Here is a 441,012-nt window from a genome sequence, read left to right as displayed (position 1 = left end):
ATGCCAGCCAGATTCTCCGCATGCGTTTCCAAACCCTGTGGTGTGGATCTTGCCCTCTGTATAATTGAGAGCAGAATTTCTTCCAGGCCTCAAAGCCAAAGAGTTACTGAGGCTCACTCTAGTCCTTCATAGTCAAACTTTCATCAAAATATATTTTTAAAACGCAATTCATCCACTCTCCTGGTGAATGTGTTGTCCTTTGCAAAAAAAACCCCACAAAACCAAGCACTTCTAAGGCAAATACAGCTGAAAGTTTATTTTTCTTCATTGTTGCCTGATAGATTTACGCACATTTGCAGCTGTGGGTGATTTCTAAAAGCTGCTCTGAAAGAGCTTCTCTTGCCTGTTTCCTTTCTAAACATTCTCTGATGATAGTGTTTTGAGACGCCTCATCACAAGCCTTTCTTACTGCTGATCAGAAGTTCTTTCTTGTGATTCTTCAGCTCTTTATCTTTCCCTTTTTTTTTTTCCATTCTCTGGTTTTATATTTCTGCAACAAACTCGCATTAATTCACTTTATGACATATAATTAAGTAGAAATTCTTTAACGTACTTGTCAACTTACCCCTGCTTATTGCATATTGCAGCAGTCAAGATAAATAGTACTTAAAATCTTCCCCCCTCTCTCCCCTTGTGATTTAAAGGCAAGACTTCCCAATAAATGATATGGAGAAAGAGGAGCCCGTCCTCATTTTTAATGGTGTGAAAAGCTAATGGTTACGGTCTCACTAAATTTAACGGAAAGCCTAACTGTTTTGCATATCCTACTTTGAGCTACACCAGTTCTCTGTAATGGCAGCGATCTTTCTTTCTTGTAGCATTTAATGAATTTCAGAAAGAATAAAGACAAATTGAAGTTTGGTTTACATAAACCATTATATATGCCATTTGTGGAAAGAATGCAAAGAGCATTTTAGTTAAGCTACAGATACTATCAATTGTTCAGTGTTGCGGAAACAGACAGGATGGAAACTATAATTTCTTAATGACTGCTTTATGTGACAGTGGATGAAACACTCTGTATGTTCATAGCTAATGAGCTATAAACTCTGCATTTATTTTTTTCAGTATTAATGTTCTTTTTTCATTAGAAGAGCAACCTAACCTAGATCAGCTCCCAACTTGTCAAGAATATACGCTTTAAACTATTTTTAAATAAAGATGTCTGCTAGTAACAGCCAGAAATCCCCAATAGCAGGCTGTTTTGAATAAGTGGTTCCTTGTATCTGCAAAGCAACCACAAAGTCGTCAGTGACAGTCATTGCAGAAACAGGGCTTTATAGATAGGAGTCACTTACATGGGGAAAGACACTCTCTTGCATATCTTAATCCAGTGGCATCTAATCATAGCGTGCTCTATAGATTGTGTTACGTTGTTCCCCCCCTTCCCCTAGTTTTCAGTAATACTGTGCATCTTACAGAAAAAAATATTTAAAAGCTTTTATATGTGTGTGTCCTCACTAAATACTTCTCTTTTTGTTTGAGCTTACTGTTGGATCACTGGTATAAAAAGTTGAAAACCCGTATTTACTGTCCAATTGTGCTAATTGTACACTTTAAGACCAGAGTAGTCCCTCTGTTGTTTGGTCAGAGTCTGCAGTAGAAGTGTTAGGCCTGAGATCGTGCACTCCATGACTGCCTAAATACGGATTAAGAATTTATGGTTAGCACTGAAATGTGGGCATTGTGACCCTAGTTTTTTCTTAACCCTGCAATTTGGTTTTAGTCTAAAAATGTAGGAGAAAGGTGTTTCCTGAGCGAAACTGGTGAAATATAACACTAGGTGGCACTTAAACACAGCTAACAAAGACTTAAATCTTGCAACACACAAAAAACAGTCAAACACATTCTGTTCTAACATGCAGTTAATTATATCCTCAAAATGATGTCTTGGATTGATATTACTAAACAAACATGTATAAAATGTAATTACAGACAAGTGAAATAAATACTGTAGGCTTATAATTGCAAGATATGTTTTTTGCTTGTAATATGCTACACACCTGTGCATAGTTTATATAGCTAGTATTTTATTTTGTCATTTTTACTAACATTTAGAATGGTGCGATTTAGCTTTATGTGCTTTTATTTACTGGTACCAATTTTTGCCATATGTCAGTTTTTAAAAAATGGTATGTTTTTATCTATTGGGATTTTAAAACAGGAGTATTTCAAAGGAAAAACAATAAAAAGAGAAGTGTTTTTTTTATGAAACCACTTCAAAACTTTTTTTTTTAAAAATGCATATATTTTAATTTTTTTTTCTACTTGCTTTGCTTTCGTCTTCTTTCTTTACTTGCCTTTTGGACAAACACCTCTATTGCTATAGTAGTTTAATACCCACTTGGAGGTCCAAAGTCTATCTGTTCATAAACGTTTCTTAAGTGATACCATTGGTAAAATATACCACGCCTACGGGACAGTCTAAGAGCCGTGAAATCCCATCAGAGCAGCTTGGGGCCATCACCTTGGGTTCTGTCAGTTTTTCCCATCATCTTCAGAAGTGGTCTGCAGCATTTCAATCAACTGCACAAGCCCTGTGTGAAGCTGCTTTAAGTTACAACAAGCTAAAAAGGCAAAGGCACTCAAGGAAATGTCCTCCCAGTGCAGGAGCAAGCTAATAAAGCAGCAAACTTAGAAAGTGAAAAAAATGGATTTCTAGTTCCTCTTTCCCCTCACATTCCAATATTCAGGGAGTTGCTCTCATCCCTACTGTTGGCACGTCTCATACCAGTCTCTGTTGAGGGTTACAAAGAGTTGTCTTCTCTGTGGTAGTAGGATTAGAGCTGAGATGAAGCTCATAAATGGTAGGACACTCCCGTATTTGCATATTGCTATTTGGCAGCTAAAGATGTGTATTTGGTGTGGGAAAGACTGGTACACATGTGGAAGTCACACTTTGTTGAAAGAAAATTGCCAGTGCACTACTGTACGCTTTGACAAACTAATGAGAACAATTTGTGTGTCCTTGTTGGAATTGCCCTCAGACATCAGGAGACCTGTTTCAGGTGAACCAGAACCCAAACAACACACTGGGATGGGCTGAGCACCCACCAGCCAGTGCAAAAACAGTTGTCCAAATTAGAGACAGTTGGGTCAAGTTCAGAAGAAGAGTTGGAAGACCTGTGGGAGAGGAGCTGTGAGTGTGAGGACACAGAGGTGATGGAACTCCAACTGGTTTGTACGTCTGTGAAAGTGCGGCATGAAACTGTGGATCAGGCCAGGCCAAAATCTTTCCGGCATCAAAGAGAAAAATAATGGTTGTGGTAGAAGGACATAAGGAAGAGAATATTTTCTTTATGCTTTGAGGTAAAAACCTGATAAACAGGACAAAGCTAAGAAAATCAGTAGTCAGCTGCAAATTATTTGGGTTTTATTTGTTTGTTTGTTTTCTTTTGAGAAAGATCCTTTTAGGTTCTGGAACAGTCTTTCCAGGTAGTAGTAGGCATAGCTGTGAAATATAAACTAGCCTAGACAATACTTGAAACAGTTTACTGGTACACCCATTCAGTGTCATCAAGGGGATGCATGCCCCAGCAGGTGCTTTCCATCAGTAGTTTCTATGGCATAGCTACTTCTTTTTGAAGATTTCAATAGTCTGGCCCTTGAGTAATAACATTAACTCCTCTCTTAAATAAAAAAAATAAAAATCTACAGGCCTCGATTGACTTTAACAGATGTACAGGTAGTAGAATGTTTTACAAGTAATTATAAAAACTATTTACAGTAATTAGCTTGACTCTAATTGCTTCTCAGCATGTTAGGATAGTAAATTACAGCTTTATTTTAAACAACTCCTGTTGTCTGTTTTCCCTAAACTGAACACAGGAAACTCAATAAAAACAAACACTTGGAGAACCACCATTCTCAGTTCCTGTTTGAAGTATGTCAAATGGGGATGCTAAGCTTTGATCTCACAAGCAGAACTTCACTTACCTGTGTAGACTATATCTTTTTTCCCTTGCGCACTGAGAACGTGCTCTTCCTGAGAGCAGCAAGAGGATGCATGTGAACAAGAGGGACAGAAATACACCTTTTGGCTCTTAAGTGAGAGAGTCACATCAGAGGGTTTATACATGAGAAAGCTGATTTTCCTAGACTCCCTCCCTAATCCATGCAGGGGGATAAGCTCTCCTGGACAGTGACGCTGAGCACGAGGCTGAGCATTTGGAGTTGCTCTGAAGGACCAGAGGTGTCTTTCTCTATGGGCTGTTTAGGGAGTTTTGAGAAACTGTCTTCCTCAGATTGGTGCCTATAATTACGTACCTGATCAGCGTCTGATCATCTGCCTCAAACCCAGCCACAGCTGGTGTCTGTCACACCCTCCTGGAGGTTCACTGGGCTTCCTGGAGACTGATGTTGCCTGCCACACAGACAGAGAGCCCAACAGCTTTGGCCTGATTTGGGGTTCCTCTTTGAAACCGTGGCAAGTTTACTGAGAAGCAAGTCAGTGCTTGCTAATGTTCATGTGAATCCAGTCACATGCAGGCTCTGTTGGTTATTTAAAGTCTTCCAACTGCTTTCCCACACTGCTTGGAATGGACTGGGCACTTTTAACTTTGTGTCCACTCTCGCTCTGGGATGATGGTAGGCACCATCTTCAGTTTTAGTCTGTTTGCACTGGGGATACAAGCCAGCCTATAACTTTTATCTAGATGCTATTGCCATCTGGTCTTACAGTAAAATTGTATATTTCTGTAATGATGATACATTTACAGAAGCAAGAAGTACTTTGAATTTTAATATATGCATTTATGTGACTGTCAAGATGCCTGATATTAATAGCTTGACTTTTACTGTAAGCAGAGGTAGAAGAAACAACACCACCTTCACAGTTCTGGCACAGTTTCCTTATGAGCTGAATTCTCAGCCCATAGTTTCTGTCTCCAGTTTTTGCCATACAAACCTGAGCAGGAGTGTTCTATTTTTTATTTCAGTTTAGATTTTGAATGCTTTTATTATGAGTTTCTTCAATCCCTGAGAGAAATTAGAGAGGCAACAATGCTTCTCTTATTGCATAACACCAACATTTATCGACAATAAAAATAACTGAACTTGCACAAGAAGCCAGTTTCTAATAAACCCTTTTACTAGGTTGTTGTTATGAAGGTTGAGCTTTTCATTTTTTACAAAAAAAACCCACTCTTTTTAAAGAAAGGTCAGTCAATCTTTATAGAAAGATTTAATAAATGACTTTTTCCCCCTTACCCAATTTAGTCTTTTGTTGAATTGTTTCAGTTCCTATTAAAGCTTCACAAAAATGTACCTTCTATTATATTTCTTCTAATAGGTTTCTCAGCCTTATAACTATAATAAATTTGTCAGTCTAGCTTCACTGAACACTGGACTTGAAAATCCTACCACAACAGATTATAAATATAACCATTTCTAAACCCTTTCAAGAAGTTTTACCCTTTCTTTCAACACATTTTATGTACTCAGCAATTCAGTGAAAATAACCTTTTGGAGTCATTCTTTAAACTCTTTTTCTTGGTGATAGCACAGTCAAGTCATTTGATCAGTCACTCAGAAACCTGAGTTCTGTTCCCGTCTCTGCCGGGGTGGATTCATAGTCTGAACCAACTTGCTTAAAGCCAATGTTTTCTTCAGTGTTCATTCAGAGGAAATGACCAACTTGACCCATATAGGGCCTGATTTTCAAAGTAGCTGACTGCTCGGAACTGCAATTTAAATCATTTTAAGTGGTGCCCTTAGCACAGCTAAAAAAAACCCCAACAAAACTCTAGTGGCATCTTATTAAGTAACCAGAAATGAAGACCATCAAAAGTACCTTTTATAGCAGATTTTAAAAGATATGCAAATTTTTTTTTTTGACTAATCTCTTTCCTTGATTTTGCTTCTATGAAATTTTGTTGTAGGTTTTGGATTGTTTTTTTAGGAGATAAGTTACTTTTTTTTTTTTTTTTTTTTTTTTTAGAAACACAAAATACTGTTTTGATAAACAATTCTCTTCAGGACATGTTTTAAAGCTTGAATGAATGAATGTAAACAGAATGTTAACAAAACCTTTAGAACATTAATAACCATACTAAAAGCAGAGAAGCAAGCAGCATGGTCACATAAATCTAAGAAAAGCAAACAGAATCTAAATATCTCAAGCCCTGTGTCATAAAATGAATCAACTTTGCTTTATAACGCTATGTAAAGAATAAATAGCAATGCATCATGTTTTCTTTTCTGGATGAATGGGAAGCAGAGAGAGGCAAGGGTTATCTAAGTAATATAAAAGCATAATTAATACATACTTCCAAGAGACACAAATAATCTGCGCTAATCCCAAACTACAGCACGTACTCTATCCTGCAATTTAAACCCCCTTCCCAGGTTTATCCATAAGGAGCAAATGGAGGAAAAGATGGACTTACTCACCCCTCTTTCCTTTCGAGGAAATTGTTCAGCTGAGCTCCTTACAAGTGGATTATGGGTCATTCTGCTTATTTTACCAGCTGTGATAGTTATGGTGTGCTTCCAGTCACCTGAGTTCAAGAAAAATGAAGCATAGAAAAAGCTTTTAGGATGATCAAAATAGAGGACCAAGCTTGTTTTGTGAAAAGATTAAAGTTTTTGTCTTATTTATCAAAACAAAAGCAGAATGAGTCTCTAATTGATTTCTACTGATACATGAGTAGTGCTAACATCAGAGGAAAAAAAGCTTTTTAAGCAAAAAGATAGACCTAGCAGAAGGACAAATGGATGTAATGAATAAACCTTCTCTTGAACAGGGAAGTTTGAGGAAAGTGCTTGAGCATCAGACAAGTGAACTTCTAGGACAGCCTCCCAGAAAGAGTAGAGAGGGAAGGAGAGCAAGAAAATGGATTGATTTTAATACAGACCTTCATCAGTTTGTGACTGGGAGTCTGCAACGTGGCTTTCTGCACAACCCTCAGAGGGTCTTTGCGATGGCACGTCTTTTGTAGCAGCCACGTTCTGCTGAGCAGTGCTGGTGAAATGCCACAATCACATCACCAGCATCAATATTGTAATCAGCTGCTAGTCGTCTTTGAGAGAAAACTCGGAAATTAAAGCTCCAAGTCACCTGCTGCTCTATGCCTCTGGCTAGGAATAGTATTGCAGAGGGAAAATCAGCAATAAACCATGTAATGCAGAACTTCTGCGGTCTGCTTGGCTTTGCCTGCCATGCCAGCCTGCTTGCAGTTGACATCAATGCTATGTAGGTGTGTAGAGTATTGCTGTACCATTCAGGCATTGAAAGGAGAATGTTTTTAACAAAATATATCTGTGTTGGGAAGATCTTTCTGTCTGTATAGGCTTCCTAATGTAAACTTCTATTTGCTGTGATCTCACTATGAGCTTTATATTACAAAGTCCTACATGACATTATTTGTAGTTGGCTGTTTGTCTGAACCTATTTCATAGCCTAAGGCACAGAAAGGCAGGTGAATTTAAATTTTAGCTTTCAAGTTGGTTTTCAAATGCTGTCAGTTTAAAATATTAAAATAACAGCAAGTTCTAACAACATTCTCAGATTTTCTTGCCCAGTTGACTGTCTTTGAGTTTACTGAGCAGGGCTCTATTTGTGATCAGAGTTATGGACAGCACTATAGAGTCCAGGCTTTAAAATAGCAGGATGAAAATGTCAGTGCTGCCATTGATGTGAAAAGGGTCAGTGCTTGGTTTTCTGTCATTCGTGTTTCAGCTTAGCAATAATGTAGTAAAGGAGATTTTCTTTGGAAAGATGAAGCAGTAAGTTAATTAAGAAATATGAGAAAAGAAATACATTCCAAGGAATGAGGAAATTACTTTCCTTAGGGAGTATCATCTATTTTCTTCATGAAACCATGTCACAGAAGGATATCAGTTGATAGTTAGATCTTCTGAAAATGGACAGGACTGGCAAAAGCTGTAGCATCACAGCAGTTTATATCACTTTTTTAAAGAGCATGTTTTTCTAATTAAATGTGCCTTATGTGGTCATGCTCTGTGTGCGTGCGCGCGTGCGCACGTAGCTGTGCATGGACACGTCTTTCATATCTCTCTTTTCAGTAATTTTTGAAGTTGACCAATTGCAGCCAAATTCAATACCAAGGTTACTAGTGCCAAAGACATTGCTGTTCCAGAAGTTTTGTGAACATAGATGGGTGCTCAGAGAAAAAGAAAGGCTATAAGGACCCCTGTCAGAAGGTCGATGTCAGATTTTTTGCTACCAACTCAAATCCATGGGAAACCAGGCTCCTTGGTTCTATTATTCATAGAGCTGCTTATCTACTTACAATTTTTCTGTATTTAAAGCCACTGAAATGAAACCAGTTTATATAAGCAATCAAGCGATCTGTTGCTAAAATATGGACTGCTGTATAAATCAAGCTGTTAGTGAGATGCCCTAAATTTCCTCTCTGGAAATGGCTCTCTGTAATTGGCTAATCTCTCAAAATAATTTGTGATACCTTTTTAAACATTGTGCCAACTGTAATAATCAAACAGGACTGATTGAAATTATGCTTCCCCAGTTCTATTTTAAAAATGTAGTTCATAACTTTTATATACTTTGAATTGGCTTAGACTGTTATAGACTCTGAGAAGGGACCGTTGTCTGTGTACCAGAGGACGCATAGGCAAGTGAAGAAAATGGTTATTCGTCTCTGTTCACGTGTGAGAGACTGTGGGTGTTACTTGTAGGAAGCACCATTGGGATCCATGGCCTGAATCCTGCGCAGCATCTGAAGGTAGCAAGGTACATCACAACAAAGTGCTGAAGGTACCTGCTTCTTCATGTAATCTTTTTTTTTTTCTTTGTAGTAATGTGACTTGGTTAAATATGTAATTTCAAATGTAATCCTGGCATTAAAGGATCATTTTCAATGTAGCGGCAGCATTATTTATCAAGACCTCCTGGACAGTAGTGGAGTAATTTCTGGGGCATATCTTCCACTACAGATACAGTAACATTCATTTAAAATCAGAGACCAGATGAAGAAAAGAAACTATATACGAATTAATTCTGAAAGGGAACTGAGTATTTTTAATAAATAAAGAGCCAGCTAATTTAATTTGGGACAGTAAAGTTGGAATTATACAAGTCAGGAGCTACTCAGTCACTGAGTTTTTCTAGAGATGCGCTGTGAGAGAGAACCAAAATGAATCAGTAAAGACAAATTTTAAAGGACTTTAGCTCTTCTCCATTGCTTTTGGCTGTTCAGCTAACTGCTCTTTTCCATGTGCCTTCAGTGGTGTGGCAGGAGTGGAGAAGAGCACGCGTGCCGAGCCAGGTACCCACACCAACACCCACGACCCATGCTGACCAGAAGCTGCAGCTGGTGAGAGACTTTGTCATTCCACACCATCTCACCCTGGTGTCTGTGTGTGTGATAAAAGCAATGTATTGCTCTTGTTCTTCATCCTCTTTTGTGCTCAATGCTCCCAAACCAAGGGAAACCTTAAAGGCTAGCAGCCACCAGTATAACGTACAGCAGGATGTACTTGGGACCACAACTTGAGCAGCGCCTGGCCAGGCAATCCCTGCTCCTCCATGGGAGTCTGCAGAGCTGAGTGTGTGATCCCAGGCTGTGGGGCAGTGTCAGGAGCAGCTCTCACCATGAACTTGAACCAGCAGCTATTGTAGAATTTGCTCCTCTCAGCTGTGAGACCATTAATTGCTAGTGTTTAGAACAGAGCAGAAAGGAAGTATCTATCTAAGGATGTACTCTCCACCTTGCTGTGATCCGCCTGCCCTGTTCTTCTAAGCTGAGGTGCTTTTACTGCAGAACCGCAGTGCTCCTGTCTCAGCCTGATAAGTAACTAGCAAACTGTGGGTTTGCAAAGCCCACACAAGCTCTGAGAAAAAAAAGGAAGAATTCTTTTCCCCTCTAGTTTATTTAGAGTTTTTGTTTGTTCTCGTTGCATGAGGAAATACAACCCTTGGAAGGCTGGGAAGTTATGATAACATATGCCTTCCTTCTCATCATCTTTCTGGTGTATTCTGTGTTTAGATTTCATTCACTTGCTTATAGAAAAGCAATTGGATTAGTTTTAGAAAATGACTTAGCATGATATGGAGAGTGAGGAGAAAGAGAGGCAGTGAAAGATCTCATAGACACAAGATTGAGATTTACAATAAATGTGGCTTGGGAAAGTATTTGTTTACTTTGAGTAAAATTTTTAAAAGGCAGTTAGGTTACTAGCTACTTTCTAGGCCAAAATACGTGCCTGAAAACCAGATTAATCTCAGTGGAAACACTAAGTAAGAAATGGCATCATTGTTTTTAAACTGTCAAAATGTTCTGCATAGCCCCATTGGTAGTTATGAACGCATAAGGCACACTTCATAGAGGTGCTTTAGAAAGAGCCATCCGTTTGCAGTCAGGGTGCAGGATACAGATCTGTTTACCATGCCACCACCTATGTTCCAGACAGATCTTCCCAACATAACACAGGCAGTAAAATCTGTATTACTGAGAGTGTAGGAATATTCATACTGGAGGGGACAGTATGGGGGGGGACAATAGAGGATATCCGGGGAAAGTGATAAAGAGCAACAGACATTAACTCTTACCAGGCTCTGAGAGTCTCTAGACTAGGCACATCCTGAACCAGAGATCGTATCCACATCTTTGTGTTTACTCCTCAGTTTAAAGTCCTTTACATAAATGTCTGAGGATAAGGTAAAGAGTACCATACATAAATAAAGAGCAAACCCGTCTCTTTATTATGTGGTGACACACTGCTACTGATGATGCACATGGGTCCACAGCTAAGGTCCCAGGATACTGCTACAACAGAATAATTACTCTTCATCATAAATATCTTTGTCAGAAGATTGAAATAGATATGCCTAAAATTGCTCAGGAAAATATGCAGTAATGCTGAAAGCCAAGAGATTTAGTGATAAGGTGACAGTAAAATCTTGGCTCTGCTAAAGTCAAAATGAACTTTGCCAGTGGCTTCAGTAAAGCCCAGATTTTTGCCTTGAGAATCTGCCCAGACCAGCTGCTCTTCTGGATGTCCTGAGAGCGTCTCCTGCCTGAAGGGGCTCCAAGGAGAGATGTGCTGCTGTGAATTCAGAAAAGTGGATTTGAACGAGCGTGTGTGCACCATGAATGGCTATGCTACTCTTTTTGTGAACAACCTACTCTTTCCAGCTTTGCAATTAATTTTCACAAAGTCAAATACTGCAGCTGAGTGTTCACGGTTGTCAATGTTTGCATTCCACCTTGTGAGGGAGAACTGGCAAAAAACATTCAAGTGCAGAGGATTTTGTAAAAAAAAAAAAAAAAAAATGTTGGCTTGCTATTTAGATAGCACTGGAAGGTGACCGTTGTGAAAAATGAAAGACTAGAAGATAAACCACTTTTTTTCCCCAGACTTTCCATCTTCTGTACATACACATCAGGAAAAGAACCAGTCCCAGTTCTTCTCTGGCAATTTCTCCGGTCTTTTTAATGCAGGTGCTTCTGCTTGTAGTACTTTATGTCGTGGCCATTTTAGTGAAATAAACCTATTAAGAGCATGTCTGACCTGTAGAGGAAACACGGTTTAGTGTACTGGTGAAGCTGTATCTTCAGGCACTAGACAGAACTCCTGTGAAAGGAGGACTGAAGGAACCAACTCAAAGATGGGGATGAGAGCAGAGATGTCCATCGTCGTGGCTTCGCCACTGCACTGAGACCCACAAACCTGTGTAGAGCCCTGCTGACTTAGAAGACTATTAGCAAACTCTTGGTCTGATTCCCAAATCTGTCTATAACGATACAACAGCAAGAGCTAAGCTTCTGCTACAGGCATCAGTTGCCACGTGGGGAAATGCAGTACACAGATTATTGATAACCACGTCCTAGGAAGAACTGGAGCCTTCCAGAATATCAACAGCATGTGATAAAATCTAAATGAGGAACGCATAATGAAGCTGGGATTAGCTGCACAGAGAAACTTCTTACTGCTTGAGTACTGCCTGTTTGTGCTGTAATCTGTTGCAGTCCATACTACAACCTTATAATGAGGTTAGTTTATAAATTATTAATAGATAATATGAGCACCTAACAGATAAGAATAACATGAGTTACAAGCTCATCAGCAGATAATACTCTATTGCAGTAATAATCAACCTGCTGAACTCTGTAATCACCTATAACAATTGAGACCTATTTGTGAAAATATCTATTAATTCTTACTAACTATTATAAAAGGAAGTTTAATACAAAACATGGCAGTAATGGGCATAAAACATGAGATCACTTTTTCAATACTATTTTATCTTTCAGCACTTGCTCATGCTTGACGAGATCCTTCTGTAAATAGGAGATGTGTGAGCCAGAACTCAGGTGTGTGGAGAGGGAGAAAATTCATTTTTCTTCTAGCATTGCATTGTTAGGAAGGTTGGGTTTTGAGCTGGGCAGAGACAATAATGGTTTCGTGAAGAATTGTTTGTTACAGCAGTACGTAGAACAGCTGTGCAAGTAAGCTGGGTTACGTGAAATGACATCCCCTGGATGTCACCCCCCTGCAACAACTATTCCATATCAATCAAATCATATCCCCTAACTGTAGGTGGTGAGCTGGGTATGTACGTGGGGCAATGCCTTCCTGTGCCAAGCTGGTCACTAAGTACCTCATACCCACCTTGAATCTCAGGTTCAGGTGGACATCTGGGAAAGACTGTGGGGTTTCTGTGCTTAACACAAAAATCATAGTTGCAGGAAGGCTAAAATCCCACTCTCCTGAAGCTCATGACCTTCTAAATTGCCTCAAGTCTGGGACTCAAAATAGTGCTTTTGTGCTATGGTGTAAGCTATAATAGTTGCAATGGCATGGTGTGAAACCAATCGTCGTCCTGTTTTACACAAGCTGAAAATTAATTTTTAAAATGCAGCAAGAAGTTAAGAGTAAAAATAAAATATCTGGAATTCTTTTATTTAGAGGCCTGCAGCCATTCAGCTCAGGAAGACTATGGATATCCGCAGTGCTGTGGAGTTGCCACCATTGAGAAGCTACGATTTAGAGTCACCATTTTCCAAACCCAGTGTGGAGGAGCTGACTATATAGCTTTGCAGGTATATATATATCTATATTCTCATCTCCTATGAGAAGCTGAACTGCAAGGATGCTACCTGCTCTGCACTGTGGCTGGGACAGACACTTAGGTGTGTGGATGCCGCCTACCTTTAGCGGAATAACTGTAGGACTTCCTTCATATTGCTTTGCAAAAGTACCTTGTATCCTTCACCGGAAACTGAAGTCAACAAAGGAATGGATAGGAAGGATTTTAGTGAATAAATTGGCTTATCTTCTGATATTACAGCAGTAGATAAAATTAAAGAGAAAAAAACCCAAACCCACAAAACCAGAACAAACCCCTTCCCCCAAGCAATAGCATTTCCAGTCATTATGCTGGGAATAACAGGCAACAATAGGATTATGATGACTGCAAATGTACCATATTGAAATAAAATTAGTTTAAAAGGCAGGAACAATATCATCATCAGGTAGCTTTCTTGCAAGGTGGAAAATAGCTTTAATAACTTTATTGGAACTAGTCTAAAAAATAATAAAAGTTCTCCCCTCCCCCAGTACAACAGTGATTGTGTTAAAAGCAAGACCTCTGGGTCTAGAGGGCCCTTTTGGTGTTCCCAGCCTATGAAAAATACGGGCTATGGCATGCAGCTGAAAATCAGATATGCAGAGTGTTGAAATCTCATTCAGAGATGGGTGTATTTGAGAGTACAGAACCAAATGGGAATATTCATTATATGGAAAGTTAATGCATCACGCTGCCTAGGAAGGATGCTGAGAGGTGGCACAGGAAAATCAATAAAGATTGAAGTCTCTATAAGTGCAGGCAGAATGTGGAATAAGAGCTCCAAAGGCAAGGAATCCAATTGCCAAAGTTAATATTACCTTTTTGGGACATGCTTTTAGGACCTAGTAAGAAGGAAATAACATAATGGGAATTTGCTCTCTATTTTGGAAAGGGACCACTGTATAGTCGGAGGAAGAAAAGGGGGTGAGACATGATTCAGGCAGAAAATTTGGGCAGGGGTGGCTGCGTGCCCAGGAAGACATCAGCCCTGCTCAGGACTGCTCATTACTGAGGTTGTGACTAAGTGCCTGTTAGTAACAAATACCTGGTAAAAGCACCCAAAGTGGTGGGTTTCATGCCAGTTGAGAGAAAACGGACTTTCCTCAGCTGGTGTAAAGTCTGTGGGGATACTGCTCCCCCCAAACAATTTTTGGAACAAACTGGAAACCGCCAGGAGGGCATTGGACTGGGTGAATATTTTGCGCCATGAGTCTGTGACTTTGTGATCATTTGCAAAACTAGCTTTATCATGTTGTGAAACATGGTCTTTCCTCCCAGTTACGTGCAGTGGCAAAAGTACAAAACCAGGGATCATCTGAAAGAAATAAGGGCATAAAAAGCAGAGAACAGGGGGGAGGACTACTAATATCCCTTACTTTCGAACTTTGGTGTAATTTAAACAACTTTATGCCATTTATATTAAATCACCATGTCCTTTTTGCTTGTCATTGTAGAGCTTATTCTTTTTCTTTTTGTCATACCTTTTATGTGACAAACTCCAGCTTAATATATTTTTTTGGCAGTTACATACTTAATCTTCCCGATTCCTGTGGATACCAGCACAACAATGTGTTTCATAAACTATTAAAGGTGATGAATCAGAGACCAGTCATTGATCTTTGCTGGGGACTGGAAGATGCTGAGCCCTGGCTGATCAGGCGCCCGTGACTCAACCTGGGGAATTAGGAGGAAAATTTTGGCAGATAGAGAAAACCGTGTTGCGACAGGGGCTCTGCTTATCTGACTGGGTTAGGTTGAATCTGTTATTCTTCCTACACAGCCTAAAATGTTCTCCTGGTTCACCGAGTGAATGATATGAAGATATAATGACAGGAGACCTGGCTACGGCACTCTGCTATTGTGCAATTGTTACGATGCGAGAACGATACAGGACATTTTTTAACACACGTAAATTGTAAACACAAATAATAAGATACACAAATCTTGTAAAACTCCTTAAACTGATACCCTGCATGAAACCAATTAGGTATGTTTGTGATGCGCCTCATTCTTTCCAAATACATTACACAGTAGACTACTATGAGATATGTAAACCTATCGGATGAATAAAACCCTGCCTATTACAAATGTACTTGTGATGACAAAGAACAAAGATTGAGGAGAATTTAAGTTTTTTGTTACACGGTGGCATTATCAACAAATGCAGTCATCTGAGCTTCATAATACAAGAGCCTACTGCTACAGATTTCAGGAGCTACACCACTGCTAGGAGTTCAATAGCATTTCTAAAGTGCCCACAGGATCTATAACCTGATAGTGGACAAGCCACCTGCACCCTTTTTGTTTTAGAAAAAGAAAGGAAAATAGGAAAAAAGAAAAAAAGAAGAGCAAAGATTTACTTATGGCCAATTTCACAGGCTGCAATCAATTTACAGGTCACTAGGAGACACTCAGGCAAAAGCATAACATATGTCTAACAGGCTCAAAGTAAGAGGCCATCTAGAAAATTGAATTTAAGTAATAAGGAAGCTTATTTAAAGCACTAAAATTCAGAAGGCAGAGCCTTTCATAACCTAAGTTACTGAACTTCTTAGAGTTTTTGTGATTCCCCCCTCCCACTGATGGTGTTTTTCAGCTTGAAAGCTAGTATTAGCAAAACTAAGGACATTCTTTGCTAGTTGCAAAATGTGATAACCTTTCTGTACCTAGCTAAATACAGTGTTAAATAGCTTAACCCTTTTATTCTCTGTCACCTGTTTTTATACAGCTAGTTATATTCCAGCTACAATAGGCAACAGGGTGTTTTGGTCACAGTCACACCCATGGCATTTGAACGCGCCGGACATTCTGCAACCTGACGTTTTCTACAAATGCCAATTCACAATGTCATGAACGAAATTACGTTTAATTTAAATGTCATTAAGTGATATTTAAATTTAAACTATAGCTTAGTTTCAGAATGTTCATCTGATGATCGGACTCAGAGTTTGTCCAGCAGTTCTGACACTGAGCCAATACTGTTAAAGATAATGATTTGAGCCTGTTGTTAGGAAAAATTCCTGGAGGGCGAAGCTGTGTGGTGCTGATGGTCCCATCAGGCTGCATGTAATGAAGGCCTCAATGCATTCTTTTTCTATGGGTTTCTATTCTTCTTGATCATCTGCTGATGAAACCTGATAAGCACCTTGTTACAGAAAATTGCTCATTTATCCAGTACATGCAGGACACCCCCATTCCATCCCTCCTGTGCACCAAGTAGGAACCTCTTCAGAGAGAGAAAACAGCCAGGCTTTCTTTAGAGATCATCATTTTCCTCCCATGCATTGGCTGAGAGAACACTGAAGATCTCATTTTATCCTGCAATCAACGCTCGTCAGCTCTCCCCTCTTTTTCCTTCTCGGCAAGGAACTTGAAGCGGGTTGCAGTCTTCCCTCTCACAGAAAGAAGGGCATGCAGCATCTCGGAGCTCTGCTGCTGACCTGCAGAATTTGCTGTGCCATGTGCCAAATGGATACTGTTTGAAATAGCGTGCTCTCTCCCTTGAGCCTCATTCTACAAAATTCATGGCCAATGTCATTGTCACCAGTATTTCCTGCCTCACTAAGGGTCTGTGTGAAGGAAGCACCTCAGCCAGTAGATGGGAACACGCTGACCACCCCAAGTGACTGTGGGGCATGCTGATTTCTTACTCTAGCAGTCTTCTATGTCCCCCACACAGCCTACTGATTACCCAGTGTGAAGTTAGTGTAAATCAATAGAAAAATGGGCTGGTCAGATGTTACTGCTGTCTCCACCCAAGTAGCTGCTGGAGCTGTCACATGCTCCGTGGCAGCACATGGAGATGTGGCCAGCAGCTGGGCAATGGATGGGTGCAGGGATGGACTGTGGGTCTGTGTGGCTGAGAAGCCACAGTTTCATTATTAGGATGTGAAAATATTTTTCAAGAATCTGTACTAGGTTTCTTACAGTGTCTGGGGTTTATGTGGAGCTTCTGGCTGTTGCCTTAGTGTCTCATTCACCCAGGTCTGGTTTTGAGGGCTAGTGTGACACCAGCTAACAAGACTGCACGTTACCTCTGCACGCCTGTGGTACCTCTGACCAAAGCAGCAATGCATTTTATGGAGCAGTACCAAAAGTAGCCGTCAGCTGTCTCAAACTCATACCAGATTCACACGTAGGAAAAGCTTTAGTGCTCTGTTCACTCCTGGCTGCTGGCGTCATCCCCTGATGGACCCAGAGAAAGCTGGAATCCACAGACTCTAAATGGTGCAGAAAAACATCCACATTACAGAGGAGGCTGGGCGATCAGAGCCTGCTGGCCCTCATCTTTCAGATGGAGCATCATTTTAGATCATAAAAAAACAGCAAAACAGCTGCTGGAGGGTTGTGCCACATTCCCTTCTATCAAGCCTTGGGCTTCCAGCCAATAACACTATCCTTCCAAGACAAAACACACATACCTTCTGGCTTTCTTCTGAAGTTGACTCAGAAACTTTCTCTTTCAGCAGCTCCCTGGATACAGGAACAAAGAATTTATGATTAGATATTGTGCAAGAATATCCTGTGATATGGGACATATGACCGACAGGGTTTGAATTTGGGAGTGACAGAAATTATGAGCCATACAGAAAGCATGGCTCACGGACACAGAGACAGTGAAATATGAAATATTGGAAACCGCTCCCATAAGAGACATGGAACTGAAATGCAGAATCTTTTCAAAATTCAAAAACATAACATAAAACACCAGCAAAGGAGGCGTCAGCTCCTAAACAAGGATTTCAAGACATAAGGAAGATAACAACTTTAGAAAAGAAAAGCGAGCCCAGTGACTGTCAGATTAATTGAACACAGTGTCAGGAAAGATTGCTTTGTGAAGTGTTGCTTCTTAAAGCATTACAAAGTCAGAAAGACATCAAAAACATTGATTGGCAGCAAAGGGGAAACAGAAACCACAAGTGATCAATAAGGCAGCTGCCAGCAGGTGGGGGTGACACGTCGGTGCATGAAGCACTTCGTGGAGCTTGAAGTGGCTAAGTAATAGGACTGGGACCAAACTATTGATCAAAATTATTTTTATGTTGCAAAAGGTCTTGAAAGTACACCTTCTGGCATTTGAATCCATTTAATAAAAATGCTGCGATTATTTGTGCCTGCTTAGCATGACTGCGAGCAGCCTCTGGAAGCCTTAAAGGCTAAACTCATTAGCTATTGATTACAGAAGAAGGAGTTGGGATCTTCCAATACCACCAATTAATTCAGGCGTGTTGTTAGGAGCGGGAAGGGCTGGTAAATCATATCTTTGTTGCCAAAGTATTAATGAACTACTTGCTACATGTTTCCACTGGATACAGGTCTCAGCCAGGCTTCTCCCCCAGCACCAGCACAGGACCGGAGCACTTTCTCCAAGGCTTTGCCTTTTCTCCTGTCCTCCACTCCCACCTTTGTTGCTCACCAAGGTGGCTCGGGATGACCAGGGACTCAAACGCTACTCTGCCAGGACAGTGACAAGGTTTGCGGTGTAGGGGCTGCTGAGAGCGACGCAAGGTGAGGGTAAGTTTGAGACCAGCCACCCCATCTCCCGCAGCGAGCTCTGCCCCGCGTTTTGTATGAGCACGTGATGGCCTGGCGAGCAGCAGGGTGGGGGCTCTGCCTCAGAGCTGCTGCTTTCTAATGAAAATGCAGTTTTTCATTTAAGGGGCATTTAAGGAGCTGCCTTGAGTTGTCCTGATTTCTGTAGCTGCTACAGACAACTCTTTGTTGCCTCGCTGTCCCAGGCCCCTGCCTTCCTTGTGGCTCTTCAAGCTCCATTTCTTGCCATTTCTACCAAAGATGTCGGGAGGTTATACCCTTCCTTCAAGAGTGGTGTTTTACATACCAGAAGACCAGCCCCACAGCCTCTCCTCCACCCCTGCCTCTCCCAGGCCGCCCTCTCCAGCATTTCACTAGGCAACATCCCAGCTCATCCTGTCTTTGCTCAGAGGCTTTCCAGATCACCCACCATTCCTGCTGGATGGTGGGGCTGTCTTCAGTGGGGTTTCACTTTTTTCCTGTGCGGTTCTCCCTCCCTTCAAGATACAGTTTTAAACCTGCTGTGGGTAGGATGGGAGGGTTTCCTTACCTGGTCCCAGGTTAGACCCGCCAGCCCTGCATTCGTCTGTCTCTTGCAGCAAGTGGTGGTGACTCCTGTTCAGCTTGCCATCAGCTCCATCTTCCAGGCACTTCCCAAACAAGGGGTCATGGTTTTAAACTAAAAGAGGGTAGATTTAGACTAGATATAAGGAAGAAGTTTTTTACCATGAGGGTGGTAAAACACTGGCCCAGGTTGCCCAGAGAGGTGGTAGATGCCCCATCCCTGGAGACATTCAAGGTCAGGTTGGACGGGGCTCTGAACAACCTGATCTAGTCGAAGATGTCCCTGCTCACTGCAGGGGGGTTGGACTAGATGATCTTCAGAGGTCTCTTCCAACCCAAACCATTCTATGATTCTTTGCAGTGGTATCTAAGCGTGCTGTTGGTGGTATTTCTCATACTGTTGTTATGAAGGGCTACGTACCCACCTACCTTTGCGTGCAGGGGCTGCTGTCTTCTCCATGCGGATATGGCAGCCAAGCTGGGCAGAGGAGCCTTTCCCAGGTGCCCAGCCACAGCTGCCTGCCCCTGGCCTGGAAGCCGTGCAGGGGGCACTGCACTTTTCTTGCTGCTATAGCATCCCCCGGGCAGGCCGGGAAGCGGCTCCCTGCCCTCCCACATGGGCTCCCTGAGCAGCAGGGCAGGTGGGCCCAGCCTGTGGGCTCCTGTTGGGCTGCTACCAGAATGCAACGTGAGGCAGTGCCTGGAGCAAGGGCTGGAGGAAGCACGTTACCAAGTCAGGGGCGCTGCAGGAGCCAGCAGGCTGTGCTGCGGTGTCACACGAATCCCAGTCCCCATCTAGTGCCCAGACTCCCTCTTTCTCCCAGTCACCCAGCATGTGGACCTTACAGGTGAGAATGCAGCAGCACAAAAGGCGGCAGGCATCTAGTGTATTGATTTTAACCAGCAATTTTATGTCAACAAGCAATTTCAGTTATTGACGATGTTTGTCCTTGTGCAGGGCGGTCATGTAAGTATTGCCACTGGAGGCGGGGTGCTGCCGTGTTGCTGAAGGCTCCGGCAGCCGCCCTCCCACACTCCAGATGTGCCCCCACAGCTCGCAGCTGGTAGCAGAGCGGAACGAGGACGTGTCCACAAACCTGTCAGTTTTCCCACAAGAACAACAAAAGAAGTATCACACGCGCCCAGCGCAGAATCAGCGCGGGAGGTGGTCTGCGGAGCTGCCAAGGTTTTGTTGCAAAACACGGAGCATCGATGGGGTAACGCATGCCCGTTGGCAATGACAGCTCTTGGCTCAGATGCAGCGGGGAGGTATGACTACTAACGCTCTCCATGGGGAATATTTGCTGCTTTATCTCTAGGATTTGGAACACTTGTCCCTCCCTCCCAGTCTGCCTGAGATGGGGATGAGTTTTTCTACCTGCTTTTTTTGCCGCCGCGCCGGGGTTGGTTGAGCAGGGAGTAGATGCAGGTTAGCACAATGGATCAGGCGACAGTGGCTTGGTGGAAGCCCCTGTTCCTCCAGGCAGACATCTGCTGACAAACCGGGATCAGACCTAAGGAAGGGCACACCCAGTGATGCTCAGGCTGTGAGGCCCCATCCTGAATGGAGACGGTGCCCCTTCCGAAAGGGATCTGGATGGGTCACAACAGCCCGGGGAAGCCCAGCGGTGGGGAGGGATGGGGGGTACCGGCACCTCTCTAATGTTGGAGACAAATAAGAAAGGAACGGTGATCTCCTCTGTCGAGTGACTGAGAGACAGATCCCAGCTGAGCACTGCTTGGAAATTTGAGATCTAATTAAAGCAGGCCTTGGATCTCATCATTCTTCCCGCACGCCTGGGACAATGAAATACTGACTGGTGCATCTGTTCTGCATGCGTATTCGATGCAAATAAGGAAGAAGTCTGTAAATACATCAAAAACCATACTTTATTTTATGTATAGCAATACAATTTACATATTAAATAACACTATAATAGAATGATTTGATATAGTTTTAACATAACAAAAAGAAGATTCTTCAAGTTACAAAAAACCCCCAAACAAAAACCAAAACAAAACGAACAAAAAAACCTCCCTCAAAATACTCCCTCCCACCCTCTCCCCAAACCAAACACCACATTTTTTTTTTGTTTCTGAATGGATCAATGAGACAAACGTATCCAGTGACTGGCTAAGTCTAATTCCTATTGCACACACTGACAATGGAATCCAAAAAAAAATAATCCAACTTTCACAATCACTGCCCCAAAGAAATGACATGTGTGGAAATCCTTTTTTGGAGTGTGATGATGGTGTCTCACTACCTCGATACACAGAAGGTATGCATTCACATAGCCACCACAGAACTAGGAAGGAGGTGAAACTAGAAAAAAATTAGCTTTATATGAAAATATAAAATTCTATGATTATATACCATAGATACAAAGTTCCCAGAAGATGCTTATCCAAGCAACAAAATATTTACAGTTTCAATGACTTTGCTATTTTAAAAATGAAGGAAAAGAAAACAGGAGTACACATGAATGCTTCGGTCTTTAGAAACAATGGCCGCTTGCTAGTTTCAAATGTTCTAACAAAACAAAAAGAGTCACTACCCCAAATGTTGGAGAGTTGTGACATTGTATAAAATTGACTATCTCCTCTTTTGGAGACATGTTTATTCTTAAAACTCAAGACATTTTTCTTGAAATTAATTATCCTCTGTAGAAAATGCTTCCCTTTGCAAATAGTTAACAAAAACACTAAAAACAGTTAAACAGCTAAGACAAAGTAGAGGCCTAATCTCTTCATTACAGTTCCTTCTCTCTATTTTTGCATTCCTTCTCCTTTAATAAGTAAAGCCAATGTAGTTCACATTGTTAGAATGGCAACAAAGAAGAAGAGCAAAGGGGTAACAAGAGTTGAATTACGTCTGTAAAAAAAAAAAGAAAAAGAAAAAGAAGAAAGCAATGCAGTGGATTAACAAATATGCATTTTCCCTTCATATAAAAATTCACTGGCACCATTTGAACATAAACTTCAGAACACAAGATCTGATGTCAGAAGACATGGATTTGAGAAAGACTGCTAAATCTTTAAGACAACTACATTTTAATTTTTTTTTTTAAATTAAGTTGGTTTTGTTTTGCTGAGAATTAGTAGTATGTATCTTTGGTAGAATCGTTATCTATATTTTTTAGCTTTTAAATAAAATATATCAGCCTAAAAAAAAGATTAACAAGAAGGCGGTTGTGCTGTGTCATAAAGATTCTTCTCCTAATGCTCCAGTGTATCACTCTGGGTTCAAGCAATTCAAGCAGTCAGAAACTGGAAAAACAACTGAAATTTTGCAGATCCTGTAAATGATTCCACTAACTTAGAACAGACCCACGGTACAGAAACGGCCACACACAAGAAGTAGTTTAAGGGTTTCGTATTTTTCTTTTTCCTGTTCCTAAATTAACGTTGGGAAACAGACACTGTGAAATACTAAGGACAAATGCTGTTTAAAATGTATGTTTTTTTAGACCTTGGTCGTGCAGCAGGGTCGGAGCTGAGCCCGCACGCCCGAGCACTCCTACCGCTCTCCCAGAGCTGCCCGCCCAGGAGCGCCCGCGCAGGAGGGGCCGTAGGAGGGGCCGTTCAGCTGAGACCCTCGCCCGGCTCAGATGTTAAGCTGACACAGCAGCTTTCCAAGCATTCCCTCTTGGAAAGCTTGGCTGCTCTTGTGGGCTCAACGCACAGAAGTCTTTTATGTCTTTCACATGGTCTGCGGGCGCAGTACGCATGCGAGACATGGAGAAATAACATGTTCTAAATGTAGACAGACACACGCACATGTACTTCAGTCCTTCATTTCCTTATTTCTCAGGGCTGGTGCCGAGGACCACATGTTATAGCGATGCGATATACTCAAGTTCTTTTAATTTGCAGGCCTGCGCATTGTCTGGCAACTTCTGCTGCTGGGAAGACATCCCAACCAAACGCCGAGAAGCGGTTACAGCGGGGGGCAGGTTGAAAGCGCGGTTGCGATGCACAGAGCGGGACTTTGGCCAGAGAGACCCAGGAGAGCATCTCAGCAGAGCTCTACGAGCACGCGTCTCTGAACACATGCTCGCCCCTCCTGCCCGACTCGCTCAGCCCCAGGGAGAGGGTGCAAATCCGCGGGAGAGAGCAGAACCGCCGCTGCTCACAGTAGGATAGATTTGGCTCTTCCGCGCTCTTAACCCTGACCTTCACAAGGAATTCCGAGCTTCATCCACTTCAAGCCTCATGCATCACTACGATCTACATTGGCTATCTGACTGTCAGCACAGCACTTAACGCACAGCTTGAGCCCCCCCCCAAGAAAAAATCCATGGAGAACTCGTAGAACATCAGTGTAATTATTTCCCTGTGGATTAAATCCCAAGCAAGTATTTCAGGTGAGGGAAAATGCCAATGCAAATGCATGGATTTCCAAAGTATCTACCAAAGTTCAACCCCCACAGCCTTCTTTCATTGAATTTTAAAACTTGCGAGAAGGTAAGGGATTAAACCAAGGATATTCAGGCAGCGTGTCACGAACCACAGTTATCTTCCGTCACGCCACTGAAATGAAAAGTAATCAGCTGCAAGTACTGAACAAATCCAGCCCTCTTGATGCCTGCAGTAATCTTTGTGTCACTTAGCTCTTGTCAGGGTTTGAATACTTAACTTCTCCCTACACCTTCCCAGGAACCTAAATACTTCAAATGGAACTGATCCAACTCATCAGAGTCCCTCTGTGCTACCAGCCGGAATTGTCTGGGGCCAGAATCACTTGCACAGGGGCTCCCCAACCTCCAACGCGGATGGACACTGGCCAGGAGACCACTGGGCAAAACCTTCCAGCCCTCGCAGGCAGCAGGACTTGAAAACTTACTTAAACAATCTTGTTACTGGGGTGTAGCGACTGGAGAGCCAGTCTTAACTCCTGCCAGACGTTAACTGACGCCCTCCTCGGTGCTGGGTTGTCCCAGCGCAAAGGAGATGCAAACTGCAAAGCAATCTTTTGAAACATTTTGCACAATTTTTTTATTTGGACTAGCTGTTGCTGGACATGGGTTTTCCTTACTGAAACCACGGATATATTATACCGTTCAGCATTAGCTGTTATTTGGATCACTTGTGTGAAGGGGTGCAACCAACTGAGAAGTAAAAGGTGACTGTGTAAAAGGTTGCTGATGAACTCTTGAACGCTCTGGTGTTGAATTAATCAGGTGCATCCACACCAGGAAACCTTTCCCTTATTAAAAATCAAAGGCCAGCTGTTAGCACATACCAGTTTGCATAGCTCCTCTGCTCTCAGCGAGGCCACACAGGTTGTACCTCGTGAGGTTCTGAACCAAAACACCTACTCTCAATATAATTTTAAGCAGTTTGCTTTCAGCTTCCTTGTGTGTGAAAACGCGCAGAACCTTCGCTAAATGTCTGAATTTCAGCAAGACGAGACTGACAGAAATTAATAGGTTTACATTCAAATGAAAAAATATGCTGTAACTTTTTGACAAGTCCTGAAAAATTACAATGCATGTTTTCTGCAGTCGAAATTTAAAAGTAAAGAAATTAATGCCATATATAAGGGATAGTGCCTTTAACTGTATGCCAAACGTCAGGATGGTTGAAACGACGTATTTCCTTTTCAGGGCACGTTCAATAACCCCTCCCTACTCAGCCAAGCTGTGAAGGAACACGATTAGCTCTAATTCTCACGAGAATTAAGTATGTGCTTACTACTTTTGTTAAATAGGGATGGACCTTGCTGAATTGCGACCAAATACAAAGGAAAAGGGAGCCAGTGAGGATGTGTACTTAAATGCTCCAAACAACAATTCAATTATTTATATAATCTGGGGGAAACCGTTTTATTGGTGTGGGAGGGAAAACACAATAAGCTGGGTTTGTGCTAGAGAATTAGTCTGGCAAAAAAAAGAGGGAGAATGTAACTTTATAGGTAGTTTTTTTATTAGTTTGCTTCACCAGTAAATATGGATCAGTACTTTATGTTTTAGCACTAAAGTATGAAAATTACACACCTGTAAAAATGGCATCTAACAGTTATGAAATTAAGAAACGCCTGTCATCATGTAACATACCATTAGGTGTGAGGTCATATTCAAGAAATAGTAAGGAAATTAATGTGTTTAAAATATTGAATAGCTTAGTAATGTAAAATATTGCTACCTTCAATATATCTGAAAACAGGTCTGATTTTGGGCTGTAGTAGATTTCTCACTGCGTTGGCTCTGACGAGAATAAAACCAAAATATTTTCCCATCATAGGGCTGGTTAAAAACGAAAACTGACGTTCTTCTGAACACACGGGGAACAATTGTAAATTCAAAACCTATCACTGCGTCCCGCATACGAATTGCATCTAATTCATAATTATATTGTTATGTAATTTATATATTCCATGTGAAGCAAGTCTTAGGCCTGTAAGTGTACAAAACAGCAATTTGAAACCATACAGAACAAATTGTTTCAGCTCCACAAGGCTGTTACACCTTCGCTGCAGCTAATAATCACCTGCCACGTTTTGCCAAGAAAGGATGAACACTGCTCATCCACTCCACTGGAATGCAGAATACCGTTACCAGAACCGTGACATGATCGTTAAAATAATAAATATGGTATGAAGGGGTACAGTATCTGGTGTAGAAAGAATCCATCTGGCCTAGCATTCAAGATTTAAAGATTCGAGGGTCACTGTAGTTAGCAAAACTTCACTGCATTTAAACAAAACAGAAAAAAAGCGTATGTGTGTTGTCATGGAATGTCACATCAGGGCTTGTCTTGTATTAGAATATTATAGGCAGTAACACTGATCATATAGTGCAAACTAGATAAAATTGCGTTTCACTGTGTGAAATAAACAGAGGTGCAAATGCTCAGTAGGATACCATTAAGACATAAAATGGCAAAAAATAAATATCAAAACTTTTATCAGTGTAAAAAAGTAATTGGGTTATTGTATAACCTAGAGTCTGGCAAAAAAGGCCTCAAAAAAGTTCACTCAGTCTTCAGAAGTTCTACAAATTAAGTGCCTTTTCAGGTTTCCAATTAGACAAGAGACTCCATGCTTTCTGCGGGATCAGATTCGTCACTGGCCATCACAGCACCGTTTTTGTCCAGTGTCATGGGACCGTTTCCATTTTCCTTAGTGCTGACCAAGCTTAGCATTGCCTTATAAAGAAACTGGTACTGTTCCTGGAAAAGAAAAGAAAAGAAGAGTGACTTCAATCCCTTCAGTGTACATAAGCGAGCGGCACTTAAATTTGGCTTTTCTGGGGAAGCTCATGGATACTCATTACTAGAAGCATACATATAGCAAAGAAAATAACTTATAGAGCAATTACCTCTGTTGATCTAGTTTAACCTCATGAACCCCAAATTCCCGTTTGGGGTGGGTTATATTATTCCTGAGATATTATTCAACACTACAGGAGGGCGGCACAATACCTGGGGTTGTTCCCTCGTCTGGCAGAGCCTCGCACGCTGCGGCAGGGGAGCTGCTCTCGCTGCACACCCAGCGAAGAGCCCCCTCTGTGGGTGAAGCCTTATCTCCCCGCAGCTCTACCTGCCCTGCCGCACCCCTTCAGATCACCGCGCGCCAGGTTTAAACTTAACTTACAGGGCTGGCAGGGTGACAAGCTGAAAGGTCCTTCTCTGCCAGGGCTGCCTGTACAGGGGTCCCCTAACTGGATGAGAAATAAGCTGAACTGCAAAGCAGGGACTTACAGTGGGGCTTTGAGGTTTATAAAAAATGACAACTATACAAAAAAAAGCCCAAACGCAAATTCTGCTTGGTAGCAGATGCAGTAGGGCTTGATAACATACTCAATGTGCGTCTTAGTTCATGCCTTTGGTCTCAGATGAAAACCTTGTAAGCTATCCATTTATATTCCATTTAAAGACTTACGATGTCTGTAAATACTCCAGGCCGCATAAGATTTATCATCTTTGCCACCTGGAAAACATCGACAGCATTTTCATTCTCCAGCTGCTGGGACAGAGTGGTAAGGGCACATAGCGTTCCTGCTGACACAGCTCCGTACCTGAAAAACCACACCAAAATGGTAAGATATTCAGAAACATACAGAGAGACATGAAAATGTTGGTGCAGTCTTATTTGATTACTCTAGTTTATCTTTGTATCTATTAAATGCTTGTTTTACACTGGTTAATTTTTAGTCATTTGCATTTATAGAGGAAATTTGATGGTACACCAGTCAGGTCAGGGTATCTGCAGCGTTCAATACAAAGAACTGTATCAGCAGAAGAATGAGAGCCACTTAAAAACACCCGGCCTGGAGAGCATAACACTGGAATCAGTTCTCACATGCCGCATGTACTGGAAGCGTCCGTATTATAGCTGAGTGTATTTTAAATTCATTAGTGGGAGCTCAAGCAAAACATAAACGATTAGAAAGAAACGAGACTTTGCCTCTTCCTCCACACCTGACAATTATATAAAGCTAACACGGATATGAGGCGCTCACAAGTAAATGGGGCACATCTCAAAGCGTTCCTTAGGTCTGATTCATCGGGAAAAGGCAACATCCGTGAGTTGGGCACCCAAGAGACATTAGGGATTCTGAAGAGTTGAGCTGTGCTGTCATTTAGGAAGAACCTGAGCCACGGTTGTTCCTCAGGAGCACAAATCAATGTGTCCTTGAGATACTGGTCAGGTAGAAATCTTACTGCTGCTAAATCTGTGGGTACGCTTGAATCACGAGAGCCGTTGTGGGGCGTGGGATAGAGGATCCAAAGCAACAGGGGCTCGTAACCGCTTCTGAGGAGCCTCAACTATCCTCTGCTCTCCCAGTACTCAGGACACTGAAACTCTGACCAGGCTTTGCTATGGGTTTGCTCTGTGACTCTGAGAAAGTCTGTGTCTAAACGTCCCCACCTGCAAAAGGGGACATTGGCGCTGACTTGCTCTCTAAACCGTTTGGAGAGCCGTACATGAAAACTTAAATAATCGGCAAGTACTGCAAAGCCATCTGGTATCATAAGATTACCACTAGGATTTTTTACAACATTCCTGTGGAAATCAAGACATATGCTGACTTAATTTCATATGATTTTTGCAAACTCCATTTGCCTAGAAATGGGAACCAGAAATCAGATCACAATAGATCTGCTATATTTGATGAAAAGTCTGTAGAAGCAGCAGAGCTTCTGCAGAACCACATAGATGGCTGTGACTGATCATCTACGGCGACAGCGGACAAAGTGGCCGACGCTCGTGCCTGACGGGACACAACTAAATGCCTCCGAGGGTCTAATGGCCTCATTGTTACTTGGGCTGATCACCTCCAGCTCCTAACAATCTGAAGGCTTTTCTCTCAGAAATTTAGGCAGCAAATCTTTATCTAGTTGCCTACATATGGGCAGTTAGATTTAAAAATCTTTACAACTGTCTCGAGTTGGAATTTCTGAACTTTGAAATGTTGTTATCAAGTTCATCCCACCATGTACTTCCTAAATACCACATGCATTTAGTATCTGCAAATTCATATATTTGGAATTAATCCGCAGTTGTAATTATTAGTGGATTATGTGATATAGTTGTTGCATGTAGTAAAGGGAAATTTTCATTTTCAGCTACATTTGCCTAGGCTCCAATGAAAAGCAGAATCCACATTATGTATTAGGCATAAAAATAAAATCATTGAATATGACAAATAAACCAAAAAAGCAATTTACAGAAAGAATGACTCAGCACTGTTAGGAATGCGATTTTGATTTATTTTTTTTTTGGTCTAGCATGAAATGCCCAAATCAATAATGGTTCTAATTTTGTAAAACATAATCTTAAATACTGCAAGAGTAGCAAAAGCTCACTCCAGACTACCCAAAGCATGAATATTAAACCAAGCCTGGAATTAATCAGTGCTGGCAAAAGGCAGCAGAGCTTACGCTGTGCATTAGCAAGGCAGGAGACGGTGGGAGAAAAACTACTTGCTGCAGCCCAAGGCACCGTTTGCAGGAGTCTGTTGGGAAAAACCTGTTGCAGCAGCAACACACGGGTGTGAAGAGAAAGCCCCTTCCGCCACGGCAGATACCTTCATGCAGTCGCACATCAGTACAAAGGCCGATCTGACCACGGAAATACCAGAGTACGGTAATAACGGTTTTGGACAAAAGATGAAGATTTCCAAGTCTTTCCCCCTAATTCCGTTTTGTAGCAATGACAAAACGTCTAATGGACTTGAGCGCAGGGGGGTTGCAGGTATTGCAGTCGTTTATGCTGGCTTGGTGTTCACTCTAAGGGCAACTCAAGCAGTGTCAGAAATTGGGCTTCCTTGGGATTTTAATGGCAGAAGGACTGCGGGAAGCGCTCTGCCCGCCAGGAAACAGTCCCTCCAAAGAGGTCCTGATAGACCCAGGCTCCAGCGTCACTATAATGGTATTTTGCAGCTCCATGTGTGCAAAGTAATAACATGCAATGCAATATTTAGCACCCTGTATAATTGGGCATTCAAGCACACCTGGCAAGACAATGCTCACCACTGCACTACAAAAGAGACAAGTGCTGGGGCACGCTGGCCCTGTGTCAGCAGGTTCCCTCCCTCCTGCTTGGCACCATATGGGCCCCTTGGAGTGTTTTTGGGGAAACAGAGGGAAGAAAAATAAATCTGCTCTCAGAAAACCTGTGTCCTTTGTCACAAGATACTTCTGCCGCTCATCCTGAGACACAGCTGAGCCAAGCTTGTTCTGCCTTACACGGCACATTAAACCTGAGCTCTTAGACAGGAGTTCAGGGCTGTTTTGAAACTGGTTTCCATAAGCCCATATTGGGCTGCTTAGAGCCTTACCTAAACCAGGGCTCTGCTGGGTTGTGAAACAGGTTGTAGGACTTGTTTGGGACACTTCCAGGTGCAGAAGTGCTTACAACAAAACGCTTACAAAGCAAACACAGCCTCACTTTTTGAGTCCACCCAAGTTGTGACCAACATAAAAACTACACTAAGCAAAACACATTTGCCCTCAGATGCCAATTGAAAACTCATCCCTGGAAGTTTAAATAATCTGATCCCGTTCCCTAGACCACATCCACTCCGAGCAAGAACGGACATCAGTCCTAACAAGTGTTCTGTAGCCGAGTAACTTCTTGTACAACCTGCACACGAATGGAAGAAGAGAGATGACATACTCATCATGAACTATGGTGGGGCCATCCCTTGTTAAGGCCTCTTCCTTGATTACATTGATAAGTTCAAAGGTACTGCTTATGGGAGCATCTGGGTTTGGCCATTTAGGACACTGAAAGTGGCGGACCTCCAGAACGTAGTCATCCTGCAATGAAAAACCGGCCTGGGCATTAGCTACTTAATTTCACATTTATCCACTGCAGGTAGAAAGAGGGAAGAGCCTGACTACAAACCGAAGAGATACCTTCTTCCAAAGAGTTTGTACAGAAAGAAGACGACAGACACACAGCTCTAGCATCTCTGCAACAGCGAACACCCTAAAATAATGCAACTTTAACAAAATGTTGAATTGATACAAGATTTTGCATTTGAGTTCACGGCTTATATCCATATAAACCTTCTCTCAGAGCCCTTATAGCTCAAAAGTCAAACAAGAGAAGAGCAACCAAGGAAACCCAATTTGAAAGGGTTTGCAAACTAATGTTTTGCAGCAAAATCCACCTGCAACCCGATAGCAAACTAGAGGCAAGTTTACAGGTCAAAAGAAACATGCTTAAGTAAAACCCCTTAATTAAGACCCCCCAGACAATTAAACTATATATCTGAATTTTATAAGCAGAATAGGACAATAAACCTTGGTGTACTTTACAAAGAATAATTCAATCTACTTGTGTGATTTCAAAATGAGAAACCAATGTCTTCACTTTCAAATAAGACAAATAATTAATACTACGGTCTCACTAGCTAGAGGAACCTACCTGGAAGCAGAAGATATGAGAGGGAGAAGGAGCCAACGCAAATACCTTTCCCCTGTGAGCAACATGCATGCACATGCATTTACAAGCAAATCCTTTTCAAAATGCTTCTGAACTCCTCTTCTTCCATATTTAAATGACATCGGTAACATTTTGGTGAAAAGCCAAGACCCACATTTGTAGGTTTATTTTACCTGGGTAGCTTCAAGGATAAAGTCATGGATGATAATTTGCTCTTCGTTAGAGAGGCACAGTCTGTCTTTGCTGATAAGGGTCACAGTAAAGGCCTCGCAGTTCATGGATTCCTCGCGACTTGGCCAGTACACAAACTCATCTTCTGCCTGGAGGAATGAAACAACACACTACTGCAGCCTTTCAGATACCTTGTGTGTGACTGAAAAATGCAGTGGATCAAACAATTGGTTTGATAAATAGAGATGATCAGGACCTGACCTTTAAAAACCATTTCTGTCTAAACCAGATTTACTATTACAGTAGGCAGTAAGCCTGCCAGATCCTTCCTTTGTGCGTCCAAACAGGTAACGTCTGCTTTTTAATTGGTTTCATAGGGAAATGGTTATCTTAGCTCACTCATACTTAACCTTTCTATTGTATCCCAGGCTTTATTACATCCTGCCTACACAGTTTTGCATGGAAGTCAGATATCTGTTTAGAAAAAACTCATTGACCTTTAACAATTAATTGCTTATTATTTTTAATTTGTGTTTCTTGTGGTCTAATCCAAAAGTTAGGGTCTGTGGATCAGGTCTAGGTAGAAGACTGATGGATACTTACGTAGGGCTTGAATTTTTAGGACTGAGGGGAGGAGTGAGGAGGAAGGAAGAAAGCCAAGTACTTTCAGCCTTGTAAAAAACCCTGGCTTAACTCAATGCAGTTTCTCCAGCCAAAACTCCTCTACCGAAGGGACACTATAAAATCTCACGGCGTCTATGAATGGTAGAAGCGGCTCAGTGCTGAAGTAGCCTAACTGACAGGGTGTAGGCAACATACTGTCAAAGCGATTCTTTAAAAAATAACTGTGCATTCCTCATTCACTGCAGAGAAAGAACATTAAGCTCTGTAACCACATACATGCAAAGCTTGTTTCTCCCCCTGGCTTCAGAGGCCTACGGTCCCTGGAGCGTAAGCACAGAAGCTACCCTGGCAGCACGCACAGCACTGCACGCCTGCGTCTCTGAACAACCTGCCTTTTACTCACGAGAAAAAAAACAGAGCTATGAACCCACTTATCCTGCTGTGGCCACGAGCATGTCTCTAAACCCAGATTTAGTTTTGCGGGCCTGCAGCCTTCATGCACATGATGTGCAAGATACTGTTGAGATTTGGGCCTTAAGTGTTTATTCTGAAAATGGGGCTTAGGGTCCTAAGTCCTCTGAGTGCTTTGAAAGTTCTGCCCTCGGCGTGCAGAGATGCCAGCAAGCAGCGCAATATTGCTGAACACCAGGGAAGCGACCTGTCCTGCCGAGTGACAGGTCCCCATGCAGCAGCGGTGTGCATTATCATCTCATATTTGTCATTAGACGTTCAGCGCCTGGAGACGGTCTCAGCCCTGTGCCACCCCTCCCTGCCAGGCAACAGCCCACACCAAACGCTGAGCCAATGCACGGATGCTACTGCCCTGATGGCCAGCCTCCACCCCAGGAACGGTGAAGGTGAAAGCAGGGACCAGACGTCCTTGCAAAGGATGTGGCCGAGTCCAGCGCTCCTGCTTTACCTTTTAATCACTATTGTTCTGCAGAGCTATTTCATGTACTTGTGAAGACAAGATCAGCCTCTTCATTTCCACCTGACACACTTTCATTTCATTAGTGCTTTCTGATTCGATTGGATTTCTCTGAACGCTCTTCGCCTTGCAGTGCCTGCAATCCCTTTCATCGCGCCGCACACGGGAAGCATATCGACTGCTGCCTCTTTAGTAGCCCCTCATGACTGCTATTTTCCTGCTGTAATGAAGGTGGTTTCTCTTCCACTCTCAGCTACAATCGTCTATTCACCTCAGTGATGCGTGCATGAAAAAACGAACCGTTTAGTTCTTAATCCTTTTCAACGCGCCCTCTTGAGACATGCTAGTAAATCTGGTAGCAGCGATTAGCACTTCACCTGTGCCTCCTTTTTCTCTCTCTCTGTCTGTCTCATTACTTCCACTTAAATTAACATACATGTTTGCTTTTTACTTTCATCAAAAATAGCATTTGTAACCTTGCACAGACGTAGTCTTGCATGGCCTGAGCCTTAAGTCCCTGGGCAAATGAGCAACTATCCTGCTGTCCCTGCTTCGTGTTTTTGTTCCTCTCAAAGTCTTTTCCCGTGGCCCTGCCCACCCAGTAACCACCCAGTAATCCCAGTGTCCTGCACCCTGCCAGACAGCCAGCCCTCGGCACCTTCGCAGAGGTCGTCATCACCGGCGTGCTCCCTGTGAGCACTGTGGTCCATCCAGCTCAGGGTGTCGTTCCCAGGGGCGAGTGCAGAAGGGGAGAGTAAAGAAACATGCCCCACGTCTCAGAACTTGTCTTTTTGTAACAAGCTTATGGCAAAGTTTGAGAAGGTGGCTCAAAAATTGGCTTTGCTTTCAACCAGAAAATAGCGACAGCACTTAATGCGGCGACCCTACGCTGGTGCCCAGCTGGGATAAGTGACTGCGGAAACCGCGCAGGGAGGGACGCGTTTAACTCACCAGGCTCTGGTTGTCCGGCAGCATGACGATGATCTGTGCATTGTGATCCCAAATCATTCGCCAGAAATCTTTAGTCGTATGTGGCAGCGGATGTTGGGTTATGATGAACTCGTTACTCCTGTAGTAGCCCTTTTGCAGCAAAACAAAGCACACAGTTACTTACTGCCTTCAATACTTTTAAAACATTAATTTCATCTTTGGGGACACATAATGACCCTATTTCATTTTATTCCACAATATTTTCACACAGACTATAATTTTATAACTCCATTTCCATTCTGCAGTCCCTGTTGTTTTCATTTACTCTAAATACCAGTATTTATTTGACTGTATCTCATGGAAATACACATTCCATCTAAATGCATCTTGTATTTAATTTTTTTAGGCAACGATCTTTAATAAAACACATTTAATAGCTTTACATTATAGGGAAGGTGTTAAAATCTCATCTGTTAATACATAGCCATTACATACAGAATTAAAACAATTATAGGCATCTGGTATTTAGCACCTTAGAATTGATTTTACTTTGTAATTAGGTGTTGGCTTCCTCACCATGATATAAGAGGCATTAATGTAATCTGTTCCCTTCATTCCAGGCAGCGGTGCCAAGCCCACTCTAGCACGCTCAGCTATAAGATCAAAAAAAAACAGAGAGAAAAAAAAAAAAGAAAAAAAGATCAAAGTCTGGTCATGGCACAATGCAGAAAGTAAGAATTTCTCTCTGACGTTAACAAACCAAACAGTGCTCAGCTCCCATCTCCCGCAGGAGCAGGCCAGCACTTTAACTGCGTTAAAGCATTGCCTGCTAACACAGGATATAAAAGAGAATGTTGCACAATATTCCCACAAGGACAAAGTAATTTCAAGAATCAAATTTTACTATAGCAAAGATTTTCACAGCAGGCTGAATTACCAAATAACAGTATATGCAGTGATAACAGGGGATTTCAGGTAATTCTTGACTGTAGTGTTCCATTTGTCTCCAGCAGCACACAAACCCAGCTGATTTATTTTGTTTTCCCTACCACTCCGGAGCACTGCCATCACTCACTCCTCCCAGCTGGAGGGGGAGAGAACCTCCAGAGACAAACCCCTTCCCTACGGGTAACCACCCAGAAGCGTGTGTGTGTTCTTCAGCACATCTACACTCCTCCCTCTTTGAGGGCTGGGTTCAACAACATCCGCAAACCAACTGACGCCCCAAGTGCCAAACTGAAATCACTGCAGCTACGTGACACAAAGTGAAAAGTTGTATAGACTATTTCTGCCCCGTTCACATTTTTTTTAAGAAATATCCTGATGACTTCCCTTTTTATTAACAAACTTCACGATGGACTGTGTCTGTGCCATTATTACTTTGTGCGAGCTTGGCTATCAGTTGTCCCACGTGTCCTGTACTCTGGGTAATGAGATGGCAACGATGTTGTGCCCATGCTTGGTCTGGTGCAAATTCATGCTGCTGGGCAACTAGGCACAGATTCCATATTAATCACGGAATCACAGAATGGCAGGGGTTGGAAGGGACCTCTGGAGATCACCCAGTCCAACCCCCCCGCCAAAGCAGGTTCACCTAGAGCAGGTTGGACAGGAGCGTGTCCACAGGGGGTTGTGGGGAGTCTCCAGAGAAGGAGACTCCACAGCCTCTCTGGGCAGCCTGTTCCACTGCTCTGTCACCCGCAAAGTAAAGAAGATTTTCCTCATGTTGAGATGGAATTTCCTGTGTTCCGGTTTGTGCCCTTTGTCCTGTCACTGGGCACCACTGAAAAGAGTCCGGCCCCATCCTCTTGACACCCGCCCTTTAGATATTGGTAAGCACTGATGAGATGTGAAGCATTAATGACTGTCAAACTGTGTCCTTGGGCACTAAATACCTTCAAATCCAGGCAAGGCTCACACGCAGAAACTGAGTGTAGCAGCTGAATTACAAACAACTTGTGCCAATCACACTGGGAGATCTCACCTGAGCTGGGAGCAGTATCAAAGCAATTCTCTCAGTATTCCATAGATATATCCCCTACCTAATTATTCAAATTCTTAAGCGCTTCAAATTAACATTTCACTTGGACAGTATATCTGGCTGACACTGTAGCTATTTTCTTTTGTTCAATTTCATCAGGGTAATTCTGAAAGACAAGGCAGCTTGGTCTGAACAAAAGATTACATTTCTCCTTCCTACTGGCTATGCCTTTTCATGCAAAACACCGGGAGAATTCAGTACAAAAAGTTATGCTAGGCAGTAATCAAACCGAAGATGTGATCTTACACGGCACGACTGATGAGTTCCTGTTCTTCTCTTTGTTGCAGTCTTTCTGAGCACTGAAGCATTCCACGTATTTTGCATTACACTGTGTAACCAGCTGAAAGAGAATAAAGTAGTAAGTCAGTCCTCACAGCGCTCTAAATGAAGAGAGGAGGTTTCTTTGCCAACTCCCGCGAAGATGCATCAGTAGAAGAATAAACCGCATTGTTCAACTTGTTTAAAGTACTCAAGATGCCAATGGAAATCATCCTTTTCATACAACATGTTTAATGGATAAAAAGATCTCCGCAGCTCTCAGCTTCGAAACATCCTGAAAATGAAGTTCCATCAAAATGTATTTTCACAGAACACTACGTTTAGTTATCTTTGAGAATATATTTCAAAGACTTGCAGATATGTTCAGTTGGAAGCAGGTCTCAAGGAAGAAAAGCTAGCAAAATAAAATAGCAACAAAACTTTTATGTTTTCTTCCAAAATAAAAGCCAGATCATTCCTGCAGAATGTCTTTTTCTGTCAGGCCTTTGGGGAACCCTCCACTCTGAGATCTGAGGCCACGGGTTACATTCTCTGGTCTGCCAAGTCCATTCGGGGCTGCTTATGAGGCACATAGAAGAGGCAGGGAGGCAGGTTTGTACCTTAACATTCCCCCAGTGCATGGGGAAACTCTACCAGAGCAAAGAGGGTGAAGGTGGCTTTTTTGTCTCCTGCACTAGCCACTCATTACTCAGTGTCAATTTACTCTAAGATGGTTGAATGTAAACTACGGTACCAGGGCATGAGCACAAGTTATTTTCTGCCGGCTCTGTGATAGCAGCAGAGACAAGAGAAAGATTTAATAATTGCTGCTGGTCACGTCCCAGTTTCAAATGCACCCTAAACAAGATAGCACTCAACTCATCTATGTACTGGCATAAGCCCCATTAGAAGTTACGGGGTTTCTAAATACCTGTGCAATGTTGGCAGAGAAAGTAATTTCTGAAAATGCCACTTAGTTTTTGAAATTTTGACATGAGTCATCAGAAAACATCTTTATACATGTAATTTAGCATTGTCTGTAAAAGTGCAACACTTTTTTTAAAATAAGAAATCTTTTTCTCCTGCTGCATTTTGTGTGCATGTGCGCGCGCTTGTGCTTGTTTCTTTAATTTAGTAATTAAGCATCTGGAATGTCTTGACTGATGGAGAAGTATATTGAGATTTCTACAAGTGAATTCAGAGAAGAGCCTGTTCGTTTTTTGAATAGCTTAGCACCTGGTATAATTTAACAGTTTCAGTTCCTTAGGTAGTTATTAACTGAGTGAGTTTAGCTGTGAAAACAGATGTCACGTATAATTTTCTTATGATACATAGTCTCACAGAATATTTTTATATGCATTCGAATAAAATGCGATCAAAAAATCTGAGGTTTCAAATAGGAGATCTGGGCAAAAAATTTACTTTGGCCAGGATGAAAGCAGCTATGACATAGCAGGGAAAAGCAGCAAGCATAGTTATTAGCAATGAGAAAGGTATATTGTGTTTCCTGGCCTTAAAACATTTCTAATTCTTAATCTACAGTGCCGAAATAGCAGGTGGTGCTAAGAACCTCATTTCCTGCCTTTCTCCATATATATGCTTGAGAGCCACAGTGTGGAGGAAGGCTTCCAGCCAAGCTAACCACAGGCGCGGGAACATCCAAGGCCCCTTGGGAACAGGGAGACCAGCAGCACGCTCCAAATCAGTGTCCATGTCCCTCTTCTCACCTTGACTTCAAGAGTGTTGGTGCTGGTTTCCAGCAGTGCAGCTAAGAATGTTGAGGACCGAAGTTCTCAAGATGCTGTGCTAATCAAGTGTTCCGGTTTGGTTCCTTATCTATGACAACTGACAGTGAAGACAGGCCTTACGGAAGAGGGTAGGGAAATTAAGTCCCTCTGGATGTCAGCGATAAGCCTTACCTTGAACTGTTTTTCTAGTCGTGTCTTCCCTCCTATGCCAGGTATGAGGATGCTGTTGACATAACTATGCAGCTGGTTTGCAGATACTTCAGTCTCCTTCCCAAGGATGGCTTCCAACAAGGCATCATGAATAAAAATGTACTGCTCCTAGAAAAACAACAGCATGTCACGTAGGCACTTGGAATAAACTAACTGTAACTGGCTGGCTGTAACTGAGGGGTAGAGCACACTAAAGGAAAGGGTGTGCAAAACAAGCCACCCATGCAAATACTGCCAAATCCAGAATAAACATTTACAAGTGTAGCACGTACAACTCTGAATAAGTCAAAAGCAAAATCTGAAGTTTCTGGTCTAGAAAGACATTCCAGTGCAAAAAACGTCTGGTCATATATTCCATTTTTACAGGGACATAACTGAAAAATCCATTTCTTTTTGATTGCAACCAAAAAATGAACATAGCTTCATATTCAACCCCACTCCGATTTTTACCTCTGTCTGGACGAGGTAGTTGCGCTGTGTCCTGATATGTTTCAGGAAACCCAGGACATTAACTGTGCTTTTGTCTTTTATCTGTTGCAGCATACTGTCTATCACAATGTAGGTACCAGTTCTGCCAACACCAGCACTATAGAAGACATAAGAGAAACCACATAAGACAGACGGACCAAAGCAAATGTTCACAACAGCAGAACAGCAAATATTCCTGTTCGCAGACTTTCGTTTCCATGCTAGGCTCAACTGTGAAAGTTTCTAAACAAAATATTCTGGTTTTCTGGGAATTTTACCGGGTGTGTATTTCACGATCTGACACTTGGCTGTCCTGTCTCCCCTGCTGCTGTTACCGGTGTTGGCTAGAAGAAGCCACATAGAGATCTACCCTATGCCAAACTGCTGCTATCCTGGACCATCATGGTTGCTCCAGGCTGCGGGGCTGCCCTGGTTGGCTTCAGCCTTGAGGTAAGACTTAAGCTTCACAAGGAGCTGCAATCCTGCTCGGGAAATGCAGGTGGTACCAGCACTACAGCAAGGTATAAGAGGGGACTAATCCTGTGGAGGCAGGACTCCTCGAAGGGGAGGAGGGTGTTTCTGGGCCCAACACAGAGGGAGGAGAGGGGCGCTGTTCAGAGCTTCTCAATTTCGGCTCAGGAAGGAGCTCCAACCCCCATCATCCTCTCCTCTTCACCATGGTGCTGCACAGCCCCCTCACACCCAGGGATGACGACCACATCCATTTAAGGGAAATCCTCTCTTGACTGCAAGCGCTGGTGAACGTGAGCATGGTTCAGTGGCAACTGCGTGCCCAGGTGTCCGTGTATTCACATGGTTGCCAGCAGAGGTAATCCTGCTCTGCCCACTCACTGAATGGGCAGGCTACAAAGAAGCTTCGCGCAAGGAGCTGCACAACCACATCAGTGCAATGCTCAGCAGCTCAGTATCGTGGCACAGCGCCTTGCTAATGCAACTGGGAAGCTTCTGCATTGGAGGTGTCTGAAGATGTAGGCAAAGCAAGCTCATGTCTACCTGCGCTCCATGGGGCTGGCACACTCCTGTGTTAATAACCTAGGGCATTTCTCTTCGCTGGCATGTAAGAGCACACGCCGTGCGCTAGGTATGTTTGCCATGAAGTAGTTCATCACACCCATCGTACCTGCAGTGCACCACCACTGGTCCCATGTCTGGGGTTCTGGCTGCGGAGGATCTCCTAACGAAGGTTAGCACAGGCAGAGCGTACTCCGGCACACCCATGTCAGGCCACTGAGTGTAGTGATACTGAATAACCGTTCTCTCGTTCTGCCGCCCTTTGGGGTTTCCCTTCTGACCCTGCGTGCAAAGCGTGCGCAGAAAGAATAGAACGATTAGGGAAGAGAAGCATGGAAAGAGACTCAATCCTACTGGCTTGGTCAGATGAAAAAGTGCTGGATTCTAACGGAAATCTTCTGCAGCTCTGCCTCCTGCTAGGTGGAGACAGAGTTCAAGGAAAAATACACGTGGGAACAGGTAATAACAACAATAACTGTGACACCAAAGCAGCAGTGAACTTGAGAAAAACAGGCTAAACCTTTCACCAGGTAGTCCTGGTACTTATTTCCCATCCACCTGCTACTTCAAGTTGCCTATGCAAACGCCGAGTTTTGCTCCTGCGTGCCTCGCACCCGACACGAGCCAGAAGGCATCTGTATGAGAATAGCGAAGGCTTTACTCACCTTTTTCATCTTTGTGTTCCTGACTGTGAAGCGGCGCACAGTGTAGCAGGCATGAACATTTGTGCTCTTCAGCGTGACGATGATGTTGCCATACTCCTCGCTGTTCTCCGACGGCCAGTACTGATCGCATTTTCTCTGAACAAAGACAGAGTTGGGTGAGTTGGCTGAGGGTTTGAGCTGCTTCTTTACATCTGTGTTTAGAGCATTTTAAAAAAGTAAAATCGTGGCTGGCTACATACGCCTTAGTTATGTTAGTGATTTATTATACATCAATATGTATCATCCCAAACCATTTAAAACCAAATTCTGCCCACGTGATTTGGGGAGCTGGTAAGGAGCAACTGCTAACAAACTAGAAAATCTCTTACTCGTCCTTTTTCAACAAGGTTTGTGATCATGACAATGATTCCAGTATTTTGTTCCCAAATCATCCTCCAGAAATCTTCAAAAGTAGACTTTAAAGGTCCCTGGGTAGCAATGTAGGCTTTTGCTTTGTTGTAACCCTTCAAAGAAAACCATAACGCCAAGTGAGATGGAAGCAATATCATGGCAGACATATTAATATTTTAAAGGTAACAAAGAAAGGTGCCTTTCTCATTCAGAATAGCGAGGAATTCGTAGCAAAATTATCAGGTGAAGTTGGAAAACACCACCACTTCACAAGTGGCAACACTTCCTCCTTGTGGAAGGATTCAGAGTTAGAGAACAAAAAACAATTCAAACAACTTACATCAACATAATTAGCGTTAATGTAGTCACTGTGCTTAGAATCTTTTCCTGGTAAAGGCCTTAGCTTCACCCTGCTGTGATCATCTGCAGGATAAAAAACAGCAGAGAAGCATTAAGGAAAACACGGTGCAGAACTGCAGGTAAACATCCCATTTTCTAGGTATCAGAGTAGCCCTTATTAATACACGAAACAGATTGGCCTTGGATTGGAGCCAGGGGATAGGTGGGAGTATCTGTTCTTGGTCATCTGTTCATGGTAGCAGGTCTTCAGGCTTCACATCCCTTAAAGTACATGGTTCGTGCTGGCACAGCTTCTCTTTAGAGCCTCAGGAGCACGATCTCTAGGATCATCCCCATCACAGAGTGTAGCGGGATGCAAAGAGCCAGGGCACCCCCACAGGGCTGTGGAGCACCATGCGGAGACACCGGCTCAGCTCTCGCAGGCAGCAAAAGCTGCCTCCGCTTGTCTCAGTGTTCGAGCTCATTACCCTCCACTGGGTGCTGGGTCTGCGAGCTGAGTGATGTCCTCACTCCCTCACCACCCTCATCATCACGCCAAGAGGACAGACTTCAGTCCATGCGCTTTAGCTCCTCTTTTTGTTCCACCCAAATGCTTGATTTCTGGCTTAAATCAGAAAAAACATTGCAGTCCTCCTCCTGCTCCTAAGCAGCATTGGGCTGGGTAGTGCTCCCAACACATACAGAGATGAGACATGTTGGCTAACTTTAAGCATGAAGAATCTGGTTTCAGTTGCCTTCCTTGAGCACCAATGGAGAGAGAGGTTCCTCCAAGGGCAATGTGGAGGACTGGAGCGCCTGCTCCAATTCTCCTCCAACGGTACTTCTTTCTCTGTGTCTAGAGCGACCAGACATCTATGTCTACAATCAGAGCTGGGACAACCACAATGAATCCCCTTGCCCAAGGCCATACAGCAAGTCCTTTACAGGTCTGGGAATTAGTCCTCAGCCGGCACCTTGATTACTCTGAGAATCTGTAAGAGACAGACATTTCCCTTCTACGCCACCAAAAATATTCAAGATTTATTGCAATGCTTATGAACATTGTGAACTTTTTATCAGCAGCTCTCCATCTTTACTCCTAAACCACAGCGAGTGCTGCATCTGCCATTCGTTCTACATCAGAGAATGATATGGAAAAAGTTACCGCATTTCCGTCCCAGACCTGCAATAATTTGCATTCTAGAGCGGAGCCTAGATTTGCAGTTCTCAGAGGAATACAGGCAAAGCCTGCACTGTGCTACAAAGATCACTGTTTGTCCAAGTCATACACACAGCTGAAGCAGTTTGAAATACAGCAGATACATTCTGTAAGATTTAACACCTTTGGGATTATAAGGGAATCCCAGGGATCATCAATAAAACTCTTTGCTCCACCACGCACTTCCCTTAGGCCGGTTTTCAGACATTAGTGGGCAGAAGACCTCTGATCATCAATTTATCCCAGTTATTCCTCCACAAAATTTCATACCAAACTGATACTTCTAAAACTGCACTTGGAACATCAGCTGCAAAATATTTTAAAGCAAAAGGTGTTGTGGAATCCTGGCCCCAGAGAAGTTACAAGGTCCACTGCCTTTAGTAGGGAAATGATCTCCCAGCCACACTTTCACAGGTTTATTAATTACTGTGCCATACTGTAATTTGAACATTCCTTTTCCAGTCACACACAGACACACCGTGACAGGAGAGTGCCTTTCCGGGTTGATTCATTGTGCTTACTTACAGGCCAGGATGTTGATGTATCTGTTCTTGTGCTTGTTGTCGGGGTGGTTGGAATGCTCTGCAGTGATGTTCATGTCGGCCGTACAGCGCTGCACTTCCTAGGCATAAAAATTATTCAAATGGAAAATGTGTCAGTCCAAATAATTTAGCTTTATCTCCTTTTGCAACAGCTTCCAGAAACCATGGTTAAAATATCGGTATCTTAATTGCTGGATTGAACGCAAAGTCCTTCAGTATTGTCCTGTACGACACAGTCTGCTTAAACCGAGCCGTGTTAGCTGCTCCTTGGTGCGCGGTTATGCTCCTCTCCACGGACTTGGTGACACTTTGGGCACTCTGAGGGCCGACTGATCCCTCTGACCAGCACTCCATGCGTCTTCTGGACTGCATCTCCTGTGATGCCCCACTCTGTCCCCTCTTGGGAGGGGAAGACAGAGTCCCTCAAAGGCAAGAGCGGCCAGTGCAGTGTAAGAAACTATGCTCAAAAACCACTTCAACAGAAGCCTTTGACCGCTGGACAACTTATCCGCTTATAACCTCTCAAAACAGGGTTTCTGACATTTAAGTTTAGCACTGACCTTTTGTTAGTTCTCTGCAGAGAGGTGCCTTTTATAAAATATAAATAAAATAGATCTCTGAAGATAACAGCGAGCTCTTTAAATACCACTGCTTGGACACTGATTAACAGCCCGCGATATAGTGAAAAAGATAAAAGGTTGTATCCACGTATATATACATTTCCAAAGGAGAAAGAGGCCAGGCTTGCCAAGGTGTTCATGAAGCTAGAGATGCAGATTTCTGTCTAGTTGAGGCTGTAGGTTAGATACCTAATTCCCATTGATTTTTTTAATTCTTAACCTACCCCTTACTTACACCGTCCAACAAACAGAATACAGGGCTATTGAAATGGGGCAATGGAGGGTCTTTTCTCCGACCCTAGAGAAAAACAGCTGTTCCCCTTGGCCACACTGTCCTGGAGAGTCACACACTTCAGAGACATGAATCGCTACAACTCACGTGTTATACCACCTCCAAGATAGATGTATTTTTTTTTTCATATCTATTTAACCACAATCTTCCTGAAAAAGCTAAACCCCTTTTTATCACTAGCATAGAAGTTCTCAGTTTAAAAACACATTTTTGAAAAATATATCAATGTTTGGAGTTTACAAAGTTGTGGAAGAAACTATATTTATTCAAATCTTCTGCAAGTCCCAGAAATCGCAGCAAACAGAACTGATTTTCCCCAAGGATATGTGGGGAAGTGCCAAATTGCTTTGTACTTCAGGCTTTAAAAGCAACAGTATAGAACCTGCCTAAGAGGGAAAGTCATTAGGAGCTCACAGCTGCTACAAAGATCACGAGCTAAGTGACAGAGAAAAATTATCAAGAGAAATGCTATACAAACAGCAGATGTAACAGAGTTCAGCATTATGCAGACATTTCACAAAGGACTTGCATAGCAATTTTGCTATCTTCCCCAGCATTTACATTTTAAAAGTGCAAAGTATACTAAAACCTTGCACATTTTATAGCTTCTATATCGACATGACGCTCCCAAATAACAATTGCTTCTCCCCCCGTCTGCAGAGGGAGAAACACACTACGTTCAAGGAGATGAGCAAAGACAAAGAGGAATCAAGCAAAACTCTCAGCTGGCCCTAACAGAATTTTCATAGTTCCATTTCTATCACAGAAATAAAAAAATACGTTAAAGCGTGTGCTTCTCCTAATTCTGCCTGTCAGCTCCAGTAAGCAAGGGACTGGTGGTTACGCAACGGGCAGGATCAGTTCAGCCGAAATCATAACTGGAAAAGCAGCATCGCTTACATGTTAGGGTGATTTAATGTAATTTCGTTTTACCTTTCTTTTTGCATTTAAAAATCATATAACATCACTGCTGTACCATGGTAGGTCACTCCTAAAAAATAACCCCCTGCTTCTGAAAAGCCTCACATCAAACCCCACATCCCTGCATCACTACAAAAATCTTTTTAGAAGTTATTAGCATTGAAACACTTATGCCAAATGCTGTAGAATTTAATACAGATGAATCCAATAAGGTTCTGTGGAGAATACTCTAAAAAGTTATAGAATTTAATAGGGAATTACCTCCCTGCTAAGGAATTTTCTCTGACAGTTTAAATACTACATAGTAAATGTATCACTTTCTATTAAATTCTATAGGATTTTTCCATAAGGGAATTGTTGGTGAGGTTAATCATTTTAATTAACCTTTTTATGTTGATGCTGACTGTTTTCTCAACTGTACATGTTCCCAGCTGGCCAATATAAAGTTAATAGAAGAGGAAGATTAAGCTAAAACGGTGAAAAACACAGCAAGGGAAAAGAAGGTCTGACGCTGTGAGAGCTGATCATCTGCAAATGGCTTTTCTTAACACGTAACATTCTAAATGATTTTTAATACTCTGGAAAGCTGCTATAACGGTGGATTCCTATGTCTGCCTCCTGCAAAAGCAGAGCAAAAGGAGACCGTTCAAGAAAAGCTTCCCCCTTGCCAACACACCTCAACTATTTTTGTCTTTTTAAGAATCAATGTAGAACAATAAAAGGCCATTTTGAATTCAGCCCCCCCGCTTCCCCCCAGTCTAGAATACAACCGACGCTTTGGAACATTGAAGTTGTCCAACAAGAAGGAGCCTGAGGAGATCCTCCAGCTCTGCGTGGGCCACTGGCAACGCCTGGCTGTGCCGCAGGGGCAGAGCAGGCTGAGAGCAGCGGGCAGCTCTCCGCTCTCTCTTACCCTCCTCCGTTCATCTCTCCAAATTCTAGTAGCAAATTACTAAACCACAGGCTCACCCCACCAGACGGTAAGGCATAAGTTAACATTCCTTTGTTATTAAAGTCAAGGTGGTTGTCTTTCATCAACGCACAAAATGCTGCAAGAAGACAAGACTAGTTGCAGCCTGTTATCTGTGCCTCTCTTCAGGGTATTATTTACCCTTTGGCAGAAGAGGACAGCCCGGTGTTAATAAATATCATCCTGGAGAAAGTTCCAAAAAGTCAACATCCTAATTATGCCATTTTACCGCATTTATGTACATTACATATTCACTTTCCCAGCATTTTCTATTGCTTATGCAATGAACACCCTGGGATTACTAGCTACCAAGTCCTTCGTTTGCATTTAAAACATCATTATGATTATATTATTACAACAACTTAAGTTTGCAGGCAGGCCACCAGGTCAGGTCTGATCCCAGGCTGCTCATTGCAGCCTAAACAAACTCCTCTCCAATTAGCACAGCACTGCTACCGGCACCTTGGAGCAGGCCAGGTAGCGTCCGTATCACCGCATCCATAATTCATCCACAAACTTTTCAGCTCTAGAGTCTTTTCTTTGGCTTTCCTTAATCCCGCTTAGTCTCTTGCACTGATTTTAAGGGCAGCTGGCTAGCACACAGCTGCTCTTCATGTTTAACTTTGCAGAACGCATTACTGTCCAAAGATGAATGGATACAGGCTCTTATTCTGTCCTTTCAACTTATCATTGACAACCCAAGAAACCAAAGTACATGGTTTCAATTGACCGTTAGTTACTGTAAAAAGTGTTCTAGTCTATGCTATTATGGCTAATTTACCTTTTAATTATATTGTCCATGCTAATGCTAATTGCAATTTGATACACCCAGGTTTAACGACCCATTTTCATTGCCTTTCTGAAACAAGTTACAGATTAGTTTCTTCTAAACTTCAAAGAATTTCCATTTAAGTGTAAAATCAAACTGCTCCAGCGTCTTGCTGGCAATATTAGGTTCTGAGCAAGAATTTTTGCTACAGTGGCTGAGCAGGAACTCGGTCTCTTGATTTGGTCTTATGCAGTGCTGCTGTTGTTTCCCATTACTGCAGCCTGATGTCCTAGCAGGGGCTGAACTGTGAAAGCCTATGAATAGCAATGAGGAGGAATCATGAACAAAGAAAGGATCCTAACCTGAAGGACTAAATTAGAGAAGATCCACAGCTACATTTTGATATTATGGTGATATTTTTCAGCATGAAAGCAGCTAGTTCATCCACCCCTAAAATCATTTTTGATCTATCATTTTAATCCCAAATTAGAGAATTCTGTGGTAGTGCTCTTGCTGTTTGTTTTATCACAGCAAACATGAAGACAGCATACCAACAGAGACAGCAGATAGTATCTGAAGACATCCCACAGGAATAGTGTGGATTTTTGCAATAATTTAGCACTAGTATAAACTCTCAGATGGCACTCGAGAGAGGTGAGCTGGGGACAGCCTAGAAAGAAAGGAAAAATAAACAAACCAAAAGGACTCAATACAGGAATAACAGTGGAGGAATCGTGAATAGAGCGCTGGAAAATCATGTAAATGAATGCGAAAGGAGAGGATGGTGGAGGACCGTTTGCTTGCGGTGTCCTGCCCTTCATTAGGCAGGGAGGTGTCAGAGTCCCACCGAAACCTCGCGTTGCCCTATGGCTCCTCCGAGCGGGCCTTCCAGGCAGAAACTTTGGACATGGCCGTGGTACTATGGATAGTAACAGAAAACCCATATGTCTGAACTTTGTTGCTTCTCTTCAACTTTATCCCTTAATTCACAATGCCATTTTCTTAGGGTAGGTCAAGCAGTGAGATAAGAACAGAGAACTCCAGAAGACCCTCTTCTGCAGCAATCCCTCCTCCTCCAGCTTCACAGTGCTGCTTCCCCTCAGTTTCAGTACAGCAGTGCACAGGCTGAGAATACCTCAAAATTATGGCAGTTTTGGGCCGGGGTTATAAAACATTTCCCAGTGCAGTAATGTCTGCTAGCAGCACGCTTTTGAAATGGCATCTTTCTACTGCCAAGTTCCTTGGTGTAGATGCAGTTATAAGCATGTGTCTGGTGTAAGCTGTGTCTAATCTGTAAGGGATGCCAGTATAACTACACAGTGGTTTTAGTGTCTCAAGAAACGTGCAACGCGCAGCTTTATCTGTCTTGAACGCAGCCCTTCGCTGGAGAATAACATTCTGAGGTCAATGGTCAAAAAGAGCTAGTGACCCCTGCCCCGAACAGCAGCAACCACGAGAGTAACGTTAGCAAATCCCTGCCACATCACTGAAGATATAGATTTATGTTATTTTCTTACATTTCAGGACATTTAGAAGAAGGTGCCACTGGAGTATAAAGATATTTTCAATTTATGTGATGAGGGAGCTAGACAGCCTGCCTCCAAGTTCAGCGAGCCTGTTCAGACTCCAAATGGGCAATGAATCATTACACTCACACGGCCACAGGCAGGAGAGGTCTGCAGAGATTGCATTCACCCGCTCTAATCACTCCCGCAGCAGCACTGACCAACCCACTCCCGAATTAGGGAGGAGGGAAGTAAAATTGTCTGATCTCAAAAAATCCAAATACTACATTATACTATAAAAATTCACAGATTTGGGGATGGAAGGTGATTTCTTGGCTTAGTGTTCCTTTCTCAGAGCAAAAGGACACGACTACTCAAAAAACTTACTGTGTCATTCCAGTAACCGGCCAGGGGGAGGGAGTGAAAAGCTTTACCGTGGGAGGTGGCACTTCACGCTCTTTTTGAAACAAGAATTTGGAGGGCACCCTATGTGGTCAGGCTATCAGGGGAATAGAAGATGACAAATGCAACGTCAGTTTTTAAAATGAGATCCAGAAGGGATTTCAGGCACCAAAGCCCACTAAATCTGACTTCTCTGTGGGGCGAACTGCTAGACGCTGTAATAAACAGCAGAGCTAGTGAACGCCTCTAACACACTGTGGAGACGTCTCTGAAGAAGTCCATAAGGAGTCTGAAAGAGAATAGCATATCTGGATTTCCAACATGTTTGTGAAAAGGCCTCTCAGAAAACGTTACTTAAAAAACCGATCTGTCTTCGAGCAAAAGGAAAACTCGCCTTATATACCAACAGGTTAAAGGTGGGACTCGCAGCCCCCGAATTGTCAGTGTTCAGATTTCACCAGTGGGACCTTACGGGGACCTAATTCTATCCATAAATGGACTGCAGAGGAGACAAAGTCTGTATATGATACAAAATTATTCAGGATAATTAGAACAAAAGCTGTTTGTGAAGGGAAGCAGAACAATCTTGCAATACTGAGTGACTGAGTGATAAAATGGCAAATGAAATTCAACGTTGATAAATGCAAAGTGATGTATTTGGGAAAAGCAACCCTAACTATACATACATACTGACAGGTTCCCAATTTGCTATTGCCATTCAGTGACGAGACCTTGGGGTCACAGCTGATAGTTTTCTGGAGGTGTCAGCTGAGTGCTCAGTAGTTGTTAAAAACCAAATAGTATGTTAGGAAGGTGGAAAGTAATAGAAAAACCAAACAGAAAACATCACTTTGCTCCCGCAGAACGCTGCAGTAAACCCACTCATTAAATACCGTGCACAGTTTTGGTCTTGCCGTCTCAAAAAGGATATGGTAAAGGAAGAAAAAAAGGTACAGAGGGAATAAGTCATCATGAGTCTAAAATGGATTCCTCAAACAAACAAATTAAATAGTTTATAGACTTCAGATTTCAAAACAGATGATTAAGGTGGAATACGAGTGAGGCAGGCAGAATCACGCGAGGCATTTAAGTGAACAGGGATGTACTTTGTAATGCAAAAACTAGGAGGCACCAAGAGAAATTATTAGGCGTGTTAAAAGCAAAAGGAAGTCCACTCTTGTGGAACAAATTGTAGAATTCATTGCCATGGGATGCAGAAGTCTAAAAGGGTTGAAGAGGCAATTAGAAATTTGCGGAAGATCTATCAAAGTCTATTAAAGATAATGATGCCAAGAAAATCTCTGGCTAGACAAGGCGTAGATATAATCTCTGGCTCAGGACGCCTCTCAATCTCTGTTCAGTCTTGCCACTAAACCCTGCCCCAGTGCTGCCCTGTAAAAATGTGGAACCTCCCCCTCTGTGCCATAGCAGGAGGGTGCTGGAGCTGCCCCAGAGCAAGCCAAAGACCCCCCTTGGACTTTTTTCAGTATTTGGCTGAACAAATTCCAAGGTGGAATACAAAGAGTAATATCAGAGACCAGCACTAGTGATGCAGGATTGCAGACTTTATTTTAAAAAGCTATTTGTTGTTGTTCAGTGTTAAATTGGGCCTTATATTTCTAGTTTATATCAAAAATTGAAAATTCATAGGCCTCAAAGGAAATCTTAACAACTCTGTATATACAAGAAAGCCCAGCTATCACCAGACAATAAAGCTGGCTACTCGCACTATGATTACCCAAAGGGAATAAGGATTCATTTTGGATATACTTTCCAAGGAAAGATTTGTGAGTTCAAAGTCCTTTTTCCCTCTGCACATAAAACGCTTCCTAAGCACATTCACAAAATATTTACCTGTAATTACAGCTCATTTTAAGAGAAGGGAGTATTTACACGATTCACTTTCAAAGGAATCTTCTTCATGTAAAAACCAACTCAATACAACCCACGGCACGCTGCCCGAAACACAGGAAGAGACTTACACCAAAAACTAGCAACAAACAAATAGGGAATGTTTACTTTCTACATTGGGCAGAGTATGCGTGTGCGTAGCTTAGTCTTTCCTTCCACAGGTTTCACCATCAAAACCTCCTCCCACAGAAACTTCTGAAGAAATTTTTTGATCCTTTTCTCATTTTAAAAAATCCCATTCACTGGCTATCTTTGGGAAGATTCATTTTTTCTATAGTATTATTCACATTTTTTCAGCATCTCCTTGCCATCCCTCTTCTCTCTTCCTTTTAGCTGTAAAAAGCAGATGTTTTGTAAAAAGTCCATATGACTGCAGAACCTAATACCTCTTTTCAGAAGTTCCCCAGGTGTGATATGGCTGTGGTACTTTCCACCCAAGGCGAGCAGACCTGTGACACTGGATTTTCTGTTTCAGCTGGAAGCCTACTGTTTCTCCATAAAACATTAGCTAAGCCTTCACTCTAGCTGGCAGATATGATTCCAGCACATACACCATGGCTGGATCTGACCAGACGTGAGAAGTTACACTGCTGGCCGCTTCCAAGAGCTGCTGTATAAATGTAACCTCAGGCTCCTCTATCCCTCAGCCACTTTCAAAACTGGGATTCTGATCTCTGAGTCAGTTTAGGCACTTGAGAAAGATTTAACCTGCAGGCTCTGTGAAAAATCCTGGGTTTCACTCTTCTGTCCCATCACTGTCAACCATAAGGAAGAAAATCAGGCCTCCGAGGTGTCAGCAGGGCAAAACACAAACAACGAAGGGAGCCGGCTGGTTTATCCCAGACAGTGATCATTTTGCTCCTATTCCTTCTCCTTACTCTAGGAGATTTCATTACTCTTTAGAAGTCGAGACCTCAGCTACAGAGAAATACATCTGGAGTAGCTATACTGACTTCAAAGGAGATGCTCCAAATTTTAAGCCAGCACGGAGAACAGAATTTGGCGTGTGTAGTGCAGTTGGCGGAGTTTAACTTCCCTTCAGAGGGGACCCCGCACTCCCCAGAACAGGACTAATTTGCCAAAGCATCTCTCCCGACTGGCTGCCACGGAGTGGCACTCGCAGCAGGGAGCTCCAGGAGGAAGGGAAAAAATAGGGCTATTAAAGCATTGTTTTTCTTTGCTAAAACATGGGCGGAAGGTGTCCAACATTTGTTAATAGCAGTGATTTTGCGACAGCTGAAGCAAAGCCTGCTTAAAGCCAGACCAAGTTTACAGATGTGTTGCTGATTATTTTGAATAATTAAATGGTGTAAAACCCAGCTGTGATGAATAGCACTGGGGTCGCAATTCATAAATAATTGAGAAGAGTGACTCGCATTTGATCATCCTGATCAAATTCTACTCTCTGGAGAATAAATGTTTGTCCTGAATACCATCAACGTTGTTAAATGCCTCAATATTCCTGCTCAGCCATCCAGCCAGCAGTCAATTGAACTAAATCACTTTAACACCTTACACATTTGCCTTCCTCATGAATACAAAATGTTTCTAACTTACACAACGGCTTTTGGGCATCAGACAAAGCAGCCACTCTTTATAGACAGTAACCAAACAGCAACAATAAATGTTTTAAATGATCCCATTAAAAACAATTCCTGCATACAGTCTTGTCTTTACTGCAGTAAGCGAAGAAGCTGTAGATATCAGGCCACCAATTTTGTTTCATTGCCTTGTTTGTAAGCAGAGCTGCCTCTCTCATCCACGTGCATCGCACAAACGCACCTTTTGCTGGCGGGGACGCCAGTAGCACAGCTCCATGCAATCTCCTGTGGCTCCTCCTGCTTCTCAATACTTCCAAAAGTTCAGCAGTGACTGTGATGAGGCTGAATGAAATAAATGCCTAAGAACTAGCCAGACAATACTGGCTTGAGCTTATTAAGGCCTGACTCTACAGCCCATCTCATACTGCATGATGTTTACCGTGCTCGCAAAATACAGCATTGGTAAACCAGAGGTGAAAAACTGTTTACACTTCATTGGAATTACCTCCAATTTATAGCAGATTTAGAGCTCAGAATCTGTCCTGAGTAGGTAACAAGACGCAGAGTTTAAAATAGTCTCATTAGGTAAATACTGCCAAGTAAATCCTGAAGCCTTTCTCCTTGGTTTTACTGGAACAAAATAACCAACAACTTATCTTTCCTGGCTGAACAGAGGATGAACAAGGACTCCAGGAATCGACCCGTAGTTTGGGTTTTCACAAAAGACCAAATTCTACTACTCTTACTCATAGTGAGCCCTACTTTACTCCTTTTGAGCTACTCAAGGGGCATGTGACTTCTCAGTGTGACTAAGAGGAGCAAATTCTGGGCCAACAAGAGTAAAATAAGCTGCAGAGTATAAGAAAAGCCTGGAGTTAAAAACATCTGTTTTTATCTTCATGTCATTCCTGAGGGGATTGCAGGCAGCTTTTCCCATTTAAAAAATTCGTAGAAGGGTCCCCTGTTAAAGGCACCAAATCTGTGGTGTTTAGAAAGCACCTGTAAATGTCCAGTCCCACATTGCTCATACCTGGTGGCAAATTAGTATTTCCCTATTTCTTCTGATACGTTTGAGCATTGCATTTACCAGACATGACAGCATCACGCAGATGTCGCATGGTCCCTAACTATTAATACACAATTAACTTTAGGAAAACAACGTTTTATTGGCGGATCATTAAATCGTACCTCAAAGTCTTCTGAGAACCCATGCTGGTTATTAGAATACAGCTCACTGATGTGTTTAACGAACTGCTTGACTGGAATTGCTTCCATATCATCTGTAGAAAGAAAGAGATATTCAGAGTTGCTATATGTATAACATAAAACTTCAAGACATAAAGTCTTCACTCAATATCACTTAAATCTGAGTTTCCAAGGGCAGAGCTAGTTCAATATGTGACAATAAGAAACCTTGATGAATGTGGCCAATTTTTAAGTAAACTCTTCGTATTATATTTCTAATTCTAAGCACTGCAGTTGTGAATACTGGGAGTCTAGTCTATTCCCCATGATAATTTACGAAGTCCAACTGAAGTTCAGGGATCATTTAGTTCTTGTTTGCAGTTTGAAAATGGCTGTGGATGGGACGAAGAGGCCTCCTCTCCTTCCATGTTGTATAAAAAGAACAGAAGGGACTCGAAATATGAACGTATAGTTGACAATTGCCCCGGTAAGTTTTTACCAGACAGAGACACAGGCTTTTCTGCTGAAAGTTAGTTTTACACAACGATGTAGAATCCAAATGGACTTACCACGAAACTGTCTCCGAGCAAAAGAACAGGCAACACAACACCCACATTAATTTGAGTTCTCTCATGCCAGACACTATGCATAACATTGAATATGTATTCCACTGGACCATTTGTTCTTGCTCAGCACAGTGCAAATTTCACCCAATATACCAATAAATCACCCACGGACGTTTTTGTAAAAGAAAGAAGTCAAAGGCTTGAATTGAATTAAAGACAAACAAGACTGTTTTGAGCACCTGGGACTCCGGACAGATTCTAATAAAGCTGGGGTGCAGGATGGCTGCCTTATTCCTCTTCCTTTCTCTCTCAAAAAAGGCCTCGATGTTGTTATAACCACCACTGCAGTTGGTAGAAACACTGTGCTTGCCAAGATTCATTAGTTAATATTTTTCAGCCTGGCATTTAGGAAATGTAAATTGCTATACAACCGTGATTAGTTTCAGCATGTGAAATAATCTGTTGCCTGATGGCTACTATTGTCTGATTGCATGATTTTATGGCAATACTATGGTATTTATATATCCCATTTAATATTCTTCTGAAGATCGCATCCAGTTTATGTTTACTTCCAGTAATTCAGTGGTGTATTTTTGCTCCCATTTAGCAGCCATATGGTTTGGTGCTACAGCTGCATTATAATCTGGATTCTTTTACTTTTAAACATCTACATTATGATAGAAAAAATCCAAATATTTCTACAGATACTTAGCAAAATTTAACGATAAATAAATAGATGTGACATTTACTGTATTCAGAGTGAAAGATCTTTGGCAGCTAAAACCTCTAAGCTGTCACATATGCTTTTCTTAGCAAAGGGTAGGAAGATCTGTATGTGTAAATGAGGTTCTAGTTTGGCAAGAATTTTATAGATCCCTGTCAATCAGATTTCTCTCCTTCTGATGGCAGTTAATATTGACCACATCATTACTCCTCTACTCTTATTTTATGAGGTAATGCTCTAAGGTAGCTTTTTGTGTCTACCGACATTCTCAGATTTCAATCAGCTCTCTTCGATTTTATTTACAAGAGCCAATTGCTAAAGATACGTTTGCAATCTGATCACCTCCCAGCATAGTAATGCTACTTTAATTAACCACATGCTCATTTACTGGATAATACAGATTTCAAAACATTTGACAAGTGTATGCTCATCTTAGCAAAAAGCTGCAGTGTGCAGAAATACTGGCACTTTACGCTATTTAAGTGATAACATTTATACTATATAATATTGAGAACATCATCATCTCATAACAACATTTGTATTAATATTTTTGCAGCCAAGAAACCTGAATGGAATGATCTATAGGAACAGCAGTCAATAGTGAGAGCCTGTAGAACAATCTTTCCTCTCCTGAAAAGTAACCCATATGCCCTAGATTTCCTTAAAAATAACTGCTGCTATGATAGCAATTTCACATACTCGCACAAGAAAAGTTCCCTAGTTATCATTTGGTTTTTTTCTTGAGTAGTCTAGCTCAACTGAGACCAACCAAGATCAAGGATTCACTGCAGCAGACCAGTGTGTCCAATTTAATTTTGCAGAAGGCAGAATTTAATTTTAATTGTGATCTGTGAGCCAAAAAATACATTAGAGATACCGTGCTCTCCGGTCCATTGAATTCCCACCAATTTCAAGGATGGGTCTGCACCAGAGATCCATGGCAAAATATGGTTAGTTTTCTTTTTATCATCATCACTGCATGGTGGCAGTGTGTCTCCACCTTTACAGCCACTGCTAATTCACCTCTCTTGTTCACTGTCCTTTACTGTTTCTCCTCCCTTTTTCCTCTTCTGCATTTTCACTTCCGATTCCCTCCAGAAGCCTTAACCCAATGCAGTTTCTTGCCCTATTTGATATCATGGGCAACAATTAAACATTAAGTAAATTAAATAGGGAATACTCTTGACATATGAGCTCACTGGGTGGGAGGAAGCTTGTGTTGCTGAAGCTGCCCATGAACTCAGGAAAACCATGGTGGAGCAAATGTAATTGTTTCATATTACGAAGATTAAAATCAGGGCATTACAAACGTTAGAAACTCAAAAAAATCGCTGATGATTTCCAGCTTTCAAACTGCTGGAATAACATGGTCCTACTGACCATGCAAGACCTGGCAGCTCCTGGGCAGAAGCCAGGCGGAGGCCACCCCTTGAGGGGACAGGCACAGTCCCGAGGGGACAGGCAGCCCGCAGCCGGGCAGGACACGGCTGCACGCCTGTCTTGTTCCCTGCCCATAACCACAAGAAAGCAGCTGTACGTAAGATACTGTTTATTACACTAACCAATGAAACAGAAACGTACTCAAGCAATTTGGACCCGTATTTTTCTATTCGTGACCTCCAACTCCAAACTCCCAGCCAGGAACACACCTTTCTTTAGCTGGGGTATATTCATGCTTAGCCACGGGCAGCTTGTCGGACCTCTGTTAAAATATATACTAATATACTCAGCACTCTTGAATGATATCTGCTCTGACGTTATCTGGAGATGGCTGTGGCCTTCTCTAAGAAAACCAACAGATGTAGCTAGATGCACGGAATGTGCTTTTCCTTGCACTATCTTCAGTCCAAAGGCTTTGGTTAAGCCTTCTTTCCATCTTAAGACAAATGGACTTCAATGACTATAATTCTTTTAGTCGATTGAAGAGATTAATGGAATCCTATAATGGCTAATTAGGAGCTCTCATAGTTCTTCTGCACATATTCCCTTTTGCGCCATATACTTTTTCCCATCCAAAAGCCAGAGTGACATTTGATATTGTCGGTATGATGCTTACATTTTGCAAGACCTATACATTATTCAGAGAAGAGGGAAATGTTTTAATAACATACCTTCACCTCTAACACCGCAGATATAATTACAGTTCTGTCTAGCTTGGGTTTCACCATCTGTTTTATCAGTATCAATAAAGTGATTCTGAATTTATGTCACTACAAAATATGAGCTGAATCTGGCACCATACTAATGTACTTACCCTTTGTGTTATGCAGAGAAGCACGCAATCTTAGATGGACAGAGGCAAAAGTCTCCAGAACTTTAAAACCATTATGTGTATATATATTTATTATTATGAATAATATAACTGACAAGAATATTTTTTATAATCAGACACTACTCGAGCTGACACATGGGGGTATGTTTAATTACTATGCTAAATATTTAACACTTTGGTGAAGTTCCCATCTTCATTTGTTGGTCCAAGACAAGCACCTGAGATGAGTATCAAAAACACGAAACCGAAGGGGACCACTGTGCAGCTTATTTCCTGCCGCAAAGGGAGAATGCCAAGAAGAAAGTCGAGTTTGTTTAAAAAAATGGTTGAAGAGGAAAACCTTCACTTACACCTCATTTTCTAGGAAACGGCAATTGACAATGCAGAATACTTAATATGTTCCTTCAGAAGACAGCCACCTTCAAAAAAGCCCGAAGCGTATAGGAACAATAAAGTTCAAAGAGGGTTACATTTTAAATTTGGATAATTAGTAATCCTACCAGGAAGGATTTTCCCCTATCTCACACTTAATAAGCTGCCTTTGTAATGTTAAAGCAATAGGGGCCAATTTCAAATATAAAATGGGATATCGTATCAGAGATGGCATTTCCACATAATAAGATCTCAGATTCATTTCGATTCATTTACAGCCTGAGAGCTCACTGGATAGTTTAGTGGCATTGGATTGGAATAGATGGTTTTGGGTCAGGAATTAATCCAGAAGGTCAAAAGCAAAGTGCTTCCTCATATTACCCTTGTCTAGTTTGGATCTTTGGTGCTTCTGAAGACCAGATGTCTGACACACGTGAAGAAGTCTTGGTAAGATGATTATCTTACGTCTTTCACTCTGTTTGTAAATGCTTTCTGTTTTTCAGCTATTATCCTACCCAGCATACTAAATCCAATATACTCCCTGTATCTTACGCCTTACTTTTAATGTGAAAGCTTATTCCATTTGTTTGTGAGTCACTGCACTTCAGTCTCTCATTTGCAAAGCCACCTGGATTCACGTGCCATAGCTTTCACGTGGCTTGGCCCATCTGCTCCAACAGCAGCCACTTACTGCACTGCTCAGCAACCCTGTGCCATCCCTTGTGTCTCAGAAGCACCTCCATCAATTCTCAGCGTGCTCTTCACAGCTGGCTTCAGCCAAAGGACGAGGGGATTCTCCCACTCCCCTCTCCCCGCCTGTGGGGCTCAGCAGTGAACTGAATCCGTCTGCTGATCTGACTGATGACTATAAGAAAGGATTAATTGATTTGTGGGGAAGCGGAAGAAGGATTAGTTGTCAGTGGGGTAGATGGGCTGATCCTACTCATTACCGTGAGGAACACTGAAGTGACAGGGAAACTGCCCTTTCTGAAGGCCGCACAAACCTAACCTGGCTTATGACAATCATGAAACCAGGGACATTGTTAGTGACATTAATCCTGGAGAATCCACTCTCAATAGAGCAGCCTCACAGTTCTCATCTTCTGCAAAAAAGTTTTCCCAGCTGGAAAGAAATATCTACCAGTAGGCTTATAGTAGGACTGGATTTGACCTCTTAACTCACTGAAAAATAAGATATCTGACGAAAGTTTTCCCATATCCATAGGAAACAAGTACCTTTCTGTTCCCAGCAGCACTTAACCCTGGGATGTCGATTCATCTTCCACCCTCTCATTCTCCACTGCTGGAGAGAACATTGAATGCAATCCCAGGACTTTTCTTATAGAATATTTCTTCTTTTGTTAACCACGTTCAGTGTGGTTCACGGGTTTTTATTTTTTACAAAGAGGGATGGAAAATTTCTGCAAGCAGCTGGAATACCCAGCATCAATATTTAGGATGCATATTACTTAAAACTGAGTCTGACAGCCATTCTATAAGGTGCAATTCGTATCAGAGTGAAGGCTGCAGAGCTATAGGAAAAGCTCGCCTTCACATGCAGCACTGCAGCAGAACCATGTGGAGAGTGATTCCAACAGATTCATTTCCACAACGCGCAATGGGGCACTCGTACCACGGATTTAAATAGGATCTGCACAGCTGTACCACGCAATATGAGCGTGCGCACAACTCAGTGCTAAATGGGGATGCAAAGCCCAAATATGTCTGTATTTGGTCTGTCTCTAGAAGAGTGGCTGATCATAAAGAATATTGCAAGGATTGACAGCACATCCTTGGGTAAAATTCTGCCCCAGTAGAGATTATGGAAAAACTCCTATCAACTCCACTAAGGTCAGGTGTTCACCTCTACAGAAAAGCTTAAACAAAAATCTCTAAACCTAGAGATGGAGCATACACTCCGAAGTGCACGCACTAATAGGGGTCGGAAACTTCACACACAGCTCAAATTTTGGCCCTGATTGAATTTGAAATGTTTGAGCAGGACATTCCACAGCCAGATCCTGCCCTAACTTATGCGGATACTGGACTCCACGAGTAATTCCACACGTAAAAAAGGGCAGTGCCCAGTTTTATTCAAACCACTTTAGATTTAATGCATTTGAATTATACACATTTATATAGTCAGAGCTTTTAATTCTGCAGTATACTGGCTTTCCTTTCTTAACTATTTCAAATAAGAATGCAACTGAAGCCACTGCGTTTCATTTGGAATAATTAATTTTTCTGACTGATCACATTGTTTGGTGTATAAAAAATGGCCAGAAATATAAGCACAGTTTTATTTGTATAACATGAGTATCAATTAATTTATAATAAAACAAAGTCATAAAAACCCCTCAATATTAAGGTGTTTGCTTTCTGTGGAGATCATGTCTGCGTAAATACTAAAAAGGCAATGCTGTAGGTTTCTTTCTAGGAGCTCAAACCACCTACTGAAACCCTTGAAGGTTGGCATCCTCCTGAAGTCACTGATCTCACTAATTAAGACAAATTATAAATTAAAATAAATTAAGATAAATAATAAATTACTAAGAGTTGGTTATTGGGGATCTATTCCTCATTAATGCTCACATTTTTGTAATCATGTGTTTATGAAGTACTGTTTTTAATTAAAAAACCTTTCAACATGAAAAGGCATGGAAAACACTTTGAATACATTTGAAAGTCCTGGATATGTGGGCATGTTGAGAGAAAAACACAGAAGCCCTTCCAGCAAGATAATTGCTATCTATGTGTTATAATCGAGTCAAATAAACACAAGGGCAGGTTTCTGATAAAGGGGAGACACATGAAAAAGCAGAATATGAAAAATCACCTGTGTAATATTGTAGCTACATTCATCTCACTTGCTTCAAGATTTAATCTACTACAATGCTATTAGCCATGTGTCAGTCAGGAATATGAAGATGTTAATGACAAAATTTTATATGTGTCAAAATAAGAGCTCAGTTTAAATCTGCTTGTACAAATCTTAGATTAGGTTATCATTAATTATAAATGTAATAGCAATACACTTCTTCCCTTTAAGCAAAAAACCAATTTCAGTCCAAGAGAATGAAATAATGTGAATTTTCCTTTAGCACAGACATTAAACATGATCTTATTTGGTATTGCCTGCTAAGGAACACAATTTTCATCTCACACGTTTCCATCCTCAGGTCCCAGTCCTGCCATCAATTACACACATGCCTTACATGTAAGCACATGAAGGTTCAACTTCAGGACTGTCCGCAGCCCAATGTGATGGCTCTCAGAAAAGGATCTGTCCACATTTCACATCGCCACCATGAAAACATGTATTCAGGTGATTTAGCCAACTCCTGAAGCTTCCATTCTGAGTATCATGATTAGATATCAAACCACAAATTCTTCAGCATGCTGCAGGAGCAGGGCTGGTAGCACATAAAAAAGGAAAGTGGATGTTCCCTAAAATACCTTGATATTTTCTTGGCTTCGCAGGATGGCTGTGTTTGCAATATTGCATTCACAAATTTAATTGAAGCTGAAGATAGGTACAATTCACAATATGGTGCTGGAACATAAATCCGCAGGGAGCAGAAAGTGGAAATAAAGTTTTAAACAGCTGAAGAGCACTACCTCTGTGCTCAGTGAAGAGCTTCATGCCCTTGAGAAATAAGTCCTCAGCTGCAGTTAGCACTTTTCCCTGTACCTCGCCAGCCTATAGCACAGAGGATGGCTGCGCTCAGTACACTGTCCCTGTAGCAGCCACAGACCTGTCCTGGTGCTCTGCTCTTTAGCTCTTGGGATGCAACTTGAGACAGCTACATCTTAGCAGAAACCAGTAAGATACCAAGCCTCTGTTGGAACCCGCAGTTTCCTTGTCCAATGAGATACCTCTTATTAGAGTCTCTTAATAGAAACAGTTTGACGCAGGGTGGATGCTACCAGAATATGTCAGAAGTGCAGGAACCGAGCTTGTTAAAAACTGTATCAAATCTAACCTCTGGTGTTCATCAGGAAAGGTTAAGGCAACCATGGTTATTGAAGGAATAAGGAAGAAGATTTCAAAATTCTGCAGAGATTTAACAGAAGCTAAGAGTTAGTAAGATGGACACTTGATGGGACTCCTTCTCGTAACTATGAGAAGACAGAGGGAAATGAAGGAGGATCATCGCTGCACTGGCATTCACACCCTCGCGTGACTGCATGAGGTGGTCAAGACACCTTTCCACTACAACGTACTTGGCTACTCCACTATGTCCTGAGCTCACGCACCCACACTGAGTCATTCTGGAAGAAGCATGAGAATGTTTCTCCATCAGATTCTGCCACAAGTTAGTTTAAATACACTAGTAATAAACTCCAGTACTAGTTAAAAAATTAATTTACTGCCACTTAAACCTAAAACCACACACACCTTGACCCAAGAACTGGGAAGTGCTCCTTAGTCTTGTAGCCCAGACACAGCTGAAATGACTGGCATCACATCTGAGATATTTTACTTATACTAAAAATGGTGAAAGACATCTGGAATAATACGCTACATGAATCAGCTGCATTGGCCAGCCATTGTGTTCTTTATGAGACATGTTTCTCTGGACTTTGGTCAAGACTACACAGAGTTTTGACATAGGTTCAAGCCTCAACTGTCTCTGTGCTGATCTCACAAGTCCTGCTGACACCAGTGCCACGGCATCCATTGTGCCCATGGGCTGGGCAAGGAACCAGTAAAGCCACAGCAAGATGCAGAACAACACACCACCCGAGAGCAGGAAAGCTCTGAAACAAAGGAGAAGAGGAGGAGGGTAGAAGTGGAATTTGTGCTAGTTCCACTATTTGATATCATCTCAGTTGCACAGAGGTGCACTTTGGCATTGCTGTTGTGGAGCAGGTCTTGTGATGAGAAGAAAGGAAAACTGATAAGGGATGCATTTTGTTTTGCAGTGCTGCAAAACATACAGGTCTGCAGCTATGATGCTGCTGTTATTCTTACTTATCCAACTCTACCAAAAAGGATCAAGTCCACAAATGTTTTAAGCAGATACTGACCCAGCTATGGAAAAAAAACCAAACCCAAACAGGAACAGGAGCTGGTTTGCTGTCAAAGAGATCTTGCCAAGACCAAATGATATAGTGACGAGATCCAGACAAAGATGATACGGACGTGGCCAAAATTAACTGAGCGCGGAGGCAAAGAGAGAAGATACGAAGAAATAATTTTGTTGGGCTGAATGGCAGGGGAGTTTCAGAAATCTGCCGTTGATTACAGATGCATTACTGTCAAGCACAAGGCTTATGTGAGTTTAGATTTATACCTCAGTTGTAATATCCAGTGGGTGACTCAGTTAATGATATCTCCTTTGTCCTGTGTTTCTCTAGATCAAGCAGTGCAGATAATTATGAATAATGATAATGATTTGGGTCTCAGAGCAAATTTGCACAGATAGGCACACGCCTATGGGTGATGTGGCTTCATGCACAATAATTAAGCACGTACGCCATGGGAAGTGAAATAGAAAATGGGTAAAATCATTCCTTTACAAGAAGATTTTTTTAGATTTTGGACCTAAAAGTTGTACTGTGTGCTTATTGCAGGTAGCTCGCAGACTGATTTTAGTGTTCATAGACCTGAGAAAACAGAGGGCTTGCCCAAACAAGAGCAGAATGTGGTGCAGAAATAAACACAAAAGCTACCTCTGAGCGTGCCGACACATCAGGGAGCAGAGCGGTGGCATGCAGAGACACCAGCGCCGCTTCTGGAACCTCTCAAGCTGCATCAGGACATCGCTGCGTCTGGCTCCCAGACACCTGGAAGAGCCACCCCACACCTGGGCCAGGACCAGCCAACCCAAACCTGCTCAGCTTCCTCCAACCGGCAGCTCACCGCATGCTGTAGATGGGCCCTGGCAGATCTACTAAACGTCTTTAGACACATGGCTCTGAATTGCCATCGGTGCGGCTGCTTGCACATAACTGAGAGCAGAAGTTGGCCCATTGAATTGTAGGAGGTAGATGCATGGTTCCTTCTTTTGTAAGGAGAAGGTTTCACAAGATAACAAGGTTACTTTGAAAAACTTGCTTCTGTGAAAATGCCACTTATATTTTGCTTCTAGGATCAACACGGCAAGTAAGACTTTCTCACACCCTCCGGCAGCTTCCGGAGGAAAAGTTCAGAGGTTTATCATTTCATCAGTTGCAATCAGTTCAAAGAAGAATTTTGTCATTTAATGTTTTTAAGGCATTTCAGTGGGCTGCCTATGTGGGAGCAGCAGCTGATGTCAGAGAAGACTGTCATTTAGCAACAGGTATATGGGGAAAAAAGGCCTCTTATACATCTCCAAAGAAGGAAAATATTTAGGAGAGCTTCAAGATCTTTCTAGGCTGTATCTCCCATCTTTGGAGAAAGCCAACATAGAATTTATCTCTACTAGCTTTGACCCTCATTACAGACTCCCTGTACAGGTAATAGTTAATATACACAGAGAGAGGCACTTCCAGAGGGTGATTTGGCTTTTGGTGGCCTGAATAGCTTTACTGTCAGTGCCAAGATGTTCGAGTTCATCAGTTCATTCTCTCTTGAGACCTTCTGGGCATGATTCAGCTTCAGATTACGGTGCCTCCATTTGTATGTCTGTATGCAGGTGTCTAAACATCCATTATATCCACAAAAATCTTGTCTTTAGATTGGGAATTTGAGGGCTGGATCCACCTTTGCATCCAACTAAACTAAACCTCTGTCTAAGGCCCAGTTCTTCACGTGCCTTAGAGCTCATCAGCTGTGCCTGCAGATTTTTAACTACAAAGCTTCTCAAGGTGTCTTGCAGCACTTGCTTAGCAGGTGCCTTAATCTGCAGTGCCCATTATCAGGGGTGAGCAGCACTTTCTTAGCTTTACCGAGCCTGAGCAGACCAGAGCGTGCACTGCAGTGACGGTAGCATCATGTCCGTCCCAAAGCTGCTGTGGTCCAACAGCTCGGCTTGTTCTAGTCATGGGAAGATGTCCCCAAAAGGCAGTGTTCTTCTGTTCTCAGTCACTTGCTGTTTCATGCTAGAATGGCTGCTGGAGAAGCGCTAGTGCATGTGCTGGACTTACTGTACCTGCCACCTGCACAGTTTTAATGGAACTTCCTCAGCCTATATTACACTTTACATGAATGCCATCCAGTCTTTAAAGGACCGACCATCAAAACATCCCCATGAAACGGGGAAGAACCACTGTCTCAACAACACAGACTGCGGCATGAAAAGATGAAGCTTTCTGATGGCTTCTTTACCTAAGAAAAAATTGTCTCAATTACAGTAAAATAGCTGTACATTGGCCAAAGAGACTTCTCTCTGAGGGGAGAATTTCTCTCCTCCCCCTGCATTTGCTCGTTATCCCCTGGATTAGCCCACCCTCCCCTTCCTCACGAGCTCTAAGCAGGTATCACATGAGAGCAGGCACGGTGGGACCATTAAATTGCCTGCCAAAAGCGGCCCCAACAGGGAAGCGCTCCTGATTTTAGAGTAGGAAGAATGAGGTTCTCCAACTATTTATGTTCTTTTGTGAAAATTCATTGCAGGTGATCTAAGACGAAAACCTCCCATCTGTTACCCTGCAGGAGAAGGGTGGCTCCTTGCTAAAGAAATGAGGTGGCAAGGACACACATCTTAGTCTGCCATAGAAAGGAGAGGAGATGACAGCATGGTTTTTTTTTTTTCATTTTCAGTGGCACAGGATCAGACTGCCAGGCAAACTGCCTAACGTTTTCTGCAGCAATGTAATAGCTAACCTTTCATATTAGTTCCCATGGGTACTTTGAAAGACTTTCTAGAAAGGAGTTACACGTCTAATGAATAAAATCAAGGAAAATGTAACTGGATTCTTTCAGTGTTCTAGGACACGTGTGTTTTCAGTGTCTCGGAAATGGCTTTGATTGCTTTTTGGTAAAATGAATCTAATTAGCTGCAGATTGAATCCTAGACCAACAACACAAATTACAGAATATGACAAGGAAACTTAAAACACCTTGAAGCAACAAGTACAAGCGTTTGACAGACTGAGGTCAATACAACAATTTCAGTATCTTAATTCTGCCTGTGAAACTGAGCAACATCAAACATGGCAGCAGCTGCAAAGGCCACTGTAACGCCAAGCTGCTCTCTGTCGTCGCAGCTTAAAGGGAGCTGGATCCTGCTCTTAATAATTCCCAGGGGAAATGCCTCATGAAGCGAGTACAGTGCTACCTCTGCTTCCAGCTTCGCTCTTAGTATAGCCGAGAGGAGAATTTGACCTTTGGTAACTTGATTAATACCAAATTAACAGATGGCTTAGGACTTGAGATTGTTTGCGTATCTTTGTGTCTTGCTGTTCTCCCCGAGAAGCAGCAGACCCCACCTCTGCACACGCTAAAAGCGGGGGGCAAGTCCCCCAGTCTCGAGAGAGCAGCGGAGCTGCATATCCCTCGTCCATAACCTGCCCTGATGGAGCAGCTGGTTTCACCCTGGATGCAATGCCTTAGCGTTTTTAAGAAGTGTTGCTCATGTTTTTGACATTTTACAAAGGTTATTCCGAAATTTCTATTAAAGTAATGTGGAGAGGTGCCTATGGAAAAATACAGCATTGGCATTCAGAGCCTCATTGCAAAGCACCTTAAATTAAATGAAGCAGCACAGATACAACAAATTTCTACCAAACCCCCATGATTTATCACAAGCATAACCTTCTTTATGTAATTAAAACAGACTCCAAATAGCGCAAACACAGGAGATTAAGCCCATCTTACCTGGAATAGGTATAATGGGAATACTTTCATTGGGGACCACACGGGGGGAACTGCTGTCCTCCACATAGAAATGGGCAGTCTGAAAACACTTTCTGTTAAAGGAAAAAGAAGAAAAATAGATTCAGGGTGTGAAAAACTGCCCTCTGAAAAAATAGCTGACAACTTTTGCACGTGTTCTGCTTCTCTGTTTCTGTTCCATTTCTGCGCCATACTTTCAGACGTTATAGTTTTAAAACATTGATGCATCAAAACATACGCACATTTTCTACAGTTACAATCCTAATTCCAGATTCTGGTGTGCTCTAATTCATTGACATCTGACATCCAGCCATCATAAATGCCTCTGTATAGTATTGCTACGTACCATTGAATATGAAATTGTACTCACAAAAGTCAGTGGTTGCAAAACAGGTTTCAAACGCATCATTGAGAAAGAAAATTTGCACACAAGAAACATTCAGCATACAGTTCAAGCCAAAATCCACCTAAGACACTAGCATTTCCAGGGAAAACACACTACTGGAAAAGTTTCTGCCGTGTAACAGCCAACAGACAGTAATACCGCATCTGTAACTGCTGCACATCATGATGTTCCGCTATGAAAGTTATCCTTCAAACATTACAGTTTTTTGTTTGTTTGATTTTTAACGCTAAAGCCATATCACCCTCATCCCATCCTCCTCCTGCAAACTTGTATTACATATGCTGCTACAGAAAAATGCAATAGCCACTTAGCTTGGGCCCCAGGACTCGTCTCTGAAAAGGCCTATAAAGAAAAGGAGAACTTAAATCCACCTGACTCTTTTTTACCTGTATTTAATGCAAAGCAGAGAGCACAAGCTGGTCATCACAGAAAAGGTACTGGGCAGAATAACATCAAGAGATCCGAGGAGACTCTGCATGGTGATGTTAACTGAGGCAGGGTTTTCCAACACCAGCGTCACTGCTCATTGCTGACTTAATGAGCTGCTTGAGGCTGGAACTGAATATTTAATGAGTCTTGCTTGGTGTGAGCAGCTATTGTGGCAGGAGAAGGGTCTGCTCTCATCTGTCGGGGCGCTTAACAATAGCTTCCCATTGCAGAAAGATCCCCCTCATTGCAGCCCTGAATGAACTGCTCCTCAACACCTGGGCAAAGTTTGCAGGCGGCCTGGTGAGCGGTGCCTTTTTGTCAAGTTGCCGGTTCCCTTGCTGAAACATATTTGCACATCGTGGCTTATAACTTTCTGCCTCGCAGTCTGCTTCTCTGTAAGTCGGGCATTGTGCTCTCCACGGAGAGCCCACTCCGCAGAGCCGGCTTCGCTGACATCGTCAAAGCCATTTCTGCTCCCTTTGTTTTCAACATCTGTACACGCCAGAGAGCAAAAAAGTCACTGAAAAATCAAACCACCCTCTTAGGCGAAACCAGAAACTGAAATAATCATGGGCACTCGCATTCTATGTGTTTGCACTTCCTACCACGCAGTCCCAGTGCTTTATAATGCAATCACATGTGATGGCAGCACCGGTACAACTTAAGACAATACAGAAGCAGAAGAGAGCAGATTTCACAGCATGGAGTAACTGTCTCGGAGCAGCTTTCTATTTTCAGGCACGATGTCTCGCATTGTGCTGAAGTTATTTATTTAGGGGGCACGCTTTTGTTAAGAAACACCATAAGGTGAATTCACACACGAGGATGCAAGACGTGCAATAGTCTCACAGCATTTAAAAACATCGGCTGAACTCCCCCCACCCTACTTGCTCCCCGTTCTCATTTTTTTTTTTTTGGCAGCCTTTATTTTGGACAATGCACACCCTGGGGGCACGCAGCAGAATAAATCAGTCACACATAAAGAAGAAACTATGAATATGAAACAGGCAAAATGTTCCTGATTTTGATGTATTTGGGGCTCTTTCCCTTGAGTCAATACTACAGAAATCCTTGAACGGCTTCTCCCGGTAATGAAGGCCTTAAGAAGGTGTCTGATAAAAAGACAGACCTTTACGTAGGGATTTACAGGGTATTTTTAAGCTGATGATACTTAAGAAAAGCAATTATTTTTTGTAATTTGTTATTTTATACTCTGAGAGGCTGTGATAGGCTGGCATTATGATTTTTTATGCAGCCATAAGAAAGCTTTTACTTAATAGCCTCAAAACACGTAATTGTGTTGGATAATCACATTGCCTGATATTGTAAGGCCCACGATGGTGACAGCTGAATACCCAGTCCAGCATATCTCTGCTGAGCACAGTGTTGGAATAACAATGTATTAAATTAATATTTCACAGAGTAAAGTTTTCTGCAATCATTAATGTCATTAACAGTTCTGAATTTTATTCCTGGAAGGCCTTCTGTAGTTGTTCTAAAAAGGCAATCACCATTGAATTTGACTAAAGGTTTTCTCAAGTCACAAACATCATGCTAATATACATTCTTGTCTTATGTGTACATATATATAATACAGCATATTCATTACTTTACAATACTGAATTCTGGCACATCAGGTGAAGACATGCCTCTCAAACTCTTTTTTTTTTTTTCCCTACTTGCTCATAATTGCTGTAAATATTCCAAGTTTAGCCTCTACAGCTGAGCTCACTGTGCACAGGGCATCACATCCCTGTCCTGGTGACTCCCTCCACGTCTCGGGGGCTCCCAGTGACAGCAGAAGGCAGCACTGACAGTACTATGCAGGCTCAAAAGCAGGATAAAGGGGATTGATCTTTAAAAGACCTTTTACAATAGGTTCCACAAAATCGCTGGATGAATTTTCCAGCAAGTTCTGCTTACGGGGTCTGTTTCCCACTCTTGCACCTCTCGATCCATGCATCTTGGGGCACCGGGCAGATGCCTCCAAGCCCCCAGTTTGGATAATGTCCATTTTCCAGCCTGGGACTGACTGGGTTAGGAAATGCCTGCCCCCTAGAAGAGCCTTTTGCAAACTTATGTTCTAGTTTGTAGTAATAAATACTGATAGTTGGATCGAGGCTACTGAAAGGCATTTCAGACAAGTTAGTATCCGCCTTCTCCCCCACTTTAGGATGCTCCCTTCTCTCCCCTGGCATTTCCCCTACCCATTACCTTTCCCTCCGTGTACAAAACTTAAGTGGCAGCAGTTGCTAAGGCTACAAGAGGCTGCAGTAAATCTGTGTGTGTATATGGGGAGGGACGGGTAAAGGAAAAGGATAAGAGCAGAAAATTGCTTGTTTCGAGTCACTGGCCAAGCAGCCATGGAGAGAGGTGGGAGTGGATGCAGGGCTAGACAAGGTGCAAGTCTACAACTGTTTTCACATGAGCACTTCAGCCTGTAACTTTGAACCCCAGTGTGTATACACGTGCAGGTGTTTGCACCTGTGTGCCCATCTGCTCAGGAAACCAACACCATCAGCAGAAAAAAAAAAAGATATTTTTCTGACAGACGCAGCCTTTAGTGAATGAGCAATTGGGACTTGTCAATGGCACAAATGATTATTAAAATCTTAACAACTGAAACACTAATTTTAGAATAATTCTTGCATTTCTGCAGCCCTGATTGAGGAAAAGCAGATTACAGCCCTGATTTCACTTCCAGAATATTTCAGAGAGCCCACATCTTTCCTGCAAAATACCAAAGAGTCTGTTGTCTCTGAAATACGCCTGTGTGCAGTGAAGCACACCGTTTTCTCTAGCCCCATATGTTTTTTCGGCTCCCTTTCCCTGGGGTACAATAACTGTGCGAGATTGTGGTGATCAGACACACAGTTGTCACATATGGACCAAAATGCAGAAAGTAAAACACTTCGAGATTAGCATCTCCCTGGAGAAGGAGCAGAGGCAGGGTCTGGAACGCAAAGCCAACAACGTGAGCGAGAGCATCCCCCTGCCCAGAATCTTTTTGCAGAGATACTGGCAGCGGGTTATTAAAGCAAGCTAACAGGATGCAAAGTCCAGAGCAGCAGCACCTTATTATCAAGCCACACACATAAAAATATGCCAAGAGATGGTCCTGATTAGCTGGGTTAAATGTTTGTTCCATCTCCGCTGAGCAAAATACCAGATTAGCTTCTGTAGAAGAAGAGATGCCTCATGAGATTTTGACACTCAAAACAGGTTTCCTTGGTTATTCGTTAATAAACCTCAAGCAGCTTCTCCTTTATGCTCATCTAAAAGCAAGAGGGAGAACCAGATCACATAATGGCCTGAAAGCATTTTATTTTTGTGTAGAAGATAGCGCCTCAGTGTTTAGTTAATACTGCCTTCCAATACAAACACACAGCGTGCGCTGCCGTCAATGGGAGTACTGGGAATAGCTCTGAGGGCAGCGTTTGGCCTTTACTCCTCGGTACTCGGTCTCGCGCGGGCAGCATCCCCTGATCTGTGCCGACAGGGATCTGCGCTGCTCCAGAGCAGCTGAGGCAAGCAGAGAAGGAGCAAGGGGTTATTGCGGAGGGGCAAGGGATTGCCTCCGCAGCGGCTGGCTGAAGCCACCGCGACACAGACTGAACAGAGGAAAAAATCACAGGGGAATGCTTCACTTTCTGGGGACACCCAAGAGCCGCGTCCTGCCTCACACGCTGAAGAGACTGGCACATTCATTGCTCCCTTGTTCATTAGGGACCTACTCCTTCTTCCAGGCGTTCCTGTTGGCTGAAGCAGCACGTATTCCCTCTCCAAGGCTAGCCAGATTTATACTGCTTAATTTCTCTAATAGCATCTAGGAGCTCTAGGCTCCCGGTTTCTTGCAACTCTCTCTTCTTGGGTCATTACCTCCTAAAGCATGACCAATTCAGGGGCAGATGGTTTGAAAGGATCCTAGAGGCCCATTTATACTGTCAGAGCAGGGCAAACCTTGTCCTCTGGGTACCCTTCCTCCAGAAACAGCCTCCGACAGACAGGGGCTCTGCAGAACGTACGTTTATTAATGAAGAAGCCAATAGGCCCTGCAGTCACCCTACTTCCACACCCAGTCCTTAGCTGGTGGGCAGAACAGGCAAGATGGAACAAGAGTCAAACCAGGATCTGTAAGGGACCTCTAAGCCAGGACATGGCTTAGCCTTCATCAAATGCAACCTGGATGTAGGCATTCATTCACCATGCTCCTCCATCACGGGAGGGTCTACAAATAACTCCCGAACAAGGATCCAAAGACAGGAAATGATCCCTTTCACTACCTCTGCACATTCATTCTCACTTTCAATAGAAGAAAAGATGCCTCAGATTCTCATTGAACTGTTTTGCATGTTTTCCAGGAGACACAATTAAGATTGGCTTCTGCTGGCACCAAAACCAGAGTATGTATGCAGTCAAGTGTACTGGTAACACATGGCTCTGCACTTTAAACTAGCTTCACTATTCCTTGGCAAGTATTTGTCACTGTCAGAATTGGCAATGACTCCTCAGAAAAGAGCCGCAGACTACGGAACAACAGAAGCGCTGCAAATCACGACCATGTCACCAGCAGAGCAGTGGATGGGAGCCTGGACAACAGCTGTCTGCAGTCTGCACTGCTCTAGCTGGGGTCATCAGTCACTGATTTTTATGAGCAATAAAACTGACTCAAGCGTTAAGAAGAAAAAGAGAAGAGAAAACCACACGAAAAAAGCTGATCTTATGAATATGAATAAGTGACCAGCATGGAGCAGTGATATTACCTTCATTGTATCAGAGGGGCATCTGCATTTACTCCTTTTTTTGGCCAGAAAATGGCTTATATTGCCCCAATTTTCTACAATTATTTTCCTTCCCAGGTCTTAACGCTTAACGATCAGAATTCAAAAGCTGAGTTATAAAAGAACCTATGCTACGCTGGAGCAGTAAGGCAGTGAAGGCTGACCGAACTTGAGCTACGGGAGGATATACAAAGCAGGAATGCATAAAACCCAAGAGAATAAAGGAAAGCTGAAAAAGGAGGAAAATTTCCCTACAATATAATGCTAATTCTCCTGCATATCCCTCCCAAAGACGATTCACCTTCTCCCCACAAAGCAATTTCTGCCTGTAATCTTCTTGAGCAGCGTTAAGCATTGCACAGATATGATAACTGGATACTGGTCTAGACAGTACATGGGTAGGTTTCAGAAGTTCACAGTGTGCCAAGTCCTTGGCATCCTTTCCTAGACAGAATAGAGAGAAGTAGACTGTCCCTTTTCAGGGGACTTCCTCGGGGCAAGGAGAAACGGTTTTTCACACTAGTGAGTTGTTGCGCACCCACACAGTCCCACAAAAGCTAAAAGGATCCAAATGCTAATCACCAGTCCAACCACACACACTCACAACCACGCATTCTGCAGTAACATCGAGAAATAAAGATGGGAAAAAGGCTGGGAAAAGGCAGATGGAAAAAAGAGAAGGTGGACAGAACTTTGGGACAGTATTTGTGATGAAGAATACACACCACTAGTAAAATTGTCCATCTAAAAAACTAATCTACAAACGAGACTAGGGATTTTTGACACAGAAAGACAGCTAATTTAATATTTATGGCCTAAATTTGCCAGCTGACTACACAGCTCTCCACAAAATTAAAAATCCTCTTCTCCCGATCCTCTGAGATCCTACCTGTCACCAGAGACTAGACAACCCATTTATATCACATACGGTATGGAACTCAGACATTATACAAGAAATAATAATTTTTAGAAGGGTATTCAAATAATTACACAATTAAGAAATGACAACACACACCAAGATGAGCTGCTTTCTAGTCCTCCCCCCTTCATCAGCTGTGTGACCAGAAAGTGCCCAGGTGGCCAACGCAGAAACGCGCTTAGAAAGCTCTTTAACTGCAAATTGTAAGTGGATAAATCTTAGTTCAGCTCAGCACAAACATTTTCCACGCTTCCTTGTCCCATCTTCCTGGTGTCCCTGGAGAATAGCGAAGGCGATGGTGAAACCTTTTTTGCGATGCCACTTGGCCCTGTAACACTTGGTAGCTAATTACTCTCCTGGTGACCTCTGACAGGGCTAGCAGCATCAGACCTTCCCCTCCTGCTTTAATCAATACTCACAACAGCTGTGTTGGATACACTCAGCAATTTTACAGATGACTGAATGGGTTTACTCATCAGTATTTTCTACTGCAAGAGAACAAGCTCCCTGGTTATACGCATTACCACTCAAAACTTTAACGTCTTCAGGCAAAAATGGGGTAGAGAAACCAATAGGTGGTATCTTAAAATGGTTTAAAAATTAGGCATGGTTTTAAAAACCAAAGGGAAGCCTAACGTATTCATTTTCCTCTCCCTCAGCCAACTATTTATTTAATGCAACATTCATAACAAAGCCTAGAAAATCGCAGAGGAAAACAAAGACATGCCTTTTCCAATCAAATAATACCTTAGGCAGTTCCTATAAAATGCGCTCTTCCAATGCCCTAAACATCATATAATATTAAAAAGGAGCCTAAAACTTTCTCACAGAAGGAAGCTAAATTTAACCGAGTGAAGAGTTGTTCTGTAATCACAAGAACTGCAGCAATCAATGAAGATTGCCTCTTACTGGAGAGGAGCTTTTAGCAGCACCTCTAAGAAGTCAAAATCGGGCATACTTGATATTACCATTTCAGGACACGAATTCCCTTTGGGACGAACCTCAGGAAAGGAAAGAATAAAAACAGGGTGACACACTGCGAGGTTAAAATACAGCTATTTTTAAATGTAAAGTGTAATTCACCTGGATTGAAATTGTGTTATAAGAAAAACAGTACAGAAATGATCCCAACTAAGAGAGGACAGCAGAAACTGTCTCTTTCTTTGGAACATTCACCTAAATGTTCCTAGTTACTCCCACCTAATTACTTTCAAAATAAAAGAGCTCTGCTCTTCCCTTTGCAAAAATATTCTTTCCTTCCTCCAAATGGGACTTCGGGACATTCAATCGACAATTATTTTAGGTATCCCTAACCACAGCCCGGGACCTGAACATTAACACAAAAATGTCCTAAAAATTTAGGCACAGTTTTTTCCTCTGTTTTGATGGACCTGCCCATCTTCAGGCAGAAATGCCAGTTTGTTAAATATAATGAAATACTCAAAGGGAAGCTCCCTCTTTCTCACATCAGACATGTCCACGTGCACCTGGACTAAAGCTGCATGGGAGAACTAGGAAGATTTCCCAATGCTGCCGGACTTATTTCATGTTTAGCTCATTTGGGGCCAGGATGAAATATTTAAAGTGTGATTATTTCCTTTCTCTCTTCATCACCGTGTGTTTGGAGGGTGGGCTTTTTTCATTGGCCATTTCAAACGAAATAGCTACTTAAAATTTTTTATGGTCTCTCTGCTAACTCTGTTTAGGACGCAATTAGAAATGGTACAAAAAGATACCTTTGGAAGCAGAGCACAAAGGAAAAGAAAAGAGCAGCTGGCACCAAGAGCAGAGAAGCAAATTATTTAGTACCTGGCAGATAATGAGAACACTGAAAACACACTACTTAATGCTAGTGCTCTGACAGGGCTACGTACGTCACCTCATCACGCTAACACAGACAGACCGGGTGGCAGCCAGCTGGTCCTCCTTCCCCACCCAGCTCCCTGAAAGCAAAGATTTGTAAGCTGCCAAATAATAAACCTGGACAGAAGTCTTGAGGATCATTAATCTTGCTATCAATCAACCCATTTGGAGATTCGCTTCTTGCTGTCGCTGATACTAATGTGGCAGTGACTCGAGAGCTCTGGGGAAGCCTGGAGTACGCGTGTCTGAGGAATTGCTTTAATGAGTTTCTTGCATTCAAAGGTTAACAAATGTGACAAGGAAACACAAATATCAGAGACAATAAACTACCATTCCCTGAACCAAACCACTGAGAAATACCGTGCTGTGTATTCTGCGGTGGTACGCTGAATACAACATCTCTAACTCGCTCTGTGAAAATACCTGAGTCAGACCTCAGTGACCGATCTCCGATGCCAGGAGAGATGCAGGCATGTCAGTGCGAGCTCTGCCTGCTCCAGTACTCCTTATCTGCTGGGCGAAGTACCTTGGGCATAGCTCTGCATTAATAGAGCTATCCTGCAAAGAAGCAAGTTGTATTCGCTGAAGTGGTCTTCTGCTTAAATCGGACAATCACTGCGGTGTGAACATATCCACCGGGCTCCCTTTGCTAAACACAACAGACCCACAGCAATTAATACATCAGAATAAAAAGTCCCTGCATCAGTAGCATCCGGCCAGTAGCATTTGCACTTGACAAGTGCAGTATTTTCTGCAAGAATGTTTCTAAAAAATAAATAGCATCAACCAGAGCAATAATAGCAAACAAATCCCAAGATCATTAATACCCTAAGAAAAATCTAATTAATACCAAAAAGCAGTAAGCAGTATTAAGCATACTTAGGCATAATAAAGAAGCATAGAAAATAAAAACAATGTACGTTTCAAATTACCACCTCCACAGACCACATAAACCACAATAAAAATTCTAGAAATATAAGTAAGTAACGGAGGTAGAATCCACTACACCATGAGGCAGAGGGGACTAGAAGGATGACCCTGAAATGAAGTGAGCTTGAAATGAAGTGAGGACGAGTTCCCTTTTCAAAATGTTTGTTAAGAAAAGGACACCTTTGAAGTTTCAGGCTATAACCCATTTGAAGCTCCTTGAATTTTAGTGTCAAGGAAATACACATTTATTACAAAAAAAGGACGCAAAGTATGAGGCATATCAGAAAAGTTACCATAAAGCCTATTAGCTGGCACCCAATTATAGAGAAGAGTGAAGAACTGAAAAATCAGAAAGTAACAGATGTTACCTTGCCTTTAAGAAATCAGTCAAAATTATTCTGAAAATTGGAAACTGCTTTCATCCTCATGACAAACTTTTCAGTAAGTATGCACTCGGGCAAATAATCTATTGCTTTCCCCTTATCTTAATCAGTGTGTAGAAACATCTAATAACAAAAGTAATCACAGTGAGGAGAACATTTTGATTCAAGATAAAAGTTCATTGCAGATAGGCGAAACAGGAGAAATTCAGTCAACCTATGTTAATTATTAGACCCCTTAACACCAGATACAGTTTAATATGTTTTCTATTTATAGACTCTTCTCTTTATTTGCACTAGTTCCAGAGCTTTAATCTACCTTTTATTAAGCTCTTCATCACCTTTCAGTGTTGATAAATGTGGGACTGGGGAAAAGGAGAAAAAAGCCCACCGGAATTGCAGTTTGCATCTGAGCAAAAACATACGAACGCTTCTTAATGTATGAAGAAACGCGCCTGGATCCATCAGGCGCTTGCTCAGAAGCAGACGTAAATTAAACACAAGCTCCTGGCTCAGTATTTTCCTTTTCTTTTACAGCTCATGAAGCGACGTGGCTGCACAGGCAGACATGCTGTCCTGGAGGAACGCAGGAGACGTCTGCTCCTAGGTGAATGGTGCAGTGCTGACACCTCTAGCAATTCATTTTCCTCCTGCTGTATCTATGCATTTCATTTCCACGTTCTGATGCGATCTTTGGTGGTGCTTTTGCTGCCATCAGTGCAGCAATTAGCGAGCTGGGGAGCAGAAAGGACATCAGCAATCGTGATGGCATGACACGTTCGGGTTCACAGGCAAAGGGCGACTCCAGCGTGGACCGGGGTCCTGCTGTCAGACCCACCACAACTATTTCCATCTCTGCTGGGAACTGGGAACCGTAGTAACAAGTTCCTGTTTTATTCCAGTATTTTAATTCAAGGAGCTTTGCGAGCTAAAAATGTTTAAAATGCAGACTAAACAGCAGAGTATTTTGCCACTATTTCTGGTAGTTTTGTCCCAGACATTTGGTTTCAGATCTGTGATTTCCTGTCGAGAACACACAAGTGTGAACTCCTTGTTGATCCATTTATTCATTTGCCTCCTGGCTGATCGTAGCCATTTTGACAGAATGGATAAATTGACTTGCTCCTTGTTGTTTGGTTTTGGTTTTTTTCCTTCTTTTTTTTTTTTTCCACATGCTTCCCCGTCAGCCTGGAAACAGTGCCCCAACTTCCCAGATGCTGTGCTTAGGTCTTTATCACTCCTGCACCCTCACTTGACACCCTGCGCCCTCCTTTCAGAGGCTCGCTAAGCCAATTCCACACATTACGCAGGTTATCTGAAACGCCACAACCTCTCGCTATAGCAGCTTCTGCAACTCCACCTGCCAGATGAAAATGAGACGTAATATTTAAACTATTTTTGAACAATTCAAACCCAGTGAACACTTTACATCACTCTTTAGGTAGGACATGAGATATATCTGTGGCAATTGCATTTGGTTACTCCAGGCAGCATTTAATCATTTATCTACGGCACATCTCAGCAAATCATCTATTTTTCCAAGTCATGAGCAAACACTGCACTTTGGAAAGGGAACAACTCTTGATCATTCTCATTGAGGAAATGGCAAAGGTAACAGCTTCAAGTGACCAGGCAAAACCCTGTAACATCAGCAGAAGATTTCCAATGCAAAGTAATTTCAGCAGGCTAACAAATGAGTCACTTTTCTCCGACAGACATGTAGCAGAACACAGCGCATTTAATTGATGGGCCCTTTTATTGCAAAACATACTGTCTCCCTCCGGTTTGACTGGAGCAATGGGACGCAGCATTGCCAGGAAAGAGCTGAAGAATGCAAACTTGGCACCACATAGTAACTAAATGTTGATTCATGGAAATTATGAGACATTCAAGGGGACAGGTCCCAGGATCCAAATTATGTTCCGCTCTTGTATTGCCCCCGTGTGATTACAGCAAGTTTGCTTACAGTTTGCTGCTCGCTCTTCTAATTGGATTCCTGCAAAGGGCAGTTTGCCGTGCCACGAGCTTGTCACTTTCTATCCTGCTTTAACTCCAAACCACTCAATTAATATTAAATTCCATTTATTATAAAAGCATTTGTTTCTACCCATACGATGCTATCAGCAGCCATCTCATTAATATTTATTTGCTCAAAGCGGCCCACTGATGTTAAGATCTCAGATACAGCTAGTAACTTTAAAAGGGGAAAATATGTGAAGCCAAGAAGGTCAAAACCGAACATGAGCTGTAACAGAAAACATCCAACCCACGTGAATTTAACTCCTTCGCAGAAAGCTGAGTAAATACAATAAAGTTGTCAGAGAGCAACGACAATGTTAAAGTTAATCCAGTCACCAGAAAAAAACCGAGGAGTGAGGCTGGCAACAGGCCTGTCTCTCTGGGGTGGGGAGCTGCTGTCTGGCGCACCAAGGAAAAAAGATGCTGGAAGGAGGCATGGAAGGGGAATGCTCATCTGCTGCCTTATTCCCCCCTGAGCTGAGCTCTCTACTTTCCAGGCTTCAAAAAGACCTGGAGACCTGCGGGTAACGTTAAACCCTGGGCTAGGGTTGGTGTAAAGCCCCTTTTCTTCAGCATCCTTTTCTGTGCTCAGCACACAGGGAATTGGCACAGCCTGTCCCAGCTTGACAGTGTGGAAGCCAATGGGACCCCACACTTGCCATCCAAGGAGCAAAGGAGGAGAAGGCTGCAGATGGTTTAAATGTTTCAAAAAAGCTGGTAAAAAGCTCAGGGATTCTCTTGGACGCTTCCAGTACAAGGAAGCATTGCTAAGGAAAGAGAGGACATCCAAGCTCAAATCTGCAAGAGATTTGAAGACAAGACCGCAACCCATCAAAATCTCAGAGCCGCAATGAAACACAGACTTTTCATTTCCCTCTGGGCCGAGCTGCAGTTTGGATTATCAGAAATGCCGGTGAAATGGGAGCGTTCCTTGTATGTTCAGAAGCGCCCAGCTGCTTCTCATGCAGAATGCTCCTGAGAGTGAGATTACACATTCAGACACGGTGAGATGAAGCAGCTGCTGAGAATGTATATCAAATACTGTGATTTCTCCTCTTCAGCTCTCTTATTGCATGCACCTTGAATAAAACTATGCTGCAGGGACAACAGGTCTCTTTCTAGTAGTCTCCACCTATTCCTTTAAACTATACAACAGGGAACTTGTTCCATGTAGCTCTGTGGATAACAAAAGCAGTGATGTTGAACTCTGACCTTCTGCTACCACAAAGAGCTAAATTAATTCCCTACAGCACATCAGCGCTGCTTTTGAAAAGGCCCAGACTCTGCAAAAAACAGATGGAAACTAAACTTATGGGCCTTTAAAGATGTCAAGCACTTCCTCGCAGTGATGGCATAAGAATCTTTCTTCTTCCCATCAATTTTTTTATTAATCAGAGCACACATGGCAACTCCCCATGTGGCACCACTCAGGGCTCACCCCATCAACATAAAACTGTGCGAAATTATCACCTCGGGTTTACCACTGGGATAACAATACTTTTATACCTAGAATTAAAAAGATGAATTGTCACAGCCTGGCAAATCAATATGCAACGGCAGACACCTAACTCCAGTACTATTTTGTTGCCCCTTTTCTTCCCGCACGTCGTTCCCACATTTGCTACAGGATCTGGTTCGGAGACCCAGAGAAAGGACTCCCATCGTAGTGTTGTCACCTTCGTGCTTTTGCTTTCAGGACCACCGTTTTGGAGATTTTGAAGCACAAATGCGTTCTGGACAGCAGCAAAGCCAAACCTGCTTTGACAGCCAAATACACTCCAGAGACCTGCAGAGCCTTTGTAGGTCCCCAGATTCTCATCTCCATCACCACATTATGTGGAACAGAAGATTCTTGATGGCCCATTTTCTTGAATTTGTTTGTGTGAGGACCAGAGTCAAGTTACTCTTTCTCCCCGGCAAAGAGCTGAATTGGCTTTTTTACCATCAGGAGGGTGGTGCGGTTGTGAAGTGCCCAATCATTTCTGAAGAGACATCGGGCACCTGGTGCCAGGTCCTTATTCACAGATGACAATCATTACCATAAGCATAAGAAAAAGGTTTCTGCCCTCCTGACTGCAGCCAAGTGCTCCATGTGCGTTGGCTTTGGGGTGATAAATGTCACGTTTACAACGGGTTTTGCAACATGAAAGTCCATAATTTGCTTTCCAGGGACCTGTGCTTGATTATCAGGAGAGTTAGAAGCATTCACTGAAGTCTAATGAATAGAATTAACACATCATTTAAACAGGGACTAATATGTATGCAAATGAGAAAAAGTTAAAAATAAGAGTTCAAGCCATAATTTCAGAGAACGTAGACTGCATCCTTATGAAATATGAATGTTTCAATTCACCTCATATCTTTACATCTATGTTAGCTGCTTTGCATGTGAACAATAGGGTGCATCAAGCCCATTTTGATTTTTATATTTGAACTTGGACTTATAAAATGGATTATATTGAAACATGAATAATATATATGCTAATTAAAGACTCCATTTAATGACATAAATAAAGACAAAGACTAACACAGGCTAATTTCCATTTGCAAATTTCCTAATTACTGTATTTTCCTTTGGAAAGCAGAAACTTTATTTCCACAGCTTCAGAAAAAAAGAGAATATTTCCTTTGCTCGAATTATTTTAAAAATCTTTTCAACTTTTTTATTCTTTAGGCTTGATCTCCACAGAGATACAATTGCTTTGCGTAGATAGATTCAGTATTAAATATCACCTCAGTCAAATTACGGTGATTTGTGCATGCAAATGGTGTTATTTACTTAATTATTATTAGATTTTTCTCTAATAAGCCATTAGTTTTGATAAATATAAGGTGTATCCACCCCTCAATATTGCAAAGCATGTTCAGAGTAACTCTGGCAGATGTAAACCAAGAAAATGTCCTTGATGCTTGCTAAACTGTTAATCTCTCTCTCCCTTCCTCTTCCCTGCCCCCAAAATTAGACAGAACAAGGGCACAGGACAAGCGCACAGTTGTAGGGAGACAAGGCATTAGCAGAAAACGTGACTACAACTCCTGTCATGCAAAGCCTACAGAAAAGCTTGCTGAAGAATAAACAGATCGCACAAAAAGCCCTTTTAGGTTAAAAGGCTTGTTTGTACGTATAAGAGTGAGGGAAGTGGTGAAAAATAGTTCATTCAAATGAATATGAAGCCTGTAATGATATCAGGGCCAGGAGAATCTTTTTTTGCTGTTGTGTAAATGTCGGTTATGTGGATAAAGAAGCCTAGATTCAGCCTTAACTCACAAAACCAGCAGCATTTGCAGGCTCTGAAAAGCAAACTGCAAAGCAAACCCATTTACTCCCTGACTGAAATAGCACCCTGAATGCTTCAAAAATAAGGAGCTGTATGAATGGGAAGAGACTAACCATTCCGGTACGTTTATGTCCTAGGCTTTTATTAAAAAAAACAAAACAAAACGTTCCAAAAAGTATCAGGTATGAGGACTGCATCTTCACAGCTTTCACTTCATGTCTGTAATACCAGTTGCTATTACCAATGAACACTGAAATTTAGGAAACTTGTAAGACCCAGGAGTAAATGGTCGTAATTTTGGGTTACGATGTGGTTGGAAGTCCCCCATGCCCCCAGTGCTGCTAGCTCTGTTCAGCTGCTGCCATCTGTATCCGTAGCATGGCTGCCGGGAGCACAGCCTGGCACTGCGGGGCAAGAGGCTCTCCCCGGTCCCGGCTCCCCATCCTCTGCCCTTGTGGTGCTCATCCCTCCACACTCCTCCTCTCAGCATTAAAGGAACCAGCTTGGGGAAATAAATACCATAAGAAAAGCTGGAAAGCAGCTGGAAGGGTCGCAGGCCAGTTTACTTTGATCACTTCTTTAACAGCATAAAATCCTTTTCTCTGACGAACCGCTCAGCTCCTAAGAAACGGTGAGGTTGGCAGATGTAATTTCCCGTGACGGGTTTAGGAGATGCACTCCCTCAGCCTGCCTTGCAGAGGGCTATTCTCCGACTCCCATTCGAACCCCACAATTATGCCAAATATCCATCAGCAGGGTAAACTCCATTCCCTAGCTCCGTCCCCTGCCAGCAAGGGATTTGCTCCATCTGAGGAGCACCTGTATCACCCGCCTCGTGCCTGTGCGAAAGGAAAGATGTCCCTTTATACATGACCTGGACAAGCCCCTGTCTGCAGGGATTCAGCATCGTATCCCTGAGTCCAACCTGTGGCATGACAGAACACGCCTCGATCCGTAACGGCTTAAAACGTGTTTGACACGGAGGTGAATGAGATAAGCTCATGCTGCTACAAAACGTGAGGAATTTTACCAGCACTCACTGAAAACTTTCTGATGGTGGTTAAAAAACGGTTTTAGAGAGTGAATCGCTGGACAGAAATATATCCATTTAACCAATAATTTGATCAGAAGGAAAATAAAAAACAAATTTGACCCTTCAGAGGATAGAACATTTGTCACCATCGAGAAATGTTTTGATTTCTTGTCTTTTTTTTTTTTTTAAAAACATTAACAATATTTTTAAAATTCAAATTGGGCTTATTTCTATTACTTTGTAAATGTCACTTCGTAGGATATTTCAAAACGGTTTTGTTCTATTTTGGAAAAGACAGGATTTCCAAAACATGACACAACCCAGCAATCAAGAACCAGGCAAGCCACCTACGCCTGTTTCAGCTTAAAAGTTAAAACTTAAATGGATATTAACCTGTAAGTCAGTAGAGTAAAATACATGCTGTTCATAGCAATAGAGGAAATGTTTTCTTTTAAACAAACAAACTCAGCGCTCTGCAATAAACTGAATGAATTCACATACTAGCAACATTCATCCTAGCAGCACAACGTGTGTTGTGCATTCCAAGGCGTTGTTTTTTTTCCCAAATTGCACAGGTTTTAAGAAAAGTAAAATTAAGTCCACCCCTGCTTGTTACTGTTTTCCTAGGCTGCTGATTCCTAGTATTTATCCAAGCAGTTAAGATTGCTGAATTGATTTAATATTCTTACCCTATAATTTTACACTCAGACCACATCCTGCTGTGAAATAGCGAGTGCTAATGATAGCCCAAATGCTGCTGTGGGACTCAGGACAGCACAGGGCCCTTCAATAGCTATATTTTATGGTTACAAGGAGAGAGAAAAAATATAATTTATCTGGTTGCTGTGGTTAATTCACAGTTCCACAGTAGAGGTATACTGTTCCCTCCGGGTACATCTACTTGTATTATAGGATATTTCATTGACAGTTTGTCCGAGACATTCCTCTAGCTCCGAACCTACCAATTTATGAGAGCGAATCGACTCCAGAGATACCTGTACACACTTTCACACATACTCTTACCTGCTAAGACTATTATAGAACTGATACAAACTAGCAGCAGATCAAACAACAAGTTAATAAATTGTTTCTTCAAGCCGAGAAGGGGAACAGAAAAAGAACGCATCAATCTTCTTAAGAAATAGTCTTTTTTTTAAAAAGTGATTTAATTTCACAAAAAGCATTTGTGAAATTTGTTTCTCTTTTAAAATACCTATCATAACTTTAAAAGCCAAAGTTCAAGAGTTGTAAAGCTGTATAAAAGTTTCCTGTAGAATAGCTTACAAAAGACCCAACAGACGAGTAGGAGAAGCCAGTGGTGCCTGACGTCCTCTACCGCTGTGCTCATCAGAAACCCCATACTCCTCATGGCATACTATTTCTCAGCACCTACAAACCAGTTCTTAATGGAGCTTGACTAAAACATTTGAATATTTAAAAAATATTCATTCAAAATTATGCCTTGTAAACTACTGCCTTTAATCCAGTTACTGCACATATAAAATCTTGCTCTTTTTTCAAGACCTCGCCATTACAGCAGCACTGGGGAAGGCATTTCCAGAAAAAAAATGCCTGCAATTAATCCATTTAATTAGTTCCACAGAAACAAAACACAAAGATCAATTGCAGCTGTGCCACAGATCCCTCCTTGCCTGCCCTCGGCTGCCCTTTGCTCTCTTTGCAGAAGGAGGTATTTCTGGAAATGTTGGGGAAATGTTGTTACACCTCTAACAAAGCGGTGAGGAGTGTGTCAACAGCAGTTTTCCAACTTGCTGCCAAGACTTTCGCATAAACTTCACCCCCTTTAGGGATGGCCTGTGTGGGCCTCTGGGCAAAGCATAGCCTGAATGTCTCAGCTCTTATGGGACACATCGTGTAGCAAATTAAAAATAAAAAAAGAACACTTTTCTTGTTTGGGAGTTTTCAAGGTCACCAACGTGGTATTTTGAATTCTAGTCTTCCACAACTGAAACACGTATTCTCCTGTTGTTTGACTTACGATTGCATGCTTGACATTATCTTTTAAAATAAAGGTGATGCAGATCTGGGCTCCCACTGAGCTCAATGGCCGCATCCATAAAAGTGCCTGCAGAAAAGATGTTCACACAACTGACCCACATGGTAGTCACCTCCTAGGAGCTGACGACCAGTTTCAGCGTGAGAGTTCTCATTTAAAGATGCTGTTAAAAGTAATCACAATCCAGCAGGCACTAGGACTGGTGGGGCCAGGATGAGTGGTTTCACAGCTGTGAAATCTTGGATCTTCGAGCAATTGCCATTCCCCATCTCCTTTGCAAGGAAATACTTTCATATACCAGTCTCTGCACGGATGTTTAGATTTAGTCACCCTGGGCATTTGCTCACAGGTTCTTTGCCCTGGGCACCAGGGGTGGCCTCACGTGGCACTCACTGCTGGTGATGGGGCAGCATTGACATGTGCAGTACAGATGGTCCCTTAGATAACACACAACAGGCACAACAAAGCGCAGCGATACCAACCCCTTCTCCTCTGTTGTATTTTTAAACTTCAAATCATTGTTTTACTTGTAACTCTTCCCCTACTTTTAGGCTCCCTGCTGCAGGAGAACAGATGGAACAAAACTCCAAACAGATTTTTTTCCACCAACCTGTGGGTCTCCTGACACAGTTGTCCTCTGCAAGCTGCCTTTGCAGTTTCTTTCCTGCCCATTTTTATCTTCCTTTCACTCTCCCTCCAAAGCTAGAGCCCTCCCTCTCTCCTCCCCCCAGTTCTTAGATGTGCTCTTTTATCGGCTTCACGTTATTCACTTTAAACATGATGCATTTAAACTGTGTCTTCCAAATGCCTTTTCAGGCTTCTAGTCCGCGATTTACAGGACAATTTATCACACTACACCATTCCTCCTCTTTTCTCACGCTTGCGTGTGTGCTTTAAAGCTTGCACCGCAGAGCTGTGGAGAACCCGCCTCGAAGCTCCCGTGCAGGATCAATGACTCCTGCAGTGCTCCTGACGAATGGCTGCTTAACCTTGTTTTGGAGCCTAGAAACGATGGAAATTCTGTAGACCACCGCTTTCTTGTCTTTCCTATCGTGAAGCTTTTTCTACTGTCAAACCTAATTTCTCTCTTGCTGCAATTTAAGCCAAAGACTCCTCATCCTCGGAGCGCAGAAGATCACGTATTCCTTGCAGACCCCTTTCACGTACTAGAGCACTTGCTTCAGCCCTGCCTGCCCATCTGGTCTAACCAGCTTCCTCATAGAAGAGGTATCTCACACAAGAACATCCATAGTCCTCTCGTATTTACACCTGGAGATACACCAGCCTGCTATAAATCTGGATTTGCTTTTCATTTACAGGATAGTTGAGGGGAGAACATTGCTTCATGAAATTCAGATGAAGATGGGACATGCGTGTCACAGGAAAAAGCTGGCTTCAAATACCTGGCATGAAGTAACTTTTTATTGCAATTGCATACTCTCAAGAACCCATTTAAGGTTCTTCAGTCATGTGGACTCAAATTTACAACGGCAAGGTCTGATTTAGCTGATACCGTTATTCAGGAGTCACTCTGTTAACATTAATGGGACTGCACAGGTTTAAACCTGAAGAAAGATGTAGACTGTGCTATTTCCTTAAAACGAGACATTCCTGGGTCAAAATGTGTTTACTGATTTTTTTATGTTGCTCCTGAGACTGTATAATTAGGATTAAAAGTACCATTTTCTGAGCTTTGTAGATATCCAGATAGTTCTGGAAATCACCACTGATCTGCATTTAAGCTTGGCAAATCCCTCTCCAATTTCTTTCCTTTCTCAAGACAAAAATTGCTGGTTTGTAAAGCCGCAGCTCACTACTAGCCTCACCAGCGACGAAATGGAAATCTTGCAGAATTCTGGTTTGCAAGAAAAAGTAAAACTAGTGTTAATTAAAGAAGAGTAAAAGTAACAGGCATATAATGAGAGAACATGCCCCTTTCCACAGTCTAGCTCTTAACAGATCATACAGCATGCTTGAAAAGCAACTTTCCATCTGCAAATCTGTCTCTCTCTCTTTTTTGTCTAATGAGCATGAGTTAGTCTGTTCAAAAGCCCAAATGGGCATCTCAGGGCCAATTCAGCAGCAGGGGGTCCGTTACTATAACAACTGACAACTCCTGTGATTTCTGAAAGGCCCTAAAGTAGCCATTTGCGAAATGGTTATTGAGCAAGAAGTTGGGAAGGAATGGCTGTGCCGGGGTGCAGGTCCCGGCCTCCCCTGCGCACAGCTGCGCTCGCCGACCTCAGCCCTTCACCCACGGAGAAAAACCCCGGTGTCCCACCACCCTTGCAAACAGCTGGGTCGGATTCAGCCCCCTGCAAGCGGAGAAGAGAGGAGGCGAGGACAGGAGGCACAGCGGCAGCACGCTATGCTTTGGTGTTAGCAGATCTCCTTGTGGGCTCTCCCCCCCTCGCCCCAGGCTGCACGTTGCTGGATGAAAGAGCAGAGATGCTGTCAGAGAAGTTTTCATATTGATTTTCCTCGTAATGGAAGAATGACGAGCGCTCAAAGGATACCGAGAGCTACAACAAGTAACCGGCAGCTGCCCTAAGCTTCAGGCTTGAAAGCGAGCTGCCTGCCGTCGGCACAAAGGACGGGCTTGGTTCCCCGCGCAGGAGAAGAGGGAGCTGATCACAGGCCTGCTCCCCTTTAATGAAAACGAGCAGCACTTTGAGATACAGCACACAAAAGGGCCCAATATTTCAGTACTTTTAGCTCCGGCACTGGCAAAATCAAACACAACCTGGATCTTCTGCAATAAAAGCTGAAGTGCTTTTCCTGCATTGCCTGGGTTGAGGCAGGGAGATCAGAGGGCTCCGAATCAGGCTGGGCTGCATCCCACTTGCCAGGCAATCATCTGCCTTATCTCCATCCCTCTGAGGCTGTCATCAGATGAGACTAGATGTAGCCATTCCCAGAGGAAAATGAAGGCAGGGCCTGTTCAGCATGAGCAGGGCACATCTGGTCACTAAAAAGGTAATGGAAGCTGAAAGAGGTTTCAGGCACAGACTCACCTCGTCTCCCCGTGGCGTTGCCTGTCTCCCAGTTTAGGAAATCTCTTGTCCTTGTCGGCTAATTCTCCTCACCACCTGTGATGACATGGGTTGTGCCCTGGGGCACTGCCATCCCCAAGCGCCCGGAGGTGGTCCTCAGGCATCACTGGGGGCAGTGTCAGCATGAGCATCCTCATCCCTCCTGCTCATTCCTGCCTCGTGCTGGTCCCCCAGTTATGCTGGTGCAACTCTGGTTACTGCATGAACCAGATTGGGAGCTCATTTGGTTTAAATCAGGGCACGAAAACCCCTCTCATTTTTTTTTTTTAAACATGGATTGTTTCTCAATCCAGCCCTTCGCATGGTTGTACAAACATTTGCATTGGTATCACGAGGACAGAACAAGGGCAGGAACAGAGGAGGCTGCTTCATGCATCCGAGACATTCTTAAAATCAAGACACAGGCTCTCAGAAGTGTTACCACCTAGCATCCTCCGCGAGTGAGAAAATGAGCAGAATCACGGATATTTTAGAGTAAGCTGAAAGCAGCTTTTATCATTGTAAGCAAGCAATTTTACAATGGTCTGTAAATTTGCAATGTTCCTTTTTCAATCAGTACAGTAGATGAACAACACATTGTGTACTCATAAAATAAAACCTAGAGATAGGTTCAAATAACAATTTCAGCACTTTTTACAACCTGCTACAGGCAGAAGTTCCTTTTTTTCCCCATTGAAGTTTTAACACTGTCTTAGCTATGGAGCAGTGACAGTTCCCCAGAATTTAACACCAAAAGGCAGTTTTCCAAGGCACCGTTAGTAGATATGGTAACCGCATCAGTCCTTGGTCTTACGTTGCAGCTTCCATTTCTATATTACAAACTGATTTACAGATACAGACGACCAACCTCCTTCAGTGCTATTTTACCAGTGACGGAACTCAGATCCTGAAATATCGAACACCTGAGCTTGCTCCCAGTGAGGTCTTTGCCACAGAGTTCAACAACAATACTGTCAAACCGTAAGTGACTTGGCCCCGGGTCACACAGAAAATCAATGACAGAGTCAGAGAAAGAAGCCACATCTCCCAGTGCTCAGTGCCATTTCTTCTGCACAGAAAGGCAGTGCCAGAGAAGTACAAGGCTCTACCACAGGACCCGTCCCAAGGATTCTATTCAATTCAACAGGATGCTTAACAAAAACCTAAGAAAACTCTGTCTACTAAATTCTATAGGGTTTTGCCTAAGGAAAATTAAAGGCATCTTTTTCCCAAGCTGTCTCATATACACGCACGACTATAAACAAGCAATGCAAGCTTGCTTGCTCTTTGAAAGGCAGCAGCTGTGTTGTTCCAAAAATCCCTCCTGAACGTAAACATATTAGCACTGTATAAACAGCTTGATTTAATAAGAAATGCAGTACAATATTCCCGTTTTGTCTTTGGGATCACAATGTTGATGGCGGCAATAATTCAGAGGTGAATTATGATATCTGCTGAAAAGAAAGAAAAAGAAAACTCTCCAGCTATAGTTGTGAATTAATTTCTCCCTCTTAGCTGAAAATGAGAAATGGCTATAATTTAGTTCCCATTTAAAAGTTGCTGTTGGCTAAACTCTAAAATCTTAATTGCTTCTTAATATTCTCTGCTTATTTTTGCCTTTGAAACCACCATCTATAGCACTGTAGTGTTTAGATCAAAAATCAAAACGGAAAACAACAAGCGGAAGGTCACCAGTCACTCCTAAAATACGGTTGTTTTTTTTTTTTCTAAAATGCCAGAAGTTAATGTGTATCAAAGTATTTTAGTTGATTTCCCAACTTTTGTCACCCTCCTGCACCTCTGCGAAAAAGAAAGTGGCACTGACCCTGGATTTCCCTTGAAGTGTCAATACTCAGGACTTGTTCAATTTGCAACAGCGTATAGTGGAAGTGCTAGAAAAGACAGGTTTCAAGCCATATTATGGCTCAGCATGCTGTAGGATCCTGCCTTCTTGCAAAAAAACTGAAGTCACACTCAATCCCTAAATAGTTTGGAGGTCACTACCAAACACACTGTGCAATTCTCAGAGCTCGTCGAAAAGGCTGCGAGAACAACAGTGGCAAAGACTGCAGACAATCCAAGTCAAATTTTAAACTGACCTTGAAGAAGTGCAGAAGGATCTCATGATGCTGAGTCTGGGTATAAAATCACAGACGCAAACAAATGCCCAGAAATGCAAAAATAACGTGCTTGGGAAACTGCACCTTACGATACACACATTTTAACAGTCTCTAGATGAGTAGTGCTCCAGCGAAAGATCCTAAAATCCCAGTGAGTAGTTGTCAGGAATACTCAGGGGTTTCCCCTACAGCACACAATTCCAGGAACCAGTACGAAAGGAATGAAAGCAGCAAAAGAAATACCAGTGTGGCACTGCAGAAGCAAATGGTGAATGTTGAGGAAAATGAGGATCTGGTCTCCTCACCTTTTCTGCCTGCTAAGACTCAAATTCTCGACTCAATGCTAAAAGAAATCAGTTTCAAGCACTAGAGGCCCTGGGAGCAACAGTCCCCTTCAGCGTGCTCATGACAGCTCAAGGATCAGCCAGGTCAGCTTCTCCTCAAGAGGAATCAAAGATGCACAGAAGGAAACTTAAATTACAGCCATCATTGTCCCTCCTGCCCAGGAAGCCCAACTGCCAACCAGCCCCTGCAAACTTCGTGGCTCCTGGTCATCCTGTGATGGTGCTCTCCTCATTGTTCGGGATAAGAGGCAGCGCAATTTTTGCAGCTTCGTTATGCTGACCTAGTTTATTTTCCACTCTACCAACTTAAAAATCACATAGCCCTCTTTGCACAGCAGTGCCATTAAAAGTCCCAAATTCAGGAAACTTTAGCTGAAGGGTAATTCACAGCTGCTGCTTGCCTGCAAGTTCCCATCCCTTTTCATTACTGAGGTGGCCATCATGCTCAAAAAAAGGAAGTGACCCTTTCCCTTCAACATCAATCATATTCTTTCGCCATTTGTCCAGGATCCACATAGAAAAGGAACTGAGAACAGCAAATTACCTCTGCAAATAAGGGAGTCTCGTTCAGAAATTGCACAGATCATTTCCAAATATATTCAATTACAAGAAGTCTCTAATGAACACAGCGTGGAAGCTCAACAGATAAAGAATGGAAAAGCTTCATCAAACAGTGACCGCTTCCTATCCCTCTCCTTTTCAAGTAAAGGGAACAGAAAATGAAGCTTCCTTACAAAGAGACATCATCACAAAACTTATTTCGTTGCTGTATCACAGAATGAGCTACAAAGGATCCAAACAGAGATAAACGCTTTGCCAAACCTTCATAGGCAATCTCCCCAACTCCTTGTTTTGGTCCCCGGATAACAGGGCATTGATGCAATGCAAACAAGCAGAAGGCTTTGCTCTGCTTCATTGTTCTACTTATGTCACCTCTGGTCTCAAATCATCTAATCCCACAGATGCTCAAAAACACAAAAGTGAAAATATCATTTGTTTTACCCTCAAAATGTATTGCCAAAGGGTAACGATGTCTCTTCTGCATTTTCTAGTTCTCTGAGTTTTGTTTTGTAATGCTTTTTCTCACACCAAAACAAAGAACTGCTGTGCAAGAAAAGACCCCTTGGTCCAACACGGCTGTCCCCTTGAGGGTTATCCTTTCATAACAAGTGTTTCTCTGCTGTGCACTTCAATACCATGTTTCCCTTACTGAAAAAATCTGTCTCAAACTCGTTTTCATGCCATTGGCTTTGATGGTGTTATTTAGCAAATTATTCCATATGTTGCCCATTACATTTTATGCTAAGTATTTCTTCCTGAAAATCCAGATCACTGTTCCTTTCAAACTTGTAAATTAGACTCTGTGGTGCTTGAGGATCCATTTTTTCCTTACTTTAAAACACTCACAGAGAGAAACACTTTATTTTTCCTAAGGAAAGGTAATCACACTGAAAAGGGCACAAAAAATGCTGTGTTGCCACTTCAGTGACACGGTCTGCACAACGTGAAATGTTACTGTGGACTATTTCTGTTCTAGTTGCTTGTTGTTTTATCCTAAAACACACGTTGACATTTTTATACACTCTCAGTATTTGTTAAAAAATCCTCAGAACTCTGAAGGTAGACACAGGAGATTATTTTGAAGGTAGTACATGTGTGCTCTCAAGTTTGTTTATTGCTCCTCAATTTGTTGCTTAGTATTTTTCAAAAACTTTTGACTGCTACATGACGTACTTCCCATGCCTGTATTAATTTTTAATCTCCACCCTTTTTAAAGTATCAATTATACACAAACAATTGATCCACTGCTGTCAAGGGCATTAATGACAATGCTCATAATATGACCAAAGCCACTGATGAATGTTAACTACTCGTGCATATTATGGAGAGCAGATAAGAAACAATTGCTGTCCATATGCAAAATAGCAAACGTTACTGGAAAAGTAATTTAGTTTCAGTTAAAGTCTTTGTTCATGTATATTCCTTAATTAATGTGCACGTTTGTTATTACAAAGCAAATAAAAATTTTATGAGGTGTATGGTTAGGAATTTTGAAGATAAAAAGTATTTAACTTTAATTAACATATCTTAATTTTAGACTTGAGTAATATTATGATCTATAATAAAAGTATTTATCAAAAATGAGTCCCTAACTATTGGTCACTAAGCCAGCACTTTTCAACTTTAATATCTTCACAGGGACGGTATTGTTACTCTTTGAGTGAATTAAACACTAATTTTGCAATTATTTCTCTCAATCCATTAGTGAAATTGCAGGAAATGGAAATGTTTTCCAAACAATGAGAGGCACCAACATTCTTATTGATAATAGCTGCTAGCATTTCATTTCAAAACCTTTCCTCATTAGAAGAGCATTTTGTATCAATGCAAGAGAACTATTACTAACCCCTCATTACAGTGCTTCAGGATATAATACCGTATCCTTCAAGGGCTTGCCTGGTGTGAATGGCACCGAGTTTAGTCCAAGAATGAAGAAAATATACACTGAAGGAAAGGACACTACAATGGGATCTTCGGAAACTTTCTAATTTCAGTTTTTGTGCACATATCATGGCAATTTTATTGACGTTAATTAATTGCAAATGTTAATAGAAATGATTTTCACAAGACTATTGTCACCTATTTATTAATATTGTTTCAAATGTTCCCAGCCTCAACAATTTGGCCAAGTAATTGTCAGCAAAATGAGTGTACTGAAAAACAGCTTGGTAATTTTTTAATTGATTCTGCAAATATAACAATCCATGGACTGCTATTTCTCATCAAAGCTACTTTTCCGTGTCCCACCTAATCAGATTTTGAAATAATTCCTAAATACCTTCTACAAGGCTAATCCCTGGGTAATTTTCACCACCAGACAAATGCGGTGTCTCTGGGTTCTTATTCTGGCACAAGAACCTGCTGCAGGTTTTAATCTACTCTAAATCAAATAGAGATGGATTTGTTGATGCTAATCCTAGTCTCCACTACTGAATCAATGGTGTAAAGGACGGTATCTCTTTGTCAGAGGCAATCTTTACTTTCAAGACCTTGCACGTTGCACTTCTGACCACTTCACCCACGCTAAAGAACTCCTACTCAGAGCTTTGCTATGTAATGTGGAAAAAGCGCATTCTCCTTTCTTGAAGTACAGTAGAGGAAGAAAAGAACTGCTTAAGATCATGCAGGAGGTCTGTGGCAAAGCCACCCATGGAACCAAGTCCAGTCTCACTGGACTTTTCTCCCAAGACCACCCCTCCTGAAGGCCAAGAAAAAGATACTTTTTTATAGCTATATTAGAGGGACTAATTGTGAAAATATTTATTGGCATTACAGCTGACTGCCATTGCTAGAGATCTACCAAGCTCATTCTCATGACACAAAAATCAATATTTAAGACAGCTTAATAGTTAACCAACAGAGCTGTTCTAGCATCCAGAGAGTTATCTGATGCCATCTAGCACCGTAACATCTAATAAAATGAAAAACACAGAACCATATTAAAAACCACCACCTGAAATGCATTTTAAATGATAATCGGGTTCCAAGGCTCACCTCCAGTAGACAAGCACAGCAATGAGAAGAATGAGGCACACGAAGGTCAGCGCTGAGACCACAATAAGCGGGATGATCCATTCCATTTTGCCAGGAGAAGGTCTCGTGGCCATGCTGGAGCTGTTCTTGTCAGCTGTGTGTCAAACACATAACAAAAACAATCATTAAATGGAAAGAGAATTACTGTATGGAAAAATATGTAAGCAAAACAAATAGCTTGTCCATTTTACATGGTATGAGTAAACAGAGCAAAGATCTTCTAACTGCAGGGTGGGACTCCATTTGTCTTTAGTCTGAGACATGAGAGCACAGAAGTATGGTGTTTATTGCCACATATGGCTTGGATTTTACTACTGCCTGTAATTACAGTCTCATAGACAATTTTAGGACTCTATCATGCAAGCACCTATTATCAGATGTGGAGTACCCCACTGAGTCATTTCACCACGGTAACAAGGTAAATGCTTTGCTCGGTCATCAGTGTTTGCAGATAAGTGCACTCTATTTCTCAACACTACAGGACAGCCCTGTTTGCAAAGCTCAGTGTAATACTCTGCTTCAGAAATAAATTTCTTGGTAACTATCTTAAAATAAAAAATCCTCAACATGTTGGGTGTCATGTCACATCATTTGCGGAATTGTCACAATCTGGTGAGTTACTGCATACGAAAGCACTTTTTAGCATATGGATTGTCAAGATGGATGGATGAATGAATGGATAGGATGTGTTGTAACTGACAGAAGAAATCATTATGCCACAGCTTTTGAACAAAATTAAAGTTGGTCAATATCCCGAGATCTGGCCGAGTAACTTCATTTCACTTTTTGCATGACATCTTGTTAAAATTACTGTATCATATATAAGATGACTATCTAGAGATTCTGCAAGTACTGGAGCCAATGAGCATAGACATTGTATCAACATATTTCAAAAGACATCTAATTTGTGTAAATTCATGTAGACTTGATGAATAAATTTTTTTAGACAGAATGATAAAAGAAAAATACAGAAGCGGATCTGTATCTTATTCATGTTTCCTAACAAACAGGCAGTAGTCGATCAATACCTGTCAACAGGATGAAATGGGAAAGGATTAGTGTAAACAGCTTCAGATTTGAACCAGGATTGAGACGTATGCACTTGACTTCTACTTTTTAGCCTACGTGAATCTTTCCTTACCAATGTGCTTCCTTGCCCTTATTCAGTATTGTATTATCATATCTTCTGAAACTGCTGCAAATCCAACCAGAAGAACATAATTGCCTTTTCACTGTAGGCAGGCAAAACACAGATAATTGGAAGTCACCAGATGTCACATAATATGAAGTCATACTCTATTTTAATAGCATTTAGATTATACTCCTCCGTAGGCAGGAGTAAAATTCAACTAACATGGAAGTAAAGGTTAATTGTAAATGCTTTTGCCTGACTGCTGAAAACAGAGCAAGGCTGCAGGCTGCTGCAAGCCCAGCAAGAAATCTTTCTAGTTTTAAGAACTAGGCTGATGGAGGTAATGCCCTTTAGCAAGCAGCCTAAACGAGGTGCTAATCAGAGGGATGTTTGGGGGAAGTGAGCGTGCACTGAGTATAGAACGGATCAAGAGCGAGATGAGTAGCCAGTTGTCTCCAACTTCAGTAAGAAAGGCTACCGAAGGCACCAAAAGCGCCACTTTGCAGAATAGGCACACCACCTTGTACCTCGAGCACGTGGTGACCTTTCGTCTTCGCAGCACACCAGTAACGTACAACATACCGTTTTTAAGACAGGTCTTTGATTTTCTTGACTAGCAAAGAATAAGGAAAAGGCTAATTCCAGAATTAGAACAAAGGCTTATTCTCTATATTTGCCAAACTTGCAAAAGTCATAAGTCCTGAGGCATCGTTTTTTATCAGCGCATTTCAAATCATTTAGCAGCGTGAAAAAATTAAGCCTGTTGAGGTAAGCGTTACTAATCAGAATGGTAAAAGGAACAAAGCGAAAACCCATGCAATGTAAGAAAATTAGTAGGGGAGCCAAACAGTCCCACCACCTTACATCCATTAGGGTGTTGCTTCATTTCTCTCCAAGGACAGTATTCTGTTTAGTTTTACCTCCACATATTTCTACACAAAAACATATGTTTCTGTTTGCATGGGAAGAAAATTAAATTCCATTGTAATCGCAGCATGGGCTGGAGTCCCAATGCACACTATTAAATTCTGCAGCGCTCACGATGCGCCTCTTACTCAGTCTACTGTGGAGAACACACTTATCTGACCCTGCCAACTCCCAAAGCCACAGATGTGAGGATAAGAAAGCGTTCAGTATGCTGAGTGCTAGAACAGCAAATGCCATTCCCACATGGCTGGCCCCGAAATTCCAGTTGGGAATGCCCAAGCAGTGTCGTGCTTCAGAAAAAAAGGGCCTGTTCCTGTGCCGTCTTCGAAGAAAAAGTTCTTAGGTGTTTTCCGCTGCTTAAGCAAAGTGTTGAGAGAGCTTAAACAAACCAATGCCAATAAAAATTGTACTAGAATGACAGCTGGGGCCAGAAGTAGAGCAGTACAGCTGGAGTGCTGGCGCCTGTCTCGCGAGTGTCATGGCAGAAGAGAGCCAAGAAAAGGCAGCACACGGGTTAGCTTGGAAAAAGAGTTGAAGAAAATAGACACAAAAAAAGACAGATCTGGTCCTTTAGAGCTTCCTGTTCTCCTACGTAACAAAATATTATAAAATAAAAAAATAGCATTTCACTCTTTTCCAAGATTGTTGAGGCTTGCTAATGTCAACAGTATATCCTTGTAACGGTGCCCACCATACGCTGTACTCTCGGGGGGAAAGAAAAAGAAAGCTTAAAAAATGGACCAGGAAACTCCATTTTTGCTAAGAAATGTAAACAGTTTCCAGTGGCATATGCCTTCGTTGAATTAATTCAGTTTGCCTTTTTACTGGCTTGGAATTCATCCCAGTAGGAAGGAATAAAAATTATTACAGCATATCTGTTTCAGGAGGTCCCACATGATACAAGCGCCGGCACTGCTAAATCCACTCCTGCGTCTGGAAAAATCCGTAACTCCTGTGAACAACCCATTCAGCAGCTCTGTGTGGGCCCTGCACGGATGAGGCCTTGGCACAGACAGCATCAGAGGGCACTAGGCAGCGAGGGAGGCTTTGGTAGCGCAACTCTTGCACAAAGGTCAAGGCACAAAAGAGGCATTCTACAATTTGTGAAATGTACTGGTTTTCCGCGTATTCTTGGTAATTGGTTCCTGAGACTAGAAACATGCTTATTTTCCTTAAGTAACACTGCTTGCTATGATAAGCAACTATAGCTGTAATATATAACCTATCTACCTTTATCTTCCATTGCACAAACTGCCGGGACAAAGTTCTGTTTGTTGTACCGTTACAGATACCGTTAGCTACGACAACACGCGCGTTCTGCAGGCCAAAAGAAAACCCCCGCTGCCAAACTGCCTCAGATTATCTGGTCACTTAAAAGATCTGATTGCATTTCCTTTCAGTACATGAAATTATGGATTTATACAAAGGAATCAATTAATTGTGGAACATAACATTGTCCTTATTATTCAACTATGAAAAGGCAAAAACCATGTGTTTTCTAAAAAAAGTATTACCTTTGATACAAGCCTTATGTCATTGTCCAGCTATTTTTTCCCTATTTCTTTAAAGCCATTCCTGCAGCAGTCATATTGACAGGCTGTGCACAACTAAGCATGGCTTTTCACTGCTTTGTAAACAGATGCCAATCGTATTTAATCCTGATGTCAGATATCTGGAATTCATCGTGTTTGCAAACATCAAATAATTCAGTCCTTTTATTTTCAAGCCATTCTGCTGTTTGCTCCTCTAAGCTGCCATGCAAAATGGCTCAAGTGCCACACGAAAATACAGCTTAATAATCCTTGCCATGTATGGAGAAAGAAAGAATTACACAGATGTTTAATTATCTTAATGAGGTTATCCCCAAAAGGCTTTTGTAACCTCAGACCTGGCAAAGAGTGTTCTAAAAACCAAAATTCAGTCTCTGCTAAAAGCTTACACCAGGCTTGAAATTTAACCCTGCACATCATGACCTCTCTACAAAGCCCCCTCGTGGGAGGAACTCGGCAGAAGTGGGTGAGCACTGAGGGATGGGAGGACCTGGGTGAAGTTCAGATTAAGGGCCAAACCCACGTCTCTCTTCTCAGTTCCAACTCATGACTCAGGCAAAAGCCCCAACTGGACATCCATTACTTTGTTCGCAACAGCCCATGCATTATCTCCTGTCCAATACAAAGGATCTCTTTAATTGTCCGGCACAAGAAACCAAAATTCTGTGGGATAATATCTGCCCTAGCCTGATTTAACGGAATCATGCTGGTTTGCCTTTTTTTTTTTTTTTTTGGTAGAGCATCATTCTAATTGCTGTTTTTCTAATTTTCAGGTTTCAGAGTCACGGACAATGCTGAGCAGCTGCGCGTGTAACAGTTGCAGATCAAAGGTACAATTAGTCTAATGTGGGCACCAAAACAGAGAAAAGGATGATCAGGAAAATGAAAGAGGAGAATGCAAGCAAGCGTTCAGTGACAGAAGAAAATCATTAGTGTTGGCCAATACCACCAGACAAGAAGAGGCCAATGCCATTTGGAAAATAATGACATGGCCTCAGGAGAGGTGTGTGTGTATGTGCGTGTGAAATAAGCACTAAAAGAAAATGAGCCTTGCTGTACTAATTGGCCTCGCACTTTCCCCGTAATTTCTCCTGTGTTCCCTGTTCTCCTCTAATCATCCACACTCATGAGTACTTCCCCATTCAGTTATCTCCTTACAACTGCTAATTTGATGCTATATAATTAATTTTACAAGTGTACATTGTTATGAAACAATTTTCTACTCTTTAAAATGACTAAACTTTCTACTCACAAAAACATTTTTGAAACCTTGACAGCTTTTTAAAAACTGCCTTGCCGGAGAAAAGATGCATCCAAACGGTTGTGCCCTCTATGGAACACAGAAAGCTGCTGGGATTCCTTCTCGGCACTTCGGAGGGTGGTCTTCACCCTCTTCTTAACTGTCCTGATGGTCAGGAATAATTTCAGACATTTCTGGCAACGTCCTCTTGGCTTTGCTAGTCGTCGTCTTGATTTCAGGTTTACCTTATTATGGAAAACCTTTAAGGCCCTTTCTCATAGGAAGAGGTCTTGCTTATGTCTCTGGTTTCACTGAACTCAACTCCTTTCATGAGCTAGGTCAGGTCTGTCTGTCTGAATTGCAAATTTCCATATTAGTATGGAAAACAATTAAGCTGAAGCAACTAGTCTTATGCTTTGTGCTGGTGCCTGACAGGCCAATTCACCATCTGTGGGTTTTGCTGGCATATGTCTTTGGTAACCTAGATCCAGCTTGGAGGAAAGCTCCTCCTGCATTCTCAAGAGTCTTCTCACAGGGGTAGCACTCCCAGCAGGCCAGCCAGGCCTTACTCAGACACATCTAGTGAGATATCTGGGCAAATTTCAGGTTGTGTAGACCTCAGCTATCCACTGCAGAAGCTTGGGGACAGAAGATGCAAAGAAAAGACGGACTTGACTGGAGAGACTTTGAAGGACAAGGTCCTCATATCTGGTATAAAGAGATTTGGACTGAAAGCCTCTGTCCAAAAGCCAGTAAGAAACATCACAAAATGTTCTCAGAGTTGAAAAAAAGTAGCCCTTTGTCTGGCCAAGGAGTCACCACGTTTGTGCCCAAGCTAACTTCTTCTACCTGGAGGTCAAGAACAGGGAACGAACCTCTACCCCGAGGAAAATGGCACAAGTGGGCCCTTCTTCATCTCTGAATAGTCATTCCCAGCCCTTTTGCTGCTAAGCATCCTCTTCAGTACACTGAGGGGGCTGGGAGAGGCTTTTCTGGGAAGCTGAAAATACGGTACAGTTCCTTCTCCTCATCCCGGGTATGTCACCAGGGGTTTAACTAAGATTTAACTAAGGCTAATTTGGGTGAAACAGGCAACTCTCTCACTTATCTTTTCCCCCAGCTAACGTGCTGGTTATTTCAGATGCCATTTTTGTGAGACACAGTGATCCAAGTAAGTTATCCTCCCTCCACCTATAAGCATGGAATGCCTAATTTGCAGAGGGCTTTCAAGACTGATCATCTTTGTGTGCAGTCTTCAGGCAGGGTCACTTCAAGCCTGCAAGTGAGCAGAGCTCTTAAAAGAGGCTGTCTAGTAGGAGGCAAAGCTGTATTGAACCACCTTCAGTGATAGTTCTCTGCATGCTAAAAGGAGACAGAAATCGCTACCGACTACGGGGATACAATTCACAATAACCAGTAAGTAATTCTTAGCAATATTAACAATATTTCCCTATTCATTGATTTTCATTGTTTTCATCTTAATTTCACCATGCAATAAAAAACAATCTAATAACAATCCCTTCGTCGTGAGCTACGAAACAAGACCAACTACCCACCTTTCCTCCCATTTATTAGGCTGGGAATAAGCTCTGAGGCCCTTCTAGGTCTTGTATAAGGGACATTGTGCTTGGGCCATCCAAGAAACTGGCACACGAGAAACAGTGAAGCAGAAGGCAGGAAAAACGTAAGACAACTACCCAGAGGCAGGTTTACCCAGGCAGATTGAATTGCCAGGGCTTGAACCTAAATGGTGCTGAATGCTTACTCCCAACATTGCAAACGTGGCTGGGACAAGCTCCCTCCTTCCTGATAAAAAGGTGATTAGGGCAAGTGGAATGTTGAAAGCTGCCTGACAGGCATCTCAGACCATACTCAGTGGAAGTACTGGACTTTGAAGAAGATTTCCAGTTGAGGAAAAACTGCAGTGTATTTTTTAAAAAATCAGCACAACCTGGTGCAGGTTTCTTGGCTTCCTCATTGTTCATCTGTTCTCTTACAGAACAGTCATGATTCACAGCATTAGAGTCAGGTCAGCATTTCTGTAACAAATGTTATTAAAGATTGGATATAGCTTTGTGTTTTAAATTGGTTCTGAGCTATAACTGAGTGCACAATGCCGGCATTTTTGTGTTTATAAATGTAGGGAAAAATAAATATGTAAGGTTTTTTCACAGTACTCTAACTCTAGAGCAGCTTTGATGGAAAAACAAAATTACAAAACAGTCTACACATTAGCAAAATAAACAATAACAGTAAAAAAAACAAAAATGTGCACTATCTTATAAATGCTGTGGTAATATGACATAATCACTCAGATAAACTCATCGCCTTATCTAAATCTCAGTCCTTACTCTACAAATAAATCCATACGCATGTACTCCATTTGCTCCTTGCAGTTATAAGATCTGTTTTCCTCACCAGTACCTGGAGCTTCCCAAGCAGAAACATGTGAGTACGCATTGGACTTCCTGCACAGTGAGCTGGAAGCACCATAAGATACGTGTTTGCACAGGCCTGTAAAGCAAATCCTGACCACGCAGAGCTCGGTGCACGTGCAGATTACCTGGGCATGCTTCCAAAAGGTCGTATTTGCCGTGTACAGGCTGCGGAGCTGGTACATACATCCAGAGTTGGTGTGTACAGGAGCATCGGTAATTCTCATCAGGACAAACACAAATACGTGAACTCTGCCTGGCTAAGTTTTTGTTGTTATTTTTTTTTCTCCACAGGAAAAAAGAAGGTAACCTCAGTGCAAAAGGTGCCTTGTCTTGGAAGATCAGAGCATGTAGGTTTTGTGGTGAGAAATAAACCAGCGATGATCCTGTATTTGGGAGAGTATCTCAAAACCCAATCAGGGAGAATCCTGCAGATAAACTAAATTAACTTACAGCATATATAGCAACCTTCCCATGAAACACCAGCTCAGCACAGCAACCACTCTTCCAAATTAATTTCACAGCTATAGTTCACTGCATTCCCCTCTCTCCTTTTTTTTATTTAAAAAGCCTCAAAATTATTACTGCAGTATGTTGGGGGGTTAACATTTTTCCTTATTTTCTCTTCTACTAAGCAGTACAATCTGCCCCTATAAAATAAAAGGATGATCCTTCCCTCGAGTAACAATTTGCGGGTTGCGTCCTGTGATGACCTGCCCATCGGAGGAAGCCAGGCATCACAAAACTATTGTATCTACTGGAAATCAATAAGGAATTTGGTTTGTGTAACTTTCCAACAGTCTTATGCTGATAAAAACAGTTTCCCTGGAGGTCACTCACCTGGGTTAATGGTGATGAATTTGTTATCTGAAGGGTATTCCTCTGGAAATCTGTCCTCCTTTGGAGGAGGTTTTCTTGTTGTCTCTGGTCTTCTTGGGATCTTCCCCAGGTAAAGTTCGTTGGTGAACGCTGGCGGCACTTGGGTGGAAGGGAGCAGCTGGGGCTGAGTGTCTGCTTCGGCAAAGCTCTCCTCCTTGGGACCTCCAGCTGTGGGGGCAACATTTTGGTTTGTCTCTTCACCCGATATGGTTTTATTTCCTTCCTCCTCAGCAGTCCGGTTGGGGGAAGCCGTGGCCACGTTGGCCTCTGTGCTATTGCGTGCCTCCGTGGCTGCTGTCACCCTGTTTTTCTCCTTCTTTTCGGCATCCTTTTCTTCCTCTTCCTCGTGCTCCCGCTCCCCATCCTCACTTTCACTCTTTTCATCCTTCTCCCCCTCCTCGGCTCCCTCGCCGTCCTTTGTCAGCGCCGAGTCCCGCTCTGGCCCCGGGGAGGCGGCAGCAGCGGCCTCGGTGGCGGCCACCACTGGCCGTCCCGCCTGCTTGCTGGGGGCGGCCGCCGCAGGGAGCCGGGTGGGCCACACGCTGCTGGGGAAGGAGGAGATGCCACCACCGCTGAAGCCCAGCCCTGCCAGCAAGGTGCTGGTCACCACTGAGGCCACGGTGGCCTGGCTGCCGCTGGAGGAGGGCCCCATCCCTGTGGCCATGGACACGAAGGAGAAGGGGAGCCCCGAGGAGGTCCAGGTGGAGGAGCCAGAGCTGATGGGAGCCATGTCAGCTGAGGAGGCAGGAGATGCTGTGGGCTTGAGGAGGTCACCGGCAGCAGAGAGGAAGAAAACACAGCAGAGAGCATCAGCAGGTGTCCTGACATGCTGCCTGGGGTCATTTTTCTTATGCTTTTCCCTCCCTTTCCACACACGTGCCATTCTGGTTGCTGTTCTCTTAAAATGAGAGATTTACACCAGCTGGATGCAGGGCCCAGCCAGGAACGGGACATGCCACAGAGCTACATGGCAAACCACGAAGGGAGGAAACCTCCCTGCATTCACCACTTCCAAAAATCATTATCATCAAAAACATCTTTATCCTTATCTTTATTTTACAGCGGGACATTCTCCACCCACGTCACCGGTGACTTGTGACTAATGTTTCCTCTCAGGGGTGAGGAGGATGTAAAGGAGTTTAATGAGTTTAGCTGCATTACTCATGGTGCTTTAATCCTCAGAATACAGAAGTTTAAAAATACAGCATTACATAAGGGCTGTCCCAAAATAAGGGCCTGTGCTGCCAACATGAGCATCCACGGCTGGTGGGTCTGCTCTGACAGGGAACTCTGGGTCTTCCCACACACGTTGTGAGGGCCTTGAACGGTACTATTTTTATTTCCTTAATTTACCCATCATCATTATTCTCCTAAGCACTGGTGCTGCAGTGAGGCATTGCTGTTGTTAGGAACGACCTGCAGCACGGCCAGCTGGGTACTCGTGAAAGACTTGGAGAGCATCAGCAGCCCTTCAGCAAGTCACCACGATCTCTACCAGGACCACCAGGCTGCGGCACACACATATAGACTCAGCTTTCCCCATCCACAGAGCTCTCCCTGGCCACCACCAGCGACCCAGAGCCAGGGCTGGCACTGCCCACTTCCCTCAGGGAGCTGAGAGGAAGCAGGGAATGAACCATGGACTTTGCATCTTCTGCGCCTGGCCACTATTATTCTGTCAACCCAGCGCATGCAGGCTCACACGTGGGCCTCTGTGGACACACATGTATGTTCTACTGGGATTAAAAAAACTTAGTATACACTTAAACAACTAGGCAAGTCAATCCCCTTCATGAATTACATGCAGAGGAAGACACTGAAGTGAGCTGACTAAGGACAAGGAGTAATCCTGTGGAAGAGCCGGGGTCAGAAGTTCTGCCCGGACAACCTGACCAGGCTCCCTCTGAAATGCCTCACGTTACTGAATTCATCAGGAAGAGGAGCTTTAGCTGGAAAGGTACACATCAGACAAGGACAAACAAGGGTGCTACTGAACGTTGAACAAAACTGTCAAGTGTTTTTTTTTTGGAACTGAAATTTATAACTTAACAGTATTTCTGCATCTCTCTGCAATTCCTGGTTTCAGGCAGGCCGTGTAGCTGAAATGCTGCAGCAAACCAAGAAAGGCTGCTTTCTCGCGTTATTTTTGACCAGCTGCAATCACAGAGAACCTGAGATCTCAGAAGAAAACCTGTACTTCAGAGATTTCAAGCCAAAACTTTAAATAGGCATCTAAACATTCGGGATACTTATCAGTGCGAATCCCTAAGGCACTGTGAGATTTGCTTTTCGCTGGCATTTACAGTCTCAAAGCTGGACTGAATATTAAAATTTGACAGCAGATTTTATACGTCCAGCATACCTCTATACATCATTAAACAAACATTAATCATTCAAATTCAAGCTTTGTATATGTTATTTGCTTACTAGGGAGTACATCAAAATGGAACAGGAAAAAATCAGAAGCACGTACTTAGAGTAAATTCAATAGTATGAATTCGGTCCATAAATTTGACTGAACAATTCAGCATACCAAATACCAAGAAATGTAGGTTATGTATGGTTTATGTTAAATAACCCAATAAGGCGCTTTCAAAACTGAAACACTGTATTGCAGTTTTACTGTAAATGTATCAATATTTCTTATTCTGGAAGACAAAAGTCAGCTTCAGTGACTCGTTAGAGCCTCACCTGAGCTACAAAGAGCTTGTTAAGGCTTTATTCACACAAAAGCAGGTATCCTTAGAGCACTGGAAGATCAAAGATGCGTGAAGTCTTACTCCTGTTGCATATATTTCTGGTCATATAGTTAATAAAAGAAATTAAATTTGTTTCCACAGCCATCATTAAGATTACAAATGAGCTCAACAGGTATTTGGGAAGATTTTTTAACCCTTGATTCTCCAGTGGTCAAAGCCTCTCGGAGCATGAAGCTGGAAACCCAAAACCCAGTATCTTAGGGACGTTATAAAACCTTTTGTGGAGGGTCTGAACAACCACCTTCCCCAGGAAAGCCCTCTCCTGCCGCAGATTTACAACATTGTGCTGCCACCTGGTGGGAATGCCGCCCTGAATTCCCGCTGCCCATCCGCGCTCCGCAGGGATTTATGGCCACGACTTACCACTCCTGTTTTCACAATTCTGGTCCCCTCGAAAATTCGAGTAGTGTTAGCTGAGAAGCAAAGAACAACCGGGCGTCAGCGGACTGGGAAGGGAGGCATCGCTAAAATTGCTAAACAGTTGCTCAATATTGCTGCTACAAAATAGGTATGCAGGTGTCAGTTTGGAGTGAAAGCAATTCCGCTTGTTTTTGGTATTACTTACCTTACTTTGTACTTGTGTGTAAAGAGAGATTTGTCTGTCTTTAAACCTGGCAATGCCAGTTTAAGTGTACCGTCAGAAAACACATGCTCTCCTTCAAACCCAAGTTGGATAAAACGTCCTGACTCACAGGAAGCCAGAGCAGCTGATGATAATAGTTTTTTCTGCCCTTATGATAATATTATCATTATTTAGTGCTGTTTATCTGAACTACAACTATAATCAGCCTCTGAAGAATGTTTTGAAAGCTCAAGTGGATTCCTTTTCTAGGTTAGATCTTGGGTACAGCCAAAAATTAGAAGACCAGGTCCTTTTCGGGGAGATGTGGAAAGAAACGCAACATCTATTCCCATTGCAGATGCCTGTGTCGCTTCCAGTGCTTTGAACGCTGGGCTAGAGTACCCAAAGAGTATCCAGCAAAACAGTCAATAATGATTTGCTCTTAACAGTAATTAAATAGGTATCATGGTCAAATTTCAAAGAATTTTTCCATTCTATCATTTGCTGAAAGAGGCCATAATCAGCAATATACAAGTTTCTGACTTCTGCTTGGCACTTAAAGTGAAGCCCAGAACACTATGCTGAGATACTCCGAAACTGAGAGCTGTATGAGAGATATTGCTTGGACAGGACATTTGCTGTCTGATCCTTGCTCTCCCAGCAATGCTGCTAACACTGTGGCATGACACCGGAACAGAACTAAGTTGTGTCCACAACCCGATATCCTTCAGATGCTAAGTGCTAACAGAGTAGGACTAAAACCTCCACATTTTCCAAAAATCACACTTAAAAATGCTCCTCTTATTTTGTTCCATACACAACATCAGACCCAAGTGACTTAACTCTTTGCTTCACCTTAAGTATTTAAATTTTTAACTCTCCACTTGTTTTGGTTTTCCATTACCCATTCCAAGGTTTCTATATCTGTAAACTGGACTGGGAGGGAGTGCTCTCAGCAGAGTTGAATTTTGCCCTACTTAATGAAAAAAAAAAAAGGTAGTAATAAATTCCTAGGAAGTAGCAAAACTTCAGCACTTAAAAAATCAAAAATCATCAAGTTCTTCTACCAAGTCTTAGCTTTACCAGATTTCTCCGATAAACTTAAAAGGCAATCCATGACAAAGGACAGCTTAGGATCCAGTTCTTCAGCTTTCGTTTAAATATGTATGTTTTGGAAATCACTGAGGTTGTGTGCATGGTAAAACCTGAACGTCTCCACATGTGGTTGTCAAGGTAGGACTGATCTCCTTTCCTCTTTACATAAAACAGGCACCGATCAGACTCACATTCTGCTATAGCTGTGCCTCTGATGAATTTGTTTTAGAAAACTAGTACCAAGAAAAGCTCTGAATTCTCCTCAAACCTGATGAACCCTGCCAGCAGAGATGTGTAGGCAATCCCCCATCACTAGAAATAGGACTCTGACAAAGTCACTAGCCACAATCTGAAATTAGCATTGCCTACATGCATGCATACATCTTCTGAAATCACTCCACACCATATTGCACTCTGCAAAGAAAATGTTAAACACACAAAGAGTCATAATGTAAAAATATGTATGTGGGTTTTTTACCTTGAAAGAGCATAGTCTGGCTAAAGTCACTACGCATTTCATTTCGGCAAACTGCTTGAACTCTGAACAGATAAAGGATGTCAGGTGAGACATGGCTAATGATGGCCTTCTGTTTAAAAAAAATAGATATTATTCAGTTTTTTACCCCCACAGTACTGTCCACGATCACTTTGAAATATAAAAAGCATTGCACTAACACAGGACATTTCTGCCACATAAGACAAACTCATTTCTAAACAGAAATATTCACTGGACCCCTGGAAGAGGGTAAGACCAACGTCAAAGGACTTCCCTGGGATAAAAGTGATGCACCCAGACTCTGCTGACTCTGCCCGTGAGAAAGAAATGAACACATCCCACATCTACTCTCATGACAGCCTTCATGCCTGAAAATTTCTGCTCTCCTCAGAAAAAACTGACCTTACAGGAATCAAAATGAGGTTTTGGTAGGTGGAGATCCAAGTCCCAACCTGGGATAAGCCCAGAAAAGTCACTGTATGTTCAAATGGACTATTTATTTTGCGACAAACTCGCTATGGCGATTTGATGCTGGTGGCCTGTCTAATACGATGGCTTGGCACCCTGCAATGGGAGGTCCCTGCGTACTTTTACACCCGAGACACTGCCTTGCTGCCTTGCAGCTACTCTTTTGTGTGGCCTTAGTCCATGATCACATCAGTTCACGTCTTGCAGCAGACAGCGGCAGTCACTTGAAGTGCGTTTGCAATTTCAAAAAAACCTGTGGGTCACTTGAAATACCAGTGATCTCTTTAGCAAAACACTGTCTAGCTCTGCTTCAAGACGGGACAGCCTAGCTGCCTGTACCAGAGCACTGAAAGCAAATTGCATTTTCCTCTGAAAAAGAGGTTTTTTTCCTTTTGCCCCTAAAATAGACTAATCTGTCATTGCTTTCTTAACCTCCAAGCTCTGCTGCACCGCACAGGGTCTCACTGCAATTTATTTTCAAGCTATCACTCCATCACATCCCCTGCACTTTTAATTATTTCTTTTACATAAAACAGGATGCTGTTACTGTGCCCACCTCATTTTTGCTGATTAAGGCTCTCCTCCTTATACCTGATTAAAAAAAATCTCCCTTAAGAGTGTGAAGTTATGACAAGAGAGAGGTTACAATACATCATAACCTTGGGTGCCTTTCAATAGATTCCTTTCTGATTTCGTGAGGCACATCGTTCCCTAAAGTGACCCAGATAACAATGTCTAGTGGGGAAATTGAAAATATAAATGGAAATGAAGTAAAAGAATCTTCATCTAAGGGAATAAGAGAAGTATTATTGTATAACTGATTGAATGGGCCCAGAGGACTGTGTATGTGAAAAAAAAAATATGATAACAGTCATTAGGAATAACACTCTGTGCTGCTGCATTTTTCATGTGCATATACAATTACCAATTTCATTATTCTAGAGGCTTTCTTTGATTAACAATAAACGGAGGCCTTTCAAACCTGAATATGTCACTTTGATTTTATATGCAGAGAATGTTAAAGACCGGTACAATACTTGCTTCCACTTAGACAAGAATGACAAGCAGATCAAATCCTAAATGGAGGAGATAGATCAGTGTTTTCCATCTGTTCTGGAACTGTCTGGCTCTTCCCTTCTTTTTCTCCCACCGCCAAACGTAGGCAGTGCTTGTACAGGGCCACTCCGCATTTATCTTCTAGCCCTGACCATGCAACTCCTACTGATGGTGGCACGCACTGCCAGAAACTGCTCCAAAGACTGCATGGGGCTACACACAGTGAAAGGCCTGAGCCTGGGAGCAGATTTTGGGGGATCGGGCTTTTAATGTGAAAATCTGTGAGCTGAACACAAGCCAAAAGGTATTAAGTGCATAACTATTTCCTGAGCCAGCTGCTTCTCAGCAACAGTATATGAAAAAGCGTCTGCAGATTTAGTCCTTTATGTACTCACATAAACTATAAATTCACACTCCAGTGTTTTGGGTAGTCTGTTACACAACGTTCAACTAATGCTGAACATTTTAATAGCAATTCAGTGTGAGTTAAACTCTAGCCTATCTTGAAGGTAACAACTCCTTTCCTCCTCTACTTCCTTCTACTGAGAAAATAACAATATAAGGATAGCTTGATACATATGCCTGGGGCTGATGCTGTGGTTTTACCAGGTCCTTGTCACTGTCCTTGGTGAAAGTCTTCTCTTTTTCGTCTTCATTTTTAGTCCAGCTGTAGGAGATCATGTAGTTCATGATCGGAGGGTGGTAGATGGTTTCTGGTTGGTTCCAGGTTACAAGCAATGCCGTCCTGTTCACAGGCTGCACTTTCATGTTGACCGGGGGAGTGCTGCAAGCTAAAAAAAGAAGGAACAAACATGAAGCTCTCCTAAATAAACGAGAGATAACAAATAGGAAGAACTGTGCCTCACTCTAAGAGCCAGTTTTTTTTCTTTAATGCCCTTGCCTACAGTAATAGCTTAGACTGCAATCTACTGAGACCAATGGGATTTAATACCACCTGGAGCTGCCTTCTGCTCTCCAGAGTAAAGGGGGTGAGAGAATCCATTCTCTGCAGGCAGGTTGCTTAGTTCTCGACTTCTTTCCTAGCCCACAGCCTCCTGCTGTATGAAGGGGATAAATAATGTGGTGTGTTCTGCAGGCCCTGGAAATAGTTGCAACATCTAAAAATGTGACGCTATTGGGTCAGTAAGTGTTTTCCTCTTAACCCAGTACATTTTTGCACATGAGCAGAAGTTACTTTATACTCCTCTTTCTATATATTTTCCTTCACAGGTTCTCAACTGTTTGTCAGTAATATATCACCAGCACAGGGAACAGTGGCACTTGATGGTCCTTGGCCACCTCCTTCTCATAACAGGCAGGGGAACTCCCCAGCCAGGCTCCCAAAGCCCTGCCTTCCTAACCCTGCCTGCAGTGGGGAGGCACAAGTTACCTCTCACCCAAGATTAAGTTGGTGGGGACATCGATCGGCAGAGGAACAGCTTAACCAGCGGGCAAAAATACGGCTTCTGCTTACTGTAGACACCAAACCCCAAACTTCTCCAGAGAAGACCAAGCCCAGGCGCAAAGGTAGCCCATACACCCCAGGAGGAGTGGGGTGCGCTCAGCCCACTCCCAGCTGCTGAAAAAAACACTTTTGAAGCCACTGAAATGTAAAAGTCAGGGTACTAATGAAGAACACTAGAGGGCACTCATATGCTACCGAAAAACTATATCCTGCGCTTCTCAACTATAAAGAGTTTAGATTTTTTTCTGAGCTTTAAAAATCATGTTTAAAATACACAATTCAGGACAGATTCTCACATTCTCTTTCCCAATATAAACTCTGAACCAAGAAAAATCACTTGCAATGATACCTAAACACATGTGCCGTGGCAAAGGAGCTGGTCTCTTCTGCCAGGAAAAGTCAAAGTGTCACCCAGCCCATCACGCTGACACTCTTTGCAGAATTATTTTTCCCAATACGACTTTTCCGTTTAAAGCCAACACATTCAGCTTGTTTGCACTCTGCAGGTACGCGACTGTGTGTATATTTGGCCATTATTTCACTTCTGAAGAGTCCTGGCAGCACTGAAAGGGAGAAATATCTATTCCTATGCCTGGACTTGCAGGTTGGTCATGTTGCTCTGCTGTTACATTACTGAAATAGCTACAGTTCCTAAATAAAAATGATCAAATGCTGTAAACACAAATATTACCAGTACAATAGAAAAATACCTGTCAAATATATTTGTGCAGCTATAACTCACATGTTTGTAGCTAGCCCGAACAAGAGAATATATATTGCAGAAATATGCTTGGGCAGGAAAGATCTTTGGTGCTTGCTCCTGCCATGAGTAGTGACAATCTCGCAGTTTGCCAGTAGATCCTTCTGCTCAACCCAGAAGGATGATCCAGCAAAGCAAACAAACCTGCGGTACCTCAAATTGTTGACAAAACCAACATGAGTTTCTATTTACACTGAGTTGAAGGGACCAAATAGGCATTCTGCTGGCAATGCCACAAAGCCAGAAGCAACACCTTGGTCTGCTGCCTGCAGACCCCTTCCCTCTTGGTCTCTGCAGGGAGCCCACAGAGCCAGGGTGCTGCAGAGCACGGCATGAAGGTGGCCAGGACCCGGCCGAGAGGGCACAGCTGAAAGTAGTTGCTGTTGTCACTATTTACAGAGCTTCAGGATCCTTGATATGCCTCTCCATGCTCACCTCTTTCTGCTGAGATAGTCAGATCAATTCTCACTGACATCGCTGTTTATTGATAACTGCACCAATAAATCATAACTGCCCCCTTTGAAGCCCTTTGTCATCACAGAATTAACGCTTCAAAATGCCAGGCCAGCCTTTATCGCTCTACCTAATCAAATCCTATCAGAGATAGGAGCGCAGGGTGAAGGACTACCGAGACCTAAAAGTCTTAACCAGTCCTCCTCCTCCAGATTTAAAGTAATCGCGCATCAAATTGTTTTAGAAAGAATTCACCCAGGTAACCTTCATGAGAGACAGGGAGATCTGCCTTAATTGCAACAGCCCTCTGAACCATGGCTAGCCAGCTGTTTTTCAGACAAGGACCCCAAGCCACCCGAGGGAGAAGGGACTGTCACATCCTCTATTCCATGCCACTCCTTTGATGCCATTGAGAATAGCTCGTGCCAATCAGAGGAAAGAAGTGGGTATTTCCCAAGGGTAAATAGGAGACTCGCAGACTCAAAGTTAGGAGACCCTCCCTGTTCCTGCACCCTGATCCAAGAAGGTCATGAGCACTTTTAAGCGGCTGAGTGACTCCAGTGACTTCACTGAGACAAGTTGTGATGAGGACAAACCTCATTCACAGTCAGCTAAACGGAGACTGAATTCACAACACTGCTATTTCACAGTAAATATCAGAAAGTTTTCATGACTTAGTATGACTTTGTTCCAATTACTCCAAGGCACGTCACAGTACCTAATGTAATTAAGTAATAACCAACCTTTTCTGTTCAGCCACTTTTTTGCTTTTTCTTAACAGATTATGAATGGGCAAAAAAGAAATCTTCTTTATAAAATGAAATGTATGGTTTGATTAATTTAACCAAACCTGCCCAGGACACAATGGAATAAAAAAACATTTAATCCAATAATTCAATTTGATGATTTAATTAAAGTGATACATAATAACATAGCAAATGTCTGAAAGGCAAGAAGAACAGTGTAATGATTTGACCATCTATAAAACAACTGGCATTTTCCAGAGATCTAATTTTCCTTTCAATACTCTGTGTGCCTTGGATTTTTTGAAAGAAGACAGAAAGAACTGCAGGCTCCTTTTTTTTTTTTAAGGTGCTAAAGAACCTCTACTGATTTTGCAAAACGTGCAGCTGAAAGACAGAGAAATGCAAGAAGAGCTCAGGACATGGAGGGTGAAGTGTGTATATTCCTCTGAATTGAATCAGGACACCCTAAAGAGAAACACAAGCTTTTCTTTTTTTTTAAAACCAGGCTAAATAGGCAAAAAAAGCCTGTGAATTCATGATTGCTTGAGGAAAAAAAAAAGAACCGAAACCAACAGCCAGCATGATTTCACACTGAAACAGCATTTCAGCTATTTTTAGAAAAAAATATTACTAATGCCCTCTTTTAAATTCAGATCCTAAGGGAAAATAAAAATATTGAGGGGGCTTTCAGGATGACTTTCTGTGGTGTAATGCAGTACTGAACAGAGAGATAGCTGAGCTGGTCCTGCGAAGGTCTAGTGGGACACCAAATCTGGCTAGCAGATCGCCCGTGCCAGGACTCCTGGAGGCAGAAAAGCTTTGCCAAGGCCACAGGGCTACATCTAGAGGCACTCGACAGGCAAGCGCGTTCGCGGTACCAGGGACATGATGCCTTGCAGCAGGCAGCAATGCCCCGAGCATGGCACGCCTCAGATCTCTCGGAGTGGAAAAAAACCCCATCACCCTCCTGTTGGGGATGACCTGAACTGGGAACCTGGCAAATGTGCTGGCTCCTGCCTTATGGAAAAGTCCTGCAGAAGAGGGAGGGAGGGCTGTGCGGGCGCATCTGGAGATCTGGAGGAAGCCCTCTGACCTGACACAGGGCAGCCTCAGCCGGCATTTCCAGCTGTTGGCCATGTGCGGGGCTGTCTGCGAGCTTGACACAGTCTTTTCTCTGCAGATCAGCCCGCCGGGGAAGGCAGGGGGCAAGCCAGCATCTTGGCTAGCCTTGTCTTCCAGGGCTCACTCAAGCCTGGAGAAAACCTGTTCGCCACTCGCAGACAAATGTAGCATGCTAATACAGTCCTAAGCGCTGGCCAGGCCAGCCATACAGCAGAGAATTATTTTCTTCATGTTAAAAACATTCCAATGGGCTGGAACAAACAAAATTAATTTAACAACTCTGCATTCATCTCTCCCATAATTTGATTTGTATGTTGTATTTGGCTACGTAACCTCCACGAGGCTTTCCTAACTGAAGCCTGATAAAGCTTAATCCAAAAGCTCCTGGCAGCTCCATTTCAAAGAGCTGAAATCAAAAAAGGGGGCTTATTGTTTTGCAAAAATTAACCACTGATAATAAGATACGCTCAGGAAGATACACCATGCAGAAAGGGCATGTAAGAGGTATTACAGCTTTTTTTTTTTTTTTTAAAGCAGTCTACATTTCTCTTCCAAGGACAGAAATGCAAACCCAGGCAAACTTTCTGGGTTTCATCATGCTTTTTGCATATGCTACCTGCGATTATAAAAAGAGCTATTTAGGGAAAGGTAGAGAGAGCATAAGAGTATTTGGTTATTTCCTGTATACCTTCTCCCTGTAAAACAGGTGCCTCATATGATGAATCCAGCGGCACTGGGCTCAGAGGGATTTATAAAATCCTCTAAAAATGTTCTAAGTTACCTGTTCCATGCATAAAAATGTCACCACTTTAAAGGCAGTTATTTCTAGCTGTGCTATGCCCTCTTTTGGAAAATCCCACTCTCTCCCTGCTGCTGCACGTCTCAGCAATGCAAAACTGCCGTTCCTCTCTTCGGCACAGTGGGATACGCGTAGTGTGATGAAACCCTGACAATTTTCAGCACAGAAAACCAACATGACAGTGAAGACCTGAATCCCTTGTGGCGAGATGGGCAGGGATCTTCTAAGGCAATTCATACGTGGAAGGAGGAAACGTCAGCATCAGGATGTGCCCAAAGCACGTTACTGGCTCAGGACTGCTCAGAGGTAGCTACAACACAGGGACAAGGGTCTGGTCTTGCTCTGGGTGGCAGCTCCTGGCCATAAACTGAGAAGGGGATTCACTTCTCCTCCTTTTTCTCATGTGCATAGGACGAGTGGTAGGAAACAGTGTTTCTCCCTCACAAAGGAGGGGTCCAGAGGATGGTAGACGGGGCATTTCTTCCTACACACTCAGTAGGGGAGAAACTGAGAGGTCAGTATGGGGGTTTCATGCCTTTCTTCCCCATAAAGGCAAACGAATTGGTGGCCAAGCTCTTGGGCAAAGAGGGTGTTTCTTTCCCCTCTGCCCCGGCACTGGGAAGGAGCTGGAAGGGCCAGTCCTGCGGGACAGAAGGACCACTTACTGCTGTTACCGTAACGACACCCAACTCAGACACAAGTTTTTCTCCCAGCTGATTTCAGAGAAGCCTGAGAACTGTCATTGATGCCTGTTCTATTGGCAAAATACTGCATTGAGTTCGCTCAGCTCTGTGGCCCCCAGGAACCTGACTGCAGACAAGACAAGAGTGATGCCAAGAGAGAAGGGACGAAAAATACTTTCAACTACATTCATCTATATACACATGCATATATATTCCTTTTCATTATTAGATGCCCAAACTTCAAATAAGCCCTGAAATGCAGAAAGACGGGCTATACTGCAATGAGAAAACTCACACTTGGTTTCAGTGCCATGCCATCAGCGCCATGGTAAGGGAAGTGATACAGTCCCAGATTCAGCTACCTGGCATTGGCGTGACTCAGTGGAAGTGCCTGGGAAGAGACTCTGATCCATAACAAACAGCAGCATTCTTTGGGCTGTCGGATTCAATCTTAGAGTTCAGTGAGGGCTGTGCTCCCAAAGGATAACAAATAGACTACGAGGATCATACGCAGAGACAACACAGGCTTTAACACATAGCAAAGTGCTAAGAGGCATACTTTACAACATTTTCCCCCTTCTCCTTTTACTAAATGTTTGCAATTTTTCTTGCTTTGCTTTAGTGTACATTGTTAACTTCTCAGAGAGCTTATAAATGACATTATTAATATATAAGGATAATTGCTTTAAAGAGAGGCACACATTTTTCCTTTACCTTTGCCTGCACTTTGCCAGTAGGCATTTGCAGGCTCCGGAGCATGCTGTACACACAAATATTTGTGTTGATCTACTTCAATCCACAGGCAGAATGTAGCTAGGAGACAGACTATTTATCTTCCCTGCTCTTACCTTTCACTATGCTTCAAACAGACAGGGTTGTTTCTTAAGGTGTGAGGGACACGGACAGACGTCGCACTTGTTTTATGAGCCCTGTGAAATAACCTCAGGAGCAAACCGGCACGTGCGGCCCTTCCGACGGAGGGGCTCCGGGCAAACTGAGTTTTGCCCCCCTGCTGCCTGCCCGCTTCCCGAGGTGAACGCACAACCGCCGTTTGGATCCATTCCTGTACGGCTTGCTTCGTAGCATTTGAGTTTCCATGGCATCACAGCAACAGACCCTGTTTTACTGAAAGGCATGGACTGTGTGTTTTACTACGCTGTGTCTGAGCCCAAATATTTCATATATTTCACAAATACTGTTTCTACAGCTGTGGCCTGAATCGTCAGCGGGTGCAGATCGGCCTTGCACCATCAGATACCACGCTGGGCTAAACTGATGCCCGCCAGGGATCTGCCCTGCAAGTTTTGTGCTTATATTGCACCCGTGCACACGTACACAGAGGGTGCCTTGTATTTAAAATGTACACCCGTGTCCTTATTTATATAGTGCGTCTGATGCAACATGTGGGATCACATTCTGTAGCATGTGCTGCATCAAGTGGGGGAGAAAGGAGGATTTTCTGCCAGAAGGACATGTATTTGCCATGTTAGCCAAGCCACCCTTTCCAATGTCCTGGCGAGGGTTGCTTGGACCGGGGAGCATAGGAAGAACAAGCCAACAGGGCTGGTAGAGCATCCCAGTACGTGCCTGAAGGATGCCCAAAATCAGACCAGGAAAGCAGCTTCCCTTTCATAGCTTCTGGAGGCTTTTTCCTACACAAGGGATGAGCTGCGGGCACTCACGGTCCAAAGTACTGTCAAGACTGAAATTAAAATCAGTACTTATGCTGGACCGGCAGGTAGGCAGTGCAGAAAGGAATTCCCTGCAGGTGTAAATGGAATAAATCATCAAGCTCCCTTACAAGCACTCAGCCTTTTCAGCTTTAGTGGCAGCTGTGAACCCAAACCATACTTAAGCTTTCGCACTTAATTCCTCTTGCTCTTTTGGTTTGGGCCCTTTATAAACTCTAGAAAAGTGCAGCACTTACTCTTTATTAATAAACCTACTGGTAAGCTGTCCACTACGTTCAGGCAGAGACACATGCGCTGCTCACATTACAACCAAAGTTACTACAGGTGAGAACAGAACCCTGCAGAACAGAGCCACTGCCTATGTCAGACATAGGCACCACACCTTTTTGTACCTGATTCCCCCTCAAAATGGGCAGGATTTTTTTCCTGAAATGCTTTGCTTTCCACCTGACTGATCTGAGACTCTTTGGAAGGCTGCAGCCTGTCCTTTCCTGCCTTTGCATGACGTGCTCCAAGACAACTGCCCAGATGAGGACCCAGTGCTGCAGAGCAAGACACGGACGAGGTGGAAGGGATGAGATATGCAGGAGGAGGGTGCTGGTTTCTGCCCAAAATGTCATTAAGGCAGGTACTTGAGGTGCGCATCAAAAGAGACCCTCGCAGCAATAGGTGAGTACGTTTGCTTGGTGCACGGAGGCTTCGGGCAGCTGGGCAGGTCCACAGTGCAAAGAAGATGCAGGGCAAGCAATTAGCAGCACGGTGTTACCACCCTCAAGTGCAACCTTTCGCACCGAGCCAGTCCGCTGCACCAACAGAAATCCTGCTAATGATACACAGATTCATCTGCACCAGCACGCCGTAGCAGCGCGCTGACCTGCTTAAAGGGGAATGGAACCGGGAAAGGATAATCTTCAAGAAAAAACGAAATAAAAAAGGAAAGTAGGAAAAGTCTAATTATCCAAGTAAACTGGGAAGGAGTTGTTAATCCATGAAGAAATCTTCCAAGATTCTTCCAAAGGACAAAACCATCAACTGTAATGGTAAACATATTGTCAATTAACTTTAAAAGGTTGTTGCTTATTGTCATTTTCCCTGAGATATTTAAAGAAAATAAATAGTTATAATTTTGTTTTAGCAATCCCAAGTTAAGATTTCAATTGTGTATAATTTTGAATTTACATTTACTAGGTTGTTGTTTTGGACAGATTATTGCTATAGAGTATTTAAGTTTGGTAATTTAGGTTTGTGGTCATTTAGGTTTGACTAAAATATATAAATGACATTCTGCAAGAGCCGAACTTCTCTGCCTAACGCTCTTCTTGGCCTCCCAGAGAGAACCCGAGGGTACGAAGAGACTGCAAAGTTGTTTGGAGAGAGTCCTCATAAAACACGGGCGTTTAGAAAGCAAAAACAAATTACTAGGAGTAATAACAGAGGCTATAAATGAGACAAATAACTTGTTCTCATTCAGAAACACTGCCGCCAATGCTCTAAACTAGCGGCCTCCAAATGATGATGTCACTGCACTGACTCTCCAGAACTTGGGATGCTGCTGCAGCGGAGGTGCACTCCAACGCAAGGGTGCGGAAAAGGCAATACTCTCGTAGGAGGCCTTAGTTTCATTTCTGATGTCAGAGGCCGTGAAATAGTGAATATGAACTGAACTGCTTTGCTTGAGCAGTGCTGTGCCTTTGACTGCAGGTCGATAGCTGGAGCCATGCCTCCAGCGCAAGGCACGCGGGAGGGAAAATCCAATCCAAATATCTCCTATCCACATTTTAGTGGCATTAAGTTACAAGGACTTCCAAACTGCGTATCGCTACCGCTTAACAAAGAACAGTATGGAAAATGATTGCCCGTACACTACTAGAGAAACGTCCCAGCTGTTAATTTAGAGTCCAAAGCTAAGTAAGTTTTACTAGAGTGAATTTATGACTGCTCGTTATTTAACTTAGTCTAGGATCATAATTAGAGATGGTACTCTAAGGCGAATTCCCACTGATGGGAAACAGCATCATTTGAGACTCCAGCAAAGAGTAATCAGACACCTTTGGGGAAGTAATCAGGCATCTGTGAAAGAAAACTCTGATGTCAAGAGCCCCTCACATGGGATGCTTGTTTAAGTGTTGTGAGGCTTGCAGCACGTTTAATGAGACAGAAAGGTTAAAGGTTTGGGTTTTTTTTCCCCAGCGTTAAAAAACATAAAGAGAAAGAAACGACGTTTGATGGTCCTAATCAGCAGCAAAATAAAATGGGAAAATATTGTTGCACATGGGGTACAACCTAAAACAAGGAAATGAAACACCTTTTCCTCCCAAGCTTCAATGCCTACACCTTTACTGAAGGAGGTGATGTTTTTTGTAAATGCATCTGTGCTTGATGGGACAACATGTCAAAGTAGGAAGGAACATGCAGACTCAGGTCCTTGAACTGGATGGACTTCTATGTAAGAATTCTGTCTATTTGTCCCTGAAGAGCAATGTACACTATTAAACTGATAAATAATTAGGAATCCCTCTAGCACAACTGCTTGAAAGCAGCCCACAAAAAGGCATGAGCACAGTATGCGATGTGACAGAGCAACACAGTCCTGAGCCACAGAGGACAGGCCAGAGAGGAAAGGAAGCAATTTTAACATGGTCATGTGCGAAAAATCAAACACTGCCACTGTCACTGATACTTACAGTATCTGATGAATATTTTACAAATACATTCCCCGTTTAATATGCTTGTACGGAGAACTTCTAACTTTGCAAAACACTGATGAGCCCTCTTCTTAAATTTTACAGGCCTGATGATCTGCATGATTTAACAGCACGATCCATTTGAATCTCTGAAAGTTTAATCTTCTTAAAAAATAGCGTTGTATGATGGTTTATTATCAGTCCACCAGTTGCTACAATTACATAGCTGAACAGCATTTAACCTGAATGGTATATTTCAGAAATAAGATATTTAAAGATGATCTGTATGGTTTCTTAAAACAGCTCCAGGGTCAACTTAAGAATTAAGCTCAGCTCGTGGGCTCTGATTCAACAGAGGTCTTATGTGTATGCTTTTATTCCAGGCATACGAGCGGTCCTCAAGAGAACTGTTTTAAATCAGCTTTTGCCAACAGAAGGAATGAGATAACGGAACGAAAGAAAACTCTTCCTGCTAAATACTACCACAAAAGAAAACCAGAGTTTTCACTCCCAAGTGAAAAATTAGCCCTCTACACTACTTCAAATTAGCTGAAATATTTTCACCATCTTGTATTCTGGTGATTGAAAACACTAGCCCTCCCTTCGTTGCCTCTTTAAAAAAGAGGAGGGAGAGGAGAGTAACTGCAAAACAAAACGTTCATAACGTTCATAATGGCTAACAAAATGGATCCAAATGCACTGACAGTTTGGGTTGACCTAAAATAGCCTTTCCCAGAACGCATTTTATTTACCAAATGCCACCACTTCCCGGGCTCTGCTAAAGAAATACTCAGAGGATTGGCATAAAGTGAGAAATAGTTTTCCTCCAGTGTATCTGCAGGTTATGCTACTGGTCACGGTTCTGTGACCTGAGATAGCTTTGATAGCTGGGAGAACAGACATTCCTGTTTGGTGCCAAACTGCTCAGGATGGCACGTTTGTCAATGGACAACCGCATCGCTGCATTGCTTTGTGCCGATCTGAAATTCCCTATTCACCGGGGAATTCTGAAAATTATTCTGAACATTATGCAAATTGTTCTGGGCACATTTTCCTCCAAAATAAGAAAGGCTTACATAACGAACGCTACACTGTTTTCTAGATTAGCAGCACTGCCCACAGACTTAATAGAGTGTGACAGAGGAAACAAATTGCAAAAATTCACACCGACAAACAAACCCAAACTTCCCCTCCAGAGCTGAAGACCATCACAAACCATATCACCTTGCAGCAAGTAAAAGACACATTTTCGTGACCTTGCCTTTTTCTAAAACCCACAAATCTAAGCACGGGGCGGGTAGACGGGAGCCAACATGTGACAGCCATTGGTCACATTGCTTAATGCAATGTGGAAAGCATCGAGATGCAGCCATGAGGTGTGCAGAAGAATCTGCATAAAATGAATTTGTTATGCTAACCCTACACTCCTATATTTGTATGCTAGACCGTCTGGCCGAGAAGCGCTCTGTGCACTCGGCTCCTCAGTACTTTTGCATGAATGACACTATATAAAGAGGTACTGTATTTACTAGCTGAATAAACAATAGGTTTTGCTTTCACTCAAGTATTATGACTTCAACTCATTTTATTTATATGTCAGTAGTTCAGAATGTGCAGCGGACCAGGCACATCATCACTGTTCACCTTTGTCAAAGTAGGGGCCAGAAACATCCACGTTGTTATATCTCTGGAACAGCTATAACTCATCCCTGTAACCTTTGGAGGATACGCTACAATCCATTTTGTGTTAGCAACACTGCAGCAACCTATTTATTTTTAAGTTCATGAAAAAAATGCACCTATTTTCAGTGTCCCCTGGTGTGCACACAACCCAAAAAGTGACAAGTTGACAGAGCCGGTACAAAAAGACTGGCTGCCCAGCCATTAGCCTCCGAAAGCAAAAGCTCAAGGGAAAAAAAAATCACTGACTCTAGCATCATCCCTGGCATTAGATGGCATGCTGAATGCTGTCAGATCACAAGAAATGCATGTCCCCCACCTGAGGGTCTCTCTTGAGCGTGTCGTAAGCTCAAATTCCCAGGCAGGTATGAATCCAGAGCATTACAGCACCTGGACACGATGGGAGATGACCCAGAGAGAACCTGCTCGGGAAATCAGTCCCCAAGCCTGTACGGTGCCAAGTACCCAGGGACTGAGCTATCTAAACGTGGAATAACGGTTGTGCAGCTCCCTTGCTCCTGTAGACTGGCTCACGTCATGTTAACTAAGCCATGTGCGCTTGGTTGACTCTGGGCCTTAGAGTTCTTAAAGATCAAAGTCAATGTGAATCTTTCTAGTTATTCAAGTGCTCCTTCGGTACCAACACTTCCAACTTCAAGATCAGAGCTTTAACTACAGATCTTAGCGTTTGTAACACTCTGTCAAAATTGTGGGTTTCAGCTATTTACTCTGGCGTTGAAAATCACCTAAAGCATTTTTATAATCTTAAAAACCATCCAGTGAGGCGAGGAATATGCAGGCATGTGGCCAAAGCAGTAAAATCTTCTTGAATATTATACCACATGTACCAGAGGTACCTTGGCTGCACGCAAAATAAAAACTAGTCAGTTTTGTCACTTTTAACATAACGTAACCTATTAACTTTCATCACTGTTCTGGGTAAGTAATATGTACGCAGGATATAACTGAAGAAATAAATACTGACACATGTTGCTGTTAAAACACTGATTGAAAACTGCAGGCCAGAGCATCAGAGCGTAGCAGGGTTTCTTCATTCCCCAAGATCTCCTTCTCACTTCTGATGTAAATTCTCCGTCCCAAGGCTGCCTTTAATGTACATGAGGTTTGTGTATGTGTATATTATATATATATCTAAATAAGCACGCTCACAGAATAATAAGCCCTGAGAAACACACTCTTCCAGCACACTCTTGGGAGGGTGAGGTTGCTGAACGCAGCTGTTTTCATGATTCATATCCTCTAAAAACTACATGTTCTGTGCCTGGCCAGGTGAAAATGCCAGGTACGAAAGGGACGCTTGTAAATCTGCTTAGCTGCTTCCTTCTGGCAAACTGCCCCTCTCTTCTTTACCCAGCACTGGTTAAACACCAAGCACTTCTCCAGACTGAAGACTGGGAAGTACACGTCATCCCTCCTACCTATAAATAACACCATTCAATAAAATAAAGGCAAATCAAGGTAGTAAATGATATTTATTTCTAGTCTTATTTTATCCAGTACACATTTCTCTCAGAATTTTTGATATGCTCCTCCAGCCAGGGCTGTCTGTGCCAAGGCAACGACTGCAACCTCCCTCCCACCCCCCTCCATCCAGCTCATTATCCAGTGTCTGACAGAAGCAAGCGCCAGCTGCTCTACAAAAAGGCACATGAAACACTTCAGCAAAACAGTAGAAAATCACCTGCCTATAAGGAAGATTTTTTTTTTTCCCCCCTGTCACCATTACCAACCAATTGATAAAAACGTTGAATTAAAATAAAAGGTCGACGGTTCTTCAAAAGTCTAGTTACTGTAAAAATGAAACCCTTAAAAACATCTGGATACTCCATTTTCATTCAGACACCAATGAGTCAGTGCTAATGGGGCCAAAATTTTACCTCTGGCCTTGTTCCTTCATGTTTCCCTTTTGTCAGGCATTGCTAAGGCCCTACAGCGAGTCGGCAGAAACAGGGACATCGCCAGTTTGAGACTCACATATTCTGGAGCTTTATTGCCACGGCACCTTGTGACAGTTTCACAGTAATTTCAGGCACCCACAGGATTAGTTAATTTATTGACGCATATCAACAAGGAATGCCTGCATAACCCGCATTATTTCTTTGGTAGCTCACAGCTCTCCTCGACACCATTTGATGACAAAGCAGACCAAAAAAATTCTCCTATTAGTCAAGTACAAAACTCATTAAGTGTAATCTACCTTTGGAAGCTTCTGTGCCAAGTGGATTTTCCAAGATGTCTGTCATATCTTGGCTCCAAGCATCCTTCACGGCAGACTTAGACACCTTCCTGTTGTTCAGGCGTTGCTGTGGTCGGAAGTTATTCCTCAGGTACTCCACGGACTTGACGTGGTCTTGCTGTTCAGTGGTGAATATGGAGTAGAACGCCTCCAGCTGATGGCAGCCATCATGGCAGGGGAGAGAAAGGACATTAATTAGAAAAACAATGTGGTGAAATCTGGATGGCTGATAAGAAAGTAAAATGGCAGGAAGTAAAATGTTGATGCCAAGACTGATAAGCCACATGGGAAGTCCGGCTGCCCCCTGAAATCACTGCCAACCGTCTTATCTCAGCACAGTGCTTATCCTGTCCAACAAGGGAGAAGGCCTTCTAGCAACCTGTGGACGTCTGCCGTGGGCAAGGAAACATTTGCCCTTCGACCCCTCGTCTGGAAGGATTTTGTGTGTGAACACAGCCATGCCAAACCCTCCTCACCGCTGGCACCATTCTGTTTCATGGAATTGCATCAAAAAGTGCTTCCAGGTCATTCCACGCCAAGAGCCTTCTCCAGGACAGGGCAACCGTACCTTATCTCTGAATACCTTACAAAGTTTAGCTGCCAGGCTAAGCTTCACAGCCAGTTCTTGCAGCACTCCTGCAGGAAGGTCACTGCAGCTGTCACACCTTTACGGGATGGACACTCGAACCCATGAGCTGGCTTGCCCAGGAGCAGGTCAGTAGCAGAGCGGAGCAATCTCAGGACAGCCAGCTCCAAGGGCCCTGACCTCCCTACCAACCACTGCTCCCTCTGATACATAACTACAGGATGAGAAAAAAATAACACAGAATAAATGTATTTAGGCACAGTTAGCATATACTCCTCTGGGAATAAGTTTCCTCTGTTGGATTTAGATCTGAGCTATTTTTAATAAAATGTATTAACTTGTAAGAAAGAACTGTAATTGGAAAACTTTCCTGTTACTTCATATCTTAGTATTTCTTAGAAAGGAATTTCTAGCAAACTAAGGTGGAAGTATTTTCAGCTAATGTTTTTCTCACAGGTACCAAGGTCAGTATAGCATTTACCAACAGCTTGTTGTCATTCAGGTCAAGAACTAGAATTAGTTATGTTGCTGCTGGAAAGACTGAGCAAGACAGAGCAGAGAAGGATTCAGTCCTGATATTGTTTACATCAACATCAATTACATATATCAATACTGCGGATTTGGGGAGTACAGAATCTGGCCCAAGACTTTAAAAAGGGACCTGAATTACGCTCATAGCTTAATGACAGGTCACTTCGAAAGCTACACCCTTTTCATTAAGTGCATGTGCTCTAAAAGCTATGGAAAAGCTTGTGAGTGTCCTGAAACTTGCAACTGGGAAATGCCATTGTAGCCTCAGTTGATAGTACTGATAAAAATAATCAAAGGAAGCTGTAACAGAGCAGCTGAGCATTCTCCACTGAACCAAAGGGCACTCACTACCATTATTTAATTTCCTTTCAAACCAGTAATGTGAACCCCCCTTTGCTGCTGTTGCCCAGCTTGCCCAGTCTGCTGGGCGCGACAGCCCTAGTTATTAGGCTTACAGCTGTAAAACTTCTCTCACCCCCAGGGCAGGAGAAAGTCAATTTTTACACATTTCATTTCAACAGTAAGTCCCCTTGGAGCGGGTGATGCGTTGAGCTGGCTAATGGGGATGTGTAGAGGAACATTATCACTGGGAGCAGCACGTGGATAGCGGGAGGGAGGAAGGATGGACCTCACAGCTCTAATCCCGAGTTTGGCAGCTCTGCGCTAAAACACAAAACCCAAGGGGAATGAGTCCCGCTACAGGCAAACACCTCCAAGGTAACAGCACAACCCAGGCTTGTACATTTTTAGCAGTAGCTTCCCCCTAATTACAACTACTTTTACTGTACAAGCAGGGAAACTGAGGCAGAAGGACAACAGGTGACCAGCAGGGAGGGGTGACAGCCAGTGAGGAGTTCCCAGCACAGGCAGAGAGCTCGGATACTGTTCCCAGCCTTACAGATACTCATGGTGGAACTTGGATTGGTTTTGGGGTTCTTTCGCATCTTAGATGAATGCCCTATTCCCTGGTTCCAGCTGCAATTCTCTCTCTGATTCTTCAGAAAAACATCTTGAAAAATCTTGAAACCCGTTTCCTAATTCTTAGCATTGGCAGATGGGTTAAAAAAGGGGTAAAGGGACTATTATCTTACACTTCTGTCTTAAGAAAAAAATCCAACACGTGATCCTGCTATGCCCTTCTATGAAAGCACAGACCAAAACTCTTGTGAATATTTACGTATCTCTTGCACTTCATGCACTGGAAGTAGTTTTGATGAAGCCAACTAACAGGGCTTAAGGTTACTTTATAAAAGCTCAAGAACTTGGGTAGCAACTGCTTCTCTGAAGTCAAGTCTCTAGGCTTACACTTCCATGACATTAATTGAATTTTTAAACTTTCAGAGAGAACTTTTAAAATATTTTCTTCTGCCGTGCTACCTTGGGGAGGTATAATTGCATTTTAACAACTGCCAATTCAAATGATTTTTAAACTTCCCCTTTTTATGTGTTGTAGTATGTATAAGTAATTTCAACTTCATTTTTACTATAAAAATATTATCTACCACAAATAAGAAATTAATTTATCTACAGCTGCCAGAAAAAAAAAATAAATTAATATATGAGCTGCAGTCAAGGAGCTACATTCATGTTCTTCAAGGAGTACAAGATCTCCCCGTTCAGAAGAAGAAATGAAAAGCTGTTACAAGACTACTGTAGATACAGGGAAACCTGATCTAAAACTCCGAGTCGTGTAATTACAAACCATTAAAGCCTGATGTGCACAGTTTTCTAAGGGTTGGATATACAAATGGCAATTAAAAATACTGAAACCGTTATAAGCACAATGAGATACTCTGAGGTATGCATGACGAGAGATAATGCCGTGCTTTGGGTCATTGAATGCACTTAGCTTTACAATGCATCTGCCGGGTGACACGGCTTGTCCTGTTTTGATGTCTAATTATCGGGAAAGATGACGATGATGGAGCACTGAGAATAAAATAGAGAAGCCTCCTCAAATGGACCACTTCAGTACTGTCCTTTTTACAACAAGGTATTTTGCACAAAAGCAAGGATTTAATTGGAACAGCAACAAAGCTTAAACAATATCACTTTCCTCCTCTGGGATTACAGGCTGCTTCATGGGGTTTGTGATAAAGAAGGTTAAACTATGGCAATGGATTACGTTGCACCGTTTCTGTTAGAGGAACAAATAATAATCATAGCAATGGCAGGGTGGCAGGCTCTTAAAATACACCCATCTAGAGCTGCCAAGGGGAAGAATACTATTATTTATTCCACTTGTGTTGTAGTATCAATGAAAGTCTGTCTATACACAGAATTCCCATCCCTTCAACCGCACATGCATGCATAAAGCAGCACAACGCCAAATTTTAAAGGCTTCATTTGGCACAGTTACTACCACACAGCGTGGAAAGAAGCTATGCCAGGATAATGTACCTTTCTACCATTAGAATGATGGCCATGATTGGTATTTACCAGTTTATTTGCATTTGTTAAAAAAGAAAAAGAAAAAATGAAGTCATGACCCACCTGATGCGTATAGAGGGTATAAAACTGAGCGTGGGCCAGGCCTCGCAGCTACCAAATAATAAACAGTAAACTTATTGATGTAGTGAAAAGCTACAAGGGATTGCAAGTATCCTGCAGGCAAGGACAGAATTCAAAATGATCTCGACAATCAGAGAAATAGCCTGAAAAAAACAAAGGGTCCGATTCAACCAGGACCATGTGCAAAGAGTCCCAGGCTTCGGCCAGAGCCGTGGGCTGCATGATCGCGTGATGTGCTCAGCACTGCCAGAGAGCACCCGGGGAAAGCCTCGAGCAAAGGGGTTCCTGCTGACCAGGAACGGAACATGGGCAATAATGTCACACTTTTGTGAAAAAAGGCAAAATAATGCCAATGGGGTGGCCGGACACATGAATCCTGCCATGTCCCTCAGCCGCAGGAGTGCCCCAGGTGAACCGCTGTGAGCGGTTTTGAACACAGCACTTCAAAATAAAGATGAAAGAGTCCACGGGATAATCAATGGGATCTAGAAAACCTGAAAAAAAAGCCTGGAGCAGCGGGGTGGTGATTGCCTACCACCCTTTTGAAATCTTTGAGAACCAGCACCTGTCAGTCGTCATCACCCAGTGAACTATTCATTTCTGCTTTACAGAATTAGTGTATTTAAAAAGTTTGGTTTTTAGTGGCTTACACCAGATGAATAAAAGGAAAGACTAACTTCAGCGGGATGGCTTTCTAAACACAACAATCTTACAATGTCAAAATACACTTAACTGGTAAACAAGTGACTCCATCTAGCCATTACTTTATCGGGAGCGTTCTTCTCCAGACAAATCCCAGACATTGCGTCTATTTGCATTAAAAGCTGCTATGTGCTAATTTTAAAGATTTGTGCACCAGCTCTCTAAGCACATAATGGCAGCTTTACTGTGTTATAAAAACAGTTAAGCATGGAGAATTAATGGAAAGACGTCTTTTCTAATGTAATTAGTTCAAATTACTAAATCTGAGAGAACTGAAATCGCTCTCTTTACTTTGAAAAGAAAGTTTCAATTAAAAAGAATAAAAAGGAACGCCATATAAATATTTACACCATAGCTTAATTTAATCTTAACAAAAACAATACCAAATAAATCATTGAAAGGAAACTGGGTTTCATGTTGTACTGTCTTCTTAAGACTGATGGCTCATGTTCAGAAACAATATTACTTAAGAAAAAAAATAAAAATCACCGACACTTCCTTTTTTGTCAACAGAAACATTTTTGTTCTCAAAATTAAAATGTCAGGTTTTGAAAACACTGTCTTCAAGAGGGCAAATCAAGAGATGGACTTCACTAACAAAATAAACACACCTGATGGTAAGAAATGGGAACGGGCTTCCGAAAAACGATCCACTCCACGATCTCGCTACACGGAGGAGTAGTCAGAGAACCTGCGTAGCGGTAGTAACTCCCCAGTGATGTCGGCAGAAGGTCCCTCAGCACAAAGGGATCCAGAAAGGTCTCCTTCTCTGTAGGGAAGATTGACAAGGAGAATGACACTTTTTTTTTTCATGCATCTTTAAAACAGACATCACATTGATAGGCAGCCTAACAAGGTGTAATGGCAACAACATATTTTATCTCATAGATACATATATATATAAAATGAAAGATGAAAACACCCTATCAGGAAGGCTCTGTAAGAGTTGATGTGTTGATTATCAAAAGAGCAGCCAAAATGCTAGTCAAACCTATACCAAACACGCACACTCATATTCAGAATGCACGCAGGTGTGAAATGCCCTTGTTATCCCACTGGTTTATGTTAGCATAGAGATAACACCGTATTCAGTGGTTTCAGCACTCAGTAAATGGCTCTTCAGCTTGATGTCAGTGAGGGTTCACCAAGACCCAGCAAGGACATGGCCAGGACCCTCTGGTCCTGCTTGCTGCTGCCTGACCAAAGAGCATCGGGTAGCGTATCTGTCCCGTCCCCACCACCGGGGAAAAGGGATGCAGGAGTGGGGTCAATCCCTCCATGAGTTGCTGAGATGGAGGAGGCAGAGCCATGCTGCTCAGCCAAACTTCTCCAGGAGCTGCCAGGGGGACAAGCTGAGGAGCAGGGCTGCAGGGCACCTCTGAAGCTCAACGTGGCGCTCCAAGCAGCATCCAGCCAGTGCTTGTTGGGGACTGCCTGCACCCGGACACACCGGCATTGCCGGGGGTGCTGCTGGGTGCAGTCAGTACAGCACCAGAAATATGTTCCAGGGGTAAACCCGCTGCCTCTTCTCCCTAGTCCAAGAAACTCCTTCCCAGGGTCCAACAGTCTGGGGACAAACTCTTTCCTCTGAGAAGCTCCTTGGACAGGCTGAAACACAAACCTAAGCACCAAAAGCATTTAGCTTCAAGTAACAGTGACAAGCTGGTAATATTTAACACTGTAAAGAAAAATAAGTAAATGAAAGGAGGGAACAGCTGCAGGCAAGACAATTTCCCTGCCATCCCCGAGCATTTATCCTCTGCAATTTATGTTGACTCACAGGCAGAAGCTCCCTCTCAGCCTGTGCAAAGGTGTTCACTGCCTCAGGGCATGCCGACACGCGAGGCTCTCCCATACATCTCTATTCCTCACTTTCTGTATTCTTCGTGCCTCAAACAAGAGTCCACACTTGGGTAGCAGGAACTCTGCTCTGTGTGTCTCATCAAAGCTGCTAAGCAAGCCCGCTCCCCCTGCAGCAGAGCGGAGAAGAAGGTAGGCTGATGATTGACACACACATCTTCCAAAATCAAAAGGAAAAGGATGAAGTCTGCAGAATTCACTTCCACAGCATCCCACAGCTTTCTAGAAGCCTTGATAAAATCAAGAGCTGCCTATACCTCTCAGCAGCAGTCTGATAATCAGGGGGACTTTTTTCCTCCACCGCTGCTGCAAGGTGCAAATACATGATGCACTTCAGACATGTTCTATTCTTCTGCACAATATCAACAGGTGTGCAATGTTTTCATAGCCTTTAGCATTCCAAAAAATGAGTAATTCTATTAAAGTCAAAGTATACATTGTAACAGAATACTGCAATCTCTTCATTAACATTTTCTTTCCTTCTAATCCAAGCAGATACCAACCAGTTCTGCATCTCCAGAAAGGAAACAAATAAACCACATTTTTTCCTCTTCATAGCATACCTCTGGGAAAAAAGCGTGCTTAGATAATAAATAGTAAAATATATATGATTGGCCAAAGTTCAAAGAGATTCTAATCAAGAAATCATAATCACAGCAAAAGGTCGTATTTAATTTGATTGGCTTATTTTTATGCAGGAAAAATTGGTTAGAAAAACTGCAAACTCAGTCACAGGATTTGGTTTCCAAATGCAGCACACGCACACCTTCACAGCGAAACGACATGGGTTTGCTATTTAAAAAACTGCCTCTCTCTATACGGAAGCTGAGCACACAGCGGACCGCTATGAATCCGAAAGAGTATTTGAACATGCAAACCATCCCCTTTGCATTAGCAGCCGACGACTACGTATGAAATAGATGGCAGGCAGAGGCACGTTCTGAAAAGAGCTTTCCTCTTGTAGTTAAGAAAAAGACGTTTCAGTTAAAATTAACAATTTAACTATTTTTAACTTTTATAACCTTTTATTTAGAATGATGGAATCGCTTAAGATGCCGGATAAACACTCCGTGAGAAACTGAGAATGTGGAATATCCCTTTATCAAAGGATGGCAGAAGGAAGCCCATTTTCCACTTTCAAGGATTTTTGTGCCATATGCTGACAATATTATATTTTAATAATTAATTGTTCATCAAAGGAAAAGATGAAGAACAGGGATGCTAAATTCAAAGTTATTCAAATTGCAAAAATGAATAATGCATGACTTTTATATTAAATACACACTGTATTAAGTAGTCTACATTTCATCCAACTCTGTCTTTCATTTTTAAACATTTTGAACTACAATATGAATAATCAACCAAGGGAAGCTTATTTAGACAGAGAAATACCTTATTTGAATGCAAACTGGAAGTATCCGAGTGTGATTGAATTTTGGTTATCAATTAGGGAGGGTTTTTTCCTAAGCATTTGGAAAGTCTCAGTCAGCTGCGAAAAAGAATAGTTCTCGAGGAAAAAGTAGCTTTGCTAATACCCAGTTTAAGTAGGGCAGGGTGTACTCGATCTAATTTTTCATGGCTACAAGCAACGCTGTAAGTTTTCAGTAATGAATTCCAAAGATTAAAATTAAAAAATACATATAATTGGATTAAATGACTACTAAAATAGATGGTAATCAATTGATTATGCTTTAATAACTTTTGAAAAACAGATAATTCACTTGTATCCCTTCTATCTAGACGCATGGCGCAGAGTTTTAGAAACCAGAGTCACAAACAGATCTTCAAGTGAAGCTTAAAGAAAAAGGGACTTAGAAATTCAGGAGTCTACCTCCCTTATCCTTCAAGAGCATATAGAAACAGTAAATGCCATGAAGTTACGTTCCTAAGAGCTTGAAACATTTTTGAAAATGGGGTTTTGAAGTCACATCATTTTAAAAATTTCAAACCTTAAATCGGTTATTGCAGTTGGTAAAACTGTAAGGAGAATAATTTGCAGCTAGGCAATAGCATTCACTGAATAGGGTAGAAAAATTTTATATGTATATACATACATACAAGTAGACGTATAATTCCTACTAAATGGGAAAGAACACGGTTGGAAATAATATCAAGCCTTTCTACAGTGTCTTTTATGACCAGCTCCTATTTCCCATTTTCAGTGCTTGGGGCAGGCACGAGTTGTGCCCAGGAGGCTGGGAACAGACTGAGCAGGGTGAGGAGTTTCTAGGAGGCAGAAAGCGGACAAGGCTGGGAACTAGATGATCTACAAGACGGCATTTGCTGACAGGTACTGGGAAAGAACTGAGAGACCAAAGCAACGAAATGCACCAGTAAAAACATGCGTTCACCGGCAAATACCTGTGAACCACTGCAACCGATGCTGCAAAACCGATCCACGAGCCACCTACTCGTTCTTATGCATAAACCAGAGCCCCACACCAAAGCAGTCTCTTCTGCCGCTCCTCGTCTCACTCCCATCTCAGCACCCAAATGTAGTCGGGCACCCAGGCAGAAAAAGAAACAACCAAGAATCCGGAACCCCAGAGATCATGACCCTAATGACAAGCCCTTGAACTAGGGAGCAATTCCTCTGGGTAATGCAACCACAAATATTCTGCTGCGGCCACCACTCCTAGGCGATGCAGAAAAGAGCAGCACCCACAACACCCTCTGAGAGGCCCCACTAATGCAGTACAGCCGATTTTATCGACAGTTAACAAACAGCGATTCTTTGTTTACAGCACCAAGGCTCGTAAAAAGTATTTTTTTACGAGGAAAAATTAGCAAGTACCACAGATTCATTGTTGACAATTAAGACGATGAATGTGACATTTAAACTATTGAGTATTCCACAGCATAAAAGGACAATATTGTATTTTAACTCTTATATTCACAAAGAAGACTTAACAGATCCAGCTGGTAATATATTTGACCTTCTGATCCAATATTCCTGCCTACCTCCCATAACAGCAATCTGAAAAGTAACGTCCAGTATATTCTTTGTTTGGGCTGGTAAACCTCCTCACTATTTTGCACGGGCCATTTTTTGTACAACCCAAGCCAAAGGCGTGCTTTTAAAAGGTAACCTATTTACACTTTTTATTTGTCAAGGCATCACCAGTAGATATGAACTAATACTGAATTGTGCACAATAGTTTTCCAAGCAGAGGAAAAAATCAGATCTTAAAATAGATACCAGTAGTGGATCGCCACCAACTACTGCAGTTTTTACAAGCTGATGCCAACAAATATTATACTGCAAGAGCCATCAGTTTGGAGTTCAAAGACTGACTCACTAAAAATATATTCTGTAAAACGGTAGATAAAGACAGACCTGAATTTTAACCAAATCACTGCAGAGTAAAAGGCTTCTTGAGATATGCAGGTAAACAGCACACAGCTATCGGTGATCAAAACCCTTTTTAAATCTAACAGGAACTTGGATTGGAGATCACAAGAAAATAACTATATGCCAAGTCCATTTATATCTCATGGAATGCTTTGAGACTTTCATCATGCTTTTCTGTAAGAAAACAGGAACTTGGCTGCATTGAAAACAGTATCTTAAAATTAGCTTATTTCCAAAATTAACGTATGTGCAATGCCTGATAGGTGGAAACGTTACCCAGCTACACTTTGAATAACTGAAATCTGCAATACCAATACAAAGAGCTTTGAAATTCTCCCAAATTTGTTAAACAATGTTACTGCCAATTTCATTTTCACAATGAGCCAAATCATTCTAAAGCTTCTGCATTCAAACATTTAAAAAGCAAGCACACAAAAATAATCAAAAGGACACCATGCTGCACACCCGCCGAGGCAGAACTCCCCAGATACAGCACGCTGCACACCAGAGCCAGGGACCAGACTCATCCTGGTGATTTTAAAGATGAGATTACAAATATTATGTTACTTTAACCGAAAAGATCAGCAGATGAGTGTAAATCCAGCATGAAGAGCAGTTTCTGACAGTCCTTTGTACTCAGGGTAATTCTTGTCATTTATTGTGCAATTATTTTTCTCACTTTTATTTAGTTTTTTAACAACCAGTGCCTTTGCTGAACAATGTAAGGAACCGTAAGGACACAGAAAGCACAGCATGGCAGGGAGGAAGGGAACAAGATAATAACATAGTCCTGCACACTAATTTAGTCTGAGACAACCAGTGAGTGATACAAAAAAAACAGGAGGAAAGAAAAAAAGACAAGTCTTCCCTGCAAGAAAAAATGATATTGAAGTTGAACATTTCCATGCCAGGTGTCAGTCTCAGGCTTAATTTTTCTCACTCCCTTTCTTAAAGCAGCTTAGGATGAAAAGGGTTAGCTGGGGAGATGAGGTCTTCACTCTTTAAAGAAGTAAAAAATAATTTTGAACCTTTAATGCTTAAATACTGCTGATGCAGGGCTTGGCAGAGCGGCAATTCTAGACTGGGGTGAGACCTCTCCAGGTTTCGCAAAACCTAACTGGAGGCAGAGGTACGTGTGGAGACAAGGCTGGAGGGACACAGAAACTAACAAATAACAGAATGGGCACCAGTGACAGGAGGAAAACGAAACCGTGATGAGGAGTTTAGAGGGGAAGAGGATCCCTGGAGCAAGCTGGACCCTGGCAGAGGTAGGGTGAAGTGAGGCAGAAGCGGCCAAAGGAGCACGGGCTCTTCATGTCTGGTCCAGCGGAGCCAGAACAAAACCACACGTTCTCAGATGTCACCATCCCTCTCTTCTCAGCAAACGTCCTCAAAACCCACGAGCAAAGCACCCAGCTCCTTCCCCCTGCAGATGCTTTGTTGACATTCACCATCAAGCTTAATTCTTAACTTTTTGAGTTCTCATCCCTGCAATCTTCTTTTTGTTAGTTTGAATTAGTATTTCTGTGCAATATATTAATTTTATGTCAGCTCGCCGGTCTTTACTCAGCCGTGACCAGCACTGCTTTCCACAGAGCAGACCAGTGAAGGACCAGAGATTTTCAACACTTCCATCATTTATTCTTTTAAATGATACAGACCCCTGCAGCTGTGCACAGAGCTGTCCTATATAAAGGTGTGAACTTATCACCTCTGCTCTCATCTTCATTTCCCACTTCCCTCCTCCTCCCCTTTGCTGCACAGCAATCGTGTCCTGGCCCCTTTCACACGGCTACTCTGACTGTGAACACAAGAAGAGATCAGAAAACAAAAGAAAATATCCAGATCATCCCCGAGGACAAAGAAATGCTCCTCCACATTTCCTTCTCAGTTTAACACATCGTGCTGCTCTCCCTTTGATGGCCTTCCTTGTTCCAAATTGGGCTACTGCTTTCTTCAAAGTTTTACTTTAAAAGACAGGGTCCCATGGTAGCACATCTCACCCTCACCCCTCTCCCCCGCCTTTCTTCTCTACAACCCCTGGATATTTGGTGCAGAAAGCAAACAGCTTGTCAGGTGGTGTTATGGTTAAAGTTAAAAACAAAAGAGAAAACCTGTCATGCTGCTAATGGTGTTTTCTTGTTATTATGCCTTCTGGTGTGATAGATCCACAGGGTAACTAACACTGTCTGGATTGCTTCCTTTTTAGTGCTGATTTATTTTAACAGGTTATTCACTGCCTTTTTGCCTAGGACAGCTGCAGAGATGTGTAACATATTTATTGTCCATCCTTTTTCGTTATTAAAGCATTTCTGTTTCCACTGTATTTTGATACAGTCTCCCCAGCGGACCCTGAAACTTTGGTGGTCACCACCAACTTGCCTGAACACCTCTCACCCATCTCAAGGGAGACCCAAGATCACATTAAGCTCCGTGCTGAGCTTAAGTTATGGCATTTTAATAATACAAAGGCAGAAGAAGAAAGCAAGATTTTTTTTTTCAAACTCCCTTTCAAATAAACAAAGGTTCCTCTCTTCCCCTCACCCCACCCCATGTTCGCAAACAAGCAACAGATGCCATCGATTCACTTTGTACCTAAGCTTTTGATCTGGCTGCACTTTGATTTTCAGTGCTCACTTTTGACAAGGAAGGGAATAAGAGCCCCATTTTTGTGACATTAATAGAGGCTTTTCTGCTGTGATAATTTATTTGTGCTTTGCTAATAATTTTCTGCTGATCCATGTAGATTCGTGGTGACAGACACAGAGAACAGGACAGAGCAACAAAACATGGTTTCCATCACCATGTAAGACTTTCCAGGGACCTGGGGCAGCATGGGAGCCTGCTGCTCCCCCTGACAACCCTCTGCCTGCAGGGGAAACCAGGACTGCATGGAGTGTCTGTGCCCAGGCTGGCAGAGGGCAAACGCCGCGCAGTCTGCAGCACTGCCCTCAGGGCTGGCATCGGGAAAGGAGACTCATTTTAACGCCTTTCAGGCAGCTGGTAAGAACAAGGAAAAGGCATCTCTAAGAGGCTTACATACAAAATGGTACTAAAAAGGGCAAATCAAAGACAGCAGAGGTGGGAAAAAGCAATGTTTCTGTCCAATAGCTCCATCCTGCTAGGTGCTCCTCTGAGATCTTGCTGAAGCATGTGGCAGACAAAAGCTTTAGTAGCCATTTTAATGCAAATCAACTGTTTAAGACATAACCTGGTATTTGACATTCTGCTATTCCCGAAAGGGCATAATCATTCTCTCTGGGGCCTCAGGAGCTGCCTCAGCCCTTGCACAAGAGCAGCTCCATCCTGCCCCGTGCTCCTCAGCATCACGAGGAAGGGCGAGGAGCAGAGAGGGGCTCAGGGCAGGGCACCCACTGAGCACATCGGCAGCAAAACAGAGGCAGAAAAGTCTGATTTGCAGCCCCACAACTGGGCCACATGTGGTGCAAGTGCAACCAGGCACCAATGACTTTATTACCTTACCTAATGATCCAACTTCAACTAAGGACGTGCATCGTCCCACCAGCCCCAGCACTGCTGGAGACTTCTCCCACCAGCTTCGATGATGAGAAGAGCGTTTGAGGAGGAGCTAAAAAAGAACCCTCAGCGGTCAGAAGTGAAAGACACCAGCAAGCTGGCGTCAGGAGATTCGCATCACGCCTGCCCGTTCTCCATCCCTTCTGCAGAGAGGGCTGCCGGCTCCCAGCTGCCAGTCCCTGGCGGGCGCCGCGGCAGACACACACTCGCGGCAGGGAAAGCAGGAGCGAGAATAGCAGGCACTTCGCTGGCGGGAGGTGTGACAAATCCTTGGCAGAGCACAGAACCAAAAGCAATTTTAAAATCAGCAACAGGCATCTGACAGCTCTGAAAAGAGCCTCCTTGGCGTTCCTGTGCCTTTACAATGCTCTGTGCGGGCGGATGCGGGTGCTGAGGAGCACTGATGTGATGGGAACGTACTGTTCACCGGGAAGATGCGGGGCAAACCGAAAAGCATTATCATTGATCCAAACATTGTTAGGCTGTTTGGTACATCACTGGTTTTCCTTCCAGCTAAGAAACTTTATACGGTTGCTCATGTAAAATTAAGCTTAATGTGGCATTAAGATTCTACAAAATTATGCCTGGAGATGAGGGAAAAAAGTAAACTCCGAGCAGCGACTAAGCCTGTATTGATTTTTATGCGTGCGTTCCTCCAGCATTGTTACTAAGCTGGTGACACTGTGAAGGGCACAATTATTTATGTTCCATCAAATTAGTAAGTAATTCAAATCCCTGACGAAATCTCCAGCAAAAATTGTTTTCACTTCCACAGAAAGTCCTTCTGACACTTAAATCATTCGCTTACCCCTGGAAGGGCACAGTAAGAATATGCGAACTTCACAGAAAAAAACCAAAAAGCTATGCAAGAAAAGTGAAAAACCAGCTCTCCGCTCATCAGTACCACCCCTACGTCTAACTGAAGGTCACTGGAGCCGTCACCAACACAGCATGGATAGTGCCCTATACTGCCAGCAGCGGTAGGGCCAGCACGGGTGCCCTGTACTGCGTGGTGCAGGGTGGGGTCCCCATACAGGACCAACCTTCTAGTACCAGCAGAAGGCACGTGAAGAAATGAGGATGAGTGTTCGTGTGGGTGTGTAATTTCCTCTTTGAAAACTGAATGATTGTGAGGAAGGAGTGACTGTCCAGCACAACTCAGGAAGGATGCTCTGCCGGTTGGAGGGAGAGGGATATGGAAAGCCAAGGAAATCTTACTTCAATAGTCATGTTGAGATGAGGCACGTGGGAGGAGCAAAGCCAAGGGGCCGGTGACCTCTCCAGCCAGCCGAGATACACGAACATGGTCTAATTTTAAAGCAAGGCGGTTATCTCAACATTCATATATATTCTTGATTTCTACATTATAGGCGTGTGCCTCTGTATTTTGATGATCACCTAAAACCAGTGCAGGCACAGAAATATTATAAAATGCAAAGAAACTTAAGGTTTCAATTTTGCCTTTCTCCAGCTCCTTTTGTTGGCTCCCTGCTTGATCCAACCACTCTGTCCAAAAACCACAAGAGTTTTCCACTGTATTTCAGCCAAAAAGTCTGTGTTGCCTTAGGGTCCCAGTTGAATGCAGCCAAATGGAAGGCAGGAAGAACTTTTTCCGATAAATTCATAAAAATGTGCTCACGCAAGATGTAAGTAAATTACATGGAGAAAAGAAACGAGGGTGTCTGGAATAAAAGCTCACATCTTTACTATTATGCTATATAATAACATTAAAAGAGAGATACGATAGGAGAATTCTTCACTGAAGCGTTCCATCAATATTTAACTTGAAGAGAACAATTTCTTTGAACAACTACTTTGTAGGAGGAAATTCCCTTACTCCAGCCACCAAAAGAGCCTTAGAAAAGGCCTTTAATCAGGGCCTTTGAAACAGGAAGGAAAGCCAGATTTTCCTCTTTTTCTTCCGTAATGTTTTGAAAAGGAAACAAGCTATTGAAATATATCAAGCGATTTCCTTTACTTGAAACACTAGCAGCCTTCTGTGTATTGTGAGCAAAACAAAAATAAATGCCTTTTATCCACCCAGATTTTGCTGCGGGTAGGCAGCACCAAGACGGACTAATCATTATGCGGTCAGGGAATCACAACCTCAGGACCGTGTCACATCCTACCCAAACAATTATTTTTGGGAATGGAATAATACTCTTAGGAGACATCAGTATGATTATCCACCAGTGGCTATTTTGGCTGCAACAGCAAGGAGCAAGAGAGGGAGCAGAGAAAAAACAACGATGAGATGGCTAAAATACTGTCGTGCTTGCAGGGGGTAGAGAGTCTCGGAAAAGAGGGCAGGTAGAAAACAAAGCCAAAAAGAAATCCCGGCCCAGTTAAATGGCAACTTAACTTCAGTGTCAAATTACACAGCCACTGAAAAATCCTCACAGCCCAAGTCGTCCTCACTTTATTTTTGCTAGCATGTTTTGTTACCCGGTGGGAGCTAGATAATAACATCTATTTTTGTGGAAAACAACACAGTTTTTCAGCTCAGTGTGTTGTTTTTATTTCACAGCAGAACACTGCAATTTATAAATAGCAACACCTATGGAAAATCCTCTAAATGAAGGACTTTATGGTATGTTATCATTTAACCCCTATTTTTCACTTTCATTGGATTTATTGGTGTTCCCAGTTGCAATGTTAAATGACTCTGAAAGTAGAGCAATTAATCCAAAATCCTATTTGTTTTAATCTAACACTGTCAACTAGTTTTAGGTTTGCAGTCAAGAGAAAAAAAATGTTTGTTAAGCTCTACAGCACTAGCTAATGTCTAAAGACAATCCTCGGAAAAGGTGCAAAGATGTTTTATCACAGCACTATAGATGGGACGGAGATTTATTATAGTACCTAGCACCATTCCAGCAGATGCCTTTTGAATTACAATGAGATTATTAAAACTTTACAAATCATTATATTAAAACCTGACAAGAGTACTTTGGGAACTGGAGCATCTTGATGTCATTGCTAATGATGCATTACCCGTGATAAGGTTTCAGGAAAATTCCTAAGTAAAAACTGGTTATAAAAGTATAAAATATATTAATATTTATTTCAGTACCTGCTATAAGTTCAAGGATAATAGGTTTATATGCATCAGAACAGCCGAATGATCGTATTTATGTCAGCATTAGAAAGATGTTCATCTGCTGCAAAGTTTAATTAATTTTCACAGATAGTTAATTTTCTGTTTCATTATCAGCTCCCTAAATTTGAAAGACAAATAATTTATAAACAAATAGAAACTTCAGAGAGGAGTATTTTTAGAGCAAACAGAAGATAAATAGCAGGAGTGGAGCATCGACGCTGCCTTCGAAGGACTAATATGAATGATATATTGTAGTAGGTTTTGATTGATAACTTACACACTCTAGAGCACTGACTGAAAAGAAACAAATTGTTTATAGTTAACCCCAACCCATTTTCAGGTAACAAATGACTCCGATCTTTACCAGTCAAATAATGGCTGTGATGCCCTTAAACATCAGCAAATGAGGAATGTGCAGGCTCACCACGTCCTTCCAGGGGTGACCTGATCCCTTAAGGACAACAATTCCTGCCCTTCTCCCCTTCCTGGCAAGAAGAAAGTTTAAGCAGCTACTTACCGTGATGTACGACGCCCTTCAACCCATGGATAATGGGATCCAGTGCCGGATTGTCCCTCTGACTGACCTACATGCAAAGGATACAGGATTGGTTACATCTATTCTGGCATCAGGTAGAACAGTCTCAGTTTAATCTTCTAAAGAGAAAAAAAAAAAAAGATGTTATCTAACAAGCTGCTTAGTTCTCACATTTACAATGCCTCTTCACCAAATGCCAAAGATACATGTCGTAATAAAATAAAGTAAGGAAGGTTAAATCAAAAGAAAGCATCCTCTGAATTCATTAAAACATTAGCTGTATTATCAGCCCAGCAAAGCCTAAAAACAGACAGCTGATTTTTCTCCATCTAATTCTGCTTTCATAGAGGAAAACTGCTGTGATAAGCAGAAGTTATCTCAGTCCAGTTCATCCCTTACTGATACGGGAATAAATCTGGTGCTGCCACTGAAATCAGTGAAGTTGGACCCCTTTCAGCTGTAATGGAGTTGGGCCTTGGCATCTCTTTGCTATTCATGTTTTTACATTTATTTAATTTAGTGTCACTTGGACAAGGGAGAGGGGAAAAAAGCTTTGTGAGAGGATCTAGAAGAAAGCTCTGATTTTTGACAATGCAATTGCCTGCACTGCCAGACCAAAAACTGGTACCCTGCAGTATTTCTTCTATCACCCAGCAATCACTTGTGTTCTCTGCAACGGCGAGAACCAGCACCAGGGAGAGGAGGGGAAGGCAGCGGAAGGATTAACCCTGTTTAGGACCACAACTTCCAAATTAAACCCATCACTTCAGTCACTTACTTGTAACTCAGCCAAGGATTTTACAAACGATAATGCAATTTTTTTTAACCTTTTGCCTCTTCAGAGGTATTGAAGGAATAACTCACAATTTCTGTGAACATGTTCCTTTATTTAAGGTACTTGCCCATTTACTTTTGGGAGATAAATATTGGCATATACCTCATTCACGTCTCGTGTTTTTCTTTTTCTTTGCCACCAGTCAGTATCAGAAGCCTGAGCAGTGTTGATCATTTTTGGATGGACTGCTCCCAATGGGCAAACACATTGAATGCAAAACAGCTCCTCTGTACTTTGCTGCCTGCCCAAGATCTCAATGTCATGAGTTTAATCACTTTATGTCCATGTATTAACAGATGAGGAAAGGAGCAGAGGCAAAAGAAGAAATCCCTGAGAGAGGACCTTGTGCCCAACAGGGAACATGTTGCTGCATGAAGTGCAGAACCAGCTTGGAGTGCACTCTTAGGAAGAGGACATCATTGACCGCAACACATCCAAAAAATGCGTTATTGTTAAAAAATCACAAATTTTAATGGCCTGAGGAGAAAAGTGGAATCACACTGCCCAAGTTTCACAAGCATGTCTCTTCTCGTCCTTCCTCCCCATAACTAATTAGGAATCTTAGAAACCTCATTATCTTCTTAGCCAACTGCATTGAGAAAAACCACAACAAAGCACCTTTCTTTTTGCTGTTTAGTTGGCCTTTGAACCACTCTGCTGTGTTCAGGATACAATTTCATGCTCTTGTCCAGAGACAAAATGGTTTGTTTTGGTTTGGTGTTTTAAATGGAAATTGAAGATCCTTTTCTCATCACAGTACTCCAGAACTTGCAATGATCAGGTAGGGTGAGATATGCAATAAAATCGTGAAACTAGCAACAGCAGCTTTGAAATATATACAGCTTAGATGTTACTGGCAATAATATTATTAGCCCTGAAGGCTGTAAACTCTTTGAAGCATGAACTTTTATATGCCCAAAGGGGTGCTCTGTACACTTTGGATTCTGTATAAATAATAATCACAGTACACTGAACCCAATGACCCACTTTGTCGGTTCCGTCTGGCTTCTGGCAAATCAACAGTAAACACTAAAAATGCAGAATTGTTGCAAGACACATTCCCGCACCTCTTCCATTTATTCAGGTTTCTCCAAGCGATGGCTACCGCTAAAAAAAAAAAAAAGCTAGTAAAGCTAGTAAAAGACTAGGAAAAACTTGCACTGGACTTGAACGATGTTTTATTTATTGCTGCCTAACTATAAGTTGTAAAGAGTTTCATTTCATTTGCTTTGTTTTTATTTCTGGTGACAGCTGCAATCAGTTTGAAGAAACCGAATAGATGGAAAGAATCCTAAAGGTTAAAACTCTTCCTTTTGGGATTTTCTGTCAAAGTAGATCAATTCTTAACCTCGGCCTTGGCAGCACCCCTTTAATCTGCCGAGGTGGTATGCCTATATAGATCCAGCTACGCAATCTTTTTGATAGCATATTCTGCAAATGTGCTGTGTTCTTCAATAGCATGAAATCAACAGTCATGTCATTTCTTTGGGGGCTGGAAAGCAAATGCTCCGTGCATCTGTAATCATGTTTTCTCCAAGGGTATGGCGAGTGGGATCTCATGTTTCTTTAAAAATCACATGCAAACAAGTACCACTTGCGGAGATGTCAGTTCAGACCTGTATGGGATTATAGTCTTATTTTCCTTCCAGATGCTTCTCTCCTTTTTTCCTTACGCTCACACACTGTTCTCCCACACCTCACTACAACTGTTTCACGATGTTGGCAAGACCATTAGAAAAGTGCCCAAAAGTTTTCTCATTTTGTGGAATGGTTCAGGCTTCAGAACAAAACTTTTTTCGCATCTTTTTTTCTTCAAGTTCTTAAAAAAACCAAAACCACCTTGAATTTCCTTTCTATTTTTTTGCACTTCTCTGTACCCTTTTCCTGCCTGTGTTCATAGAGAAGAGGAGGTTTCTGAAACCCAAAATGTCAAGTTCTATCCCCATTGCTGTACGTCTCTGGTTTAACTGGCCTGGAGCTACCATGCTGGTTGAGATCAGAGATTCACCCATACAAGAATCCTGTCTCTGACAACAGCTGATACTTAAAAGGAAAGGAGGGCAAAAAAAGCAGAAGGAAAAAAAGGACAAAAATCCCTAGAATAAGAAGTGTCCTTATGACCTCCTTTATGATTCCATGTAATGAAGCTTGAGCTCACATCCTTCTACAAACTGTTTTTATCTTTCTCTGTTATATAATCTGTATTGCAGCAGTGTATTTTTTATTATCGTATGAATATATCCTGAAGGAAAACAGCAATGAATTCTTCAGATTGACTTTACGTGCCACATTTCTCATGATACCTTGGCTGCAGAGTTAGAGAAAGACCCATACATCTGTAACCGGGTCTCAGCGCTTAGGCTTCACCCCACACACACCTGCCAAAGCTGAGCACAGCTTTTCTTTTCCTGTAAGAGAAAAGCAATGAGTTTCCCCCTCCTCCTTCAAGAGGCTAACACAGAAGAAACATCACGAATGAAAATTTCTCAAGCACAGGAATTTCAGGCACAAACACAAAGCTGCTACGCTGCTGGCCAGGAGCGTGCTGCGCAGCAAGTATTAATGGGACAGATGGAAAACCATCCTGAAATTGCCCTAAAATACCCACAGTACCACTACTGCAAATGTTGTTTCCTGAACAAGATGCTTTTACTCAAGACTGACTAACACTCCATAGGTCTGCAGTAAACAGGATAAATAATGCTTGCGTGCATCATTTATAATTGAAAAATGCCTGTAATCCTCTTCAGCAGAAATAAATAGGTAACTATCATGCTAAGCGCAAGGGAAAAATAAACACAGAGATATCATTAAACAGTTTCCTGTGCTAACAGAGCTCTCACCATAGGGTAAATATGGGATGAACATGACATGAAGAAGCAAAATCTCTTTGTTTATCATACCCTTTGGGTGACTTCGATACCTGGTGCAGATGCCATTCTGAGTAGAATGAATGGCTTGACGTTAATGCAATGAATAAAAGAAGCATTTGCAATGTAGGAAAAGGTAATGCACAAATGACCCCATTCTGCAATCATAAAACAGAGACGTTCTTCAAGCGAAGTCATGGTGCAAATCATTACCCTAGACAGGCTGCATTTACTTACAGCTCCCACATCTAATGGGGGGACTGAGAAATGATTGATTCCTCAGTGAACAACAAGGTTGATCAGTCATGAACTCTACTGACAACAGCATTAACACCTTTCAGCAGCACAACCTGTTGTCCCCTTGCTTCAAAGTGTTGTTCCTACAGCCTTACCCTCGGAGTCGACAGGGTAGGAGGCAGGCCAGGGAGCTAAGCATCTTCTCAGGATAATGATATTAATACTGCAAAGAGGAAAGTTCCAGCGAAGGAGCAGAGCAGGAGTGTGACGAGAAGATAGACACCACCACAGCCAGGCTGATCACGCCCGTACGGGCACCAAGCCACAGCATGTAAAAATAGACTTTACTGGGCACGGTACTACTCTACAGAAAACCCCTGTGTTACAGGAGTAGTAAGCTCAGCATGTCCTAGTGAGTTAAAAAAAGCCCAACCAGTTCTCATTCCCTATCATTCATTGCACATTAAGTAGCTGAAGTTCTCTGCTCATCTGATTATTTTATAGGACAAACCCAGAACCTCCTGAAGTCTCTGATTTCACAAAAACCATCAGAGTTGTAAAGTGTTAAAATTTATACCACATGCTATATAATTTAAACCATATGCTAAAGTCATATAAGTAAACCATGACCTGTCTTTCTGCTGGAAACAGTTCTAATAAAGCAGAAAAAAAAAAAAGTCTCAGGCAAAAATTTGGAGCTTACCATGCTTATTCTAGGAACAGTAACAAATAACACCAGAAAAACAGGAGAAGCCCCAAATACACATTGAGACTGTCACAGAGGTCACACAGCAACACCGGATCTTACCTCCTAGACCCCTCCCCAAAGGGCCAGACTCCCCCCATTTCCCATCGCTCTGAGCAGCCTCTCCAAAAGCCAGGTTATTCTCCCACCGCCCAACACGAGAAGGGCTGGGGGAAGCACCACAAAGCCCTCTAATGCTCACGGGTACCAGCCACCTTGTGAAAGGCAGATGAACATTAACAGCTTGAAGAGCTCAGAAGTAAGGAATACACTTTCCTTTTAAAAATAGGTTTAAATAGATGTGTTGTATTGAAAAAAAAGGGTGTGGGGAAAAAAGAACAGAAGAACCCCCACCTATCTGGAATGATACAAAATACAAATTTCTCTCTCATTTCTACCTTAAAAAAAAATCTGACATTTAGACTTATTAAACTGCCATAAATTTGCAGCAACTGCTTTCAAGCTCATTAAATGGGCTCACAGACAGTATTGCAAAGCATCTCAAAACGGAGGAGAATGCCACAGTCGGCTATATTGAAAGGTGAAATGACATGCATTTTGTGCAAGTCAGAGGAAAATGAATGGCAACAATTTTGTGATACAGTACCTGAGCCTTTCCCCTCCGAATAGTGATATAATTTACTTTTCTCTCCCACTGCAACATTTGGCCCTTGACTTGGAAACTAAATCTTCAATCTATCAAGCCTTACCCATCTGCTAAGTAAAATGGCCAAGACAATCTGCATGCCTTGAATTCGATATAGCCAGCTGCTCCCAGAGTGCTGTGGCATTAACATCCAGAGACCATCCTCTTGTGCTGTAAAGGACGGTGTCTGCCAAGGATGAATGACTACATACTTAACCGTGGCAGCTAAAGCCAGTGACAATGGCTGACACAGAGAGATGCCAATGTGTCAAATTCTACTTTCAATTACAACGGTGAAAGTCAGGGGTAATATTCCCCCAACCGCACGCCTTCAGCTCGCATTCAGCTTGCGGTTAAGATCTACAGCTCACCAGCCAAAAATGCAAGTCTCCAAACACTCTGTACAAACAACTAAGAAAACTATTCTAAATTAACCAGGTTGCAGAGATTAAATTGTTCTGTGGGGTTTCAGGACAATCAACATGGTTAAACAATTTATTCTCTTATCGGCTCAGTAGTGTTGGACAGATGCCAGTCCTCAATCTCTACGGGAAATGACCTGATTTTCACTGTTTTAGAACAGAAATGAGAAGAATCCCATTAATACGAACATTATGCCACACAATATGTATTTTAACATCACAGCAACAGCGTTTCAAAGAATCCAAGATAATCACAGTCAAAAGAAACATACTTTTCTCAGCAAAGGGAAAGTACTTGGCATATTGCTTGTGTAACTCTTCAAATTCATGTCCTTGGGGCCAAACTATTTCAGAGTTCGCTAACAGCTTGGGTAGGTCCCACTCCTAACCCTTCTGAATGATGGTGCTTTAACCCTGCATCGGTCTGCAGCGTTGAGAAAGGATACACATCCTGGCTTTGTGGTATGCACCCTTGTGCTCGGCACAAAGTCCATTGTCTCACCTCTCTCTTTTCTCCCTACTGAAGTCCGCATTGTAAAATCTGGTTGCGGATAAATATCTCATTTCTCAAACATTTCTGAATAAAAGGAAGTGAAAGATTTCAGCCAGATCTGAAATGCAGATGAACAGATATGAAAAGTTTACATGTGCTTTGCTTTGAAATACAGTAGGAAATATTTATTTGGACCTTTTCAAGAGAACTGATGGGTGAGAAAGGATACTGGTCAACACTACAGCACACTGAGCTATCTGTGAAGGCAAGAAAACGCCTACAGAGCTTAAATGCAATGATAAGCTAGATTCGGTGCTCTAAGTTTTTCACCTTCACAAGCACTAAATGATCCAAGAATGATATATTCCTTCTCCTCCACAGATGATATTTTCTCCCATCTCCCCCATATATGCTATAATTGCACATCTCCCATATGAGCTGATGCAAAAGGACAAATCTGGCCAAGAGCCTGCAGCCTGACAGAGGTGAGCTGGGAGATAGAAAGCATTTGCCGTGTAATGAATGGACTGCCCAAAGTAAGTATCCTGCAGAATGTATTTGTAAGGGAAAACAAGAAATGGAAACAGCCCCCTTAATACTTCAAGTTGCTGCTCATGTGTAAAATCAGAGAGAATAACAGGTACCCAGGCAAGATGTGACACTGAACCTTATGCTGGCACACACACTATTTCACACAGATACTGCCATGACCTTTGATTTTTAAAAAATGTGAATTAGAGCTGAGTTCGCCTTTGCCTACGGCAAATGGTTTCAGGTTCAGTGATTTGAAGGCAAATTCTCTTGAGTTAAATCTGGGTTTTGGCCATCAGGTGTTAATAATCTTGCTATGAATGAAAATATACTGAAGTCAGAGAGGTGCATATGCTGGCGGAGGGGATGTTCTTAGATGTCTCATTCACTATGTTGTTTGGAAAGCGGGGAAAAAAAGTTAATGAGTCTTCCAATGATTATTTTAAATAGAGTAATGGGCGTGCATTGATCCTTCTAGCTAATTCCACTTTGAATAATACATCATTCTGACTGAAAGCTTGCTAGTGATGTATTAACTTCATATTTCATCACAGCTTTGGAGGGTATCTACAGTGAGATATTAACTAGCAGTGCCAAAGAGGAAGCTGCACTTTTTCCCTTTTTTTTTTTTTTTTTTTTTAAAGTCCAAAATGGTTTTAAAAGCTATTGAACTGACTTTGGGGTCAGGTGTTCTGGCTGCCCCTCATCTTTGGTTGAGTGCCATGCATCTACTTGCAACCACAGCTCCTCTCAGCCTTAGCTCACCTCTGTCTTTGCCTCTGGACCCGAGTTAGTTACAGACAACCTGGGAGAAGGATGGGACAAACTAGGTGATAGATCAGCACTTTTCCACTTTTATTATGTCCAGTAGGGATGCTTGAAAATACAAGAAGCACAAACAGTGAATCTTATACCAAAAGGTTGGCTGAAACCTCAGTGTCATATAAAGAGCGAAGGGGCAGCACGGGCTACCTCAGAACATGCAAGAGAATTTGCATCAGCACATCGCAAGGCAACACATAAGACACTGTCTCAAAAAAAGGAAGAGCATGAAACCCAAAGGTAGAGTTAAGTACTGCTTAATAACTCAGCTCAGAGTACGCTGTGTTTGTGCACACCGAGTTTCTTTGTTAGCGGATAGAAGCATTGATCGGGTATTGTACACCTGCTGGCAGCTGACTGATCAGCTCAGCGGGCTGAGGACGACTTCGCAGCCTCCCCCCGCAGCATTACCTCCATTCACTACCACAAGATTTGCAACCACCAGGATGGTAAGGAACAGCCAGCAATGTATTTTCCTTTCTTTTCGTAAGCCCAGACTTTGACTCGCTCCATTGATAACGTAGGCATTAATTTCACCAAAGTATTCTTGCACTTTGAAAGCGCGATGCAGCTAATTTACTGCAAGTGAATAGGCACATTTAATTAATAAATTATTGAAAGATCTTAATACGCATATAACTGAGGAAAACCAAAAGATATCTGCAGCCCAAAAGCACAATCTGATTAGCAGCAATAGAATAGCTAAGATACAAAGCTCTGTAAAAGAAAAAAAAGTAATTGCAACGCAGAGGAGAGACAGCTTCAGTGGCAGATTCTCAAAGCTGGAAAAGCTTGATTGATAGACTGTACCATCTGCAGCTGCGCAAGAAAAGGCTAGAGTAGCTGCAAGTTTATTTAAAGCAATTTCGGTGCACTGAGCCTACTTGTTCTCCTTTGAGAAAATAATATGATTTCTTCATAGAGCATGTAGTCTACTTATTTAAGCAGCAGTGTGCAAGATCTCTCAATCCTACCAGCAGTTCAGCTGGAAAAATGACACACCAGGGGGTAACATTTTATCAGGATGGAGGCTATTTTATAAAAACTGCCATCAGTTATAAACTGTTCTCACCATCTGAGCTTAAAAAAAAAAAAAAAAAAAAAAAAAAAAAAGAAGTGGGTCTCTTTTTAGAGTTTCCACTATCTGTCCAATTTAAGGGAGTTTTTAGGTAAAAATAACCATTTTGACCTAGGCAGGGAGGAAAATGAAATGGTGTAATGAAAAAAATATAACGAGCACTACAGCCAGATTATCCCACAGCACCCACTCTTTGATATACAGCTTCACACATTTGGAGAGGCAAAACTCCAAACTGTGAAACCAAGAATGGAAGTTAGCTTTCATTTTCTTCTGCTTCTAGCTTGAATTTGGTACAAACATGTCCAACTGAGAAAAAAATATCTTCAGGGGGTTTTTTTGGTTGTTTTGTTTTGTTTTTTTTTAAACTAAAACAATGAAATCTGGTGGCTAAACAAGAAGATAAAACGTGCTGGGCAAAAGCAAAGGGTGGAAGGGAACAGCTTGGATGGCTATCTGGAACCCCAGCATTTTGCAGGGGTTTGTAATTTAATTGCTCCAGCTAAGCTTGCCTGGGACGCAGCAGATTTCCAGCTTTTTTCCTCTCTTCCAGCCAACACAAAGGATTTTGGTGAGAGAGGTCACAACAATCACCCCTTTAAAATGAAGAAAAGGAGTCATGTCAGCTTCCTAACATCTTTCATTCATGCTACATGAAAAGTCCTCATTTTTTTCTCTGCCAGCATCGCCCTCGGCTCACTTCCCCACAACAGCAGTGCCTCCCTCCAGCCCGCCAGTACCAGATGACTCAAGTCGGCATCTATGAGTCACAAACACAAAGGATGCAGAAATGTCAATTAAGTTACACAGCCACTTCCCCCATGACAACCACACCTCAGTTCACAATTCAATTAGAAATCCAGTGAAAACAAATTGTTGTAGTGCAGTATTTTTATCTCCTGCTTTGGAACATCAAACTCCAATGTAGTTTGCTTGCTGTTCCTTTTACTTCATTTTTAAGGAGGTTGGTATGAACTGATCTATTGAAATTGCTGCAGGAGTTTTTGCTACAGCAGATTCCCCATGTCTGATGTAGCAGCCATGCGCTGGAAGGGCTCTCGGGCTTCCAGGCAGCTTTGCAGCACAAGAACCCAATGTTAGACCAGTGGAGTTCACTAATAGCTTTCTGGCACAAGAGGACAAGCAAGTCTGTCAACTACAGTACATTTTTGTATTTGTAATTCTCTTTCAAGCAAGTTCTTCCATTTTTACTTATCTTTTGTAAATTTTCAGTGTCATTTAAGTTCTTGCAGATGTGCGCAGCTTTGCAAAATGCTATGAACTTGCACAGCTCAGTGCTTGTGGTACCCAAGGCAAAAAGCACAAGCTAATCCTCAGAGTTTCCTCACTTCTGCCTCCACGCTCGTTTCTGAGCTGCCTCCCTCTTCCATCCCCCACCTGCCACATCCTCCTCGCTCTCTCTTCCCACCCAGTGAGCTGTTTCTGTCTCCTCCAACGCTACAGAATCTTCTCTTCCTAAAGCGTTCCACATACCCTCTTCAAGCACCCTTGCATGGCTCTGCACCTCCCCCTGCACCACCAATGAGGTCCCTGTGCCCTCCACCCCCACGCGGATGTACTTCATGGAGACAGGGAAAAGAAGTAGCCTTGGCTACTGAGGGTATTGAGTGGGCTTGTCCAGGGGCAACTTGGACACTAGCAGAAAGGGTGCAGTGCCCAGCTGCAGGACTGCCAAGGACTCCATAGCTAACGCGCATGAAGTGCAGGTGCACCAGGAGACAGGTCCTTAACCCAGGGTGGTTCCAGCAGAGCTCTGAGAAGCAGGTGAGACGAGGCAGTCCTCACCTCAATCTCCTTCAGGCCACTGAATTGAGAGTGGCAGGATGTGGCCTGCAATTTTCTTTTCAGCTACTTCTAAGCTACTCAAGCTCCTGCAGCAACAAAAGTACAGCTCAACCCCCCCCGATTTCACCTGGTGTAACACTACACACAACAGTGAGGATATGTCAAGCTGTTTATTTTTCACTTGGTTAGAATGACCCAACAACTCACTCAGTTCCTTACAAAAACTTTTCAACAAGTATCATGGCTTGCATTCAGAGGAAATGGGGAAATTGTTGTGCAGAAAAAAAGCACTTAGAATACAAGTGCATTAAAAACCTGGGAAACATTCAGTTTGTGGCAGCAGTTTCTTCCTCTTGAAATACAAAGAAATACAAAAACTAACATGACATGTATGCTTGTTTCAAGATGTTCTACATTTCAGCAGTGGCAAAGTGAATGCTATTCAATCACTGCGAGTAGGTGATAGTCTTAAAGCCACAGAACTCCTCAGGATGCTCTAGCCTTCGTGCCTCTGCTCCACAGGCTTCTTAAAGCTTTCCGGTGCTCCTGTGGAGCGTGACCCATCTATGGAGGGGGTTTTCAAGCTCTGTCTCTGGTCAGGAAGCCCTCCTCCTACACAGGATATAACTTCAAAATTGCCAGAATCTCAAAATCTCAGGGAAAGGTACAAGAGAAGAAATAAAATGCAACTGAATACTATCTAAAACAAAACTTAAAACATGGTTAGAACAAAAGGTTCTCTTTGAACAAGTCTAGTCTGACCCAGAGCAGCAAAGACGCTTCCTGCAGGTGCGTGCACACAGGAATGTCTCAGGAAGAGTCTTCCATCTCCTCTCCTCTCACACACGCTCTGAATCTGCTTGCCAGAGAACCTGCCTATTAATTTGAGTTGTTTAATTCCTTCTTTTTAACCTCTTTTGTTCACACCCCAGCACTTTAACTTCTAGGTGTCCGCAGATCATGTACACTGGTTATGATCCCATCACCAATGCTGTGTTCAGTCAGCTGGACCATCCGGGCTCCTGGCACATGCTTTGCCATGACTCCAGTTTGGTATCCACCTCAAGAAAAGTTTCTTACCTCCTCAAAACCTGGCAGGCTTGCATGATCCTTTGATGGCATCACCCTCACATGACCACCTGCGACTGACACCACAACCTGCGTTAGGCTTTCCCCGTCCAAAAGCTTGAGCTGGTGTGGAGCAAGCTAAAAAGCCAATGCTCTGTAGGGCAATCCTCAGAGGCTTGGCACACAGGGACATGTTCACTGCCAGGCTGCATGGGCAATTCTCCCCAAAATGCCTGAGACCCAACACAGTTTGAATTCCAGCCCAGCTGTAATGTGCATACAAGGAGCACTGTTGGCTGCTGTGAGGATGAGAAGGTTTCCAGAACTAACGGCAGCAAGCACCAGTGCTTGAAAGCTTGATGCTGTAGCATCCCATGTTCTCTGCAGACTTGCCTGTAACCCCAGCACGCTGGTAGGACACACCTGCATTTTTGGCAGCAAACATTTTAATATAGGGCATGAGAAGGAAGGCATAAAAAAAATCTTCTGTTTTTCGGGGTAAAACACCAGTTATATGCCTCAGATGCAATGCAAGCAGCAACGAAGGAAGAAAGAGGGTATTTCCTAAAATGTAGGCATAGGCTGGGCACTTACAAGATAAATGCAGCATTAAAAAAAAAATTGCTTCTGACACGAGAACAGCTGATGGAGATAATCTCCATAGCTCAGCATGAATTTATATACCCTTTCAGCAACTCTATTAGACAGGTGTGGTAGCAGCCAGCTGTACTGTACTGCATGCACAGACCGCGTTTCTCTAACACCCGAGTGCCCATATGGCCCTGCAGCACACCGAGGTGGTGCCACCTGCCCGGGCATCACCCCCCTCTCCCACCACCATCTGTCCACAGAGAGGTATTGGTATCCACCCGAGGGGGCGTGCCGAGCAGGTCTAGATAACGAGCGAGTTCAGACTCAAAAATGATGAATGTTTCCATCCACAACACAGGGACCACCAAACAGCTCTACCGAGTCAGGTTTAAAAGCCAGCTTTACCTCTGGCCTTTAATTCTCGGTCCAAGTTATGAGAAGAGATAAGTCTAGCCATAAGGCGGGGTGGGCCGCTTGCTATTAGAGAAGGTAAGCTTATTAGCTGAAATATAATAAATCTCTGTAGATATCTGGAGTAGCAGAAGGCAACAGTTCGCTTAGCCATATCACTGGTAATGAGTTGGCAAGAGGAAAGCATTCCAAAACGTTAACCTAAAGTTTAATTTGACTGGTATGTACTTTGGGAGAGTATTTAAAAAGACTGGCTCACCCGAGATGGGGAACTATCTGTCTGCTCATGTCTTCCACGAAATGCAGCAGGATATAAAAGCATGTGTTTTTAGCAGTTTAGAATACAAAACGCAGAAAAAAAAATAATCTTTGAAAAGTGATTGATGTAGTCTAATCATGTTTCACACAAGAGCATTTCAAATTATGTTAGATGTTTTTATAAGATCTAAATGTGATAAAGAAGGTTTGCCAGGTGGCAAGGTAGGCAGGGGGGAGAAAGAAGTAAGGAAATAATTTTATGTTGACTGCTTCTAATACACAGGCATGTGCGTAATGCCATACAAACCACAGATAAAGTGTACACACACACAAAATTACTAGCTTAGCTGTTAGGGTTACGGAGCTGTGCTTTCTAATCAACGCTTACTCATATAGCTGTTTTTAAATATTGATCTGGTAGCGTGATCCTGAGGGAAAATAAATATCAAAAGGGGTGATTTAATTCAATCATCCCAATTCCTGCATAACATGATCCTATTTGCTCAAAAACCCAGAAAGCAGTAAATTAAGTGAAGCTTACAGGTCAGCTAATATATGTACAGCCTTAAAATAACATGAGACACACGATAAAATACACTGAGATCCAAAGTTAATCTCTTTTAGCAATATTCTTGCAGCAAGTAAAGATGAATTTTACACTGAAAAAAATCCATTTTATCAGGAGCAAGACTGAGCTTTCTAATAACCAAGCTACTTCCTAATGTGGTACATCATTTTACTTTATTCATAAAGAACAGTTTGCCAAATCTCCAGTTAGGCTTCATTTGATACAGTGCAGATGTTGCAAAACCAATACCTTCTTACAGAAAGTCTCTTTACTCTTGATAATGACAACATTACAATGCATTTTTGATGCGCAGAAACAGTACGGTTACAATCAGCAGCTAAATACTTTTCTGACGGTATCAGCCAGGCAGCTTTTCTCTGGCTTCTCAGTGCTCCCAGAGCTGTGAAACAGTTGCAAACACTGTAAGCTCAGAGGAAAAAATCCTGCTCCATCTTGCAAGTCTCTGAAAACTCACTGCTCAGAGGTGCTGTGAACAGATTTAAGCAATCTTTATTTAACACATATTTCAATTTTCGGCATAGAATAAGATGGTGATTGGCATTCTTGACTCTCATCTATCTCCACTAGAGATTAACGTGCATAAAAGCACATCCCAGCTTCTTTGCTGGTTTTGTTCCGGGAACTCTGATACAAGCACACCTGAACTTAAAACAAAGGGAGGTTTAATATTACTCAAACTGGGACCACTTAGCTCATTTCAGACTCCTCCCCTCCGTCGGATTAGCGTGCTTTGCAGTGAATCTCAGATGTAGAAGAAAAGTCTGAAAGCTACTAAAATGATGCTGTAAAAAGGTTCCCAGGTTTACACACCCTCATCTCCACCCTATGAACTTGAAGATTTCTGATTTAGATTCACAGGAGGTAAAACATCAGATACAAGGATTGCTCTGGGCAAGCCGCCATCTCGGCTGCAGAATCATTTTGGGGGGTGATATGCCATCAGCATTATCAGTTAAGCCATCAGCCATACATACAAATGTCTGCCTCTGTACAAAGACATAAAGAAAGGGACCAGACCAGACTCTGATTTACTTTCCTTGCCTTTCTTTCACCCCTGGAAAGAAAAACACCAGCTCAGAAAACCCTCGATAATTATCCCTCCTACGGTTGTCCTGCGGCACAGAAACTACAGATGACAAAAACCAGCAACAAAGCGACCCGCCGGCAGTAACCTCTAACACTGGATTTACAGTAATTTATGATAGATTATAATTAAATTACTAAGAGATATTTTCCTGCATGTTTGCTCTGCATCATATGTAATGTTTAGGAATTATCCAGGAAACCAAACATATTGTTGGTAATTGGGGTGGTGCTTACATGGATATGCCAACCCAACACCAATCCATGCTGGCCCAAAAGGGGTGGGCAGCATCCTCTGCCTCCAACCGCTCCTCTTCCCTCCCTTGCACATCACATACTATCTAGGGAAAAACACAGTGACATTTCAGCTGGACCCTGCTCTGTGCCTTGGCTAAGGATGGACAAGGTGGGCAGCACTGATGAGGGCAGAAATAGGATGAGTACGTAACCACCTCCGTGATTGTACAAAAATGACACGTTTCATTTATTTGTACAACACAAGCCCTAAGTGATTCTTACATCTCACAGCAACCTATTAACAAAAAGAGACTTTGTGAATGGGGTAGCTGGGTAAACATTTCAAACAAATACATAAATTATGCATAGTCGGTATACTTTTTCTACCTTAGGGATCAAACTGAAACGAGACTAAAGAACTATGTTTTATTTGTATTAAAAATGTATTAGCTGCTGTCCGAGAAGGTTTTCTAGAACATTTGGTATGCTACCCAGGAAATTCTGTCTGAAGCTTGCATTGTTTATTATTGCCAATACCAGGAGAAACTTGGCACTGCTATATCTGAGAACTACAGTAATAATTCTTCAGGCAGAACAGCTTAAATTTAATAAGAATAACTTTTTCATCTGAGCCAGAAGATCTAAAAGCAAAGGAAGCCCCAATTTTGCCCATCTATTTTATATATTCAGATTTTACAACCAATCTCTCCTTTATGACACAAGGTGAAACTAGGCAATCATTTATGAATAGATGCTGTGCTCACCTTCACTTAAAATGTGCCATAACACTAACTGGTAACCAGAGACATATGAAGACTCTACAGTTTCATGGAAGATACAGAGGATGAAAACAAGTGTGATTTTTCTAAGGGGTGCACAAGTCCTGTGCAAAATCCTGTAGAACTGGGCAACATGTGGACTGGTGAGTTGTTTCCCAATTGAAATGTTAGATTTCTCCATCTACGTTCCATGAATGTAAACCACATGTAATATACCTGATTAGTCCTCTGAGAGACAAAGGAGGTATGAGTCCTGGATGGCTCCAGAGGATGATTTTTGCAGAAAAAGAAATCAAATTAATTTTTAAAAAGAGGTAGGCAGACAGGCAGAAAAAACTATCTTCCTGGAATCCAGGCTGGATGTCTAACAACAGGGAGAAAGCAGGGACTTATCAGAGGCAGCTGCTGCATTTGGGAGAGAGGAGAAAGGAAAGGAGATGAACGTACAGCTTTACATCTCCTCTGATTCTGTAACTAAGACCAATTCTAGCAAAACTCTCCAAAGACTTGGATAGCAAAAAATACATGCTTTACTTCCAGCTCCTCTCTCTCTCTCTCTCTCTATCTTAAACAAAAAAGGTCAAGTCAAAATGCACCAGATTTGGAACGTGTAAGAAGGAAGGGATGAAGCAATTGTTGCTAACACAGAGAGGAGAAAAGGTAGCGGCAGCAAAGAAAACAAGCCACGTTCAACGGCTTCTCAATGCTCAAAGATACAAAGAGACTCTACAAGGGGCTGTTGTGCCTTCCCTAGAGCAGACAACGGGCGAGTGAAGGCTGGGGGTCCCTCCACCTTGCGTCAGCTTTCATGGCATCCAGCTCTGGTCTGCTTTGTGATGTTTGATAAAGTGACAAAGTGATGCATCAACAAAGCACACCAGAGAGTAAAATGCAAAAAGCATTACTGTAGTTAGGGAACTAATTTGTTTTTTAGTCTAATGGTTATAATCAGCAGACTTCCTGAGTATCAATCTTCCTGAACCACAGAGGGGGTGAGATTATAGACTGACAACTGTAATTTTTACATATTAGACATCTAAGTGTCATTTTCAGAAGTCTGGTAATGAAAACTCCACAAGATATTTTTCTATCAATTTAAAGATTTTTACAGCATGGCTACAAAAGCGATTATTTATATTTTTCTAAGACAGGATATTTTAAAATCACAGAGAAGTAAATTACTGTGTTTAAGACACTGACACGAGACACAATAAATATTCCTAAACTGACTCCACTTTTGAACGTCAAGGGTGAGAGGAAGGAAAGGGAGGCAAGAGAATACACAAATGCATGCAGATCATAGGGCAAGTTATTCAAATAAAACCACTAAAATATAAGGGGACAATTATGAAAATTAAGGCTAACAAATTGGTATGTAATTTAATGAAGCAAGTTAATAATGGCATCCCACTTGGGATTAATTGTAATACATTAATCAATTAAGAAGCATTGGGAAAGCAAAAAAGCTGCAAGTCAAAAACATTTATAATGCTGTAAACTGAAAGACAGTGATCCTGACATTCAAATGAACATTAAACTTGAAGAGCACAGAGATGTATTCCCCATGCAATGCACACAACCAGCTCTCATTAACGGTTACGACAGATAGCTCAAGATATTGAGGAGAGATCCCACAAAACATACAGAGAGTGTTTTTCAAATTTGTAGCATTGCACAACTTTGGAGTCCAAGTCTTCTCAACAGCACACAAGTTTGCAGTTCCTTCCTAGCATCAATAATTGTGATGTTTCCATTAAATACATCAGAGCAAAGCACTGTGATTTATCACAAAAGGCAAAAGCCACTTGACAACCCATCACCGTTGTTAGCCACCCTCCTTGCTACTGCAGCCAAAGCAGAGAAGCGACAGCACAAGTTAAAAGTTATGATCTCAGACTCTGCAGCTAAGAAAGCATTTATAGGGCCTTTGGGGGTGGGGGGGAAGGATCTTATTTTTACCTCCAATTAGAGTTTTCTCAGACACTTTGGAAGTTGCATTTCTCTAGATATATCTGAGATTAAAAACAAAATAAAAGTCAAAGGCTCTGTGTGCATTCTGGCATTTCGCTCTGCAGTGTAAAAAGAGCTGCATGACCCCGCACTCTGTACAGCCCCTATCCTTTAAAACTCAACCTCACAAAAAGGCTTTAATTGAAAGTACTGCATTTTGGTGGTCATCTGACAAAATCAGGCTCTTCTGCCTTACTGGAAAATACCATGAACGAGTTCACAGAGTCGAAGAGAAGAAGGGAAAGGAAGACGATTGCTTGGGCACTGAGGAAGATAAGTGCACATAAGGTAGATTATCTTTCTCCACTGCACAGTCAGCCTGTGGATAGAAAAGTTTCAACACAGCAGGTTGCAGCCATCATGATCTAGAGACTGCAAATGCCTCTTGGCAGAACACAGGGAAGCAGAAGCGGAACGATGTGTTTGCTTCCAAGAACGATCTGTTTCAGCCGCCCTGTCAGTCTGTCTGCCTCCAAATCCAGCCCCGCTTTCGCTCACGCATTTGTACCTCGTTCCTCCAAGCACACTCGCTCAGGGTGCTCAGGCTGCTGTGAGAACACCTCTGCTCTCAGCAGCCTTAGATTTAGCCACGTGGGCTCTTGCTCATGGATAAGCCGTGACAAACATACAGCCATGTGAACGAGAAAGCTTGAACCCACTGTACCCTGCAAATCAAGAGAAACTTTGCTCGTGTTTGTGTGGGATTTGAAATGAGGGATTACCAGGAGTCCAGGCTCTGCATGGTGACCCCAGCAGCAAAAGTCTGTATCAGTGCCGTTGTCAACGGACGGAAAATTTAGAGTACTGAAGATTATCTGGTCAAAAAAACCCACAGGTGAAAGGGCCAGTGTTTCTTCAGTGCAATTCAGCTCACTAACAAAGTCCTCATTTCTTGAGCCCCACAGCGAGTGATGAACATCACTGGGCTCACAGCCCCGACCCCTTCCCGGCTCCCTGTGCTCCCCAAAGCACTCCTGGCTTGTGCTCGGTGAAGTCCTGGGGCTGGTCCCAGCAGCCTGCTGCTTCCTTCTCTCCTCCTCTGCCCTGCTGTGAGCAACAATCTTCAAGAAAGGGATGCAGCTCTGCTTATCTCACAGCAGCATCTCACTCCACAGCTAAAAACCTTCTGAAGCTTCTCCATTAAACTCAAGACTTCATCAGGAATTGTTTGCTTAGTACTCTTGAGAGTCCGCCTACTCATTTATGTACTAAAATCAAGGAGGAAGAACCTTATTACAAGAACTCCTTATTTTTAAAAAAAATCTCCGTAGTAAACAGAGAAAATTTTACTATTAAACAACATCTGGTACACGACCAATCTGGACAAAGGTACGGACCAGAATAAAGTTAAAGTCTCGTCGTTAAGTACTTGAAACTCGATAAGCACCAAAATTGAAACTGGATATATATATATATTTTTTTTTACTCACAGAGCTATTCCCCATCTGTTCTCCCCTTTCTTTCTTATTTTACATAAAATATTCAAAAATATTCATATTTCCCAAAGAAACTTTCAGCAGAAGTTGAAATAAAAATCTGAATTTTGGGCTTCGTTTAAAAGAAATATTTTTGTTTTCTTTAATGGAAAGGCAGGATATATTTTTTAGAAACAGACACTTTTCATGAGTTTTTGTCTTCTACCCAAAGCCAACTTCCAATCAAAAGGGTTTCAGGGCAAATTTTTTGATCAGCATAAATACTTATTGTTAGGCACCGAAACTTGCATGTTTTGGCTAAAGAGACCACTTTTGGAGGCTGTTCAGTGCCATTCACGTACTGATCTCAATTCAAGTCTAACAGACTTCAAGCAGCTCTCACAATTTTATATTTAAATTCTCCATGGTGCAAAATCACTTTTGTCTTTTGATAAATTTATCTCCACTTATTTACTGGAAAATTAGGAGAACTGTTTTCTGCTCCAGAGGTGCTTCAGTATTACTGTGCATCATTACGTGTATTGTACATGGTGTTTCTCAGGAAAAAAATGTACTCTGGGTGCTTTACTGCGCACATCTACCTACCCTGACTCGCTCCTCTTTATATGTCAGGGCAGCTACTTTGTATCTCTATATTATTCTTCAACCATTTAAAGGCCCTAGTATTGCTTTTATTCGTAACAACTCATCATTTTAAACAGCTGTGGCAATTTCAAAATGCTAGGAAACCGGACTTAGTGAGTTAGAACACATTTCAAATTGTTTTGCTTGTCTTCTTTTACACGGAGAGTTACCAGTACATACGCATACACTTTGACAAATACAAATCATGCTTTCCAAAGGCATTGAATAAGTAGCTTTAAGCCTGCACACTTTTTCATGTTACGAAGATAATAAAAAAATACCTGTACTAATTACTAAATAATTCCGCTAATCAATAATAACAGTTTTATTATTCATAAGCTACTATTAATAAAACACCACGGGTTTTAATGTAACCATTAAAAGAATTAATACTGTAATTTAATTTTAAGGTCTTTACATGTATCTGAAGTCTATTAAAATAAATGAAAAGCCTCTCAATGAGTCTGGATGATGCCCTGCATGTTAATGATGCTACATGTTATCTGAACTGCTGCAAATCACCTTTAAGATATTGCCTAAACACCGAGGCACTGATTACGTTTCATGTAGGTGGATGTAATGTTTCAGGAAAAGCGCACACATCCCTCTCCAGTCTCATTTTAGAATCAAGCTGGTTTTGCACAGACTTTCAAAAATTAGGGAATTGCCAGGAATTGAGAGGGGGACGTGGGAATCTGGTCTCCTGGCAGATACGGTTTTCTCAACAGCTACTGTATTTAAAGCACTTATTCACTGAATTTATTTGTTTATGATGGCAAATGCATGAAACAGTTAATGAAAGGGAAGATAAAGGCTTCTAGGGACGTAAAAAGCTGAATTCTGTTATTTGAGAAACACACATTGAAAAAAGCACATTTGTGCCAAATATTCAGTGGCTTTGATGGTGTTCCACTGATTTATTCTGTATTTAGCTCATTTAGGTCCCTGTGAAAAGTGAGTTACTGATTGCCTTCATGAAGCATACCAAGAACGACTACCAAAAAAATCTTACAAAAAGTAAGGCCACAATTACTATTTCTTTTACTGAAGAACAAATTTCTGCATACTTGAGTTTGAAGTAAATATAAAGATACTTAAACACAAAGTTACTTATATAAAGATACTTAAACAAAAGTTAAAAGTGCTACACTATTTTTTTCAACAACCTTAAAAAAAATATTAGTGTTGGAAAAGAAAATTAAGAATGGCATCCCAGCAGAAGACCTGTAAAACCCTTGATTTTCATCCAAAGTACTTTTGAAAATACTGTTAGTTGCATATTTGCTGCCAAGTACCTAATTACCTTTAAAAATCTAGCCCTGCCCTGCTAAAGCTCTTGAGTGATCAAGGTATCGACATCACTCATCATTATGAAGATAATTTTAATGATGAAAGCATTGCTAAAAGTTATTTTAAAATTCATTTTTACTTTAACTTCTTTAGAGATGATTTGTTTGAGTACCTGAGATACAGTAACTAATCACTGATGGTTTTCTTTGCAAATAATAAAATAGATTTATATGCCTTCCCTGTAGGAACAAGAATTCCATCACCTCCTCCTGAATTTCTGAGCTATCGAATATTTGATGAGTGCTTAGGGAATCAGTATTGTGTCTTTTCACAGCAGTAATCAAGGAATGAAGTATTCTCTGCTGTAATGAATCTACCGCAGGCCCAAAAGATGAATATTTCAAATGCAAAAGCAATATGTTTGTTTTGAACACATTTAAGTTTGGCTTTAATAAAGCAAGTAGTGAAGTGTGCAATGAATTATATTGTTAGATGGTTAAAACAGAGCCGTGCAATATGTCTGAATGCATCTAATCCAAGTAACTACTCATTTTAAATGCGACTTGTAAATATGTATTACGTGTATATGTATGAACGGATGACCCAGGAACCAGTGAGAGATCTGGGCCTTCCCTTCCACTCCTCGTCTTGCTTCAAAACCGGTTCAGCCTGACAATTAACCAAGGCCTGGAGCCAGAATATCATTAAGTTCAAGCCGAACCTTATGCAGGCTGAAAAAAAGCACGTGTACTAACTATTCCAGTTAGGATCATTTAAATCGAGACCGAAGTGCCCTGCTGGACTGGGACCTGTGACATGTTCCAGCAGATCAGTGGGTCTCACCATGCAGCCACAGGCAACTGTTAACTGGTCCCCAAAGCAGCGAGCCCCTGCAGACAGGTCCCCCCACCGCCGTGTCACCGTTCCTGCAAATCCAGAAGCCTTTACTGCAGACCAAGAGGATATTGGCGGAAGGTAATGGGTATGTGAAGTTAAATGTCTCCCACTAGCACCAGCTTCACTATGAGAAATAGCAAGTAACCCCAGCACTGACAGGAATGGTCATATTGTTTTCTCCTGAAAAATGTGTCAGGAGACAAAGAGAAATGATTGGCATTACCTCATTTGTCTCCAGAAGATTCGGATTTTTTCTAAGTAACTAGTGAGTTCTCTTTAACAACAAAACAACAAGAGCTTTTTGACTCACATTGCTGTTTAATACTCTGATCCCCCTCTCCCTCTTGAAACAGCCTGACTTTTTTCCACAGACATTCCCACTTCAAGAAAAAAGCCATTTTTCCCATTGATTACCTCACCCACAGCGAAGCACATTTATGGGCTTTAATAACACTAAACCTGACATCAGCAGGCTGGAGTTCCCTTCTTTCCTTTCTCGCCTTGTTCCAGTTGAATAGCTTTTAAAATAATTTGAACTAAAAAGATCTGAGATTCCTAAGTCACTTTGCTCCTCTATTACACTCACTGTGGCCTCAGTGAGGACAAGGGAGATCTTGAAAGAAACACCACGGCACGGTGCAACGTTTTGTTTGTTTGCCGTTTGGTTTTTACAAAGGAAGGCGCCTCATTCTGCCCCAAATACAGAGCTACAGAAGAAGAGCCTGCAGGAATTTTCAGCAGTCACTCCCCTGGACGATGCTTGCCCCCAGCACGCTGCTTGAAGTGGTGCTACAATCAGAAAAGGGACCAAGTATCATGGGACCCTTTTCCTCAACATACCTGTTCACTTTACAACTGCTGCTCCAATGCAAAAATCAGCTTTCAGAGCCCAGCTAGAGACTTCAGGCCAGCTCATCTCATTTGCAAATTGAGAACACCCCACAGTGCTATTTTATGTGCGACCCTCTGAGTGTCTATCCACAATGAAATACAGAGATGAGCAATTAAAGCAGTTTGTATATGCAATAATTGTTTCCCGATTTCAACTAGAAATTTTTTTTTTTTTTATTTGTCAGGTCAACTGACCTGCAGCATGCAAAATGAAATAGAATTCATCAACACAGTTTACAGCGAAAGCCATGAGAAAAGCATAGATTCAATTAGCAATTACAAAAAAGTTCCAAGTGCTTCAATTATCCAAGTTCAGAACCAATGTACTTTACCTGGAAATTGCCCCTGAAACAGTGAATTCAATAAGGAAAATTCTTATATAGTTCATGTTAAATTATTTAAAAAGGAGGAAAGAGGGTTCTTAATTATTTAATGTTTCACCAATAATTATATAGTTCAGTATAACGTTCACTCACTGGAGAACCTGATTTTCAAAGGAACATTTGTGAACATCAGTCAAACAAAAAACACCTGCCAGACCATAAATTCAGTCAGTGCCATACACATTCATTCCAACACAGCATTAACGCATTAGCAAAAATCCAAGTCTTGACTTAATGGCAAATCCATCCAATCATTTCTGTGTTAAAATATTTACATAGAAAAGCATGCACAATTCAGTTTTCTAATGTATTTGTAAAAAACAGTATGACCTCTATTGCTACAATTTTTTAAAGCTGTGTTCTAAATAAATGAGTTACAGATGGGACTACAGCTCTGGAAAACAGAAAACTATAAAATTCATACTTGAATAGTCAAAGCTGCCAATCGAAATGTGGCCACGGACATCTTAGGGACATTTCATTCAAAAGTTACTAAGAATTAGTTTTAAAAGACAGCTTTTAAATTAGTTGCATGAAATACTAGCCACGGCAAGCTTATCCGCATGGTGCCCTGGGGAGCAAGGCTAAAGGAACACCAAGTATTTCTGAACAAAACTGTCTGTAAAGGTTTTTCCAAGACGTGGTTCACCAGCTCCAGCACACGATACGCAGCTGAGGAACTAAACTGACACCTTGGTCAAACACAGTACAGATCTGCAAAGGATTAGCACCAGCAATTAATAACCCTATGTACACAAACTCTGGCTCTACCGGACAAACTCTGGAAAACCCTCAAGATGGCCAAAATAGCAGTTGCTGCACTGAAGTCCTTCGAGTTCACTTACACAGGCCAGAATTCAGCACGTGCCCTTCCAGAATGGGGACTTTGGGCCCTACAAATCTTCCTCGGCAGCATTCCATCTCAGAGCTGGGCTACCCAGAAGGAAGACCTGATACACACAGAAACTCAATGGCACGCCACGGATTTATCATTTCAACCCAAAGGCAAGGGAAAAAAATACCAAAAAGGAGAAAACTATTTCCTTGCAGCCGCAAAACAGGTTGTCCCTGGGTCACTTTGCCAAAGAATTATCTTACCCCCAACTCTCTGTAAGAGATCAGAGACTGTTTATCAGTAATGGCTTCAGATTTCATGGCTCCTGGAGCAGAGGAGCCCAGCTGCACCATCATCCAGACTTTACAGCCTAATGTCCTACGGCCTGCAGGGCTAGAAATGATGAAAAATATAGATTTCTGCATCCCTGAGGGGACCCAACACTCGGTTGCCGTCTTAAAGAGCCTGAGGTCTTTTACAATCAAAGATAGTTTTTTTTTTAATGGCATTACAGACTATTTTAGGTTATTTTTAGTGAGTTTAATGGCTCCCTCGGAATCGTGCAAAGTGGGACCTGCAGTAAGTGCAGCACCTGCCTTTGCAGGTGGGGAATACAAAACAAAGTCCCACTACAATTTTAAGATCCTCTAAAAACAAGGTTTATGGAATAAATGTCACATACAGACTAGGAGATGGTGCGACACGGGGCAGTGCTTCATGTGGCTTATGTGAAGCCACATCAGGGTAATTTAGCAATTAAATTCCAGACGCATGATGCCACAACATGTCTTGCACACCCTGGCGTAACACATGCTCCTCCTGACACGGCACACGCACAGAACGTGCAGCTTTTCACTGCGGTATAAATCAAGTAACAGCGCCTTTGGTTGTTCTGTTTCTAAACTTCTGCCTTCTAAGGCCAAATTCGATTTGCCCAATGCTCCCCACAGCACATCAAGATTAAGAAGTCTGGGGAATCATCCTGCTATGCCACTGTAAATTATCACAGCTCCACCAACTTTACCCTAACATGAAACGCCACAGAAGTGCTCAGAATTCAACAGTGATGAATTTAACATGCCTACTTCCACTAGCCTGATGTCAGCAGAGTTATGGCAAATTATGCAATACAAGGATCTGTCCTTTTCTCCTTATCAAAGCATTTGATCAAAACCAGTGACATGGAAAAAGACAACCTTACTTAATTTGAGCAGCAGAGTCAGGCTTGTCACACTAACATCATAAGAAAAAGGGAGGTATTTACATATGGGTACTTGTATATTCTTTTTTATCTGGCTTCACAAAGATAACAGTAAGATCATTTTCTTCCACAGTAAAAACCAGCGTGAAACCTCACAGAGGACCACCATATTCCCTTGCTCTTCCCTCCCCCTTTTTCTTCTCTTTTGAAAAAGGAACACCTTGAGATATTTCAAAATCTTCATTAGCCACTTCTCTGCTTGTGACAGCGTGGTGGTATGGAGTCGCTCCAGCTCACTCCATTCAAACCACCCTCGACTCAAAGGAAAAACTCCATTTCTGATGCAATATGACAAAAAGCCCAACATTGCTGAACACCGCCTGCCATGTGGCTTGACCCGCCAGCCATCACAAGCAGCAGTTGCTACCCAGCACCGCAGTTCTCGAGGGTGTCGAACCAACAAATGAGCTAACCGAGCAGTCACGCTCTCGAGGATGCATTTTAAAAAAGGGGATGCATAAATTCACTCATTCGGAAACCTATCTGTTCAAGAACTTGTTACTATGACAATTTAGAAAGAAGCTGCTAAAGATAAGATTGATGGAACTCATTGATTAATTTTCTCTCAAGCTATGTTGGAATTTTAAGTTTTCTCTAAGCAGAACCAGTTCACGTCGGTTTGTTAGTATTCCAGGAACCCCAGCAATGTGCTTCAGCAGTGAAGGAAGTTCCATGATAAATGTGTTCTCCAATCTGCATCTGTAAAGTAGCTATAAAATCAAAACAATTCATGCAAAATTTTTCATTACGTTTCTAAATATACTTATTTACATTTTAAATCACACTTAGACAATATGAAATATCTTCCACTTAGACAGGTGGGAACAAGAAAACAGATGCATCCATTAAGCTTGAAACAATTCAATGAATTAAATAGTACTTGGTGAATGCTTTGGTTTATGGATATAGCCCTTGTTTAAACTTACTTGAAAAAACACGGCCATGGCTCCTACTACCCTGTTTTCTAGTACTGCTGTTCCAAAACTGTCAAAGTCATCAGGATTGTAGAAGTAAATCTGCATCTGTAAAAATTAAAAACAACAACAAAATCACATTAGTGGTGATTCATACAGCTTTCAAATGAGGTAATGCATACACGTCGTACGCAAACCCAGTATTATGAACCTGAGATAAAGGAATTCTGCTGAACAATATTGTTTAACTAGCATCTTGATTAATAGCATGACTGCCCTACTGGGACAGTAACCAGGGAACAGAGTCAATGCAATGCATTTTAATAACAAACCCAAGAATAAACAGTATGGCCAGTCTGTTTAGATGGTAAACTTTGTGCTTTCTGACAGGATCTCTTCATTTCTTTGCTCATTGCAGGCTCATCTCCTGCTCTGCTAAATGTGCTAAACATATTTATCTCAAAAACCATAGAGAATTTTTGAAAAGGATTTCAACGTTTAGAGTTATTCCTTTACTCCTAAAGCAATTTGTAAGATAAAAGTCTGTCTCTGTAGCAATGCATTTTTATGAGCCTCTGATATCCAGAACTATCAGTTAGGGTCAGACTTCTCCCTGACTTCAGTTAAATTTCATGACTTTTATTTCCAAAGCATTAGTGCTCAGCAAAAAGTATGTGAGACAAAACCAGATATTTTGATGTCATTTTAGGAAGAATAATAAATATTAATAATTAGGCAAACCCAAAGTGAAAGCAGGTGAGAACAATGATTACCCCAAAGCAGCAAACATCTGAGTTACACAAATACAAGAGAACCGAGAAATAGCTTCCTCCATACACTCCGCTGTTGAACAATCCCGCTTTACTCCACGCACATGCCATGAATAAGGGCAACTCACAGAGGCCCGTGGGCACTACTGCTCTTAATTTCCTCTATGGTTCTCATTCCATTTACGGCATTAGCTGAGCTCCCACTTCTGCCAGCCCTCCTAACACCTTGCTGCTTCCCCAGCAGTTCTTCAACCTCTCTGTTCCCAAAGAAGCCCCTAATGTCAGCCCATCTGTATCAGCCATGACTTGCTCCAAGGATTTGGTTTACGTCCAAAACATGCAATGCTCCCTTCTCAACATTATACCATTCAGGTGTGTACATTTTCACAGAGTAAATTCAGGATTGGTAACATTTGTTGTATGCGTGCTCTACACGTAACAAATTAAAAACACGTGCCTGATGGTAACAGCCAAGCACGAGAACAGGGCTTCGCAGCAGTTGCTCTTAGGCCCCAGTGAGGGATCCTGCCGGATGGATTTCGAAATCCAAACCAGCCTGGCATGTCCGTGGGGGCAACACTACTGCACTACTTATGCACACTACTACTGTTCACCTGTGCACGTTGACTCTGGCAAAAAATCATTTCCTGACTATGAAACAGGAATGGACCCATGCGGCTTCTCTGCCACTGGCCTCTTGCCTGAACCTGCACGGTCACTCCTGCTTCTCTGCTGCCCGTCGCCCGGTACCTGACCTATGCAGGCTTTTCACAGCATTATTAGGTGATAAACAGCCACTCCGTACATAGTTAAACAGAGACTAAGGTCTAACTAACCATGCCTCCTGACACACTGCCGGTCTGACCATTGCTCCCTCCTGCTCATCTGTCTCCAGGCAAATGCTCTGCTGGCACCAATAACTTGTTTGGGGCTGTTTGGCTTTTTCCAAGATTGTGCTGCATGACACCCTACCTTATTCACAAATGCAAGTATTTTTCCTGTATCCTGAAGTTTTGTATAATGCCAGATGAGATGATACCCTTTTTATCTTGCTCAGATGTGTTCCTGCTCGTATTTACTGATTCCCAGGCTTCTGACTGTATGTATTGGCTGTAATATATAATACTGGCAAAGTACCTATACATCTAATAAAACATCACCATATAGAGAAAAGGCCAAGATGAAGATCAGTCTCTCCAGAGGTAGGGGTACTTTTTTCAGCAGGAGGATAAAATAAGACCACAGTCCAAATGGCTCACAAAAAATGAAAAAAATTGTCTGGTACTCACTCTAGCTTCATAAAATTTGAAAGCAATTTTCTTCCCCTATTTTGGCCTTCCTATTCCTAATGTATTCACAGCACATACAGAGATGCTGGCAATATCTCACAAAGTTGGTGGTGCCTCCAGGTTCTGACAACTCATGCTTTGAACAAACGTAGACTGAGGTACAGTCACTCATCGATGTAGAAATTAGAAACAGTTTGTTTCAGGTAGAACTGCTTAAACTTCAATTTAGCCAGCACAGACAAAGCTCACAAAACACTCACAAATTACTTTTTACTCTACTTTAAATGAAGCCTAAAATTAGGTATACCTTATATAAAACATTTCACTATATAGTCCTCATAGGACCTTATGAAGAAAAGTATCACTGAGTGAGTTCCGCATATGCCAAAATCATTTTGGATCAATTTTGCTCATGGCATTTTAAGAAAATTAATTTTCACAATACACTTTTGGATAGCAGTGCAAAGGGCTTTGGTAAAAAAAGTGCTTAATTCAGATCCCTCGTCTCAGCAGTGCAATTTCACAGACTAATCAAGAACCACACTCTGCCTTGATTACCATACACATTGAAACGTTTTCCCACCGCTCCCTGGTGTTTTTCCAGAGAGCGTGGTTCCTCTCTCTGCATCCATCAAGTCAAGGGGAACTGTCTTGTATGAAAAATTATCGTCATCTGTCATACAGTAGCTTCCTTATGTGTTCATACAGCTAGAATGAACATTTTAGGAGCAGAATCTCCCAGGAATTGCTCTTATATAATTTACACACGCATAAACTGCAAAAACAATGTTAAGAAGATGGTAAAGTTACAGCCTCGAAGCCGCATGGTTCAGGCTGATCATAAAACCACACCTGTACACCGCTGAGCATTAGTATTATGACAATTTTCTAATTATGTGATCACATATTGTTCTCTTCCATAATAAACGCTCATCTGTTTCCCTGCAATTTACAATAAAATGTAAATGTATCTAATGTATTTTTGTTCTTTTATACATAATATACATAATCTTGAATACATTTATCAGTAGATATTTAATTTAATATTTTCTACAGATGGCATAATGTTCTTTATGTACAAATCAGGAATAAGACAGTTAACCATAAAATTAATTTCACCGCATACTTAAGTGGCCTAAACATGCCAGAAAATTTCCATTATTACTCCTTATTATATAATTAGTATATACAATATATGGCGCATTTTGCATATAAATGACTTCTATAGTCTCTGCTGGGTACATACAAAGCAGTAGTACAGAATGCAACAAAGGGACATTTAAGCTAAAGAAAATTTGCATCTTATTATGATATTTGTGAAATGCAGAAGGGAGCATCATCCAAGCTTGCACATCCAACCTGAACTGTGGCACTGCCTGACCTCAGCATCGTAAACCACCATTTTCTCGTACATCATCACTTGTGATTTCGCAACGGCTTCTATTTTCCAATATTTAAAAAAAATATATAAATTTTTAAAGGCTCTGAATGCCTTAGCACTGGGAAAGCCCGGAATACCCTTTGTAGTTTCTATAGTGTACCACTAACTGTCTGCAGTCAGAATGCTCTGTGCCGCACATCCCTGCTGAAAGTGCTCCAAATAGCCGTCCTGGTGGCATAGGTCCCAGAGGACTTGAGAGTCCTGTTCTCTATGGCACAATACACTAGATTTATAAGTCTCTCACATCTAGCCCCATTACAACTAACAAGGCTGGGAAAGGCTTACACGGACTTCCTTAATCTCAGGTGTGCAACACAGCAGTATGCTAGCATGTACCTTGTAAAGACCTGTTATAAAAAAAGCGTGTAGCGTCCAAGCAACTTGAAATTTTCAGTATTTTGATAAGGCTAAGCTGGAACAAACCGTCCCTAGCAACGCAAAGGCAATTTCTTGCAGGAAGACTCACTCCATCCTAAAATGCTACCAACAACTACTGCAGCTACGGAGCTTTACCAAGGCAGGGAGAGGGCAAGAGCTTGCTTTTAATGGAAAAAAATTATGCTTTGACACTCTTCACACTCTAAAAGAGTAGAATTGTTTTCACTCAAACTTGAGAGAGATTTGTTGTACAGAACAGATTAAGCCTGAAAAAATCTCACTGAAAGGGAAAATCTTCAGAATGTTACAAGTGCCTTAAAACAGAGGATTAGAGAGAAAACCCTCATTCTGCCATAACCCAGGAGATAATTGCCAGTCACCCTATAAAACCATGTCATGTTTTCTAGTCTCTTCTGCCCAGGAAGCTTCAGTGCCCAACCATTACAGTTTCCAAGCACTCCGGGCCTTTTTCCAGCTGACAATGCTTACGCAAATTAATACATCACCAAGACCCGAGGAATTCCCCAGCGTGGAGGGTCTCTGCCTCCATGCTCCTACCACACTCAACACCCTCCACCACGACGTGGGGCAGGCAATCCCCTCTTCCTCGGGGCTCAACCTACTCTCTGCAGAAACACCTTTCTTCAACTGCATTCTTCCAACCTCTACAGAAATCTGGTGTTCTCCAGAGCTGACAAAAGATCAGGCCCTGCTCTGTGCTTAAGAGATTTTGACTCAAAACTGGGCTGCCACCACGCTCATCTTGTAAGGACAAGCTGTCCAAAAAGTGCGTGTGTATTACTGAGAAATATTGCCCACCAGAGATCAGTTATGATTTTATTAAGTCCAATTGCCGCTGAATGACTAAACCCTCTTTATGAAATGTCACTGGCTTGCAAAAACTGAGCCTGATTCAAATGAATGGCTTCTCCCTGCCACAAATAAAAGGCCCCAGCTCTCTGCTCGGATGCTCCTCCTCTGCTTGGCAAGAGAGACATCCAGACAGAAATCACCATTCCTGTGCATGACATCTTTTTGCTCTTATTACCCCACTACCAAGACAGAAAGTTTACATCCAATACAGACTATCATGGCTAAACTCATTCAGCACTTATGAGAGAAAAGCCACAATGAGCATTTGATAGATCCCAGAAGATGTAAGCGAGTTCAAAGCAATTCTAAGAGACTGGAAACCAAGCAAGTACATTTTCCATAGACAGATGCCAAGTATTTTAAAAATAAATAATTGAGACTTTTAAATTGGACTGTTATCACCCTGTGCAACCTCCTACAGCAGATTTCTCTTCAGATTAAAAAATGAACAAAGGCTCATTGTGCTTTCACAGATGTGGAGTACAGAATATTCAATAGTATCAGGAATTCTGGTGGAAGGGAAAAGATCATCAGAATTAGCTTTCCGCTCGTTTCCTTCCAACAATCCAAGGACTACCATGCAATTTAAAGCTAAAGAGAAAAAAAAAAGGTTTTATAGGCAGCCAATTTTTTGATGAATCAGGCAGGAAGATGCAGAGGCAACAGATATGTGGTTTATTGTGTACTGCTTTGGAGACAGTATTTTCAAAGGAGCAAAACACTCAGGCATCGCAGGTAGATTGCAAATCTGCAGAGCGGCAAAACAAAAATTTTGAAATGTTTGCTTTAAACGATGGAGTTAATCACTGAATATACTAATTCTTAATTAGTACCTTTGCTGCTTATATTGTAAGAATAAATTATTCTCAGCCACTTTTATGGCTGGATTTAAAACCTCTCGCACAAAAACAAATTCTGTGCTAAGATTATGAATCATACATGATTTTTCTTAATTGAAAGCCCGTATGTAACTTACTTCTGCTTTAAAATATGTGCATAGATTTCTAGCAAACTGGATGATGTGATCCGTTTGGCTGGAATAAAAATTTTCTACAGACATAATGTAATCTTCACTGCAGCACTGAAAATTCAGAATAACTGTCCTGCAGTCTGTGTGTTTACTGGAGTGTGAGATGTACATTGGGACAATGAAGTCTGATGTTTGACTCCTCATTATATTCTCTTTAAAAAAAGCATGAAACTTATCATTTATAACATATTCTAAATCTGCTTAGAAAAGGCGGGGGGGAAGAGCGAATCGTGATGTTTTCCAATTCTCCTACTAGAGCTTGATGTAATAACATAGAGTATACTGCATTCTTTTAAAGATAAAGTTGAACAGGAGCAGATAATGGCATGTTTTTCCTGCCTAGTCTATTATTCATCAGTGAATTTTTAACTATAGTTAGGCAGGTACAGAGATGTATTTTGAATGTCATAACTTAGTATTTCACAGTGCCTAAAAGCGTGCTGGGTAAATTGCAAAACAAAGAGTCAGACAGAGTCTTTGCCCTAAAGTAATTGCAACTTGATAATGAATACAATGCTAGGCTGAAAAAAATGGAAGGGGTTGAAACAACAGAAGAGCAAAGATCATATAAACGATATAACAGAATTTAACTCAATTTAGACATTCACACGCCTTAGAAGGCATGCAAATTTCCCTTTAATCTTTTTTAATAGTAAGCATTAATTATTGCTTTGTTATCTACAAATAACGCAGTAGGTGTAGCTATGCTGTAAGTGGAGGCTAAGCGATTTCATAGTTGTTTTCAACCTGAAAGTTGGTAGTTGTTGCATGTTCTGCCTCTAACAGCGTTTAAACCTGTGAGTGGTCCAGTAAGAGCCCAGTAGGAACAGCAAGGTAACACCATGCTTGTAGGATTGCCCTGGGCTTCAATGCATTGCTGGATCGTGGCCATAGCACTCAGGACCTTGAGTGTTAAGTCCTGAATGTTAAGAGAGAAGTACCTTGGCAAGACAGAAACCTCCCTGATTTCTACTGCCAGAAATAAATACCCCTCAGGCCCGCTCCCCTCCCAAACAAGAAAATCCATCTCATGTATGTACACAGAGTCATTACACGATGAAGGCATATTTGATGCTAAAAAGCTGTATGTCGCATTCATTTGTATTTCCATAATATGAAAATAACGGTTTCAGTGTTTATGCTTTCCGTAACATGAAACTTTTTTGCAATTGCTTTGTACCCCAAGTAACAGCCATATGATTCACCATGAAATGAAGTCTGGAAAATCGTTTTGGATAAATGGAACTATAAATTCAATAGAATTTCCATGACAACATAGATTGCAACACTCCGCCACAAGTAAAATGTTATAAATCATTCAAAACCAACAAAAAATCAGCAGTAAGTCTTCTCTTTCACAACACACAAGACCCCTGAATTATAGAGCTGCGGCTATTACCTCCCCATGCAGTGCCTCTCATTTCTGATCCTCTTCCTTGTTACAAATGTTGTTTCGTGTCTGACCTCCTTCCAAACACAGGAAATTATAATACTAACACTTTAATACTAAGATGTAAACAAGAATCGAAGCATAATGAGCAGGAGGCTTTTTTGAACCTTTCCTCCTCTTCTCCTCTTCTAAAAATGTTTAACCATCTTCATCCTGTGGTAATTATACCTGTGTATCCAGATACATCACAGCATCTTGTTAGACTCACAAATTTAGAAGGCTCTTTTTCTGGAAACGTGGGTGGTAAGTGTACAATAGGGTGCTCAGTCAGCTCATAAAAAGGATGAGAACCACATGTCCAAGGGATGGAAGAGATCCAAGGAGAAGAGGAGGTAAAAATAAAAAGAAGGATAAAAGATTACACCACACAGTACTGCTTATTCATACTCCTCCATCAGAGGGTTCCTGACATACGGTATTTCACTTAAAGCCCAAGGATCTGGAATGAAGTGATTCCAGGAGGACCTTCACTGCAATTTTAAAAATCACTGTGGCTGCTGCCTTCATGTCTGTGAGAAAAAACCTTGAAAATGCTAAGCTCCTTCCCTCCTGAAAAGCTTAAGAAACCCATAAAACCAAATGAGAGACAAATTGCTCAGTATTCTGATTTTTGGGTAAAAGCAGGAGTATTCCTTATATCAGGCCTTCTGGTAACTTGAGAAGAAGCAGCAACCCACTAGTCCTTGGACAGCAAAGGCTCATCTTCCCAGACTACTAGAGAATTTCTGCTGTCTTGCATAAATCACTGCCCATTTCTGGGCATTACCCATCCCTCCTTTAACTGGATGATTTTTGAAGAAAATTATGAAAGATTGGGAATAGATGGGAAGAATGACAAGCAATTGAAAAACATGTAAGATAAACTACCATTTGAAAAAACTGTGGGGTTGCTGTTCATTTGCTCGATATTGCAATAAGGAAGAGTCACACAAGTACCTCATGGAGACAGTACGTTGCCTCTTAATAGTGGTACCGACTTCTAAACAGCTCATATCTGACATAGAGCTGATGTCACAGGAGTTCAGGGCAGATGCTTATTGCGCGGCACTGCATTCACATACCCCTGGAGGGCATCTTCCCCGGCTCCTGGAGGTCAGCTGGGGTCTTCCACTGGTCTTTAGCTCTGCTACCAGACTCTGACTCTGCCAGAGACTTTTTGATTTCTTTATCGAGTAGTTCTGAGTCTCACCTGCAATGGCTTTGTCTAAGCGTGGCATATCCCAAAGAAGACAGCAAGCCCACGCGTGTGGGAACAAGCGATGCTGAGACTCCCATTTCAACGAAAGACAAACTTTGCTTTCTAAAACTGTCCAAACAGAAAAATTAGAAGCAATACTTAGCTGCTGGCAGGGGTGAAAAACTGAAACAGGCAATTTACGAAGTGGCTAAGCACCAAACACCACAGCAACTAAACCCAAGCTGGATGGACTGACTGCATGAACAGAATAGCTCTGAACTCAACCCAAAAGTGACTGCTTCAGATGTCGTCTTCATCTGTTTCCCATGGTCTTCCCACAAGAACTAAACTACTGAAGAAAGAGTTTTAAACTTCAAAATACCCAAACTGTCCATACTTTAGCTTGTCTTTATAGAATCCATTTACTTTCTTAAACATCAAGAAGTGCTGCCAGAATGGAAAGAACTGCCGGGATTTCCTAGCAAAAACACTCCAGTGCTCTTCGGGGAAAAGAGCGGAGCTGCACTTTAAAAATAAACCCTACAAAAGCACACTTTTCCTAGCATGTGTGATTAATACAATTTCATATACCATTCACTTTAAAGATACACTAGCACAAGTATTCATTCCTCTGAGAGCTCACATCTTAGCGCAAATTATTCTTTTTGTACTGTGGAATTCAGAACGCCCTGTGTGGTTTATTTGGGTTTTTGTGGGTTTGTTTTGTTTTGTTTTTTTCCTTTTTTTAAAATGGGAGAAGGCGAGCTCTTCCACGAGGTTTAATGATCTTCAAAATGCCTCAGAACAAATTTTGAGATATTTATAGTTTTGTTGCATCTCTGGATTCAAAGCCATGCAGCAGATGGGGCACGTTTTCAGAAGCGTTTTGCTGGGCGAAAGGCCATTCCTGTCTCTGAGGGGATGTGAAATCCTCCGGGCTGTACACTTGCAGAGTTATTTTTATTTATGAACTGTGAAGTATATGGGCAATTACAGCAGAATCAGCCCGTGAGAAGAGCTTACTTCAAGGGCTTCATAACAGAGGGCAAAAATAATATGGGCTTTCCCATATTTTGCAGAATACACCTCTATCTAAGGCAGCATTGTAATCCCAAAGATAAAACAAGCAGGGTGCTCAGCATCAGAGGTCTCAGTAGCACCTTGCAGATTACTGGAGGAAGGTGGGACAGCCCTGCGCTGCGGGGACGGCATTAGTTCTGCCACAGACTTTCTGCTGGAACATAAGAGGGATTTTTCCAATGCAACTGCTTAATGTGGGTGTGTTACTTCAAGTTTCTCAAAAGTGCTTAATATGCAAGGAGCGAGTACACGATATCCTTTCTAAAACTCAAGATCTCTTGAAAATGCGTAAAATTGAAATCTTTCCCCACCACGGCGTGCCTACCCAAATTCCCCAGTCTCCTGGAAGACCCTGCATGTAATATCTCTCTACTCTGTCTCTAATTTTCTAGCTTTCTTTACCCTTATCCTCTGACTGTTTTACTGGAGGAGAAAGAGACGTCTGTACACATCTGAAGCGTGGTGTTAAGAAATTTGCAAACGTCTTGTCTGAGCAACTTCGTGTACAGACACACACACAGAGAGTGGCTGAACACACCACCTTAATGGCATCAGCTTGTTAAGGACATGATTCTGTATCAACACTAACAAATCAAAAAGAACTGGACTGGGACCATTTCTGTTTAACGTCTTCATTGATGATCCTGATAAGGACATAGAGTGTATCATCAGCAAGTTTGCAGATGACACCAAGTTAAGCGGGAGTGTTGATCTGCATGAGAGGGAGGTTCTACAGAGAGACTTGGATAGATTGGACCGATGGGCCAACGCTAACGGAATGTGCTTCAAAAAGGCCAAGTGCCGGGTCCTGCACTTGGGCCACAACAACCCCGTGCATCGCTACAGGCTTGGGGCAGTGTGGCTGGAGAGCTGCCTGGCAGAAAAGGACCTGGCGGTTCTAATTGACAAGCGGCTGAACATGAGCCTGCAGTGTGCCCAGGTGGCCAAGAAAGCCAGTGCCATCCTGGCTTGTATTAGAAATAGTGTGACCAGCAGAAGGAGGGAGGTGATTGTCCCCCTGTACTCAGCACTGGTGAGGCCACACCTTGAGTATTGTGTCCAGTTTTGGGCACCTCAATATGAGAGAGATATCGAGGTGCTGGAGCGAGGGCAGAGGAGGGCAACGAAGCTGGTGAGGGGCCTGGAGAATAAATCTTATGAGGAGCGATTGAAGGAGCTGGGACTGTTCAGTTTGAGGAAGAGGAGGCTGAGGGGAGACCTCATCACTCTCTACAACTACCTGAAAGGACATTGTAGAGAGGTTGGTGCTGGACTCATCTCTCAGGTAATTAGTGATAGAACAAGAGGGAATGGGGTCAAGCTGCAGCAGGGTAGGTTTGGGCTGGACATTAGGAAAAAATTCTTCACAGAAAGAGTGATCAGACACTGGAATAGGCTGCCCAGGGAGGTGGTGGAGTCACCATCCGTGGATGTGTTTAAGACTTGTTTAGATGTGGTGTTAGGGGATATGGTGCAGGGGAGAACTTTGTAGAGTGGAGACAATGGTTGGACTCGATGATCCCAAGGGTCTTTTCCAACCTAACTGATTCTATGATTCAGCACAGCAAGAAGCAAAATATTCAAGTAACCAGCGAAACTGATGGAAAGGTTAAAGTGCTAGAAATTGTGCAGCCTTTTAAAGTTAAAACCTTGTCCACTGTCACATCTGCAAACCCATTTGCAAACACATTCTGTAGTGGTTCTTTGCTAAATATCAAAGTTATTCTTCCATGGCTGTGAAACAGAAACAAATCTAACTCTCACCCCCTCCCACGCTGGTACCTGTCTGCAGATGCCGTGTCGAGACTCCCCTGCTGCATCTGACTCTGCTGCTTGCTCGTGGCATCACCTTATAGAATGTGAGTAAAACAACCTCTCAGCTTTAACACCTCCAATTTTTTAAGGGCTCCTTGATGTCGAAAGAAAAGCACGTTGAACTTCTTTGGACGCCTGACGAACACAATAGTGACAACAGATTGGCATTTGAGTCCAAATTTGACAGGCTTTGATTCAGTACAGTTTCAGTATACACTCCCTGTGGGAGGCACGCACAGTTGTGCCCCTGCTCAGCCAGGCTCTGCCAGCTCCATCCCTTCCCTCTACTCTGCATTTTATTAATAGAAACGAGTCTCAAGCCAGAGTCGCATTTCCACCCTGGCTCACACCTGTGTATTCCTGAAAGCACCTCTTCTGCCTAAGCATCTCACATTGGAACAATTCACCTGGGTAATGGGCACCATCTAAGTTCTGGTTTTCAGTATGACAGCGGCTGGCTTTTCTCCAGACTGTGGGTGCCTTTGGCCCTAGAAGTGCCCAACCAAATTAATTCTTGCTCACGCCACTGCCGTCTCCACCAGCCCAGACCCTCGGTTTGTGCCTGCAATGAATGGAAACTGGAAATGCTGCAAAATGGTGCAGCCTCTCCCTCTCACATAACATGGAGAGCATGTCCCACACCGCCTGGGGCCAGGGCTGGGGCTGCGGTGGGCAGCGGAGGCATCACCTGCGATACAAAACCACACCGTTGTACGTGTTACCGGTACATTCACCTCTCCTGGCATTGTTCTCTCACAGCATGAAATGCCTCAATGGAACTTTTGAAATACGGGAGTTGCACAAGTAAAGTCTTTATCATAAATCTGATAATTAACCTGCATAACTAATTTCCCTTCTGGCAGCAGGCATAGGTTGGAATAAATAGTCTATTCAATACCTACTGAGAGAAGACTCCTATATTTCATGTTTACTTTCAGCAAGTATAAAACCTAGGGACAAAGGGCCTCAAAGAGTCAAATTCCTTGCAGTTTCAACAGAGTGCCCTGAATAATACATAAAGCAGCTATGCTCTTATCCCTAAAACCACAGGTGTGAACCAGATGTCATGCTTATCTTCTCTTGAGATTACAGCAAACAATTGCACACCGTCAGAATATAAAGTAAGCTTTGGATCAAGAAGCCTGAAATATATTAAAAGTGTGGCACTGAAGTTAAAAATTCATATATTAACCTACAAATCACTGATTCATTTCAGAATCTGTTTATAGCCTATGTTCTATAAAAGTTATATTTCTTTTATTTAACCTTTTTATAACAAGATACATTATGAATCACAAATCTGAGATAAAACCACTTGCATAAATCTCAGTCTTGGTCAGCAAGGTATTGCCAAAAAGATTGCTCAAATATACCACCACCTACTTAAAATACACCACGGCTCAAGGAACGGAATTAAAGTTAAAGCCTCGATTTAAATTTTAAACTTTCCTAGTATTGCAATAAAGGTTTAGAAAAAGGTGAGCATATGCTGCACTGAAATATTGAAAGGAGATTAAACACAGAATAAAGTTCTCTTTTAGATACCAAAGTTAACTTACTACATAGTAACAAGACATGGTGCAAATGGTGCTCTTCTAACCATACAGCCTTGATGATAACCTAAGAGTGCACAGCCAGAGGACATTCCAAATGTCCAGTTTCAAGAAAATAATTATCTCCTCACTCAAACAGTGAATGTCACTAATATGCTAATGTTTGTTACTGGGGGTATTTCAGAAAAAGAACAATAGGGTGTTTCTCACCAGATGCACAAAATAAACATGTCCCAGCACGTTTTAAAGATCATATCCATATCTCAGTATTTTATCTCTTAAACTAGGTCCAGGCACCGCCTCCTGTCTCCTGTGTCGACACCTCAGGAGCAGAAATGCCTGCTGCAGAGGGTGAACGTCTGTTGTCTCTGATAAATGGTTCTTGTCCTATTTCAGGGTTTTTTTTTTAGCTTTCCTCTTCCACCCTGGCTAGCTTCAGTCTTTAATCCAGCGTGCCTGGTTTCCTTCCACAGCATCCCCTGTCAAACACAAACACTCCAAAGTCTGTCATCATCTAATGCTAATGCTTCACTGAGAGAAGTCTTCCAGGTCAATTTATGACAGAAATATTGCAGGTTTGTAATCAGAGCCCTAGATAAGAAAGTCTTGTGTTTACTCAATAATCCCCATATTCACTTAATAAAAGTATGCATCTTGCTCTCGTAGCTGTACAGAAAAGGTGGTGAAATGCGACCTGAATCCAACAGCTGTAATGTCATCTGCTTGATCCTGAGGGAGTCGAAGTACCCTGTTCATATACCAGTATCCACCAGTGACCCAGAGCGTCATTCTGCCCTCCAGCAGCACAGCCTGTGGCTCCAGGGGAAAAAGCATCCAACAGCTTGGCTCACTCACATTAATAAAATAGAGCACGAAGAGTTGGAGGCTAAGGTGTTAACATGACCCTGTCTGTAATGCTGAACAGTCAAACTTGGTTTGAGCTGAGAGCACAAACCCGGGCTGCTCAGCTCCATGGCAACCCTAATGATTTAAACATCTTTATAACCTTTCATTAAAGATATAGGATAAAAGTTAAGAACAGTACAGAAAAATAAAGAATTTCAAATATAAACAATTAAGTTTTCGAGCTTCACCAATGTGCCTTATCTCCATCTCTGTTAGCGAATGGGATTTTCTTAGAAGGACAATCTTTGGATGTTATTAAATGTGGTGACAGATATTCTGCAGAGAAACAGGTGAGATAATCTAGAGTAGTCCTGGAGTCCAGTCCTAATTTCTGCAGAAAAAAAAAGTAACAGCAAAAAGAAAAGAAGTGCAGAGACAGATAAAGCAGCTTCTGCTACTGATGCTTGCAACTTCATTACCGTGGAAAACAGGCAATGAAAGCGGCTGTTATCAGCCACTCCAACACCTGGTAACTCCTGTCAGGTGGCACAGGGCACAGCTTCTCCCTGCCTCGCCGGTCACGGGATCACAGCAGTGCTGCGAAAGGGCCTCACTATGCCAGGCTTGCATTAAACAGAAGGAAGAAAGAGATAGGAAGGAAAAGAAGTGAGAGGGGGGAAGAAAAGGAGAAAGAAAGAAGAGACAGCATCCATATCTCTCACGCCAAAGGGCTGTGGAAGATTTAGGTGAAGTCAGTGGCAGCTCTGGTAGCTTCCCACACCGCTGCTCTCAGCAGGTCAAACCACGTTCAGGATCATGACTGTCTTCCCAGAACACCCAGTCACGTGGTGGTTGGTGTGTTGGCATTACAGGGTCCTGAGATCCCAGGAGATGGTGAAATTGCAAGCACTGTATTTTATCTCCCTCCCTTCATTAATATATCATCTGGCCCTTTCACTCTCAAGAGCTTCCTTTACACAAACTGCCAGCCAAGGGCTATGGATGGCACAAGCGTATCCATTAATTATGTCCACCAATGATTTACAAAACACCAGTTTTGATCCGCTGGTTTCCAGTGCCATTCCCTTCTCACTTAAGCACGTACCTCGGAAGGTATATCAATGCTTTTTAGATTATTTCAATCTGCCCTCTTTCTGCAGAGCTTCTTGTCTAGAGCAGTGTTGCCATGGATGTTGTCTGACACTTCAGGCTGCATTAATATAGCCCTGGAGAGCCCTCACAAAAACACTTGGTTCAGGCTACAGGTGCATCTAGCTCTATATTCTGTCTCAAGTACCAAGCACTAACGGAAAGTAAAAACAAGACAGTGCATGTTTACATGGACAAACAGCAACTGTCCCCCCCTTAGCTACACCCCTGCAGCTTCCAGCAAACCTCAGAGGCCTTTCTGAGATGGAAGCTGCACAGGGACCATCCTTTGACTGGTTTGTCCAAAACTCTGTTAAATCCTCTTCCCAACCTGTATTTACTGCTGATCGCTAGAAGATCATTTCACAAGGGGTTCCACAATTCAGGCACTTTGATACACTCCATGAAAAGTGTTTCTTTCTGCTGAATGTGCAGTTGGGTTCAGACCCTTGGTTATATCATGCAGGATAACAAGTAACATCTATTTAACTTTTTTGAGATCTCACAGACCTTTGTAATCATATGTCCTGAGTCACCTTTTCCAAGCTGAGATGTCACAACAACCATTTAGCTTCTTGTCTCATGGAAGGTGTTTCGTATCACTGAAGGTCCTCTGTGTTTTTGGGACATACAAAGCATTTTTGAGGGCGGGCAATCAGAACTGTCGAAGTCATACGTACCATGGAGTAAAGAATTTTCCTCATTTTTACTCATTTCCTAATAATATCTTATCTTCCTATTTGCATTTTTGCTACTGCTGAGCAGAGCTCACATGTTCAGACAGCTCTGTGTAAGGACTCCGGGAACACTTCCTTGAGTGGCAATAATTAATTCAACGTTCATTACTATATGTGCAAACTCTGAGTCTTTTTTTTAACCTACTTAAACTAGAAAATGAAATTGGTATGATCCTGTTTTGTGTGTATGTCTGCATATGACAAGTCCCTTGAAATAACGTTAGAGCGCGTTGACCAGTTTCATCAAAACCTGACTGCTCACTCGGGTTCTCAAAGACTTTACACCTTTGCAAGCTCCTTTGCAACGAAGTGGCAAAGTTGAAAAGAGACCCAATTAGTTTCACAAGAATGGGTCAAATATTGAAGACTCTCCCTGTCCTCCTTTCACAAAGCCCTTCATCATCACGCCTAGTATGGGCAGCTGCCGCTTCAGCCGCTGCCACGTTCCCTCCAAACTCAGCAGTACTGTACACAGGTAAGATGGGGCTTTTTTGACTCGAGAGCTGTATTGCATTCATTTCTGCACCTGAGGATGTACCAGGAGACACACTGTACCTACTTCCGTTTACTCAGTGGGATCGACATCAGTAGGTGCAGATTCCCACGAGTCACTGAGAAAATACCAGCATTCGGATCTAAGCACACACAATATTAATGGAAATCCACCATTCTGTTAAATATTGTAATATGGAACTCTAATCATAAAGCCTCTCAGTATTTAAATACTTCAGGCACTGTAGACATTTATACAACTAGCAGTAGATGAATTTTCAAATAGATACTTCTGAGTAATTATCCTCTTGAGACAGCACCAATCACTAAATAATGCCTCAGTTTAATAGCACATAGCTCTTAAGAAATGAACGATTCTGGGGACTATTAAATCTCTCAGCAACGTAACAAAGATGGTGATAAATACCTTGCACTCTGTTTTAGTCCTCATGTGGATGAGGAATTGGCCATTTTTTTCTCACCTGTTAGCTGGACTTCAAATACAACTCCTTAGAAAATTAGGGGTTAGCCCCTCCTACTTGCTCTCATAAGGCAGGGTATGCAAATTTGTTCTTCCAGACATCAGCAAAAGGCTCTTTACAAGCAAAATTAATACTCAGACTCACAGGGAAAGTTGTCTTAGAGAAACATATCAGAGGAAGAATAATTGGGTGGGATAGCTGAGTGGGAACTCCTGAAAATGCCATAATCCTTACAGATTAACTGGAGAGAAATAATTGGTCTGTCCCTCCAAAACATCCCTCTTCTGTGGAAGAATTGCTGAGCAGAAAAATACAGGCAACAGAAAGAGTATTCAATCCAAACTCACACCAGTGAACCGAGGCCTGGCTGGGGAGAGCATTTTCAGATGAACCTGCTTTTATGTAACACACAAAGCTCTAGAATATCAGGAAAATGCAGACCTCTTGTTCATATAAAATGCTGCCCTTTATTCATGCTCCCTAAAGACGTTTTTCCTAAAACTCCGCCTGCTTGCATATTACTTACTGCTAATAAAAGAGCCTAGGGAAAGAAATTTGCATTCTCTGGTCACCAGAGGTCTCTGAATAGAGTGATTCAGCATGTCACTCCACAGAAGAGAAGGTTGCCTTTTCACAGTCAAGAGCAAAAAGATGGAAGCAAAAGGCATAAAAATACTTGTCTCCTCATCCCAACACCATTTTACCTCTCAGGGGCATTCAGAAGCCTTTAGAGATGCCGAGCTCTCCAAAGCAAAACATAGTGTTTACCTTCATGGTAGTGCATTCAATGTCCCAGCTTCATTTCAAAAGCAGCCATTAATAATACACAGAAGAGGCCATCTCCTTATACGGAGAAAACAGAAGTTAAAATTACTGCAATAAAGCCAATTTGTAGCAGCTGACTATCTGACCCCAAGTATCAAGTAGTTTCATCATCATTTGACAGTGCGTCATGAAATGCTCCTGTATTTAATTCTGCTTTGAATGACAAATGAAAATAAGATGAATGATTTGATAACTTGATGATCAAAAATTTCCATTGTACTCTCTTCCTCGTTAGAAAAAGTTACATTAAAAAAAAGAGAAAGATTAATACAGAAGTGCCAGATTTTAAGCAATGATTGAGCACTTTACATAAAAAAGCTCAAAAAGTAAGGACAGTGAAGTATTTTTAGGTATGCAATAAAACACAGCATTTTAACATATATATATGTCACTTCGGGTTCAGCATGCGATAAATTTCCATTAGTATCTCACTGACAATTGAAGCCTGGCTGAATACTAAATAAAGCTGCGTGGCTGTTCCGCTGAGTCCTGTTGTGGAAAGGAAAGAAGTTCTGAAAAACATAGGAAAAACAGTCTGTGTGTGAGGTTCAATCACAAACACTTCCTCTATGGCCACTACAGGAATAGAATTGGAGGGATACGGCCACCCAAGAGCAAACTCCCACTGCATGGTGTAATTACATGTTCTGGACTTAAATACGGCCTTCACCTGGACTTGTGAAGGGTTTCCCTCCAAACAGCTATATTATACCTAGCTTCGGTTTCTCTGGGTCAGTAAATCATCAAGAAAAAGAGAAGCAGCAACTCCCTGTGTCTTCCCATCCTGAAATTAATTGAGATCTAATAAATGCATAAGATAATTTTCAGAGCCTTACATGGAAGAGGCTTCTAGAGTCGTTGTGCTAAGACCTGCTGGAATGAAGCTCCGATGTATTCAGATGTAAGTTGGTACTGATAAAATCTCCTTTGAATGTCATCTTACGATTTCAGTTAATGATGGTTCTAAGACAGGATACGAAGGAAGACTATGTCCTCAATGAATACAGTGACTTTATTATTCTGATGTCTGGACCCACCCTGTGAGGTTTCAGACCCGGGATTTCTGTAGCTACAGGCCATTCCTCAGAAAGCCACACTCCCATTGGTAGATGTACAAAAGCTGAAAATCATGCTAAAGGAAAAAATCATGCTAGCTATACTATGTGACATCAAATTTAATCTTCTAGACAAATGCAGGAGTGTTCGTGGACACATATTCTGAGTCCTGCCTCTATTAAATTACCTTTTCAGAATGTAAAGCATTTGACTAGTGCCACCCGACAAGGGCCAGATGAATGCAATACGTTACAAGCAGAGTAACACAGCACAATCAATAGGTTTAGGTACGTTGTCCTAATTGTATCACTTAGATATTCCTTTTTTTTACCCACACACAGATAAAACAAGTTAAACCAGTGCTATGCAAGACAGGGAATGAATCTTTGAAGTTGGATGCTGGGAATAAAATCAAGGGTCAGTGAGAGCGAGGGCTCATTGCGGGAGGCTCAGTCTGAAGCCACCCCCTTGTAACCTACTTGGACCTGGGGCAAGGCTCCTCTCTCAGTGTTTGTACAGGATCCAGCCCGACAGGCACGGAGCATCCTTCAAAAGATGCTACAACCGCAGAAGCCAGCAAACCACAGAACTTCTGCACAGTATGTTCAGCTCAGATAAAAGAACCTTAAAAAAGGGGCAAGAATTACTTGGATTTTCTCCGGCATAACTAGACACGAAAACATTTCTGGGGGGAAATGTTGTAAAGAAGACCTAATGCATAACATAACAAACTATTGGAGCCGACTTAACTTAGGTGAGATTTCCTCCTCCTTCCTTCCACATCACAGCCCAATTACAGTCACATACAAATCTGAGTTTGTAATCACTATCATCTTGCTCTTTTCCACGTTAACAGCAGCAAGGCATAAATAAGGATGAACTTTCCTCCACAGTCATAACGTCAGGCATTTTACTAAATTTGTGATATAAAGAACTTTCCCCCGCTGTTAGATCCTCCTTATCACATGCAGAATTTTGTCGTCTCTCACCAAGAAATAGTAGTTATATGCATATGGTTTTAAAAGATTCAGAGTTTCCACATAAACAAACACACACATCCACCCACAAGCTTAGGGAAACAATAGATTTTTTTTTTTCAGCAGGATGCTGTGAAAAACAATGTTTATTTCCCCTTAAGTGCATGAAATTACAATAACTGATTGTCGGACCACTAGAGCCTACTTCGAAAACTCTGAGAAATTTTAGCTGTTTGCAAACTAGTCTTGAATGACTTCCGACGGCCTTTGTTAATGCCTGTCCCCAGAGAGGATGGAGATAATGCAGGAATCCTGCCCGCCGCAAGAACAAATCGATATTTTAACTTTCTTACAGCAATACTGTTGATCCAAGACCTCACAGAGAGCCACCAATAAAGTCAGCTGCAGCATATTCTGTAATTTTAAACCCATCACAGACCAAGATAAAGTTGTATACCTGTTATTTTGGTTATTTTTGCCTGCATTTTCCTAGCATATTTCGCAGATTGGCATCCTTGTCACTCTAGGCTTTTAAAAAAGCAGTGACAGGCAGTGATTTGTTTGACCAGACCTTAACTCCTCAGATTCCAAAATTTGGCTTTTCTAGGAGTTATAATTGTTGGGGGCAAGAACTGAAATGAAGTTGTCAAATGACAGTAATGGGCTCTCTTTTTCCCTTCCCCTCTTCCCCAAGACTGATGCTATTCATTTAGAACAGGTCTATACACAAGACCATCTAATCTAATCTGCTGAAACCTCAGTGAGGCCTGGCAGTATCTCAACTGGAAAATAGTTCTAAAATTAATAAGACGACGACCTTTCAGTTTAATGCCGTGGCTATCGCAGATACCTGATGGTGCACTCTGCACAAGTCACACTCAGACACTGGCAGCAGGAGAGGAACAAAGACAAGAATTACAGTAAATTCCCTCACTGCCGTGCAAACACAGCCACTTTAAATGCAGAGTTACATACCAAGCTGCCAATTTTATTTCACAATACATTCTCTTTCTGTGAGGCTTGATCTCGGTCTTTGCTCAGGCAAAAATGTCTTAAGACAATTCAGTGGGAGCAAAGGCTCCTTCTCTGCTCTACAAATACAGATAAAATTGAGTTGAGGCTTGTCCAGGGACCGCAAGACTGAGGTGACAGGGCACCACTCCTGAACCCCATCGTGAACCCCATCGTGAACCACATCCTGAACCCCAAAAGAATGACTATCTTAATTTGTTAAAATCCAATTAATTATAATTCAATTTGGCAAGCCCTAATACAGGAAAATGTCTTTACTTTCCCATCCTGAAAGTTTTTAGAAGAATGTGAGACTATATGATTGATGGAAGCTTCCAAGCTTTTAAGTAGTGGATACTACAGCTTTTTCCTTAGATAAATTATTTCCCCAATGTGGAAACGTTAGTTTTAATGAAATGAAATAGCCTTAATTGGTTGTGATGGGAAGTAAACCCTGAGATAAACACTGCATAAATAATTCACATTCTTCCATCTGGGGAACTTCTTCCTGAATTGCAAAGTGTCTCCAGTCTGAAATGCTATAGACGTTATTTTAGCAGCAACCAGAAAAACGCAGACTTCTTCCAATACACTGCATCTGGAGTGGAGAGCATCTGCTATTCTAGAGTTGAGTGCGTATTTTAAGACTCAGTTTTAGAAAGTTTTTTTGATTCCGGACTAGAACATTTTCTCTTAACACATGGTCTTCCACAGAACTGGTCTCCGCTCCAACAGGATCTAACTTTAACACCTTGATCTATCTGTGGAAATTCACATTTCCCATGCTGTCCCAACTACAATATGTAAAGCCTTTTTCCTCTCTTCATTTACACCATGCTGTGGCCAAGGCAGCATCTAAAAGACATTTGGAGATAGCGCTGTAGCATATGGTATATGACCCTAATGTTCTTTTATCTGCACTTACTGCTTATTCATTTTAAGAGCTGGTCTCCTGTCCAGGAAGAACTTCAGGAACAACTTTCTCCCTAAGGAACTGCTGCCAAGATCTATTGCTAGCAAAGGCCCTCAAGGGGGGACCCCTTGTTCTAACAGAAAATACGTCTGATTGCAAACTCTCTGCAGAATTTGTGGCAATTATTGCACACTGCACAGAAAAAACAGGGCGGGAGTATAGAAACAATGAAACCACAAAACTCATTTACACTATTTGATTTGATGCTATAAAATTCACTGTGGAGAACATAAGCAACCATAGCTTCTATGCAGTGATCTTCTGGGTGTTCTGCAAATGAAACCTAATAGCACATCACAAATGATTTTGTTCTGATCACATCTCTTATTCAGGACAGCTACTATTCCAGACATTTGTGGAAGCCACGAAAAGTAAAGTTTTTCTTTGAAGGCATTATTCAGGAAAGATCACAACCTCTGATGAAAATAGTGTTGATTTAAAACATGAATGTGTGAAACAAAACCCTCCAAAGTGAAAATATACTATCTATGCATAACTTCTTAAAAGTACATCTATATTTAAATCAACAATAATATTCTTAAACAGGGAAAGTGCTAGAGACCTTTTTTTCTACCTGTTGTACAAAATAAATATGGAAGCATAATGAAAGAATATATTATGCTTGCTTGTGTTCATTGTCACGGTTTTTATGGGATCAAATCAAACAAACAATGGAAATGAGTTTTGCAGTTTCACTATGCCTTCTGGTTATCAAGTGATAAGTTCCTAGCTGATGACCATTTTTTTTCTCTTTTAATGCAGACTCCAAAATAAACAATTCCAAAACATAGAGTGAAACTTTTAAAAATAGATTTTCTTCTCTCTCTGCAAAAGCTTACAAACGATTGCACTTACAGAACAGGGTGGGATATAATTTTTGTAGAGGATTCACTCGGATCGTTTCCATTTCATACAGCAAAGCACAACATACCCTGGGAATGGACTCAAATGGCAGTTTACTGAGACTGGCCCTACCCACTCTGAAGTCTGCTACGCTTAAAAGGTTTCTCCAGGCTTGGGTAGCTCTTAAACCTTGAATACAGAGAAGCGCCACTAGATGAGTCACAAATCATTTAACAGGATTCTGCCCTGCTTCCAGAGAGTCGCCAGCAACGCTCGTAGCTTTTTTATACCTATCAAAGAACATCAGAAAGGTGCTGAGATTCTCCACCCATGGAAGGACTAAGAAAGGCAACAGGGATTTGACATGCCAGGATTTTTGGTTGCTTGCTCCCACGGAATCCCATAGAGAAATGCACCTAAAATACCTGAACCTTTCACATGTCACTCCACATAATTAGCTTTTAAAAGGCAGCCTGAATTAATTTTTCTCTATTATTTTCATGCAACATGGGAAAGCGGGAAAGACAAAAAAACGTAATTTTCAAACCACAATAGTGACTCAGAACAGATACCAATTAGAAACAGCAAGTTCAGGTTTTGAAACTGCCTCGATTCCGCTTGGCGACGTCTGTATTAAAACAGCTTGCCGAGAGAGGATGTGCACAGAGCCTCTTTTAAGTTTCTTCGTTCTCAAAATCTAAATCTTCAACACTCAGAGCTGCTCAGCAGTTTCAAAAGGAAAAAAAAAAAAAAAAAAAAGCCTTCCACGCTCAGAGCCATTTTGCAGAAAATCCCCAAACTACAGAAAAACAATTGCTTAGAACTTACATTTACTGTTAAGGGCTATTCAGGAAATGCAAAATGTTTTTTTTTTAAAATGCTTAACAATATAAACAGCGACTGAGAAAGCATTTCTTATTAAGCATTTTTATGGTTACAGCTACTCTGCTGCTGAAAAAGCAACTACTTATAAAAATAAAGCTAATATTTATGGGCACTATAGCTCAGGAAGGGACCTCTTTTATAAGACATTTACTGCAGCAACCATTGCAGCTGAATCATGTTATTGCACAAAAATGAGGGTTTTTTTTAAACTCAGGCTAACATTTAACAACTTTAAGTAAATGATAACATACGAAATTAACTTCCAACAGTACTAAAACCAGAATAGCAAGGACCAAATCTGTGAGATGCTGATCATCCTCCCACCATGTAAGTGCCTGCAATGGGGCCGAGGAGTAGGGAACGTTGCGACCACCACAAAAGCAGATGATTTACAGAACTATGCAGACAATTAACGAGCTACCGTGCACAGGACAGCTCTCCTTGAGTGGCTGCAACCCCTGCGAATTCAAAACTCCCCTCCCCGTTGCTCTCCCCCACTATGAAGCACTGGATACAACTCATCTTGGTTTACACTGTGAAGTCTGAAGGTAAAAAACCCACCATCCCCGTTCTCGAGGAGTTATGTCCTGATGTCCTGCGCCTCTGCTTGGTAAAAAACTTCTGTTCTACAGCACTCATTATAGAAAGACCTAATTACAGGAGTAGGGAGTCACCCTTCCAGTCCTAGATGGCATGACCTTTAAAGTACAAGTTCAAGGTCATACTTTAATTCACCCAAAGTCCCCAAGATGATTATCGTACAACGTATGCACTAATCAAAGCCATGCTTTAGGATTTGGCAGACAAGCTGTTCTGTCTATCAGAATAACTCACAGATGGTATGTATGTGACACAACATATTCATCATGTTATATTCTTAGTATATGCAATTTTTCCCCTTGCTAAATTTTCTGGCGTTCAGCAAGGGCTCTAAGAAACTGCTGGTGCCTTGGAAGAGATGCCCTTCCAGCCTTGTTGTCTTTAAATTAACTGAATAAAGAAAGAACATAAAGCTTGAAGAAACTCATTCTCCTGTGTAATTGTAAAACATATTGAATTTGATTTTTTACCTTAGGTACTATTTTTTAACTTCTATTTTGTAGCTCATGTTTGTTTTCTGCTCTTCAGTTCACATATTGTACTTTCTTTTTACTTGACGTGTGCCATATTGTTTTAGCTTTTGCTCTTGCTTCTGCTTATTTATGATCCTTTTTTGACCAAAATCTCAGTAAGATTTGCTTTAGGGGCATTTTTTTATCTTTTTTTCCAGGTAGTTGCATGCATAAGTGAACCATTAAAATTGAATCAGTTCAGTGAATCAAACTGAATGACAACAAACTAAAATGAGCAGAAACATGCCTAAAGCAACAACCAGATTACTTATTTTACTTATTTGTAATGGTGCTCTCTTTTTTTTCCTCTCCTTTGGTTCTTCTGATGAAATACAGAACCGCATATTTTTTTAAATACTGGGAGGGGTTTTCAATCCTGAATGCCATGTAGATTTTGTAAAGGAAAATGCACGAAGGGAAGATGCACCCACACAAGGTTAGATTTCAGATGCTGGTCCAGCAGCCTATTTTAAAGCTCATCATCTGGAGGAGTTAACCAGCAAGCATAGGCAAGAGTTCATGAAAATAACTTCCCGCTCCCAATTTCTTTTGCTCCTATTACACCTGTCTGTCATTTGCTCCTGCTTTGCTTGTGTTTTAGAGCCTCAAGAACACAAGTCACCTCTACCGCTGATCTTTGTTTTGTACGGTGTCCCGGCTTGGATCAGTCCTTGTTAAGTAAGGACAAGAGTTGAGAGAAAAATAACTGAAAATCAGGTTCAGTGCCCTGGAAAGAGCAAACCAACAGCCAGCATGCAAGCTACCACACTTCCCGATACAGAATGAAAAATGTCACTGCCATGGTCAGAATTTTTCAGTGGTTTTCAGTGTTTTAGCTTTTACGCTGTAAGCCAAAACATTAATAAAGCAATTGAAGTTGTAGGCATATAAGTCCATGAATGTCAGTAGCAAGGTTTCACATATGTCACTTTGCAGTAATAAAAGACTTCATATATAGTGCTAGGACTGGATGTTACTATTTTTATTTTTTATATGGGGAACTAAGGACAGGAATGCAAGCAAATGGAGGAGAAAAATGAAGGCAATTCCAATTAATCATTCCCCCTAGTGACATTTTAATGCATTATTGTTACAATTATTCTAAAATGTCCTCAAAGGATCATCACGCTAGCTTTTCAGACTTCATTTTTCACCAAGTGAAATTTTAACAAGCAACCTTTCCGAAAAGTTTCAATCTCTGAAGGGCCAATACCTGTTCATCCCTTTCCCTTTGTGGGAAACAGGGCTACTACATGCACTGAAATACCAGGTGTGTTATGTTACAGGGGCCTCTTTTCATTTCCTTATATTTTCACTGGCTTGAGGTTTTCTCTGCTTTGGTTTCTTTCTTATTCACTCCCCAATGACCTTCTTAGATTCTGCATTTTCAGAAACCAACTCAAAATACGGCAAGAGAAAATATATCAGCCAGGCTGTGGGGGGATGGAGAAGTGGTGTGGTTTTTTTAAGTTATAAAGTTACTTTAATATTTTTTCCATTTTACAACATATGAGTAAAATAACCTCTTCTGTCTCAGCATAATTAGTTCCCCGGTCCTGGCATGCCGAAGTGCCTCGTGTTGTTTGGGGTGCTGTTTGCCAGGGAACACTTAATATTCTCATCTATCACATGAATCAATAAAACGCAACCCTGTTTTTCACAAGGTGGCAGTGTATTAGGAAGAGTCATATGGGCTGAGTTAATTTAAAAGTAATAGACTGAAATTGTTCACATTACTTTTATTGAACTGACAGAGCAAGTCCAGTGCTGCTAAGAAATTAATCCCATTTCAAGGAACCAGAGAGCAAGGCCATAAAAGTTACTGGTTTATCTTAAAAAATAATAAAAAAAATTAAACTCAAGCTCTGACTTTTACTTCCAGAAAATGAGGATTTTTAAAAGACACTACTCAGGAAATGAATAGGAGAATTAGAGCTATGCTAAATCAACCATATAGCCATCGGGTTAAATTCACATTCATCAGAAAAAAAAAAAAGTCTCCCTGCTGATTACCAAAAAGTCAAAGCCTGAAAATTAACTTCAGGCACCTTCGACGCGTGTGAAAGCGAGGAGCGGAGTTCCCATAAATTCATGTAGTCCTCGGTGGAAGGAGAGGGTCCCTTCAGAGGGCAAATGATCCCAAGGGCTTGGTGACCCTCGGGAAGGTGCAATTTGTCACTGAATGAAGAGGAAACCCAGGGTGAAGAGTCTTAAGTTAGGGACCTCACTTTGGTCCACCTACCTGGGCTGGTCCTAAGAGGACAAAAAAACCCAGCAATAAAATCTCCCCTAGATGGAGGGCAGGCAGGATGCTCGGTGCTATGCCATGTTGGAGGCCTTCTGCCTGCAATGATAACTCAGTCCCCAGGCCCGTTTTGGTTTGTTAACACTTTTATACCTTCAACATGTTTTCATGTTTTGTCCTGAACGGATTTTTACCGTGCAGGAGACAGAGGAGGCACAGTGCCAGAGGGGAGCGTGGCAAGCACTGCAGGACAGAAGCAGTATCAGGATCTGTGTCAGCAACGCAGATTTCACCTTTGGTAAAACCTGTTTTTTCATTACTGGACCCTGTATAGGAAGGAGCCTACCAGGCAGGAAATCTTCACTGCAGCACGTGGTGATAGCGCTCATTACAGCTGCACCCCCACACCACACCCTGAAACTTTGACCTTTGTTTTCCTAAAAGTTTAGTCCTCAAATTGATAAATTTCCTCAGACGTGAAATTAAAATCTTCGGCACCAAAAATATATTTACATCCAAGGATACATGTCATTTCTCATATCTTGCTATTTAAATCATTTGACTTTGAGTGAGATATGGGAGAAATTTAAGTTTCAGTACATTTTAGTCTCCATCACGTCAAATTTACAACCCTGGAGTAAATCACACTGCCAAGACAAATGTCTTCACTTAAATCAGATTTGTTGCTTCCTTCCATACTTCAGAACATTAATAAAATTGGAGTTCTAGTTCATAATAATAGTTTCATCCTCACTGTGCCAGGAAAACCACAAGAAGTTCACAGGAACCTTAATTCACCCTCCACATACTCACTTCTCTAGGTTAAGCAATTATAGGCCCTGATTTTTATTAGCGATGTGAATGCATGTGCATCTGACTGAAATTCTTACAAGTGTATCAGCATGCACACAGTCAGTCCATATATACTGAGATTTTCTTTAAATGTCTCCTCTAAATTCTTATCTTCAGACTTCCTGAAGACTGGAGGCACTAAAAACAACAATCCAGGTCTCTGGGAAAGGGGCAAAGGCACCTAAAAGCAAGTAAAACGGCAGGAATGTTTACAGCTCACTGAAATTACTTAAAATTTCTCCCCTAAGTAAAGAAATTTCTAACAATTGTTTCTCCCTGTCATCTTTCCAACAGAACTTACATCTGCACTCTCAAGAGAACCAAGCTCATCTTCCATTACTGGATCTGGTGCACAACTGTGGGAGCTGCTACTGACGAGGCTTACAGATCCAGTCCCTCCAGTAAATCCAAAGGAGATGATCGTTTTATGTTTTCCCACTGCAGCACCACCCTCAGACTCCAGTCAGAGGCCAAGGCACGTTGCTTTAGCCTTTTTGCAAGATTAAAAAGCAGCCCCCCACTGAGGCTCACAGCAATGGGACAGTGGTGGCGACGAGGGTATAAACTGCGCTTGTGCAACAGCACTTCATGGAGCAGACATCTCAGCACGTAAAAAAGGACATCGCTTGAAGCTGTTTTTTTGACCCACCGCTTTCCTAATCATTATTCCTAAACCTAAACACTAACATAAGATAGGGTGAGTGGCACAAGCCTGGATTTCTAGCAAGGGATAAGGGACACGAATGCATCTTTCTAATTGCCACTCATCGAAAGCCCCTTTGACACACGCGGCTCCGGCGTTACATATGGCTTGTCAAGAGCCCTCCGTAATGGGAGGCACATGTCAGTGGAATGTTGCTGGGAGCTCCGTGTGATTCAAAACGCTTACTGCAGCATTATTACAGTAATCTTTCAGCGTGCTTTTACTCCCCAACCTCTCCCCATTTTAACAAAACAATCCTAAGCCTGTATTAACAACAGGGTTTAATGAAAACCATACATTTCATGATGAGTGTTTGGTCATGCATGGGAGATTTGTTTGGAATCAGGTTCACTTCTCTCTAGGAATATGACAAGAGATTAAATCATTAAAAATGTATAGTCTGTAATTAGTTTATCATTGCCAGAATTGCAGGAATATTTTACAACATAAAACTGATGCCACCAGCAAGAGATCATTTTGAAAGATCAATGTTGCTGAGGTATCAGAAAACAAAGTAATTAGGAGACAGCATGCATGCTGTTCTCCTCTGTACTTTTTTTTTTTTTACATACACAGACACGCACACACATATATATATATATATCTACATAAACTATATAACCCTCTCTTTATAAATCCAACCAGTGATGGGACGGATTCTGTGAGACACAGAAGCAATATTAGTGATTGCTTTAACTGACATGGTGATGTGAGATTATTCTGAAGCACCACCATCTTCTGAGCCTTGAGGATTTATACTAACTGCATATTTCTGGAGAAAGCAGCACAAAGCGCCACAAACAGGATCTTGGTATTAGTTAATTATGGCACTGCAATATTTTCACCGGAGGCATTTTAGAAAAAAAACTGCAGTACAGTGATGCTGTTTGTATTGCAATAGTTAAGGTGGTTTCAGACCACAAATTATAAACCTCATTTTTCAGAGTTTATGACAGGCCTATAAAAAAGGAACCGGCCCTAGCCAGTTTTCTTTTATGACATAAAAAAATTAGCTATTTGAAAGCTATACATTTATGCATGAGTTGAATGGTTCCAAATGATTTTTACCCTCCCACGCTCTTCTGTTTTCAGTACGTACAAAGCCATGGTCACATTTGATGGCCATTCTCCTCTTCCTCCATACTGTGCCCCATCCCCTCAGATGTATTACCGCTTAAAATCAGATTCTTTTGTTTTTCAGGGGGAATTAGCAATCTTATATGAGTCAGCATCCCTGGACAACTCTCTGTAACTATTTAGTACGGAAATATTAGAGCTGTCATTTTCAATATGAGGTTCACAGACCCCTGGGGGACTAATTTAAAGGGGTCTGGAGAAGATAATTAAGAAAAGTCAGTGTACTGTCAGTAGGCTTAAACTGACTGAAAAAGGGCCCGCACTTCAGCAGGAAAAATATTTAGGAGACTCACAAATGAAAAAAAAAGTTCATAACTGCACTGAAATACTAGATTATTTTTTTCCAAGGAGAATATGAATTTAAAGCAGCGCAGAGGGTTGATGTCAGCTTCCACTACAGACAATTTTATTCAAAAGCAGATGTCAGCCTTATAAGCTCAGAGCTTACATGCAGCAGTCGTAGCAGCGCATGCCAGCAGCCTTCAAATGCCAGCTCTGCCTCTGAAAGGATCGGTGAATTTGCACCATACCCCCTCCTCCCCTGCCAAGGTCACCACTTCACCAACTGTCACAGAGCGCTCCACCTCCTGCTTGTATATACGATCAACCAGGGGTAAACATGTCAGCTTAACGCCCTTTTGAGTTGAAATTGAGTTGCTTTCTGGATCTCAGTTTCTTTGGAGTCGCGTATCAGAGGATGAAAACGTCCTCCACTGTTAAGAACAACTCTGCCTTGTATCATCTCACCCATACTTTGTCCCTTTGGACTGTGGTGGGACAGGCTGCTTGAGAGAGACCTTTCTCTTTTTAGATACTTCTTTGCACAGGAGAGCTAGGCTATGAACACAAACACATACCCAAAGGGGAAGATGGCACCAGAAGTTGAGATAGGGCTCTTTCTGGACCAATAGTTGTGTTGGTGCTTGTGGGCTTGACTTGCAAGAACTGAGGAGGCCACCATATATTGACCTGAAAGTATTTAGGAGCCACGTGCCAAGTCATTTTGCAAACGGGACACAGGATCCTAAGTCACTTATACACTTTTTTGTATGTTCTTCCCTCTGCTCATTAATATTGGCAAGGAGCTCTATGGTATTCAGTTGGAAAGCTCTTCAAATGCAAAATGTTCTATGATAATCAAGCAAGTCTTTTAGCATACAGTTTGGTTTTATGCATGCTTTTCATGCTCATAGAGTTAAACAGCTCTAGGCAGCAATTACTTTGTTAAAGATAAAACAGTAGGTAACAGTAAAAATATAATCATTTTTCCTCACCCAAAAGCTGATTGCTAAAGAAAACCAGTTCAACTGACAGCTTGGGAATCCTTTTCTGATGAACTGGGATGAAATGCAATAGTTTTACTTCCTCACAATTACACTTCCACAGCTAAGTACTTTCAGCCACGGCCTAATCCTGGCGACCATTACATACTTGCACCCACGGGTGCCACAGTCGAGCCCGACCAGCTTCTCACCCCCGCTCACCCAATGCACCTTCTTAGTGTGGTGGCAAATCACAACCGAAACAGTGTCAGCACAGGTAGATCTTGCACCTTCACCTTGCAGCGGTAAGCAACCATGCTCAATTGTCTTATTTGCCCCTCTGTCAGCAGAGAGACCCTGGAGACCCCTGGAGGGGTGTTTCCGTTCGGGCTGTGCATTTCAGACTGTGGCACACACGGCAGGTGCCCCTGAGGGGCAAAGCCCTCCCCCTCCTGCCTTCAGCAAAACTCTGCAAGAAAAGGTGCTTGGCAGATATTGGGGGAAATCACCTTGTTTTCAGAAGCCACCTCTCTGCTCCTGCTCCCTCAGCTGGTACCTGAGTTAATAATGCCCATGTTTATGTGGATATTTCTAAAGAGAATAACTGAATCCATTACTCAACTTGTGAAAACATTTGCAGTTTAAACAGAAACTACACTCAGCAAGAAAATCCTCCTCCCTGTTGTGGCAAACACGCAACTCCCATTAACCCCAGTGAGAGACACAGGCTCTCAGAAGGGTGAAGCCCTGAGTGTTTGGCTATAGCAATATCCTGCTGCTCTACAGAAACACAAAACTACAGAAACAGTAAAATTTACCACCCCAGACTGACACTGACTGTGTCACCAAGACCTTCTAGGTGCACAAACATCCTGAATTTATATATAATCTATATGTATGCATATATGAGATAGAATGTAGAGCAAAATCACTTATCAGGTATTAGTCACAACTTCTTGAAAGGGATATGATATTTCTGTTTGAACCACACTTTAAGTACTTTAAATTGAGATACCGAAACCTCTTCAACATCATTAACCTGGACTGAAAATAATCAATAAATAATCATTTTGCGTGTAAGTATGAAAGGCAAATGTCTGATACATTAATTGTGAAAGCCCTTTCTGTACTAATGGTTGCCATAACCTAAGGGATCGATTCCATTATGGATATTTACACAGTGACCTATTAGGAATACACGGAAGTATCATTTTTTACATTGATTATCCATCCTTAAAACAGATAGTAATGTATACTTAAATGCATGGATTGCAAAAATCATTTTTAACCTTTATTACGTACTCTTCGTTGAAAAGGAAATCGTTTGAGCATCATGGTATGAAGGACACAATTTCAATTTATGTCTTAAGAACAGAGGACAATTATGAATGCATATAAGAAAAAAATAAAATTGTTTGGAATAGTTGGGCAGGTGAAAGCTACCTAGAACGCAAATATTTCTAATCTGAACCCAAGCAAGCAACACTGACATTGCTGGGCAACCAGAAAATAAATACATATTAAACTTTCACAAATTGCATTGCCTTTTGGAAATGCCTGAAGCAAAATCCCCCTTCTAAGTAGCTCCAACATAAACCAGCATAAACTCTAATAAGTATGCTTGACGCTGGAGGCAGTGCTTTTTAATTTGACAGACTTGTCCCGTGTCCACTTTCCATGGTGAATAGCAGGGCTGTGGGGGAGATAACTGCAAATCCAGCCCGGAGCCGCACAAACGGCCTAAAGGTTAGACAGAAACGCATATGAGGGAATTCACCTCCACCCACAGCCATCTGCCACCCCGGGCCACAGTGCCTGCCCTTCTTTTCCACCCCGCAGCACTGGTCCTGTGCCACCAAGGACAGGAAAAATTCCGCTTTGTGCTTCAAGTGGAGGGAAAGCCCACGGGTTACAGGACCAGCTGGGAACTGGAGCAAGGCAGGCATAAAAGGCTTCTAGTGAGTCAAAGGCTGCCTGCGATGCTGATGCTCTCCACCTGGTGAGGGCAACAGCGGTAAAATACTACAGCCCTGTCGAGGGGACATAAACATTACAGCCCCAATGGTGACAATCACCACTATCTGGGCATACCTGGAGAAAGTGGAGAGCATTTAAGCCGGGACAGCAGCTTTGCTGTACAAGTGAGGTCTGGTCATCTTCAGGTGAGTTTTAAACCAAAGAGGAGAAACCGCTTCTTTTATTTGGCAGTAACTCTGTGTAGAGCTCTTGCCGGAAAAAAAAGTAGGAAAAATAAACTAAAACCTCCTAGTACATTTAAAACAAGCTGTCACTAGGTTAACCGAGCCCCAAAGAAGGCACGCAGTACCTGCTCTTAGCAAATTCACTTACTGATTATCAAATCAATTTAGCGATTCACCGAAGTGCCCATCATCCCTCAAGGCCGTCGCCACACCTGTCAACAAAAACCAGGCACCGACTCCTCTCTTAAGGACATAACATGTGTCAAATTGAAGGTCCTATTCAAATCACAGCTCCCTGCCAGTTCTGATCTCCTCTTCCATCTTTCACGCCATAATCTGCTTAAAACGAACAAAACCCACTGGTTTTGAAAGAGCTGAAGGTTCCGGCCGGCAGCGAGGCCTGTGGTGGCACAGCGGGGACGGCCCCGGCCCCTCAGGCTGCCGCGCGAAGAGCCCGTCAATACCAAGAGACAGAGGCAGGAATAATTCCTTCCAGGTGCTCAGAGGGCAGACACTGATCTTTCCAGTCTTTATCAGAAAAAGGATTTTTTTTTTTTAAATTGTTGATGTTGTTAGATAAATAGGTCTTTTTCAACATGAGTTTCTCCCTTGCTAGAGACAGAACATATATGTGGTGCAATCACGGCAATAATACTCCCCTGCTGTATGTCTCCTTTCCTTCACAGCAGCGCTCATTAAAAATAGAATTTCCCAGTCCGGTTTAAATTCTTTCAAAATGTATGCTTCTAGGGGAAACCGGTGAGTCTATAGAGACAAAACATAGACCTAGATCTCTCTCCGTACTTATATATACGTTACTTCTCTGCATGAGCATTATTTCAAGCATGCACATGCTATTTCTGTGTCCTGGGGTGTCCATCACAGTCCCACAAATAACTCCCCACGATGTGAAGAGATGTGGACCAGTAAGACACATGAACAGAAAGAAGCAACATTAGGTTTAACCCAGCGACACTTTGGCATTATTAGCCACACGAGAGGCTGGGCAGAATATCAGTCTACAACAGCAAAATCTGAGCTGTGCCCAGCTCCCCCTTCCCCTCCTCGCCATGACGTGTGCAGAGCCAGCACCACGGAAGCTTCACGTTCGAAACAGCTCTCGCACAAAACCCCCTGCCATTGTAAGCACTGCAAACTCTCAGACCTGTTCTGTATGAGGCCTCATTTTAATCTTTTGAGCATCCTTTCTTTTTCAAACATAAGCAGATTAAGCTCACTGAGCATCCTTCTTCAGCAGTCATGGTAGATGCATTAAAATACAGTAAATGAAGAAAGGCCGATAAGGCTGTAATGAATGCATTATCTCAAATCCCAGATTGCTATAACTTTACAGAAGTAAAGAAATGAACCTAAGAACAGACTTTAAATACCGTTTCAAGGATAAAGTATCGATGTATTGATCTTATGAGTGCTATTATCAGATGGCTATCTCTGGGTGTCAGGTGAATCCATTCACTGCTAGAAAGACATGCCAGGTTGTCAAGGCCCGAAAATTATCCTTGCTAATTATTTCTCTCCTACTGCCCTTTTCCAGTTCCAGCTTCTGACTGCTGCCAAATTATTCCTTGCAGCGTTACCAAAACATTTTCCACTTCTGTCTCACTTCATCATGATGGGAAAACATCTGAACTAACTCTGCTAATAATGCAGCAATATTATGTCAGAGATCATATATGGATGTTTTGCTACCTCAAGTGTTAAGCAAGTTTTGCTAACAAAACTGTTTGCTAGGAAGCTTTCTTTGACATGAGAACTTGCTTTTCTTCCACAGAAAACATTAATTTCCTCTTACGTGGTCTCACATTCAAACTCCTCAGAGTTGAGCCCCACACTTGAGCTTTCATATGTTTCATATATATTTCATATTTCTTTTATTTAAAATGGACCAACACAACAGCTGTTGGAGCTGCAGGCATCCAGAAATTGCTGTTTTCAGTTTCTTGAAAGACTAACTTGTAAGATAGTAATCCTTTACCCTGAAAATACAGCAACTCCCTTCCAGGCTATGCACGCACAGCCCCTACACTACAAAGGGAATAGGAACGTGAACATTTTATCAGAAGCAACATAAGGAATACCCGTTTTTAGTTTTGACCAATTTGGGTCTTGGTCTTGCTACTACTAAACTGTCTGATAAATCACCATATGGTTCAGTGGGAGGGCTAGCAGGCCTTTCATAAATGGTATGCCAGCAACAACAGCATGTAGCTTTCAGCCTTACTTAGTAAACAGCATGTGGTTTAACATCAGTGACTGATATGATTGAAGGTATGTACTTCGGGTATTTCCTTGAGGCAAAGGCCCCTAAAATTTTTCCTAGTTAAACGGGGAGCAAGGGGAATATTACATGAGGTTGAGGAGAAAGACATGAGCATGGATCTGAGGATGGGTGACTCGATTTATGTTCAGGAAATAATGGGTTTTACTTTTACTCTCTTGAAATTTCATCTTTTGAATGCAGCTCATTAAGTTAGAGCTCACATTCCTGCCTCCCAAACAGAATGAGACCTCTCAAGCAAAGAATTTCAAATGAATCTTTTTTAAAACCTTCCCGTTATCTGCAATCTCCTATTTTGAACTGGATGTAATGACATTTCTTTTTCTTAAGGGATATTATGGTCCTGCCTGGTATGTGCCATCTCAAGATTAAAAGTGTCACTCAACTCTCAGCTAGCCACCTTCCCCTCCAGAGCACTAGCCTGCCCTAAGAGGATCTAGACCTCAGTGCAAGGAGAACAGAATCCCCCCCCCCTCAACCAAGGGTGATAAGAAACTAAAGAAAAGAGGCTTCCTTTTCTTTTTGGATGAATTTTGTAATTTTGGCTACTCATCCATGGGTGGTTTTGCATTTTAAAAAGTTAAAGTCTGCTACTCTTTGAGAATCCTTAAGCACTGCATGCAGGCATTGAGCACTGAACTTCTTATCTTAGACACTGCCACCCTGAAGGAATGGAAGCGCTCTATGTAGGAACAAAAAAAATAAATCAACTGAAATTACCCTTACAGCAATCCAGTTAAGGTAAAGAGCAAACACAAGTGGTGTTGCAGGCACGGACTTCAAAACACAGTTGAAAGCTCTATAAAGAAAAAAAGATACAAAATTCAAGAAATTTAAATTTCCATCCCTGGCATGATCAAGGCCCAAAGATCTCTCTCCAGATGTGTGACAGATCTTGTGCTAACAAGTATTTTTAATTCTCAAGTCGCATTCACCACCCAGGGTGAGCAAGGTTGCCTCTCCACCCTCTATTTGGTGTCTGAGAGTCCATTCAAAAATTGAATTTGCCCCCAGTCTCAGAGAAGAATGATTCATCCTTAACTTATTTGGGAGACACTTTCAATCTTCTTTTCCTGGACATTAACAGCCCCCTCTGGAGACACTAGCACTCTTTTGGCAGATCAGGTGCCGTTTTCTGTGCTTAACTAAACTATTAACAAACTGCTAGCCCACTGCAGGGGGCAAAGCTCTTTCCCACCTGGTAACACTATTTCTAATTCTGGTGGGAAGTTAATTTTTTTTATTTCTTACACATGTGTAGATCAGAAGTTATGTCTTATTAAAAAAAAACCAAAACACTCCCAAATGGTCAATGGACAAGGATACCCAAGCCCCCTTTGAGGGATGGGATAACAAAGGCTTTCCTGCCCAGGCAGTGAGCGCGCTGGAGGCAGCTGCAGGCAGGAAACAGAAGGGGCTGCAGATTTCCTGGAAATATGAGCCCACTTCGCCTCCTCTCTGAAGCCTGAGGATAAAGGAAAGCCCCCTCTGAGGACAGGCAGCCTCGCTGGGATGGTGATAGAAACGAACATTATTGGCCTTTTGAGGCATTTGCTGAAAAGCCCAACTAATTAGAGAATACAGAATTTTGCTTATTAAGGTGGATAGAAAAACAGGGAGCAAGAGGATACACTTATGCAGGGATACAACTATTTTCCCCCAATTGTTTTTTCTTTACAGATAGATGAGTGCCATGTGTCTCAAAGTATGAGCAAACACATACCTTTTTTTCCTCGTTTTCAACCACTTGATTGTTATTTCATTTCTACCAGAGAGTAAACTCTTACTGTGTTTTAGATCCTTTTTCAACTTTAGTTAACCTTCCCATCCTGTCTGGAAATACAATGCCTGTGAACTGGGGAAATAACAGGGACTACACTCATATTAGCTGCCTGATCTCTTACATCATGTGAAGCTTTATCATAGGAAAAACAAAGCAATTCATCCCTGCAAAGCCTGCGGTTACAGCAGCGACACTGCTGTATCCTGAAGCAGGAATTCCACCGGGGCAGGCACTGCACAAACCCAGCAAAGAGATACTCTGTCCCAGAGAGCTTTTAAACTCAATCTAAGAGACAGCAGAAGGATTCAGGTGGGAGGGCAAGAATGTAAGTACAATACTACTGACCAGCACAATCCGCAGTGAATGCATTTCACAGCCTGCCTCCCCCCAGAATTAAAAAGCCTTCTGGTGACCCACATTATAAAATAAATTTTAATGAAAACCTTTTTGGACACATGAATAACTGAATGGCAAGATGCACCTTCCTTTCTGGCTTATACAACCTTTTGGCCATCATCCCTTAGAAAACAGTTCTTTAACGTGTGATAAAACAGAAAAAAAACCCCCTGAATAAATGTACCGAGTTTTCTAACTGTGAAAAACATGTCTGACGTAATTTATTCTCTTGGCATGAAATTATAGCAACTGTTTAGAATTCTTCAGAAAAAAATATACAAAAATGCAATCAGTAAAAGCACTAGTATAATAGACAATTTAAATCATTTCCTGCTTGCTGCCTTAAATCATGATTAACACTGGTGAAATCTATTCCCACTGTTTGAGACCCAGTGAAATGACTTCCATGGGAAATACTGGCAGACAAACTACCAACGAGCCCATTAACCACATTAAGGTTTTGTTTTGATTTTTTTTTGCGTGCCAAGGAAATATTATCACTTCTTAACACATTTGTGCAATGTTTCTTTTCTTTTTTTGCCAAATGTTATCTATCTTTGTTATTTCCAGAGGGCCTATGGAAATAACTACGAAGGGTCACACATCTCCAGGGGAAGACGTCCTGAAGTCCCAGGACTGTTAGACTTGCCTGAAGGAAAGAGGCAGTGCTGAGCACTTATCAAACCACATATTTTTTAACCAGTGTCCCAGGACCCTTGTGGACAGCCACCCGGGCACAGCATGGCATGCAAGCAGCCCCGGGACACTTGACTGACCTGCAGCTTCCCTCTCCGTAAGCCTTACGCACTTCATGGCTGCGCATGTGACTGAAAAAATTGCTTTCCTGCTTCTAAGTTCCCCAACTTAAAATGCTAAGAGCAAGTTTGGAAAACTTGGCTCCTCTGTTTAAGACTGAGGTGGCCGTTTCCACTGAGAGCAATAATATAGCCCTCCAGTAGCTCTAGAAGCAAGTTTCTTTCTACAGAGTTACTGAAGTCCCTGTATCTAGCCATACTAAATGAAGTGGTGCTTCTGTCCAAGATGTATTTGCACAGGGGGACGCTGAGGTTCAGCCGACTCCTCGCCCCTCCTCTAACCTGGGTTAGAAAGCCTCCACACACAGCCTCCCTATCTGCGCCCGCCTCTCGCCATCACCACTGGGGGAAGGAGGCTGACATGGGCATACCGAGAAGAGCCCCGGCTAAACATCCCTTTGAGTCTATCAAAATCCTACCCCGTTCCTTACAGCTCCGGACAAATGAAGTCACCTCCTCATAATGGAACACTTCACCTTGCAGAGGCCTGCCAGATACTCTTAACACAGCAGCTACCCAACACAGTAAAGCAGCAGAAATAGCTATTACCTGCTGTCCCCTTCCTTCTCCTCCCATAATCAAGTAACTACTCCAGAAAAACAGAATTTAGCAAGCTCCCACACATGCTTTTTCCCCTTTACTTGCCACACTAAGTGTCCACAGTGAATGCCAGTAAACCCAGTAGCCTAAGTACCCAGTAAGCTCAGCACGTAAAGCTCACCTTTACAGCTGGGGAGAGACAGCCTCATTTTTTTAACTCAGACAATCCCACATTTCAAGTAACAATCCTATTGAATCTGCTACCTTTCATTAAAGTAGCTCTTATAACTCTGTCAAATTCTCCAACCTTTGTATTGATTTTTTTCTCCTATTCAAAATAACTCTCCTTTACAACAAGAGCTGGCTGTCAGCCTCTTATCTCTTATTTTCACCCATCGGATCCTCCTTCTCCTTGTCAGTCTTTCCAGACTCCAATTAATCATGTAGAAAATCAGGGATTTATGCTAAGAGGAATGTATAACTCTTAGCTCATCATTAACACACTGTAATTGCAGTGTAGTGCTCCTGCCTCAGACCTTTTCAACGAGACAGTGGAAATCCTTTGGGGAAAGCAGGACATTCCCACATCCAACCTGAAAGGAGTTATATCTGGTTTGTGTTACTGGATAGTTATTGCAAAATAAAACTCTGGATGCACTGTAACACTTGCAACTCACTCTAGAAATTACTGGGGCCTGGCAGGCAGCGGGAAGATGCTGCCATAAAACCAAACTGCTGTTACATCCCTAAATTTTGTCTGGGTCTCTATGCGAACAGTCCCAAGATACGCTAACCCCTCCACTAAACATATTTTAATTTCAGACCATCCTCCCATGTTTCTTCTTAATTATCACGGGGCATTCACAGAAAAGATCAGCCAGATGGAGACTAAATATTTCACTACTACAAGATGAGGCATTCTGCACTAAAACGGAACCTTGATTGCAATAAAGTCATTAATTACAGTCTCAACTGATTCTCCTGTCAGTATATGGGAGGCACTAAAGACAACTGTGAGGAGACAGTGTATCAGCTACGCTAAAGAAAATAAAAGAGTAAACCAGACAGTTATAAGACGATGTTTAACTTGCACTGCTGACGGTCTTTGCAGTGCAACAGGATGGAAACTCAGCCATGTGCTCAATATATCCACCCATTTTATGTTTTAAAATTATGACACACTGATTTCCTGACAGTGAGAAACCCGACAAGTTTTAAAAGCGGTGAAGAGCAAAGAGGAGTAAAGTTTGGAGACTCCTGGAGTAAAATCTCAATTTACTGGTGGTAAGACAGAGCAGCTTTTTTGGCTTTTAGCATCTTGTATTTTTGGAGTATTTTATGGCTATCTGGACCCCCAAAGACCGTAGGGAAAGGGAAGACAGAAGACTGTAAGAAAACACACCGAAAAAACATCCTAATTGTCAGTTTAAAAAAAGAGAAAAAAAAATTAAATAATTAAATGTGAAAATCCCCAAGCCATTTCCTTGTCTGAATGATTAAATCAGGGGTGCTGTAAGGGAAACAGACAGAATAAGCAGCGCATGCTAAATTCCCTGGACACCCTGCAGCAGAGACAGCATGAGTACGGAGCCAAATCCGCACCCGGAGTTTCACCAGCACATCTCCCATCAAAGTCACTGGGAGCTCTAAGTATCCCCCTATAAGTGTGGGTTTGGTCCTTGGAGAGAATATTACAGTAAAATTACTTCAGACAGTTGAAGTCTCTCACTGTGATATATTCCCAGCGGCCTTCTTTAGGTCCCTCCATCATTTATTGACTTCTACTTTGCTACATCCTGCCAGATGGAGGCAAGAAATTTGAAGAGCAACTACGAAACGAAATATAAGGAAATAAAACCAACGCTGGCTCCCTGTTTCACAATTAGTCTTCACTTATGCTTGAAGCCAACACCAGAAATCTTTGCAAAATTGCAATTACCAGATATGCTGGATGCCAAAAATAATAAACCCAGCTGCAACACGGTAACATAGGGTGTTAGTTCTCCCTGTACATCAGGAAGACATACTGTGATACATTCATCTTTTAATATGTTAAAAAAGCACACACAAATCTAAGCAGGCTTTCAAATGCACCACAAAGAGAACTAAATAACAGAAAAGGCCCCAATTCTAACATTATAAATTAAATATCCCTTGCCATTCACAGGTGGACAAAAGCTGGACATACACTGTAGATGACTCCAGAAGTGATAGCAAGACTTAAACATTCAGGATAAAAACAAAAAAACCCACTAACTTGTCTCACTTTATTTGCTACAGTAAAGGGCTTCACGCACTGAATACCACGTGTCTTCTACATTAACAACACTGGTTGTCTTCTGCCTGTGATAATATAAAGCATCAGAATTTAAGTGATATAATGAGAGGTAGGATAGCACACAGTGCTAAACTTTGGCAAGGAGATCTGAGCATTCAAATTAGAGCAACTAGCTGTAGATCTAGACCACGCTGAAGTTAGTGTGTATAGTCAAAGGGAAAAGAAAGAAAATCAAAGAAGTAGCAAGAACAAAGACACCATTAGAACCTGGAAAGTCTTCTAAGAAACATGCTTAAAGAAGCACAAGAACTGTTAATGCAAATGATTGTTTTGCAATAATAATTTAGGAAAATGAATCTATCAACATAACGTAAAAGCTTGTTAATTGACATGAAAGGGTGTTAGCTCTTCATTTTCTGCTGGGATGGTTTGTGGGGTTTTGTTGAAGGTTTCTTTTTGCCTTTTTTTTTTTTTTTTTTAATGGAGAAGAACTGGAGATCTCTAAAAACATGCATGTTGGCACTTGTGGGTATGAAATCACATTGCCAAGTTGATGTTCCTGTTACCAATTTGGCCTAGACACTGCAAGTTTGTTCATGTAAGATTAAAGGGATGAGGTCTCTATGGCATATTGCAGTATGGTCCTTGGAATAAGATTCTCATTTACTAAATAAATTACTGTATATTACTGTATAATGGTGTTCACATTATAACTGACAATTAGCGCCATTAAAGAGAAAGCTCATAAACAGCCAAAGCTCACATCAAATTAACACAGTCATGATTAAAATCACTCTTCTGATTTCTGCTCTTCACAGAAATAATCAGCATTTTGCATAAAAATGAGTATGAAGCAACTAAAAAAAAATAAAAAAATAAAATCACAGTTACGCTGGGACGTTGGTACCGAACTCCTCCAGCACAGCACTGCCACGTCAGCTCTTTGCTCGCCTATGAAATATTAAGTGCCGGGTTTCCCTGCGCGCAGGCAGCCCACATGGCGTGCCCTCCCTGCCACAAGCTCTGCGCAGGCAGGGCTGGTAACCGGCGCGGTGACACGGGAGATTAAAGCACTGCAATTACTCCTCTTGGCTCTAATGAGGGGAACCTGGGTTCTCTCCTGGCCTGAGGGAAGCTCATCATCTTTATTTTAATTTTGTCACTTAGCCATTTAAATAGTTCCTAGCATTTGCATGTTCATTTATACTGTTTCGACTTCAGAAAGAAAAAGAAAAACCTGAGTAATTATAGCGGAGAAGAACAATAACAAAATACAAAGGAGTCAGCAATTCATTAAAATTTAGAGAATGTGATGTTAAAAACTTTTCTTAACTTGAAGGAAAAAGGAGAGAGACTTTTTCGAAGCTGGCGCAGAGCCCACATCCTCATTAGGATTCGCACTCCACTCACACAGCAATACGCTAATGGTATCGCTTTAATCTTCAGCATCGCAGCACTAGTTCCTGGCCTCACCCAAGATGATTGTGCTAAAATGGGAAGAAGGAGGGTAAAAGAAACTTCAAGCCAATGCTGATCAGGCCTGGTATCACGAACTGGAACCTCGCTGTGGATGAAAGGTTGAGGCACGTGGTCATCTCCATTCACGAATGCTACTTCAGAGACAGCCAAGCTCATAATGGCTTCATAAGGCTCAAGTATCACCAAGGAAAATATAATCAATAAATAAGCAATCAAGACCACATAATGAAAGAACACCATTACGTATGCCATGGTTTGAAAATGAATCACAATATGCTACATATGCGTAAAAGTACTGCAAGATAATACGCCTTTGATCCAACATGCCTTTAAAGCAGGAAACAAAAGGATGTTCTCATATATCTTACTAACTAATTTAACATATAAATCACAAAAAAATATGATCCAGATGGGCTTCAATGAAGGAAACCAATTAACGTAGACAGCCTTACCATCTGACACATTAGTTGTAATAATAAAAACCAAACAACATGGTCAAACAATAATGCTCTGTATTATATCTGACATTTCTAATTAGTTTCTGCATCCTCTTCAAGAAAAAAGACTACCAGCAAGCACTTTGTTTCCCAGAGGAAAAAACATCTAAACTTCATGTGCACAGAGCAGAGTCTATGGATGAAGCTGATCTGTCGGCATTCCCTTGGGATGTGCTTTGGAACTAATGGGTTTTGCATAGTCCGCATCTGGTTGCACAATTAGACTGAGAAAATGTTTCCTTTCAGCTGCATCCCCACTGTAACTGCTGCAGACCTGGAATGCCAACACCTGCGGGCTCCTTAAAAGCTTTACCTACGTCCACAGGCTCAGAATAATCAGAATGATCTGGGCTTTGCTTTCTGTAGGAAAAGATTTTGTTTTTTCCTTTCTACAGCTTTCCTAGAAATGCCACTTCTCAAATGAAGTACAGTATTTCTGGCACAGACCTCCCAGCATCAGGCAATTAGGGTTGCATCAGACAGTTGTAAGCTGAACTACAATTAGCATCACAAATTAAAAGCTACACTATGCATCCATGTACAGTTACTGTTTGAGAGGTCTAGTCCCAACTATGAGGACTATTTTTGCCTGTATTGGCAAGAAGTTTCATCACCTTAGACCTACTGGACCCTTCAAAATCCACCCATGAAAATTCTTTCCAGCACGTGAATGAAATTTGGAACTCTTGGGCAGGAGGTAGGTAGCATCACAACGGGGAAAGGCTTGGTTTGGAAACTGCTCTTCCTTTAAAAAATAGTAAGGGAAAGGCTGTGGGAATCCTGATAATGCCATCATACCCACAAAGGTCAGAGAACAGAGGTTCATGTCAATGCAATGAATACCAATCATTTGGAAAATGACATTTTCATTATTAAGATTAACACTAAACCTATCTGATACAGCAATTTATTTTGCACAGCATTTATAAACAAGTGACCTAAATTCAGAAAGGCAGTCTCCTTCCCCCCCTCCCCAACTTTAAAGTAGCAAAAATTAGTATTTCAGCCAATTAAAAAGAAAATGAAGAATACTTAAACGAAAGGAAAATTATTTCTTAGGAATTTGCTTTTTCCCCGAAGTAAAATAGCTTCCATTCATCCAGTCAGCATCAAAGAGCCTTGGCATCATAAGAAAGAGTTTCTGAAGTGGAAATACTATTTCTGACACAGGCTCCTTTAGCATCTCTCTGCTCCCTGAAGTTTTAAAGAGGAGTTGACTGGCCCTGTAGACTTCCTGAGTGCTGCTTCTGCCACCCAAAAATAGGGTTATAAATGTCAGTATTGCCAACTGAGACAGAGCAGCAAAACAATGTTTGGGCCTTTGCTCCATGTGCTCAGGGGTGGCCCCTTGTAAGAATTCACAGCTACATCAAGCCAGAGCTGTTGGAAAAACTTGTAAAAAAGTAAGAAAATAAAAAATCTCTGCCTCACAGATCATTCAATGTACAGGTTCAGAACAGGGAGACAAAAAATGGCTTCTAATTCTCATGTGATGGTGCAGCTGGAGCAGGGAGGCGAGAATCAAAGGATTTGGTCATGTATCAGAGTATATTACAACCTCACTTTGTGCTTTGGAAGCCCCTTCCCACCTCCTGAAAAATGACTTTGTGAAAGCCACATATGAGGAACTATGGCAAGCTGGGGGCTGAATCAAGTTCTTGCAAGATCCAGCTCACAAGACAACCATTTCTGCCCACCCACCCACGAGCTTTTGGGGCATCTCCCAGCTCCGTGCATCCTGCTCACGCCCATATGCCACACTCTGGAAGCGCTTATCTGCTTACTGACAGGCAAAGGTAATCCCAGACAACATCCATTTTATCTCACCATGCAAAACCTTGAACGTAAACTGAAAAGTATCAACAAACTCTATTGACACAGAAAATACTGCACTGCCGACACAGCGACGCGGAGCTCACAAGCCAAGACCCAACCGCACCAGGCTCCACAGCTGCCTGCGGCACCGGGACCCTCCCTGACGTCTCAAGGCACGTCCTTGTGGTCAACTGCAGCTGGTCGCTGCAGCTCAAAGCCCCGTGCTCTGAACAGGGCCACGTTCGCAGGGTGCTGTGCCTGAGCCGGTACCCTGCTCCCGCTGCAGCACAACAGCATAGCTGGGCGGCTGGCAGCCAGGGCGGGCTCGGGTCCAGCTGGCTCCCGGGCAGGCAGAGCAAATGCAGGGCTGTTTGCACAGATCTGTGTAGACGTCCTGTTAGTACAAGGCAAGGGACTGCAGCTGAATACAGGTAGAGAGCGGGGCCGTACGCGTGCAAGCAAGCAATACTGATCAAAGACAGCGGTCTTGGCACGGCAGCTCCCAAACTGCTGCTGTTTGTTTGTAAGCGTCATGGGAAAGAAAAGATTTGAAGGACAACGAGGTCACTTTGCAGATATTTGCAAGGAGATCCTCTCACACATGGAAAGCTTATGGGAGAAACCAGAAAAGTGGCTGTTTGCAACTTAACCCATGGGACGTGAGAGCTGGCAAGGCTAGCAAAGCAGAGCTCAGAGCTGACATTGCAAAAGCACATAAGAGATGATAGATAGAGTGCTGCGAGGGCCGGAAGGGCCTTGAAAGTGATATGTTCGCTGAAGGAAACATTGCACTATTTCACAGTCGTCTCAAACTACAGCAATACATTTTGATTTTATTTTTTTTCAAGAACATAAGCGCATGTCTTTCCACTCACCTCAACAGGGAACCTCTTGCCATTGATGCTGTGCTCAGAGCCAGCTGATCCGTTGCTTTGACCCCAGTGAAACTCCACTTTCTCTGCCTTGAATCTGCCCGGCAACCCAGCACCACTGACAAAATAATCGTCCTTCAGCAGGATAGCAACTGCACACACAGAACAAGGAGAAGGATGATCTTAGCACAGTTTTTCTGAAGCATTTACAGTTTTTTCCGCATTATATTAGAATAGTTCTTCTAATGCAAGTAAAACGTCGGGTCATCATTTTACAGGGATTGGTTTTAAAAAAAAAAAAAAAAAAAAGAGTCTACAAGTAATGCTGGCTAATTATGGAAGTAATTATGAAGTTACATAGACTACAGAAAACCACAAAGTCCAAATTTCTCAAGGACTTTTTGCCCTCCTCATTGGACTTTGATTAAATTTTAAATGGTAAACTCCATCAAAACTTGTTTAATGTGGTTCCAGGGACTACTGGCTGACCATGTTCCTTGGCCCTGTAAACCACTGCAGGTCTGCAGATGACAAGTTAGGAAAAGAATGGATCCTATGCTTGTTGGATTTCCTCTGTTTTGTTGGGGGGCGGGATGGGACAGACCTCTGTGCCCTGTCCCACCTCTACTGCTGGACATGCACGTACTTTCCTTAATGTCCCTGCTCCTCCTTTCTGTAAAATGGGGAGAGCGACAATAACATTTTTGAGACCCACTCATGAGAAGTCCTCCGTAAAAGCTTGGTTTTTATTACAGTAACTCTGACATTATTACTATGTGATTCAATAAAGGTCAAAAGGATCTTCTCTGTATTTTCTTTTCATTTCCAAAAACCTTTGTATTTTATGTAACAATAAAAGCTGTAAGTCCAAATAGAGGGCAAAACCACACGGTAGAAGCTAGTACATGTTACAGAGGAGGTCTAAGGTCCAGCTAAGAACCAAATCCATCTTTCCAAAAATTCCTGTCTGCTGCTCTCACTACAAGATCACCTGCCTTTCTAGCATCTCCCATTTTTAATATGCACGATTCCTAAAATTTACTCCTTACAAAATCCTTTCTTCTCATCGCTTACAAAACTGTTGCTTAAAAACAGAACTAAAATTAGATATTTTTTCTTGTAAAACCATTGCACTGTTTGCTATGCCCAGAATCCTGTGATTAAAGTTTTTGGTTGTTTTTTTTTTTTTTTTTTAAATTTTTTTTTTTTAATGGGAATAGCATAACCCACAAGGATTTCTCTGTGTTCTCAAGCCAACTATGTCATCACAATGGGAACATTAATATAAATCCAATTTTATTATGTAAGAGGGAGGATTTTATTCACTGCTGAAAAAACAAAAAGGGCTAGTTGTGAAATAAAAGTTATTCCTCTGTTGGTGACTCAGTGGCAGGCTCCGCTGCAGGCTAAGGCTTTCTGCCGCGCCAGGGCTGCCCTCCCGTGAGCACAGACCGTTGGCTACAGCAGCCTCATCTCGGGTGCAATTTAGAAATATCTCAACTTTAAATTGTTTATGTTAAAACCACCTACATGTTAAGTTGCACGAGATGGTCAGATATTTCTAAATTGTGCCAGTGACATTGCAGGGCTATTTTTCTTCCAGATTTCTGGTTCTCTCAGCACTCCCTTTGTACCCAAGTGTTTGTGTAGGAAGGCGGGCGGTGCAGGACTGGCTACAGGATACTGCCTGTGTCAGCCAGGGTACTACTGGTGGCCACTGTTGTCTTACGCCGAATCTGTGAAACGTTAAGTGACTGAAAGCACCTCTGCTCTCTTCCTCCCTTAAAAAATTCTCAATGAGCTCAGCAGTATTTTAAATAATAAAAATCTCACTCAATTGGTTATAAATTCCATAGATAAAATTGTAGAGGATGAGAAATACAGGAAAGCAGATTTGCGTGCATCTGTTAAAAACCTCTGTGGGGATTCAGTTGCATCTGATAAATATTTGATAGTTCCTAAATCATTTATGGCTCTGTCAGGGGTCATTTTACTTGTTTTAGATGAATAATTAAAAGGATAATTAGGAGGATGTACAATCTGAAATGTTCATCTAATTGTTCATTTTACAGTATTTCTTACACTGCTGAGCTGTACAACACATGTTCCCATCACCTTCCTTCTCCCAGCAGCATCCCATTACTGACAGTGATTTGGGAGCTTCCCTCCCCCTCCACGTGACTTTCAGGACTGGAATAACCAAACATCACCTTACTGGGCTGCGGCAGCCCCTGCTTTTATCCAGTGATTTCTGTAGAGTGCACAGCAAGGAATCAATCCCCATAGCCCACTAATTTAAAATACTATGTAATTGAGATTACAAAACCAAAGGAGGTGGTCCACAGCCACCAGGATCGCAATCGCGTGATGCCACTTGCAGAATCAGGGATGGAGCTGTGTGTCTGTCATCTTCTTGAGATCAAAAATAAACCTGGATACAAAGCAGCTCTTCCCCTGCCTTAGCAGAGCAGCTCTGATGGTCAGGACCAGGCAGAGTGATGCACATCACGTAGGAAACGTACTTAACAAAAACACACTCTGGCAGAAATTTTAGTAGCTTTCTCTAAATGGAAGGTGTTTTTAGAAGTTCTCAGTGACCTAAAAAGGGGTAAAGTGGCAACGTCTGTGTAATGCTGGCGCGGGTACTGCTCCTGTGGGTGCTCTTCCCATGGGCAGGTTGAGCTTGAAGAAGCTCATCAGCCTCAGGCCCGGCTGACACCAGCTAACACTTAATTATAAGGTAGCACAAGCAAAAACAACTAATGCAAAGACAACTATGAAATGTGCTTACAGTCTCCAAGTGATCTTTACCACTTGGGAGCCAGCTACTACGGTGATGAAATCAAACCCACATTAGTGCTTTTGCCAGTGTAATCATGCACAAAAGCATCTCTAGTTGAGACAGGGACTTAATGAATCCATTTCCATTTTCTGAATGAAACGCTGTTTTCTGTACATTGTCTGCCCTTTACCTGATATAGGGGAGGGGAAAAAACGAGAAAGAGCACAACGAATCCAAAGAGCAATAACCTCTTTACCTTTTAACATTTCAGAGCATAAAAATAACTAATTGTTCTATCCTAAAAAAAATTCCTAGGTCCAATAGCAATAACAATAACCCAAGTAACACATTTCCTGCCAGTTAATGAGCATCAAGGTTAAGAGCCTTTGGCTTTTCTCTCGGACCCCCGTCTCTCTTAACCAGTCATTAATTGCTGAGAAATGCCCTCTACATCCGTCACCATTGCTTAAACAGATATTTAGTTTACTGCCTCTGTCAGTCTGCAATACGAAGGTCTCATGTGGCCATCTGCTCCAAGACTCTGCTGCCAAAATGCATCGCAATTTATGGCACAACCTGCCTCTGTGTTCTGCCCACAAGCCAAAACATCCGACTTGGTTTGCTGCTCTACCAACTTGCCACCCTTAAAAATTAATCCCAGGCAAGTTTCTCCAAAAGGTCAGAAAACCAAGAAAAGGAACGGGACTTGATAAAATAAGGGAGGAGTTAAGGGCTCGGCAGAAGAAATCGGGGATGACAGCAAGGCAAAAAGAGTCTTCACGTTACCAGTAAAAGGCCGTAAGTTACCAAGAAAAGTGACAGTTAGTGTTGCTCTGCGAAGCAATAACTTGTCAGCAAAAATCCATACCCCAATGGGTGAGGAAATCAAATATAGCAGCAGTGCTAAAATCACCCAGCAGAGGAGACTGAAGATACAGCTTTCATTGCCAACTGCGTGGAGACTGGAAAATTTGCTGGCACGTTTCGGTTCAACATGGTTTCCTATTATATGTGCAGCAATATGTTCCTATTACACATACAGGATAGCATTAGCTGCTTTCTTAGAAGAATCACTTTTTCGTGGTATTTCTAACTACGTTTATTGCTGGTTACTACAAACACCCCTCTGTGACCAAAAGGGCAGGGTGCATAACATGAATAGACTAATTAAGCACCAAATTTCCATGGCATTCAGCCTTGCCTGAAACTCACGCTGCTACAAAGGGCAACAAAGCCAGGATTTCAAAGCAAACAGGAGCATTTCTTAGTGAAGCTGGAAAAATCCCCTCAGTAATGCATCAAAAACCCGAGCCGTGCTTGGTGGTGGTTTACATTAACTGGATTTGCTTTGCGGTGAAAGCAAACAGGATCACAGCCTGTCACTCCATCTCATCTGAGGGGCAATAACTCTCAACTCCTGCTAAGATCCCGAATCGCTGGAACGGGATCTGAAGTGCTTGCTCGGACTCCAGGTTGTGGCTCAGATCCAAAGTCCCCTGGCTGCGGTGGCTGTGTCCGAGGTCACCTCTATCCGTGCCCAGCTGTGTTGCAGACTCCTGGAGCAGGTACATGCCCTGGGTTTTGCCAGCAGACCTGTGACTAGGCACATGTTACATAAAGCACTAGAGATGCACGTCGAATGTTAATAAAGATAAAAATATACTTCCAATAAATAAAATTGAATTAATTAGTGGTTTAATCCAATTCCATAAAAATATGTGACCTTGTCAAATGAAGAGGGTGGCCTTATAATTTCTGCTTTTTACATTTTTAGAATTAAATAGTAATCAAATGCACGCGTCTTTGCATATAAATCAACCTTGACCTTTTGGTGAACTGTTTTGGTAAAAATAAGCAGTACTCTGACTGTTCTTTTCTCTAAAAGCCAGAACAGACAGAGCAGAAGAGGATTCAGTTCAGTGAAGAACACGGCGCTATAATCATATCGGAAACACATTAATAAGCGCCCACTACTCTGAGCAGTTACTGCTCTTTCTTCTCTAAAACCTTCCAATTTCTAAGACTTCCCGTTTCCTACAGAAGTCTGAGCCTTGCCTCTCAGCGTTCTTTTGGATTAGATGTTACAGCCTCCCAAAGCTGATAATTCAAGGTTACACCTTGAAACACTTATACAGCTTTTTATTCTGAGGAAGAACTGACTACCATGAGAATTATTTTATACTGAAAACCTAAAAGAAAAAAAAAATTCCCTTAAAAAAAAAAAACCACCTTAAAATCTATCTGCAGAACTAGCCTTGCACAGAATGCAGAGGCAGAGATAGGTGGCTGCTGCTGGAAAAATGTATTTGAAAAAAAAAAAAAAAAAGCAGCAAAACCCAAACAACAGAACAATGAAAAAGGAGGAGGGTGGAACATGGCTTGAATTTTTAATTGACTGCAGGCAGGCTATGGAGACAAACAGAAAAGAACATACCCGTTTTTCCTGTGTTTTTCATCCAAGTCTTGTTCGAAGATTCATTGTCAAAACCATCAAGCTGCAGTTCTTGATACTCATCTCCAACGTGCGCCTGATGGTCTATGATGTCTATGGGAGACTGGTGAGACCCTCCACACTTCTCGCTGGAAGTAACCCAGTGCTCGGGACCGTAGGTACCTGTTAAAAAATACCAATGCCAATTAACATTCCGGTGGCTCAGTAGTTCCACATAACTCTTAAGCAAGTGGATGAAGCACTTAAGCTCCCCAGGTATCTCCACCACAGTTATGCTTCCAGCATTTGAAAGAGGTTAAAACTTGTAAGCTTAGGGTAAGATTGAAATCCACTAGCTTTGCGCAGTACTCCCAACTTTGCCTCTAGCAGTAATGAACAATGGCCTTTTTTTTTATAATTACTGTTCTATAAAACTATCTGCAATTCCCAAGTTCCCTAGTGCGTATGTTATGAATTAGCATTGTGTTACAGGAACTTTCCTAAAGCTTCAGCCTTAATATATTGGTATATCATTTACCTTTTCACATAAGACGAATAATGTACCAGTTATCCATTACCTTGTGTTTGTGTAATACTCTGCTTAGATAATATGATATTTATTAATGACCTTTCTTTTGGAGGTTTTGCAGCCAGAAATTATGAAAATAAAGAACTAAGCTAAACATATATTAGTATTTTTGAAGAAAGCAACGAAGGAAAAAACCTGAAAAAAAGACTCTGGGTGGAAGAGGTAGAGAGGACAACGACCTGTCAGGAAAATACCGTCGCTTTCTTTTGCTGCTGCTCTTACATGAGTTTTCTGTTTTCCTTATTAGCACAGCCTCTTCTCACCTGATGTAAACTTCTCTCTCCAAACAAGTCAAGTCAAATATTCGCAGTAAACGAGAAGCTCCAAGGACTGACGGGCAGTGTCTTGCTTGTGCGTCTGTACCCAGGCACGTCAGAGCCATCCGTATTACCTGACAAGTAGCCACAAGCAGACACAGAGCCAAACACCGTCACCTCTCCTCCCCTCAAGAGCCCTCTCCTCTCTTTTTTGATTTAAAAAAATTACAGGGAGGAGTTTAAGTTCTGGAAAGCAATATAGGGTTCTGTAATTTGTGAGCGCATCACTAGCCATGTATCTCACAAAGTCAGTAGAAGAGCATGGTACAGCTGCAAAGAGAAATGACACCAGCAGCCTCTGTCCCCAGCACGTCTGTCCACCCAACCCACAAAGCGCAGGAGGAGGAGCGCATCCTGCTCCCGTTCCGGAGCTTTCACCAGCTCCAGATCACTTTTTGATGTATTAAGGAGTCCTCAACCCCCAAATTGTTTAACTAAATTCAGTGACAGGATTGCACCGGCACTGCCGCTGGGAGGAGGAGAGCAGCAGTGTCTTACGGTGTAGCAGTGGAGCTGCAAGAGGCAGTATCACAAACCACTGCTAAATCTGCCAGAGGTTGTTTGCTATGGCCCTGACTCACCCTGCCCATTCTGTGAGGGTCCCCAGCATGAACAGCCAATAAAACCGATACATAAAAATAAAAAGCTTCAGGCAAAGACCTTGTCATACCCACTGCATCCCAGCCCTAGATGCAATGTAACACCAGGGACCCTCGGCAGCACACACAGGAGGATCTCCAGTGAATTTCAAATTTTTCTTGTGACCTCCCTCTCCAATTCTTAAATTGTATTAACAGAGACTAAGAGATTATCTTCTTATGAGTGCAAACAGTGGCTTAAGCTCCCGAAATAACAGCACAGAGTTCTTCTAAAGCACTTTTCACTCACATTTCTTGAAGTGTTTTACAGCAGGGATCAGCATCGTTACTCTCATGTAAAGACAGGGGAATCGATGGCCTGAGAAGGGAAGCGATTTGCCCGAGCTCATCTACCAAAACCCAAGTTGCAACCCAGAGTTGAACTCTGCTCTCCTGAGCCCCCTGATGTCACACCTGTATCGTACCTCCAAACTACATAGTCAGCATGTCTCTTCGAGAGGCAGCCAGCAGTAAATGGTGTGCCAATATGCATTTATTACCCTTGCATCTGAGAAGCATACGTAAATTCAATTAGTGCCATCCAAACTCGGCAGTTGTGAAGGCCAGTTTCTTTGGCCCCTGGGTTTTAATCTGTCTAGCAGCAAAATGCTTTCTTCCCACCTTCCCATGGGCTAGCGCAGGACACTTAATCAATAGTCAGATTTTGTGCTGTACTCATCACACACAAATGCTGAACGGTAACCAAAACAACAACAAGAAAGTGTTTTACTTTCAACTACAATTAGGCAAAATCACAACATCCTTTAAAAATCATTTACATCATCTGCCCAGGTTAAAAAAATCAGTTTCATTTATCTCATGGTTCAACTTGTATTGTCAGCAAAAGCCACTTCCAGTTAATTTCCCAATGTACCACGGCCAAGGAGAACAGAATTATTAAAAACCCTACATGGGGAGAACCAGATGAGTTTCACTCAATACACGGATATTTTTCCTGATTCAGGATGCTCTTGGTAATTGGTTTGCAGGGAATTAATTGGCAATTCAGATTTACTTTTCATATAACCTTGCATTTACTCCATGAAATTTGGGAATTTGCTTTAAAAAGTTTAGTACTACACATAATCATCAAACCTGCCAGCTCTCGTTTTTTGGCTTTGTTATAAACATGGGGTGAGCTTTTCAAAAGCACTCTGCTCAGAGAGGCTATCGCAGTGGTTTCAGCTGTGCATTCAAAAGGAGCTGTGCACTCAAATTTTTCTTTTCTTAGTATTTTGGTGACCCTTCAGTCAATGGGGAGATTTTTTTTTTTTTTTTGAATAGGCGGATTCATCTTAACAAGGACTGTAGGGTTCCTTCCATCCATCCTGTCACAAAGACTTTCTTGGGGTTTGGGGGCTTTTTTGTTTATTTTGGGTTTTTTTGTTGTTGTTGTTGGTTTTTTGTTTTTTTGTGTGTTTGTTTGGTTTTTTTTTAAAGAATAGCCAGTTCTCAACCAATTTGCAGTGAAAACTGTCTTGTCAAAATGAATAAAATAAGCCATAAGGGTAAACAAACCACCATGCTGAATCAAAACCTCAAGTGACTTAGGTACCTGGACTGACTCTCACTGAAACGTAGTTTTTCACAGACCTTTAAAGGCTCGTATAGCTTTGTATCATTTAAAAAAACAAAACATCAGATCTGCTTTTTTAAAATTAAACTTGTTTGGATTACTTTAATAGCAATACATCTCTTTCTATAAATACAGCAGTTTCACTTGGTTCTAAATCTATAATTTACCAAAAAAATCCTAGCAGTATCTGCTGTCTTCATGTAATAGTTTTTATGCACAAAATGTTTCCATATTGGTGCTGAATTACTAAAGAAAAACCTAATGCAATGAAACTCTCTCAGCAATTCAAAACCCCGACTTAGTGCTGGTGCAGCGACTCCGAGTCCTGACATCCCAAATTACAGGCGTAAGGCTAAACTCTGATTTAGAGGTTCAAGACCTGCTAGTTAAAATCAGCTGAGGATTTTATAAATGGCTAGGTTTTCCATTAATTTCTTTCAGAAGTTTTTGATATGCAAATTGTTACATGCAATATGACCTACACCATTATGGCAGCAATTCTAGACAGAAATAGAGGCCGTGACCCCAACGTCTCCATTCCCAGCTGGGCAGGATTGGGGCCATCCCAGCTTTAACAGTTAGCGTGAAAAGGCGAAGCGGAGCAAGGGGGCTGAGAAGCAAATTTGTATTTTTGAGTTTGAGACCGAAGTAAATAAATTACATCCTCTACCCAGAAAAAAATAAGCTCAACAACCTATAAAATGTAATCAGGAATAGTGCAGTGGGATTCATTTACTCCCTGGTAGCCATCAGAAGGTTTAAGCCTAACTGCCTGCTTTTTTCTATGGACATTCAAGTGCAGTTTTAATTGAAACTGATCTTCCACTACAGATTTCAAATTAATTCTTCTTCCAAGTGTCTCATGCTCCAGACATCCTTGCCTTGCAAAAAACCCTATATCATTAGAGGAGGAAATAGAACACTTTTTCTAAGCTTGCAGGTATTGATTACCTATTCCTTCCATCAAAGCACAATTGCCATTCTGCACTGTATAAATCTCTTCAGCGTTAGACACTTTATAAAGTACTGAGAATTATATCATTAATCATTTGCAGTTGCACCTGTCTTGCTTTATTGAATTCTTTGTTTTTTAGAACTTTAAATAAATGCTTTTAAATAAAAACATGACACTAAATAAAGACTCTGTTTCACTTAAACCTAGTTAAAAAAATCCCTTCATTCTCTGTATGACATTTACCCATCTGAAACAGAGTAACTTACGGCTATTTGTATTTCATTTTTCCAGCAGTAAGCATCGTGGCTTTAAGCAAATAAAATTTGGAATGAATTTGAATTGGCCTTTGAAGAGCTGACAAATAATTTGGTTTTCAAAACCCAAACAAGTTACGAGCCCTTGCCTGTGTTACTAAATCATACACATTTCCATCGAGATGGTGGGACGACCTGCAAGCAAAGGTAAACACCAGACAGCCGCATCCTGGATCTGGAGTGTTTGATCACAGAATCATAGAATCACCTAAGGTTGGAAGCGCCCTTTCAGATCATCGAGTCCAACCATCAACCCAACACTGACAAAACCCATCACTAAACCATGTTGCTAAGCACCACGTCTACCTGTCTTTTAAATACCCCCAGGGATGGCGATTCCACCACTTCCCTGGGCTGTCTGTTCCAATGTTTGATGACCCTTTCAGCGTAGAATTTTTTTCCTAATATCCAATCTAAACCTCCCCTTGCACAGCTTGATGCACGAGCAGCACAGACACAGGACAGACTGATAACATCCAGCATCCTCAGATGCTGAAATCAGCGTCCTGCCTCCAGGAAATCATGCCATCAGGTCCAACAACTAATTGCGCACACTGGGGAAGGAGGGCTGTATTCCCCTACCCCAGGTCAACCAAATGCATGGCAGCAAGGCAAGACAGCGGCTGGAGAACTCCTGATTGACGGGATGGGGCTGAGGAAAGCAGTGAGGAAAGGGAATTTGGCCACAGTGCTGCCCTGAGCGTTGACGAGAGGAGGCCACCCTCTCCCAGCTGTGTTTTCTCAGGGGTATTTTCTCCTCCAGCTCCACCACAGAGAGCTACACGGACACTCGCTCAGTTCCCTGGCTCGGGCTGGCACAGGGGACAAAGGACGTCTCCACCGCAGCCCCAGTGACTCCAGCCCCACCAAAACCCTGCCCCATGCCCACTTGCGGCTGAGGGACCTGCAGAGCCCATCGATCTCCTGGAGCTGGCAGGCCCGCCAGCTCATTCTGGATTGCAGCCAGGTCTCTGGGGACGTGACCTTACTCCACTGAAACCAGGGGCAAAAGGGCCGCTGGCTTCCAAGGCGTGAAAGCGGAGCTGGGGTCAGGAACCTCAGCAACACCACCGTTTCTCACACGCCATGTTTCAAACAACATGTAACTCCAGAGATGTTATCATCCATCCTAGTCTGAAATTACTTGATGCTTCCTTGATGGATTCTGCGTTCTTTTCTCATGCAAAATCTTTCTGTCAATGACTGCAGTATCTTTAATAGTTTTTTAATGCATCGGCTGCTCTTTAAATAGAATCCAAGATTACATTTTTTCTTCTTTTTACTGTACAACCAAAACAATGAGCAGTCTTCATTAATGAAAAAGCATTAAAATAATGTATTCCGCCAAAATCTAATTAAAGCTTGTATAAAAACTTCCACTTTAAAAAAAAATATTTAAAAATCACATGTATTTATTTTTCTTCCACAATCTTTTGTATGAAACATCTCTTATTAAAATCACTGGCATTTCCTTCATTGGAAATCATTTTCCTATTAATGGATCAGCTACTCTGATACAGAGCGGTGTGTAATACAGGCCTTTACACAACATCCACATATAGTTTAACAGACATTAACAATTTTTGAGTAACATGATTTTGATCATTCATTTACAAGTTGTGAAAGAGGCAGAAATATAAACACTTAGGGTTTTTTTAATTTCACTTGATTTTAACACAAAAATCTGACTTTAAATACCAGGCCTGGCATGCAAAGAATTAGTTTAGGGCTTTTAATTTTTGAGGGTTTTTATTATTTCTTATGGTTGGTGGGGTTTTTTTGTGGTGTTTTTTGTTTGTTTTGTTTTGGTTTTTTTTTAATGAAATGATCTCAGACAAATCTTTGTCTCTATCTGATGCCTCTTTTCATTTTTGAATGAAAATGGTAGTAATGATTGCAAAGCAACCGAAACCCCTCACTTCTGCAATTAAAGCAAATTAGCTTGCTCACTTCAGGGGGACATCCTATCCCATCATCTTAATATAGGAGATCGTTCGTCTGTGATTATGTGCAAGGCAGATATTTGCAGAGCCATAAGAAAAAGGGCACTGCAGAAAGGCTTATATCCCTCACCCCTTTCTACCCTACTTTGTCCTCACTGCCCCACGTGCAGACGGCTCTTGCTGCTCACTTGCATGGTCAGTGTCGTAACACCAACAGAAGCTATCCTCATATGAAGACATGCTAGGAGCAGCGTGCCTATAGTTCACGTAAAGTAGCAAAAGCTCATTTCTTCCTGGGTTGGAAAGATGTGGGATCAGCTCATCCAAAATAGGGCAGAAGACCTGCGAAGCAGTGGCCTGGTATCTTCTTGGATGGCAGCGGTATTTGGTCAAGTATGTTAGTGATGCCAAGCAAGCTGGTTGCCTCTAGCATCTACCACAGGCTGCCTTTGCGCTTAAAGCACAAGAAACAAAATCCAAAACGCTTTAACTGCTTAAAAGCCAGATCTCACTTGAAAGTCAATAGGGATAGCCTGTGACACAGAATTTCCAAAAGTATCTCGCTATTTCAGATGTGTGACAGTGTTGTGCCATTCAGCACAAGTGGGTATAAAAGGGAAAATTCCAGGCTTCTCTTGTGGCAAAAATCCAACCAGTTATTAAGGACGGATGAAATGAAATAGCATTTCCTCTTCATATAAAAACCTCCCAACCTTTGCTTGCTCAGCTCTGGATGGGTAGCTTAACTTAAAGGACCACAGCAGGTAAGAGCCTCTGCAAGTTTTATAGGCTCTGGATAGACAGGGATGCTTTACTTTGCATGGACTGGCACCTACGACCTGCCCGACCATCTCAGGATTTCGCTGAGCGACGCTAAGGATGTGGGTCTCTGCCTCTGAGTCCCTGTCATACTTGAACTGCTCCATCACGAGCCAAATCTCAAGAAATACTGAAAAGAAATGTCACCACCAGTAAACAAAATGGGTTCCTTTTTTTCACACTGAGAAAGAGCAAGGAAGTGGCGCCCTTGCTCATCTACAAAGCAATGAACTTCAATAGCAGGCTGAATTTTCAAACAGGAAAAAAAATTGTTTAAAACAATCAAATACCAGCAAAATTCACTACAGAACTGAACGCATTTTAAGATGTTTCAAAAATCTCAGTCTGGGGCTGTTAACCTGGGACAAAAAGATCAAAAATGTTACTTGATGCCATAAACTAAGATTTCACCATTGCTTTTTGCCATTTAAAAGTCTATCAGTAAGTCCAGGAAGGCACCAAAGGAAGGTGTTTACGCCATGTGAGTTATGACAGGAGGCACAGCACATACTGCAGATCCAGATCGGCCGAAAAATCAGCTCCCCTTCACCCTCTCCTCTCACCTCCAGTTCCCTCCTACAAAGAAGAAATAAAGTGAACCCTGTAGGATGAAGCCTAGAGACTGCATTCAGATATAAGGCAGAAAAGAATGATTTGAATGATGTATTTCTTGCTGAGTGATTTACCATGAGGCTGCAGGGGTAAAGGTATAAAAATCTCTGAAAGCCTTGATAAAAATCAGTAGCGTCTTTCAGGGGCCTTCCCATGGCGGAGAAAGCAATCGAGTTGTTGAATCATTATATTAGGGGGAAAAGTTGCTGAAATTATACTGTCTTGCTCTAAAATGATGGCATACCAAAAATCAAAGTGATGGAGAAGGAGAGCCTGTAGTTAGAGTTCACAGTGCTGTTGTGAACAAAGATTTCAGGATTTCCTACCCTGAGGGAAAAAGGCTTTTCATTTTATTATTCTCTGTCATCACTCTGTTTAACATGAGACAATCATGCTCGCAGAAAATTCCAATTACTGATTGAAAAATGATACCAAATACCAAAAGCAAGATCCTGAAGAGCTTGCCGAGACCCAAACAGGTCTAAGCACCATCCAGTCTGCAAGCTTAGTACAGAAAAGCGTGTCTAAGACATGTGAGAGTCATAAACAGCCAAGGACAGTTTTTTTGAGAACTAAAAGAAGCTGAAAGAAATTTTTCCCAAGAACAATCTCCGATAAGGGATATCTTAACCGGCAGTTGTTGGAACAAACACAAATACAGGAAGACGGAACAAAAAGGCTTTGGATTTAGATAACCTTTAAGCAACTGCTAGCAGCAACATCAGAAGCACCAACAACTCCTTTCTGCACCGATGCCACCACACCTACAGAAGTGCCCAGCCATGGGGCTGTAAAAGCAAAGCTGATCTTCAAAACTGATTTGTCAGCGATACTGTCTCACTGCCAAAACGCGGCAGATGCAAAGAGAGAAAGAAAGGCTTTAAATGACGCTCCTAAATATAAACTATCCTATAACGTCTGCAGCTTTTAAACCTTAGGACAGAGAGGTGCACGTTCTCCTGAAACTTTCACATCCTCAGATGCTACAATTATTGCTGGGTTCTTTAATTAAACCTTCTGACCTTCAGTTATCTTTGGCAAAATTTTTTATGTATATGTTTTCAAAACCTTCACATTCTTTAGTATGTATGTGAACATCTGTATTACATAGTCACAAACACACTGGGTTTATATATATATATATATATACACACACACACACACCCTTTCTGTGTCCTAATTTTGTTCCTCAAAAAAGTATGAAGCTGCCATGAATCTTGTATGAAGCTCCCACTGTACCTATCAACCTGCCAGCGGCACAAATGTATGATAAATATCCAACGTCAGGAAACACCAGGACCTTAAGACAAATGTTGCAGGAAGCTCACAATAAAGTGGAGTAAGTGTAATTACTAAAACAAGCTTTTTCCATAAACATTTCAAGTTTTAGCATTTGTGAGCTGAATAATTTACCACCACACAAAAGTGAAAATGGTACTAAGTTTAGCTGGGCTGGCAAAATAGTTCGGGGGTTTTTAAGGGGCGTCTCACCAAATAAACTCTTGATAGACACGACTAATGACCTGCTGGAGTTTTGTAACTCTAATATTTCAAAAATATTTATATTGAGCACAGAGCACAACAATATCAATGAAATTATTATGCAGAACTCACTGAGTGGGAGGATAAATCGTGGTATAGAAGGTGCCGGCTAGTGGCAAGTGACTGAGACAATATATATCTCCATCCTCTGTTTTTTATAATTTTCTGCATTTTTAATAAATGTATCTGACATCTCACACCATTCATTTTATAACTGTCTGAGGCCTTTTTAAAACTGCTCACCCCTGAGCTACATATAATAAACGAGGTGATAACTTACAATATAAGGAGAAAACAGGAGATTAATTTATATGAAGACATTGTAAATTAACTTTCTTCTATTCCTATACTAGTTGAGTAAAGCTCCGTGAAGGCTAGGGACAGACATAAAAATAGATTTTTTTCCTAAATATAATTTCAAAAAGTATAAATCCTAATGGCAATTGCTGAATGAAGATGTATTATGAATCAATGCAGTAGCTCAATGGCAGCACTTCGCCTTGCTGGGAGGAAGACATACATTTCAGTAATGGGTGCCTCGGACAGGGCACGGCTGCCTCGGACAGGTCATGTCCGGGACAACCTTCTCTGCGGAAAGGTCTCTCTCTCACACTATCCTTTTTTTCCTTTACAGCATAATACCTGTATAACGATGGACCTTGACAGCAGAAACAGTTATGTTGCTGTAGAAGGGAGAAGAGATCTCCCTTCTCCAAATACTGCAGAAGGGAGAGGGGGTCCATCCTTCCATGTACAGAGCAGCAAACAGCTCCTGCCTTGAAAAATCTTACAATCAAATAATGCAAGACAGAGCTGCAAGCAACCCAACACAAAGCATCTCAAATTTGAAAACATGCAGCCTTCCTAGGCAAACCTTCCCTATTTTGTAACAACTTTGCTTCATGCTCTTTTCTCCAAAGCCATTTCCCTGAGCTGCATAACCCACTAGCACACCAGAAAGGCGACCAACCTTCCTTCCCATGGGACAGAAGAGAAAAGAAACACCAAGCCTTCCAAAGAGCAGAGATAAAAGAAAAAAATGAGCCTGGTGTTTCATGGAATTAAACAGATGAAGAAGGAGCACAAGAACATCTAACACGATGGAAACTACAGTCCCATCTGGGCGACTCCGAGGAGAAAGCACAGCGTGAATAAAGCTCTGAGAAAATAAAACAGAGGGAACGAGAGGAAGAAACTGGGCAGGAAACTTTCCCACCCAAGAGTTGTTAGATGTAGATGGAGGCCTGGGGGGTTTCAAGAAGACTTTGTTGAAAGAAGAGGAAGGAAGAGGATCTGAATTTGGCTTGGTGCTAATTACAGCATCCCTTGCCAACACCCAGAGCAGACAGAAGCGAGGGGGCCGAGCAGACAGCTTGCCGCTCTGTGCCTGCGACCTTACCGCCGGATGGCGGGCAATGGCCCTGTAGGACCCAGCCCGAGCTGAAACTGGGCAACAGCCTGGGAGCGGCTGCTGAGCTGAGACTGTGGTAGGGAGAGTCCAGCCTCAGGCTGTAGGAGGCGAGAGGAAAACCTGCCAGAACAGGCATGGTGGGCTAAGGAACCCTTTTATGGGGGCATTTTGTCTTTAAACCACAGATCTTGGCTTGTTTGAGGGCTTGACTGAGACCCTGCCGAAGCATCAAAGCTCCCGTGCTGCTGAACCTGCCCAGCGGCTCAGAGATGAATGCTGAACGACAGTGACAGTAATAAGCCGTGACATTTAAGTCAGGAAATCTCAAATTCCCATCTTGCTTCTCTGTCTCCTTCCTACCACCAGGAGCTACACGCTCCATTTCACTCCCTTCCTTTATAAAGGGAGAAGTTCACCTGTCTCATCAGAGCATCTGCAAGGATTGCTCAAAACTTGAGAAGAGCTGCAAAGATAAAAAGCGCAGCAACTGTGCAAGACTCCACTGTCCCACTACGGACCTCGGTGCCAGGCTGCCTGCAAACACACTTAGGGAAAACACAGTTCCAATTATTTCTCAAAGCACCGCAGACTTGAATCCTACTACTTCTCACATGTACCCTTAATAGCCTTGATCTCACCAAAGAAACTGCTAACGTAAATGATGCCTCACTGTAACTTAATTACCTCCAATTTAGGTGGGTACGGGAACAGAAAGTACCTTTTCTTGATTCCCATCTGTTCCTCGTAACTAACCAAAGGAGCCTTCCCTAGAGCTCTGTCTGAAAGCCAGCATGAAGAAAAAAAAAAAAAAAAGAAAAGAAGGAGGAAAGAAAGGAAAAAATTGTATATTTTTATTGAATTTTTGCAGGATGCAGGTTAATAAAACACCCACAGAGAGCACAGAGCAATATAGAAAGGGAATAAAGGGAGGGAGGGCTGATATCAATAAAACCTATCCAGAGGCACTGGTAGAGTGAAAGTACTCGTGATTTCAAAAGAAACCTGCTACAAAAATGATTCTCACTTGTTGCTTTGGCTCAGGTTTAAAATTTACAAAAAACAGAAGTGTCCTAAGCACAGGGTGGCTTAAAAAATAAAATCAGGAAGATAAAATTATCTGTTGCTCAAACACGTCACCTTCTGCTTTCCAATACACCTTGTTGATCCTAACCTGACGAGAAGACAGCCACCATACTAGGACCTTATTTTTTAATTATATCACAGACAACACTGCAGTCCCCGAAATCACTCATTAAACCTTTACAAACACTGTCTTTGCTATGGTATTTTATTTTTAGGCAAAAAATCAACTTTTGCCCAACTAAGTTCTTAACGGCATCCCTGTTACAACAGCCTTCTCAATCCAGCTGTCCCTTTCACTAACATGCACCAGTAAAATAGCTCCCGGGAGAGTTTCTGGGAAATTGCCAGCTTTTACTTAACGACACATCGTGAACCCTGGCCTCAACTTCCATTAACATTCAGTCTATGTTTCTACCATTAATTTAAGAGCATCAGGAGTAGGAATAAATAGGAAGACAATAAGCAGCCAGAGCGTCCAGCCTGAGGTACTCCAGCAGACAGCACTGCTACTGTAGCTGACAGAGAACGCTCACAACCTTTTTTCTCATTTTTGCTCCATATCTGGAGCCATTTCCAGTATGCTACGCTAAATGGCTTAAACTGTTGAAAACCAGCTTTAATTTACCAATTAGGAAAGTCCGGAGTTTAACAAAAAGAAAAAAAAAAACCCCAAACACAAAATAAACCCAAAACAAACCAGAAAAAACAACAAACCCCAACAAACCAATCTCATGTTCCTAAGGTGGATCTTATTCCTTCGCACCCCTCCTGCCTGGATGAGCTTTAGGTAGAAGCACGTTAGTGCTGCAGGAGAGAAGAAGCAGCACTGCTTCTCCTGCCCTGCTGTCCCCTGGCCCCGCAGCCATGCCCAGCCCCAGCAGGCAGAGCCTCTCTGCTCCTGCCGGCGCTGCCCTGCGGCGAGGAACCTGCACGCAACGGCTCAGCAGCTGCTGTGGGGAAAAACCAGCTGCTGCAGAGAGTTGGCAGCAAAGCGACCGCTGTGATGGATGGAGTCGGGGTGAGCCTTGCAGGAGAATCACTCCCACAGTACCACTGGTGCACATTCAAACACCAAGTTAAAAAAAAAATAAAAAAAAATACTGGGATAAATGTTCTTTCCTCTAGGCATTGCACGAATGCTTCGTTTAGGGACAGTCACCCTGGCGTGCAGCTTTCAGGCTTTGAGCCGCAGCTTATCACCAAGATGAATTTTCCCCAGGGCACGGTAAGAGCATCACCTGTCCCTTCACCTCCCTGCCTGCAGCTCATGCAGTTGCCCAGTCCCTCCGATGGGAGCATCTTCACGTACCACCACCAAGGATGCTCGGGAGCAAGGCAGGTGCTTTCTACAGCGCTCCCTGCCCCTCTTGCCCGATGCAAGGAAGGCAGCAGCCAGCTCTGAACATGCTTCCCGGTGCTGTTTAGTCACAGCAGCGTTTGGGCAGCCCACGGTGACATATACCATAAAATGGAATCTGGAGTGTATCACTTAACTGTGAAATCTGTAAGATATTGGATTTATATGGTGTCTGCAGAGCACATTAGAAGATCATCATCACCATGTCTTTTCAAGACAGCCATAATTATTCAGGTTGTTATTCTATCTCACCGGTGCTTTTGAGAAACTATTTAATATTAGCAAACCCTCACTAAAAACAATGTTTTGGTTGAGGGACTAATCTTCATATCAGTACACAGCCATACCTGGTCTTATCTACATTACCAATTCCCTGCTGATTGAGCGGATTCATTAACAACACAATCTCTGGCGACTGAAATGAAGTCTCATTCTTCGTATCACCGGTGCCTTGCTGTTTGCTTTTCCTTCACAGTGTGCACACAAGTAATTAACTTACTATGCTCTGCTAGCTCCTGACACATTACTTGGCATAGAAAAATTCACCAGCAGGTAGTTAAGCATGCAAAATATTTTCAGTCAAATGAACTTCATAACAAAGCCCTACTTAGGAGAAATGCGGCTTTTTCTGATACAACGCTAACACACAGCATACTGCCCCTACCAACAGGAGCTTCTCAAGCGGTTAGAAAAAAAATGCATCATTTTTATCGCTTTTGCTCAATATGTAGGAAGTTTCTTTAGGAGGAAAAACTAGCAAGCAGTAAAGATGAGCACTGGAAGGGTGAGCATGGAGATCAACCTGAGTGGCCCTTGTGAAAGTCTGACATAACAAGGACAGACAAAAGATCCATATGGTATAGAAGAAAAAAAGGGGAAAAAAACCCAAAGCAAAGAGGAGATTCACTTCAGTGCAGCATTACTCAGATTACTGGTGTCTGGAAGTACAGAAGAACAGTGCGTTTCAACTTTTTTATCAAATAAAAAAAAGATAATTTGCTATTTTAAGCCTAGAGTGCTTTTAAGCCTAGAGTTCAATGACAGTGAAAACTCCCTAAATAAAAGCATGCAATTTATTATACGGCCCATCTAAAAGAGTCCACCCAGGAACATGACTTGAAATATTCAGGTAACCTCAGTAACTGGAGTGAAGTTACTCACGTACTCATCTGTCTGTAGGATGAAAGGTTATGGCACAAATAGATGGTGAATTACTGGGTGCAGAAGCAGTGCTGGGATCCCGGGCTGACCCCAGCGCAGACGGGCGAGATGAAACACGAAAGGAGGTCTTTGCCTGAAGTGACAGGACTGGCACTGACTTTGATAACCCCAGGACTTTCCCTTTGGAATATATAAAGACACCAGAGCCTTCGTGGAGCGCTCCTCTGACCTGAACGTGCTCTAACCTATGACTTTAATTACCTTAATAATTTGCTCAGTACCAGAGACCAGGAAGCATGCGATCTTCATGCCACGCTGGTGTAGTCTGGCTAGTGTCGGACAAAACAACGTGACCTGCTTTACACTGTCTCGGTCCTTCCTTTTGACCAAAAGTAGCTGAAACTCCCAAAACGTACATAAAAACACTTGAAAAAAGCAGGAACTTGTCTAGGATAAAGGCCCATTCACAGTATTATTAATCCCAACTTTGACCTTTCACGACAAATTCTTGCTCAGGAGCTCTATGACTGTGTTGACCTAAAACAGTGGAAATTGTCACCTTTAAGTTTCCTTCTAACACAAGAAAAAAATCCTTCTGAATTCCTGGAAAATGAAATTTTTCTTTTGCTCAGTTTTGTCCAGAAGATATTTGTTCCTTTCCCCTTCATATGCCACGAGGCGTGTACCTTTGCCAAACTCAGACTGTTGTTTCGACTCATTCCGTCACAGAAGTTAGTTCCTCATGTTCCATCGCAGCAATTTTCGCTTGTGACAAAAGAAACAGATCTGCGGAGGACAGAATTCACAGTGCTTTGTGTATATCGTTTTCCTCTATTCTTGCACTGCTTTCAACTCGGCTCATTTAAATATAGCTCCTGTCATACCCATCATTTTCAGTTCACCTGTTATGCAGAACCACACACTCCACCTCCAACGGAGCAGTCTTCACTTGGCTCCATAATTTATACAGATTCTCTAACTTATCTCGAGGCCTGAAATCCTTATTCATTTACAAACCAGATGTTCCTTAAACAATATTTCCATTTGCTTGACAGGCATACTAATGCATGGAATAGAAATCAGGTTTTGTTATTTCTAAATTTTCCTCAAAAATGAATGCTCTCACTTAATCGCCACCGGCATCTTTGACAGTTACTCTGGTCTGTACACAGTTCACCACGTCAAGGAAAACTTTGTTATATCTCCAAAAGGCTGTTGAAACCTGCTGTGTTCCAAGGGATGGAATCTGAGGTTTTGTTTGGTTTTCCACACTTACGGTATCAGTAAAAAGTAACAGATTTTGATGCCAGAAGAAACAGTTGGATAACACATACTGACACGATGAGCACGAGTCATTACACTCCATAAAGCTGCCTCTCTACAGAGCCTTAAAAACAGTTTTCACCTTGTTCAGAAAGGTTTTCAGCACTGAGGAAGTCAAGACTTAAGAAGTCACTGTTTGGGGGGGTTTTGTTTGTTTTGTTTTTAAAGATTCTTTCAGTGTTTAATTGCTCTCCAAGTTTCAATCTGCAGCCTACTTCTATTGCCAGCTCATCAGGTTTCCAGCCCCGTCTTCCTTGTAGATTCCCCACCTTCTACTTGTAGATTGCGAGAATCTTCAGGAGACAGCACTTTCACATGACGAAGGTGCACGCTTCTCAAGGGACTTACCCACACACTTGCAGAGTGTCTTGATTAGTAAACGCAGTTGGGGCCTCACAACTTTTCTCCTGGGGGAAGGTCTTACACTGCCCAGAAGTATCGTCCAGTGAGGACATCAGCCAGGCTGGAAATTCAGTGAAAACAGTGAACTGACCTAAGCAGAGCCCTCCACTACCTTAGTTAGAGGATGCTCCTTGGATCAAAGTAACGGAATCCTGTCCCTCCTAAATCACAGATATTCTGCAAAAACCTGGATTTCTTCTTTTGGCTCTGATGAAATTTGCCAATGGACTTGCGGCAGCCAAAAGGCAATGGAAGGGGAAAAGAGATAAACAGATGCAGACTAAGAATCCCTTACAAATATTCACAACAGTTCTTTTTTTTTTTTTTTTTTCCTTTAGGTCAACCCTTAGTAGTTTCACCTTCAAAAATCCGGATGCCAATGAAGCTCACTATGGGAGTGAGATCACTTCCCACTACACTAAGCAATGCTGCCCCACTACACCACTGCGCTTGTCTGTATTCCCGCGTTATCTCCTAGCTTACACTGCAGCCAAAAGCTTTCTGAGGAGCAGACTGACTTTCTGTTCTCATTTTGTTCAGAGTAAAATATAAAATAGATTTCAATCCATGACTGGAATTGCTTACCAGTACAAACCTGTAGGAATGAGTTAGAGCATTCCCAGTATCCTAAGGTAATTGCAGAAGCTGTGTTTGGGAACATGGACCAAAATAAGTAATTAAACACAACCTTCCTGATTATAGAACATGTCTTAGGAAATGTAATGCCTTTATTAAAGCCATAGTCGGTGGACTTGAGAGAATGCAGTCTTTGTCTTATGAGAATTAATTATGTCCAGCTTTTTAAACTAGAAAGTTTCCAGGCTCTGTGGCTTCAGAAGAAAATCTGAAAACACAAAAGAAGAAAGGTCCAGGAGCCAGAAGGCAAACAAGAACCTTAAAATTACTATCTTTTTTCAATCTCCCCTGATTTGTTTTGGTCGGTCTCATTACTTTCATGCAACTGATCCTGGCAGTACTCCAGCGTACCTGAGTTTATTGACAAATACCAAACAGAATCTAATGCCAGGGGAAATAACAAAAGAACCCAAAACCATCAATAGCAAAAGCTGCGCTAACACACAGGTGCCCAAATGCCAACCACCCTTCAGAGCTTGGCTCAGAGCCACTTCCAGCATCTTCATAAGCAACAGGCTGAAAAACCACAGACTGCTATTTACTTCAGGGTGCCTTTATTCTAGATGACACCTGTATACTTCATACTATCTAGCAAGAAAAAAGGTGGGGCTTTTTGTAAAATCTGATGTATTTGGCCATTTCCCACACCTTTTTTAATGAATATTTTAGAAGCGCATATAGCGCTCCTGTTTCTTCTTTGGTTGTGATGTGCCCTGCTCTCAGAGACACAACCTGGTGATCGCTTTTGGGTGGAGATTATTTTCTGAGGGACAGAAGCTCATGCAAATAGTAAGATTTTTTGAGAGTGGTTGCACCATATTTTTTTTTTTTTTATGTCTCTTTTTAAGTCTCAGTGACTGATGCTAGCTGACTTTTACCCACATGATACACCTTCTGGTCTCGCTGGTCTTGTCAGGTTTTCACAGCAGCAAAATAGCAAGCAGGGCTTATTTTGAAGTAAATTCTGGATGTAACCACTTGTAACTCCACTAACACAGAGAAGCTAGTAAATCAGTAATAGAAGTTTATTAATTTAGTAGTTACTGAGACAGATCTTATTGATCTCCACTCACACTCAGCCTCTAGAGTTTACCTCACAGCTCCAGTTTATGCCTCGATTAAGTGGTTCAGAGAAGCCTCGCGTTTTATAGTATGCACATCATGCGCACACATAATGCTCCTGCCATGATGACTTGCAAACTAAGCAGTGGATTTATCGCCCTAGAAGAGACTCCAGTTTTACTCACCCAGGGCAGCCAGCACAAACACTCGAGAGCAAAGCTCACAGTCTAGAGCTTTGCCTGATCCGTACAGCGCTAACTCACCCAACAACAGTCTCCTACCCAGCTTTAGTTCGCTTGCGTTTGCGACACAATATCAGTTCGCTAGTGATTAGTTTCCGTTTTCAGCATTCACATGTTTTTGTGAACATTTCTTTTTATAGGCTCTGATTCAGCAAAGTACTTAAGCACATGCTTTACTTTAAATAGCTGAATAATCCAATGTCTTTTCAGCAAATGTTTAACTTTAATTGTGTGAATAGTTCCAGTTCAAGGGCTCCTCATATCTTGGACACTGAGCGCTCACTTATGTGCTCTATTCATTGCACAGATATAATATTATTCATGGGCTTCACATCACGCATTTACTTAAGTGCTTTGCTAAACAAGGTTCTAAAGCAAATATGCCACAGTCAGAGTTTATTTAATAACGCTTGTACAAATTCAGTTCTAAACTGTCAAGCATTTTAAAATGGAAAACTAAATAACCATAGGATTTATGGCAATTTCTTTCATACCTGTACCTTGATTTAGCACTGACTACAATTGTGGCAACATGATTCAATAAAGCATTAGGATTTTTTCCCCCTATCCATTTTAGGAGATGTGTTTGCTCCTTAAGCTAAAAAATAATAGTAATCTAAAAAAAATAATAAAATAAAAATTATCCTGTGTTAGAACTACCTCTGCAGAGGCTTCTCCCCAGAGCCCACAGGTCCCGCAGAGCCACACTCTGGCACGGGGCTGCAGCCAGGGCTACATCAGGAAGAGGAAGGGGATATTCTCTTTGGAGAACTTGCCTCTCGACGCACAGTATCCCCAGTCCCACCATGCATTTCAGTCTCCAAATAATAATATTGGATTACAAAAATATGACCACTGTGTTCTGAGGGTCTTTTCATATGACTTTGTTTTCAGTCAGAAGGAAATACTTGGGACAGACTTTCAAGTTCCTCTCCCATAACCACTGCTGCATTTTCACATGGAAGTTGATGAATTTTCCTCTCATTAGAAGACTCCAGCAGCTGCGGCTTTAAGAAAAACACCAAATACTGTGAGACGGACAATAAAACTACCAGACCTGGCAGTGCTGCCTTACCCCTTTGGGCCATTTCCATTCCGAGCGGCTCCCCACCGAACCACACAATGCAGGGCCCCTTACTAGTTAGTTAGCTACTGCTTCAGATGTTTCAAAGTACGGTGTTTTAAATTATTAGAAGGCAGCATGCCAAAAAAAAAAAAAAAAAAAGCTGCCAAAAGCACAACTTTCTGGAAAGCCAGCTCTTTAAATTTGTTAGATAAAAAGGCAAAGAATGAAATTCCCACTTTACAGACATCTGCTCTCAGATCAGAACACCTTCCTTGCCCGGCATTAAGTCCCATTGTTTCAGATGAAAGCCCCTGCCCCAGGCCTGCAGGTAAAGCGGGTTTATATTCTAAGCTGGCTGGAGAAGCCAAATTAAAATGGGTAAAAAATGTAAACAGAACCAGATGCACCTGAGAAAAGAAAGAAACTAAAATTGTCTTAAAAGATAAAAGGATTAGGCTCTTCTGACCAGTAGCTGTAAAATGTGTAATGAATTTAGACATTTCTTTTCCAAAGAAAGAAAGATATTTAATGAGATAAGTGTTATTAAGATAGAGCAGAATAACTGTAATGTAGAAAACTGCTCATTAGTTGGGGCTTAATTGCTCTTATAGTTGGTGAAGAAGCAGTAATTACTGCACCAAAAAAAAGATCTATATTTAGAGATAATTTGTTTTTATGTATGGACAAGAATACTATTTCAATATTAACCCAAAATTTAGCCAGAACATATCCAGTGTCATCCCTTTGGAACTGAGCATTGACAACTGTATAACTCTGCAAAAAGAAATATTGATTATAAAAAGGAACATAATTGTAGTTTGTTCTGAAACAGGACTTCGATACATTTATAGTTTGTTTATTTATTCACTGTGGTCTCACTGTTTGCCTGTTGTGTTTATAAATATTTACCATGCACTATCTTCATAAAATAATTATTATTCAATGTGCACAGTAAAGAGAAGACATTAGAGATCTGGCTGTGTGTTTTTCCATTCTAATCTGTATGACAATATTTTAATTCAGTTTTAACACAGGAGTCCTTACAGGTGAACGTCCTGAGCTTTATTTCCCAGGTTATGCATGCAAACATTTACAGAAAAGCAGTATCTCTGCTCATGGGGCTGCCCATCTGACACAGCTCAGAGGATCGTGCAGGGATCCCTGCTGTGGTTCACCAGTTCCTGCAGGAGAGCTGATGTTCTAGGACATTTTGGGGACATTATAGAGGATACCAGTGACGGCAACATTTTTCAATCCCCATAAGCACTCAGTAATTCTTTACAGGGGTGTTTCAAGAGTCACTTAAAAGACAGGTTCTTAGTTGATACACAAATTAAATCCGCAAGCAAGTGCTGACCAAGGAAAGGCTTCACCCTGCAATGCTCCCATGAGCAGCTCCACCAAAGTTCAGGATGGAGAAGAGGAGTCCATCGTTCCCATGCTAATGGGGCATTCACACCAGACTCACATGGTGCAACATGTCTTCAAGTGATGACTGACCTAGCACTTTGGAGCAGGCAATGGTTTGGACTTACCACGGAAGGCATAGGTCTGCCTCCCCTTGCAGACTCGCAAAGGTTTGGGTAAGCACTACAGACTCAATCTCTTTCAGGTGTACGGGACTCATCAGAAGCTGCAAACACCCTTCACAGTTGTTAGAAGGACATAAGCTTAAGAAGCATGCCCCTATCCCACTCCTGTCCCAAACAGCATCCAACTTCACTAATGCTAAAAAAGATAAAAGGAAAATTTCTTTGGATTTATCATCAGTATCTGGCTGGGATCAGCAGCACCAAGATGAAGTACAACCAATTTGGTGATATATGTATCACCTCATTCTCTCATAAATCATGGTTATAAAACAAATACTGGCAGGACAGCCAAGGTTAGAAACAATAAAAGACTTTTAGGCCAGCTTTTATTTAATTTGATTGTATTTCAAGATAATGATACCCCTTTAACTATGGGAAACATGCTCCATCTGTTCTCCAGATCCTCTATGGGCTTGCAATTTCCTTCCATGTGCAATTCCAGATGTTAACCAGGACCCTGAAAGGCCCCTACGACCCAGGTTCCTTGTTCTCGCTCCCTCAACAGCACAGGGGAAGCCTGCAACAGTGATAGAGACCACATAAAGCTCCAAGCACCACACCAAAGACTTAAATGAGAATTTAGCAGCACAGAACATCTTTTGCAAATCCTCATTTGGTGTGAGCAGATGAGATGAGCAGTATTCTGGCGTTCTGAACCCAAGGGACCAGGGCAGGGTCTTCTAAATGCTGGAGCAGCATGCCCAGATCTCCAGCTCTCCGTCTGTCTTCAGCAAGTGGAACCAGAATAATCTCACAGGCATGGCACAAGGCTTTGCCCTACGTGGAAATATATAAATGTGTTTTTTGGAAGTCTGGAACTCACGTGAACTGTATTTCTCTGAGCAGCTTTTAGTAACTGACACCACACAGGTACCTGGCTTTTTTTTTTTTTTTAACCTTGCACATATTATCAGCAATTGAAAATAATGTTCAAGAAAAGTGAAACACTGGAGATTTCCTCTGTGATTATATATTGAAATGTATAAATATTATACACCTTAAACACCATTAAAACATTTTTAAAGTAGATTTTGCAATCCCTCCAAAAAAAAAAAAATAATCAAAGCTCTGATGTGCAGAACTATGAATTCTAATTCCTGGAAGATCATTCTGTGATAATTACTAATTCCCCTCTATTGCTCAGGTAAACGTAAGGGAAGAATATTCCAAAGGAATAGGTAACTGCAGGGTAGTTTGCTATTCTGTTTTTACAAAGTAGGAAGCTTTTCTAACTATATTCAGCATTGAAACTTGCATAAAAATAAATTCCAGTCCAAACATTCTTTATACTGCTTTCAACTTCACATTGCTTGCATAAATCAATCTTATTCCTTTATATTTATAGAGATTTTTTAACAGACTCACCATTAATAGCATAGCAGATCAAATATTATTCCAAATTTAAATAAAATCTGTTCATCATTATGGTCATTAGCTAATGGTTTTATCTTCCTTTGGGACCATAGTAAACATTAAAATTCAATTTATTTAACATTTACTTCTCATAAAACAAAAAAGAGCATTATTTCCTTGCTACAATAACAAACTCTTGGGGTCACAAAACTCATGAGAACCAGGTTTAAAAAAAAAAAAAAATACATCTTTTGAAGACTAATGAGGTACCGAAGAAAGGATGCAAATACACACAGGAGCTCTTACATGGGCTATGTGCCTAATCCTGCAGCTACTAATTTTCCTACCACTGCAAACGCTGTAAGGCCCGGGGTTTTCAACCTTTTCGATTTGTACACTGCAAAATGTCTCCGAAGGGGGTGCAGATCCCAGTAATTGTGGATTTAAGCCCATTGATAATCAGTTTTCTTTTCTTAGATACCATTCACGGACCCTCTATAAATCCCCCATGGATGGATTCCTGAGGGTCCACAAAGCCAAACCTGGGACAGCTTACAGCAGGTACACATCTGTGCGCGTCCAGTATCACCAAACATCCATAACACAGACACCAGCACAAACAACTGTCCTTATGACAGCCACAGCACTTTTAAACAGCTGTGTGAAAACCTTTGTTTTCCCTTTGATATATTTCCATTTAATCAAACTCTGATAAATGCATTCTTTTCACCTAAATTGATTTTCTTTTCAAAGCTCCCTTTGTCAGCTGATTTGTAAAGTGCTAGAGGACTGCACATCTTGCTGACGGGTGCTCCCCTGTGGATTCATTCTCTTTACAGGTTCTCCTGCAGGACTACCATGATTTCACTGATTATTTTTCAGTAGACACTTTGTTAGACTACTTATAAACATACTGACCTAATTGCTTTTAATTATTCCAGTGGAGTCTGCTTTTACAGTGGCTATTTGCCTCCACACAAAAGGAGAAATACTACTGTGAGCAGCATTGAAAAATCCATATCCCGGGCTTCTCTCTGAAGCCTAAATCAATCAGAAGTTTAATGAACACTGTAAATGTTTATGTGCATGTGTATCTATTGTGCATGTATGCATGCATTATATAGGCCTATTTTACATCTATACCCATCTGTATCTCACATAAGCCAAATGGGGCTAAGAAGAGAGCAAACCTATTTAATTCTCAGTTTCAGAGACGAAGTGTTTGCTTAACAGCTCCGTGAAGGATCCAAGCAAATTGGGTGTTTTCACTTTCTTTCCTAGCACGTGTTTAGAAAATTGTTTAAATTTTAGATATCCATCCAGCCTGTTAGTATTCACATGTATATTTCTTGTGTGCTACCCGTATTAATGATGCTTCTTGAAACAGATGGAAGTAGAGCTACCCAAGAAAGCCAGTAACTCTACATCTACCCTTTTAGCAGACAACCCATCTTCAACTGCCATAAAATCTGCAAAATATCTCCCATGAACATCAGGATGGGTTGGACTGTTAGTCTGCGTCTGTCCCATACAAACTCCAGAGTGAGCAGCAGGGAGAAATCTCAGTATATTTGGAACTATCCATCAAGACCCTTTTTTTAAAAAAAAAAATATTTGGGTTTTAAAATTTCAACCAAGAAAAAAAAAAAAAAGGCAGAATAGTGATAACTACAGCGGATGGTAGAGGCACCAAGTACCTTTCTGCTAACTCCTCATTTTGCTGTCAAAGGACTGCGCAGTACACACAGGACCACAAGATCTAAAGAGGAAATACCGATTCTGGTAACAGTATGTTGCCCATAAGAAAACAAGCCTGATCTTCCTTCAAATTGTACATTCAAATACCAAAGGAAAATTAGCATTGTCCATAAATAGAAATAAGCTCACTTTTGAGAATCTTTTTCAGGCGGAGACTTCTGTGAAGTAAGCAGCTTGTGTGTTATTCTTATCATTCAGTTTAATATTTTTCAGCAAGCGAAAAAAAAAAAGAGGCAGAATGTAGCATTTCAATTAAAACAAACAAATCAAAACAAAACAATACACACAAGATGTCTGTGAAACTGTCCCTCCTGGTATGGAATAAGATAAGGTTGAAACATCCTGCTAGCTAAGGTTTTCCAAATCTTCTCCATAAATGTTTTACAAAATAGTTTGCTTGCAACAAGGCAAATTCTTATCTTGACCATTACTAAAACATTTTCATGGCATTTTAACTCTTAAATAATATTGTTCTTGTAATAATCTTCTACTAAAGTTGCAAATAAACATTTCGGCACAAGACAGCATTGACAACTTGACTATTACATCAGTCAGTGCGCCATTTCCGTGGTTGGATTATTCCTGGCACATAACTCAACATCTTGGAAGAAATGTCCTGAAATCCAACCAATGTCATTCCACATATCTATCATTCAGAAGAGGTGCAAGTCCTGTCAAAAGGGTTTTTGCTATTTGTATACTCTGAGAGATTGGATCCAGCCATCTGGACAGCTCTGTTAAATGATGAGAGATGAAGGTTCATACCTTCTAGTATCCATAGGGAAGGGATTTCTTTGAAAGTCAACTTCTAAAAGCTTTGCCAAAGCCTTAAACTGGGGACTGAACGTGGCCTGATCCCAATCCACTCGCTCCCTGTGAAATCCCACAACACTCAAAATATCCTCAAAACCATTTTTTTTGGCAGTCTTTCCCTTGAGGTCTTAGTCTTCAATTCTAGCGACTGACATGATGCGAGATCAACTGAATAGAAAAAAGCTCCCCTTCACCAGCACTCAGGCAGTAGGAGCATGATTCACATTTAAGATGCAAAATGTGCTCTCTCATTAGTGCATCTTTTGGGTCTCGAGCCTTTCATAACTGCTGCTATTGTACTATTGATCACTGCCCAGCACTGTAATATATAGTGATCCTTCAGGTTTGAAGAAAGATATGTGCCAGTCAGGTTTATGAAGCCTACAAAACTTTTACTGTGCTTGTAGCATAACCAAAAAGAAAGAAAGAAAAAAAAGTCATCCATAAATTTAATTATTCCTGGCTTCTGTTCTTGGAGATATCTCTCCAGGGCATAGTCTAAGATTATTGAATACCACTCGGTTTCCTGGATCAAGGTGATACAAGTTTTTCAAAACCTCAACGGCAATTAATAGAACAATTTCCTCTCATACACGAGCCTTTCCTAAACGCGGTGATGTTATTCCCTGACCTCGGTGCGATCAGGCAGATTCGTAGGCGGAAGAAATGCCAACAAATTCTGCGGGGCTTCTTCGCCACGGCTGGCTCTCATCACCGTCCACTGCCTCCGTTAAGCCACTGGCAGACACTGACTGATGCCTTATTTCAGGCATTTCTTGCAACTCTCTCTCTCTAATAGGGGAACAGATGCTTCCCTTTAACTATAATATTTCGACCCTGCTACCAAAACCACCTCCACCTGATCTGCAATTAGAAACAGGGGATTGCTGAATCCCTCTGTCCCACACTGTATGCCATTCACTTGCAACTTCTTTCTTCCCTTCTGAAATGTTATTTCATTCTCAACAGAAGACAAGAGCAAAAGGATTTGCCGTGGATGCACACAAGTTGGTCTGTGGGGTTTGTTCACGTACGGAGTTTATTTGCTTAAAAAGGCCTGTCTGAACTGGACTCCAACAAATCTGATTCAAACTAGTTGAATCTGCTGAGTATTTTCAGCTAAAAAAAACATTAAAATTTGAAAAGCTAACATTTTCACTTTGACCAGCCTTAAATTAAATGTTTTATTTTGAAAAAATACTTATTTTTGCAGTGGAGTTACATTTTTGAAAAGGATTAAGGACACCCTTTAAAGGACTATTTTGTTCATCTGAAAACGTTTTGGTTTGTTCTACATTTCAGCATGAATAAACGGCATTATTCTTTCAGGATCGATCCAATACATTTCCCATCTCCAGCCTCCTCTCCCTTACTTTTTCTTTTTGGCCACTGTCTCAAGAAATGAAAAACTGACACAGCTACCCAGCGAAGAGATAATCGCAGCTGCAAAAATTTAGTCCAAAGACACAGTGAGATAAAAGATTAGAGATCTTCATTCAAAAAACAACCCAACAGGCATTATGAGGAACTCGCACGGCTTTGCTACATGGATTAAAACAGATTCATTTTGAACAGCCTTAATGTTTAAAAAGAACAAAATAAAAATCATAGGGAAAACAACCATTACAGTCAGGGATTACGGAAGGAAAGTGGAGTAGGAGACCGCGCGTTTTTTGACTCTGAGGAGACAGCTGACGTGGTCCTGTCCTTGTAGGCTACACTCCTTCCCATGGACTGGACTTCAGCCTTCTCCTACCAGTTACACACGAGCCAGAGCCTTTTCCCTCATCCCAGTACATAAGTTCCAGCACCAAAAATATACAGGTTTCTACTTTGGCAGCTCAACGGCAGATGAGGATATCAAGCAACAAACAGATATATCAGGTCTACAATAATTAATAATTGCAAAATTACCACTAGCTGCCAAATTCCCTGTATGTTGGCTTTCTGATGAAACCTAAATCATGGTTTCCAGTAAAAACACAAAAACTAGAAGTTATTCTGGCTCACTCTGAGTCTTTCTGTTCCTCAGCAACATTACCAATAGTTTAATCTCATTTCCTTAGAAATAATCACCACACTATTTAAATATTAAGTAGAGGAAAATATTAACACCCTGTTGGGGAAACGAGACGAAGCTGATCCCACACCCAGTAAAGCTTCCTGTCCTTAAACAATCCTAAACCCTATTACACCCAAATCAGGACTTGGAATTCTCAGAGCACATTGGCTCAGTTAAACCAGCCAGCAGACCTCATCTGACATTTGGGTACTGTCAAAAAAGGTGGCCCCATTTCTCGCTCCTCCCAGTCGCTGGAAATTTGCTGCTGCAATAACAGAAACCCTGTACGTGTCTCCTGCCCTTCCAATTGCACAGAGGCATCTACATCCCCCAGTAGCGGGGAAGATTTCTGACATTCTCTTGCATCGAGAATCTCATCATGTGAAATCCTTTTACAACATCAGATTTTGATTCTCACATAAGCTCCTAAGGTATTTTCACAGATTAATTGAAACTGAATAAATTTCCTTGACATTTTAAGCCCAAGTACTTCATGAGGCAGTTTGCCATCACAGCTGGCCCAGCAGAGCACAACTAAGCTTCCCACCAGCGGTGAGCCAAGGTCTCCAGCCTGGCTGAAGACTCCTGTTTAAGATTCCTCATACAGTGAGAGGCTGCAAAAGCAGTGTTGCTCTTACAGCAGCCATGGTGTTGCCGTCCTCCTCCCTAAAGGAAAAAGAAGAAAAAAGGTGTGGGACGCAGGACCAGCCACGGCAGACTGCACAGCTGGTAGGCAACTAGGAAGAAAGCCAGAAGAATGTGGCAGAAAGGGAGCCTTTTATAGCTGGGAAGAAGCACCTGGAAATGTGACACTAGCATGCAGAAGATGATGGATAATTCCAGAACAAAGGTCTGATAGGATGAGGTTTGTTGTGGTGGGGAAGAGGTACCACCAAGAATGGGGGAGGACGCTGAAGCTCAGGAGGAATGAACGTGTGACCCTAAGGGGATTCTTCTTTGCTGTTCGAGTTACATGGGGTGAAACACAACACATCCAGTCCTGCTTCTACCTCTCTGCTTTGCCCCCAAACACATCTGCCCCAGAGAAGGAGATGACATTCAGGGTTTGTTGTTCCTTTGGGAGCTGCATTGTCATCTGAGCTTTCCAGTCTTCTCTTCCTGCTTACTCTCCAGCAATGACCATCTCACTCATATTAGTGCTTACATTTTTCAGTCTCACCTAGGTGGCACAATACTGTCAAGTTTCGCTTTGAAGATGGGAGATAAGGCCCTTTTTCACAACATAAATGCCACGAGGAATTCTCCCTGAGAAGCTTCTGAGATGAATTCTCTCCCTGCGGTCCAAAGAAAAAAGGTTACCTGACAACAATGCAGCTTGTGTTTGCACATGTTGGTAGGAAAAGGGAAAGAAATCCCCATCTAGACACAAGCAATATCTATTTTTGCGTTACAATCTTCCAAGTAATAACTGCTCATGCCAACAATACCAGTACATACTGGAATGAAAATCTGCTACCTCCACCAGAGGCAGGTTCATAGCAGAAGAAAAGCACACAGTCCAATATGTTGGAATAGCACTTCATATTTTAGAGGTTCAAAGGCTCATAAGACTTCCGTACAAATTCACACCAGCAGTTCCTTTGAGAGCTAGTTTTTTTCTCATTGAAGGTCATTTCTGACCTACTTTCAAGGTCTTACAAGACCAAAGGGGTGCACACACAGACCATCGTGTAGTACTAAGGCTCAGACTTTCATAAAACCTCATAGCCTTAGTGTTAGAAAGCAGACAGACCCCAAGCTTGTACATGTATGTATTTGTATCCTTGGAAAAGTTACTAAAACAACTATATCACCTTCTAAAAAGTGCTCAAGATGCAGGAGAGGAGGGAGAGATGGGGACAGGAATGCCGGGTTTTGTTTCTGTGACTCCACCTTGTTCATCAGACATATTCAAGCCAGCGTTTCTTTCTCTCCCAAGTGAAATCTGTTTCTATAATTTTGCCAAAACTTTTATATATGGCAGTGGCCAGCTGGCTGCTTGGAGAGCCATGTGTCAGTGGTCCTGGCGAATGCTTAATGTGTGATATGGATCTGCGCAAACTGCAAGCGCTTGGTTTGCAAACATTCCTGTTTTATGCATTTAGAAAGCAGCTAGTGAAAGGAGAGGCTTCTGAAGCAAAGTCATGCAACATGGCAGAACACTTACATATTAAGGCAATTCCTCAATATACAAATATATTATGATAAGTCGTCCTTTCTCCTTGGCACGCTCTGCCCCCATGGGCTGCAGTCAACCTATGCTATCTCTCCCTACAAAATAGCATCACCTCCACTGCGACCACTGTTTCTACAAAGGCAGGAATCCAACACTGCCAAGGTTTCACTAACAAGACAAGATGTGGGAAACCTCAGCTGCCTGTCTCCAGGCCTGCTGGATGGTTGGATCCCAGGAGGGCCAGTGCCAGCAGATGTGACCACAGGTGAGTCTCCTCCTATACCCCAGCTGACGGCACCCTGGCTCCTGGGCTGCTGCTAGAGGTCTGTTTGATGAAGCCGACATCCACCCGCGGAGGGGTCAGCACAGCAAGTCAGTCCACGCAACTGTGGGAATCAAAGGGGGAAGGAGTAAATCAGGACAGAGGCAGGCTTTGAGTCAGCGTGTTTTGGGGCTACGTACTTCTGACTATACCATCCCAGAGAAGAAGTGAGAAATGCATCATGTGGGTTTTACAGACAAAAAAAACCCAGAAGCTGACTATATTGGAAGAGGTCTGTGGCTACATTCCCCATGTATATAAAAAGTACTCATTATGTTTAAGGCAAGCCATCTATTTAGGGATTTGTTAATGCATCATCCCATGTAGTCTGTAGGCCTGTGTACAAGAATATATATGGCTTATTGACTAATGTCAGGGATAATGGACTTCCCACCCTAGATTAAGTTTATCACAATCTCCGCAATCAGCCCAGTGAGCAAAAGCACAGGTGATAGATGAGCCTGCCACAGTCTCCCGAATGCCAGCAGATACCAACTGACAAGCCACTGGGGGAAGCTAATTCTGAGCTGAGGCTGCTTGAGTGAACAGACCCTCCTCCTGACATGTAGCAAACAGGCCTCCCGTCGTTCTCCTCCATCCTGACAGCTCTTGGCCCCAGAAGCAGTCTCGCCAGCCAGGCCCCAAACTACAAAGACCACCGCAAATCAGTATCAATACTGTTACTTGTCCCTAGAGATGAAGGAGAAGCCAGGCTGGTCTCCACACCACTGCCAGGACAGGCTCTGTACAGCTGCAAACAGCTGCCTTCTGCACTTCAGCCCAGCCATCACGTCTGGGGGCTAAGGGTTTACAGTTTGAGATGAAGCAGACAAGGGGAAGCTGGAGTGGAATAAAGCTTCTCCCTTTCCCAACAAGTAGAATCAGTTGATTTTAACATTTTGAATCAAGGTATTTCAACACTTCAGGTCAAAATTACCAAAAAAATCAATTACAAAAGCAAAAGAAAAGCATAATGCAAAATTGAAGCCAGAAGTTTTAGTTTGTCCCAAACATTGCAGCCCAAATCAGTTTCCACAATCTGCGCACCAGAGTGGTGCTCATGTTTTCTCCTCAATATTTGCAAAATAAGAATTCTGGTGACACTTCCAGCAAAACTCATAGTTGTTTACGAACCCACCATAAAAATCAAGTCAAATCTAAAACATAAAAACCTAAGAGTAACTAAGAACGTGGATAAGCAGTTCATGTAAACTTAACTGTCTAGAGATGGAAACAGAACGCTGTAATAGACGTGGCGTCAAAATTAATCTTGATTTAAACAGGAAACCAATATAGGACAGCAAGTAGGACGAAATGCTGGTGTCCTCCAGGTTATCATTAAGTACTTGCTGCAAAGAATCTGTTCTTCTTCAAAATCAAGATCGAGGGTTCCCTTTTCTTTCATTACATTGCCTGAAATCTTCTTAGTAGCACCAGCAGTTTGTAAAATGAAAAAACGTGTTTAATCGGTAATTGCAATGGATTTAGGAACTGCTAATAAATACACACGGAAGCCTGGAAGAGGAACACTTACTCATTCAAAGTCACTAGTGCCAAAAAAGTCAATTCCGTACATAGTGGTCAGCCATATGACCAAACAGATTTGCCCCAAATCAATTATTATACAGAAAATGCTATCTGTTGAATTTTTTTAAAAATCCAGCTATAAATGGAAACTTGCAAAGCAAGAGTGTCTACTGTCAAGGTGGGATTTCAGTCTCAAATTTAAACATTTCATTGTTCCCACATTACAGTTGCACAAAATTTTGGCTGATGCCACTATAAAAGTCAACCTGATAAACACGTTCAGCACCAAATCCAGCTGTAGTCTCAAGAGGAGCTGTGTAAGTCACGATGTTTATGAGTTGTATCTATTATGTGGCATTCTCAAAGCCAAAAGTGGAAATACATGCAGAAAACCCAAAAGGAGGCTCCCGCAGATTAAAAATGACATTCAGCAACACAGAAGACGGGTCGTTAGAACTGTGAAAAGTACGAGAACGAGCTGCATAATAAAATGGATCAACAGCGGTGACAGAGGCAGCGGGGACTACAGCTGTCTGCTCAGCCTCTGCTACTACATCTGGTTACCGTTATGTGCCCTATGGAGGGGAAAGAAAAAAAAAAATATAGTCTACATCTGATATGACTGCTTTGCCTGTTTAAGATTCAAAAGCTCCATTGAAAGCTTTCACAAAGCTGAAGGGAGCATGATTTATACAAAGAGCTACAAGCATTTTACAGCCCATTTTGAGCAGAATGGACATCAGTGCTACCTCTCTTTTGAGAATAGTGTTTCCTATTTTATTTACATTTGCTCTTCATTATGCTTTTAGAGTAACTTACCAATGCAGCCAATCAATTCAAACTATTTTGCAAGCATTTCAAGGCATTTCTTAGCATCACCCCGTAGGCACTTGCTTCTATGTAATTATAATCATTTTTCTGCAGAGATTTTCTTCATTCAAGTGGCTTTGCCAAGCAACAAGAAACAAAAGAATAACCATGACTAAAAATGGGTAGGAAAAAAGTGTAGGAATCCCACAACTACTGAATAGGGTCATCAGGAAGAGAGCAAAGGATAAATGTCTCTCCCCATGACCTTCAAGACTTTGCTGACAGCCCCAAAATAGTGCTGTTCAATATTTGATCGGTATGGCTATATATTATAGCTTAAACTTATTCAAAAAAACCCAAACCCTATCTTAAAATTCAGCACTTTCAACTCTTCTTGGGAGACCAGAAACAACCTGGCTAGTTGGTGCTTTTATCATCCTTCTGTTGCAGAAGCAAATTTAAAAAAAAGCCACACCATTAAAAAAAAAGTGCCTCACACAGAAAAGTTAAAATTTTGCCCTGTTCAGGTATTGGAAAACTGTGATCTCTTTCCTTCATTTTAGCAGATAAGGTGGCATTGGACTTGAATTAACCTGTCTGCTGAGAGGGGCATTGCTCCAGACCTGCTGCTCTCACACCTGATCAAGACGCTGAAATGTGAAGACAGGGATTTTAACAACGCAAGCGCAGAAAAAGGGGACCCGGAAGAAAGCTGCAAGCCTTGAATCCCAACAATCTCCCAATGGAAACAAAAGATAATTCTTTTTTAATTCACCAAATGTGAGTTCCCGGCTGCCCCATGATAATTTCTAGTCCAACGTTTTTCTTAAAAGTAGGAGGTACTATTTCCTCGCTGGCAGCTCCGCTCTCTCTACTACTTTCACATTTATTTGAGACTGACCTAGTCAAAACCTTGTAAGCTATCGGCAGCACCGAAGTATCACACAGCACCAGCCCCATCACTAGTTTTAGGGCTGCCTTAAAATAAAAGCAATCAGAGCACGTCTTAAAACTCAATATCCTCCCCCCACCCTACACGTTGACGTGGTCACTAAATCCCGCTGGGTAATCTCCAGAATCCATCTGTTCCTTTTCATTCGCATCCCGAGAAGCCTCCCATAGCCCCTGATTATTTCTCAACTTGTCTGAAGAAATATCCTGTCTTTGGCTTCCCAGACGCTTGCTTCACCCCCCTCTCCCCAGAGGTTTGCTGAAAAAGGCAGCTGCAAAGATTATCCACTCCAACGTCGTGCCCAGGCTCTCTTCAAATCCCTTGAAGGAAGAGACATTTTCTCTAAAGGGGAAACTGTTTAACAGAGGAGAACGAGTGTCCTTCAAAAACAAGTTTCTTCCCAGTTTCGTCCTGGAAGCAAGATCCAGATCCAGATACCTTTTAAGCAAGTATCTCTTAAAGCATGGTTAAGAGGAGTTACAGGTCCTACACTGACCACATCTAGACTCTCCACCAACAAGGAGGAGATGGACGGTGCCTGGGCCCCGCTGCAGTAAAGCACTGCATTACACAGCAGCGTGCGGCAACGGGCTGAGAGGTACTGGGAGCATTCACCAAAGGTCATCATCAAATAGCAGATGTAAGCACAAAAACGACGACATTTTCCTAATGACCACAAAGCAGCCAAAATGACAGGAATGCATATCTTCTCCTTTTCCAGGTCAATACAGCTGGCATGTCTGTGCATTTAACGTATCAAACGCAGCTGCACAAAACACTCTAAACGCTTCTCATTTAACTTGAAGGCTGTTAAAAGTGGTGGAGGAAAAACATACCTCTCTATTACTTGTGTTGATGCATAAAATTGAAGCACAAGAAACAAAGACACAGAGGACTTGAGATTTAATTGTTCGGTTGTATTTTGTTATTGCTTTATTTGTAACTTGAAGGCCCTCCAGGGTTATGGCTATCGTACAATTTATAGATTCCCACCAGCCCTCTACATGCTCCCGCACCAATCAAAGGTACCAAAAATCTAAACAGCAAACAGTAGTCCACAGAAGGCTTTTGGTTTCCTTAAAACTTCAACATTACTGCTGCTCAAGTTTAATTCCAAGATTTATGGGGATGCCAAAGAGTTAACTTTGCTTGAAATCTTCCTATTTATCGTCATTCGCTTCAAATAAGGCAAGTACTGAAGGAATTTACGATGCCCAAGCCTGACAGTCACTGGCTGGCTAACAAATCTTTCCTTCTGTTTCCAAAATAGTTTTGTGTTAATCTCTCAGGTCACTATCAAAGACAGTTTAGCATCTAATTTATCACCTTTTGGGCAGAGATCCATGCTGAAAAATTCACATCCAAACTGTAATTTGGTTCAGTTAATGGTCTTTTCTCAGAGGAACTGGACAATTAAAAACATATGGAAATGGAATAAGCTACTCACTTTTCAACTAAATGTTTGCTCTGTGGCTTGGGAAATAAATCTAGGATGAACAAGCTGAATTCAGTCAATAGATTAAAAAAGAGGATTTGACTACTGTTATAAATCAGTTGTCCTCCTTTCACAAGCCACATAGCAGTATTTTATATTCTTTTTTTTTTTAACAGAACATCATATCCAACAATGGAGAAAAACCTCCAAGAAATTGCAGGTTCCAACAGGATTAGTGCTATTTAAAAAAAAAAAAAAAAAGAAAAAAGCTCTTTACGCACTATAAACATTTGACATATTTAGGCACCTAGATACAATAATCGGAAATGTCAGGTTAAACAAGAAAAGCATAAAGGCAAAAATAGTTTAAAATGTGTGCATCAATGTACACTGGCTTTCATTATAGTGGCAATCAATCACGGGTTTTTGGTAGAACTATGACATTCTATTATGTCTCAAAAATATCATGGTACAGTTGACACCTTTACAGAAACACAAAGCTTGGAAACATATATGGCATTTTAGCAGTGTTTCTTTCTCTTTTTTTTCTCTCTGAGAAGTGCCAGTGCCCCTGTAACCATTCACAAGTGACACAAGCCCCCAATACACATCCTGCTGAACTCCTCCCATGGTCTTTAGCGGGTGCTGGATGAGGACAGAAGGAGAATATCAATGCCACTGACATTGCTTCACTGGCCAGTTATTTTCCTGTATTCAATGCCCTGAACGCTGTCACTAGCCATTAGGAAAACTCATTTGTGAAATTCAGCATGAATTCGTTTATTCATTTTGTACCTCTAAGTGAAGTACAAAATTTAATCCTTGTCTCCTTCCCAGCCTTAGACACATCCCAAAGTGGTAAAGTCTTCCATTATATTCTAAAGATGTTCTGGGTCACGTACCCTCTCACTTCTTAGTCACACGCCCGCTCTTAGTCATCATGCCCTGTGCTTTGCCAGCTTCAGTAGCAATTACAGCTACTGAGCGCATCTCTCTCCGTGAGCCATAGGAGACAGACCCAAGGACCTCCCAAGTGAGGAGCACGCGCTGAAGATGAAGGCCCTGGGACTACATCTTGTTGCAAATTGCACACAGTCAACATTACAACAAAAAGAAACTGGAAAAATAAATGACGCTTATCATGCTATTTTGCTTCTAACATTGTTTTGGCCAAAATAAGGGACTGAAGTAGTGACTTCCAGAACTAAAATGATTATAGGTGTATATTCCAAGCTGAAGACCTAATACTTTTGAAGCCAGCTCTGGCAGGCCAACGTTCTCTAGGGGCAGAGCAATGGGAACACACCAGCGCATGGGTTGCACTGAATTTTTCAATTAAAAACAGAAAATGTAGCCCTTCGCAACAACAGACACAGGATAAAAATAAATAATAATAAAAAAACCCACACGGGAAGAGAGTGGAAGGTGCACCCTTGAAATGCCTTTTGATGTTAATACACTGCAATGAGCCTTGGCATAATCTGCTTCATGAAATACTGAAAGTAAATAAAAACCAGGAACACAAGCTTATCTCCCCTCACCTTTCAAGAATACCTAACGCCTTCACTCTTCCTTACCACTGCATGGGTTTTTTAATTTTAGCCAGTGTGAAAAGGCCCTCAAAATACCCTTTTTAATTCTTCTGTTCAATGAAGAATTGCTGATAAGATCAATTAAGTGAGATGAGCTGCAAAACCCAGGCTGTTGTTTCGGCAAGTCCTCTGCTTACTGTGTATTTCATAAAGACCAAAGGTTTGATGTTAATTTTCTGTGATGCATTTTCCAATAATCCATGAGTATGAGCTTGAGCACTGACAGAAAGAAGCGTTGTATTTCACAGCCACACAGGAGCAGACAGTTTTAGGATCATTTATTTAATTATGCAAATGCTACTCTTGTGACAACAAGAGACAGACTCAAGCCGAAACCATACATTGGATAATAAAGTTCATATCCAACTGAAGATTCATTACCTGCCGCGTCAACTCCAGCTATTACCACATTATTATAGCTTATGCTACTGTGTAGTTAAAGTTGAGATAACACTTCCAATCTAAACTTCTATTTTTAGGACAGTTAAAAGTAAGTGTTTGTTATGTATGTTTTCTTTAATTGGCTATTCTGTGAGAGACTCTGAATGTACAAATTAAAAACAAAACCCAACCACTGCTCTGAAGCTAATCACCGTTGAATAAACAAAGAGGCTTTTTAATCAACATAAACTTCACTTCTTTCCTGCATTTTACAGCAACGTATACCCAGAAGACATGTAGCATTTTCCTCAGTTCTCCTCACCAATAGGTGTATTCAAAGCAGCCACAAACACCACCTCAGCAGAAGACTCACGCATCTCCCAGTGTATACAGCGGCCAGCACACCGACGAGCAGGGAAGAAAGCAGCAGGGGCTGAATTCATTTTCAAACCAGTATTCATTCAATCTGGCAATCCTTTTACCACCTTTCCTAGAGCTGTGCTGCAGCCAGTAGCAAAGAAAGGACCATGCTACAGGAATGGTCCTTGGTCCTACCTGCTCCTTCCAAAGAATTACTCTGACTCAAGCACAAAGTGAGTGTTTATACTCTCCTACATACCTGCCATCCTCTCCATCGCCCTGACTGCTGGGCTGATCCCACAGGGGCCCAAAACTATTCCCTTTTTTTTTTTTTTCCTAAGGTGAATTCTTCCTAAAGAGAGTAGAAGAGGGTCAGACCAGCAGAGCCACCAGAGCCCCGGGAGAGGCAGCAGCACGTGGCTGGGGCAGGACAGAACCGTGCCTTCCAGCAGTGGCACGGGCTTGAACCGGCTCAGGTGTACCATAAAACTGTGACTCTAAGGTAATTACATTTTAAAAACTTCCCAGTGAACAAAAAAAGCTTTTGCATGTAATGGAATGCTTCTTTGCAAGTGATAAATCAGCAGAGGATAGGAGGCACATTTCAGCTACACCTAGGTGTTTAAGGCTTAAAAGCTAAAGCATTTTATCTCAGGTACCACGTACACCATGAGACTGGGCATGAAAACTAGTCCAACTTCTGCAGCACAATTAGTTTGTCCAAATAAAACAGCTGTCTCTATCCACAAATCTTGAGCTGCTTAAACTACAAGATTCAGGGGTACTCTAATATGTAGAGTTGACATCTTTTTAATTACTTATATTAAAATACTACTTTTCAATATATCACAGTGTATAAATGTCATTCAGTAAATATTTATGCTAGGCTTTTGTTGTTGTTGTTTAAATAGAAAAAGGATTTTATTATCAAAGTGGTTCTGGTAATCTGCAGCTATTGCATGCCAAACACTGCGCATGATATACCTTCTTGGATAGAAAGATTAATGTGCTTACCATTATTCTGTAGACAATTTCTTTAATGCCACTGAGGAATAAGGCAAATACTTAAATACAAAGCACCAAAAAAATCCATCCCAGTCTACATTTTTCAGGGCTGAGAAAATGCTATTATATGCATGTATGTTTAGATACACAGTCAGATCTACGGTTACGTAAAGAAAAACCTTTCAACAAGATGAACGATATACAGAACACACATCTGATCTCCCCGCTTGAAGAATGCTCTCACTGCCGAACTCCCGTCTCTGTTCCTTACGAGCGCCTCGCTCCCTGCTCCCCCTGCTCTGCACAGCAGGATTCCACCCAGCGCAACGGCTGCTCAGGATGCAAGCGCCCGGCTTCATGAAATCCAAAGGTAAGCAGATCCAAATCTCACCAGAGCTAATGGATTTGGCCCTTATCTCCTCTTGCTAAAGCATCCTGAGTGCCAAGAGACTTATCTAAGCGTTAGGAATCAATATTAATATTATAACATAATATTCATATATTATTCTCTCATCAGTGTTTTAGCTTATATGCAACACTTCAATGTAGGCACTTGCTCATATTATCGCTTTCTCATCTATCTTTTTACACTTTTTCTACTGAATATAAGCAAAAATATCTGAATACATTAGCTATGTCACCTGCCGAAGTTTGGTGAAGAAAAGAGTGATTTTTAACTGGGACAGTTCCTGAGCCAGTTCATCATATGGCTCAAAAACTGGCACGAGAGGAATGCACATGGCTGGGTACAAGCTGGGGGAGGAGGGGTGAAAACCACTCACACCCAATTTGTCACCAATAAATACAACCTAAAGCAGAGAGAAGCTACAGGCCCAACGCAGATATCCAATTTTACAGACATACATTGAGTGGGGATGTCAAGTGCACTTCTGTAGCTTAGGCGCTGTTTCCAGCAGGTCCATGGGATTTAAATACTTCCAAACATGGCCCTTATTGAATTCCAAAGTCTAAGCAAAAGGTCAACAGCAAAATTCACAGCAGAACACGTGGCTTCCGAGCCTGGGATGGGAAACAGCCCAGCTCAGCCCAAGCCAGCAGAGCCACGCCAAATTTCACCATCCCTCGTGCTCACATCACAGCGCCAGCTATCACAATTTGTCTGCCTCGACAAAAAGAAAAACGCTTAGAAAGTTTTACGTAGGAACAGACAAGAAGATGAAGCACCTCAGGTCTCTCTTGAGACTGCGGGTTTCCCGTACATCTTCAGATGAAAATGCAGCTTGCAACCAGGGGCTGAGCAGGAGCTTCCCTCCGCGAGCATCAGGCACCGCTTCAGCTCAGCACCCGAGACCTGCAGGACGAGGGGGAAGCTCCGGGAAGCGCGGCGGCTGTACGGCACGCTCATCGCTTAAACACTCTATTTCATCCCAAGGTTCCAAAATGATAATAGACTTTATTCTAATTGGATTGTCTGCAATGAGCCAATTTAAGTGCTAAATGCTGCGAATTATTCAGCATGACATAGCAATGCAATGATCTGAGCCACTGCAGGGCAGGAGGCTTGTTGAAAGCTACAGTTCCTGAAGCATAATAAGGAGATGCAAGTCTTACTTGGCATGTCTCCACCATCCAAATTCATATTGTTTCAACAGCTGCAGCGTGCCCACTAAGCTTTAACTAATGCTTTGACCTAGAACGCAACCACTGTCAGCCAGCACACCTGATTAGATGATTTTTTCTGAACGCACCTTTAAAGTCCACATCACTAATTGCTGGCTTTCAAAGAGACTAAGTACCTGCGACATTCTATGTACACTACACAGGGCTGTGAAATATTGATCTAACCGCAAGCTTTAAAATATTTAACCAACAGAGTCTGTACCGTCGTCGTCAGGGTAAAAATGTCACATTTATTCAGAAAGATTTAAGGGACAGGAAGAGACAGACACTTAAAGCTTTAGATTTTATTCTGGTGCAATTAGAGCAACATGAATTACAAATGCAAATGAAGGACTCCTGCGTTATTGCTTCGTCCTGTGCATAACACACAGTTCAAAAGACAATTATTTTTAGTAATTATGTGTAAAGTGGTTTTCGACACATAGCTTCAGTGTAAAATGTATTAAAATTCTGTTCCTGTTAGCAAGGAAGAAAAAGTGAACTATCGGGTTCTCTTCCGATTCCAAATTTCGGATTATAGCAATGATTCACAAAATGGAAAGAAAAGAAATAAGTAAGTAATCCATGAATCATATTCCCAATTTTTAAACAACACTGTCATTCTCCTGCACAACCACCACAGGAGGCCATCCAGAATTCCCCGGTAACTTGAGAGTTTTATAGGTCTTGAGGTTAGTTGCAATTAAAGTCCAGGCTCAAACAACAACGCCTACATTGTTGCATTTACACAGCATGGAGTTTTATACCTGATTTCTGGGCCCCGAACTCCAATCCCACAGAGCTGGAGAGACAAGAGCCTCAGAATAGGAGGGAGCGGCCTCACATCTTGCCTCTCAGCTGGGTATGCGTCTCCTTCAGAACAATTTAGCAGCACTCATCCTTAGTGGAAATCAACTCCTCAGCTCTGCAAGAACTCTTGGATACAAGTTATCTGTCCCCACTGATATAAAAGTGATGGATTTTAATACCGTCTGTCCAATATCATGCCTACTTGTCAGTGTGATGGTACGTAGTTAATCACCAACATCTAATACGAATACATCATCTGATTTACTGAACAGAAATATTTATTAAAAATTTCAGCCCTAACTTGACTTTGCTTCTTGGCTTCTGGATTTATTAGAATTAACTCCAGTAGATGAGCAGTTTACTGTATTTTATTTTCCCACATATTTTCTAATCCACAGAGGCACAGGAACATTAATTCAGGAATTGGCTGCAATTATTTTTTGCTATTCAGCTAGGGGCAGTAAACGCAAACAGAATTGGCTGCAGTTCAATGTCATTGCATAAGATTTGCTCTATTGTTCCCTCAGATGCAGATGTTAGGGTACATAATGCTAAATCAAAATAGTGACAGTGTCATCCTATGCACTTTCTAATGGCTTCCCAGTAGGCTTGGGTTTCTTGCTGGAAAATTAATTTCCTTTTACCTAAAAACAATCGTGGAATTGCAGAATTAAGACCACTTCTTCCATCACCAAAATTTGAAAAGGATAGAATGCCTCAGCTGTTCATTTCTCGTATAAAGCTCAGAGTGCACCACAAAACAAAGACCGCAAGCTTCAAGCATTCACCTTAATCACGAAGGTAGTGAGAACGATAAGATAAATAAGATATTTCACATTGCTATTTAAACAATGATTCTTTCTCTTGCAAATGCCAATTCCTTTCACGCTGAAAGCACTAGAGAGGCTCAAAAAACTTGTGTGTTAATCAAGATTTCAGCACAATTCTCCAGGTTCTCAAACCAATCATCAAGAAATTCTCTCGCTCTTTGGAAACGCTGAGGACAACAAAAAAACAAGCGGAGGCAGCCTCTCCTTTTCTGCTCTGTTTGTTCAAGATCATTGTTTTGTCTTTTAAAAGAAATGCAGATGACACATTGCTACTGCTGCTATTTTGGGGGGGGTGCGGGGAGGGGGGAGGTAGTAGATTATCTGCAGATCGATATTATTGCTGTTTATCACACAGAAGGCTCTTCTCCAAGGAGCAAGTTGTGTGGGACAGCACAGGGATTGAACAGATATAGGTCCTCGCTGCTGTAGACGTAACCACAACGGAAAATACCAATTATCTTCCCAAACAAAGCTCCTCTGAAGCTGCAGCAGCCCAAAGAGGGAAATAACGCAACACCCCTGAGGGCAGACAGCCATCTTTTACTCATTTCTGTTTGCTCGCTTTAAATGCTGGGGAAAAATTAAAGGAGGAAATGATGAGATTAAAAAAGAGGCTTTCACTGCTTGCCCCTCCCCACAGAAATAAAGATACAAACAAAATCCATCTATCTTCCTTCTGCTGGGATGCTCCCGACAACAGTTATTACAGCTCCCAGCTGGGAGCTCACTCTTCACCACCTTCTGAAGACTGTCACAACCGCAGGTTCCTATCAGATCAGCAGGAAAAGACTCTGCCAAAATTTCCTACAGCACACCGTACGTGCAACCCTTCACGCGCCGGCTGAGCACTGCAAGGCAGCTGCGAACAGCCCCAATGTCAAAAAGAAGCCCATGCAAAGATGAGCACACTCAAGAGATAATGAGCTCCCCAGGGAGGAATCGAACATCCTCGCTTGAAAGAGGTCCGCCTAGAATAAGTTTTTATTTACACTCATTTCAAATGTCCACGGTTTTTTACTGCAGGAAGCTATAACCTTGACGTTCTCAGGTGTTGGCTCCCACCTTTCCAAGGCTTTTATTACTGACCTTCAGTGGCTCTATAATTGCAACTAGCACTCTTGATAAAATTAAAATATACATGTTAATGGATCAATCTAGCTTTTTAAAATGAAGATGAAAAGCCATGCATTCCAATGGAGAATCATGGCCTGGCCGCCCGATCCGATCTTCTTGGTAGTTATTTTCCACTGCAGTACTGCAGAGAAAGCTAATGCTTTCAATAAAATTTCATTGCTGCATTTTACTTAAACTTAAAATCAGTTTGGGGTTTGAAAGCAGCTGCAGACCAAGCAGAGGGAAGGCACCAAGTCTCCCTGCCCTGTGTCGGGCTGAGCCCCTTCCTCCGGAGCAGCACCGCACAGTCGCAGCGCACCACCACGAATTCAGTCATAAGGACTAGGCACCTCTAGACTGCAAAAAATTAATTATTTTTCTTGCACGTTATTAAAAGTTGACAGGGCACAGCCCATTTCAGGACTAGAGTCCCTAACTCCCCCTACGGACTTTCGCAGCTCTGAATTGCACAGAAAGGGGCTACAACTCTTCAGTATCTTCGAGCTGTAGCTTAAGCACAGGGAAAGGTATTGCAGAACATGCACAGAACAGGAGGAAGAGCGGCATCCAAGAGGAAATTACCAAATTCAGTAATTATGAAGCTAGATAAAACTCATGCCAACAAGATTAACTTATTACACTATATGAATAAGCTACCTCTTAAGAGTCTGCTTATTATCAGACTATTAGAGGAGAGTCAATTTTTTGCATGCAACATCTTCCACTCCAACAACACGTTCAGAAGGTAATACCACAGAGCTGTTGGTTAGAAGCTGCACCGTGCCCTTCCATGCAGACCTCTTCCCTATGCTACAAGAGCTTCTCATTTGTTTATTCCTTTCAGTCTCTAAAGGAAAGTGTCCACAAGGCATCAGCAAAAGCATCTAGCAAAGCAGGAACAGCACTTCAAGTGGGCAATTACTCTGCAATATGCGCCCGAATTAGCTATGGCAGAACCAAAAACTTGCTTTGGGGAACAAGGCGTAAAAGGGAAGAGACTACAGGCAGGAAAGGGTCAGACGTAACCACCCAAAGTAAATCTCAAGCAGGGACACGCAAAGAGCTAACAAAAGGTGAGCGAGGGTGTGAACGTGGAAAACATCACCTGCCAGCGCTGACCATCTTTTTAGAGGCCAAGTGCAAAGCAAACAGATCCTCCTTCACCGCTTCCTAAACACACCTCTTGGTTACTGTAAGGGCTGTAAACATAATAAAACCATAGAGTAGATGTCCTCACCTGGACATTTCCTTGTGCATTCATGCCCTGAGTTTCCAAGAAGGCCTTTTGTTACATACTGGGGGGGACCAAATGGGCTAAGGATGTCTTTTACCAAGGTGATTATGCAGACACTAAGAAAAATCTAACCAAAAGAAAGTGTAACAGTATACAGAGGTAGAGCAACTGAAAAACCAATGCTAATAAACAGTGTTTATTGAATAGATGATAAAGTGACTGAGAGCTTAGCTAAACATAATTCTCCGAAAAATCAGATCAATGTGGGACTCCCACATCTTTATGCATTTTGCTTAAGAATCTCCGTTATTTTCTGCATTGCAGAAGTCATTCTGACTGTATACTCTGCCAACTTCTGTAATGATTCAGAACTTTACAGATCTATGATGATTTGTTAAACAGAAAAAAAGAATGATTACAAATGTTTATTTCTCTTTAAGCTTCTAGTCTTGATTTAATGTTAAGGATATGAACAAAAGAATGAAAATTGTCTTTATTGTTTTATGCACCATTCTAAGAGAAAATACAAACATCAAAGTGTCTTCAAATCTCACTGGTTTTTAGTACATTCAAGTCAATCATAGTGACAAAAAATCTGTAATCTGAAATTAAAGGGCAATTGTTTTGTCCTTATGTGAAATTTGTGGTTACAGCTGAATAAGGAAAAACTAATGCTAAGAGATGACAAACTCTGGAATGTGAATCTGTAACTAAATTTTAATTTAAAAAGGAAGCAAGAAAAAAAATCTGTACAGTATCAGTTTGCTTTACAGACAAACATTGGGGTTTTTTTTTAAAAAAAAAACAACAAACAAACAAAATTAAACACTTATTTTCTCAGTGGTGCAAAAGCACCAACACTTAAATATAATCACTAGCTGGTAGGTAGTTATAAGCAGCATGAAATACCACAGGAAACGTTTCTCCTCGCTTAAGACAAGAACATCCCCAAATTCCTCCCCTGAACACTGTCGCTTTCCAATATTGAAGGAAACCTCTCGAAGAACATTAATACATAAATATTTAAGATTTAAATGCCACTGGGTCAAAGGGTTAGTGTAATACAATATTACTGTTACACTTCGCATTATTATCGTTATAGCTATGCTTGGTTTGCATTTTTACAGCATATGAAATCAAATTAGTGTGCTCTTCTGCTAAGCGCACGGTTCCTGGTGACCATTAGTGTGACTTACAGGTCAGGAAGAACATGGATTTGGCAAACGCGTGTCTTATTTCCAGAGGCTCCTATCACCTAGAAACCTGATTGAAAAGAGTGAAGGGAAGAATAGCTCAACATATTTTAAAATTAAGCTACTGCTACCCGAGAAACTTGGAACTGTAAAGTTACTTGGATCTGTTGGATGAAAAATGAAACAGATTCAAAGCATCAGAACCCTTACAGAACGAGCATCTCTTACTTATCAGAGCAATGAAATTATCTGGCCCGTTTCCTGGTGAGCTTTCTTTGCATATTATCTTGTGGACAGAAATGTTGCAGAATTCACAGAACCCTCGCTACAAAAATGTTGGGCAGTTCCTGATGCATTCTCTAATAAATAACCATATAAATACAGAAATCCTAATGAGACCTTGCGAATACACCATACAACTATTCCATCCCTGCTTGCCCTGCCTGAGATGAGCAGATACAATGATATGACCTCAAAAGGAGTTTAGTATTCAGGTCACACTGATATTGCTTAACATTATTTTTATATCAGTATCATTCATTTTTAGGTAGATTAATTATAATAAATATGTGCTATATCAACAGACTTTTCATTATGGTCCATTTAACCTCATAAAACATAATTGATTCCTATTTGCTCTATCTGATCGATGCTTAGGGCTCATTGCTGAACTGTGTTAGTAAAAAAGACCAGGCAGAAAAGGGCCATCTCTGTAGGATAAATAGCATGGTTCATATCCCATGTAGCTCTGATTGTCTGCATAAACATGTCTGTGCACTTATAGAGAACACGGAAATTAATACTGATGCTTTATTAACTCAAAAATCACATCCAAGAAACCTATAATTTATAAGTCTTTAGTATTTACTAGCTTGCATCTTCAAGTCATGAGCGCTAGAACTGGACTTCCCATTCTACGTAAATAAAAGGAATACTAGTACAATATTCAGCTTAAAGAGCTCCTTTCTTTGGCTCACATTTCCTGCAGTGCTTGGGAAGATTGGTCAAGGTTACACCTTTTAAGGAGGTGTAACCTTTCTGTCTGCCGAATACGTCACAAAATGCAAGATGGGGAAAGGGAGAGGAAAGCATCTGGTTTCACCCTACTGTGCCGTGCCCCCTGCTACAGACTGCCGTGTTCTCAGTAACTGAAAAGCTCTGAATTTAATTTATGAATAAAAGAATAGCAACCACTGCCCTACGTGGACCTTCAACGCACAGGCCTGCATTGAAAAGCAACAGGAAGGACCACGTGAATGAATGAACTGCGGGACAGGATTCACGCAGACTGCGTTACTGAAGTCCTTCCTTCTGCATTGGGGGTTTTCTGACAGATGTTTAGATTCTGGGAAATCAAATCAGTGTCACAAGATGAGCAATGTAGGAGCTGGTAGATATGAAAAACTACTCTGATTCAGGCAAGGCTGAAAGACATTATTTGCATTCCTGGGATCACAATCTGACTTTGATCTCTCATAAAAAGATGTATGGAAACACGTATAAAATTTAAGTGCTTTTCCTGAAAGAATACAACAACGGCACATCCCTTTGATTCCTCAATTACTCAAGACCATGAACAGAATTCAGCACTTTTCTAACTATTAGTAAGTAAGATCATTATAATGTATATTAATGCAATCTGCTGGAAGTAGAACCTTCCAAAAATATTTCACTATTAAGAAACAAGACGTTAACTTCACATCACTGAAGCTAATTGGATATTCAGCTCACCTCTTTAAAAAGAAAGCAAGTTTGGGATGAAAACCAACTTTTTTTTAAAAAACAAAGATGTTAGTATAATGCTCTTAATAGTGGGTAAATATTTCATAGACAAGTTCTTAATATTCATATTTAACTAGGAAGGAAGGCTATCCAATATTTTTAGGAAGAAATAATATTTTGAAGGAGCCGACTAATTTAGTACTTGCTGCATAGAGTTCTAGTGTGACAGACGGGAACAAAACAAGCAAATAGATATATAAAAGGAGAATTTCAGAATTGTACTTCCAACTGTTTCTTTCCATAATTTCTTCATTATGGAAAAAGAGGAAGGTGTGTATTTCTCATACAAACATTGGGAGTGGAGATTTGCCCTTCGGGTCAGTTAAAACCCACTTAATTCAAATCTGAAATAATTTTCAACTTAAAACTTACTTGAAGATTTATTACTAACAAAGACTTGCAGTTAAACAGGTATGTCAACCAAATTGTTCTCCGTCAGTTTCACCATGTGCAAAAATAGTCTCCAGTACATATAAAGTATGTTTAATGTTTCTGAGAAACCATTATTTGAAAGCTTACCTGCCCTGCATTTCTCTTAATGGGTTTATCAATTTTTAGAACACCCAGGGTACAGTAATATTTAATACTACGTACTAAATGTTAACCAACATTTCAAAGCAATAAAAAAAAGGCAAGAGACAGTTTCAGATTTCAAGATGCCAAGCTTGTCCAGCCAGCTAATCATCTCACAGCACACGAAAAACAACAGGAAAACAGCTACGGCACCAGGACTTGGTGATTAATTTAACTCTTCCAGGTAAGCACTTCAGAAGGGAAGTCTAAAGGCACAATTAAGGGATGCTGAAGCAGGATTTCTGGAGAATCCTTGCTGTGAGATGATGCTAGACCCAAAAGCTTTTACTTTCCTCTCCATTAAAGCAGAAGCAATTGCCTTTGATTAGGGACTCCAAAGGCCTCTTAGGTCAAGACGAAAGATCTGTGTTTTTTTTTTTCTGGGTGAGTCCGCCATGCCAATCACCCCGCCGGCCTCAATGGAATAGCACTTGGCAACTGAGGCACAAAGCAGCAGACACAGCTGGGCAGCAGCTCTTCAAGGGGGGAGCCTAGGCAGGGTCTAGAGACAGTCAGCCCACTCCAACCATGACGATGCCCGCACACCCCCCCCAGGAAACCTTCACCACATTTCACAGGGGCCACGGTCAGGGAACTGGCAACAAATCCTGCTGGTGTAAAAAACTTGGGCAGGGTTCACTCTCCTAAACTGGGAAGTTTATTCTAGCAGGAGGTGAAGATCAGGTTGATGTCTCAAGACATCAGAAGAAGAAAAAATGAATTTGATTTGTTGCTATAGCACGCTGGCCCTTTAGGAATGAGAAACAGCTACCCACAGTGTCCTTTCCTTGCTGTAGCCATAGCTGCTATAGGGTAGGGAGCATTAGGGCTATAGGGCTGAGGGTGCTCACTTCAGTTTGGACACTGAATTACTCTCACACGAGAGGCACAAGTACCCACATTCACGTACTACAGACTCAGGCAGCTGCATGAACTCTGCAGGAACGTACTATACATCCGCATGTACGCTTTGCTTTTAGCAACCAAAATGTGGATTTTACTGTTTTACTTGAAAATCTGCAGTTTGAACAGAAGAGCAGTGTTTCGCCAGCATAATGCCTCCATGGGTTGTCAAAGGCAACCTCAAAGGTTATACGGGGTTAGAAATTGTAGGTCTTAGGCAAGTAAAAAAAGGAACGTCTTCTGTCCTCACTGTTCATCTGCTCTTGTCCTTCAAGAAAAGTATTTCCTGATAGCGTCTCAAATCACACCCACAAATAATTTAATACTGTTATTACTGAGATTTTTTCCCCCGCTCTGATTTCTTAGGTAGATAAGCATGTCAAGCTCCCTGAACTGTAGCATCAAAAGAAAAGGAGAGAAAAGCCACCAATAGTTTGGGCTATTCCCTCCATTTCCCTCTCTCATCACTGTAGAAGGGGAATTATCGTTCACTATTTATCTCAACAAAGCCACCCAGTTAAAGAACTTGCATCCACCACATAAAAGCATTCCCACCCCCAGGGTCCCACGCTGTTCAGGATGGTCCCTGTCTGAGAAAGCCCCTTTGCAGCCAGTGACAAGCAGGACTCCAGGGCTAAGAGCGGGTCTCACGGCACCTCACACGCCCGCGCGCATCCCCGAGCGGAGCTCAGCGCCCATCTGACTTTTCGCAGGCTATAGTCAAAGTTTCCCACGTCCCATATCCAGTGGGTGTGGGAACTAGCGCCGGAGCAGCAGAACTCATCTTCCGGCATCATCTTCCATCTGCATGAGGTCAGAGAGTTGTATACCAGTATATGGGGTCATAAAACTGAATTTTATCTGAATCTGCTGGGATTCACATCTCTATCTGCACAGTTTATTTGCCCTAATTGCTCCTTTGACTCAGAGATATTCCAGCATTTGTCAGTTCAAACAAAACTTTTTAACATTGTTTGAATGTATCTAAATGCATTCAGGAACGTAATGAAGTCCCGCTTCCCCCAAAAGTCTGTGTCTATTGCCCCTAAATAGTTCAGTTGAGGATTTATTTGAATTTATAGGCAGCAACCAAGTCATATATTGCTTTCTTAAATGCCTTGTATAAGCAAAAACACATAACTGAGACATGAGGAGTTCAGCATAATAGCAAACCAATGCTTCATAAAAAGCAGTAATTTTATAAAGCATCCTTTTAAAAAGAAGCTTTCAAAATAAAACACTCTTTCTTCTTCAATAACTGAAGATGATCAAAACCAACCTAACGAATTCCCTAAGCTACAGTATTTCTGACAAAGCACTGTTTGGCCATCCCCTCTACCTTGCTGTGTATCCCAACGCCCATTACGGAGCCGCCATTAGAAAGAAAGTGCCACAGAGTCTAGAACTTAAGTGGTAACAAATTTCTGTGTATGATTGTCTGACAGCAAGGCAACACGTTAACGCTCTACCAAAGAAAAGTCAGCTCTTGAAATACGTTCTTATGCCCTAAGCCTTTCTAGGCTTAGGGCTTTCATTGAGGAAATGCAAGGTCACACGCTGTGGTTCAATTTACAAGATTAGCTCCTGATCATTATTTGCACCATATCAAAATTGAGAAAATACGTGATGACTCTCATCCGTGCCTCTGAACGCAAGAGAAAGGCAAAGAAAATACTTAAAATCTAATGTCTACAAAAAGGAACAAAATACACAACAAACTTTTGATTATTTTCCAAGTTCATGATAACCTGCAAACATAAAAGACTTGGAGATGGTGTGGGAAGTTAAATGGGAAATTTAATTTTACCAAACTTGCCAAGATCAGCCGATTTTATGTAACGTTTTCCAGTGCTGGCATTGCATGCAAATGAATACATATGCTTTTTCTGGAGGGAAGAAAAAAAAAAAAAAGAAGGGAAGAAAAAAAACCAGAGTCCTAATAACTCAGATAACAGCTTTTAAATTTTAAACACACACAGATATAAGCATGTGCCAATGAAGGCTTCGTCACCTCTACAACATCATGTCCCTAGGGTATTAAATGCTCTTAATCAACAGTTGTTGATAATGATGTGTCACCTATCAAGATAAAAGTCTGCATGCAAAAACATCTGTTACATTCCTTTGTTAGGAAACTGGTAACATAGTTTTTGAACACATAAAATTTGACTTTTAATTACCCTCTTACACCTTCTGTACAGTTATTAACCAGCATTAACCCATAAGGACATTTAACGTATTAAGAACCATAAAACTTACTCTTATAATGTTTCCATATGAACAGAGAAATTTTAATATAAAAATAATGTTATCTATTTTGTAGTTTTGAATCAAGTTATGACTTTCACGTTGGACAAAAGTAAATCATGCTACCTTAGGTAAAATAGTTTAAAAAGCTGGACAAAAATACTGTATTAAGTTTTAATTAAAACAGTTTAAGTAGCAGCACATCCCAGTAACTTAAACAGCACAAGGTAACTTCTCATAGTTTTCTTTATTATTAAAGACACCTTTTAAAACCATATTCAGCAAGCAGGAAACCAAACAACTAAGCAAACAAATTGAGAAGTGATGTATGTTATAATCACAGCCCATGTTGTTCCCTTTCTTTTTACTCGGGCTGAGCTCTCCATTCATAGTTACAGTGATAACATAGATAACTACACAAAACACTTTTCTTCCCTTTCCAACACCTGCTTGCAGAGAAATGTTTCACAAAGACGTCAGGAAAATGCAATGCCTTAAAAAAAACCTTTAAAAACACAAATGTGTATTTCAACAATGTGATGTCTCATAGTAGTTTGAGAAAAAGATTTGCCATGCCAGGCTGAGAGAGTTGGGGTTCTTCAGCCTGGAGAAGAGAAGGCTCCAGGGAAACCTTATAGCAGCTTTCCAGTACCTGAAGGGGGCCTACAGGAAAGCTGGGGAGGGACTTTTTACATGGGCATGTAGTGACAGGACCAAATCCATGCTTTTCTATAGCCCAAGCAGGGAGGATGCCCCCTAGGCAAATGCAATTGCATTGCCCCAGCCTCAGGTTGCCAGCCGGGGTCCAGCCTCACCTAAGCTGCCTACAAGAAACATCTACATCGTCGTCTAGGCTTCCTCCCAAACCAGCAGAGAGAAACAGGAATCTAGCTAGAATAAGTACCTAAATCTTTGTTACCTTAGGAAAAAAAAAAAAAGAAAAAAAGAACAAAAGGTATTTCCATCATTTTCTGCTCTTACGGTAACACTCAACCAAAACACAGTCAGCTCCAGTTACTGTAGTTGGCTATTTCAAACTCTGGTATGTCCAAGACCTTACCTTGGACAGATTTAACCTTCATCAGTCTTAAGCCCACAGATACATAAGAAGAATGGAAACAAAAACTGAGGTCATTAATAATGACATTGATCATCTTTTTTTTTTTTTTTTAAAGTAGTGCTAATATTGTTACCGACCTCCTCTCCATGCGCATCAGTTCTATCTATTGATAGCTCCTTGCTGCTTGACAAAAAGCACAGTACGCTGCAATTTCTAAAACTTACTCCAAGCACCTAATCCCCCAGTGATTTCATGAGAAAAAAACCAATCACATTCCACCATTACCACGTGCCAGCCAGGAAATGCACAAAGGAATGATCTTCTGCAAAAATCCCTGAAAGCATTGCTAGGCTGCAGGGAACACAGAGCCCACAACCACCCAAAGGATCTGCCATGAGCTGTGCAGCAACAAAAGCCATAGCATTACAAGTATGAAATATCTTGAATATATACATACCAGCTTTTGCTAGTAATGAAAAGAAGAAAAAAAAAAAAAAAAAGCCATTTTTGTTAGCCTTCACTTACTTTTCCAAAAACTCTCAACAGCAGAAATGAATGTTTTTAAATGTTGGAGCATTACTCAAGTTTCCACCACCAACGAAATGAATGTTTTTAAATGTTGGAGCATTACTCTTAAGTTTCCACCACCAACTGCAGCAATAGCCTAATGCCTGTAGAACTATATAGACTTTTCATCAAAGCTAAAATACGAAGGAATATTACTATGAGATTACCAAAGGACATAATTTAAAAGTGCACTGCAGTTATATTTCCAAGTGGAAGGCCAGGAAGCTACTTCTTTTATATTAAAAATGAAAGCTAACATGTCTGTACAGTCACTTGACTACAGAGAAGTTCAAGGTCACAAAAAACAAGGATTACAATCTTCACGTAAGGGAACTACTTCTAGTGAAAGATATTAACATGCTCATCCACTAAATCTAGGCAGGGGCAAGAAGGGGTCATCTGCTGGACTTCCAGATACAGAAAAATAAATAAATATGTATTCACTGTGAGAAATTGGGGGAAATCTAGGCAGAGCATGAAAAGTTAAAGGAATTTGTAAATTCTCCCCCCCCCCCCCCCCCCTTTTATTACTACTTGGGATAATCAGTAAGAAGATAAAAAGGCTTTCTATTTAATACCATATTAGTTCTTACAGGACACATCTATATCCAAGCAGTCTGTGGCTGCCTTCCATGATTCTGTAAGACTGCAACCTTAAGAATTCACAATCTCATTGCTGGAAACAAAATGATTAAAAAGTGTCAGAGAAAAGCAGTGAAGAGGTCTCCAATTTCTGCTGTACCTTCTCTGTCAACCTCTCTGCAGACTCCAATTCCTGTATAAATCTCAACCCTATGTAATCCCTTTCGGAGTTCAGTGGCTCGTGGCCAACGCAGTCCACATTACCCAGCGAACACGACAACAGATACATTCTTCACCCTCACAATACACTTAAACTTGGGCTCCCAGTAATTTGGCCAAAGGAAGGCTTGCATTCATCCAACTTCTCAAGCAACTCCTTGTCATTTTGGCACAAGCACTTTACAACTCAATTTACAAGAAAAGTGGCGGTTTAGTTCCAGCTGCAAAGCTCCAAGAGTAATATTAGGAAAATAGGAACCATATTTCACCTTTTATTGGCAGGGTACACATAGCACTTCATTAGTTTACTTAGCACCCAGGAACTGCGTGCGTGTATCGATTGGTGCTTTGATCAAGCTTTCACTTATTTAAAAGAGGCCAGACCCTCCATAGATCAATTTTCTAGCACAGACCAAAAGCAAGCATGTAAATAAACAAATAAAAGCCCAGAAACCTCAAAAAAAAGAAAAAAAGAAACAGGCAATCACTTATTTACACTTAATTAAGCGTAAAATAACTCCCCTCCTCCTTTGGGAAGGATATAGATAAAATATGAATGGAAATAAAAGAGTGGCTGAGTAATCACTGCAGTTCAAACAATATTTCACAAGCAAAACAAGTGTGATAAGATTCAGTAGCCTGTGGCAGATGTTTGTTTGAGTGAACAACAAGATCGTATTTTCATACTTTTGGCCATCTATGTAGTCCAAGGCAAACCGCCAATTCCTACTCTCTACTGTCAACCCTCAGACCTAATGGAGATGAAAGGCAAAATATAGCTCAGCTCCAACTGCATTATTGATTCCAGCAGGGCCAGATTCGGGCTGACAGGGCTGAGGTCATAATTTAGCCATTAGCACTAGGAACGGCAGGATTCGTCTACCCAGAACTGCAGGACTATGGGCCATGCTCTCTCTTTTATGTCTAATCAATATTATATTTTGCAGTTGTCTCACTGGGCTAATGGAAGAACAGCCGCAGCACTGGTTTGAAGAACAGTGCTAGCAAAAGGCAAAGACAAGATTCTCCTTGTAGACTATCAGCAGTGGCAAACTTTGTCCCACTTCTGTTTTTCTGCTAGAATCCCTCAGTCACATTAAACTCTGTCTTTTCTCGACATAAAGTCCAAAAAGACCATACAATACATTAAAAAAAATTGTGCTGGTAAGAACAGCTCTGCAACACCTTGGGGTTTTCATACCTCTGCAGTGCCGCAGGCAGCTTCTCGTACCTAAACATGAAAAACCTCAAACATAAAATACCATAACCCAAAGTAAGCACTATTGCAATATAATATAATGACATTTGTGGCACAAATGCAATTTATCACATGATCCTGCAGTTTTTTACTTGCCTGCAGGCAGCCAGAGATACATGTTCCCTGCAAGGAGCTGTTTCCACAGACATTCCCACATTTGACATGGAGCAAGAGGCCTGCAAACCCACCTTCATTGATTTCCGCCTGGAACTATGTGTACCTTCTCATGTTTTCCAACAACTTTCAGGTGATCATTAAAAATATGTCCAAATGCAAGAGTATTTCCTTCCCAACTTAAATGGGCCTTCCTTGCCAGGGTGTCCACTAGAGGTGGAAAGTCCCATGAGACAATCACTTCTTGCACTCATACGCTCTTTGCCGCCTGGCCTGGGACATGACTTCTTCCAAGGGCTGTTAAGCGGACTATGTGTACTGAGCAGGACCAAGCTAAGGAAACTCAGTCTTACGCTTCTACAAACTGCAAGATGATACTTGGTTTTAAATACCCACTGAGGATGAAAGCCGTGTCTTCCTCACAGCTCCTCAACTCAGAGACTTACAACTTTGCAATTCTCTTCTGTGATTTCTCTGAGGGCCTTTCATTTCCCTCCCCAACCTTTTTAGATCCAGCCTGCTTTCACTGGCTTCATCAGAGCCGATAAAAGCAGGGAGAGCTGAAGATTTTGAGCGTTCATGTGACACTGGTTGTTTTTAATTGGTTTTGTTTTCAAAATTACAATATAGAATGACCAGCATTATCCTGACTTTAAAATTGGCTGCTGTAGTTCACCGCTCTTAATTATTTGATGAAGAGAAAGAGATCTCTAAATGACAGCATCTGAGATCCTCTAAAAAATAATATATGGTATGGTTTTATTAAATATTGAAATATTAAGCTGAATTCAGTGACTCAGACAGATCTAGAGAATATAAATTCAGAGCAGCAACTTTATATATTAAACAGCTGCCTTAAGGCCCGAATTTATTTAAAAATAAATTTTATTGATTTTTTTTTTTTTTTGCACATTTTGGACTTAAATGTTACTGTCAGCTCCAAATATGCTCATCTCTGTAAAGGTATCTCATGTTATCAACTTAAATTAAATTCTAATCCACTCGCATTAAACTGGTACAAATCCTGATAAGGAAAGTATGAGGGTGAATGAACTTAAACACATTCCCACTTAACTTAATTTGCAACAACACAACCTACTTTTACCTCAAATAAGCACACCCTAGGTGGGGCAGCACTAATGTATGAAAATAAATACATGTTCGCATGGCATGTTAAGTTGATGCAACCCTGTTTAAAAACAGAAAACAGTGGTAATAAATGGACGGGTTTTTCCATGGAAGTTAACACTGAAGGGATTCCCACTCAAGAGAGATGCTCAAATCTTAATTTAACTGGGAAAAGGAGTTTAGAAGTTACCTGTGGATAATTTAAAAATAAACAATTCTGGTGATCAGCAGATCTTGCCACCTGTCTTGCACCAAAAGTGACTGCAAAGAGTTGTACCAGGATCTCACAACACTGCGCAATAAATAGCAGATGAAATTCAATGACAATCAATGCAGAATCAACCCTAATTATATATACAATAATGGACTTGAAATTAGCTGTTAATATTCAGGGAAGATGTCAGAGTAATCACTTAGGCCGGCAGTTCTCTATGTGTCACCTCCATGCTCCACAGCAGTCTGAAGGCAAACACAGTCCAAGGAATTACCATGAAAGAATTCGAGAAGAGTGAAACACCATCACAACCTCACAAACCTCACAAAGTCACATCCCAAATGCTGCAAGCACGTCTGCTCGCTCCTCTCAAAAAGGATGCAAAAGAGTTATCAGGAAAGGCATGAAGGACGAGCACAAGGATGCTATGACTTCTGTTCCAAAAAGGAAAAAAAAATGTCTGGGCCTGGAAAAGAGATGATTCAGGGTGGAGAGGGAGGAATATACTAGTAGTCTTTAAAATCAGAAATTGCATGGAGAAGATGAACCCAGAGCTACTGTTCACGCTTTGTGCCAACACAAGAGCTTGAGAGCATCAGGTGTAACTACGAAGCGGTAGGTTTACAACAAAAAAGTGCTTCTTCCTTTTGCCTAATTCATGCATTGCCACAGGACATTGCAGAGGCCAAAAATATTTAAATGGTGCAAAAAGTCCATTAGACAAATGCTTGGGACAAAATCCAACCAAGGGCTATTAAAAACAATTATGCAAATACAAGCTCTGGCTGAAGAAGCCCCTTAACCACAGAGCATCACTGTCTGGCAGGGCAGGCCACAGACGCCTCGCCGCCTTCTTAGGCTCTTCCCTAATCAGTAGCCCACCTAATTGAGTTAACAAAAGACACAAAATACTCAGCTAAACAGACCCCTAGTTTGCCCTCTATGGCCATTTTAGTATTTTGCTAAAGATGAAGCTGAGACACATTTAATTGTGGTGCAGTGGGATCACAATAGTGATCCCCACAACTCCATCACCTGCACTGGAATAAGCAGAAAACGTAAAGAGCCACTTTGAGGCAATGTATAATTCATGCAAATGTTGCCATCTAAGCTCTTCGGGCTTTTCTTAAATAAACAAATAATTCATTCTCCACATCCTTCTGCAATCTGAAGCTAGTACTAATCATGCTGATATTCTTGCAGAAGTTAGACGCTCAGCTGAACCCAGGGTCCATTGTGTCCTGTCTGGTCTCAGCAAGAGCCAGCAAGTAATATAAAAAAAAAAAAAAAAAGAAGGATAGGGAAAAGAGAAACAGAGATGAGGCAGCTCTTCCTCCTCCAAAACAGAGAGTCAGGAACAGAATTCAGGTATTTTCAGTTGATGTCTGTACACTTCTCCCAGATTGTTTCAAAAAGACAAAGAGACAAGATGGGATTTTTTTCCACACGGGCATAGTAACTACCGTGGAGAAGCATTTGAGCATCTCATGCAGATAATATGCCACATCTGAAGAAATGTGACCCACAGAAACATTTTAGTTTATTTCACATATGCATAAACCATGACGGACACCAACAGTAACTCTCCTGTATGTTTCAGGCAATTTAAATGGAAACCATGTCCATTAGTCTTGGGCTAGCTCTGTGAAACCTCTAGAGATAGGAAACACAAGTCAGAAGGAAGAAGTACAAGATGTATATGTAAAGACATCTGGTATAGCTTTCTCAAATTTCAGACTTGAGCACTGTCAGCAATGAGCACAGCAAGTTTCTTTTCTTGAGGAGTCTGATTCTTCACTCTTTTTTATCATATAATTTCTACTGTCCCGAGGCCATCACAAAGCACATGATAAAGGAACAGACACCGCCTGCTCTATAAATCCAAAAAGATCAGGCTTCAGAGAGGAGCAAAATATCCAAAGTCAGAGAAAAATAACAGGGTCTGCAGACATGTCAGTGGTTTTTTGAGGGCCTTTTTTTTTTTCCCCTGACATCAGCTTGTATTTGCGTAGCTAGCTTACACCTTAAGCAATGGGCAACACAGATAAGGTCCCAATGGTGTAAAGCAGCATATGATTCTGCACAGAATCAGCCTCAAACTCTGCAAACAAGCTGGTTAGTTTTTGATATTCTTCTAGCATTTTTGGTATAGCCTTTGACATCTAGTTTCAAGCAGTCTAGAAGTGACATGAAGCAGCACTGTTAGTATTCCAATCTGAAAAACAGAAATATGAGATCCATCGAGATGATGCAGTCTAGCATTGCTTTAATTTAGGTGACAATATGAATGAGTCACAGGTAATTGCCAGGTACCACGAGGAACACGATTACCTTCAGTCAGCACCGTAGTCCCACTGCCAGCTACGTGCATCGGAAATAGTTTTCTGCAGTGGGAAAACAACTCAGAGAAGCAGAACAGAGATAATCAGAGTCAAGAATTCATATTAAATATGAGTGAAAATATTTGATGAAAGGATTTCATTATTACAAATAAATCACAATAGTATTCACTGTAAGGTTCCTATTCTCCAAATTAAGAAGAGTAATTACTTTGCAACTATCACCAGGAAGAAAATGGATACACACCCCTTCTTAGAAAAATATTCTCTTTCACTGCTCAAGGCAGTACAAATTGCACACTGCTTTTGTCCCAGTTTTCTCTGAAAGATCTGCTAGATCGCAGACACATTTCTGAGCAAGATGTGAAGTCCAACTTCTAGCATCTGGTAGAAAGATGCATCAGTATCTCTTTAAATATTTGGTTTCCTGCCTAAAATTAATGCTGGAATATCAAAAAGAGCCCTGTGACACCTCCAGTGAAAATTTTCCCCTAGAAGACTCCCAATTTTAACAACAGAGATCTCAGGAACTACTTCTCTAACTTAATGAGCCTTGGCAGCCATTCAAATTAAACACTCTATTGTGCAAGGAGCTAATTATGCTGAGATTAAACCCAGAGAATGATAGGGACATTTACTGTACTTCTGGCAATTATAAGAGCTCTCAGTATTGGAGAATACAGCTTGTATTTCATAATTCTGAAAGATGTCCCTGCTAATCCAATAAAAAAATTGCATGCACACACACACATAAGATTAATTGAATTTTAAAAACATTTTTCAACTATTTCCGACACATATACATTCACAAATTATTATTATTAATATTATTTGTTTTGCCCTATTTCTCCTGTATCTGAATGTTCGTCCTGTATCCCACATACTCATTTGTCATAATCCTCCACCATTACTCTGAAAGGCAATTAATGTTAAGTTATCTCTTTTCCTAGGAAAGCTTAAGTAATGACAGTAAGATATTTGCTCATTTAGTATTCTAATTAACTTTTCCAGTATCTTCCTTGATAATGCCCCTTTCTTTCCCAGAAAACCAAGCGGTCAGTTATCTTTTTCACTGCTACCCAAAGACAATGCACGCAAATATATGGAGCTTTCCTTTCCTGGCACACACAGGCAAAAGCACTTTTGAAATTTCACGACTAAAACCTGTCACAGGATGATTTCCCATGTCGTCTTCACTAATGCCTACTCGGACAAGGTTCGATTATGCAACATAAATTCCTTTAAATGCCCATAAGAGCCAAGACAGGCTCAAGGCGAGCGAACATCAATGATCAGACTCTACTTTAGCTAAAGGTGTTCAGCATCTCCTAGGAATGGACCCTTGCACACACGATGGGAAGCTGGGTAGCAAAACTAAAGGAACTTGGATTTGCAATGGATTTTGCGTCTTGTGGTTAGCTTCACCAGTCTCTAATAGTGTGTGTAATCTGATTTAAGGTTCCCCCATCCCAGAGTCAAGGCACTGGCAACAGCTGGTTCCCCAGGGGATTAGCTGATGTCTAATGAAAGCGCAGTCCCTGCAGCACCATTCCTCTCAGGGCTGGGCATTAACAGAGCTCTTTTTCTCTACCCTGGCCTCCGTTTTCACAAAACTTGTCAAACTGCAATGTATTCAACACTCCTAACCCCACTTTTCCTGTCCCATCACATTCAGGAGCCTTTCCAGCAGATGCAAAGATTTTTGGGAGGACAGACAGGTGGACAGAAGCATCAGCCTGAGAAACTAAGCCACTTGATCCACGCTTCAGGTTGTGATATTGGTCGAAAGCAATTTTTCAACTTGTCGGCCAAAACCAATCACCGAGCAGAAGGAAAGCGGTCCCCATTACCTTGAGCCAGTGGGGATTCCCTTGAAGAAGCCGCTCCAGAAGTTGTGAGGCAAAACCCTTGTTCCCGGTGGGCAGCATTCATACACAAATCCTTCTGTATTTCTTTTTCATATTCTGTTCTCTATCAACATATTGTTTTGCTTAAAGATGGAAAACACAAATGTGAAAGGCCTGACCTCACTGGGGCTAAATGGGTGTGAATCAGGGCACAAACGAGCGGCATCTGCAAGTAATTATTACTTAAGCAGGTCTCTAGAGGGTTGGAGGCAAAGCAAGGCTGCTATTATTAAATGTAGCTTACTGTAAAACAAGATAAATCAGGAAGAGTTACAGGTAATTATTAGTATGTTGTCATTGGTCAATCAACAAACAGCATTTAAGAAACTGTGATAAAGTGATTTCATAATTAACTGCTCATCACCAACACTTTTAGGGAGAATAGTGGGGGTGAGCTAATTGTTTTAGTAAAACCAGAAGATAAACAAATTACAAGTGTCAAGAAATAGATAGTACAGCAATACACTGAATGAATGCATTTTCTAAGCTTGCACTTTGATCTTTATATGGTTTTGTTTCTATTGCAAAGCAGGGACATATAATGCACTCACTAAATCTCATTCCATTTATGAGAAATATTCACACTCAGAAGCATTCAGGAAGCGGTCTCTGCATTTTCCCTACAGTAGTATTTTAACCCAAAGGACATTTCACATTTACTTCTGCTTTCCCTCACATCACCTCCTGCTGCCCCCCGCCAAGTTCCCGTATTTCTGATGACACGAGGTGCTGGGAACAGAGCAGGGACAACTGAGCCCAGGTAGCACGACCCTGAGTGTGATACCATTTCCCCTTCCCGTCTGGGGCTCCATTACAAGGGAACCATTAATTACAGAAGCCGCATTAGACTTACTACACTGCGGGACAATCTCTATTTTAAATTTGTACCTTTTTAATTCTAGAAGAGCCATGTCCAAGGGGGTGCAGAGCCAGTGTCCATACTCCTCCTGCTTTGCCAACAGCCTTCTCAGAATACACCCTTTGGCTGCTGTTATAATCATGACCTTATTAATACCACCTGGAAAACTCCGGCCACAAAGTTGTCTCAGCTGAACATACAAGTCGTGCTAGCTCCTCCCCTCCAAGGTTTTAAATGATTGCTTTTAAAATAAAGATAAATGAAAAATGCATAACTTGAAGACAAGTATCTTAGCAGGTTAGTTTCATAAAATCTTTGTTACATTTGAAAAAGGCAAAGATTGCAGAACAACAACATTCTGGAAAACTTTCCTCTCAATTATGTAGTCAAAAGATTTCAAAAAAGGAATGAATTTGCTTAATTAAAGATTTACAGAAGCCTTACTCGCCACCATTCCCAACAGTTGCTTCTCCTGCCAGGATGCAATATCTGTGTTTTAAAACCTTTACATAACTTCTGAATTTTTCCATCTAGCTCCAGCGAGCTAATATAACCTAACTACATAGTCTGCTATGTCCCTGTGCACGTACTTGCAGTGAAGTGTGAATGCTGCATGGGAATAGTTTAAAATATTTCTTCAATATTTTATCATAACTTTGGTTGATGTTCGTTTGTGTCCCCTCCAAGCCCAGGAGTTTTTCCCTTTTTAACTACCTGGACTTGGAATTTTCTGGTTTATTTTCCTCTACTGTGGATGTATTCTTATCTAAATATATTTCAGTAATTTTTCTATTCCTGACCCCTTCCTTAGACTGCCTACTTGCACAGTGGTTTGTAAATAATTTTATTTTTTTTTTCTCCTTGGATAGACAGACAGACAGATTCTAACATTCCTTTCGTTGTAAGACTATTATATGTCATTTGATAATTATCAAGATAGGTAATTCTCCTATATCAGTATGTGGATTTTCAATTAATTTTCTTTTTTTTAAAAGACAAATACATTAGAAAACAGACAAAATTAAATAAAATATAAATATTCTATGAAAGCCATACACCAGTAAAACGTATCTCTTCATCCATTCTCCAGTCTGCTGTAATTGAAGCACAGTTTCCCAGATTAATAGATACAATATCACTATTTAATCCTCTCCTCGGTGACAGGGTATAATGATGTGATGAACATGCTACTTAATGGACTACCTGAAAGTGTTCAAATACCATGGTGATGAACACAGGCTAGAAAACTATCAAAAATATAATAGAATAGAATGAGAATTAAGAAATAAATCAGCATGTAAGGAACAAAATTTATTCAGGAATGTATGGGGCTTTTCCTTTCCCATAGGCATTCCCATTTTTAAGTCCTTTATTAATATTTTTATTTTTCCCACAGCTTCATGTGAATGCATAGGAATTGTACAAGGAATAATCTAAATTATCTTGCAGAGCAAGGTTGATGTCTCCCACAAATTAATATTAGCTCAGTAACTTGGCAAATTGTGTGTATAAATCACCAAAGATACATGGTGCCTCCCTGTTTCAGTATAAATATATTTTACCATGAATTTATTACTTATATTACGATGCACCCTCAGCCTGTAGCATTTATTTATTTGTTTTTAATTTCAATAGGGCAGAAATTAATTTGCCAGCCATACAGGCTCCTTCAGCAATAGTTGACCAGTGGGATCTAAGAGCTCCTGGAAGACATCCAGTTTTAACCTACTCCAGAGAGGCTGGGGCAGAAATCAGCTTAACCTAGCAGCAAGGGGAATTAACCAAGCTATTGTAAAGTCAGCCTGTAGATAAAAACCGTGTTTATGCAAAGGACAAACATTAGCAAGGACTATTTGGCTTTGAAAGTACTGGATGTGTTTTTCTGTGTACCCTACACAGGGACTCAGACTACACGATACTTACAGTATCCCTAGAATTTATATGAAGAGGAAGATACTGGCATCCAGTCCCTTATGCAACAACACAGTTCTGTAGGGTTCACTACCAACCACCCGCAACCACCTACTTCATGATGCCACCCCCAAATAAAGCTTAAAAACCCCCTAGTTACACTGCATAGCACACACTACACATAGTCAGACCTGCATGGATCTTGCCACCTGTATGGTCGAGTCGAAATCAGTTTATCCAAAGAAAGAAAAACGTTAAGAAAACCCCATGGATATAAGATTCAACTTTTTGGAATGACTATGAAATGCCGTTGTAAACAAAATCTCCAAAACATTACTGTTCTAGAGGGGGAAACATTGAATTATCAACATCCTTACATCTCAATCAAGTACCAAGTTAACTTTGTTTTTAATTACTGATGAGATTAAGACCATCAGGACTGATTTAATATACAAACAGTGCAGAATCCCTTTAGGTTTTGACAGCTTCTATATAAAATTATAAAAGGACATATAAAATAAAGTCTTTACGCCCAGACAGTAATCAAAAGCAGAAGAGAGCTTATGTAATAAAAATCGAATCATTAGAAACATTTTGTAAACCACGGCTCATATAAAAAGCCAATTTTTAAAATACATTCACGATTAGATTGTCAATTTACATGCACACACACGCTGTACCATGCAGAACTCCTACCCAAGGACCACCATGTGTCTTAGCTTCCAGTTCAACCTCTGTGTAAGAGGAAAGACATCCATCATTTTCAGTGGACACTATACCACTTCCCACGTGTCTTATCCTTACACACTTCACTCATAAAATATCTACCACTGTCCCCCTGACGAGCACAGAGGACTTCATAGAGGTAAGCGAGAATCCATTTTACCAATATGAGAAGCAGCACTGGCAGCAGAGAAGAGACTCGAGGTCAAGGTCCCAGTGCGGGAAGGGACCTTAGACCTACCAGCAAATGTGCCCCCACTGAAATACACCCTTCTATAGGGCACTAAAACATTATCCTTGATGTACTTGGCCCACAGTAAACACTCCTCTATCATACTTTTCCAAATTAAAAAGCAGGAGTAAAAATATTCATTTAAACAGATGGACAAAATATTTTCAAATCACAGCTCCTAAGATTGAAAGTTAAAAATGTTATATAGGGGATTTGTACTTTGTACTACAAGGAATGAACAAGAATAACATGTAACTTAAAGCATTCAATTTAGAAACTTTTACTAAGTTCAAAACAGGACTATACTTGCATGGTTACTTCTACGCGATACTTTCTCAACATAATCTTCACTTTTCTGTTCCAAAAACTACAAAAAAAAAAACCCAAACCTAAAAACCCTAACAAAACAAAAAAAGGAAATCCATCAAAAAAAATCAGAATCAACAAGGCTTTCAAAATACAGAGGTGATGAAAGACTGCTGTCTTATTAACAACATCATCCTTTCCTACCTATTAGAATGCATTTGAAGAATCAACATTTTAGCCAAGTTTATTATTAGAATAAAAAACATGCTTTGCAATTTGTTTTTTATTTTAGTCACTAAAACACATAATTATATTAATTCACTTGCAAAAATGGAAACCATAGTGGTTTCCAAATCCTTTGCTTATTAAAAATACCATAATCACTTTACAGCTTTACTTAGATTCATTTTGTTATAAATAACTGTGTTTAATTTATTTCATAGATATATAGCCAATGATAAACCACTTAAACATAGCCACGGGTATAAGGTTATAAAAAGTTACTGTCAATAAAGTATCTGGAATATGACTCAATATGCATAGTCATGTTATTTGCAAACAGGCAGAGGGCAGGAATTAAACCGTACAGCTGGCCTGGCATACAATTTATCAATGATTAGCAGCAAATGCATGATGCTGAATACGGGTGTGAATACACGCAATCCCTTCATGTGTTCAGCGCCTGCATTACGAGGTGAAGTTACAGCAATAGAGTTGTGTCCTTATGCAGAAACGTAAGATGCATTACCATGAAAACACTTAGAGATAGCAGAACTGCCTTTTGTCAGCTCATACATATTTGGTAAGTTAAAATAATGACAACCCCAAGTTTTATTTCCAGTAACAGATGCAGCCTGAGGGAGACAGTACAAGTTGTGTCTTATGTCTTACTATCCTGTTTACCAGCCTCCACGCTGATCTCCATCTGCTTGGCCCTTCCATTAAGGCTCTCTTTGGATTTTAATGTGTGCCTTTCAGCCAAGCTTCTCACCAGCTGACAAAGACAATCCTGGGCTCTACCACTGGTTCAGGACCTAAGAAGCCGCACCAGGCAGCCAGCTCGCATGTCCGGACTAGGTAACCCAGAGGTACTGGTTAATAAAGGGGCTTATTAGCTCAAGGGCTTCACAAACAAATGGTCCTAAACAGGAACTCACTCTCTAAGACTGAGAAGAGCTTGGAAGAGACACCCAGCTCTGTTCTGCATTAAGTCAGGGGAGGGAACTTTGAGAAGTGTTCCCCAGTTCTTCCAGTACTGTTGGCCCACAGTCATCCTGCGGTGCATCCATCAGCAAAAAAGCACATCCAGGGCCTCAACACCTGCGCTCCTGGATAGATGACACAAGAACCCAGGAACATGAGAAACGTCCCACTGGCTCCGACCAACAGTCCACAGCCGCGCATCTTTTTTATTTGTGGGACTTCAGCTTCCGAGTGCTAGTTTTCATTCCCTCTCACACACATTAAAAGGCCCGCAGTGTTTCCTCCCCGAAGAGCTGCGTTCATGGAAAGTTATTGTCTGCTCCTTTTTGAAAGGGGGCTAAAACATCACCCCATTTCACACAAGTCACTGAAAACGTTGAACAGCACAGCTAGCATCATGGCCAAAATTAAAGCAGTGACAAAAGGACAAGAAATACGTGATTTCCATACAAAGAAAAAAATTTACTATCATAGCCTACTATAGGATCACGTTTCATTCTCAGAAGTTTGAAAACATCTTATCAATACATAACAGATGATGTTAAGGTAGCACATTGCATACAACTCACATTTCCCATCTCATAAAAAAGATTACTCTATCACAAACCCCTTTTGATCAGAGAACAATGGCCTGAGCAGAAACAGCTTCCAGGGTTGTTTGTCCATATAATTACAAGACTTAACTCAATTTTCAGTCAGCTGCATTTAATGACAAAACTTGTGTCCCTGCTCCACTAGCTAATAACTCAGATTATCTTTGAAAAAAATATCCTGAACAAAGGTTGCTAATATGTTAACCCACTCTGCAATATTTTATTTAATTGGTAACCCCAATAGTTTTGTGTATGGCATGATATCATCCTTTGAAATCAGACGCAGAGACGTGGAGATAATTGGGATTGATTACAGCACTCAACAAAGTAGGAACAAAGACAGACAAATTATGGTCTAAGAGAAGAAATGGGAGCTTTTTCTGACTAAACCATGAAGTCACACAGAAGTGAGAGAAATATATACTGGATTGTGAAAGATCACATTTTGTCTAAGAATCATTTTCTGCTCTACAACTGCAGGACTGAGGTACAGTAGTATCATTTTGTACCTGTAACAGGGATGCTATTTATTATATTTTATTGACTTGAATTTTATTAACTTTTACTCACACAGACTTTAAGCACAACCAAGTCACTGCGATGAAGAAAAAAAAAAATAGTATATGCCACTCCAGGTGATTCTGCAGGGTGTAGAACAGGAAACTCTTACGCAGATCAGCCACGGTCAATGGCCAGAGAAGGGTACGATATTCTGAACAATGCACAAAAGAGTGGGCCAAGACAAACTCTTGTGTATGCTCTCTAATGTCAGTAGCATTTTTAGAATAACTATCTACCCTAAGTAGTCAACCAGAGGATTTGTTCCACTGCACTGGAATTTAACTACATGCGCAGGCTTTTCAACCCTCCCAGGAGTGGGCTAAGCTGAATTTGACCTATGTTTAGTTAGGTGAAGTGCGTACCTTGGATGTCTTGAACATGAGGCAAGGATAATTATTTCTTACAAACACTGTTATAACCAGATTCCCAAGTACCTGCACTTTTGTAAAGCAATCCTGATCCCTTCTCAACTTCTTACAGGAGTAGTTTCAATTGTAAAGCAAGCAGACACCACAAATAAGCAGAACAAAGAATAAATCCATCTCTAGTCAAGCTTCACCAGTCATACTTCAAGCAAACAGCTACAGAGCAACTCAGCAAGAGCGTGTCTATCAGTGGGAGTCCACCACCTCTTCCATACAGGTGCAATCTTCCTTCTGCCAAATTCAATTCTCGGGTAGTAACACTTCAGCTAAACTGCAAAAAGGAGGATATTCTGAATTATAAGAGATTTGCAGCAGTTTAGCTACAGCAATATGATTAAGACAAGCAAACCCGCTGGCACTTTCTTAAATTTGCTAGGCAGCTCCTGTTGTGTTAGCCACGCTACAGGAGTAACACATGCTCAACAGATGAGGACAACAACCCAAAGGCTAAGATAGCAACTAGTTCTCAGGTTCTTCCAGCAAACCTAGGAGCATCAAAAGTTTGTGTTTTCAAGGACTGTTTCAGCAGAAACAAGACAGAAGCTGGAAAAAGGCACACAATCAGCTTGAGGCTCTCTTAAGATGAGTAAGTCTATCAGAAGTGATCAAACCTCCTCTCCCCTTGTCTGGCTGCTGAACTGAGTATTTTTCCCTTGGAGAATCAAACACCAGTGACCTATTTCTGACTTAAGATATCAAAGATACTAGACACATTTCATCCATGCTATATTGCAAAGAGCATGGCCTGAAATGACAGAGATTGGGAGAGGAAAAGTAACTTAGGTTTCTAATGCTGGAATCAGACCAATGAACTTCCTCCAGATTTATAGCAGCATAACTACAAATGAAATTGGACCGTTATCTCTGGTTTTATAGCCGTTGGAGTGGCATAGCAGGTATCGGGCCAGCTGCCACAGACCGTATTTGTTAGGGAGGGCTTCTTTCCCTCATAAACCATATGAACCAATTTCACTAGTCAGAAAATAATTATATGGGTTTGCATACTTCAAAAGCCTGTGGAAAAAATTATACGTTGGCTGTCAATTTAGAATTAGAGTCTATTGTTTTACTTTATTTTGCTCAGAGTATAAAGCCATTACATGACTAAAATTAAATAAAACTGTTTCCTTGAGAGCTGTTTAAAATATTCTAATGTATTTGTCTTAGAGCTTCATTAATCCATTTCTAATTCATTCTGCAGGTTTACTCAACAGCTGTGCCTGATGTAAACTACAAATCTGGATAAAATTAAAGCTGCTATACCACTAAATCACTTTATTTTCAAAGACTTAACAAAAATCTTCTGCTCCTTTGGATCACAATGGCTTACAGGTTATTCTACCTATAGGCAAGAAAAGGTATCTTTACTGTAACATAAGAACAAACAAGGACAAATACTAGAGTTTAAGAATGAAATTAATTTAGATATCAAGCACAGAAAGTATTCTGCCATCTATGCCTTTTTTAGGTTGGAGATCAGTCTTCATTTTTAAGCTTCCATGTGCAGTATTGGAACAAAGCTGGAACTACCATTTTATTATTATTTATAGTGTTGTAGCAGCTATCACAACCTGCAGTTTTTCTTAAAAGACACCAGATTTCACAGAAAAGCAGCTGTAACTAAGTATTGTTTATGTCAAAGATGATGTACTGTAACAAACAACCATTCCTCTTTCTGTTTAAGTAAAAATATAATTAAGGAGCCTAGTTATATAACATCCTCTAAATAAATGAAATGCTGCCTTTCAAGCGGTTTTGGTTACTCTCAGCACTGCAGTACCTACAATAGAAAATCACGGTGGGTTCACCATTCAACAGTGTCTTGGGGTGCAAATGTTCAAGTAATGAGTTACTCTGCACCCTTCAGGCTTAGCTATAGTATTACTGTATGGCAGAGCTTCTTTCCAATTTAGGAAATGTTACACTAATTGAGTATGCAGGCACACGCTCTCCCCATCCCTGATTAATTAGCACCACTCTAGCTCTTCACATCAATCTTGTGAAAACCACTGTGACTGATCTTGTCTCACTTGGAGCTGAAAATTACTTTGCCAATAGCATAACATAATACTTTGGTATAAACAACAACAAAGACGGGACTCTTTGGTGGCCCCATGATCGTTCCCTTTATGTTGCACATCTCTCCAGTGCTTTTGAAGACAAAGGACAGGACTTGAAACAGCAGACAAACGCAAGTCAGAAAAATTAAGATGGCACACTGGATGCCCTTTATTTTTACAGTGGTGTCTCTGATCAACAGCAATGCATCTTTTGCAACCCCTGGTTCGACAAGATCGTTTCAGTGGTCACTTTTGCATCCCCACCCTTCCTTTTGAGGAGGAAAAGGCCTGTTTAGGAAACCATTCTGGAGTTTCAGGCATTCCGGAGTAATTCCTGGAGGATTACTGCTAACTCTTGACACAATCAGACTACACAGCATGACCCAGGGCCACGCTGCTGCACTTCCCTTTCTTAAACTTTGGAAGAAGTCTTTCTCTCCCTTGCCCAGCAGCCATTTTGAACGAATGCAAAGGAACAACATGAATTGCAAAATGTTTTTTCTCACGTCGTCTTTTGCTACTGACAAGTCAAATCGTTGAGCCAAGAAATGTCAGCAATACAGAGATGAAGGCTGATGATTTCAGGGCAGAAGTGAAGTTTTCAGGCAGAATTTCCCTCCTGGACCAGGCTGCTTTCATCACATGCATCGCAACTCCCAGGCTAGCCTAAGGCTGCGTTCCCAGCCTGCTTCCAGCCCCATTGTTTTACACATTCTGCTTTCTCACAGTCATCAGCCCAGATTTCACAGGCCATATTGTCTGCCTCTGAATTCACTTACGAGTTTTAACCCAGAATTTACTAAGCTCCTCAAGCTGTATGTTTCTGAACAAAACCTCAAGAAAGGCTTTGCGGGTAATACCAGCCTTTCTCTAATCTCTTTGGAGCTGCTGCCCTCCAGCTGAGCGTCCTTCTATCATAGCCTCATGTTCCAAGATATGAAATATAACAAGTCAAAGGAGATGAGATCTACCCCAGTTCTTCCACCGCCATATTTTAGCGACACTACCAGGAATTTCTGCACGGGGAGACGTGAAGGTGCAGCACACCAGTGGGAGCCACAGCCGTCCTCGCTGGTTCACGCACGCTGGGTCACTTCTGTGCCTGTAAACCCTCTCCCTCCCCTCAGTCCCAGTGGGAAGCAGCTCATTTCAAGGAGAGGATGTGCCCTCTGCCCGCAGCGCTGCAAAAGCAAACAGAGCTCCCTCCCAAAGAGGCGTCGGATCTCCGCGAGGTTGTCGCTGTGATCCTATTTGTGCTTGTTTTGGCTGTCTCCCTCACCCAGTACTCCAAGGAAAAGTCCTATGTTCCTTTTATAGTCATAGAAACTGGGTGAGAATCAGATTTGCCATTAAGTTGAAACTGAAAGGATTTTAAAACCAGCCATTACCAGAAGGTTTACAAAGGCTGAGATTTTGAAAGTGTCCTGAGGGAAGCAAAGAACCTCTCAGAAATTAATGGGAATTAAACGTCCAAAACCCATGGGCGATTCTGAAAATCCTATCAAAGTATCTAATACTTCTATCTGCCAAAGACACTAACATTTAAAACAAAAGTGATTTTATCATTGGCTAAGAATCAGTTTTCAAGTGAAAGAATTGCAAAATATTAAACCAATTAGTCTGTTTGACAACTTGACGTGATTTTTCCCAGATGATGAGAAGGCTGCAGCATGGCAGGAAATAGTAAGATCATGACATAAAAGGAGAAGTAACTTCTAAGAAGTCTCAGAAATCTATTGGTCAGAGCTCAGACCTCTGCGTGAAGAAATAAGCACTTCTTTGCATTTGGCAAGTATAATGTGGGTATTCACTACCTAGGCATAACATTTATGATCCCCTTAACTACTCGTTAACTTGCTTTGAAGTGCTTAGGTTTTACAAATGACATGATAGCTAATCACTTTTTTTGTGGTTCTATCTTCTTTTTTTGTTGCCTAAAACAAAGGTCTCATACATGCAACATGGATATTTTAAAGTAGGTCGTACTAACCTTTCTTAGAGCCTTTTCTCATATAACTAGCTCCAGCAGATTACTCACTCGAGGCAGGGACACTTGTTCAGCTTCTGTAAGTCCAAGCCATGCCAGTGTGAGTGGTAGGGGAAATTTAAATTTAAGCTTCATTTCACATGGGGAAAAAAACCCACCACATTAGAGAGCTATATAAAAGGTCACATCAGTAAACAACAGGGACTCAGAGACATAACTGTTAAGTGTTCCCTAAGCAATATAACACATAGAGTTTCTAAAAGAAACAGAAAAAACGGTGACATTAAGAAACACGTTTCCCGCTACTTCAACCTCGCTTCCTTATTTGACCTATGAAATTAAGCTACGTGCCTCCCAACCCACACACGCACATTTTCATACAGTCAAGGTTTATATGAAAATGCCTCGTTTGCTGTTAAGAGTGACTTGCCTACAATTGGTTTCATGGGGACCCAACGCAGGATCATCACCAGCCCAGCCCGGCAATGAGAAAATGCCAAAGCAGCGTTTTACCACAATTCCCCAGACCTCTATTTTCAACTACTCTGACGTTGTAAGAAAGAAGATTCAATTAAACAGATTCTTTAGGCTTACTCATCCAGCATTTTATGAACCATCTCACCTCTTATCAGGCTAAACCAGATATTTATTATAACAATAAGGAGATTTCATACTAATGTTTCACATTCACTGAAGCCCAGAGATATTAAACAAGATCATTTACTGCTGTCTGCTGCCATTTAAAAAAACACATTCAGAAAACGTGAGGTGTTCAAAGGTTAATTTGGATTAATGTCAATAGATTTTGCTAACTTCTCCCAATCCTTGACTCCTGTACTTCCTCGAGGCCATAGAGGCCTTTGCAGTTCATGTGGAACAGATCCCAGCCACGCGGAGACAGAAACGGCTCTGCCCCCACTACCTGCTGTAATGCTCTTGGCCAACCCAACCCACTTGCTCCTTCCACCCAGCCTCTAAATAGTACCTGAATTTTCGAGACGTTCAAGCGGAATAAAGCAGAGACTTCTGGATTTCTTTATAAGCCCGCATTACCTGGATCCCCGCGCTGCGCCATATCACTCCTCCCAGCATGCTCAGTCCCGGACCCATCCCTGACCACCTTCACACAGCACCCTCCGCTCCAAAGGGTTTATATCGCAGCCATGGCTCTCCCCTTCCCTGCACCACAGGGGACTAAAGGAGGTTAAACACAGCCTTCAGCACGGGCAGGTGCTGGCATTGCCTTGTCCCTGCAGAGGGGAGTCACAGGGAAACCTCTCGGACAGCAGAGTTTCTGGGAGCACAGCTCCTGAAAATGAAACGGCAGCTCCGCACACAGACCTGCCCCAGGGCTGGCCAGTCTACAGGCTGCAGCAGTTTAACCTCTGCTCATGCCACAGAAAAAGCGTATGTCTCCCTGCTGCGCAAAGGGCTAGAAAGCCCCCAAAGTTTAGTCAGCAAGCAAAAAACAACACCCCATGCAGCGCATGTGTTTCCTCCACACTGAGCTAGCAACCATCAGCAGGCCCTAACATGGAGTACAACCAGACAGGACCAAGAAACACATAAAAAATAGAAATTAAACTAAAATCTGACTCCAAATAGAGAATGAGTAACTACACAAAATTAAATATGGAATTTCTTTGTCTCCCCTTCTGTACAGAAAGGTGGGCTAACAATATACAATAGGCCAGATAATGAGAAAGCCAGATGGCTGGATCATGTGGAATTTGGGAAATGAGAAATGAGAGAGGAAAAAGCAATAGTATTTAAAAACCATTCTGCTGCTGAAGACAAATTTAACATATTAAAACCACATGCTTTTTCTTCCTATAACAGTACCAGTCACTAGGCCCCTGAATATAAATCATGCTATACATGCTTTATGTACTAGCTTGGCCTCTATTGTTATAAAATATCAAGTATCCATACGATAAGAAGACACCATTTCCATGTAAACCAATCACCACCTTTATATTTATTTTCCTTTTGGTAAATCTTCTAATGTCATCGTTACTTTCCTCCTATCAAACAAAAAAATCAATGTATAAGCATCCATACTATCATTTGCCCCACTGTATCTTGGTTCTTAGTAGAGCTCCTGTTGGCACAGCAGTTATTTATGGGAAATTGCACGTTCTTTTTTCCTCCAGCTGCTCAGCCACAGCACTGCTAACAGGCTGCAGGAAGGATTTTACTCATGAAAGTCGGCTTCAGTTTAAAAATAAGCTGTACTTTACTACCAGAACACATAACCAGTTTACCATGGCAATTAAACTACGTATTTAGTAACAAATAAACAGAAGCGTTTTCCTAAATTCACACTTGTAATTAAGTATGAGTTTCTTCCATGGGACATATTCTAGGTCAGGCTGCCTGTATGGGAGTGGAAGATCATCACCATCACACAGTTTTATAGCTCCCAACGCACACTAGATTCATCCCACCAGAGAGGGAAGGGAAGGGCCGTCTCCCCCACTCCCTGTGCGCCCCAGCGCACCGTGGCACCCAGCTGCGGCACCAAGCGCCGGTAACCTCAACGGAGAGGAGCAGCAGGAGAGGGAGAGTCCTTCAGGAGCAAAGGTCACTTCAGCAGACATTTTTTCATTTCATAAACAACAGAAGTGTAGCTGGGGAGGAGATTGTGAGAGGTAGGTGGGGCAATACACAGGATTTCTGTTTTGCGAGGAGACGAGCTACACAGCAGGGTGCAGCAAAGAATGCATTTGGCTGCCCAGTGCATAAATTGCTTTGGTGGCTCCTGAAGTGCTTAAACCATGGAAGCGTCCTCAGACAGCAATGCAAATTACACTGGTATGCGAGCGCTGTCCCACTGTGGCAATTGCAAAAGAAATTCATGTTCAAATCCCTCTTCCTGAGCTAGTGAACGGTGAAACGAGTCTCACTTTTGCAGGGAATGGAAAGAGAGAGGAAAGCAGGCACTTAAGTCACTTATCTGGCTAAGAGGGTAATTCCATAGTACAGAACACATAACATAGATGTGGGAGCATAGTATGAATATTATTAATATAGTGTGCCACCATTAGCATTGGGTTTCCGTGGGCTAGATGCTCTACAAACATGCAAGAGAAAAACTCTGGTAGAAGGAAGCGCAAATGAGAGGTAATCTGTAAGGTATTACACTCCTTTATTCAGTTGTATTGTCTTTTAGAAGGCAATAAATGAATGAAGACTTCAGAAAGCATCTAGTAACCAAAGTAAAAACAGCTTCTCTGTTACAAAGCCCTTCCCTTCCCCATTTAGAAATAGTCTTTTCTTCCCTCTTCTGCAGAAATGTCATAGTATAAATCTATGGCAGCAAGACACATGTCTGGCCATTGGGGAAGGAGCTCAGCCAGCACAGCAGCTCAACCACCACATATTCCAACCCCCTATTTTTCATTCTTAACTTAACCATCAAATAGTTTCCAATGCCAGACAGCGTTTACTGCCAGAAAGTTACTTTCTGCTTTGCATTCATCGTTCAAATAAACAAAAGAAGAAAAGAAAAGGAAAAAGAGGTTACCATAAGGTTCTGAAACTCCAGAAACCAGCAAAAAGTGATATGGTGTTTTCTAAAGCATCCTTATCTAAACATCATATAACACATTTTAGTGGTTTGGAGAGGTAGGGTTTTTTGGCTTTTTGTTCCCGCCCCCCAAACTAACAGAAAGCCGGGACTCTCCTTGATGAGTTCTTCCATGGAATATGATGAACCAAGAACATACTAGAAGCAAAGTTCAAAAGATTATGTTCCACTTCCCCTCCACGTAGTTCCTTAATAAGAAGCTTCAGGCTGTCTTGGGCCCATCGGATATAACTAACAGTCTCTTTTTAATAAAACAGTACAAGTTCTCCTAACTCTGCAATCCTGAAGATTTTCAGTAATAGCACTTTTATCTTCAAATCATGCACTGCATGTTCCTGCAATCTTGCCCTGACACTTCATCATCAAGGGCATCCACTTTGACTAAAATTGCTAGTTCGAACTTGGCAGATACTAGGAATTTGGCTCTAGTGCTGAATCATGTTAGTTTTACTGTATGGGCTGAGAAAAAAGGTGTCACAACTCTTTTGTCATCCTATTGAGCAAAGATGGAAGTTTCAGACTTGGTCGCAGTCTAATCACCTATGGTTCTCAACACCCAGAACAGCAAGAAGAAATACGAGGTCCTCTGCCCATGCAATACCGCTTGGATGCCCATGTGTATCAGTGTGCATTACATGTACTTAGTACTCCTCAGATACAAACTGAAGTTTTGAGAAATTAGACAGGCATTTATATCCGTTCTCAGACCACGCTGCATGATTCCATGTGCAAAAATGCTTTGATATTCTGCAAAGTTGTGGTTATATTTAGTTTGTTAAGTTGCGGTTATGTTTAGTTTGCATTCCTGAAGTGTTTTTATGACCTACACTTATCAGCAGATACAAAATGAAAAGATTCAGGAGAAAGCTCAAAATGTTTCTGTGCGACACAACTGTGAATATTTGTTCCTTTAATTCCATCACCTCTTTCCTTAAAGGCCCATACTTTCATCTCTAACCAAAGAGCTTACCTTCTTTCTAACCTATGCTTAAACCCATTACTCTCAACGCTGCCTAACCACTACGTCTACTTCCATTTCTTAGGAATGTTGGTTTTGCATAAGGAGTTGGTTGTCTTAGCCGTTCTTCAAGTAACAAAAAAAAAGCTTGCAAGTTCAAATACCATATGTTCAATAACGAACTTGACGTTGGACAATGGACTAAACTCATTTATATAAAAAGGGTAGAAGGGTAAAACAACTTATAAATTACTATCATAATCTCAAATCATTAATTGCGGTTAGTAATTTAAAACAGGAACTTTATCTATTTTCATCTTGAAGAAATTTAGGAGAAACCATGGTTTCCTGTTATAGGGTGTTGTCCAAAACTGCTCAACAGAAGTCTGCAAAAATAATCTTTCTAGTTCTGTTTGAAAAGAAATACTTGGAGATTTTCCCATTAAAAAAGGAAATGGGCTTGTCTGAAGTGCAAAACCTTCATATTCTTCAAAGAATACAAACAACCAAACAACTTAAACCTTTCTTGGGGGAGTCCAGGGAAGAGAAGGGAAGTGCGTATAACAAGGGATGACTGGATTTTTATCTCGATGCCATAAGTAGACTTAAATGTGCAGTCTGACTAATATTTGTTTAACTCAGCTTCACTAAAGTAATCAGTTTAATATATAGCACAGTTAGATGACAAAGCAGCAGGAATGTTCTGTTTTAAATACAACAATGAAATGAAACTTTCCCAAATAACTCCTAATCTTTAAAGATAAAACTGCTATCTAAGTTTACACTAGCAGAATACAAAATGGTTTCCTGAGATATTCTGGTCAGTAACTATGTGTTATAAAGGAGCTGCTAGACAAGAGCCATTTTTTATTTTAAATTACCCCAGCCAGTCACCTCTCTGCATTCTGAGGTTTCTCTTGTTGCTATTCATTCTCTTGTTTTAGATGCTGTAGGTGGTTTTCATCATTCTGGCGCTGCTCTTCAGGAACAGAGGATGCTGCAGGCAGGAATGGAAGATGACCCCGAGTCTGAAAAGTGGCCACCACTCATACGGTCCTAGAGAAATCTGCTGCTCAAGCACAAAAGAACTGGTCCATGTACATAGGTGTCTGAGACGGAGGGGATGAAACAGTTCTGCCTTTCATTGAAGCATGCATACCTGAGGGCTACGTGGTGCAAGATAAGAGTCAGGACGCACTTCAGATTTCTCATGAACTGTCTCCCCGAGTTCACACTTCCCTCTTCATTAAGAAAAAATGTATATGCTTTCTGCCAGCCACCCTTTCACCCAAAGGAAACCCCAATACATTCATACCTCTACATAGGAGAGATTGGGTCTTCTGCAACGAAGCAACCAAAAAGAAACACCCAGGGAAATCTCAGCAGCAGAAGACTACCTCTGTAGGGTGTAAAATGACTAAAAGAAAAGCTAATGAGTGCCCAGGAAGAGGGCCAGCCATAGCTGAGAAGTATAATCTGGAACTTGGAATCAGGGGTGCTTTTGCTGCCAAACATATGTCACGAGCTGTTCCAATGACTGTCTGTCTGTTCTTCTATAGGAGCCAGCTAAAAAAGGCAGTCAGGTCCCTGCAAACATTCTTCCAGTTTTGACCTAGAGACTGCAGAGGGATTACTCCATTTGCATGAAGATTGTGCTTGAAGCAGTTATGAAAAACTGCAGCAATGAAATTCTAATCTGCTGATGTATTTATAGCTGAAACATGGCTTGCAAATAAGAATTCCCAAACAAAAGATTCTTGCAAACAAGGACAATTTCATACATTTCATATGATTTCATAAAGACACAGCACCATAAAAATGAATCGTAAAACCGGTGACAAAGCCAACCAATTAGTTCATCTTCTTCATTTCCTGCTACAGCAAATTTTTTCTCAAGAGTATATTTAAAAGCACATTCCAGATCTTAACAAAATTAGTTAACCCTACAACTATGTGCGACATAGCAAGAATAAGTGGTTTCTTGCACAGAAATAGTCTAAACATTAAGGAAATAAAATTAAAAAAAAGGTAAAGATCTCGCTTGCCATGGATCTCTATGTGCTATGAAATCCCAAAATGCACAATTCTGGGATACCGCAGCTGCCAGAAAGTCTGTTCAGGTTGCAGAGCCAGCCCATTTCACAAGGTTACGAGAAGCATGACAGAGGACACTGAAACAGCAAAGGACTTCAAAGGACTCTAGTGAATGGGGAGTCTAAAATTTTCAGAAAGCAATATATTGAAAATTCTATGTTTTAATCAAACGGTCAGAAATCTGCACCTAACTTTAACCCATTACACCTAGTACATATTCTATCACTAAACAACTCTTTAAACAACCGATAAAAATCCCTGCATTGTTTAGTGGTCCTTCCTGATCTCCCGCTCCACAGAAATTACAAATCCATCTCTACAATGCAGGTTTTCTATTCTTCCACCCTCTGTATGTTACTATCTTCTCTCTGAGAATAAGACAAGGATCTAACTCTATGTGTATTTAATCACTTCACCTGTAAGCATTTTAATCATCTTTGTATTGCTGCAACCTCCCCTGCACCGCTATGCAAGAAAACGTTCCCTAACAAATGGATGGGACAAGGTCTCTGTTCACTTGGGCAATGCACAGCAGACGTCCCCACCTTGCTCTCCAAATACATGAGGCTCATTAGCCTTTGTGCAACTTCTCTGAGGGTGCCCTTGCCCTTTCAGCAGGACCCATGAGATTAATGACACAGGGTTTGTACCCCACAGCTCCTTCCTCAGGCGAGAGCTGTAAAGGAAAGGACCCGGTTCCGCCTGAATTTGAGTCAGTAGGAATGCAACTGCTTCACTGAAAGGGAAAAATCACAATGCCAGATATCTTCTCCTCAGTGCGTTTTTGACAGTGCTCTCATACATCTATATTGAGTTTCCACCGCACACAGAAATGATTTGGCATATTCTGGAAATCCTGTAAACAAAGTAGTTCTAACATTTTGCCTTTTAATGTGACAAAGCAAAGCCAGAAGACAGGCAGCTAAAAGAAGTTAAAGGTATTTACAAAAGAGGTATGTCTGGGATATTTCTGTTGTCAGCTTTCATTTAAATCCCTTGGTGCTGTTAAATAGCGGGCATTCCAGTATGTGAAAAATATATACAGGATATGAATGTTTTTCCTAAGCGTGTAAAGGGTTCACACTCTTTCTCAAAAAGAACATTCTTGCTGTCTTTCATGTTGTAAATCTTATTACGTAAAACAGACTGTTGTGTAAAATAAATGATGGTGCATGATCCTGCAAGAAGCTTAGTATCCATAAGTCGTTTTAAAGCCAACAGGAGTAAAGGGCACTCAGCATCAAGCAAATTTCTACCATGAACTTGTGCTAGCCAGTTACTGAATGAAAAACCTTATGAGAGAATAAAACTTAATGTAAATACACCTTGCCCAAACCATAAATTGGCATGCTTGAGAAAAACCTGGCGCTGAGGAAAGATTTCCCAGATCTTTCAATTGCTCAGGAAATGTCCGAGCCACCAGGAAGACTGCTCCTCTTCAAAATCGATGTAGTAAGAAACTTGCACACCATTAGCTTTACACTGTAGTGCTCAGGGGCCCAATGAGAAGACATAGGTCTCATGAACATGTGCGGTAATATTGAGTCACTGCCAAAAGGAGCTCGCAAGGTGAGCATCATTCAGCTCTATCAATAGCTGTTTGATGACTAAAACGAAAGATCTTGAATTCCAGATCCATGGATGCCAGTGGCAAAGCTTCCACTGGCGTACGGAGGACCAAGGGCCATAAAAAAAAAAAACAAACCAAAAAGCTTTAAAGAAAGTGCTATATTGCCTGTGAAAAGCGATAGATTGATTTCACTCTCAACTGGTGCTGAGCTTGGAATACAAGCTGTTGCACGGCAGTCTTGCCTCCAACACTCTCATGCTCTCCTCAGAGTCAGTGACTTGCAGCGGCAGAATAGTTAATCCTCTATGTTGTTCTACAAAAAGGCACAATTAGAGCAAGTTGCTCTATTAGGAGCTGGAGTAGAGCCATCAGTTCATTTTTACTGTCCCCACAGAGCCAGCATTGATAATGGCTGTCCCCTTTCTGCTGCCGCTAAGTTAGTGGCCCAACATGGGAAGACAACTTGAACGACCTACCAAACAGTCCGTCTTTTTCTTTCCTGTAACAGGACCCCAGCCACTTCCTGAAAGGATAAATATTGTGAATCTTCACCTTTCATTCTGGGCCACAGCAGGAGACCATGACCCTGCCACAAGCAGCAAGCTTGTATTTACCCTGCTCCATGGAAACGACGTATGCCAAGCAGATACTTATTTTTAGCTGGTCACTTGGCATAAAAATGATCACACCATGTTTATTTGCATTTTTAGCTTAATTACCTCTAGCCTCCTGTTATACTTGAGAGTTCTAATAAGATGTTAAGAGAGAAGCAGTTCCCTACATACATTGCCTCAGGTTAGTTCAATGCCCCATTAGCCCATCTAATGCCTTCTCATCTGCGAGCTTGTGTGTGGGTGTCCTAAAGTCAATGTAAAGAAAAGCACAGAGGCTAAGGGAATATAACTTGTTTTCCTGGACCATACCTAGTCAGTCATGCATGTTTTAGCTATAAATAACATTGTTGGTGAGAGTTAAAAACTCACCCCAATTAAGATAGTAATAGATAGCAGCTACCCAGAAAGATAAATTTAAAAAAAAACATAGCTGCTTTTGGGGAAAAAACAGAAACCCAAAACACATATACATCACTTATCTTAGGAGAGTACCTTTTTCCATGGTATTTTCACTAGGTGATAGAAACCATCATATTTTGTTATTTGAATTCTTACACGGCAGCTTCATCGCATTGCTCTTGGATACGAGAAGGGTACTTGGTTTTTTTCATTGCTTTTGGTAAGGGAATCCTTTCTGGTTCTACTACGGTAACAGATCCTGTTCTATGGTGCTCAAGACCAAGACTAAGCTGCTTATAACTGATATTTCCCACAGAGAACCACAGCAGGAATTGACTTTGTTCCTCATCCATTCTGATAGCTCTGTGAAATAACTTCTAATCCCTACCACCTTCTCACCTTTCACTGTACAGACCAAGTGGGAATAGCAGAAAACATGACATGTTTAATGTCCACTGTCCTACTGTTCAGCAATGAATAACTGAACCTCTGAGCTCAGCTCAGGAATGAGCAAGGAGAAGGTTCTTTGCTCTGCAACAGGCAGGGGACTAGAACATCCTTGCTATCAATCACCGCAAGGCAAAAAATCAGAGCTGTGCTCTGACTGTTGTCTTTCTGCAATGCATAAGATGTTGCTGCATTGTCCCTCACCTGGATGTAGGAAGAAATGGCAAGATGGGACAGAAGCCCAGGCCTCAGTACTCTGGTTCGTGACTTGGCTTGTCAATACAAATATGCACTATTGCTGCCAGTCAAAGCCCACGCGCTACGGAGTGGCCAAGGACCAGTCCTGCTGTCTTCTACCAGCTCTGGGACGGCACTGATGATCTCCAAGAGAGCAGAAGGGACAGCCGTGCCGTCAGCTCCATCTCCACGTTTAGGGAAGATATCAGTGCAACAGCCCACAAGCCTGAACAGCAAGAGCTGTAGTTTCCACACTCTGCAAACCCGGCTGTGAGAAAGGAGACAGAGGTACGCGACAGTGAGCAACGTGTTGGCAGGGAACAATTTTCTCGAGACAAGATCCAGTGGTACATATATTCTCTGTATTCTGACAAGGATGGTGACACCACCCTGCTTCCCAAATTACAATATAAATATCAATACATTCCCTTATTTACAAGCTCCCTCGATTTCAAACAATTTTAAAAATAACTATGATCAAGAATCTGAAAGTGCATTTCTGAACCTAATTAGATGGCTTGCCCCGCTTTCAACACATGTCTTTCCAGAGAATTCACCCCTTTTACTGAGACATTACAAAGAATCAAAACCAGCAGGGACATTGCAGCCCCACTTTCTTTCATTCATTTAAACAAAACCACTTCCAGAGTTACATATTTAAGCACCACTTGTAGGATAACCCAGTTCATCCCCATAAAACACTTATTAACTGCTGTTAAATCAACAGATTTATAGATTACCAGTTCATTAGTTATTCCAGTAGGAGAAAAATAACAATCAAGATGCATTTAACAATCAAGATACATTTATTCAAAGCGTAATTGCACACATAGGGTGTGACCTTCACAATAAGAGGCACCTCTAACTCCAAGTGGTTTGGGTGTGAGCAGGGAACAGAATAAAAACCAAAAACATCCCAACAAACCAAGCCACCAGCAGCATGACTCCTCCCTAGCAAATAAGTATTTTTCCTGTTACAATCACTTATAAAGGAAGAAGTAAAACATTCACTCGAATCATACTGCAGTTTGAAAATACATATTTAATCTATATCACTCCAAATCATCTCTCCATCCCCTTGCAACCCCAGATATATCAATATAATGTTTTGTGTTCTCCCACAAATCTTGCACGTTACGTTTTCTTGAATAATTTATGATGAAACCTAAAAAACATACAGAGTATTCTGCTTCATGGAAACTACCTCACATACCTGGAGTAGCGTTTGGGTAAGTGCAACATGTACAACTCTCCTGACACAAAACCTAGTAATCGAAAAATATCCCTGTTCCTTTTTAATTCCCCATTTTTTCTGACTCAGAAGTAGAGGGAATGGTGTAGTAAGAGAAACACTTTCTAGACATCAATTCATAACATCATTTAACTTTTTTACAGTGTTTTTGAATTCACAAACACGTAAAATGTTGAAAATAGAGACTAGTAACATTATCTAATGCGTTTCCTGAAAAGCGAGGCAAAAACTCATTCCAAGTAACAATTACTCAAAGGAAAAGTGAGTGAAACATTAAAAGATCCCCTTAGAATACCAAATACTTTTAAGTTTCTCTTATTTGAACCAGTTCTGCTGGATATTTTTGCAGTACTAGCAGCAATATGATTTAACTTTAAATGTGGCCAAAGAAAAATTTGGGGTTTTTTTTGACAAATAAAGGAAAAAGAGCTGTGTAGTAGATGTTACACAAATTAAGGTGAAGACAGTATAATACTGTGGTTTTCTGCAAGCGTAGAGCACAGAGAGGCTTTACGTATATCACAAAAATCACCAGTTTAAATGAATGAATATAAAGCAGCAGACTTGTTGAGGTTGGCAGAAACAGGCACAGATGTAATAAGAGCCAAAATCTGTCTGTTTAGTTCCTGGGAGCTGGTCAGATATTTATGCTAATATGGAACAACCTTGGGTATCTGAATGTCACAGAGACACAGGATGTGTGTGGAGAGTTGAGGTTTTGGATAACCGAGGTAATTTTCAGAGTAATTAACTAATGTCAGGGGACATGACCGTGTTCCAAATAACAGGGAAGGTTAGATAATCGAATGCTGCTGTCTTACCACTTATCTTACTGAATACTGTAAAGGTTTTTATTGAAAAGCTTTTACTGAAAAGGAGTTCAAGATCAAATGAGCAGAAAGACCATTAATTTCACATGCAAAAAGGACTGCTACAAGGTGTTTTGTGCCAAACCACATACTGCTCGTCTGCCAGACAACAGAAAAGTGGTTTGTACCTTGAAAAGTGAATTCCTCCCTCTGAAGAATTTACCATGCACCTCATCCCTTCAGCAGCAAGAGCGACAGCAGCACCCAGCTCCCCAAGCCCCAGGGTAGGAGCCCACCAGCTTTCCTTTTCATCTCCAAAACCAAACCTTCCTGCGGAGCCTTAACAGCCAAGTGCTGAATTTGCTGGTCTCGGCCTCACAGTGTCCTTCAGAAACACCCTGCAGAATCTGGAATTTGCTGGTCTGAGGCTGCAAATGCCATTTAGAATAACAAAAGCTTTCCAGGAACAAGCGGGGTGATACAGCTTTGCCAACAGGCAGGAAGTATAAAGTTACCTTAGTGCCTGCTCTAGCTCTGCACAAACTCAGCCTGGACCATGCGTGCTGCTGCAACTGCAAGCATGGCCCCAAGACCAAAATTCTCTCAGTAACCTTTCCAATCCAATGATCTGTGTTGAAAGAAGTGTGAGTGCCTCCTGGGTCGTGTTCTTACAGTGGAGAAGACATTCCCATCCGTGTCTTTACACACGTGAAATGTTTTCTGTAGTTTTCGGTTCACTTACATGACACTGGCCGAATGCTGCTCTGTTGCGGTCTACCATCTCTCACTACTTTTCTTCAGCTACCTTTCTTGTTTATTATCTCTGAAAAATTTGTAATAATACCAGCATAACGGCACCAACGCCATTGTGCCTATTTTATAAGGCAATAATCCACTTCCCTCCTTGAGATAAACTACGAGGGGGAACAAGAGCTGGGTTATTGGCTTGTAAAACAGTGTGATGATAGTATTATTGTCTAAATTAATGCCATTTAACGCTTTATACCACAGTTCCAGAGGTCCCACCTCAAGCATTAATAATGCATTTTGCTTTTTAACATGCTGTACAGGAAAAGACCGACTTCTGACATCCAGGGATTGCATCAGTAAAACATAACTAATTGGTGCAATCTGCAAGAACAAAATAGGAGACCTCGATTGTTCCTAAGAACAGTTCAGTTACTTCACTCTCCCACCCCATCCTAACCTCTCCCCTGCCCTTCCAAATACAATCTTTTTTGTTCTTTACATTATTCATTTCTGAACAGTATGAGGAGCTAAAAATGTAACTTCTTCATATACCTCTTCTGTGCTAAAAAGTATATGCATTACCTCTTCTGAGCTACCTCGTTCTCATTCATATATTCTATCCCATTTATCAACGTAAGAAATTGAAGCTTTACAAAGGAATCACCAAAACAAAAAAAAAAAAAAAGGACAACAAAACAGGCCCTGCATTGCTAAGACACAGTAAACAAGCCCCTGGCTGATAAATTTGCTTATGACAATATTGGCAGTAATTTGATTCAAATTCCAGAAAAGTCAATTTTGAATTATAGCAGCCAGGGACAGAAAATAGCTGTTTTTCTTTGCTGTTAACCCCATAAAAACTCCTTTTTTGAACCATAACATAAGTCCAAGATATTTCCCTGGTGGTGCAGCTTAAACCAGTGATCAGTATAAGTGAAGCATGATAAATAGCCACTGCACTACACCCCCATCAGCTGAAGTCTGCACAGGTCTAGCTGTGGAAACAGAAAGGTCATTCATTACTCAGTGTGAACAAACAGACGGCACATTTGTGATAAATAATAGCTATTACAGAGCTACAAAACACACTGAGGCTTTCTGCTCCGTAGCTGCGCATGGCTTCCCCTGTACTATTCCTTAAATAAAATTATTTAAAATCGGCTTCTTTGATAAAGACCCCCATGCTGCTGTGGATTGAACTCATAAACCTAAGCGTGAATATATATAAAAATCTCTCTGTGTGTATATATATGTATCTACACACACATATATTTTTAAATACATTTGTATAGTAAGTGGGGCACAAATCATTGGTCTCATCTACTACAAAATACAGAGGATACTAGTGGCATATTTGCCTTTATTTTCACTTCCCTCATCAGTCATGATGTGAATGTCAGGATCGTATTAGAAACAGTAATTAACAAGGAGTTGCCTGACCAGGGGTTGGCTAAGATGTCGGTTCTCAGTGGTTGCTTGAAAAAACCATACCAAGCAAGCAAACAGCCTCCACAAGGTCTTCTCTCCCTGCCATCACGACCAGAAGGACAGGTTATACCAGCACAGTTTTCACTTTCTGGTCAGTCTTCTCAATAAAACATCATTTAATATTAGTTCAAACCTGGTAAGCACGGCAGGTGCAGAGTCGTTCTGACACGGGGAATGGACAGATCGTCCTAACTCCCACAACATGAGCAACTGCAAACGCCATCATCTAAGAAGTCTCATCACACTGAGGAACACTGTACTTCCCAAGTGTTCCTAGTAAAATAAAGGGATTATTTGAGACCTTTCTGTGAAAGAAATCACTGCCATAGAAAGTTAATATATACATTTTCTACTTATCTACTTTTGCCCAGTATGAAGTAAGCAGAAGTGTCTGCAGGGTCTGCTGCCCGTTCTCCCTTGCTGGGGCACAAAGAGAGAAACTCCCCTTTAATTACACCAATTTAGTTTACAAATCTGCTAGCTGTACCGGCTCCCTGAGCACCCCACCTTGCACTTTAGCTATCTGTGCCACAATTTGAGCAATGCATGAGCACAGGGCAGATGGACAGCTAACTTTTTTCAAACCATATTTAAAATTTGGAAAGATTTTTGGAAGTGTTTAGGATCAAATTGTTTTCTCTTACCAACATACCTGGTCAAATGTGTTCAATTTCACAATACAGCTTGTACTTAAAGCAGCATTAAATGTAATTTTGCAATCTCTGCTGGCCTCCAGCCCTGCACTTCTGTTTGTTTTGGTGGAGGACAATTTGCCCTGCTTATGAGGAGCACCTCCAGCCACATGCATGCAGGGGAAATTAACTGGTCACCACGTGAAAGCAAAGACATGAACGCTTGAGTGCATGAATCTGATCACAGGAAGAGAGTCCAAGCAGTTCTGTGCTCCAATATTCAGCAGGAAATTAACTCTCCTGCATTTCCATCTCTGGTCTCTGCTGAATATGTAGCAGTAACAATTAACTTTTACAGAGGTGGGGAGGGAGGAGAAAAGGGTGAAAGTTCTGAACTTTCACCAAACTTAGACCATTAATCACAATCTGTAAATTCAGATGAAGAGCCCAGAGAAGCAAATGATTCCCTGTAAGTTCCAATTCTTCATTTACATGGCAAACAGAAAACACAGGTCGTAACTCACAGCAACTGGAGTGCAAACTATCAAATTAGCCCAATAGAGTATGTCATTGTGCAGCTTCAGAAACAAACAACAGCCAGCAACGAAGCCTCCTGAAAGTCAGAGATATTCAACTGAGCATACTACACAGTGTGCTAGGATGAGTGTGGTGATTACTGGGAGTAATGACATGAATAGCAAAATGATACAGAGCATTTATTTCAACCATGGAAATCAAGGAAGCCTGCAGCAATTTAAATTTTAGGCTTTACAGCTAAAGGCAAAGCAATCTCTATAAAAAAAATTCCTAACACAAAGAAAATTACAGCTCCTTACCTTTTGTTAGGTATATATTTTTCTAGTTCTCTGTGGAAATGGTGCAAAAAACATGAAAGACAATGTTCAATTACAAAACTTTCTGATAGCTACATATAACATTTTCTCTCTATATGCAGGACATACACGTTAGATGTACTGTATGCATCTAGCATCTCTGCGGATGTGCGTGAATATGCACGCAAGTGTACACAACTGGGTTATTCCCATAACTTTTTTTTTTTTTTTCCTTCAAGTAAAGCACATGCTCTTGATGGGCAACTGATGGAAAGGTTTTCAAGAATTTCTTCTGCGAGGTTCCTTTCTGCACCTCTCTGGGAATAGTGCTGAAACAGGAGGTTCAAAGGAACAGGCCATCAAATCTCTTTGACACCTCAAAGCTACAGACAAGTTAAACAAAACAAAACCAAAAACTTCCAAGGTTCAGAAAATGCTCTTCCACATAATTTAAGAGTAACGAATCTCTGGACCACTAGCTCTAATAGCACTCGTACAATGTGGAATATCTGTCAGGATCTCTCACCTGAACTGTCTCCTTTCGCATAAACACCTGATTTCTTGTCTGGTTGGTCCATGGAAAGGTTCCTTGGAGGCCACAAAGGATCCTCCTTTCATTTGCTTAAAAGAATTCTTTGCAGAAGTAACGAGATGCTGTTCTGAGAGGGTTATTTTAAAACTCTTAGAGGGACAGTTTTAGGGGTGAGAGCTGCAGCCCTGATTCCTACTTTGCAACCAGGTTGACTGCAATAAGCCTCAGGCAGGAAAATGCAGGGAGCAGGCTGGCGAAGTGTGGACCTTAGGATAGGGCTCATTTACATTAAGATCATTTTAAACCACTCCCAAAGGGCAAAGAGCAGCGTAAATGGCTTCTATGTGGGAGTAAATTACAAGTGTACAAAGGATCAAAACAATGCCAACACTATGCATACAAAGTGACACACTTCTTATTCAGAATTTGAAATTACTTTCATCTCTACCTTGCTTAGAATTCCTCATAACAGGCCTCTTTTTTTTTTCCCAAAGGAACTGTAGACATACTTCTGCACAAACCCTTATTTAACGATCGTATTCACTTGGTTTTCAAATCTTTGCTAAAAGCGAAGAGCTGAAACATCCATACAAAGTTTCTGATGGTTCTTTGGAGCAAAACGATACCGTTCTAGAAAACTTCAGTTCAGTCGCCTTTCAGCATATTCCTGGCCAACACAGCCAGAAGCATGGTTTTAGACTCCAAAATACTAATTTAATGATGAATTTCTACATACCCCAAGTCTTGCACAGTTTCCAAGCTTTTGCTCTTGTTTTACAAATCTGTATTTTCAATACAGATGAATGTCTCAGCCATGCTCTGCTTTAAAATAAACTGTTAAACATGAATGTTAATTAAATTAATTTATTCAGTTAGCTCAGTTTTTAGTTCGCAACATGAGCAAAGCTGAGAGGACTCAGATAAATCCTTCTAAGTACATGCTTTGACTGTAAGTGTACGAGCAGCCCCTTAGTTCAGTGGGATTTAGGACCACCACAAATACTCATTTACTCGCAGAGCTGAGGATGAGTCCATTTCCCCACTTCAAAAGTCAGGGCCAGAATGCCGCGGTGAGGCGCAGATAATACACTGGCATTGGGTTCTGGGTTATTACTCTGATCTTAATGACACAGTTACAGCAACACAAGCGTATAGTGGAAAAGTTAACAGAGAGACACAAAAAAAATCCTGGGCCATCCAAGAACAGAAAACGATTTTCCCCAACGAAGGTGCATGCCATGAAATTTAAGTGGGCTAGCTTTGCTTATTCCCAAATCCTCTTTCATTCAACAATCAAAATCTGGAAGAAAGAGGCTTTTTTGTTTGCCATTAGTGGGGGTGGTTTGTTTTACGAGTAAAATAAATTACACTGTGAAGAACAGTGCCTGACCACGAGCTGGCATACCACCAGCTTTTAATGGCAGTCTGAATGGCTCACACACTTCCCTTTCAGTCCAAGTGTCTTGATACTCCTTTTGGAGTTTGTTCACAGATTTCTTTTTAAAAAAAAAACCAAAAACCCTGAGGATTTAAAAAGTTTGCTATCTGAGTCATCTCTACATGATTTGGGTGAGTGAGTCTTTCATTTCCAGTCCTTTTTAGAAATAAAAACTCCCTAACGGAACGTGGTTACATCTGGAGTGAAATTTGCTGTTTGATCAACTAGAGATGTAGAATAGGGAGGTCTGACAATGGCAGATTGACTTTGTGCTCGGGGTAACTCAAAGTTCAAATTAGCACTGAAAGAAGCTGAAGTAAGGTGCAGAAGTATGGTCTACTGGTTAAAGCACATGCCTGGGACACAGGCCTGCAACGCTCAATTCCCAGCCTTGCCAATGACTCACTAAACCCGGTTCCACAAAGCGCTTGCAAACGCTCAGGATGCGGATAAAATTCTTGCACTTCCTAAAGAACCTCACCGGCTCCAAGCCTGGATGACTTGCATTTGATTTAACTTCTCTGTACTTCAGCCTGTGGTGTATGCAGTAATTCATTTAATCTGTAATACGATTTGAGATCCCTGAATAAATACGCAATTCTCATAAATATTAATACTTTATTATTAAGTAAGTACTTCTTGCTTGTAACTGACCTAGTAAGTTCTGAAATATCTGTTGCTGACATCAGTGGGGAAATTTTTTAATTTACATGAAAACCTGTTAGCAAGTTCAAAAGGTATGAAAAATCTGCCGCTTCGCTCTTTTTACAGCAAATTTTACTATACTGATGGCAAAACCCAGAAACATCCATTTTCCATGCTGCACTTTCTCCTCAAACGCCCACAAATCTAATGCTAAAAACTCAAGACGTAGACACAATTCTGGCCGTCCAGACCACCAACAAATCTGACGAACCGCCAAATCTGTCAGCACTCCTTGCTCTGCCCAACACCCCCCGATGTCCCAGGAATAAAAGAGCAGATGAAATGCACTGACAGAGCCTTTCATTCCCCTCACTTCACGCAGATTTCCAGAACAGCACAACACATTTGAGCAGCAGCTGGAGGGTTGCTGGACACATAACTGCACTTCATAAAACAGCATCTGACCTCCTGCACTCCTACCACTAGAATACTCTTAATTAGCTGTAGCCTGGGAATGGCTGGAGATTCCTGAAATAGTCAGTTAATGAAGACTGACGTGCACCAAACTGTAACAGCAAGGAGCGCGGTGAACATGGCAGCTAGCTTGGGGATTAACGCATCGCACGTGTCCAGGACTGCTGTCAAAGCTCCAACACTTTTCCTGAGGTATATGACCCTCCATAAAACTAAAACAAACAAACAAACAAAAAAAACCCCACAATAAAGTTTATTTCCTAAGTTACTTTTGTGACATTAACAGTTTATGCATAATGACTCACTGGGTACAATGAAATCACTTACAGCATCCATATGTTTATGTAAGAGTCACTCTCAAAAGCATGTTTATTGCCAGAGGTAACCAGGAACCTTTATCTCAGAATCTCTTTCAACAAGAGGCAGCAGATTTAAACAGTAACAGTGTAATCCACAATCATAAAGGCAAAAGCAAATAAATAAATGAAAACAATAAAAAAATAAAAAAATCAAGGGTCACACTGCTCAAAACTTCAGACTGAAATTATTACAATTCAAGACATGACAGTGCATAAAAAGAAATGTATAATTTCAAAGTACGGCAACTGCAAAGTGTGTTAGTAACAGACAGAGTAGATGAGAGAAAAAGGTCTCTGTTATTAATCAGAATTCATATTTAAGAAACAGTGGTTGTTAAGTAACTCCTCTGAATCCTAATCACAACCAGGAAGGTACCAATTATCCTGACTCTCTGTTACTATTCATTAATATCACGCTGAAATCTTATTTGCTTTTACAAGCTGGGGGTGGTGGTGGTGGGTGTAGGAAGTCAACTTTGAGCGGGTTGCTTTTTTTTTTTTTTCCCCCCACTGCATCTGTACGTGAACCAGCCGAACCCACTGAGATCAGGTAATCAGGGTACAAACGAGAATCCACATTTGACTAATTGGAAGGTCAGGTAAACAAAGCTCCATTATCATAATATCAAGATATGTACTTCCTTGCAGACTTGCCATTATTTTTATGCATCTCTCACCCTAACAACAAATAAAATCTCTACTGAAATGAAAGAAAAATTACAATACCATTCCCTACATATTCCTTTATGAAAGGCTTTCTCCCCTCCAAGATTGACCTAATGCTTAATTAAAGCTACACAGAGCAGCAGAGAAAGACCTAAAGCTCCAAGCCAGTGATGACTAGAAACTGTTAGATCTGATTTCCAGTACAATTATATTCTCTTATTGGCACAGGAAAAACAAACAATCAAACACGAGCTGTAATAATGGTCAAGGTATGTTAACACATTTTGGGGAAGGCTTTTTGTTTTTGATTTTAAGCCTCTGCCATTTTGGAAGGCAGCCAAAGTATAATTCTGCCTCCCTTGATTGACAAAGCCTGCTATACCTTTAATTAAATGTGTGACTGTATGCCACCTTTTTCAGTAAGAATAAGAAATTAAAAATTAATTTGCTAGAGGAAGAACCCCTTCTTCTTACAGACAAACAGTATAATTTTTTAAGAAAATATATATATATATATATATCATGATTAGCTGAGATTTTGTGTATGGCATTTCCAGAATAAAACTAATCAGTGTTACTGTGTGCATCACACTGCTCTATTTGCATTTTTTCCTGGAAGGCTTCCAAAGAAAGAGGAAAATCTGCTTAGGAAGAGACAAAATGCCCTGAACGTACCATGAGGGGGATGACCAGCAGAAAACCACATAACTGGAGCCTGCTAGACCTAAACTTTCCTTCCATGCTACAAATTGTGCCTCTCTGATTATTTTTATGAGAGCCTCACTGGACACAGGCAGATGATGTTGACCTGCAGAGCACATGCAATGACAGCAGGTCCACCCACACCTCTCACAGCTATGGAGGGTGGAGCAGAGCAGAATGCCAGCTCACAACACACTGACCACCTCCATCCTGGGGATGCGTCAATGGAGGAGTCCACCAAGAGTATTGCATAGAGGAGCTTCCTAATGAGATGTGGTCTGAGGGCCACCGTTTGCCCAAATGCATGACAGACTGCAGTCATGGCCATAAACTGACCACCTTAGAAGAGACATGTATTTTGGCAACTCCTCTTCAAGCTTGTGACAGTCAAATGAAACTAACAGAAGATACTTCGTACCACATTTTGGAAATGCAATTGGCATATATGTGTCAACTTCTGGGATCTTGTGGTTATGGGAGGATCTTACGAGCTTCAAGCCAGACAATGGGGTGGGGGAGATAAAAGTCAATCCTTTCAAGTTTCACAGAAAAGCTAAATAAATACCACCCAAAAAGAATTAGAGAAAAACTCAAAAGAAAAATCAGAGGATTTTTTTTTTCTTCCTTCCTCTCAGCATTGTGATTTTTAATGCCAGTCTCCTGATAGATTGGGCTTTTCATGGATTAGGACTGAGAGAACTGCCAGAATCTGAATACTTTCAGCCTCAATGGAGAGACGGGCAAGATACCAGAAGGAGGAGGGAAAGTCTTCAGGCATCTTTCACCTTTATTATGGGATTATCAGATCTGCAAAATCCCTCTACTTTCATGAGTACCTAAGGGAATAAACAAGGTAAGGACACGGGAGGAGAATCCTGCGCTACCTAAATTGTCTCAGAAGAGAAGAAACCTCATCCTAAAGCAGCAGTGAAGGTCACTAAGGAATCAGAGTGAGGGCTTATACCTGTGCCTCTGCTACTACTGGCCCTCTAGAAGATGAAGCACTAATTGCACCAGACTACACTGCAGCCTCAAAGTGCACATTTTTTGAAGAATGGGACAAAGTCTGGTGCTTCAGCCACATCCTGGCAGAGAACATTTGCTCCTACAAGCAATGACAAGCAGTTGCCAAGTGACAAACATGCTCATGAGGATCAAATGTCAGATTCATAGGGTGTGAAACAAACCTGACATCAGCTTTAAGTATGAAGTTCCCCAAGGTATGTTCTGGGGCCTCTTTTGAGCATTATGTGCTGAATTTTGAACCAAAGTAGTGCTCTGGGACGCTTTGGAGGGTGGATTGAATGCAACTTGTACCCACAAAACTCTTCTCACTGAACAGCAACTGCAACAGTTTCTTCATAATGTAGATGCCAGGATTCAAAATGAAGGTCATACAATGTGAACCTTCGTGATTAAAAAACTTAAATGGCATTCCTCTGTTAAAAGCAGCAGAACAAAGTAACATTTATTTACCTGTCCCTGTCACAAGCTTTGCTACTGCAGCTCATCACTGTAGAATCTGGGAGTTTTCCCACAGAACGAAACTGCTGCAGACAAGTGGACAGGAGACACTGAAGAAACTTCTCCTTTTTCAAGTTTCAGCTCTATGTAAAGTAGAATCTTCTTGGCTAGGGAAGAAGGAACGGTCTGATGCAACTGCTTTCTTGAATGGAGAGCTTTGCAGAAGATCTTGAGGATGGCTGGTCTTCAGGTTTCTCCAACCTCCAGAAGTTTGTAAATATGAAGTTAAATATTCAGCTGCTATAACCAAGACGCTCATCTGATAAACTGTAATTTTATCTAACTAGTCTAGACCTTGATGTGTTTAGTTCCCTGCAGTTACCTGAGAAACTTAGTACTCAGCAGCTGAATAGAGAAAGGAACCTCACACCCCTTTTTTGAGGCGGATAGAAAAGGAGATAGGTCAGAGGGAGGAGGACCACGCACTGTCTTATAATACATGAACTGTGATTCAAAATACAAAAAAAAAAACCCAGGAGTTGAAGGAATTCTTCATAGTCTTAGGATCCTGATGAACTTTAAAAGAATTTGCTCATCAACTACATTTACCCTCAGAATTCACAGTGATACAATCCTATACTCATTCTCAGGAATTACTTTCGCCTCCCCCCCCAGCAGCTGTCAGATTCTTTTATTTCTAGATACTATGCTAAATTATTATTTTAATTCCTTGAGAAATCTGAGACAATTTTATTTTGATCTTCAATGTACAGCAGAGACAGTATTTGTACTACTTCATACGTGATACAAACACACATGAATGAAGAAGTTAAAAACAGGGAACCAAAATTAAAAACTAATCCACACAAAGGAGGCAAATAACCTCAGTTCTGCTCTCTAATGCACACTTAGTAATATCCACTGAATCACCCCCATTCATCAAGATTCTATGCCTCTGCTGATGCCACCGAACTCCACAGCAACACTAGACTTCGCCACAGTTCACCAGTGAATAAATACTAAACATGGCTTATTTTCATCCCAGCAAAGCTGATTACCTGACTCCCTACAAGCACCTTTCATGGGAAGGGGGTCGCCAGCATGGTGCTGAAGATTTGACCATCACCCACGTGAGGTAACACAGAGTTAAGAGATCCCATCAGCTTACACAGCTCTGTGACAGCAGAGCCCTTTGACATTCAGAACAGTCTCAAAGAAGCAGGAAACTGTATTCACATAATTCTCAAGTCAAATGTTGTGTCATATGTGCCTAAAAGCTAACAATCTGGACTTGCACACCTTGCTTCCTTGAGGAACCAACCGCCACATTTTCCAAATGATCTGACAGTCCACATTCAATCCAATATATGTAACATAATTAAATTCCTGATCTACTCTCTGGGGTGAGTAAGCTCATCTGCTGGAGCCTGCAGTGATTTTACAAACTACAGGACAAACCAAATGTGTAAAGTCTACTAACAGGCCAGTTCTGGCAAACGTTTTTTTCTGAGGATAAGGAGTTAGAGACCCCAGTTTCCATCCCTTCTCTGTGCTGGCAGCTGTCACCCTCGAGCACTGCCTCCAAAAGTTGTCTAAATAGATAACACATCAATCTAATAAGCAACAATGACAATTGCTAACTTGTTTCATTACCAAATTAATATGTGCATTTGTGAAGCTTAACACACATCCTTTCACCATGTCCAAGCTATTTCCGGCAAGTTCAAAATAGCCAGAGCAGAGGATCCACTGGTTGGAAGGACATACAGGCGAGAGACAATTAGCTCCAGCACTCAGACTCCCCTATTACCGCTGGAAGCTAATGTCAGGGCAGTAAAGGAAACAGATTCAGATTTCTTGTGTCTCATCTTTCAAACACGTATGCCCATGCGTAAGGCAGTCAACACAACTGACACGAGCAAAGTTGTACAAACACTTGAGCAATTCTGGGATCAAGTTCCTAGTTAGCAACCTGACAAGATGAGATCTTCTGTACCAGCTTTCAACATTTCCCCCCACCATTCCACTTCTCTTCTGTAAGCTACAATATTTAAAGAATAAAAGTATCTCGTTTCACTCAACAGCCCATCACTACAATGACCTGTTATAAGCAATGAGATTCTTCACACAGCCAAAACTGCCTTTCTTCAAGAGGTTGGCAGGTTTTGATTTTTGAAATCAAACAATTAGTTTTCTACCAGAAGTTCTTTGCACTCAGAAGGCAGCCAGCGGGTCATTTAATTATTTATCTGCCAGAGGTCTTCTAAGGTGACTCTTGCAATATCTGAGCGCCTCCATTTGAGAAAGTATTGATTAAGACAAAGTCATTAACAAGTGAATGTGTAACTGCAGGAAGAACCTTGGCAGGTCTGTAAGGCATACTCAGCCACTAAAAAAGGGTCTAAAGAGTATTTTTAAATATATAAACAACAAATATATAGATATATAAAAACAATATATAAATATATATACTCTTTAAGACTTTTTAAAAAACAATAAATTTTTATTCCTTTTTTTGCATAAAAATTGTTACATGAAACTCCTTAAACTCAGGCCCCTATGTCTACATTATTGCCAAGTATTATACATTATATTGTTAATCACCTTGAATGTTCTGATATTTTCCTATGTGTATATGAGTGAGTAATGATTTTCTTTCCAGAATTTACTGAGAGCAGTTTCCTTTTTATTTTCTTAAAGGTATTGATGAATTAAATCAAGAGTATCTTCAAAGATAGGCCTGAGATATAAGCTAGGATACTGTTTTTCAGATTGAAAGACATGGTTTCTCTGAAGCTGAAAGATTTCTTTTATGTGTGGCACCACTTAAAACAAAAGCTAAGAGATGAAGAAAGGAAAAGAAAAATGTTCCAAAACAGCAAAAGCACAAGACTTACATCCAGTAAGGTATTTAAACACTTAATTTTTATTTACACATTAGTTGCAGAAATACACAAAGGATTTAGATTTCAGGGACCAGCTGGGAAAACGCTCCCAGCAGCCTCCAATGCATACAACACTTTTATAAACCTTCAAGAAAATGTTGCATTGAGTTTTGTACAACTATACATTAGAGTGGGCTACTTTTTATAAATCCTAACTCATGAACATATCCTCATTTCTTAAGCCATCAAGTAAGCAAGCGGTGTAACTGTTTGTCCTTCACTGGTGACAACATAGCCTTGACTACTGGTCATGAAAAACCAAGAGGAAAAATACAGGATTTCTACAAAATGTTGTGGAAACTTGACAACAGGCCAGTTTGAGACAGAAGGGGATGTCATGTAAAGGAGATGCAACTTTTCTGTGTACATTTCCATCTGCACATGAAAAGTGTATCAAGAGGTGCCCAGACACACAAGTATTTTGGGAAAATAACGGCCCTGATTCTTGTGAGGACTTTGGAGGATACTGCAAGGAGGGAACCTCAGTTTACTGAGGCAAAACACTACTTAATATGACGTTGTCTCTACCATTCACATCCCTCAAACTTAGCTTTTTTGCTTCTTTCGTGCCAAGTTCATCTCATCTGCCATATGACCTCCACCAGAAGTAACCTGCCAAGCTCCCTCCAGTCTCCGCCAGCAGCACCTGTAGATGAAGGACTGGATTCTGTGTGACTCGTAACTCATCACAGCTTAGGTCAGAAGGAAAGGCCTGTTTGTAACATAAGTCTCTTCTGCTGTTCCTTCATTTTGTGTTGCAATTTCCTGGTAATCAGTGCTCTTCCCTTCTTTGTTTTAATCCTTTCCTATTTGAAATGGGGACAGGTAGTGGGTGTGCCACACATAGGAACCATGTGGGGTATCCACCCATTAGTGAAGAGGCTTTTCATCAAGAACAAATTGTAATTACTGTAATATTTTTAAAGATCCTCCCTTTCCACCCTAACAGCTTCCTTTGCAGACAATGGACATTTAAAAAAGAAGATACATCTCTCAAATTTGAAAATCATTGAACAGTGCCAGAGTCTTAACTGCCCATGCAGATGCTCCAGGACAGGGTGCACAATACTGCTTGTTACCACGTCTCTCTTCATGATTTTGCTCATGTTGTCAGTCAACCAGTTTACCAGCACATCCTGCAGCCATCTAGTTTAGGAAGATGTATTACTGTCTCTTGACACACAGAGGCAGCATATATAAAGGTTAGAGAAGGAGACTGAAAGTCACCACTGCTGGGCTCCACCAGTAGCTTTCTTGCTGCCTCATAGTGCTGGCAGGGTCAGGTATTTAAACCAGTGATTTTAAATTGTGGTCGGTGAAACACCAATTGCAGAAGGAGCATTTGCTGGTTGATGTTCTGAGAAATTGGCTGGCCAAGTACTGCTGGCTCTCCTTGTTCCCACCCATGTATGTGGGATTTATTGCCAAGGCAAAAGCAAAAAGGCATCAGATATTTTCCTAATTATACTCCACATAAACAGCTACTATTGTTGTTTGAAAGAGTGTCATAAAATGGCAAATGGCTAACCCGTGGAATATGGGACTTGTGAACAAATATATTCAGTCATCAGGGAAAAGATCACCATTCTTCCTCTAAAATATTCCGAGCTTCTATTTATTTGTATAGAAAAAAAGGGTACATTTCTGACATGCCTAATGGGAAGCTATCATTCTTAATTGAGTTCTGGTTGCTCTATCCTTTGAAAACCACAGGGTTCGCAGAAAGAAAACAAGTGTTTTGTGACCATAAATGCCTTCCAAAAGCCAAACTGGGAAATAAAGCAAAGATTCGAGTAGGATTCTGCTGAGCTGATGTTACACAAGGGCTCATCTGTGCTGATGCGTATCAGCAGTGCTCTATTGATTACATTGATTTTACCCAGCTAAAGGTTTGACCCACAGACTCTGAGGAAGAGCTAGAGCTAAAAAACCTCTAACTAAGACCAAACAATAACTATCGAGGCAATAACTATCTTTAAGAAAATAAGAGGGATCAAAAACAATGACCATGCAGTAACAGCAGCACAGGAATAAACAATACACATACCTAACCCATACAGACAGACCCAAACCAGAAAAAGCTCAAAGTGGGAAAAAAATACAATATGCTGAGAAAACATCAGAAAACTGAGGTACTAAGGAAAAAAAAGTGAATAGAAGCAAATGGCTAACACTGATCCTGAACCAACACAATTTCATCTAATACTGAAGTACAACATACATCTTCATTATGTTTCTCATTCACACCAGGAAATCAAGACTAAGGACCACAGTCTTCAAAATCCCTTTTGATACATATTTTAAATCCCCAAATTACTTTCCATCTATCAAACTTGCTGCCAGTATGAGCATCAGCCCTCACAGTTTACAGACACGTCCATGTCCTTTTAGGGCTTTTGCCTAAGCAGTATCACTGCCTGTGCCTGCCGCTGGCCCCAGCACAGCTTATTCCTTCAGGGGCTCACCCGGTCCATCCCAGCTCAGGACTTGCCCAAGCCAGGTTCAAGACTCCCAGTACTCACTTTGCAACAACAGCTTGTAGCTTAGCTGTTCCTTCACTACTGGCACCTAACTGGGGCCTGAGGAGCTGTTGAACAGGAAGCAATTTGGAGAGTTTTTCCTTATACATACACAGGCCAGTTTATACGCACCAATAGCATAGATACGATAGGAATACAGCTTTACACTTGCATGAAAAATGATTGTCCTTGCTCCTGCTAACTTACAAATGCTACAATTCCATGCTGTTATCCTATTAAAAAAAAAACAAACAAACAAAAAAACGCCAAAAAGCAAACAACCCACTCAACGCCCCCTCTCCCCCAACGCTATCTATGCTCTATTCACATTTAATCTTTCTGTAATACAATAGAATTCCTTTAAACAGATCTGTATACAAAAACATCTTCTCTTAGGGCAGTGCCATATATCTTTGTCCTGAGCTGAGTAACTGATTGCATACAAGTTCTGTTGCATCTCTTCACAGAAAAAGGCCTATTGGTAAAATCAGCCTGTATTCTATGCTCTGTCAGCATGAAATGACATTGCCAGACACATTTGCTGACCATACAACTACATCTTCAAAAATACCGAGATAAAACAGATGATCAAAGCAGCCTAATGTTCAAACATAAGTTACGCCCTGCTGTTTCTTCTCATTTGGCTTTGGTGAAATGTTACTGTGACTGGGTTCCAGCACGACACTCTTTAATGGGCTGTACGGACAGAGGAGATGTCCTGGCGGGTCAAAGTGATGCTCAGGCAGCCTGCTGTTATCGCTCCAGCAACTGAAGGAGCTATTTAGGAAGTGCACGAAAGCATATTGGATCAGGAATGGTGAAAGGTGCCTCTCTGACAATTCCCATTAGCTCTTGTTCACAGGTCTGTTCTTTTAGTACTGTACCTTTCTCAAGGTGCAAAGACCAGAACTGCACAGAGCACTCAAGATACAGGGATGCCAAGGTTTTATGTAGCAGCAACATAAAGTAAACACACAATAAATCTTTCGGAGACCTCCTAGGCTGGCCATACTTCAACTGTCAGGAGATTATAGTTATGTATATAGCATTACTATGCTACAATAATGTCTATCGACTCATGGCTCTACTGCCACCTGATGAAGATTACTGGCACAAAGAACAGTAACCACTTTAAGCCCATTGTATCAACGATCTTCATCTTAAAAGGTCTCTGAGAACAGTCTTTAACCATCCCACAGGACAGCGATGCTGTATATTCTGCCCATGAGCCAGATACTGAGGCATTACCATTAAGGATCATAGGAGCTCTAAAGGCGCTGTTCCGGTCCACAGTCTCGGTGATCTGGCATTAGAGAGTTCCCAGACAGGCCTTAATATGAGCCTTTAATGAGCAAGTCACAGGTTGTTGTGTCATATCCTACTTGGGGACACTTTAGTTCACGGATCACTTAAGTGAAAGGCAGTAAAGGCAACTCTTCAGAACTTCTATCAACCAGCCACTCATGCACGACCGCCACCTCCTTTAACCCCTGCAGAAAAATTTAAAATCCTCCCTGTTCTTGCTATCCTTTTTCTGCTGGTAGAAGGGAACCTATATTACAAATGAAGAATCCCTTCCCCCCATCCTCCTTTAGCCACCAATAGATGACAAGAATGTAAAAATACCATTAATAACTAGTTTGCTCACTGTAATTAACACCTTCGCAGTCTTCTTACCAGGGAAAAAATGGCACACTTAAATACGGCTCAGCAAGGTGTTATTTACTTAAGGAAAAAGAAAACATTAAAGCTTTATGTGAAAGAAAATTATCTGTTATCTCTCATGGCTCTCAAATACATTTACAGCAGTGACTTTTCAGCCTGTGTTTAAAAAAAAAATAATAAAAAAATCCACCAACAAGAAAAGCATCCCACAAAAATTGAAAAAAACCCCACCTTTTTAAAAAATCCATTAGGAACATAAAGTATTATCTACCACTTTGCTACGCTCACCCTATTGAAACTGCCAACAAGAAATTCACAAGATTGTTTTTTGGGTTGCTTATTTATTTATTTTTCCCTGTGCTGATGACAGAGACAAAAGCATCAATCATATTTGACATTTTTAATGTCTCATTCACAATGGCAGCCTGCAAGAATTCACAGCTGCCCCACCAGCTCATTTACAGAGGTGTTACACTCAGCCTCCCCTACAGGGATGAGAATGGTGTCTGGGATGTGAAGATTGCGATGATTGGTGGGACATGATCCTTTCGCACCGAGGCAAGTCTCCACCACTGTGGGGATCCTTGCTGGACCGTCAGAGAGGAACTAGAGAGCACCCTCAGGCTGGTCACACCAAAGGCCCAGCTCCTGGCTGAGCATCAGCATTCTCCCTGAAAACAGGATTAGTTTTGTTTACAGATGAAGTGAAAATGGAGAAGTCAAAGACAGGACACTATTGATCTCCACCCAACACGGCCACATCAGGCAGATCCCACTGGAGGCTGGACCTTGAACTCTCAATTCCTCGCGGTAAATGGGAGAAAGAATTTCCTTATTCTAAGGGTTTGCTTTCACTAAGGGTCACTTTCAGTGAACTTTTCCTGGTTAGTCTGGAATTAGCATCTCCTGTTGTCAAAGGGCATACATCTGACACCTACTGAGACCCATGTTTCCTCTACGCCATGAGTACGATGAACCTCATATATTTATATATACAACTTGCCTAAACCCAGGATGGACATCTGTTAACCATTTAAGACCAAACGAACAAACAGGAAGATGACAACCCTTTACGTGTGGACCTCCACCAAGGCAACCAAAACATCAAGCCATCCAAAAATCATGTACACAGCCCTCCCCTAGCTTGAAGCAAAAGCGCGTATGTCATGGACAGGCTAAGCTGGCAAACCAGGGAGGCTGGGGCAAAGCTGCTCATTTCTTCCTTCTCTAGTGGTCACCAGAATCCGAAAGGACATTTTCACAAATCTGTTGTTCTTGTTTTCGTTTGCATTCTGTCTGTGCTGTATAAGAAAATACCTTTTAAGAGACAGAGAGTCTGTTTATATAAATCCAGAAGATAAACCCCCAGAGATTATTATAATTTCAAATGTTGTTTCTGAAGTAGCTGACTGTATCCTTTTTTAAAGGAAACAACACCTTCCCCTACTTGTACACAAAATATAAGACATTCAACCAATTTTTTCAATATATTCGTACAAACAAGGCAATTCCATTCTAGTCTCAGTAATGGCATGAAAGCATAAAAACTTCTCCCCTCTCTTACTGCTGCACAATTCCAAGTGACAGGCAGCTGATCATTACTGCAACCAGCTGTCAAATATCACAATGAGTTTTCCCCCCTTTCATGAGTTAAAAGGGCTTATAAACTACAAAACTGTGCAAAATACAAAGTGCATTTAAAAAAAAATAAATCAATATCTATTTAGATATCCTCTTAACGAAGCTTACTTTTGATTAATTTTCTTGACTCTTGAGAAAACTGGTAACAGGAACAGAGGAAGAACACTTGTATTTATAAATTGGTTTGTCTAACAAGTTTGAAGATTTTATTTTTTTCAGCTCTCATTTTGCATATAAGTGCTTCTCCTCCTTTGCAGAAGATCCTCTGCCATATGTTCCTGTAAAAGGTGCTCTTTTGAAAGCCAGAAAAAATAAATCATCTCCTATTCAAGCAGTGGATTAGGTCTTACAAGCTACCCTTTTTTGTCAAGATAGCAGAGAGGTATCATGTTTTTAGCCTGGCCAACGACCACATTAATGTAGCCTGCCATATATATATATGGGAATGGGACATGGAGACATAGGATTTTAAAGGAGCCGCAAGACCTCCCAAGTTCACTGCCAAATTCCCAAAGATTGAAAAAACACACCACACAAACAAACAGCCCAATAACAACAAAAATATCCCAGCAAAAAAACCCCCTCAGGGTAAGTTCACCTTTTGCCCTGAATATTTAGCAGCATAACAAGAAGGGGATACCAAATCCTGTTCCCACCACATCCAACGCAGCTAACCACTACGGTTCCGCTCTCCCAAGATTTCAACTCTACAGTTTAGGCCTTTGCTTGTGATACAGAGCAAAGGACAAAGTGCTCTTTTTGGAGCAGGACAGTGTAAATGCATATAGAAGATTCATCTAGCCAGCTACAGGTTGAGTGTTTAATTCAGGTGCTAAGTCTACTTTGCAAGCAATTCACTGTAATTTGTAGATAAATGGTAATTTTGGTATGTTTTCCTCCCAAGAAAATGTTGCATTCTTTATCTAGTATTCATGGGATCCAAACTTACCCTGTCCTATAGTCTCATCTTATGCCTCGTTAGGGGACGGCATGCTTCCTTCTTAAACCAAGGGGGCAGATCATCTTCATCTAACTGATGGATACCAATTCACAGAACTTATCATATCTTTTCTTTTAGGATGACAAAGGATAATCAAGAATTTGAACACTGTAACTTCAAGATTTCCCTACCCAGGCAACATAGCTCAGAGAAGACAGGGAGAGAGGGCAGCCAATGAACCAGTGTCAAGAAATCCTTGCCACCACAGACTGGACCTCTGCCTTGTAAAACATCCATGCATGACTTTTTGCATCTCACATCTGGAAAAGATTGAATGGTGACCTGTATTAGGCTAGTATTTTGTGTTAAGTGTATCCATATCTCACGCATTGTGTTAGATTTGGTCCCTCCATATTGGAGAGGCAGCAATAATTTTCAGTCCTTGGGACACAGTTTTAATTTGAGAACTAAGCCCATTAAGAAACAAATCAGGTATTTTCCCCTTTCCTAGTTCAGTGCTTTATAAAAACATGAGGCATTAATCTGGTGCACAGAACCAGCTGAAGGATGGTCCAGGCAATTCTACTGTGGCAAGTATTGACAGTGGTTAATGCTTAAAAAATATAGTTTGCTTTAGTCAGAAGAGACTAATGGTTCATGACCTATCAATTCTTTCAGGTGCCTCACTCCTGAATTTTCCTATATATTGTCTGTATAATACCCTGCCTCTTTCTGCCTTAAATATTTGTCAGCGCACAAATGCATTTCTACCCTATATAATCATGGCAGGCAGGGACAACATATTGATATACAGCACTACTTTAGACCAAGGTATGAATATTACATTAGCTGAGTTATCACTATAGGGTTCTGACCTTCAACTATCCAATCTTAAATGCATTCATTTTCAAACTATTAAACTCTTCTCTATCACATCACAGAAATTGACACTACGATGGTAAGTTTTCCTGACAGTGTTTAAGTCAAAACAAACTTTGATGCATTAGTAGAATTTGTAAAAACATGTTTGTGCTATTAAAAATCTGGAAGGATTCTGCAGCCTGTGGTCATGGTTTGACCCCGAGCAGTCAAGCAGAGAGAAGTGTCGGGTGTGCGACCCGTTCTTGTTCTTCCCACCCCACACCTGACTGTGGATCAGAAAGCTCTGCTGTTCTGCCAGACAGAAATCTGGGCACCATTGCCTTTCCCTACTCCTCACTGAAAAGTCTTTAATGTGCGGACATGCCCTGTTCTCAGGAGTGAGTCCCAGACAAAAGAGCAAACTATATTAAAAAAAAGGGCAAAGGGAAAAGGTTAAATACATTACTGGCAAACAGTGGGAAGATCAGGGAGCTAAGAAAAGCCTGCTTCCTCAGTTTGCTGCCCTCAAATCTCTTCCCAACCTGGTAACGTGTCTCAACATACACACTTTTACCCTACGTCAAAGTAAAAGGCAGAGAACTTATTTCTTACAGAAACCGATAATGCTCTTCTGGCATCATGCTAGAAGGGGCTATTTTATCTTCCTGAACTACAATGCATGAATTTAAAATGAAAAAGCCAAACCAATGTAAGATCTCTATCAGAACAATACCAACTGCTTGCAAACAAGCAGCAGGGAAGCATTCAACTCTGTCCTCGGCAACGTAAGAGTTAAAGAGGAAAGTCTGAAAGAGCAGCATCACCACGTAATATGGGGGGGATCTGCCAATATAGCACTTAAATACAGTTACACACCCCCTTGGCTTCTCAAGCCCTCCTACCTGTGCAGGCCGCTGAAGCTAATTGTTCAATAACAGCAGGCTGCCGCGGCAGTACGCAGACATCCCTAACAGGCTATGCAGGAGATGTGCATGAGTCTTTAGATGCCAATTAGAGATATTTTTTTAAGGATGCTTGAAACAGGCAGCATCTACATCCATCAAAAGTTGAAGCAGTGAAAGCCTAGTAAAACAATAAATAAAAATTCATGCAAAATACAAGGGATTGGATAGGAAGGTGTGACATAAAATGTTCTGACAAGCATCAGAACACTACTGACAGAATAACACAAAATTTTTGCTTCTCTTTCACTTCCAGAATCAAAAGGACTCAATGAAGCAAGTTACAGGGAATGAGCCACAGCAGCTTTACTAAGGGCCCTACATCTGATGACCATTTCCCTCCATTCAACAAACAGTGCCTGAAAAGACAGAAATATATCCACATGGGAACAGAAGCCATTATTTTATCAAATCGATTACTGCTGAAACCTTTGAGCTCTAAACAAGTCTTCACTGAAGTCCTATTGGCATCTAGGTTAACAATTATCTTTTTACAAGTTCTGAAGACATACTGAAAGTAATAGCACCCCCTGGTTAACGGAGAGCTAATTGATGCAAGAAAGATAGGCAATGGGATTCTGGGATGCTACTGTTAAAAAACAAATCAGTCAATCAGTCTAAGTTGGTCCTGAATAACAGCAGAAGAAAGGAGATTTTCAGGAATGACTTGTAAAGAAGGCACCACATACGACAGGAATGGGAAGCCTTATGAAATCCTAGACAGCCCAGCAAAAAAGGGAAGCCAAAACAATGGAAATGTCAGTCTAGTTTAATTATAAAGAGAGAGAACACAAACCCGAGAGGGGGATTTCCCTTTAAGGATTCAGGCTCTAGGCACGACAGAGCTCTAGTTGTCAGGTTTAGGTGGGTGGCCATTTTAATCAACCTGTTTAGCATATTTTGCATGTCTATATTAGAAGTATGAATTCTTCCTAACTGCTTTCTGAAAAGTCCTTTTAATTGAGACACTGTCTCCTCTGCAACGTCTCCTCTCAAGAGTCAAAAGTCAATGTCCTAGAATTACAGGAATCTAGGCTAAAAAATAAACTCTTCTACCTAATGCCTTTCCACAAGCACAGGAACTTCATCTCAACTCAGAAAACAACAGCAATTCTTGAATTTCAGTGTATGGCAACAAAAATTTTCTGCTCAGCTGAAGATTTATCAGCTCTTCAAACTACAAAGCTGTCTTCCCCAATCCACTCCTCTCTTTTTCTGCATCTTGCTCAGACAACACAGCTTCTTCCAATTTTTATAACCTTTTTTCTAAGGGGTCTTAATTTATGCCAAGAAAAACACTGTCTGTTAAATAGCATCATTAGACTCACATGATTTCTTGTGGTGCATATGAAGTTTTTGGTCTCCTGCATACTAAATGATCCTTACAGAACGAAAGAAATTGGTATAAACAGCTGCTTTATTTTGTGCTCTGATAACTGAGGAAAAACAGCCCTCAATGAAGAAGTCATCCTTCGCTTGGGGGAAAGTAAATGGGCAAGTAAGAAGTACATGAATAAAATTAGCAGATCGGGCACTGATTTCTTCACCACCATGCGTGTGGTCTGAAGGTGGATATCCCAGCAGGTATTTTCACAAGTAGAGCTCTACCTTTTCTCACGGATTAACGTAAGATAAGTCTCTTCAGCTGCTTTATTTCATTGCCCACAAATATTCTGCAGATCAAGAAAGAGGCAGCAGAATGAGGAAACACAGGTTCAGATTTCTTTTGGTTTCTCTATTCAGACGTAGGATGTGTTGACAGCAAGCCCCAAACTTCCGCCCAGCCACAAAGTCACAGAAAATGGGACAACAGCCAGGTATCGGACTTCTAGCAAACAGCCTTGTGATGACAGCCACTGGCAGTCTGATGGCACAGGTTGGTAAAGATCTGCAAGAAGTTTTCAGGGTTTAGACAAAAATAACTGGGGAATCACTTCCCTGAGTCACCAAATTATGCATTCAGTGCCAGGGAGCAAATGGGGAAAGGAAAGAAGTGAAAAGTGAGAGCACAGAGGAAAGAATAATATGAAGTCAAACCATTACTTTCTTAAGAGACTAGAAGTGACAGGCAGGGAAGAGAGAGTAGCATTCTTTTTCTACCTCTTCTGAGCACAGGGCACACAAGACGTTTGGGGGATAGAACCCAGACTTATCTGCAATATTCTGCTGCCAAGGAAGCATGTTTCTCATAAACATCTAAACTTTTTTTTTCTGGCATGCTTTGGGTCTGATCCAAGAGCCTGACACAGCCACTGGAAATGGTTATTGGATTAAATTCTTAGACAGCACAGAAAATAGCAGGCTAAAGGATCTTAGCAGACTTTCCAAGAGTATTCATTCATCTCTGGCTTGGGAAAAGCTTCTGAAGTGTCAGACGGAAGGAGAATTTTGCCAGGAAAATCTGGGTTTGAATCACAAGAATGGCTGGCTAGAATAGCATTGCCCAGAGACATATCAAACAGGTGTTATAACAAAAAAAAAAAAGAGTAAACAAAACAATAAAACGAAATTACTTGCTGCCCTGGAAGTAAGTTTCTCTATCATGCATAACAAAGCAACAACTCAGAAGAACTTCTGAAAGGCATAAATGTCAATTCAGCACCCCGCTCAGGCTGACCTTTACAAAAGAGTTTTTCATTTTCACAACCATTTTCTATAGGAATAGAGAACTCCCTTGAAAACCTCCTCCTGGAGAAGCACAAGGCCTGGGAAAAGAATAAGATGGCCTAATAACCCTAGCCATCGTGAATTTCCAAACCTGCCCGGCTACTTGCAAACTCTGTCAGTGATTTGGGCAGGGGAAAATCAAGCCTCCCCCTTCTCGTCCATCTCCAGCTATTCCGGTCTCCATATCCACTAGGCATCTCGGCCGAGCGGAGTTACACCGCGGGAAGAATTTGCTCCAATGAGTCAGGTTTCTCCACAATAGCTAGCAAAGGGTGAAACAACAACAGCTTTCAAAATTCCCATGGCAACAGCTCCTTCTCTCTGCAAACTCTGACTCCGCTGGCAGCCCTAACGCGGCACAAAGTAGCAGCATACATACAGGGGAGATTCAAAGCCTGGATCAGGTAGTGTTACTTTTATTTAATAAAAAATTCACAAGCACTAACCACTGACCATGGCTGGAGATGTAACCTTGAACTAAGGCACCTAGTCGTTGCTCCAGTATGGATCCGTCTGTGTTCCTATCTTTCCAATAATGGGCTTATCTAAAATGTTGGAAATGAGGCTTTTAAGGTTAGTAGGAGACCTTTAAAAGCTCTCCTGATAGAACCGAGGTCGTGACTACTTGTGGTCATTGAGGTTACCGCAATTTTTATAAGTACAGGAATATTAATCCCAGGAGCCTGACAATTTCAATTTTAATAATGACATTCTGTCCACCTAAAACTTTTAGTGAAGTTTAATATTCTTCACTTCATGTACTGATCTGTTTTGTGCTGTTCTTAAGTGTTGTTAAACGGTTGTTTCATTTCACTGTGGAGTTGGCTGACCAAATTTCAGCTGTGCATGGAGTGAACTCTGTATATTGTAGCATCATTACTCTCAGAGGATCCTAGGTAGTTGGAAAATACTGTAATTGGGTTTTCTTTTTCTTTAAAGCAACTACATTTTGTAAGAGCAGCCAATTATTTCTAGCCCTGGAATTAATTCAATTTAAAAAAAAATAATTATGCCATGCAGTGTTTAATTGAATTTTAAAATGGAAAAGGTCCACTACAAAAACACCTACTGTATCGGTAATGACGTTACTTGGGTTGAATCAATAATTTTTAAACAAGCTCGAAGAGGATTACAACAGTACTCTTATTTATTTCTTGCACAATTAGATGCTATTGCCCTGACGTCATTAGGAGCACATATGCAGTGTAATTCACATGAATAGTTTTACAGAATTATTGATATGAATTGAATTTCATGATTGCTTAAGCGACCACAAAATTTAAGCTCATGATTTTATTCTATGTAAGTCGGGTATGAACCAAAATCCGTAAAAATTTTTCCAAATTTAAATGCTTCTGTACTGTAGAGCAAGAAACACCTCCCCTGAGACATATTTGGCTGAAAAAAGGTGTCCTCAGCACAGTTAACAGCATCAGCATGGGCATCTAATCTCTGTATCGTGCTAAATATTTTCTTCTTTGAAGTGATAAAAATCCAACTGTCAAGCACTGCTTGATCTGACGTAACGCCTGGGGAAAGCTAATCAAAAGGAAGTCTTATAGGTTCCCCCTACTTAAATCCACCCACAAGTTAGAATTTTTATGAGGTAAAAAAAAAAAAAAAAAAGAAAAAAAAAAGAGACTCTGCTGTCACAGCCCAGTGTTAATTGGCACAAAGGTTTGAAAATACCTTAGTTTTACTGAACCGCTTTGATTTCTAGACTTCTGAGCTGAATTTTCTTGCTTCTTTATAATCCTGTCTTAACTATCACTGAGTTTGAAGTGAGAAAGGAGCTTAGACAGATCTATATCAGTGTTCATTCATGTCAGACTGTTGCATTTTCATCACAAACGGGGTCTGGAAAAAAAAAATTCAGATTGAGGACAGGAGTAGCAGGGGGAGCACAGGGAATACTAATCCCCTGTTCGGCTCTTGTGGAAGCAACAGGTGATGATTAGTCATTGGCCATCACGTCAATGGCCTCTTATTTTCCTCTCTGACTATTCCAAGAACAAGGGGGAAAAACATAGAAAAAAAACCCTCATCCCCTTCCCCTCCCTCTCTGGGTTTGTACAGCAGATGCAATGGTACAGGCAGCGTGCATTTGAGGCCTTTGCAGGACCATCTCCCAGGACACTTCCCAACTGCTGTGTGAAACAGGAACATTCACAATTTAGTGGTGAAATATGCCAAATACAACAAAAGAAGATGCAGTTCTGGTTTACTCCCATCCCCCAGTTTTGTTCTGGTGGCCCCTGGCCTCATGCCTCTAGCTTTACAGTATTTCATTTACTTGTGTTAAACACTCCTTTGCTGTTTGAGTTCCCAGCCATGCCAGGGTACTTCAAAAGTCTGGATGTCCTCTATTTTTATCGAGTGAAAACATTATTATCAAGACTGTATAACACAAATCACCGCAGGTCTCCACCTCCTATTTAAAAATAAAACCCAAGATGCAAAAGCAGGGGACCATGCTACACCCAGGTGTGTGCTTCTATCTGATATTAACTGGCTTCAGAAGAGGTGACGAAACCCCCAATTAACCCTGCACTACAATATGAACAGGAGGAAAGGTCACTGGCTTTGAGAACTGACAGATGTTTTGCAGATTACCTGGAAAACTGTCAGTGAGGGCTAAAGAACCGTATTTCATATGTAGCACTCAGTTTCAAGAGTTTGGTTTTTTTTTCCTTTTACATTTTCAGCCACACATAGACATTTTACATTATAAAATTCCCTCTGTGTTTACAAATGAGCTAATGCCACTTTACCTGATCCTCACACCTTTGACTAATCAATGAAAGATTCGAGCCATCTTTAGGGTTAAGAATAGAATTTATAATTTCCATAAAATTACTTCCTGTGGACTTTCATTATTTTTTTTTTAAAACTTGAAGTGTCTGATGAAAGGATTTTAGTGGTCACACTTCCTACCATTTACCATGTAGCTTTCCGTTTGTTGCAATTTGTTTTTATTTATGCACTGAAAGGGATATATTTTCTTCCTCCTTATTTTCATAGAGCTGCTTTTACTAACAAAAATATAAGATCCCAATTCTGCTGGCCTTGCTTAACATAATAGAGCCAAGTGTACTGAAATGCCTGTCGGACAAAGATTTTAAACAAGGTACCTAATCACTGTCATTTTCATAATATTATGCTCCACTAATACCTTTCTCCCAATATTTTCTCATAAACTTATTTAAGCCATAAAGCCTTGCAAAGATTGCCCACGTTTTACAACACACAGTACACAAACTTTAATCTTATTTTACCTTTTTCTTTGTAAGTACTCAGGCAGCTTCCAGTGTCTAGTAAATATTATGTCTTGTCACATATAACCACCCATTCAACTAATTGGAGATTTCTATTAAGATTTCTCCTAAATTCTCCCTTCCAGTAGTGTTTTTTCCTCCAAATTCATCTCCCTGAAAATGAAGTCCTGCACTTTCTCTGTATCATCAATTTCTGTAGGAGATACTGGTATCATTTTGGATTAAACAAGCAAAAAAGCTTTAAGTCTGCAGCATTTATTCATACCATAAGGTCTTGAAAGAGCCTTCTTAAGCCATTGAAGACAAAACTCTCGATCTATTTTAGTGCTGTGGAATATATATTCCTCTTTTCCGTCAATTTGCTTTGCTTTAATATCCAGTAAAAAAACAAGAAGGATCACTGACTATTAGAAGAGAAACTGACTATCAAAGGAGGAACTTCATTTAAATTAATTTATAATGCATTTCCTATATAAAAACATCAATATTTAATTCTTTATCAGAGCATTAAACACAGAAAACCTAATTTCACATTCATACATGAGTCACTTGTACAACAAGAAACGAGATAAGGTGTGCACAAAACTAAACAAACATGCTTTTACTGGCTGTCTATCCAGTGACTTCCACCTGCAGTGGCAACGGTACATTATACCTGTGTCAATTCCGTCAACACTAACTAGTCTAACAGTAACCTTTTCCCCAATCCTGTCTTCAGTATTTTAAATGCAACCGTTATCTCATAAATCAAAATCCTTGTCTGATTGTCCTGGAGGTCTGTATGCAATAAAATTCCACTTATAGAAGCTGCCTGTGGGAGAGGCTTCTTCCTTTACCCGTCCTTTTTGTAAGTGAAGATGGACCCAGTTCCTGACAGTTCAATCTGTGTGCCGTTTAAGTCTGCAGTCTAACAGTTTCATATGAACCGTGCTGAGTTTTGACTCAGGGTTTTGGGTTTTTGCCCACCTCCCCGTAGCAGAGGGAGTGAAATCCTCCTGGAGCCCATCTTGACACGGTCCCACAGCCCAGCCTACCGTAAAACAATCTCTATCAGCACACACTGGCAGACTGCACAGGTTTAAATCACACCAGGAAGCAGACGGGACAGGTGGCTGCAAAAAATATAGGCTTCCAGGGAGCCAAAACCTGACTTTTTGGAACTGATTTTGTTTAAGAAATAAGCTTTTCCTGTCAGCCTCCAGGAAGGTAGCTCACTTGAGAAACACCTCTCAGAGGCACTGGCTGGCAGGACACTATCAGATTGTTTCCAGTACTTTGGTTTAAAACCATACAGGAATAGCATTTATAGTTTCATTGATTAAAAATAATTTTCCCTTCATTTAGGGAGGCAGTGTCTTTGCATCAAGATAATGGGATCCAGTGCCTAAAGAGTCAGCAATATATCCTTCTGTGAAAGCGAGTCTCGGGGAGAAAGGGCACGATTATTCAAAAAAGTGTTTGCAGGAGAGACTGAACAGTGTAGCTGGCTGGAGATCTCAGCCTTGTTACGGATATTCAAGGAAGAAAGGTGTGTGGAGGCAAGGAAATTGAGGATTGACGAGAACAGATAATGAGACCCTCTAGCTGAAGCCTGACCTAGGCTGAAAAGAAGCAGAAAGCAGAACTGCCACACACCGGGCAACAGAGGTCACCTCAGCTGACTCTGCTAAGCACCCTCATCTCGAGAGACATCAGTAAGGCCCTGGAGACTCATATGAAGTCTGACCTGTCTCTCCACCGGGTAGGAAACCTCTGATTAGGACAGGGGCTCTCTGATAGGGTTAGGCAGGTGACGCTTGGACTGCACATGTATGGAAAAAGGACTCCTGCACCTATTTTTTCTTGCTTCTTTTCACTAGTGCAAGGGTCTGAATGGGAGCTGCCTGCTTCACACCATCACTGCTCTCCCAGTAAGGGTAAATTCAGCCAGCAGCACATTATCATATTATTTATTCATGCAAACACTCGACTGCAAGGGGTCACAAAAGTCATGATCCTCCAGAAATAATATGAGACTGTGCCCGTATAAGGGCATTGGCATGAGGGGGTGTATTTGCTTTCCCCAGACAAGCCAGAGGATGTTGATAAGGGTACAAGGCTTTTCCAGGGACAACAGGAAGACTGGGGGTTTATTTATTTTTTAAAGACCTGAACTGTGCAAAACCTCGGGAGTGATTTAACGAGCAGAGGGTTTCTAAGAGCCCAGCAGTGACCCAAAAACGCTTTTAGATAAAGGTATTAAAGTTCAGTGATTTGCAAAATATGGATAGGTTATTCTAACCTGCACTGCTACAAGGGAGCTACAAAGTATTTTGGAGCTTAAAGTTAAACAAAACACTTAAAACACAACCTGAAGCTATTACAACATGTTATAAAAAAAAAATAAATCTAAGAGTTGTGAATGCAAATGCAGTCCTGCCCTGACTGCAGAACCACCCCAATTTGGAATTCCCACTTCCACAGATCCAACACTAAGAGGCTGGGAGCTTCCTCCTGCCTGCTCCGCAGCTTCAATAAATACCGCACTGCGAGAATAACGGCTCCTGCTCCAGCTATAGCTGGAGCCTCGCTGATGATCAGAAAATACACAAAGCACCTGCCGCCCTGGGTGGATCAGATGAGTGTGCTACCACATACAGAAGTAGCCTGCGTCTTGAAAGGACGATGCACGTCCACAAACCCCAATTTCAATTCCAGTCTCAGCTTTCTCAGTCTTCTGGATGGCTCAAGACAAGAGAACAGCTTTATTTTCTCCCTTATAATGATGGGGGGGCCACTAACCTCTGGCCTTACGAAGTGCTACATACAAGTAAGGATATTTTAAGGCATTCCCTCAATGAAGTCAAAGTTAAACATAAGCCACTGTGAGCTCAGTGTAATTTTTATGGCCAGTCTCTACCTGAAGATTTTATGGTAAGAAACAAATATTTTCCTGGTGAAGCAGCACACTGGAAACAGAAGTAATGGATGCACTCAAGATCTTTAAAACAGCATTATTGCTGTGTTCCGGGTTAATCAGGCCCATACAATTTGGTACAAAATGAATCATCTAGGACTGTAGTAATAAAGTCTCACTTGGAGGCTGCATCTCTGCCTGGCAAAGGTCCAGGCATGCACACTATGTCGGATTGCTGAAAAACCATGGGGAAGAAACAGAAATAGTCATCTTCCCTACCCAAGTGCCTCAGGCATTCTCTCCATCACACCAAACAAGGAGACACAACATCTCCCGTCACAACTTTTGCTGGATTTAGTGCAGGTACAAGACATTTTTCTGTGCTCTTTCAGTCATGCAGCAACTAAGAGTTTCATTACAATAATGTATCAAATTTCTATCACAATTAGCTTTATTTGCTCTTAGTTCTTGTTCCCAAAAGGCACACTAGCTACTAAAATAGATAAAACTGGTCTAAAATAAAACATTAACTCTTATTGACTGAATAATTTTCTCATTGACAGTGAAACAAATGCAAACTACATAAAGTTAAACAGTAATGACTTTCCTGCGAAACTTCTAGTAAATGAATATTGGTGCTGTTAATTGCTATTAATTCTAGCTTAGTTATAATTTGTGGTGTAGGCACAGTTGTAGTACTTTTCACCAAAAATGCATCAAACTCCGACATGCTCTGTTTCCTATTAATGTCATCTCTCATGGAGCTGGGGGCATACACAGACCGGAGGCATCTGTTACCCACTGCAGAGGGCACCGCCTGCTTCTCGGCTCAGGCAGCCAGTGCGCAGGGGTAGGCTGCTGAGGGAAAAAAAAACATGTTTCAGTCTTACTGTTTCTCTCACTCCCTTTCAGCTCCAGTGAGGATGCCAGAACGCCCTTGCCTTTGCATGTCGGGAATGTCAGGAGCCCGAGACTGCTCTCGGTTATCATTCTGGTAACAAAATATTTAGAAGCAGAGGATAGAGGAGTATTCATGCCTTCTTCCTTTCTTCTTCTCATCATGAGCAGGACTAGACATAGGCTAGTCCCAGCTCTACACAGTAATTTAAAATCAATATAATCACAGTGAACTTTGTCACCTCTGCTTCAGCTGAGTAGGTTTTTCATTTGGGTCCCTTGCCATTTTTCTCCCTGAAAATAAGTTCTTCAGTTTCCAGTCTGCCTTGAAATGAAATAAAGCCATCCTTGGCCTCAACATAGCACGTAAGCAGTCTCTCAAGAAATGCAAGATACCGAGCAAACTTCCATTATCCGCACATCCCTACATTCAAGCACAATGATTTCCATTAAATATTTAGGACTCAAATATTTATATCCAGTCAATTAAATTGAGCATTACTTAACCTCCTTGGAATTCTTACCCTCCCTCCACGCAGAAGAGAGGACCAAACTGCACTTCCTATACTTACTAATAACACAGTAACACCTAAGGCTTTAAAGAAACCTTCCCACTAGATGCAAAGACCTTGGAAGCAAACATATATAGTATCAAAGAAGATACAAAGATCTTGCTGCTAACCAACATAATCAAATGACCGTCTCTGGCCCACAGAGCTTACAGTGTAAGCTCCAAGAGACAGTAAAATGTGGGGAAAAAAGGTTAATGATGTAGGAGATCTTTTCCAAGGATTTACCTTCACTCTGGAATACAGGCAATTGGCAAGTCTGACAGGCTACGGAATAATGTCCCAGGAAAGGAACAGCCACTAGTACCAGAAGATCCTACCACCAGGCCGTCGCTGTAGGTCCTAGTGGGAGGATTTACAGCTAGCATTTTGTACAGAAGAAATCACCAGCTAGACTCTGTTAATCGTGTTATCATGCGCACTAATTCATACATCTCTCCTGCAGCAAAACCTTTTTATTACAGAATTTCAAAAACCAATACTTGAATTTTAAACTTTAATATGAACTTACATTTTAAAACATTAAATTATCCATCGAAGCGGACGTGAATGTGAAAAAAGGCCATTTCCTCCATCATTTCATTAAATTTGAAAGTACTTATTTATTTTAATAAGTTGAGATGTCCATATGCCAGGAAATTAACATCAAAGAATGTTAAATATGCCCAGTATCACTTAAAAGCCTATGGAGTATTATGCATTTTCAAAAATAGCATAACTCAGCAAAACTACTTTTCCAGCAGTTACTTTTTATTATAGTTTCCAATAGTACTTTGGGGGAAAAGAGGCTGAAAATGTTTACTGTGCTCTGCACTCCAGTTCACACAAAAATCATAAAAGATGCAATGCTGAATCACGTGTCCAGGCACCACACCACCACCTTCCCTAATGTAAGGTCTTCCGTTAATGCCAAACAGATGGTTGTCTGCCATACGCTCTTCCAAGGGCTTCTGTGCAGGCCTCCTTCACTGGCATATATGATTAAGACCATAGATGGCCTCAAACGGAAAGGTTGCAGGGACTTGGAATATCTCCTGTGAACAGTTATTCTTCACTTAGCACAACAGGGCAGAATTGTGACTAATATTTTGATCGCTTGAACTACCCAGACATACTCCAGTCTTAAGAACCCACCTGCTGAAATTGCAGGGTCTTCCTTGCAGAAGCGGGACTTAACTGGCACGTACTCTGAAAAGCTACTCATGAGAGCTTGCAATTTTGAATAGGGGCCCACAACGGATTAGCCTAGTTTCCAAAGGAAACAGGCTTATGCATTTGAGCCTTCCATTGCATCTGGTCTACCAATTCCCCTTCCCTCCCCCACCACTTTGGAACCTGCTGACTGACCAAATCTGAGAGAAGCGGGTGATCTTACAGATACAGCAGAGCCACCGCTTTTGTGAAGCGCAAGCGTCAACACAGAAAACAGTGGCAGGAAGCACTAGTGAAGGCCACGAAAGAAGCTCAAAGCTTCTTAGGCATTGGAGACTTTTCACAGCAGCATGAAGCACACTTAGCTGCTCACAGAGCTACACTGTTCTGTTTTTTTTTAACAGAAGAGAAAGGGAAGGCTCTTAGTACCTTCTCCAGCTCACAGTCATTACACCTCATTACACCCTGCTTCAGCCATTCATGCATTTAAAACCAAGCCATCTCTCAGATGGCTTGCACAAATTTTAGGGTAGAGGTAACTTTTCTTTGTTTGCACTGAGAGCAATTAAGTCCTGCAGACATCTGGGGAGCCCTCGTGCAATATAAACAGTAACTGAACTGCATACACTGAACCCTTCTTTACAAAAGTCACATCCAATTCCCCCTGCAAACTTATCTTCACATAGCAGATCCCCCTCCTCAGAGATCAGCATATGATAATACTGTATCATGCAGATAAGTGTCTCAATTTCAAGTCTCCAGCAACAGAAATATAAATTAAAAACATGATCTGAAGTGCCACAGAAGCTTCCGAGTTGGAATCTATCTGAAATGTTCATGTCACCTCTGGTTAGGAGCAGACTAGCATCTGGCTTGTAAAATGGCTTTTCAGACCCCAAGGGGCCAGAAGGCTTCAGCAGCAGCCTGAGACACACCACCACACCTCGGGAGCAAAAGACAGTATGTCAAACTGAACGTGAAGTGATCTAAGCTCTCCATGACTTTACTGCCACCATTACCTCAGGGTAAATCTTATTTATGTATTTGAGAAATATATTCACACAAACACAAAGCAAATCATGCAACACTCAATTCTTCATTCTGAGCGTGTCCACTTACTGGTTTCCTCATGCAGGAGCTCGGCACATGGGACTGACCCCAGTGCTCAAAGACCAGATGGTGTGAAATACAGCAAAGGAGTCCTGTGAAGTCCCGATCCAGCACGGTGCAAAAGCACAAGATCAACAGCGTTTAAGGAACCTTCGTCACGTGAGCTCTAGCTGTGAGTGTATTACGGGCAAGTTATGAAGCAGACAGGAGACATTTGTTTTACTATTCCACATAGGAAAAGCAAGAGAAACTGCAGTCCGCATGCCAATACTGATCACCTTCAGGCGTTCAATTGCAGGGTCGTTTCCTCTTTTGTTCATTTCCCAGGAAATTTATACACTAAGACAGTTGAGAAGGTCTCGGAAGTGAGTCAGAAATAAAGAACCCCATGTGAAACAGCTCCTCCTGAGCTTTCTGGCAGCTGGACAACTTAGATGTTGGCCTGAATGCTCTAATTACAGCAAGGAAAAAAAAAAAAAAAAAAAAAGCTGTACGGGCCAGCTTCAGAGGCGTCTGTTCAGGCCTCTGCTCAGCCACACGGGGGTAATCTGAGACACAGCACCCAGCCTCTCTGTGCCCTCATGGTCTTTACAACTGCGATCACAACATGACCTTACCTTACAGCAGCTATGCTAGGAGAGATGTGTATCTGCGCACATGCCTGCAAGGCTGTGATTCTATAGCAGCGTGAAGCAAACACGCACGAAGCAAGACTGCATTCAAAGAGAAAATGTAGAGGAGGAAGGGTTTGCTTCAGCCATGGGTAGAACAGACTGGCTGAAGTACTGTTTGGAAGACAGCAGGCAGGATTTTCTTTGAGATGGAGAAAGATAGAAGGCCTAATACTCATGGCAGCAAGGACTCCTTTGGTGGAAGAGTTGCTTGCTGGTCAGGTCAGTCCACTTCAGTATTCTTAAAGCAGTCACACGTCTTAAAGGTATCTCACCCTACTGAGGGTTCAACCCTAAGGACTCAGTCAGCCAATGCCCAACAGTCCATACTATATCAGCTCAAGTTGCAATCTTCATATCTCTGCAACAGGGACATAGGGCTCTTAATTCTTCATGAATGAAATCAGTCATCTCACTAACTGTCCTGAAAACATTATCAACCCACGGTCCCACTCACCTCACAACTGGGCAGTGTGAGGAGATGGCAGTGGGTGGGAACACATACTTAGGAAACATTCATTCAGGGTTCAATTGAATTAAAACCACTTGCTTTTTCAGCTCTACAAAAACAGAAGCTTGATACTCAGGTTCTCAGTAAGGCTTGACATTACTTTTATACCGCAGACCAACGTACCTCTTCAATAAATCAATCTAGTGCCAATAGCCTCCCTCAGATAGGAAGGCTACAGAGATGACCCTTAAGAGTTCAGAGTAGAGTTAAAAATGTTTCCAGAAAATCATTCAAGTGCTGTTTAAAGATGTAATTTATATGCACAGCTCTGCACTCCATTGCAGGATTTCATATTTATTTAATTTGATGGTTAAAAGTGTGCCCATCCAACTCCTTGGGCATATGCAGTCTTTAGTAAAACTTTGTAATTTAGAACCAAATGTTCAGTGTATTGAATAGGAAAAGAACATCTTCTTACTCAAGCCCAACGTTGTCTCAACCCCACTGGAAAAAAAACTGAGAGCACCAAACAAACCGAGAGCTTCAACAATGCAGCTAGCACAAGGAGAAGTTCAGTTTGCTGCTGAAGGAAGAATTAAGTTCCATAGCTGGATCACCTCCAGGAAGGCCTCCTGTTAGCTCAGGAGCTTCTCAACACCTGTGCTATTGACATGGTCTCCCCCAAGAAGGGGCAGTCTCCAAGGCAACCAAGATCTCTTCAATTAGCCTTTGATAAGTTTGGATGTGTGGCCTAAGAAACAGTGCACAGCACCGGGACTCGGGCTGAATTTCCAGCTCTGCTGTTTGCCCCATGGGGTATATCAAAGAAGTTACTTAAACTGCTCTGTCCTTCACTTCCCACCATGTAAGCACATCTACCTCAGAGATATTACAAGAATTAGAACTCCCTCAACTGCCTAGCACTCATACTGCAGCACTGATGGACACCTCAGAACATACATAGATTAGACTCCTCTTAATTCTACCTTTCTCTAACAGGGATGTGATGTTCAACATGGAAGAAATGCATGGCACCTCTACCCACCTACAGCAATGGGCTGGGTGGGAATGCCCTGCCAGCAGCCCACCATGGCACTGCTGCCGCTCGCTCTTCCCTTCGCAAGGGAACCCAGCGGGGCAGATGTACTCCTCTCGCCGGCAGGGGCTGCTTTTTCAAGGATAACGATTAAACACTGCAAGGCTTTGATGCCACACTCTGCAAGACAGAGACACGTTTTGGGAAAGGGGAGAGATGAAGCAATTCCTGGGCCAGAGATACTGAAAAGAATATTATCTTCTGAACAGCAACTGGAATGACACAAAGCAGCCATCTGACAACGCAAAAATAATAGAAATACTTCTACATCTACTGCATCAACTGCAATACCAGCCTTGCTCGGCCCTTTTAGACAAAGACTCCACTTATATCCTGCAACTAGAATTCTGATTAATTTCTTGATTATTTCATGCTTGGGCTATTGCAATAATGTTTGTGCCAAGATACTTTTTTTTTTTTTTATCCACACACTACAAGGCTATTCAGAGCTTGCTTTGTTTCTCACTTCAGTATCCCTGCTGTTCGCATACTTTTCCCCCCATTGTTATTTTCCTATATGCATTCAATTACACATGAAATCAAGATTGGAAGTTCAATGTATTACTGCAATCATTCAAGAACATCAAGGGAACAGCAAACTCCAACTTTCTGTGTATTCTCCAGTCCATTTGCTGGGCTTGTATCACAGCTGCTACCTAAATACTCCATCTTTCTTTTGCATGCTTAAAATATAGGTGTTTCACATGTTTTTATGTCTAAAGAAGAGCTTGAAATATTTTATACTGTTTCCTATTTCAATGCCTAGAAAACAGCTAAATTGACAATGTTTTGCTGCTCTTCAGCACACTTTCAGTTTTAGGAAACAGTGCACTGGTTGTTGCCATTCCAGAGGTTTTCTACAAATGTCCCAGTGTTCACATTGAAAGAAAATGCAACAAAAAGCAGAGTACATGGCTAAAGAAGTGAGGCCCCCCCTCCCCAGCAAAAGCAGCTCTTTGTGCTTCTTCATTTCAGCATAGATAGCCAGAGCACCGCAAAGTAAAAATACTTTGATGTGGAATTGGAACAACTATTTCTGAAGCCCTGAAGATTTCACCTAGCATCTGTTGCAGTTAGTTTATACTTCTGTGCCGTGGTAGGGAAAAAAACTTCATAAAAGAATAAAAGTTGACGGAATGTTTGGTTCTTTGCACCTCATATTTAAGCTTCTTAAAGCTGTTCAATCTGCCAATGGCCTACCTACTCAGAAACAGTAAAGAAAAAATTCAGAGTATTCAAAAATCAGAAATTTGGTTTAATGTATTTAAGTCATGAAAAACAATCAACTTCCAGAGAGAACCTTGCCAAAAAAGGAAAGAAGGCAATTTCACCATAACTGTGTCCAAAAGTTTAAAAATGTCGTCAACTATTTCTTTTTAGACTGGATACCAGGATTGACTATGACAGTACTTGGAATAAACTGTAAGCGTGGCACACAAGAAAAGGTGGCAAGAAGACAGAGAAAACAGTATTAATGGTATTCAATAAGGAAATTGTGTCTGTGTCTAAGTAGAAACTAAATTACTATCTGAGGTTTTCTTAGCAGATTATTTAGAAACTTGCCAATAGACAAACAAAGTAAATGACAAGACTCTCAATCAGAGCTGTGTTCCCCAGCAATATGGCTTAGTAAAAATGCTACAGACTACTTGGACTGCTTCTGGCAAGGCTGGCTCTCCTTAGAGGACTGCTAATGTTAAATACTCAACACAAGCATGTGACTGTGAATTCCTTATTCACACTAGCTTACGGTTAGCATGATATATTCCTGTTCTCAGGGATAGGAATTTGAAAACTTATTTCTTCATTCTCATAAAAAAAACAAAAGATAGCATTTTATATTTGTTGTTGCACAAGGCAGAATAGCTGAAGAAAGATTAAAAGCATTCTTGTTGACATCCTCCTAGTAAGCGCACATTTTGGCCCAGGTTCTGCAGAGGCGTACGTGTGTAGCACACATTTGTACACTGCATACCTGGCTCGTGGACATGGAGACTCATGACCCAGTACCATCAGAATACAAACAATCAAAATATACGCATGGTATTTCCTGTTTATTTTAGAAACAGAGAAATACACCACTTGCTTTAGCTGTGCACATTAAAAATCAGGGTTCATGCTTAGACAGTAACAGCACACGCTCAAGCTATGGTTTTCCATGTTCCTCTTATGAAAGAATGTAGCATTGATTTCTCTAACAACTGTTACTCTAATAAGATTGCACATGGAAATGATGCATCACAGCTGGTTTCAGCAGGGTTCAGTGAAGACTACCATTCCACTGATGAACGCAGATAAAATATTCAAAGCTCAGTTTACTAATCAGATCAGATATTAATGGGAATATTTTTCCTAGTTCTTTCAGCCTAGATCCTCTTTAGAAAGTCAGCTTAAAAGAGTAAGGAAGGGAGAGAGTCAGAACCTGCTCATTTTGACCATCCCACATTTAATGGAGATGAGTACTCTTACAGGGGAGTGATAACCGTGCACACGGTATGCCAGAGTTTTGGTCAATATCAAGATTTATTATTCTGAGGGGCAGAAAGAGTGAAATACTGACCACGGCAAATAGGCCATTAGTTACCTCTCAGTTCAATAAGTCTTGATGCTTTCCCTACTATGTGCTGATTATTTCCTGTCCAATTCACATTAGCAGCTTATTTAATGAGAACAATCTAAGCAAAGAGAGAGAAATTCACACATTTACAAAGGACATCACTAAGTTCCATTTCATCGCGGTTAACACCATTTGCTATTCTTTCAGGAAATAACCTTTACTGATCTTTCCTGTTTTAATACCAGCAACTGCTTTTGAGAAGAACAAACACTCAATTCTTATATTCACCACCGCTTATATTTTAAATAATAGCATCTTAAAGGACAGCAATAACTGCCTAAGTATTGTAGGACAAAGCATTCACACACTGACAGTGTCCACTAGCATGAAAACGTGGCCACAGTTCCTGTTCTTAATGGACGCTTTTCCCCACTCACCGGGTCATCCCTGCTCTTGTGAAGCCTATTTTTCTTCTATTAACTTCTACTAATGCTTATGGTAGTTGCACAGAATCTTGCAGAGAAAGGATCCAACATTTTAGACAGAAAAAACCATCAGTAAGGACACGCATAAAGAACAGAAGCATCACAAGTAGTGCTAATAATTTCACGTAGAAAATGAGAGATCAAACGTACAAAGAGGAAAGAGATGCCTTGAATACACCATAAGATTAAAGAGAAAAAACCAACTGTATGCATTTTCTACATAGGGTTCTCTCTATAAAGCCACAGTTAAACAAACAAGTAAAAAGAACACGTATGCATCCTTGGCCAGTGTCTGCTTTTTTGCTCTTAGAGAAGCCCAAATGTTTTTGATTACTTAAAACAGAGAGTTCCTTGAATGAATCACCTTGCAGCACTGGGGCTGATGGGCAGAACAGCCATCAAGAGAGCAGGGTACACCAGCCCCGCCAGTGCCAGCACCACAGCTCACTGGGAAACTCCAGTGACAAAAGCACCATCGCCTACAACATCCTTCCCCAGGACAGGGCAGCCTCCCCTTCCATACCCATTGATCACACATGGTAATACTGGGAATAATGAGACATCACATCTTACATCTGAAGACTCCAAGAGGAGTGCCCAATTTGAGTAACGGAGTAAGGAGCAGTACTTCCCCATAGCCACTTCTGCTTTTCCACAATCTCATGCAATGATTGTCACCTTAGTTTCACATAACAGTTTTTCAGAAAAACAGATAGGAGTAGGTATAGGCCCCTCAGAGCTACTGGCACTTAAGATACAAGCTTCTGCGTCAGCATCTCATACTGTAATCTCCTAGGCTTGACCCTCTCACTACCCATTTTTTGGGCTACTGGCAAGGCAAAATAGGGTCTGCGAAGGTCATCTGCAAAGTGTTCTCAGCACTGACAAATGCAACACTTGACATTGAGAGGCATCTCTAAATGTCTGGAATATTATGCTTTGTGAAATAGCATACAGTACACAAGGGAGGGCCAGTCAGAAAGCCCTGGCTCTCTTAAACATTTCAATTGCATATTTCTATAGGATTTCTTTTCAAGTTTTGGTTTTGGTTTTTTTGTGGGTTGTTTTTTTTAATTTGTTTGTTTGGGGGGTTTTTTGTTTGTTTGTTTTTAAAACCAGCTTATGTATTTGCAAAAATGTTTTCACACTGATGACAAAGCACCTAAACTACTATCTGTCACTCTTATGAGTATTAGAAACATACTGAGTTCTGTGGCAATTATAAGGATGTGCTAAAAATCATTTCAAACTTGTCCATTCAGTGGTTAGTATAACAGAAAATATTATTATGAAAAGACAAGACTGCACTGAAGCACTTTCAGGATCCACACCTACTTCTTGCTTTCACTGTGCTGCACCTATTCCACATTCCTGTTACACTGCAAGTAACGTGGCCAGTTGCAATTTAGGAATTCTTTGGTGAACCATAGGACATGATCATGGAATAAATACTTTGCCAAAACATACATGAATACACATGTGCAGAGAAATCCCCCTAGAAACGTAGTTTGAGCTTCCTGAAAAATCCTAAAAAGAACATCTACGAGATCTCAATCTCTGTTCAGTCTTGCAGTTCCTATTTAAAGTCAAGTTAGTCTTCTGTTTTCAGTGTTTGCTCACTTCTGAATTTGGTTTAAAGAGCTGCTAGCGTAGACTTAACGAAGTTTCTTCTGAAAAGCTGATTGTGTTTCCCTCTGTCTTTTTGACAGAACACATTTAAAATGGGCCTTCTTCATTTAATTATCTAGTCTTTATTTTTGTTGAGTTTTATTTCTGAACTGGAATAAATGGTATACTCAGAATTGTGTCTGTAGACAACAGGCTTATTTTTAAGGCTTAAAAATCCTTCACAACTGGACAGTGAAGCAAGAGCTCTGTGGTGCAGGCTCTGCGGCTTTGTCCATGGCACAGGCAGTATGAGCACAGGGCTTTGAAGCTCACAGGGTCCTGTCACAGGGACATTTAGATATGTAAGTGCCTTATACAAACGTTACAGACCCGAGGGTTGTCTGAATCCTGACCAAAATCTGAAGTTTATCCTCTCTAAACTCCCGTGCCTCAGAGGAGCAATATTACCTGGCTTTACATGGTAATGCCACAGACAGCTCATGAAACCAGAAAAATTCCTGATCTCCAGAGTTTAAACCAGCTCCTGGACCATTCACCATCCACATGAGCATGGAGCAGCAGAAGGGTTTCCTACAGGCTACAGAGAAATTACTGTAAAAGCACAGTATAGGACAGATATATCCTGTGGAAGATAAAGACTTGAGGGCTCTCTGCAATATGTCTGTGCCCTTTTTCCATCCCCAGCAGGAAAAGCACAGCTGCCTGGCTGCCTTCAGACCTCTCCACCCCCAACTCAGGATTTATTACAGAATATTTACGCCCCAAAATACAAAAGCTCTGCTAACAGACAGGCACAGCCACAAACATAGATAAGCCTCTGCAGCTATAAATCAGTACAGCTCAATTGAAATGAATATAAAACCATAGTTCAGCCTAACGTAGGCCCAGCAGAGACACGGGCGCACTGGTCGATGTTGGGGTTCAGCAGACGGCTGTCCACTGATGGCTGGTAGAAGCTGTCCTGGTCTTATTTACTCCAGGTGGCAAATTCCCTTAGAAGAAACTTCAGATTCACCAGCACACAGTCCAGCATAACTCTCTTCCTTGCCCACAATTGCTGGGGCTGAGCCAGCAGATGTACAAGTAACCAGAGGGGAGCTGGCCTATCCGTTTGAGGATAGGGAAGGGAAGCAGCCTACCAGATAATGTCTGTAATAGAGCTTGGAAACCATTGACATGGACTAATTGCTTACTGCAGAGTAAAGTTTCCACTCTCTGTAGGCTCATTTGACGTAAACTTCCTAGTCATGTCCAAAACCTTTCCCGCAGGACGAATGCTGTTAGTACATAAACTGCTTCGCCAAGCCCTGCTCAGGGTTCCTGGGAAATATTCCGGGGAATGGAAAAGCAAGGAGAAGGAAACAGATAACATGATCATCCTCCTTACTGTGCTCAGCTAGAAACAAACATCTGTCTGGCATCTGGGCTCTGCCACCCACCATTTATTCACATCTTCAACCTAAATGCAGCAGCTAGGCATTTTCATTACCTCTGGCACCCTCAGTGAGCAAACATGGACAAAAGACATCAGGTAAGAGAAGGTGAACTGGCTGAAAAATCCCACATGTAGTTGGAAGGAACCAAGTGAGGAGAGGAAAGAGAGGGAGAAACTCCCACATATGAAAAGCCATGACAAAGCAGCCTGTAGAAACATCCAATTTCTAACAGAGCACAGGCTCCTTTCCCCACCTAATTGCTCATCTTAATTTCCTTTCTCAGGCAGATGCTGGCAATACTGATGCTCCTGCAAGACATAGCATCAACCCTGGAAAATTCCTTTAGAAATAACGATGTCTTTCCCAAGTCTCCACTTGCATTTGCTTTTTCCCTCTCAGACACAACCCAAATGGTTGCCCACATCTCCACACTCACACTTCACGCATGGCCCTGCCCCTCCTGCAGGTCTCCAGGCACTCAATATGGGGCTCGGCAGGGCAGAGCTGCTCCTCCTTGCAGGCAGAAACCACAACGTGGCTCAGGTGGACACCAGATCTCCATCCATTCCAGGACAGGCTTGCTCAGACGCAGCATGCACACAACCCGTACAGCTGGGACATGCAGTACCTAGCCTGTGTGCTCACACCTGTATCTCATGTCACGAAAGCTTTGCTGAATACCCATTTGGAATACTCGGTCCCAAACCACATTCCCCCAGAATGGCATTTCAAGTCACTCCATTCAAACAGTAGCCTGACAAAGCATCCTGAGAAAACAATACTATATCCTCTTCTGTTTTCTTGACAAGTGCTGGTAAATATATCATTTCCACCTTTTCCATCTCCTGATTTACTCCTTTTATCAGGAATAGTGACAAAAAGGCTCTAATTAGATAGCGCTAATCAGGTAGAGTGGCACATGATTGACAGCTGAGAAGTCACTATCTGTTCTCTGAAAAACAGATTGGCTATTTTCCTCATAGAAGCAGGAGATTTATCAATAGACAAAAGGACGCAAAACCCCAAAACGTAAGGTATAATCACACACCAGGACTATGCATTTTATTTTGACATTAATCTAAAAGTATTCGTGGGTGGTAAAAGCTTTTTTGGAGGAGTGAACAAGTGATATTACTCATAAAGGAAGAACAATACCATCACAAAAATAGAATCAGGAAAACTGCCTATGCATAAACTGGTGTGAGGTGCGTTTGTGGTTTTTTGTTGCTTTGTTTATTTGTTTGTTTGGGGGGTGTCTGTTTGCTTTTGAGCTTCTCCCACCCCCACCCTCTTTTTTTTTTAAACCAGAACTGAATAAAAAAAAAAATCCAGTAACTCAAGCAAAGAGTTTTGACACATATGGAACAGAATAATTCCACTAGAGTTTCACCTTTCTTTAAAAATTTTCATTTAACTACCTGCAATGAATATTCCAAATACATTTTTCAGCAACAAAAACAAAATAAACCTGCCAAGTGGCACTTCACTTGTAATATTTTACATATGACAGCAGATAGGAATAGGCCATTCATTCCAACATACACATTTTTCCTCTATTTGCTTATTTCTACTCTGTGTGTTCAGGAGCTTAAAATCTCAAAAAGTTATTTTAAGCTGCAATATGGTCGTATATCTTTGTGGTAGTATATTTGTCCATCTGATAATCTCAAAGTTTACCAAAAAAAATGGTCATTTGTCCTCATTACTAAAATGTTGAGGTTTATTTTACTTGTGTGACCTCATTTGCAAATGAGATAGCTTGTATTTTGAGATCTAATAGAGAAAACTTGTGACATCTGGTATTTTGTGTATTAATGGAAAAAACCTCTAAGCTTACCTATAATCATTCATTTCCAATGAAATTTATGGTCAGTATAAAAAAGAGGAGTTGGCAGTTAAAAATTAACATTTGCCCGTTTACCTGGTATCAGTACTCAGACTTCTTAGAAAGTAGTATTTTTCCTTCAGCTAAACCTAGGCCTGCACAACATTCCTCTTGGATGAGCACCAAATGTTTGAAATGCATCTCAGATCTTCCAAAAAAGCACTCAAGTTCATTATGATGCTTGAAATCCTCATAAAAACTTTCTAGATATTAGACATTTTTCCATACAGTCAACATAGCTATTAACATGATTTCAAGTTGCTGGTTTTTTTTAACAACTTCAAATACAGACCTGGAATTTTCTAAACCTGAATCAACTGTCAAACCATACATCAAAGACATCATTCTGAAGTATATTTTGATTTCTGGCATTTCAACACTGTGCAGACACACCAGGTTTTCCATAAGACTTGCAAGAGCAGTGGGACAAACAATAAAATACCCTCCCAACATCCTACCTTCTCAGCATCACATATCCTGGTGTGATGATGCACTGATATGTCTCACTGTTGTCGTTATACGCTACCGCAAAAATAGATGCACAGAAAGAAATAACTGTAAAAATTTCTAGTTTGTTTTTTTTTTTTAATCTGGATGTATATCTGGATGCTTACAGTCTTCCTAGAAGGCTTAACAGGGTAAGCAAATGGTGAGCTTGGAAATGTACTGATTGGATGGGAAGAGTGAAGAAGAGTTTGTGGGAGTATGCCTTTTTAAGGGTGTGTTAAGAAACTAAAGGAAAACAGAGAGGGAGCAGAGTAATAAGGCCAATCCTGCAGGTAAATGGCAGCAATGCAAGAAAGGAGAGGACGCGCGTAGAAGGAGTTTGCAAGGAAGTCAGCAGAAGAAAATACACCATAAAACTAATTTAAGCTATTTCTGGGCATAGCAATAACAAAAAGCCAGTAAACAATTTGATTTCTGAGATATTTCATGTTTCAGTCCTCTGAAGAAGTTAACTCACCCGAGTATGCCCAGTAAGGATCCCCCGAAGCCTTCCGCCTCCGTATCTGCACAGAACTACCATGTCTGTTTTCATGGAGAGAGCCAACATAACCTTCAGTCAGAGCTGGGAAGAGAAGAAGCAGGAATCGTTAGGAAAGTGGTATTTACTCCCTGCAGTTCACACTCTACAGCTTAAATCTTTGCTGAGCAGAGACTACAAACTTGGCATTGCGTAAAAAAAAAAAATTTAACAGGCATGTTCCTCACCCATGAAAATCCACCATCCAAAGATGGTTCACAGAAGTCAGGACTCACTGATGCCATTATTCTGACCTGGCACATGCCTGTGTAACTCCAGTAATTGCCATAAGGAAACTCTGATACACACAAGCAGACAAGTATGAGCCAAATGACCAAACTTTCTCTGTCTAGACCCAAAAGTTAGCTTATTTTGCTAGTGACTACCGAATTACTAATTGTAATTCAAAACAAAAATTATCAAGAACCTTAAAAGAATACAGATGCAAGCGCGTGAAATATGCGGGTACCGTGTTGTCCTGGTTATTATAACCGCATCTATTTTAAACCATACCTTAAAATCCCGCATAGAACAGTTTCACTCAGGACCAAATTAATCTCCTACGTGCACAGCCTGCAGACCTGAGCCCACGGCGTGCTGGGTAACAGTCTCAACGTGACCAAGGCTCAAATAACATCGCCTCATATCATTCACTCAAGCAAGGCAGACGTGTTGCACTGCCTTCTAGCCAGAGGAAGGCTGCGTATGTCAGGCAAATATCCAGCGTCCAATACCAATGCCTTATGATACGGAAAGGGAGAGGCCAGTAACAATGAAATCCTTGTAAAACTTCACAAGCTAGAAGGAATTAAATTCATAGAATGGTTAGATTTGGAAGGGACGTTAGAGATCATCCAGTTCCACCCCCCTGCCCTGGGCAGGGACACCTCCCACCAGACCAGGCTGCTCAAAGCCCCGTCCAGCCTGGCCTTGAACACCTCCAGGGATGGGGCAGCCACAGCTTCTCTGGGCAACCTGGGCCAGGGGCTCACCACCCTCACAGTAAAGAATTTCTTCCTGATATCTAAGCTAAATCTCTGCTTTTTCAGTTTAGAACCATTACCCCTTGTCCTGTCCCTACACTCCCTGACAACGAGTCCCTCCCCAGCTTTCCTGTAGGCCCGCTTTGAGTACTAAAAGGCCGCCGTTAGGCCTCCCCAGCGCCTTCTCTTCTCCAGGCTGAACAACCCCAACTCTCTCAGCCTGTCCTCACAGCAGAGGTGCTACAGACCTCTGATCATCTCTGTGGCCCTCCTCTGGACCTGCTCCAACAGGTCCATGTCCTTCTTATGTTGGGGGCCCCACAGCTGGGTGCAGCACTGCAGGTGGGGTCTCACCAGAGCAGAGCAGAGGGGCAGAATCACCTCCCTCAACCTGCTGGCCACGCTGCTTTTCATGTGGCCCAGGTTATGTTTGTCCTTCCAAAACAGAAAAGAAAGCATCCTACATTGTGTCCTAGGATTTTTCTTTTATACCCCAAACAATATACAATATATTTTTTTTCTTATAAAGGAACGCTTAGCTTCCATGAGGAAGTAGGTTGTTTGGGGTTTTTATGTGGAAGTTTTGTTTATTGTTTCTATGCATCTGACTGAACCAAACCAGAGGCATATAAATTCACAAATGTCAGTAAAAAGTCTGTAATAAATTCAACTACATTTCTCAGTGCACTACAGCCAAAAACTTCTGTGCTATAATACACGCACACAAACAAAAAGCCCTCAGATCCGCAGACATGGAATGTAAAGAACAATTAACGCACCACCTGTCTCTATGGAAATTCAACTGATCCCAAATCACTTATTTAATCAGTAAGAAACTAGCTAAATAATTCAAATCAAAACTTTAGAAAACCATGTAAAGCACTGCTACCCGTATGCAGTCATCAAGCACTGTATTCCCTTCTGTTCCCAAGCCAATTACAGCTGGGCTGAAACGAAGCTTGTAACAGGACTTTATTGAACATCAAGCACCAGTAACTCAGAATTTGGCTTTAGAAAAGCTTCTGGGTGACACCCCCTTTGTACCACAGTAACAGAGAGCACGCTGTGTCCGAGGGCTATCCACGTACGCCGAACAGCTCTATAGACAGCATTCGCTCTGCAATGTGCATCATGGGTTTCTGCAGATTTTGGAATCCTGAAGTGGTAGGAAAAGTCATGCAGTCTTCAGAAAGGCATTACAGGTTTGCCCCTGCCAAATTTCTCTTGTGCGAGCAAAGGTACTAATTGTGCAATTTATTACGAGCCTCTGATTTGAATGAGTTTTACAGATTTCTTGGCAACTTTCTAAATGCTAATTCTCTCCAGGCTGTGAACTAGAAATGCTGGAACACATCATGCTACCAGGATTTGTAGGCAACATTAATCACATACCTTATTTTCGTCTTCTGATTTACCCTAATATGTCCACCTCATTGGGAGGCAACAGGTGCCCATTTCAACAGGTAAGCGATGTGGAGACCCAAACCCTCTTGTCAAAAAAAAAAAAAAAAAAACCAACAAAAAAACCCAAAACAAAACAAAAACCAAAAACCAACTCACAAACCAACAACCCGAGCAAAGATCAGACACCATGAAAAACCCAAGGAAGAGAACGTAGAAATAACCTAGGTGGATGGCTGGAAAAGCTACCAGAAAAAAAAGGCCCAATTATTCATTTAAAAATCACATGTGCTGAGAAATAAACGTAAGGTTCCTCCTTATTACAAAATGAAAGACAACAGCAACTTTCTTTCGAGCATCCTCTACATAGAGGAAGCAAATAGTTGTGGGGTTTTTGTCACCCAGAGAAATTGATTCCTGCGGGCAGAAGGAAAATTTCACCCTGCCTCCTCCAAGGAATAAGGTACTCCTGCAGGTATCTGCTCAGTGAGACCTTCTGGGCACCTCACCATCAGAAGAAAGAAACTATGTCTAAATAATCTATATTTGTTGAAGGTAAAAAGGCTCGGAGTCAGTGTGAAACATGTGAAGTTGTAAAATCCTTTGTACTCCTAGCTTGAACCATCAAAAAGCCACATGGCAACCATGGTACGGCTATGAATCATACCATTGATTTTCAGTATCCTCTGTGCAGAAAATTAAATTATGCAAATCCAAGCCTTTATGAATGCCTAACTTTAATGTGAAATTGAACATTTGCTTCAGTCAGCATCTTATTTATGCAATTAAAAACCTGACATTCTTGTGAAAATATGCAGTTTTCGTTTCCTGCATAGACACTTAATAGACTTGTATATTTATCTATACTTATAAATTGTGAAGAGCCATGCTGTACACAAATTTATTTCCACCAGAAGAATGTTCCAAACCAAGAGGGGAGCTCAAGTATTTGTCAAGAGAACTGTGGGAAGAAACTTGCTCGTTATACCGCTAAATATCTTCCGTAGGACTGAAAAAGAAACAAATTGGAACATCCTATTCTAAATGAAATCCTGCATCGCCGTTAGGCAGCCCAACATTAATGTCAATAGCCCCCTTACAAACGTGCAATAATTCAGTAGTCATTAGCAATTTAGAGAAGATATATGTTTACTGGATAGCTGCAGAAACTCTGGGAAAAGGATGATGGGTCAAGATCTCTGGCCGTGCTGTGAACTGGAAAGGTAACAGTCTGCCTCTATCAAAAATCACGACACCATCTTCCTCCCTAAGCTGGCTCTGGTCCCCAGCCTGTTCACAGTATGGTCATGCGTTTCTGCATGGGGCCACAAACACTCCAAGAAAACACTGTGGGAACAAATAGCTATTGTTGGCAATATCTTATACTGGTAAAGTCATCAGGAAACCAGAAAAATCTCACGGTGCTTTTGTTTTCTGCTGTCAACTGGGGTCAATGGACTCGCTTGTACTGAGGAGGTGGCCAGTACAGAACAGAGCATACAGTGGCTTTTCAGATAAAAGTTTGGAAGGGCCAGAGCATTCAAGTCAAGTTATTTCAAAAAAAGAAAGTGCTTCATATATCAAAACCATCTTATGTTTCAGGCAGAATTGTTACTTTTTCCAGATTTTGGGGGGAGACTGTAGACATACCTTCTGACCAAAACAACTCGGTACCACCAATGAAAATTTAACAGGCATCTCAGTGTTGCTGAATCTGCCTCTTTCACTGAAAATATATACAGATAAAATATTTTGTTCAGCTTCAGCCATTAGAGTACATTTATTCATTTTTGTGAAATGCTCCAATTCCATGGTTTCAGAAGCTATACATGCAAATAAGTAACTCAAACTCAACTGACATCTTCCAGCGTTTCCAAGTTCCAAAGAAGTTTTGGAGAAAATATTTAAGAAAGTTAAGTTATATTAGCACCAATAGCTACAGGTTTGCACAAGTCTTTTTCAGCTGGTAGACAGTTAACAGCTCGAGAACAGAGAGCAGCCAAGTGGTTTCCTGCTCCGCTCCTGCAGAACTGGATGCTGGAGAAAAGCCAGCAATTAGACGGGCTGGTCCAGCATGGAGCAAACATGGGGAGGCTCCTCTCTTCTGGGAACCCTGGAAAAGTTGTGGAAGTGGAAATCCACACAATAGGAGGGGCAGGAACATGCTCCAGGAAGGCTCAAAATGGAGCAGCCAAAATAGAGGGGTGGGGTGGAATACTGGCGCACACACAGAGCCGGAGGCAGCGAGGAATAGAAGGGACAGCAGAAGCCCTTGCCCTGCAAGGTTTCATTTGAAACATCAGGCCAGTGCTGATGGCAGAGGAGTAATGAATACCATAATATATGGTCTGAGACTTGCAGATACACGATTAAAAGAGAAGGGGACCAATCTTACACTCAAATACACAAGCGTGAAATTAAATCCTGAGCAACTCCTCTGGCTGCTGGTGCAGTATTGGTGTCTCTGAAGCGTAACACCTGCAGTCAGTGGAGTTGTGCTGCGCCTATCAGAACTACTTCTGCAAGGAGCAGACCATCCTTCAAAGCTAACATGGAGAAATCTCTTACACACAATTTCATATAATTTTAATCGGTACTGAACGCTACATGATTTTAGATGATGTGCTAAATGAATCAACCCATGCCGCATATCTGCAGACAGCAAAAGCAATGCAATACTGGGATATGCCTTAACATTCTGATCAGCTTTCCATTTGCTCTGTCTCAACGTATTAGCTTTCCAATAAAAATTACTTGATAAGTGCCCTCAAAGGTACAATAAGGTAATTCCTGCCTGAATACCATGCTGGTATTCATAGTTCACATGAAAACACAAAATTTTATCCCCAATCTACCTTAAATATAAAGCTATTACACTATTCAGAGAGATTATACCCTCGGCATTAGTGTTTAAAAGGTATCAAGCCATCAGCTATGTAAGAAAAATCCTTTAAGGTCGATACTTTATGTCTGAATGGTGAAATCATTAGTTATGATGGTAGATTAACTAGATTGCGTGCCAAACTTGGATTCTTTTAAGCCTTCTCTGAAGACGAGGGTTGCACACTAATCTGTTTTCTGCTGTTCTGATTAAAATGGTACAGTCAAGTCAAAGGTACACACATTGCTCAGCTCATAATCATTCTGTGACTGCCACTGTGGACTACACGGGCAGTTGAATCAGTTTTAGTCATAGTCCCTAATGTGGACACACTTCTTAACTGATGTAGATCACTCTGGTGCTACTGCTGGAAAACAAGGCAGCCTTTGGAAACTACTGGAATCTGGAGTAGTGTCACACTATGGAAACTCTTAAAGCAGGGGTGTTAAAAATAAAATCTTGTTCGTGTGTAGCAAAAAAGCACTCAATCATAAGGAATGCTAGCAATTAGTTCTGTATCAAATCAATGCCTGTAGAAAGGAAACTTTTCAAAAACAAAAACCACTGTTTTCTTGAAGATTGCACAACACCACATTTTTAAAAGGAGGACGGGGCGCAAGAAACATTACTCGAGGAGCTTTTGTATCATCTCTTAAATGGAGTTTAAGAGATCAGTGAGCCGAGACCCTTAGCCATCTGCAAGCCTAAAACTTCAAGCAAGCCTCACCAAAAAAAAAAAAAAGCAGCATCTTTACCTAAGTGCATTTACTGTATTTTTAATTGGACTGTGCTAAAGAGAGGCAGGTAAGCTGAAGACACTGCAATGCTACGCACTGTAACACACGCTCTGCTGAAAAGGCTTCCAGGCAATTTCTTAGAATAAATGTTGTCAAATGGGCCAGAAGGGAAAAAGAGAGGAGAAAAAAAACCCCACTGATAGGAAATAAATTTATAATTTTAAGCAATTAGAATATTTTTGTACAATTAAAATAAATAATGGTTAAATCCATGTCTCTAGGCTCTTTCACAGACAACTTCCTAAACAAAACTAGACTATTTGCCTTAAATATTTTACCACGTTTTGACAGCAAATAAATCTAGAAATATTTCAGGCACAGCTAATCCATTTTGATAGTGCATTACTTTTAAACAGACTCTTCAGCCATGGATTCCCATATTTTGCAGATTATTTTATATCTTGCCAAAGAAGGATGAAAGTTAAAACAACATATGGTGGTCAGACAGCATCAACAAATTATATTCTGAATGAAACTACTTCCTTTGATTACACTGCAGAGATTTCTTCTGATTATGACATAAAAGGCAAACTCTATCCTCCTATGAATGCACATGCAATTTTCACAGCTTTCCATTAATAAAATATGGGAGTTACAAATCACAAGTTTCTCGCGACTAAGTGAAATAACAGACACCCGGACGCTACATCTGCCAAGAGATGTATATCCCTTTCCCAGATGACAGTCACCCTGGCAGCCCCTTAATTCCTGTGTGAGCACAATCCACAGGTCTATTCCTAAAAATGACATGGGACTTTTCACACTATTCATTCTCTGTTGTTCACGTGTGTCTGATAGATGATGTGATAACAGCACAAATCCGAAGAACAAGAACATAAACACAGAGCACAGCAGGCCTTTACAGGAACTAACCAGCAGACTGCAATTTGAAGATGAAAAATAGTTCAGGGAACATGCTGTCAAACTGTGGGGATTAAATTAACCATCAGAATTAAAAGCCCTTATCCCAAACATGAATACACCAGTCACTAGGTGCATTAACCCTTGGTAACCTGTTGGATTCAAAGCCAGCGAGTTAAGTGCAATGCAATCTTACATTACTGCAATGTATCACCACAATGCAAGTCCCAAAGCATTACAGCTGATGTAAAGAAGCACAGAAAACAGATTTTCAGTGCAGTCTTTTCCTTAGATTACAAGGGATGGAGTTTAAGGGTGACAAGAAAATCTCCTACTTCAGAGGAAGCATTATGCCAAACCAGAACAAGGACACGCAAGTGTATCGCAATGCCCAGTGCTGCCAGCTGCGCTCCAGCGGAGCAGATGCCCTCCTGAGGAAAAGCAACCCAGTCTCCTCAGTCATGAGATCCCATCGATCCTCCTCTCAGTCTGCCTGGCTTTATAAGCAAGATGAGCAAAGCTCATTAGCAAGACAGCAAGGCAACTTCAAGTTGCATTAATGATGCCCCATTAAGGGACTCAGAAAAAGCTTGGGAGGCCAGGGAAGAGACAGATGCTGCTGGATGATTAGAAAGGGCTTGGTTTTGTATTTTCATGGCTTACACTCTGCTGGCATCAGCTGTGCAAGATATGACATAGCTAGTGAGTCTGGACCACTGATGTCAACTGGCATCACCTGTAGCACTTCTGCTAGGAATATGCAAAGTCAGCCAAGATAACCAGCAGTGCCAACAATTTCCATCTCAAGACAAAAACACACAAATTAAACCAAATGCAGCATCCCCCCAGGAGGACAGTGCCCAGCAGCAAAGCTTCTGCCAAAGAACTTGGGGAATACCCTTAGACTAAGGGTTCTCAGACTGCGGTACATGGGCTCAGCTCTACCCATGTGTGAGGAACATGTCATGAAAAAAACCCCAGCCTGCTATATTTTCCCCTGAGAAAATGCGGAAATGCTGAGCAGAAAAAAATAGCCCGGACAACTGCACTCCTCCGCCAGGATGGAGAGGCTGCTGTTTATGTCGCACTAGAAACAGCATGCAATAGTGATAGCTGCATTAAAGAAGTTTGAGGATCCCAACTTCAGAAACACTTACCCCCATCACTGAGAACTACAAAAACATCAAAACCAGCTGTGTTTGATCCAAACCCAGAGTAAAACCTTTATCCCACTGAGCTGTTCCTAGACGCTTCCCCACATGCAGAAATACACTCCATTTACCAAGGCAAAGTATTCAAACAGACTGGTATTCTAGGCATCTAAGTTGAGATACCTCAAAGAAGAGTCATGCACATTACATCCTAAAAATCTGACTCCTTTTAGACACTTCTGATTTGGTTAGTCAGAGAGAAAAATAATTGGGAGCACCTGAAATCTCTGTAACCTTGAAAACTCTTGCTCCGTGCATCCTTCACAGTCCTTCAGACTTCTGTTAACCGTCATTATCTGCATTTCTTAAAAGGAGGAATCGTCATCCTTGTTCATCACCTCTCCATGCTGTACTTCAGAGGGGTCACGTCACCTCTGAATTATATTCATAACAATGTGTGATGCAAACACCGAAATAAAACTTCAGAGCAGAGGTTCATAAGCAAGGCTGACCTCCACAGGAAAGCTGATGCTCTTTCAGCCAGTGCCGACTGAATCACAGCAGCCATTAGGGAGAAAACAGATAAACTCAGTTCTCCAATATCTAGGGTAGCCTGGTCAGAGTGAACCAAGGCAACAAAAACCCAGGTATCAGGGCAAAATGACGGCTCACACAGCCAGCTCCAATGTCTTTGCACTATTTCCCCAAGGGCAAGCTTGAAGTTAAGTTTGCAACAAGCTGGAATCCAGAGGCAGCACAGTGTATTTGTGCAGAAGAAGGGACTTGAATCCACCCCCACGGGCACACCGAGAAGGGGCCATCTTGGTCTCTTCGTTCATGGCACGGTTTATGCAGGAGACTTATAAACCACACATGTATAATGCATCCTTATTTGCACAATGAATTAACGATGGCAAAAGGGGGCTTTGTTTCATTTCCTGCCTTTATCGCAAGTACCTAAAGCTCAAGGGTTTGACAACAGAAGACACTGTGGCTGGAACCACCTGTCTCCCGCCCATTCTCACATAATCAGGGGCCACAGCATGCACAGTGTTACAAGAGCAGCCTCTGAATAGCAAATAAATGTGACCTTAATGGAGTTATTTTGTACCTTCGACTCCTTGTTTAATGCAAAAATCATACCCTTCTCATTTCCCTAAACCCAGTAATACTCAAAAACACACAAACTCATGCAAAAGCACCAGTTTCACCTTTCTGGTCTGGAAATAATTTGCTTGTATCTACTGACAGCATTTGTCCTAGTACAGTCTTATTAACGTTTTCAAAACAGATTCCCCTAAGTCACACAGCAAAAAGTATCTTGATAAAAAAAAAAAATATTGACTAGACTCATCCAAATAACCATAAGCAAGGACCTTGTGATGCAGACCTGCTCTGTCCACCTGGGCTGCCATCTTGCCAGACACATTCCTGCTTTCCCCTAGGTAGCCTGCAATTTATTTACTCATGTCATTGTGCCATTAAAGCCAGCTATGCATTACATCGGGAAAGACAAGCCTATAACTACAAATCAGGGCCTTCCTTGCTAAACTTATGCAGAATCCCCAGGAGGCTCTGCTCTTGCGCAGGAGCGTGCCAGATCTCTCCTGGGGAAGAGTTCAGCATTAACACTGCATGGAGTCCTCACTCCAAGGCATCTCTCCAAACTCACCTGCCTCTAACACTGAAGGAGCAGCCAGCCCAGCGTTCATTCAGCAGAAAATGCAGGGCACGGTTTCATTCATGTGGAGAGCAGCGAGGCACTTGATGAAGCCAACAGAGCTGCTCCCACTGCATGGCATGAGATCAAACTTGCCCCATTATAAAGTCTTCAGAGACAGGGTCTCTGTCAGCTAATAAAAATCCCTCATTCTTCATACAAAATGATTTTTTTAACCTGTGTCCTTTGGCCCATTTAACAATTTATTGACTGTGGGAAATAACGTGAGGCCACATCAATCTCTTCCTGGTTATTTGGTTCAGGCTCTCAAATTAACGCAGAAGGCGGAAAGCTCAATAAAGAACTATTTAAGAAAAGAAAGGGGAAATGCTCTAGTCCCACTGTGAGACGTCTTCCTCTCAGTTTGCAGTCAGGTCTCGCCATCTACGGCTGCACAATCTCCTGGAGGAAAGATGGAAGGGCATAAGCCAGCATGCTCCCCCAGATCCAGAAAAAATAACTTGAGATTTGTTTCAGTCTGCACTGAAACAGATCAGCAGCGCTCAGGTAGCCAGATTTAGTGCCTCCAGCATGTGACAACAATTCCCGCCAGATCCACAAAAATTATTTTAGGATCAAACTTAAAAGCTGAGTAGAACCAAGCAAACAAGCATCCATTTTTATTTGCGTAAAACTATTTAATTTGGCTTATGATCTACAAAACAGGGGTTTTTCATCTTTCTTTTATGCTGACAACTTGCATTACATACAGATTTTGTAGCAAAGGGTTTCATCCACATTTATTTCCCAAAATATAAATCTAAATTAGAAACTGAGACAAATAGAGATTTTTTTGTGCTGACTGAACAAGTTGTTAGTCAGGGATACATGCCCCAAAAATATGACCTACCGTTTTGAGAACTCTCTCCTTTCTTTCCAAGTAAGTCGCATTGTTCAGAGAAAAGACACTGTATAAATACTGCAGAGCTGGTCTGTAAAATGAATCAAACTTCCATCTTTGCTTTGCAATTCCCCATTAGTTTTTCAGCCAGGCAAGATTTTTTTCTGGAAATTTCCCAGCAGGAGGGTCTGGTGCTGTTTAGGGTCCAAAACTAATACTTGGTTCCTTGGCCATTTGTCTCCAGAGAATGCAATAAAGATCTTGACAGAAAACCTCATACAACTAAGAGCGAGAGCACTAAGGCCTTTGGCAGCAAGAACAAAAAAGCAGTAATAGAGCTCAGATGAAGTAAATAGATAAAAATTGCCAGCAATGGTGCACACTTTGTAATCATACAGCGATGGTATGCAGCACAGTCTGAAAAGGCACGGGGGTCACTGCTCTTTCCTACGCAACCAATTTAACCATCTGGAGGACAAAGCTAACGCCACACTCAGTGTAAATGATGCTAAACCAAGAGGAGGAGAACCAAGCAAGAATGCCTCAAAAATATTCAGCTGTTTGGCAAGCTCAGCGAAACGGGCTGATATAAGTGAGACATTCCACCGAAGATAGATGTAAGGCAATGCAGTTGGGGAGAAATAATAATCAGTGCAGGAATGAAGTGAGAGACTGCTGTTTAGAAAGCAGTAATGCAGAAAGACTTGAGCATTAGGGTGGATAATGAATTAGATGAAAGTTCATGCTGCAATACCACTGCAGAAAAAGGCAATTGCTATCCTGGGGCACATGCACAGAGATACTGGAAGCAATAACTCAGTTTTAGACAGTCTTTGGCCAGGCTGTCACTGCAGTGCCACATGCTGTTTGAGACCCATTACTCAAAAAAAGAAGAAAAAAAATCATTTTCAACCAAAAATCTAAGACCTGAGGCGTGGGAGGGACATGACAGGGGATGACACCCAACACGTGGAATGAAACAAAGCATCTTTAACATCAACCTTGTGCCCTACTCTGCACTGGCCTGGGCAGCCCCGCCACAGGCTGGCTCAGCCCTGCCTGGCCTTGCCTTGGTGTGCTCATGCTCGTACCCTCTCAAGTCTCAAACACTCCACTCCACTCTCTACCTCCTTGTTTCATACATCAATTTTCATAACAAGCCTCATAAAGAGTTAGATTTTAGAGCACTCAGAAGCGTTGATCTTCAGACAAGAAGTGCTCTCACAGCACAAGAGTGAAAGGAGGAGATGAAGAGCTCCATAAGGAACAAAGGGATGCTTTCACCTTGTGGCGGGCATGGCGGAAGCTCAAAAGCACACCATCTTTTAAGCAAGGGGCAGGTTTGAGAGGAGATGCTCAGTGCACACAAGTGCTGGGAACACATGCTTCTCTTGAGTGCCACTGCAGACCAGCTCTGGCTGAGAACAGAGACCATAGCATAAGCGATCATCAGCAGAGAGGCATGCCGCCCTGCCGACCAATTTGAACAGGCGCCACATTGCCAGGCCAACAAGAGCGGAGTCAGCTCTGGCAGTTCTGGCAGGGGTAGAAGAAAGCTGAAGAGCCGCACGCTCGGTGCCCAAGCTCTGTCTTCCCCACAGCACCTCTTCTCGGGAAGGCTCAGGCACAGAAGCTTGCTCCCTTCCTATTCCAGTCTCAACCACTCTGCAACATTCCCCAGCTTCCCGTGTTACTAATTCTACAGTTATTACACGCACTTAAATTACTAAAAAACACAACAAAGCACTGTGCCGTGGAATACAGATCTAGTGTACAGCCTGCAGCCTGACAAATGTAATTGTTTTCTTAAGTATTATAAGAATCCTCACGAAGACTTCAGCCCACCTGCAGAAAGCAAGGCTGTCAACTGCTGCAGGTTTCTCACTGCCCAAGCAGATCAGCTTGGCTATTTAATTACAAAACAGCTTTGTACTTAGTCCCCACTTGACTCAGAAAGCCCCAGAACGGTCCTCAATACCCACAGAAAGTTTAATTACTCAAGAAAATAACTTCCCCCAGGCAAGTTAATTTCAAAGTTTGTACATGTGTTCCACAGTTTCTAGTTGCATTTTTTATGCTTCTTCTTTTATGCTTTCACTGAGAACTGTAACAATATTCTGCCTCCCATACAGCCAGTGTCAGTGTTAAAAAAGAGATTCATCCTTTTATGCAATGCTTTAAAGATTTCTTCATGGCAATATCCTATGCTCGAGTTTGTCCACAAAAAGGGGATATTAATATCACAACAGATATTCTCTCTCACTCTAAACAATTTAAAAATACATTATAATAAGGAAACAACTTTTAAAATAAAAAAAAAACATTAAACATTGACAGCATGTCAGTGCTTGTTCTGTTACAGCTTAGTCCTATCCATGACAAGGATCTGCAAAGCTGCATCTTACAGCTATAAAAAACTTCTATCAATACTGCACAGACTACCAAAAATGAGTTTTCCTCAAAAAGGTTGTTTGCCATTAAATATGCTTTTATTGTTATTCTTCTTCACATTCTCGATATACACCACAGTCTTCGCTAGAGAAATCAAAAGTAAGACTATTCATAAGAAAACCTCGTGTTGTCTTTCTTTTTAACCCCCAACTCATATTTTGTAAACAAGAAGCTCAAAGCAATCAGTTCCAGTCAGGCTTTTCAGCTTTGGATTTAAATCCTTTCATGACTTCTTCAAAAAACATGCATCAAAATTTCAGGAAGGGGGGGGAAGAGGACTCTTGACATTGTTGTTCTCTCTGATGAACAAACTGATGTATTACAAAGAAGCATCTATATACTCAAGCTACTTACCAACTGACAACCAAATCAGATTTGAACACAGGACTTTAAATAGCTATAAAAAAAGTTAACAATGATTAGTAAAATATCATCTACTGTATGTGATTAGATTTAAAGCTGCAGGAAAATAAAGACTGATGTAGAGCACATTTGACAACTGATATCATCCATGTAAACACACGGTATTCAAAGACCATCTTTGCCCACATGGAGTATGTCCCTCATTACTGCACTGCTCCAAAGGGAACTAAAAGATACAAACATGAGATAAGAAGTTAGTTTAAGCAGATCTGCTGAAATACCAAGAAACTGCAAGAAGCTTAGCCTCCAGCAGAGCTGGCTCTAGCCGTTATCCTATTAAGATGGATACTAGGACTTGCCAGGATTTTGGAAGTCCAAAACACAACCACCCAACACCCACAAAAATCCCAGCAAACAATCCTCATTTTCACCCTCGAGCCCCCACAGAATGCCCAGAAGAGGGGCACAGAAGCTGAGGCTTCAAAACTGAACAGCAGCAATGGGCCAGAGTCAGCTTCAGGGGAATCGGGACCTGTGGGACAAGACTGAGCCACAGGGAATGTGAAGGAAGTTGGTACAGTAAAGAAAAAGGTCCCAGACTCAAAGAGACAGGCTTAAAAACCAGTACTCCCAGACACAAGAGCAGCGAAGATCTTTCATACTGCTCAGGGACAAAACCCTGGAGAAGTATGCAGCTGGGTGGATGGGAAGGAGGACTATTTCTTAGAGATGCCAAGCAGAAAGAACCTGAAATGCTCAAGAGACAGCACGGCTATGCTGAAGAAGGTCTAGCTTGAAGAACACATTCAGGTGAGCAGGACAAAAGCACTGCTCACAGCAGTCAAGAAAAAAAATAGAATGTTTTGTGACAGGAGCACACCAGTCTCTTCTGGCCCCAAATAGCTGGAGCAGAAGGGCAGGGAACATGAAGCCAAGAGTGCAGAGAAGCACTGCCATAGCAGACTGGAGACAGGGCAAGGAGGAGAGAGCCCAAAAAAAGGACAAATTAAATAACAGAAAGCTGAGGAAAGGCCAGGGAGAGACAGGGGAGGTGATCTGGTCTCTATTCCTCAGAAATGCTAGCAACTTGCCTCTCCCCAAATAAAAAGGGGAATTGTGGAGGTTTACCCCGACATAGTGGGGTATACATCCTGAGCCCAACATAGCGGCCCATCACATAGACCAGTATTCCACTTAGGGCCAGGGACTGCCAAAGTTATTGCTGAGTAATCTTCATGAATTTCTGATGGCACTGATTATTTTCTCATCAGTAACCCGCTCATGTAAGTCTAAATATTATAATAACAAAAAAAGACACAGAGCAGGAGGCTGCTTTTGCAATTTTTAGCCACTCCACTGCAGCAGAGCAGTGTTAACTGCAAATGATTCAAGCCCCGATTAATCTGGAAGCACTTCATTTGAAAATTTTATTGTTAGTGTAATTTATTAGAGCCCATTAAGCAACATGCAATCAATAACTAGTCGTTATTTTCTGTACGGGTAAAGAAAGGAAAAAGGTGCTTCTCAGGTCACTGTAAGGAATATGTCAAGTTGGGAGGAAAGGAATCCTTGAAAGAGCTGCACGTTCTTAATTGCCACTGAGGTCTAACGCAGCTGAGATATTCAGTACAGTCTGCATTCACACCCCTTAGAATTAGGTAGTGAGAAAGTGTTACACATACACTATGTCATTCACAGGTGAGGACCTTGGGCTGGTGAAAGTTTATTTGTGCTATATAAAAGGCAAGTGACGGCCAAATTGAGACTTTTAGAGATTGTTCCTACTCCACAGTTACAAACAATGCAGATTATAATTGCGGGGGGGAAGGGGGCAGGAAAAAAACCTTACATCTTCAACTCTTTTTATTTACATTTGAATAAATTTTAAATTAAAGAGCATTTTTTTAAAAAATATTAAAAAAATATATATCGTGGTGCCAGAATATGCTAGTAAAAGCTTGGCACTATCAGAAATTAGACTTCTTTAAAACACATCTACTTTAATTTGCCTTTTTAAAAAATGACTATGCCCTAGTAAAAATCTGCAATTTCCAGCCCGCTGCATTAATATTTCAACTTAGTAAATTATTCTTTTAAAAAAGTTTCTAATAAAGTAGCACTTGCTGCATGTCTTTTAATAAGATTACATTTCTATTTATGATGTTATAATACATTGTATTAAAAACAAAAGAAAGATTACCATGGGAGGAATAGAGATGTCTTCCTTCATTTTAAATTTAATTTAAAGTGGAGGAAAAGGATTTTTCTTTTAAATTAATATTTCCTTTGCAGCATTATGAATCCCAGCTTCAACTATTGAATGAGGAGCAGGAAAGGAAACTTCACCATTTTTATGCAAAATCAAAGAAAACGCAAAACTAAACTTCATTAAGCCTCACAGATACCAGAAAGCCAAAACTTGCATCTTTGCATAGTGTAAGGGCAAAGGTCCTAAGCCAAGATGCATGTTCCTCCTGCTGAAGTGGAGGATAACCGGTAGAGCCTACTGCTCTATACTGTTATGGCCATCCTTGTGCCAGGTGAAGCACAGAGCAAGGGAACAGAAACCATCCTCAAATGACTCAAGACAGTCAAAGGAGAAGCAAAATACCTGCAGTGCCCGTCCAGCCCACTCCCTCTTCCACCTGGAAGGCGGGCACGTCTGGCCTGCAGTGCCACCAGAGGTGAAATTCCCATAAATATCTGTGAGATATTTATAGTTTATGACTCTGGTGGGCGAGAGCAGTGGGTACACACTGGAGCTCACAGACTAGGAACTAGTAGCAGACGGCCACAGAGTTGGTTTTACTCTACCTCTTGGTCAGCAAAGCAGAACCCAAAAAGCTGTCCCATGTAGCACTCCAAGACCTGGCCCACACTTCTGCTGAATTGATTAAGCATCACCTTATTCCACACAGCTCACACCTCTCACAAAGTGGAAGGTCTCATTCCCTTGCTCCCACCAAGCCGTGGAGGCTTTCTATTGCAGCTTGATAAAACTGCTCTTACATAGTCCTGTACAATGTTAGATCCCATAGCATTTTGCAGAGGTGGTCCGCATTGGAAAAGCAGAGGTGCAGAGAAGAGAAATCATTACTCAGTATCAACTGATGGCTATCAGCCAGATCAGGATTAAAATGCAGGATCAGACCTGAACGCCAGTGGAATATTCCACCCAGGCAGTTGCACCAATTTGTCCTTCAAAAGTTAAACACAGGGCGATGACAGAAGTTCAAAGACTGCACTAGTTCAGAATATGCATCCCGGTATTCAACCACAGAAGAACCTGGCTGAAGATGTACGTGAAACAAAGGAGGTTTGTGCGGCAGAAGGATAACCTTATGCTGCAATGTGCTTGTGTAACACTTGCCTACAAGCAGGAGAAGTATTTCTATGTAAATTTGCCATATTGTAAAAGATTATGTCTTTTTTTCTTCTATAAGGTTCCCCCTATAGTTTGCAGGAATCTTCTAGCCCAGACTCAAAATAAAGTAAAGCTCTGTTAGCCATTCAAAGGCAAAAATACACTCTAAAATAATCACCTATAGCCTGAAATGGGACTAAGAGGCAGAATTACTGTCTCTGAGTAGAAACCAAACACGTCCCCAAAACCCCTTCTGAACAATTGAGAATTCACAGAAGAAAATGAGCAAGTGTGCTCAGGAATTAGCCGAGCAACGTATTCTTGATAAAAATCAATGCCCGCGATACACACCCTATCATGGAAATGACCTTTAAAGAGCCACAGTCTTGGACAGCAGGCTGCAACTACGCTTAAGAGGAGGGTGGGGAAAGAATGAGACAAAAAAGGATGTTTTTCAGATAGGTCTTTACTGGTCCTTGACGGTCAACAAATTTATAACAGATGTGCCTCATTCAGAGTGTGGAGAAATGAGTACTGGTAACTGTTATTGTCAGGACAAATCAATTGGAGCCATATGTCTGCAGCGGCTGACAGCACCATGAAAATCTCAAGCAACACGCAGACATTAGGATGTTGCTGAAAATAAGAGCTTTCCCATCATGTAAAGGGCCTTTGGGAGATGCCTCTCTCTTCGAGATAGGTTTGTGGGAATTAGCTTATATATTTTCATTCTTTCAAATGCTTGACAGTATGCCAGACTTTGCCCTCTTACTGATTTCCCAGACAGTAGGTTACAATTAACAGGATGCAAAATGCTACAAATTAGTCATAGGACACATCTCTTTAGGATTCTTATTTTATCTAGAATAAATGGGAAGCTGTCATGACAGAGAATGGGAAGTTTCCTAACCTTTCCCGCTACCCCACACTCCCCAACCAAATGTCAACCATTATTCCCAGTGACAGAACCCAAGAGGAATGCACAACACACAGCAAAACCATAAGTGATAGTAAAAAGGAATAAAATGCTAAGATCCCATTCTAATAAACTGAAGTTATGCTTTTAGAGGATTCCTCCTACGGTGCATTTCATCCATTTTTTCAGAATACTGGTTAGTGGTTATCAAATAGCTGTACGGTAAAATAGGAATTAGACACAGTAGAACAGGTCCATGGCCCATTTTTTGGCCAGTATGCTAGACCAAAGCATTACAAGAAAAGGAAATAACTAACATCGTCAAGTCAGCAGGGTCTCGTGTAGGTTAAAATGTAACGCAAAATCAGTGCCATAATTATCCACACCAAGCAATTTTTTAGTTTATTGACTACGCTGCAGTTCCTGAATTTATGTCTCAGGGCTTAAATTGCAAAATATTACTGCAACGTGGCAGATATTATAATCCAGGTATCAGTAGCTATGCAGGAATGCTTGGTATTTCTCTGAACAGCCAAGTTTCTCCAAAACCACTGCCTTTCTTTTACCAATGAGGAAATCAGCCAGAATGCAAGCATGTCTGTTTCTCTAAGACATACATAGAAAGACCAATATTTTCAAGGAAGAACTAATTTTCAAAAGAATTGTAGCTACCTCACAGACATCCAGCACTCACGATTTATACCACGATGAGTAGCAGCTTGCAAGTTACAATATCTACATGTTCTCAGTTTCCCTATGCTCCTTCCCCACCTCCTCTATACACCACAGCTCTTCAAGGCTCTTGCCATTTAGGTCAACATTTCCAGCTCATCTCAGGTCCACCTAGCTGACAGCCTTTACCATGAGATGGCTGCATTACAACATTTGGTAATGAGCAGTGTTGATTAGCATTAGGACGAGGGGTAATGGTTATAAACTGAAAGAGGGGAGATTTAGATTAGATATTAGGAAGAAATGGGACACGGGAACAGAGAAGTTGTGGATGCCCCATCCCTGGAGGTGTTCAAGGCCAGGCTGGACGAGGCTTGGAGCAGCCTGGTCTGGTGGGAGGTGTCCTTGCCCAGGGCAGGGGCTTTTGAATTAGATGATCTTTAAGGTCCCTTCCAGTTCTAACCATTCTATGATTTGTCGGGTGTCTCATCAGGGCAGCCAAGCACACCTTCCATTCCTTTGAGCCAACAGGACCTTCACCATTGCCTTTGCTGAGCACAGGGTCAGGCAGCACAAGCAGAAAGCCTCTCCCCTGTGCTATTCCAGAATAACCAAGTAACAGACTTCAGCAGAAAAGGAAAAAATAAAGTGCATTGCAAACTATCCAATCCTGCAAGGACAGGGCCTGGACATAATTAAGCACACACTTTGGATCCTTCCCAAAATTCCAAGAGAAGGGTGAGAAGACAGGCTGACCAGCCTCCTGATCTGAGATTAGCCTGAAACTAAATGCAAGCCAGAGGCAGTGAGACAGTGAAGCTTAGAGAACTTGAACTAATACAAAAAAGTACTGCTAGTCACTGTTTTCTCTCACAGAGAAGGAGTACCTCATTCTCCTCATGAGCAACAGTGCAGGTAAGGGTGAGTAGATTGTTTGGTCCACCTCAAACTCTGAAAATATAACAACTATCCAAGAGCCCACAGGTGAAAAAAGCACCGAAGTGAAACTGCTATAACATTCAGTGGATCATCTTGAAAGCGACTATAAAGATTTTTAAAACAAAAATCATCGTTTTGTTCTTGACTGTTCTCTGCAAGTGAAAAAGACCGTGTTCACACGTCCCCATGGAAAGCTTGCTGTAGCTGTAGGAAGAGGCTTGGTTCGAATGCTAGCAGTATTCTCAGCCTTCCAGATCTCTATCAGGGCAACTGCAACAAAATATACTGCAGTTTTTCGCCCTATCATTAGGAAGTGATGGGGTCAGAATAATGACTGCCGCGTGCTGTAAAGCAGTCCTGAAACTCGAAGCATCTACAACACGTATCTGCTTCAAATGTCAGCCTGATAACATGGGAGTAACGGGGCAGAATTCTCTGGTTGGGGTTTTGCAGGAGGCCAGACCATAATTTAAATAATCACTCTAGCCTTCACTTTTAGTTATTTTGTACTCAGGCAGGCACGTGGGGATATATCATGTCTCAATCTTGCCAAGAAAGAAAAAAAAAAAAAAAGAGGGAGGAATAATCAGAACAGACTCAAGACATTTTGTGAAGAATGAATCCACACAAATAAACATTTGGCACAGGGAAAAGACCACATTCGTATTAAGAGGCTCATCCATACATCTGCTACAACCAAGTTTTCCTTTCCTTGGAGGTGGAAGTTTCCATCACTTGTGCTGGGGCTTGGGCTATTGACAAAGTTATTTTTCCTCTGTGTTCTTTTGTTGACATATAGTTTCAATGCTTTACTGCTGTATTAATCCTATTTTGTCTTTCAGATAATAAGGATATTGTTGTTACTAAGTACTATGCTAATTGTTTTTGTCTAGTATTAAAAATACGCTGCACTGCCTTATTCTAATTAACTTGAGATTATTATTGAAATAATGGTTTTATTATTTTACCACCGGCATTTTACTGCCTTGGAGTGTTAGTTGTACTCAAGCTATTATGACTTTGTAGCAATTGACTAACTACAATTATTCCATTATCCAGCTTCTAACATTTAATTGGGTGAGTGCAGAAAATACTTTCCCATTACAAGATCTTTGCTTTCTGATTTATTAGAATCAACCTTCAATATACAGAATCTAGATTCAGTTCATTTTTCCCCTCTTCTCAAGAAAAATCCCATGAGGATTACCGTAAACTTCATTTGGTTTAATTAGGAGGGGCAAAATTTAAAGTATGTTACGAGATTTATATTGATGCCCTCCAGCACACATTCTTCATTTCACACTTTATGTAAGATTTCAATAGCCAATACTCTCGCCTCCTCCCTGAATGAGAACACACCGCAGGGCAGGACTGTTAAACGTCATTAGCATGAACTATTTTTTATATTGATTTTTGTTGCTCTTTCTCCTCTGTCCATTTGGTGCGTTGCAGAGTTCAGATTTAAGTTTTAATTGAAATACTTGGAAGCCTTAAATACCTTACCAGGCTGCATTTTTCTCTGAGTTCCATCTACAGAAATCCATCGGGTTTCACGGTGCTGCGTAGGTACCAGCAGCAAAGTTTGGCTGAGTAGCAATTTGAGAGCGTTTGCTGTTGTTTTTAACTGATCGTAAGTACAGATATTCTTAAAGGCTCCAAACAAGACCATTCCACTTGGTGTACTCTTACTCCCAGTGGAAAACCAGTTAAGCTACCAGCTGCCTTTTAAATAAAGGACTAAGTGATTGGCATGCTATGAGACAACTCCACCACGGGTTGCCAACAGGGGCAGGGCAGGCACTGACTCTTGGCTGAAGCAGCGGTGCAACAAGCAACGTGCACAGAAGGTGCCCAAAGAACAGCACAAATTGGCAAAGGAGATCGGAATATCAAAACGTTTGTGCACCGGACACTCTGAGGACATTCCCCATCCTCTGATGTGTGAATAGCTAGTTTAGAATCTGGGCACAATGTGTGCTTTTCCATACAGTCTGGTGCAATGCGGGGCGGAGGCGTGTGTGTGCGTGTGTTTGAAAAAACTAATAAATCGGTAAGCAAACAAATAAACCAACCAGAAAGACTGAAGGCTAAGGAGTGCTACACTTTGAACTCTTACACCCTCATTTCCCGCTTTTATTGGCATTAAGTTAGGTCATTAACATTTTATCAATACATTATGTGTATATAACATTACTGAGATTAATGGACGCAGGCAATGCCGTTCTAAAGGCAGAGTTCTGTAATAAGTTACACGCTTGCTCTTCCAACAAGCTGCTCAGTGGTAGGGATGCATGGATTTTTAAACACCTCAAAATTTAATAAGTTAGAATTAAAAGTGTGACTACACTGCAGAAGTAACTTTAAAAGAACAGATAGCTTAACCCAGATTTGTATGCTGCTCCTGACAACTGAAGTTTTGAAACCCAAGTAGTTCAGACTTCAGCATATGCTCTAAGTCAATATGTATTGAACTCCAAGCCTCTGCTGCAGCTGATTAAGGACAAAGAAAGGACATGATACAATGCTACAGGAATCAAGACCGTTCTTTTTTGTGTTCCTGAAGAAAGAACATTGCTCATTTTTATTAAGTCTTAAACTTTCTGTTATCTGGCTACCTAATACCAGGTATGTTTACTGCCCTTGTTCCTGGTTTTAAGCTTGAAGTGCAGAGCCTCAATTGGCATTCTGCTCATCTACTCTCGTTACAGGCTGCTCTCATTTAGTACATATTCAATTATCCAAGTTTTATTAGATGCCCAGGCAAAAACCCACTGCTTTCCTTTTCCTCCTCCGTCTCCACTCTCCATCCTGCTGGTGTAGGTACACTCCTATGAAATATTTTTAAATTTATTACTAGGATAATTTACAATACCTGGGGGACACCCTGCAGCTTAATATGTTGACATCGAAGCAGTTAACTATTAAATGCCCCACAGCAGCACTTAGGATTTACATTACAGAAATGAGACAAACTCCTTCCTCCTGGTTGACTTCCAACCACCGCTACAAAGGACGGGAACATCTCTAGTCACGGTGATACAGCATAAAAGGAATCTCATGTCACACTATAACAGGCAACAGCATGATGTATTAGCTCTTTCTCAAAAGTCTTACAGAATTTTCTCCTTCGACCACAGAACACATTCATGAAAAAAATTTTAATTCAAAACCCTAGGGGAGGAGACTCACCGTGCTATCAGAAATACTTACTTTACATATGCTTTTATGGCTGCCTTAACAGCAGGAACATCTTCCTCATTCCCACAATACTTGGTGACAGAAATGCCGAACAGACTCTGAAACCTCATGGAGAGCTGTTAATCAAAGCTTCCTAAATAACAGACGGCAAATATGTAGCTCATTTTATCCAGAGCTGCCTGCAAACCCCACCTGTGCTCCTCCTCATAACCCACCCAGGCCTACTGGTTCCCACTGGGGAAACATGCTGATCCCATTTTCTTACAATACTTGACAGTTAGGCAACGCCACACAACCACTTCCAAAACTATCTCATCACTGTCCACCTTGTCTCCGACTCTGCCTACTAGTTTATTCACACTTTTCATCCAGTGCTATGTCCCATTATAATAGCATGGAAGGAGAGGAAAGAACTAGCTTTCAAGTTAAAATTGTTGCTTGGAAGATAAATTAGGATACTTTTCCTCCTCTTCAACATCCTAGCCCCATTCTGATTCACAAGCTGCATTCCCTAAAATGAATCATGTTGAATAACAAAGGTTCCCAGGCTGACTCAGATAACTTGGAAGAGGGAGTCTTCCCCCTCGACGTTTTTAAAGGCCGAGTTCTAAAATAGCAGTTCTGTTTTTTAACTTATGATTATCTTAAAGGTTCAAGAACAGTTTAATCAGTGAATTGCCTGATTGTACCGAGTAAATCACCTAAATCCCATCACAAGCACTCTCACTGTCCTGAGAAATTTTTCTCTGGAAAGCATTGTGAAAAATCAGATTGAGTTTTCAAAAGCTTTTGGGAAGTATTTCCTATATTTTAAGAAATTACCTCAAAACACTATCCAGTATAACACTGATTTGAGAAGATCTACACAGGGCTCTCAAGCAGCCAGTACTGAATCAGCACTCGGTAATTTTACCGTCACAGTAACTCCCTGATAATGGATAGGTACCTTTTCTCCCCCTCCCTGGGTTTCCCAACAACTCCACTGCCTCTCACCATTCAGCAGTGCATCTGACACCCAAGCGATAGAGAGAAGGTCACAAGCATCTGAAGCCACAGCACAAATAGCTAGATTATGTTTTCTGCCTTGTCCGTCATAATCCCTGGATTTCTCACTATGACAGAACAAGGAATAAGCAGGAGCAATCAGTCAATGACAGTGCAAATGTATCTCCCCTGTGATCATAATGACATAGTATCTAAATCTGTTCATCACAGCATAGGTGTATTAAAAATATGCACAGATGTGTCTTTCACACCACCCTAGCAAGATACTCCCCCTGTATTTGCTACATTATGAGATGATACCAATTTGCATTTATATTTTGATTACATCTGACTGAATTCTATGATGTTCAGCAATCTGCAATGGATGAAATCTGACACCATCAAAATAAGTGGGAGCTTTGCCATTGACTTCAACAAGGATGTGTTTTCGTTCTAACTGTTCTGATAAGCAGAGGTCTAAAGAAACAGAGGACCATGGCTTTTCTAAACTGCACAATTTTGAATCAGGATAACCCCGCTGAATCTACAGATTTATACCAATAAGAGCAGAATTCCCCAAACCATTGTTATACCTCAGTTAAAGTTTATTGCATTACAGTTGAATGATATTTCACTGCTGTGTCTTCTTATTATGTAAAATGTCATAGATTGCAAGTGCAGCTGGGGGCTCCTTTCATACCCCTGGCCCCCCTCCTTTTACTTTTACCAACCTTTGCAGTCTTCTTTTCAAAAATCTTGGAGGATTTTGCATTCAATGCCAGTTGACGAAACAGGGGAGGACAACATAGTTTTTCATTAACTAAATCTTGAGTCCCTGAGGCCACCAATATATTACAGCCAGGGGCAGCACTACTATCCTGGTTGCTGCTTGCAAAGCTCCAGGTTAACTGTAACTCATTTTTAGAACGTGTTCTAAGTATACTACTCTGATACAGCATCAGCCACTTACCACCATGTAGGTCCAACATGGTTTTGAGTAGCTGCACAGATCCCTTGGGAACCTGAGCCCAAGGTCAGACAGACTGAAAGCACACTTGGAACATTTCAGTTTAACTATGAACAAAAAAGATTAAGATGGATATGCAGCATCTCACGTATCTTACACTTCAGTACAAGAGAAGGTTGAGAGACTTTTTCAGGACCACGTTCTTCAGTGATATCCTGGGAGCTCACCTGATATCAGTTTACCTATCCAAGAGATGGGATCACATAGTATCTGTTACCAGCTTCCAAGAGTAGCAACTTTTTCAAATTCTCCTCTGACAGCCCCCACCTAAATATCTTTGTATATTTTTATACCTACATATACAAACACATAAATATATCTTCCTTTACTGTACTTTTCAGCAGTGCCTTTGACAAAGGAAAAAGACTTGAATGGTTTCAAGTTCTGCTTTGTTTTGCTTTTTTAACCTCAGAAGAGTTTTTCACTACTCGGACAAACAGACACTCCAGAAGAGCACCACCCTAATTGCCCCAGGCAGTTAGATCCATCCAAGCTTAATGCCTTGCAATTGCTGGTCTTATGACTGAATCCACTTGTCAGGGGGAGAGCCGAAACTGTCTGCTCCTCTCCAACAGCCCAACACATCACTTCTGAAATCCAATATATATGCCAGTTTCTGAGAGCTGAATCAATAATTGCCATCAAGCATTCACCACCGTGTTGCACTGAGCAGCCCACCTTCCTGCCCAAGTCTTCTGTCCCCATGAGACTGCTGCTAGCTAATTCAGAAATCAGCTGGGTTCAGCCATAGCTCTAATTCCTCCTCTGCTGAGTGCCCCATACTGTACCCACCACCCGTCTGCCCTCCTTCCCAGGTGTCCCCGACACTCCTTCCACTGCTCCTCAATCTCAGCTTAAGTAGTTCTGCATCATCTCCTGTCCCCTTCTTCAGCTCACACCTAAAAATAAATGCACTGCGAGCGGGGAGCACAGTGATCCCTGCTATTAGCCTTGTCCCACACCTAAATCTAATTTTCCATTGCTTGGCCAGGTTTCAGTCCTGAGCTGTGAGGCAAAAACACACCGTGAAGCTTCAAATCTCCTGGAATATTTAACAAGGTGGGAGTTTGTTATTGGGCAAGAGTTTAAAAGGCAATTAGAGAGGCAGAAACTGGACATCTGCTGGCACAGCAGTGCCTAAGTAAAGGTGAAACAACTTTTCAACATAGTTTAGCAATAGCATAGGGAAAATTATTTTCATTAATAAAAACAAAAGTCAGAGACTCTTTATCTGGGTATCTTTCAGCAATGTTCGTGCTGAAGTCACAGAAAGCAGGCAGCACTCTCCTGTAAGTCACGATGTGGATCCCATTCCTACTAGCCTTCACACGGAAGATGCCTAGGCAGAAGGGCTACACTGTACCAGACCGAAAGGTCAGCATCTTCCCAGGAAGCTGCACTGCATTCGTTTATGTTGGAACAGCTCCCGAAATAGCTACTAGGACTGCTGTTACCTCCACGTGGATTCTTATTGCAGAATAAAACCATTTAAATGGGATACTGGTACAATAGCAGCAACATAAATAAAAACCAGTACAACTGTATTGTTTCATTTCCTTGAGAGGCCTTTAAAATGATAAAAGCCTTCTTGTCCTCCAGAAGACAAGAAGCTGGTGTCATTTTTTAATACATTATGTACACAGAATATTTCTGTTTGGACACTTCGACATGTAGAGAATCCTTCTTAAAAAAAGCTTCACCAGCTCAAACTCAATACACAGAACAGCTGTATTCTATTAAGTATGGAATATAAATATGTTTTTCTAGTTAGGAAAATATCATCATGTCAAACACACTGCTCTTGCAGGTAACAAACACAGGGAAACTAAGGTATCTAACAGTTTTTTCCCAGATGTCCCAGCCCTGTCTGGAGAATAAGCTTGTTTATGAGAATAAAAACCTCACAGAGTATCTCAACTAAGTTGGCGAGAAAATTAGGACAGCGGAAAAAAAACCACTGGGATTCTTTTCCCCAAACAAATGGCTTCATCTTTCAAACAAGCACAGGAGATGCCGGGAGGGCTGGTGACAATCATCACTGATGCGAATGATGGGATATGTCAAGGAGAGAGAAATGTCATGTGGGAAATGTAATTAACCACTATAGAAGGGGGGACAACACCTCCCCACCTACTTACATGCCAAATAGCAATGCCCAAAATTTATTACAGCTCCTATTCACTCATTTGCTGTTTGATATTCCTGTACCAGACATATTTATAAACATATAATGCTTTCTTGGAGCACCACAGTGTTCCAGTTACTTCCAGTCCAGGTATAGTCACTGTTCATTCTCCCTAAAGACGCTTACTCTAATGGGAAAGGGACACAAACAGATCAATTGTTCCACGTTTGTTTGGGTTACTCTACAATAAATAAGTTTCTTTCCTCATCAGGGTTGCTAAAAAGGCAAAATGTGTCCATGGCCATGAAATTTAAGGGATTCTTCCTGTGCAATAGCTTTTTAGACTTAGCTGATGTTACCCACTCATTAACACTGTCAGATCGTATAGGCATCTTTAACAGCAACAGCAGAGTGACAGCTGCATTTTCTATATTAAAGACCCCTGGCCAGATTTTCTGATGTAGATTCAACAGGTTTGTTGACTGAAATGAACCTGGCATCCTTTGTATCTGCTCAAAACTATCTGATGTTCACAGGACATGGTTGAGTGAGACACTCATATTTCCATTCCAGGGAGAAATGGCCAGGGGAGGGGCAGAAAAATAGAGATATTGACCTTTCAGAGTTAAGCCAGAGGTATGGGCGCAAGTTTTCCCCAAGGTGCTTAGGAGGTATCCTGGAATCAAGGCAGGCACGTAAAGCACACGTGTGCTGACATGACCTTAGAAGAAGCTAAAGGCAAGAACCCAGCGTCAGGCAGCCCATCGCAGCGGTGCATCTCATAGTTGTCACAAGCTCTGTAATCCCTTACCCTAAGCCAGTCTCCAGGCAGACCCTCAGAAACTTAACAGACTTAGAAAATTCATCATCTCCAGCATCACAAGAGGATTAGTTGCCATCACCCTCTCTCTGCCTCCCCTTCCTGATATACTGAAAGAAAATAAGGTTTGAACCACCTCCTGAATTCCTCAAGCAGGTAAGCCAGGCCTCAAGTCACCATAATATTGGTGCAGTAACAGTAACTGGTACCGACTTGCTCAGCGTCAGCTTTGTCCCTGTGTCAGCTTTTTGTCACCTACTATGCTCCCAATGCTTTTAAGATTTCAGCGCAGACAATGGAATATATCTCCACATCCTATTTCTTTTGGCAGGAGTAAACTCCACCCAAAAATATATCCCTAGGGAATAATCCTTAATATCATCCTCAGAGACAAGCAGAAAAAGGTCATTTTTTACTAGAGACTGTACTATATACAGAAGGCGACATGCTCCACCTTCCACAAGTTTGCAGTCTAAATAGTTATAAAGCAAGAGCCTTGTTCAGAGTTGTCAAAAGCCCAGGAGCTGGCCCAGATTCTCGGATTTCCATTAAAGCAATCGAGCCATGTTTTCACCCTTGAAACTCTTCCTTCCTCAAGAGCAGCCCGTGCTCCATAAGCACAAGAACGTGCCACTTCTCTCACTGAGCCTGGGTCAGATTCACCCGTCAGACACTTCCTGGACATCCCTACAAAAAGCCAAAGCCCAGTGACAGCGCAGAGGTGATGCTCCAACGCAGAGCAGCTCAACCCCCTCCATGCTGGGGGGGGTCGCAGTGCGGAACTGCTTCTGCCATGGCACATAACGAGAGCCATGAGGAAGGGGAAATCATGCATAGCCACCTTCAAATGTCACGCAAGTAGGCTCCAGCAGCACAAAGAAAAGATAATTCAGACAAAATTTGTTCTAAAAAGGTGCCTATAGTTTCCATCTCTGAAGAAAAACCTGCATGGCAATTATCTAAAATACTCTTCAAATGCTTCAGTGCTCGTGTAAATGGGGTAAAGGTGCACTGCTTAGCAACATCAATGCACTGCTATTTAACCACTTTCTCCCTTTTTTAAACACAGACCTTTGACTATTGTTTCCATAATCCTTCTCCTCCTTCTCTTACTACATCTCTATCAATGTTACTTGATTCTTTCAAATACACTTATTTGGAGTCATTTTAATTTTTAAACAACGCAGGGGAAAAATGACTGTAAATAACGTCCTTGTAAATACATTTGCCAAGAAACTGATTACATGCATCCATGAAACGTGCACCCAGCCATAAAAACTAGTTCTAGAAAATGACTCAAGAAGCTTGAAAAGATATAGCCACTCTAAAAAAATTATTTATTTTTTTAAATTGTATAAACCAAATTGCTCTGTTTTAAGTTCTACACAATTATGTCACTATGCTGTCTTTTGGGCGACTTGTTATTCAGTGGACATAAACGTGAGAAATTGCCTATCAAAATGCTGCATGTTCTGACAAGGCCACAAGCAAATATATAGTCCCCAAAGATTCAGGGGCCTTTCCATACAATCCTATTAATTGCTAGAGGAAGGCAACCATATGGCAAGCCACTAGCATGCTCTATGAGCGCACAGTGGGAGATATGTAGCTTACTGGGAACTTTATAAAGGACAAGGGGAAAGAAGACAGAAGCTGCTAAATCTATAGATTATTCATTAGAAATTCAGTTATAGACTAGTGCATTTCTAATTACTGAGGTTCATTAAAGAATGGGGCTTTTTCTAGATAAACTAGAAAACTTTCATCCTTATCACTACTAGAATAATTGAAATCTTGTTTCCATTAAAGTTTAGATGGCTTTAAATATCTTCCTTCAAAACTATAACAGCATGTAATTTAATGCTTACATAGGCAACAGAATACAAATTACACGTTTGCCACTTGACAGACAATATACCTGCATGCTACATACAGCCTCGGTGGCACACCTGAAGTCGACAGCTTCCAACGTTGTTGTATTTGAGCCATTTGCTCCGGGTGTGGGAGCCTTCGGGCTGTAACAAGGCATGCTTTTTCTGGCACAAGTAAAAGTTCAGGCATCCTCTGAGCCCATTCCATTCATTCCTCTCCCTGCTCAAAAACCCAGCTTGGGCTGGTACAGCTGTCTGTGGGTTCAAGTGGGGAACCACACTTAAGCCAAAAAAAACCTTCAGCAAAATAAGTTTTCTTTAATGGTTACGTCTAGTTTAGCTCACTTCATTGACTGGGGTCACTCTGCGGGCCTATAAACATCATGTAGCGCCTAGAGTGGTGCCAACACAACTGAAGAGGAGGCAGCAGCAGATGTGAACATGCATTGCCACCATAACCGTGGCAGAGAACCATGCCCTGAGCAGGTCGATAATCAACTCCTGCGTTTCCTCTTGGCATGCGTTCCTGGAGCAGACAAGAAAGAGTTCCCTCCTACACCTTCATAGCACCAACCGCAGCCATGACAAGTTCCCAAGAGAAGAGCTGGCCCTCACAGAAACTGTACAGATGCAAGCGCACCCTTCTCAGCACTCCAGCACGTAGGTACGAACTCACCATGGCATCCTTGGATACACGCAACAGTGGGAGCAAACAGACACATGGATTTTATAAAGTCTTTCAACACAACTGTTGGTATTGGGATTGAACAAAAGCATGAATACAGATAAATAAAACGTGTACCCCCTCGTCTCAGTTTGCCCAATGTTCACAGCATCACTCCTTAAGCTCCCAAGGGAGTAGGCTTAGTGAGCGCTTGTCTAGGTGGCCAACGACACACCGAGCACTGCTAATGGTGGGTTCATTCACAGAAAGGCAGTAATTCGGCAGGGCTGTACCATCAACTGTAATTCACAGGGAAGAGTCGAAAGGCACCGCGCTTACCATAAACCTAGCAGACCTCACCTGCCTGTCATTAAAGGCTGTCAAACATTAAAGTCCTCAAACACTCTAGCCCAGAACTTCCCAGCCTTACCATTTGGCTTTTCCTTGTACCTGACATGATTAAATTTAAGCTTCTTGCATCAGGAATAGAACAGATTTCGCTCTTGAAGCCTATTATTGCACCTCCTGGCAACATTCTTCAGGGTAAGGAGCCTCAAAGTCAAGACAACTCAATCACCACACCTTTTCCCTTGAAGCTCAGTGCCCCAAACCAGCCACAATAACTTAACACGGGTCTCAGGAACAGCGCAAAGCGGAAGGATGATGCCAGGCAGCCTGCACGCAGTCAGTGCAGCCAATGTGACTGCTGCATTTCTCACAACAAGGAGTTTTGATTTCTGTGAAAAGTGTTCTCACAGCAATGGCATTGCTGACTCATGTTCAGCTTGTGACATACCACAGCTCCAGATCTTTTTTTGCAGGCCTTCTGCACAAATCCAAGTGATTGTTCCTACGTTTGTCTTCAATGAATCACATCCAAATTTTTTTTAAGATTATTTATGTGATGTATTTATAGACCGTCCCCGCTTCACGTCATCTGCAAGCTTAATAAGAACACTCCCTTCTGCATCATCCGAATCATTATGAAAACAGAAATACTGAACAGAACTGGTGCCAGGACAGACCTTTTCCGAGCCGTGCTTAGTACGTTATCCCATACGTTTTGGAAAATAAAACACTCATAAGTAAACCCTCATCACCATTACATAGCCAGGTTTGCATCCAACATCCGCCAGTAGTTCCACAGCAAGACACTGAAGTCAAGATGTGTAACAGCCACTTCTCCTTTTTCCACAAAGGTTATTATCCTACTGTAGGAAAAATTAGGTTGGCTTGACATACATCTGTACTAGCAAGCCACGATGACTGTAGTACAGATATAAGTTGGTTATGAAGTTACACTGAAAATTTAGATGAAAGACAAATGGCCAAAGCAAGGCGGCTTGCAGAAGTCTCCCACAAGCAGCGTGGGACACACTGGCACCCCAGCTCACCCCGCTGCACGGAGGTGCCACCGGAGCAGCCCTTTTAGCTCTGTCCTTCACGCAGCCAGTGGAGAAGGGCAGTATCAGCAGGCTTGGTATCACTGCTCTGGAGTATACGTTAGGGATGCCATTTCAAGGAAAGACATGAATTAATTATACAAGTCTAAACATGAGGTTCAACCATCCAATTCCCCTACGTGCAGCATCACCACTGACTCCAAGGGGCAGTGCAGGCAGAAAAGCTTGGTGCGAGCCTCAGTCACACATCTGCCATTCTGCTCCTCGTTTCTTTCTATATGTAGTTTGCAAACTCAAAACCAAAGCAACAAAAAAACCCCACCACAAACACAACACTTAAAAAGAGGAAAAGTAGTGTGGTCAAGCTACTTTTAAGGCTTTGTACAATACATTCTTTCCCATTTTCATTGGGAAAGCGGAGCTCACAGGGTGTTTCATGGAGTACTGTGGTGAGGCCCTGGGAAGTCTTTCCATACATCAGCGTAATACTGTAACACACAGATTCACATCCTATGTTCAAGTCTAGACACACAAATATTCACCACAGGAAGCCTAAATATATAAGTATATGCAGGATCAGGGCTGAATTTCTCAAATTGAAATAGCTTGCTATGTCCCAATAGACAGTATGTCTTACAGTCCTAGGAACTATTCACCTGTTTGATATTCACTCATTCATTTCATATCCAATAATGAATATTTATAAACAATTTAAGAAATGAAAGCAAAATAGGAAGCCTTAGAGACCGCAAGGGCTAGACAGAAACTATACATGACATTTTAAGACTAGTGGTGAGCTCTGGCTTCCTGACAGTGCTAGTGCCTCCTAACTCCTTTGTTCTTGAAAGAAAACTAATTTCTAATACCACTGCTTTACCCAGACATCTCCTCTCATGTCACCTTTTGGCCTAAGCCATGCCTTTAGTACCCACTGAAAACAAGGAAAGAGCAAGACTTGCTAATTATCCGGTTTCCAGCGGAGGAACAAGGACGGCAAGAAATTAAGTGGTCAAAAAATGGTTTGGGCCATGTCTGCATCACTTAGTGATTCTTCCCACTTCGTAATCTCTTTCCTTCTCCGCTCAGCAAGACTTTTGGACAGACACGTGGCCCCACATGCCGCTGTCAGAGCCCCTCCTTGGAGAAGAGGAGGGTGGCTTTGCTCTGAGCCCACACAACCCGTTCCCCCATGCTTGTTACTACAGTGTCTTGAGCCCTGTTGCAGAAGGGAAACACCTCTGAATCCGTTCAGTGCATTAACCTTATTTTAGGAGCCCCTTTCAAGCTGTTACTCGCATGGAAATCACTGTGCTTTCTTGTTATCAATGAGACTCTTTGCTGTTCTGATGTTTCCCCCCCTTTGTTCTCTTTTTGTTTCAGTGAGTTAAGCTTATCTTTTGCTTTTGTTTTCCCACAGTAGTAAAACTCTATTATGATGCTTGGCAGACAATTTAAGCTACTGTGACAATCATCTTTGAAAAGGGAATCGGCTTTCATAAACCCTTTCTACATGACTAAATATTCATTTCTGAGCTAGAAGCAGGCAAAGATTCCATCCTCCTCACTATCTAGCTCATGATTTTAAAGCTACTTAAAAATAAAAAGAGGAGCAGCAGCTGTTCGCAGAGGAAAGGGGTTTTTAAGATGTGCACAATACTCCCCTCAACACCACTTCACCTCAAAGGTTTCTTTGTTATTTCTCCCCCTTCCTTTTTCTTTTTGCAAAAGGGATAAAGCAATACAAGAAGATACAAATCTGCAGGGTCTGCTCCGCGCTTACCTCCCAGGGTACACTACAGCCCTGACCCCCACAAACACAGCTTAAAACAGTCTCAAGAAGATTTTTTTTCTTGTGTGTTTTTATACAGAAATATTACATTATTTGTTTTAATTTCCCCTTCCGGTTTTGAACCTTATTGGGTGACATTTTTTAAGCTTTTCTCTAAAGCTCTAAGGACCAAAGGATCTATTTCTACTAAAAGGCAAACAACTCACACACAAATACAAAAAACCCAGACAGGCTTCTCGTATAATCCCATGTCTCCAAGAGCTACGGCTTTCAGGGAAGCAGTGCTGTAGGTTTCTGATTAAATATCACAAGAATTGGCACAACCCATACCAAGGAGTCAAACCACAGTAGGTCATTAAACCCTGGAACAGCTTCCTGCCTGTCCCTCTGTCCTGCTCCTCTACGATGAATCATTCTGCACTAACACACAGGAAAAGCGCTCTGTAGCGTCATAAACACCACACCGGGGACTTCCCAGGAGAACACGCAACAATTTTGGCACCAAAGGTGGCCCAAACTTCTCTCCATGACTTAGAAAGAAGCAGCAGCAGCAACACACGGTAAATAACACAGAGGCAGCAGAAAATTAGTTGGGCATAGAGGGGGTGCAGGGAGAATAGAAACGTGTTGAATCCCTACTGGTAGGTTATACAAGAAAAGATGGAAAGCTTCGCTTAGTGCTGCACACAACTGGCTGCTCGCACCCCAGGCCTGTTCTCAAACAGACAGACGCAGTTGTGGGAGTCCGACTGGATGGACAAAAGGAGAGAAACAAAACCAACAGCAACGGTTTTTACTGAGCCAGAGATCTAAGGCAGCAAATAAAGGTGTACGAGAGTGGTGAGAGTAAGGTTCTTTAAATTTGAGGATCCCACGCAGCCTAGCTTAGGTCACATATGAATTAAAAAGGAAAAAACACCCAAATAGGTTAGCCCTACATTAAAATGAACAAACAAATAAAACATCATTACAGATTAACACTTTATTATACAATTGACAAGAAAAATCCTAAAACTGTCCACATTGAAATATTAAATTGGCAAGGAAAAAAAAATGCAGAAGGATCATCCGTTTTCTCTCCTAGTAGTATTTTTCTAATACTTTGCCACTTGTTTCTGTTCCATCAGTTTTTTTACTACTAGTTATTTCATTAGTGAATGAAACACATTCTTAAAGATGAAAGCTCGCAGGCTCTGCCCATGACCAGCAATCCACCAGGCTCAGTGTTGCATGGCCACAGAGACTCAGGTGCCCTCCCAAGGAGCCATTACTCTACTTTAAAAGCAAAGGTAGTGGGTGAGGATGGCAGAGGGGAGGAGGAGCAGAGGACCACATCATGCCCTTATCTAAGTGCTCAGTTTAGGTCAACACAGTGAGGGAGAAGGTAAGAACTTGACGGACTTGGTAAAAACATTTGGCCATACTGGCTGGAGGCTAAGATTCAACAGCAGATAAATTAGAAAAGACAGATTCACGGGTCACTAAAAAAAAAAAAAAAAAAAAATTACAACAAAACCAAACCAGGCTCAACAAACTTTGGTACAAACCTGTGAGAGGCAACTGCCTCTGCAAAAACCCCAGCTCCATAATTACAGTGTAGGTTAAATTCCACTCTGATTAATTTTACAGAGCTATTTCATAAAATTTCAGTAGACGTCACTGGACACTGCACACTGATTGCTCAAAACCTCAGTACCTTTAAGTTTCTCCATGTTTATTCAGCCATTCTTTCTCCCTGGAGTGAATATTATCCTGTCTTAAAGGTTTGATGTAAAATCAAACAGCATGTTGTTTGGCCAGGCTTTGGTCTTCCTTTTAAGACTGCTATTTCTCAAAAAGCCATTTCAAAACACAAATATACCAGGGTATCTAAATATAACTGACCCTACTTGGACATAAGTTCTCCTCACATCTGTCATCTCTCCCTCAGATCTTTTTAAATTGCACCTACTGGGTAATAAACTATGCTCTCCCGCTGTACAAAGGCGCTGCTGCTTTCTTCCCCCAGTTTGGCGAGAGGATCAGCCATAAGCTGTACAAAGACTATCTGCTGAGTGTGTGCTATGTAATCGCTCCAGCAAACGTTTGGCTTAGACAAACTCAAAATTATGTTTAAATTCCCTTCAAAAAGCCCCCTCAGAGTCATGGTTTTCTGGGCTAATTCTAACCAGCAGCACAAACCCGCTAAAGGCCCTGGCTCAGGGAGAAATTATCAACTGGAGCCCAGTACTCCAAGCTGGCGGTGCCACAGGACCTGCAAAGCCTTCGGTTGGAAGTGCCAGGTTTGTGCACCAGGCAAGATCCCGAGCAAAGCTGAATCCTCACCTTCCAGATGACCTGAGCTTCTCCACAACCAGCTGTCCATTAGTTTAAGCGTACTGAGCTCCAAAGCATCAAAACAATGCACAAAACCATACGCTTTCTGCTGTTTGATGGAGATCTCTCAAAATAGTAAGGCACGAATTAAAAAAGCAATGAAGGAAACCTGGGAGCAACTCACTGCTGCCTCTAGAAAGCTGTTTCTGATGCACCGAACTATCAAACATTAATACAAAACTGGGACAAAACCGTGAAATACCCCATCTTTGCCCTGCATCACTAGACCTTTCACAGTTCAATTCTCGCACTGGTGTGGATTTGAGTCAACAGCTTCAAGGCTTTTACCAGAGATAAGAAGGTAAAGCTTTCTTATTTGCAGAGCCATTTTATCAATTGATTTGTGAGATTACATCATATACTGCTGAATATTAATATAATACCTCAAAACTGTTTCTGTAATACTCTCTTCTGTTGCATAACTAAGTGCTAAAGGCATTCAAAAGCAATCGCAGTGAACTGTTCTTATCACTTACTAGTACTCTGTTCCAAACAAGTTTTCCTACAAGCACTGACCTAAACATTCTTCACTTCTGTTAATCTAAAAAGGACAGTTCTTCATTATTTTTTATTCATACGAAGAAGCTCTACCACCTGAACCTAAGTTACTCCACCTTTACAGATGCTCAAAAGTTCTTGACTAAGCTCCTTTTAATAAACTCAATGCCAAGCAACTCTACTGGGATCCAGAAAAAGAGCAGGGAGCAGAAATCCAATGCTCCCCGCTTCCATCTGGGGAGCCCAGATGACTATCCTCTGAGATGGTTTATCAGCACACAATTGACTACTTATTGGACAGTAGAACTAAGACCATTGGACAGTCTTGGTTCTTAATGGGTGAGCTAAAGTGGTAAGATATGATGAATATTCTGGGTTACTTTTCTGGAGGATGGTCAGAGGAGAAAAATAAAGGACAAAATCCCCACTCCTTTACCATGGCAGATGCTTTCGCTCTGTACAAGTGTACAGTTGGAATTCTGGTTTTGGCTGAAGGCAAGGTTTTAACTTGGGATTGGGGAGTAGTTCGCTTTAAAGGAAAATGCTTGGTTAAATTTCAAAAGACAATGTTTCAAAACGTGCCAGCTCTGATGACTCTTCCAGCTTAACCAAATCTACTGAATTAATTTATTTGTTTTGGGAAGGGTTTTTGTTGTGTCCGTCATTTCCCACCCCTGCCTTGACAAAACAATTCAGAATTACTGTTAGTTTCAGCCAAGATAAATGGATGGTCTTCAGAAGAAAAAGTTTTCTTCAAGTCTTTTTGATCTAACAGAAGATGTACGCATTGTATCAGCACCTTCTTTCAATGACTGATGAGTCTGAGCCACCGATTTCAATCCAAGGGTATGCAGAAAGAGTAACATGCTTACTGGTATGTTTTATTGTTTCCTGCAGCACTGCTAACAAGATGATCGCCAGACTTGCTTGTTCATGGAGGTACGTGCTTATTTGCTGAGAAACGTCTATATTCACCACCATTAAAAGGAATAATTAATAGACAGTAAGATAACAGGTTTCAATCCTGAAAGTCCAAGACTAGAGTGAAAAATATCAGACTCTATCGTCCAATGAAGACTAATTATGACTGGCAACAAAGGCAAGCAATTTTCTTATATAATCAAGATATTTTCCAAGATAAAAAGCCCTGTGGCCTATCGCAGTGTGCTCTGCCATGCACTCTCTTTCACCAGGTATCGCAGGGCTTTATAAAGTAAAACAAAATACCACACGCACAAGAACTTTGCTCCATTACATTTTCCTCCGAAGTCTTTTTGTTCACTCCAAGTTAACAGTTCAGTACTATCCAGAAGTGGTTGCTTGACAAGAGACTGCCATTGAAACACACCTACGTACTGGAACATACAGCAATAACATTAATTTATTATTACTTTTGCATCAGCTAAGAATGTAAAACAATAGAAAAAGATTAGCCGCTCCTTTTTGATCTAATTTCTTTTATTTCCCTCTTACTACTTATACTTCAGAAAGAAAGGGAGTATGGCAAAGAAAGTAATGGCTATAATGGTGTTTGACTCTGTACAGGTTCTTCCAGCATATCAGAGATGCCAAGTCATAAATTAAGCAATATAATTTAAATTATCATATACGGTGCAATCTCATTTTCATGTTTTTAAAAAAAAGTGCTCGGAGTATATTGGAGCATTTCAATCTTACGGTTTTTTGCATTAGCACTTCCCTGCTCTCCCAGGCCTATGTAGAAGTAAGAAAGGCCTTAGAAGTACAGGTGACTCCTGTAGCATAAGCTGATGAGGTCCAAAACGGTCCTTTTCAGCACTAAAGTTACTCTTCCTCATCCCTCCAAGAATTAAAAAAAGACAAAAACGCAGGTTTAGGGAACATAAATTGTGCATGAACCGAACTCAAATTTAAATAAGCAATTATAACATTCACCTGGAGACTCGCAGGTTTAAACTTCCGTTCTGGCAGACCTGGATCTCCTGCGCACCCAGTGCCCTTACTGCTGAGCTACAGACTATTCCAAGGGCAGACAGGCGTATCAAAGCTACTCGCTCTGCCTGACTAGTACTTGCAAAATCAGGTGCTGGAGCTCTAGCACCATCCTGTTTCCCCACTACCAGTAAATTATAATAAGCATCAGCATATGAAGTTATTCTTGTTTGCTCACTTGTTCTCAATTAATATATAGCAAATATTTGTATAAAATATTTAAATATTCATTGGATCAGGAAAAGGCTCAATTGCCTGGTACTTTGAGAATTTGCTAGGGGCAGAAAAAGGGGAAGAGGAAAGAACTCAAGTTCCAAGTTCTGCTAAAATAAGTATTTAAATTAAGCAGAGTAGAAGAGTAGAACAGCTTCCGTGGAAAGGAACTAACAAAAGACCTAACCTGGAAGAGCAGAAGACACATTTGGTAGGCTTCAAATACTTCACGTCCCTGGAACACTACTACACTAGGTTTTCTATGGATGTGCTAACTTATGCCACCTTCATCCAGACAAGTTGATGACTTCATCCCAATAAGTAAATTAAAAACCAAACAACAGACACCTGTCAAAATACAAAACATTTCTTGTCCCTCTGACATAAAGAGACCTAGAAATCACGCATAACCCAGATGGAAATTGTGCCAAGTCATTACAGCCAGTGGAATCTGCTGAAGCTAAAATGCTATTCTACACAGCCTTTCCACACCCTGATCAGAGACCACACGTATAACGGGGTGCTGCAATGACAATACAGAAGGAATAAGAGATGAGCGAAAGGGTGAGTTTTAGTACCCAAACTGATTTGCAGTGCCCTCTTGAATAAGAAAAGGGACACCCTTCAAAGCTCCTGAATTTGACAACGGGTATAAAAAGAGAGCAAGGACAAAGAATAAGAAAGATGACTAGTCAAATATTTTGAAAAACAGAGCTAAATTATTTGACTTACCCAAATCACATGGGAGAGAAGAGCTACTTCCCTTGGGGCCAAGGAAGAGAGGAAATGTACTTCACTCTTCAAAGTAAGGCCAAATCGTATTTTGCATTGGCTTTTCATTTCTGCCGCTGCTTGTGGTGCAGCTGATCCCTGTCCCGTGAACTGCCCATGGACAAGCAGCTACGAGGCTTCTGCATGAGGAAGCAGAACTGATCCAATGGACAGTGTCTGAGGGTACTTGGACCTGCATTGAAGTACAGGTTCTTTATTACCTTTCCATCACCAGAGCCATGTTCAGAAGACGCTCCGCATCCCCACAGCACTGCAGCTGCTGGAGCGTACATCTCCTCTATCAAATCATTGGGAGCAGCTGCACTTACTGCTCTAGTTACTCACAATCTCTCAAACTTACACAGTAGAAGACCTTCTTCTAAAAGAGGTCACTGGCACTGCAGACACGAGGGTGGATCCTTCCCTTGCCATGAGACAGCAAGCCCTCAATCCAGGTACATATTTAGAGGGAAAACAAAGATATGCAAAATCTGGCAGGAAGCAAGTTTACTATCTCCTTCAGTCTCCAAATTCTTGTTATTCTATCAGGAGAATGCATCCATTAATGTTTCATTGAACAGTCATTGGTGCCCCAAGGAAGACTTTGAAAAAACATTCTATTTACAGACAAGCCTGTTAATGTGTCACCTACAATATGCCTCTCTTACTCCTGGGAAATCTGCATGAAAAGAGGATTGTTATTGCTCTGACATTCTTGTGTTCCTAGTGCGTATTTCTCACTGGAAGAGGAATGCTACCCACCCCGCCATCCCTGCACACCCCGGCTCCCACCAAAAAAATTTAAGGGAGTTTTAAGTGCAATTCCACTGCAGTTTCAGCTCATGTTCCTGAAATCCCAGTTCTAGTAGCAGGGAAGCTCACATGCCAAAGGAAACAGATGCTATAAAAGCCAATAAAAAACAAATAAACATAAATAAATAACATTTTGTCACCATTAGTGAAGGTTTGTGATTATGTGAGATATTCAATAGGAGCAAATACATTTCCAACCACAAAAAAGCACCAACGCAAAATAAACCAACGAAATTAAATGGAAAAGGCTGATCAAATGCTCAGACAAGAGGGTAACAGACTGTCATTTAAAGCTAATATTTCCCACGTACGTGATTTCTGTACTATTGTGTGCTGCCACACCGAACTAAAGTCCTCCTCTTCGTGGGGGCGGTGGGGGAAGAAGGAAAGCATAAAGTGGATTTAAGGGGAGTTAAGTTAGGAGGACAGTGACGATTTACCTACGCTTGATGGGTCAGCACTAGTGGGAGGCTTCCACGCTTCTTTCATTGCATTCCTATCTCATTTTCATAGTTACGTGTTAATTTTTCTGCATTTTCAAAGACATACATTCGCAACAAAAAGGATCACAGAAGGGTTTATTGTTTAAGCCCTCATTTGAAACAGACTGATCCACAACGTCAGTGCAGCTGCCTCATATGCAGCATCGCATTCTAAAAATCCTTATGACATTTCTCTTTAGACATGAATCAGCAGACTAACAGATGTCTCATTCACACCATGTTTGAGTTTCAGTTTTACTAATGAAATTAATTTAGGGCCAAATTGCATCTTGAGTCACACACAGAACTCTTGTTGATTTGCATGTCAGCCAAATACGTGCATGGGAGAATGGAAATCTGACCTTAATTTTAATTTGATCTTTGTAACAGATTGCTAATTTAGAGAGACAGATTGTGATGCCCCTTCCTTGTGTTACATACTACCTTACACCACAAATAATCCCACTGAACACAGAAAGATTTCTGGAGTACCATACTCCTAGGAGGATCAAGATCTCACAACCTGCCTCTGAATCTCACGCAGCCTTCCGAGCTCCTTTTCTCTGTGTGCAAACAAGTGTGCAGTCCCGGTACGACCTGCTGCGTTGCTGCGGGGTTTCGTCACGCAATGCTGGGTACAGGCGGCGTTTCTCAGAAAGGGAGATGAAGAGGCAGCAGGGAAGCCTGCCCTTCCCCGCAGGTTGTTCACATCATCTTTTGCAGGCAGATACAAGCTTGCCCGCACCAGCGTCCGTGCAGTCACGATGCCCACACTGGACTTACTCACTTTGGCCACTAATCCACTGTTTTTACCGCATGATCACAGCTACCTGTTAGAGTTCGGAGTGTAACCACATCTGTTTGAAGCAGAACATGAATTCACATCTGTCTGTAAACGCACCCTCAGTCCCTGCCTGAAGTCATTTCAAGAAACAGAGCTGCTCCATGAGAAGCAAGCCATTGTACTGAGGGTCTGTGGGGTTTGGTTTGTTTTCATCTCCCCATTTTTTCAAGGGGATGACCGAACCATGCCCTCAGCAGATCTGCTAATGCGTAAATAAAAAAGTGCTTAAAATCATAATGTGTTACCACCTCAAATACCTTCCATAAGTCGGTAGAGAAGAAATTCTGTGCAAGTGACATTATGTTAACAAGAAAAAAAATCCAAACCAAGAAAACCCAACAAGCCACTGAATGACTTCAGATCCTCAATCGCATTACGTTTCATAGCGCTCCAGGAACACATCTGCATTTGTAAGTCCCATACTGTCTCTAGCTAATCACAGGTGTTTATTTGGAATCAAGAGAAGTGTTTTCACTATTATTTTTTTTAATGAAACTTTGCAGTTAATTCTAAGGACACAGTTGTACAAAAAGCTCGTCACGTTCCAACAAAGTGAAAACAAGATTCCTTAACAGGTAGGATGCAACAAGAGCTGAGGACAATTTCTTACATGAAAAATAAGCACGTAGAGGGCAGTAGGTTGTAACCACTGACAGGGCTAAAGACAGTGAGTACTTAAAGTACCAGGGCAGTGAACTCCGTGCGTTCGGCATCGTAAGTCTCTATCTTTCTCAGGAATATCAGTGGGTTTTTTTGCTTAAGCCTGGCAACCAGCAACCAGATGTTATTTCTATACTTTCACAGTAGGCTCACTCCTCCCGTGCTTGCTTCCCACCTAGCTAGCAGCCAGTGCTTACTCAGAGCTGAGATATCCATCCTCTGGTTCTGGCAAACTATATAAAAACCCACACCAAAAATCTAATACTGGTATTAGCAACATTCAGAGAGTGATTCCTGATTCACTTACCAGCTTAGGCTGATTCATTCGCGTTTCTCTGGTGACCTTCAGTTATTCTCTCCACCTGCAGAGATCGCTGAGCCGTACTACTGCTCCTTTTCCATAATCTTCTGAGGTTGAATTCAACCATGACATTACGATCGATAGCCAAAAAACAATGGCACCTTGAATTTGTGGTTGGGTTATCCATTTCATCATGACTACATAGAGATGCAGAAGATATTGTATGGCATTAGCCTATCACAAAGTAACTAAAAGGCGATTTCCCTAAGCGTATGGTTTTCACCATTTTAAAAAATTGTTCCTGTTTGTATGTCACGAGATGGGAATCCATGCAATGGTGGCCTATAACCTGCACTACTACACTGTGCAATTTAAGAATACCAAGCCAGAGGAAGAAAAATATACAAGAAATCTCAAGAACTTAAAGTCTAAACATTCCAGCAAAAAAAAAAAAAAAAAAAAATGCTACAGACTCTCACATGTGCCCAGTTCTCCCAGTGTTTTTGTTGCACCCCTTCTTCCCCACGCTGCCGTTCATATCCTATAACCTTCACTTTGGTTTCATGTCCTATTTCCCATTACATTTTGAATTGTTGCATTTATATTTAAAATCAGTCTCAAATACTTCCAACATATATTAATGACATCTTAATAATTTAGGAGGCATTCAGAGCATAAGGTGCCTCTACCAGGTACTCCAGAACTCTCTGACAAAAGGTCAAGGCTTTGGATGGTCTGAGCAGATGCTGTCTCAACATCTTTTCCTTGGCCTGTGTTAGTTCGTAAGTGGGTAAAGGTTTGTCTTTCGTTTTGTACTTTTTTGTTTTGTACTTTTAAATAACATGAGATAGCTTTCATATAATTTTGAACAAAAAGGAGCTGAGAGTATTGCTATTTTCTCAGCTGCACCTGGGCAGACTCAAAGACATAACATCCAATTTCAAGTTGTTAGCTGATACTGTCTATATGTAACTTGCTTGGACTTTACACACCACCTCAGACATTACACACCCATCAGAGAAATGCAAAGTACAAACACAGTCTTCTTGAAAAAATACATACAGTTGCACATATATGCTTATATCTCCCCAGGTAAAGTAGAACCCTTTGATTCACTGAAGCCTGAGCTCTGTCCAGATCAGTGAAAAGACATTTTTTAGGACCTCCAGGAGAAGCAAAGAATGTATTTTAGACCTCAGCCAGGTCTAAGAGATGTTTTAGAGACATCACAAGCAAAATAAATAAATTAATTAGGGAAAACGCTAAGTGATGTATCTGAAACACAAGTCCTCACAGGAGCTGCACCAAACCTTCATCCAAGCCCATCCTGCCATGAACATGTAACATCCCCAGACACTATTTGGGATTTAGCACACTTCAGGCAAAAAGCTGGTAGTTGGGTGAGGGGAGCTGTAATCATAGAGCAAAGAGCTCTAAGTCCTAAGCGCGGCCCTCTCTGAGGCACAAATAGCTCACTACAGCACGACTGCTCACTACAGCAGACATACGAGATGTGCAACATCAAAGTTTAAATGTGGTGGATTCCCCAACATTGGGCACTTTTAAGATTCAGCTGGACAGGGCGTGGGGCCGTTTATCTAGACCATGCTTTTGCCAAGAAAGGTTGGACCAGATGATCCTTGATGTCCCTTCCAACCTGGGATTCTATGATTCTATGAATTTTTTTGTCATTATTATAAGAGATCAATGATCTCTCGCCTATTTTTAAACATGTGCCACACATAATTACAACTGCCTTAGCCCAATAATTGCTGCTCATTACTGCTGATTTCTAGCACATAAGTTTGATCTTTAGCATCAGCACGAGAGCCCAGTGTACTGGAAGACGGCTTCCTCTCAAAATACACACAATACTGCTTCAGAGGGGTTTATGGGGGAGGAGACAAGTGGCTGTGACTGCAGTAGGCTGGTACGTCCCCAGTGGAAGGAGCCAGGTATCGTGCCATAGGATCTACTCAAAAATCACAAGCACAGTTTTATGGCCATAGTGAGAGCAAACAGGCTGGTTTGTGTTTAATAAATATTTGAGACATAGCTTTGGTTCTTGACAGTCTTCCATATGCATAAAAACCAAGAGTTTATAAAAAGATGTTGGGATTGCTAGCCACATGGCTTCCCCAAGCCAACAGCAGGGAACGTGTCCCCATTTTACAGTGTATCCATAATGCATGACCAAGCTGTAAAAGCCGGAATAGACGTTGCTGCGTTATAAGCTCTAAGCTATAACACACCAGATTTGTCTGTGAAGTTCCATGCAGATCCTGTAAACTGTTTCAAAATGTGCCCAATAAAAGTTAAATTTTCATTTACAGTTTAATTTTGTCAACAAATCCTGATTTACTATATCTATCTGTCAAACACTACACTAGTCCCTTTCAAATATTACAGGAACTAAAATACAAGTTTCTAATTAACTTTGTCACATGAATAAGAGTTGTTCTAGAACTTCTCTCTTCAACGTACTGAGATTTAAAGTAATAAATATTCCTTCAGAAGTAGGCCAGTTTGAATTTAATATGCACCAAATAAATATTCCCTCAATTAGATGTGTGCAAGTAAAAAGCTTTATGTTATGGCTTATAGCAATTTCAGATAAAGAGCTTGTGTGATGGAGTGAATCCAGCTACAAAATGATTGCAGTAGTGCAACATATTTTTAGCACAGGATGGCACTCATCTCAAAAATAATTCCGAGAGTCCTTGCGATTTTGAGATCACACTAGGTTTTCAGCAAGACTACCATGCTTAATAGATTTCACAAATTAGTCCTAAAAAATTAATAAGGCAAATTAAGGGTCCTTGTAATGAATCATGTAAATTCTCATTTGGCAGAATTACGCCCTTTTTCTCTTTGTGCAGAAACCACCGTCTAAGTTGTACCATTAGCCACAAGCCTGACTAAAGAGGAAAAAAAAAAAAAAAAAAAATCACCCATTACTGTGATAAAACTTCTACATTATCACTACTTTGATATTCCAAACAAAATTTCTACTCATCAGTTGGACTGAAATCTAAGTCTGTCTTCATGGCTAATGAGGAGCACTGTTGTTACTTACTATTGCAGAACAGTCTTACTACCAACTTTTTTGATTAAAGGGTGCAAGTTCAAAGAATACTTATGAAAGAATCTTTAAAAAACAAACCAACATATCATTCACAACTGAACTAAGACTTTTCACATACCAATCACCATGAAACTCCCTTCGGTATTACATCTTAGAGCAAAATACTGGCTATAGTATGCTAGATACCATTTGGACTAAGTTTGCTTCTAGCAAACATTACCAACTATTTTTTCTTTGGAGTGTTGGTGGCTCTGTAAATACGAAAGTACTTGTTCAAGGGCTTACACAGTCCCTATTGTACATATACCCAAAGGTCAGCAAAACTTAGTCACTTAGGGCAACTGCAGGTACCGGTGCACAGCATGGCTAGCCTGGGCAGGTTGTGCTACGAGCCACTGAATTAAGCGATGGTTCCGCTAAGTCTTGTCAACAGATCCATAGATGTTGCCAAAAATGAGGTCTTTGTTGGAAAAAGCGTCTCTATCAGGAAAAAAGCAGTGGCAGAATCTTCCAAAGGTCAATAATGGTCTCTTTAGAACAGGGAATTATTCAAAATAACAGCGACTACTTCAAGCCATAAAAGTCAATATTCGGCCTGCTGACTTCAGCAATAATACACTCATTTTTACGTGAAAAGTCCTCAGCCAACAGAGCCTTTGACAGACAGCTGCTGGAGGGAGCAACTGGGCAGCTATTCCCAGCCAACACCTTAACTGCTGTGGGAGATACATCTGGAGAGACTTGACTGATCAAAAAGACAGGAGAAAACATACTGTACTGCTTTGTTTTCCTTTATTTTTCTCCAAGATCTGTTATGCTGGCCCAAATCACCTTCTCCCTGCAAGAGCTAGTACCAGTTTTGCACGTTGAAAATACAGCACTGAGACAATGCAGCCTTCACTTGGTTATTTGAAAACGTGCGCTGCTGACTGTCAAAGCATCCCTTCATTTTTACCTTGGTTCTGCTTTCAAAGCAATCACACGAAGACTGAAAGATAATTAGTGCTCTATATACTGAAATATGACATCAAATGAGTACTAATACTCTGTGTTTCCCCTAAAATAGTTTGGGGAGAACCGCAGCTCTGTAAACTAGGGGAGGGAGGGAACCAACAAAAACACTAAATGCATGTCTACAAGGTTAACTGTAATAAATTGAGGAATAACATAATCTAGGACTTTCAGTCCTGTATTACAACCAGAAACAGGTTTGTAACTTACCCAGGGACTGCAGACCCCCACGTTTGTGTCATGAATGCTCGCAGATGCTGTGACCTTGGACAGTGGAGATCGCTATCAAAGTCACCCCAAGTTTACAGAAGTATCACTGTTGGTAAACATTCCCAAAGCACGAAGTTACCACGATGGCCCCTTACTTCTAACATACTGAATTTATTCCTTCTGCAGCTAATGCTGTTTCTTCAAACATCAAGAAACTTTCTGACACAGCACCCAGTGCTGGGTTTGAACATGTCAGTGGAACAGCTGAAGTGAAAATGACAAGTGGCTTCGGCATTACTTTGGACCAGGGCTTCTGGGTAGAGGCAGAAGAAGAATTTCTGGCAATGTTTTTCAGTCCCTTCGCAGCCCTTTGTTCTGGAGGATCACTGCGTGTTATTAGCCTAATTCAAGAAATTCAGCTTTGTCTCATTTACTCTTAAATGATTTCAAATTCATCTTATAAATGGAGTACAGTCTGCTGTGATTCAGAGCTGCAAGTCTACATCTACGACAGTAAGATATGACACGAAGTTCAATCTTAGGCCTGCTCATAGCTTCACTTTTTGTAAATTATTTACCATCTGTTCACAGTCCTGTCTACTTAGACAAAGATGATTCAGCCATCCATGCCAGGAGTTACAAGTGGAGAAGCTGTACCCAGAAGTCAGACTGATTTCCACTTCAAGTATTATTACTTTGTGGGTGCTGCCAGCCGATATAGATGCGAGGCATTTTCCAAACACTTTTCTGAACCTTGATTCAGGGAAGAGTCAGCAATTTGTACATCTGTCAGCTCGGTTCACTGAGCAGCACGGTACACACAGGTCTTCAAGAAGGACTTAAAAAGCAGACAGGATAGGGACCTGCGCAGATGAATGCAGGGAGGTCACAAATTAACATATAGGGAGCCACAGAGAAGGCGGCACAAAGATGGATCATGAAGTATCTGACAAGCAAGTTGCAGAGCAGAAGTGACAAGAGACCTTGGAAAGCCTGGCAAGTGAAGCTAAATGGAGAGGGTCACAGTTATGTATAGCTTTCAAGAGTGACAAAAAGTATCCATCAGATGCAATAACTGTAAGAGAAGTTTACAGGGGATTTCTAAGAAAGGAATTTCATGGAGAAGTAGGTTAGAAGAAGTGCTTTGGCTGGACCAACAGGAGTAATGAGTATGACTGAGAGACGGATTTACTTCATATATATTAATCAGAACAGGTTAGCAGAGAAAAGCCTGAACAAGAAAATACCCTGGAGAGATGGAGGAAATTCAGAATACCCTGCCTGGCGCGGTCCTGAGACAAAGGAGATATTGAGGCCTCTGTAACACTCTATTTGCTCCGAGAAGACATTTGGAAGGCGTTTTACAGAGACAAACCAATATGCAAGATCGAAAAGCAGAAGCTTAGCAGAGGACAAAGAGACACTTTTACAAGTCATCTGCACAGGGATACGATAGCCTCAGCTATCATTGATTCAGCTATGAATTGAAGAAATTACCTGAAGATCAAGGTGATGAGCAAAGGGGCCAAGAACAAAGCCCTAAGGAACAACCTCTTCCCTCTCAAAATCACTGGGGAAAGTAGCAACTGAAAATAGCAGCATCTCATAGAAGAGGAGAAGTGTCAAGGACCAAACACTTGGCCATTCAAAACAAGCCTATTATGATTTTTATTACAATACATTTAATCAGTAAAAACAGATGCCTACCCACTGTCAACAGCAACAGAACATACGACTACAGCTGTCCTCTCTGCCCTCAAAAATTCCCCGCACCAAACATAGCATAAACAGCTGACCTCTAAACACTCAAAACACCCTTCTTCCTGGAGGCACTATGCAGCTTAATAATGTGGTGTCTCCCTGCCCTTTGCCTAGTTATAGTATGTTATTACTAATCCCATGGAGAGAGCACAACAACAGCTCAGAGGCTGATAAAAGGAGATAACACATATCCCCTCAAACACAGCACAATTTTCTCAGGGATTTGAGCCTATTTATTAGGCATCCTTATGCTGCTTGGGAGATGGCTACATCTGCTGTGTATCATACATCTGACTTCTTTGCTGAAGTGTGTCTATCGATTGTTGCAACTTGTTACATTTAAATAAACGTGGTTTAGAAGTGTTCCTCCATCTACTAATTATTGAGCAGAGAACAATTCTAAACTAAGGCACATTATCCTGTCCACACAGGATGGCAGCTGTCACCACCACTCCAGGTTTTCTACAGGTGAAGAATCATACTAATGCAAGGAATCATGCCAATCCAGACACACAAAATAGCCTCTTAGAGGTTTTGTAAATTCCTACTGCCAAATATAAACACACACACACTCTCTCTCAAAATACCAACATAAAAGCTTATTGGGAATGCACAAAAAATTGACAAGTTGCAACTGCATAGAAAAATAAGACATCATTAACTGCTGCATATTCTAAATTCCTTGGGGACACTGAAAAAACCCAACAATATATACATAAGAACAAGGAATTACAGCTTGGTGGAGAGCAACAAGCTCCCTACCAGCAAAAAATTAAGCTCACAACCCCATTTTAACAATCCTGCGAGAAATAAAACACAAAGAGTATTCTTTCCCCATAATAAAAAACAAACAAGCAGAAGTGGAAAGACACAGTAAAAGTACAGATACTTGAAAAAGTTCTTAGCACAACCTGCCACAGGCAAGAAACAAGCGCCCATGTAAACAGAAAAGGCCAGTAAAAACATGTATATAATGACAATACTTCCTGAATAGGGAAAAATAAAGCTGGAGCATCAACCAAAATTATGCCTTGAGTTAGTGGCTCATTGCCACCCAGATCCCATCAAGCAGCAGAAAAGAAAGCTGGCTTGATCCAAGATGCTGTTCGCATTTATGAAATGCTGATATTGGTACCAAAGCTCATAAAAATGAGTTACGGATGATGAGATCCAGTTTTGCTTATGTGGTACCCAAGCTGTGCCAGGTTCATTCTAATACACAGATGAAGATATTTACTGTCTCCATCAGCACACAATCCAGAAACTGCATGTCTAATGTGAGCAGAAAACACAGGAAACTTCATGGTTTCTCACTCACATGCCATCTGAGATGCCCTCAGGTAACTCACCGGGGCTCTAGAGGCTGCTTCAGAAGGACCTGGGTAGCCCATCCTTCCTTTGTCAATTTGCTGACCCTGAAAGCATTGTCTCAAACACCCTACAGCATTTCGAAAGATCCTAGATGCGTATGTATGCTTATGCAGCAGAATTGCGCCCAGACTACTCATTAAATGGTGTATACATGGTTTAAGCCTAACTTTCCAGAGCAGATTAAAATAAGTTTAAGAGTAGTCCCTCTCCTTTTTCTTTCCAGCTAAAAGAAGTTAAGAGACAAATCTCCCCTCTGGTAACGGGACCTAAGAAAGCCCAGGTGATGAGAAGGTTTCCGAGGTCACAACACAGACTCCCAGCTGAGACAGCACCCTCCACATCCCTTTGAACGCTGAAGCCAGTGTTAACTACAGCATCTCAACTGAACTGGCTCGGTCAGTGTTCAGCAAGGATGTGTGTGTGGTGGGGGTTATTTCCTACTTTCAGTGTATGGATCTGTTTCTGGGTAGGCACTTAATATTGTTTGGTTTTCTTTTTTTTTTTTTTTTTTTTTTTTTTAAGCTAGTATCACCTTTAGAAGATGAGAAATAACACCAGAAGAGTAGGCAGGAATATTTACCCTTGCATTAGAGCAATGCCTCGGAGCACACTGGCAAGCTCCAAGCCCCGCTGTCGCTGTGCAAGGTGCAGGAGGAACAACAAGAGACACCACTTCCCTTTCCAGGAACTCGCTGGTTCCTGGCCAAGACAGGTCATAACCCACCAGGCAGACAGGACAAGCTGGAGACTAAACATGCAGAAAGGGTAAGAGGTATTGGGAGGAGGCGGAAACAATAAGGTGAACAGCATCTAACAAAAGAATTAAATAAATACCAAGAAGAAAAACTCATAGTAGCGAGTGCTTAAATCTATTTCTAATCTTATTCAAAGGATGACAAATATTCTCAAGGAAACAACAGTTCCTGACACCACACCCACACATCATTATGCTAAAGCTTTAGCATTTTCTGGCTGCTCAAAGTCATTCCAGTTTTAAAGAAACACAACCTGCAAAATTCAAAACACAAGTTGGAAGATTCAGGCCCTGTTTCTGCTCCTGCAGCCCCAGCCAGTTCTCATGTTTCATAGTTATTTCACTCTAATTTCAAATGCCTTTTTCTGCTGCTGTACAAGACACACATACTACTCTAAAAGGACAGACTACAGAGTACCTACACTGTAAATAGATATTAGACTCCTGCATTTTGTAGTACTGTTCTAAACTATAATATTGATATTAACAATAAGATTTTTTGTGGCTAAGGAACTGTCTAATGTCAGTGGCACCCTTCAGTAGCAAGCCAGACAGGTTTCAGAAGCTCAGCCCATAATCCTCCAAGCTCTACTTTGTTCGCAATAACCAGGCAGCAACTGCTTGTACTACAAATTGACCCACCAGCCCAGCCTATTTCACAGCCCACAGGACACCAGAACTTCTCAGTATCGTGTCTCACATCAGTCTGCCAAAGCACAGCACTTTCAAAAGCAGTGACTAAAGACAGCAAGACCCAAGTCTATCCACAACATCTAAACTTTCCATGTATCAAATCCCCCTTTCCATACAAAAATCGAGCCCCGCCACCCTTAACCAGTGCTTCCCTTAAAGACTCAACGAAAGCATTGTGCCCTCTTTGCATGGAGATAGGAGAGGGAAAAGAGAAAGAAGGTAGGCCAGAGAGCGCTCACGGGGGGCATGTTCCTTGACCTGCCAAGGACACCCACTGCTTCCCAGTATGAGGCCAATGAGTCCTACAACAGAGCCGGGCTCCCCCAGTTCACCTCCACCAGCCGCTCCACTGAATACAGCACTCTAGTCTACAGAGCCGAGTTATACGGCATTTGCTATTGTATTTCATGTAGGTGCGTGCATTTACAATAAAAAGTATGCAAGAGGACAGCCTGGGGAGAACCCAGAGTTGATATACTGGAAGCCATTGCTCAAAAGAAATTCAAAACTGTGAACATAATCAGAGGTGTCCAGCACTGCTTTCAGCATTGTGCCATATGCACAGATGAAGCAGAGCGTAAGTTCTTGTCTCCGATTCCATCTATTCTCTACGATTTGAAAGACAGAAGTAAATTTCCAGCCTAAAGAAACAAAAATACTCTTGCATCCTAAAGAGGATGGAGTTAATGCAGCAAAACAGCATGAATTAACTTGAATTTTATACCCTGTAACTTGCATGTAAATAAAGCTAACTTTATTATGGCCCTTGTGTTAGCATACAGTCTCTGAATACCTCATCATGGATGGAAACGGAAACAACTTAAAAATCCCATGCACATGATAATAAGGCTTTGCAACATACTCAAAGAATACATATTCACAGATTTAGACTCCTTGTTGAAAAAACGGATATAAAACTGGAACAACTTAGAATTAAGCACTAAGTTTTAAGGAGGAAAGAAAATCATCATTCTTGCTTGGGGTTTTTGTGTGATTCTGGGTTGAGCTTGGGTTTTTTTTTTTTTTAAGGTAGAATTAAAGAATCGGAATTCATATTAATACAGCTATTTACTAATCTAAATTACTCTACTATCCCTTTCCCCCAAAATCATGCTGAGATAGTCCATTGAGATCCAAAAGCAGAATTACAGTAACAACAGTAATTACAGCAGTAATTGCGCTTTGGACGGGACAGAATTTCCTTGCATTCCCTCTATTGCTAGACAGAGTTCCTTCTCAGATGGGTCAGCTTGCTCCAGTGCGTCACAAAATAAAGCTTCCCGTTTTACTTCACATTAAAAATAGGAGTAAAACCTGCAGAAAAAAAATATTCAAAACTAGATCCTGGAGTGTTTCCCACTCTTGCCACATGTCTTTTTGTAGCAATTAACTATAATCAAACAGTATTCCTTTAAAAGCAAAATCTTTTTTTTTTTTTCCCTTTCCATTCACACAGGCAGAGTCCAAGATAAATATGTATCTACTCTAAATGCAAGATACTGGGGGGAAAATTTTTGTTTTTCTTTTTCCCCCTACATTCTTACTTCTTATGCACACACTGCTTATTATGTCAACTTAAAAATCTGTGCATAAGCTATCAGCAACGTGGGGAGCAGAAAGAGATTTCTAGCTCCACACTGAACAACTACTTATAAAGCTAAATGGGAAGGTCAGATTTTTCAAACACACTCCACCTCACTTGAAAATAATCATTTTTACTTTGAGAAAGCTACCCAAAGTTGTAATCAGACTCCCTGCTGGGCTAACATATTCCATGTGGAAGCCGGTACTACCAAAGTTCACGCTTAGTGGTAGGTGGGCTACCTACGTTAGAGCTACGCTGTAAATGCCTGCAAATACTGCAATCCACTTTTCAAGTGCAGCATAACCACAGCCTCTTTAAGTAACTGCAGGATTCTCAGCACATTCGCAGAACAGCCCCTGAATATTTCAGAAAGCATCTGTATTAACATTGCAACGCTTTTGTATTTTTGGAACGAACGCAGTTTTTGATTCCATCTTAAGTTTCAACTCAAGAACTGAAAGAAAATGACGTGGTTTTTTTTTTTTTTTTGAAAGTGAGAAATGTGTTGCTGCTGGCACTTATCTGGAATCTCTGCTCAATGCTGGCTTTAGCCAACGCCAACCGAGATTCCAGATGGGCTGCTGAGTGTTTTTGGTTTTTAAAAAACATGGCAGCCAATGCACCCATCTGGCTGCATATAGAAGTGATGCAGGAAAAGAGACCAAGCTCTACCGCTGTAATTGTGGTTGATAAATCAGGCGCTAAAATTGTGCACAGCAGGGAAGAAATATAAATGTATATACAGAGAGAAGAGCAAGCACAATTTATCTGCATCATTAGAGTAAGTGTTACCATTGAGTGACTGCCACCATGCTCCTCTCACACAAAAAGAAACTTTAGACTGCTGAATCACCGTTCTTATGTGAATGAGTTTTTAAAACATTTTTAATTGTATTTTAATGTAGTTTACAGCAAAGATTAGAAGCTTAGATGTGTAAAGTTCCTACACAAAGAGCAAAGCAGCAGACAGTACCGGTTCATGAATTTGCCCTCCAGGGGAAATCAGGGGTCAAATTATCTTTGCATTATTTTCAGCAGTGCTAAGTTACTATAAGATTATTTTTTTTTTCAGCCAGCTTACATTTACTTGCAGCAATAAGCAATTCCAAAAAGAGCACAACAGTAGAAAGCCCAGCAGGTCTAGCCATGATTATAAACTCAATGGCACAACAGATGAAACCAAAGACCTCAAACTATATAGCTTTGTATCCACAGCAGTAATTCTCCATGTGGCCAGATACTTCACATGTGGCCACCACAAAAAAGCACTGAGTATATTTTGTCATTAATACAGCCTCCCTGTACCCTCTATTGCCATGTATTGGAAAACTCTTTTTAGGTTCCCTGAAAGTAAGGAAGGTGAGGTCTCAAGGAGACAGCAGATCACCATCCACTCACAGTATGTTTAACAAGTGCTCACTAAAAAGGTGTCTTCCTCAAGATGACCCTGTCCTGACTGAACCCAGATTTTTAGGGGGTTTTTTTTGGGCGGTTTCACCAGGAAGTGCAGAGCAACAACCACAAAAAAAAACTCAAACAAGCCACCCAAAACCCAGGCCAGTAAATGTCACTGCTCTTTGACCTTCAGTTTTGACAGTACTTCATAGCCTGAGGGAGCTGCAGTTAAGCCTGTCATTCAGTTTAACAGTCCATTCTCAGCTGCAAACCAGCAGACCTGTTATTTTTCAAAGAACCGTGTTAAAAAAAACAAACAACTAAAGTTTTGCTATTTTTATTTGTATAAAATCAAGAGGCACAAGTCTAATTCTCTTCTTACTTAATGCTGATTTAGTTACTTCAACTTCAGTAGAGTAACTTCTAATTTACAGTGGCATAAGCAAGAGGCAAGTGAGAATGACAAAACTCTCTGGAGGAACGCTGATTAAGTGTACTCCTGGAGAGGTCTCTAGGGGTCCAAGTTCACCGTCAAGGCGTATGACCACCAGAGTGTCACACTCCTTCAGCTGCTGTGCAGGGTGATTGTCGAGTGACAGTTGAAATTACATGGAGTTTGCTTGCTCTTCTCCTTTCCTTGTGCAGTTCATTGCAACATTGATAGGAGGAAAAAAAAAAAAAGTCATAGCAACCAAGACACAGAAGGAAAAAGCCCAAGCATATTGAAATCAGTGGGAGTTCTGCCATCCAGTTTGCTGGAGCCAGGATTTCATGCATTGTCTCATTCTATTAATATTAAAGAAATAATGAGGACAGATGTACCCAAAAGGACATCCCACTCAAACTCTTAGAAGATCACGGGCATCTTCTAAACAGCCAGCCAGATGTTCCCAGAATCCCACGTCCTTTGCATCCTAAAGAACAGAACCATTTTATGCAGCACCCACTGAAGCATTAACATAGAAAGGTTCTGGCTATACTTTTACCAAGAATCATACGCGTTTGTCTCACTAAAATGGCAGCTTGCTTTGAGGCTGCATGTGCAGCAGTATCCAAGGGAGATTCATACTTATCAGTAGAGACTATTCTCTTTTCTTTACAGCGTTTTAACAAAGCACCAAGAAACAAATGAAATTCTGGATTCGTGGAAGGCAATAACAAAAACTCCTTTTTATATTACTTTTCCAATCTAATAAACACTTTACAACTAATATATTACTTTCATAGAACCATTAAAATTAGAAGCTAGACAACTACTTGAGTGATAAGTAACAGTATGATAAATCCTAGGGTCTTCTGTTTGCCATTTCGTCTCTACCCGAAGGAGTACACCGATTGCCAGCCTCAGCCCACAGGCACTGGGGAAATACGGCACATTGTATTTGTTGAACGCAGAGCTTTTTCTTTACTTTTTTTTTTTTTTAAAGGGTATCACTTGTTAACTAGGATTCAAGATTACTAAACAGAGAGTGTTGCTCTATAAAGAGAGACAATGAAATGTTGAGTCTACTGTCATTCTGACAACTGAAAACATCCTGCTGAGTTCGGACTGTCAGACCCAGAACTGTACCAGCAGCAGCATTTGAGCCACATTAGCAGCCTTCTCAGTGCTCCTCCAGACAGAGAGATGACATTGGAACCCACTGTAATCAGCCAGTTAATTTTTTTCCTATGTTAATAATATTTTAATATACTTTATCTTCAGCTAGGTCAGGGCACTAACAATCTCTTGTAGGTAGATATTCTTTCCAGGAATTTCAGCATATCTTTGTAAAACACACTTCAGTATCAATATTTGATTCCATTTTCATCTTGGATAATCTGGCATCTGTGTGCCTTCTCCACTTTGAGGTCCCAAATGGATACATAGAGATATGGAATTCTTTCTTTTTAATTGATTTTTAAGTTTCAATAAGCCTTAGCTGCTCCTTTGTAAAGCCACCAGACAATGAAAAGCAGTTCAAAGGTGAACTAGTAACTTTAAATGAAGCCGGTCCAGAAATAATGGACTTCTGCCCCAAATCATTCCTCTCTATACCCTCTGAGGGTATAGTACTGTATATATAACATAACTAAGGGTTTCTGCTGCACAGAGGTCACCCAAGAAATCTCTGCTGGTACTAGAAGCTCACTGCAGAGGCTGCAAACAGCTTAGCTGGTTCTACATAAAACAAAGCCAATAAAAAAAGCGTGATGAGGTACAATAATCATCCTTGTCACCCTGCTCACCTCCCTGCCGTGTATGGCAGGAGGAGGTCAGGGACCTCATGAATGTCACAAAGAAACACTTTGCTCACTATTTTCTGTAATCGCTTCATATCGCTCAGGACACTCACAGGGGTGATACTGGTAGGATCCCATATTACGTGAAAAAAGAAGTGCAATTATCATGGAAAACAAATCTTAAAAGTCTAAGAACTAAAAAAGGCACAAAATAGTTGAGGCAAATAGACCTATGTAGGCTTAGATATTATGAACACATAGGGCAGAGTCTGGGTCAATTTTGAGAATTTGGATTTGGAAGTTCTGGGCTCTCCTTGGAAGAAGAGCCCAGTTCTCATCTGATCTGAATGGACTCGCATTTACACAGACGTGTATGAAGTGCATGAAGCCTTGTTTTTAATTATATCAATAACGTTTATTTTTAGGGCTCAGATACAGAAACACTGATTTCATTTTTGTTACACAGCACTGCCAGTAAAACCCAAAGTTAAATACTATATCAGAAAAGAAAAAAAAAAAAATATTTTTCCATAATATCCTGCAGACTTTAGGCAAATTTACGTACATGGAGGATGATCAAATTTATTAGCAGTTGGTGGATTATGTGGGCTTTCATGAAACATCTCTGAATTATGGTGCAAAAAAAAAAAAAACGGTAAGTCAGCTCCTCAAATACCCATTTCTTAACTGTTGTCTAGCAGAAACCTGAATTATTGTCAGCAGCAAGCTGAGGAACAGCTGGGCCCTTGAGTTGTTCTTAGTTACTCTTCCTTGGTACATCTCCAGTATTCACATTCCCAGTAGCTAAACTTTTTTGCTTTAACATCCAGAGGGTGTTCCACGCAGACTCCTCCATACCAGCACTATCACAACCACCCACTCCCGTTGCCTTTGTCCCAGTATCTGTGTCTGGCATTATACAGATACTGTTTGAGTGGGGAAAGAAAAATTCAAATGGGATGGGATTTTGCTCTCTTCCCAGAGCTGCGAAAATAATGCAACTGTTTGAATTCACTGCAGGGTTCTCATTGGGGAATAACAACACTCAACATAAAAGATATTAAATAATTAGTAGCCAAAAGAAATTGTTCTAAACACTGCGCGTGGCTTGTTTTACCCCACCAGTGCAGGCGGCTAACTCTGGTAAAGCAGTTCCTCTGTCAGCTGGGACGGTAAGGGTGCATCCCTCTCTGCCAGCCAGCGACTGAATAACAAGCCTCCTGAAAAACAAGGGCTTTGTACTCAAGGTGCTCCACAACAGCACTCTCAATTCTGCTGCACTGATTGAGAGAGGCTCCTCTGCCTGGCCTTTCACTGCCAGACAATCCCAACACCATCCCCAAAAGGCATCTGTGGAAAACACGCAGCCTCCCTTGGGGCGAGCTGAGAAAGGTCCTTACACAAGGGCAGCGAGCGCAGAACTGACAAACTGCACAATGAGAGGAACTGAATGAACAGCATGAGCTCGATTTAACAATGCTTTTACAAATCGAAGGCTGAGGAGCCAGAGGCAAAAAAGGCACATATTAGACGACTGGGTCAACGCTAGCCTGATAGCGGGCAATTTCACTGTAAGGAGAAAAAGAAATAAGGAGCACTGTTTTGGAGGTAAGATTTAGTAACATCTAGCTCCTGCACTGAAAAAGAACAAAATCTATCCGAAATGTGTAACCACGTAAAATTTGTCCACCAGACATATAGAAAAGAAGAGACTTAACACACATCAAGTCCTTTGTGTGATTTATCTTCAGCCGAGGCTACTGAAGTCATGTATCAAACCATTCATTCACAATTACCAGGACGCTCCCATATGAAGGGGACTTACTGACACATTAAATACAAGCCAGATAAGAACCATCAGTTTTGCAGCACAGCTTTTGCTCACAGAAAAGTTTATTCATGCACACACACACACAAACCTGAACAATTAGAGCTACCGACATCACTTATAAATTCTGCTATTCATCATCCCAAATGTTACATTTGGGAGCTGGGGGAGGAAGGAGCCTACAACCAGTCAGATTTAATCATAACATCTGCTAAGAACTCCCAACCTTCCATTTCATTCCAACGAGAAGTAACCTTTAAGAAGAACACACAAAAAAAAGCTACACTCTGTTCAACAAAACCCACTTGAAATATTTAATGTCAAGGCACTGATAAATTTAAGAGAAAAGGTTGAGATGTTTCAGTATCTGCATAAGGCTGTTGGAGCAAGTTGCAGATTTACGGTGTCTGGCCAGAGCTGGGGGATATAGCATTAAGGATAAAGGGGCTCAATCCAACGTGCTGCTTCAATCCAAGCAAGCTTTGATTTATATTAATTCCTTCCGATTTTAAAGATTCTGTGCCCATCTAATACCTGGCAGTACATTAACTGGCCAACTCACCGGGGAGACACTACAAGCCAGGAGGATGTCATGGTGGGGGCAGTTATCCTCAACCTACATAAAGCTTGGGAAAACTGTCAGTAATCCAGCGCAGATACAGGTCAGGAACTACCAAGTAAATCAATGACCAGGCAGAAAGAAATGAGTACAACAGAAGCACAGAACAATGATTACCCAGGCGGCTACGGCCCCTGCCAGCACCAGTCTTGCACTGACGTTTATCACAGACTTTCCCCCGACCCCGTAACTAAGGAGAGAGAGAGAAAGGAAAGGGGAGAGAGAGAGAAAGGAAAGGGGAGAGAGAGAGAAAGGAAAGGGGAGAGAGAGAGACAGGAAAGGGGAGAGAGAGAGACAGGAAAGGGGAGAGAGAGAGAAAGGAAAGGGGAGAGAGAGAGAAAGGAAAGGGGAGAGAGAGAGAAAGGAAAGGGGAGAGAAAGAAAAACACACCACAGTTCTGCGCCTTGGATTGCTCATGGAGAAAAAAGGAGGAAATGGGTTTAAAATTACAGAGGAAGGAAAGGTCTGCAGACCAAGAAGAACACTTTTTTTCCCCTTCCAAAAAACACACAAGGCTGAAAGTATACAGTTCAAAAGTTTTATAACAGCTTGAACTCCACAAGCTTCCTTGCACCCCACTGGAAAGGGACGTTCCTTTAACCATAGCCTTTAGCAACAAAGCTCCTCCATAAACTAGTCAAATTTCCACTAGAAATATATCAGGATACACTGCAAATATGGATTAACAAGAAAATCCCATACAATAATTTAGATGGCAACACATAGTCTCATCTTCAGTTAGTTCAAACCAGGTGAGGTCTCCTGCGGCCACCATTAGGTTCAAGGTCAAACACCTCCAACCCAGGCACATGCAACTGTAATGCCACCAGCATTTAGAGGCCAATGGAGAACACCTAACGAAACTAATCCAGATTCATTTCCAAAAGATTTCACTTTTTTCATCCCCCGCCATCACCACATTACATTTCCGGTTTAATTTTGTTTCAACAATGTGCTTCACAGACTAAAATATTACACTTAACATTTGACACTAATGCGTTCGAACAAAGTTGACGCATTAAAAGGATTACACATTTACAGATTACTGAGCAGGTTCTTCCTGGATGTCTGCCGAAAAAAATCCTGCAAATATTCTGGCTCTAGGCTCTCCCGGTTACACCCAGCATTCGTCTTGATAGGTTAGTGTAATCAGTTTGCATGCCACAGAATGATCTGAAGCAAGCAATTGGGCTGCGTTTACTAGCGCCAAGCAGAGTTACAGAACCTGAATAAATTAAAGAGGAGGTTAAACATCAGCTAATTCTACTCGCAACACATTGCTGTTTATTCTGGTGCTTTGTCAATTTAGTAATCCAGCAAAACCATATACGTGACTTATCTTGTATGTGCAAGCAAGAGATTATTAGGAGGGAAAGGAATTTTAGTTCTCTGCAATGACAAGCCTTGAACATTCAGAAAGAAGAGAAAAAGGAAGAAAGGAGAAAGTTACCAGATAAATTGGGGTTGCAAAACCAAAATAAAGGTTTCACGTTTGCTTATTTTTAAGCAGTAGGAATTCACATGTTCCAAAGCCAATTTACTTCTGCAGATTTAAGTACTGAAAATGCAACGAGAGAAGAGTCATGCACGTATGCCTTGCGAGCTGCCGACTCACGGGTCTCTTAGACGTAGGGACAAATCTGAACTAGGTTAATATATATTAACAACTTATACTTGCCATTTCAAACTTGTAGTGTTAATTTGAACTTCTACTTGCTCGGGGGGAAAACATGAATTTTGAAATAAGTCTTTAATCACATCAGGATACAACCATATGTTCCACCAAGAAATAAGTGTTTCTTTCAAACTTAGTATGGGGCAGAGAGGAAGTATTGTTTTGTGTTAGTAACTCATCTGAGAAAGAATTATGAAATACTTAAAGTCATACACACCCTTCCTGCCTCTCTGGGAAAGGAAGAGTGCATTTATTTATATATTCCATTCAGAAAGCTATATTTGAAAGCTATTTTAAGGCTGCAGATTGAAGTGTCCAAGTGGCAACATTAAAGCAATTTGGACAAAAGGCACTTTTTTGCCTGCTATATTTGCATGATACTATAGTCTTTAGATGAATTATCAAGTGATATATTTTCAAAAGATTCATGCCACGGTCAATGCACAAATGGAATGGGAGCACTGAAGAACACACCACCACACCCTCAACTGCCTACAGGTTTCATACCTGCAGAAACAATCCTCCACCAGAGCACTCCAACGCTGTTTCAAGTTGTGATCCATTTTAGAAAGCTCATTCCTGACAGACCTCATGTTTCTGCTTTTTTTCCAATTAGTTTTATGACCTTATCTGTTGTTTTTTTACATACTTACATATTGCTTGAAAAGAAGAAATTTCTAAAGGTTCTATCAGTAGGCGTGAAGGAAGAACTTAAATCCTCACTGTTTGATGAAAATGTCATCAACGGGAAAGCGATTCCTTTATACGCTCTCTTCAAACACTGAATATTTCCTTCAGTGTCATATCGAGGGATCTTTGCAGATCCAACGATGCTGAGTAACAAGTGATTTTCTTTTAGTTCCAAAACAAGCAACAAGCTCCTATTTGACAACTTATGAGCCCTTGGTGTTACCTTCAGTCCACAAAACACCCTAAATTCTGCTTTCCTTCCCTGATTCGTTCCACCACTAGCCTTTTACTGCATCCTTCAATTTTCAGCACCAACCAAATTAAAAGAAGTGTTCAGAACTCAAACTGCTAATCACCTGCTTGTAACTATTGATCAGCAGCTTTTATGACCTACTACAGCTGAATGAGAAACAACCACAGAAATTAAACAGCACGCTACATTTAGACTTTTGGAAGCAGACATCCTCCCACGCCTTTCCAGTAGTTACTTCCCCCACTGTTTTAGCACAGCAGCTTGAACAGCTGTGCAACGCACCAGATAGATAGATAGAAACAGATCCATCTGGAAAAGGATGCATTTCTAGGGGTTTTGGTGTTTCCTCCCAAAATCTGATCACTGCCCTGACATGGATGATACTTGTGCCAACACAGCACGGAAGACTCCACACAGAGCTAAGAGTGAATAGCCAGCGCCAGGCAGAGCGGCAAAGCCTCCAGCAAAAACGCAGAGCGCTACAGTCTGAGAGACACTAGAGAAAGACCATCCATCCATCCATCCACTCCTCTCCTTCAAGACACAAACCAATAAATTTGCAGTAATAAAAATTTGCAGAGTCTGTATTGATCAAATACAGGGTAATCAACTTCAAGACTCCTGGACAGTCAACATCTGTGGGGTTTTGTTTGGTTGCTTTTAATGGTTTTCTTGTTTCCTAATAGTCCTAAGAAGGCATAAGCCACATTGTGGCAAAACAGCCACATTATTTTCCTTTCATAGATTGCTGTTACATGCCACTGGTTCAAGAACAGAAAGCTTTCAAGCCTTCAGTGTTCACCCACTACCTTCAGAATGACAACAGTTAAAAAAAAAAAAAAAAAAAAAACCACAAAAACCAGCCTCCACAAAAGCAACTGTGGGTAGGAAAGGGAGGACAAAAAACCCTTGCTTGAATACTTTCCCATGAAGTAGAAAAGAATCCTTCCTATCATTTCCTTTCCCCTACAATTCAGTTTTGTTTTGTTTTTTTTTAAATAAAAAAAAAGAGAACACCCTAAGCAGCTTACATATTCATGAAAAAAAGGATGCAAAAAAGTCTGCCTTTCTTAAAACATACACTCTATTTTTCTATAGTCTCAAAAAGCAGACAATGTATTCTTACTTAAATTCTCAGCAATGTTATTCTGCACTAAACCCCTATTTGTCAAATTGGTACCCAAAAGAAGATATAATGCCCTAGGAGGGGCCATTTAGAATGCAACTATTTACAGAGCCCCAACTGCAGCAGTCGCTTTGTACCTGGGCTATCGTGTATTTGAAAGCAAACAGTTTATCAATGAGGAACAGACTACGTGCATTTCTTTCCCTGAGCTCATTACCGTCCCAAAACCTGCAAAGGAATGCTTGTCGGATACAGATGACAAAACATGAAAATCACAATAAAATCCAACCATCTAATTAAAATAAATAAATAAATAAATAAAAATCATTTCATATCTCTCATCACTCTCTCCTCCAATAACGACAAAAAAAATGTTGGTTATACAGCAGGTAGGGAGCCACCATATCATATCAAATATAAAACTAAGAAGTGACCAGCCAACAACAGGCAGACAGTGATTTCACATACCATTAAATAATTAAAGCTAAGTGTCCAAAGATTCTCGTAACCACACAGTTTGACGGGTTTCAGGAAGCACAACTCAGTGTTTCACCGCATATTCAAAAAAGAGCTCATGTGTGTTTTACAAGGTCTCTGCACTCCTGTGAACCTTGTCCATTATAAATACAGGCTTTAGATATATTCTCACTTTGAGATAACTTACACAGTTGACTATTTGCAGGGCAAACGAATGCAATCAAACACTAAAGCTTCAAGGAGATTAGAGAGCTGCCAAGGTCTGAACTGTATCAACAGCTTGAAGTCCGCTCATTCAATAAAGCTTTGACAGTATTACACTGGCAAAACAAACAAACCCATGGTATCCGCATTGGACATAGCTTCCTGTTGCACTAGCTCTTTCTACTCATGTAAGCGGGAGGGAAGAGGCATCTCTTAATTGCCATTGCTAGAGAAAGAACGTGATCCTACCAGCACAGGAATACTACAACAGAGAGCTTTTGGGCCAGCACCCAGAGTTAGAGCCCACTGGGGGTACACAGATTAAGCATTCTTGCTTTATTTCAAGACCAAGTTTGCTCAGTTTTAGCTATTGCTCCCCTCCTACCGCACCCTCTTTTTCAAGTTAAGCTGTCATGTGGAACTAAATCAAATGTCTTAACGAAATCAAAGTATATCACATCACTGCATTTCAGTAAAACTTGAAGCTCCACTGCAGAAAGCCTGACTGGTTCCCACAAAACAGTGATGGTCAGCATGAATTACATTACTGTCTTCTACACACACTATTCATTGTTTCCCACATCCGCCTTTCCTTGTTTTGTCTGGAATGGATCTGAGGCCAACACACAGTCCCTGGTTCATCCATATTTTAGCCACCTGAAAATAACGGCTGTTCTCTAATCCCCTCATGTTTCTCAGTGTTCTAAAATGTACTAGAAGTCTTTAATATTTTGGGGGCGTAAACTGCTACCTTAAAATGTTTATCCTTAACAGTGATTGTTTAACATTCTCTTTACTTACTGGAGAAAAGTTACGTTATTATTCTTGCAATATGGGAACACAGCATCTGGTTCCCCTCTTACTACAAAACAGACATTCATTCAGTATGATATAGATGAGTGGGTATTGGCAAGTTTACCATCCTCATTCATAACATTTCATATTTGTTTCTTCCTCACTTCATTCAAAACGTTTCTTCTCATTAAACATAAATCAGTTGACCAGTAATTCTTCATTGACGCCTACCTTCCTTTATCAGCTGTGTTGACTGCAACTGCTTTGTTTGGTTTTTTTTTCCTGTAAGTTTCCCTTTTTTGTTATTTGTACTTTCTAGTCCCTCTAACCATGACTTTTATTTTGAAAACACAATTATTTTTTCTCTGAGAAGAACATCTGGTTTTGAAGGGTGTATAACAAAGCATTTTAAATGGTTTCCAACTACTTCTGTTTACACTGATTTTCTTCCCAATCAGTAAATTCTTCATGGCTTTTAAGTATAGAAATAACAATTCTTCTAAAACCTTTGCATATTACTATATGCATGTGTGTCTAAAAACACACACTCAATATCTCAAACTTCGGTTAACGTTTCATTTGTACATAAACTTACTGGCTTCAAGCTCATGAGACTTGAAATACATATACAGAACAGAGGTGCTGTTACCTCATTTCTTTTGAGAGATCTTCTACATCTCCAGCAGATTTTAAGTGGCTGGAAAACCTGCATTCTACTTCCTTCTACAGGTTTCACAGATCCTGTCTCCCTACTTTTTGTGCTCAAGCACTAAAAAAGAAACTAGGCGTTAGAGTACCTCAGGTGTTCTGGAACGCCGTACAGCACACAAGGGCCAATACACAGCATTCAGTGTTTAGAACCGCAGCATTTCCAAGCAAACCTAAATCGCCAAAGTTCAGTTCTGATTCAGTGCCTCTTGGCTTATTATTTCGATATGCAAGAATCTGCTTATTCGAGTGCTGCAGATTTATGCATTAATGATAAACAAACTTTCATTTTCATAACTATTAGAAGAGAACTGCAGGCAGCGATAGCAAAATTGGGAGCTGGTGAAGCTTTGTACCCGGAGAACTCAAAAGCAATATACCGAAGAGCTGTATTCTCCACGACCTACAAGAATTCATTTTACTTACTGTGTAGAGAACACTTTCATACTTGGGAGAAGGCAGAATCTCCATTTCTATAGCTCATTAGTAAGCAATTTCCATAGTTCATTAGTAAGCAAAAGGAATGTAAACCGACACCTTGAAAAATTGTTCTGTGCTTAGTAATAAACTTCTATTCCTTTCCAGGGTTAAGGCAAATATGCACAGTACGTACGCTTCAGATTTGCATTTCATGAATTTAACACTAGTGTGGCAGAACAAAAATAGAATAGCTTTATTCGTCCATGGAAGATAATATACTAGGTTCTAGCCTTCACTAGAAAAACCAATCACTTCTCTATCAGGTTTTGGACATTTTAAGCGCTTGGGAACTCACAAAATTGTGATTCTTTCCTCTGGAAACTATAGAGCCTAGCAAAACACATAACCTACTTAATACATCATACTTTTTATAAAAAAAAAAAAAAAAAAAAACACTTTCATTCAGGGCTCTCTGAGCAATTGCCAGGAGAACAAGATTAAACCTTTGAGTGTTCCTGTGAAGGACAGAAGTGCTGGAAACAGACCTTGAGGTAATAATAGTGCCAGGCATGACTATTAGCCCATCTCCTATGGTCCACACATCCAAAAGAAATTAAAAACAAAACAAACTGAAAAAAGCTGTTTATAAAAATCCTCCATGCTTATTTCTTAAAAACTTCCCTTCTCCAAGTGACTATTTTAGTGCGTACGGGTTCATGGAAACCCACGGTGCAATTAAGTGATATTTCAGCAGCAGAGAACACCAAGAATGTCCCCCCATACTCTCCATACAGCGCCAGGCACTCGGGACAGTTCGTACCTGAACATCAAAAGCAAACCATCGGCCAGTTTCTTAAGTAGTGAAAATAGGCACAACTCCACTGACTTCAGCAGAAATGTGCTTATTTTGGCTGACGGTAAATTTGATCAAGGCTCTGCATGAAGGCTCTGTGTTCAAACAGCTGCTTATTTTAGGGCTATCACCGTGTTCATCTAGCAGTTGCAGAGTCAGTTGCCCTCCCCTGTAAAAGAACATAGAAAGACACATTTCTCCCTTTCTTCCATTGAAAAGCACCCAAGCCAACAGAATCATCACTGGTAACAACACACCAAGCGATCCTATCACGTTGAGGAAGTGATTCATGGCATATTGTGGTTTTAAAACTGCTCATTTATACCAGCTGAACCAGACAGTTCTTCTTCTACCATTTCCTAGCAGTATTAATTATTGTTTTAACATTTTAATAATAAATTCTCATCTCCCCTTCACTTAGAAATAATATTTCTGCTTTTAATGCTTCTCTGAATCTTTAATCTTGTCTCCAAGAACATTATCTCTTCCATTAAAATGATGTGTGTGAATATACACACAAATAGTCATTCAATCATTCCTTATAGTTTTACTATTCTAGAGATACTCCGGAAAGGCTCTTTCCATAGCTGAAATTTTCAGGTAAAGCAGTTTCTTGACAGCACGATACAACATGATCCGTTTGATGAAGCAGGCAAAAAGCTGAAGTCATTTACTTCCATAACACTGGTTAACATTGGAAGTCTCACTGAGATCAATTTTAATCTGCCATTTATTACTACTTCGAGAACTCTACATGCCTTCAAGAGAATCTACAGTAAACCCTTGCCCTTTTTATCTCCTTCATACCTGAGATCACAAAACTAATATAAGTCACAAGCTTTAAGAAGATATTGCTTTCCTGTTGACTCAGATTGCTTCCAAGCAGCTTTGCACACAAAGGTATCATGGCATTACATCACACGGACCTTTTAAACTTGCAGTAAAAGGCAGCAATAATGCATACAAAACAGCTGGAGAACAGGTTTCATTTCAGCAAGACGTTTTGGCGATCCTCTTTAGAGGAAAACCTTTGTCTTCCTGCTAATGGATTGCTACCATAAATGTTTCACGAGCATAATGTTTTCTGCGGGTGCTAAGTAAGAAAAAGACAAAAAATACTTGCCACTTTCCAGTAAAACAACTGAACCCTGAGCCACTGAATAAGAGTACTCAGAACAAATGTCTGCACATACATAGACACACTATTAAAAATAGTTTCACTGATCAACCAGAACATTGCTGGGTTGAGAGCCGCACCTTCACGCTTCACAAGGGAGCTGTAGCCATGCAAACCTCTACTGAGCTGCAGCAGACAGAAGACAACCCACCTCAGAACAAAACAGAAACTTCACAAGAGTTCTACCCAAGCAAATTTGGTTTCAATGGCACTTCAATTTTCTTCCCTTTGCAGTGTGTGAAAGGACGTTTATGATGTACATGCAGCAAATTATTAGAGCAACAAATATGCATTTTTGCCAAAACAGAAGGGGAGCACACCAAGCAGTGCCGTCACTCATACAGCTTCATAAAGAATTTACTTGCAATTTTTGTAAAAAATTTAAAAGAACAATAATCTGCTTGTTTAGTGAGAAGCTTCTCACTTTCCCCATTTTGGCTCCAATTCAATAACACACTTAAAGAATCCAAGAGTGAAGTTCATATTTAAGTATGTTCCTGAGTTAAAGCCAAGGGGTGAAAATGGGCTGTAGAGCCAATGCAGAGGGATCACAGCATTAAGCCAACGGTACCGACGGTTGCAACATAACGCACCTAGCTGGACAGGCACGGAGTATGAAACTTAAAAACATGACGTATGAGTCTCTCCTACATTAGCTAAGAGCTTCTGCTCCAACAGTCAACAACATAATGGTTCCAAAGCACCTTTATTTGGCTGTGCCTTGAGCACAAAGTCACAATGTCACATCAGCTATCTGCAGGCTCGTGCCACCTGCGAGCTCTCATGGCTTCCACCAATGCCTGCGACTGTGCGACTCCTCAAGAGACACCCACAAACCCCGTGTCAGATAAGCTTTACAGCTACCGGCGTCTGACCGTTCACACCGCTCTCTGCACTGGGGTCAAACGGCAAAGTAACTTTTTAGGGGTCCACCTCCCCTCAAGGTCATGTTCATTAAATGTGCAAATTACACAACAGCCTAGATGATTCACGTTTGTGAAGCAGTGCTCTAGAACTACTACAGAGTAAGAAGGAATCAGCTTGTTTAGTAACCAGTCCTAAATAGACAAAAAATAAGATTATGTCTGTCACAGAAAATATACTCCATTGTAACCAACACAAGAGATTAAAAAGATACAACAGTATTTTTAAAATAACCATTGGCAAATCTTGTTTTACTTTAGCATTTGAAAAGTCAGAGGGGAAACGTTTAGCAGTTTCATAGTCAAAACAAAATTCTTTGATTCTTTCAGCACTTATCCTTTAAGTACTCTTATAAGGACAGACCCAGCACAGTTTTCCTGGATTCAAAGGTGACTATTAGAGAGGGACAGGCACGTCTTTATCGTTGTGTAAAACGGACCAGAACAATGGATGAGGAGAGGAAACTGCCATCCTTCACAAAGGAAGGAGACAGAGAAAAGTACCGTTCCCTTAATGCTATTTATACTGCGGCAGCACTCGAGGCTCTGGAGAGGTCTGCAGTGCGTTGAGCGCTGTACAGCCAGGGAAACAGTCTCTGCCCCAAACGGTTCACACAAATGGGATGTCACCCAGCCCAAGTTAGCCTCGCTCCGTTGTAAAACAAACCGGCAGCTTCCAAATGCCAATATTTAAACAAGCAGAACCCCACCCACAGCCCTTAGAGCTGTCTGGCTCTTTCTGCCTTTAGCTTATCACGGTAGCAAAGCCAATTAGAATAAACAGACTTATGATGCTCATGGCCTTTCTGCATCAGGACCATCCATGGAATGCTTGAAAGAAAAAATAAAAACACAAAAGCAGTAAGGCCTGTAGCCAAAATAGCTGAAGCTAACGGCAGGAAATCCTGAAGGGATGCTGCTCACAAGAGGCGTTTCCCGCGGCGCCCCAGCAATCCCCAAGGTGCCCACGCTCCCCGGGAAGGTCCCACAAGGATTGCGGCACAGCTCGGCTGCAGAGCATCACCCCAAGCTCTTGTTCAGAAAGCTCACGCTTTAATCAGCAGCAAAAGGGAAACAGGGGAAATATTAACTACAGGTAAAAATCAGTGCTGCTTTTCCCCATGCCCTCCTTTTTTTGTCTTTCTACAGCTTGAGAGCTGATTTCTTTACATGGGCATGTGTTTCAGCCTTTGCATCTGAACCACTGCCTGTATTGATTTTAAATGGGAGAAATTTATAATAAGGAATGTATTTATAAAACCAGAAGCACTTTTCCTATACTCTATAATTACTTCTATTCATACTTTTAAATTATACGGCATTTAACAAGGACTATACTCCAGTTAAAATGGAAGGCAGTTTACAAGCGTGACGTTCACTGGTCCAAAAAAAGAAGTGGAAAAAAAAAAATAGAAACAAGAGGAAAACAAAGCCAAAAATCCATCCACACCACTAAATTATCAATTTCCTGTCACCACCAGTTTGTTCTGACCACAGGAACACTGGCTTGTCATTCTCCCCTCGCTTTCACAGGAGGGAAGACAGAGCTCCACTGAAATCAGAACAACATGGAAGTTACCACAAGGCACATAAAACTGCACCCAGGACATACAGAAAATTCTGCCGTCCCCTGGCAGTCCGAATTCAATTTCGGACCACAGGCTGCAGGCGTGGGGGGAGGCCGGGAGGGATTGTCACCCAGGTACAGCTACAGCATACAGGAACAAAAGTACCTAACACAGCACCTCGGTGTAATGCACATCACTTTGAACACAGACTGGAAATGCTTCAGGGCAAAGTCTTTGTTTATCTAGAAATTGTGCAAAGTGTCTCATACTTTTGCTGTGCTAAATAAAGCATTTACTAGGTTGATACCACAAATCCATACTTTTTTAAGAATTAATGCCAAGGTACACTTTCTTTTTATTATTTCTTATATCTCACAAAGAAGCACTACCTTGACCATTTTTCCCCCTCTTAGGAAAATAAATCATAGCATCCCTTCCTTCACCTAATGAAGTCTGTGGGAATGGGTTCAAGCTCAGACTTTGCATGCTTATTATTTGCCATTAGCTATTAACTCCCACTCAGAGTGAACCTATGCTACTTCCATAGTCACCTGCATAAATATGTTTTGTCAAACCACAAAATTGCAGGAAAAAAAAAAAGAATGAATGACCATTACAAATCCATTTGGGCTACATCATTATCATTTCAGACTACAACCAAATCCCATTTTCCCTTTGCAAATTCAATTCCCATCAATAGCCCCATACATCAGTGGCTGCTCATGTTTGTGGCCTCATTTTTTACATTAAAAAAAAATTGAAAGATTACTGCTACTGTATAATAGGCAAACTGCATTTTCAATTCCCAACACATGTGCTTCAGGGAAAAAAAGAAACACAAGGTAAAGGGAAGAAATGCAAATGAATGCACTGCTATCAGCTGTATATTACCCTAGTGACATTACCATACTTCATATCTCTGGTTGCGTACTTCAGAGGAAAAACACACCACTACATTGTCATTCAAGTAAATTCTTTTATCATTTTACTGAATATTAGTTTACTTCTTAGGTTCCTATTTTGTTTACCCAAAGGCAACAAAACCAAGCGGAGATGATGTTTCTTTCTGCATGTATAGTTCTTATGTACTTTGGCAAATTTTTTTCCCATGACCAACACGGGTAACACAAGCTAGGTTTCAGCTGAAGTGCTGCTTTCCATGTGACAAGACAAAAATCCAAAACAAACAAACAAAAAACCCACTACTGCATGCATGTATTGAAAAGGTTACGCAACTCCTTGGTATGCCAAACCTTCTTTTCCACCCATTCTGCAGAGCATCACAAGAGCAACGAAATCTGCAGGAATCAAAACTCCAGGCTTCTCAGAAAAAAAAAAACCCTGTAGTGCATCTTTATTATAGCTATGAGTACCCGGCCCACTGTGCAACTCGCATTAAATTTCAGCATCCGTGCTGCATGGATAATTCCGGCGCGCTAGCTGGTCACGTCTGGTAAACACTCGTGTCATTCGCCATGCGCTGCAATGCAACAGAGCAGCTCTTTAGGGAATTAGAGCAGACAGGTAGTTCCTGCCAATCACTTTGAGGGTCCATTCTCACACCAACAGACAGATGATTCAGTCGCAACTCCAATTAGTGCTAATTGCAGTTCTCTCCAAGTCCCTCTGCAGCCAGAGATGACAGAGACTTCATACATGGTTCTTAACGTAAGTGGCAACATTAATTTTGTTCACTTCAAAATCCTTTCTGGATGCAAAGCTCTAAGCTTGGTAAATAAGTCTACCAAGCTTTCAAATGGCAGAAGTACCCTGTGTTTCTAAGAATTCTACACAAATATTTTTCTTAACCCCGGGTGTCACAGCTAACTGAATAGGAAATGGCTGTTTTGTAGGTTTGCATGCTGTTTTTCCCTAAACACGAGGTTGTACGTCTTGAGAGACCCTGACAGGATTTTAACAAGAATGATAAAGTATATATTGAGAAGTCACGTGCCACCCTGCAGCTCCCCACTCTCAAACCCCATACACAGCCCCCACGGGGGACATACTCTGGTGCTGCACATGGGGCAAAGGGACCTTCTCCAACGGTGGCAGCATCCAATGCTGCTCCAAACAGGCTGTGTCCAAAATACTCTTGGGGCACAGCAAAACAGCAGGGCTGCTGACAGACAGACCTGGAGTTTCTTTCCCTCCAGTATCACCATCTTCTTCCCTGGCAGACTTTTGCTGGACGCGCTGGTCTGTGGAGCTGCAGGAGCCCTCCCAGACACACGCAGGGGTCTTGATGATAGGAGCTGCACACCCCAGTTCCTCCTTCCCTCCTCTGCAGGCATTGATCTGCTCAGCTGTAGGAAGAGCAGCCCGCGGCTTCCTGAAGGGCCACGTTGGTTAACCACAGACAGAGCACAGCAGATCAACAAAATCTTGCAGAGTTAAATTCAGGTCAATACGGTATTGTCATATTCATCAATGGAGAAGTTTAAAGGCAACACTCATTTGGTACAAAAAAAAAAAAAAGGACTCATTTTTCTCCAGTGAAGCATCTCCACCATCTGTGAAACCCACAGTGAAAGACAAATATGGTTTAAAAAGGACATTTTGGGAATAGAGTTTTTACACTGGAATTTCACACGAATCCTGCAAACAGGGAAGTCTGTCTACCAAAGATGCTCAAAAGTCCATCCATACAGACAGACAGAAAAGTCAAGTAACTGATGCAACTCAGACTAAAACTGTGTTTGCTGCCAACGTTTCATGCCTTAATCATTGTATGTTTAAACATACACATCTACAAAACAAACGTCAGTGTCCACAGACTACAAGCTTATAAACAAAAAAAGGAAAATGTTAAGTTTTAACAATTAATTAAACCAGTTCTCATTACCTCAATTTCCATCTGCAATTATAATCATTTCCCATTTAAAATATCTACCACATTTTATTCTTAATTAAAAATGACATCCTTGCAATGAAGTGCAATATGAATTAACAATTCAAATGTTATCTATGCAAATTTCTTAGGCCTTTGATTTCCCCCCCCCCTTTATGCAAAGTCATGTGTAGGTTTATTTTTATTAAGCTTGTATAACTTCACTCAACGTCTTCTGCTCTGAACTCTACACATAATATTTCAATCCAAGGCCATAGAAATAAGTTGTAAATGGTGCAATTTCTTTTCAAGTCTCATACCATTAAGAATCAATACATATGTGAAGAGGTATCTTTCCTAAATATTTTTTTTTAAATTCTGTGCAATTTTAAGATTTAAAGACACTTTATATTTCCAATGGTTTTAACAACAGCCATTTCTTCAGGCCCTGCTGTTTAAAGCCAATGTGGAAATTACTGCAAAACAATAAAACCCCATCTTTAAATCACCTTTGTCTACACCTAGAGTTCCAGTGACTTGAACCCTCAAAATGAATCTCTACCATCAACCCTCCCACGGGCATCTCCTACCCGATTTGTTTTTACCTCTCTTGGCAGACTTCTGAGCTTTCACCCCAGATTTAAAATTTCTCCCTGTTTCATCAGCCAGGAGCTGCCTCATCTCAGATTCTCTAGGTGAGCAAACTCAATGCAGAGTATTAATGCCTTAGAATATAAACTGTTTGTCCACTTTTTCTGTTAATTTCAAGGGAGTTCAGCAACAAAGTAGCACTAAAATAGTAACTTTTTCCCCAAGTCTCTCTAGCTGTTTCAGCACCCATTTTGTACTGAGAAAATTCAAGAGATGAAAACCCATTGACTAAGACTGTCATCAGAACAATACATTCATAATTGCATACACATCCTACCAACACTGACCACTGCCTTGCCCAAAGCTACTCTTCTATCCCAATCCAGCAGGAAACACACTTTCAGTGAAGGACCATCTGAAACAGCGTCGTACACGTACGATGCTAAGGGATTTTCTCAGTGAGGATCAGCCAGCTCCGAGAGGAGGACGCCTGCGACTGCTGTGTCCCGGCTTCCCTGCCAAAAGAGGGCATCCTGCAGCTGGGAAAAATTAAGGCGTCATACAGTAAGGTTTTTTCCACTGTATGATAGCAAAACGAGGTTATGCAGAAGAGCAATTAGCTGTGCATACTTTGCAAGGAAAGCAAGCAAAGGTGGCCGGCTGCTTCACAGGTAAGATCCATGCAGAGATTACCATTACAGACCGAGAGGTGAATTTCTCAAGGTCCGGAGGGCAGTGCAATGGCTTTAAACTGACTATATACTTATGAGGCAATTAGATGCATCAATACGAGGCACAAGAAAAATGCAATAGATCAGAGCAAGATCTGCAGTTTACCAAATTACAAGGACATATCTTGAAGTCAAATTACACAAACACAATTACACAAATTACACTGTAACCTTCAAAGGAAGAGGTCTTCATTGTATTCCAAAAACTTCATTGTGTTTTATTAATAAATTCTGGCAAGACAGAGTTTGAAGTCATACATTTATTCCACTGGCTAGTTTAAAAAACCCTTTATTCAATGATCTTTTTCTGTCATAATCTCCTTATCTAATTTAAACAGAGTGCATTCTCTTGCTATGAGTGTAATTTTCATTTAAGTTGCTACAACTTGTGCACAAAGGAATATGTCAATTCAACTCACCAGCTAATGCGTTCTTCTGTGCTACATGAGAGCAAGAAGTAGACTATTTATACATCCCAATATGAGGGTTGAGGGTTGCTTTTTTTTTTTCACCACTTTTCCTTATGAAAAGGCCAGATGGCATGAAGCCCCACATAACACACCTGGGAGAAGTCACATGATGGGGTTTCTTTTCCCCCCCACAAATATTAATTCTGTTTTCTTCTTTCTTTCCCAACTTGCAAAGACTAATTGAGATTAAGGCAACCAGAAAGATGTCTGAAGGCAGCTCCCTGGTATTATCTTCTCCTTATCCCTCACACTCTTTGACAAGCAAGCACGTATGAAGTCTCTCTCTCCCCCTCCAATTATGTCATTTGTCCTCTGCTAACTCTTATCCACATTAAAAAAAAATTCCTTCTATCCAACTTTGTAATTGGAGGAGCTTTAAATAGATAATTTAACCTTGGGAGGATGTTCATTTGCACTGAGCATATCTCTCCAATCTATGAAACAGACAAACCCTTTCACCTGAGCATGCCGTTCTTTAATTGTGACAGCACTGCGAGATAATTCATTTCAAATAGCTGATCAACCCAGGGGGAGTATGAATGCCCAAATATTTAACAGACAATGATGCTTTTTAAAATGAAAACTCAGGCTTACAAAGATGGTTGTTGCATGATCAACAACATACCAATACCATAACCCAGAGAATTTATTTTACACACCAAAAAGAATTGCTTTTTCAGAAGCTATTCAGTAATTAGTGGATATATCATTTTTGATCCGTCTCAGCCACTGCACATCAGTTTACCAGCTCCTAGCCTCTCTCAGAAGAGAGCTATCTGATTAAAGAAAAATGGAAAGACTACTGCTATTTGTCCTCTTTGAAAGAAATTCCACCGGCTCAGTATCAATGCTGACTTCATGATTATGGAGCTCAACAGCAAACCAGATTTCTCCTAAAGCCAGCCTTACAGAAGCTCAAAGGGTAAAGGTGTAGCTGTAATGTCCTCTAGGTCAGAGAAACTCAGATAACGCTGAGGAAAGGCTTCTTTTTTTCTGAAGTGTAGGGTGGTCTGATAGGTGCATCCAAAAGGAACTCAAGCCATGAAAAGAAAAAACAATTTCTCTGGGGAATACACACCATCTCTTCCTCATTGCTAAGGTACTCATACTCAGCATTGTCAGACATTAGGACCCTTAAGGATGTCTCCTAGCCTGATAAACACTGCTACATCACAAGCAGCTTGGATCCACTCAAACAGATCGATCTACTGCTGTGCAACATACACTTCTCTGTGTTGTCATTCCCAAGGAGAGAAATCCGCTAGGCTGGTACCTGCACGTGTAGCTCCCAGGCCAAGGCGGCTTTCTGTCAGCCTGACTTCACTGATGGCATGGCAATGCACCAAGATCCTGAATTCCCCACCAAAAAGGTGTTCCACCCTCGCAAGATGCAAAGAGCTCCACAGTACCCTGGCTGCTCTCTCGCTCTTTGTCTCCCCAGGGATTAACGCAGGAGGAAGTCTTGCCATTTGATACCTGAATTCAGCTGAGCCCAACAAACCGGAGCACAGGAGTTCACCTTCTCCTTTGCCACAACAGTGAGAGAAGCCAACCTGGCTTCAACAAGCTGGTTCAGTCAGGCTTGATGGCATATGCCTGGACATGCAACTGCCCATCCTTGTGCAGCAAGTCTTGAAAGCACCATCAATAACTTTGCCAGCACCCTGCTGAGACAGAGTTTAGGAGGGAAAAAGCGCAGCCATCTCCTCAGAGCTTCTTACCCAAACATACATCTTCAGTTATCCAAGCTCCCACCAAACCAGAACCCTCAAGCCACAGTCACACAGCTGTGAGAATGCAATGAGGAATCTCACAGTGTTTCTCTGACCAAAACAATCCATGTCACCAAATGCAAGGAAACAACTGGATGCCTTCCTTAGTGTCTGCTTTCACTGCAATGTTTTAAGCGTCACACAACATACAGGAACATAAGGGGCCAGGACAGACTGTGTGTATGGGTATATTGTGATGAACATGGTCCAAACTGTTCAAGTCTAATTAAACTTAAGTTCTTCTCAATCTGGAGCGACTTTGGTCTAAGGAGAACAAAGGAGTTCAGTTTGCCAGTCACAGGTGGGATGTGTTCACACTGGCCTTCATTGCAGGAAAGACAGGGTATCAGATGCAGCTTTTCTGTAGCTGTCAGATCCAACTCCAGTAACAAAAGCTAGCGCAGTTCAACCTCGTTCAACATCCTGGAAGTGATGAAAATGCAGACTGTCATCTCAGAAGTGCCGGTTACACACAAGCCAACTTAGAGAAGGTATTTTTAGCATGTTTGTCCAGCTTCGTCATTTCAAATATAGCTATGGCCCAGGCCACTGGTGCCCTTCTCAGGGATACTGAAACATCAGGAGACATTGAGGTCTTTAGGGGCAGCACATCCCATCACTCTTAAAGCCCTATGTCTCCTCAAGGTAAGGTTCAAACCAGGACAGTACAAACTATCAAGTTCAAGATTCTACAATACACAGTCCCTGAGAAACAGTTTGTTCGGTTTTGTGTTGTTCCTGCCCCCCCCCCCCCCCCCCGCAAAATTATCATCAGATCCCTTCAATTATTTAACGCCTTGGGCAAATCACCTATGCTCTGCTGTATTATACCATGCAATTTCCTTATTTTGTCACTTGCAGAATTCTCATGTGTTGCACAGTAAGAATTCTGGGCTTCACAAACACTCCTGGCATGGAACTGAAAACAGCTGAACTGGGGAAGAAGTGGCAAACAAAAATATAGCTGAAGTTTATGTTAAAATACATGCTAAAATTAAACTGATTTTTAGAACACCAATATGTATTTTACACAGACTATGTTGCCACTGTTTCGATTGCTTTTTCAGTCCTTTTCTTGAAACACTAAAGAAAATATATAGTGGGTAAAATGGAGCCCAGACAGGAAGAGGGAGCAATCTGACTGTGAACATGATTGTACAAATAGCTTGCTTCTTCACTGGTTTTCCTCAATGAAAAAAACCGTGTCTGTAGGCATTAGTGTTTGAAAACAAGCAATCTCCACACATTTCCCCTCCACGACACAAACTGCCCAAACTGATGAAGCAACACGTGAAGAATAAAACATCAATGCCACTGTAGCTTTTCAGGGAAGAAACTGCAATGAAGTATCATTGTCCTCTATCAACGCATCCCGTAGTAGATAGTTTTTTCTTGTCGACATTGCAATAAATCACTCACTAGTCAGATTTCATCTGATGTTGCACCACCACGCTCAAGGCAGAAATCTCCACTGAACTGAACAGGGAGGGTCTTTTCCAGACCAAAGCCAATAGTCCTGTATAACTAATTACCTGTTACTATATAATATAGCCTTTCTCTATACCACTTCAGCTCCACTGACAACAGGTGCTATCAGTATTTATATGCTTACATACACCCCCAGCTTCAAAGTTTACAAGAAAGCATTAGCAATTCTGGTTCAGCCAAAGGAATCACAAGGCCATCTGACTTCAGTATCACCTACCAAAGAAGCTTCCTACCCTATAAAGTAGCCTCATCTGTTCTTTGGACAAAACTCTTCTTCCAGAAAAATATAATCTCACAATTTTGTCTATAAGCATGGATTCAGACACACATTATGAATCCCCAATGTGAACTCAATCCTACTGTACTACTACAACGTCTGCTGAATATTTGTTCTAATCCACCTACTAACTGCTTTACTAATGGAAGAAACCTATTCAGGTATATAATTCCTAAGTTTAATTATTATTATGCCAGGTTTTAAAAGCAGTAGTATTCATACATAAATATATATATAGCAACACATAGCAACTTGAAGGCAAAACAGCACCTCGAAAGTACTCAACAGACCAGACAGAGCAGAAGACTGATCCTAGACCATCAGAGCATCCTCCTTACCACTGAGGGGGAGAAAAAAAAAAATAAATCTGAGGAATCAGGTCCCGATGTCCAGAAGATTGCTCCAGCCACTCAGCCACAATGGGATGAATGACACAGCAAGCCTCGGCTTATGCATTCAGGCACTGACGATTCCTGATTGAAGCCCACATGAGGTCTGGATAGCACACACCGCATAAGCTGAGGGCCCAGCTACACAGGAGAGGGATGGGGCAAAGAAAGGAGCCCCCAGTCCAAATGGGAGTGCTCATGCAAGTGAGACAGCAAAGACCATACAGTGCTCAGGAAGGCACTCTTGCTGGATTTTGGTTTTGCAGCAAGGAGAATGGCTCAGGAACCCACAAGGCAAAGCTTATCAGAATAACCACAAAGGCCGCTGACTATCAGAACAATTCATCAGTGGAGGACAGTCAAGATGAAAGAGCAAAGGAATGCCAAAAGCAGCTTTATAAAGATATAGATAGTTCTGAATAATAAGACAATTCTTCAGTCTAAGCTTTTTTGGAGCATTATAAGCTCCTGCATAGAATTATAGAATGGTCAGAGTTGGAGGGGATGTTTTAAAGGTCATCTAGTTCCAACCCCCCTGCCCTGGGCAGGGACACCTCCCCCTAGACCAGGTTGCTCAAAGCCCCATCCAGCCTGGCCTTGAACACCTCCAGGGATGGAGCATCCACAACTTCCCTGGGCAACCTGGGCCAGTGTCTCACCCTCACAGTAAAGAATTTCTTCCTTATATCTAATCTAAATCTAAGCGGGAGTGTTGATCTGCATGAGGATAGGGAGGTTCTACAGAGAGACTTGGATAGATTGGACCGATGGGCCAACGCTAACGGAATGTGCTTCAAAAAGGCCAAGTGCCGGGTCCTGCACTTGGGCCACAACAACCCCGTGCATCGCTACAGGCTTGGGGCAGTGTGGCTGGAGAGCTGCCTGGCAGAAAAGGACCTGGCGGTTCTAATTGACAAGCGGTTGAACATGAGCCAGCAGTGTGCCCAGGTGGCCAAGAAAGCCAGTGCCATCCTGGCTTGTATTAGAAATAGTGTGACCAGCAGAAGGAGGGAGATGATTGTCCCCCTGTACTCAGCACTGGTGAGGCCACACCTTGAGTATTGTGTCCAGTTTTGGGCACCTCAATGTGAGAGAGATATCGAGGTGCTGGAGCGAGTGCAGAGGAGGGCAACGAAGCTGGTGAAGGGCCTGGAGAATAAATCTTATGAGGAGCGATTGAAGGAGCTGGGACTGTTCAGTTTGAGGCTGAGGGGAGACCTCATCACTCTCTACAACTACTTGAAAAGACACTGGACTCTTCTCACAGGTAATTAGCGACAGAACAAGAGGGAATGGCTTCAGGCTGCAGCAGGATAGGTTTGGGCTGGACATTAGGAAAAAATTCTTCCCAGAAAGAGTGATCAGACATTGGAATAGGCTGCCCAGGGAGGTGGTGGAGTCACCATCCGTGGATGTGTTTAAGACTCATTTAGATGTGGTGTTAAGGGATATGGTGTAAGGGAGAACTTTGTAGAGTGGAGCTGATGGTTGGACTCGAGGATCCCAAGGGTCTTTTCCAACCTAAATGATTCTATGATTCTAAATCTACTCTCTTCCAATTTAAAACCATTAGCCCTCATCCTATTGCTACACTCACTGATAAAGAACCTTTCCTCATCTTTCCTGCATTAGCATAATTCCCAGAAGGATCTGCTCCATGATCTTGCTGGGCACAACTGTGAGACTGACTGGCCTGTAGTTCCCCAGGTCTTCATTTTTTCCCTTTTTAAATATGAGGTTTATAATTTCCCTTTTTCCAGTCAGCAGGAACTTCACCAGACTGCCATGGCTTCTCAAATATGATGGGTAGTGGCTTCACAACTTCATCTGACAGTTCCCTCCGGACCCGCAGATGGATCTCGTTAGGTCCCACGGACCTGTGCACCTTCAGGTTCCTTAGATGGTCTTGAACCCGATCTTCTCCTACAGTGGGTGGTTCCTCATTCTCCCAGTCCCTGCCTTTGCCTTGTGCAACTTGCGTGTGTGGCTAGAGCACTTGCCAGTGAAGATTAAGGCAAAAAAAAAAAATCGTTAAGCACCTCAGCCTTGTCCAGGTCCTGGGTGACCAGGTCTCCTGTTTCCTTCTGGAAAGGGCCCACATTTTTCCTAGTCTTCCTTTTATGACCAACACACCTATAGAAGCTTTTCTTGTTGCCCTTGATATCCCTGGCCAGACTGAATTCTATCACGGCTTTAGCTTTTCCTGTTAAAGACACTAACGTGTATTATCCTTACAGTCTAGCTGAAAGATCTCTGGAGCTTTGTTGGTCTGGTTTTGGTTTTGTTTTTTTTTTTAAATATATCCAAAACCACAGCATTAGCTCCTTCACAACCAGTTTGACACCACTGAGATGCCACCCTGGAAGGTAGGACAGAAGTCACATATTTTTATAATGCGAACAGTAAGTGGACCTCTCATGTGGCACTTGCGTGAGGACAGCAAGGTCTTAAGCAGCAAAACAAATCAAGCTTTCTCCACTTTACTTGCAAGCATGAGAGCTAGCAGAAAGGTTCAATTTTTGTTGATGCTGCCTGTATCGATCACAGCAGAAGTCACCGAAAGGCACCAAGGGAAGGACTGAACAATTCATCAGCTTTCCAGGGCAGAGAGGACAGTGCTCCTGGCTTTGATCCTTTACTGTGCTCCGTATTGTATGGCCCAGACAGTCAGTGATAACAGAAATGGTGTTCACCATAACAATGTATTTTATTTCTTATCAAGACAGAATACTCTTAGTAAGGCCCATGTGTTTCAACATTATTTCCAAGGAATGCAACAAAACGTAGCAAACTCCAGGATGGCTTCTATTTCACGAACAGAAGCAAAAAGGCAAATCAAACTATAAGCCCTGTATCTCACACTCAGCGTACGCAGTTCAGAAACGTCTGGTTTTACAAAGAAAGAGAGCACTGCTTTATTACAGTGGGTACACATAGTTGCAGTTCAACAGAAAGCACAACTGTCAGGTAAATTAAAAACTGAAGATCAGAACAGAATTACTTAGTAAGTGAACTTGTTACTAATAGAGTGCAAATGAGACAAGCTGGAGTTGTTACCCGTTGACAGCGTGCATCTTACAAGCCTCATCTGGCTCTGCAGACACCGCCTGCACCCAAAACGCCTGACGATGTCTCCCAAATACAGAAGCAAACAGGGGAATGCAATCTCAAACTACAGAAATGAAGAGTCATTGATCAAGATAGCAATCAAAACTGTAAAGCGTGAAGGTGTAATCAAGACTACTGCAAAACTATAAGACTCCTCAGATCCAATGAAAAAAAAAGTTAATTTTCTTCCTAAGTTGGTTTTCACCTTGAAAGCTAATTGCTGAAAGAGAAAAGGTCACGCTGCTTAATAACATGAAATAGAGAAAGCAGTACATGCAGATAGTGTTTGACATGAGGTATTAATTACCTTTTTGACAGGGAATCTGTTTGTGCTGTAATGTATTACTCCTTGTATAGAACTATGGCTTGGGATTCACTTACGATAGGTGTCACTAGCGAGTGGACAAGTCGCTTTTACCTTACATTCCTGGAACACACTGTGCACTCATATATTTCTAAACACAGCTGGCTTCCTGGCACATAAGCATAAATTCCTGTGTGGTTTTATGCAATTAGTTAAAAAGACATGGTTTGCTGTTTTGATATCAAATTCAAGCAATTCACACGCAACCCTTAAGTTGCCGTTGAGGATGAAGGAAACGTGCTCTCCATCAGTGTCATCTAGTTACTAATTATGTTTTGTTCCTACAAAACACTGCTTTAGCAGTTTACTTAAGGGAAAAGATTCTTACTTTGATTACCAGGGTAGCCAGATCTGCCTCTTTTTGCCCTTGGTTTGCCCTCTTCCTTGACTCATTAACATATCTGAATCAAAGCAAGTGGAAGCAAAAGAAAAGGTGAGGGAAAACTGAACCCGAGAGATTAAAGTAACAGGTAGCTCATAATACTCGGGATCTTCAAAGGGAAGTTAAACACAAACACAAAATGAGATTTAGACCATCCAAAAGGTTCTTGTATTTAGAATTAAGAACTCCGGGAACTCTTAAACATTTCTGAAATTATGAGAGGCACTGGGCAAAAATCACAACAACCCACCTGAGAAAAATATTGGCGTTCACTTTTTCAGGGACTAAAGTTTCAGCCCACACAATTTAAAACAAGATGCAGAAGAATATAAATGCTCATATAGACCCTGGCCCAGCATTGCTAGATGCCGAACTTCGCTTGATTCAGAAGAGGTAGAGGAAATGCTTTACCAAAAGCTGCCATGCAAGGGCCAGGTTCTCCACCACAGCATCTGGTCTACCCTTTATGGAAATGCTATTTCTTAAGACATAAACTAATTCTTCCAACTGGATAGCCACATCAGTGACAGGAAGCCTTGCCAGTGAAAACTGAACCTTCATATGCTTCATAAGCATAGAGGACAACCATTACACAGAAATGTGTCCATCTCCGTCCAGTTGGGCAGCCTGTACTGCAAACAAAAGAGGATGATTTTCTGCACCCTGTGATCAACTCACCAGAGCAGCAACACATCTCATTATGGACACTTCATCAGAGCATCACCTTTAGATATTTACTCTAATATTATGTTAGGGCTCACCATTGCCTTATCTGGGAAGTACCCGCATTGCTTCAGCCTGAATTCCATGTTGAATTTGACCCAGGTTAATTGTTATTGCTGGCAAACTGCTGGCTGCGTGGTAAAAGCCAGCTGACATCATGACAAGAGCTTCTTACATGAATTCGTGTGATGTGGATATATCCAAGCCAAAGACTGAAGGCACAGAGACCCAGACTCTGCTTTTTCCACTGAAAGTCATCCCTGCAGAACATTGCCCAGATGTGCCAGGGGAAGCCTGTGCTACCCTGCCAGCGCAGGGCTCCTGGGTCAACAGCATTCACCACAGCCCCCAAGCATATGCTTCCCCTCAAGATGGTTTTAAGCTGCTTTACTTTTAATTGCCAAGTATTTTTTACTGTATTTACTTCGCAGTGATGATTTAAAATAAATGTTTATTTTTAAATCATATTTGACATTTTGTTAGGTACACTGGAAAATGAACCCATTCCTACATATGCAAAAATTAGGAATTAATGAGGTCTGGCAATTATCTTGATGGAAAGAACCAAGTGACTTAGCTGAACATAGAGGTTTACTAAAAAAAAAAAAGCCTCCTCTAGTAGTTAAAAAACAAACGAAATTGCTTCTTATTGATTTTAATTTAGGTTGAAACACTAGCTGTCTCTCCAACAAAGCCAGAAATGGAAACAACTATAAATGAGTACAAGATGCGATAAGATAGACAGATTCTTAGGCAATCTAGTATAGAGATGACCTCCAGTTTAGACAATAGTTAAAATATGATATCATATGTATGGATCAATAAGTAAGTTTGCATTTGTCTCAGCTCCAAAAGCTGGAAAGCTAAGTCTTTTTTTTTTTTAGTTACTCTAAAATGTTGTCCAATTAAGCTATACTGGTAGGGTGTTTTGTTTTGTTTTTTTTGTTGTTGGTTTTTTTTTTCCCTTACAGATCCTCTAGATTCTAATTTACAAATAAAATCAAGAGAAGCAATTAAATGTTAAGTACTATCAGCATGTTTCCCCAAGTGATGCACATGTGCAACAGAACAGAAGTAGTCCAATCTTGATACAGAAGGCCAGGTTACAAATTGAAACACATTTGTATTACCATTACTTGCAGGCTTCACGCTCTAGCAAGTAATAACACTGGGCATCACGCTCCCCTCCCGTGCGGAGCAAAAGCTCTTTGACCACGAGTCTCCCATCGGCTGCAGCAGCTGCAGATTCGCTTTACCCTTCCAGCCTCCAGAAGAAGCACGGACACAGAGCAGGGGCAACCGGGGGCTTAGGGGGGCACAGTATGAGCACGTGTGGCACAGAACAACACTGAATGGCCTTCTGTTGACAGCCATCTAGTCCATCACTTTAAAGGCCAGTTAAAACCTTCCTGGCAGAGCACCTAGGCATTCCTCCCGGCTCTCCGGGCAGCACATACTGCCAGAGCCTGCCTGCCTCAGACTGCACTCTGTCCTCCCAAAGCATATGAGAGCTATCAGTATTGATCAAGCACGATTAAGTTTATGGTCCTTTCAGCATGCCAGAACTTGATCCAATGGTATGACCAGTATGGATCAGGTCTTCTCAGTGGGTGTCGGTGAAGACTCTCACATTTGGAAGACCGGACTCCCCCTCTAGTCGTAAGGATCTCTACCTTCCCATCTACCTTCACAGACGCCAGCCTCTTCCCAGACAGGATATTAGCTGAGGGAGAAGGAACTGGTTTTCCTCATTTGGTGCACAGTGCAAGTTTGCTCAAAACAAACGCCTTCAAGGTGGAAAGCTAAAAGCATCCAAGGGAGGCCACCCTAATGGAAACAGGGCCACAGTAACAGAGCCGATCTTCTAAATTCTTGCGACTAGCTCAATATCCAGTCCCCTCACCTGCATCCAGCAGCAGAAGAAAATGAGGACACTACAAGAAACACTTTTTACCAAAACCAGCAGCATCAGTAACGCTAATGGGGTGAGGGAATGGATGGGCAAAACACACATTCCTAAGAAATCAACAGCCTCCTTGGGGTTCCTTCCAAATCATAAGTTCCCGACGAAGCTCAACTGTGAGCCACAGCAGTGTTATCACACAAGGGTGATAACTGTGACCAGAAGGTCACAGTCATGTTCTGGAGCTGTGTGAAGATTTCAGTTTACAGTGCTCAACAGAAGCCAAACCCTACGATATCCATTTTAGATAACTCCACAACAGGTACTTGGACTATTATGGGATGCAATGACTGCTGCTCCCCTAAAACCTGTTGGGCTACAAAAGGAAACGAGCAAAACCAGAACAAAAGGATGCATCTAAGAAACTAAGACTGCAGAGGACTAAAGTTCAGAGAGGGCTGTCTGTCTTTCTATTGCTAAAATTATCATTGTAGCTGTGTTCAAGTCACATTAAAAAAAAAGGAGATCCATTCAAAGAGTTTATTTTAATAAAGTTAAAACCCCTAAGAACTAGTGATCCAGGGCCCATCCACTGAACAGCAGACTATTTTGTTCAGCACTGACCCCAATAATGATCAAGAAGTCATACTAGGCAAACAACCAACATGAGCTTTCTTGCTGTGGCAGAAAAACAGGCCACTGAAAATCCTTGGACAAACAGAAAGGGCAATAGCATCGTGCATATACGATATGAATAAAACCAGTGTTCAGTTCCGGTGTGCACCTTTCTAAAAATAAGTTGAAAAAAATTGGAGAAAAGGCAAAAAAGATTGCTACAAAATTACTCAAGGACTGAACAAAATCTGATAGCAAAAGGCTCGTGGAGTTCAGGTCACTAAGTTAATCAGGACATTGTAACACGGTTTTACTGTAACATGTAAATATTTTCATGATAAAATATCAGAGGGCTCAGTAGAGAAAAGTGAAACACACAAGACAGTTGTTAAACTGGCTGTATATTTGCAGTTCGAGCTTCACAGCTACAGTGAATAATACAAACAACCACTTTTTGTGTGGTTTATTTGTTTTTGTAACTATTCAAGGAGAATTTGGGTATTGCTTCAAAGTGGGCATTAAACAAATAATTGATTTTAAAAAAACCAAACAACTGACAGCTGTTGACAGCTGTGAAAACTTCACAAACTCCTTTGCAACAGTCACAGCTTTGGTCAAAAAAAAATAGGTACAGCCCAACAGAACAATTCCAGGACTGACACACATGACAAGCGTCCCTCCCGAAAGCCAGAATTTTAACAGAAGCACTGGACACCTCTGCTTCACAGCAAGCAGAATCATACAAAGAAGTGGGTTTGCATTTCACCACACAGTAAAAAACCCTCCCCGAAGCATAAAACAGTATCAAAACTGTGCACCTTTGACACAAAGCCAGCCTACAGAAATACTGAAGGGAAGATGCACAGTCGTTTTTCGGACTAGTGTCACAATGAGGGTTATGGTGCAAGTCTCACCTGGTGAAAGCTGCCACAGAAACAGTAGCATCAATCGTGCTACCACAATTTGCAGCAGCTGAGGACCTGCCATTATGCCAAGATAAAACATTATAAACTCGCACATTTTGCACCCCAGGTTTACAAAGATAACAGTGAATTAATTCGCAGTAAACAAAAGAGAATCACTTTACAATGCATAAACAATCTAGTAAGAAACAATTTTAAAAGTCACAGTTTCTGAAACTGCTGTCACTGAGCCCATACTTTTAACACTTACTTAAATAGATAAAACTGCACAAAGGTGTTGCTCTGGGTACACAAACAGTTATACAGAAGCCATATAATCTGATGCAAAACCCTTGGGCAAGGAAGAAAGGAAAAATAAACAACTAATTTTAGAACCTGAACACTCCATTAGCAATTCTCACCAATTAAAATATGATGCAACTGCTGTCAACAGGCAAATTTTAGTTGTATTTTAAGCCTGGATTTAAATACAAAATACACGAGCTACTGCATAAGAATAATAAGTAAACTAGTTACAAGTAGCATGGAGGCCAACAAGAAGAAACATCTGACTGGTTCTCTCTGCCTACCTACTAACTGGCTGCAATGTCTGAGGCACTGTCAGGCTGCACAAACAGTCATTTCTACTTTGACTGCAGTGAATCTATACCATAATCTCCAGAAGTCTGAAAGCACTTTAGGAATCAAAATACCAATGAACGTCTATCGAAAATTTAAACCCTAAACTCACTTGTGATAGCAATGTAGATCTGTACTTAATTATTTGAAAGCTACTAGGTATCTTTATTGTCTCAACTTGGAGTTGCCAGGGAGTGGAGGGGTAGGGGAGAAGGACAGATGGACACAACAGCCTCATGCTGGAGCCCACTAAACTGACTTATATAAACTTATATAAACTAAACTGGCTTATATAAACATACACCCATCCAAAAAAAAAAAATAATCACTAAACTTGCTCTAAATAGCTCTTAGCGAAGACTTACCTATTTTGAGATGAGTATCACTAACTTCACTACCTCCTAAGATATAAAATGAGTTATTTTAAAATCCAGGAGAAAAAAAATTAAAGAAAATTTAAAAAAAAAAAAAAGAAAGATTTTTGAGGAGAGCAGAGCATTTCTAAGCACCCCAAACTGACACAAAGGCAGGCACTGGTCTTCAGCAGTGCAGGGGTTACATCCTTGTTTTAAAGGATGGAACGAGGCCCAAAGAAAGTAACTTGCTTACTGTTTAGGATCAGCAAGGGCCAGGACAGAACTGTTTCCGTTTACCTCTGCAGTAGAAAAATCGCTTATCCAGTACATTGGCACAAGTGATTGTCCCTTCATATGCTGCTTATTCCATGTCCACCACTTGTTACAGTGAAGTCCTAATGGACCCTGGGACAACTAACACTGCCTTTCAACCACCTTGACAAACTGACCAAGGAACTCCAGGTCTTAGACTTCAGACTGATAAAAACCAGCAGCCCAAATTGTAAATGCTTTTATAGGAATAAGGAAATGGCAAGGCACTGCTTTGATTAAAGCAAGGATTATAGCATTTTTTTATGTCTGTTACAAGCCTCCTGCAAGGACAGAAGATGGAAAAAGTGAAGTGTGGGAAAACTGAACAACTAGCCGCTTTGCCTGCAAGGAGTTATCAGATAGCTTTCCTTTACTGTCAGCAGAATAAACTGACTCCCAACAGCAGAACTTTAACAGCACTCTGTCAGGAAGACAGGCACATTTTATTTCGAAAAAGAGAACAAAACAGCTGCCACAAGACCAAATAACATCCCACATTTTGCTCCTAAATACCAATGCAGCTCTTCCGGGCTCAAGGCCTCATTCATTACATATCTGCAAGCAGAGAAAAGGATTTTTCAAAGCAGCTTTCCTAAGCTAAGCATCCAAGTCTCAAAACACCTAGATTTTCTTTAGAAAGGCCTCCATGCTATGAATGCAAAGTCCCTCAAAGCAGGCACGGGCACAGGATAAACATATTCAGGCATCACTGCAGCATTTATGCATAGAAAAACTGCAACACCCACGTCAATTGAGATTTTATGTGTCAGTCCTGCTGGCAGGTGCACTATGCGGTCAAGTTTTAAGTTCTAGAAAATGGTTCATCATTATTCAAATGACTTGATAATTAAGAACGCTAGTACTTCAACTCCCAAGCAAACTTAGAGATGCATAATAAAACCACATTAAAAAAAAACAAGGCCATGTAATAACTGATTTTACTTTAACCATAGTTCACTTGAAGACTAATTCAAATTGCCATAAGGTGAGCTCATTCAGTGTAATAAAAACATATCTTACAGTGATTGCACAAACGTCTTAGTTTGCTCACTGCCCTGTGTCCTCCCTCCTCCTCCAGTCAGCTGGGGAGTTTATTCACCACCGTTTCCTTCAGCTTCCCATTAATACTGCGAGCCATCAGAGAAAAGGAGAAAAGAAGCAGGAACAGCCATACCCATGGAGTATCGCAGCATCACCACTGCTGTGCTAGCAATCGGCACCCTCGTTCATCGGTTCACTTTCTGCGTGGGAAGAGCCTCTGCTTAGGCTATGTGTATGTTGGCATAAGCCAGGAATCCGTTGTGTCCTGGCAGCTGTGCCTCAACAAGACATGGTACACGGAAAGGCAAGCATTTGAAAACGTGATCAGCATAGCCCAGATTCATCTAAGAGTACACCTGTCCTCACTGAAGTGGGGCAATATCACCTTGGAGAGGTGTTAACAGCATTAAAACAAAGCAGCCAGTTTGACTTGCCCCCAGGCAAGTAATGTGGATGGATTTGTGTAGCCTGCAACACGTATAACATGATCATCAGCACTACCACAAGATATTGAGTAATGGAAAAATTAACAGCAACCAAGGATCATTTTTCTGTGATTTTTTTTCTCTAAAGGTTTATTTACGCACAAATGTAAAAACTAGCTGCTTTCATCAAAAGTTATTCTCTAGTTGGGCATCTCCAGTTGGCCACACCCCAGGTTCCTCTACTAAGTATGAAAGTGTGCATTAATTTACATCTTCCTTCTCTGCTTTGCTTCCAACCCCTGCATGTCTCTACAAAGCTGATACAGGCCAGTTCTTCCTGGGAGTAACTCTGGCAATCGATGAAGTCACATTCCTGTCAACCTGGTGCAAGAAGGTGCAGGTCCCCAATTTTCACTTGGAAGGAACATCGACAGGACTTTACCTCATGAAGAAGGGAAAAATTTGTAAAGATATTTAGGCACCTGAAGTAGCACGCAGTCCCCAGAAGGGATACATAAAACCTTAAATTAACCCATTTGGTGCCTATCTGCATCCTCAGACGACTCCATATCTTGTCTCTACTGATGAGTTTCCATTTCCTAAAATACTTAAGAATTGTTGCTTAGAATTAAGCTTTAAGTAGCACAGCATGTAAATATAAGTAATTACAATTCCGTCAACACGCAGGAGCAAGTCTGATCTTTAAAAATGGAAGCACAGTAACTTAGGCAAACAGAAATTAGTCTCATTTTTTCATGATTTCTCAGATTAAAGTTATATATTAGCTAAAGTACAGTGCTATTACTATACCCTTAGGCTTCAAAGCACATCATGCCACATGTTCATTTGGCTGCAAAAAGCAGCAACCAAATGATTAGCACTTTTTCCAAGGACAGCTGAGATTAATAGTTCGAAGTAATTTCTTTAATTTAACCATGAAACTTGAACATTGAAATTAGAGTCAACGTTAATAACATCTTATTTCAGAAAACTCCAAGTATGTTAGTCCCTGAGCACTGATCATAAGATGGATGGCGTCCTCACTGTTATCTGTCTTTTCTGTAATTGGAAACAAACCCCAACTATTAAACTTGCACAACTTGATAACAGTACAGCTTTAACAGAGTGCATGTGCATAACTTCAGACAACACTTTTTCCCTGCAAAGACTCAGAAACTGGCAGTGAAACTGTCACCCCACTGAAATCAATAGGTGTTTCTCGGTGATTTTTATGGGACCAAGCAGGACCTATTTGTTCAGCTGAGGTTCCCAGCGTGGATGCAGGAGAGACAGGTGAACGACATGACATCTCTGTGCTAGACTCACAGAAGTTCCTCACTGCTCTGACCAAGACATCCATTTTCTGAACAGGATCAAAACCCCTTCCATCCCCATTTCCTAGACAAAAAGGAGAGGAGACAGGACTTCTATTACTGCTCTCTCATCCCCTAACTCACAGGCACACAGGCAAAAACCCCCCTCACTCTTCCAAGAGGAGCAATGTCCCCAGCCTGAATACAGGCTTTGTAGACATTGCAAACACCCCAATATGACTGAGGGAATTCCAGTTACCCTCAAATTGCGCTCCTTTCTTTTTTGAATACTCCAAAATCCCTTCCTTCCATGATGCCTCTTTGTCCCTCCCCAACTGTGGAAGCCTCTTACTCTGGCTGCTAGTGCACACAGCTGCTGTGACTACTTGAAGACATTCGAAAGCTGTGTCCAGGCTCTGGTAACCACGAATCAGCTCCTGTAAACCTGCTAACAGATAGCAAAGCTCTCCCTTGAGTTTTCCCCCCAGAAGCGTACCAGCAAGCTCAGCTCTCACAGCCTGGGAAGGCTCATTTGACATTCTTTATTTGCAAGGACTCCATTAGCAACTTCCCGTAACATAAAGCATATTTTAAGAAGGCACTGAAAATAAGGGATAATTAAAATGTAAGAAGTGTCATCTTCATAAAAGCCACAGGACTAAATAAAGTCTTGGAGGGCCCTCTCCTGTACATTCCGTATTTCTCTATGTGCACAACGCACCTTCCTCTGTAAAGTCTTTGCTAAGCAAAGCCAGTCTTCTCCGTACCTTTAAAAATATCTGAAGTAGCATTTGATTAGTACATTGAGAAAAGCTCCTAGTATATTTTTCCTCCAAGCAGAGGACATTACAGGCAAAATTAACTCTCAATTCAGAACTATGAAGACTCAAAATCCAAAACCCATTTACAGGCAGTTACCAGGTCACCAACAATTCGATCCATTATCAAAGAGCTAATCTAGACTCAAGAAAATGACTTTCATTTATGCATCTAGCCTAAGAGAATGCTAACAATTGTCACTCCTTAGATGACAGGATTGTCACAGCAACAGCTAAGAACTGCAAAAATGTGTAGTTTTTCCTTTACAAAAAAAAATATTTATCCTCTCTCGGATGAAAAACTACATAGTAAGGATATCATAGTAATGTTAATATTTATGTCTTACTGATTTTTGGTACTGTGAATTTAGATTAATGAGCAAACAGACCCCATGGAAACAACCTCTCTTACCTTGTCTTAGTTTGATTTATTAAGCAATGCAATTACCAGTGACAAGCCCACAGAGAAATGCACTAAACTTAACACTTCAGAAAGAGCAAAACCTTACCCACATATTTTTTGTGCAAGAATGACTCCTTCCTCTTATTGCAACCAAAGGAACAGCAACAAAAATACCTACTTAAACAGTGAAAACCTATTACAATCCTCCTAACAAAGGAATACCGCAAAGACTTATTTTCTACATGGTTCATTTATTGCTGCTGAACAAAGGAAAAAAAATAGCCTTTATGTTTCTTCACAAAGTAAAGTGATTTGCAGGGGAGAAAATAAATAGTGACCTCTCTTTCATTTAAGGAGAGCTAGATATGAAGCGGAGGGAAGAAAGATGCTTGTAAATTAACACATAAAATAACAAATACATTAATTCTCTAATCCTCTCTAGAAAATGCCATGAAAAGGTACTGAAACGTTTGTGGTAGATACTAAACAGTTAATATCTAGCCGGGATTCCCCGCCAACACAAATTCCGATGATTTGCCATTGGATGTTGTCAGCACCGATGTCCTGTTATAGTCCACTGAGATCCTCCCTGCAGCTTTCCAGCCTCGGGCATCTCTGATGTACCGGATCACAGTCTGGAGCGTCCCGTTTATCACGATGTTTCACTTACCACCCCCTTGCACGCACGCACACCAGATATTACTGCTTTTCAGAAGAAGGCATAAGAGAGTATGGCAGTCACTGAGGTCTAACACGGGAGCTCTGTACGAAAACTAAATGCATAAAAGCCCTTCTGGAAAATAGTTTGCTTTCCAAGCAAGCCCTGAGCGATGAGCAGCCCTGAAACATTCCTAAATATTACACAGACGTTTTACAGCTTCGAGACTTCACCTATACGCAGCCAATGTCCACAGACCAACTCCTCTCTGCTTGCATTCATCTTTATAGTCAAACCATAATGCAAACATTAGCTGGTTCAAACATCACTGATCTAAATCAGCAAGTCGTACAATACTGTCATATTAAACCTACATCATAGCTTGTTTTCCTAAAGCGTTCCTGGAGCCTGCCTTCTAGATGTAATTACTGTACAATATATATCAGAACCAGAGAGAAAGGCTTCATTCTGAGGGCTGAAATTGAGAAGAAATCAATACAAAGAAGATAAATGTTTCTTCAAGAGCTGCAGAGGTATTAACCCTCTCTCCAACTTATTTTCTTTTTGCTTCAAATCATTTTACCATGTGAGAAGCTGCTGGAAAGACTGGGATACGATGGGTCTATCTGCTTATCGCCGTGTTTGGGGTTAGAAAAATAAGTATATTTTAGAAAAAGGAAAAAAAAAGGGGGGGGGATGGGAAACAAAAGCAGAAGTTCCTATAAAGCTTCCACAATTTAATTCCTTCTTTTCGCACTTGCACACCTGGACGCAGCCGACAGCCCGGGCTGCATCAGGAGCCCCCAGAAAGGACAGGAGGAGTCGCGGGGCGAGGACCTCACGGGAGGACACAGGGGCTCGCCCCGCTTACATCTCACCCACCCCAGGCAGGTCACACCCCACCGCGGACCCCACTCCGCGGCCCCCCCCGCCCCATCACTGCCAGGAGCGGGGGGGAAGCCCGGGAAAAAGTACATAAATACACCACTTTTTTGGGGATGCTAAAGGCGTTTGCAGGAAGAGCCTTTCAGCCGCAGAAGGCGGGGTGCGGGACACACACGACACCCTAAAGGCAGCCGGGGGTGCTCCGCGGGGGCTGCGCGCAGGCGGGGCCCGCGCCGCGCGCCGGCGGAGGGGGGCGCGCGGCCCCGCGGGGGCGCCGGCGGGGCGACAGCGCCCCTAGCGGTCGGCCGGGGGCACGGCGGAGCCGGCGCGAGCCGGAGCCCCGCGCGGGCGCTGCGAGTTCCCCCGGGCCGGGGGCGCTCCTGTGGGAGGAGGGGGGAGGGACACGGGCACGACACACGGGGTCCCACCGCGGGGCAAGCGCCCACCCGGCCCCTGCGTTTCGGTGGGGGCGAGGGCGATGCAGAGACACAAGCCGCGGGGTGCGAAAGAAAAGAGGGAGTTGCGGGGGGGAGGGGGGCGGGCGGAAAGCACGGTTCCCCCCGCGCCCGCGTAACGCCTCTCCCTCGGGTGTGGGGTGGTGGTTGCGGAGCGGGCGCGCAGCCCCGCGCCCCCCGCACACACACTTCCCCCCGCCCTGCCAAGGTCAGGGCGCCGGCAGGGCGAGACACCCACGGCGGACACGAGTGGGGCGGGGAGGGCAGAGAGCCGCGCACAACTAAGTTCTTGGCGGGGGACGGGGGGCTGCAGCGAGGGAGCGGAGCGCGGAGTCCCGCTGCCCTCGGGGCGGCGGTCCCGCAGCACAAAGGGAGCCCCCCCAGGCAGCGCCGCGAAGGAAGGGCAGCGCGCACGGAGCCCCTCCGCCCGCCCCACGCCGCCGGGGGCTGCAATGCACCGGAGAGAGCGGACACGGCGGCGGGAGCGCGGAACCGAGCCCGTGCACCGCTCACGGCCCCACTCGCGGGCAGCGCTGCCCGCAGCCGGGAGGGTGCTGCGGGGCTGGGGGGAACCCAATGCTGGAGCCACCCCGTGAAAAATGCGGGCCCCTCGGCGCGCCCTGGCGCATCCTCCGCGCTGGCGGGGTGCCCCGCCGGGACCCCACGGGGGTCGCGGACACGTGCGGCGGAGGCAGCGGGAACCCACACCCGCCCCCTCCACAACCGGCCACGCTCACTCACCGGGGAAGCACACCACATCATGGAGCACGGAGCTGGTGATTTTCAAGAAAAAGATCCACCAACACGGTTGCAGTAGCCTCCGCATGTCCAAAGCCGCACATCGAAAGGGGAGAGGGGCTAAAATAATTAACGCACAGGGGAGGGGGGGGGGGGGGGAAGAAAAAAAGAAAAAAAAAAAACCCAAACTTGTTGAAAATAAGTTTCTCCCCGCACCCCTCTTCCTGCGGGAGAAAGCGGGGGGCTCCCGCTCGCCTCCTCAACGCGGGGTTGGGGGGGGTGGGGGGAAACCCACCCCGGCACGGGGGGAGGCGGGAGGCGGCGGGGCGCGGGGTCCCCCCGCGGGGCGGCGCGGGGCGGCTCAGGCGGGCGGCGGCGGCGGGGCGCGCGGCATGCCGCGGACGGGGCGCTCAGAGCCGCCTCCGCGCACGGGCGGGCGGGCGGCGGTCAGCCGGGGCCCCGGCGCGCTCCATCCTGCCGTACAGGAAGTGGCGGGCGAGCCCGGATCCTGGCGGAGACTTTAAAGCGGGGCGAGGGAGAGAGGAGGGAGCGCGGCGCGGCGGCGAGGCGAAGCGGCGGCGCGCCCGGCGCCCCGGAGGCGCGCCCCCGCCGCCCTTAAAGCGGCAGCGGCGGCAGCGGGGCGCGCGCTCTCGCGTGCACGCGCCCGGCACCCGCGCCGCTGCCCCGCGCACTCTCCGCGGAGCGCGTGTCGGCGGAGGGAGGGGGCGGTTTGAGGCGGGGGGAAGCGGGCCGTTGAGCCGAGAGGTAATTCGGCGCTCGGGATTTGGGATTTTGCGCTCTTACCCGAGCGGGGTCTGCGGGAAGTTACTGGTGTCATTGTGGCGCCCTCGGTGCGTGCTGCAGGGGGACGGGGCTCGGTGTTGGGTGTCCGTGTCCCCCCTGTCGTGTGTGTTCCCCCCCCCCCAGTTATGTGCATCATTGCCAGGGGTGACCAGTCCCCTCCCCCCCCGAAATCATATCGTTCTCCTCCGTCCCCTCGGTACTGCATATTGCCAGAGGTCCCCCACAAAATCATACCGCTTTTTTGTTGTTTAGTGCTGTGCTGCACGTTGCCAGAAACTCTCACCAAAATCGACAGCTTTTTTTGTCCCCCACTACTATGCATCATTTTGTGTGTTGGCAGAGGTGTCCCAAAAATCACACACCTTTTGTGCGTCCCCCCACCCCCCGTACTGTACTGGGTACCGCCAGAGACCTCCTCTACCCATTCCAAAATCACAATTTTTTCTCCCCCCAGTAATATGCATCATTCTGGGTATTGCCCGAGGTGCCCCACAAAACTGCTGTTCTTTCCCCCAGTATTGTGCATTACACGATGTATTTCCAGGGAGCCCCCTCAAAATGAGATAGTTGTCTGATATTTTTGCAGAGTCAGGTGAAGACTGTCCCAAGGCACTCTGCATCCAAATCTTGATCCACACACATGCACCCTCCCCCCGACAGCAGTTTCTGAGTGATTGATAACTTTGCACAGGAAACAGAAGCAGAAAATGGTGTGAATTCAGGATGAAGGGATGGTGCCTTGTACTTGGCATTTCCTGGCGATTCTGTGGTCTGCTGAAGCTTAAATTTCATTCAGAAGTAGTTTTTGTCTGTTTCTTTGGTAATTATTTCCATTACGGGGATTCTGTTTCAGAAGGGAAAGGGTTTGGCAGGGGTTTATCAGTGTGTGCTGTGCTCAGCTCTGGCTCTGTCATTTGCTGTCACCATCTCCTCCTTGTTTACCTGCAAAGCTTCCACATCTGTGGTGTTTCCAGAGGAGAGGAGATGGGCGGCAGGAGGAGAAACAGAGTAGGAAAATTCAGAAGCCGTATTTATTCAGTGGAATGGCAGTGATTTTCTCTTCCCTTGCCTCAATTTAGGCATCGCTAGAGCAGAGCCCTCAGGGTTTGGGTACTTACCACTGCTGCGCTCCGACTTTTCTGGAAGCGGCTGTGGCTTTGTGTCCATCCAGGTTTACCCCACGCAGCACAGGGTGCCAAATCAGTGGATTATGCTGCAGCCGAAGGGCCCCTAATTAGGGGGCGCTGTGTTTTCATGGACTTTCCTTTGATTTTCTCTCCACATCCCAAGTTGTGCCTGCTGGAAATTACAGTTGGAAGTTAAGAGTGCAGTCCTTACTAGGTGAAAGTGTTTATCCCAATAGGGATTTTACCAGGATAAGGATTTAAGGACCTGATTAGATGTTCTCTGCTCTTGAGGGCACCACCCTTTGGGGAGTGCAAAGACTGGAAAAGGTGCTTGCATGAGGATTTATCTAAACCAGAGGAAAAATGCATAGGCCCTAAAGAAAGTTCTTATGCAACCTGTTGTTCATTAAATCATTTCCCAAAACAGGTGGATTTGGAAGGTTGGTTTCAACTCTCATAAAAAGAAAGATAAAATTTTAAGAGTTAAATCTCTGTGAATTTTTTGCTCCTATGAAAAACAAAAACCAAATCCCCACCTGCCTTAACCTTTTGGATTCTGCAGTGGCATCTGTGCTCAGTTACTTATCGGGCTGCTCCACAAAAACCTGCAAAATATTCCCCTTTCAGCAATGGATTCCTAACTTTCCTGATCTAACGCAATGGGGAGATAGGCAGGTTCTCCCCCAGTGTGGAGGCTTAACCTCTTCAAATGATGGCACCCTGGTATTGTCCAAGGCAATCTTACAGTGAGGTTCAACAGGTCTTATTACATGAGAAAAGTTCTTAAACACTACTGCAATCTCACAAAAGAAGAATAAAAGTAATGGGTATTTTTCAAAGAGCAGTTTGCATCAGTGTTTTTCTCATTGATTCAAAATCCTTTCCAAAAGCTGTTAATTACACCATTTTGTATTTAAAATATATTTTTACATTAGTTTAGGGTTTCCTATCCTGGAAAGTGACAAATCTGAAACTGCCCCCATATCTTGGAATTGGAGGAATTCTACATTTTCCACTTTCAGAGAAAACATGAAAGTAAGATGCAGAATACTGTCTGATGAGGAGCACAGATGACTTCAGACCCCTGTAAGCTGCTAATGAAGATTTTAGAATGGCAGTGCTCCCATCAAAACCCAGAAGTGTTCAGTCTGGAGTCCCCTCAGGTCTGAACTTTTAAAAACAAATCTGTGAAACGCCAATGTCGGCACGGACGGCTTGGTTCAGCATGCTGTGGTACAACATGTACAATGACCCACTTTTCCTGGAGTGGCAAATCAATCATTGCATCGTCACACATCAGTTTAGGAGCCGTCGTGACGGAAGTAGCTTTGTTTCACATTAGCAATTTGGGTGGGCAAAGAAATGGAAAGATGTATGATGGAGATCCAGAGAACAAAATTAAACACGGTTAAATGAGAATCCATTTCCTGCAGTATCTCTTTGCCTGCGGCACACTGTCTATCAACAGTACACAGGTACAAATCGTCCTGGAGATGTATCTTTAACTATCCAAACAGAGAAAACTGCATTAGCAGCATGTTGCTCTGCCGGACTGGTGCCACGTGACTGGGGAGCGTGTACATTCAACAGGACAGCTGATTCTTTCCCAATGACTGAAGTACTGTGGTGCGATTAAAATAACTGCTACTGTATGAAGAGATTGTAAAGGGACATTATAATACAGTGCAGTTAAACCAGATTGATGGGTGTTCTGCAAATCTTGCAATATTTACCGTTAAACATGGTGGGCGCTGTCAAGGTGAGAGGAATAAGATCAGCATCTCTGGCTTGCATGGAACAGTGAATAAAAGATGACTTTTATCTTTTTTTTCCCCTCCTGTTTGAACAGGTAATATTTTTATGCTGCCTTCATCAACATATGGGCATCACTCCTGGGAAAGAAATGAAAGTCTGTTAATTTATTTGATCAGACATGAGAAATAATAGAAAACCGAAACGAAGACTTGCATTTGTCATATGTTTGAATTAGTGGAAAGCTGAAGAAAGCAGAATAATATTGCAAGAAGTTCAAAGATGAGAGGGTTTTTTGAATTAGAAAAATATTAATAGCATTAATCATTTCCAAAACAGGCTTCTTAACATCTATAATGACTATATAAAGGATTGGAGAAATAAAAATCAAAGAAAAAATCGGATATAGAAAGTTATACTTTTTTGTGTTTAGAAAGAAAGGGATGAGTTTTCACTGATTTACATCCAGCCAGCCTCACCGGAACAGTTAACCTGTGGGGAAAATACCAGATGAGGATGTAGCCCTGAAAGGATAAATCAACGTGAAGTACCTTAGAAACAGCTACAGTTCAGATTATAAGTAATGTGAGGTATAAACTTCCAAGTTAATTCAACAACCCTAGTTCCTGTCTAGCTTTGCATACAAAGGAAAAAAAGAATGCTGAACTTGGAGTTTCGTAAATTATATTATTGCAGAGTTACTTTACTGTAGCCTCAGGACAGATGCATTCTTCTCACAGTATGCTGTGAGGCTTTGAAAATCTTAACATGGCATCTGAGAACCTGCTGAGAAACCAAGGTGGACGGCAAGCAAAGTAGCTGTGAGTTAAAAAAAAAAGAGGGCTTTATTTTGATATAATCATAGCAATGGGCTGTGTTGTTTGATTTATGAGGACATAAAAATAGATTAACCCAGAGGAGCAGGTAAAGCAAAACGTATGAAAAATGTTGATGGGTGATGCAAACTCTAGGTAAAGACACAGGCCATAGGTCAGAGATTACTGCAAGTATTGTTAGGCTGCACATCTGTAGCAGTACCAGCATTACATGAATGAGGGTATCAGAGCGCTGACTTGAGTGATGCTCCAAGGTGTCCTGTCTGGGCAGCGTCCCACAGGGTTTTGCACAAGGTTCTTTGGAAGACCCATACATTTATTTTCCTGTGGTCTATAAAAGGAACCTCCACCTTAGGGTACCCCTAGGCTAAATCATTCATAACAGACACTTGGTCACATGCTGAAATACCTACTTGAAAGCTTCATCTTAA

General features: G+C 41.7%; 1 protein-coding gene across 1 annotated transcript; it reads right to left on the bottom strand.

Moving 5' to 3' along the window:
- Positions 1-21,206: 21,206 nt before the first annotated feature.
- PTPRG (protein tyrosine phosphatase receptor type G) lies at positions 21,207-436,266 on the bottom strand. The gene is made up of 29 exons (XM_054216618.1): positions 436,066-436,266; positions 341,861-341,965; positions 214,900-215,079; positions 209,687-209,835; positions 164,278-164,373; positions 138,206-138,272; positions 126,451-126,608; positions 121,471-121,663; positions 107,776-107,960; positions 105,628-105,736; positions 103,856-103,905; positions 100,695-101,493; positions 92,532-92,664; positions 65,408-65,499; positions 52,731-52,822; positions 42,595-42,691; positions 40,852-40,934; positions 40,490-40,624; positions 40,122-40,256; positions 39,566-39,738; positions 38,407-38,542; positions 37,918-38,064; positions 35,987-36,080; positions 34,276-34,352; positions 33,721-33,849; positions 31,220-31,366; positions 30,273-30,415; positions 27,033-27,168; positions 21,207-26,320 (listed from the first exon to the last, which is right to left on the bottom strand). Exons 1-29 carry the CDS (start codon positions 436,148-436,150, stop codon positions 26,174-26,176), a joined length of 4,272 nt encoding a protein of 1,423 aa, XP_054072593.1. The 5' UTR covers positions 436,151-436,266; the 3' UTR covers positions 21,207-26,173.
- Positions 436,267-441,012: the final 4,746 nt, after the last annotated feature.

The sequence above is a fragment of the Rissa tridactyla genome, chromosome 10 (assembly GCF_028500815.1).
Source record: "Rissa tridactyla isolate bRisTri1 chromosome 10, bRisTri1.patW.cur.20221130, whole genome shotgun sequence".
Lineage (NCBI taxonomy): Eukaryota > Metazoa > Chordata > Aves > Charadriiformes > Laridae > Rissa > Rissa tridactyla.
The sequence above is the reverse complement of the archived record's forward strand: the minus strand, read 5'-3'. Positions and strand labels throughout refer to the sequence as shown.

Coding starts and splice junctions, on each gene's coding strand:
- PTPRG (XM_054216618.1), bottom strand. CDS start 436,150: ATGCGGAGGCTACTGCAACCGTGTTGGTGGATCTTTTTCTTGAAAATC. Junction 52,823..65,407: donor TCCCATTATACCTATTCCAG/GTAAGATGGGCT, acceptor TTCTTTCTACAG/ATGATATGGAAGCAATTCCA. Junction 36,081..37,917: donor GACTAGAAAAACAGTTCAAG/GTAAGGCTTATC, acceptor ATTCTCTTTCAG/CTGGTTACACAGTGTAATGC.